Source organism: Pelophylax lessonae, assembly GCF_965119305.1.
Source record: "Pelophylax lessonae genome assembly, chromosome: 3".
In the NCBI taxonomy this organism is placed as follows: Eukaryota; Metazoa; Chordata; class Amphibia; order Anura; family Ranidae; genus Pelophylax; species Pelophylax lessonae.
This window is the reverse complement of record NC_138770.1, coordinates 656,055,444-656,632,159: the sequence shown is the minus strand read 5'-3', so window position 1 is coordinate 656,632,159 and position 576,716 is coordinate 656,055,444. Positions and strand designations below refer to the sequence as shown.

At 44.9% G+C, this 576,716-nt stretch overlaps 2 protein-coding genes across 7 annotated transcripts in view; one reads left to right on the top strand and one right to left on the bottom strand.

The window, feature by feature from the left end:
* Positions 1–79,575, top strand: part of RTN4 (reticulon 4) — a 133,957-nt gene extending 54,382 nt beyond the window's left edge. The window contains exons 4-9 of the mRNA XM_082249290.1: positions 43,295–43,502; positions 55,810–55,948; positions 69,266–69,335; positions 72,966–73,012; positions 75,965–76,023; positions 78,502–79,575. Coding sequence (XP_082105416.1) covers positions 43,295–43,502; positions 55,810–55,948; positions 69,266–69,335; positions 72,966–73,012; positions 75,965–76,023; positions 78,502–78,544 — 566 coding nt within the window. The 3' untranslated portion in view covers positions 78,545–79,575. The remainder of the gene's footprint in view (positions 1–43,294; positions 43,503–55,809; positions 55,949–69,265; positions 69,336–72,965; positions 73,013–75,964; positions 76,024–78,501) is intronic.
* A 42,511-nt stretch (positions 79,576–122,086) lies between these two features.
* Positions 122,087–443,107, bottom strand: EML6 (EMAP like 6). 6 transcript variants are annotated; one of them, XM_082249282.1, is made up of 44 exons: positions 442,521–443,107; positions 375,481–375,640; positions 354,659–354,757; positions 346,887–346,955; positions 334,408–334,593; positions 329,495–329,630; positions 321,866–322,067; positions 312,299–312,436; positions 308,488–308,744; positions 304,383–304,595; positions 287,089–287,256; positions 273,242–273,348; positions 255,238–255,356; positions 245,718–245,904; positions 237,686–237,791; positions 222,676–222,769; positions 221,056–221,156; positions 217,283–217,485; positions 213,007–213,118; positions 211,300–211,427; positions 194,632–194,773; positions 192,907–193,059; positions 191,218–191,349; positions 190,577–190,665; positions 187,750–187,926; positions 185,953–186,154; positions 184,167–184,293; positions 181,010–181,117; positions 174,276–174,290; positions 158,311–158,389; positions 155,923–156,052; positions 153,357–153,455; positions 143,579–143,599; positions 138,796–138,969; positions 138,420–138,628; positions 136,973–137,130; positions 135,899–136,013; positions 135,625–135,813; positions 135,351–135,523; positions 132,102–132,264; positions 130,022–130,125; positions 128,787–128,940; positions 126,085–126,185; positions 122,087–122,842 (listed from the first exon to the last, which is right to left on the bottom strand). In XM_082249282.1, exons 1-44 carry the CDS (start codon positions 442,715–442,717, stop codon positions 122,818–122,820), a joined length of 6,021 nt encoding a protein of 2,006 aa, XP_082105408.1. In that variant the 5' UTR covers positions 442,718–443,107; the 3' UTR covers positions 122,087–122,817. The 6 variants fall into 6 exon arrangements, with proteins under 6 accessions (XP_082105408.1, XP_082105409.1, XP_082105410.1 ...); XM_082249283.1 differs by lacking the exon at positions 143,579–143,599; XM_082249284.1 differs by lacking the exon at positions 181,010–181,117.
* Positions 443,108–576,716: the final 133,609 nt, after the last annotated feature.

Here is a 576,716-nt window from a genome sequence, read left to right as displayed (position 1 = left end):
ACATTCAGGGCTATGTGAGATGATTACAGCCACACACACCTACACAGGTTGAACTGGATGGACTATTGTCTTTATTCAACCTCCCCTACTATGTAACTATGTAACTATGTTCTACTTACTTGCTCTGTGCAGTGGTATTTCACCAAGCAGCCCCTAACTGCCATTTCTGGGGTCCCATGCTGGTGCTCTCGGCTCCTCTTCTGCCTGTGCCACCATAGGAAGCTACTTTCTAAGGAGGAAGACATGTGGGTGGGCTCTGGAGCCCTGTTGTGCATCCATAGATGCACATGGGGTAGCCCAGCCCTGCATGTGGCTCTCTGCTTGCATGGTTTGACAGCAGCAGGTGCCAAGGGTTCCCACAGCGGCCTCTGTGCCCTGTGAGTACAGTGCTGGATAGAGTTTGGGCTCAGGCAAGAAATAGAAGTGGGGGGGGGGGGGGGCTGATACTACTACTGGGACATTTTTTGCCTTTAATATAGGTAATGCATTAAGGTGAAAGTCTTTCCTTTAGAACCAATTTACCGGACATGGCTGTCTTCTTATACATCAAAATTTACATTGGTGGTTCATGGGGAGAATTGCCCCTTACAAATTACTGTTACTGGTATCTTACCTTCTCAATCTGAGAGGCAAAATTGTTTCCAGTGTCCAGTGGAACCCTGGTTGAGAGAGGCTGCACTACATGTACTGCCAGTCTTATTCTTGCCATGCTTTGAAGTTATGGAACCCTTGAAGGAGCAGATATCTCTCCTCTTGTCCTATTTTGTATACGGTTGTGTGGACTCCCCAACACTTGTTTCATGTGGGCCCTTTTTTACAAGGATGACAAAATAGCTAGAAAGTAGTTGCAATTTCTTCATGAGCATCCTAAATAATTGGCAGATGTGTTCTACTGGATTTATAAAGCGCAGAACTCTCCTCTTTTGACTACCAAAGATGTCACTCAAGTTTTTTTTCAGAAGCCCACCTTGCCACCTTTCCCCTGGATCCAGTTCCCTCACCACTGCTACAGTCACCCTCTTCTATCCTATTCTCCTTCACTGACATCTTCAATCTCTCCCTCTCTACTGGCACCTTCCCCTTCCCTGTAAAACATGCGCTGATCACCCCCATACTTAAAAAGCCCTCTGCGCTTGTTTTTTACCTTTTTGGATAGTAAAACATTTTTTTTTCTGCCAGTAAATACCTTATACAGCCCCCTTCCTCTTTCTTGTCTGGTAAAAAGCCTTGGCTAATGACCTCATGCACAGCTCTATCTAACTCTTGTGAGAGTTAGCCAGCAAGGGAGAAGGGATGAGAGCTGAAAAGCTGGAGGGGGCTGGATGAGGACATTTAACAGGAGACTGCAGAGATCCATGAGTATTTATCAAGAGCCGAAATGTGCAGGGAAGCTGTGTGTGGAGATAGACAAACTGTTAAAAAGTGTTCCTTTAATTTTTTTTTAATCACGAGCATAGCATCAAGTCAAACTCCTGGGATATTGATCTGGTCAGTTAAGTAGCAGAGGGGGTTGTTAATCAGTTTCAGCTGCATTGAAGTTAAATTAACAGGGGCATTAAATGGGCAACAATGAGACTACCTCCAAAAGTCTCAAGAGCATGGAAGAGATTCCAGAAGACAGGCAGTTACTCTAGCAGAGCTGGACAGGGCCATAGAAGGTCCTTAACCCATCAGCAGGACCGGTATCTGCTCCTTTGTGCATGGAGGAACAGGATGAGCACTGCCAGAGCCCTACAAAATGACCTTCAGCAGGCCACTGGTGTGAATGTCTGACCAAACAATCAGAAACAGACTTCAGAAGGGTGGCCTGAGGGCCTGATTATCTTCTAGTGGGCCCTGTGCTCAATGCCCGGCACCATGGTGTTCGATTGGCATTTGCCATTGAACACCAGAATTGGCAGGTCCGCCACTGGCGCCCTGTGCTTTTCACAAATGAGAGCAGGTTCACCCTGAGCATATGTGACAGACGTGAAAGGGTCTGTAGAAGCCATGGAGAACCTCACTCCTTCAGTCTCTTCTCTCATTACTAACCGACCTATCAGCATGGATATCACACTACTTCCTTAAACGCAATCTTTCGAAAACGTATTTTTCCCCCGCCTGTGCCCCCTCCCCTGAATTCTCCAAGATCAATAATACAGCCATTGGTCCCTCCCCTCATGCCAGGGTACTAGGTGTAATCCTAGACTCTGTCCTGTCCTTTCAGCCCCAAATCCAATCGCTGTCCAAAATCTTGCAGACTTCACCTCCATAACATCTTCAAAATTCACCCCTTTTTTAACCTTTGAAACCACCAAACAACTCTTCCACTCCCTTGTTATCTCTCACCTTGACTATTGTAACTCCTCCTTGGCTTACCTCTCCGCAAACTATCCCCTCTTCAGTCTTATCATAAATGCTGCTGCAGACTCTTCCATCTCACCAACCATTCAGTGTCCACCCCCCTCTCCACCAATCCCTACACTGGCTTCCCATTGTCTAGCTTCTAACAATAAAAACACTAACAAACAATACAAAGCCATTTACAACTCTGCCCCGAGCTATAGCCTCAATGTTGTCTCCAAATATCACCCAAACTGTCCTCTCCGCTCCTCCCAAGACCTCTGCTTTTATATAGATCCCTTGTCTCCTCCTCCCATGCTAGTCTCCAGAACTTCTCCAAGGCCTCCCGCATCCTCTGGAACTTACTACCCCACTCTTGTCTGGCTTTCTCCTGCTCTGTCCACTTCTAGGTGATCCCTGAAGACTAATCTCTTCAGGGAAGCCTATCCTGCCTTCAGCTAATTACTAAAACTTCTATTTGTCCCATCAGTTCATTACTCAGCTATTACCTTTTTTCCACCGGCACCTCCATATTTGTAAGCTCACAGGAGCAGGACCCTCCTAACCCTATTGTATTGTTGCTGTATTGTCTCCCAAAGTGCTGCACAAACTTTTTTGGCCTTTGGCAGTTAAGTTACAAAACAATTCAATATAATAAGGTTAGGAGGGCGCTGCTCATGAGAAGAGTCGAATGGCTCAGTGCGCACGGAGGCGGTACGGAATGGTTGCAGCAACCTGAATTTTTCTTTGTGGGCTGTAGCTACCAATTTTAAAGTGATATTAAATTCTGTTTTTAACACTTTCATTAGGTGATTTTAACACTTTTCCCTCGTTAACTTTGACTGCGGATTTAAAATTGTGCGACTTGGAAGCCATCTGTTGTGGCTTCATGCACAGATGCCTATGCAAGTCGCACTCGAAATCGCCAGAAGTACTGCAGGAACTAGTTTTCTCTTTCGTCCACCGACGGACGTAGCTGCTGATGTAAATCATAGATGGATGGGTAATAAGCCCCTCCCACTAGAAGTGACCAGGTAGAGCTAAAGGCTTTGACACACCTGGGGGGGGGGGGGGGGCAGGGTCCCTGGGTTATTACCCCTGGCCTCACCGTTGCATCTTCAGTTTAGTTGCAAGCAGTGAATAATAACCAAAACCCAACTCTTCAGAGCAAAGAGGGGTGGGAGCTACGTCCGTCACAGCTCAGTCTACGCAGGCGTTGAGTGCCTCTTGGGCTTTCCGCCATCCGGTGTCAGTGATGCAGGTTTGCAAGGCGGTCACTTGGTCGTCTGTACATAAATCAACCAAGTTTACAGAGTGGATGTGTTGGCATCTTCAGATGCGTCCTTTGGCAGCAAGGTAGGCCGCCATTTAAGGAGCAGTCTCCTTTTCCTTCTTTTTTGCTTTTGCTACAATTGAGCCCCAGTTATTGCTTGTTGGGCTCCATGATATATAGTTGGCTTTGTTAGCCGTGGGAATTGCATTCTTTAAGTTTGTCCTTTCCCCACCCCTCAGTGGTTACGCTTTTGGACTTCCCATCCATCTATGATTTAAAGCGGCAGCTACGTCCGTCGGTGGACGAAAGAGAAAATGGGATTTTTTACTTAGCGTAAAATCCATTTCTCTGAGTCCACCGATGGACTTAGCTCCCACCCCTCCTTTTCTCTGATTTTTTTTTTTTTTTTTTTCATCGCAGTGCGCTCCGAATCACATGGGATGTCTGCCATCGCATATATGTGAACCGAGCCTTACACATAAAAACTATCTGCGTTTAAGGCTACGTTCACATGTCAGCGATTCTGCCCGCGATCCGGAAATCATTGCAAATCGCGGGACGCCTGTGTGTTGCCCTTGATTTGCAATAGCACCTGATTTCCTTCCGCCTGCCGAATTGCGGTAACATCGCACAAAAAAAAATTGCGGGACGCATGTTGCCCAAAAAAGGTACAAGAGCTTCTTTCGGGCGTCCCGCAATTTTTTTTTTTTTTTTTTGCACGATGTTACCACGATTCAGCAGGTGGAAATCGCGGCAACATCACACAGCGTTTGGGGTGCTATTGCAAATCACGGGCAACGCACAGGCATCCCGCGATTTGCAATGATTTCCAGATCATGGGCAGAATCGCGGGGATTCTGCCCACGATCGCTACGCCGATATGTGAACGTAGCCTCCTAGTTGCATAAAAATCAGCAGTTGGCATCACATTTGTTGATTCCCAAATAAACCATACATGATTAACATGCAGCGGTTGATATAAGTAGGGATGTATAACAATCCATAAAAACAAGCAGAAAAAGAGGTAATACCCCATAGGGGGCAATAAAATATGGGCTTTTAAATGGTGACTCTGAAATAATCACACATTAATACATATATAAAAAAGTCCTATCAATATTTATTACAAAAAGCCGTTCAAAAAATACATATAGTTGCTAACCTGTTTCACGGTATATTAGAACCGCTTATTCAAAGCAATTAGTTTGTCCTTATCAAGCTTCACAGATGTCCATTAGCTGCTATAACTGTAGATGGAATATATTCCAGCTAAGGGGAGACAACCGGTGAGTGCATCAACGATGCAAGGCCGTGTATCTTGTCAGGGGTCCGGAGTGAAATTAGATACTTTAAAGAAGTTTTTTGTTAATCAATCCAAATGGGATTCACAGCAAATCCTCTTACAGCATCAACACCGCATGCTCATACATTGACAGTGAAATACAGAGGTCCTGCCACCAGATGCAGGCAGGGGGTGTGTGCTTGCTCGATGGTGACTGCAGATATACAAGGTTGTCCTTGTACTGGATCCCTGCTGGAGTTTTCCATGTGAAGTGGTTACAGTTCCTTTTGGATTGATTCCATCTAAAGCCTACCAAGCCAATTTGACCTCAATAATTTGAGGGTCCACTCCTTCCAGTAAGGGGAATTGCTTGATCAGTGGGTGTTGTGTGGTTCCATCTGTCACACTGAGGGTGGTGCTGGGATATTCCTCCTTTTGGCTGGTTTTCCATAAGGACTTTTTTTTTTTTAGATCTTGTTATACATTAGAGCTGCACGATTAAGAATCAAATCACAATCTCCATTCAACCCCCTCATGATCCTGCATTTCCACAAGTGCAGAGCCTTTCTCTGCTCAGAGCTGTCAAAAAAGCTGGCTCAGCGCTGAGTGATCTAAAAGAACCAACTGATGCAATGTTTCTTTTTATCAAAGGTATGAACTTCAGTGCCGGTTCACACTTATGCGTTTCGGGAAGGCTGCGAATTCGCAGCCTGTTCCCGCATCGCAAACGCACCCCTGGCAGTTCACACTGCCATATGCGATACGCTGGGGGTGTCAATGAAATGTTAACGACACCCCCAGTTTGATCGCATATCGCAGTGTGATCTTTACAGTTCGCACAGGATCGGATCGCACAAGTGTGAACCACTGTGCGATCCGATCCTGATGCGGCTAAAAAAAAAGGGTCCTGTGCGACTTTGCTGCGGGTGCAGTGCGAATTTAGCCATACAAATTGTATGGCTGAATTCGCACCGCACAGCCGATCGCATGTAATGAAGGAGTAGTGCGCTCCGACATTACATGCGATCGCCGCAGCCGCACATATGTGAACCGGCACACTTTAAATTGACAAATAATGTCAATTTAAACACCAAGCCTAAGTCCCGGTTCACACTTACGCGATGCGGGAACCCTGTGAATCTACTGCGGGTTCCTGCATCGCATTCCCAGCACAGACAGTTCACACTGCCATATGCGAATCGCTGGGGGTGTCAATTCAAAGTTAACAACCCCTCCCGATCAGTTCACATATCGCAGTGTGATCCAACATTCGGACATGAATCGGATCGCATAGGTGTTAACCACCATGCAATCAGATTCTGCTGCGGACCCAAAAAAGGGTCCTGTGCGTGTTTGTGCCGAATCAGATGCAAATTCAGCCATACAATCTGTATGGCTGAATTCGCATCGCACAAACATCATATGTGATTTTCAGAGCAGTGCGATCCAAATCAAATTCGATCTCTGCCATCGCAAATGTGTGAACCGAGCCTTATTCTGACACTTGTTGCTTACAGGGTAACATCTGTATTTTTTGCTAGAAAAGGATTTAGAACCCCCAAAAATATATTTCTCTGTCGCTCATTGACAGACGAATCTTCATTTCATCTGAATGAAGATATTGTGCTACCTTCCTTGTGTCCTCAGCCCAATCATCCTCGGGAACATGCGTTGCATTCCTTAGATGTGGTTCGGGCAATCAGGGTATACCTGAAGACTACGGAATCGTTCCGTAAGACGGATTCACTTTTTGTGATCACGGATGGCCCCAAAAAGGGATTGCCTGCATCTGCCGCGACCATTGCCAAATGGATTAGACAGACGGTGGTACAGGCTTATTCTATTAAGGGTCAGAGTCCTCCGTTCCCTGTTAGGGCGCACTCCACTCGAGCGCTCAGTACTTCCTGGGCCTACCGCCATCAGGCGTCAGTGGTCCAGGTGTGCAAGGCGGCTACCTGGTCGTCGGTACATACCTTTACAAAATTAATAATAAAGTTGATGTGATGGCATCGTCAGATGCCTCATTTGGCCGCAAGGTTTTGCAGGCCGCAATTTGGGGAGATCGGTGGTCTACCTCGAGGGTTTTTTTCCGTTGGAATTTCAGTTGAGTCTCATCGTGTGATTGATGAGCGTTTAAAACTTGTAGTTGGCACCGGGTGGGCCTTCTAGATTGGATTTTGATTTCCATTTTCCCACCCCTCATTTGTGGCACTGCTTTGGGATGTCCCGAGTTGATATTAATCAAGGAGGACTACGTCTGTCAATGAGCGACAGAGAAAAATGGATTTTTGTAAAATCTTACCGTAAAATCCTTTTCTCTTAAGCTCATTGACAGACGTAGTACCCGCCCCTCTGTTTTTGAGTTGGGTTGGGTTAAATTCTCTAAACACTGCTTTGTGACATAACTGATTTGCTGTAGCAGGAAGTGAGAGGATATACCCTCTGGGACTGCCCCTAGGGTGTGGCCACAACGTTTTCTTTCCTGTCTAGTCCTACTCCTGTAGAGGGCAGTATAACCCGAGTTGATATTAATCAAGGAGGACTACGTCTGTCAATGAGCTTAAGAGAAAAGGATTTTGTGGTAAGATTTTACAAAAATCCATTTTTTATATTATATATATTTTTTTTTTTAATTTATTTTTTTATCCTAGACCTTGGAGAATAAAATGGTAGTTGTTGCAATATTTTATGTCACCGTGCAGCAGCCTTTCAAAATCAATTTTTTGGGTAAAAGTACACTTCAATTAAAAAAAAAAAAAAAACCTGAACTGTAAAGTTAGCCTAATTTTTTTTTTTTTCCTTTTTTGTATAATGTGAAAGATGTTTCGCCCAGAATCTTGATCTTTATTCTAAGCCAAAAAATTGTGATTCTCATTTTATCCAGAATAGTGCAGCTCTATTATACATCCCTACTAATATCAAGCGCTGCATGTTCTAAATTAAAAAAAAAAAAAAAAATTACAAAACCCACCATTTTATTCTCTAGAGCTACTGCTTTAAAAACTATTTTGTTTAGCAGACTGGATAGCAGAGGACGTTTGTCCGTTAAGAAAGCTGTTGCTTCCCTGTAGCATCTGCAGCTTAGAGAGGGTTTTCCATCACCCAGGGTTGCAGCAGACTTGAGTAATAAGATTTGATCAGCAGCCTCCTGTTTACATCACCCTTCTTGCACGCCCATGTGGCAGTCAGGTGACCCTTGAGCAGTGGAGCAGAGGGTGAACAGTCTGCTAGCCAGTCCACAGTTCACAGCCGAGGCTTGCAGGCATCATCAGCACTGCTAAGGGGTATGCTACAATTCTGATCCTGCCAGAAAGGAGGTCACATCATCGGTCAGAGATGGCATGTCAGCTGGGGAATTGGAAGCAAACAGGTATTTTCCTTTTATCTTCCACTCTTTTATATGAGCACAGCAACTTCACAGCACAGCAACCGCCCCTAATGAAGGGTTTAACCTAATGTGTTAATCAGCTTCTGTGCTGAGCATTGTGGATGCTTTTAGTTCCTTGGTAACCAATATAATGCCTGTTGTATTTGCAGGGAGCTCCGTGTTGTGTAGCCCTGCATGAATATTGAAGGTTTAGGATTGTATACTTTTAAATTGGTTGTTTAGTGATCAGGATTGTTACAGGGGGTTAAATCTTTATTTAGCAGAGCGAACCATGAGAATGCAAGATTTTTGATAGGCAGAGGGTGAGGGTGGTTCATTGGCACGTATGAGGGGAGCAGGAAATGATCCAGGGTAGCGTGTTTCTTACTGGCATCACTCCCCCTGATTACTTGGCAGGGACAGGGACTGTCATGTGGTCATTTTTGTTCTGAGATTTGAAGAGATATTTTCTTGGTTGAAATGAGCCACCCTCTAGAACTGTATTCTATTGTGCTAATGTCCTACAGCGATCCATCCTTTCGTATCTCCTTGTTTTGGGGTTTTAAGTTTTCTTCTTTGCAAATCTTTTTAATCATATTTGTGAAGGCCTCCATAGAGAGTAAAGGGCTGTGAGACCTGCGGGTTATATCCAACCGCCTTTAGGAATCTCTGCTGGCAGCCAGGTCCCATGGATGGTCATGTTGTGCAATCGTTCTTGATGAGGGAGGAGCACTGCCACCAGTGCCAGCTTCTTTCCACATTCAGGTCTCTGCTGATAATTGTCACTCTTAAGCCCTGTACACACGTACTGATTTTCGGCCGTAAATATTCGGCCGACGACCGTTCGGCCGATTGATTGTAGGCTTGTTAGTATGATGCTTCCGACAGCCGACAGCGCATTTTCGGCCGAACAGAATCTGTTGTGCAGGCATTAAAATTTTTGTATGACAACAGCAGAACGGCCGATTGTTCGCCAGTCAGTACAGAATTCGGCCGACAAACAGCAGATTAGCAAGACTGGGCATGCTCGGAAAAGAAAAAAGACAAAGAAAGTTAACAATCACATGACATCACTTCTGCAGTCGGCTGTTGTTGGCCGACAAAATTTGTGTGCAGTCTTTAGCACTTTTCAACAAACAAGACAGCCCTGGACAAAAGACGGCCGATCGTTCGGCCAACGATCGGTACCTGTGTACGAGGCATTACCCCCAACACAGGTGGTCAGACACTATAGCTGGCTACGGTGTTCTTCACCTATAGCCACCGCCTTTCCCATAAGGCAACCAGGCCTACCGGTACTTGTTTGCCCTCAGGACTTATACACTATACCAGTGATGGCGAACCTTGGCACCCCCAGACGTTTTGGAACTACATTTCCCATGATGCTCCTGCACTCTGCATTGTAGTTGAGCATTATGGGACATATAGTTCCAAAACATCTGGGGGTACCAAGGTTAGCTGCCCTATACTATAGTGCCTGGTCACCATGCCAGTGCAGGCGCGAACTGAGCAAAGCAAACATGTACTTGAGTTCGGCAGACTGGTTCAGTGATAGTCCAAGTAAGGACCCTTTCACACTGATATACAATTTTTTTTTTTCTGCGTTTTTACTCTGCAAGAAAAATGTTTCCCTTCAAATCCTATAAAAACTTTTTAACACCACTGCGCTGTGGGTGCAATGCTTTTTGAAAAGTCTTGCATGCTGCATCTTTGTTGCAGTGTTGAAAACTGCACTAAAAACACAGCTTTCTATTGAAATGAATAGAAATCGTAGTAAAAGGGCACCACCATTTGCATTTTTGGTGCGTTTTGAGTTGCATGTTTTCCTTCACAGGTGCAGGCAACCCAAAAATGCACAGGAAATGCATATGAAACATCGTTTTTACCGCAAATTTGCTACAGAGCAGTTTGAAAGGACCCTAAAAGGCAGGCAGGGTTCAGAGAATAGTTGCTATCTGATCCAAGGTCATACGCAGGGGAATCCAATCTAGCAGAACAGGGAAGACAAATGGGCAGCTTTATCGGGTATTACACACTCCATTACACTTTATTACAAGCATGAGACTGCTAGCTTTAGCCCCTGTTCACATCGGGCTGATTTGAAGTGTCAAATGGCAGCCTATTGCCGGCAACGGCACTGTCCAAATTGGTGCAACGCCGTACCGATTCTCAAAAGTAGTTCCTGCACCAATATTGGCGACTTTGGAGGCGATTTTTCAATAGACATATTTACATGAATCTGCACAGATGTCTCTCAAATTGCCCCCGAAGTCGGACTGAAGTGCCGGTTTGAAATTGTGCAAGTTCAGCTGAACACGCATGATTTAAACCCCGCGTTCAGTGTAAACTTAGGCTAAATCAGGTTTGATCTCCACCAAGAGTCTGGCCACAGTCACCCTGCAGGTGGACAGACAGACAAAACCAGGATGCTGGAACTAGTCGCTAAACAAAAAAAACTCAACTCAAGATTTTTGTATCCACACTTTATTATCCCCAAACTGGCTGAATTTCGAGGTTTTATACTCTTGTTGGTTGACCGTTCTTAAGTAAGGCCCCTTCCACATTTGGTGAACAGAAATCGTGGGCAGAATCGCAGTGATTCTGCCCGTGATTCCAACTCGTGTGGCAATCTCTGCAAAATGCTCAACACTTGTTTGGGTGCATTTCACTTAAACTGCCAACCCAAACGTAATTTTCTTTTTTTTTTTTTTCCTTTCCATGTGCGAAAGGTTTTGCAGCAAAACACACCTTTTAAAAATCACATTAAGCTTGCCACTCCAAAAAAGAGCAAGAGCTTCTTTTTGGCGACAAACGCTCATAGGGCTGCCCTATGAGTGACATGCAGAATTGCATGAAAATCGCAAGTGGCAATGCAAGTTCCCGCTACACGAAGTGTGCATGGGGCCTAAAATGTTCTGTAAAGGCGTGTATGCATCTACATGCGTAAAATTCTTCAGCCTCTTATGATTGCGAGTATTGCAATATACAGTGGGTACGGAAAGTATTCAGACCCCCTTAAATTTTTCACTCTTTTTTATATTGCAGCCATTTGCTAAAATCATTTAGGTTCATTCTTCTTCCTCATGAATGTACACATAGCACCCCATACTGACAGAAATACACAGAATTGTTGACATTGTTGCAGATTTATTAAGAAAGAAAAACTGAAATATCACATGGTCCTAAGTATTCAGACCCTTTGCTCAGTATTTAGTAGAAGCCCCCTTTTGATCTAATACAGCCAGGAGTCTTTTTGGGAAAGATGCAACAAGTCTTTCACACCTGGATTTGGGGATCCTCTGCCATTCCTCCTTGCAGATCCTCTCCAGTTCTGTCAGGTTGGATGGTAAACGTTGGTGGACAGCCATTTTTAGGTCTCTCCAGAGATGCTCAATTGGGTTTAAGTCAGGGCTCTGGCTGGGCCATTCAAGAATTGTCACGGAGTTGTTGTGAAGCCACTCCTTTGTTATTTTAGCTGTGTGCTTAGGGTCATTGTCTTGTTGGAAGGTAAACCTTCGGCCCAGTCTGAGGTCCAGAGCACTCTGGAGAAGGTTTTTGTCCAGGATATCCCTGTACTTGGCCGCATTCATCTTTCCCTCGATTGCAACCAGTCGTCCTGTCCCTGCAGCTGAAAAACACCCCCACAGCATGATGCTGCCACCACCATGCTTCACTGTTGGGACTGTATTGGACAGGTGATGAGCAGTGCCTGGTTTTCTCCACACATACCGCTTAGAATTAAGGCCAAAAAGTTCTATTTTGGTCTCATCAGACCAGAGAATCTTATTTCTCACCATCTTGGAGTCCTTCAGGTGTTTTTTAGCAAACTCCATGCGGGCTTTCATGTGTCTTACACTGAGGAGAGGCTTCTGTCGGGCCACTCTGCCATAAAGCCCTGACTGGTGGAGGGCTGCAGTGATGGTTGACCTACAACTTTCTCCCATCTCCTGACTGCATCTCTGGAGCTCAGCCACAGTGATCTTTGGGTTCTTCTTTACCTCTCTCATCAAGGCTCTTCTCCCCCGATAGCTCAGTTTGGTCGGACGGCCAGCTCTAGGAAGGGTTCTGGTCGTCCCAAACGTCTTCCATTTGAGGATTATGGAGGCCACCGTGCTCTTAGGAACCTTAAGTGCAGCAGAAATCTTTTTGTAACCTTGGCCAGATCTGTGCCTTGCCACAATTCTGTCTCTGAGCTCTTCAGGCAGTTCCTTTGATCTCATGATTCTCATTTGCTCTGACATGTATTGTGATCTGGAAGGTCTTGTATAGACAGGTGTGTGGCTTTCCTAATCAAGTCCAATCAGTATAATCAAACACAGCTGGACTCAAATGAAGGTGTAGAACCATCTCAAGGATGATCAGAAGAAATGGAAAGCACCTGAGTTAAATATATGAGTGTCACAGCAAAGGGTCTGAATACTTAGGGCCATGTGATATTTCAGTTTTTCTTTTTTAATAAATCTGCAACAATGTCAACAATTCTGTGTTTTTCTGTCAGTATGGGGTGCTATGTGTACATTCATGAGGAAGAAGAATGAACTTAAATGATTTTAGCAAATGGCTGCAATATAACAAAGAGTGAAAATTTTAAGGGGGTCTGAATACTTTCCGTACCCACTGTATATGCATATACAAGTGCATGCGCCTTAATTGCTTCATTTTTTTTTTTTTTTTGGGGCGACCGGTGACCCTAATGCAGTGATCAGTGCTAAAAATATGCACTGTCACTATACTAATGACATGACATGACAGGGAAGGGGTTAACATCAGGGGCGATCAAAGGGTTAAATGTGTTCCTATGAGGTGCTTGCTAACACTGTGGGGGAGGTGCTCTGACTGGGGTAAGACAGAGATCAGTGTTCCTGCTTAGCAGGAACACATGATCTCTATCTTCTCCCCTGTCAGAAAAGCAATCTGCCTTGTTTACATAGACAGATCGCAGTTCTGCCTCTCCTGGGAATGTTCGCAGCAGACCCGCTGATTGGCATCACCTGTGTCCAATCAGAATCGGCATGCGATCACATCTCCGGTGCTGCGTGCGCCCCCCAGTGGCTACTGCATGAAATGACATACAGGTACATGATTTTGCACAATAGAGCTGACCTGCCGCGGTACATATGTGGTAGGCGGTCAGCAAGTGGGTAAATGATCACATTCCTTCTAATTTTCAGCTGCATAAGGACTCGTGCAAAAAAAAAAAAAAAAAAAGCTGCTTTTACAGGCATTTGAGCTTTTATTTCAGCTTGAAGAAGCTTGTGCTCTTGTGCACATTTTTATTAGGCTCCTTTGAGCGCCTTTGAGCTCTTAACTTTTTTTTTTTTTTCCAGAAAGCCTCCTAGATAGTATTTTCTTAACCACTGTATATACAAAAAGCTGGACCAAAGTTTTTTTTTTTTTTTCTTCTTTTTTCTTTTTCCGGCCTGTAGAAGCATATGCCTGAAAGCCATAGTGTGCATGGAGGGCAGTTTCCAGGCAGAAAAAGAGAGCCTGTAGGAGCCACTTCTTTGAGCTGCAGTGTGCATGAGCCCTAAGAGCTGGGAAGGAGAAGCAGCAGCACACTGAGCTTGTCAGTCGATAGCTGTGCAACATGGGCATGTCAGGACAAGTCTGATCATTGGAGGAGAGTACACAGAGTTCCCAGCATAGCTAGAGAACCGACCATGGTGTGCTCTCCTGCTTGGTGTGGTCAGTTTTTAATAGGAAAGCAGAGGGACTGGAAGGAACACCAGAGATTCCACACAAAGGGAGCAATACAAAGAGAACAGGAGACTTTATCATACAAGTAAATGGTACAGCAGGAACATATCAGGAATATGAAATGCTGGGGTAACGAATGCTTTAAGGTCCTAAGGCACAGTTTCGCAGCCAGGATTCCTCCAGAGGTTGCTGGGGGTTCCTTGAGCAATTTTCTGCTTCTCAGGATGAGTTCCCTCTGATCCCATTGATTTTGTTAGCTATCTATAAAGGGGTCATTTTTTCCCAATGACCGCAAGTGTAAGGAGCGTTCTTCCCACTGACCATCACCGTAATGTATCATAAGTTGTAGATTTAGTCATTTTTAGCAGGGGTTCCAGGAGAAAAGTTATTTCAAAGGTTCCTCTTTGTTAAAAGGTTTAGAAAGGTTGCCCTCAGGTGTTGGTATGTGGCTGAAACTTTCTAAGCAAGCATTATGAGCAGATCTGTATGATTGCATCACCTCTGGGCCCGCCACAACATAACCTTTGTTATTGACTCGGCCAATATTTAGATATAGGCACATAAAACAGGCATGGTTCTTTTTTTTTTTTTTTTTGGGAGGGAGGCAATAAATCGGACCTGTAATAAAAGCTGCGTGCAGTAGCACCCCCATAGGCAGCAGAATTTAAGGGCTATGGGATCCTTGGGGTCTTTGGGCCCCGTGTATGGAGCAAGTTGTAATTAGATTTGGGGTTCCCTCTGATTAGCTGTGAACGGGAAGCTCCATTGACAACAATGGGAGGCTGCCAGCTCCCATTTTGCATATAATCCTTTTATGATGGACATCTGTGTTTATTCACAAGTAATTGCTGCATGAATATTTTACATGCAAGTGGATGCAAATAGCTTCTTGAGTGGTCAGCCTACTATTGTTTTCAATGGGGCTGCCTGCCCAGAGCTGATTGCAAAGATGCATGTTCCAGCAGACCCACCCTTCCCTTCCCTTAGCCACCCTTCCCTTCCCTTAGCCACCCTTCCCTTCCCTTAGCCACCCTTCTCTTCCCTTAGCCACCCTTTCCTGTAACAGCACGTGTGGGGTCCTCCCCCACAGCTGCTGTCTCATTTTGAAATCGGTGTGGCTGTATGGTGCTCCACCCGCAGAGGGATCTGTGGCGGGCAGAGGGATCTGTGGCGGGCAGAGGGATCTGTGGCGGGCAGAGGGATCTGTGGCAGGCAGCCTTATGATCAGCACACTCGTAGTTCTTTCACACTTCTACAGCTCTGAAACTGACAGCCCATACAAAGGTACAAGCACAGAGCTGTGGGCAGTGTCTGCAGGAGCCTGATATTGCACACTTTGCACTGATCTGATGCAGTGCTTTGCATGCTGCTGTGCAACAAAATAATAAATGCAAATTTCTCTTTAGAAATATCAGAAGCTGTGTCCGTCAAATTAACAAATCATTGGGTTATACTGCCCCCTACAGAAGTAGGACACTAGGCAGGAAACGCCTGGCTATGCTAGAGGTGTATGATTCTGGATAAAATGAGAATCACAATTATTTTGCTTAGAATAAAGATCACTATTCTCTGTGTAACATTATCTTTCACATTCTACAAAAAAAATATTGGGCTAACTTAAAGCAGAATTCCACCCTAAAAATACCCCCGGGACAGTCGGGGCTAGTGCATTTAAGCAACAATAGCCTCTGATCTGTCCCGTTTCACTTACCTGTAAGAAGAAATACTTACCTTGAAAATGTCTTGTCCAGCGCTGCCATCTCAGGTGTGGGCAGCTGAAGCCAGAGCGTCCCTCTTCGGTGACGTCGGAGTCCCAGAATGCCCTGCTCATCACTTCCGGGGCAGGTGCGCCATCCCTCAGTATATCATTATTAGCCCCGAGTCGAGTCCATGCCTGCGCGCTGCGGCCACACTGGTTGCTAGTATGCCGCTTGGCGTCTAGCAACCAGTGACAGTGGGAGAGCGAGGGCAATGGTCAAATTCCTCCTCTGCTCCTAAATTTTTTTTTTTTTTACAAACAAGGTTGCTCTTTATTGAAAACAAAAACAAGGTAAAAACAGTATACAATAAATGTGTAGACAATGGCCACCATGAGAGCAGACGGGAAGTAGCAATCCCACAACATCAGTACATCGAGAGTAGGCAACAACAAGGCACAGTGGGAGCACAATACAGTGATACGACAGTGAGATACAAGAAGGTCAAGTAAGATCCCTAAAAGAACCAGTAGATCAGTATGCAATACACAACCAGTGAAAAGGAAATCAAGGCACATTATCTACCCATGGTTGCCAAATCTTATCATATTTGCGGGGGCAATTTCTAGCAATGTAGGTAAGTTTATACATGGGGAGGGCCCCGTTAACCAGGACCTTCCACGCCGACAGCGTGGGAGGGGAGGGGGAACCCCACCGCAAAATTATCTCTTTCCTGGCATAATACAGTACCAAAGATAGCATTAACCTCGAGTATCTAGAACGCCTGACCTGGTCCGGGATGTCCAGAAGCGCCAGCTCCGGGGTGCACACAACCCTAAGGTCTAGGCGGGTGTTCAAAACTGCAAACACCTCACCCCAGAACTCCGCCACCCGCGGGCAGTCCCAGAACATGTGCATGTAGGAGCCCTCAGACAGCAGACACTTAGGGCAGTCAGCCGAACGTGCAGGATACATTCTGTGCAGTCTCGAAGGAGTGAAGTAAACCCTATGCAGAAATTTAGTGTAGATGAGCTTGTCCCTGGCAGCTATAACTGAGCTCGAGCCCCGTCCCAAGCAGTCGTCCCAATCCTCCCTATCCAAGCCAGGTATATCCGCAGACCAACGCCGCCACAGGCGCTCCAGGGCCGGGGAGGCCTCAACAAGGAGGGTAGAATAAAGGACGGATAACGGTTTGGGGAGCTCAGCCTGCGCGAGGACATCCTCCAGGCGGTCAGTCTGGAGGACCGGAGGGGTCGGGAACTGGGCACGGATCGCATGGCGCAACTGAAGATAGCGGAACCCAATCCAACGGGGGAGGTCAAAGGAGCCACGCAAGTCCTGAAGCGTGCGCAACTCACCAACTGGCATAATATCCCTTAGCCTGCGAATTCCACGGTCAGCCCAGACCTGCGGATCTGGAAGCGTCCGCAGATGAGGGAGAGAGGGATTGCCCCACAGAGGCTGATAGGGGGACCAAGTATTAGGTTGGAGAAATCGTGCCCGAGCCACCGTCCAAACCCTGAGGGTAGATCTAGTAGGCAGTGGTAAAGACGGATAGGCCCGCACTCCCCGATACGGCAGATTGCCGAGGCCCGCCAGGGAGCCCAAGCAAGCAGCCTCCAGGCACGTCGCTGCATTAGATCGGGAGCCCGCGAACCACCAATGGACAGTGACCAGGACTGCCGCCCAAAAGTAAAGCTTAAAATGAGGAAGAGCCAAACCCCCCGACGACACTGGCAGTTGTAATGTAGACCGCGCCAACCGGGGATGCGAACCAGCCCATAAAAAGGAGCCGACGCAAGCGTCGAGGTCACGGAAAAAGCCGGCCGGGATCCACACCGGGGACTGGCGAAATACATACAGGAATTTAGGCAAAAAAATCATCTTAACAATATTAATACGGCCCAGTAGGTTCAATGGTAGAGATCCCCAACCTGCGCAGCGGTCGCGAAGACGGGCCAATATAGGGGTAACGTTGCGGGAGAGATAGTCGCCACTGTTTTTGGTAATCCGGATCCCCAGATATTTAAATTCGTCCACCCACATCAAAGGAGAAGGGGCCGCCAAGGCCCGCGCATCCGGATCGAGGGGGAACAGCACCGATTTGGACCAGTTAATACATAGCCCCGAAAACCTGCCAAATGATTCGAAAATGGCCAAAGCGGCCTGCAGGGACGAGGACGCATCCGCCAGATACAGCAAGGTGTCATCGGCGTAGAGGGACACCTTCTCCTCCAGGGAGCCCAGCCTCCAACCGCGAACATCCTCCGAGGAGCGAACCAGGGCCGCCAGCGGCTCCAAAGCCAGGGCAAACAGCCCGGGGGAAAGCGGGCAGCCCTGCCTCGTCCCCCTGCCCAGAGGGAAGGCCGCAGAGGCAACGCCATTCGTGCGAACCCGAGCCGACGGCCGTCGATAGAGCAGGCGCAACCAACCCAGAAAGCGAGGACCAAACCCAAAGCGACGGAGCACCGACCAGAGATACGGCCACTCGACCGAATCAAAAGCCTTCTCCGCATCCAGAGAGGCCACCACCCGCTGCCCAGGATTGAGATGGGGAGCAGAAAGGTTGAGGTGAAGACGACGGAGATTAATGTCCGTCCCCTTCCCCGGCATAAAACCAGTCTGATCCACATGCACAAGTTCCTCAATGACCGAGGACAAACGAATGGCCAAGACCTTGGCCAGAAGCTTGGCATCAGCGTTCAGTAAGGATATAGGGCGATACGAGGAGCAGTCCTCCGGGTCCTTACCAGGCTTAAGGATGAGCACTATGAGGGCCTCGGAGAAAGAATCCGGCAAGGCACCCAGGTCCGCAAACTTAGTCAATAGATCCACCAGGCGAGGCGCCAGGGGTTCCTGGAACGTAGAATAAAATTCTACTGGGATACCATCTGGGCCCGGAGCCTTGCCAGGCTGCATCCTCGACAACGCCATCTGAACCTCCTCCAAGGTGATAGGCTTATCCAAGCGTGCCCTGGTCTCCGCATCCAACTCTGGGAGGGAGACACCATCCAGATAACTCTCCAAATCATCATCAGCATAGTTCACCCTAGAAGTGTATAGCGTCCGATAATAATCTAGAAAACAGGAATTTACATCAGAAACATCAGATACCATGTCGCCCGAAGGGGACCGGATCCGACCTATATGCGTGACCGGAGTCTGTTCCCTCGACAACCAGGCCAACAGACGGCCATTTTTGTCCCCATGTTCAAAAATTCGTTGAGCTGTCGAGAGAAGGGACTTCTCCGTGGCAGCAGCCCTGTAAACCGAGAGCTCCCGCAACGCACGTTGGAAGGATGAATAACGGGCCGGATCAGGGGCCGCCACATACAATTCCTCCGCTGAGCGAAGGGATGCCTCCAGCTGCTCCAGAGACCGCACAGAATTCCTGCGAGCTGCCGCAATGCGGGTAATATACACTCCTCTCAACCAGGCCTTGAAGGCATCCCAAAGGACCAGAGGGTCAGGGTGCTCGAGATTGCGCGACCAAAAAGTGGACAATTCAGCCGGCATAGCTTCCACAATAGAGGGCTCCGATATCCAATATCTAGACAGCCGCCACCCTCCACTCGGCCTCCCATCAGACAACCGAAGAGAAAGCAATAAGGGAGCATGGTCAGAGATGCCTCGGGGCAAAATAGAGGCAGCCGCGACCATTTTAACAACCTCCATAGAGGCCAGCGCCAAATCTATGCGGGAGAAAGTCCGATGAGAGGCCGAGTGGCACGTAAACGCCCGATCCGACGGGTGTAAGCTCCGCCAGACATCCACCAGAGAAAAGGTGGACATCCAACGGGCCAAGGCGTCAGACCAGACCGAGGGAGGGTGAAGGCGATCCAGATCCGGGGTGGGAGACATATTAAAGTCCCCCAGCAAAAGCACATTAACCACATCATACGAGACAATCAATTGCATGAGAGTGTAGAGGAAGGCATGATCAACCGGGGGAGGTAAGTAAAGACCCACCAACAAAAAGGGCACAGAATGTATGATAGCATGTAGCAGCACATACCTCCCGGCAGGGTCAGTCCTAACCTCCAGCAGCCGAAAAGGCAGGGATCGATGCACGAGGACGCTAACCCCCCTGGCGTAGCATGAATACGTGGAGTGATAGTGGGCGCCCACCCAGGCCCGCCTGAGACCCCGAATACGAGATCCCAACAGGTGGGTTTCCTGCAACACACAAATGTGCGGGGCATACCTGCGCAGAAAGGTAAAGACCAAGGAGCGTTTAACCGCAGAGTTCATACCCCGCACATTCCAGGAAATCACATCAACCTTCGCCATTAGCACCCAAGGGAACCAGCAATGAAGGATAGGCTCGCACCACCACTCCACCGAAAGCCGGGGGGCCAGGCCACCCGCACACCATCCAGACCCCCTCAAGGGTCCCACAGAGGGCCGGAGCCACATCAGGCATAAAATAAAGAGCAACCAGAAAAACAAAACCTTGTACATACAAACCCCTGAGCTCGCAGGTCATCCAAAAATGAACAACAAAAAAAAATTCAGTATGCGAGTCAGAACAGAACAACCCACGGTCCCCCCCCCCCACCCCGCCAGACCCAAAAACAAGGGCAGGCATGGATCCCCTAACACCCCACAACAAACAAGTCAAACAGGTGACGTGATACCAAGGGCCAACGGGCTCTCAGGGAAGGCAGGCACAACCGGTATCAGTCAAGTGCAGCTGCATGGTGCAGCCGAGAGCATCACAAACCGGATCCAAAGCTGTAGGTCCAATGAGTTCAAGTCAGCCAGCCATACATTCGACCGCAGGTGCAGACAGTAATCGTTGGGCGTCCAGGCGCAGGGCCGCAAGCAATCCAACAAGGATGGTGCAAGTCACCGCCAACATGGCAGCCAGGGCTTATGGAAAAAACCAGGAAGGGTAGAGCAAACAAGCCAGCGGTGACATATAGGTGATGCAAATAACACTGGGCAACAGATACCCGCTCAGCCACGGGGGGGAAGGCGCTCCAGCCAGTCCGATGCATCTCTAGGATCCGTGAAAAAACGTGTAGATTCACCATCAACCACTCGGAGTTTAGCCGGGAACAGCATATTATACTTGATGCCCCGAGACCGGAGCGCAGCCTTGACAGCATCAAAGGAACGGCGCTGCTTCTGTGTCTCCACGGTGTAATCTGGGAAAATCATGAGCTTGGCATTCTGGTAAGACAGAGACCCCGCCGCCCGAGCCGCCCGCAGGGTCTCATCCCGGTCCCTGAAATTCAGCAGTCTAAGGATCAGAGTGCGAGGGGGGGAGCCCTCCGGGCCCGGGCGAGGAGGGACCCGGTGAGCCCGCTCTACGGTGTAATGCTGGGAGTAGCGGGCCGCAGGCAGCAAGGACCGGAGCAGCTCCTCCACGAACAGCGTCGGGTCCCTACCTTCCGCCCCCTCCGGGAGTCCCACGATCCGGAGGTTGTTGCGCCGGTTACGATTCTCGGCGTCCTCGGCGCGGAACTCCAGGGCCCTCACCTTGGTATGCAGGACCCGCAGGGAGGCCGTATGCTCAGCCACCACATCCTCCACAGGGCCAACACGCTGCTCCACCTCCGTGAGACGGGACCGGATCTTGTCAAAGTCCTGCCGCATCAGACAGACATCCAGTTGCACCGCCTCGATCTTCGTGGTGAGTGCCGTCTGGCAGGCCACTATGGCCGCCATGACCTCCGGGATGCCAGGCAGCGGGACCTCGGCAGCAGGGTGATGCTCCATCTGAGAGGCCATGTTGCAGGAAGGGCAAGGCGGCTGCGGCCTAGTCTGCGCGGGAGCGGGGGCCTCGGGAGACTGCACCGGCTGCGGAAAACGGAGCTTCTTCGCCCGCTGCGGTCGGGCGGATGATCGGCTGGGCATGCAGAGGACCGAAACGGCTAAGGCAAGTAGGAACAGGAGTCACGGAGGATAGTCAGGATAAATCGCTCTCGGAGCTCTCAGCAGGCACGTCTGCTCAAGTCGCCATCTTGGACACGCCCCCTCTGCTCCTAAATTTACTCCACCAACCATCGGCCACCTCCCTCTTCTCCAGGCGGCAGCGCGGGCTCTGCGTAGAGCCGAGGGAGGTCCTGAAGCGACAAGTCAGTTAGTCAGACTCGTCTGTAAATATTTTGCGTTCTGTGCTTCCTCTGACTCAAGAGTATTTGCAATTACTAAGTTGAGACAGGGAAGCGCAGAAAGCAAAAAAAATATAGGCTAGCCTGCACCTTCTTTTTTTATCTTTTATTCACAGTTTACAGAGGCTCCCAATACCCTCACTGAAGTGCTGCAGGCCTGCAGCCATATATACAGTGGAATTTTTTAACCACATAACGACTGCCCACTGCAGATATACTGCGGCAGGCAGCCACTGCTGGGCAAAGTGACGTAGGGGTACGTCACTCGCTCAGCCGCCTGTGGGGGGCGCGCTCCCGCACCCGCTCGTTCCCTGGGGAGCCAGCGCCTGTGACTGGCGGCTCCGATGGCCACCAGTCACTCACGATCTCCCGCTGCAGAGGGAGAAAGACAGACGGCTGATGTAAACACAGCCGTCTGTCATTCTCACTAAAGTAATCAGAGGCTATGCGATCCTGCTATGTAGGATCGTATGTCTCTGTGATTACATCACAAGCCACGCCCCTCCTCAGTTAGAATCACGCCCCTAGGGACACACTTGATCACCAATAAAGTTAACCCCTTCCCTGCCAGTGTCATTTTGACAGTAACCGTGCATATTTTTAGCACTGATTACTGTAGTAATGTCACTGGTACTCCCAAAAGTGTCAAATGTCAGTCAAGGGTCCGATCTGTCCGCCGCAATGTTGCAGTCCCGCAAAAAAACGCAGATCGCCGCCATTACTAGTAAAAAAAAAAAAAAAAATTACATAAATCTTTCCCATAGTTAGTAAACGCAATAACATTTGTGCAAACCAATCAAAATACGCTTATTGCATTTTTTTTTTTTACCAAAAATATGCAGCAGAAAACAAATTGGCCTAAAATGTTAAATTTTGATTTTTACATTTTTTTTCTTGAGAATTTCATATAAAAGTGAAAAATATTATTTTTTTCAAAATTGTCGCTATTTTGGTTGTTTTATAGCGCAAAAAATAAAAATCGAACAGGTGATCAAATACCAACAAAATAAAGCTCTGTTTGTGGGGAAAAAAAGGATGTCAATTTCATTTGGGTACAGCGTCGCACGACAGCCCAATTGTCCGTTAAAGTCACGCAGTGCCGAATCGCAAAATAGGCCCTGGTCAGGAAGGGGGTAAAATCTTCCGGGGCTTCAGTGGTCAAAGTTACGCAGTGCTGAATGGCAAAATAGGGCCTGATCTTTGGGGCTGAAGTGGTTAATAACATTTCCCCAGACATTGACATTTTGGCACATATGGGCTACACATCCACTTTCTGTTTGCGCTAAGGTTATTTCTCCTTTCCATTGTCGTGCCCTGTAAATTGCACTAGTGTGAACAGGGGAAGTCAACTTTAATATTTCAGCTACTTTAACCACTTCAGCCCTGGAAGGTTTTACCCCCTTAATGACCAGGCCATTTTTTGCAATTCTTCATTGCGTTACTTAAAGGTTCCCGGCCCCTGATATATAGTGTATGGCTCTCACGGAATTACATTTGAAAATATGTGGTTTTTGTGGCTCTCTCAGCCAAAAAGGTTCCTGACCCCTGGTATAACTTATAAGGATCCTTCAGTCTGAATGTGTTTTACAGCTCAATAAATATAGGGCATAATAGTTGGAAAAACATTCAAAGTCCACATACATGACTATAGTTGTGAAACCCAGATTCAAATAATATAAACTTTTAGGATTTGCCAAGATTGAGTCATTTTATTATGGAAGCTTTCTTTTCTTTACTACCAGGCAAAGGTCAACAACTGTTGATTATCGGGTGTTCTGGTTGCTGTGGCTCCGCTGATAATCTTATCAAGTCTTCTAGAACTGAATAGCATTGTGTGACTGTCATTATGGCAATTCCCTAGGCTGGTCATACAAAAGCAATTTTTTTATTTATTTTTCACCCACCCAGTGTTTTTCACCCACCCAGTTTTAGGCTATCTGCTATTCAGTGCTACTGTAACTGGCAATTTGCGTGGTCATGCAACACTACCCAAATCAAATTTTATATCATTTTTTTTTTCATACAAATAGCTTTTTTTTTTGGTAGTATTTGACCACCACTAGGTTTTTTTTTTTTTTTTTTAATATATAAATGAAGCCTGAAAATTTTGAGAAAAAAAAACAATTTTTTTTTTTTTTTTTTTTTATTTAGGCCAAAATGTATTCCGCTGCATGTCTGTTTATAAAAAAAATCCTACTAGTCTAAAGCTGGATACACACTATAAGACCCCGTTCACACTGGGGCGACACTACTTGCCGGGGCGACCTCACAGGTCGCGGCGCGCTGCTCGCACCGCGACCTCGGAGCGGCCGGCACGGACTTCATATAATTGAAGTCAATCCAGGTCGCCCCAAAGAAGCTCCGGACCCTTTTTCTAAGTCAGAGTGACTTGTGTCGCTCCTATTAGAACGGGTCCGCAGCTTCTCTATGGCAGGCGACCAGGTCGCCTGACAGGTCGCCCCAGTGTGAACGGGGTCTAAAACGTTCGTTGTCAGATTTCATTTAGATTTACCTTTTCTATGTAGTGCAAGGGCCTGCCTGATTGCATACAAATTGAAAGTGTTTAGGTTTGACCTCATATTATATGGTTTTGGTAAGTCTGAAGGAAAAAATCTAAAGAAAATTGTATAGTGTGTATGGCACATTACTGGTTTGTAGGAAGCTTATAGCGTCTACAAAATATGGTGTGTGTGTGTGTGTGTGTGTGTGTGTGTGTGTGTGTGTGTGTGTGTGTGTGTGTGTGTGTGTGGATGTAGCACCCTACAAGGTAGGTGCTAGGTAAAGTATAGTGGGCCTTGGCTGCTTATCAGCAGGGCCATGATTTTCGGCTAGGTTGTCATGGTTCCCAGGTGTGGCTGTTGAGACTGGGGAGTCTCCTCCACTGTGCTCAATGAGGGCTCTCATTGGGCAGTGGAGGAAATCCAGCCAATGGCACACCCAGGCTTGTATCTACCCCAGAAAGGCAGATTGTGCCGCACAGCATTCTGGGAGTGGTTAAAAGTTTGAGGGAAGCGCATGGCGCAGCGTCTTTGGCGGGAAGCAGAGTCCCAGGAGGGAGAGTGCGGCTGTCTCTCCTCCTGTCAAGAGGAATCGGATGTCCCAGGAGGCTTGCCTGAGGGGACAGAGGGTTCAGCTGAGCTGCAGAGAGGATCCGGTGTGCTGAGGACCAGCGGAACTGAGGGGACGAGTTTCAGGAAAGATTCCCAGTCGTGAGTACTGCAAACTACCCCTGGGGGTCTGCCTAGTGAGAGGAGACCACTCCGGAGAGGGTCAGAGGGATCCGGGAGCTAGCTAGCTAGCTGGTGCAGGAAGAAGTAAAGGGGGTGCCAGTGGTTGGGCCCTGAAGTATTTAGTGTACAGTGGAAGTGTACAGCGTGCAGTGTACAGTGTTGAGAGTTGCAGCAGTGTTACTAGAGGCTACCTCAGTCAGGAAGGACTGGAGGAGCAGTGTCAAAGACTTTTGAGCTAACCAGAGTGTCAGAAGTTGGTCTTCAGTGCAGTCAAGCTCTTTTGAGCTAATAAGAGTGTCAGAAGTCAATTTCCTTTACAGTACAGCAAGTCTTGGGATTGTGATATGGTGGCAGGCAATCTGGCGCTAACCAATATTATCTGGGAGGGTCACTAACTGACACTGGTAGGTGCGCAAATAGTGATCAGTAATATCAGTGATCAGTAAAAACACACTTGTACTAATGACACTGGTTCGGAAGGGGTTAACCTCTATGGGCAATCAAGGGGTTAACTCTAACAAGTGTAATGTGGGCTGCTTTTACTTTTTGATCAGAGAGAAGAAACAGCTAGTTCTCTGTTTTATACACAAAGTTTAGTGTGTTTGTAAACACAAATCTGCTTGTGATTGGACACAGCCGATCAGCAGGTTTCAGCCAAAATCATTGGCTGAAATCTGGTGCCAAACTTGTCCTGCGTCCAATCACAGCAAGGGTTGGCAAACCTGGAAGGTGGCCATCATCACATACATGACTGTGCCTGTCCCTTCTGTCCGCTAGCAGTATATTTTACTGTGAGCGGTTGGTAGGTGGTTAAAAAGGCATAATACACCATAAACTTGCACGTCTCAATACTTTTTTTTTTTTTTGAACAATTTTATAGCCCTTATTTTGTATTCTTTTATTGTGGCTGGCATGTAAGCGGGTTCCTAGATTTGACAGGTACCCGCTCCCACTTCCTCTTGGGCCACCTAGGCGGCTCGAGCGCAAGTTCTCCCCTCCCCCCCTCCCTCCTTTCTTCTGAGACACGTCACAGGACCCAGATGATTGCCGGGCCATTCAGGACGAGCAATGTGACTTGCTCATGTGCAGTGCGCACCCGGCTGCCCACACTAGATGCCGAGAGGAAGAGGAGCGAGGCTTTGGGCGGCCGCACCGCTGGATCTTGGGTCAGATGAGTGTGTTTATTAAAAGTCAGCAGCTACACTTTTTGTAGCTGCTGTCTTTTAATAAAACACACAGATGAGTGTAACTCTGCGTTAAGCCTCAATTGGAATACTACTGTAGGAGTTGCATTCCTACTGATCCCCGATGTAGGGGGACATTTTTTCCTTTGACCCCAATTAACTGGTTTCAATAAGGGCTCCAAGAGAACTGAATTGTTAGGGGTTCCTCTTGGGGTAAAAAAGGTTGTGAAAAGGCCGCGTTACACCCAACGCCGGGGATAACAAAAAAAAAAAAAAAAACTGCAGTACTAAACGGGTGGGTTGTAACCTCTGATCATCTAGAGTGCCTTTTTGATTTTTATATCCTTGCACCTGTGTTTAGATCAATCAGCTTGGGCTTTTGGAAGATTATTAGCCCCCTAGGCCATACAGGATGGTCTACTGACCTGCCTAGATCTGGTGGAGAGATAATGACTGAGAGACACTCACACACAGGTTAGAGATTATATTCTTGCCTCACTGAGATTTTTCTCCTGAGATAACCTTGCCTGCTCCATAGGATAAACACAATAGGTTGCCTGAGGCAGCTATTGTTTTCTTGGATTGTGATTTTGCATCAGACTGCTTTCTACTGGCCCTCTACCGGAGCATACATTATAACTTCCGCTTTAAGGCCTTCTGAACCCCTGACATGGCACATTTGGCATGTCATTTTTTTTTTTTTTATTGGAGGGGGGGGGGGGGACCTAGTTTTTAAAGGTACCCGCTCGGGCCGTCTAGGCGGCTTGAGCGGAAGTTCTCCTCTCCCGCTCCCTCCCTGCAATCTTCTGGGGCACGTCACAGATCCCAGGAGAAGATTGCCCATCCACTCAGGATGCGTATCGTGACACGCACAGTCCGCACCCGACTGTGAAGCCGCAAATTGTCACAGCCAGGTGCCCACAGTAGTGATGCTGCGGGGAGAAGAGGGAGAGAACCGAGGCTCCAACCGGCCGCATCGCTGGACTGTGGGACAGGGGAGTGTGTTCATTAAAAGTCAGCAGGTACACTTTTTTTTGTAGCTGCTGACTAATAAACACAAAAACCAGTGGAACTCCGCTTTAAGAAGAGCTGAAATCTGTGCAGTTATTTAACCAATGAAAAGGACAGTTCTGATTTTAATGACTTTTTTTTTTTTTTTTTTTTCTGTATTGTACACTGCAACTTGGGCTAGTGAAGTGTAGCACTTGTGGTTCCAGCCTTCACTTAGGGACTGATCCTGTTTTTGGCTTCAGTTTGCATAATCTACCGACATGTCCTCCTTGTCACTGTTTGTGTCTGTGTGGGATTGATAACTGATGTGCAGTGAAATTACCACTCTCATAATAAGCCCCGCTTACATACCTCAATAACTCATGCTACAATTGAATCCAGGGATAATGTGTTCAGGCAAACTTTGTATCTTTTGTGTACGTCCGTCCCTATTGGGCCCTATAGTCACTGCTTAGTAGATTATATATTGTGTTGCTCTGGGCTGTAGAAGATGACCCTTTTCCGTAACTCTGCTTGAACATGTGGTGGATCTGGAAGGGTGTCCATTGATATTGGAGGATTGGTGGATGTGTGGGATATTCTGGTCCTCCAGAGGAAAAGGCAAACGTTCCTGATCTTGTGAATGGAGGAGGGGGAGGTGGGAGGAGATGATGGATGCTGGCAGATGCTACCACTTATTTTAGGGGCGAACAGTAACCACGTAGGCAAATTTTTTTTTATTTTTTTTTCCCCCAGCCAATCTTCTCACTAGACAGTGGCCAACCAGCGTAGAGGCTTCACCTTCAAATATAATGTGGTCTCTTGATTTGGACAAAAAACACCCACTTGGTGACTTACTAATTTTAAAGTGGAGTTCCGGCCACTAATTTTTTTTTTTTTTTTTCAATAAAAATACCCCCCGGGACAGTCAACATTCCACAATGGATAGCCTCTGTACTGTCCCGGGTCGCACTTACCTTTTTAGAAGAAATACTTACCTTGAAAATTTCTTCTCCAGCGCTGCCATCTCGGATGTGGGCAGCTGAAGCCGGAGCGTCCTCTTCTGCGTCCTCTTCGGTCCCACAATGCCCTGCACCGGCCCCGCTTGTCACTTCTGGTCCAGGCACGTCATCCCTGCGCAGCTTCTGGGCATGCCTAGAAGCTGTTTAGCAGGGAATGAGCGCCCACACCGGAAGTGACGAGCGGGGCCGGTGCAGGTGCATTGATTCCTGGGAGCGATGACATTTAGCTCCCAGGAATCAATGCAAAGAGGAAGTGACGGCGCGGGCCGCGGCCGCAGAGGGAGGAAGTGGAAGAACGGTAAGTATATTTTCTTCAATAAGGAAAGTAAACAAAAAAAAAAAATCGTAACTATCCATTTCTTTTGCAGGTGACCAAAAGCAAGCGGATGGCCCAAAATCGATTGTCGATTTTGTGGCCGAAACTCCGCTTTAAATGGCATATTATTGTATGGACGTGGCCAACCAGCGTAGGGACTTCCCTTCAAATATAAGGTGGTCTCTTGATATGGACAAAAAAAACACACTTGGTGACTTACTAATTTAAATAGCATATTATTGTATGGCCATCTCTTTGTATGGTGAGAGCAATTCTATAAGTTACGAGACCTCAATCCAGGCACCCAGATTTGTAAAAGGCAGTTTCTTGCATTCTTATTTATGGTGATATTCTATACTGGGCATTTAATCAGAAAAGTGCGACCATTCCTAAATGAATAGGCCCCCCTTTGTGTGGGTATCTGAACGGTGTTCAGCTTGACTGTATTGCCCAATTTTTAGGTTACAGGATTCTTTCGTTTTCCCAAAAAAGATAATGATGCATTGGGCAAGGAAAGGAATTGCTTCTGGCACAACTTCTTTGTACTGTTCACCCCTCCCCTCCCCCCTCCATGTGCCCTGCTTGTGCAATGATTGCAGCTCTCCCATTGACTGAATGCTGTGGCTCAGCAGCTTGGTAGTCTGGGGTCCGAGGGGTGTGTTCAGTCCATGGCTGAGTCACACAGCAGGCAGTTACGTGTTCTTTCTGACCTCCTGAACGCTCCAGCAGGAAGTGAAAGGAGCTCCAGTTAGTCAGCTGTAGAAGGTCTCACTGCATGCGGCAAGCCTCAAGATGGACTCCAAAGCCGGTCAGTGCATCCTCTGAGCTACCCCTATGGGCTCCACAAAGTACCTTCACTCAGTGCTCTGCTGCATGCTTAAATGCTGGTTACCATTGCTGCTCCTAGAAAACTTTGTCTATTACTTTAGTAGATCTTCCTTTAGCATGAATGCATGTGAAAACTTCTTTATTTAGTTTTTGTTTTCTGGAAAAAAGTATCTGGTTTTGTGATGACTAGTATTCTGATTCTGGTACAATGTGGGCTTGGTGTTCCGCTGTGTGAGCTTTACATGGAAGGCATAGATGAAGGCGGCTATTTTTAGTGCTAGCAGATGCCACTTTTTTCATCCTTGCTTACCAAGTGACGGCAGCTGCAGCCGTTTAAGAACTACTTTTTTTTTTCATCATAATTAAACACGGCAGTTTTCTTGTCTCTTCATTGATGTGCCATTTATCTGGTTTATTTCAGTATAATTGTAAAGAAAAAAATGATGTAGAGGGTAATTGCCATGTTTTCTGTGTCTGGTCTATTGGATGGAAGTGCAGATATGATTTTTTATTTTTTTACAAAAACCCCCAAAAACTTTTATGTAGGGTCTATGCATGCTCTGCTTCATCAGAAAGCACATGGAGGCTTATTTTACGGTGAAGTGCACAGCTAACTGTGCCAGATGTCCAAATACTGTGCTTGGCTTTAAAAATGTGACCCTGGAAATGTAATTGGTTTCTAATAACTGACTTGTTTGTGAAAGTTTAATGCCTGTTTCACTATGTAGTAAGTCACTGACATAATATGCCAGGTGGAAGCTGACTTCACTGGCTGCATGCCTGTTCCAAGTCGGTAACTTGCCAACCTATGATGCAAAAATCATCTTTAGGGTACATTCACACCAGGTGTGGTAAGACTGCATGGGGCAGCTAGTTCACCACAGTCCTCCCACTGCAAGATGAGGCAAAATGACTGCTCTCCTACTGGGCTGGTGTGCTGGAAAGCAAGTACAGCACTTTTTTTGGAACTGCAATGTGCCAAAAGAACTTGCACAATACTGTTAATTAACTCGTGGAAGTTGCACCTTCAAAAATAAATCATCAGCAGCATTTCCCATGTTGTTGCCTGGTCTGATCATGCCATAAATGCCTACTTAATTTTTTAACAAAAAATGTATATGGAGATGTTTATTGGTATTGGGTGTGGTATTGGCTGTAGAGCGCGGTATTGGCTGTAGAGCGCGGTATTGGCTGTAGAGCGCGGTATTGGCTGTAGAGCGTGGTATTGGCTGTAGAGCGCGGCTTGATATGTTCAGAATTATTCCAATGTAGTAAATTGCATAATTTGGAATGTAGAATCCAATGGTAGGACTTGGCATGGGCAGGTTCTACAGTAACTCGTCTCCATTGCCATGTATAGGAAGTTCTGATTGTGTAAACCAGGATTCTTCTAGATCTGGGGTTCTCAACTCCGGTCCTCAGGACCCAAACAGGCCAGGTTTTCAAGATAACTGAAATACATCTCAGGTGATATAATTTGCTGCTCAGTGATTGCAGTATTCTAGTCTGCATCTCCCCAAGGGAATACTTAAAATCTGGCCTGTTAGTGGGTCCTGAGAACCGGAGTTGAGACCCACTGGTCTAAAGGTTGCTAGGGGTTCCTTGAGCAATGAGCATTTTCTGCTTCTCAGATAAGTTCCCACTAACACCTTTTGATCTTTTTAGCAGTCTGTAAGGTGTGGGGGGGGGGGGGGTCCCCGTTCCCCTTCCCCTTCCCCTTCCCCTTCCCAATGACCACAAGTTTAAGGCCTCTTTCACACGGAGCGGACCATATTGCGATCCGCTCTGGCACTTTTTTTTTTTTTTACGGACGCGGATGACGCTTATGTCATCCGGTCCATATGTCCGCATATCATCCCATCCGTTTGCGGATGATATACAGACATAATGTAAGTCTATGGGGATTGCGGATGACACCGCTGACATCCGATTTTGCGTCCTTTCCGTTTTTTAAACGGAAGAAAAAATAGGGTTCTGTTCCGTTCCAAAAAACGGAACAGAACTGAAAGGACGCAAATCGGATTTCAGCGGATGGTCATCCGCAATCCCATTGACATGCATTATGTCCGTATATCACCCACAAACGGATGGGATGATATACAGACATACGGAACGCCCGTGTGAAAGAGGCCTAAGGAACAATCTTTCCACTGACCATCACTCTAATGTATTATGAGTTGTAGATAGTCTGTCATTTTTAGCAAGGGTTCCCTGAGACCGGAAAGGTTGAGAGACTGATGTAGAGTGCAGCAGTCACAGGGTGCTTCAAGTGGCACTTCACTTTAATGAGTGGAACTTTTGGGCCTTGCTGCTTCTATCACTGATGGATGTAGATATCTATGAAAACCTTGGTCCATGGGTTTGGTTTCACTAAAGTAATGGGTTACTGAATAAGTACAGCTTTTTTTTGTTTAGGTGATAAGTTAGATTGAGAAAGGAAGGAAATGATTGATCTACTGCTTTCGTTCTATAGATTATGGAGGAGATGGGGGATTTACAATGTTCTCCACTTTATTAGATCCACCCAAAACATCAGTTCACAAAGTCCACTATTGGCTAAATACATCCCATCCAATGGTTGCACTACAATGGATTCCCCAATTAAACACAACACGAAAGCTGAATATTTTATAGTATGGTGGGGTTGCATACCTTTTTTTTTTTTCTTTTTTTTTTTTTTTTTTTTTTTTTTGAGTAAACTCTTTTTTCCTTTTTTAAAAAAATAAAAATGTATTTTGTACTGATATGTATGTTGATGCTTTGTAAGTGGCTGAGTCCCCCATTGGAAGGAGGATCTCACTACTGGAGTCCAGAAGAGACGCAAGAACCATAGTTCCCAGACTTATCCATAACCTTACTGGAATCTAGCTTTTTCTAATAAAATGGAAGCATTTTCATTCCTCCTGATGCATTCTTTAGAATGATGAATTTTTATAGTGGTGCAACCCAAGTGGGATTGCTTGTAATGGAGCAATGAAGGGCTTAGCAACATTTCAAGAGTTGGCTGCAGAAATGTTCCAGCAAGCTGAAAAGTCTCTGTACTAGCAGGCCTTTCACAGACTGTATGCTGAGCTCACCTTTGCCAAAGCAAGAAAGGGCAGGCCTTATCTTAAAATGGTGGAGGATGGTGAAGAGGAGGAGCAACTTGTTTACTAAAGAATGGATTAAAGCTTGTATGCGGTAATGTACTTGTGCAGCAGTTTAAACACTATGTGTGCTTTGATGCTGGTGCAGACCAGTGTTTGTACACATCAGCGCTTGCATAGCTGCTTACCTTTACCAACCTGCATTGTTGGTCGATGTACACTTCAAATGACCCTTGGGCTCTGTGCTAGATGAGATGTGGTGCAGACCTCCTATGTGCTTGCATTTCAAAGTTTCTGGTGTTCATACCGGAGGATGAAATGTTTGCTTTGGCGCTGGTGCTGAACAGGGTTTGTACATATCAGCACTTGCATAGCTGCTCACCTTCACCTTTTGTGATAAATGCACATGAAGCACGGGTCAATGTACACTAGGATTTACCTCTGGGCTCATTGTGCTTGCTGACTTGAGCTGTGGTGCCAATCCTCTACGTCAGGGGTGTCAAACTCAGTTTATTCGAGGGCCGCACCAGCAATATGATTGCCCTCAAAATGGCCGGTTTTATCTGTAAGACTAGATGTCCAGAGCATCCCCTACCCTTACATAAGAAGTCAGGAGACTCCCCACCATCAGAAGTGGAGTCCCCCACCCTCCCTTACATTACAGTGCACCACCCTTAACTTGGGCTGCTGCTGGGAAGAAGCTAGAGGCAGTGTTGGGAAGCAGAAAGTACAGGGTCTGGAGGAGGGCTACAGTTCCTTTGCAGCTGCAGGAGAGGTGCGAGGGCCACATGAAATGGCCCGGAGGGCTGGATTCGGCCGGCGGGCCTTGTGTTTGACTCATGCGCTCTACGTGCTTATTGCATTCAGAGTTTTCTTTAGAGTCAGGCTGGGTTCACATGTGCAAATTAGATCCATGACATGCGAGTTGTGACCAGCGCTCAATGAAATCAATTCACACAGGTCCAGGGCGGTCCTGGTCCACATTCCAAAAGGGTCCTGTCTGTGTTTGGGTCCGCTTCCGGTATGAATTCAGTCAAAAATTCGGGCCTGAACTGTTGAACAGGAACGCACCGGATCCCATGCCGGGCACATATGTGAACTGTTGTGCCCAGGTTAATCCTCTTCTGATCACTGGTCATGTTCAAACTTCAACTCGAAGACCCCCTTCTTACCCTTGTTAGTCCACAATGGAATTTTCACCTTGTGTAGCCTTAAAGAGGTTGTAAACTCATATACGATTTTTTTTTTTTTACAACCTGAAAGAGAACCACATAATGAGCTAGTATGCATCGCACACTAGCTCATTATGAAATACTTACCTTAGAACGAGCCCCCGCCGTGCCGCCCGCTTACCTGTATGACGGGCGACATGTTCAGTCATCTGATTGGACGGAGCCGCGGGGACGTCACTCCCGCGCACACCGCGGGAGCCGACGGTCACAGCACGGGGCTCTGAAGGAACGGCACCAGCGGCCGTTCCTTCAGAGCGCATGCGCCAGTGACGTCACTGGCTGCATGTAAGGTAAATATCTTCTAAACGGTGCATGTTTAGGAGATATTTACAGTACCTATAGGTAAGCCTTAATATTTGCTTACCTATAGGTAAAAGTGTCAGAGGAGGGTTTACTTCCTCTTTATGTTGGAAACCTTTATTTTTTTATTTATTTTATCTTGGTACATTACAGTTTATTTGCTTACTACTTAGCTGGGGTTTAAACTGCCTTACTGCCGCAAGCTCTCGTTACAAGATTGCACTGGACATATAGCACCTGAACATCAGCTAGATACTATCCCTGTCTTCTATATTAAGAGAGCTGCAGACCTTTCCTGCCCTTCGTATTCCATGGATTAAAGATTGGAAGAGTCAGCATGGTGTCATTTTCAGGCTGCCATGTGTTCCCTTCATGGCTTTTATACCCTGCTGTCCTGTAGACCCAATTCTAGTGCTCATTAACATACTCCTCCAGCGTCACTGGAGGGCTCCTGTATTAACTCGGTGCTTTATGGTAACCAATCCGGTAATCACTCATTAGTCTCTATACTAGGCTATGGCAAGCTGCTATGTATTTGCTGTAATTGCTCCTCAGGCTTTAAAAAAATAATAATAAAAAAAGCCTCTTAAGAGGTAATTGACTTGCTTTAACCATTAACAGCTTGATGGATCTGGGTATCTGCATAGTGTGCATAACAGCATTTTTTATTATGCTCTTATGCTTGGTAATAAATTATGGATCTCTTTAGAGTGCCTGAAAGATGACCTGTTTGCGGCACACTTAGCAACTAGTTAGACTCTTTCCTTTCTTCCTCTAGCTTGAAGTAGGAAATGAAAGTAGTTCTGACACCTCAGAAAGGAATTGGATACCAGGACATTAAACCCACCCAAAATATCCAATGGCTAGTCCTGATCCAAAGGAAAACTCCTAAGATGTTTTTATGGAATATTTGCCTTGAAGATTAGGCCATTTTTAAAATATTCAGAATACACTTTTGTGGTTATTTGGGTGTGAAATATGTATTTCTCTTACGTCCTCCGACAGTCGCCACCACCTGTAAGTCATCACTATTGCGGAGTGCAGCCATTTCTTCTACATACATAGTGTTGGGCTAGATATGTAGGGGCCATCAATTAAAATGAGACCCACCATGGGCTTGAAATTATAAACGCTAAGAAAAAACTGAATTTTTGTAAAGTCTTACCTGTAAAATTCCTTTCTCTGAGTCCTCCGACAGTCGCCGCCACCTCCAAGTCATCACTATTGCGGAGCGGAAGTCAATACCCAATAGTGATGACTTAGAGGTGGCGGCGACTGTCGGAGGACTCAGAGAAAGGAATTTTACAGGTAAGACTTTACAAAAATTCAGTTTTCTCTTACGTCCTCCGACAGTCGCTGCCACCTCTAAGTCATGACTATTGGGTATTGACTTCCACTCCGCAATAGTGATGACTTGGAGGTGGCGGCGACTGTTGGAGGACTCAGAGAAAGGAATTTTACAGGTAAGACTTTACAAAAATTCAGTTTTTTCTTAGCGTTTATAATTTCGAGCCCATGGTGGGTCTCCTTAATTTTATTGATGGGCCCCTACATATCTAGCCCAACACTATGTATGTAGAAGAAATGGCTGCACTCCGTATAATCAAGATTCAGGTTTATTGACCGAACATCCCAATTTGGCAAACAGGTAGACGCGTTTCACACACTAGTATGTCTACCTGTTTGCCACATTGGGATGTTCGGTCAATAAACCTGAATCTTGATTATACTTGGAGTGCAGCCATTTCTTCTACATTAATTGTCTGTGGAGGCGAGCCGAGGCGTGCACCTGTATATCACCAGGCTTCCTGATTCACCTGGAGCAGTGAGTTCTCCTTGTCTTTGTATCCAACACTATGTATAGGGCAGAATTTATTATGGGATTCTGTAGCCTAAATGTATTTTAAATGGAACAAAAATCCATATCGAGGACATTACAAAGTCAGTAGGCTATGTCCCTTGTGCTGATGTCTCCTTTGTCAGCTGAAATCTTTCTCCAACAATTTCCCCCCCCCCCCACTCCTTGCTGCAGTAATCAAGGGTGCTAGATTAATGCCCACTATTTTCACCCAGTTCCTCCATTCATAGAAGCTGTACTATAAATGGGGGGGGGGGCAGGCCTTTCAAACATTTGCCCTTCTCCATTCGTAAATGGTTTTTCATTCATAGAAGCTTTAGTGTGGCTTCTATGAATTACGTTTCTGAGCGGAATGGGTGGGCATAACCTGGCCCTTCCTGATCCGACTTGCGGTGCGACTTCCATTCAAATCAATAGGCTCCAATAGGGAACCATTGATTTTGAATGGAGGCAGAAAAAATGCTGCTAAAAGCAACGTGGCCAAACTTGCAATAACGCCAATGGAAAAAGCTACTGAAAGCACGTTTGACAGCTGCTTTGCAGCACGTTTTTTCTAACGTCCCATGTACATGGAGCCTTAGGGGATTGTGGGCAGTTTTTCATGCAGATGACAACCACCAGTTTTGTGTTTGTTTTTTTGTTTTTTTTTATTATTCAACCACTCCCAGTTTTCTTTGTAAAACAAAGTAGTTGAATTTTTTTAAATGTATCCAGCCCAGTTGACGTTTTTGCCTGAAATGTTCACAAAAAGAAACCTTTTATTTTTTAAATGCCATAAAATGAGAAAGTGTGATAGAAATCACAGAAACCTCAAAGGTGATCTTGGAAGATGGAACTCACAGGTTGTAAACCTAAGAATACTGCTGACGTGTTTTGAGTGGCATGGCCTCTTCAGCGCTAAGTGATCTGTCATCTTACTCTCTTCTTAAATGGAGAACCTTTCTCTAGCCCCCTCCCACCTAGGGGGGAGGGGTGGACCTGTCATCTTGGGCCCCCATGGGACCACCTCCAGGGCTCCCAGCATATGATACAGAACACATAGTTGGTCCAAGGGGCTTGGTTAACAGGTCCTCCCCTCCACCTGGGCAGCAAGGGCTAGTGGAAGGTTCTCTATTTAAGAGTAAGATGGTAGAGACCACTTGGTTCTGAAGAAGAGGACATGCCCCTCGAAATGTCAGCTGTAATCTGTTTTACACCCCTGTGAGTTCCATTTTCAGAGGTTTCTGTGCTTTTGTATCATGCTTTCTCATTTTGTCGTGGCTGTGGTACGTTGTTTTTAGAGCTGGCAGTCGTCTCTCTTGTAAAAGCAGGCCTAGCTTTTACAAGCAGTGGGAAGGGTTGTATAAACCACCCAGCCACCTTCCATGGCTTTCTGGTGCTCTCCCATCCCATCGGGAGATCCGAGCGACCAGCTGGGGCATCTGCCGGCTGGTCAGATAACCAAACAAAGCCGGGATCAGCTTTGAACTGCTCTTAGCTTTGGTAACCAGGAAGCTATGACCGGACATCACTTCCAGTTTACCCAAAGGTAAACAGCGCCATTTAAAAAAAAAAAAAATCAAGATCAATGTTTTTGAATGCTTTTACGGGCAGAGGAGGGATTTGGGATCTTATAGACCCCAGATCTCTCAATAAAGGGATGGGTAACATTCCTTGTGCCAGCAATAAGTGATCAAAAAAAAAACTTTAGGCTACGTTCACATCTTGGCGTTTTTACGGGCGTTTTTATGGGCGTTTTTACAGGCGTTTTTTTGTGCAGGCGTTTTTAGATTGAATAGAGACCAATAGAAAACGCCTGTAATCTGCCCAAAAAGAAGCTCATGTACTTTTTTGAGCGTTGGGCGTTTTGCTCACAGCGTCAAAACGCTCAGATGTGAACAGGGGCCATTGAAATGAATAGGATTTGTCTTGTTGGGCATTTTGAGAGCTGATCCTAGAGCAGAAAAACTCCCCAAAAACGCCCCAAAACGCCTACATGTGAACGGAACCTTAAAGTTTTTTTTTTTTTTCCTTTCCACTGTTGCTTAAAGTACTTCCTCTCCCCCGTGTTTGCACGCAAAGGCAAACGCGCACGCTGGTCCAGCATGCACATGAACATCGATCGTCCCACACATGTAAGGTATCATCGCAAACGTCTGATCATAGGCAATAATGCTAGCACCAGACCTCCTGTGTAAATCTAAAGTGGTAACCCTAAAGGTTTCTAAAGCATCGCATATGGATATTAAATGTAGTTCGTTTTGTTGCTGTGCACAATTTTTTAAAGCGTGACATGTCTGGTATCGCTTTACGCGGTGTAACATAATCTTATATTTTATTTTACCAAAAATTGGGTTATGTATGGTTGGTTTTTTTCTTTGCATTAAAATTCAAGTCGATTCCTCCCTCACCCACAAACAAAATAAAAAAAATTGCGTTTTGAAAAACTATTGTGCAAATGCAGTGTGACCTAAAAAAAAAAAAAATTCCAAAAACCCACCAATTTTATTTTCTAGGGCATCGGCTTTAAAAAATATATAATGTAGGGGTGCCGTTGTGTGTAGTGCTGTTGTAGAAGTAACCAGTTCTTGTTGGGTTATGGCAGTTTGTTCATGTTTGGCACATTCTCAGGGTGTTATTAGGTAATGAGCCTTTTCCATGTTTATCTTACTGTGAACTGAACCATATTTAGAAGCAAATGAAACACATTGTCAGATAGTCACTCACTGTTCTCTTCACAATTATTTCTACACTTGTATTTGCTGTACTCTTCTGTGTCCTCAGCGTGTTACATTGGCCATTGCATCAGCACACACTTCTATTGTATAAAGCACAAAGAAAATATACAGATTTTCTAAAAAGAACTTCAAGAAGAATTCCAGGTATTGATGTTTTTACATAGTTAACGTTGGTCCAGCTTGGATAAATGTAACTATGTATATACCATACCTGTCTGATGCCTCTGGAAGCTGGAAAAAATCATCCAATACTCCAGCGATCTCCACTAACTTCTGGATCTTGTGCTGAGCGACTGCCCTACAGCATTCGGAAGACAGGAGGTTGGCCATTTGGCATTGGTGCCATTCAGAGAATAGTAAATATGAATAAGTATAAAGGATGGAGGACTCTGCGCTTATGGAGTAATGGATATATTGGCAATGTAGACTGCAGCCTCCCTATGCTATAGTCGAAATACTATATAGTATAGTGAAAAGGGGGGTAGGGGGTGGCGCTGTCTGTTTGCGAATTGAGTAAAGTGCCAAGTGTATAAATTGCCAAGTGTATAAATACAATCGATATATGGTAAAGGATAATAAATATGATATATAAAAATGGTATAAAAAATGTGGTATATAGAAAAATATACAGTAAATCAAAGTGACATGTGCATATACGTCCCTCTAAAGTGACGTGTGCTATAGTGATCATAAAATAGTAATATTGGTATGAGGTAGCTATATATTGAATTGAAGTGACCTGACGAATACAGGTGTAACGATGTTTATGCACTCAACAAATAATATAGAAGGTGATATTGGTACCAATGAATGAACACAAATGGATATAGGTGCAACAGTGCATAAAGTGACACGGGTGACGGCCCCAATTTAAAGTGACATATGCTGGATAGTGTATAAAACTGGATGATAACAAATCTACCTCACAACATATACATGACAAAAAGCAAAAAATGATAATATATGTGACTAATAAGTGAAGAGAAAATAAAGGCAATATAGTGACTATAAAGTGACAAGTGCTTAAAACACCAAAGTGATATGTCCAAATTCCAGCGACGGGACAAATTAGTGGTAATACAATAATAAATCAATAATAGTCTGTTTCAAGTAAAACTGTGATAGGTGATAATAGGTGGTAGACGCACTTATCACTGCAGTGGGTGAGACTTTAAAAATGGAGGATGTGGCTGTCGTTTGGTATGCAGAAGTCACCTAACACTCTAAAGGTGTTTCCTTATGTGCCTTATTTTGACAGGTTTTCCTGCAGGGAATGGGAACAACCAAAATTGCCCTTTGTGTTCCCCAAACGTTTTGCTGTATGTTATGCTTTTGAGGAGTCCCTTAAAAAAAAAAAAAGTGGACTAGTCCATCCCAGTAGAGGAATCCCCGTCCTTTAACCACCTGCAAGTACATATACTGTGGCGGTCAGCCCCTCACAGGCAGAGTGACGCATCGGTATGTCACTAGCCTGTGAGGCTCTGGGGAGCAAGCGCGCCGCCACGGACTCCCCCCCCCCCCCCCACCCCCCCCCCCCCCGCGTGTGACCGGCGGACCCGATGTCGGGGGAGAGGGAGAAAGTCAGGCGGCTAGTGTAAACAAGCCGCCTGTCATTCTCCCCTGTGTAGAAACAATGATCATACGGTTCTACTATGTAGGACCGTTGATCATTGTTCCTACAGCTAAAGCCACAGCCAATCACAGTTAGAATCACGCCCCTAGGGACACACACAGCCCCTCCCTCTCAAATAAAGTTAACCCCTTCACTGTAATTTTACAGTAACAGTGCATATGTAAAGCACTGATTACTGTAGAAATGTCACTGGTAACCCCAAAAATGTCAGTCAAGGGTCCGATCTGTCCGCCCCAATGTTGCAGTACCGCAAAAAAAATCGCAGATCGCTGCCATTACGCGTTAAAAAAAAAAAAACAAAAAAAATGACAAAAATCTTTCCCTTTGTTAGTAAACGCGATAACTTTTGCACAAACCAATCAAAATACGCTTTTTTTTTTTTTTACCAAACATATGTAGCATAAAACAAATTGGCCGAAAATGTTACATTTTGATTTTTACATTTTTTTTGGGGAATTTCATATAAAAAAAATGTGAAAAATATTGTTGTTTTTGCAAAATTTACACTCTTTTTGTTTATCGCATGATCAAAAAATCGCATAGGTGATCAAATCCCACCAAAAGAAAGCTCTGTTTGTGGGGAAAAAAAGGACATCAAATTCGTTTAGGTACATCGTCGCACAACCGCGCAATTGTCCGTTAAATTCACGCAGTGCCGAATCGCAAAATACCCCCTGGTCTTTCAGCAGCCAAATCCTCCGGGGCTTAAGTGGTTAAGGACCCGGCTGACAGGAAAGTGGAGGCTGTGGCACGCAGCATGTTTACTATGGCTGGTTCGACATTGCGGCCAGTTTTTGCCGCAGCCCTGGTGTCTCAGACCCTAACTGAACGGGCTAAGCTTTTGCGCCAGGGTCTGGGGGGTGAGCAGGTCCCCGCTGCTTCTTGATTTAGCAGACCAGTTGGTCCACGGGCTGCAGTTTTATTTGTGATGCAGCTTTGGATACAGCGCCTGTGCTGTCCAAACTTTCTGTTTCAGCGGTGGTGATTAGGTGCATAGAATGCATGAAGGTAAAAAAACCTTGAGCCTTTAGAACTAGTCTACCATTGTGACCATGTTTCCATATTTAGGGAGTAACCTGAAACATGGTCACATCCTTCTAATCCCCCCCCCCCCTCTAATCCCCCTTTCAATTGCAGAATGCTCTTCCCTGCAGCATTGTATTTGTTTCAGTCATTTTCATTGGAACAGAGTATTATGTAATCATCTGTTGCATTCAGATAACCTTATGAAAAAGCCACACAAGACTATCTTTCAGTAGAACAAGGCAAGTTTTTCATCGGTTATAGGGTTCAAGAGTGTGCACTATAAATAAGCAGCATTGTTGGGCATGGCTGTGCGTAGCTCTGCCCCGCCCAGCTGCGACATTCATTCTGTGAATGGAAAGACAAGACGTCCCATCTGCCACTGCGGCAGATCTCAGTTTAGCACAAGTGAGGTGACATCACAGCAGGAGCAGTCCATGGTTTACTTCCTCCAGCCCCATAAGGGTAAGTCCATACCTCGGTAAAGACCTGGGGCTGGAGGAAGGGTCTGCAGGAGTCTGTGCATTATACCCACAACGCGCTGATTGCAGTTGCAATGTTTTGCAGGCATTATTCAAAAAAAAAAAATAAATTGCATTTTTTTTTTTTTCTAGGTTTGTGCATTATACAGACACTGCAGTATTTCGCTTGGTTTGAGACACACGACTGGCTATAGATTAGGTAGCAGTAAATAGCCGACCGGTTCTAATCCTTTCTGAATCTGCCCAAAACTTGGTGTTTTGGCTGGAGTAGCACTTTAAATTAAACTCTGGAATACTGCAGACATACACACTGACATATTCCGTATCCCCTGATCATGCCAATACACTTGTTCTGTTCTCACTACACGTATGCCCCAGGCGTGTGCAGCTCAACATACAGCTAAACCTTCAATTCTATAGTAACCAGTCCTTTTGTAACTTGAGGCTTTATTCCAGTGAAATAATGGTGGTCACATGAAACCGTATACAAGTCAGAATGGATATGTAAATAGGATTGGTTTCAGGTGAAACTGTAAATAAACAGATAAAGCATACAATCAGTGTACAAACATAAACAATATATGCACCAGGGGCGTAACTACAGGGGTTGCAGGGGTTGCAATCGCTACCGGGCCCCATGCTCCAGGGGGCCCGGTAGCAAACCAGTGGGTAAACTTCCAGGATTGCAAAGGTCACACTTGCGACCGGACCCTGGCATTGCACCACTGTGGGGAGGCCCCAAGATTGCAGAAAGGGGGCCCACTGCAGAACTTGTGAAAGAATCCTGCTGCGGGACCGTAATAAAAGGCCATGCAACGAGTGTAAAGAGCCCCAGGATTAGTGGGAAGAGCCCTGGGCTTGAAGGTAAGGGCCCCGGCCAGGGGTCTGGGGGGCCCTTCATGGTTTCTTGCATCAGGGCCCTGAAGGTTCTAGTTACGCCTCTGATATGCACTGAGTATATAACTAACGGTTCATGAGCATACCAGCGATGCTTCCAAGAAGGGTTCAGGAATCTTCCCACAGCAACCTCAGATGTTGACTGCTTGTCCATGAGGTAGGTCTAAAATGGAGATTTTCTCAGAGAAGGGTGGAACTAATATCCAGTAATAGAGAGCAAGAGATACCATAAAGTACTGTCCAACAATATTCTTTTGTCACAGTGGCATCTTGAGGACAACATTGGTATTACAAGTTCGAATAGCATTAATTATTTTCTTATGCTGGAGGCATGACAACACTGATTGGCCTAATCGCAAAACAGTGACTGGCAGCCAATCAGCCAATATGTCCTTCCTCCCTGAGGCCGTTTCTATAATAGCAAATACCTTGGTGAACTTTACCTGTTAACAATGGTAGTGTTTTTTTATTGCCAATTTTTTTCTCTCCTCATTAGATGTGTTTTCTAGCATGCTGTTTTCTCTTACGTCCTCTGACAGTTGCCGCCCATTCATACTGTCTTCACGATTGGGTATTGGCCTTCTCCGCAGGAGCAAGCCAATACCCAATCGTGAAGACTGTATGAATGGGCGGCGACTGTCAGAGGACTCAGAGAAAATAATTTTACGGTAAGATTTTACAAAAATTCTATTTTTTATTTTTTTTCCTGTTGCTAATTGCATCTTCCTCTTCCTTCTAGTCGTTGACCTCCTGTACTGGCGGGATATAAAGAAATCCGGACTGGTGTTCGGTGCCAGCCTCTTCCTGTTGCTCTCTCTGACGGTGTTCAGCATAGTGAGCGTTTCCGCATACATTGCCTTGGCCCTGCTGTCTGTCTCCATCAGCTTTAGAATATACAAGGGGGTGCTGCAAGCAATTCAGAAATCCGATGACGGCCATCCATTTAAGTAAGTAGGATTTTGAACTATATCTCATGAAATGTAAACACCATGTCTTACTTATTGCTGTTTGTAACTATATTGTGTTAGTCTAGCGGTCTCCAAACTGTGGCCCGGGGGCCTGATGACTGACCCAAATGATGGGGCATTATTCCATCTGCTGACACCAGCAGTGGGGCACTATTTTGCCCACTGACACCAATGATGAGCTATTCTTTGCTCCCACACTAGGACATTTTCTACTCCCACTGGTAACAGTCCTGCCCCCCTAAAGTCTGAAGGTCAGTAAACTGGCCCTTTGTGTAGAAAATTTGGAGACCCCTGTGTTTAGTCAGTCAATAAAGAATGTGGTCATCCATCACCCGTGCAGCAGAATAATTGGTAGTCAGTGTTACACTTATTCAAAAGGTTCATCATAAAGATGCAGCCAGTTTTGCTGTATGGGGAATGGGTAAAATTAAACACTTTTACAGCAAACCAGTCCTGAGACATACGGGAGCGGTCTCCGCCAACAGCCAGATAACCAGCATCTTCAGAAGCAGGATTGGCAAACTACACTCAATACCATTGTATGCAGATTTGTGAAATTAGGTAGGTTTGTATGCTTGTTCCACGTAAAGGGCACTAAGTTTAGAAGGAAGAGGGTGACCATGATAGCCAGGGAACTAGCATTTGCAGCATAAAAGCAATGTCAGTCTGCATGCCTCTCTCAAAAAAGGTTTCCTGTAAGGCCCCATGCATGCAGCTTGTGTTTTTAGCTGCGAGCGTAGGTTACGGGTGCACTGTCCAGCCCCACTGCCAGCAGCCTGTCAACCTTTGAGTGGCTGACAGCTCCCAGGGGGCTGGACATTGCATGCAGTATGCGCCCAGGGGCGAATGCCTGGAACGTGGACTAGCATTTCATGCATTCATCCCTGGGTGCATACTGCCCTAAATGCTAGTACTGGTTTCTGCCCAAAACCCTGTCCAGCCACCAGCCTCCTATATAGTATGACAAGCTGCTGGCAGTGAGGGAGGACAGTCACCTGTGCCACCTGCTTGCAGCTAAACATCTGTCTCATGCATAAGGGTTGGACTCCCAATGTCTATGGGGCCTAAGTCAGGCTGGTTGCTGGAAGCCATCCCTGCTGGGATAAGGCAGTAATCATTAGCTGCTTTTGCAGCCGCTAGCCATAATCTCAAGTGAATCTGGCAGGCTCGTTGTACCTAAGTTGATAGATGGATCAACTTGTTACAATCAGCCTGTCCACACAAATCTCAGCTGGTTCTTCCTGAACCGGCTGCTTTTCGAACCGTCTATGGCCAGCTAAAGGCTTCAAACGGCTGTGTCAAGCTCTCTAAAACACGCATTTCTACACTCCATTAACATATAGGGGTTTCAGATCGCGGGCAGAATTGCCGCGATTCTGCCCGCTATCTGGAACCATTGCAAGTCGTGGGACGCCCGTGCAATTTCCGTGACTTGCAATGGCACCCCAAACGTGGCGCAATTTTGCCGCAAATGCTTGATTACCGCGGTTCGTCGGGCGACCATCGTGGCAAAATGGCGCTGTGTTTGGGGTGCCATTGCAAGTCACGGGAATCGCACAGGCATGCAACCTGCAATAGTTCGGGATTGCGAGCAGAATTGCAGCCGTTCTGCCCGTGATCTGAAACGCCTATATGTGAATGGAACCTTAGTGCATTGCAGTATCTTTTCATTTAGTACAGCAGAGGAAATATAAGGGGGGGGGGGGGGGCACACACATATTTTTGCCCTGTTCTTGGTGGTTTTTTTTTTTTTTCTTATTAAATGGGCTATCCTAATGCAATGAAAGAAATTATGCACATTAACATGCGTAACAGATCACAGTGATCTGAAGGAGTCCAGGGCTGCAGTAATGACAGTGGTTACTTTAAGGTAAATGTATTCCTTTTCTGGAGCAGAACTGCTTCCCACAGCTCAGCCTGCCTTGCAGTGGCTTTGGCTTTCACACAGGCAACCGCTCTGTGCTGGGGGAGGTGCAGGTTTTTGCTGCTCTGCAACCATTTTGCTTAGGCTAGCCATACATTATACAGTTGTCTTGTACAATTTTTCCTTTAAATTTGCCAAAATCATAAAATATAAGATCAAGCCTAAACACTTTCAATTTGTATGCAATCAGGCAGGCCCTTGCACTACATTCACTATATTGTCAAAAGTATTGGGACACCTGCCTTTACACGCACATGCATTTTAAAGTGTTACTAAACCCACAACAGAAAAATCAGTCTATATATGCAGTAAAGCATGCTTGTTATACTCACGGTGGAACCTAAGGGGTTAATCCTCTGCTTTTTGTAAAAAGGCTGCTTGATCCCGTATGCGCAGATCCTCCTCCTCCTTGCATTGTCTCCATAACCTGTCCGGATAAGACAATTGGGGCTCTTTCACACGGTCCGCCTCCATCAGGGGGCTTCGTGCTGCTCAGCAGGGGATCGATCCACCGATCCCCGCAGAGCAGGCAGGTGACAGCTCCCTCTCCGCTCTGTGTGCCAAGAGGGAGTCTGTCAGAGTCCCGCTGCTCTCTATGGGGAAATTGGATGACAATGGACCGCCTGTCCACTCTAATCCCATCTAATTCCCTGGACGGATGGAAAATAGTGTTTCCATCCGTCTGTATTTCACGGACAGGATTGGATGCGGATGGCAGCGGTTACAGCGGACATGTCACCGCTGACATCCACTGCCCCTTAGGGATGCATGGAGGATCCGATCAGGTCTGCCTAAAAAACTGACAGGCGGATCTAATCGGATCGTTCGTTTAAAAGTGGAGTCAGGCGGCACATGCTCAGTTTGGTGTCTATTGCTAAAGAGGTTTTTTTTTTTTTTTTTTATTCTTGGGAGAGTGCATATGATAAGCACAGGGGCCAATCAGCACTGTGCAGACAGATCGTCAGGGGTCCTGCATCCGGATAGGACAGTGAGAGCAGACTGAAAGGGTATTTAGCAGTTTATATTTACTAAAATAAAGAGTTGAAGCTGGTAAAGCTGCAAAGGGTGGGCAAACTCAATATTGAACCCTACAGATGAAGACTGGGATGCCATTAAAGTTTATGAGCGTGTAAAGGCAGGCGTCCCAATACTTTTGACAATATAGAGTAGTTGAAGGTAAATTTAAAGGAAACTGTATTGGAAAATTGTATAATGTATGGCCAGCTTTACTTATTACATGTCGGGGGACAATTATGTGGTTTTTGTCCCTCTCTCCATACTGAAACATTTCTTCATATGCTTTTTTTTTTTTTGTTTCCCATGACATGCCTCTTGATGTGGTGTTTTGGTTTTAATTTTATAATTATGTAATGATCTAAGTTCAGTCTCGCATTAGGTCTGTTATGTGATGCCTGGAATACAGAGCAGCTGTCATATGCTTTTACATACAGCATGAATAAGTGTGGCAGAGGAATTTTTATCCCATGATGAGGCATGTAGGGGGAAGACTTTCTTCCATAAGTGTTTATGGGTCAGTAATGAGGTAGAACTACACCCAACCTTAGTTATTTTGGACCCTTTGCTTTTTACATAATCATTTTTGAATGGAACATGTATAATATAGATAACTGCAAAAAGAAAATAACTTACCCCAAAGTAGTAGTGTATGCAACAATGAGTAGACGGTAATGTGGCAGATTTGCAGCATGCATTACCAGGTAACACACGGGTGCCAGCTTATACTAAATATTTGATTGCTTAATCCTTTCAGTAATATCAGAGTATTATTTATATTGCGGTCAACTATAGAATATAGCCACAAACTGATTAAGAAAAAAAGATTTAAAAACTGTGCAGCTCATCTTTGTATTTATGAGGTATTTCAGCCGGGTGCTGGTCAGATCCACTTTTCAGGTGAATTTGAAAGCTCAATGTGAACGCCTAGTAGAGCTGCACAATTAATCATTAAAAACAAAATTGTTATCTCGATTCCCCCAAGCCCCCCGCTCACGATCTTAAAACGGCATGTCCTCGATTCTTAGTGCCCTTCTCTGCTCACTCACAGCTATCAAAAAAAATAAAATAAAAAAGAGCCCCAGCAAATGTTTATCAACATTGTTAAGGCTGCTAGATAACTATAAACATAATGCTTTACAATGTATCATTCCATTCTTTTATATCAAAGGAACAAACTTCTGTCTGGAAGTGCCGGTTCACACTTGTGCGATGCGGGAAGGCTGCGAATTCGCAGCCTGTTCCCGCATCGCACCCGCACATCTGGCAGTTCACACTGCCATATGCGATACGCAGGGGGTGCCAATTAAATGTTAACGACACCCCCAGTTTGATCGCATATCGCACTGCGATCTGACAGTTTGCACAGGATCGGATCGCACAAGTGTGAACCACTGTGCGATCCGATCCTGATGCGGCTGGAAAAAAGGGTCCTGTGCGTCTTTTGTGCAGGTGCGGTGCGAATTTAGCCATACAAAGTGTATGGCTGAATTTGCATCCGCACATCCGATCGCATGTAATGAAGGAGCAGTGCGCTCCGACATTACATGCGATCGCCGCACTCGCAATAGTGTGAACCGGCCCTCACAGCTATCAAAAAAATAAAATTAAAGAGCCCCAGCAAATGTTTATCAACATTGTTAAGGCTGCTAGATAACTATAAACATAATGCTTTACAATGTATCATTTCGTTCTTTTAGATCAAAGGAACAAACTTCTGTCTGTAAGTGTCGGTTCACACTATGGCGATCCGACTTCGGGGGCGACCTTTGAAGTCGCGTGCACCGCGACTTTGGCGCGACTTGCACGGACTTCACATAATGGAAGTCAATGCAAGTCGCTCCGATGTCGCCCCGAAGTAGTACAGGAAATATTTTCTAAGTTGAGCCGCTCCTATTAGAATGGTTCCCGTAGCACAGAATGGACCGCGACTTGTCAGGCTGACCAGTCGCCTGACAAGTCGTGGTAGTGTGAACCGGGACTAAATAAGGGCATTTTAACCTCAAAGAGGTTGTAAACAAAGGGGGAAAAAAACCTGTAATGAGCTAGTATGCATGATATACTAGCACATTATGAAACGCCTTACAACGAAGCCCCCGCAGTGCCGCCCACTCAGCAGTGACACGGCCGTCATTTTTGGCCGTGCTGCTTCCTGGTTTGTGTCCTCTGGCCATCTGATTGGCCAGAGGTGCGATGACATCACTCCCACACATGCGCGTGGGAGCCGCCATTCACGGCACAGGGCTCTGAAGGAACGGCACGGGTGTTTTTAGCAGAGACCCTAGGGAATAAAACGGTGATTGTTGCAATCTTCTTCTTTTTTTTTTTTTTTTTTTTTTTGTCACCCTGTATTTGTGCAGAAGTCTTTTTTCAAAAGCAGTTTTGGGGGAAAAAATACACTTTAATGAATTTAAAAAACGAAACCGTAAAGTTAGCTCAACTTTTTTTGTATAATTTAAAGGCTGATGTTACGCCGAGAATCGTAATCTTTGTATTGTAAACAAAAAAATCATGATTCTCATTTTATCCAGAACCGTGCAGCTCGAACGCCTAGCTTCATGTTTATTGTCCCTTCTAAATTTTGGTCTGGCGGATATGCGTCCATTTACATCCAACTACATAGAAGCCCAGATAAATGCCTAATGCAAGTCTATGAACACCCGCCTGCCTATAAACAAGAATTTGTCTAGCTCAGGAAGTAAAAAAAAAAAATTGGGCACAGATGTCCTAAAGTGACCTCCATTCTGTTCTGCTCTGATTTCAGATCTGCTTGCGGATCCCCTGCTGAGCAGAATGGACGCCGCGTGTATGAAAGGACTCTCTAACCTTTAATATTACTGTACTACACCATTCAGACATTCTGCAGCCCTTGAAACAAAGTTCTATTTAAAGTAAACTGTATTTTCAGAAAGTTGCAGAGTGGTTGTTCAGAGGCGCCTGGCCTAGGTGAACTTTTGTCTCGGCCCTTACTGTACAGAAACCGGCAGTGCCGCTGTTCCGTCAATGCCTTTTTTTAGTTGCACTGTGAAGCGATCTGCTGCGAATTCCCCTTATGCAGACATACTCCACATACTGATCAGTTTAGGGAAAGCCTTGTCAAGGTCATCTCAGCAGGAATGCCATAACTGCTTGACCCATCTTCTGAACTCGTACCTAAAATATCCATAGACTAGATCTGTATTTCATGACAGTTCTGCACTGGTCATCACACTGATGTAAAACATACATAGCTTAATGCCCCCACCCCCAACTGACCTGCTTCACGGCATTCTAGACCGCTGTTACTGTTACTAAGCAGCTCCCATCAAGCTATCGTAAGTGAAGCTGTCCTTTTTAGGGAAGCTTTTTTTTTTTTTTTTTTTTTTTCTTCCACCCAGCAAAGCGGTTTGACATCCTAAGACTATTTGAACTGAGCTCATTATATTACAATCTGAAAGAGGTGTCAAAACAGGAAAACCTGTTCATTTTCTCTGCACTGTTGTGGAGAAACCTTTCAGAGCAATCATTCTGAACCCCTAGGAGAGCGCTCCCTTTACAGAGCCCAGATTATTTTTGGCAGCAAACGTCATAGCTTAATGGTGTGGGGGAAGCATGGGAGACAGTACTGCAAATGTACATTTTTACATTGTGTTTAAGATCTGTATGCTGTGCAGTTAGTTAAAATGATCTGGTGATTAAATGTAGTTGTCTGAAGTGAACCTGTCCGCAGGCCATGGACATTCAAGTTGTACATATTCCCAACTACCAGTAAATGAGCTATATATATATATATATATTACACACAAACCCTGACCTCTGTAACTACAGGCACTGTGGAGCAAGTAATCAAAGTTCCCAGCAGAGGTGCTGAAGTTGTCCGCTCAAGCTTTACATTAACATACATAAAACACTGTAAATACCCTTTTTCTCTTTCATTCATTGATGGACACAGCTCCTCCTCTTCTTGACTACCTGGGTTATGCTGACCCCCTACAGGAGTAGGACACTAGGCAGGAAAGAACTTGACTATGCCTATGGGGCAGTCCCAGGGAATATACTCCCACTCTCTGCTATAGATACTGTTTTTTTATTTATTTATTTTTTTCCCTGCCTAGTAAGGACATAGTTCCTTGCTGGGATCTCTGGTCCTGGTGATTTTTTTTTTTTTTTTTTTCCTTTATTTTGTTCCTGTTGAAAATCTACAATCAATTGCCGGAGTGGGTGACTGACTGGATAATCTAGATCCAGAGCGTCCCCAGTCTGGCCAGTGAGCGTGTCCAGACTGCAGGTCGGTCCCGACGTAGCCCTACTGGATGAGGGCTGGCCTGCGAGTTAATGTCTTGCGGGGGGCAGCATATACGACCTGGCTTCAGCCTGAGTCGCAGCATTCCTCCTGGCCGACAGCACCCAGTGGTAGTCTGACCAGAGCGGTGCCCATCCTGTTCCTCGTGTGGTAAGTAGCTGTCCCTGGAGGCTTTTGGGGTGGACATGGGTCCCCCCTGGGATGGTCGGATCCCCAGGCTCCCCTCCCCAGACAGTGCCCCTCCACCCTTTCTTGGTGGTCTTCTGCAGACCTTTGTCACCCCCATCTTGTCTGGCAAGCCACAAGCGGGTTCTGCCAGACCTGCAGTGAAGGCTTCCTCTGTATGAAGGGGCGCCCTCACACGTGTCTGGTGGACGTCTTTGGTCGTTGGTTTCTGGATCTGTGGACCTCCCGGTTACAGGACAAGTGTCATTCGCTCCGGCTACAAGATCAACTTTCGATCACATCCTCCGGAAAGATTCCAACCTGCGCTTGTCCCCAGATCGCTTAAGGGATCTCTTTTGGGCAGTGCCAGACTTGTTACTTCAAGAGGTGATTGTTCTGGCATCCGAATGTTTTCAAGGTTTTTACTCAAACTTGTTTACAGTTCCCAGGAAGAAAGGCAAGGTGCGTCCAATCCTGAACCTCAAGGCGCTGAACTGCTTTGTGTGGTTGCAGAAGTTGAGGATGGAGTCCATTTGCACAGTGGTGGCATCCCTGCATCAGGGGGATTTTTTTGCCTCTATCGATGTCAAGGACACTTACCTTCACGTCCTGATAAGTGCCGGCACCAGCGCTTTCTCCGCTTTGCCGTAGGCGAGGAGCTTTATCAGTGCATAGCGTTACCCTTTAGTCTCACCTCTGCTACTTGGGTCTTCACAAAAGTGTTGGCCCCAGTGCTAGCATTTCTGCGTCAACGGGGGATCACGATACTGGGGTACCTGGACGATCTGCTGTTGCAAGCAAAGTCTACTACTGCTCTGTTGGACAACTTGGAGATTACTCTGCAAACTCTGAGGGAGTTCAGTTGGATTCTGAAATTTCAGAAGTCTCCTCTGTTTCTGTCAACTTGGACTAGCTGGGTCTGCCTCTGAACTCCCAGGGTGTTTCTTTAGAAAAACCCCAGAAATTGCAGGAGGCTATTCGGCTTCTGTCCAGCAGATGGTCATCTCTTCGCAATTGCATGCGGTTGCTGGGCCTGATGGTGTCTACCTTCGAGGCGGTTCCATTTGCACAGTTCCACATGAGATCTCTGCAAAAAGATCCTGGTGAAATGGAACAAGAATCCTCAGTCGCTAGACAATCTGATCCTGTTGAGTCGGAGTATGAGAGGATCCCTGGTTTGGTTGCTTTGTTCTGCTGCACTTTGTCAGGGAGAACCTTTTCTTCCCCTGTACTTCCTCTGCACAGATTGTGCTCAGGGGGGTCTGCACTCAGGAAGAGTCCAGGCTACCAATAAATGTATTGGAACTTCGAGCAATCAGATATTGTCTGGATCATTGTACTATTCATCTTCAGGGGTGTCCGGTATGCATTCAATCGTACAATGCCACGGCCGTAGCTTATGCCCATCACCAAGGGGGCACAAGAAGTGCCCTGCTGGCTCGGGAAGTAGTCGGCATTCTGAGGTGGGCAGAACATTTTTGTTTCAGCTGTCTCTGCTGTGCACATTCCAGAAGTGGAAAATTTGCAAGCAGATTACCTCAGTCGACAAGCGTTGGACCTGGGGGGAATGGTCACTTCATCTGGAGGGGTTTCATAAGTTGTGGCTCCGGTGGGGGTACTCCTGGGGTGGATCTGCTGGCCTCTTGTCTCAACAGGAAAGTACAGAGGTTTGTGGCACAGTCTCGGGATCCTCCTAGCCAACGCCACGGACGCCTTAGTGGCTCCTTGGAGTCAGTATCGTCTGATTTACGCCTTTCCTCCTCTCAAATTTTCTGCAGAGACTCCTGCGCAGGATCGAGGCAGCAGGGATTCCCGTCATTCTAGGGGCTCCAGACTGGCCTTGCTTGTCTTGGTACACGGAACGCCAATGCTCCTTGGAGATTTCCTCTCAGGGAAGATCTGCTGTCCCAAGGGCAAATCTTCCATCCTGCTTTAGTCACTCGCTTTTTCAACTTGGTTGTTGAAAGCCAGGTGACGAAGGATAGAAGGTTGTCTGAATCGGTGATTCCTACGCTCTTAAAGGCTAGAACATCTACCTCTAGGAAGATCTACCTCGCACTTGGAAGACTTGCATTGCGTGGTGTGAGTCTTGGGGTTCACCCTTGCTCCTTTTCGGTGGCTCGGTTCTTGGCGTTCCTCCAGCAGGGGGTTGAGCAGCGCCTGGCCTTAAGTACCATCAAGAGCCAGGTTTCGGCTTTGGCTGGTTTTTTTCAATGTCCATCGGGCACACATTCCTTGGTGTGTACCTTTTTTTTTATGCAGGAAGTTCGACACTTGGCTCCTCCAGTGTGGTTTCCATTGCCGCCGTGGGATCCCGATTCGGTTTTTGTCAGTTCTCCAGAAGCCTCCTTTTGAAAATATTCGGGAGGTTCCCTTGTCTCCGAAGGGTGGCCTTTTGGTGGCTTCCCTGTTTCCCCCGAAAATGAGCCCTACCCCGAAAATAAGACCTAGCTTGATTTTTTTTTTTTTTTTTTGGGGGGGATATCTGCAATATAAGCCGTACCCTGAAAATAAGCCCTAGTTAAAATCCTTGTAAAAACATGTAATCCGTTTTTTGTAAAAAGATTCTAATGTGCAGTGTGTCTCCTTTTCTAACTTTATTGTGGAAAATACCTTTACAGCGCCGCTTACAAATGGAGACTCACTGGATATTGTATAAACTTTTTACAAAACCGATTTACATTATTTTACAATGATTTTAACCAAGGTTTATTTTTGGGATTACAGAATGTCATAATGCTGACTCCTGAGCTGACAGGGGTATAGGAGAAAAGATGGGACACAACCTTTTTAAAAAATTTATTTGTAGTCCAGGTTTTTTTTTTTTTAAACCTAGAGAGGGGTAAATGACACAGCACAAGGGCTGTGCATCCTTCTTTAAAGGAGATAATATATTATATATACAGTAAAACCTTGGATTGCGAGCATAATTCGTTCCGGAAGCATGCTTGTAATCCAAAGCACTCTTATATCAAAGCAAATTTCCCCATAAGAAATAATGGAAACTCAGATGATTCGTTCCACAACCATTCATTCATAAGTCCTTCAATTTATAGTCCATATAAAAAGATTATAGCATTGCGATAGGTTGTGTAACCATAAAATGTCCATCCACAAATATCCGCTTCCACAACGGGATTAGAAGCAAAATCCAGCAGGAGCTACAGAGTATCAAAGAGAAGAGTGGCACCTCTAAGTGTAGCAATATGGTTCCATTTAATGAAGGTGCAACATTTAGCAACTCACAAGGTTGATGAATAAAACAGGCACATCTAAGTATGCAGGCATCCGGGGTAAAGCTGTCCACATAGACTATCTTCTGCACCGCCGGCTGCCAGTCTGTAATCCTGACCGGGAAGACCACCCTGCAGTAAAGCGATCTGAAAGCGAGGGGCAACATGGAAGGGATGACGTAGATGGCGATGCGGAGGATGGTCCTATGTGGACAGCTTTACCCCTGATGCCTGCATCCTTAGATGTGCCTGTTCCAATCATCAACTATGTGAGTTGCTAAATGTTGTACCTTCATTAAATGTAACCATATTGCTACACTTAGAGGCGCCTCTCTTCTCTTTTATACTCAGCTGTGACTTGAGGCTACTTGTATATCAAGACATCGCTTGTAAACCAAGTCAAAATTTATTTGAAAATTTTGCTTGTCTTGCAAAGCGCTCTCAAACAAAGTTACTCTCAAACCAAGGTTTTACTGTATTGGGATTTTTGATCTACCGTAAAATCCATTTCTCTGATGTTCATTGAGGGACACAGCACCCACCCCTCTATGGAGTTAATGGTTTTTCTTCTGACACTGCTTGTAACAAAACTGAGTACCTATAGTAGATAATGGAAGTATACTCCCCTCGGACTGCCCCATAGGCGTAGTAAAGTTATTTCCTGCTTAGTGTCCTCCTGTGGGGGCAGCATAACCCACATAGTCAAGAAGATGAGGAGCTGTGTCTGTCAATGAACATCAGAGAGATGGATTTTTTTTTTTTATAACAGCTCTGTTCTCAGCTGCATAAGAGCCCAAAGGAGGAGAAACGGCAGCACACTGATCTTCCCAGTGAATGGCTGTGCAGGATTGGGGGGAGGGGGGTTTCAGGACAAGCCTGATCATTGGAGGAGAGCACACGGAGTTCCCAGCATAGCTAGAGAACTGACCAGTGTCTTCTCCTGCTTAGTGTCATCAGTTTTTAATAGGAAAGTTGGGGGGGGACTGGCAGGAACACCAGAGATTTCACATAAATGAAACCATACAAAAAGAACAGGATACGTTTTCATACAAGTACATGGTACAGCAGACCTATCAGGATATGAAATGTTTTTGGGTTTACATATTCTTTAATGTGGGGAAAGCATGGAAGGCTGTACTGCAATTGTACATTTTTTAAATTGTGTAAAATCTGTGCGGTTAGTTAAAATGATCTTGTGATAAACTTAGTTGTCTAATAAAGTGAACACTTGTTGGCAGGCTATGGACATTAAAGTTTTTTTTTTTTTTTTTTTTCTTACACATTCCTAACCAGCAGTAAATGAGATTTAAAAATAAGCCAACACTGACCCCTTTAACTGCAGGAACTGTGAAGTAAGTCATTCTCAAAGTTCCCAGCAGAGGTGCTGAAGTTGTTTTCTCAGCTGCTCCGCTCCCCCTCTCAGAACTCCTGCCCTGTTTTACATTAGAGATAGAGGGAAAGCTGTGTTGGTATGCACTGAAAAAATATATAACAGGTTGCATCTTGTGATGCGCTGCAGCTCACGGTGAAACGCCGAAAAAAAAAAAAATGGCATGCAACACAATTTAAAGACTCATACTAGAACCTATGTTATGTGTGAATGAGACCCTAAACAGAACTTTGGAAAGGTTCCATATTCTGATCTGCCTCTGTTTTTATATTTTTCAGATCTTATCTGGATTCCAATGTGGCAGTGTCCGAAGAACTTGTTAATAAATATAGCAATGTTGCCCTGGGACATGTTAACTGCACTCTTAAGGAGCTGAGGCGTCTCTTCCTGGTGGAGGATCTGGTGGATTCTCTGAAGGTAGGTACATATATTGGATGAAAAGCATGGTGAACTCTATAGGGCTGCACTGCAATCTTGGTACAGGAAAAGGGGCCAGAAAACCCCAAAACTACCTACACACTGAGCAATCGCTTCTGAAGTTGAAGGAGTTGTTAAGCCAGGAAGCTTTTTTTCTCTTAATGCAGTCTATGCATTAAGATAAAAAGCCTTCTGTGTGTAGCAGTCCCCCAGCACCCACTAATACTTAACTGTGTCCCCTCTCTGTCCAGCGAAGTCCATGAGTTCCTCGGCCATCTCCCTCCTGATTGGCTGAGATACAGCCACGGCGCCATTGGCTCCCACGGCTGTCAGTGAGCCAATCAGGAGAGGGGGCGGGGTTGAACGGCAGCTCCGTGTCTGAATGGATACACAAGGGTGCTCCAGTTGTGAGCTCCAGTTGCTCCTGGTTGAGTTCCAGTTGTGAGCTCCAGTTGCTCCTGGTTGAGTTCCATGTTACCTGGTTGAGTAGGTTTGCCTTTTGGGACTTTTTTTTTTTTCTGCTGTTTTTTTCCCACCCCTCATGTTTGACACTGCTTTGGGACGTCCCAATGGTCAAGAAGAATCTGGAGCTGTGTCAGTCAATGAAGGAAAGAGCGAATTGGATTTTTGTCTTGCTGTAAAAATCCTTTTCTCTGATGTTTGACAGACTCAGCACCATCCCCTCTATTGAGTTGGGTTACTTTTGTTCTGACACTGCTTGCAACAAAACTAAATGCCTGTAGCAGGAAGTGGGAGTATACCTCCTAGGACTGCCCCATAGGCGTGGTAAAGTATTTTTCCTGTCTAGTGTCCTACTCTGTAGGGGGCAGCATAACCCAGTGGTCAAGAAGATTCTGGAGCTTTGTCTGTCAATGAACATCGGTGAAAAGGATTTTACGGCAAGTCAAAAATCCCATTTTTGCTAGAAAATTACTTGGAGCCCCCAAACATATTTTTTAGCAGAGAACCTAGAGAATAAAATGGCAGTTGTTGCAATATTTTATGTCGCACTGTATTTACACAGCGGTCTTTCAAACTTTTGAGAAAAAATACACTTTAATGAATAAAAAAAACCAAAACACTAAAGTTAGCCCAATTCTTTTGTATAATGTAAAAGATGTTATGCCGAGTAAATGGATACCTAACATGTCACGCTTTCTAATTGCGCACACTCGTGGAATGACGCCAAAATTCGCTACTAAATTCTCTATAGGCGACGCTTTAAATTTTTTTACAGGTTAACAGTTTAGAGTTGGAGGAGGTCTTGGGCTAGGATTTTTACTCACTCTAGCATTCGCAGCGATACCTCACATGTATGGATTGAACGCCGTTTACATATGTGGCCCCGACGAAAGCTTGCATTCGCTTCCGCGTGCAAGCATGCGGGGACAGGGGCACTTTACATTTTTTTTTTTTTTTTTACATTTATTTTATTTTAATTTTTACTTTTACAAGGAATGTAAACATCACTTGTAATAGGCATAGTGAATGACAGGTACTCTTTATGGCGAGATCTGGGGTCATTAAGACCTCAGATCTCTCCTACGGGCTAGAAAGCCTGAAAAAAAAAAAAACAGCTGAAATCAGTGCAGTATTGAAAACTGCCAGGCCAGGCGGGACGTCATCACGTCGCGCCCGGGCCTCCTAGAGTCATAGACTGCCGGGGACCATCTGGTCCACGCAATCTCTATGGTGACACTTCCGCCGGCGGCCGGTTCCTTCTCTGGCTCGCCGATCGCACCGGAGAGCAGCGGAAGGTGGTGTCCCCTCCCACCGCCTGTAAGAACGATTAAGTGGCTGAGCAGCCGCTATGATTGTTCTTATGGTGAAGGGACTCGCTGGCTGAAAAAAAATATCTGATTCTTGCAGCGGCACCAGTTATTCAGATATCCCCACTCAAAGCCCAGGACGTCATAGGATGTCCACCTAAGGGGAAGTGGTTAATATTGGGACACTCGCCTGTCCTGGAATCCAGCAATGTCGGCACCGTAGCCAATGTTTCCGTCGGATGCTGCCGCGGCCGGATCCCTACTGTTAATGCGGGAAGCGCGCGGTGCTCGGTTACTGGCCTGGAAGGAGAGGGAGGAGGAGGGGGGCCAGACTTCTGACTTACCACTTTTGAATGGAACTCCGCTTTAACTACTTCCCGCCAGGAGGACGTCCTAGGGTTTTAGTGGTTATAGTGGGATGTTGCCTGTACCTACAGGCATTATCTCTGTATCTATATTTTCAGCCTGCAATCTCCTGTAATGCAGGAGTGATCCAAGTGGCTAATTAGCCACTCGATCACTTCTCTGGGTGGCGGAAGGGGGTCCTTTCCTGGGCGCCACCATCCCATCACTGAGCCCTGGGCGATGCGGCTGGCAGTGATGGCTGCCCTGAACAGGGAGCGAGGAACTGACGTTGCTCCTCTATTCCTGTAACCTTGGAAATCGAAAGTGATGAGTAGTTTGTCACTTCCGGTTCCACCTCTGTTTTCCTGGCGGCCAGGAAAGCAGCCGATCAGACTGATCTTTGTCTGATCGGCTGCATGGAAAGATAGAGGAGATATTTGGGGTCTAATAGACCCCAAATCTCTCCATAAAGAGAACCTGTCACAGCCCATGCTGTTAACAATGGATGATCAATAAATCAGTAGCAGTTAATCCAAAAATAATTGTAGAAAATAATAATTTATAAAAATGTAAGCGCCCCCCCTGTCCCACCATGCTTACATGCAAATGCATTGGTTACTCCCTTGTGCTTATGTAAATGGTGATCGCACCACACGTGAGGTATTGTTGCAAACTTTAGAGACCTCCTGGGCTGCTCTAAACTGGTAACCTGTAAAGCCTTTCAAAGCATCGCCTATGGAGAATTTTAAGCACTGTAAATTGCCGCCATTCCACAGGCAGACGCAATTTTAAAGCATGACATATTGGGTATCTTTTACATGGCGTAACATCATCCTTCACATTTTATACCTCAATATCGTGTGGCATAAGAAATTCCAACAACCTCCATTTTTCTCTCTTGGGCCTCTTTTAGTGTGTATGTAATAAATTCATTCTCACACACACTCAGACACTATCTCACAAAAGTGAGTACACCCCTCACAATTGTGTAAATATTTTTATATCTTTTCATGTGACCATGCTGAAGAAATTACACTTTGCTACAAAGTAAAGTAGTGAGTGTACAGCTTGTATAACAGTGTAAATTTGGTGTCCCCTCAAAATAACTCAATACACAGCCATTAATGTCTAAACCGCTGGCAACAAAAGTGAGTACACCCTTAAGTGAAAATGTCGAATTGGGGCCCAACTAGCCATTTTCCCTCCCCGGTGTCATGTGACTCATTGGTTTTACAAGCTCTCAGGTGTGAATGGGGAGTAGGTGTGTTTAAATTTGGTATTATCGCTCTCACTCTTACTGGTCACTGGAAGTTCAACATGGCACCTCATGGCTAAGAACTCTGAGGATTTAAAAAAAAAAAAATTGTTGCTCTACATAAAGATAGCTTAGGCTATAAGAAGATTGCCAAGAGCCTAAAACTGAGCTGCAGCATGATGGCCAAGACCATACAGCAGTTTACCAGGACAGGTTCCACTCAGAACTGGCCTCACCATGGTCGACCAAAGAAGTTGAGTGCACGTGCTCAGCGTCATATCCAGAGGTTGACTTTGGGAAATAGACGTATGAGTGCTGCCAGCATTGCTGCAGAAGTTGAAGGGGTGGGGGGCAGCCTGTCAGTGCCCAGATCATACGCCGCTCGCTGCATCAAATTGGTCTGCATGCCTGTCATTCCAGAAAAAAGCCTCTTCTAAAGATGATGCACAAGAAAGCCTGCAAACAGTTTGCTAAAGACAAGCAGACTAAGGACATGGATTATTGGAACCATGTCCTGTGGTCTGATGAGACCAAGATAAACCTTATTTGGTTCAGATGGTGTCAAGCGTGTGTGGCAGCAACCAGGTGAGGAGTACAAAGACAAATGTGTCTTGCCTACAGTCAAGCATGGTGGTGGGAGTGTCATAGTCTGAGACTGCATGAGTGCTGCCGGCACTGGGGAGCTACAGTTCATTGAGGGAACCATGAATGCCAACATGTACTGTGACATACTGAAGCAGAGCATGATCCCCTCCCTTCAGAGACTCGGCCACAGGGCAGTATTCCAAAATAATGACACCTAACACACCTCCAAGATGACCACTGCCTTCCTAAAGAAGCTTGAGGGTAAATGTGATGGACTGGCCAAGCATGTCTCCAGACCTAAACCCTATTGAGCATCTGTGGGGCATCCTCAAACTGAGGTTTCTATCGGAAGGTCTATAACATCCACCAGCTCCGTGATGTCGCCATGGAGGAATGGAAGAGGACTCCAGTGGCAACCTGTGAAGCTCTGGTGAACTCCATGCCCATGAGGGTTAAGGCAGTGCTGGAAAATAATGGTGGCCACACAAAATATTGACACTTTGGGCCCAATTTGGACATTTTCACTTAGGGGTGTACTCACTTATGTTGCCAACGGTTTAGATATTAATGGCTGTGTTGTTATTTTGAGGGCACAGCAAATTTGCACTGTTATACAAGCTGTACACCCACTACTTTACATTGTAGCAAAGTGTCATTTCTTCAGTGTTGTCACATGAAAAGATAGAATAAAATATTTACACAAATAATGTGAGGGGCGTACTCACTTTTGTAAGATAATGTGTGTGTGTGTGTGTGTGTGTATATATGTGTGTATATTTATTTATTTTTTTTAATTTTATTTTTTAAATTTTATTTTATTTTTTCTGGAGATTCTATTGGGCTGTTCTGTCCTTCAGAAAATGATAGTTGGATAACGTTTGTCCATTCACCACTAGTGAGTCATGGAACTGAGTATTTAGGAAAGAGGGAGAAAAAGCGGAAGTCCTTGTCTGCATACTTTTTAGAAAACTGACTTGTACTATTAAAGCCAGAGGGTTGGCATGACAGCCAGGCAACCAGCATTTGCAGGATGATAAGCTTTAGATGCTGAGAAAGTGTTCAGAAAATGGCGACATATTTTGATTCTGGAATTGAAAGAAAACAGGTGTTTCCAAAACAACGGACTCTATATTGGCCCCATGAGACCCGTATGTGTGCATAGGATACACCAAAAGTGGGACTTTCAAGGTGAGGTTCACTTGGCATAAGTAGATAAATAATAATACGGAACAATAGATAAAATACAATGATTTTATTAATACATAATTGACATAAAGATTAATCGACAAATGATGCTAAGCATCAGTGCAAGTATACAAAATAGTGCAATAAAACATGGATTTAAGAACCATATCCTATGGTAACAGGGTCACACAGGTCCGACATGTTTCGCCGCCATTTTATGGGCTTCCTCAGGGACCATAGAGACTGGTGACCTCCAAATGGGTTCAATTATACAATCCGGGGCATGGTAAATAAATCAGTACACAGTGGCATGATCTGCACATCCATCCGGGGAGTACTCGCGCTCCTGGACAAAATTCAGCTGGGTATGTCCTCCTAATGTGGCAGAGACTGGACCGAATAGTGCCAGACAACGGGAGTTTTAATAATACGGCCAGCAATAAAAGGAATTAAAATCGCTGCCTCAAGACGTCCAAACACAAATGATCACGGTCCAGCAGATAACGCCACCATAGTCCATATTTTGATTCTGGATTTGTGTCCTTTCACATAGCCGGTCGCATGACCAAGGCTCTCGCTCTGAAGCTGGGCCAACATAGTAGTAGCCTGCTCAGAGTGGGCAGCAATAAGGAGGTGTGTAAAACTTTTGGCTGTGAACTCCATGCACGGGGCAGTGTGTCAGATATGGCAGAAATGGATACACTGGAAGTGAGGCTGCGTAATGACTGAATACCCCGGCAGCAACTTTTATTTAATTTTTTTATTGTTGCTTGTGGCTAATGCCACACTGCTATGGACATGTCTCCTTGGCCTGTAACATGAAGACAGGCTGGTATCTGTGCAGTATCCAGACTGCTGTCTATTCCTAGCGGTACATGTGTAACCTAATGCAAGGGAGGGAGGGCTGCGCTGTCTTATGGACGTAACTCGGCAGACTGCCAAGTTGTCATCCAAATCATGTTCTCAGGTTTAATTCAAAGGTCATTATACTTTCTGGCTTATCAGCAACAGGAAGGTTTGTGACTAGACACTGGAGTTTTGTGGCCTTTACCACACATATTCTTTATCAGCGCATGAAGATTTTGTGCTTGGCCATTATAAGAGGTGTGTAACCCATGATGTCATTCTCTTGTGCACTGCAACTTTGAAGAAATTCATGTAGAATTTTGCCTAGTCAAGGGGCGGGCATGCAGTTCTCCTCTAAAGGTTAGGCTCCATGTTTGCTTGGGTGCATTGAATTACTATTTTTCTTAGTTTTGTATAATGGTAAAAGGCTGAAAATATTTAGGGCCCATTCACAGTTGTGCATGATGGCAACGTGTATACATGGTGCACATTGCCTCAATGCATTCACTGTGTGTGGTTCGTTTCAGTGCCATTCATTAAGTGTGTAAAGGTTTTGCACAGAGTGGTCCTGATCCTCTTCTGGGGTCCCCCACTAGCACTCCTGGCTCTACCTCTTCAGGACGTGCCCTCATAAGAAGCCGCTTTCTATGGGGCCACTCATGTAGGCTTGATCCCGAGCTACGCTGCCTGCGTCTATAGACACAGTGCAGCTCGGCCGTATCCCCACACTCCCTCATTACAGGGTTTGGTTGACAGCAGTAGGAGCCAATGGCTCCCAATGTTGCCACTCTGTCCTGTGAGGAGGTAGAAAGGTAGCTAGCATTCTAAGGTGGGCAGAACGGTTAGTTCTATCCCTCTCCGCCGTACACATTCTCGGGGTGGAAAACTGGCAGGCGGTTTACCTCAGCCGGCAGGCGTTGGACCGAGGGGAGTGGTCCCTTCATCCAGAGGTGTTTCGTCAGTTGGGTCTCCGGTGGGGCATCCCCGAGGTGGATTTATTGGCGTCCCGGCTCAACAGAAAGGTACAGAGGTATGTGGCTCGGTCGTGGGATCCTCTGGCGGACGCTACAGATGCGCTGGTGGCCCCGTGGGGTCAGGATCGTCAAATTTATGGCTTCCCTCCTCTCCAGCTTCTGCCAAGACTTCTACGCAGGCTCAAGGCAGAAGGGATTTTGGTCATCTTAGCGGCCTCGCTGACTTGGTACGCTGATCTGGTGCGGCTGGTCGTGGAGGTTGCTTGGCACTAGGGAGGATCTGCTGTCCCTAGTGCCAATCTTCCATCCTGCTTTACAGTCGATGGCTTGGCTGTTGAATGTGAGGTGCTGATAGAGGTTTATCTGAGTCTGTGATTCCAACGCTGTTAAAAGCTAGGAAATCTACTTCTAGGAAGATCTACCATCGCTACTTCTAGGAAGATCTACCATCGTACATGGAAGGCATACATTGCATGATGCAAGTCTGGTTCATCCTCGCTCTTATTTTTCGGTGGCTCAGATCTTGACCTTCCTTCAACAGGGGGCTGAGCAGAAACTCGTCTTGAGTACTATCAAGGGTCAGGTGTCGGCCTTAGTGGTCTTCTTTCAATGGCCCTTGGTCACATACTCCTTGGTGCGTACTTTTCTTCGGGGAGTTAGGCACTTGACCCCTCCAGTGCGGTCTCTGTTGCCGCTTTGGGACCTCAATTTGGCGCTCCCAGTCCTCCAGAAGCCTCGTTTTGAGTATCTTTGAGAGATTCTACTGCTTATGCTGTCCTTTTTTGGGTATTCACCCCTGAGTGCTGGGTGTCTGAATTGGTGGCGTTACCATGTTGTTCACCTTGGTGGTTCACAGTGATTAAGGTGGTTGCCCTATCAGTCCTGCCTTCCTCAGGTTGTCTCTGATTTTCATTTGAATGAACACATTGTGTTGCCTTCCCTGTGTCCCAGGCCAAAACATCTGAAGGAAATTGCTTTGCATGTTTGGATGTGGTCTGGGCGATTAGGATGTACCTTGCAGCTATGGAGTCTTTTAGGAAATCAGACTCACGATTTGTGCTTACGGATGTGCCTCGGAAAGGGTTGTCCGCTTCCTCTGTGACCATTTCCAGATGGATCAGGCGACCGTGATTCAGGCCTTTTCCATCAAGGGGTCATGTTCCTCCTTTCCCTGTCAAGGCGCACTCTAATCAGGCGCTTAGTGCCTTCTGTCATCAGGCATCAGTGACGCAGGTTTGCAAGGCAGCCACCTGGTCGTCGGTGGATGTGTTGGCATCTGCAGATGCTTCCTTTGGCTGCAAGGTTTTGCAGGCTGCTGTAGAGGACTTGGTCCTCTTTTAGGGTGTTTTTTACTTTTTTCAAGTGAGCTAGTTTTTTTATGGTTGACCTCCATGTTACCTGGTTGGCTATGTTTAGCCTTGGGAAGTATTTTTCCCCACCCCTCCTGTTTTGACACTGCTTTGGAACGTCCCATGTAGTCAAGATGAGGAGCAATGTCAATGAATGAAAGAGAAAATGGTATTTTTGACTTACCGTAAAATCGATTTCTCTGACTGTTCATTGACTGACACCGCACCCACCCCTCTGTGGAGTTGCAATTCTTCTGACATGGCTTGTAACAAAACGGAGTACCTATAGCCGAGAGAGGTAGTATACCCCCTGGGACTGCCCACTGAAGGCCCAGGACGTCATATGATGTCCAGCGGTATGGAAGTGGTTAACATTTTAGGGAGTAATATAGCTGTCATAACAGTGCTAAGATTGACTGACTGGAGACATCTATAGTACATTTTCTTCCTATAGGACTTTACTTGTTAAAGGAAAAGTTCACCTTTTTTGAAATAAATAATAAATGCACATCACTTTTGCAGGTAAAAAAAAAAATATGCCCATTATTAATTATTTATTTATTTTTTTTTTTGTTAGCCTGGAAAGCATTGCACCCACGATTAGCAGATCATGGACGCTACGCAGGGCTCTTGCAGACTGTAAGGGTCCATTCACACTAGCGCGACTTGTCAGGCAACTTGGTCGCCTGACAAGTCGCGGTCGGTCGCTCGCCATTGAATAGTACAGGAGCCGTTCTAATAGGAGCGACACAAGTCGCTCCGACTTAGAAAAAGGGTCCTGTACTACTTTGGGCGACCTGGAGGCGACTTGCATTGACTTCAATTATATGAAGTCCGTGCAAGTCGCGCCGAGGTCGCGGTGCACGCTATGCACCGCGACTTCACAGGTCGCCCCACAAAATCCTGTCGCGCCAGTCTGAATGGGCTGTAAGCTGTTTGGCTGTACATTGTACAGACAAGCTGTGGCACTCTAGCAGGAAGCATCAATGAACTATCGGAGTGCTCAACATTGGGAAGTTGGGGAGGTTTGGGACCAGTGCATCTGTAACAAGTTACATGTTACACCCTGAATATGGGTCCAGCGCTCTCCTCCTCCTCCTCCTCCTCCTTCCAGCGCTGTGGGTAGTCCCTCAGCAACAAAGGAGGAGGCTTTGCAGGAAATCGCACCCCTAGAAGGACCTTGCTGGAGCAAGGATTATAGTAATGCTCCTTATTCCTGCACCCCTAGACTTATTGACCAAGGGTAGATTTTGTCTAATTCCTGGAGTTGGTCTTTAAAGATTTGAGACCTTATTTTTTATGCTGAAGGTTACATGGATTGTGAAATAATTGTGTAACCCTGTATGAGTCAACTATGTCCCATGATCCAGTAATTGCTGGTTGTACAGCTGACACCGTGAATATTGCACATTGCAGCCTCATTATCAGATACAGTATATGGAGATCAGGACACTCTCCTCTCCTCCACCATGTACATAAGTGTCGCAGCCTTTGCCATGACACTAAAAATTTAGCTCATGTGCATCTTGTTTCAACTGATCATTCTTGAGATGTTTCTACAACTTGATTGTTAAGTTTACTGTTTAGGCCCATTTCACACACTCCGTCCGTCGGACGGAGTCCGTTTTTTTCTCACCGGGGGATCGATCTGCCGACCCCCCGCTGAGCAGGAGGATGACAGCTGTGTCTCTGCGCGGTGTGCGGAGACACAGCTGTCAGTTCCCCATGCATCTTTATGGGGAAACCGGATGGGAATGGACCGTCGGTTTGTTCTCATCCGATCCAATCCGCTGGACGGATGGAAAATAGGGTTTCCATCCGTCCAGATTTATCGGATCGGATGCCAGCAGACATGTCTCCGCTGACATCCGATTCCCCATAGGGATGCATGGGGGGACCGTTCAGATCCTCAAAAAAAAAAAACGGACAGGCGGATCTGAACAGTCCGCCTGTGTGAAAGAGCCCTTAGTCTTTATTTAAAGAAGTGTATTTTTTTCCCCCAAACAAATTGCATACGAAAGACCCCGCTGCACAAATAGTGTGACTTAAAATAAAAATACAGATTTTAACTTTTAAGCAACAAGTTTCAGGCTTTGTCTCTATGTGGTTAAAATGACCTCATTTGCAGACCGAAGTTCATCCCTTTGATCTCTAAACGAACCAAATGATATATTTTTCTCTCAGCGCTGAGCAATGTTGTGATAAACTTTGCTGGCTGCCTTTTTTTTTTTTTTTTGACAGCTGGGAGTAGATAAGTGCTTTGCACTTGTTACACAAACTGTGGAAATGCTGGATTAGGATCGTGAGGAGGGGGGCGGTTGAATCAATCGCAATTTTTTTTTTTTTACAATCGTGCAGCTCTGATGTGCAGGCGCCACACATGTGTTGGGTAGCCATAAAGGGCTTAAGGAAGACCCCCCCCCCCTCCTAATGTCGTCGTCTCTGCAGTTTCGCCATGGACTGTGCTTGATCAGCTTCAACAGTTAGCCTCTTCCCTGGCCAGAGGGGCTGGAGATCGATGGCTCTGATCTTGGAAGTGCTCAGTTGAACACTTCCAGGTTCATACTTCCCAGGGGAGAATGGCAAACCATTATAAAAAAAAAAAATCACGATCCCAAAATGAAAGTAAAGTATTCTTCAATTGTTAAAGCGCCAACCCGTACCATTGAAGCTGAAGTGTATGTTGTATGAAAACTTTCATTCTTACTTTACGTTGTTCTTTGATCTCTTTTGATTAGCATGGCAGCCAACAGTTTATGTAAAACCTGTTGATGATCTCAATATTTAGCATGGTGACCTGTGAATGTTACGGTCACATAATCAGATCTAGAGGGAAGACAGCACAGCGCCTTCTAAGTGCAGCAAGACATTTATTGAAGTATGTGCAGCAGTATTACACTCACATTTAGTCGGTGAATAAGATGCAGTTAGTCAAGTAATGTTGATCATCAGGAGCATCACTGGAGCAGGTGCTGGTGGTGGAGGCAGTGGATCCCAGTGAGAGCGGCAGGGGGGGGGGGGGGTTTCCTCCGTGTGTACAGGGACGGCCTTGGTGGTGTCTGTGGGCTCCCTGTCAGCTGGTGGAATGCTGGCACTCGTGGGTCCTGGGATCCTGACGTCACTCCTGGCGGTGATGCGGGATGCTACGACCAGGAGTGATGTCAGGATCCCAGGACCCACGAGTGCCAGCGTTCCACCAGCTGACAGGGAGCCCGCGGACACCACCGAGGCCGTCCCTGTACACACGGAGGAACCCCCACTGCCGCTCTCACCGGGATCCACTGCCTCCACCACCAGGACCCGCTCCAGTGATGCTCCTGATGATCAACATTACTTGACTAACTGCATCTTATTCACCGACTAAATGTGAGTGTAATACTGCTGCACATACTTCAATAAATGTCTTGCTGCACTTAGAAGGCGCTGCGCTGTCTTCCCTCTTGTCTCCCCCCAGAGATCTCTTCTGTCTCTTCCGCCGGCAGCCGCTACAGTGGACAGCTACCCCCTGAACTGTTTGGGGGTCCCCCTACCCCTGGTGTTTCCCTTCCCCCCCCCTCCCCCGGGTCCCCAGGACTAGACTTTTTTGAGACCTCTTCTTGCGCCAATTCAACTCTAAAACATAATCAGATCTAAGGCTCGGTTGACGAAAAAACACCTGTGTAAAGGTTTTTTTTTTTTTTTTTATTGTCCAATAAGATTAATTCATTCCAGTCACATGGCTGGAAAAAAATCCCTATTCCCCAGGACTCTTAAAGTGACACTAGATTATATCCTTATTCTGCAAACCTCATCCATACACATCTACTAATGGACCTGTAATGTATTTTGAGGAAATTGTTCCTTCCTGTAATTTTCTGTGTTATGTCCTCAGTCATCTCCCGAACCTCTCCTCCTCCCTCACTTCCATTTGTTAGGATCAAGCAGTGCACAATAATTGTGGACATGTACACTGCAAATCTGCAAATCCCAGTCTATAGTCCATCTCTGGACCATGGAGATTGAACAGGGCCACCCTCTAACAGGAAGTTGGATCACAGCAGCAAAAACAATAATCGAGGATGAGAGCAATAGATCTAATCTAATAAGAGTGTACATGTTAAACAAGACATTCCCGGAGTTCCAGTTAGCTCACTGTGAAAGCCTGAGAGGAGCATCCTGGGAGAATGGGGTCATCAGTCTGCTGCAGGCAGGAGGAAGCATTTCCTCAGTCTCCAAGTGATCACTCACTTGGAGTCTTGTAACATTGTAACCTGGTAGTACAAGGGAGGAGCAGTGAGGTGGCTGAGCTGAATGAAACATGTTTACCCAGTTTAGGACATAAATGTCCCCGTCCAGACACTGGGATGTTCTGGAGATTGTAAACCAATATCACAGCAGAGTGCAGAGGAGAAAGGAAGATAAGCGTCAGGGAAAGTACTGTAATCTGGGGAAATAATACCTGTACGCAATATCCTTACAAATAACTGACATTTATGCCTTTCACACACACATAGGGGGCCAGAAAACATTCACTGTGCAGATGTGACACTGAATGAAAATTCCCTGTATTCTCTCTAACCTGATTAGTTCCTATATCATCAGCACCATCTAGAGGCCATAATGCTCATGGCACCTTCCAGGGGAAAAAAATGCATTCTGGCCACTAGATGGTGATATAGGAACTAATCCTATTGGAAATAATACAGGAATTTTTTGTTAAGGTGGATGTTTTACATTGGTTTTATTCATGGACCCCAGAGATTGGCTTTAAAAGCATTTTACTTTTTTGTCATTTGATTTGTGTTTTTGTGTTTTGAATTTGAATTAGAAACCTTAAGAGTGACAGTTGTGTGTCCAGCATTAATGACGACTTGTTTCAAGCGGTGTGATGGGGTGCAAATGGTGAAATACCATCCACTCCACACATCATTTATTATATAAGAAGGTTGAATCTGGGATGTCTTCTCTATGTAAATGTCATGTAAACTTATGTCAGAATTGTACAATCCACTGACCTGTTCTGTGTTCAGTTTGCAGTGTTGATGTGGGTGTTCACCTATATCGGTGCCTTGTTCAATGGCCTGACCTTACTGATCCTGGGTAAGTAGAGCTCTGCTTATGGATGTGTTGTCTCTGTATTGTGGCCGCTTACCATGGTGCTGTCTTAGGGCCAAGGGCCATAGTCCTTCTCTTGGGAGCCCCTTACAGCAGACAGTTTGTGGCAGTAAATGCAATAAAGGCCCCTGAATTCTGTAATAGTATTAATAATATGGTACACAAGATAGAATTTCTGCTAATTATCCCACTTTGGATAGATAAAACTGATATCATGATACAGAATAGGCTGCCGCAGCATATTTAGCTGGGCTTTGCTTTTTAGCGTGACAATTGGGATTTATTATTTAGAAAAAACAAAAAACATGGTGTCCTTTAGACCCCGTTCACACTGGGGCGACCTGTCAGGCGACCTGGTCGCCTGACAGGTCGCCGTAGGTCGCCTGCCATAGAGAAGCTGCGGACCCGTTCTAATAGGAGCGACACAAGTCGCTCCGACTTAGAAAAAGGGTCCGGAGCTTCTTTGGGGCGACCTGCATTGACTTCAATGTTATGAAGTCCGTGCCGGCCGCTCCGATGTCGCGGTGCGAGCTGCACACCGTGACCTGTGAGGTCGCCCCAGCAAGTCGGGTTGCCCCAGTGAGAACGGAGTCTTATGGTCTCTATACAACAGGATTTGTAAAGTGTTTACCTAAATCCCTACTAAAGCTGGCCATTGATGGATCAAATCTTGACTGGTTTAGCTGAGATTCGATCCATCTATGGGCTGGCTGATTGTATCCAAGTCATACAACCATCCTGTTGGATTTTGTACATGATTACTAATGCCCCGTACACACGTGCAGATTGTCGGCCGAAAAGATTCGGCCGACGACCGATCGGCCGGTTGTAGGCTTGTTAGTATGATGCTTCTGACAGCCGACAGCGCACTTTCGGCCGAACATAATCTGTCGTGCAAGCATTAAAATTTTTGTATGCCGACACCAGAACGGCCGATTGTTCGCCAGTCAGTACAGATTTCGGCCGACAGACAGCAGATTTGCAAGACTGTGCATGCTCAGAAAAGAAAAAACACAGGGAAAGATAACCATCACATGACATCACTTCTGCAGTCGGCTGTTGTTGGCCGACAAAATTCGTGTGCAGTCTTTTGCACTTTTCAACAGACACGACGGCCCTCGGACAAAAGACGGCCGATCGTTCGGCCGACGATCGGTATGTGTGTACGAGGCATAACGGTGGCTGTAACGGCTAGCAATAATCAATGTATACTGCTGGCTGGGACAGCTCCTCGCTGCAGAACTCAATAACACTGCAGGAGGGAATCAAGCGAGGTATGGGTGCAGGTGGGAAGCCCCATTAACAGCAATTGGAGCCTGATCGCTCTTGCAGCTATTTACAGCCGTCCGCCTGTAATCGTTCATGCAGCGATTACCTGCGGAAGATTAGCCAGCATCCAGGGCCTACTACCATCTGCAGGCTGTAAATAGCTGCGAGCGCTGTCAGGCTCCCATTGCTTTTAATGGAGATGTTCACCTTCACCTAATCGCACAGATCCTCACTAAATCTCCCATGGATGATCGCAAATGGAGCAAAGAATCTCCTATATCTGGGTTTTGGTAACTTACACATGCGAAGGGGACTCACCCATGGGAGGCTCAGTGGGGATCTGTGCGATTAGGTGAAGGTGAAAATCTCCATTAAAAGCAATAGGAGCCTGACAGCACTCGCAGCTATTTTTTTCAGCCACTCATGTAATCACCAATGCAGTGAATACCTGGAGATTGTATGTTTTGGATGCAGACGGTCTGTGTCCAGGGCTCATCTCCCGCAGGTAATCGCTGCATGAACCATTACAGGAGGATGCCTGTAAATAGCTGCAAGAGCGGTCAGGCTCCAATTGCTTTTGATAGACTAGTTCAGTGTTTCTCAACCTTTTTTCGGTCAAGGCACCCTTTAAGAACTTTGGACAATCTCGAGGCACCCTTTAAAAATTATGGACAGTCTAGAGGTGCCCCCATTCTAAAATGTAAAAGCCTTTCTAATAGTTTTAGATAATGCAGCAACATCCACAAGTCCAAGTAGAACACTCAACATTAGAGGTGATTACTTTCTTCCAAAGCAAATATACATTTGCAAACTGGTACTGACTAGTATTCCAATGTTTCTGTTCTCCCTCAGTTTTTCTTCATCACTCAGCTAATGAGACACCAACGCTCATGGAGAGGGGCAGGGGAGGGTCAAACAAGGATGCTGTGCAGGCGACTGACATCCTCCTTATCAACTGATGATGCAAACCTGTGACTCAGTGTAACTAAAAGGGCAGACTTCATCCACACGCTGGTTCATATACAATTTTTGGGCAATTTTTAGGCATTTTGCCAAGGCACCCCTGAAGGAACCCCAAGGCACACTAGGGTGCCTGGGCACCCTGGTTGAAAAAGGCTGGAGTAGTTCACCTTTTCGCACAGATCCCCACTGAGTCTCCCATGGGTGATCGCAAACCACCCCATTCATGTATGAAAGTTATGAAAACCCGGATATAGGAGACTTTTTGCACCCTATCGGTGGTAATTAACACAGATTGGAGCACAGGGAAAACTGCACCAATTTTTTATCTGCACATTTGTTTATTGCTTTACACACCAAATAAATGTTTTACACAGCCACCGCCTTCCTGCAGTGCTGCCCCTCACTGTCTGCCCCCCTTCACTACACTTCTGTCTGCCCCCCTTCACTACACTTCTGTCTGCCCCCCTTCACTACACTTCTGTCTGCCCCCCTTCACTACACTTCTGTCTGCCCCCCTTCACTACACTTCTGTCTGCCCCCCTTCACTACACTTCTGTCTGCCCCCCTTCACTACACTTCTGTCTGCCCCCCTTCACTACACTTCTGTCTGCCCCCCTTCACTACACTTCTGTCTGCCCCCCTTCACTACACTTCTGTCTGCCCCCCTTCACTACACTTCTGTCTGCCCCCCTTCACTACACTTCTGTCTGCCCCCCTTCACTACACTTCTGTCTGCCCCCCTTCACTACACTTCTGTCTGCCCCCCTTCACTACACTTCTGTCTGCCCCCCTTCACTACACTTCTGTCTGCCCCCCTTCACTACACTTCTGTCTGCCCCCCTTCACTACACTTCATTAAAAAAAAAAGGAAATTTTATACCAATTGTCAACTTGGAACATTTGCGCAAGTCCTCTTAATATTTTAGCTCACACGATCAGATATTAAAGTATAACTAAAGGCAAAAGATTTGGGTAGAGTGGAGAAGGATTAGATCCCATGTCAGGTTTATTGTTGTCTGTGTCCCCATTGGGGATATTCACCCTCTCTACTTGTCTTGTTTACTGTCATTACCTCTACTCTAAAAGAAACCATTGCAAATCATTTTTAACATGAATTGGTGCAACAAACTGTGTATTGCCATTGTTGATTGGCGCATGGAAAATGCTGATGTTTACACTAAAAAAAATGATGCATTTCCCCAATATTTGTATATAAAATTCCTCCTGGTTCAGGCTGCTTTGCTTCTTGTGCATGGTAATTTATTTGTATTGTATATACGGGCATGGTGTACGGCTCCTAATAACTAAACCATAAATATGTCTAAGCCCGCAACTTGTCACCACTTTTCTGACTTTTTTTTTTTTTTTTTTTTTCATTTTTAGCACTGATTTCCTTGTTCAGTATTCCTGTAATTTATGAAAGACATCAGGTAAGTGCGCCTGTTTATCAGAAGTGCAATTGAAAACAATAGAGGGGATTTAAAGGAGTTGTAAAGGCAGGAAGGTTTTTTTATCCTTATGCATTACAATAAAAAGCCTTCTGTGTGCAGCAGCCCCCGTAAATGCTTACCTGAGGACCCTCTCTAGCTCCAGTGATGTTGTAGGAATGTCTCGCTGTCCAGGACTCCCCTCCTCATTGGCTGAGACAGCAGCGTTGCACCTTTTGACTTCTGCTGCTGTCAAAGAAAGGTGGGGGGGGGGGGGGCGCAAGCAGCAGCTGCGTGTCTGAATGGACAGCTTTGACTCGGCTTGGGTGCTCCCATTGCAAGCTGCTTGCTGTGTGGGCACCCTGTGGGAGGGAGGGGGCAGGAAAGCCGAAGAGGGACCCGAGAAGAGGAGGATCCTGGCCACTCTGTGCGAAACCAACTACACAGAGCAGGAAAGTATAGCATGTTATTATTTTTAATTTAAAAAAGCAAGACTTTAAGAGCCCATTCACATTAGCGCGACTTGTCAGCCTGACAAGTCGCGGTCTATTGATTAGCACAGGACCCGTTCTAATAGGAGCGACACAAGTCGCTCCAACTTGGAAAAAGGGTCCTGTACTACTTTGGGGCGACCTGGAGGCGACTTGCATAGACTTCCATTATGTGAAGTCTCTGCAAGTCGCGCCGAAGTCGCGGTGCACGCGACTTCACAGGTCGCCCCCCAAAGTCGTGTCGCGCTAGTCTGAATGAGCTCTTACAATCTAAATACATTGGCGATTAGACTTTAGGCTGGTCTTAGACTTAAAAAAAAAAAAAAAACCCTGATTCCTCCATCCACACAAACAAGGTGGATGGAAAAAAAAAACCCCGCCCACCAGGGGCAATGTATTCCAATGGTGGGACCCATCTTTGTCAATGCACTGATCAGTGCTGCAGCTGCCCAATGAGAAATGTGTCCAGCTTGTCCCTTCCACAGACGATTGACTCTTGTTGAGAAGGGACAGCCACACATTCATTGAAATTCGCTTGGTCCCTGCTGAACCGGACTAATTTCGATCACTGTGGCTTGCCTTAGATTTGGTGGCTGCACTACTTTTTTAATTTTTCAGTCTCCAAGTACATTTTTAGCAAGTACAGAATATACAGGTTGGTCCTCCCAGAAATTTCGTGTCCTTGTCACTTCTGTGACCTGAAAGCACAAATATCCTTTTTCTTCCATGTGTAGACTACTAATCCCATCAATCCACCATGTAATGGACCTCAAGATCAACAGATATGTTTGATGTCCAGCCTGTGTGACAACCATGGCCGCCCCCATAGATACAGTGGAGAAATTGGTATAGCCACGAAGGGACAGGAAGTGTTAATTACATAATTACCAGGTTAAAATGAAATAAAAATAGCCAGCTAATGCAGACCCCGCATGGAGTGACTGGTAAGCTGCTTGTAAGGGGCTCCGCGGAAACACCTGTGTATCCCGTGAGGGTGAAGACATTGCTTTGTAAAGGTGTATTGGATCGGTGTGAATGAGACCTTATGGTGGCTCCACACTGCCCTGGTGCTTCCCCCCTGCGCTTTGGGCAAAGCAGAGCAAGCAATTAGGTCTTGTGTTGCTTAGCTGCGCTTTCCCATAGAAGTTGAGGCCTCGCTGTTTTGGCACGGTGCAAGAAGGCACACCAACGATTAGGCATGCAGGGCTTAGCTGCACTTCAGCAAATGCGCAGCGGGGCAATATGAAGCTGTCCTAAGGGCCCTTTCACACTGAGCAGTTTTTCAAGAAGTGCTTTTGCGTAAAAAAAAAAAAAAAAGTTTAAAAGTGCTTCCTTTTTTAAAATCAGTGGGGCACCCTGATGTCTCATTAAAGAGAACCTGTCTTAAACATAATATATCACATAGGGGACTTTTTGGAAAACAAATAGTTTTAGTAAAGTAGAAAAAAAAAAAAAAAAAAAGCTACTTAAACAACCCCCCCCCCTCCCAAAAGGAAAAAAAAATTTTTTTAAAGGCCAGCAAAATGCTTTCCTCTAAAATCAATGAATGCTTTCATACTGGGGCGGTGCTCTTCTGTTTTGAGTAAAAAAAAAATCCCAGTTGCAGGATCTTTGAAGCATGTTTAGGGAGCTAAAAACAAAAACCACACCTTCCCATTGAAAGCAATGGAAACACAGCGAAAATGCACTGCAGTGTGTGTTTTGGTGCGGTTTTTGAGTCGCTTGCCTTTTTAAAAACCGCACTGCAAATAAAGTAAAATCTTGGCAAAAACGCATACTGGCCAGTTCACACCACATCCGGTCGAGTGCGTTTTTTTTTTTTTTTTTTTTTCTACATCAAAAAAGGAAGGGAATTAGGTTAAATGGTTTCCAATGGCCTAGTTCACACCAGTGCTTGCAGTTCCAGGAAAAAAAAAGAACATGCTGCATTTTTCCTGCACTGGACTGTACTGGAACGCTATAAAACACATAAAAAAACACGCTGGAACACGCATGTCCTTAAGGTTAAGAGGGGGGAAAACGCACTGGACTGCATCAAAAACGTGCATTCAAAAAGCATCTGAAACGTATCCGGATTACGTTTCTATGGTGTGAACTGCCCTAAGCCTTGACCCTTAGAGTAGCTGTTAATATTTGTTATACTCTTTCATCCTTCACCCTGGTGTCCTTCCCTTTTACCAGTCCCCTTCCTCTGTCCACTTTCCTTTTACTTCTTCCCTCACCCCCCCAAATGTGTGTTTTTGGTTTTTTTTTTTGTTCCCCCACTGTCGATTTTCCCTCCCCAATTCCAAACCAACAGCCCCCCCCCCCTCCTTTTTTTCCCCCTCCTTCTAGGATGGTGTGATGCTGTATAGGATAGAGAAGCTGAATTCTTGGCAAATTGGTGAATGTCCAGAATAGTTCATGCGTCTGTCTTCCCACCATCTTTGTTTTCTAAAACCATGATTGTTTTCTTTTTTTGCAGACTCAAGTGGATCACTATATAGCACTCATAAGCAAGAATTTTAACAATGTAAAAGACTTGTAAGTATTCTTTGTGCTGTAGTTGTATAATGTGAGCTTTTGTCATTTTCAGGCTGGCCCGGTCCTGATAAGTCTGGAACATTTTCAGGATTAATAAGATAACAGGATGGTGACCCGCATATATAAAGTGATGTCCTTTATACCCAGCCGGGAGCCGCTGTACTAACCATGGGAGGTTAGTTCAGCGATCTCCCCCCACCGCTAAGCTATTGTGTTCTGACAGACGGCCCCCCCACCAGAACACTCCGATCATTTCTCTCCGCTATTGGCTGAAAGCGCCGATCGGTAGTCGGTCAGCTGCGATGTTTTCCAGCATGCACTTCTGACAGAAGCCGGCTTCTGTCGGACAGACCGACTTACACATGGGCAGAACGTTGGGCGGTATTATTTGTACCAGCAAATGTCTCCCACATTCTGCCCATGTACGGGGCTTTAGGGCCCATGCACATCTATGTGTTGTGGTAAGTGCGGCGTGTTAGTGCTATTCGTTATTAGTGACACCCTAAACAACCTTTTAGGTCTGTGTGCGGTGACTGGTGTTTTTCTGCCCTTCATCCGCATTGGTCAATGTAGGGGCTCATAGTAAATAATTTTCTATGATGTGCCCTGTTCATGCTGCCTTCAGGTGGGTTGCAGTGCGTGTCAGAATAATGCAGACACGGGTTAATTTATGGAAACTGGCTACCATGCACAGCTGCACCAGATTTTGCTCTCTCCATTCTGCTTCCAGGTTTTTTTTAGTCCGAGCCTAAAGCGGAATTTTACTCTCTAAAGCGGAATTTTACTCTCTCAATCAACATTGATTAATTGTAATCCTAATGCTGCTAAAATTAGTAAATAGAAAACTGTTTACTTGTGTTAAACTTTTTTTTAATTTTTTTATTCAGTAACTTTCCAGGCCTAGGCAAATTATGTTCTACATCCCAGGGGTTTTCTCAGCTAAGCGCACTCTCCTGCCAGCATGCCTGAGCTAAGGGCAGATGGGTTCCAGGAAGTAAATGCTACAGGAATTATCTGCCCTTACTCAAGATGGCTGTGGCCAGAAATATTAGGGGGGGATGTTTTTTAAAATGATTTAAAAATAAACCAGTTTTGTCTGCAACACACAAAGAGCTTACCTAATGTCACCATCTGTTTTTGCTCCAAGAAATGTCATCACTTTGAGATCTCAATAAAAAAAAGTGTGGGGTGGGGGTAGTTTTATAGTGCCTTGCATTGCAGTAACGCAATGCACAGCCTGCAAAAAAAAATGATGCATGCTAAAACGCACCTCATTCAAAGTCCCAACCTTTTTTTTTTTCTTGTGTTAGTATTCAGAAAGTTGGAAGCGGTCCTTTTAACAGCAGACAATGTCACTATACTGCAGGACAGCACAACCCATATGGCATCCTTTTGTAGGGTTGCATGAAACCCTGGTTGAGAAACTCTGGTCTAGACCAGGGTTTCTCAACTAAGTTTCATCCAAAGGTTGCTAGAGTTTCCTTGGGCAATGAGCAATATCTGCCCCTCTGCTAATCAATGGTGTCACTTCTCGGAGAGGCAGAAATTGCTCATTGCCCAAGAAACCCCTGGTTGAGAGACCTTGGTCTAAACCAGGGTTTCTCAGCCAGGCTTCCTCCAGAGGTTGCTAGGGGTGACTTGAGCAATGAGCAATTTCTGCCTCTCGGATAAGTTCCCATTGACACCTTTGATCTTTTTAGCAATCTGTAAGGGGGTAATTCTTCCCAATGACTACACGTGTAAGGAGCATTCTTCCCACTGACTGTCCCACTAATGTATGATGAGTTGTAGATTTAGTCATTTTTAGCAGGGATTCTCTGAGAGCAGAAAGTTTATTTCAGGGTTCCTCCGATGTTGAGAAGGGCTGTTCTATGGTTGTACAGTCTTTGCAGTGAAGGGTGCTATTAATGTTACAGCATGCAAAGACTACAAACACCCATACTTAATTTGGAGGGTTTTCCCTTGTGTCTGGGGTTGGGTTTTCCACAACCCTTGTGTCTGGGGTTGGGTTTTCCACAACCCTTGTGTCTGGGGTTGGGTTTTCCACAACCCTTGTGTCTGGGGTTGGGTTTTCCACAACCCTTGTGTCTGGGGTTGGGTTTTCCACAACCCTTGTGTCTGGGGTTGGGTTTTCCACAACCCTGGTGTCTGGGGTTGGGTTTTCCACAACCCTGGTGTCTGGGGTTGGGTTTTCCACAACCCTGGTGTCTGGGGTTGGGTTTTCCACAACCCTGGTGTCTGGGGTTGGGTTTTCCACAACCCTGGTGTCTGGGGTTGGGTTTTCCACAACCCTGGTGTCTGGGGTTGGGTTTTCCACAACCCTGGTGTCTGGGGTGGTTTGCTAACTTTGGACAGGCAATACAGGTGCTCTTTAGTATGTTTTTATTCCCTCTAGTAGATGGAGAACACAAGTCATTTTCTGATAATCTGTGTCCTATCTACCATGTAATAACGTGTGGTTTTCTTTCCCTTGCACAGAATCGTGGCTAAAGTCCCCGGACTGAAACGCAAAGCTGATTAACTGCTACTAAAAAAAAAAAAAAGTCAAGTTTGCCGCAGATACCAATAGGAGCCTCGGAATTTGGGCGCTGTGTATTTGGATGACTTGGGGAGGGTCAGGGGAAGACCAGCCTTGACATTGCAGTGCATTTTCCCAGATCTCTACTTTTATTTTAATATTTTTTTTTTTTTCTGCAACGCAGTGTTTAAGGATCGAAACAACCGTTTTACTGCCATGTGTTTCATTCTGAGTATTGTAAGCTGCTATGTATGAGTTTGAAACTATTTTCTGTTTCTTCTCCTGTGTGAAGCACCGTTTAATACAGATCTTTATTTGTTTTATAGCATGCTGTATATTGTGCTTCCGAAGTAGTCTTACTGCGCTTTCATGGGCATAATGTTAATCAATTCTTGCACTGTGTATGAAGAGTAAGTTTGAGATATCTATTCGGTCGCCCTTCAGCGTAGAAGGGAGCCTTGGTGCACGGTGCCGTACATCAATGGCTCCTCTGCCCTGAACGAGCTGCCGAACAAAAACCCCCCTCGTGATCATACCTAGAGACAAAACGGCTTCTGTTCGGTATGATGGTAGCTCTATCTCGTGATTTTATCGTTTTATCAGTTGCCAATATCTATAGTGTTTTCAGAGAGCCTAGCTCCCACAGTGCTTTTTTTTATTTTTAGGATTGAAATGACATTCTAACTGCTAGCTCCATAGCACATACACCTAAAGGCAAAAAAACTATTTCTAGGAACACTATTGTCTGTATAATGAACAGTTATGTATACCAATATAGGAACTTACACGTCGTCGCTCAGTAGTTGGGTTTGCACAACCACATTTACAGTCACTTGAACCTTCTGTGGACCGAGTACTAAAAGCTGCAAATTTGTTTTTAAAGAGAAAAAAAAAAAAGTCAAATCTCGTTTGCGAGAACATAAAGCGTTACCCAGCTGCAGGAATGTGCTGAAGCAAGTCTTTGGAATGCATTGTGATATGTAAAAACCAACAAAAAAAATAAAACAAGTATCAATAAAGCTTGTAGACCTTAACTTGTTTTAAATGTTATTGCGGGCTCTTCTTATGTGTTTTCTGTGCATATGGCTATTTTTTCCCCCACTAAAGACATTATTGTGCTGGTTTAGGCAGCAGAGGGAGCGCAAATAAAAAGGGGGGGAACAGTCAGCACTGTGTGTATGTGTGTGTGTATATATATATATATATATATATATATATATATATATATATATATATATATATATATATATATATATATATATATATATATATATATATATGTGTATATATATATATGTGTGTGTGTGTGTGTGTGTATATATATATATATATATATATATATATATATGTGTGTATATATAATCTCTCAAAGCCAACTTTCAAATATAATAAGGTTGCAGCGCTAAAGTATACTCCACTTAAAGTGCGCAAAAACAGTGTAATAAGACGAGAAAGTCTAAAGGTAGAAGTCCATAAATTGTGTATAAAATAATCCAAATGGTTCTTGGTGTTCTATAGTTAAGACGTGTCACCACGGTGATAACCTCCACCCAATGGAAAGATTGCAAACTCATCAGAACTTTATGCTGTCCTATAATCTAGACAGCATAAACACCATAATGTGGAATAACTCCTTGATGGAAAATATTGATCTCTGCATTCCTGTGTTAATAAAGGAGTCTCCTCACCCACGATATCCACCAGTCAGGAAAGATCACCAAACCTCTTGTGATTGTTTAAAAGTCTTGCTCTCCTGGCCGGGCTTTCATTACAGCCCAGAAGACTTCTTGTCAGTCAGTCCATTCCCCCTTTACCACCCTCAGGCTGGGTTCACACAGGTCTGGCCGCAGTTTGCAGTCCAGTGTCCTGTGCGTTTTGTGTTCACCGGTTCAGGTGTGAATGTTTCCCTGAATTCAAACCTGAACCAGACCCAAAAACACACAGCACCCTTTTTCTAATTCACACCGTAGCCACCCTGGACATGTGTGGACCGGCTCTATTAAAAGCCAGTCACACTCGCGAATTGGATGCGGTGTAAAATGCATCCAACTCTCATATATGTGAACCTAGCAAGGCTGAAAAATGCTTTCAGTCACACAGTGAGGTTGATTTACTAAGACTGGAGAGTGCAAAAAATCTGGTGATGCTGTGCATGGTAGCCAATAAACTTCCAGGTTTTGTCCTTTTATACAAATACAAAAATATGAGAGGATGCAAAATGGTACCACGTCTTAGTCGAAGCAGGAAAGTTTAAAAAAAAAAAAAAAAAAAAAGCTGCAAATTGGGGAAGGGGAATCGGATGAGGACTTTACTGATACCAGATTGAGACGCCGTGTATTTTTATATTACCACTTCAAATGACAGCGGAGCGGCTCTCGTTCTGGGACTGGGACGCGGTCATATGACTGCGCACCAGAACGGCCACTCTCGCACGCCCGTGGGGGCACGCAGTGCGGCAATCGTGGCCGGCCGTATTGCTAGGACACGGCGCGACCCCGGTCTTGGTAAAGAGCCAATGACATGGCTCTTGACCCACGTAATCGACTGTGCCCAATCACAGCCGGTCACATGTAAATGAGGAAGTGCCGTGTATTGGCTCTCCTCGCCTCTGACCTCTCTCAACGGCTCCTCCTCAAAGGGGAGTCTAGGACAGGTAATCAGGGCACTGATCATCAGTGCCCTGATTACTGTGAAGTAAAAAAAGTGCCCAAAGGTCCCCCAACCAATGCCCATAGTGCTGCCAGTCAGTGCCTATCAGTGTTGCATATTAGTGTCTCATCAGTGCCGCCTCATCAGCGCACATCAGTGAAGGAAAAAAATTACTTTTCTCTTATGTCCTGTGGCAGTCGCCGCCCGTTCAGTCAGCCTTCACTAGTGGGTAATGGCGCCCTCTGCAGGAGAAAGCTAGGCAGTTTGAAATGTTAATAAAAAAACTTTCTATACTTAGACACACTTCTAGGGGGGCGTCCCTCTGCCATTATCCTGATCCAGTTATCACTGTTCCTCAGTTTTATGCTGCCTAGCATTAGGAGAAGGCTAGTTCTTCCCTGCTGGGACCTAGCGTCTCAGTTCCTTTGTTTTTTTTCTTAAAAAATGTTTTTTCTTTTGAAAATAGCCTTTTATTTCTCTCACTATCGCTAGTTAGTCAAGGAATTTCCTGGAGGACTACAAGCGACAGCAGAGCTGGGCCTCGCACTGGTTAATATAGATCCTTATGGAGTCCCAGCCTGCCAATGAGCGTCGCAACTCACTGGTGCGCCCTGGCCTCGCAACGACAGTGCCACACGGGATGGGGGCGAGCCTGCGGAGGTCCATCTTCGCCGGGGGTGTCTCAACTCTGGAATGACCACGTGTTGCTAGCATCCCTCCTTGGCTGACGGCACCCCCACTCAGGGTGGGAGGTCTCCCGTATCAGAGCGGTACCCGCATTCTCTGGACTGGTGAGTGCTACTACCCCCTTGTCCCTAGCACTAGGACCTGTAGGGGTGGTTCTGTGGGCCCACCCTTATGGGATGGCAGTGCTGGTGGTCTCTGTGATATCCCCCCTTCTGGCCAGCGTGGTAAGTTTCCCTCCCTCCCTGGCCCTGCTGAGAGCACTGTGCGGTGCACTTGCTGTACATGTGGGGCTCTGTAGCATCCAGGGGTTCTCTCTGGGGTTCCCTGTGGTGGCCAGATAATGCTTGTGTACTTTATTTGGCACCGTTTAGCGCGGCTGCCATCTTGGGTGAGGGCAGGCTGGCTGGGCTCATTGTAAGGGCAGCAGCCATTTTAGCTCCCTGTTCTGATGCCAATCAGGCACCATCTTGTGTGGGCAAATGCCTAGTAAGGGCGGCAGCCATTTTGCCTGTGATTCCTTCCATTGACTTTCATTAGGCACCATTTTTTTGTGGCTCAGGGAAGGCATAGGCCTCTAGGGGATGAGGTCACTTCCTCCCCTCCTTTTCACTGAGCACCGTGCGTAAAACACTGACACTGTGGGGGATTTTTACTGTTTTTTCTCTGGCATTATCATGTTAAAATGTTTTTCTCTTGTGGCTATCACCTTCTCTGAAGGGGCTCCACAGGTAGTGCAAGTTGCGGTGGGGGTCCGTGGGAACCGCCGTATTAAAGGGCCAGCGTCCCATTAATTTTCAAATGACAACAATGGACTCCCAGGATAACAATTTCCCCACAGACCTGGTTGTGGCTTCAGGTACTCCTGAATTCTCTTCCATGGCTTCATTATATGCTGCTCTTGCGACTTTGCCATCCAAAGTGGATCTTCTGATGTCTTAACACACTTATCACAAACGGCCTATGCCCTCGCAGTCTTCTGACTCAGAGCCCGATTTGGTTGCCACAGACAACGTCCCCCTTGAGGGGACCCAGTCTTCCCATTCGGATTGTGAGGGGAAGGAGTCTTCCTCCATGACGGTGCAGGAACGTGCCGCGGTTGATGCGCTCATCGAAGTTAAGGAGACTTTACATCTTGATGATGAGCCCTCCCTGTCGGGTAAGCGGGTTTCCCTTGGGGTCCCGCACAGCCCAGAAGTCGGGTCAGGTTTTCCCCTGTACAGAGGAGTCGCAATAAGCACATGCTGACGGTACCTAAGCGGTTTTCATACCGTAATCCTTTTGCGGATCCTGTTGATAACCGTTAGTGTGGTCCATCTTGGTGACACCGTCCGTTTGTAAACTATGTAAATCCACTTTAATGCCGTGGAGGACTCTGTGGTGTTTCAGGATCCGGCAGATAGGCGTGGGAGACGCCTTCCCGCCATATCTACTTGGTGACGGGCTCCCTGCTCACACCTGTGTTCGCTTCAGGGATGGTTTCCCAAGCTATCATGCAATGGACCAGGGCACTAAGACGCATGTTAGTGGCGGAGTCCATATCCAGACTCATGTTAGTGGCGGAGTCCATATCTCCGCCTGCCCTGGACATGGTGGCTCCAGTGACCCAGGCCATGATGTCCCGGTGTGCCGCGGCCCTGAATGAGGCCCCTTTGGTCACATGGCTGTCTGCGGTCGGGGTTGCAATCTGCCACATTGTGTGGCTAAGAAGCTGGTTGGCTAACCACGCTCCCACAAAAATGTTTTAGGATGTCCCTTATGTGGGTAATCGTCTTTTTGGGGACACTATAGATGAATTGATCAAGGGTCAAGAGTATTCTTTTTCCTCAGGCCTCTATGGGTAAATCCCCCCACTCTAGGCGGGGCCCTTCCCTTAAGGCTCATCGTGGGTCCTTTTGTGTCTTCGGGGCACAGGATAAAGGGAAGTCCTTCAAGTCCTCAGGTGGTAACAAGAAGCCATGGTCAGGTAAGACCAAGGGCAGTCAGGCCGGTTCGGCGGCCCAGTCCACCTCTGCCTGAAGGGACTCCCTCACCCGTTTCAGGGGTGGGTGGATGTCTGCGTTGTTTTCAGTAACCTTGGTTTTCCCGAATCCGGGAATGGGTGGGTTCATGAAACGATCTTTTACCCTGAAAAAATCAGGTTTCGATCTCGCCCCGTAGTAAACCGTTTTTTTTTTTCGTCAAATCTCCTTCTGACTCCCGTTTGTAAGGGTACAAAAGTTCAGGATGGAATCCATCCGGGTGGTGGTGGCATTGTTGAGTCAGGGGGACTTTCTGACCTTTATCGGCTTTCAGGATGCGTATCTGCACATCCCTATCTGCGAGGGTCAACAGCGGTACCTTTGCTTCGCGGTGGCAGAGGAGCAGTTGTGGCGTTGCCCTTTTGCCTTGCTTTGGCTCCCAGGGTATTCACCAAGGTTTTGTCTCCAGTGCTGGCTTCACTGCGTTTTAAGGGGATTGCGGTCCTCGATTATCTGGATGACCTCCTGGTAAGGTCGAGCTCGTGTGCCACTCTGGCGAGTGATCTGTCGCTCACGGTTCAGACACTCCAGGAATTCGGGTAGACCTTCCACTTACAGAAGTAGTCTCTGCCTCCTTCAGTTCGCCTCCCATATCTGTGGATGATACTGGACTCTGCTCCAGCGAAAGTCTTTCTCCCGGAGGACAAGCTCCGGACCTTGCAGGCAAGATCAGGTCCCTTGGGGACAACAATCTCTCTTCTTTGCGGGCCTGCATGCGGTCCCTGGATCTGATGGTTTCGGCTTTCGAGGCTATCCCTTTTTGCTCAGTTTCACACAAGAACTCTGCAAGCAGAGATTCTTGCCAGGTGGGACAGAACGCCTTAGCCGTTGGACAGGAGGATTTCTCTGAGCCAACTCGCAGGATCGGATCTTTTGTGGTGGCCCGTCACCAACTCACTGAAGGCAAGTCCTTTTGGCCTCTGCTGTGGACAGTGATCCCCACGGATGCCAGCCTGACAGGCTGGGGTGGAGTTCTGGGCACGCTTTCTGCCCATGGGACGTGGTTGGCAGAGAAGGCTTCCTTGCCGATAAACGTTTTGGCGCTCTGTGCAATCAAGCTGTGCTGGGTCAACTTGGCTTCAGGGCTGCCGAGTTTGGGTACAGACGGACAACGCCACGGCTGTGGCGTAGATCAATCACCAAGGGGGCACTATGAGTGCCCGAGCGGCCAGGGAAGGGGCCGAGATCCTATCTTGGGCCGAGACGCACGTTCCAGCGATTTCGGCAGTCCACATTCCAGGTGTGGACAACTGGCAGGCGGACTATTTGAGTGCCAGACCCTGGACCAGGGGAAATGGTCCCTGCATCTAGAGGTGTTTCGTCTCCTGTGTGCCCGGTGGGGGTCTCCGGACGTAGATCTGTTCGCGTCCCGTCTCAACAAAAAGGTGGGAAGGTTCGTGGCCAGAACCCGCAATCCTCTGGTGGACGCGTTAGGGGTGCCTTGGCACCAGTATCGGCTGATTTATGCTTTCCCTCTGATTAGCTGTTATCCCAGGTTCCTCCGCAGGTTGGCGTCGGAACGGATTCAAGTCGTTCTGGTAGCCCCAGACTGGCCGCGCTGGTCTTGGTGCGCGGACGTCGTGCAGATGGTCGTCGAGCCTCCCTGGCGGCTTCCGCTGAGAGACGATCTCCTGTCTCAAGGGCCGATCTTCCATCCTGCTTTGCAGTCTCTGGCTTTGGCAACATGGCTATTGAAAGCCAAGTCTTGAGGGACAAAGGTCTCCCGAATGCTGTCATGCCTACCTTATTGAAGGCTCGGAAAGCTACCTCTAAAAAATGTTATCGCACGTGGAAGGCGTATATTGCCTGGTGCGAGTCGCATGGTTTCCATCCCCGCTCCTTTTCGGTGGCAAGGGTTTTGGCCTTCCCGCAGGAAGGTTTGGATCAGTGCCTGGCGCTAACCACGATCAAGGGTCAGTTGTCGGCTTTGGCCGTTTTTTCTTTTCCAACGTCCTTTTGGTAACTTGATTTCCTTGATTTGCTCCTTTTTTATTCAAGGGGTTCGGCATCTGGCTCACCCGTGGATGGCTCCCTTGCCTCCCTGGGACCTGAGTTTTGTTTTTTTCCGTTTTTTTTTTTTTTTTGCAACAGCTTCGCTTTGAGCACATCAGAGACATTCCTTTACCTGTGTTGTCCCAGAAGGTTACCTTTTCTGGTAGTTATCACCTCTGCTCGCAGAGTGTCCGAGTTGGCGGCTCTGTCTTGCCGTTCACCTTATCTGGTTGTTCAGAGGGATTAAGTGGTCTTGCGACCCAGTCCATCTTTTCTTCCCAAGGTGGTATCTGCTTTACACCTCAATGAGGATATTGTTCTGCCTTCGCTTTGGGCGAAGCCCAAGCATCCCAAGGAATTTGCCTTGCATTCCTTTGGATGTAGTTCATTCGATCAGGATTTACGTGCCCACCACGGAGTCTTTTAGGACGTCTGATTCCCTGTTTGTCCTTCCTGAGGTACCTTGGAAGTTTTTGGCTGTCCGCGGCAACAGTTTCTAAGTGGATCAGACAGACGATTGTTCAAGCCTATTCAATCAAGGGTCAGGTTCCTCCTTTCCCTGTAAAGGCACATTCTACTAGGGCTGTCAGTGCCTCTTGGTCGTTTTCGCCATCAGGCTTCTGTGGCTCAGGAGTGCAAAGCGGCGACCTGGTCGTCTGTGCACACTTTTCACAAAATTTACAGACTTGAGGTAAGGGCATCCTCGGAGGCTTCCTTTGGCCATAAGGTTTTGAGTGCAGCGGTTGTTTGAAGAGACGTGTTTTTTTTTTTTTTTTCTGTCTCTTCTTGGGGTGTTTTTTTTTTTTTTTGTTCTGGGTTAGCTCCTGTTTTTGAGCTTTGTTGCCCTGTGGGCTCAGTTGTTGTTTTCTGGCCTGGTTGATTCATTACCTTTTTTTTGGTAGGTTGCGTTTTCCCACCCCCAACACCTGCACTGCTTTGGGACATCCCACTAGTGAAGGCTGACTGAACAGGCGGCGAATGTCAGAGGACGTAAGAGAAAATATAATTTTTGTAAGAACTTGCCAAAAAATAATTTTCTCTGAGTCCTCAAACAGTCGCTGCCCCCGCCCCTCTGGTTCTTGGATGTGGGGGTTTTGCCTTCCGGTACTGCTTGCTACAAAACTGGACAGTGATAACTGGATCAGGATAATGGCTAAGGGACGAACCCCTAGAGGTGTGTCTAAGTATAGAAAGTTTTTTTTTTAGTAACATTTGAAACTGCCTAACCTGCTCCTGCAGAGGGTGCCGTTACCCACTAGTGAAGGCTGACTGAACAGGTGCCGACTGTCAGAGGACTCAGAGAAAATAATTTTACGGTAAGTTCTTACAAAAATTATTTTTTCAAAATTTACTCAGAAAATAAACTTTTTTTCTTCAAAATTGTATTTTTTTTTGTAAGAAATAAAAAAACCCAGTGGTGATTAAATACCACCCAAAAAAGCGATTTGTGTGAAAAAAAAAAAATAAGAATTTCATATGGGTACAGTATAGCATGACCGTGCAATTGTCATTCAAAGTGTGACAGCGCTGAAAATTGGTCTGGGCGTAGGAAGGAGGTAAAAGGGCACTGTATTGAAGTGGTTAAAATGGCAAAAAAATATTACAAAAACATAATAGAATGACCTTGTTAAAAACAATACATTGTTGTACTTAGTGTATATACAAAAAATATAGGCAATAGCCTCTCTATTGTACATCAAAGAGGCTGACGTGTTTCGCAAAGTCTGCTTCCTCAGGAACTTTTTTTCTTAGTAGTGATATATTATGACAACTCAAGAGCTTCAATCAAATGGCCAATAGGTACAACATATAAAGTGCATAAGTAGGATGTACTTGTATGCCAGGCAGGGAAAAACAAACACTGGCATCAGGAAAAAAGGACATTTTCTATAGGTAAAATGAAGCAGCAAAAGGAAGGCACCAGCAGATGTCATAGGCCATCCTTATAGTTAAGGTATGTAAATATCCAGAAGGGGAGACTCAAGCTACAGATCTCATAGATAGACACTAAATATCGATAACCGTGCCAAACCGCAGAGCCCCAAAATCAATCTAATGGCACTCCTACATCCAAAAGTATATCTGTCCGATGTGCACCCTAACTTTGGGCATAAGCATTGTTAAAAAAAAACAAAGCAGGCATTTAAACACTGGTTGGGCGCTCCTTTTTTTTTTTTTTTTTTAAGCTTAACTGAACAAGCTGAAGTTAGAAGCTGATTGGATATCATGCAAAGCTGCTCTAAATGGTACCGGGGTGATGTCTGCAGTTGCAACCACTTGAAGTCAAATGTACAGGTATGTGATTTGGTGGCAAGTGGTTAAAGCTGTATTAAACCCAAAACAAAACCTTTTATTATTGCAGCTTACCAATCATTAGATGTGGTGGCTTCATTAGTTTTCTTTTTAGGCTTTTGTCCTCACCTGGTGATCTGGCCAGTACACCTGTATTAAAGTGCCCCCACTGCGCCAAAAGGAGCATGGGGGCGGGGGAGACCTGTGAACAGTAGCATTGTTATTCCGTGGGGGGGGGTTAAGTGTCTTAGCAGATTTAGATACACTAAACAAATTAAAGCCAAACCCCAGCTCACACCTTTTAATCAGTTACAGCAGTTTTTTTTTTTTTTTTTACATTTTGGGATAAAGATTTTATATGAACTAATAAAATCTCAGAATTAAGCACCCCTGTTTAAATTGTTTTGTCTCATCCATGTAAACTGATATATTCTGCTGGAGAGCTTTGAGCGTTTGTCAAAAACTGACTTGCTGGTTGGATCACCAGATGAAAATAAAAGGGTTTAAAAAAAGAATCAATACAGCCAACACATCCAAGAATTAGCTTAAGTATAATAAATTTCTCTTACGTCCTCCGACAGTCGCCACCTCTTCATATTCGTCACATATGGGGTATTAGACTTTGCTCCGAAGGAGTAGCTAGGCAACAGAATATGTTAACAATAAAGCTTTTAACATATCCCACCCTCAAGGGGTGGTCCCCTCAGTCAATACCCTCCTACTTCCTGCAACCATATCTCAGTTTTAATGTCTAGCTTGTCAGGAGTGGCTGGCTCTCTCTGTGCTGGGACTTTCTGTCCCAGACTCTTTCTTCTTTTTAAAATTTTGTTTGAGTTTTCTCTCTACCTTTACTTAGCTGTTATTTTGTCAGCGTTAGTTAGTTCTTCGGATGAAGAGGATCATGCGGACTGGGTCTCGGGCTGATCCCCCTGGTCGCAGGTCGTGGGTCAGTGGCTTCCCAGTCTGCCATCGAGCGTTCAGCCAGGTAACGCTCCTGGCACAGTGAACGACCCATCCCTGTTCGGTGCAGGGATGATTGGTGAGGTGGCTACCTCACTGGACGCTGTGCGGTTTCTTAACCCCCATTGTGTGCGTCTTGAATGCGACTCTCCCTGCCTCATGTGCAGCGGTTTGTTCGCCTGTGCGGGTCCCCCACGCCATGTGAGGTAAGTGTATTTATGTGGGGACCTGTCTGTCTGGGGGGGGATGTCAGTCTGGGACTGTGTAACCTGCCTCTATTCACACTGCTTGTCTCCCTATCTCTCGGCTGCATGCTGTGGGCTGCAAGGGGGGGGGGGGGAGCTGTATGACACTGTGTGTGTCAGACTGGTCAGTGTGAGAAGCTGTGTGCTGTGGGGCATGTTTTTTTGGCATGTTTGGGCATATACAGCGATCGCTGCGGCGATCTGACATGTATTCTGATTTTGGAATGTAATGTGTGTTTTAATGCACTGTGGAGCGGCGGTTTCGGCGCCAAACGACGCCATTTTGCCTACACTCGCTCCGGCCGCATGTTTTACATGCATGGCGGCCATTTTCTTGTAGCCTCCATAGGCTTACATAGAGCGCCCTGGCAGCATCACTTCCTCTTTCCAGGAACACCGATCGAGGCAGCAGCGGCGGCGAGGGTCTCCTCAGGTTTTATCCTTCTGTTTCTTGCTATCCATTGCCTGTGTTCAGTTTGCATATTCCCTGTGGGGGTCTTATTGTGCTTGAGTGTGGTGCGGTGGGCTGCGCTTGCCGTGCTTGCTTAAAAGGGGCAGTTAACCCTTTGTTGTCTGGCATTACAGGGGCAATGGATTCTCAGGAGGGCAAATTTCCTACAGCTTTGGTGGAAAGCCAGGGGACCGCTGTTTCCCCCCCAGGGGGGGATTTAGCCACTATTGTGGCTGGCCTTGCTGCTCAGGTGCAGATGCTGGTGGCTGCTCAATCTACTAAAAGGCCCAGAGTTGCTCTTTCCTCTGATTCTGAGGGTGAAGGTGATGGGGCTGTTATGGCGGGGGCCTCCTTATCGGGGTCCCGCTCCTCTCTTGATCTAGTGGGGTCTGAGGTGGAGGCTGAAGTTGAGGGGGTTGATAATTCTCCCCCTGGCTCGCCTGAAGAGCTTGCAATCATGGATGAGTTGATTGCTTCCATTAAGCATTAAGGTTTTTCCCTGCAATGATGATTTTCAGCGCGCTGTTAAGGATCAATGGCGCAATCTGCGCAAACCTTTTGCGGTACCAAGTAGATTCAAGCTGCGTTATCCTTTTTCGCCTTCCACTGATGAAAGGTGGTGTGTGCCTCCCCCAGTGGATCACGCAATTGCGGTTTTGAACAAAGCCACTGCGATTCCTGCAGAGGATTCCCCTGTGTTCCGTGATGCCACGGATAGGAGACTGGAGTCTCTTGCCCGTCATACTTATTCTGTTACGGGTTCTATGCTTAAGGCTCTGTTTGCTTCTCTCATGGCGGCCCAGGCGATCGCAAGTTGGACGCAGATGCTTAGGCGCGTCCTAGTGGCCGACTCGGCCTCGCCGGCGACCCTGGATATGGTGGATCAAATCCACCAGGGTGTCGTATCTGTGTGATGCGGACCTGGACCTGGTTCCGTTGGCTGCACGTGTGCACAGCGTGGCGGTGTTGTCTCGCCGCCTGGTTTGGTTAAAATGTTGGTCGGTGGACCAATCTTCACGTAAGACCTTAGCCAATCTACCTTATGATGGGTCTCGCCTTTTTGGGGAGTCCCTGGATGTGTTGATTAAGGGGATCACCGGGGGTAAGAGCACTCTCTTGCCCCATTTCCCCAAGGCTAAGGGGGCTTCTGGGAAGAAGCATGCTAATTTTCGGCCCCCTCAGGGGTCCTTTCGTGCCTTTCGGCCGCACTACAAGGGCAAACCGTTCAAAGGTCAAGGCTCTCAGAAGAAGCCCTGGTCTGGTAAACAGAAGTCCGGCCAATCCGGATCTGCAGCCCATAACAGTTCGGCCTGAAGGGGCGCCCTCACCCAGTTTTGGGGTGGGGGGACGCTTGCTCGGTTTTCTTCAGCCCTGGTTGGCCCGTGTGCGGGACAGATGGGTTCAGGAAATCGTTCGATCTGGTTACAAGATCGAGTTTCTCTCTCGGCCGGAGAGCAGATTTTTTCCCTCAAATCTTCAGCTGTCTCCAGAGCGCTTGCGGGACCTGCACCTGGCGGTGCGGGACCTGAGGGCTCAGGGAGTGGTGGTTCCGGTGCCTCATCGGGACAGGTTTCGGGGGTTTTATTCCAATCTGTTCACCGTGCCCAGAAAGGGAGGGCAAGGTTCGTCCAATTCTGGACTTGAAGGCTCTGAACCGCTCTGTGCGGGTTCGCAAGTTCCGCATGGAATCCCTGCGGTCGGTGGTGGCTGCCCTGGTTCCGGGGGAATTCATGGCCTCCATCGATTTGAAGGATGCGTATCTTCACATCCCCATTTTCGAGGGTCACCAGAGATACCTTCGATTTGCCATTGCGGAGGATCACTACCAGTTCGTGGCGTTGCCCTTTGGTCTCGCCTCGGCTCCGCGGGTCTTCACCAAGGTGCTTGCACCGGTTCTGGCATTATTGAGGGCCCAGGGCGTTTCTGTCCTGGGCTATCTGGACGACATTCTGGTTCGGTCTGCGACCAGCCAGGGTCTGTAGAAGGACCTGTCTGTCACGATGCAAACTCTGCAGGAGTTTGGTTGGACGATAAATTTTCCAAAGTCGACACTGAGTCCGTCTGTTCGTCTTCCCTATCTGGGAATGATTCTGGACTCGGTGCAGGCGAAGGTCTTCCTGCCGGAAGACAAACTCAGGACTCTCCAGGAGGAAGTCAGGTCCCTCAGGGACGTTCCGCACTCGTCTCTGCGGACGTGTATGAGATGTCTGGGATTGATGGTCTCGGCCTTCGAGGCGATTCCATTCGCCCAGTTTCACACGCGGGGTCTCCAAGCGGAGATCCTGTCCAGGTGGGACGGGCGACCTCAATCTCTGGATCTTCAAATCTCGTTGAGTTATCGCACCAGAGGAAACCTTCTGTGGTGGCTCCAGTCCCCGTTGGTGTCCGGGGGCAAGTCGTTTCGTCCGATCTCGTGGACGGTAATCACCACGGATGCCAGCCTGTCGGGCTGGGGTGGAGTTCTGGGCGTTCTGTCCGCCCAGGGGACTTGGTCGGAGGGGGAGTCTTCCCTTCCGATCAACATTCTGGAATTGCGTGCGATAAGTCTCTGTCTTCATCGCTGGACGGACCGGCTGCAGGGCTGCCCGGTCCGGGTGCAGACGGACAATGCCACGGCGGTGGCCTACATCAACCACCAAGGGGGCACCAGGAGTGCCCGAGCGGCTCGAGAAGTGGCCGACATTCTGTCTTGGGCCGAGACTCATGTCCCGGCGATAACGGCGGTTCACATTCCGGGGGTGGAGAACTGGCAGGCGGACTATCTGAGTCGCCAGACCCTGGATCAGGGGGAATGGTCTCTCCACCTGGCTGTCTTCCAGATGTTGTGCGCGAAGTGGGGTCTTCCAGATGTGGACCTGTTCGCGTCTCGTCTCAACAACAAGGTGAAGAGGTTCGTGGCAAGGACGTGCGACCCTCGGGCAGACGCGTCGGACGCGTTAGTGGCCCCGTGGCATCAGTACAGGCTGATGTACGCGTTTCCACCGATTCAGTTGCTGTCCAGGTTCCTTCGCAGGTTACACTCGGAACGCAGCACGGTGATTCTTGTGGCACCGGACTGGCCTCGCCGGTCCTGGTACGCAGACCTCGTGAATCTGGCGGTCGACGCCCCGTGGCGTCTGCCTCTTCGAGACGATCTACTGTCTCAAGGACCGATATACCATCCTGCTTTACAGTCGCTGGCTTTGACGGCCTGGCTGTTGAGACCGAGGTCCTGAAGGAGAGGGGTCTCTCTCCAGAGGTCGTTCATACTTTAATCAATGCGAGGAAGTCTTCCTCAGGGAAGGTTTATTACCGTACTTGGAAGGCCTATTTTGCCTGGTGTGAGTCCAGGGGGTTTTCACCCCGCACGTACTCGGTTTCCCGTGTGCTGTCTTTCCTTCAAACGGGTGTTGATCAGCGTTTGGCGCTGGCTACGATAAAGGGTCAGGTGTCTGCACTGGCCGTTCTGTTTCAACGTCCCGTGGCTTCCAACTCCTTGGTTGGCACCTTTGTTCAGGGTGTGCGGCATCTGGTCCCCCCTAGGCGGGATCCTCTGCCCCCTTGGGACTTGAATCTCGTTCTATCTGTGTTACAACGTGCTCCTTTTGAACAGATCAGGGAGATCTCGTTGTCTATGTTGTCCAAAAAGGTCGCCTTTTTGGTGGCGATCACTTCGGCTCGCAGAGTGTCGGAGCTGGCGGCTTTGTCCTGCAAGTCTCCGTACCTGGTTATTCATTTGGATAAGGTGGTCTTGCGACCTAATCCTTTGTTTCTTCCGAAACGAGTTTCGGCATTCCATCTTAATGAGGATATTGTCTTGCCTTCGTTGTGCGCGAAGCCTAAACATCCAAGGGAGGTGAGATTGCATTCTCTGGATGTTGTTCGGGCGATAAGGGTTTACCTTAAATCGACTGAGTCTTTTCGAAAGACGGACTCCTTGTTTGTTCTTCCAGAGGGTCCTCGGAAGGGCATGGAGGCTTCGGCCTCTACCATCGCCAAATGGATCAGGCAGACCATTGAACAGGCCTATGCTTTGCAGGGGAAGGTTCCCCCTGTGCCTGTGAAGGCGCACTCTACTAGATCTCTGAGTACGTCTTGGGCCTGTCGTCATGGGGCTTCTGTAGCCCAGGTGTGTAAGGCGGCGACTTGGTCGACCGTGCACACTTTCACAAAATTCTACAAAGTAGATGTTCAGGCATCGGCGGATGCTTCCTTTGGCCGCAAGGTTCTTAGTGCGGCTGTTCCCTAGGGTCCCTTGTTGGGGACTCCTGGCTGTTGGGATAAGTTTTGTATCCCCTGGTTTTTTGTCTTTTCCTGGGTTGTTGCTCCTGTTGAGCACTTGTTTTTTGCTGTTGCCCAGCTGGTTTCCTTCCTTTGGTAAGGTTCCTTTCTTTGATGCGGAGACTGCGTTGCCTTTCGGCGCGGATGCGTTTCCCACCCCTCATGTTTGCACTGCTTTGGGACGTCCCCATATGTGACGAATATGAAGAGGCGGCGACTGTCGGAGGACGTAAGAGAAAACTGAATTTTTGTAAAATCTTACCTGTAAAATTCCTTTCTCTGAGTCCTCCGACAGTCGCCGCCCCCGCCCCTCTTTTGGGGTTTGGTTGTATACTCTACTGCTATTCCACTAAAACTGAGATATGGTTGCAGGAAGTAGGAGGGTATTGACTGAGGGGACCACCCCTTGAGGGTGGGATATGTTAAAAGCTTTATTGTTAACATATTCTGTTGCCTAGCTACTCCTTCGGAGCAAAGTCTAATACCCCATATGTGACGAATATGAAGAGGCGGCGACTGTCGGAGGACTCAGAGAAAGGAATTTTACAGGTAAGATTTTACAAAAATTCCGTTTTTTGCTTTTGGGTTTATTACTGCTTTAAGCCATGGTTCACATTGGAGTGACTTGTCGAGTGATTTGGCAGGTCCAATCACATGCCAAGTCTCACCCTATTGTGAGCAATCGTACTGTTTAAATCTGTTTAAAATTTGTATTTTTTTTTTCTATGATTTTTTATTTTTCTATGATTTTTTATTTTTCTATGATTTTTTATTTTTCTATGATTTTTTATTTTTCTATGATTTTTTTATTTTTCTATGATTTTTTATTTTTCTATGATTTTTTTCTATTTTATTTTTTTTCTATGATTGATTTTTTTTTCTATGATTTTTATTTTTTAAGTGCCCACTAGATGGTGCACAACCTTCACACTGGATTTTCCTTGCTTGTGCTGAGTTCCTGACATAGTTCAGGCGCCCTCTAGTGGGCATCCTAATACTAAAATATTTATATTAGGCTAAAGACATAAATGTGTTTAAAGATAAAACCTGGTAACTGTGATCAGATGTTCTAGTATTGCACAGTTAATGTTCATCACTTGAAACATTTGCACATTGTCATAATTCTCTCCAACATGCAGATGTCCACACTTCTCGCCATGTGTTCTGGCTGGAGACTGGTAGAATGATGAAGGATTGTGATGACTGCAGGAAGGAAGCATTGATCAGAGAAGGCCCTGAATATTTTGCAGAAGACAAGCTGGAAGCTGTATCTGGGTGTACAGCATACGTTCTGCATATTTCCCCTCCAGGCAGGCCATGGGTGCTGCATCCATCTCCATGTAGAAGTCAATAGTTGTAAAAATGCTTGGGTTTGGATGCAGAGGTTTGTCTTCTCAAGGGGCCCAGTCAGCCCTCCCAGTTCTTATCTTGAACTACAAAGCAATATGTTGCAGTTGGGAGGGGGAGGGAGAGAGAGAATTAGGTAGGGCTGACACTCTTCAGTCCATGATATTATGTGTTGTCAGCCCACAACAGAATTTAAAGAGAAGTAAAGCCTGTGAACAGTAGCATTGTCATTCGGTGTGTGTGTGTGGGGGGTTAAATGTCTTAGCAGATTTAGATACACTAAACAAATTAAAGCCAAACCCCAGCTCACACCTTTAAATCAGTTACAGCAGTTTTTTTTTTTTCATTTTGGGATAAAGATTTTATATGAATTAATAAAATCTCATAATTAATCACCCCTGTTTAAATTGTTTTGTCTTATCCATGTAAAGACAAAAACCCCTGTAAAGACAAAGGCATAATGCGCTAGTATGCATTGCATACTACCTCATTATGAAATACTTACCTTAAAATGAAGCCCCCGCAGTGCTGCCCACTCAGCGACAGGACGGCCGATGTCGGCAGTCCTGGTTTCCTTCCACCGGCCATCTGATTGGTCAGAGGCGTGATTAAATCACTCCCGCATATGCACGCAGGAGCCGACATTCACGGCACAGGGCTCTGAAGGAACGGCACGTGTGGCCCTTCCTTCAGAGTGCATGCGCCGATGACGTTATCGGCTGCATTAAAAGTAAATATCTCCTAAACGGTGCAAGTTTAGGAGATATTTACAGCACTTATAAGTAAGCTATTATTAACATAGGCTTACCTATAGGCAAATGTCAACAAAGTGGGTTTACAACTACTTTAATAGCGGAGTGCAATAAGGTATTTTCCTTTACTTGCAGGATCTTTGAGAAGATGAGAAAATTAGCATGTAATGCCGAGATTCACCAATCAGCCAGAACATTGACTACCCACTATTAGGTAGGTTCCCCTTTTCGTGTCAAGGTATAGACCCCACCAGACAAAGCATCATATTGCTTCTGCCGGCTTGCCTTCTTCCCAAAGTGCATCCTGGTGCCATCTCTTCCCCAGATAAATGACTCGCACATCCGGCCATCCACATGATGTAAAAAAACAAACGTGATTCATCAGACCAGGCCACCTTCTTCCATTGCTCTGTGCTCCAGTTCTGATGCCCACCTGCTCAGTAGGCACTTTTGGCTGTGGACATGGGTCAGTATGGGCTCCCTGACCAGTCTGCAGCTACACAGCCCCATATACAACCTGCGAAGCTCTGTGTGTTCTGACACCTTTCTATCAGAACCATCATTAAACTGGTTGTAAAATCTCTCCCATAAGTTTTGCTCATATCAATCAGCACAAAAAAACAGTTTGAATCCCTGTATGTAAATGCCATCTTACTTGCTCTGTTTTCGGGTAATCTGTCCCGTTGCATTTACTGACCTCATCGGCGCATGCGTATCTTTCACCTGAATCAAGGCATGCTCTTTTGTGCTGCCAGTCTAAAAAGACGCATGCTGCATCCGTCCTATCTGCTCTGTACGGCACAGCACCATGATCTTACGATAATAGTCTCCTGATACACCCGATGTGACCTTACACTTCGCAGGGGGTGTAAACTTCACAGCACACTGCAGTGGGGGATGAGCGGCAGGACGGGGTTACCATAGTGATCCTGAAGTGAAGTAAAGTGCTAGACTGAGAAGACAATAGTTAAAATGACACTGACTTATCCCTGGGAGTAGGATTTTTAAAACTGCTGCAAAACCGTAGGAAACAAACGGTTGGGGGTTATTTTTAATGTAGAATACATTGCTATGCTGGCTTATTTATAAAACTGCTTCATAGGGGGAGAGTTTAATTCTTCGTTCACTTTTTCAGCAATTTGAGCTACAGTGGCTCTTCTAATGGATCAGACTAAAGCCCCGTACACACGATCAGATTATCGAACGATCTGTCGTCCATTTTTTTGTGGCGTGCTAGTCTGATGTGGAAAGTGAAGAGGTTATTTTCATAAAAATGTTCCCGTACGACAGAATTCTACTTCAGAAGTGATGTCATGTGTTGGATTGCTTTGTATGTGTTCTTTCATCTCTGAGCATGCCTAGTCTTGCTCTTAAGATTTTTTTCCGGCGAAATCTGTACTAATGAGACGAAAATCGGATGTTGTTTTGATGGACAACAAAAATTTTATAGCCTGCACATCAGGATTTTGTCAGCCGAAAAGTCTGAGTCGGCTGTCGAAAGCACCATACTAACAATCCGAAAATCGACAGATCGGTCGTTGGATGAATTTTCCCTACAGATTTTCTTATCGTGTGTACGGGCCTTTAACGGGCCAGCCTTCACTTCCCATGACCCTGTCACCGGTAGGCCTGCTTTCCTTCCTTGGATCACTTTTGGTTGGTCTTGACTACTGAGGCCTGGGTACATCCCACAAGAGCTGCAGGTTTGGAGTTGCTCTGACCCAATACCCTAGCCATTACAAATGAACCCTTTTCAAAGTTCCTCAAATCCTCACACTTGCCCATTTTATTCTGCTTTCAACACAACTTCAGGAACAACATTGCTGCCTAATATATCCCACCCACTTTCAGATGCCATTGTCACAAGATAATCAATGTTATTCACTGTACCTGTCAGTGGTCATAATGTTATGGTTGGTTGGTGTATAATAATGTTTTTTATTTTACCTTGACACCCACTTAAGTGATTTTTAATATCTCAAATCTACATGTGCGCAGGGAATAGACAATAATTATAGATATAAGGCTCCATTCACACCTGGGCGTTTTTGAGTGTTTTTCAGCTCTAAAAACGCTAAAAAAAAAACGTTCCAAAACGCCCAACAAGTAAAACCCCATTCATTTAAATGGCCCCTGTTCACATCTGAGCGTTTTGCAAAACGCCTGTAGCTGAAAAAAGTACATGAGCTTCTTTTTGGGCTGATTACCTGCGTTTTTGATAGATGTCAATGCCTGCCTCCAAAATTGCGGTAAAAAACGCGGTAAAAACGCTACGCTCAAGTGTGAATGCAGGCTAAAGGATAATTGTGAGTCCATAAACTTGCATGTTGTGTTGGTGCCTGCTTGTCAGTAGCAGTATCTCCCCCCCCCCCCCCAAATAAAACCTGCTCCTTAATTTATCCACTTCCTAGTTGCTTACTTCAAACTTCTTTCTGCACATGCATGTAGCCAAGGCAGATGGGTGGGAAAGCCAGTGACCAGGATGCTGGTTATAATGTCTTCAGGAGAGTTCCCCAAGTCTTTTTGAGAGGCACATAGATATACAGGGACAAATAATGCAAAGCAAGTGTCCGTTTATAACGTTTTGTGAGTCCACAGCAAAGTCGGTGACACCCCATTCACACTTGTGCGACTTGACAAGTCGTACCCCATGTTTTCAAATGATAACCATTCATATGCAGTATGTGCCACTCAAAGTAGTTCATGCACTACTTTGGTCTGACTTTCATGCAACTTGAGGGCCATAAACTTGAATGTAACCCCTCAGAAGTTGCATGTAAAACATTCAGGTACGACTTTCATACAACAGTGGGTCTGACTTTGCAGAGGGACAAGTCACATCCAAGTTGCACCCAACCAAAGTTGCTCAAGTGTGAATGGAGCCTGAAGTAAAGCTCCCTCTGTAAGAGTTCATACTTCTTGTGTCACCTGTGCTGCTGAACACCGCTTCATAATGAAGTCTGCTGGGAAACCAACACTTCCAGGAGTGTCAATCTTTGGGGTCCTCAGCAGTTCTTACTGGTTCCTCCTGCGGACCTCCATGTCACTACAGGAGATAGTGGTGATATAGAGGTCAACAGGAGAAAACAGAAGAGTCACAGGGACCCCAGAGATTGACATGCCTGGTTGTGTTGCTTTTCTAGTGGACCTTGAGGGGACCATTTCATGGGGTTCAGCAACACGGAAGTAAGGAAAGGTATTCTCTACTTTTTCTAAAAAAAATAAAGTAATCTCTTCTGAGGTTCGGTATAGAGTGTTAAAGACACAATCTCTTCTGAGGTTCGGTATAGAGTGTTAAAGACACAACATAATCTCTGCATTCATTGCAAATGCCATTCATGACTGAAAAATGAAATGGTGTTCTAGCAGAACAAACCTAAGACTCCTAAAAAAAAAAAAATTGGATTTTTGTAAGAACTTACCATAAAATCCTTTTCTCTGAGTCCTCTGACAGACGCAGCTCTTAATGTTTCTTCAGGAATGGGTAATGTGCGCCCTCTTCAGGAGTAGCTAGGCAGTGAAAGCTTTCACTTGAAACACCCATAGGGGCTGTCCCTCACGACATTACCTCAGACACCCTGTGGTTACTAATCAGTTTCGTAGCAAAGCAGTGAAGGAAAAAAAACAACCAACCCCAAAATAGAGGGGCGGGAGCTGCATCTGTCAGAGGACTCGGAGAAAAGGATTTTACGATAAGTTCTTACAAAAATCCAATTTTCTCTGACAGACACAGCTCTTAATGTTTCTTCATGAATGGGATGTCCCAAAGCAGTGTAGTCATGAGGGGTGGGAAGGACGTAACCAAAAAAATAAAACAGTCAACGTATTGCCAAGGCTATAAACGTAGCCAACAGGCTACCCAGAAGCTCAAGCAGGAGCTTACCCCAAAACAAAAAATTCACCCCTGAAAGAGAACACTCGGTTTCTTCAGCAAACAGCAGCCTGCAAAACCTTGTGGCCAAAGGAAGCATCTGAGGATGCCAGCAAATCAATCTTGTAGGATTTTGTAAAAGCGTGTACAGATGACCAGTTCGCCACTTTACACACCTGAGCAAAAGAGGCCTGATGGCAAAAAACCCAAGAGGCACTCAGCGCTCAAGTAGAAAGCACCCCCACAGGAAAGGAGGGAACTGACCCTTCAGTGAATAGGTCTGAACAATGGTCAGTCTGATCCATTTGGTGGCATCTGCTGCAACCATATCCAAACTCGTATGAGATCTCTTGGAAGGACAAACAGGGTTTACCTGTCGTCCACGGAATCTTTTCGGACGTCTAATTCTCTAATCGCCCAAACCACAACCAGCGAATGCAAGGCAAATTCTGTGTGATGCCTGGGCTTCGCACAGAGTGAAGGCAACACAATATCTTTATAGAGGTGGAAAACCGATAACACCTTAGGAGAAAAGAATGATTAGGTCGCAGAACAACCGCATCTCTATGAACGACCAGATAAGGCAAACGGCAGGACAGAGCCGCTAATTCAGACACCCTGCAAGCAAGCAGAGGTGATAGCCACCAGAAAGGCAACTTTCTCAGCCAATAAAGGCGGAGAGATTTCTCTGATACTTTCAAAGGGAGGTCGTTGTAGAACAGACAAAACCGAATCCAGATCCCACGGAGGTAAAGGGGATCTCCATGGCGGAGCCAGATGACACCCCCCCTTTAGAAATAAATGGCTAACTCCTTGATTTGCACCCTTATAAACATCCCTTGGCGACTAAGGCCGACACCTGACCTTTGAGCGTGTCCAAAGCCATACGTGGCTTCACTCCTTTCGTTAAGAAAGCCAAGACGCTCGCTACTGAAAAGGAACGAGGATGCGACCCACACCAGGAAATATACATCTTCCAAGTGCAATGATAAATCTTTTGAAAGTAGCCTTCCTAGATAGATCCCAACAAGGTAGGAATCACAGCATCAGAGAGACCTCTGTCCCTCAACACCTGGCCTTCAACAGCCAAGCCGTTAAAGCCAGCGACCGTAAGTCAGGATGGAAGATTGGTCCTTGAGACAGCAGATCTTCTCTCAGAGGCAACCGCGACAGAGACTGGACGGCCATCCTCACCAAGTCTGCGTACCAAGACAGGTGAAACCAGGCTAGCCCTTCCAGGATCACCTGCACCGTCTCCACCGTCTCCACCGTCAACCGGTGGAGGAACCGAGACAACAGCTGGAACGGAGGAAAAGCATATATCAGCCGATGCGTCAGCCAGAGGATCTCGAGCCCTGGTCACAAAACCGCTTTACATTTCTGTTTAGACGAGATGCGAACAGATCCCCCTCTGGAGTTCCCCATTGGGCACACAGGAGGTGAAAAAAAAACACTGGATGCAGGGACCATTCCCCTTGATCCAGAGATTGACGACTCAGATAATCCACCTGCCAGTTCACCACAACTGGGACATAAACTGCGGAGAGAGCCGGAATGGGCGCCTCAGCCCAGGTCAGAATCTCGGCCACTTCCTTGGCCGCCTGAGCACTCTTGGTGTCTCCTAGGTGATCGATGTAAGCCAAAGCCATGGCATTGTCAGTTTGAAAATCGAACCAGGAGAACGTGCAACCGAGGTGCCGTGGTGATCACCTTCCACAACAGCGGTAGAAAGGGCTTGCCCTGGCTCCAAACAGAAACCACCACGATAGCTCTGAATTCATGAGATGTCTGTCACCTAAGACAAATCATTGCAGAGTTCTCGTGTGAAATCGGACAAACGGGACTGCCTTGAAGGCCGACACCATCAGCCCCAGGACCCCCAAACAGTTCCGCAGGGAGGAGAGATCGTTGTCCAGCAGGATCCTGATCTCACCCTGCAAATTCTGGAGATTTTCCCTTGGCAGAAAGACCCACACCTGAGCGGAGTCCAAAACCATGCCCAAAAGTAGTGCATCTAAAAGTAGATGGTCCACCCGTGTCCGAACTGTGAATGTCAGGTCGCTCGCCAGGGTGACACAGGAGCCCGCTCTCAACAGGAGATCATTTAGATAACCGAGGACCGCAATCCCTTTCTTGCAGAGTAAAGCCAAAACCTTGGTGGAGACTCTGGGAGCGGAGGCTAGACCAAAGAGTTATGCCACAAATTAATAGTGCTCCTCTGCCACCGCGAAACGGAGATACCGTTGGTGGCCCTCGTAAATAGGGATGTGCAGATATGCGTCCTTCAAGTCGATGGAGGCCAGAAAGTCTCCTTGTTGCGCAGATATGCTTCCTTCAAGTCGATGGAGGCCAGAAAGTCTCCTTGTTGCAAAGAGGCTACCACTGACAGGTTGGATTCCATCCGAAACATTTGTACCGCACAAGGTAGTTCAGTGATTTTATGTCCAGAATTAGACGCACCTTGCCCAGTTTCCTGGGCACCGTGAACAGGTTCGATTAAAAACCCCGAAATCTTTCCGGTCAAGGAACCGGGACAATAACGCCCTGTGCAAGGAGATCCGGCACTGCCTCCCTGAGATCGGCCAACCGATCTGGAGATAGACAGGTTCTTTCCATCAAATCTCCTTCTGCTGGGCGAGACCGAAATTCGTTCTTGTACTCTGTACAGATCAATACGTAAACCCATATGTCTGCGTCACTTTAGGGAACCTTGCACGTCTCTGATATCAGACTTCCCCCCACCCCTGAACGTCCCCTCATGCATAGGAGGACTTGTCTGTCGAACCGGACTGACCGGTCTTGGACTTACCCGACCAAGACTTCGTTCAGAGCCTCCGGAGGAACAAAGGTTTGCCTTTTTCCTGCGCCCCTGAGGCACGAAAAAAGCCCCCGGTGAGCCTTGATGGAAGGCCCCGCTTACTGCGAGGTGCCTTACTTTTTGAGGATTGTGGGAGAAGAGTACTCTTGTCCTCTGTTAGGTCCATGATTAACTCATCCAATGAGTTGCTAAATAGACATTCACCCAAGAAGGGAAGGGCAGCCACAGCCTTCTTAGAAGCTTGGTCCGCCGACCAGCTCTTCAGCCACACTATGAGGCGCAATGCAAGCCCTACTGCAGACACTCTGGCAACCAGAGGGGCCTCGTCCAGGGCTGCATCATACAGGTACACCAAGGCCTGGTCCATCTGATCCGTGAGTGCCATTAGAGTCGGAGGAACCGACTTAGCCTGCAGGTTGCTTTTAACCACTTGCCTACCGGGCACTTTCATCCCCTTCCTGCCCAGGCCAATTTTCAGCTTTCAGCGCTCTCCCGCTTTGAATGACAATTGCGCGGTCATGCTACACTGTACCCATATGAAATTTTTATCATTTTTTTCACACAAATAGAGCTTTCTTTTGGTGGTATTTAATCACCTCTGGGGTTTTTTATTTCTTAAAAGAAAAAAGACAAACTTTTTTTTTTCTTCAAAAATTTCTTTCTTATTTTCTGCGAGTAAATTTTGAAAATAAATACATTTTTCTCCTTCACTGATGTGCGCTGATGAGGCGGCACTGATGGGCACTGATAGGCTGCACTGATGGGCACTGATGAGGTGGCACTTATGGGCACTGATGAGGAGGTACTAATATGCCGCACTGATGAGCACTGATAGGTGGCACTGCTGGGCACTGAGAGGCGGCACTGACGGGCGGCACTGATGGGCACTGAGAGGCGGCACTGATGAGCACTGACTGGCAGCACTATGGGCACTGATGGCTGGCACTGTGGGCACTGATGGTGGGCACTTATTGTATTTTATTTACCTTTTGTGTAATCAGGACACTGGTGATCAGTGCCCTGATTACATTCCTCTGTGTCCCCTAACCTCTGATAGGCTCTGCTCTTCCTCACAAGCAGTCTCTGTGGGAGGAAGGAGAGCTGGCGATGAGAGATGATCTCATATGTTTACATATGAGATCATCTCTCATTGCACGGTCCGATCACGTGGTAAATGGCCGCTGTGATTGGCCATTCACCACGATCTGTGATTGGCTGTTTCCAAGGGACACGGCCGACACAGATTTTCCCCGATGCACGCTCGCGGGAGCGCGCGGGGAGCCTGTCACTGGGAGGCCATTTAAAGACGGCCTCCTGGAAATTAGAGCCCGCGCTGTAGCCTTCTTTCGGCTATAGCGCGGGCCAGAAGAAGTTAAGCACCTTGATCCATTCCATAACCACCTGAGACACTAAAACAGATGCGAACAAAGTTTTAAGCAGCGAACCTGCCACTAAGTGTAAGTGGCGTGAAAGTACCTCCATACGCCTGTCCACTGGGTCCTTAAACACCGGGGAATCTTCCATGGGGACTACAGTTGATTCATTCAACCAAGAAACAGTGTGATCCGCCTTAAGGGACACCGTCCAGTGATTGGAAACCGAGTCCGCAAAAGGATATTTTGCGGCCATTGTTCATTCACGATTTCGTGAAATCCGTCGGGACAAGGAAAAACCTGACCCGACTTCTGGGCTTTGCAGGAGCCAAAGACAACCCGCTTCTCTGACTATGTGGGCTCATCATCCAATTTCAATGTTTCCCTCACTGAACGAATCAGTGGTTCCACCAGAGCGTGTTACCGCACTGCAGCTGAGAAGGACTCGTCCTCCTCATCTGACTGTGAGGACAGGGACCCCTCAGGGGGAGCGTTGTCCGTGGCAATCATATCAGAGCCCATAGTTCCCCCGCAGGTATCTGTCCCAGGGACACGAGGGGTTGTATCACTCACCATACCATGGGCTCCGCTCCGATACAGCTCGCCTCCCACCCTGAGTGGGGGTTCTGCCAGCCAAGAGGGGTACGCTGCAACTCAGGGCGTTCCAGGTTGAGGCGTCCCGGCGAAAAACATCTGTTCGCAGGCTTGTCCCCATCCGTCGGGGCTCTGTCATGGCGAAGCCTGGGCGGACCACAACCTGCTCATGCTCGTTGGCCAGGCTGGGGTACCATAAGGATCTAGATTATCCAGTGCGAAGCCCGGGATCCCCCTGACACTAGCTAGCGATAGTGAGTAAAGAAAAAATAAACAAACATTTCCCAGCATGAAACCTAGGTCCTACTCCTGAGCTAGGCAGCAAGGAACTGATTAGTAAACACAGGGCGTCTGAGGTAATGTTGTGAGGGACAGCCCCTATGGGCATGTCATGTGAAAGCTTTCACTGCCTAGCTACTCCTGAAGAGGGCGCACATTTACCCATTCGTGAAGAAACATAAGAGCTGCGTCTGTCAGAGGACATAAGAGAAAAAACATTCTGGGTTTTCTAGGCCTTTAGCAGAGTAATGCCCAATTTTGCTTTTAGTGAGGATGGGGTGAGAAAAAACTTTACACTAAAGGATGAAGGTGAGAGAAAGGGGGAGGAGATGTGGGCTCTAATCTCACAATAAAGGCAGGGCTGCTCCTAGCGGACAAAGGGGTCCCTGAAGCGATACTAGGTGGGTGCTGTAATCCTCCATAAATATAAATACACACAAAAAAAACAGAAAGCTTCCTCCATTTCTCTTAATAGTAGACGTGAGTTCCTTCAGAGTTTGATTCGTCTGTATCCTGGAGAACCATTGTGCTAAGGTTGGGGAATCTGGCCGATGCCAGAAAACGGATACATTCCCAGGCTGCACTTGAATAATTGAATGAGCACAGACCTTGTGAATGTTTTCCATGGGAATGTGTGGTGTAGGAGAATGAAATCTGTGACCTGAATAATAGATGAAGATTGCTGGGTGATGGGGGACATGGAAGTACTTCTTGGAATCTTTGCTATAGTGACAATTCTGCTTTAAAAAAGTTCATCTTTATACCCATGGTTCATATTACTCCCATATTTAGGGTATAGCATGAAACAAGGTCAGAGTCTGTAGCCCCCATCCCCCTACAGAATCCAAGGGTTCCTCTCTCTGCTGAAACCTATTATCTGGATTTGGTGCGGCTGTTCGTGGTTTTGCCTGCACAGCCATGTCATTTATATACAAGAATCTGTAAATGAAAAAACTACAAATTTCATCTTCCAGCACAGTAGAGGGACTTATGGAGATAGAGGGCGTATCAATGGACTACAAGTGTTGCGGTTACTGCACTACTTCTCTATTGAGATCTACATCTTAAAGGGTAACTCCACTTTCGTGGGAAAATAAATAACAAAGAAAAAATAATATAGCGTATACAATGGTAACACAAGTCATATTGTAATTGAATGTTATTAAAAATTACCTTTCCAATGTAATTTTCTGAAAATGCAATATGGCTTCCTGGAGGTGTTCTATAAACCACTCCCATTAGATTCACTTTGCACATAAACACAGCCAAACACAAGGATTTATTCAGAATAACAAAAGGTAGGAATCTGCAACAAAGTTTGTTAAAATCCCTGCAATGTACAGAGATCACTCAGAGGGGAATATTTTTTCTCAACAAAAGTGAAGTTACTCCTAAGTTCTGCATCTCCGTACAGACCTGTGGCTTGAGGAAGTCTTCATTGCACCCGTTATCCACTGATTGCAGTTGCAATGTTTTGCAGGCTCCAATGCAAAAAAATAAACACATGCACATTTTTTATTTTCTTCCCACCCACCCACGGTAGTTGCACTGCAGGCGGGTGGGCGATGTACCAGTGCCTGTCTTCTGAGTGCATGCGCACTCCCCCTGCCGACCCATGCTGTGATTGGACACTGCACAAGTTTGAAAGCTAATTTCAGCCAATGAATTTAGCTGAAGTCAGCTGATCGACTGTGGCCAATCACATACAGAGTGTAAACACAGAACAATAATGTGTAACGTGAACAGATAGTAAAGTAAAAGCAGCACACAATACATTTGTTAGGCACACAATTAACCACTTGATTGCCCCTAGATGTTAACCCCTTCCCAGCCAGTGTCATTAGTACAGTGACAATGTATAGTATCACTAATCACTGTATTTGTGGGCGTGTCCAAGATGGTGGAGTGACCAGACATCTATCCCGGAGCTCTGCTGGAGAAAATTGCTTCACTTCTTACCTGGATTGGTTGCGAACATACACCGGTGATTTGACTGTGGATGCCTCCTAAACTTTCTGAACGTGGTAAAGGGGGTAAGAAACTCAGATTCCCCCCAGATATACCTACTAGGGCCAGCCCGGAGCCTTGGTGGGGCAGAAGCTAGGTGCCACGTGCTAACATGGAGTCCCAGAAAGACCCGCCGAAGGAGCTTGCCGCCCCTTCCCCAGGGATCTCAGAGGTAATGGCAGTCATTGCCACCTGCCAGACGGCCCTTACCAACAAAATTTATGCAGTCCAGCTGGATATTGGGCTTATCTGACAGGACTTGGACAAAGTTCGTTCCCGACTGTCTACTGCTGATGCACGTGTAGGCCTACTGGAGGATGCTGTGGCTGATCATACAGGGGCGATCCATTCTCTGCAATCCAAGGTCAAGGTGCTGGAATACCCAACCGAGGACATGGAGAACAGATGCTGAAGAAACAACATCCGCATTATTGGCCTAGCAGAGGGACCAGAGGGTAAGATCTCAACGGTTTTTGTGGGGGAGCTTTTACGGTCCCTGCTGCCTGCCGCCTAGCTATCCCCATACTTTACGGTCGAGAGGGTCCACTGCATGCCACCACAAACAGCCAGGGCCACAAGGGGCTCTGCCCTACACGTTTATCCTGCGACTCCTTAACTTCAGGGATCAGGATGAACTCTTATGGGCTGGTAGGGAGCTGGTCTATCAGAATAACCATCTGATGCTGTTCCTGGATTATTCTGTAGAGACCCAGAAGCTCCGCTGATCCTTTGATTCCATTAAGATGGCATTACGCACTAAGGGCATCAAGTACAGTGTCCTTATTCTGGCAAAGCTATGAGTGGTGAACGGAGAAACAGTCTGTTTCTTTACCTCCTCGAAAGAATGCAGCAGACTGGCTTGGAACTCTACCCTCCATGGGCTCAAGATTGTTACCATTCACTTTTATTTTTCATTTTTTGTTGAGCTCCGGGGGGGGGGGGTGTTTCTTTGCACTGTTTTACACATTCGCCCCTGCTTTTGAGATCTTGTTTGGCGCAGGACTGCCAGGGTCGGCTGACCACAGGGTGCCTTGTTCCCGGATTATTGCACCTTACCTTGGCAGAGGCTACCTGCAGTTTCATGTTACTACCCAGCCAACGTCTGGCGCTATTGGATTATAAAGTTAGTGTCTTATAAAGTTTAGTGTCCCTGGCTTAGTCCAGGTGATTAGCCCAGGTTCATGATGGTATTCCAGTATCTCCAATTGGGACTTTTCTGTTTATGTCCCTGAATCCAAAAGTAAAAAAAACAGGCTATGATGGGTCATTGACTTTCCATGTCTCCCAGTTGCTTGTTGCTTTTGGCCAGGTTATTGGGAACTCACTTTAGGTGGGTCCCACGGGGTGGGGGGAATGGGTTAAATTTTTCCTTACTGTTTTTTTTACGGTTTCGTTTTTTCTTGTGGTTTGGACTATATGTTCCTATACGGCATGGACAACTCTTTATCACGCATGATGACAGTATCCTGTGGGTCTGGCAGGGCGGGAGGGCCTGGCCTACTGGTGGGTCTCTTTGGTGGTTTCCCTTGGAGAGCTGGAGTACGTACCTGTGTGAATTTTTGTTTTAATTGCTTAACCCTTTTACCATGGCCAAGTGTTTCTTAATATCTTGGAATGTGCGGGGACCACCCATAAGAGATCCCTAGTGTATAATTACCTTCAGAAATTTTCTCCCCACATTTGTGTCCTGCAAGAGACCCATCTCCAGGGTTCCCGGACCTTAAGTCTTAAGCAGGCTTGGGTAAGTTTGCATTATCATACTACGTACTCCAGCTACTCTAGAGGTATCAGCATCCTGGTGCACAAATCGCTCTCATTTCAGCTGTTGGACATCAGGACCCTGGGGGAGTTATATTGTCATGCATGTTCTCATAGCCAACATACATGGTAACATTTTAAGGCTTGGACCCAAGGGGAATACATATCCCATATTGCTACGAGAAGGAGGGTATCTACACGGTCTCTGGAGAGATTGGAGGAGGAGGGCCGACAGAGGGAAGTTGCCTACGTGCGGAACCTAGACCAGACTATTGGTCTTGGCAGCACGCTTTGAGGGAGGTCTGTTTACTCCAGGTTGAAATGATCCAGAAATCTCTATTACATACAGCTCAGAGAGTATTTGAGTATGGGAACAAAAATGGGCGATTGCTAGCATGGTTAGCTAAGGGGCAGTGTGCAGTTACCCATATTAGTGGTATAAGAGACTATGTTAGGGAGGTGTTGAGATCATCTAGCTGTATCAATAGTAGATTCCTTCAATATTATCGCCATCTGTACTCCTCCCAAATGGATACTTACCTTGATAGGGTTGCATTTCCTACACTTGGTGAGGATGCAAACTCTGGGCTTGAGTCTGACATCACTCTGGAGGAGGTACAGTTGGCTTTGTCTCCATTGCAGTCTAGTAAGACCCCGGGAGTGGACAGCCTCCCAACTGAATTCTACTCACAATACCAGGACTTAACTTGTGCCTAGACTCACATCTCTAGTCGAACACTTCTTTTCACTGGGATCCCTTCCTGACTCTATATCTGAAGCGGTGGTGGTGTTGGTGCTCAAACCAGGCAAGGACCCTGAGGAATGCTCCTCATACAGGCCAATATCCCTTATTAACATAAATGCCACGGTTTTGGCAAAAAATTTGGCCAATCGGTTATCTAAGGTACTTGAAAAAATAATTTGCGTTGATCAAATAGGGTTTATGACTGGGAAGGGCACTGACATCAACCTCCGGCGCCTCTTTCTGAACCTGTCCGTCATCCATGCAAACAGTGGGCATAGGGTCATGGCCTCCCTTGAAGCCAAAAAGGCGTTTGACTCAGTAGAGTGGGAATTCCTATGGGAGGTGATGCATGACTCAGTAGAGTGGGAATTCCTATGGGAGGTGATGCGTAGATTCGGTTTTGGGCCTAATTTCCTTCAGTGGCTGCATATGTTGTACCGTACTCCCAGGGCCCACTTTCAGACTAACGACAGGATATCTGAGTCCTTTTAGTTACAGAGAGGAACTTGACAGGGGTGTCCCCTATCCCCTGCTTTTTTTGCTTTGGCTCTCGAGCCATTGGCTTTTTAAATTAGAGATTCCAACTTAGTTGAGGGACTACCAGTGGGTTCTCTGGAAGAGAAAATCTCCCTGTATGCCGATGACGCACTTTTGTATCTCCAGGATGCTGATGGGTCCCTGTGCTGCCCTTGCTCTCATTAATGGGTTCGGTCGGTTCTCAGGGATCCGCATTAACTAGTCCAAATCGCTACTTTTCTTTTTAGACCCCCCAGGCACAGGTGGCTGCTGCCGATATCCCATTGCTTTGGGTCGATTAATTCAGGTATTTGGGTATCCAGGTCCGGCGGGACCTGACAAGTTTCTCTGATCTTAATCTGCTTCCATTACCCACTTACCTTTGGTCAAAGTGTACCTCTTGGGCTTCCTTACCGTTGAACCTTATGGGGCACATTAACCTCCTAAAAATTATCTTTCTCCCTAAATATTTGTATGTTTTCCGTAACTGACCTACCTGGATACCCAATTCATTTTTCAGGGAGGTGGACCAGTGTATTGGGACATTTGTACTTGGGGGGCTCACTCTAGGTTGACTATATCAACTTTGCTCCTTCCTGTGCGGTGTGGAAAACTGGCGTTGCCAGACTACCTGCCCTATTACTTGGCAGCTATTTTAGTCACTGCCCATTGGCGATTTATTCTTTCTCAGGCCAATGCTGCTGTGTGCCTTGAGACAGCCCTTCTTAGCTTCAGGAGCTAAGTAACCTAGTCTATAGAGGTCATCGGGTGTATTCTGATCTTCCACATCCCACTAGAATGACACTTGGGACGTAAAAATCTGTGACTAGCCACCTTCCAGGCCCTAACAGTTGGTCCCCCTTTAGTCCACTTTGGGATAATCCCAATCTTTACCATTTTTGCTCCATACCCGGACCCTCAAGTTTGGGCCAGGTGTGGAGTGAAAACAGGAGCCCTGCTTCCCTTCTCAGCACTCAGAGTTGCATTCAAATTTCCAGGTTGGATGTACTTACAACTGCAGCATGCAGCCCAAGCCCAGTTTCCTGTCTCTCCGAGTCTTGCTATGAATTCCACTTCTATCTCAGGAATCATTATCTAAACCGCTGTCTGCTCTTAACCTGGCCTTGTTGAGTGTAGACTCCCCTAAGATGGAAAGACTTTGGGATCTATGGAAAACTGACCTTGCCGACCTGGATAGGAAGGACTGTTTGGAAGACAGTACCAAATTGTTAATTTCCTCACGAGACAAGTTGGTTCAGGTAAAGTTCTTACACAGGGTTTACTATACCCCCCAGAGACTGCGCAGAATCTACCCGCAGAGGTCGCAGGAATGCCCTCGATGTGGTAAAAGTGTTGGCACGTATTTACATATGTTTTTGGTGTTGTCCAAGGATAGCTCAGTTTTAGGGAAAAGTGGTTGAACTTATTCACCATCGACTCCAGCTGACTCTCCCAATATCTCCAGAACTTGCATTGTTGGGAATTCAAGATGATGAGCAGAGACCTCGATGCACTAAACTGTTGCTAGCTTATTTGTTATATTATTGCCGTAGAAAGTTTGACTAGGTGTAGCAGCCAAGGACGGCTTAGGCGGAGGGGTTTCTCTCCCTTAATCCTGGATCCCACTGCTGGTTGGCTGCAATACCTTTCTTGTCCGCTCTAGTTGGTGCAATGACCTGGGTACAGTTTTCCTTATGAGTTGGTGCCTTTAGTCCTCTATATCAACCTTTTTCAACCAGGGTGCCTTGAGCTTTCTTCAGGGGTGCCTTAACAAAATGCCTAAAAATTTATCAAACATTATATACAAGCCAGCAGGTGGATCAAGCCTGCCTTTTAGTTACACAAAGTCAAGAGTTTTAATTTTGCAGCATTACGATTTTCTAGACACTGGCATCCAATGACATCATCAGTTAATATTGAGGATATCTGTCGCCTCCACAGCATCCTTGTTTGACCCTCCTGTGCCCCTATCCCTCAGCACTGGGGGGACATTAGCTGACTGGTGGAGAGAAATTGAGGGAGAAGAGAAACATTGGAATACTAGTCAGCACCAGTGTGCGAAAGTGTATTTGCTTTGGATAAATAAATTACCTCTAACATTGGGTGTCCTCGTTGTGGATGTTGCTGCATTATGCAAAGTTATTAGAATGTTTTTTTTACGTTTTAGAATGGGGTGCCTTGAGACTGTCCATAATTTTAAAGGGTGCCTTGACTGAAAAAAAGGTTGAGAAACACTGATCTATATGACGGTTTCAAAAAGGTGGACTTTGATTTCTTAATAATGTCTGTGTGTGCTGTGTTTTTTGATTATGTACACACTACTGGATTTGTACAATGCCTTTGTTTCAATAAAAAGGAACATTCTGTTTGTTAAAAAAAAAAAAAATCACTGTATTAGTGTCACTGGCGATGTCAGTGTCAGTTAGTGACCCTCCTAATGTCTTTTAGCTCCAGATTGCCTGCCACCCTATCACAGTCACAATATAAGTCAGTGATCACCGCCATTACAATACTACGTCTATAGCTGCGTAAATTCCAGTATATAGCACATAGTTTGTAGACGCTATAACTTTTGCACAAACCAATTAATATACACTTTTTGGGTTTTTTTTCTTTTCTTTGCCAAAGGCATGTAGCAGAATACATTTTGGCCTAGATTTATAAAGAAATTAAATTATTTTTTTCTTTTTTAGCAGTGGTGAGAAAAGTAAGCTCTATTTGTGTGATATTAATATAATTTGAGTACAGTGTTGCAGGACTGCGCAATTGCCAGATAAAGTAGCGTAGTGCTGAAACGCAAAAAATGCTCTGGTCATGAAGGGGTTAAAACCTTCCTGAGGTCAAGTGGTTAAATACTCGATACTGCATTTATTTTTTCCCCCAAAATGTGGAATATACCCTTAAATTAAAAGTGCCATAAGAGTAATATGTGGGCTGCAAGTACTGAATGTATAATAAACAAGCAAAAAATTGGGGGAGCAAACCCTGAACATGTATATCTAAAGCCGGTGCAGCTATGAACCAAGCGACATGTATATTAAAAAAAAGAATAGCGCACACATGCAAAAGAAATGACTATCAAATATGAAGACAATCCATAAATAAAAATGGGGATTTGGTCCCACCATATGGCCATATCGTGCTCAAGCCCACCACTACATCAAAGTACCCCATTGTTAGTGGGTCCTACACTATCCATAAAAAAGGGGTGAATCCAGCCTCTCTAACCCTTGGAGACAACACTCCTTGCTGGGAGAGATGTGCTAATGCACTACAAGGGACTCCTCCTATATCTACTTGATAGTGGACACTGATAGAGCACAGGTGTGTGTGGGGGATGGGATGCTCAACCTCAGAAGTCTGGTCAGACCGAATACATAATAAACAAGCAAAAAATTGGGGGAGCAAACCCTGAACTTTGACGTAGTGGTGGGCTTGAGCATGATATGGTCATATGGTGGGACAAAATCCCCATTTTTATTTATGGATTGTCTCCATATTTGATAGTCATTTCTTTTGCATGTGTGCGCTATTCCTTTTTAAAGTACTGAATGTACTAGATATGTTTTTCTAGGTGAAGAATTACAGAAGAAATGAAGACAAGATACATCCCACAAAGAAAAAAAAAAAATCAACACCAGATTTATTCACCACTAAAATCGTTCTTGAAATCTGCACATAGAATGATTTAAAAATAATTTATACACAGATATAGCAATATACAGTATGTTACATAACAGCGAGTCGCCCCCTCTGAGTGCAGGCCATTCCACTGAACTGCATCAAAAGATATGGATTCCAGAAGCTGCTGTGTCTGCATTGACCGAGTCCTCACCCTGGTTTGTATGGAGTTACAATCAGTATGATTTACATTAAGACACAGGCAAAGGTCCTCGCCATTTTATAGACTCCATGCCAAGCACCACAAATGACCGAGGGCTTCTCTGCCCAGCTTGGATTGCTTTCAAGTAATTTGTCACTTGAAACATGTGCAAGTTGTGTGATAACAATCATCCCTTGTGTTGTTCTGACCTCTATTTGGAGGGAGGCAGAATGGTGAAGCGATATTCTGATAATTGCATTAAGGAGGCTTTCGTCAGAGACGACTCGCACCTTTTATTAAATGACAATTTATCTGGAAGCACAAGCACTGATTAGTGAAGAGATCCATGGCACTCATACATTGGAGGCATGCACAAGGTGCTCTTGGCTATTTTCTATGAATATTACATTAGCTTACTTACACTATGACTGCCTCCTCTACCTGTGCACTGTAAGGCCCCTTTCACACCTATATATTCCATTGCAGGCATTACCAAGCTCACCTTAAAGGAGAAGTATGGCCAAAGCTTTTTTGGCTATCCTTCTATGGATCACGGGTGCAGTTCGTTCTACACTCTTGTGACCCGTTTTCAGCCAACAGCATACTAATGCCTGCTGTCAGCTGAAGTCACACAGCCAGTCCAGGTTCTGAAAAGATCCACCCAGCAGCCTGGACCACCAGCCAGCTCAGCCTCTCAGCAATCTGCCTAGAGCTTGAGGCACCCCCTCCAGAACCCCAGTGAGTGCTGGGAGGGGGGCAGAGCAGAGAGACAAAGACTGACAGTCCTGGCTCTCTGCTCAGAGAGGAGAGGAGAACTGAGCAATCAGCAGTGCTTGATCGCTCAGTTCTCACTACAAAGTTGGCGGGGGACAGATGCTGCATCAGATCAATGCTGCATCCCCCCCAGATGAGTATGATGTTTGTTATTTTGCAAAACCCATACTTCTCTCTTAATGTGCGTTGTGTAAAAGCTGAACTCCGGACACAAAAACTTCCATTTAAATATATTTCTTAATAGCTATAAAGGATGTAAATCCACTTTGGGCTCTACAGAGCAGAGCTATGAGAGGGGCCCAGCAGGCTCCACCCACTTCAGACTGCCTGCAGAAATCTACAGGAGGGGGGCGGAGACAGGACCAATCACCCTGCACAACAAGAGAGAGCAGCAGTGAGCAGTCTTTATTACAGGAAGCCAAAGATTTACATTGGATTATTGCACACATCTGAAAGAAATACACAAAGCACACCAAGATTCAAGAATACACATGATGAATGGATTTAGACAATATTTGCTTATCCTGGAGTTCAGCTTTAAGGCAGCCCATTCATTTAGAGTAGGCTGCCAAAACACAGCAATGGAAGCACATTAGTGTTCATTTAACAGACAGTTTTTGCTTGTCTCACTTTCATCACAGATCCAAAAAAAACCAAGGGGGCTTATTCCACAATATAGGATAGTGGGCGGAGCCATATAAAGCATTCCTACACATGTAGTGGGTGGAGCCATGGAAATTATGCCATAATGCCCCTGTGGCCATATATACATCCAAAACCACTGGCCTATAGTACAGATATAGTCTAATAGTATAGTGGTTGTCAACTTATGAGCTAGGGGGGGCCTCAAATATGGCCCCTGACATCATCAAAGGGCCGCATATAATGTTCAATATATGTAATGCTTGAGAGGACTGTCAGAGACTGCAGACTGAATAGAGGAATAAGGGTCAGAGAGTGTAGACATGCTACATTGTACGCTGGGGAAATGCTACAGAAGACAATACACAACTGGGAACGTTATATGCGGCTAGTAGAGATCAATACTATTACCCTAATCAATGTTCCCACTACAGACTGCTGAGGTCTGAGGGCCGCACATCATATACCAAAGAGCCGCAGGTTGGGTACCAGTGTCATACAGCCATGTATTCCATATTATGAAAATAATGACAAAGTGTGCAGCGCTCAATATATAAAACCAAACAAAAAGGTTAGTCAAGCTGTACGCAGTGACTGTTAGATAATATACACATAGGATCCCATAATTAAATGCACACCACCTAAAATATATTATAAAAAGTCCATAAAAAATGAGTGAACCCCTCAGAAAGAAAGTCCCATTTACAGTGTGCTGGTTGAATATAAGAGAAGCCTCCACCGATCACCCAATAGTGTGGCAGCTTACCAGAATGTGTAGATCCCCATGACAGAGATCCACACCAGCTCCAATGATAGTTAACCCCAAGGCACAACGATCAACTGCATAGATGTTGTCTTCTTATCCTCAGATCAGCTCACACTCCAGGGATACTTTCCAAAGTAAGTCAATTTAAACCCTCATAGGTAGTCTCACCAGGGCAGATAGCGTTTGGGTTTAACAAGGATGAAGAAAGAGAAACTCCTCATGGTGAAGTACGCAAAGACAATCAATTTAATGAATTAAAAAATATTTACACTCACATGTAATAGTAGCATAATCAGCATAACCAGCCCCCTGAAGACGTCACCTTCTGACGAAATCGGTAGGGGAACCGTCACCTCGTGCATCTCCCCGGTGTATTCGCTTGGGTCGGAAGTATCAGCTATCCACAGCTTGCTTATCACTTAAAGGGAACACCTCTGCAGGACATCGGTTATGCTGATTATGCTACTATTACATGCGAGTGTAAATATTTTTTAATTCATTAAACTGATTGTCTCTGCGTACTTCACCATGAGGAGTTTCTCTTTCTTCATCCTTGTTAAACCCAAACGCTATCTGCCCTGGTGAGACTACCTATGAGGATTTAAACTGACTTACTTTGAAAAGTATCCCTGGAGTGTGAGCTGGTCTGAGGATAAAGAGACAACATCTATGCAGTTGATCGTTGTGCCTTGGGGTTAACTATCATTGGAGCTGGTGTGGATCTCTGTCATGGGGATCTACACATTGTGGTAAGCTGCCACACTATTGGGTGATCAGTGGAGGCTTCTCTGATATTCAACTAGCACACTGTAAATGGGACTTTCTTTCTGAGGGGTTCACTCATTTTTTATGGACCTTTTATGGACTTTTTATAATATATCTTAGGTGGTGTTCATTTCATTATGGGATCCTATGTGTATATTATCTAACAGTCACTGCGTACAGCTTGACTAACCTTTTATTTAGTTTTATATATTGAGTGCTTCACACTTTGTCAGTATTTTCAGTGTTTGGTTGGGATTCAACAACTTTACGTGCTGGCTGCTAATATGTGTTAAAACCATATATATTTTTAGATATTAAGCGCAGTGATTTATTGTTTTATGTATTCCATATTGCATACAGTAGTTTCAGACCTATAAACCAATGTGTGCAATTTTAGAATAAATGGCTACATGGCTGTACATACCAGGGGTACTGGAAGTATATATGGCCACAGGCGCCACCCACTATCCTATGTTTTATTTAAATCTGTAATGGAAGTGGACCTTCTGTTTTGAGAAGGCTCACCTATGCTTCTCATTAATTGGGTGGGAGGTTGGCTTTTTGGTTCCTTTTATTCCACCTCACCATAAGGTGTCCAGTTCTACAATGGAAGGGAAATGGGACCTGTTACAAAGCGCACTTCTGCACACAGCCTGAGCATTGTGATGCATTGCAGCCCAGTCTGTCAGCACCTGCTGTGCTTATGATTTACTCCATGGCACTCCGGATGTTGCCATCCCAACACATAAGTGTGAAGCAAGCGTTAAGGTCTAGACCAGGGGTATCCAAACTTCTAAACAAAGGGTCAGTTTACTGTTCTTCAGAGTTTAGGGGGGCCGGACTGGGGCCAGTCAGAGTAGAAAATGCCGCAGCATCAGTGGAAGTAATAGTGCCCCATTGTTGGTATCAGTGGAAGGAATAATGCCCTAGTGTTGATATCAGTGGGCAGAATAGTACCCCATCATTGGTATCTGTGGGAGGAATAGTGCTTCACCACTGGTGTCAATAGGAGGAAAAGTGCCTCGTCATTAGTTTCAGTTGTGGATTGGAGATTTCTCCAAGGGCCAGATAGAGGCAGGCAAAAGGGCACATCTAGCCCCAGGGCCGCAGTTTGGAAACCACTGGTCTAGACCATCTAAAATGTATATTCCAGTTATAGAAGGAGAAGGTTGACTGAATCACCCAGTGCCTTCTTATAGCATTCAGGGGACCCCAGTAGTGAAATCTAACCTCTTGATTTGTTTTTCCATGAAAAATGCAACATAGGGTGTAAGACCCCCATAAAAACGTTAGAAGCACCTTGGAACTCAGGCACTGATATCTTACCCCTAATTAGAGCCCCCACCTGATACAAGCCAGTGGGCAATTTCATAGGCAAGCAAGAGCCCAAACATCAGTGCACTGACCTGCACATTGCTCATTGAGAGTAAAGTAACAAGTTCACGTTATAGCACCCACACCCAACTGCCACAGCTCATACATACATTTTCCCTGCCCACCTAGCATCCTATTTACCTGTCAAAGCCACGTGAAAGAGCCATGTGTATGTCCCAAGTGAGTCTGATCGCAACTTGCACCGAGCTGAAGACCCACCTACCCAATGACAGTGCTCGGGCATCGTAATTGGGTATCATTAATACATGCAGCAATGGGGGGGGGGGGGGGGGCAATTTTAGGGCTAGCAAGTGAACCTATTATTTCATCCTAAATATGCAATGTAATAGGCCCCCTTTAAGGAGCATAACTACAAACCAAGTTCATACTTTACAAGCAAGTAATGTAAGGCATTAATCAACAGCCAGCATGATACAGATCCTATTTGCAAATCACATAATTAATGATCTTTAGGGGCACTTCAAATAACATTAAATTATACATTTCCACACATTGTAAATGTCATCATATCACACAATATCACACTGGAAAAAAATATTTCATTCAATCTCTATACAGAAAATGATTTGCATTAATATTCATCATTTATGGGATTACAATATATATATATATACTTTATATAAACAACCCAAACCATTGTAATAAAAATAACATATAAAAAAACGATTAATTGTTTTGATTTTATATAAGTCAAAGCTTTCAATGTAATGATGCTACCAAATTGTTTTTGGTCTACAAGGATGTTCAATAGAACCCATTTAATTCTGGAAGTACGTACTCATCTGATAGATGGGCAATACGATGATGGCACAGAAGACGGCACCTGTCAATGCTGTTCACTTAACTCACTTCAATGGTTTTATCCATCCATATACTTTTTATCGTACATTAGTGACTGGCCCTTAACTGGTATTGATCCTTAAATTAAGCACAAATATGTAACTATTACAGGACGGATATGTCTAAATTCAGATTCCACATTAAGATGTCACATTACATTATATTGGTCTATTATCAGCCACAATCTGCAGACAGAGTTCTCTAATAATTCCCAAAAATTACACAATTTTATATCTAATATTTTATGGGAAGGTCTTGGTTTATAAAAGTATTTTTTTAAAACAATAACTAGAATACCAGTCCAAAAAAATTGACCTATTAAATTTCTGAATATTGTGGGTAAAAGAAGCTATAATTATTTATTTTTTAATATGACACAAGTTACAAATGCTACTTCAGACTTGAATATACATATATATGTCAATAATTAGATTTATTTTTTAATGTTCTTTAAATTAAATAATTAAATTAATTAGTTTAATACATTATTATTCTGATTATTAAAAAAAAAAAAAAAAATCATCCATATAAAATGATTACCCTGTGGCCTTTCTTGGTAGGTCAACATAGATTATCACAATCCATGTGACAGAAGTCTGCAATAATCGAGTAGAATGAAGAAGTAATGAAAGTCGCTAGTATCAGTTGTTGAGCTGCCATGGATTTTAGGTAAATGATCTCTTACAGATTAGCACACAGACATGCATATCATGAGATCTTGTCTCCCTATCAGCTCAGAAGTCTCTCAAAACCATTTAACCCAAACCCTGCAAGATCCTTTGGCATCATCCCCTAGGGGCATAGCTAAGCTTCCCTGGACTCTGGTGCAAACAAATTGGGGGTCTCACAATATCTGATCATTAGTAAAGCCTATCTCACATAAATATCCTTTTGAGGAAAGCCTCTGCTAAGGAACATATCAAGTTGGCTCTTCTATTGGCAATGAGGGAGATGTAGACAGGTACTCTTGTACAGATTCTCCCCAGACTGTTTAAGCCACAACTTGCACAGACCTGGGAATGTGCACATTCTTTTGGTCCTCCCTTCCTATTATACTCCACTCTCCTTGTTCTTGGCACAATATATATGGTCCTAGTTCGGTGTAGTAAATAGCCGGCAACGTTTTCTGTGCATGGAGGTGGATTTACATGGGGAAAAAGTCAGACCCATGCAAAACCCAGTTGGTTTTTAAGTGTTAACAGAACATAACCAGGAAGATGAGAAATATCTGTACTAAGGTAAGATCTGGCCCTATTTCCCAGAGTTATGGGCTAACAGCTATTAGCCCAGACATGAGCTGTCACTTCCCAGTCATTGGTTCAGACAGCAGTTATCAACTCCCAGAGCCATGGGCCCAGTAACAGTTATCACTTCCCAGAGCCATTGGTCCAATCACAGTTATCACCTCCCAGAGCCACGGGCCCAGTAACAATTATCATCTCCCAGAGCCACGGGCCCAGTAACAGTTATCTCCCAGAGTCATGGGCCCAGTAACAGTTATCACCTCCCAGAGCCATGGGCCCAGTAACAGTTATCACCTCCCAGAGCCATGGGCCCAGTAACAGTTATCACCTCCCAGAGCCATGGGCCCAGTAACAGTTATCACCTCCCAGAGCCATGGGCCCAGTAACAGTTATCACCTCCCAGAGCCATGGGCCCAGTAACAGTTTCACCTCCCAGAGCTGGGCCTTGACAACAGCTGTTACCTTAAACAGTCATTGGCCCAGACAACAGTTACTGCAGAGCCATAGAACCAGTAACAGTTGTCATTATTCAGAGCCATGGGTACAGTAACAATTGTTACCTCCCAGAACCAGGTGCCTAGACAATAATTGTCACCTCCCAGAGGCATGGGTCCAGAAAACAGTTGCAATGTTCCTGGGCCATGGACCAAGACAATAGATGTTACCTTCCAGATCCATGGACCTAGACAACAGCTGTTACCTCATAAAGCCATTGGCTCCCAGAGCCATAGGTCCAGTAACAGCTGTAACCTTTCAGAGCCATGAGACCTGTAATAGTCCCAGAGCCAAAGGCCTAGGCAACCACTATTACCTTTCAGAACTGTGGGACCACTAACATTTGTCACCTTCCAGAGCCATGGGTCCAGTAACTGTTGTTATCTCCTAGAGCCATGGGCCTAGACAACCATTGTCACCTTCCAGAGACATGGGTCCAGACAACCATTCCTACCTTTCTGAGCCATGGACCCAGACAACAGATGTTACCCTCCAGAAACATAATCCTAGACAACAGCTATTACCTCCAAAAGTCATGGGCTTAGACAAAAGTTACTACCTCCCAGAGTAATATGAAGAGTAACAGTTGTCCCCTTCTAAAGTCATGGGCCTAGACAACTGCTGTTACTTCTGAAACTCATGGGCCCATTAACAAACAGTTGTTACCTCCTAGAGCCATGGCCCTAGACAACATATGTTACCTCTCAGAGCCATGGGCCTAGACAACATATGTTACCTCCAAACGCCATTGGTCCAGACAATAGTATTTTTCCAGAGTCACAGGCCCAGTAACAGTTGTCACCTTCCACAGCCATGGGCCCAGTATTAGTCCCGGAGCCATGGGCCTAGACAACTGCTGTTACCACCCAGAACTATGGACATAGTAACAGTTGTCACCTCCCATACACTGCTGCCGAGCCGCTGTTTTGGCCAACTGTATGTTGATGGACACTTTCTAAGGTAAGTAGTACATTGACTGTATTAATTATTAATTGCAATAGTAAACTGACTGTATTAATTATTAATTGCAGTAGTAAACTGATTTGAGGCTCAGTTACATATGAGCAATTTAATGGCTCAGTACAATGAGATTAATTCTTCTTATTATTATTATTAATTCCTTTTTGACAAAAAATGTCCAATTTAAGAAAAAAAAAACACATTGCCTAAAATGTTTTGCAAAAAAATTTCAGAAAGAGTTTAACTTTACACTAAGCGATTAAATATCCCACAGCTGGGGCTAAAGCCCTTCCTGGACAATATATATCCCCGTGTTCCTGTGTGCCTGCGCTGTATAGTAATGACCAGGCGATTATTCACACATCGAGTCACAAAAAAAAAAAAATGAAGAAATCTCACTCTGTGTAAAGCCGCCATCACTGAGAACGTTAATAGCACCATTGCTGTGCGCCGTGGCATGAGGCTGGCCGATAACAAATAGATCAAGGCACTTTATGAGTCGAAATAAAACAACTGCAAAGAAAAAGTACAAGTGCTTCGAACATGGCTTATGTAAAATAGAAAATGCAAAAATAGCATGACAGTTCTCATTATACAAAAAGTGCAATTTTCACTAAGGATGCAGCGCCGGTTCTCTCCGGAAAAAAAATCCATACTTGAAATATCAATGGCCAAAACTGTAAACTTCTTAGAATATCTCTATAAAATCTAAAATATATAACAAAAGGCTAAAGAGAACATGTTTGGCCGGTGACGCGTACGATCCAATGGACGGCTTTTCTGTGTATTCTCTGTAAAAAAAACGGCTTTGTACTTCAGATTCCCCTAAAACACGCAGTCTTTGTATCGTTATCTTACAGTAATATAACACCAGAACTCATGCAGCATTTTACAAGGACGTGTGCAGCAAGATGACAAGGGGGAGCAGCTAAATCGTTTTCGGCCTCCATAGTTCACATTATAAACATCGCCAGACAAATACACTGAAAGGAAGAGAAGGGAAATAATTAAATTAACACAATTCTATTTTTCTTAAGAAATATACAGTTTGCATTATGTGATACACTACTGTGCAAATGTTTTAGACAGGTGTGAAAAAATGCTAAAAATTAAGAAATTTATATTTGGTGTGACCACCCTTTCCCTTCAAAACAGCATCAATGGTACACTTAAACACAGTTTTTGAAGGAACTCAAACATCTTGGAGAACTAATCACAGATCTTCTGAGAATGTAGGCTGCCTCAAATCCTTCTGTCTCTTCATGTCACCTCAGACAGACTCCATGAAGGTGAGATCAGGGCTCTGTGGGGGCCAAACTATCACTTCCAGGACTTTACGCTGAAGATAGTTCTTAATGACATTAGCTGCATGTTTGGGGGTCGTTGCCCTGCTGCAGAATAAATTTGGGGCCAATCGCACTCCTGGCTGATGGTATGCCATGATGGACAAGTATCTGCCTGTATTTCTTGGCATTGAGGATACCATTGATCCTGACCAAATCTCCAACTCCCATTTTCAGAATTGCAGCCCCAAACTTGCAAGGGACCTCCACCATGCTTCACTGTATCATGCAGACACTCATTATTGTACCGCTCTCCAGCCCTTCACCCCTTTCACATTTTGACTCATAAGTCCAGGGCACCTGCTGCCATTTTTCTGAACCCCAATTCCTCTTTTCATGCATAGTTGAGTTGCTTAGTCTTGTATCCATGTCTGAGGTATGGCTTTTTGGGCACAATTCTTCCATTAAGACCACTTCTGGCCAGACTTCTATGGACAGTAGATGGGTGTACCTGAGCCCACTGGTTTCCACCAGTTATGTCCTGATGGCACTGTTGGACATCTTCTGATGTAGAAGGGAAGTAAGCATTATGTCTCTCATCTGGTGCACTAAGTTTCCTTGGCCAATCACTGTGTCTGCAGTCCTCAACATTGCCCGTTTATGTGTGCTTCTTCAAAAGACCTTGAACAGCACATCTTGAAATCCCAGTCTGCTTTGAAATCTTTGCCCGAGGACAGTATAACTAACTTGTGTCTTGTTGCTGTGTTCAGTCTATACTTACTATCAGCAAAGATAGCAATTTATAAATATCTCAATGGGGATCTCAGCTTAGAAAAAAAGCTGTTCAGTCAAAGGGATTGCATGAGGACTCGAGGGCATACAATGTGATTAGAGGAGAAGCGTTTTAACCTCAGGCAACGTGGGGGGTTCTTTACTGTTAGGGCTACAAGATTGTGGAATTCTCTACCACAAGAGGTGGTTTCTGCGGGAAGTATGGTGGCTTTCAAAAGACTCTTAGACGTACATCTCAAGGATCAGAACATTCAGGGCTATGTGAGATGATTACGGCCACACACACCGACACAGGTTGAACTGGATGGACTATTGTCTTTATTCAACCTCACCTACTATGTAACTATGTAACTATGTAAATAACAAACGGGATCCCTTAGGATGGGATGTCCTTCTGTCTTCAGCCTTGCCATTGTGTGGCAATCTTACATAATCCCTGACTTTGTGCAAGTGTAAGAATTGATGCTGATTTGAATCCAAAGACACACCAAATATTGATATAAGATTTTTCTTCCGTTCGCTCACTTTGCATTTTGTAAATTGATAAAAATAAACAATTGAAATATATATTTTTGAAAGCATTCTTTCTTTACAGCATTTATTCACACCTGCCTAAAACTTTTTCATAGTACTGAAGTGTGTAGTCTGACACAAAGTAGATATGCACATCTCAAACCTGAGGGTTCACTGGGGAATCTGCCAATTACTGCAGTAATCAACACTTCTATGGTGATCGCTGCAATCGACCAGGTTGAGTGCAAGCAGCCTCCCCTCTGTACACTGACCACAGGGCCAGTGAATTCAAGGCATTCTCTGACAAGGTGGGGAGTGTGAAGTCATTACCCCTCCTCTCCATCGTGTCCATTCATAAAATGCTTTTTGTAATTGTTTCAATGAATATAAGCCATTCTCTGATAGGACATGGTGGAGAAGAGGGCTTGTGACATCACAATCTCCACATAATCCAATGAGAGAACGCCTTGAATTTGTTGAAAAAAATACAAGGCATTCAATGAATGGTGGCAGTACGCAGAGGGACAGTCCACTGCCAGATTGTGGGGGAGCCCCACCTGCAAGGGGAGGAGATGATCAGGTAAGTAAAACGGTTTCTCCTCTCCCCTGGACAAAACAAACTTTTAACCTTTGCAGTGCAGGCACAGTCCCACTGCATGGGGTCATTTTTTACCTGCCTGGAGCTGGGTTTTAAACTTAAAATCCGTTCACACTAGTGCGACTTGTCATGTGACTTTGGACACAAAAGTTGCATGACAAGTCGCAGCTGATTGATTTCAGTAGCATTGTTCCAATCTATGTGACTTAAAGTCGCAGCTACTTTGAAAAGGTTCCAGTGCTACTTTGATGCAACTTGCTTGCGACTTGAGTGCCAGAGAGTGTAAAGTCGCACTTGAAATCTATGGAGTTGCACTAGTGTGAGCAGAGCCCTAAATCCATTGATTTAATGGTTTCCGCAAAACAGTTAGTTACATGCCTTGAATGTGTCACAGTTGCTTGTGTTCTCATACCAACTGCCAAGCCATCAAATGTCACAACTAATCACATGTGCAGCACAACTGCAAACCAAATGGAGGCTAAGATGGCAGCTTCCTTGGCTGTAAGACAGGCGGGTTTAGTTCCGCTTCAACTCCAGCCAAAACATTTCCCTCAGTCAGGTCTTTATTGCTGCCTGTGATCCCCACTAAAGTGATTTATAATCGCTTCCAGTGAAGTCATCAGGAAGTTCCTAGCCACTCTGCCTAACAAAAGCCTAATGCTTACAGACCTCAATGGCTCAAGCTAAAATCTACTCCACCAGCTGCAACTCCTTGCCCTTCCCTCCCTGCTTTATTCCTATGCTAGATTAGGTTCAGTTAGAGAGAGTCTGAAGGTACACAACTTGATGAAACCTAAAATGCTCCATCGCATTAGACTCATGAGTGCACCCTGAATTAAATGTGTATATGTCAAATAAATATTGTGTAAAAAGAAGTAAAGGAAAATGTATGAAATACTGCTTTTGAAACAAATAAAATAAATTGGACCTAAACCAGTTTCCCTTTAAGCAAGTTACATTTCTTAAGTCTTTTCTGGTTTCCATAATAGTAAGTAGTAATTAAATCTCTAAAGTACTGATAAAGGAAAGTGGTTGTTACCTGCAGTCATCCCCTCCAGTGCTTATAAGATATTTGTCATCATGCGAGAAGCGTACATTAGTCACATGTGCCGAGTGACCAAAATACCGCTTATGTTTGGCCTGGAAAGAAAGCACAATCATATAAATCACCATCTCATCCTTGGACAATCTTTATAGGCACAGAAAGCATATTTCATTACTGTGCATTATTTGTATTGTGTAGGATCAAAAATAAGAATACACATCAATTTACAATGTTTATCACTCTTTAAAATGCCTCTAGCTTCAGTCTGGCATTTCTGCAGTATGGCCACTAGACGAAGAATACGTAATTATTTCCTATGATCATCAGCTCCATCTGGTGGCCATATTGTGTTATTTTTCAGATTCACCCTATTCCTTATGAATGAATAACAGTCGACCTGGATAGAATATAGCCTGCTAATGCTAACATATAATTTTGCCCTCATTCGCACAGAACTAATGCACATGCATTTTCACAGGACAAATAGCTCTGCAGATTTTCTTTGTGAGATGAAATAGCAAATCCAAATAAGCAAGACTTTTAGTGGGTGATTTAGCGGTTTCATGTGACAAAAGTAAATTTCAGATTAGATTAGAGTGCACTAAGTAAATAGAAACCCAACATGTCAAGCTTTAAATTTGCACATGTCCGCAAAACAACAATGAACTTCGATACCCTATATTTTCTATAATTGGGGCTTTAAAAACTCCTACAGGTCATCAGTTTAGAATTACAGTAATTGTGAATATTGACCCTAAAATTTTTGCTCTCTCTACAGCGCATGTGAGGACAACATGGGTATCGTAAGTGGCGTTTTTGTATGTAGGCACCCTGGGTTTGTGATCATGTGTGTGTGCACGTGGGGGCAAGGTGGGGGAGTGATTTAAGTGCTTGGGTGTAACTTGTTTTAGTGAAAGTAGAAAAACGAAAATCTTTTGGTATTACATAGAGAACAAAGAGTCCCCTATGTGGTATAATATGTTTAAGACAGGTTCTCTTTAATGAGACATCATGGATCTTTTAGACCCTGATGTCTTTTTTGCCTTCCATTGAAGCTAATGAAGTGCAGATCACTGTACAGCCACCAAATCACTTTCATTAGAAAACCACCGGGAGTGTGTAAAGCCCCCTGCTGCCACCGCTATAATGCATACGGCGGTGGCATTAAAAGGGTTAAATAAATTAAATTGGAAAAACACAGATTTGGCCATGTTAAAATTAGCTGATACTGGAGTTCTTTAAATCAAACAAATCTGAATCATGGGAGGATTCAAGGACTGCATTTGACAATACTTGGAAACACAGGGGTTTATTTACTGAAACTGGAGAGTGCAAAATCTGGCGCAGCTCTGCATGGTAGCCAATCAGCTTCTAACTACAGCTTGTTCAATTAAACTTTGACAAAAAAGAAAAACCTGGAAGCTGATTGGCTTCTATACAGAGCTGCACCAGATTTTGCACTCTCCAGTTTTAATAAATCAACCCCATTTTGTAAAGTTTAGAAGACCCGGCTCTTTGATGCCAAGTCTCCAGTATTTTGTTTGTCTTGTATCCACAGCAGTCAGGGGCGTAACTACAGGGGTTGCAATTGCTACCGGGCCCCATACTCCAGGGGGCCCGGTAGCAAAACAGTGGGTGAACTTCCAGGATCTCAAAGGTCACACTTGCGACCGGGCCCTGGCATTGCACCACTGTGGGGAGGCCCCAAGATTGCAGGAAGGGGGCCCACTGCAGAACTTGTGAAAGGATCCTGCTGCGGGACCATAATAAAAGGCCATGCAACGAGAGTAAAGAGCCCCAGGATTAGTGGGAAGAGTCCCGGGCTTGAAGGGAAGGGCCCCGGCCAGGGGTCTGGGGGGCCCTTCATGGTTTCTTGCATCGGGGCCCTGAAGGTTCTAGTTACGCCTCTGACAGCAGTGCTGTATTTTGGCTTAGGCCAACAAGGCCCAGGCCTAGGGCGGCACTTTGCAGGGGGGCAGCAAAAAAAGCCGCCCCCCCCCCTCCACCTGAGACTCTATTGGCCACTGGTTGCTAGAGCCGCCTCTCTCACCCCCTCTCTATCACCCCCCTCTCTCTCTCCCTCTCATCCCCCCTCTCACTCTTTGATTCCCCCTCTCTCTCTCACCCCCCCTCTCTTTCATCCCCCCCTCTCCCTCCCTCACCCACCCCACTCTCTCTCTCCTTCACACTTCTCTCTCTCCCACCCCCTCTCACCCCCCCTTATGAGATCTCAGGAGTTAATGCTGGGACTTGTAGTCCTTCAATTTTGGAGGGAGCAACATCTGTTAAAAAAGGAGTGGGGCATATTTACATAGGAGGGAGCGCCCAATTTTAGTCTTGCTTAGGGCAGCACAAAACCAAAATACACCACTGATCCACAGAACAGATGGAGGTTGGGAAACAGGTCATTCAGGTTTCCGCTCACATCTAGGTGTTTTTTATGGTGATTTTCTGCTCTACTGCTGTGCAATAACAGACCTCCGTCAGCCTGACAGCTGGCCACAAATGAATATTGTACTTGAATATGTCTCAGCACAGACCTGCATAGGGTTCATAACTGTACAGAGGTCACCAGTCTCTTTGCCAGCTTTTCTAGCATACACAGCCCAGTACACCCAGTATACCCAGTGATTACTCCAAACATATCAATGGAGGGCATTCAGAATGCAGAAATTCTACAATCATACTTTACTTACAAACTTTTCAGTGCAAGGAAAGTCAAAAAGTTTAACAAGGCCGAAGTCATCTCCTGTGGCGATGTTTAGACCAGCATGGGACACGCTGGCACAGTTTACATCGGCTTTATCTGCATTTCGTGGCCAGATTCCAATCACTTCATCCCCCAGGATACTGCAAATAACAAGACATCTATGAGAACAATGCACACTCCCTATTGTTATCTCTAGACAATAATCCATCATACATCATTAGTTCAAAAATAACAGTGAAGCCAGGAGGTCATTTCCAGAAAAGTCAGAGAACCTTCCCAGAAAAGTCAGAGAACCTTTCCAGAAAAGTCAGAGAACCTTCCCAGAAAAGTCAGAGAACCTTCCCAGAAAAGTCAGAGAACCTTTCCAGAAAAGTCAGAGAACCTTTCCAGAAAAGTCAGAGATCCTTTCCAGAAAAGTCAGAGATCCTTTCCAGAAAAGTCAGAGATCCTTTCCAGAAAAGTCAGAGATCCTTTCCAGAAAAAGGGGGAAAGAGGTTGAAATGAACTGTCAGTCCACTGTAAACTGATGACTCAACTATAGGCCATTCACATTAGTCCCCATCCCCCCAATATAATACTCTCACGGCCTTCACACACTCAAGGGACCAGTGTTAATTTTGGCAGCAAATTTCAATTTAGTTTTAGTCTTAGTCTTAGGACTAAAATGGCATTTTAGTTTTAGTCCCATTTTAGTCTTCTGCAAGTGTTTTAGTTTTAGTCGTATTTAGTCGACTAAAACTCCAGTATATTTTAGTCAACTAAAACGCCCTACATTTTAGTCGACTAAAACTCATTTTAGTCATCTATAATCAAATGGGTGTAGTTCAATTGTAATTTGTAATGCATTATTTAAGCATTTCTCTACAATTTTCAAACTCATTATATACTACTGCTGGTCCTGGAGTGAAAAATCTAATATGTTATTATTTATGCTTTGAGCATGCACCAGTGTTAATTTTTGGCAGCAAATTTCGATTTAGTTTTAGTTATAGTCTTTTGACTAAAATGCCATTTTAGTTTTAGTCATATTTTAGTCTTAAGACTAAAATGCCATTTTAGTTTTAGTCGTATTCTAGTCATCTGAATTGTGTTAGTCGACGAAAACGTTTTAGTCGGTTTTAGTCGACGAAATTAACACTGCAAGGGACAAGTCGGGAGGACGCCAGTTACCATATTCATATGTACATATTCCGAAAAAATTAGGCTTGTGTCTTATATTACCTTGTCCATGTGGCCCACGTAATCCTTTCTATAACTGCTGGGTCGGTTATCTGCTTTCCTGATGGCACTTCATGGACTTGACGTTTGTAAGCACCAGTTGCTACCTGAAAATAAAAACATGTCTATTCCAGATAGAAGCAGCACAGCACAGAAGTCTTCTTTGTCAAAGTGCTAGTGATGACACAATTGATACGCTAAGATAAATATATTATAGAAGTGATCTTGAACATGGTGTGTCATGGTAGGTGTATAATCTTTTCCTGGGGGATAAATATTACAAAAACTGAACCTGCATAACAGTAATTACTAAGGCTAGCTGGATACTGTATTTAAAGCGGAACTTTACCCATAAAGACTTGATATAAAATAATGTTCTTTAGCAAGGAACATACATTCCACATTAATAACTATGCTACCAGAATTGAATTAGTTAGCTGTAAATTGCCTCCTGGATTGCTCCAGGTTCTTCTTGCTGGAGGCTGCCATTTTGCTGAAGCCCAGAGTCCCTGAATAGCAGTAAATCGTAAAGCGGAGCTAAACCCATCGATTAAACGGGTTAAAAAAAAAGTTACATTCCTGAAATGCCGGGATTACTAACTGTCAATTTGCTTGTGTTCTCATCCAAACTGTTAAACCATCAAATAGCTGGTGTCATAACTGATCACATGTGCAGTACCATGGCAGTTGAAGATCAAACAGAAGCAGCATTCTTGGCTGTAAAGGATAGGAGGGTTGAATTCTGCTTTAAAGTGGTTGTTGAGGCTGAAGGTTTCTTATCTTCATGCATTTTATGCATGAAGGTAAAAAAACCTTTAGTTTGCAGCTCCCCCCTCCACCCCCCCCCTAATACTTACCTATGTCCAATCTCAATCCAGCAATTTGCGTAAGACCTGAGGCTCTGCCGGGTCTCTCCCTCCTGATTGGCTGAAATGCAACAGCAGGAGCCATTGTCTCCCGCTGCTGTCAATCACAGCCAGTGAGGAGGGGGCAGGCTGAGCCATGCTCTCTGTGTCTAACGGACAGGGCCGGCCTTTGGGGTGTGCGAGCTGTGCGGCCGCACAGGGCGCCATGGGCACCAGGGGCGCCGCGCGGCCATCACAGCTCGCAGATGATCAGGCCGCACAGCGGGAGGTAAGCGGCGACCAAGGCCTGGAGGTTCAGTGTGGGGGTCTCTGATGTAAGGGGAGGTCTGTGTGGGGGTCTCTGCTGTAAGGGGGGGCTCTGTGTGGGGGGGGTCTCTGATGTAAGAAGGGCTCTGTGGGGGGAGTCTCTGGTGTAAGGGGGGGCTCTGTGGGGGTCTCTAATGTAAGGGGGTCTTTGATGTAAGAGGGGCTCTGTGAGGGGTCTCTAATGTAAGGGGGGCTAAGTTATTAGTGATCATAAAAAAGAAAAGTCAAATAGAGGAAAAAAAAGTGCAAGAAAATGTGCAGGTGGGGGGGGGAGGGGGCTCACGCGCGCGGAGGGGGGCGCCACAGGATTAGCTCGCACAGGGCGCCTGAACACCTAAGGTCGGCCCTGCTAATGGACACAGAGAGCCAGGTCAGGAGCGAGCACGCACCAGTGCCCTCAAAGCAAGTGGCTTCCTATGGGTGCACTGGTGCGTGCACGCTACCAAGCCGGCTCTCTGTGTCCATAAGACACAGAGGGCGTGGCTCAGCCTTGAAATGTGTTGACTGTATACTTCCTTGGCTACATCCCTTGAAATGTGTTGGCTGTATACTACATTCTTAACTAATCAAGACTATAAAGACATGCAAATGTCTTGGCTGTATACTTCCTAGGCTACATCCCTTGAAATATGTTGGCTGTATACACATTCTTAACTAATCAAGACTATAAAGGTACATGCACATGGTCATATGAAAACATAGCAACTAGCATGCAGAATCTTGCAGCCAATAGCTGGCAGCAAGATCCTGCATAAAAAGTGCTCTGTACATTGTATGCATGTAACTTATGAGCAATGTTTAGATGTATACAGCTTTACAGCATAAATGGCTTAACTAAATCACTTTGACTGTACCAGGCGCTCCTTGCCACTTGACCAAACACGACAAACAGTCTTTTATATATTTCATACCTGAATATATTTACTGTCAGCAGAAAAGTCCATCTGTATGACAAAGCTGGCGATGTCTTTGCAGTAACCAATTCTATTTAATGATGTGCCTTGTGTGATATCATAGAAATCAACCGTGTTTTCTGCAGAGCCAACTGCCAGATATCTGTTATCAGGACTGAATCTGGAAAGTGAGGAACAAAGTTAGTATAAAGGTATCGTGGTGCTATTGCTTTCAGAGAAAACAATATACAATATAGTACATTTTTTAATTTTTTGTTTCTAGATTGTAAGCTCTAACGAGCGGGGCCCTCTGATTCCCCCTGTATTGAATTGTATTGTAACTGTACTGTCTGCCCTCATGTTGTAAGGTCAAGTAAAACTTTGGACAGAGGGGTGGCTGTGGATGTAGTATACTTGGATTTTGCAAAAGCATTTGACACAGTTCCCCACACACGGCTAATTTGTAAGGTAAAGTCTACTGGCTTGGAAAGATCGGTTTGTAATTGGATAGAAAATTGGCTAAAAGATAGAATTCAGAGAGTAGTGGTTAATGATTCCTACTCTGAATGGTCTAAGGTTATCAGTGGTGTACCCCAAGGTTCAGTGTTGGGACCCTTACCTTTTAATATCTTTATAAATTATATAGGGTCTGGGATTAAAAGTACAATTTCAGTCTTTGCAGATGACACCAAGCTTTGCAGTGGAATAACTTCTTTACATGATGTCTCCAACTTACAAGTTGAACTCAATGCACTGTTTCATTGGGCAACTATGTGGCAAATGAGGTTTAATGTTGATAAATGTAAAGTTATGCACTTGGGGGCCAAGAATAGGCATGCATCATACATACTAGGTGAAGTAAAACTGGGGGAATCCATAGCGGAGAAGGATCTGGGTGTTCTGGTAGATCATAAGCTTAATAATAGCATGCAATGCCAAGCCGCTGTTTCCAAGTCCATTAACAGAGGCATGGACTCCAGAGAGAGAGAGATATAATTTTGCCCCTGTACAAATCATTAGTAAGACCTCATCTGGAATATGCAGTTCAGTTTTGGGAGCCAGTTCTTAAAAAGGATATCGAGGAACTTGAGAAAGTGCAGAGAAGGGCAACCAAACTGATAAGAGGCATGGAGGACCTCAGCTATGAGAAAAGATTAGAGGAACTGAATTTATTCTCTCTTGAGAAGAGGAGATTAAGAGGGGATATGATCAACATGTATAAATACATAAGGGGTCCATATAGTGAACTTGGTGTTGAGTTGTTCACTTTAAGGTCAACACAGAGGACAAGGGGGCACTCTTTATGTCTGGAGGAAAACAGATTTCGTCTCCAAATATGGAAAGGTTTCTTCACCGTAAGAGCTGTGAATATGTGGAATAGACTCCCTCCAGAGGCGGTTCTGGCCAGCTCACTAGATTGCTTTAAAGAAGGCCTGGATTCTTTCCTAGGTGTACATAATATAAATGGGTACTAACATTTTTTAGGTAAAGTTGATCCAGGGAATATCCGATTGCCTCTCCGGGGATCAGGAAGACATTTTTTTTTCTCCTGCTGTAGCAAATTGGATCATGCTTTCCCGGGGTTTTTTCGCCTTCCTCTAGATCAACTGCGGGTATAGTATTGTGTATATGGGATTGTATGGTTGGGTTTTCAATACTGTTTTTTTTTTTTGGTTGAACCATCTGGACTTGTGTCTTTTTTCAACCTGACTAACTATGTTACTATGTTGTAAAGTGCTGTACAAACTGTTGGCACTATGTAAATCCTGTATAAAATAATAATAATAATTGTAGTATTGTTCTCATACTAAGGAGGGAAAGGGACTATTTCAGTTTTCTAGCTGTAATACAGCTGTCCTGTAATACGAGAGTTATTTCTTGATTAGAGTTTGGTTTGGCAATTGATTCCATGAGAATAGTTACTTTGTAAGGTCATAGCCAAGTATTGAGACTGAGGGGTTGATTTACTAAAGGCAAACACACTGCGCACTTTGCAATGTGCAGTTTCTCTAGAGCAGTTGTCTCCAAACTGTGGCCCGTGGACCGAATGTGGCCCTTTGCTTGCCATTATCCGACCCTCAGGGCACCTTCCACTGACACCAACAAGGGGACACCATTCCTTCCACTGACAGCAGGAGTGGGGAACCCATTCCTCTCACTGACACCAACAATGGGGCATTTTTCCTTACACGGACACCAACAAGGGGGCACCATTCCTTCCATTGACAGCAGGAGTGGGGAACCCATTCCTCTCACTGACATCAACAATGGTGCATTTTTCCTTACACTGACACCAACAAGGGGGCACCATTCCTTCCATTGACAGCAGGAGTGGGGAACCCATTCCTCTCACTGACACCAACAATGGGGCATTTTTCCTTACACTGACACAGATGATGAGGCACCAGCAATGGGACACTATTTCTCCCACTTATACCAATAATGGGGCACTATTGCTCAGGCACTATGTAATTTTTTTTACACCCACTGACGCTAGGGTATTTTCTACTTCCACTGGCCACTACTGCCCCCTTAAAGTCTGAAGGACAGTAAACCGGCCCTTTGTTTAGAAAGTTTGGAGTCCCCTGCTCTAGATCTTTGCAAAGAACAGCTAATCACATGCAAGGAGAATAAAAAAACAGCATATTTGCTTGCACATGATTGGATGATGAAAGTCAGCAGAGTTCTCCCTCATTTACTAAGTTTTGGAGCAATTGCATTCGCAGAGTGCAACTGCACTTTGCAAAGTGCACAGTGTACTTGCCTTTAGTAAATCAACCTCTTAATCTCAGAAGTGCAACACTGCCTGCATGGGATGTACCATGAATGCCCCTATTGGTTCTCTCTAGAAGTGCTAAATCATACCAGCAGAAGGGTCCAAAATCTTTCCATTACAGCTGAATCACGGGCCATTCAGATTGGAAAAGCTTTTACACTCCAGCGTCAAAACCTACTGATCAGTCCCAACCTCGACACATAACTAATGGCCCACTGCTAATATGGGCTGCATAACTGGCCAATAAGAATATGCAGAAAGAGGCAGGCAAGCATCTGCACTACCAGGTAGTGCCACTGCCTTGCCCAATATAATGGTTCGAAAATTTGGCTGCAGTGGCAGAGTCTTGGAGGCTACCACAGGTATGTATGTGTAAGCAGCTCAAGGTGCCTACACATAATTCTCAACAGCAGTTTTTTTAACAGAGAAGTACCAGAAAAAAACATTACTGATCTTTGGGAGGAGCCCTGATAAAACACATGATTCCATACCTGATATCTTGTATGGCACCCTTGCGGTCTCTCTTTTTGCCCCACATCTTTAGAGAATTTACAAGCAGAATAACAAACTCTCCATTCCTCATGCCGATGGTGACCATTTCTCCATTGAGACTGTAAGCAGCACAGCAGGCAGCGTAGCCCAAACTAACTTTGTTCATCAGCTTCTGTAGGAGACAAAATTAGGACACAACAATCAATCGCCATTCCACATGTAGGAGGAAAGTCTTCTATGTAGATTCCTAAATGCATGTTATACAGTACTCACTTTATCAGACAGGTCCCATATCCTTGCTGTCCCGTCATTACTGGCAGTGAGGAAGATATCTTTGGAGGGATGTGTTGCCAAACCCCAAATCTCTCCCTCCACATGGCCATTAATGAGGATGTTAGAAGCAGCATTCTTTTCTCCCACTTCAATGATTTCACCATCTTTGGTTCCCACCAACACTTTGCCCTGAGAACGAATGTAATGGGTGTTAGCACAGACACAACATGTTGGGGAATAATATGACTGAGCGATAGATAAAGAGATGCAGTACCTTCCCTCTGCATACTGATCGCACACAGTCCAGCGACTGTCCTGTCTCCAGCTGAAATGCCCGACAGCGTTTCATCTCCTGATCCCATAGTTTGACAGCACCGCCTTCCTTTGTACTAAATATAAAAGAGAAGAAAGTGTAAACATATCAAAAACTTACAATTAGATGGGAGGTAAAAGTTTAATGCATGTACATGTGTGAATTTGTATATTTAAAGCTGAATCCCAGGTATGGCAATTTTTACATAGTTTAATTGGTCCGGCTTGGACCAACGGTATGTATGTGCCACAGGGATTTTCAGCTTTCCATAGATGCTGGAAATCACTGTAGTAGGCACCGCTACTCTAGTGATTTCCACTAGCTTCCGGGTCCTGTGCTTAGCTGTTGCCTTACTGCATTGTGAATACAGGCGGTCGACCACACGGCACAAACAGCATTAGGAGAACACTTTGTATTTACTTAATTATTGTAAATTCTCTGAGTGAAGGAGGTGGCGATTGTGATGCCACCACCCTGTCCAATCAGGGAATGCTTTAAATTCATTGAGAAAATGCAAATTGTACACTGAACGGTGCCTGTGCAACGAGGCCAACCTCCTGTATCCACAGTGCAGCAGGCCAGCCTCTTGGCATGGGACCCAGAAACTTGGGGAAGATCACTGTGGTAGCTGTGCCTACTAGAGTGGTTTACCGCTTCCACGGGGATCCCACAGGTACGGCACATACAGACCTACATTGGTCCTTTTTCCTCTTTTGCCAGCCCTTCCTAGATCATTACTTTGGCCCCAAATTGTCCTGATAGAATAACAATATTATTCTGGTATTCTGGGCAGATCATGATGTTTGCATTATACCAATCACAATGCCATCACTAGAAGCGTATAAGACATGAGCTATGATGTCATGGCTCATGCGTGTGATCAATGAGTGGACTTTGCAGTGAAAATAGAACTAGGCCCCAGCTGACTTTCATGGATCGGTACGGTTGTTCCATTTATGTCCCTTAGAGTTCCAATTCCAATCCTAAAAACAAATTCATTATTTATACCACCAAGGCTACAGTAGCCATACTTACGGCCTCTCTTTCCCACCAGTTACAATCAGTCCATCACGTAGTGTTGTGTACATTGTGAAGACTGGTCCACTGTGGGCTTTGGCCACCAGTCGTATAAGAAAGTGGTCTTTCCAGACGTATACATCTCCATTGATGGCACCGGTGAAAGTTAGGCTATTCTGCAGAGACACAAGTTCATATATTTTCTGGTTAGTATGCCTCCAGACCCAGTTAAGTACAGTGCTTCATGGCCACGTAATTTTCACACATTGAAATCACCAATGATCTTACATGGCATCGAATTATGTGTACTTGCTATTTTTATTTCACTGTGAGCTGCAGTAGTCCACCTAGTTCAGGTGATCAGTTCACAACTTTGCAACTAAGGTTCCTTTCACGTTGGTGGACCGATCGGGTCTGCCTGTTGTTTTTTTAGGCAGACCTATGCACCTGTTGATACCCACTGACATCTGATCCGATCCTATTTTCCAAAAACAGACAGATGGAGGAATTAATTCCCCATATGTCTGGCGGATAGCATCAGATGACAGTCAGATGGAAACAGACATGGCGTCCATTTTCATCCGACGCTCCCATAGTAGAACGTAGGCTGTGTCCGTGTCCACCCTGTATTAGCAGAGCAGACATGAACCTGTCATCCGCCTGCTCAGCGGGGATCACAGAGAGATCCCCCACTGAGCAGGCTGATCCGCTGGCAGACTCTGCCAGTGTGAAAGGGGCCTAACTTGCAAACCTAACTTCCCCTCTGTTACTTTTCTTGGGACAACTCAAAATATGGGGGTTTCTTTCACTTTCAATGATAACAGTAAACAGGGCAAATACAGAGCATTAATCTCCTTGACGGGGACACAGACAGCAAGAACAACTGATGGGAGTTATAATCCCTCTGCACTCTATCCAAAACTAAAAAAAAGTTTAACCTTTATTTATACTTTTAGTATATATTATATTTTCTCTGGTCTCCTCAAGGTTTCACAGGCTGGGAGTTTGATTGCTCTACCCTGACTCTGGGAGAAGTTTCCGGAGCTTAGGGCAGGAAATTCAAATAACTGGCATGCATATTTACTATGTCCTGGTCAATCCCTGAGGAAAGCACCCAGAAGGTGGTAAATAGCTGGGAGAACTGAAGAGACTTATTTTTTACCCCAGCAGGGAAGGTTCTGAAATCTTGAGGGGGCTGCTTGCCTCTAAAGCACCTATGGACTGAGTTGCTGTTCACCTGGGTCTCAGCTTTGGCAGGGCTGGAGACCTAGGACTAACCTAGAGCTGGATACTGTACTGTTACAAGTTCTGCAAGCAACAAATCACAAAAAGACAACCCCCAAACTGTTTATTGGAGCCAGAATGACTGAGCTGTTGCTGGTGTGACTGGTGACCTCTGTTTGGGAAAGAACCGGTTATATTCAGCAGTCCTCACAGGGTGGTGTTACATTGGTATCATACTTACAGCACCAAAGGCAACAGAAAGCATGGTTTGCATTTTGGCATTGTCCACAGATCCAACAATCCCCTTCTTATATAGTAATGTGCTCCCCGCCAGCGTCCAGAACTTGATGTGTTTTACTCCGACAGATACAAATTGTGTGTCCGAGTCTGGACGGAATTCGGCCACAAATATTCTCTCCATGTGGCCTCCTTTACTAGCAACTTTTGCACCTAGGAAACATGAAGGCCAACTTTAAATACACAAAATTGATTTTTATGATTTTTTTTCACTGGAAAAGGAAACACCATGTGACACTGTCATAAGAGAACCCTTTTAATTAAGGAGAGTTCATTCACAATGCACATGTGTGTGTGGCTAGCATAAGACTGACACTTACCTTCTTGCCATCTCCATACAGTTATGGTGTGTTCTGGATCGACTCCCACTGACAAGAGCAGCTTTCCAGTGGCACTGAAATTAATGTATCCTACCCCCTTGGCATGGAAACACCTCAGAATGGACAGAGTCTGCTTGTTCATGGCATCCCAGATATGAATGGAAGGTGTAGCCCCTGCATTAAAGAAATCCACAGAAGTCAACAAATCCGTGTGGCCTTTAGTTCATAAACATTCGGTAATAAGGCAGAGCCCCTGGCATTTTACAATGTAGCGTTTGACCATATGCGTGAATTTTTAGAAACCATGGTGAAAGCTTTTGTAATCTGGGAACTGTATGGGCTTATTACATATAGAAATAGTATAGGAATTCCTCCCTTTTCTCCCCTTTATATCTTTCCAGATTTTCATGCAGATCAAGCCGTGCAACTTGAGAGGGCTAAGACCAATTATAGCCAGCCAGGACACTTACAAATGTCCATTTCCTTTACTTGGTGTACCTCCAGACCAGGGGTATGCAAACTGTGGCCCTCCAGATGTTGCAGAACTATAAGTCCCATGATGCATAGCAAGACTCTGACAGCCACAAGGATGACACCCAGAAGCAGAGGCATGATGGGACTCATAGTTTTTCAACAGCTGGAGGGCCACAGTTTGTTTATCTCTGCTCTAGACAAAACTTCGTTTTCTGGTTTAGGACGGAGTGGGGAACATTTAGACCCTCTGTTAATTTTGTTTTTTGCTCTCTGTGTCCCTACTGGTGTGAGTTACCCATCTCTATCCTGTTGATCACAGTCACTGAGAAAAAGTGAGGGGGAATCCAAAATTTTAGAGATGTCCCCTGAACAAGAGATATGGGGAAATCTTCTATTGGCAATACATATTGAAGGAACCTAGGTCTAAAAAGCTGGTTTGCCTCAATTTTGGAGATTTACTCTAACCTTGTCTTGTATCTCTGGGTTAGGAAGAGAATGGAAACTTCCCCCATGTTAAAAGGACATGTACTGTGAAGAAATTAACCAACTAACCAACACGCCATTGTAAAAATAAAACGGCAGATTGGCAGACTCAATTTTCAATAAGGCAGCTTGAAGCTGAAATAACCTTCTGGTACAAACACTTGATATTATATCTATAAATACTTTCAAACCCTTTTGATTCCAGGCATTAGTTTAAGCCCTGATAAAGTGGGAGTTTGTGGATCCCCATAATGCACTGGCTTCCTTTTGCTATTTGCGATAGGAAAAAGGAATTTTTGGACTCTTTTTGGTTCACTTATTTGAGAATGGTATCTTTAAACAAGTTTGTTTTTTGTCAAATGCTTTGCGTATATGCTTCCAGAATATCATGTTCTTTGGATTAGTGTTCAAACCAAACATGAAACAATGGCCTTGTTGATTGTTAATTGAGCTCATTTCATATAAGTGCAAAGTTGTACTTACTATAATGGGGGCTGGTGTCTATTAGCACAGAAAGGCAAGAGGGAGCATCACAAAAGCATATTTTTTGTAATTTTTAAATTTGTGGCCAGCTCAGTGCAATTGTGCAGAAGACAGGATAGGGAAGAGGTTTACAGTTGACAACACTGCCTGCTACTTCCGTGACGTTTCCTTAGTCTGTACAGCAGCCATTCTCAACCAGGGATCTGTGGACCGTAGGGTTCTTTGAAACGTTGCCAGGGGTTCCTTGAGCTGTGGCTGATAGTGCTCTGATAGCGCCTGTATAGTTGTCAACCACTGTAAGGGGAACATTCTTCCCACTGACCATCAAAGTAAGTGGCATTTTCTCGATGGCCCCATATAAATGTATTTTAGTAGGGGTTCCCTGAGACCTGAAAATACGAGGGCTGTACCAAAAGTAATGCAAAAGTGGGGATAACATTTTTATTAACTTACACAGGTCATTCAAATTTCACATGCTGGCAGACTAACTTTTCCTCTATAGTAACTCTTACTCTTCTTCACTACATGTAAATAATGGATTCCAAGCAGAAGCAACATGCCTTCGTTGAAGTTCTTGACAAAGAAGGGGTGCAGGCTGTCCAACATCCCCAGAAGGGTACAGAATGTTTACGAAGATGACACCATTGACAAGAGTAATGTGCACAGATGGATGAAGAAGTTTAGAGAAGGGGAAACCAGAATTGAAGACAAACCATGCAGTGGGAGACTCATCAGTGAGTGGATAAACTGATTTGCATGGACAGACAAGTCACAAGCCGTGAGCCTGTTGCACAACTAGACTGTGGTCCCAATGTCATTCAGAAGATGGTGGAAGTCTTAGGGCAGGGGTGTCAAATTCAATTTCATCAAAGGGCCGCATAAGCAGTATGATTGCCCTCAAAGGGCCAGTTAGATCTGGGGTGCGCTACATACAGAGTGCAGAGTTCAGGAGTGCATTATGTACAGAGTGCAGGGTTTAGGGGTGCGGTATGCACAGCATGCAACCCATTTCCCTAAAGCTTTTTCGCATTTCTCTCTACCTGGCCTGGCTCTAGTACCTACATATGTAGGCGGCTCTGCCTCGCCTTGCAAAGAGGTTTCTCTTTCACTCCGATTCCCGAGATCCGTCCCTGCCATGAGTGTGTGCGGCATCTGTTACTTATGGGAGTCGCTGTGCTTGAAAGTGACAGCAGAGAGCGGAGGGCCAGAGCTTGTTGTGGTGGAGTTCCTCCATGTTCCAACTGCAAAATAGGGTGCGGGGGCCACTTGACAAGGCCTGGAGGGTCATATTCGGCCCGCGGGCCTTGTGTTTGACATGTGTGTCTTAGGGTATCGGAAAGTGTGTACAAAGTGGGTACCACAACAGTTGACACCGGATTTGAAGGAGAGAAGTTTGGAAGTCTGCTCTGATCTTCTGGAAGCATTTGAACCCAATGAAGACACTTTTTTTGCTGAACTGATGACAGGGGATGACACATGGGTGTATCCTTATGACCTGTAAATAAATAATCAGTCTATGGAAGTGACACTTAGGAAGCTTAGAGAACCCATTAGGAGGAAGGGAAAAAACAACAATCTGAAATGATCCACATTCACCACGACAATGTGCAACTACACACATTTTTGTCAATAATTCAAGCAAATGGCACATTTTCGGCAGGCCAGTGGTCCCCCATCCACCGTACAGCCCAGATTTAGTGACCTCCGACTTCCACTTGTTCAATTCAATGAAGGACAGTCTTCAGGGAAAAACTATTTGATGACACAGATGAGTTAAAAGTGGCTGTGAAGAAGTGGGTTCAACTGTGCACACCTGAATTTTTCCAAAGAGGATTCAAGAATTGGGTTCAACTATGGAGCAAATGCATTGCTTGTGGAGACTATGCTGAGTAGTAACTTTGTATACAGGAAGAGATACTCTACTCAACATGTGAAAATTGAACAATCTCAGTAAGTTAAAGTGGAAGTAAACCCTCCTATCATTTTCAGCCAAGGAAGCTGCCTACTTGGCCTCCGTTTAATCTCCAACTGCCATGATGCTGCACATGTGCTCAGTTATGAACCAGCCATTGGGAGGGTTTGACAGTTTGGTTGAGAGTACAACCAATGTGACAGTTACATTTCTGGCACGTGCCAGAAATGTAACTGTTTTTGATACTATTAAATGGATGGGTTTACTTCCGCTTTAATGAAAAAAGCTATGCCTACTTTTGCATTACCTTTAGTACAGTCCTCATAGTTTATGGGTTCATCTGGGGTAAAAAGGTTGGGAAAGGCTGCTTTACCGGCTAATGATTTGTGAACTAGACATTCCCACGGTAGTTCTATAAATTAAGCAGCCAGCATTCTGCTTCAGATATTGCAGGGATATCCAAACAACGGCCCTCCAGCTGTTGCGGAACTACACGTCCCATGAGGCATTGTAAATTTCTGACAATCACAGACATAACTAGGCATGATGGGAATTGTAGTTCCTGAACAGCTGGAGGGCCATAGTTTGGACACCCCTGAGATATTGTATCTAAACATTCATGATGTAACATACAATGGGGTGAAGTCTGTAAAAAGTGTGCCATCATTCATGTTACCCTAGGCCAGTGGTTCTCAAATCCGGTCCTCGGGACCCACCAACAGGCCAGGTTTGCAAGATAACTAAATTACATCACAGGTGATCTCATTTGCTTCTCAGTGATTGCAGTATTCTAGTCTGCATCCCCCAAGGTAATACTTAAAATCTGGCCTGTTAGTGGGTCCCGAGGACCGGAGTTGAGAACCACTGCCCTAGGCAGCATGATACCAAAAACAACCTTCTCTAAATGCATGTAAAACTTATGAGTAATAATAATACAAATATACATTTATACACATTCACACACTACATATGCCTTTATTTACAAGAATCTGAGCATGGGTCCTTACAACTAGAATGTAAATATACCCATGCAGATCTTTTGATACCACAAAGAAACACAGATTGAAACAATACAGGTCAGATAATTACTATACAAGTCTAAACTGACATACTACAAGCTTTTGATAACAGGACTTATGTGGTTTATGAAGAATGACTCAAGTCTAGAATAGCCATGGACATCCTGTTGCGTTCCATCTTGGAAACTTAAGGCCCCTTTTCAGATCATTAGGAGCTATAGTTTCTCAACAGTTGCCCAAAGTCAATCTAGTGAAAATGTACGAGACATGGGGGACATTGTGCATGGATACTGCCATGCAAAAGACGTGAACATGGCGGATGTGTACCTGAACGCGGTACAGATACAGACAAAACAGATGGACTAAGGAGGACCTGTAACTAGTACTACACGATAGTTATGGTAAGCCTTACCTGAGTACTCAGCAATTTCACCTGCATTGTGAGAGCAATGGCAAATGGGGAAGCGTCAGGGATAACCAACAACTGAAATAAGTAGTATTTCTAATGCCGAGGCAAGCTAGATCAGCATTAGAGGCATGCAAACACAAAATGTTTAACGTATGAGAATGACAGGAAAAGAAATAGATATAGAACTATTGTTTAGTAAATATAGGTATAAAACACAGGGCTTAACAAAGACATTAACATAATTTATTACATAAGCTTCTTTATCTTTTAACCCTTGCCTAAGTTCCTGTGTAAACTGCTGCCATGATCACTGCCCTAGGTTTCCGGTTTCGGGGTTCGCTACTTTCTCTTGCGGTATCCTATGGAGCCACCCTTGCATGCAGGGACTAGAGTTGTGTTCCCCTGCACTGTGTGCATCAAAAGAAACACACAGCCCCATAGATTAGGATGGCAAGACACTTCCTTCCTCACTCCTCCTTCCCCCTAACTTCTCCAACCTAACGAGACTGCTCTGTTCATTGTTAACTATTTACTGTGAAGACTTGACGTTCAGGACAGCAGCACTGATAGAGGAAGAACCAGCAGAACTTAAAGTGGTAAACTGCAAGTTCTGGGGAAATAATTTTAACAAACTGGGGAATGTTTACTTTATTGTGCTCATTGTTTTAAAGTGGAGCATCACCCAAAAAAGGAAGCTCTGCTCGTCTGTTCCCCCCCCCCCCCTCTGCTGCCACATTTGGCACTTTTTGGGGGAAAACCAGGTACCCTCTCCCACTTCTCCGCCGCAGCAAAGTGAGCCAGAAGTGGGAGCAGGTACCTGTCAAAACCAAGTACCCTTTGCCCCCTTTCCCCCAAAAAGTGAGCCAGAAGTTCAGCCTCCCCTTCTTCCCCCCCCCCCCCATAGCCAGCTCATTCCCAAAGTGCAGCCTGATTTGTGCATGTGCAGTAGGAAACGGGCTGTGGAGCCACAAGGCTTCAGCACCAGCACCCGAGACCCGACTGAAGAATTGCCTTGGGTGAGGACACCGCTGGATGCCTGGACAGGTAAAGTGCTCTAATAGTAAAAGTCAGCAGCTACTGTATTTGTAGCTAACTTTTGATTAATTTTTTATTTGGGGGTCCTTTTATTCTAAAAAAAACACAGAGGGTCTAAAACGACTTTAATTATAAAGACTATTTTTGGTTGCACATATTTTATTATGAACTTTCTGTTTATGTCATTATGTTTTCTTTAACTTTGTCTTCCCCAGAGACATCGTAAAACCATTATGAAAAATGTATTGTTTAACGCCAAACATGTACAAAAAAGAAGTTTTTCTGTCATGTAAGCCCAGTGCACTTTTTATATGCTAAGCAAAAATTAAACATTTAAGACAAAAAAAAAAAAAACACTAATTATATCTTCTAATGCAGCTATAAAAGGTGGGGTGGGGGTAGGGAGGGATGCATTTCTAGCAGCTCTGTGCGTGTAGCTGGATGTAGTTACATGAATGACACCATATTCTAACTTTGCTTATCTTGCATCAGTAAGGGATGTCAGGTGGGGAGGTGGGCGATGGCAGATGATGCAAGAGTTTGTAACAAAGTTAATAATGGATTAGCTATGAACAATGTCACTAGCTACTGCAATTCAACTACCTTCCTTTTAAGGATGCAACAAACTTTTCCCAGTTGCAAGATGCATATAACAGTTTCTCATTTTGTTTCTAGGCTAAGTAAGAGTTACATAAAACATTGAGTTTTTTCCTTGTTAAAGCGGAGTTCCAGCCATTTACTCACCTGTCCAACGGTCCAGCGATGCGGCCGCCGGAAGCCTCGATCCTCTCCCTCGGCGCCGGCATCACTGCTGTGGGCACCCGGCTGTTACAGTTTGCGGCTTCACAGCCGGGTACCCACTGCGCATGCGCGAGTCGCGCTGCGCGCCGTGATTGGCCGGCAATCTTCTGGGACCTCTGACGTGTCCCAGAAGATTGCAGGGAGGGAGGGGGAGAGGAGAACTTCCACTCAGGGCACCGCGGCACTCCGAGCGGAAGTGGGAGCGGGTACCTGTCAAAACTAGGTACCCGCTCCCCCCCCCCAAAAAATGACATGCCAAATGTGGCATGTCGGGGGGTCAGGACTCCCTAAAGCGGAAGTTCCACTTTTGGGTGGAACTCCGCTTTAAGTGCACCTGAACTAAAAATCTTTCCTATTTAATGAGATTTGGAGTGAGATTTGATGATGTCACTACTGTGCTGCTCACTGTTCTCCTTGCTGGAGAGGGAGCAGTATCGGAGGACCTGCAGTGCAAGAATCTCCCTGCTTCTGCTCCATTCATTCCATGGATCTGTGCATTCTTCTACTCTCCTGCTGCTTCTTAAAGCGGCTGTAAACCTTATAAAAAAAAAAAATAAAAAAAACCTGCAAGACAAAGGCATAATGAGCTAGTATGCATCGCATACTAGCCCATTATGTGTAACTTACCTTAAAACGAAGCCCCGACACGGACCCCCGGACATCGATGCGGGCGCTGCCATGATCCCTCGTCGTCTCTTCCGGGTTCGGCGGCTCCGGCGCGCTGATTGGCCGGAAGAGACGGCTCCGGCGTGCTGACGTCACTCCCGCGCATGCGCGCGGGAGTGATTTTTCCGGCAAGCTCCCGGCAACTTAATTGAAGGTCCCCCCGGACCTTCAGAGCGCGAGCGGCTGCATGCACTGTAAATATCTCCTAAACCGTGCCGGTTTAGGAGATATTATTTGTACCTACAGGTAAGCCTTATTATAGGCTTACCTGTAGGTAAAAGTGTCAAAAAGCGGGATACTACCGCTTTAAATATTCATACACCAGTCATCAGTAGAGGGCAGCTCTGACATGAGGAAGCAAGGATGGATAGACCTAGATGGCTGCCTCCACACAGAGATATTATGCAGAACAGGGCATGGTAAGTCAGTAAAGCTAGGGTCACATTTACAGTGGATATAAAAAGTCTACACACCCCTGTTAAAATGTCAGGTTTCTGTGATGTAAAAAAATGAGACAAATATAAATCATTTAAGAACTTTTTCCACCTTTAATGTGACCTATAAACTGTACAACTCAATTGAAAAACAAACTGAAATGTTTTAGGTGGAGGGAAGTAAAAATGAAAAAAATAAAATAATATGGTTGCATAAGTGTGCACACCCTTAACCACTTAAGGACCGTGCCTATTTTTGACACACTTTGTTTACAAGTTAAAATCAGTATTTTTTGCTAGAAAACTACTTAGAACCCCCAAACATTATATATATTCTTTTAGTAAAGACATTGGAGAATAAAATGGCGGTCATTGCAATATTTTTTGTCACGCGGCATTTGTGCAGCTGTCTTTCAAACGCCATTTTTTTGGAAAAATTACATTTCACTGCATTAAAAAAAAAACTAAACAGTAAAATTGCCTGTTTTTTGTATATTGTGAAAGATGATGTTACGCCGAGTAAATAGATACCCAACATGTTACAGTTTAAAATTGCGCACACCTGCGGAATGGCGACAAACTATGGTCAATAAATCTCCATATGCAATGCTTTAAAAATTTTTAACGGTTACCAGTTTAGAGTTAGAGTGTGGCTCTTTTTTTTTAAATTATTGCTCTCGCTCTGGCGATCGTGGCAATACCTCACGTGTGGTTTGAACAGCGATTTCATTTGCGGCGTGACTTCGGTATACGTTTTCTTTTGTGTGCAAGCTCACGGTGACGGGGGCGGCTAAAATCTTTTTTCCACCACACTTCCAGAGCGGTGGAAGGCGGCATGAGGGGGCGTTACCGTCGGAAAGCTGACCGCCGGCTCTAAAAAACGGTACTGGGATGATGCCTCTAGCTAGAGGCATCATCCCGGTACAACCACTTAAAGTCAGCTGACGTAGGTCTACGTCAGTTTGCGTTAAGTGGTTAAACAAATACTTTGTTGCAGCACCTTTGAATTTTATTACAGCACTCAGTCTTTTTGGGTATGAGTATAGCAGCATGGTACATTTTGACTTGGCAATATTTGCCCACAGTTCTTTGCAAAAACACTCAGAATCTGTCAGATTGTGAGGGCATCTCCTGTGCACAGCCCTCACCAGATCTCCCCACAGATTTTCAATCGGATTCAGGTCTGGGCTTTGGCTGAGCCATTCCAAAACTTTAATCTTCTTCTAGTGAAGCCAGAAAAGTTATGAAATTATTTATCTTTATCTCATTTTTTCACAGAAAGCTGACATTTTAACAGGGGTGTGTAGACTTGTTATACTGTATCTATTGTATATGTTCATTTCAATGTGCTGCTGTAGCTGCAGAAAATATAGGAAAAAGGTCCCTGCACCATGTGGTTTCTTGCACACAAAAAAGTGCTACATTTTAAGTTGTGTGGGGGTTCCATTACAAGTAGAATTATAGGCAAAACTTTTTTTTTTTAATTTTTAATAGAGCAAGGGAGGGTTATAACCCCTGTCAGATTTTTGTTTGCCATCTGTGTACCATTGTGGAGATTTCCCTTCACTTCCTGTACCATAGGCAATTAAAGGGAATTCCTTGGGGACCCCCAGGTCACTAGAACTAATGTACCCATTGGAAGATTTCACCTCAATTACTTTTCTGGGGACAACCCAAAATTTGGGATTTGCTTTTACTTTCACTTTTAATGATAATGGTAAACAGGGTAAATAAAGAAGGCAAATCTTCTTAGCAGGGGCACAGACAACAATAAAAACCTAATACAGTGCCTTGCGAAAGTATTCAGCCCCCTTGAACTACTTTGCGACCTTTTGCCACATTTCAGGCATCAAACATAAAGATATAAAACTGTAATTTTTTGTGAAGAATCAGCAACAAGTGGGACACAATCATGAAGTGGAACAAAATTTATTGGATATTTCAAACTTTGTTAACAAATAAAAAACTGAAAAATTGGGCGTGCAAAATTATTCAGCCCCTTTACTTTCAGTGCAGCAAACTCTCTCCAGAAGTTAAGTGAGGATCTCTGAATGATCCAATGTTGACCTAAATGACTAATGATGATAAATAGAACCCACCTGTGTGTAATCAAGTCTCCGTATAAATGCACCTGCACTGTGATAGTTTCAGAGGTCCGTTTAAAGCGCAGAGAGCATCATGAAGAACAAGGAACACACCAGGCAGGTCAGAGATATTGTTGTGGAGAAGTGTAGTGTAAAGCCGGATTTGGATACAAAAAGATTTCCCAAGCTTTAAACATCCCAAGGAGCACTGTGCAAGCGATAATATTGAAATGGAAGGAGTATCAGACCACTGCAAATCTACGAAGACCTGGCCGTCTCTCTAAACTTTCAGCTCATACAAGGAGAAGACTGATCAGAGATGCAGCCAAGAGGCCCATGATCACTCTGGATGAACTGCAGAGATCTACAGCTGAGGTGGGAGACTCTGTCCATAGGACAACAATCAGTCGTATACTGCACAAATCTGGCCTTTATGGAAGAGTGGCAAGAAGAAAGCCATTTCTTAAAGATATCCATAAAAAGTGTTGTTTAAAGTTTGCCACAAGCCACCTGGGAGACACACCAAACATGTGGAAGAAGGTGCTCTGGTCAGATGAAACCAAAATCGAACTTTTTGGCAACAATGCAAAATGTTATGTTTGGGGTAAAAGCAACACAGCTCATCACCCTGAACACACCATCCCCACTGTCAAACATGGTGGTGGCAGCATCATGGTTGGGCCTGCTTTTCTTCAGCAGGGACAGGGAAGATGGTTAAAATTGATGGGAAGATGGATGGAGCCAAATACAGGACCATTCTGGAAGAAAACCTGATGGAGTCTGCAAAAGACCTGAGACTGGGACGGAGATTTGTCTTCCAACAAGACAACGATCCAAAACATAAAGCAAAATCTACAATGGAATGGTTCACAAATAAACATATCCAGGTGTTAGAATGGCCAAGTCAAAGTCCAGACCTGAATCCAATCGAGAATCTGTGGAAAGAACTGAAAACTGCTGTTCACAAACGCTCTCCATCCAACCTCACTGAGCTCGAGCTGTTTTGCAAGGAGGAATGGGCAAAAATTTCAGTCTCTCGATGTGCAAAACTGATAGAGACATACCCCAAGCGACTTATAGCTGTAATCGCAGCAAAAGGTGGCGCTACAAAGTATTAACTTAAGGGGGTTGAATAATTTTGCACGCCCAATTTTTCAGTTTTTTATTTGTTAAAAAAGTTTGAAATATCCAATAAATTTCGTTCCACTTCATGATTGTGTCCCACTTGTTGTTGATTCTTCACAAAAAAATTACAGTTTTATATCTTTATGTTTGAAGCCTGAAATGTGGCAAAAGGTCGAAAAGTTTAAGGGGGCCGAATACTTTCGCAAGACACTGTAGGTGTTCTAAATCCCTCTCCACTCTATCCAAAACATAAAAAACGATTTGCCTATAATTATACTTTAGGGCACCCCCGTGTGTATGCTAAACAGCAGCATGCTCTGCCTGTGGGTGCGAAAGCACATGCAATTTGCATAAGAAACCCGCACAAGTGTGAACCTAGCCTAATGGGGGAATGATTAGATCCCAGGGGCCTACGGGCAATAATGGTGACTAACCATTTGAGATCTTCATGTGTTTTTTTATGGGTACAGTCACTGCATAGATACTATTTAAAATATTTTTCTATGAAAGTTCACTTTTATAAATTGCTGAATCAAGCTGTGATGCTGCATTAAAGCTTAAGCGGATGTTAACAGTTCTTCTTTACAGGGACTCTCACAGGAGAGATGGGTAACAACACCACAGCCATAAAAAATGGGCAATCCCTTATACGCTACGATTGCTCTGAAGGTGGCGCTCAAATACCATGTTATTGTTTATAGAGGAAGAACATGGAAAAGCTGTCAGAAACCCCTGCACTTGTCTTTTTTCCTCAGGATAAGCAACCAATCAGGTGATAATATACAATCTACTGTGGTGTTGGGGTAATTATACTCATGTGGCAGATGCTTTTACTACTGCGTTGCGCCAGTGTAAACTGTATTTTAGGGCATGGCATCCCACTTTTATTGAACAAACCAAATAGTTCACATGATCATCAGTTGCCCACACAGGGGTTCTTCCACTTCAACCTGAACAGACAACTTAAAATGCCTAGCCACCTGGCTTACATGTCAGCAGTACTGCTGCTCCTCCTGCCAGTCCCTCTGACTGTATTGTCCAGCTCTCCTGCTTCACTTGACTCTCTTAGCTTTTAGTTGCAGCTCCCTGCTTCACAGCCCACTCCTGGCCCCTGGATAGGAGTTCTCCTGACACCCCGATAGGAGCACACCTGACTCTGGAACAAGACCTCCTGTCTCTTGGCTGGGGCACCTCTGACCCCTGGTGGACACCTTCTGTCCCCCAACTCCTGGCTTGGGCTCCTCTGACCCCTAGTGGAGACCTTCTGTCCCCCAACTCCTGGCTTGGGCTCCTCTGACCCCTGGTGGAGACCTTCTGTCCCCCAACTCCTGGCTTGGGCTCCTCTGACCCCTGGTGTAGACCTTCTGTTCCCCAACTCTTGGCTTGGGCTCCTCTGACCCCTGGGTGAGACCTCGTGTCTCCATTATGGCAGATGTCTCCAAACTGGGAGCCCTGAGCTATCTTCAGGCTTGAGTATATAACGACCCTGCGCATCTGTGTACTCACACAGGCAGCAGGCATGCAGTAAATGCTGGACACATGAGTGAAGGTTCAATCTCATCCAAGACACTTTCAAACCTTCAAACTCCAGGCACGATCTAGGTTTACAGAATCCAGAGAAAAAGTGATTATAAAGGTTTAATTTTTTTTTTCATTAAAATAACAAACATTATACTTACCCGCTCTGTGTAATAGTTTTGCATAGAGTGGCCCAGATTATCCTCCTCTCAGGTCACACGCCAGCGCTCCTGGCTCCTCCCTCCTGTTGGTTGCCCCCACAGCAAGCAGATTGCTATGGGGGCACCCGAGCTGAACCGCTGCTCTGTGTGTCCATTCACACACGGAGCCGAGGCTTGGCCCCTTCCCCTCCATCCCCTGATTACCCCACTGGCTGTGATTAACAGCAGAGGAAGCCAGTGGCTCACGCTGCTGCCAATAGTCAATCAGAAGTGCAAGTCTCAAGAGAGGCAAGGCTCTCGTGGACATCGCTGGATTGAGAGGGGGCCCATGTAAGTATTAGGGGTGGCTGGAGGGCTGCTGCACACAGAAGGTTTTTTACCTTCATGAATAGAATGCATGAAGGTAAAAAAATCTTGTAATCTCTAGTTACATTTGGCTGCGGTGGCTCCCCACTTATTATTTAAGACCCTCTTGGATTACCATTGGGTCCCTTGACGGGTCTGTGCCCAGGCAATATAGGACACAGCAGTCTCCATTTTGGGTGCCTCTCCTATCTAAAAAAATCTTGTGCCTTTACAACCACTTTAATGTGAATGTGTCATTTTGTCTCACATTTTCACAGTGGCAGGGCCTCACACTGTCGCACTATCCAATCAGCTAAAGAATCAGCCAGTGTCATCCACTGATTGCCATAGACCAGCCATTTTTAATCAGGGTTCTGTGGAACCCAAGGGTTCCTCCAAAATTTACCAAGGGTTCCTTGGTTTGTAGCTGACTGACCTCAAATTGTATGGTGCCTATATAGTTCCAGGGCCAATGCCAACAGTGTGACACCAATGACACTTAGCTATCTGTAAAGATGACTTCCTGACCACCACTGTAAGGGTTTCAATCTTCCTACTGACCACCAATGTAAGAAGCATTTGTCCCATTGGACCGCAATAAATTGGTTTTCGCAGGGGTTGCCCGAGACCTCAAACTTTTTTTTAGGGATTCCCCCGCAGTAAAAAGGTTGAGATAGGCTGCCATGGACAAATGATCATGGTGACCCAATCCTGCCAATAATAATCTTTTAAGGGTACAGTAATAAATAACATAGCAACCTACAAAGTCAAATGAGTAAACAAATTGATTAAAAATTCTTTGGCTAAAGCAATTTATAACTTTAGGATTAGGATTAGCTGCACTCTGCAGGTTTGTATTTTTTAGTCGTGATACCCAAGACATCTTTAACTTCCTTTCCTTCCACCACGGGAACATAGATCGACTTGTGTATAACCAGGGTGCCCATACATGGATCAAAATTTGGCTGGTTCCTGTGGAACCGGACAAATTTCCATCCATGTATGGCTAACTTAAACACTGCACAAGCAAATATCCCCCTATCTAGTACCACTGCAGAGTTAACAAATAGTATTAATGAAATTATGTATCAATGGACGTGGTCAATAAATCACAGGGAAATCACGCTGAAAAAAATAAAAAAAGGATCTATAAAAAATGATTCACAAAAGATTTTCTTATGCCCTAAAATACACTACCTTAATCAGTACTGCAAATGAAGACCTGTACATGGCAGGATTGCTTAGTACCAGCTGATATAGCTCACAGACTGGGAAAAGCTATGTTGCTTCTATACAACACAGGAAACATCTAATACTATAGCACAGTAATGGCAAACCTTGGCACCCCAGATGTTTTGGAACTACATTTCCCATGATGCTCATGCACTCTGCGGTGTAGCTGAGCATCATGGGAATTGTAGTTCCAAAACATCTGGGGTGCCAAGGTTCACCATCACTGCAAGCACTACAGACTGCAATGTCATGGCAGAATGGACGCCATTGCAGATGTTCGTTTATTACACTGAATGTAATATATATAATCCATTAGCACACACAGAGGTAAATATTGTCCGACGATGACTGCAGAATACACATCACTCTCACTTCTTACCAATTTGTCCTGTGGCAACAACATTCTTGTACTTTGGATGCTGATTGACAGTCAGACAGAGAATATCATCAGTGTGTTCCAAATAGAAGCTCTGACTTCCTAATTTCAAACAAAACATAAGGTTAGAATCTTTGTCCTTCCCAGAAAGAGTGATAGGAGGACACAAGAAAATACATTTAAGTAATAATTATACATACATGGATGACAAAGCTTAAGAAAGGCAAATGTTCACCAAGACTGCTAGTTATAGAGAAACTTCATTACCCTCTTTTTTTCCCCCTTACCTTGACAGTTAGTGCCGGTTCACACTTGTGCGATGCGGGAAGGCACGAATATGCAGCGTGTTCCCGCATCGAAACCGCACAAGAGGCAGTTCACACTGCCATATGCGATACGTTGGGGGTGTCAATTAAATGTTAACGACACCCCCAGTTTGATCGCATATCGCAGTGCGATCTTACAGTTCGCACAGGATCGGATCGCACAAGTGTGAACCACTGAGCGATCCGATCCTGATGCGGCTGAAAAAAGGGTCCTGTGCGTCTTTTGTGCGGGTGCAGTGCGAATTTCAGCCATACAAAGTGTATGGCTGAATTTGCATCCGCACAGGAGATCGCATGTAATGAAGGAGCAGTGCGCTCCGATATTACATGCGATCAGCGCACCCGCAGTAGTGTGAACCGGCACGTAGTTTGTCCTCAAAAGCATTCTCACCCGTCTTGTGAATCCAGCGTTATCTGGTGTAAGCTACTGCTCCATCTCAGCACAGCTATCTTCTCTTCTGAGGTCATTGGGAGACCAGCAGGTCTTCCAGCTTCCTGGTTCTTGCCGCTGGCCCCCTGATGACGGGATGCAGCATATGTGCAATGCGATGGAGTTTGCCCGGGGTATGCGCACTGCAGTGCAGTGCCCTGAACCTTCCTGGGATGCATGACGTCAGTATCCCAAGATGTTTTAGATGGGGGAAGTTGGGGGTAAGGTACGTTGTTCCCCACTAGGTGAGAAAGCCACAAGTTTAGCTGGAAAGGTACTTTACTTCAACCCCCCCCCCCAAGAAAAAAAATATATCTGTATGTGAAAGGGGGAGGGGGGTGTAGGTGAGGGGAAAAATCATAAAAAGTTATAGATGAGGGTGGAGGTCCACTTTTACCCCTAAGGGCAAAATAAATCTAAATGCCTAAACACAATTTGAAAACTTTGACATGCGTTAGTAAAACTGTACATATCATCACAACTACTTTGTGCATCCAGGTGGATTATACAGCGTTTTTCCAGGACAAATTGGGCTTTCTTTTGGTGGTTAGTAGTAATGGATATCTCCTGATTTTTTTTTTTTTTTTTTTATATCAAAAGGAAAAATAAATGTAGCTGTATATTTCTTACTAAAACTATAACTTACTACGAAAAAAACACCCCACACTAAATTCTCCTGCTCCTGTCGATTCGCAGCGATACCACATATGTGTATGTTAGTTTTTTTGTACCCATAGTACAGCCCAAAAACCATAGTCCTGATTTTGCTTTTTTTTATCCTGCCTAAAACACACCGACAATAAAAAGAAACAAAAAAACTGACCGTGACCTTTGACCCAAACACTAACCCTGGCACTGACCTAGATCAAACCTTGCTCTAGGTATTTTTTTTTATTTTATTTTTTATTATTATGTTTTTTTAAACTCACTTTTTTTTTTCTCTGCAAGGAGAGAGAGATACTAATGCATCCACTGCATGGAACCGAACGGTTCGGCTCGCTTTTGCGCTTTTCCGCTGCATGGAACCGCATGGTACGGTGTTGGAAAGGTTCAGTACGGTAAAGTACGGTGGCGCTTTTCCACTGCATGGAACCGAACGGTTCGGCTCGCTTTTGCGCTTTTCCGCTGCATGGAACCGCATGGTACGGTGTTGGAACGGTTCAGTACGGTAAAGTACGGTGGCGCTTTTCCACTACATGGAACCGAACGGTATGGGTCGCTTAAACAGTATCACCTCGGTTGTGGTTCCAAGAGGGCCGTACTGATACCATATCCCACAATCCTTTACATGCAGCCTTGACTGTTTGTCACTACTAGCCACTGATTGGTCAGAGAATCGTTGTTTTCCCACCCACTTATTACTTTAGTGGAAAAGCAAACCGTACCAAACCGTACCGAACCGTTCCAACACCGTACCATGCGGTACCATGCAGTGGAAAACCAAACCGAGCCAAGCAGGGCCGAGTGGAGCCGGTACTTGCAGTGGACAAGTGCCATAAGTAACAAAGGGAGATACGCAAATACGCGGCCCCACAGAAAAAGCCCAGTCCAGTGGGGCCACATATTTGTGTACCATAAGGAGAAGGGGTTAAACATTGACGGACATTGCCTAAAAAGAATCTGGACCCTCCGCTGTCAGAATATTCTGATCAGCAGCTGCAGACTCTGCTCTTTTTCCAGTATGTACCTTCAATAGAAGTCGATCAAACAATAGTTAGGCATAAACCAGGTGAAATCATTATGAACTATGTATATTTGGTAATACCATGCAGAATAGATTATAATATTTTTGGCTGTTATTATTTAACCATACCTGCAGAAATGTTCTGTACAATGCCAGCAGCAGCTGCGTGATAGATAATATCAGCACCCTCACCAAGGTAATGGAGGTTATTACGACAATCAAAGCCTCTGTAGCCGAACACATGCTCCAGAGAGAGATCCTGCAATACAGTACAAGGCAGTAGTTTACAGAGGGTGTGATGATAAAATATACAAATACTCTTTGTAAAGGTTGATAGTATAACTAATCCTATGTGTCAAGTCAATATTTTTTCCATTCATTCGTTTCTCAGCCATTCAATCGCATAAGAAAGGCGAGGAACCAGGCTGAGCAGTGTCGCCTAGAATTACCCCTAGAATTACGCCTAGAATAAACAGCTTTTCCTTAGTGCTGTTCCCAGGCCAGCTAAACGATTGAGGCCTGCCAGTCTGTTCCTTGTCCCTGGGTCCTGGTTTCTGGGCCTCCACCCATTTGGCTGGTTTTGGAAAGTGGAAAGGTAGCGCTGGAACCCAAAGGTTATCTTACTGGTATTGTTATCTTGTGGCTGTCACTGTCTTGCTATGCCTCATGGGATGTGTAGTTCTGCAACATCTGGAGGGTCACAGTTTGCATATCCCTGTCTTAAGGTATGGATGTTGGTGTAAATGATCTGGTTCCTGAGCAGGCATCTTCTACACTCCAGCGGATCTCCACAGTCTCCTTGGCTTGTTGTGGAATGTAATGAGAATTGAACTTGAAGCGTCACACCGCTGCTAAGAGGTCCAGATACAGCTATATTCCATTAAAAGTCAGGGGTACAATACAAAAGAGTTGCCAACGTGTTTCAGGGGTCCAAGCGCCCCCTTCTTCAGAGCTTGACTGGCACAATGTGAATAAGCCAGAAGTGAACTGGACCTACAATGGCATTTTTTTCAATGTGAAATAAAAGCACAGGCCTTATCAGCAGCTTGTTTGGTAGCTTGGACCCCCCAAAAAGTTTTTCCTACTTTTTAGATTGTACCCCTACTTTTAATGGAATAAAGTTGTGTCTGGACCTCTTACCAGTGGTGTGTCTCTTCAGTTTCAATCCTTGGCCCATTTGGATGCAGCTGGTTCAGCCCTTGAAAGGACTTCCCAGTAGGCATCCATATAAGATGCCCAAACCACCTCAACTTCTTGACTGGATCTTTTCAAATCAAAGGAGTATTTAATGAGTGGATATGAAAACAGTGTTTCCACAGCTATTCCTGTCTGTCACCCACTGTGCTTCAGACCGCTCTCATGACCAATGGGCCATACATATTTATATATAAATATACAGTTCATAGAAACATAGAAAAGAGAGGGGAGAAAAAGACTGAATAGTCCATTGAGTCCATTACTTTTTACAATAAAATGTGTTAGAAGATTTTACACTATTGGCGCCTTTTTCTTTGTTGGGCTGGTCTGCTGGCATACCCTGGTTACTGAGAACCTACAGCGGCATAGCCATCGGTGTCATTGGGTCCCTGAGGCTACCTATCTACACGTTGGGGGAGTGCATCAAGTGACTACATCGCGCATTATATCTGTGGTCTGGTAAGAGGCTCAAGGCGTCTTTGGGTGTCTTGCTGGCATATGGTGTATTTGGACCCATCTGTACTCTGCTGATTTTTTATTTCAATCTGGTAAGAGGCTCTACGTTTGGTGGTGATTTCTCTTCCTTTCCTATCACTGGGATAGAAACACACGTTTTACGCTTATCTTTTGGTAAGCAGCCTCACAATTGGTGAAGGATACTTACACTTTATGTGGTGGAACATAAAATTGGATCAATATAATTTACTTTCTTGTACGGTATCACGCTATGGAATGTTTTTTCTTTTTTATGTGATATATGGCAATATACATCGAGTATCCAACGCATGAACTCCATGTGATCACCTCGGCATGTGAACTTACCTCAGCATATGAATCTTGCAATTTATAATTGCCCTTCCGGTAAGCACAATTCCTAAGGGACTTTGGAGGCTGTTTAGGACTCTCAACACTATTTTTGACATTATTCACAATCTACGTTCACTTTGGGACATTCATTTGTTGGACATTTATTTGTTGTTCTTTTTTACTTAGCGCGACTTATTGTATTATATAGTCCATTGAGTCTGCCCAGTTTTTTTTGTTTTGTTTTCATGATTTTTTTTTTTCTTCGTTTTTTTTCCCCATAACTTTATTGTCTGAGTATAGATCTATGTTTGTCCCAAGCATGTTAGTTTGACGTCATGTCCCTGTGGTCTTGATTTTGGTTTCATGTTGACATTAAATGGCTAAAAATTTGGGGATACCTGACTCTCATACCTATATGAGCTGGTTGGACATCCCATTCCAAATCCTTGTTCATGAACCCCTTCCTGCGATCATGTGACCACTGTGACAGATACCTATATACATAGTACATACCTCAACCACTTTCTTTTTCTTATTAATGTTGTTCTTCTGTAGTTTTTCTGGCTGAGGAGCCGCTCTGCTAACCGATGGTCTAAAAACATATAAATGGACAACTGATCAAAGAAACTGTGGCAATTACATCTCTTTTTTAACAGTTTTATACACATTATTCATTTTCTTTGCAGCTGTGTAAAGTGAGGCTTTGGAGCAAGGCCTAAACATTGTCTAAACTTGCAGGGGTCTTCAAACTATGGCCCTCCAGTTGTTCAGGAACTACAATTCCCATCATGCATAGTCATGTCTGTGAATATCAGAGTTTTACAATGCCTCATGGGATATGTAGTTCCGCAACAGCTGGAGGGCCGTAGTTTGAGGATCCCTGGTCTTAGAGTCGGTTCACACTGGGGCGGCACGACTCTGTACTACTTCGGGGGCGACTTGTGCATTCCCATGCACCACGACTTCGGAGCGACTTGCATGGACTTCACATAATGGAATCTATGCAAGTCGCTCCGAGGTCGCCCCAAAGTAGTACAGGAACCTTTTTCTAAGTCGGAGCGACTTGTGTCGCTCCTATTAGAACGGGTCCTGTAGCGGTCAATGGACAGCGAGGGAGCGCGACTTGTCAGGCTGACAAGTCGCCTGACAAGTCGTGCTAGTGTGAATCGAGTCTAAAGCTTCACTGAGAAATACAATGTAACAACATCATTGTTACGTTGAGTCTGATTTACTAAACAACTTGAGATTCCTCAGGGGCCACATACTGGCCAGGATTTCAGTATAAACACAGTCATTTTATGACTTGGGGAACCATATCTTACATTATCTACTATTGTCTGTTAGGGAAATACTAAAAATGTGTGCGGCCCTGAGCCCATGAGGACTGGAGTTGGGCACTCCCGCTTAACACAAAAAATTGTGTGAATATTCACTTCAATTATCCGATCATGTAAAAAGAAAATTCTACTTGTTTCACCGGCACAACTGGATAATTGAAGTGAATATTCACACCGTTTATTGTGTGAAGATTCTCAACTACTTTAGAAAATCATCCCAATTGCATTTACTGTGTTTTGTGTTTCTTTATGTGCAGATCATTGGAGTGGTCTTTGATCTACACATGATGTCAGTTAAAGCAACCTTACAAGTAAAAAAAAAAAAAGAATTAGCCCATAAAAAATCATGCCTTTCCTTTTCCATTTTAACTTGGCCATCGATGGATCGAAATTTAGTCCGTTCAGCAGGGACCGGACAAATTTCAATCTGTCTATGGGCAGGCTGGTTGTACTGAAGTCGATTTATTTACAACCAACCTGTCTGGCTTTTTTGTACGATTACTGCCGCCAGCTATAGGCAGCAGCAGCAATCTTTGTATTCTGATGGCGGGGAAACCTCCCGGTGTCAGAAAACAATACTGCAGCAGAAGGGATTCCCCCATCAACACTGTCTGTGTGGATGGAGGAATTGAGCGATTTTCTTTCCTTTATGTAATTTTATTACTACTTGTTGAAGGAAAGAAAATTGCTCAATTCCCCCATCTATACAGACAGTGTTGATGGGGGGATTTAGCAATTTTCTTTCCTTTGGATGAAGAAAAACAAAATTACATAATCTATATATAACAAGCCTATTTTTTAGAATTTTTTTTTAACCAATAATATTTAAACTTTTTTGCTTTTATTTGTTTTGTTAATTCATTTTTGTTGGTGCACCATTAAAAAAAATTAGCAAAAAAAAAAATGGCTTTAGTTTATTTGCTAATAGCTCTGTAATGCTTTGTGCCAGAAACATAATTTAGGTGTTGTAATAGATGGGACAAATGAATAGAATAAATTTATATTGTGACACTAGTCACTAGTTGTTTTAAAACTGTTGAAAATAACATCTATTTCTATGGTTTGCATAAAAATAATAATAATATTAATAATAATTTAAAGATAAATTAATTTTTGCAAGATAATATTACCAACAAAAAGCCCTGTTTGACCTTAAAACGATTATAGATGTGTTATTTGATTAATCACAGTTATTGCTGAATAAACAAGACAATAGCAGAAATTGCTCTGGTCCGCAAGGAATATACAAGTGCAAGGGCTGAAGTGGCTAATATTCTATAGAATACGGAATTTGAGTTGCTTAATGCTCCATTCACACTTGTGCGACTTGTCATGCAAAGTCGCATGACAAGTTTTTTTCCTATGTTTTCCAATGATAACCATTGCTATATGTGCAACCTAAAGTTGCAGCGACTTCAGAGTAGTTCATGCACTACTTTGGTCCAACTTTCATGCAACTTGAGGGCCAAAGACTTCAATTCGAACCCTCAAACGTTGCACGAAAGTCATACTTGAATGTTATACAATGCAACAATTGTTCAACATTTGTCCATTATCACTGGTTAAAGCCAAAGTCATATCCAAGTTGCACCCATCCAAATTTGCATCAAAGTTGCACTCCAAAGTCAGCGCAACTTTGAAGTGGTACAGATGTGAATGGAGCCTAAATACTGACATTGGTATCAAGCTGCTATACATAGGGCTATACAAGTGAAGTGAAGGAACCTTTTGATTGCCCACACATTTGAGTAGGAACTGTACATCTATCCAAAATAATTTAAAATGGTAACTCATTTCAAACAGTGAATAGTTTTACTGCAATACGAATGATGGCAATTATCACAATATATAACATTACCTTGATCCCCTTGTAAGCAGCAAATAAAACCAAGTGAAAAACTTAGTGAATGTTTGCTGAGGACACCTGAGCATGCGTTTCATGCACAAGCGAGGGTCAAATGAGCTTTGATTTGCTGTACAAATCAAATGAACGCATGCCAGCAACTTTCAGACACATTGGTGCATTGGTCTGAGAGGAAGGGAGAACCCACACTAGTCAATATGAATCATGATAATCATCGCAAATCATGTGCTAAAAGCCCAAAAAGTGCTGGAAAACAACAAACAATGGGGCCTATTTACTAGGCTTGAGTCATTAATGGTGAATACCAGTTACAATTGGAACTACTTGATATAATTTCTATTCTCTTGTTACTGTTTCCACTAATAGTACATGTGAATTCCACATTGACTACTGTATAGCTATCATGAAACTGCATGAAAAAAAAAATACAAAACCTACTGAGCAAAATAAACTGTGACTTAAATGGTCTGTCCACACAAATCTGATATTTCAATATCAGTAGATGCCAGTGGATTCAATTACATAGTGATTTGTCATATCTGTAGGGGATGTTTTTTTATTTTTTTAGATATCCCCAGTTGAGCTCTCCACTCTGCTCAGTTGCTAGAAACAATAACAATTTTTAATCCTTATGCTGTTAGCATTAGTAAATAGATAGGAATTATTATTATATTAACTTTTTTTTATTTACATTTCTTCAGTTACTTCCTGGTTTCTGGCCCAGGCCAAAACGATGTCATACATCCCAGGAGTCTTTATGGGCATTTTTTTTCCTTTCATCTGGAGGGGGGAGCTTTCTTAGCCAAGCACACCCTCTTGCCTGCGTGCCTGAGCTAAGGGCAGATGGGTTCCAGGAAGTAAATGCTACATGAATCATCTGCCCTTACTCAAGATGGCTACAGCTAGAAAGGCTAGGGGTTGCTTTTCCAAGTCATTTCTCAACAAAATAAAGCATAGAGACATGGATGGATGGGGCATTTGCTTTGATAAATAAAAATGAAATCAATAGATTTCAGTTTGCGGTGCTCAGATACGGTTAAACTCCACTTTAACCTCCTAGGCGGTAATCCCGAGCGTGACTCGGGGTTGGTTTTTCATATCAGGAGCGGTAACCCCGTCACGCTCGGGGTGGATTGCAGAGAGCGCAGCGGTGTTCTCTTACCTTATCCTGGCGATCCAGCGATGATCTCTCATTGCTGAGATCGCCAGCCGAGAGTCCCGCCGCTCCTCCGTCGGTCTGATCACTTCCTAGTTCCGTTCCCTGCAGCAGCAATGCTGCATGGGAGCGGAACTAGGGAGGGAAATTCAAAAAAAAAAAAAAAAAAGTTGCACAAAACACATTTTGTATTATATATATATATATATATATATATATATACGCATATATATATATATATATATATATATATATATACACACCGGTATATATATATATATATATGCATATATATATATATATATATATATATATATATATATATGCACACACACACATATATATATATATATATATATATATATATATATATAAAATTATATTATTGATTCAATTATAATTCATGCGTTATATATATATATATATATATATATATATACACACACACACATATATCTATAATATATAATGCATGAATTATAATCTAATCAATAATATAATTTTATTATATATATTATATATTAAATAATAAAATAATATTATTGATTCGATTATAATTCACGTGTTTGTGTTTCAAATTTATCACATCTGGGATGTCTACTAGACTCTTGTTTTGGTCAGGTTTAAGTCAGTAATTACTAAGAATTGTAGGCCTATAATACATAACGCCAAATTTCCATGAAAACAATTGTACCGCTTTTGGTATGTAATTCCTGACATAATCATACCGCCAGGGAGGTTAACCACTTCATCTCCTTAGGAAATTTCCTTACATCCTCAGGTTGAAATGGTTATACCGGGAGGATGCCTGCACTTGCAGGCATCACCCCAGTGTCAAAGGTTTCAACTGGTAATGGGCTTTCTTGTAGAAGTGATCCAAGTGGCTATACAACCGCTCTATCACTTCCACAGGGAGTTGAAAGGGGCCATCCCTCCCACCACCTTGGTGTCCATTTACCATGTACCCACTTTCCGTCTGTGATGTAAGAAACCAGAAGAAACAAGGATTTCAAAATTTCCAGTTTGAGGTTTACAACCTGTTACCAGCTTGTAAAGCATCTGCTTAAACCAATCTCCCTTTTTTAGATGGTTTTGAAGGCAGAGGAGAGATCTGGGGTCTAATAGACCCCAGATCTCTACATAAAGAGTACCTGTCATGCTTATTGCTAGTACAAGGGATGTTTTGCAATAAAATTGATAAAAAAATAAAGGGACAGTGTAAAAATAGTTTTAAATAAAATATATAGTAAATAATAAAATTATAAAAAAAGAAAGTTGCTGAAGTGAAATTCTATGAGACATATTGAGCAATATTATTCAATCAGTCAGAGTGCTTTCTGTGAAGCACACTGTACTTTGCTTCAGCAGAACTGTTGTACAGGTTTTATTATTTTCCAATACACATGTACATGTCAAATTTAATATATACAGTATCTCACAAAAGTGAGTACACCCCTCACTTTTTTGTAAATATTTTAGAATATCTTTTCATGTGACAAAACTGAAGAAATTACACTTTGCTACAATGTAGTGAGTGTGCAGCTTGTATAACAGTATAAGTTTGCTGTCCCCTCAAAATAACTCAACACAGCCATTAATGTCTAAACCACTGGCAACAAAAGTGAGTACACCCCAAAGTGAACATGTCCAAATTGGGCCCAATTAGCCATTTTCCACCCCGGTGTCATGTGACTCACTAGTGTTAGAGGGTCTAAAGTGTGAATGGGGAGCAGGTGTGTTAAATTTGGTGTCATCGCTCTCACTCTCTCATACTGGTGGGGGGTCAGCCTGTCAGTTGTCAGACCATACGCCGCACACTGCATCAAATTGGTCTGCATGGCTGTCATCCCAGAAGGAAACCTCTTCTAAAGATGATGCACAAGAAAGCCAGCAGTTTGCGGAAGACAAGCAGACTAAGGACATGGATTACTGTAACCATGTCCTGTGGTCTGGTAAGACCAAGATAAACTTATTTGGTTCAGATGGTGTCAAGCGTGTGTGACGACAACCAGGTAAGGAGTACAAAGAGAAGTGTGTCTTGCCTACAGTCAAGCATGGTGGTGGGAGTGCCATGGTCTGGGGCTGCATGAGTGCTGTCGTCACTGGGGAGCTACAGTTCATTGAGGAAACCATGAATGCCAACATGTACTGTGACATACTGAAGGAGAGCATTATCCCCTCCCTATGGAGACTGGGCCGCAGGGCAGTATTCCAACATGATAACGACCCCAAACACACCTCCAAGACGACCACTGCCATGCTAAAGAAACTGAGGGTAAAGGTGATGGACTGGCCAAGCATGTCTCCAGACCTAAACCCAATTGAGCATTTGTGGGGCATCCTCAAACGGAAGGTGGTGGAGCACAAGGTCTCTAACATCCACCAGCACCGTGATGTCATCATGGAGGTGTGGAAGAGGGCTACAATGGCAACCTGCGAAGCTCTGGAGAACTCCATGCCCAAGGGGGTTAAGGCAGTGCTGGAAAATAATGGTGGCCACACAAAATATTTACACTTTGGGCCCAATTTGGACATTTTCATGTAGGGATGTACTCATTTTTGTTGCCAGCGGTTTAGACATTAATGGCTGTATGTTGCGTTATTTTGAGGGGGCAGCAAATTTACACTGTTATACAAGCTGTACACTCACTACTTCACATTGTAGGAAAGTATAATTTCTTCAGTTTTGTCACATGAAAAGATATAATAAAATATTTACAAAAATGTGAGGGGTGTACTCATTTTTGTGAGATACAGTATATATGTCCATCTATAAAAAACTTAGTAGAAATATTTACAACAGTCAATAGATTATTATTTAAGTTATCACACTGAGCTTGATGGTTAAGGTTACAGCTTAGTATATAGGCCCCAATAAGCAAGCAGATTTTTAGAGTATGAACCAGGGACATAGGAAAGCAATACAAATGTTTTGGGAACAAAGAAGGGGCTCTAGGTGCAAATACAACTTCAACTACGTTATTAGCAGAGCACTATTCTGTCTGTTATCAGATTTAACAAGTGTTCTATATTACGTCCTTGGAAAATATTACTTACAAAATATACTGTATGCTTTCATGCAAGCTTCTGAACACTTGCCCTTATACAATTACGTATTATTTAAGCATTAAGTGAAAAGTATTATTTTCCAAACTAAAATGACAGCTCACTCCACAACAGATTTCCCTGTTTTGGGTCAAATCAGGTAGTATTTTGGCACTTTTCCACTGCAAGTACCGGCTCGGCTCTACTCGGTGCTGCTTGGCCCAGTTTGCTTTTCCACTGCTGGTACCGCATGGTACGGTGTTGGAACGGTTCGGTACGGTTTGGTATGGTTTGCTTTTCCACTAAAGTAGTACTAAAGTTAAGTGGGTGGGATAACAACGATTCTCTGACCAATCAGTGGCTAGTAGTGACTGCATGCAAAGGATTGTGGGATATGGTACCGGTATGGTACCTCTTGGAACCACAATCGAGGTGGTACTGTTTTTGAGAGCCGTACCGTTCGTTCCATGCAGTGGAAAAGCGCCGCTGTACCGTACCATACCGAACCGCTCCTACACCATACCATGTGGTACCAGCAGTGGAAAAGCACAAAAGCGAGCCGAACCGTTCGGTTCCATGCAGTGGAAAAGCGCCATTTGATCCCACACGTGGTCTTCAATGCTGTCTGTGAATTCTGTGAAAAGATCCTCAATGCAACCCACATATGAACATGATGGGCTAGCTTGGGCTTTTAGACCTGCCATAGACCTGTGTTTACCATATATCCCTATAGCAAGTCTACTAGAGAGGACAGGATAAATGTAGCTCTCTCTAGTTGATTCTGCATAGATATAATGGGGACTTGCTCCATACTAGCTTAGACAAACAACAAGCTCAGCCTGTGACAGCCACATTGGGGCAAGATCTCTTGCGTAGTGTCCCAGACACTAGTACAGACCATGTATGGGATGAACCCTGTCTAATCCTGCAGTCATTCTTTAATGTTCATTAACAAAAAGCTTGTGTACTGACCAGTGTTTATTATACTGTATATCCCTATATAAAGACTACTAAAAGAGAGCATGATAAAGCAGTGCTCTCCCTAGTTGATTCCGCTTAACAACATTGGAGCTTTTATAAGCCATTGACAACACAACAGCCAAATGCCAAGCTCAGCTTGTGACAACCATACTGGGTGTTCCAAACACCAGTAGAGGCCATGTAGGGAATGTCTCCCTCTGTAGTTATTTTTTATTGTTCATGTACACAAAGCCAAAAAAAATCCTGCTTATAAATGTATTACAAAGTAGTGACACCAATGAAAATGTTCTATTCAAACGGTTCTTATGGTTCAGAATAACTTCAGGGTTTAAGCTAGCCATCTATATCAGAGTAAGTTCAGACATAGGCAAGATCGGACAATCTGTGCACCTTTAGGGAAACCCAACTTTGGATAAGGTAGAGAAGGATAAAAGCCTCTTTCAAAGTCTATTGCTGGGGAAAGTGGAAAAATAGCACTGAACCCGTAAGGTTATCTTGGTGGTATTGCTATCTTAAAGTACTGATGTTGATGTAAATCATCTGGTTTTCCCGGCAGGTGACTTCTACACCCAAGAGGATGTCCACTGTCTCATAGACTTGAGCTGTAAAGTAGCCAAAAAAAAACTTTATTGCAAAAAAAGTCAGGTCAGCTACTGTTTGGATTGTCCGCCTGATTTTATTGGAATAAAGCTGTATCTAGACTTCTTAAGCTGGCCATAGATTGATTGAATCTTGACCAGTTCAGCAGAGACAGGCCAAGATTCGATCCATCTTTGGCAGGCTGGTTGTACTGAAATTGATCCATCGATTGACTTTAGTACAACTAGCCTGTCAGATTTTTTTACATGTGATTATTACTGGCGGCTAAGGAAGTATTCATTGTGTGCAGCCGGCAGGAAAGGATGCCAGCCAGCAGACCACAGTTGCACTGTGGGAGGCATTCCCCTATCAACACAACCTGTGGTTGAGGTAAAAAATTTGTATCATCTATGGTTAGCCTTTGCAGTGCTGTGGTGCTTTAATTCCATTTAGGTTTTTATTGCTGTCTGGGTCCCCATTGGGGAGATTTTCACCTCTATTTGTACCAGTGATCATGGTCAATGAGAAAGGAAGAGTAAATCAAAAATCTGTCCCCCATTAAATGAGGTAGAGGGAAACCTTCCATTAGAGGCCGACTTGATTTAGCTTTGGCAACAGAAGGGATGTCATCCGTACCGCTGCAAGGAACACAAGGTCACTTACTGTATATAGCTAATGCTACAGCTGTTAGTAACAAGGCGGCTAAAATGGTCGGATAGTTATGTAAAGCAAATGGTTTGTTTGGGCCAGCTTGGCCCAAACAAACTATTTAAAGTCATAGTAAAGCTAGAATTATACTTTAAGGTGATTGTAGCTGTATTCGTGCACACGCAACAACGCAGTTGAGTGCTGACCATGATCCTTTCTTTATTTGCAGTTGCATTTTTTGGACAAACTTTAAGCAGGCACGTGCGGTTCAGGACAGTGGCTGGTGAGGCACTGGCTAATATAAGAGCCAGATACACAAAAGTTACATATTAACAAGTTATATATTCGATTCTCATTAAGTAGGCGATTGTAGTTCTACTAGTTATACTCATTTAACAAAAATATTTACAAACGCTGTCCTTTTAGGCTCCGTTCACATCTAGGCGTTTTTGGGGCGTTTTTCTGCTCTAGGATCAGCTCTCAAAACGCCCAACAAGACAAATCCTATTCATTTCAATGGCCCCTGTTCACATCTGAGCGTTTTGACGCTGTATACAAAACGCCCAACGCTCAAAAAAGTACATGAGCTTCTTTTTGGGCAGATTACAGGCGTTTTCCATTGATCTCTATTCAATCTAAAAACGCCTGCACAAAAATCGCGGTAAAAATTGCGGTAAAATCGCGGTAAAAAACGCCGCAAAAATCGCGGTAAAAAACGCGCGAAAAACGCTACGCTCAGGTGTGAATGTAGCCTTAAGATGTTTTTCAGTCACCCTTTTTGTTGATGCTGGAAACATATAACCTGTAAAATTTTTTAAAGCGTCACCTATGGAGATTTTTTAAGTACTAAGGTTTGGCGCCATTCCACAAGTGTGTGCAATTTTAAAGTGTGAGATGTTAGGTATTTACTTGACGCAACATCATCTTTCACACTATACAAAAAAAAGTGGGCTAACTTTAGTGTTTTTTTTATTTATGAAAGTTTTTTTTTTTTTTTAAACGTGTTTAGAAAATTGCTGCACAAATACTGTGTGACATAAAAAGTTGCAATGACCACCATTTTATTCCCTATGGCGTCTGCTAAATATATATATATAAAAATTTTTGGGGGTTCTGAGTAATTTTCCAGAACAAAATTATGATTTTTACATGTAGGAGAGAAGTGTCAGGATTGGCCTGGGTGGCAAGTGGTTCATTACCATAAGTAAGTCATATACAAATACACAAGCAAACCTCAACTTGTCCTGTAAAAGTAGATTTAGGCCCCACACCATTCCTTTGCCCAAGCATCCCTACTGGTCATGTCAGCAAGTCTGTCCATCGAAGGACCAACAGGGAAGCTGGAAGGGTGGGGGCAGGTTCAACTTTTGCACAAAACACCAAGATTTATATATAACTTCAGATCTACTAATCCATTTCATGTACAGTTTTTGCTGAAGGTAACTATCACAATATTGCATGATGGCATGTTGTCACAGGTGTATCCCAAAGGTTAGATTCAGTCAGGGCTTTTTTCCTCAGAAAATAGGTGAAGGAACTCAACCACAACCACACTGTAGGTGGCTCAGACTCTCTCATTTGCAGGGAGATTATCCAGTGGGGGTATCAGCATCCGCACAGCACCTGCATCCCCCTTGTCCCCATCCTGCACTCAGTAAGAGCTGCTCAGGAGATCGTATCTGTGGGAGCCATTGGGAGACAAGCTGTCACTTGTAAACCCAGAAGCTGGACTTCTGGGTTTACAAGTGATAGTGGTGAGCAGGGAGCAGAGGGTCTGAGCCAAAGATGGTGGAACTCAGTTCCACAAAGTTCCAGCTGAAAAAAAGCCCTGGATTCAGTTATAACATATCTCAGTATTCACAGCAAAGATGTCACACAAACAAGGTTTCTTGTATGACACAATACCTATAACCAAGCATGTTATACTTGGCAGTTAGTGATTCTAAGATAATAAAATGCAATCTCTATTTATCAGGTTCACATGAGACAAAAATATTGGTTGCTAAACACCTAATGACTGCAAGAACCTACAAGCACAACTCTACACTATTTAAAGAAGTACATTTCGGTAGGACATATAACTGCATATTGTTGTAAAATCACATAATGGCATACAATTACTTATTTTTAAGTTTAAATTTGCAGACAACCAACAATCCATTTTAGTAAAAGCATGGATAGAAAAATGTCAACTATATTTTCTTTTCTATAGAATTACTTTACAATTTCTACTATGAAGTCCTTCCCCCCTGAAGATACAAAAAGGGTACCCCCAATGGTTTGGGACTTTATATGCCACTAAGACACTGAAAAAAGGCAAAGGAGTATATAAAATACAATTTTATTACATAAAGAACCAAAAATAACTACATAGGAGCATTGGTTCTCTCCACCAATGGTGCCTAGGAGTCTTCTGTACGGATACTGGTCTGTCCTTGCATGCGAGTTTTAATTCTATGCATATCTAGTTGTCTGCTGGATATATACAATTATGTGTATGTAGTTATTTTTGGTTCTTTATGTAATAAAATTGTATTTTATATACTCCTTTGCCTTTTTTTCAGTGTCTTAGTGGCATATAAAGTCCCAAACCATTGGGGGTACCCTTTTTGTATCTATCTACCGGGATGATGGCCACTAACACTGGGTACCAAGTGATAGGATCTAACAAATTTCCCCTCTGAAGAAGACAATAAAGGCAATTGAGTATGATTTCCATTCTAAGCTAATTCTCACTTTCCTGTAAGTGTGGGTGCTTCCTAAGGAGTACCAAAATAGTTTGTTCCAGGCAGAGCCTAGTGGGCTGATTCAGCCCCTGGGTTCCTATACATGTGTCTTATATCAGCCTTTCTCATCCTTTTTACCCTGTTCCCCAGATGAACCCTTAAATAATTGAGGTTTCAGGGAACATCTGCTAAAACTGATTAATTGCGTTCCACTGGGAAAAATGCCCTTACATTGGTGGTCAGTAAAAAGACTGCCACCCTTACAGAGGTGGTCAGAAATGCCACCCTTACAGATAGCCAAAAGAGATCATTGGTGTCATACTGCTGGCTTGGCCAAGTGACGCTGGCCTTGGGACTATGCATGCACCATCAAATGGGAGAAATTTCAGCCACACCCAAGGAACTCCTGTAACCACTGCAGGAACCCTAGTGTTCCCCAGAACCATCATTAAGAATTGCTGTCTTAGATATTTTAACAGTAATTTTTCCCTGTTGTAATTCCTGACTCTATTCTTGTCAATCTGCGATATTTGCATCTTCTATCAAATTCTGTTGCATTCTTCATAATATAAGATTTCAAAAAGAAATACCAACAGGTACTCCCTCACATGCAGAGCACAAAGATTTTACTACTAGAGAGCCAAAATATATGACTTTATCGGCAGTTTACCTTTCCAATCTGTGTTCTACTACAAGAGAATTATTTTCTTCTTAGATACATTTATGTTGAACTAAAAAAACTTCCTAGACTGAAATTTGTTTTTAGAGGGCTAACATATACGTTACTAACATGGTGGTTAGCTATAGAAACACACTGGGGTTGATTTACTAAAACTAAAGATTGCAAAATATGGTGAAGCTGTGCATGGTAGCCAATCAGCTTCTAAGTCCAGCTTGTTCAATTAAGCTTTGACAGAAAATCATGGAAGGTGACTGGATTCTATGCAGAGCTGCACCAGATTTTGCACTCTCCAGTTTTAGTAAATTAACCCCACTGTGCATATTTCAACTCAATACATTCTTTCTAAACTAACCGTCCCTGCTGGGAGAACACAGTGATTATTGTTAGCGGCTATAGGCAATAGTCGTATCCTAAAGATCCGACATGCAGGTTGTACCCAAGTTGAATAATGGATCAACATGGGTATAATTATCTTGCCCACACATGATTCCAATCTCAGTCGGTCCCCTCTGATCTGGCAGAGATTCGAACCAGCTATGCTTGGCTTTAGAGGCATTGCTTCCTCTGACTTTCAGTTTTAGGAGATTTGGAGTGAGAAATGGTAATGTACCTATCGTGCTCTTCACTATTCTCCTTGCTTGAACCTCTGACATGAGGAAGCAAAGTCTTGCCTTTACCAAGGTGGCCGCCTCCACTCAGAAACACAGTGCAGAACGAAGCATGGCAAGTTATTATTAGCTATGTTACAGGGAAAACTTAAAAATGCTACTCGTGCATACACAGTACCTTAAAAACTGTACCTTTTCTCTTGAACTCCTGGAAAATAACAGTGCACATCCTAGTATGTGAGGGTGCCTAGGCACTCCTGTGCCTACAGCTAAAAGTGGAGTTCCAGCCGTTTTTGTGTTTATTACAAGTTAGCAGCTACAAAAAGCGTAGCTGCTGACTTTTAATAAACACACTCACCTGTCCTCAAATATGCGGCTGCACAAAGCCTCGCTCCTCTCCCTCTCTTCTTGGCGGGGCCGGCATCACTAGTGTGGGCACCCGGCTACGGCAGCTTGCGGCATCACAGCCAGCGTGCGCACTGCATATGCGTGAGTCGTGTTGCGCGTCGTCAATGGCCGGGAGCGATTTTCTGGGACGTGTCCAAGAAGATTGCAGGGAGGGAGGAGGAGAGGAGGAGAGGAGAACTTCTGCTTGAGCCACCTAGGTGGCCCGAGCTGAAGTTGGAGCGGGCACCTGTCAAAACTGGGTACACGCTCCCCCCCCCCAAAAAAAATGACATGTCAAATGTGGCATGTCAGGGGGTCAGGAGCCCTTAAAGCTGAAGTTCCACTTTTGCATGGAACTCCACTTTAATAGCTATATATCTGTTGTGTGGCAGCCACAGCTGTGATTTGGTGATGTCACTACTGTGCTGCTCACTGTTTACCTTGCAGGGAGCTCTGACACAAGGAAGCACACCCCAACCTCTACGAAGATGGCAGCCTTAACACAGAGACACAGTTGTAAAGAGCAGGCCCTCCTAATCCTCTTGTATTGAATTGTAATTTAAAGTAACTGTACTGTCTCCCTTTATATTGTAAACTGATGCACAAACTGTTGGCACAGTTGGCAAGTAGTCCTTTGCCTGCCTTTATTTGGGCCCAGCTTCCAGAATCTGTTCATCCTCAAATTCTGTGTGCACACATCATAACATATCCTAATCGTGTAAAAGATAAGTCAGAGAGACATGTCTACAGTACACTGAAGGTGGTGGGTGGGCAAGAGACAGAATGGCCACAGCACCAGGAAGAGAGTGACAGGCAAAGAGGCATCTCTCAGGTGGGGATTGGGCAGAATATTCAGAGCAGCCACGGCCTTATACTGACATTCAGGCTGATCGAATGCAGGAAGACATTAACACTTGCATATATAGAGATTGTTTGAGAGTGGTGAGTAAGGAGATGCTAGAGTGGCTAAAAACTGGTAGACACTTGGTAGGTATGAGCAACAGTTATTGTGGCATGCATTAAGGACGGTGTTAAGCAGCCTTAACAGAATACACAACCCTGGAGTTCCCTAAACCTCTCTCCTTGGCTATCATTAGGAGTTTTTAATCCAACATATCTATCATACATACACATATCTATCTATCATACATACACATACTACTGTATATACCAACCACTCTCAGCCAGGGTTCTGTGGAGCCCTAGGGTTCCCCCAGAGGATGCTAGGGGCTCCTTGAGTATAAAGCAATTTCTGCTTCTCAGATAAGTAACCACTGATACCAGTGATCTATCTGCAAGAAGGGGGGGGGCAGGGTTCATACCAATGATCACAAAGGTAAAGAATATTACTACTAGTGAAAATCACACTAATTTAACATAAGCTTTAGATTTTAGATACAGCAATTAATAGCAGGGGTTCCCTGAGACCAAAAAGTTATTTTAAGGCTTCTAACATGTTAAAAAGGTTAAGAAAGTCTGCTGTATACAGCATCTGTAATGAGGTTATAGCTGATTTGTGGCCGGTCTTTGTACTTGAGTTTAACATGCCTGGACTAGATTACGAACAAGCAGTTTAAGGAGAGAAGTTACTGAAGAAGAAACTATTAAAATGGACTACTAAATGGGTGTTCGAAGAAACAGGGTATCAACAATCACTATATTACCCAATCTGGGAATTTTTTCTTTTTATATTAAAATACTGGTAGTAATCATGTGATTAAAGTAGGCAGAAACTTGCTTCTTCTGAAGCTGTTCTTCAGCTTTAAAGGCAGAAAAGACTAGGTTTGTGCCATCACGTTTGTGAGGATCTGAATGGAGTGAAATCCTCTTCTTGACATCACACCCAACATAAAGATGTTTGGCATTTTATCAGTAAAAGCAAAGCAGAAAACCATTTGAAAAATAGTTAAACACGAACGGCTAAACCTAAAAGGATATTTAGATCAATATAGCAAATGTTAGGGTACACTGTGCTTCCTTGTTACCATAGATTAGAGGCAGTAAACTCAATTCAGAAGTTGAGATTAAGTCAACCATAGTATGAAAGCTGTATAATACTACCAAGTTCTCCACCTCCCAGGTGCCAACCCTATGTGCCTAGACGCCCAGTGGGATGAGTTTCAGAATCCTAGATTAGTGGATGTATGAAATGAGATCTGTTTTACTGGGAACTGCATATTTCGGGATCCAAAACAATGTGACACTAACACTTGGGTCCCATAAATGTAATTATGACACCTGGAACCACAGGATGAAACAAGGCACCTCTGCTTTCAATAATACAAATGCACATATGTATAGTTCTGTCCTTCAATTGAACAGTATTACAATAAAAGTAATGAACAACTGATGGTCGGCATATGACAATATAATCAACGGCTCTGTAATGTTGATGTATGACTGATCAGCACATATCTAATGTAAATGTGTAGATATAATAATGCGTTTTGCGTGTTCATACTTACTTGACAATGCCCTGCCTCCAAAGGAAAGCAGATTAAAACACAATACAAATATTAACAGTTTCTTTCTCATCGTTAGATTTCACAGCATTGCCGCACACTAATCTAAGCATACAGAAGAAAGCCAAACAGGAGAGAAGCTCATTTTCATAATTTATACCAATTATGCAGTTATCCATACAACCAAGCAAATGTCAGCTTTCATAATGGTTTCTTATTGGACATTTATGGATAGGAGTACACTTCTGTCTGCCTTATTAAATACAGCTATTTGAGCTTATTTAACAAGGTAGTGCAAAAAATAGAGAAGACTTTCAGTAACCCACATTAGCCAATTTGCTTGCACCATACATCAGTTTAGAGCTTTTAGAACAATGACAAAGTTTGATTGGCTGCTGTGGGCTACTACATGTTGCTCCTGTCCTTATCAAGTAAAGGTTATAAATTGAATATCATAGCTAATAAAGTACAAAGTTGTTTGCATTGTACTTACATAATCATCATTTTTATTTATCATCTCCTGTGTAGCTTTTATTGTTTTGCATTCAACTATGTCATGACCTGAAGCAATCATCATTTCCTTGAATCGACATAACATGTGTTCACTGCTTGTTAGACCAAACATTTCTTAGATATTAATATAAAGCTCAATGTTTTTTTTTTTACTTAACATGCATGAAGCTGGTGAAGAGGAGTGTGACACCATACCGGTAAACTGGGGGTTTAGTGTTCACTCATCTCCAATCCATGGGCAAAGATGTTGGGCCAGGAACAGTGCAATGGCCTTGCAGAGCTTTCAGACTCGGGCAGGGGGGTGTATAACCATGTCATAATTTTGCATACCTAGAGGCGCAAGCATTGGTTTTGTTGTGGCCTGCTTACACTCAAAGTTTCAACGAGACCAAAAGAAATGTGCGTATTAGTAATTATCTATATACAATAAGAGCATTTTGCAAATCCCATTTTAAAACTTTGGGTTAGGATTTATTTCATAATGAGTTTACTATTAGGGGATCCCTATCCAAAAAGTCTATTACTGCACTATTACAGAAGATGTTGTGTACATTGGGTCTCCATCTTATTACAATCTGTACACTGTTCCATCTAAAAGCTTTGGTACAATCTCTTCTACATGAGCCTGGTGTACTGTGCTAATTTCATTTACCATGTACATGACCTCCGAAAAGTGTATTTTTTTTATTACTAGAAAACTAGTACAAGTACACAGATGAGCAACTTTCTGTCTAATGCAAACTAATATAAAAAGAGCAAATTTTTGCAATTCCCGTGTCATGCATTGCCACCACTATGGCATTCTGGTCATCAAAAACTATTTATTATGGCACACAGCAAAAAGCAGTATTCTACAGTAACCAATCCAAAATTATTTCTTACCAATGTGATTTTAGAATGATTAAATTAGATTTCTTTCTCTGGGCTCCTGTATGTTATATATCACTTTTTCTTTTTTTGAATATAACTAAAAGCATACCATTTATTTTTTTAGTTTTGGACAGAGTTTGTATTGCTGTCTGTGCCCCAGTTAAGGAGATTCACCCTCTCTATTTGTCCCATTTACCATTATCATTGAAAGTAAAAGAAAATTCCAAACTTTGGGTTGTCCCCAGAAAAGGAATAGAGGGGAAATCTTCCAATGGAGACACTAGTTCTGGTGAGAGGGGGGTCTCCAAGAAATTGCATTAATTTACAAGGGTTTCCTCTTACTTCCTGTTTGGCTATGGGACAGGAAGTGAAGCGAAATCTCCACAATGGGACATAGATGGCGGAAAAAAATCTGACAGGGGTTATAACCCTTTCTCTGCTCTATCCAAAATAAAAAAAGTTCTGCCCATAGTTCTACTTTAACTGCTTCACAGAAACTGCCCAGATATGTATAAATTAGTCATCTGGCAATGGAAGAACATAAATACATCATGGCATCCTTTAAGGCTGCCATACAATACTGCTTGTTACTGCAGGACTGGGATGTCACACAGCAAGACCAGCATCTGCTCCACTCTGTGTGGAATGATGGACCAAGATTCAACAGAACTGATATTTCACAGGATTTTTTTTTTTTCAATGCTAAAGTAAAGAGCTTGTAAAAGCCATTTTTAGCCTAAGGCTCGGTCCACCCTTGTGCGATGTGGGAACCAGTGTGATTCCAGTGCGGGTTCCTGCATCGCATTTCACTTTCAGGCAGTTCACACGGCTCTCTACGACCGGCTGTGGGTGTTAATGTACAGTTAGTGCAGTGCGAACTGTGAAATCAGATCACATGGGTGTTCACACCCATGCAATCCAATTCCATTGTGGACCAAAGAAAGGGTCCTGCACCATTTTGGTCCAAATGCAATGCAAATATAGCCATACAAAATATAAGGCTAAATTTGCATTGCACAGACATTGCATGTGATGTGCACAGCAATGCGGTGCAAATCACGTGACATGCAAAGTCGGTCATCGCAATAGTGTAAATCCAGCCTAAAGGATATGTAACATATGCCCAATTCTGCAGCTGCTGCCTGATCCCCCCCCCCCCCGTAGCAGTAGTATGGGGAGAAGTTCCCAATACTAGCTGTCACTTTTTTAAAAAGGCGTGGCCCTGCGGGGCGCCACAGCTCTGTGTGTAAATGAACTACAAGCCCGACAACATTCGCGGTTGTGGGCTTGTAGTTCTCAATGAACTACCATGGCGCTGTGGAGCACCATGGTAGTTCATTGATTCTTCCTGTCAGATTTTATCTGCTTGCCCAGGTAGGATGTACGAGCACACAGACACACATGAAACATCTGAAGGAGAGCTGCATGGCACCAACGATCTGCTGATCACCGGTGCAATGTTTTACAGGCTCAAAAAAATAAAATAAATGCACATTTTCTTACCTGCAAAAAAATGTGCATTTATTATTTTTTTCTGAAAGGTGAACTTATCCTTTGGAAGATGTAATTAATAAATACGGTATCCATCTAACCACACAAAAGGTACCATAACTGGTTCCAGAGTATCACTGACAGACCAGGCATATCAAATATCTAAAGTTCATTTTTTTTTACCTTTCCAAACAGATGCCATTTAAATACTTAGTTCTTCATATTCTACCATCATTATTATTTAGTGTAAGGTCTAAGCAAGGGCCCCCAAACTTTCTAAACAAATGGCCAGTTTACACTCCTTTACACTTTACACTTTAGGGAGGGCAGACTGTGGTCAGAGGCAATAGACAATGTCTAAGGCTTGGTGGTCAGCGGGGGTAAAAAAAAATGACATGCCTGTGGTCAGTAGAAGGGGGAATAGTGCCCCATCATTGGAGTCCATGGAAAAAATAGTGCCCTGCTGTGGGTGTACCAGTAGGAGGAATAGTGCCCAGCTATTGGTGTCAGTAGGAGGAATTATGCCCCACTGTTGGTGTCTGTGGATGGAATGGTGCCTTGTCAATGTTGTCAGTGGGAGAAATAGTGCTTCATTTCAGTGGGAGGAACAATGTCCCAAGGGCTGAATAAAGTCATGCAAAGGGCCGCATTCGGCTCATGAGCCACAGTTTGGATCCGCAGGTCTAGGTGATCTATGCTCAGTTAACACAAGGGATTTGTTCTGAAACCTTTTACATAATGTAGATTTAGTACTCAACATCTCATATGCAGATAGCTCTATAGTGAGAAAACTGGCCTGGTGGTACATGTTTAGCTTCTAAGAAGCTGGAGCTAAATTATTATTTTTTTTTAAAAGGTCAGTATCGACATTATCAAGCTGTCTGTAGCTCAGCATGATCAGCATCTGGAATAGGGATTAAACAAGTATAATTGGGACAAAAAGATGATGCATTTGTTGGTGCTTACATTTCGAGGGAATAAAAAATGTCCAGACTTTTTAAAAAGCATCACAATCAATATTTCATAAAAAGTAACAGATAAAACAACAATTCTGACCCTTTATACTTTTTATCCAAATTAGTATTTTTTTTGAAAATCCATATTATTATTTATTTATTTCTGCTATTGCAAATAGCAGTTCTAATAAACATATATATAATACTAGCACAAATTTCTGCAATTAGAATGATAGCAGTGCTTTTGTTCGTATAAAAGATCGTCAATGAATGGTGTTCTTCAAGCCCAGCTCTATCATTCTGAAAATTCTATTTAGCTTTTAGGATACTTTATTTCTTTAAACAAAATTGATGTGGTATTAAAGGTTTGATACTTAAATGTGGGGAACTGAAACAATCAACTTTGCATATTATTGTTAAATCTTTTGTACTTTTACTGTTTTTTTTAGGTCCATTGTTACAAAATGTTGCCATTTCCCACAGATTACACTAGGCACAGTATACATTCTAAAAGGCACATAGCAAGACATGGTAAGCCAGCAATGGGAAAAGACTGACTGTCGGGTGCCTATAGGCTGGTGATATAGGAATTGCTTACATTCCAATTTGTCCTGCAGACCTAAAGGTGCATAAGGCTTCCTCTAGTGTTGTCTATGTGACTAGATGCTGGACTTCAGATAACATAATATCTACGGTAGGAGAGGATTGAAGTTTAGGCAGAGCTGCTGCTTGGCTGACGCTGCCATAAGTTAACATTTAGTATTTATGGACAGTTTGCCTCATGCTCCTGGTAACATGGCCAGCACTGTTGCCAAATGCAACGTTTTCTGTAGGAAAGGCACCATTTTGATTAATAAAGACATTCAGGAGGCAAGATAATCATGAGTAGAGGAGGGGAATTGTTTCAGTATACATGTTATTGTCAAAAGTAATGGGATGCCTGCCTTTACATGCAGTCTTAGTCCGTAGGGTTCAATACTGAGTTGGCCCATCCTTTGCAGCTTTAACAGCTTCAACTCTTCTGGGAAGGCTGTCCACAAGGTTTAGGAGTGTGTCTATGGGAATGTTTGGACATTCTTTCAGAAGCATATTAGTGTGGTCAGGCACTGATGTGGACGAGAAGGTCTGGCTCAAATTCATCCCAAAGGTGTTCTATCAGGTTGAGGTGCAGGCCAGTCCTCCACCCCACACTCGCTCATCCATGTCTTTATGGACCTTGCTTTGTGCCCTGGTCCAAATCATTTGGTGAAGGGGGATTATGGTGTGGGGTTGTTTTTTTAGGGGTATGGCTTGGCCCCATGTGAAGGGAACCAGTGAAGGGAACTCTTAAGTCGTCAGCATACCAAGACATGTATCATGCTCCCAACTTTGTGGGAACAGTTTGGAGATGGCCCCATCCTGTTCCAACATGACTGCACACCAGTGCACAAAGCAAGGTCCATAAAGACATGGATGAGTGAGTCTGGAGTGGAGGACCTTGACTGGCCTGCACAGAGTCCTGACCTCAACCCAATAGAATAAATTTGGGATGACTGCGAGCCAGGCCTTCTCGTCCAACAACTCACAAATGCGCTTCTGGAAGAATGGTCAAACATTCCCATAGACACACTCCTAAACCTTGTGGATAGCCATCCCAGAAGAGTTGAAGCTGTTATAGCTGCAATGGGGGGGCCAACTTAATACTGAACCCTAGGGACTAAGACAGGGATGCCATTAAAGTTCATGTGTGTGTAAAGGCAGGCGTCCAAATACTTTGGACAATATAGTGTAGGTCTACTTGAAAAAAAAATGCACATAGCAATTTGTAGCAGTCTTTAAAAGAAACCTATCCTGAAAGAATATAGAGGCTGGCTTTGGTGATCTCTCATTTTAACAATACTAGTTGTTTGGCTGTCCATGTGATTGATGTGCAGCTCTTATTCATCTATGCCTAAAACCTGCACTATTAGGATTGTGTTTAGGGAAAGGAGCCTCAGCAGATGTTAAGTCAACTTTAAAGAGGAACACTTTTTGCCTGGTAAAAGAGGAGCTCTCTGGCGTTAGTAGCAGCAATATTTAGTGTGCAGCTCCTATTCAAGGGGAGACCGGCTTTTTTGCGATGGCACACTAGACGCCCATGGAGATTATTTGAGGTGCAGTGCCGCATGCTTTGGGTGCAGGTTTTTAGCTGCACATACACTTACCAGGAAAATGGTTTGGGTTTTTGGAACACTAGACAAGCCCTTAAGAACATATCATACCCCTGAAGAGCCAATCCAACAGTTCAGATCAGAAGTGACATTTGATTCACACCTCCTATACAGAGCTAGATCCTGTGTAAGTCAAAGTGATGTCTTTGTCATGTACTGTGCAGGCTCGCCTACCCTGTTCCCCTTTCCCCACAAACCAAATCAACATACAGTTGAAATTATGTCCCAGAGATTCACCTGGGTAAAACCTTTAACAAATTCTGCACATATCTGTGCTGCCATAAAGCTGCACTTGCGTATGTTCGATTTTTTAGTAAAAAGTTAATTTAACATAATCTGAGCCATAGTAACCTTTGCTGGAATATGTTCAATAGCATACAAAAACAACACGAAAGTCATTTTTGTGTTCGCATTTAATGAATTAATGGCTATCCAAAGACCTAGCCCTGTACAAACATAACAGTTCAGATATCTGGGGAAGTACAGCGACTTAATGCACGATTCCCTGCTTGGTGCATAGGAAAGCCACAAGATAACAACATGGAGAGAGGAAGAGTTGGTGGTTAGCTTAGGGGGGGTGGTGAATATGCATGTACTGGTGAAATGCAACATCTCGCAGTCATATTGCATTCTAGAGTTCAAAGCTTTTGCATCTTTTTGGATGCCACGTGCAAGGAAGCACATGATTCACAGTTGTGAATCCATGCAAAATACTTACCTTCTCAGAAATTGCATGATCATAGAGATTAGAGATGAGCAGGGGTCAAAATACTCGCAAACACCAAAATTATCACCTGATTTTGGCAGGTTACATTGGTATCTGAACCTAATGCCCATAGAAAGGACAGAAAAAGAAAGGGGAGGAAGACAGAAAAAGAGAAAAGAAGACAAGATATAGAGGGAGACAGAAGAAAGGAGTACACAACTTTTCTTCTGTGATTGATCTTTCACTGACATAACAAGAGTGACACTTGCACTGATTAAAATGCTTTTTCGCTAATAGGGGGATTTCTTAAGAAGGATGAAGGCACTATGGGAAGGCATTAACAGTCCAATGCTAGCCATAGATGGAATAATCCTTTAGCCAATTCAAAGGAAGATAACATTTGCATGTGCTCCAATTATAATGCACCATATAGAAACTTTCATTACTTACAATATTTGAATTCTGCTGGGTATTTCTGATGGATTGAAAAAGATTATCTGCTATTTTTATTTTAGACTATACATTTTAGGGGTCCTTTCAGTAACCTTAACATGCATTACTGCCACTGATGTCTTCGGTCACCATCTTTTTTCAGTTGCAGAAAAATGAGCAATATAAAACGTAATGAGAACTTTTATCCATCGCCATTTGAGTCTAGTTGCCTGTACATATAAAAAGATGGTAGATGTGCCGCCATGATTCAACCTCCAGCAGGCAGAGTATAAAAGGATCAGCCGCACAGATTTCCATGCTCAGCCTGGCAAGCATGCAGTCGAAATCTATGGAGAGGGGATGGGGCAGCAGCAGGCAGCTACAGAGTTATAGCTCTAGCATTGGATTATCTGTGCAAGAACAAAGTTGATCATGAAAGCTTTTTTTTTTTTTCCACCTGCCTTTAAATATTCCCCACAGGTTAGTTGGACAGGGATGTCTGAACGTTTCATAAATATGAGCCAGTGAGAAACCATTTTGTGTCTAGGGTACCTTAAAGGTCATGTGGTCTTTTATTCTCTGCCACCTACAGTGCCTATACATGGGCCAATCAACAACCAATAAATGTTGTGTTATACCTACTCTGTTGATAACCTGACTATTTAAAAGCCACCTTTGAGAGAATGCCTGCTGAAAAAATGAGAGGTTGGAATGTGATATACGGTCGTACAAGGAATGCTTTGATTTTGGTTTGAAATCTGGACAGTTTCTGCAGCAACCAGCCAAATTACAACCCATCTATGGCTGTGCCTGCTTGACAGAAGTCGATAGGACGATTGACTTCTGTTGAGCGGGACTGTTGGAAAGCTTTTATTCTATCAGCGTCTGCAGCGCTGGTCAATGTATTCTGTCAGCGGAGGAGTCCACACTGTTAAATACAATAGCACAGCAGCGAGGATTCCTCCATCCACCTCACTTGTATGGATGGGGGAGTCCGATCAGAGGGCTGTTCGAAAAAAAAATGAATCATCTATGGGCAAGCCTTAGTCTAACCACTTCTACCATTCTCCACACATTCTGGATGCTTGAAATAAGTTAGATGGCCAACCCAGGTCAAAATAAATGTTTGTTGACCTGGTCCACTTCCATGTAGACAATTTTATTCTATCTGAACCCTTATAAAACTAATGGAGTTAAAGATGATGTGAGAGGCTTCAGAGTTGAAAACCAAAACGAAAAAAAACCCTCCACTTTGTTGCTGTCAAACACCTTCAAAAAGAATACATAGATTATGCTGACTTGCTGGTTTGCTTTTCATGAACAATATAAACAGTCAAAGACTCTTGAAAAGGTTATTCTTTGAAGAGATTTCACTTATTCATTCATGTGTAATTTTAAATACTTGAATTTTAATCATACTGGCCAAAAAACTGATCCATCTATGGCCGGCATAGTTTTGAATGGACTGCTTCCTACATGATAAAAGCTAGCATGAAATGGTCAATGGGTGGTTTCCTGAATGATCATGAATTGTACTCCCTCCATTCAGCTGGGAGACATTATCAAGATCTCAACTACATCTAATCTGACATAAGCAATAAAACTCAACTCAGCTTGATCCTGAGTGTCATTTTTAGATGTACGGTTATTGATGATGTTTATGGTTATGTTAATAAAATGTGCCAGTCTGTTATCGCAGGAATCTTTGTCTTCCACAATGCGGTTACCTTTTGTATGTAACACTTTTTAGCTATAAGCACATATCCTCAACAACCTTTATGATTTAAAATAGAATAAACTCAGACACCTTTCTCTAAAAATGCATAACAATGTATTATTTTCTGCATACATGGTGACAATTCACTTGTGTTTAATGTCTGAGAAGTGCTAGGTAACTGATTTCATTCAAATATAATCAATTTAAAACCTCATCCTCCTTAAAAGATAATTCCACCAAGTATTAAAAGTTTAGAGTTGGGTATAACTAAGTGTCTTAAAACTGAACTCCAGTTTAAAAAAGGTTTTCCCCCCATGCAGTGGGGCTGTGCATGCATGTGTTGACTGTTCGTTTCGTCTAGGGGTGAACACAGAGCCTATACTTACCCAATGGTTTGAAAAATGGCTCTACCCCATGTTCAGGGGTAGACTGTAGCCGGTCTTTGGGCATAATGACGTCAGGAACATTCCACTAAACAAGACACCTGGATAGTGGGGGGGGGGGGGGGCAGGAGCCGAAGGGACCAGTCTTTTGCTGGGAGGATCAAAGGATTAGGTAAGTAAATCTCAGCTTTCCGAACCCCTAGACAAAAAAAGGGCATTTAACCCATGCAGTGGGGGCACAGCCCACTACATGGGGAAATATAAACTTGCCAGAGTTCAGCTTCGAAAGACACAATCAGGTCTAACCCTGGTGTAAGATTTCTGTGATGAGATCAAACAGCTGGAAGGCTAACACCGTCCTCTTTATTGTTGGCATGCTAAATATGGCAGAAGACCTCCACTGTGTTGGCTTGACCTCAGGGTTTTACATTAATTAGAGAACGGCAAAATGGCAATGGTTGTAAAGATGTCATATGACCTAATTATGGCTGATCTCACTACTGAAAAACTGTAGTTTTTATTAAAATCACCAAATTCTACCCAACAGTAAAATGTAATATTAAACAGAATTATCTTTTAAGAGTATTTGCATGTGATGCAGAGATCACCCACACCTTGTATCAGCACTGGAATGTACCTTTCCTCCACTGAAGCTTCTTTTATTTGATGGTGGGGCTTTGTTCCTTCCATTTCTCGGATACTAACAGCATAAATTTTAGTGGTATAATCAATAGCTTTCTCTTTCGCCACATCACTGTCATAACCTAGGTAGAAAAGTGAGAAAAAAAAGTTCTCATTATAAATCCAATATACACATAGATTATCAAGTAAGGTATAAAAGTAAAAAAAGTAAAACAATTTAAGGAACAATATATTGATTAAGGATAATATCTTCAAACCAATCGCATGCAATTGAAGACTGTAAATTACACAGGTTACAAATGTGGGTCGTGGGTTCCCAGGGCTTGGGGTAAGGCAAGTATTGCGCCCCCTAACCTGTGGACTGTTGAGCCCCTTCCACCAGAATATACAAGATGTAGCTAGTCCCTATTGACTGGGAAGTATATACAGTAAATCAGTGGTTTCCAAACTGTGGCCCAGGGGCAGGATGCAGCCTTTCGCTTGCCTTTATCTGGTCTTTGAGGCATTATTCCTGCCACTGACACAAACAATAGGGCACCATTTCACTCACTGACACCAACCATGGGACAGAGTTCCTTCCACTGTCGCCAACAATCTGGCACTATTTCTCCCTCTGACATCAATGATGGGGTACTAATTCTGCCCTTAATACCAAAGATGGGACATTGTTTACTCCCACTGGTCACAATCCGGCCCCTCCAAAGTCTGAACGCCAGTAAACTAGCTCTTTCTTTAGAAAGTATGGAGACCCCTGCAGTAAATGAAAAAGATATAGATTTGGTACAGTGACAGCGAGGAATTCCTCCCCTAAGTTCCTGTCTTGTGTCAGCCACACACAGTGCAGTACAGGCAGGCAGACGGAGGGTGCATGAGTGGATCAGAAAGGTGACAACACTGGCTCCTCCCTCTACTTCCCTCCCTCTACTTCCTTATCCTCAGGACACGGCTCTGACAATCTCCTCTATCATCGCCATGTGCCTGAATATCGCTGCCTGTCCAGAGACGATACGATTACCCAAGCCACTGCCTAAACCAGTAAAGCCAAGTAAGAGAGGGAAGGTCCCCATCCCCCCGCTCCCACCCTCTGCAATGGAATTTCTGATCCAATCTGGTCCATTGCTATCATGTCATTGTTGCAATGCTGCTGTCTATACACTGGCCACACCTGGCCCAGGAGGAGCCCTCTGATGACTTCTAGCTGGGCAGACTTTTTGATGCAAAAATACTTTATTACTACATTTTTTTTTTTTAATTAAATTTTGTGCCCAGGGCAACCGCCGCTGTGGCCCCACTCATGCTACGCTACTGCCTAAACTGCACGTAACCATGCACAGCTAGTACCTAGAAGAGCTAATGCACATTAAGTCAGATCCCTTGAAGAGCTCAGTAGAATTCAAAAAGATCAAGCAGTTCTAGTATATAAAAGTGATTAATCTTGCCTCATCTTAAGGTTTATTTGCTGTTTGCATAAAAGGCTTCCTGGGTTTTAGAACTGCCAAAGATCTTATCAGAGTGTCTGGCCATGTGTGCAGGCATCTCTGAAGTGTAAATTATGGATTCCAAACTAGCCCCCATACTGAAATATCAGGGCAGCGGTTACGTATATTAAGTTTTTTTTTTTTTAATGTACTCTACAGTATATACTCTGGTAAAGTAGAGTATAATATGTATTTTGGTGCTAACAACTATAATATACAGGCTGGCATATCCCCTGGGAGTTTCAATAAACCCTGTCAAAAAAGGAAATTGCTCATTTGATTATCAGTATTGCTCATTCCTACCTCCATCCTCTTCAGCATCAGTGTCTGACTCTTCACTATCCACAGGTTTGTTCTCTAGATTTCCAAAAGCCTCTCTCGTCCAGATCATCAGTGCTGTATCTGCTCCCCCCACAGTCAGCAAGGTGGAATCATCATACAACCATCTGACATTGGTCACATGTGCGCTATGGCCAATATACTTTTTGAACCTTGCATCACGACCCTGAAAAATCAGAAACACAAATGGAATGAAGTCATACAAGGGGAGACATCCTGCTGCTAACTTGCCGTTCTCTTGGGCAATGATAAATCTACCAAGATGTAAAATTCTTTGACCATACTGTTGCTTAAGATTAAAAAAAAAGATGCTACACATTTACAATTGCTTTAGAAATGTGCTTGGTGCTCTACTAGCTTCTAGACTCGGAACTGCCCTTTTGAATGGGGGGGGGGGGGGGAGTCAACTTCAAATGACAAATGTCCTTCCAATCATGAAGATCTCCCTCCTGTGTTAGGCAGAGAGAACTCACTTTACCAACATTTATGCAACCTAGTGGTATAGAACAGAAAGAGTGTAGGCAGGTGCAGTCCATTTTCTCCACTGCAGGTATCATCTGTGGCGGCAATGCAGGTGGAGGAGGAAGTTGAGAGGAGCCTCGGTCACAGAGAGGCAGCATCCCACTGGATGCAGGCATTCCATGTGAGCTTGGTGACCATTTTGGGTCAGGCATAGTCTATTTATGCAACAGAAAAAGAACATGTATCCAGTGTACTTCAAATCAATGGTAAACTGTACAAACACCTCAGCTGCTTCTTGGAAACTCCTGGGATCAGAGTGGAGTCAGTATAGCAACAGAGGAAAGAGGGAGTGCTTCACGTTAAGGCTATCTAGCAAAGTATATATGTATATGTATGTGTATATCCTGAATATGTGACACTCCACACAAAGAGTTAAAAAAAACTGTTTTATTGTTCAGTTAAAGGCAAAAGGCAGTGCCGTTTTAACTCTTGATTGGTTGTTGATTTTAACTGAACAATAAAATTGTGTTTTTTTTTTTACTCTCTTCGTGTGGAGTGTCACACATTCAGGATATATATATATATATATATATATATATATATATATATATATATATATATATATACTTTGCTGGATAGCCTTAACCTGAAGCGCTCCCATATTTCCTCTGTTGCTATATAGTCTATTTAGGACCCTGGCTTCTGCGTTTGGTGCACATTTCAGGTGTGGGTAGAGTAGGGACAGGTCACCTGTCTAACAGGGACAGTGCTTAGCATCAGGGGAAAGTTCTAGAGTAGGGAAAGTGAGGGAAAGTTCCAGAGTAGGGAAGGTTTCCCTGAGTAGGGAAAGTGCAGGGACAGGCCATCCTTCCTAGAATCCTTCCCATTTGGGTACAGACAGGCCAGGCAGCATTCCACTACTCGAGACAGATTCTGTCAGCATACCTGCTGCCACTACTCATCGATGTATGTTCTGTGAGTGCGCCCAGTCGGGTTGCCTTCCCACCGGGCTTGTTATGCATTGCTGAATTTCAATTTCAATAAAGTTCTGTTTTCTACAACTGGACTTGATAGTTTACTGCCACTGCACCTCCCCACGAGCCGGTAGCAATGTCCTCTCTTCGTTATAAACCAGCCCCATAGCGAACTGATCTGACAGCTCTAAATTGCTGAAAGTTGAAATGGTTTACTGGCTTTATATATCATCACAGTTCACTGCACTGTTTGAAAGAAAAGAACACAACAACAAAAAAACACTGATATGAAGAGTAGTCATTTGAAAAATGAAGGTATATCTACCTTTACTGGGTAGGAAAACAATTTCACAAATCCAAAATCATCCCCAGTTGCTAAAGATTTCCTGTCTTTGGTAAGAGATGCAGAGTTCACATCTGTCACATCACTGTGCGCCGGCCAGATCCCTTCACACGTAGGACCGAGGACACAAGTCCATGTGTGCCACTCTATTCGTTCAATCTGTACAGCGTAGTATATGGTTAGATAGGGGAGATGAAAGCAACATATAAATCAGTGAATCAAGGCAAAAAGAAAGAACAGTTACAGTTTGTTAACTTCATACCTTTATGACAAGGAATATTTTATATTTATAGCTTTGCACTTTAAAAATAAAATTTATCTGGCTTCAGAACTAGTCACAAACAGCTGAAACAGACTATAACATTGGCCATAATATGATGCATTACATATAGGGGAGTCCAATGCTTTTTTCTAATAGCCAAGTGAGTGTCGTAATGATTCCAGGTGAGTTTATGATTTTTTCAGCGTAGGACTAATTTATCAAAAAATATTAGAGAGATTCCAAAGATTAGAACTTTTTTTTTCTTTTTTCATATTATATTTATTGGATGTTTTGTCAAAATACAAAAGAGAAACAATAACAGGCACAATCATATCAAAGGATACATTAAGGGCAGTCAAACAGCTGGACCACCTGGGACCAGCCTAAAGGCCCATACACACGATAAGAAAATCTGTAAGGAAAATTCGTCCGACGACCGATCTGTCGATTTTCGGATTGTTAGTATGGTGCTTTCGACAGCCGACTTTGACTTTTCGGCTGACAAAATCCTGATGTGCAGGCTATATAATTTTTGTCGTCCGTCAAAACAACGTCCAATTTTCGTCTCATTAGTACAGATTTCGACGGAAAAAAATCTTAAGAGCAAGACTAGACATGCTCAGAGACGAAAGAACACATACAAAGCAATCCAGCACATGACATCACTTCTGAAGTAGAATTCTGTCGTACGGGAAAATTCGTATGAAAATAACCTCTTCACTTTCCACATCAGACTAGCATGCCACAAAAAAAGGACAACATAATCGTTCGGTAATCTGATCGTGTGTACGGGGCTTAAGACACATAGGTTCAAGAAGAGGACCATGTCAGAACAACAGAAGAAGGGAAACTCCCCCAAAAAGTCCCAGATCACCCCCCCCCCTTTAACCCACCTAGTCCCTCAGGGGTGACCAAATAAAAGGGAGAGAGGAGAAAAATATGAGAGGAAAAAGAAAAAAATAGGAAGTGAAAAGAAAGAAAAAAATTTAGGTCTCGTGCCAGGTGGTAGAGAGCAATAACTGTGCTATCTCCATCCCCCACCCTGCTACCCACAAGAGGGGCGTGGGGTACAACATTTACCAAGGGAGAGAGAGATCTCTAAACAAGGGGTATGCTGTGCACCCAGTTCAGCCTCATGCCACGGTCTAACCCTGGCAGGGGAGATGAATTTAGGATTTTTAGCCTTCAAGGAATATTTACCATGTAATTCATGTGTTAATATGGCAACATGCGTTGATGTGATTTAAATACATTGCACTGCATTGTGTTTTAGAAACAATTGTTTTTACTTGGTTTGCCAAATACAGGTCATTACACCAAAAACACAGCTATAGCCACCCACTACTCAAATTTTATTTGGTTCCTCAGAAAACGGACAAAGTTTGCTCAGTGTATGGCCAGCTTTATTTATGGGAAAGAAAGATATTAAAGTTGGCAATGCATGTGCAGAGTGCAGATCAGATTTACTACCATTTCTGACACGAGGCTAAAGGGCAGCCTCAAGAAGCTGCTGTAGGCATTACTCAAACCAGTGGTATATTTTGGTTTTGTGCTGCCCTAGGCAAGACTAAAATTGGGCACCCCCCCCCCCATTATGTAAATTTGCCCCACTCGTTTTTTAACGGATGTGTCTCCCTCCAAAATTGAAGGACTACAAGCATGAACCCCAGAGATCTCACGAGACGGGGGGTGAGAGGGGGTGGGAGAGAGAGAGGGGGGTGAGAGATAGAGAGAGAGGGGGGGGGTGGGCAAGGAAGGGAGGAAGGGAGAGAGAGGGGGGGTGGGTGAGGGAGAAAGAGAGGGGGGTGAGGGAGGAAGAGAGAGAGGGGGGATGAGAGAGAGAGAGGGGGGGTGGGCAAGGGAGGGAGGGAGGAAGGGAGAGAGAGAGGGGGTGGGTGAGGGAGGGAGAGAGGGGGGGTCAAAAGAGAGGGGGTGAGAGAGAGAGAGGGGGGATGAGAGAGAGAGAGAGAAAGAGGGGGAGATGAGAGAGGGGGGATGAGAGAGAGAAGGGGATGAGAGAGTGTGGGGATAAGAGAGAGGGGGGATGAGAGAGAGAGGGGGGATGAGAGAGAGAGGGGGGATGAGAGAGAGAGGGGGGATGAGAGAGAGGGGGGATGAGAGAGAGGGGGGGATGAGAGAGAGGGGGGGATGAGAGAGAGGGGGATGATAGAGAAAGAGAGAGGGGTGAGAGAGAGAGAGAGAGAGAGAGAGAGGGGGGGGGGTGAGAGAGAGGCTGGTGAGAGAGGCGGTTCTAGCAACCAGTGGCCAATAGAGTCTCAGGTGGAGGGGGGGTGGCTTTTTTGCTGCCCCCCTGCAAAGTGCCGCCCTAGGCTTGGGCCTTGTTGGCCTAGGCCAAAATACAGCACTGACTCAAACACTGAAAAATGTGTGTTCTCTGTGTGCAGAATTGTAAGAAAAAAAGAAGCTCCCAACCAATGTATTAAATAGTAGAGTTCTCAGATCTTTTCCATTAATTGTCTACCTATCTGCCTGGGTATGGCCAGCTTTAGCAACAATTCTAATGAGACAGCGAAGGAAAATAAATACCTCTGCAGATTTAATGACGTATCTTTTTCCTCTGGGAGCTTCAAAAAATAACTGTTCTTTGGCACCAGTATTAACTTGCAGCAATTTACCTTTATTTTTTTTGGGGAAAAAAAGATACATTATTAGCTGTCAGAGCATATAAAAGTAAAAAGTGTTTCAAGAGTAATTTCCAAAACATTTTTAGGAGGTTAATTTTGCACATGTCCTCTCTCAGCTCCTAAGAACATCACTGTAAATTACAAAACACTCTTCCACAACCAATTCTCCTTACAGTAGCTAGAAAATGGGCAAAAACAGCGCAGACACCAGAGCTGGCAGAACCTTTCTGTGGTTTGAATTATTTTGGAGGTGGGGCTTAGTTTTTGCTGGACAAATTCTGGATCTCACAAATGCATTATTCCTTAAATCTATAGTACATTTTAATCTATCTGGATAGGCATAGCAACCACTTGACCATGTTAAGCCTCCTTCCCGTCCAGACCATTTTTCAGATTTCAGAACTGTCATACTTTGAATGACAAATACTCAGTCATGCAATACTGTCTCCAAACAAATTTTATATAACATCTCTTAACTTGAATTACAGACACCTCAAGGTGCATAACCCGTGAACAATGCCTCTAAATAAATCCATATTTTACCTCTGGAATCCCAGTCAATGTGTGTGATATAGCTGGAGGCACCTTTGCAGATTCCAACTCTTTTACTTGTTAGTACATTATAGATATCCACAAAATTATCATGTGATGCCACAGCCAGATACTTTCCAGCATCTACAAAAAAATGAAACATTAAAAGCAAAAAAGTTAAAAACAAAAAGAAAGCTCATTACAGGTTGAAAGTTATATCTCCACTGAACCTGCATATTACCTTGTATAGGTCCACACTAATATACTGTTCTGTCGTTCTGTCCTTTAACATGTGGGTGACACAGTGGCTTAGTGGTTAGCACATCTGTCTTGAAACACTACATTTCTAGATTTTTCAGCTCATATCCCAACCAGGACACTATTTGCATGGAGTTTGCATATCTTCCTTGAGCTTTCTTGGGTTTCCTCCTGGTTCTCAAGTTTTCTCCCACACTTCAAAGACATGCTGGTAGGCTATGTTGCTCAACTGGGTGTTCCCAAAATAGCTGCCTCACCTTCTAAACATTTTAAGCCAATGGCTGCTTCATTCATGGAGATATAAGAGTTGGCATGCTCTGCACATTTCTGCCTGCAGCCTTAGGCTGTGGGCTGAAACGCGTAAACCTCTGTATTTCTGTACTCTACCTGAATTAATAAAGACATTCGCATCGAGAGGATGAGTTGCTGGCTACTTTATCTCATGCTGCAGTTGAGTGTAAGGAAGGCAGCATTAGCCAGTCCACCGATTACTCACCTCCCCAGGGAATTCAGCCAGGCGTGGTTTCTTCTTTGTATGCTTTCTGATCCATACATTGGACCCACACAGATGTACTCTGAGACGCACGTGGAGGTTCATGCAGGTCCATAGAGCCAACTGCCTGTCACTGATTTCAACAGGCTTCCTACATGGAATACCTGTGCCACTTGGGCGCAAGGGCATATGGATCAGTTTGTCCGTGTGATTGAGCCCTTAGAGAGGCTATATATAAACTTTTCCTGAGTAGCAACAGGCCAAAGAGATATCCTGCCCAGAAAGTTATTTTTTTCCTTGCTCCCTCAAAAACACTTAAAAAAACTGGAGGCATCACAAGATTGGATGTACACGACTGCAAATTATTTGGCAGGTATAAGAGCAAACATTTATGTTTTTGAAATATGTATCTAGCTATTTGCCTGGAATTCTGCTTTAAAGAAAAGTTCAGGTCTTTTTTCTTCTTTTTTTTTTTTTATAGGAATCATACTTACCTAGGTGGATGCAGCATCAGTCCATTGCTGCATCGGCTCCAAGATTGAGAACCGAGCGATCAAAGACGGCTGATCGCTCGGTTCTTACAGCTCCGTGAGCAGAGAGTTGGTGACTGTCAGACATCGCTCTGCCCCCCAACCTCCCACACTCACTGGAGCGCTGGGCTATGGAGGGGGCAGGAGTGGCTGGCTCAGGCTCTCAGCGGCTCGCTGAGAGCCTGAGCCACATGCCGGTCCAGGGTTGTGGGCAGATCCCGACCATATTGTTGTGACCTTTCCACAGTCTGGACCGGCTCTGGGGTGTCAGCCGACAGCGAACTGCACTCCTGTGATCTACAGGAGAAGTACAGCCAAAAGATTGTATTTCTCCTTTAAATAATCAAATTGCCTAAAGTCATAATTTTTATAATAGCTGTGATCCAAATACATTTAGGGTTTGCTAACAAATAATAATACCTGGTGAAAACTTTATATCAGCTATCATTTCCTTCCGGTGATGAAAGGACACCATGTCTTCAAGAGTGTCAGCATTGACCACCATAAAGCTGCCGTCATTCAAGCCTACAGCTAAGGCTTTCCCATCTGGAGAAAAGGCACAGCATCGTCCACCTGAGACAAAACATATGTTAGCAGCTGAAGCAACTAAACCACAAAGCTAAAAAAACTATTTTATTATCCATATTTCCACTAAACCGACGCCACCTAAGTAAGATTTGGGCATTCTTGTTGGGAGCATTGCATTACACCAATGTTTAAACTTACATTCGATGGAGCTTTTCTTTACAGTCCACCTGTGTCAAACTATAGATAATACATTTTTTACATAATCCTCACAAGCAGTAAAAGAGCTTTAAAACAAGCTATTCCTAATCTCTTCAGCTGCATGTACTTTGAAGTTAATCTTCTTCAAGGATCACAATAACTAAAGTTGGGTGTCAGTTAGTTTCCAACCATTTAGAAACACCTGCTGTGTGTTTACTTTAGAAGGCTGACAGGTTGCCGAGATTCTGATGCAACAGAAAGGTATACTGCAAGTAAAAAACTAATATTTCATTGCCTCTGTTGTGATACATTTCTCCACAACGCCTTTAGCTACACAGTGGAATAAGGGACTGTTTTAAAGTGCTTTTACTGCTTGTTCAGAACATGCAAACCCATCTGAACACATTTTTCCAATGTTTTATTTCTTTAAAGATGCTGCAAGTGCAGAAAAATGCCTCCTAGACTACAGAACACCTCCCACTTATGCTGAGGAGAGGCTAGGAATTGTCATTTAATTATAGGAAGTTAGCAGATTTCTGGATTTCGGGCTGATCATCAGGAAATGTTTGGTTCTTTTAAAGAGGAAAAATGTGCAAGTATCGCAGAGATGTATTCATTGGTGGGCGCAGCCTATTGCATTAGGGTGTGCACCCCAGAGCACAAACACAAATACTGTACGTGTATATCAGCAAAGCAATGGACAGTGTCAGTAGAGCAGAGTTTGGTGTCCATAGGCTAGTGGACAGTGTCAAAAGAGCAGAGTTGGTGTCAGTAGGACAGTGGACCGTGTCAGTAGTTTTTAATTTTTATTATTTTTTACAATATTATTTTTATTAATATTTATTTTTCATATTTTTTTAGGAGCCTGTTTGGGGACATTGATGAAATATCAGGGATCTAAACAGACCTCCAATGTCTCACTTTTGAGACAGAGAAAGGGATTGAGGACTGATTCCCTAGTCTCTTTCTCTGCAGCCTCAGCTGCACTGGATAGTGGACAAATGGGAAGTGCTCTGTGCTGAGAGGCTTCCTGTTCATTCACAAGCTTCAGTTAAAAATGAAAACAGAAGCGATCGATACAGATCACACACTGTGTACATTCAGAAAAGGAAGGGGCCAGGAAATTAAATACTTACTGGCCCCTTCCCCCATTCTCCATCCTGAAACATCCCCCGTGTCAGCCAGCGGGAGAAGAGAGGAGGGAAGCTGGCAGCACTGCAGGGGGAAACAAGGGCTCCAGTAAGCAGGGGGGGGGGGGGGGGGGAGGAAATCGCCCAGGGACACCCTGTGCGCACGACTATGGATGTATTCGAAATCTTTGTATTTTTAAATTTTGCCCAGTCATACACTTTAATAACTATTTAAAGCAGGCATTGAAAAGGACAGTGTGCTCCCAATGTTATAGGATATGACTCTCACCCTTTTTCAGTTTCCGCACAGCCAGCATGCGGTGTTGGGAGGAGAGTTCCCAGATCCGGAGAGTTTTGTCATCACTCACTGTGGCACTTATAGGCAGCTGTGGGTGGGTTGCCAGACCCCAAACCTCTCCTTCCATATGTCCCTGTCAAAAGAAAAAAAAAAAAAAATGTTTTTTAACAAAACAGCCAGCACTATGCTTCAGTCACAAGAAGGATCTACATTTACTGATCATCATGATGGGCATTTTAAATATATAACAACCCATTCAGTTTCAATTCGCAGACAAATACAAAGAAATAATGGGCGCCCGTCTATCCAAGGTGGTAGGTGGGGGGCATATCTCACCTTAATTTTTTTCTTTTCTTGTTAAGTTTTTTCCCCCTTTCCTTTATTGTTGTTTCTATTCTTCTTTCTACACTCTACTTACTACTCAATTTTCTTCCTAGCGGAGTTCTGCCCCCCCCTCCTGCCCCACCCCTCCAAAAATGAAATCAGCAGCTACACATACTGTAGCTGCTGACTTTTAATATTAGGACACTTACCTGTCCTGGAATCCAGCGATGTCGGCACCCCAGCCGATATTTCCATCGGCTGTTGGGTGCTGCCGCCACCTTTCTCAGTAAGGGAACCCAGCAGTGAAGCCTTGCGGCTTCACAGCCGGTTGCCTACTGCACATGCGCGAAACACGCTGTGCTCTCTTACTGGCCTGGCAGCGGAGGAGGGAGGAGGAGGAGGGGGGCGGAACTGGTGACGTACCTCGCCACGGCACGGTCCGACGGGATTGGGAACAGGATACCTGTCAAAAACAGGTACCCACTCCCCCCAAAAGGTAGCACCGGAGGGGGGGGATAAGTGTAGGTTCCACTTTAATAAAAAACAACCCCTAGGGGCCCTTTGGGTCACATCTCCCATTCCCACCTCTCTCTTCCTAAATGCCACCTCCTTCCCTACACTCACTTTGCCCTCAAGCTCCTTTCCTGCTCTCAGCTCATCCCTCACAGACCACTAACATTAATTTTACATGCCTTATACACACAATGCTGGTTGTACCGACAAATAAATGATTTCAAGCTAAGAGGGTTGCACAGAGGATCATATATTGATTTATTGTCATAAGTTTGTTCAGTATACTGTCTTGCTGTGAACAGGAACATTTTGTACGGCATACACCAATTGTTCTTTTCACTGTATTGCTGACAGTTGTAATGTTTTTTTTTTTATTCTTTAATAATGGCTTTGCATATTATAAACAATATGTGGAACTCACGGCACAATAACAAAGTTGTAACTAGCCATTAAATACAAAAATATTTTAAAAATTAAAAAAAAAAAAAAAAAAACAAAGAACAAAGCTGAGCAAAACAAGTAAAAAAGAAAGCGAAAATCATTACACTCAACTTGAGCCATATATCCAGAAATAATGCTCAGTTAGGCAAGCCTGGCTTAACCTAGATCAAGAGCAGAACATAACTTGGCTAAGACTCGAACCCATAACTGGTCTTGTGGTAGTTATGCACTGCACAAGAACAAGTATCAGTAAAAGTAAAATAAACCAAACAAAGAAGAAAACATCTTTGATCCAATTGTACCAACTGCATGTAGGATCTAAGTATGGTCAGTCTGAAGTCACAGATGAGGTATGTAGGCTAACAGATAGTAGGGGGGTGGGGGGGAAGAGAAGCAAGTAAGGGGTAGAGAGGAAAGGAGAAAATAAAACCAGAGGGTCAGTGTCCATGGGCCACACACCCCTCAAGGCCCGCAAACTAAGGTGTGGCATTCAGGTGGAATGTACGATGGCTGACTTGGATTGGGATAGAGCCTGTAAGTAGTCATCAGTGCAAGTAAAATTATGCCAAGTGTCTCCACCTCTCCCAAAAAGTTTCCTCTGTGTTGTTTAGGGTGGTAGTCAATTCCTCCATGCAAAGGATGCCATTGATTTTGGAATACCACAGGACGCTAGTTGGCGGTTGTGTCTGCCTCTGTATTGGGGTTTTGGTATCTGCTGTTTAGGGACCCAGGGGATGGGAGGGGAGGGTTAGGGACTTTTTTATTGTTTTTTCTGTTGTATAACTAGGATTTAATTTGTTTTTCATAAGCTTTATTTTCTCAATAAAAAGATGTGATCTGAAAAAAACAAATAATGCGGGATGACATTTACAGGGGAAAAGGATTTTAGATTTACATTTTTTGACTATAGATGGACTTTAAAGACCCAGTTTTTTCCTTGTCAAATTTGTTTATTGTTTTGAATAAAATAAAAGAGAACAACCTGAATTTTACATGGATTGTGGTACATATTCAAAGGGTAACAAACAAATTACTTCAATTGGAAAGAGAAAAATAAAAATTGAAATGCAATATCGCACTATATAAGCATCAAATAGACCGTAAGCCCCCGTTCACACTGGGGCGACCTGTCAGGCGACCTGGTCGCCTGACAGGTCGCTGTAGGTCGCCTTCCAAAGAGAAGCTGCCGACCCGTTCTAATAGGAGCGACACAAGTCGCTCCGACTTAGAAAAAGGGTCCGGAGCTTCTTTGGGGCGACCCGGAGCGACCTGCATAGACTTCAATGTTATGAAGTTCGTGCCGGCCGCTCCGAGGTCGCCCGGCAAAGTAGCGTCGCCCCAGTGTGAACGGGGCATCAAAGTCAAATGTCAAATAATTGAAAAGAAAGAGAAAGGTAGATTGTTGACTGTCGATCTAGTTTAAAAACAAAGTGATTAATAAATCAGTAAAGCAAAAGTAAATTTTAATGGATCTGGAGAACAACCCTTTGAGTACCACATAACTGATAAAAGGGAAAGGGTCATGAAAAAGAAGTAAGAGAATAGAAGAAGTAAATAAAAGGGGAAAAATACATTGGGAGTAAAGGGTAAATTTGATAGAGGTAGTGTGGCTTCAACTGAATGAAGGGTGATGAAAGGGTAAATTTAATATTATTACCATGGCAATAGTAAAGTATCATCAAAGTCTGGAATGTTTAACCCAAGGTAACCAAAGTTTTTCAAATTTGCAGATCCGATCACTCCAATTTTAGAAAGGACAAGGGCTCTATTGGTTCTGTGAATATTTTTGGCTACAATCACATTTTGAGTTTTCCATGCCTTAGCTATGGTTTGTTTTGTGGCTGTTAAGAGCTGTAAAAGGAGGCAAAATTGATTCAGCGTAATCCCATCTGGTTTTAGATTCTAAAGAGTTATAGCAGGATTAGGTTTTATGTATGTTTTGAACATTTTAGAAGCTAAATCAAAAACTGCCTTCCAAAATGTTGGGTTAAAATTGGACAAGCCCACTGTATATGGAGTTGGATGCCAGGATATGAACAGTTGAAAAAACAAGCTGCAGGGTAATCAGGAGCGTATTTCACTATCCTAGCAGGAACTAAATAACAATGAGAAAACAAAAACATCTTATAATTTGTTTCTACAGCAACAACATTAGAGGAAGCCGATTTAGTGGCTAAGCATATACTGGACTATTCAGTATCATTGAATGAGCGGTTTAGATCTTATTCCCATTTAGAAACATAGGGAGGGGGGCATATATCAAAACTAGCTAGAATTTGTTTATAAGGAATTAAAACAAGTCCTCTGATATGTGGGACATAATTACTATATGCTTAAAATGTGACAGCTGAGAAAACAGAGTGCCTGATTGTAGGAATGGTTGGAAAAAATGTTTAATCTGTAAATAGCAGAATAATAACGATTGGGGAAGTCCATAAGTTTCACATAGAATAGGAAAAGAGCGTAAAGAAGATGCGGATACAAATTTATATAATATAAATAGATTAGCTCCACTCCACCCATTAAAGGAATTAGAGGAAATCCAGGCAGGGTTATAAAAAAAAAAACCTAAGAATCCGTGGAGGAACATAGATTCCCATCAACCACTTTCCCTGCCATTTGGACCGGTTTTACCGGCACCTCGCTACACTACCCATAGCGGAACCTCCTTTACTGCATGGCATTTAGGTAAATGTGCAAGGTGAGTTGCATGATAATAGGCAGTAATATTGGGGAGACCTAAGCCTCCACATTGATGTGGAGGACAAAGAGTGGATTTAGAGGTACATGGTTTAGCTGTGCCCCAGATAAAGGAGATCATTTTAAGCTGAATAAATCGTGAGAAATTGGATGGTACTGAAATGGGCAAAACTCTAAAAAGGTATAAGAATTTGGGTAAAAAAAGCCATCTTGATTACATTTATTTTGCCTATTAAGAATAAGGAGATAGAGGACCATTGTGTTAACAATTCGGTAACCTGTTTCAGTAACGGAGGGAAGTTAGCTGAATATAAATCGGTTATTTTAGCAGTAAGTTGTATTCCTAAGTTTTTTTAATGTTACTGAGCCTAAAACTGTTTGCATCAATTAGACCCTTTGGATCTGCACAGAGGGTGATAAAAAAACTGGACTCAACCTTTGGAGGTCGTCTTTTTCTTACATGGAAATTTGCAAGCTGGTGGGCCAGATATTTCACTCTTTAGTGTTGATGAACCCTGGCATGTGATTTTTGGAAAAAAACATCTACTTGAGGATGCCCTACCTACAATAACAGGGGTGTGAAATCTGCCCCTCCTTGGAAGCATTTAAGAGTTGACAAGAACAAGTGTAAACTTCCTTCTAGGTGATGAGAGGGGAACAACAAATCAATTTCCTTTTAGTCCTCAAGAACGTTTATGATTGTTAAATGTGTCCTTGTAGCTCAAGTCTTTTTTTAAGTACCAAGATTTTCAGTTGGAAAGCATGGAATTATGTGACAATAGGCAACAAACCTAATCAGAAGCACAAAAGCATGTTGAATCTAGCAGCAATTGGAAAATTGAGGTGACTGGCTTTAATAGAATTAAGTTTCCTGGAAAAAATCTGCAATGCAGCAGTAAAATGATGCCAGTTTTATAGTTGCTTCAAATTAACTTAAAGTTATACTAAGCACACACTGCTTAATTTACATTGTCCATTTTATTTCTGTATGTGCATGATGGCACTGTAATTATTTTAATAAAAACATTTTTTTTCCCCAATCGATACCTTTTTCCTAATCGATATCCAGCTGTCACATGACCCAGCTCTTTCCCAGCCTGTCTGCAGGGAAACATAAGCAGGAGGAGCTTCTAGTCCTCTGCTGCTAGTCATATGTTCAAAATAAAAAACAAAAAAAAAAATAGCTTTTGTAATACAGAGTAAAAATAAATTAATATCAATAAACAGTTTAAAATAAATTGTCATACAAATATACATTTGAAATTAAATCTTTATTATTTTTTGGCAATAACATGGTGTGGGTGGATTTCTGCCAGTCACAGGCTTTGTCACACCCCACAGCCTGTGTCCTAGAATAAGAGGGAGGTGAAGCCTCCATTAATCTACATGTAATATTCCACCCCCCACTGTGTTTAGCTGGTTAGTGAGCATGGAGGAGGAGGGAGGGAGCGGGCTGTCATTTACCACTGTGTATACACCCACATATGTGACTCTATAGTCACATGAGCTGCTCAGATGTGATAGGGAGGAAATACTCAGCATAGAAACACACTGAAAACGGAGCATGTACAGAGTTGCTACCATAGCTGCAAAATCACTAGCTGAATTTGGGACATGGACAGAAGGTGGAGATAGAGAACAGCAGGATCAACCAGGTTTTTTCAGAATACAGAAAACAAATCCCATAGTGACTAAGTATGAACAGCACATAATACACCTTTTAGTTATTATTTTTTATTATGTGGGTTTAGTGACACTTTAAAGTGGTTCTAAAGCAGCGGTTCTCAACTCCAGTCCTCGGGACCCACCAACAGGCCAGGTTTGCAAGATAACTAAATTACATCACAGATGATCTCATTTGCTGCTCAGTAATTGCAATATTCTAGTCTGCATCTTCCCAAGGTAATACTTAAAATCTGGCCTGTTAGTGGGTCCCGAGGACCGGAGTTGAGAACCACTGCTCTAAAGTCAGAAAGGTTTTTTATCTGAATGCATTCTTCTGTGTGCAGAAGCCCCCCTCAGCCCCTCTTACATACCTGAGGTCCATCTAGATCCAGCAATGTTGCAGGAGTGTCTCGGCTGCCTGGGACTCCCCTTCTCATTGGCTAAGAGAGCAGCGTGATGCTATTGACTCCTGCTGCTGTCAATCAAGGTCAGTCAGCCAATGAGGAGGGATAGGGGGCGGGCCAGGCTGCGACTCCATGTCACCATGGACACATAGAGCTGTGGCTCAGCTCGGGTTCCACCATAGCAAGCTGCTTGCTGTGGGGGCACTCAACAGGAGGAAGGGTACAGGATCACTGTAGAGGGACCCGAGGATAGGAGGATCCGGGCTGCTCTGTGCAAAACCACTTCACAGGGCAGGTAAGTATAACATGTTTGTTATTTTTAACTAAAAAAAAAAAAGACTTTAGTATCATTATAACTTCTTCTAAATAAACAATGCAGCGCAGCAGTATCATGGTCACATTGCCAATCCTTTCTGCTTGTTGAAATGTTATGCAGTGTTAGAATGATGAACAAAGGCTGTGCTGAAAGTAATGTAAAAGTGAGCACAAATTTTTTTTTTTTTTTTTATTTGAACTTACATAGGTAATTCAAAATTTCACATGCTGGCCTGCTTCTTTTCATTGCAGGTGAATTATCGTACCATCTCTGAGTTCCTGAAGAAGTAGGGATGCAGACTATTTGACATCCACAGAAGGCTACAGAATGTTTACCGAGATGACACCATCGACAAGAGCAATGTCTTGTAATTGGTGACCCTTGTCACCATCTCCGTAAACATTCTGTAGCCTTCTGTGGATGTAGGACAGTCTGCACCCCTCTTTCATCAAGAACTCAATGACGACACCAGTGGTAGCTGGTGCTCAAAAAAAATTTTTGGGGGGGGGGGGGGGGGGGCGCAACCAGAAAAATGTAATAGGCATTGCTTTGCGGCAAAAAACGCTGTAAAAAATTGCGTGACTGAGGTCGCAAAAGTGTGAAAGGGGCCTTCAGTAATCAAGGTATAGTGTGCCCCCTTTCAATGCAGAGTGACCAGCGTGCCCCTTTTCAATACAGAGTGACCAGCATGCCCCCATCAATGCAGAGTGACCAGCATGCCCCCATCAATGCAGAGTGGCCAGCGTGCCCCCATCAATGCAGAGTGAATAGCATGCCCCCATCAATGCAGAGTGACCAGCATGCCCCCATCAATGCAGAGTGACCAGCATGCCCCCATCAATGCAGAGTGACCAGCGTGCCCCCATCAATGCAGAGTGACCAGCGTGCCCCCTTCAATGCAGAGAGACCAGTGCACTTAAAAAGGTGTAATGTATATCAGCGCAACTAAATAAATAAAGTATTTAAGTATCAAAAAATATTGTGGCTGCAATATCAAAGTGGTGAATCACTACACATAAAATCAATAAATATATAAAGTGATATCGTGCTATAATAAAGTGCTAATAACAAAAAATTGCTGTTCTATTCGAACAGCAAAAAATACTGTGCAGTGCAAATAACAAAAGTTGCTGTGCAAAGGTGCAATAATTAAAAGAGTTGAAGAAATTAACAAATCAATCAACATAAAACATATGTGTCCATATGACTCCTTAGCATGAACACTAAAATAACATGTCAAAATCAGCTTAATCGCATCAATTGAAAAGATAAATCAAAAGTGCAAGGTGCTAGTCCATTAAAGTGATTTCAAGTGAATAAACAGTCTCTAAAGTGCCAAAATAAGTGCAGCTGCCGCAATGGATCATTCAGGTGCTCACGATCCCACCACCAGTGATGGATGGCTTCTCACCTTATAATTTGACCAGTGTTTCACCACTAGGTCAAAAACAGCTTTATAGTATCCCCAGACAACTTTTGTTATTTGCACTGCACAGTATTTTTTTTGCTGTTCGAATAGAACAGCAATTTTTTGTTATTAGCACTTTATTGTAGCGCGATATCACTTTATATATTTATAGACCAGTGCACTTACCTGCAGCGACGGCTTCTCCTCAGTCCCCCGCGTCTCCTCGAGTCCTCCTGCCTCCTCCTCGGCCAATGGCATGGGTTCGCCTTTCAGGCCAATCAGGAAGCGGGTCTCGGACCCGCTTCCTGATTGGCCAGGAGGAGGAATTTGTGACAATAGCGAAATCTCATTCGCTATTGTCACACAAATGGGTAGGCTAGGGCGCAGTGCTCTGCGCCCCAGGTCCACCCTTTTCTGAAGCCTATTAGAGCCTCTGGCTCTAATCAGGTGATTCAGAAAAAAAAAAACCCCATAGAACTCCATGCGTCCGGCGCCTCGCATGTAGATTAGGGGGCCGGATGCATGGATGGGGGGGGGGGGGGGGGGGGCGGCGCCCCTGCGCCCCCAACGCACCAGCCGCCACTGTCACGACACATTGCTTCTATTTGCAATCCATTATTTGACTGCAATGAAAAAGAAGGCCAACATGTGATATCTATGTAAGTAAATAAAGGATTTATGCCCACTTTTGCATTACTTTCCATACAGACCACATAGTTCATTAATTACTTAAAAAGCTGCTAAGTAGTTTGGCATTTCGGTTCTGTCTGGCAAAAAGAGGTTAATTCTGTGACCACACTGTGGATTTTATTCAGCAATAATAAATCTTCACCAAGCTTACCAGAACACCATAATTACTGTTCCTCTCAGAGCGTCTGCTTTTCATGTATTATTCAATACATGCTTACACTGATCTAATCAATGTACAAAATGATGCTATTTTCTTCCATATAATTGTGTCATCCTGGCTACACCCCAGATGTTTGCTCTATAATGACCTAGCTTTGCAAATACATTTGTTCTCTTTAGAATACCACCCTGCATTGTAAATGGCTTGGAAGATATACCCGGTATTATAAAACAAGCCAAATAATGTATTTAGAATTGGTTTTTGATTAATTTTTCCACCTTTTATTTTTTTTATTTTATTTTTTTTTGTGCATTGGCCAGGAATCGAACCTGGGGCGCCCCCAGAGGTAGCCGAGTACGCTACCACAGCACCAGCATACCAATGCGATTTTTCCACCTTTTAGAGCTGGTTCACACATATGTGATGACAGACATCACATGTGAATCACAGTACACTGCTCTGCAAATCACATGCGATGTCTGTGCGATGCGAATTCAGCCATACAGATTGTATGGCTGAATTCGCATCGCATTCGGACACAACTCACACAGGACCCTTTTTTGGGTCCGCACCAGAATTCGGATCACATGGGTGTTCACACCTATGCAATCCGATTTATGTCCGAACTGACAGTTCACACTGCGATATGCAAACTGATCTTAGGGGGTGGTTAACTTTATATTGACACCCCCAGCAATTCAGGATATATAAAAAATTGGTAAAATCCACGCTTAAAATTTCATATACATAAGTAAATAAAGCTGCAAGCTTAAAATATTATTGTTATTAAATTATTATATATATGACTGATTAACTCTGATGGATGAATTTGGTTGTCTCATCTTGTCATACATACACCCATTAGTCAGATTGGCTCCATGTGAGGAAATCCACCCCGTCAGGAGTCTACGGTTTCCTTGCCCAACATCTTGGTCTTCTGGTAAGCAGTATGTAGACTCACTGTGGTGCCGAGTGTTTCCTGTACGAATCTTTGGTGTCAGCCTCTTTTTTACCCTTTATTGTCCACTGACTCTGGACATGTGATTTTTCATTGTACATCATTACTACACTATGAGTTTTATTTCCTTTTTTGCTGGATCTCGATTACCGTCTGTATCTCATCCTTGAGTGAATTGGGGATGCACCACGGAGTTGATCATGGTCTAAAGAGGATTTTGTTGTCTGGATTTATGACTTCTATCTTCTGGTAAGGAGTTAGAACTACTCACCCTGGCTATTGGTGTTCCATTGCACTGAAGAAAATGTTGAACTTTAACCCCTGGTGTTTTTAGCGCAGCTTTATGAATTTTACTCCCAGCAATTCGCATATGGCAGTGTGAACTGCCTGCGAGTTGAATGCGATGTGGGAACCCGCAGTGGATTCGCAGGGTTCCCGCATCGCATATGCGTGAACGGGGACCTACAGACAAAGGAGCAGTCAAATAGAATAGATCTAAAGGCAAAGTGTACCAGCTATACCAGGACTCATCAATGTAATGTGGTAGCTGCTGATGATTAAAGTAGAAACTTAACTGTATTTGAGCACCACAAATTGAAAACGCTATTTAACCAGTTCTGGACCGGAAGGTTTTGCCACCTTAAAGCGGTTGTAAACCCGAAAATGAAAAAAAAACAAACAAAAAAAAACCTGCAAGACAAAGCCATAATGAGCTAGTATGCATCGCATACTAGCTCATTATGCATTACTTACCTTAGAACGAAGCCCCGACGCGGACCCCCGGACATCGCTGTGGGCGCCTCCATGATCCGGAAGCGTCTCTTCCGGGTTCGGCGGCTCCGGCTCTGTGATTGGCCGGAGCCGCGAAGACGTCACTCCCGCGCATGCGCGCGGGAGTGATTTTCCGGCAAGCTGCCGGCTAGGAAAACTGAAGGTCCCCCCGGACCTTCAGAGCGCATGCGCCGCTCGCGTGAGCGGCTGCATGCACTGCAAATATCTCCTAAACCGTGCCGGTTTAGGAGATATTAATTATACCTACAGGTAAGCCTTATTATAGGCTTACCTGTAGGTAAAAGTGTCAAAAAGCGGGATACTACCGCTTTAATGACCAGGCCATATTTTGTGATTCTGCACTGTGTTACTTTAACGGACAATTTCACGGTCGTACGACGCTGTACCTAAATAAAATTGAAGTCCTTTTTTTCCCACAAATAGAGCTTTCTCTTGGTGGTATTTTATCACCTCTGCGATTTTTATTTTTTGCGCTATAAACAAAAAAAGAGCAACAATTCTGAAAAAAAAAAAAAACAATATTTTTCACTTTCTGCTATATAACATCCCCCCCCCCCCCCCAAAAATTAAAAAATCAAAATTTTTTAAAATTTTGGGCCAATTTCTGCTACATAATTTTGGTAAAAAAAATTGCAATAAGCGTATTTTGATTGGTTTGCGCAAAAGTTATCGCATCTACAAACTACGGGGAAAGATTTTTTACTATTAATGTCAGCGATCTTCCATTTTTAGTGGGACTGCGACATTGCAGCGGACAGATTGGACCCCCTAATCGACATTTTTGACACTTTTGGGGGGACCAGTGACATTACTACAGTAATTAGTGCTAAAAATATGCGCGGTTACTGTAATAATGACACTGGCAGGGAAGGGGTTAACACTGTGGGTGACCAAAGGGTTAAATGCGAGCCTAGGGGAGCGATTCTAGTTGTAAGGGGGCGGGGCTTGTGAAATGATCGCAGAGACCTGCGATCCTACATAGAAGGATCACAGGCACTCTGTGATCATTCCAGAGAGAAGAACGGTCAGCTGTGTTTACAACAGCTGCCCGTCCTTCTCTCTCAGCGGGGAACAATCGCAGGTGTCAGGCGGCAATCGGACCCGCCTGCCCTATGCATCAGAGTCCCCGTTGCTGAATGGGGGTGGGAGCATGTCGCTGGCGGCGCGCGACCAATGTATACCTAGCAGGAGGGGCTGCCTGCTGCTGAGTGAGGGTGGGAGCGCATTGCTGGCGGTGCGCGCTCGCCCTCTAGCTGCAGGCGTGCGACCAATGTATACCTAGCAGGAGGGGCTGCCTGCTGCTGAGTGGGGGTGGGAGCGCGTCGCTGGGGGCGCGCGCTCGCCCCCTAGCTGCAGGCACGCGACCAACGTATACCTAGCAGGAGGAGTATAACTGCGGCGGGCGGTCCTTAACCGGTTAATTTATTCTCAATATTGAGAGCAACCTTGCTCATTCATCCATCTCTCCATGTTTTATTTGGTTGAGAAATCGTCCTGAAAAATTCCCTACCTAGCATTTCCAGCTGCTGCCATTTTTAGTAAGGACAGAATATTTATGTAGCATTTACTTTCTGGAATCCATCTGCCCTTAGCTCAGGCATGCAAGCAGGAGGGAGAAAGACCCTCCTCCTCCTCTCCATCAGATGAAAGAAAAAAATGCCCAGGAAGACTCTTGGGATGAATGACATAATTTTGGCCTAGGCCAAAAACCAGGAAGCAACTGAAAAAATGTAAAAAAAAAAAAAGTTGAAGACAAGTAAATATAATATTACTATTATAAAATAGTTAATGTTGGTTGAGAAAGTCTAGTTCTACTTGACTTTTTTCCTCAACGCCACTGATCTCCAATAATCGTTGCTATAAGCACTGCTACTTTTTTGCTACTCTGTGATAAAATGTTATAGGTACAGCAGAGATGGTGTCCAAATAAATGATGTCATTATAACATATGACATTTATAAGTTAACCTTGCAAATATAAGCAATTAAATATCTACTGCTTATCTATGAATTATGTACAGGTATTTATGATTGTGCCCCAGTGTACAGATTTCAGCAAAATAGTGCTTTGGATGAAACACATTTAAAGCATAACTAAAGGCAAAACATTTTTTTTTTTTAATTTTGTATATTGCTGTCTTTGCCTCCTTTAACCACTTTAGCTCCGGAAGATTTACCGCCCCCCCCCCCCCCACTTCCTGACCAGGCCATTTTATGCGATACGGCACTGTGTTACTTTAACACTGTACACAAATAAAATGTATGCCCTTTTTTCCCCACAAATAAAAGCTTTTTTTTGGTGGTATTTGATCACCTCTGGATTTTTTTTCCCACTATAAACAAAAAATAAAAAAAATAAAATAAAAAAAACGACAATTTTGAAAAAAAAAAAATGTTTCCACTTTCTGCTATAAAACCTATCTAAAAAAATGTAAAAAATCAAATTTCTTCATTAATTTAGGCCAATATGTATTCTGCTACATATTGTTGGTAAAAAAAATCCCCAATAAGCGTATATTGATTGGTTTGTGCAAAAGTTATAGAGTCTACAAACTTTGGGATATATTTATGAAATATTTTTATTTGTTTTTTGTTACTAGTATTGGCGGCGATCAGCAAAGTATAGCGTAACTGCGATATTGCAGTGGACAGTCGGACACTAGCTGACACTTTTTACCCAATTTTGAAAACCAGTGACACTAATACAGTGAAAAAAATATGCACTGTCACTGTACTGACACTGGCTGGGAAGGGGTCAACATCAGGGGTTAACTGTGTGCCTATCTAGTGTTTTTGTACAGTGTGGTTGGTGCTTGTACTAGGGGAAGACATGAATCGATGTCCCTGCTTTGCAGAGACACAGGATCCATCCCTTCCTTGCTGACAGAACGTCAATCTGCCATTCTGCCTATGTAGCAAATGATCAGCAGGTACAAGGTACCTGCTGATGGGCTTCCACTGTGTATAATCACAGCGGGAGCGAGCCGCCGCCAGCACACATTTGCGCCCTCTACCCAGAAGTGCAGGATCGCGTATTCAGTGGGGATCGAAAGTTTGGGCACCCCAGGTAAAAATTAGTATTAATGTGCATAAAGAAGCCAAGGAAAGATGGAAAAATCTCCAAAAGGCATCAAATTACAGATTAGACATTCTTATAATATGTCAACAAAAGTTAGATTTTATTTCCATCATTTACACTTTCAAAATAACAGAAAACAAAAAAATGGCGTCTGCAAAAGTTTGTTGTTAATATCTTGTACTGCCCCCTTTGGCAAGTATCACTGCTTGTAAACGCTTTTTGTAGCCAGCCAAGAGTCTTTCAATTCTTGTTTGAGGTATCTTTGCCCATTCTTCCTTACAAAAGTCTTCCAGTTCTTTGAGATTTCTGGGCTGTCTGTCACGCACTGCTCTTTTAAGGTCTATCCATAGATTTTCAATTATTTTCAGGTCAGGAGATTGTGAAGGCCATGGCAAAACCTTCAGTTTACACCTCTTGATGTAATCCCCCTTGGATTTCGAGGTGTGTTTAGGATCACTATCCATTTGTAGAAGCCATCTTCTCTTTAACTTCAGCTTTTTCACAGATGGCATCAAGTTACCATCCAAAATTTGCTGAAATTTTATTGAATCCATTTTTCCTTCTACTCGAGATGTTCCTGTGCCACTGGCTGCAATACAACCCCAAAGCATGATTGATCCACCCCATGCTTAACAGTTGGACAGAGGTTCTTTTCATTAAATTCTGTGCCCCTTCTTCTCCAAACCTTCCTTTGCTCATTCCGGCCAAAAAGTTCAATTTTAACCTAATCGGTCCACAGAACTTGTTTCCAAAATGCATCAGGCTTGTCTATATGTTCATTTGCAAAGTTCAAACACTGATTTTTGTGGTGAGGAGGTAGAAGAGGTTTTCTTCTGATGACTCTTCCATGAAGACCATATTTGTACAAGTATCTCTTTATAGTGGAATAGTGTACCACAACTCCAGTGTCTGCCAGATCTTTCTGGAGGGATCGTGCAGTCAAACCTGGGTATTGAATTGTTTTTCTCACAATCCTGCTAGCTGTTCTTTCTGATATTTTTCTTGGTCTTCCAGATTTTCTTGGTCTGCCATTTCTTAATTACATATCGAACAGAGGATATTGACATCTGAAAACGCTTTGCTATCTTCTTATAGCCTTCTCCAGCTTTGTGAGCGTCAACTATTTTCAGTTTTCTAGACAACTGCTTAGAAGATCCCATGGTGCTGATTGTTGGGGCAAGGTCAGATGAGTCTGGGAATTTAAAACCTTTGAGATTGACATCACCTGGTCTTCCCAGACGATGATTGAGAACAATCCATGACACTGGCAGGTCTCAGCCTTGCAAAGGGAGCAGTGTATGCTATAAATTCTGCAGGGTTCCCAAACTTTTGCAGATGCCATTTTTTTGTTTTCTGTAATTTTTAAAGTGTCAATGATGGAAATAAAATCTAACTTTTGTTAAAATATAAGATAACAATGTCTAATCTGTAATCTGATGCCTTTTGGAGATTTTTCCATCTTTCCTTGGCTTCTTTATGCACATTAATACAATTTTTTACCTGGGGTGCCCAAACTTTCGATCCCCACTGTATATACACAATCCTGCGCACAGCAGCCACCCTGTACTAGTATATCTGCTATAGGGCGGTCGGCAAGTGGTTAAGGAGATTCATCCTCTCGATTTGTCCTGTTTATCTTTAAAAAGAAAATACCAAATTTTAGGTTGTCCCCAGAAAAATAATAATAGAGGGGAAATCTTCTAATGGGGGTCACCAAGGAATATATAACAAAAACTATCAGCGCAAAAAAATATATCAATAGTGAATGGTGCAATAAAAAAATAATATAAAGTCACCAAGGAATGCCCCCCCCATTCTATTTTAAAGGGAAGCTGGGAGAGCAGCTTTTGTATATCTTGTTGCATTTGGTAATAGATCTAGAAGTATATATGGCCAGCCTCAGTCAGTCTGTGCCAATGTCTGTCTGGCAGTGCATGTCCGCTGCTGACAAGGAATATTCCCAAGAAATATTAGTATATCATTTTTATTGTGGTTCACCTTGAAGTCCCTCTGTCCCTCTTTCCTTCTCATGTTGGTCTGATCTATAAAGTTTTATATAAAGCCCTGAATTTTTATACCCCAGGGTCTATGGTTCTAAAAACTGTAATTTTTGCTTAAAATAAAGTGCACAGACACAGTGATGTCATACATGTCTTCTTCCATTAGGCCATTCCCCAGTGCTTTGAAATAAATATTGTACCACAAAAGGCTTACATGGGAATTCTAGAAGGAGATAAAGTGATTATGAAAAAAGATAAACAATGAAAGTACAATTGATGGACATGTTTAACAGCATTCAGAGTACTCTACACTTTAGAGATCTAATGGTTTACCCTGTAAAAAAAAACATTCTACATGGCTAGAATTTCCAAAGTATTTGTAAAAAAAAAGACTTGCTGTTCACATCTTTGTTGTACGAAAGATATAAGAATTTAGTTCCCTATGGCCATCATCATAGATGTCATATGGCACTTTTCCACTGCAAGTACCGTCTCGGCTCTACTCGGCCCTGCTTGGCCCGCTTTGCTTTTTTCACTGCTGGCACCGCATGGTACGGTGTTGGAACGGTTCAGTACGGTACGGTATGGTTTGCTTTTCCACTAAAGTAGTACTAGAGTTAAGTGGGTGGGATAACAATGATTCTCTGACCAATCAGTGGCTAGTAGTGACTGCATGCAAAGGATTGTGGGATATGGTACCTCTTGGAACCACAATCGAGGTGGTACTGTTTTTGAGAGCCGTACCGTTCGGTTCCATGCAGTGGAAAAGCGCCGCCGTACCGTACCGAACCGTTCCTACACCATACCATGCGGTACCAGCAGTGGAAAAGCACAAAAGCGAGCCGAACCGTTTGGTTCCATGCAGCGCCAATAGATCTTTTGCTGTGGGCTTCATGGAACTTTGCAGAGAGTAGACCAATTATTGGGTGCTGGTTCTAAAAACTGGCCATGGAGGGTTGGGAATGAAAGGGATTGTTGTGACTAAACACATGGAGGTGGGACAAGGTGCGAGCTTGTGGCCAAGTTCATGGTCAAGGCAGGGCAAGGATACTGAAGCTGCGGCACAAAGTAACATTTTATTGTACTGGTAGTGCTCAGACCCTGAGGATTAAGAAGGTAATACACAACTATACAAATCTTGGAAAACAATGTCATATACAAAACCATCACCAACATCAGAACTTCTGTTTACCAAAAAAATAACACCTACCTGAACCAGCAGTGTTATTGGGCCACTTTTATCAAGTTCTAAAACTTCTCCATTCTTGGTCCCAACCAGTATGTGTCCATGTCCCAATGTGATGGCACGTATTGAAGGATTGTCTTCTAGGAGTAAGCCTATAAAAGATTTACATTAAAGCTGTATGTTCCATCTTGTAAAAGTAGTAACTGAGCACCAAATGGTACAGCTGTTGGCTAGTACCCTGACAATAAGAGCAGCCAAAGATGGACAGATCTCCTAAAGTAGAAGTTCAGGCTAAACCTACCTAACGTTTTTTCTAATAAAGCTGATTTTATCATCCGTTATTTGCACTATGGATTTACAGTATGTTTCTCCCCATATATGAGAGAGCTGCTGGAGCTATATATCTAACACTGGAAGCTTGGATTGAAAAAGGAATAAAGGAGACCATCCACCACCACCCTGTGAGGGTATACCAGCTCCTATAGACCAAGCTTAACCACTTAAGCCCCGGAGGATTTGGCTGCTCAAAGACCAGGGTCTATTTTGCGATTCGGCACTGTGTGACTTTAATGGACAATTGCGCGGTCGTGCGATGCTGTACCCAAATGAAATTTACGTCCTTTCTTTCCCACAAACAGAGCTTTCTTTTGGTGGTATTTGAACACCTGTGCGATTTTTACTTTTTGCTCTATAAACAAAATAGTGCGACAATTTTGAAAAAAATAATATTTTTCACATATTTTTATATGAAATTCTCCAAAAAAAAAAAAGTAAAAATCAAAATGTTTTAACATTTTAGGCCAATTTGTTTTCTGCTACATATTTTTGGTAAAAAAAAAAACGCAATGAGCATATTTTGATCGGTCTGCGCAAAAGTTATTGCATTTAATAACTACGGGAAAGATTTAGGTCATTTTTATTTTTTTAACGAGTAATGGCGGGGATCTGCGATTTTTTTTGCGGGACTGCGACATTGCGGCAGACAGATCGGACCCCTGACTGACATTTTTGACACTTTTAGGAGTACCAGTGACATTACTACAGTAATCAGTGCTATAAATATGCACTATTACTGTAAAAATGACACTGGCAGGGAAGGGGTTAACTTTATTAGTGATCAAGGGGTTAAGTGTGTCCCTAGGGGCATGATTCTAACTGTCAAGGGGCGCGGCTTGCGATGTAACCACAGAGACATACGATCCTACATAGCAGGATCATATAGTCTCTGCAGTTACACCAGGGAGAATGACAGGCGGCTTTGTTTACATCAGCGGGAGATCACGATTGACCGGCGGACATCGGAGCCGCTGGTCACTCGCGCGGGGATGTCAGGGAACGAGGGGGGGGGGGGGCGGGAGCGCGCCTCCGGGGTCGTGCGCTCACCCCCTAGAGCAGGAATCCTCAAACTACCATGTCTGTTTTTATATAACACATGAATGAATTTGTATAGCACTGGACATTTTAATTAGTATAGCACTTACTGCGCAGCACTTAAATGATTACCAAGAACTAAAATATGTTTGAGATAATTAAATACCTCATCCCCAATTTTAGAGGGGAAAATCCAAATAAAGAAAGGCTGCAAAGGTGATCACAGATAAAAAAAAAAAAAAAGCAGTGTAACAACAACACTGACACAAACACTATGCAGAAAATGTCTTTAGGTGACAGCGGAGATAAATGTCAAACAAAATCCAGCACACTTCAATTATTTTACAGTAACAGAATTACCTTTAGAATTGGAGGAAACAGCTGATCTTTTAATGGCATATGTCTTTAGGCACCTTTCAAACATGTCATCCCAGAGCGCCACTACTCCGTCCTTCCCACCGGAGACAAAGCCCTGACACACACACAAAAAAAAGAATGAGTGCTAGTATATAATGTTATGATATTTTGTGTACCTTAAAGTGGAACGTTACTCAGAAAATTAAGTCCTGCTAGATCACTTCTGGCTGGCCTATTTTGCAGGTAAGCTATGTAAAATATTAAAAATAAGCTTCCCTACTGTAAAATCCAGTAATACACCATCTCACCCTGCTCTGCACATGCTCAGCTGCTCTTTATTTTTAAGCACTCCTGAGTTTGTAGAGGCCGATCTGCTTACAGCCTTAAAGCAAACCCTCCTATCCTTTAAAGCCAAGGAACCTGCTTCTGTTTGATCTGCAACTGCCATGGTGCTGCACATGTGATCAGTTATGACTAGAGATGGGCTCATGGGTGTTTGGGATCCTAGTCCCAACCCATCTGCCTGATCCTCCCAGGAACTTGACACTGCACCCCGCTAATCACAGGCAGTGAGACATTTTCTGGTCTGTGCAGCTGCAGACCGTGGAAATGTCTCACTGCCTGTAATAAGCGGTGTGTAGTGTCGGCTTCCTGGCGGAATCGGGCAGGTGGGTTGGGACCAGGATCCCGAACAGGCCTGAGCCCATCTCTAGTTATTACACCAGCTATTTGATGGTTTGACAGTTTGGTTGAGGAAACAAACAAATGTGACAGTTAGCAATCCTGGCATTCCAGGAATGTAATATTTTGAAACTGTTAAATCGTTGGGTTTAGTTCTGCTTTATTGTTTACTGCTGCTCAGGGGCTCTGGACTTAGCAAAATGTCAGCCTCAAGCAAGAAGAAACAGGTGCAATGCTGGAGGCAATTTACAGCACACTAATTTTGGTGGCATAAATATTCGTGTAGAATGTAGGTTCCTTGTTAAAGAACATTATGTTTTAGCATACTACTTTCTGTCTTCCCTGATCCCTTACCTGCTCTTCTCCTGTTTATCTACCCGGCGTTAACTTTTCTGTTCCTGCTCTGTCCTGAATTTATACTATTTTTGTCAACAGGGTCTTTTGCTCCAGGATTTCCCAGTACCCCTACATACAGCCAGTATTCTCCTGCTATGTGACAGTTCACTAGGGAACCAAGCTGCTTTGTGCACATTAGTCAGGTGTGATCCCTGAAGCAGCACAGGCAGGTTGTTTTCCTAGCAAAGGACAAATAAATGATATGAGAAACTATCATGTTCTTCTAATTCTTGAATTAAAAAGCACACACAAGTAGCTTTTTACTTTTCCTGCATCTTTGCAGTTCTTCTATTAATTGTCTGCAAGGGCAATGGATGCTGGAGGCCATGGTTATGTCTACTGGCCACCAGTAATGTGACAGCACATAAGGAATAAGTGCAGACCTGAGTATGAAAGCAAACAAATGGTCTAAAGGACTTTTTAGTCAGCCACAAATTTTAAACACATTATTGTGCTAAATACAGAAATCAAAATCTTGTGATATATAAATGTTTTTTTTTCTTGATACATTCTATATACGGTGCTGTAAAAAAGTATGTGCCTCCTTCTTGATTTTTTTTTATTGTTTTACATATTTGTCACATTAATTATTCAGATCATCCAACTAATTTTAATATTACACAAAGATAACCCAAGTAAATACAAAATGCAGTTTTTAAATGAGGATTTAATTTATTAGGTTAAAAAAGCTGTCCAAATCTGCCTGGCCCTATGTGAAAAAGTAATCCCCCCCCTTGCTGAATCATGAATGAACTGTGATTAACCACATTTTTTGGAAAGCAGAGTTCAGTTGCCAGGCCTGATTACTGCCAGACCTGTTAAATCAAGAAACCACTTAAATAGAAGCTGTCTGACAAAGTGAAGCATGCTAAAAGATCTCAAGAAGCAACAATTAATACCATGATCTAAAGAAATTCAAGAACCGATAAGAACAGTCTGGAAAGGGTTAAAAAGTCATGTTTAAGGCTTTAGGACTCCAGTGAACCATGGTGAGAGCCATTATTCACAAATGGAGAAAACCTAGAACAGTGGGGAACCTTCCCAGAAGTGGCTGTCCTACGTCCAACCAAAATTATTCCAAGAGCACAACGACGACTCATCCAGGAGGTCATAAAAGAACCCGGAACAACATCTAAAAAAACTGCAGGCCTCACTTGCCTCAGTAAAGGTCAGTGTTCATGATTCAACAATAAAAAAAGAGACTGGACAAAAAAATCGCATTCCATAGGAGAGTTCCAAGGCCAAAGCCACTGCTGGCCAAAAATGCACACACAGGTTCATCTCACATTTGCCAAAAAACACCTCGGTTGTCCCCAGAACTTTTGTGCAAATATTCTGTGGACTGATGAGACAAAAGTTGAAATTTTTGGAAGGTGTGCTTTCCGTTACAACTGGCATTAAACTAACACAGCATTTCATAAAAATAGCATCATTCCAACAGTCAAACATGGCGGTGGTAGTGTGATGGTCTGGGGCTGCTTTGCAGCTTCAGGCCCTGGATGACTTGCCATATTTGAATTCTGAACCATGAAATATGAATTCTGCGCTCTACCAGGAAATCCTGAAGGAGAATGTTTGGCCATCAGTTTGTGACCTTAAGCGCACTTGAGTTATGCAGCAGGACAATGATCCAGAAGACACCAGCAAAGTCCACCTCTGAATGTCTCAAAAAGTCAATCCGATTGAGATGCTGTGGCATGACCTTAACCGCTTGCCGACTGCTCACAGTATATTTACTGCGGCAGTCAGCCCCTCACAGGCAGAGTGACGTAGGTCTACGTCGCTCGCCTGTGAGGCTCTGGGGAGCGAGCGCGCGCCCGCGGAGGCGCGGTCACGGACCACCCCGCGCGTGTGACCAGCGGACCCGATGTCCGCCGGTCACTCGGCGATCGGCGGGGGAGAGGGAGAATGTCAGGCAGCTTGTGTAAACAAGCCACCTGTCATTCTCCTCGCTGTAAAGACACTGATCACACGGATCTAGTATGTAGATCCGTTGATCAGTGTCCTTACAGCTCAAGCCACAGCCAATCACAGTAGAAAGCACGCCCCTAGGGATACACACAGCCCCTCCCTCCCAAATAAAGTTAACCCCTTCACTACCAGTGTATTTTTACAGTAACAGTGCATATGTATAGCACTGATTACTGTAGAAATGTCACTGGTAACCCCAAAAGTGTCAAAAATGTCAGTCAAGGGTCCGATCTGTCCGCCGCAATGTCGCAGTACCGCAAAAAAAATCGCAGATCGCCGCCATTACACGTTAAAAAAAAAAAACAACAAAAATGACAAAAATCTTTCCCTTTGTTAGTAAACGCGATAACTTTTGCGCAAACCAATCAAAATACGCTTTTTGCGATTTTTTTTACCAAACATAGGTAGCATAAAACAAATTGGCCGAAAATGTTAAAAAATTTAGATTTTTACATTTTTTTTTTGGGGAATTTCATATAAAAAAATGTGAAAAATATTGTTATTTTTGCAAAATGTACGCTCTTTTTTTGTTTATAGCGCAAAAAGTAAAAATCGCACAGGTGATCAAATACCACCAAAAGAAAGCTCTGTTTGTGGGAAAAAAAGGACGTCAAATTTGTTTAGGTACAGCGTCGCACGACCGCGCAATTGTCCGTTAAAGTCACGCAGTGCCGAATCGCAAAATACCCCATGGTCGTTTAGCAGGAAAATCCTCCGGGGCTTAAGTGGTTAAACAGGGTGTTCATGCTTGCAACCCTCCAATGTGGCTGAAATAACAATTCTGCAAAGAAGAGGTGGGCCAAAATTCCTCCACATCGATGTGAAAGACTTATTGCCAGTTATCATAAATGCTTGACTGCATTTGTTGCCGCCAATGGTGGCACAGCCAGTTATTAGGTTTAGGGGGCAGTTACTTTTTCACATAGGGCCAGGGAGGTTTGGAAAGCAGTTTTCCCTTAAACAAAACATAATTTAAAAACTGCATTTTGTATTTACTCGGGTTATCTTTGTATAATATTAAAATTTGTTTGATGATCTAAATAATTTAAGTGTGACAAATATGCAAAAAAAAAATAAAAATCAGGAAGGTGGGTAAAAAAAAAAATTTGATAGCACTGTACATATTTTTTGTAGAACAAAGTAACCTATGTAAGTACATCCATTGGTAGCCAGTTAACCATATACACACAGACTCAATAACAGGACAGCATACGTATAAAGATGTTATCACCTTATCCAATGCGTACATGGCAAAGACTGGTCCGTCGTGGGCTTTGATGGTTTTAAGCAGCACAATGTCTTTCCAGATATAAATATCTCCAGTGGCTGCCCCAGAAAACACCAGTTCTTCTGCCCGTCCATAAGCAACACACATCATTGTTTCTAGTTTTGCAACATTTCCAAACGTTCCTCGTTTTGCAGTAAAGCCACCCCCTGCCAAGAAGATGAAGTAGATAAAAGTCATTTAATGAAAACCTGACACTTCTGGTCCTTAAATCTGGCCACAGTAATACATTTCAGGCACCTTTCTAGTGGAGTCTGCATAATTTATACAGCATTGCTCTGTAGATGAAGCAATCAGCTCTTAGACAACTACTACAACATTTTTATTTAGCAAAGCTATAGGATGTAAATGGCACAGTCCAAGGGGTCTTTGCCCAGTTTGCGAATCACTATGATGTGGCAATAAAGCATGGTCAAGGGAAATGGTATTGCCTGAGAGGAAGCTAAAAAAAATAATATCTACATGAGGTACAAGGATAGTGAGTAAGAATTTAAAGTGGTCGTTATAGAAGGCCATCAAGGCCTGTTTAATTTGATTTTAGGTAGCCTTCAAGAGGATTATTAGGAATTTATGCATTTGGAATGGGTGTCAATATTAGGAGAATAGGGAACATGTACTAGTTTATATAGGTGGGAGTAGTAGACTTTGTAGGTATCTGCTACTTTATTTTAGGGACATACTGTAGGTTAATGAGCCAGGACAGTTGCATAGTGCTGAAAGAGAGAGTAAAGACCCGTACACACGCAACGATTATCGGCCAACCAATCGTCCATCTTTTGTCCAGAGTTGTGTTTTGTTGGTTGCAATGTGCCTAGACTGCACACGAATTTTCTCGTCCAACAAAATTCTACTTCAGAAGTGATGTCATGTGTTGGGTTGCTTTCTTTGTGTTCTTTCTTCACTGAGCATGCCCAGACTTGCTCATCAGATTTTTCCCTGTCCAAATCTGTACTGACTGCACGAAAATCGGCCGTTGTGTTGACGGCCAACAAAAATTTTATAGTCTGCACACCAGATTTTTTTCGGCCGAAAATTCGGAGTTGGTTGTGGGAAGCATCATACTAACAAGCCGAAAATCGGCAGAGCGGACGTTGGCCGAAAATTCCCTACCAATTTTCGACGCATGTGTTCGGGGCTTAACACTTCAAGTGCCTTCAACACTTGCACTTCGAGTGCAAATGTTGGGGCAACACCCCCTCCCCCCCAGAAGGTAACCTAGGTTGACATAATGCACGGGGGTTTAAACACTCGCTGGTTTTCACTAGGGATGAGCTTGAGTCCAGTCCAAACCCATGGTCAAAAACAGCTACCTCTTTTAGACAGTTAGGAAAACAAAAATGTCTTTACATACAAATACTGTTACTTATGTGCAGGGTTGAAGGCCATCTAGCCACCTCCTGAACTTTCTTAAAGGCCAGTAAGGCTAAGTATTATAGTGACAGGCCAACAGGAAGGTGGGGAAGGCTGCATGGGGTGCGGCAGCCTTTCATACTACAGGGAGGTGTTAACATTTGGAATAGAAAGTTACTCCAGATTGCAGGTTCCTTGTAAGCTGAAAGAGATATCTGAAGACATAAATTAAATTTCTATGTCCCTTTGTCAGGGCCCAGATCTGAACTTGCAACCTCTGCTGTTTCTGGCGATGTCTCTTCTTGCCGAGCCACCTAGAATGCTGGACAGCCCCCTGGACAATACCGTGAATGATTCTGCCATGAACCTTGTTTGTCTTAATGCTTGAACCCTTTTGTTCCTCCCATTAACTTCCTATTAAAGCCATGCCTTAGCACTTCCAGTTCGCCAAATTGTTGTGCTCCCTCCAGCCAAAATCTCACTCTTGTCACTCCTGCTGCTGTCCGCATCTTCCCTACCACTCATTATTTAACTTTGACTTGTATGTTGACTGTTTCTGCTTGATCTCAACCTGTAACTACTTTTTACTCACCTGTGGCTTGTTTATTGACTACGCTTCTGCTTGATCCCTACCTGCTATATTCCATTCTGGACCCCGGCTTGCTAACCTCCTGATGGGGTAATCCTCAGGAGCACGACCTGGTACTAAAATGTAGTAAAACCTAAATCTAAACCCTCAGGAGCTCTGGCAAACATCGGTTAGTACTAGACCCCGCACCTCAGGGGGCCAACGTCCTCCTACAGGTTGACCTGCTTGTATACCTATCATGCTGTCAGTGGGAGTCTCTCTATTGCTATAGCTTCCGGTCTACAATCCTGACCACGACACCCTGCTGGGGAGATTTCCCCCCACTGCCTGTTCTGTCCAACACCCATCACCATCAGACAGAAATTGAGGGAAAATCTCTCCAATGGGAACACAGGCTGTAATAACAACCTGATGGAGGTTTTACATCTTCCTCTTTTCACTTATCAAACAAAAAAACTTTCCTCTTATCTGTCCAAAATGGAGCCTTCACATGCATAAAGCTTTAACCACTTGCCGACCATTATAACTGCGGCCGGTTCCCGCGAATTGCCGTACCTGTACGGCGGTTTGCGGGAGCGATTCTGTGGGCGTGCCCGCACCCACTTGACAGCGAGGAAGCCGAGACGTGGAGCCGGCGGCCGCGATTGCCCCCGTGCACCCGCGATCACTTTCCGTGAAGAGAGAGCGGGGGTCTGCTGTTGTAAACACAGCAGACCATTGTTCTCTCTGGTATTAACAGAGCCCCTGTGTTCCTGTTATTTAGGAACACAGGTCTCTGTGTTGATATTACAAGCTCATCACCCCCACAGTTAGAAAACACCCTCTAGGCTCACACTTAACTCTTTGATTGCCCCTGGGTTAACCCCTTCCCTGCCAATGTCATTATTACAGTAACAGTGCATATTTTTAGCACTGATTACTGTAGTAATGTCACTGGTCCTCCCAAAAGTGTCAAAAATGTCAGTTAGGGGTCCAATCTGTCCGCCTCAATGTCGCAGTCCCGCTAAAGATCGCTGATCGCCAGCATTACTAGTAGAAAAAAAATAAAATGACATAAATCTTTCCCCTAGTTTGTAGACGTGATAAACTTTTGCGCAAACCAATAAAAATAGGCTTATTGGGATTTTTTTTTTACCAAAAATATGTAGCAGAATACAAATTGGCCTAAAATTATGAAAAAATTAGATTTTCAATTTTCTTGGGGGGAATGTTATATAGCAGAAAGTGAAAAATATTGTTTTTTTTTTTTCAGAATTGTGGCTTTTTTTTGGTTATAGCGCAAAAAATAAAATCACACAGGTGACCAAATACCACCAAAGGAAAGCTCTATTTGTGGGGAAAAAAGACATCAATTTTATTTGGGTACAGAGTTGCACGACCACACAATTGTCAATTAAAGCAACGCAGTGCCGAATAACAAAAAATGGCCTGGCCATTAAGGGGGGAAATCTTCCGGTCCAGAAGTGATTAATTAAAAAACTGTATTGAGCAATTCACTGTGATTATCATTGATGTTTCAGTTCCCCTGAGCAAAATATCATAACTGGGATGGAAATTAATTGTAAAAGCTTATTGATTGGCTTGGCAGTGGTTTTGATTTCCACTACAATTTCAATTATTTGGTCACTTGCAACCATGAAACCGTAGATAGCTGACTGCAGGGCCTGTTCAATTAAATGCAATCATGTTTTCTCATTAAAATTGCCACAAAAAAAAAGGGTATGATCAGTACACCAGTGCCCAGCATCTGAAGCACCAGAGATCCCGAGACAAGCTTTACCTGTTTGTTGCCAGAACTTAATGTGCTTTATGCCAACGGTAACCAGCTTATCAGTGTGATGTGGATTACATTTCACAACAAAGATTTTATCCTTGTGCCCCCTGTAGAAAAAAAAATACACAATGTAAAGTTATACATTAGACAGTACCACCCTCACTACCCTATATTAGGTCCTACTATCTCAAAGGAATTGAGAACAAAGGCCATATTTAATAAAATGAACAAATGGCAAAGATATATTCTGGAGCTCCAGTGTAGAAAGTGATGGGAGATCCAACATTTTAGAGTCCAAAGCAAAAGTATGTCGCCAGCACACCATGGAGCAGGTCCAAAAGCTTTATTCAGCGATCACATCCCAATAACAGAAGCAATGTTTTGGAGCCTCGCAGGACCCCTTTATCAGGTATGTGATGCCAAATGCCAGTTAAAGGGGTCCCGTGGGGCTTCTGTTATATCGCTGAATAAAGCTTTGGACTTGTTCTGGAGATCCGTGGTTTGCTAATGACATACTTTCACTTTTAATATTTTTGGTTTCTAGCCGAAATGGGTCGCTGCAGCACCCATTTATATATTCAAAGCCATCACAGAAACACGTGCATTGGGAAAAGTGTGTTTGAACATTTTAGAGATGTCAAAGAAATACGAAGTAATTGAATATCTTTCAATCGGGATATCTGTTCCAGTGATAACTTTTATAAGGGAATTTCCCTGGGCTTTGGAGAGAATTTCCCTTTATTTCCTCTTTTGTCTCTGGAAATCTACCTGATGAGAGATGGAGAGAAATCTGCTGTATCATGTCTACAGTCTCTGACCATCTCTTGTGCTATGCCCACAGTCTCTGACCATTTGTTGTATTATGTGTTCAGTCTCTGACCATCTCTTGGATTATGTTCACAGTCTCTCACCATCCTCTTTATCATGTCGGCAGTCTCTGATCATCTCCGGTATTATGTCTACAGTCGCTCACCATCTCCTGTATCATGTCTACAGTCTCTGACCATCTCCTGTATCATGTCTACAGTCTCTCACCATCTCCTGTATCATGTCTACAGTCTCTCACCATCTCCTGTATCATGTCTGCAGTCTCTGACTATCTCTTGTATTATGTCTACAGTCTCTGACCATCTCTTGTGCTATGCCCACAGTCTCTGACCATTTGTTGTATTATGTGTTCAGTCTCTGACCATCTCTTGGATTATGTTCACAGTCTCTCACCATCTTCTTTATCATGTCGGCAGTCTCTGATCATCTCCGGTATTATGTCTAGAGTCGCTCACCATCTCCTGTATCATGTCTGCAGTCTCTGACTATCTCTTGTATTATGTCTACAGTCTCTGACCATCTCTTGTATCATGTCTGCAGTCTCTGACCATCTCTTGTATCATGCCCATAGTCATTGACTACATGCTATTGTGTGTCTGCTGTAATATGCTGCTTATAATGAATATTCACTGAATTTTATATGTGCCATTTGGTTGATGGCGGGAGCTGCACTTGAGCCCCCCCTTATTAAGAAAGTTGAGCTCCACTGGTATAAATAGTGACAGTACAAACGATTGAACACACATAAAACTATCATTTTTAATATATCTACTGTACTAAACAAAACACACATCATACCGGGTTGTAGCAATTTTCTCTCCCTTCTTCCAGTCCCAGTATACAATGGAATGATTATCATCCAGGCCAATGGACACCAGACATTTGCCATCAGCTGAAATACATTCACAGATCATCAGACTGAATTCAAAGAATCAGACAGGTGGCACAAAAAAAAGCCACAAATACATGCAATCTACAGTGTACAGCACGGGTGCCCAACCTTTTTCCTGGGCCTCATTGGAAGAAGAGGAATTACCTTGGGCCGAATAAAATACACTAACAATAAGAATAGCTAATGAGCAGAAAAAGTCAGGCAGATCACAAGTTAAAGCAGAGTTCCAGTCCCTCAAACCCTTTTTTTTTTTAAACACTCTGCCGTACTTGTGTATACATATTTAGTTACATTTAGATAATGTTATATGTGTGTGTTCCTTGTAGTTTCTGTGAAAATAGTGGAATACTAACCAGATTTCGGAAGCAGGCAGGTTCCATGTCAGGTGTGGGCATCTGAAGCCCTCTGCGCTTAATTTCAGGGATTTGAGGCAGCTGCCTACCCAGCATGTACCTCCCGATCTTGCGGGTGCCCGCATGAGACTTTCAATGTCATGATGCCTGATTTAGATGGACAGTGCCCACATTCAGGAAAGAGTGCTCGCATCAAAATTTTGAAAAATGGCACCTAACTCCTCCCCTTCGCATCATTTCCGGTCTGGAACTAACACAAGATTTTGTCACTAAGCAATTCACATTTTTTTAAGTATTTACTTAAAAAAAAAATATATATATATATATATATATATATATATATATATATATATATATATATATATTTCCTGTAAAGAGACACTGTCAAATTTTTCTTTGGCCACGTGTGTTCACTGAGCGTAAACGCATATTTACAAAAAACTCCCCCACAAAATCTAAAATTTGAAGTTTACGATTTCGTGTTGGGCCACATTCATAGCCGCCTTGGGCCGCAGGTTGGGCCCCCTGGTATAAAGATATATTATATTGATTATACACATTATAAGTTCTCCATTGAGATCTGTCACTGAAGGAAAACACGTCTACATACAAAGATCAGCTCCACTGAAATGACAGTATAAAGCTGACATCAGAGAAAAAGTGAAATTCATCATTGAACTGATAATACTTGTACAAGAGATAGCTAGACGGTCCACTAAATTTTTCTTTAGGACATCCATTCTCAACCAGGCTTTCATGGAACCCTACGGTTTCTCCAAAGATTTCTAGGGGTTCCTTGAGCTGTGGTTGACTGACATCTCATTTGATGGTCCTGCATAGTAAAAGGGTTCAACACTACTTGACAGAGTCAGCGGCATAACTTCATGGATCTGACCACTGCCAACCAAGGTAATAGATATTTTTACCACTGACCCCCAATGAATTGGTTTTAGCAGGAGTTCCGCAAGACCTGAAAATTCCCAAAGCCTAAAAAGTTGAGAATTACTGGTTTAAGGCATATGGAAACGGTTATTAAAATATATATAGTAGGCAAAGTTCATCTTTTCCAGAAAAAAAAACTATGCAGTCAAGGGCCCCAGTGAATACTGAAAAACTGTGTAGATTTTTAAAATGTTTGTTAACTTTATTGTCCTACCTGTAGGCCATGTGAGCTCCCCTGGAAGCCCGGTCTGAAAACCTCCCCCCGCTATGTTGCTAGGACAGGAAAATCACTGGACACTCGCTACCCGCATCACAGGAGTGAAAAGAACAACGATTTTTGCGTCCTAGCGTCAAGCCAGGGAGTTTTTCGGTCAGGCTTCTAGAGAGGGCCCACATGATCTACAAGTATTACAATAATATTATTGAATATTTTACAAAGCTGCACTGTATTTCAATACCTACTTGGCCCATTGACGGCATAAGCTATTTTCAGGAAAAGAGCAGAACTTTACACATAATAACTTGATAAAAAAAATGTTCTTTAGCAATGAACATACATTCCACATTAATAATTAGGTTACTAAAATTAGCGTGTGCTGTAAATTGCCTCCAGCACTGCTCCTGTTTCCTATTGCTGGAGGCTGCCATTTCGCTGAAGCCCAGAACCCCTGAACAGCAGTAAATCATAAACTAGAACTAAACCCATCAATTTAGGAGTTTCAAAAAGAGATACATTCCTGGAAATCCGGGATTGCTAACTGTCCCATTTGCTTGTGTCCTCAATCAAACTGTCAAACCATCAAATGGCTGGTGTCATAATTGATCACGTGCAGCACCATGGCAGTTGCAGATCAAACAGAAGCAGCTTCCTTGGCTGTAAAGGATAGGAGGGTTTAATGCCACTTTAAGGCTGTCAGCAGATCGGCCTCTACAAACTGAGCAGTGCCTACTGAGCATGTGCAGAGCAGGGTGAGAGAGTGTTTTACTGGATTTTAAACAGTATAGGCACTTTTCTTTCAATGTCTCACATAGCTATACCTGCAAAAGTGACGAGCCTGAAGTGATCTAGAAAGGCTTCATTTTCTGACTAAAGTTCCACTTTAAATGAAATAAAAGCGACAGTTAAAAAAAATATTGTTTCTGCATTGCCTTTTTAAATCCTAAATACAGGCTAATAACTCAATAATAATTTGCAGCTGCAAGCCATCATATAGTTGCAAAGTGCCAGGCGGCATAATTCACCTAATTATAGTACTTTGTGCTTCTCAGGTTTGATTTTCGTGGTTACAACTTTAGTTCATGGGTTTAAAGGAGTATAATTCATAGCTATAGGAATCTATAAACATTAACATTTATTTTGTTCAGATTTAAGGCTCATTTTAAAGCACTACACAGCAAGTGCCACCTAAACGTGACTATAAAAAGACTAATCAGCAATTGACTGATTTTTCAGACAAAAGCTGGCCTTAGATGGATTGTTTTTACGATCAGCCAGTAGGCCTCCATCTATACCAGCCTTTCTCAACCTTTTTAACACAGGGGAACCCTTGAAATAACTTTTTGTCTTCAGGGAACCCCTGCTAAAAATGACTATATTTACAGTACATTGGTGTGATGGTCATTGAGAAGAATGCCCCTTACATTGGTGGTCAGTGGGAAGAATGCTCCTTACATTGGTGATCAGTGGAAAGAAAGTCCCTTACATTGGTGGTCAGTGGGAAGAATTCTCCTTACATTGGTGATTAGTGGGAAGAATGTCCCTTACATTGGTGATTAGTGGGAAGAATGCCCCTTGCATTGGTGATTAGTGGGAAGAATGTCCCTTACATTGGTGATTAGTGGGAAGAATGCCAATTACATTGGGGATCAGTGGGAAAAATGCTACTTACATTGGTGGTCAGTAGGAAGAATGCTCCTTACATTGATGGTCAGTGGGAAGAATGCTCCTTACATTGATGGTCAGTGGGAAGAATGCTCCCTACATTGATGGTCAGTGGGAAGAATGCCCCTTACATTGGTGGTCAGTGGGAGGAATGCCCCTTACATTGAATGCCATTGGGAAGAATGCTCCTTACATTGTGGGTCAACGGGAAGAATGCTGCTTACATTTGTGGTCATTGTGAAAAAATCCTCCCTTACAGATAGCTAAAAAGATCATTGGTGTTCATTGTTTACTCATCTGAGAATCAGAAATTGCTCATTGCTCAAAGAACCCCTAGCAACCTCTGGAGGAACCCTGGTTGAGAAACCCTGCTCTACCCATTCGAGGTGGATGGGGGAAACCTTGCCATTGTGCCACTGTATTCTGACAGCAGACACTCTTCTTCTGTCAGAATACACTGATCAGCACTGCAGCTGATTGGCTGCACTGCTGATCGAATGAAAATTTTCCAGCATTCCCATTTTAGAGAAGCTGATCTTTGATCTTTGGATTGACTTCTCTCAATCGTGAACCCCCGATTTGGCCAGTTCCTGCTAAACCAGCCGCATTTTGATTAATCTTTGAGCAGGGTGAAGACAAATCGAGCAAACTGGTCCTCTAGCTTGGATGTCAATACAGCAAGTGCTAAAAGATATATATAACCTTTTGCAAAAAACAATACCAAAAAAAAAAACAATAAATGCACCACACAGATTTAAAAAAATGTGAAGTTATTTATTATTTATTTATTTATTGTTTTTGCACTGAAGCCTGCAAAGTATATCAAACTCGGTAGTAATGCAGGCTTTCCTGGAGACTTTTCCCCCAGCCACAGATCCATACCAGGGTATGGACCTTCATATGAGGGTTGGAGGAAGTATTAATGGACGACTACAAGTACAGTGACAACATTACTGAGAACAAGTCTCTCTGCTGCAGTGGCAGATGAAACTTGTAGTCTTTCATTTACAGATACTGTGAGTGAATGGCGCAGCTGTGTGGGCGCAAGCACTGCTGCACCAAGGTAAAAATTACGCAGGGTGCTCCAGGGAGAAGAACCCCTGGATTAAAGGGGAGCTCCACCCAAATGGGGAAACTCCGCTTGTCTGTCTCCTCCCCCCCTCTGGTGCCACATTCGGCACCATGTGTGTGTGTGGGGGGGGGGGGGGGGGGCGATACCTGATTTTCACAGGTACCCGCTCCCATTTCTTGCTGAGTTCGCTGCGGCGCACTCAGGAGGAAGTTCAGCCCTCTTCATAGCCTTCCCATTGAGAAAGCTCAGCGCGCAGCGCGATTTGCGCAAGCGCAGTAGGAAACCGGCTACCCAAGAATCGGCTTTGGTGAGGACACCATGGGATCCCTGGACAGGTAAGTGCCCTGTATTTGTAACTGCAGACTTTTAATTTTGGTGGGGAGGTTGGAGCTCCGCTTTAGGTAAATAGAGAGTGGTTTGGGGTTGGGGGGGGGGGGTTGCAGACTGTGACCATATTTAATGGTACACTCTAAATATGGGTATAGCGCTAAATGTGGTCAGAAAGTTGGACTTAGGCAAGCCATATATTAACCAATCTGCTTTCATTCAACCACAGGTTGAAAAAAAGAAAATTGCTTGATTCCCCCATAATCACATTCAGTGTTGATGGGGGAATCCCTCCCGATGCACTACTGTATTCTGATGGCGGGAGGTTTCCCCGCCATGAGAATACAATGATTACTGCTGCTGGCTATAGCTATAGTGAATGAAAGAATCCCACACAGACTGGTTGCACTGAAGTCAATCGACAGATCAGCTTCAGTACAACCAGCCTGCCCATACATGAATTGAAATTCCGCTAATTCCATGTCTCTTTATATTGTGTACTTTTCTCGATTAAGAGCATTAAGTGTCATTTCTGTCTGCTGCTTCTTTCCTCTGCTATCAGCATGAATCCCTTCTGACAAGTTTTCCTGACACTAAGAAAAAACAGGTGACAGGGCAGGGAGCTCAAGCACACAGCCTGTGATTGACAGCCTCAGATCTGTCCCTGTGTGCTGTATGAAGGGGGTGTGTCCCTTTTCATCTAATCAGCGGTTAGAGCTCTTCTCACTGAGTGCTGCAGAGTGTAATTTCAGCTCTCTGCCCCCTTTTTTGTGAACGCTCAGACAAGCTTTATGAATTCTGAAATTTAAACGGATGTGGAGAAGAGACTGCAAATAAACATGTACTGTACAACTTATATAGTAGAATTTGTTTCATCTCTGTGTCTCACCAGCCACTTCACTGGGTAAATGTAAGGGTATACAACCACTTTAAAGCGGAACCTTGCAGTAAAAAGCAAGATCCACATATAATATCCAGGTCCCCTCCTCCTTTGGAAATCACCTAATGTTGTTAATTCCAAATGTACCTGTAAAGAAAAAAAGTTTTATTTTATAATGAATCTGCCCCTGTTTCCAGCATCAATGGCATGACCCCACCGCCCTTCTGGGACGATACCCGGGGAATGCAGAGCTGGTGAGATCTCGGCAGAAGGCATTTCAGTCTTGCCATTGCAGGAGCGTCTTCTCGGGAAATCTTGGCTGCTCTTTATTCCCCAGGATCTAGCCGGAAGGATTTTGACGCCATCCTCACCTAAGCACCATGGGTGTAAGACGTGGGTAAGGCAAGTATAAATCTATCCTTTTTCCTTACAAGTACATTTTGGAAGAGGGAGAGGGCCAGACAATATGGGCAGACTTTTATTTTAATACAAGATCTGCTTAATAGAAACTATCCATATAAAATTGTTTATACTAACCTGATTAACATTATTTCTGTAATTTATTAAAGTAGAACTATAGGCAAACATATTTTTTTTTTTTGGATAGAGCAAGGGAGGGTTATAACAAGGGATGCACCGGTGTCGGTATCGGTGCTGATCCTGAGTATTTTTACTAGTACTCGTACTTGTGAAAATGCTCTGATACCCGAAACTGATGCTTTGTAGTGAGATTTGCGTCCATACAAAATTAAGAGGCTCAAATCGAATCAAAATTGCATGCTGTTTCCAGCACTGCTCCTGTGCGAACCCAGGCTAAAATCACTATGACAAGGCTGGGTTCACACAGGAGTGGTGGGAAAACTGCATGCGAGGCAGACAGGAACCACACCGCATGCCTGTTCAAATTGCATGGGATTATTTGCAGTGCGATTTGAGCCCATTTTTTTGTACAGATGCAAATCGCACTGCAAAGTATCGGTACTAGGTATCGGTGACTACATTGCCAAAGGTATCGGTACTCATACTTGTCGATAGAAAAAGGGTATCCATGCAACCCTAGTTAGAACTTGTCAGATTTTTGTTTTTGCCATCTGTGTCCCATTCGCAGCGATTTATCTTCACTTGCTATCACGTAGCCAAACAGGAAGTGTGAGGAAATCCCTGCAAATTAAGGGAATCCTTTGGGAAACCCCAGGTCACCAGAACTAGTGTCCCTTTGGAAGATTTCTCCTTTATTACTTTTCTGGGGACAACCAAAATTTGGGATTTTCTTTTACTTTCATTTTTAATGATAATGGTAAACAGGACAAATAGATGGGGGGGGGGGGGGGGGATCTCCATAATCGGGAGACAGACAGCAATAAAAACAAATGGGTTCCAAATCCATCTCCACTCTATCCAAAAATAAAAAAAGGTTTGCCTTTAGTTATACTTTAAAGAGGAGCCCCCCTCCAAACAAAATAAAAGTCAGCAGCTACAAATACTGTAGCTACTGACTTTTACTATCAGAGCACTTACTTGTTCAGGGATCCCACGGTGTCCTCACCTGACCCGATTTTGGAATTGGCTCTCGGGTGCTGGCGCCGCCATCTTGGCTAAGGGAAAGCCTTCTGAATGGGTACTGAACTGAGCCAGGAGTGGGAGCGGGTACCTGTCAAAACCAGGTACATGCCCCCCCAAATAGTGCCAAATGTGGCAGCGGAGGAGGGAGGAGGGGAAAAGCCAGACAAGCAGAGCTTCCCCTTTTGGGTGGCGCTCTGCTTTAGGTATTCACAGAGATGTATAGTAACTAAGTAGAACTACTTCACTACTGTACTTAAGTACCGAAAGGCGGTATCTGTACTTTCCTAGAGTAGAATTTTTTTCTCCTACTTCCACTTTTACGTCACTACATTTTTTTCAATGATTTCAATACTTCTACTCCAATATTTTTTTTTTGTGCTGCATAGTTACTCGTTACAATTATAAAAATGACCACTGCCAGAACAGTAGATGGCAGGTTTCATGAAGCTCAAAACATGTGTATTATCAGCGCATACGAAAATAAAAGCTACTGTATGTATAAATAAAAGCTGCATTTGAAATAATAAAAGACAATATGATGTTCAAACTTTTGACTTCTTTCTTTAATAACTACATAACACAGTACTTGTACTTTTACTTTCAGTACTTGAATAGCAAAATTTTAAAAAAATCTACTTGCAATACTTAAGTACAAAAAATGTTGAATACTTTAGTACTTCTACTCAAGTCACTTTTTGATCAAGCACTTCCACTTCTACTCAAGTCACTTTTTGATCGAGCACTTGTACTTTTACTCAAGTATGGGTTTCGAGTACTTTATACAACTCTGGGTATTCATTATAACAACTAAAGCCCCGTACACACGTAGTGATTGTCGGCCGAACGATCGGCCGTCTTTTTCCCGGTGCTGTCCTGTCGGTTGAAAAGTGCTAAAGACTGCACACAAATTTTGTCGGCCAACAACAGCCGACTGCAGAAGTGATGTCATGTGATGGTTAACTTTCCGTGTGTTTTTTCTTCTCTGAGCATGCCCAGTCTTGCTCATCTGCTGTTTGTCGGCCGAATTCTGTACTGACTGAGGAACAATCGGCCGTTCTGGTGTTGGCCAACAAAAATTCTAAAGCATGCACACCAGATTCTGTTCGGCCGAAAAGTCGCAGTCGGTTGTCGGAAGCATCATACTAACAAGCCGACAATCGGCCGATCGGACGTTGGCAGAATATTTACGGCCGACAATCGCTACGTGTGTACGGGCCTTAAATAAAATATTTTTTAAAATGATATACAAGTTTCATCAAATGCTATATGTAATGTAGACAGACGAGGCTATAGGTGATATAAAGTATGGCATACATGCTAAAAGGTGAAGACATTTTGGAACAGATTTAATTTCCTTGTTAACGCTGTTACACAAATTAATCTGCATAAATCTCCAGCTGAAGCTCTTCTGAGCAAGCCAATCTCACATATCCCCAAATCCTCCCAAAAGGTAATCTCCTTTATGTTCTTGGCTGCTAAAAAAGCCACCACATGCTTATGGAAATTACTAAAAGTTACATTTGAAAATGTAAAATTCACAACAAACTCAATTGTGAATAAGAAACTAGCAAGTATTCCTCAAAACGTTTTTGATAAAATTTGGCCCCATGCTCTGGCTATATCTTCTTCAGGGGTTCAGAAGTATTGAATGTCCCTCTTCTACCATCTTAATATTTTTGCTATTTTTCTTATTTTTTAATTTTATTTTGCTTTTAACCATAACTTTCTTATCATTAAAGCAAAACGTCAGATAAAAATAAGTTAAAAACGAATAGCCTTCTTAAAGATACAATTTACAACTATCTTTTACTGCAATATTCTCTTTTAATCAAGGTGACAACGTGCAATGGTTAAAAGTGCATATATATCCTGTACTAATTACTGTTGAAATGAATAAACATCCATAAAATGTATATATAAAAAGTGCATATATTAACTAACAATACATAAACAGGTTTTTTAAAAGGTTTTCTGTGTTTAAAGAAAAAACAGCCAAAGTGCAAGAAAGTTCAGGAATCTCTTCTTATGTCTCCACCTCCACCCATAGATGAAACAAGGAGGGGGCTTACCAGACATATCAGACCTAATAGAGCTTATACTCTTTAGGTCACATGGGCATATAGATTTATATGGCAGTCATGATATCCGCAATATCAGAATTAATTTGATGTTTTCAGCGTCCACCAGACATCTCATATCCCAACGTGTATGTCAATGAATACCGTCTTATAGTAACCACACAAATCGGATGTATCCTCCTCGTGTCAACAGCAAAGTCACAGCAACACTTGTAGCAGACCCGACGCGGCATTTCATCTCATAAGACGTCCTCTAGGGTGTCGAAACGCCCAATAAAAACTGGTGAACTCAATAAAAACGAAGACTCGATATAGTGTGTACTCATGTAAAGGCAGTCTTGTATAAAGTACTCGAAATTTCTACTTGAGTAAAAGTACAAGTGCTCGATCAAAAAGTGACTTGAGTAGAAGTGGAAGTGCTCGCAGAAAAAGTTACTTAAGTAGAAGTACTAAAGTATTCAACATTTTTTTTACTTAAGTATTGCACGTAGTTTTTTCAAAAAATTTGCTACTTAAGTACTAAAAGTAAAAAATTTCTACTCAAGTACTGAAAGTAGAAGTACAAGTACTGTGTTATGTAGTTATTAAAGAAAGAAGTCAAAAGTTTGAACATCATATAGTTTTTTATTATTTCAAATGATTTATTCAAATGATTAACCTGTGTTTGTTAGTAGTTTCTTGATGCACTTTAAGCGCTGTAGCACCATTTATTTGTTTGTTTCATATTTTCTTTTTATTGGAAAGATTTGGTATAGCAGCTTTTATTATACACAGCCTTTATTTTCGTATGCGCTGATTTACAAATTACATTATACACATTTTTTTGAGCTTCATGAAACCTGCCATCTACTGTTCTGGCAGTGGTCATTTTTTTAAAAGTAACGAGTAACTATGCAGCACAAAAAAAAAATATTGGAGTAGAAGTATTGAAATCATCGAAAAAAAGTAGTGAAGTAAAAGTAGAAGAAAAAAATTCTACTCTAGGAAAGTACAGATACCGCATTTCGGTACTTAAGTACAGTACTTAAGTAGTTCTACTTCGTTACTATACATCTCTGTGTAAAGGGAATTTAATCTAAAATAGGAGCACTTACATGTATCCAGAAAAAAGTGCTTGTTTAATGCATAAAACGTCCAGAACAAAGTCACAGCAACACTTGTAGCAGACCCGACGCGGCGTTTCAACACCCCAGAGACCATCTTATGAGACGAAACGCTGAGTCGGGTCTGCTACAAGTGTTGTTGTGACTTTGTTCTGGACATTTTTTGCATTAAACAAGCCCTTTTTTTTTCTGGATACATGTAAGTGCTCCTATTTTAGATTAAATTCCCTTTACACGGGTACACATTATGTTGATTCTTCCTTTTTATTGAGTTCACAAGGAGGATACATCTGGTTTGTGTGGTTACTATAAGACGGTATTCATTGACATACACGTTGGGATATGAGATCTCCGGTGGATGCAGAAAACATTGAATCAATCCCGATATTGCGAATATCGTGACTGCCATATAAACCTATATGCTCATGTGACCTAAAGAGTATAAGCTCTATTAGGTCCTATATGTCTGGTAAGCCCCCCTCCTTGTTTCATCTATGGGTGGAGGTGCACACATTGATTCATGTGAAAGAATAATCTTTCACATGAAACGATAATAAAATATTTACAAGGGGTGTACTCACTTTTCTGAGATTCTGTATATTTAAAAATTGATCAGTCCTGATGTACTGACAGCTCATTTCTTGAGGCCCTAAAATGCCAGGAGAGTATAATTACCCCCTAAATTAAACCTTTTTTTGAAAGTAGGCAGCCCAAGGTATTTAGTAAGAGGCATGGCAAATTTTTTGAAGTTATCATTTTTTTGTCAAAATTTTTTGGAAAATGAAAAAATTTAAACCATTATTGGGCAGGCTGAATATACTAAGTTGACTGATCGATCAACTTGAGTACAACCAGCCTGCCAGATTTGCTTCGGATTATTGCAAGCAGCTGCTATAGCCGCTAACGATATTCACGGTCTTCTCCCTGCAGGGACAGATTACCCTGCCTGCCCCAGCCCCCCTGTCAGAAGACAATGACTTGGCAGGAGGGATTCTCGCATCAACACGGTCTGTGTTGATGAGGGAATCTAGCTAATTTTTTATAGGAATGAAATCTGCTTTGTGTATGGCTGATCTAAGGGTGGGGGTGGTTAAGTCGTTTAGGAAAATACAATAGGCAGGGCTGACACCACACTGTCCAAAAAAAATATTGTGCATTGTCAGCACACAGAAGGGTTAGGGCCGGTGTTCTGTCAAAAACTCCAACCCATGAAAATCTCCAACGATGTCACTTCCGGTGCAGCCGAGTCATGATTAGCAAACACTGCGCATTTGCAGATCGTCGGAGGTAAAGCAAAATTATAGAACACCACCATGTTGGTACACCTCCTTAACCAATTCTGATTCTCCCGTCCTATTGGTAAACTCAGGACCAGCTGATCTTCCTCTATAGTTCTATGAAAGAGGCTTTGCCGACAGGCTGCCATGTTATAATAAAATTCCAGTGAGTGTTTACCCCAGTTTACCGAAAGGACGGGGAATCAGAAATATTTTAGGTGTACCAACATGGCAGTGTTCTATAATTTTACTTGACCTCCCAGGATTCAGTGAGCAACCGCTGTTTACCCGAGTTTACCAATAGGACGGGGAATCAGAAATGTTTTAGGTGTACCAACATGGCAGTGTTCTAAAATGTTGCTTGACCTTTGACAATATGTGCATGCGCAGTGTTTGCTGATCGTGGCTGCACCGGAAGTGACATGGTTGGAGATATTATTGGGTTGGAGTTTGACAGAACACTGGCCATACACAGTTCGAATCTCAGGTGGTTCAGCAGTAACTGATCCAAGATTCAAACCATTAATTGGCAGGCTGAATGTACCAAGTTCAACCGGCCTGCCGGATATGCTTACGATTATCGCAATTGTTTGCTATAGCCACCAGCGATAATTACTGTCTTCTCTGCCCTCCCACTAGGAGAAGACAATGGCTTGGCAGGAGAGATTCCCCTATCAGCGCTGTCTGTGCTGATGGGGAATCGTGGCCGCAGGAAAGCAATTTGCACTGTCTATGGCCTGCCTAAGACCTAAATGTATTTCTGGCAGATGTATTTTTCTGTACTTACAGGTACTTTAAATGGATAAAAACTAGAAAATGTGCAATTACTGCAAATGTACTACATATATCTTTTTGTATTTTACCTTGACATCTAGTTTAGGTTGATCTCAAGTAAAAAAATTGTGTTGTGCTGTCTATTATATACCAATATTAAATCAACTCAATATTAGTCATATTTGTAAAGTACATCAGTGCTGAATATTACAATTCATAACATTCCATAATATATTTCTTTATTGGTACATAAAATATAGAATGCAATCATGCAAAAATAAAGAGCAAAGTAAATTGTATATGAGAAACTCGTAAAAAAAAATGATCCAGAAAAAAGTCCATATATTGATAGTCCAAAATGTGCCAAAGTAATGACTCCTTAAAGTGGATGTCCAGCTTAACACTAAAATCCCTACATTCATAGACATTCAGGATCTAACACTAACCTATCTAGCCCTGTAAAGAAGAAATTGTTATACATACCTTTTCTGAAACCGCTCCGGTCTGGTCCCAAGCTGAGCTGTCCGCGGTGGCTTCGCTATGGAAGCGGGTGCAGAGGACGCAGCCGACAACGGAAGCCCCATAGTAGCTCTATGGGTGACGTCACTTCCCATTCATTTCATAGCCGTGATCTGCTGTGTCCTCTGCAGAGCTTCTGTCTCTGAAGAACGGACCAGAGTGGCTTCAAAAAAGGAATGTAAACGGATTTCTTCTTTACAGGGCTAGATAAGTTAGTGTTAGATCATGGATGTCTGTAGATGTAGCAATTTTAGTGTTAGGCTGGACTTCCACTTTAAATTCTCCAGTGGTAATCACCCAGTGCTCCCCTTTCACATCAATAAATATAGCCTCTTATCGTAATGTTAGACCTAATTTAGGTCCATAATTGCCTTAAGCCTCGTACACACGCACCGATTGTTGGCCTTGAATTTTCAGCCAACGTCCGATCGGCCGATTGTCGGCTTGTTAGTATGATGCTTCCGACAACCGACTGCGACTTTTCGGCCGAATAAAATCTGGTGGGCATGCTATAAAATTTTTGTTGGCCGTCAACAGAACGGCCGATTGTTCGTCAGTCAGTACAGATTTCGGCAGACAAAAATCTGATGAGCAAGACTGGGCATGCTCAGAGTAGAAAAAACACACGGAAAGTAAACCAGCACATGACATCACTTCTGAAGTTTCAGTGTGTTAGTGGCATATAAAGTCCCATAATCTCTTGGGGGTATTTCTCTTTGTAATCACTTCTGAAGTTGGTTGTTGTTGGCCGAAAAAATTTGTGTGCAGTCTAGAGCACATTTCAACCAACACAACACTGGACAAAAGACGGCCGATCGGTCGGCCAACAATTGGTGCGTGTGTACGAGGCTTAAGTGAGCTTCACCTCTCACTTTAGGTTTGTGCTACCCCGGCGTTTATAACCGCCCTTAGATATTATTATTAGGAAGCACCACATAGACTTCTCCTCAGCAGTATTCAGACCAGATAAATGGCATTGTAACAAGAAGAGGAAAGACTCATTGCGCAACATCCAATACAATTAGCAAATGTTTAATAAAATTCTATTTACACAAGTGAGGATAGAACAAGCATTGGAAAAATGCAATCTGTCCTACGCCCTCCGCGGGCGTGCGGACATCACCGCTATTTCCTATGTCTTGCCAGTCGTACGTTGTGTCGCAACAGACTTCTTCTATGACGCAGTGAAGTCTAGTTTAGGTGGCAAGTGAATGCCAAGAAGTTAGAAACTTTTGATTAAGCGCAGATTTCAGAGCTCTGGAAATCTGCGTCTTTTCACAATGCGATTTCGACCACTGAATATGGACAGCTTTAAAATATTATTTCCTTGATTGTACCTGGTGATATGAGTTTGATAGCACCATATACCTGATTAGAGAATGTAGTCTTCCTATATTACTGTCCATCAGAGTTGTATAAAGCACTCGAAACCCATACTTGAGTAAAAGTACAAGTGCTTGATCAAAATGTGACTTGAGTAGAAGTGGAAGTGCTCAATCAAAAAGTGACTTGAGTAGAAGTGGAAGTGCTCAATCAAAAAGTGACTTGAGTAGAAGTACTAAAGTATTCAACATTTTTTGTACTTAAGTATTGCAAGTAGTTTTTTTAAACATTTTGCTACTCAAGTACTGAAAGTAAAAGTACCAGTAGTTTTGAAAAAAAATTGCTACTCAAGTACTGAAAGTAAAAGTACAAGTACTGTGTTATGTAGTTATTAAAGAAAGAAGTCAAAAGTTTGAACATCATATTGTTTTTTATTATTTCAAATGCAGCTTTTATTTATACATACAGTAGCTTTTATTTTCGTATGCGCTGATAATACACATGTTTTTAGCTTCATGAAACCTGCCATCTACTGTTCTGGCAGTGGTAATTTTTATAATTGTAACGAGTAACTATGCAGCACAATAAAAAAATATCGCAGTAGAAGTATTGAAATCATCGAAAAAATGTAGTGAAGTAAAAGTGGAAGTAGGAGAAAAAAATTCTACTCTAGGAAAGTACAGATACCGCCTTTCCGTACTTAAATACAGTAGTGAAGTAGTTCTACTTAGTTACTATACATCTCTGCTGTCCATACGTTCCTATATGATGACCAAAGAGTGAACATAATATAAACACAGACAATAGGATAAAAATGCATTACCTGAAAAGTCCAGAGCGCAGACCCCTCTCTGATGTTGGCCTTTGAGGAGTGAAAGGCATTTCAGTGTCTGAGTATCCCACACATGTATTGCTGCATCTCTTCCAATCTGAGTAACACATTATAGCCATCTGTCAGTACCTACCACTCCTCACATCTTATATTGCAACCATTTGTTAGCTTCTAGAAATATTCCAAATGTATTGATTAAAAAAAGCCTTACAGTCATAAAACAGATGCATACAAGAATTCAGCCAGTTAAAGTGGTTGTAAACCTGCCTATTTTAAAATTTACTGACAGGCAGGGCTTTTTTGAGAGATGTAAAGAAAAACAGCAGAGGGCGCCAACTAAGTGCAGTATATAGGAAAACATTTTATTAACCACTTCTGGACCAAAAGGTTTTCCTCCTTAATGACCAGGCCATTTTTTGCGATTCGGCACTGCGTTACTTTAACAATTGCGCGGTCGTGCTACGCCATATCCAAATAAAATTTATGTCCTTTTCCCCCCCACAAATAGCACTTTCTTTTGGTGGTATTTGGTCACCTGTGTAATTCTTATTTTTTGCGCTATAAACAAAAAAGTAGCGACAATTCTGATAAAAAAAAACAATATTTTTCACATTCTGCTATATAACATTTCCAATAAAAAAAAAATGTAAAAATCAAAATTTTTTTATCATTTTAGGCCAATTTGTATTCTTCTACATATTTTTGGTAAAAAAAATAAATAAAATCGCAATAAGCGTATTTCGATTGGCTTGCATAAAAGCAGTCTACAAACTAGGGGAAAGTTTTATGTAATTTTTTATTTAATTTTTACTAGTAATGGCGATGATCTGCGATTTTTAGTGGGACTGCAACATTGCGGCGGACAGATCGGACCCCTAACTGACATTTTTTACACTTTTAGGGGGACCAGTGACATTACTACAGTAATCAGTGCTAAAAATATGCACTGTTACAGTAATAATGACACTGGCAGGGAAGGGGTTAACCCAGGGGTGATCAAAGGGTAAAGTGTGAGCCTAGGGGAGTGTTTTCTAACTGCATGGGGGATGGACTTCTGGAATCAACACAGAGACCTGTGATCTTAAATAGGAGGATCACAGGCTGTCTGTGTTCATTCCAGTGAGAACAACGGTCTGCTGTGTTTACAACAGCAGACAATCCTTCTCTCTCAGCGGGGAGCGATCGCGGGTGCCCGGCAGCAATCGGCCATACCCCTTTCTAATGGGGGTGTGAGGACCCCCAGGAGCGCTCCCGGGAACCGACATACCCATACGTCCGTTCACTCAGCCGTGCCAGCCTGCCGCAGTATATCTGCGGTAGGCGGTCGGCAAGTGGTTAAATATCACAAGTGGCAATTTACAAGATGCGTAAGGATAAGAGGACTTCAATAAAATGGCTGCTACAGGTCTGTACCATACATTTGAACTATGTATGAAATAAAATGGCCACCCGGTTCTGTCATAGGATCACATTATGCTCTCCAGGGTGGCTCCAGGACTTCCGAATTTGCTGCTGGTGTCTTTCACAGCTCCTGACTTCTGCTTCCTGGCTCCAGAAGATGCACTGATGCTCAACAGCAAACCACAATGGGTGGGTTACATGCTGTTAGCCTTTTGCATCTTGTAAGTTGCCATTTGTGATTTTTAAAGCGGTAGTAAACTTTAAAAAAATAAACTTTCTCCTAGCAGGGTAAAGGCATAATGTGCTAGTATGCATTGCATACTAGCACATTATGAAAGAGTTACCTTAAAACAAATCCCTCCAGTGGAGCCCTATCACTGTTGCAGTGGCTTCTATCTTCCCCCAGTCTTCCTTCCGGGTTCACGGACTGCGGCTGCTTACATGGCTGAGCCACGATGACCTCACTCCCGCACATGCACGCGGGAATCGTGGCGATGGCACAGAGCTCCGAAGGAGTGGCAAGGGTATGTCGTTCCTTTAGCGCGTATGTGCCGGTGATGTCACCAGCTGCCAACCAAGTGAATATCTCCTAAAGGGTACACGTTTAGGAGATTTTCATTTAACCAATAGGTAAGCTTACCTGTAGGTAAAAATCAAGCTCAGGAGTTTACTACCGCTTTACGTCTTCTCCTACACACTGCACTTAGTTGGCGCCTCTGCTGTTTCCTTTATATATTGCAGAGATTACTTCAGTCTCATTGAGGAGCTGCCACAGATAACTTTGGACCTGCAGACTTTTTAGTTCAATCCTACACCCTCACAGCACTATCACAAGTATGATTATGTTGTAGATTACCGTATATACTCGAATATAAGCCGAGTTTTTCAGCACATTTTTTTGTGCTGAAAACGTCCCCCTCGGCTTACACTCGAGTCAACAAAAAAAAAAAAAAAAAAGTTCCTGGCCGCTCTGACGTGTTTAAGATTTAAAAATGGCGCCGCCCGGCATATACATGTCACCGCGCATGCACCGCCACCGCTCGGGACAGGCTGGAAATAGCCGAACGTATACCAGCTGTCCCGAGCGGCGGCGGCGGGTGCGCAATGACGTGTCAGGGCCGGGCGGCGCGATTTTTAAAATAAAGGCGCCTCTGGAACAGGTAAGTGAGACAGCCGCACTAGTATGCCCGCAACCTCTTGTACCATGCTTGCCACCCTGAATTCTCCTGTACATGCCAGCCACACTGCATTCTCCTGTACCATGCTTGCCACCCTGAATTCTCCTGTACATGCCAGCCACACTGCATTCTCCTGTACATGCCAGCCACACTGCATTCTCCTGTACCATGCTTGCCACCCTGAATTCTCCTGTACATGCTTGCCACCCTGAATTCTCCTGTACCATGCCAGCCACACTGCATTCTCCTGTACCATGCCAGTCACACTGAATTCTCCTGTACCATGCTTGCCACAGTAAATTCTCCTGTACCATGCCAGCCACACTGCATTCTCCTGTACCATGCCCGCCACCCTGCATTCTCACCCTAGGTTTATACTCGAGTCAATCATTTTTCCCATCTTTTTGTGGTAAAAGTAGGGGCCTTGGCTTATACTCGGGTCGGCTTATACTCGAGTATATACGGTAGTTGTTTTTCTACCTGCACCATTCTTGATAATTCTCTCTTTTATGAGAGATGTGTCCATGCAGCTGCTGCATCCCAATAGAGCCCTAAAGCAGATCTATAGTTAAATTTTTTTTAGAAATTGCTAGCATGTCGGTTTTTACAGCAGACGAGGCTCTGTATATATTTTCTGCCAGAAAACCTCTTTCCCTGCCTACTAAATGTATACTCCCTGCAATGCATAAGCAGCTCAATGTACAGATGCCAGGAGTAAGCGGCAGATTTGCAGAAGTTACATCTTCCATGGTCAGTCAATCAGGAAACCAAAAGACTCTGGATTGCTGGAAGAAGATGGCAGTGGTGGTGACAGAAGAATAAGAGGGGAAGAAGAGGGTATCCCTGGAAGAACACTAAAAGCTAATTAGGCATAATCTGCAAGTATACTGTGCATAATTGCACATACAGTGGGGAAAATAATTATTTGATCCTCTTCAGATTTTGTAAGGTTGCCCACTTACCAAGAAATTAAGGGTCTATACAGGTGCTGCCGCTAGAAATCCTGGGGCCCCATACAGCCTACCTGACAGCCCCCCTCCCCCTTCCACCAAAAATATCAAAATTATATTATCACCCCCTCCCCCAATCCCTCTTCTTAGCAGAAATCCCTCCCAATCACCCCTCACAGCGCAACCCAGGGGCGTACCTAGAGCATTTGGCACCCGGGACGGATCCTATATCTGGCACCCCCCCCCCCACTCCCCAGGCGACGAACATTGACATGTCATGTGTAAAATGTATGGAGACCCCCTTTTACATTACACAGAACCCTTACCCCTGGACCCCTTTACATTACACAGCCCCTGTACCCCTGGACCCCTTTACATTACACAGCCCCCTTACCCCTGGACCCCTTTACATTACACAGCCCCTGTACCCCTGGACCCCTTTACATTACACTGCCCCCTTACCCCTGGACCTCTTTACATTACACTGCCCCCCCATTGGAACCCTTTACATTACACAGCCCCATCCCCCATACAACCCTTTACATTACACAGCCCCCCAATATAACCCCTTTACAATACAAAGCCCCCACCAATAGAACCCCTCTACAATAAATCCCCCCATAGAACCCCTTTACAATACAAAGCCCCCCCCATAGAACCCCTATACAATAAAAAGCCCCCCCCCCCATACAACCCCTATACAATACAAAGCCACCCCCCCAAAAAAAGAACCCCTTTACAATACAAAGTCACCCCCCCTCAAAATAACCCCTTTACAATACAAAGCCCCCCCCCCCTCAAAATAACCCCTTTACAATACAAAGCCCCCCCCCGCCCCCCCTCAAAGAAACCCCTTTACAATACAAAGCCCCCCCCCTACCTTTTTAGGAGGAGAGCGGAGGAGGAGGAACTGTTTAAAGCAGAGAGGATGTGAGAGACTCACTGTCACTCCCGAGCCCTGAATACACAGCGATCGGCGCCTCGGCGGGAACTGCAGAAGTTACTATGCTGGTTAATGAGCAGGTGATTGGTTGATAGGCGGTCCTAGCAACCAATCGCCTTCTCATTAACCAGCATAGTAAACTGCGGCAGCGCCGATCGCTGTGTATTCAGGGCTCGGGAGTGACAGTGAGTCTCTCACATCCTCTCTGCTTTAAACAGTTCCTCCTCCGCGGTGGAAGCAGTCTGGCGGCCGGCCCCGGGTGTCACCCTGATCTTCCCTGACACACTGACACCCCCCTAATGTGTGGCACCCGGGGCGGACCGCCCCCCCGCCCCCCCTATTGGTACGCCACTGGCGCAACCCCCCAAATCCCTCCACAAATTCACAACCCCATCCCCGTACAGAGTGCAGGGGTCAAGAATGCATTACGTACAGAGTGCAGGGGTCAGGAATACGTTCAGGAGAATGCTAGATACAGAATGCAGGGTTCTAGAGTGCATTATGCACAGGGTTCAGGAGAGTGCTAGATAGTGAGTAGTGCCTTACTAAGCTGACCAACATTTCCCATAGATGCAAATGTTAGACAGGGAGCAGTGCCATACCAAGGTGACCAAGATTCTCCATTGAGGATAATGTTAAAAATCGGGAGTAGTGCTATACCAAGGTGACCAATATTTCCCATTGAGGCCAATGTTAAAAATCGGGAGTAGAGCAATACCAAGCTGTCCATAGTAGCGAATGTACGTAAATGCCTCTGTACTGTACCTCTTCCCAGCTGCTACAACCTCTGCAACACACACACCTCTCCTCTGCCCTTATCTTCCCCAAAGGTCCCCCATCTTCCACATGATTACCTTTCTAAAATACCTTTCTGTTGCTGGCTGCCATATCTTCCTTCTCCTTCTTCCCTATGTACGTGTTGCTTGACACAGGGGGCAGGTCTGAGTAGCAGTCCCGCCCATTACCGACATCACAGCATGAATTTGACAAGTGCAGTCTCTGCATAGTGCACACCAGTTGGTTTGTTAGCCAATCCCTGGCTGTTCTAAATGCTCCCAGTCCCACTGCTGCAGGTCCTTCTGAGCTAGGAGGTAACATTTATCACCAGAATTATGCCGGACAAAGCCTCTGTGCAGCGGGACAGTCCTGCCCAGGTTGGGAGGTATGCCGTCATCCTACCGATCTTCCTGCTGTCTGGGCCCCCCTATGTGCCAGGGCCCCATACATGAGTACTGGCTGTACCCCCTTGATGGAGGCCCTGGGTCTATAATTTAATATATAACCAAAAATCCCCAAAAAAACACACGATAGAAATGTCAAAAATTGTTCAGAGTAAAATAAGCATTTGATCCCCTACCAACCAACAATAATTCTGGCTTCCACAGACTGGCTACAGTATGTGCTCATGCGGTACACAGATTAGTCCTGTCATTTTAAGAAGGTTCTCCTCGTTATGTGTATAAAAGACACCTGTCCACAGAATCTCTTTCTTCAATTCAAACCTCACCATTATAGGCAAGACCAAAGAGCTGTCAAAGGACGTTAGGGACAATAGTGTAGACCTGCACAAGGCTGGAATGGGCTACAAGACCATCAGCAAGAAGCTTGGTGAGAAGGTGATAACTGTTGGAGCAATTATTCGCAAATGAAATAAATACAAAATAACCATCAATCGCCCTCGGTCTGGAGCTCCATGCAAGATTTTGCCTCATGGGGTAAAGATGATCATGAGAAAAGTGAGGGATCAGCCCAGAGTTACACGGGAGAAAACGCGTGAATGATCGCAAGACAGTTAGGACCACAATCTCCAAACAAGCCATTGGTAACACAATACGCCGCCATGGATTAAAATCCTGCAGCGCCTTGCAAGGTCCCCCTCCTCAAGAAGGCACATGTACAGGCCGGTCTGAAGTTTGCCAATGAACATCTAAATCAGGCATGTCCAACCTGCGGCCCAGAACCACAGGCAATGCGGCCCACTGCCCACGGACAATTCTTTTTTTTTTTGCTGGGGAGGAAGGAAGTCAAGTCGGGGGCACGGCCACATCGGCTTCCAACTAACTGTAGGCAGAGGCTGCCTCAGAGCCTCTGTCAATGGTAGACAGCACATTGGTGACGTCTATCATAGGAGCCGGTCCAGGAGGCAGGACTTTGTATGACAGCGGTCACCGGGTAAGCGGGAGATCCCTGCTCTGTGTAATCCAGCGGCTCTCCTCTCTTCATTGCAGACTGCATTGGATGGGCACACACTGGTGAGGCTGCATTGGATGGGCATGCACCTTGTGAGGCTGCATTGGATGGGCACTGATCAGGCTGCATTGGATGGGCATGCACTTGTGAGGCTGCATTGGATGGGCACTGATCAGGCTGCATTGGCTGGGCACGCACTGGTGAAGCTGCATTGGATGGGCATGCGGGAAGAGCGCGGCGGCGTTTTATTACTTATATACCTTAACTGTAGTATATATTTTATATGTGGCCCGAGAAAATTTCTCTACACTCAATGTGGCCCAGAGAAGCCAAAAGGTTGGACACCCATGATCTAAATGATTCAGGGAAGGATTGGGAGAAAGTGCTGTGGTCAGATGAGACCAAAATTGAGCTCTTTGGCATTACCTCGACTCACCATGTTTGGAGGAAGAAAAAGGCTTACTATGACCCTAAGAACACCATTCCTACAATAAATCACGGAGGTGGAAACATCAAGCTTTGGGGCTGTTTCTCTGCTAAAGGTGCAGACTGACTTTGCCGCATTGAGGGGCCAATGGACAGGGCCATGTATTGTAAAATCTTGGATGAGAACCACCTTCACTCAGCCAGAACACTGAAGATGGGTCAAGGCTAGGTCTTCCAGCATGACAACAACTCAAAGCATACCACCAATGCAACAAAGGAGTGGCTCAAGAAGAGGCACATTAAGGTCATGGAGTGGCCTAGTCGGTCTCCAGGCCTTAATCCTATAGAAAATGTATGGAGGGAGCTGAAACTTTGAGTTGCCAAGCGACAGCCAAGAAACCTTAAGGATTTAGAGAAGATCTGTAAAGAGTGGACCAAAATCACTCCTGAAATGTGTGCAAACCTGGTCACCAACTACAAGAAACATCTTCCCTCTGTGCTTGTCAACAAGGGTTTCTCCACCAAGTACCAAGTCATTTTGCTTGGGGATTTTTGGTTGATAATTTATCTCTAGCATTTAAAATATACCTATGATAAAAAACAATAGACCCTTCATTTCTTTGTAAGTGGGCAAACTTACAAAATCTGTGCAGGGGATCAAATAATTATTTTCCCCACTGTATTTGCAAATTTTGGTAACAGCTATGGGGCCGAAATCAAGTAAAGTTCCTATTTAAATCAAGAGAATTTTATTAAGCTTAAAGCAGTTCAAATATGCCTTGTGGTAAAAAAGCTATAGCTATAGCTTTAAGGTGAAGTTATACTCAGCATATTTGCATGTTATTCCACACTAACATGTCAAAGGGATACGTCATAGTAAAATTTCTAGTTAAAATCAAAACCCCACCATATAACAAAGCAAAAAATCACCTTACCTGACCAGTTGCTACATAATCTTTTACTGGGTGAATGGCCAGACTGAGAATGTCATCATCGTGTCCCAGGTAGAGTCTCTGAGAGTGCTGCAGCCTGTCATAAACCACAGCCACGGCTGCTACATGATAGACCACCTCTCCCGTCTGGGTGTAGAACAGGTTGTTCCTACAGTCATAGCCTCTGTACCTGCAAGAGATGCCAAGACAGATAGAAAAACAACATTGGTTGGACAAATATAAATTGATTAAACATTGTATAATTTGGTTTCCTAACCATTTGCTGCCTGATGTCTACTGATATTTTAAAAGTGATTATCTCTCTTTAGTAAAACAATACATAAAGGTCAATTTCAGATAAACATTGAAAAACACATAAGAAAAATAATTACACACACACACACACACACACACACACACACACACACACACACACACACACACACACACACACACACACACACACACACACACACACACACACACACACACACACACACACACACACACACACACACACACACACACACACACACACACACACACACACACACACACACACACACACACACACACACACACACACACACACACACACACACACACACACACACACACACACACACACACACACACACACACACACACACACACACACACACACACACACACACACACACACACACACACACACACACACACACACACACACACACACACACACACACACACACACACACACACACACACACACACACACACACACACACACACACACACACACACACACACACACACACACACACACACACACACACACACACACACACACACACACACACACACACACACACACACACACACACACACACACACACACACACACACACACACACACACACACACACACACACACACACACACACACACACACACACACACACACACATGTTGCAAGGCTGTGTAAAATCGACATAAAAACAGAATGCAATGATTTGCAATCTCATAAAACCCATATTTTATTCACAATAGAAAACATATCAAATGTTTAACCTCTTCCATATATGCGGCCTCTCGGTGGGTGAACTTCGAGACGTCGAGAGGCCACATATATTTGGCCTAAATTAAGGGTGTTTTCACACTAGCACTTTTGGTGCGCCCCCGGGTTCGATTGACGTCAGAATTTGGTTCTTTTTGATGATGTGAACACTGTCTTTGAACTCGGGGGCGCACCCGCGAACCGTACCAGAGTTCGCCTAAAAAGGGTGGTCTGGGGTACGGTTCATGTGAACTCCAGTACGGTTCGCTTCTCATGAGAACGCAATCGTACCAAAGCAAGCAATTCTGTCCATTTTGGCACCTTCTGGTTTACACAAGTGTACCGCGGTTCGGATACAAAATTCAAATGTGAACACAGTCCATCGGGGGCAGGGGGAGGGGGGAGCAATTGAACTCGGGTTCGGACCAGGCAATCGCACCAAGTGTGAAAACACCCTTAAACATTTCTGTGCTAAGAGCACACACCCTGCACACTCCCAGCACACTTGCCAGCGGGGATAAGAAAGCTCCCCATGCATACTTGTGATCGGGGTCCAAGCTGTGGGTCCAACTTATATTCAAACCTTAAAATTGTCCTAAAATAAGGAATTTATTAAAAATCACTAAATATAAACAACTATTACTTTATTCTTTTATTCTATACAAATGAAGAGGAGTTTCATATAAAGTTTTGAATGATGAACGATGTTATGTCTTGACCCACCCCTTCATGTATATCTTAGCTTACAAGAAGTAAAATATGAGAAGATTCTATTAAATCGTTGGAGTAATCATTGGAGAAATTTTTTTTTTCTGTAATTCAAATCTTTGTTTAATTCCACCTACCTACTGTACAGAAGCAAATAAACAACTACTTTGATACATTCTTCCTTTCCATATTTTTGTTACTGTATTGTTTATAGAAATTTGTAGATTAACCACTTCAATACCGGACACTTTCACCCTCTTTCAATCCCCAGTTTTCAGATTTCAGCGCTGTCAGATTTTGAATGCATCACTGCACTGACAACAAAGCAACACTTTACTCAAATTAAACTTTTATAATTTTTTGGGACAGACAGTTTTCTTTTGGTGGTATTAAATCACCACTGGGATGTTTTGCTATATAAACAAAAATTACCAAACATTTTGTAAAAATAAAAAAAGTTTTCTTAGTTTATGTTATCAAATTAATGAAACCTTGCTTATTATGGTGATTGGTAACAGCTATCATATGGTACAGGGCCGTTGTGATTGGTCCTGGTACCATGTGATCGCTGTGACCAATCACAGAGATCACACATAGTAAGCAAGGCATCATGAATGACAGCCTTGCTTACTACTATGACTATGACAGCTGTGACTGGTCACATGGTACCAGGGCCACTCACAGTGGCTCGGTGCCGTGATCAGTTATGGGCTGTATCCAGTGTACACAGTGGTAACAAATTGTGATGTTGCACGCCCCAGGGGGCGGGGCAACTTCTGAGAGGACAGTCAAGTACAACCCCCTGGAAGAACAGAGAGCCTGACCAGGCGTGGCGATTAGAGCAGAAGTTCAGCCTTCCTTAACCCACAGCCTTTAGGGATACACCACAGGTCCCAGGAGACTGCGATACCATTCACAGGGGGCAGCGCGGCTCACACATGTGCAGTGGTCAGCTGGCTATGAAGCCACAAGGAGTCACAGTTGGCTGCCCACAGTTAAGAGGCTGGCATCTGGACCTAAAGACTGGAAAAGAGCCGGGTCGGGTGATGACATGGCTGGATCCTGGAACGGGTGTGTGCTTTTTATAAGTCAGCAGCTACAGTCTTTGTAGCTGCTGAGTTATAAATTTTTGTTTACAGGGTGAAAGTCCTCCTTAATGATACTACGTGTCCCCAAGCAAGCACTCCAAATTTGGAAAAGTCACACCAGAATGCAGTGCCGGAAACCCGTCTTTTGTGGGCGTTTCCTGCACTGCATTCAAAATGCACTGCAATTGCAATCTGCAGCGGGTGTCTATGTTAAAGTAACGACAACCCAAATGCAGGATGTAAATACAGCACGCTTGCCTGCACCAGATCACATAGTACAGTAGTATCATTAGATATGGTTGCAGTGTGTTTTAAAAAGTAGTGCATGCATTACTGTTGGTGCGGTGCAGTGCGATTTAGCCCATTCAAAATGAATAAGCTTAAACTGCACCACACACTGCATCGCATTTGAATCCTGGTGTGAACTGGCCCAAAAAGCCATCTACTTCATTAAGTCCAGTTCATTTTTTATATTCACAAACACAAATATTAAGTGCCGGTTCACACGTATGCGATGTCAGACATCGCATGTGATTCGAACCACACTTCTGTGCAATTCACATGTGATGTCTGTGCGATGCAAATTCAGCCATGCAGATTGCATGGCTGAATTCGCATCACCTTTGGACCAAAGTCACACAGGACCCTTTTTTTTGTCCACACCAGAATCGGATGGAATGGGTGTTCACACCTATGCGATTCGATTCTTGTCCGAACTGACAGATCGCACTGCGATATGCAAACAAATCTGGGGGTGTCTTTAACTTTGTATTGACACCCCCAACAGTTCGCCTATGGCACTGTGAACTGCCTGCGAGTCGGGTGCGATGCAGGAACCCGCAGTGGATTGGCAGGGTTCCCGAATCGCACCAATGTGAACCGGCACTTAATTGTAGAATACTCACATACCATGGAAAAACCTAAAAGATCATATCATAATGGAACTGATTATCTAACAAGCATTTGTCCCCAGGTTTTACACAGGCACCAAAGAACGTATGTCATCTGAAGTCAACATTTGACTTTGACAACTGTATTTTATCCTTTATTTTACAATGCTATTTTTGTCCCTTCTGTCTTGGATGATATGATAATTAGGATGATGTGATAGTGGATTAGGGGGATCTTATTCACAATGGGCTGGTTAAATATGTTCCAAGGATCATTTGATAGAAAAGCCCTTAGCTGCAGTGTAAATGGATGACAGTAACGTGAATTAAAACTGAAGCGTGTGGAAAAAATTCCAGGAAAGCAAAGCAATTACTGAAATGGCAGAATAAAAAGGACTTGTCACTATCAGAGTGAGGGCTAAGGCTTACAGAAGACCCATCAAAAATACACAACGGTACTTCTAATAATTACTACAACTAGAATAAAAGATGCATTTTTCAAAGCATATGTTTTGTGGATCAGTGTAAAGAGAGAAGGGGGGTTACCAACCCTGTCCAGAAAAGGGCAGAGGTGGAACCAAAGGGGATTTAAATGTGCCACAAATGCAATACATTCTTTCCAAATTCAGCCCATATTTAAAAATTGATAACAAAAGTTTTTATTGAATATACATTAAAAACAAACATACATATTCATTACAATTTAGTATACATGCATTGTACATCAAGCAAAATACTTCATTTTGAAAGAGTCCATATAGGGACTGTATGAAAATATAAGGAGTTGCTGGAACTACGCGTTTCACTATAAGTGCTTCCTCAGGCTCCAGCTGTTTCAATGAATTTTGGATGTATTTCAATCAATGTTTATGTTATGTGGTAACATGTATATTGTTCGCTCTATAGATTTTCTAAATGTACTAAGAATACTCTGAAACAGCTGGAGCCTGAGGAAGCACTTATAGTGAAACGCGTAGTTCCAGCAACTCCTTATATTTTCATACAGTCCCTATATGGACTCTTTCAAAATGAAGTATTTGAGTATTTGATGTACAATGCATGTATACTAAATTGTAATGAATATGTATGTTTGTTTGTTTTTAATGTATATTCAATAAAAACTTTTTTATCAATTTTTAAATATGGACTGAATTTGGAAAGAATTTATTGCATTTGTGGCACATTAAAATCCCCTTTGGTTCCACCTCTGCCCTTTTCTGGACAGGGTTGGTAACCCCCCTTCGCTCTTTACATAATTTTCATAATGGGGAAGGTGCCAACTAACTTTGAATGATTAGTAAAGCCAATCTCTCCCACTCCACAACCATGTTTTGTGGATCAGATCTCAAAAAGTGAAGGTTTAATATATAAAAGAAAAATTGGAAATGATGAACTGTATTAAAGTGGAACATCACCCAAAATTTGCACCCCCCCCCCCTCCACTGCCACATTTGGCACTTTTTCCGGGGGGAACGGATACCTGCTCCCACTTCCACTCAAATCGGCCCCCTCCTCCCCCCCTGCAGCCTTCTGGGGTACATCACAGGTCCCAGAAGACAGCGGGGTCATTCACAAAGCGCAGCGTGGCTCACGCATGCGCAGTAGTAAATTAGCTGTAAAGACGAAAGGCTTCACTGCTGTTTTCCGTTACCTAAGATGCTGATGCTTGCATCCAAAGCCAATTGAAGAATTGGCTTGGTTGAGGACATCGCCGGACCCCTGGACAGGTAAGTGTCCTTATATTAAAAGTCAACAGTAACAGTATTTGTAGCTGCTGACTTTTAATTTTTTTTTGGGGGGGGGGGGAGACTGGAGCTCCTCTTTAAAGAGGAACTACAGCTGTTTTTTATACTTACAAATACTGTAGCTGCTGAATTTGAAGAAACAGACGCTCACTAGTCTAAGAGTTCAGCCCTGTCTTCACTGGAGCTGATCCTTCGCCGGTCTTTGAAACTCCTTAGTGACTTCCTGCTGTCTCACAGCCACCCCCCTACTGTGCAAGATCGCACTGAAATGTCAGACTTGTTCAGCAAGCTCCTGGCACACCTGAGATATCCCAGGAGGTTTCAGGTCAAACTTCCGTAATTCTCATTGAGGAGAGAACTACAGAAGTTGGAGCTCTAAGAAAAAGGTACTCACTTTCTCCTCTCTCCTCCTCCAAAAAAAATCTTTCTAAAATGTTAGAGGAGGAGAGAAGTGATTAACCCCCAAATACCCAATCTTTTCTGACACTTGTTGTTTACATTTAAAATCAATATTTACTTAGAACCCCTAAGTCCCCGTTCACACTAAGGCGACCTGTGAGGCGACCTGGTCGCCTCACAGGTCGCCGTAGGTCGCCTTCCATAGGGAAGCTGCGGACCCGTTCTAATAGGAGCGACACAAGTCGCTCCGACTTAGAAAAAGGGTCCGGAGCTTCTTTGGGGTGACCCGGCGCGACCGTCATAAACTTCAATGTTATGGGGCCTAACAATTATATTTGTTTAGCAGAGGCTCTAGAGAATAAATTGGTGGGTTTTGCAAATTTTTATGTCAAACGGTATTTGTGCAGTGGTTTTACAAACTAAATTTTTGATCACTGTGATAAAATGCATTCAATATTTAAAAATGGCGCTGTTTACTTCCGGGAAAACCGGACATTTTGATAGTACTCGTTTCCTGTACCATAGAGTTCATCAGAGACCTTCTGGCTCTCCATGGGCTCTGTGGTAAGCTGGCAGAACTCCCTGCTTCAGGTCCGAGATCTCCAGTGGGACAGAGATGCTGGAAAGGCACCGGCGGGCAGCGCCCCTTCCTGCCACCTATAAAAGCAATCCAACAGCTATTTAGCCGATCTGATGGCTTTTACAAAAAAGCGAATTGCCTCCTGAAAAAAACAATACGGGGATGATGCCTGTAGCTGCAGTGGATAAACAATACCTTGAAAAATATACCTTTAATCTCTAAGAATTAGGAAATGCACTTCTTGTGCCTACACCATCCTTTCTCATCCAGGGTTCCTGTAGATGCTGATAGAGGTTCTTTGAGCAATAAGCAACTTCTGATTCTCAGATAGGTAAAATGATCATTGGCGTCAGTGGTTCCCTATCTGTTAAAAGTGCATTCTTTCCATTGACTACTAATGTAAAAAGCATTCTTCCCAGTGACCCCCACTCTAATTTACCATGAGTTGTAGATATAGTAATTAATGTCAGGGGTTCCCTGAGATCTGAAAGTTATTTTCAAGGGTTCCTACAAGTAAAAAGGTTAGCTCCTGTGCATTGAGTCTAATAGCTGTATATCTGTAATGTAAGATCATCTATGTCACTGTGCCTCTGATTGCTTGTGTCACAAAACTCAGTGTGAGATTTTTTGTTGCCACTACTGGGTTTTTAACTGTTCTCCTTACTGGAGAGGAAGTGGTACCTGAGGACCTTATATGGAGGGATCTCCCTTGATAATTGTGATGTGTGTTGTGTGTGATGTGTGTTGTTAAAAAGGAAAAAGGAGAAGAGGAGGACAGAAAACAAGATAGATAGATAGCATCATCGGATCAATGAACATGAAGTTAAAGAGGAAGTAAAGTCAAAAAAAAAAACCGAGAAAAAAAAAGCCCTGTAAAGAGAAAGGCATAATGAGCTAGTATGCATCGCATACTAGCTCATTATGTAGTACTTACCTTAAAACGAAGCCCCCGCCGTGCCGCCACCTCAGCGACAGGACGGCGACATGTCCTGCCGTCCCGCTTCCGGGTTCGCGTCCTCCGGCCATCTGATTGGCCGGAGGCGCGATTGCACGGCACTGAGCTCTGAAGGAACGTCACGGGTGGCCGTTCCCTCAGAGCGCCTGCGCCGATGACGTCATCGGCAGTTTGCGCTGTAAATATCTCCTAAACGGTGCAAGTTTGGGAGATATTTATAGCACCTATAGGTAAGCCTTAATATAGGCTTACCTATAGGTAAAAGTTATACAAGAGGGTTTACAACCTCTTTAAGCAAGCTCCAGGAGGCAGTGGAGGGCAGAAAAGCCTGGCATGCTATGGTTCATGAGGTCAAGTAGAGTCGGACATGACTAAATGACTGAACAACAACAATACACCCACATATGTGACTTTATAGTCATGTGGGCTGCACAGATAAATAAAAGGAGGAAATTAAGAGCTTGGAAGGGAACTGAAATGGGAGCATGCTCAGTAGAGGACACCAGCTGGTCTACACGTTGCAATGGGGACACAGAGCGGATAAAAGGGACAGCTGAAGGCAGGATCAGCCAGGAATATTGTACTCAAAACGAATACTTTAGTGGCTTTGTGAGTATGCACACTCTTTTATATAGCATGTAATGGCAATTTTTCATAGTCTGGGTTTAACCACTTTACCGCTGAGTACTGGAATAGTACTGCGGCAAAGTGGCTCGTTCCCGTCTGACGACGTAGACCTACGTCGCCAGACTCCTCCCCTGTAGGCGGCGCTCGCGCGCCGCCGGAGGCGCACTCCCGCTGTTTTCATTCACAGCGGGAGTCGGGCCAGGGGAGGAGCAGCGGCGATCGCCGCTGCTCTGCCCCGATCGTCGGGGATCTAGTGCGGAGATCCGCCCGCCTGTGTAAACACAAGCGGGCGGATCTCCTCAGTGACAGGGAGTGACAAATCGGAGTGTTCAGCATAGCTGGACATCCGATCTGTCCCTGTCTCACACAGTCACCTCCCCCCCACACGTCAGTAAGCACCAGGCATACATTAACCCCTCCCTCTCCAATAAAATTAACCCCTTCCCTGCCAGTGTAATTTTTACAGTAACAGTGCATATTTATAGCACTGATTACTGTAGTAATGTCACTGGTACCCCCAAAAGTGTCAAAAATGTCAGTCAAGGGTCCGATCTGTCCGCCGCAATGTCGCAGTCCCGCAAAAAAAAAAATCGCAGATCGCCGCCATTACTCGTTAAAAAAAAAAAACACCAAAAATGACATAAATCTTTCCCTTTGTTAGTAAACGCAAAAACTTTTGCGCAAACCAATCAAAATACGCTTATTGCAATTTTTTTTACCAAACATATGTAGCAGAAAACAAATTGGCCAAAAATTTAAAAAAAAATTGGTTTTTACATCTTTTTTGGGGGGAATTTCATATAAAAAAATGTTAAAAATATTGTTATTTTTTTCAAAATAAACGCTATTTTTTTTGTTTATAGCGCAAAAAATAAAAATCGCACAGGTGATCAAATACCACCAAAAGAAAGCTCTGTTTGTGTGAAAAAAAGGACGTCAATTTTGTTTGGGTACGGCGTCGCACGACCGCGCAATTGTCAGTTAAAGTCGCACAGCGCCGAATCGCAAAAAGTGGCCCAGACGTAAGACAGCAAAATGCTCTAGTGGTAAAGTGGTTAATGACACTTTGCAGTGGAGATTGAGGGTTAGCACTAGGAACCAATAAAGCTCTGTTGCATTCACATGTGCTGATAAGGAATATGCTGACAGAGTGAGAAAGTAGAGTAAGCACAGTGATGACTTCCGCAGTGTTCTACAGATTTATCATCGTCTGATAGGCAGGCTGAGGGGTGTTCTTGACCAAGCTGTGCTGTTGCTGCAGTGGAGGATTAAATATTTGGCTTTGGAGACCGGCTAGACAGAATTACAGATTCGTTGTCAATTTACAACACCTCCTATATACAGTATGTATTTAACTGCATGCCTGGAGTTCAGATCTATTGGATTTAAGTTTTGAACTGCTTGAACCGGTGTTTAGATCACTCTAAAGCTGGACAACAACTGTTACATCAAGACATTCTCACTGAAATCTGGGGGTTCAGTAAAAACTTACCCATGTACAAACTTTAATTTCAAGCTTTCTTCTGGGGCTTTTTCCCGCTTAAGGGAAGGCAAATGATTTTGTTTCTCTTTATTTTGCTGCTTGAGCTGAGGTAGATCTTCTTTGTAAACCTTAAAATGAGAATTTCGGAAACTGATGGTAAATTTTTTTTATATTATTACAGCTAAATCGTCACATAGGCACTAGCCATGTTTTTTTTTTTATTATTAAACACGTTTTTACATACAGTTTTTTTTAAACATTTTGGCCTTACAATCCGCAGTCGCAATACAAAAACAAAAAGCAAAAACATGAAAAAACCCGCAAAAGCTTAACAGAGATTGTTCCCAGATAATGCCACAGTCAAAATACAATAGTAACGCATGTGGGGGTCACAACAGACATGCACAATCAGAAGTATAAGCATCGAGTTTAGCAACTCATTAAAATGTATAGCACAATATTTAAAAGAGATGTATTGGTTACCTAGATGGATGCAGCACTAAGACTGAGAACAAACAGAACACCACTGATCGTTCGGTTCTCACAACTCTCTGAGCAGAGAGCTGATGATTGTCAGTCACCAGCTCTCTGCTCTGTCCCCCCTCGCTCACTAGAGCGCTGGGGGTGTGGGGGGGGGCAGGAATTGCCAGCCCCGGCTCTCAGCAGCTTGCTGAGAGGCTGAGCCGTGTGCCGGTCCAGGCATGTGGGCGGATCCTGAGTCGTAATCTTTTCCCGAGCCTGCACCGGCTCTGTGACTGCTCGCTGTCTGCTGAAAACAGGTCACAGGAGTGCAGAACGAACTGCACTCCTATGATCGATGAGCTTTGGTTGTACTTCTCCTTTAAGTGAGAGGGTGGTTAAAGGATCCCCAGTAACAGAGTGCCAAACTGATTGTTATATATTAATGTCATTTTATACATGTTTATTTGTTCGTTTTTATGGTTTTGCATAATGTCATTGTAATTTACCATGAAAACCATATGGCCTTCCTCGTTGACCTACCCTGCATTTTTATCCACATGATGGTGTCTTTTTGATTGTGACTATTGCTTTACTTTTGTAGCTTTTAGGCCTTGATTGGCTACTGTATCTCGTCATCATTTGACAGTCATAAGTACCCTGGTCAGTTTCACAATGAGGCTTGGTAATGTGAGACCTTTTTGCATGGCAATTCAAAATAAGGCTTAGTTATATTGAGCATATAAGGCGATGATACAGCATGGCGCCCGTAGCCCGCAAGAAGTAATTTGTGACGAAACGCATAGGGAAAAGTGGCGTGCTGTAAACCAGAAGTGACCGTAAAAATGCCATATATGTGCAAACTGCTTTTTAATATTGTGAATGCAATTTTAACATTAATAAACTGTTTTTAAGGGTTTTTATGCTATGCGCTATTATTTGTTTTTCCTATGTCCCCCGCGAGTGTTGGAATGTGAGATGAGGAGGATTTATGACATTGATTGTGGATATTTCCAAACACTGCCAGTGGAAGTGACAGGTCACAGATGGTGGTTTTCTTATGAACCTTCACTGATTTCTCTTTAGGTAAGAGGTCATCATGTTTTAGTAAGCTTACATGTGTATCTTCAAGGTGGTGGTTTTCTCCAGGAAGTGGTGGTGGTGAATCTTTGATTACTTACATATACAGAAGATTTTTTTGGGGGGGTATTCTTACTTTGTGGACTATTCTTCATGTGGATAATTCACTAATGGACATTTTTACATGATTTTACATATACTGCATATTGATTCTATTTTCTTTTGTATACATGATATAAGTTGTTTTTTTCATAGCGCAACACTTTATTAACACAATAATGTAAGACTGCATACTCCTTTAGGGCTCCATAAGAATTTACCATCTATACCTCCTCTGAACTACTGCAATGATATGCATGTCAATCTGACGATACAATAAAGATCATGGTTTGAAACCCTTGAACAGCATGTGTTGTCAATTATATTATAAGGTATAGGGATGGGAAAAGATCAATGTCTCAATACATTAGCCTGTACAGGTCAGCCTAAGAGCCTGCCTCTAATTAACTGCAGGGGAGCCAGTCCCAATATTTCCAGCCAGTTATTCCATAGTTTCGTAAATTTGCCAGGGCATCACCTATGCTGGTACGTTAAAGTGGTAGTAAACTGAAGAACTGCAAAATCCGCTGACAGGCAGGTTTTCTATACCAGAAGAGCCCCTTGTGGTCTCTTCTGTCATAAGTGTCCCCCATGCCTGTCAGCTACTAATGTGATCTGAGGTGCACATGCGCAGCTCAGACCACATTTATGGCCTGCTCTGTGTGCCATGGCGATGTGTCTCCCGTGTGCATGTGCAGGAGTGTAGTCACCTCGGTCCGGCCATTTAAGTGCCCGAAGATACGAAACCCAAAGGAAGACTAAGCGAAGATGGAAGCACCGGGGGTGCAGTGACAGCGCTGCTTGTAGGTAAGTCTGTCATAATGTGCATACTAGTACATTATGACTTAAACCTGCAGGGGGGCCTATTTTTTACATTTTTGCAAAGACTTTACTACTGCTGTAAGTGTTCTCAGATTAAGATATCATTGACCATTTGTACCCACAAAGCAGGAGTGTGGGGAGTGGTCTCTAGAGACCCACTTCTGGGCTATCGCGCTACAAAACAGCAAACAAAAAATCGCTGTGTATATGGGCGGAGTAAAGCGCTTCTCATGCAGGCAACCAAATGTGCAGATCTTGGGTTCCTCTGGCAAAGTAGCCTTAAATACTCTGTTTATGGTGTCTAGGACAAGAGTACAGCACCTGGTTAGTTTAGGGAATCTCCACATCATGTGTATCAATGTACTAGTATAAATGTCACAACATGGGCATAGGAGGGTGTCTCTCCTGTGCCAATTGAAACGTTTCTGAAGGGTACGATAGGACTGATGTATAATGAAAAGTTGGGTAAGGTTTTGAGTGGCAGAGAGAGATTCCTGTATCACATTATTAAGTATATCCACCCACTTTTGATAATTAATTCGACTAATATCAGATTGCCAGTATTTTCTACAGTTCAGGGAGAGAGATTTTGATGATTGCTGTATCATAGAGCTTAAGAATTCCGGGATTTGTCCCCGCTTAGAAGCAGAGGTCAGGGTATGGTTAAGTACAGCAGGCATGGTATAAAGCAGTGGGGATGATGTAACTTGTGCCTGCTTGGGGTGGCTGTAAACACTGAAAAAAAACATGTGTTAGGCAAACCAAGTTCTACCTTTAATGTTTGGGAGTCTTACAACAGCTGACCATAATATAATTGTGGGATGTAAATAAGGCCTTGCGATGACCAGCTATCAAGTTCTAGCTATGGTTTCTACAAAGGGTAAGTTCAACTGTGCAGCTTTGACCATAGTTAGATAATGTTACCGCTATACAGTCAGGTCCATAAATATTGGGACATCTACACAATTCTAATTTTTTTGGCTCTATACACGACCACAATGGATTCAAAATGAAACAAACAAGATGTGCTTTAACTGTAGGCTTTCAGCTTTAATTTGAGGGTATTTACATCCAAATCAGGTGAATGGTGTAGGAATTACAACAGTTTGTGTATGTGCCTCCCACTTTTTAAAGGGACCAAAAGTAATGGGACAGATTAACAATCATAAATCAAACTTTCACTTTTTAATACTTGGTTACAAATCCTTTGCAGTCAATTACAGCCTGAAGTCTGGAACGCATAGACATCACCAGATGCTGGATTTCATCCCTGGTGATGCTCTGTCAGGCCTCTACTGCAACTGTCTTCAGTTCCTGCTTGTTCTTGGGGCATTTTCCCTTCGGTTTGTCTTCAGCAAGTGAAATGCATGCTCAATCAGATTCAGGTCAGGTGATTGACTTGGCCATTGCATAACATTCCACTTCTTTCCCTTAAAAAACTCTTTGGTTGCTTTCGCAGTATGCTTCGGGTCATTGTCCATCTGCACTGTGAAGCGCCGTCCAATGAGTTCTGAAGCATTTGGCTGAATATAAGCAGATAATATTGCCCGAAACACTTCAGAATTCATCCTGCTGCTTTTTTCAGCAGTCACATCATCAATAAATACAAGAGAACCAGTACCATTGGCAGCCATACATGCCCACGCCATGACACTACCACCACTATGCTTCACTGATGAGGTGGTATGCTTTGTATCATGAGCAGTTCCTTTCCTTCTCCATACTCTTCTCTTCCCATCACTCTGATACAAGTTGATCTTGGTCTCATCTGTCCATAGGATGTTGTTCCAGAACTGTGAAGGCGTTTTTAGATGTTGTTTGGCAAACTCTAATCTGGCCTTCCTGTTTTTGGGGCTCACCAATGGTTTACATCTTGTGGTGAACCCTCTGTATTCACTCTGGTGAAGTCTTCTTTTGATTGTTGACTTTGACACACATACACCTACCTCCTGGAGAGTGTTCTTGATCTGGCCAACTGTTGTGAAGGGTGTTTTCTTCACCAGGGAAAGAATTCTTCGGTCATCCACCACAGTTGTTTTCCATGGTCTTCCAGGTCTTTTGGTGTTGCTGAGCTCACCGGTGCATCTTTCTTTTTAAGGATGTTCCAAACAGTTGATTTGGCCGCACCTAATGTTTTTGCTATTTCTCTGATGGGTTTGTTTTTTCAGCCTAATGATGGCCTGCTTCACTGATAGTGACAGCTCTTTGGATCTCATATTGAGAGTTGACAGCAACAGATTCCAATGCAAATAGCACACTTGAAATTAACTCTGGACCTTTTATCTGCTCCTTGTAAATGGGATAATGAGGGAATAACACACACATGGCCATGGAACAGCCAATTGTCCCATTACTTTTGGTCCCTTAAAAAGTGTGAGGCACATATACAAACTGTTGTAATTCCTACATCTTTCACCTGATTTGGATGTAAATACCCTCAAATTAAAGCTGAAAGTCTGCAGTTAAAGTGCATCTTGTTTGTTTAATTTCAAATCCATTGTGGTGGTGTATAGAGCCAAAAAGAGTAGAATTGTGTCAATGTCCCAATATTTATGGACCTGACTGTAGGTGTGGGCCATTTATGTACCTCCCAAAGACTGGCCAAAAAACTTCCAGAGATGGCATAATCTCATCTGGCCTTTTTACTAGGACATTGCTAAAACACTCCCAGCCACCCCCACCATTACAGGAGTGAGCTCTTAAACCCCCACACATATGTGGTCCACTATCTCCTCCGTCGCAGCATCGCTGAGCTCAGAACTGGGGGCTCAGGGGGTTTGAATCGGCTGAGAGTGTCTCAGCAATGTCCTAGCAACAAGACAGGACAGGTAAATACTTTCTCCTGGGTTTTTTTCAGCCAGGCTTCACCAGGTTCGTAAATACCCTACAGCTGTAAGGAGGGCATTCTTTAACTTTGGACAAAACTGCAGTTTGTTTTTGTCTACAGGTGCCTGTTACCTGCATAGGAGTGTTTTGTTAACACGAACCCTAACCCTTTAAGGGGGAAGATGTGTGAACATCCAGGTTGTGTGACTTGCACCTACTCTCAACAATATGTATGAAGTATCCTATATCTGGTATTCTGCACTTATGTGCAGTTGTTAGTTTCATCATATTAGTTACTGAAACCACAAGGGAAACATATGAAGTCAAGTTATTTGCTTGTCAAACATGCTGTACTTAGTATATACTGTACTAACTGATTGGTATCAAATGAATCAAGAATCCCTTTTAGATTTAAGTGAGGCCAAGAGCTCACTATAAGCCAGAAAGATCTACATGCATTTCAGTAGGCTGTCAGCCTATCAAGTTTCAGGCAACAAGGGAAGGAACAGAAGGTATTTCGGCAGCTAACAGTAGGCCTGAAATGTATTTCCACTTTTGCAGACAAATTGGGATAACACCTACTTTATATGCGTTACATGTTCCCATTCATATAGTATACATTAAAAAAAAAAAAAAAAAAAACTTTTGCTTACATTTTTACTTACTCTTTTCTAAAAACTCCAAAACCAGTTTTCACCTGCAATATAATGTTTAAGTGGGTGATGTGGAGTTATGTTTACTAAAATTACCCTGTTTGTACTGTTCTGGCATATCTCATTATCAGCTGTAAAGTAGATCATGACATACAGTAAGTGGTAGGCAAGTGTGTTAAAGCTAAACTACAGGTATGAATGATACTTAAGCAGAATTCCAGGCAAAACGTAAATTACTCTTAAAAATGTTCCCTCCCCCCCTCTTAACACCTTTTTTCACTAACCCGTGTAAGAAAGTTCTGTATACTTACCTATTTTCAAGCCACCCCTGTCCGGTCATGTGATTTCCCCTGTGTCAGCAGCGACAGCTGCCGGGGACAGGAGAGATCACTCGACAACCGTAAGTTGGTTAATGCCTGGGAGTAGTGACGTCACCCATAGGCTCCTATAGCCCATTCCTTGCTGGCTTGTCTCTCCCTCTCCCCTGCAGCCACTGCTGGCTGACACAGGGGAGATGGATAACATGACTGCACCAGAGCGGCCTGAAAACAATCAAATATGCATATTTTTCTTACACAGGTTAGTCAGAACAGGTGATGGGAGGGGGGGGGGGGATGAGAATAATAAGGTGTTGCCTGGAATTCTATCTTAATTGCATACTTACTCATGCATATCTCATACTTGAGGGGCCACTGGGGAAGTTTACAATCACTGTAATAGTCAGCACTACTACAGTGATCTTGTTAGTGTTACAAGGTCTCAGGTGTGAATGGGGAGCAGGTGTGTTAAATTTGGTGTTATCACTCTCACATACTGGTCACTGGAAGTTCAACATTGCACCTCATGGCAAAGAACTCTCTGAGGATCTGAAAAAAAGAATTGTTGCTCTACATAAACATGGCCTAGGCTATAAGAAGACTGCCAAGACCCTGAAACTGAGCTGCAGCACAGTGGCCAAGACCCTGCAGTGGTTTAACAGAACAGGTTCCACTCAGAACAGGCCTCGCCAAGGTTGACCAAAGAAGTTGAGTGCATGTGCTCAGTGTCATATCCAAAGGTTGTCTTTGGGAAATAGATGTACGAGTGCTGCTAGCATTGCTGCAGAGGTTGAAGGGGTGGGGGGGTCAGCCTGTCAGTGCTCAGACCATATGCCGCACACTGCATCAAATTGGTCTGCCTGGTTGTCATCCCAGAAGAAAGCCTCTTCTAAAGATGATGCACAAGGAAGCCCGCAAACAGTTTTCTGAAGACAAGCAGACTAAGGACATGGAATACTGGAACCATGTCCTGTGGTCTGATGAGACCAAGATAAACCTTTTTGGTTCAGATGGTGTCAAGCGTGTGTGGCGGCAACCAGGTGAGGAGTACAAAGACAAATGTGTCTTGCCTACAGTCAAGCATGGTGGTGGGAGTGTCATGGTCTGGGGCTGAATGAGTGCTGCCAGCACTGGGGAGCTACAGTTCATTGAGGGAACCATGAATGCCAACATGAACTGTGACATACTGAAGCAGAGCATGATCCCCTCCCTTTGGAGACTGGGCTGCAAGGCAGTATTCAAACATGATAACGACCCCAAACACACCTCCAAGATGACAACTGCCTTGCTAAAGAAACTGAGGGTAAAGGTGATGGACTGCCCAAGCATGTCTCCAGACCTAAACCATAATAAGCATCTGTGGGGCATGCTCAAATGGAAGATGGAGGAGCGCAATGTCTCTAGCATCCACCAGCTCTGTGATGTTGTCATAGAGGAGTGTAAGAGGGCTCCAGTGGCAACCTGTGAAGCTTTGGTGAACTCCATGCCCAAGAGGGTTAAGGCAGTGCTGGAAAATAATGATGGCCACACAATACAATGACACTTTGGGACCAGATTGGACATTTTAAATTAGGGGTGTACTCGCTTTTGTTGCCAGTGGTTTAGACATTAATGGCTGTGTGTTGAGTTTTGAGGGGACAGCAAATTGACACTGTTATACAAGCTGTACACTCACTACTTTACATTGTAGCAAAGTGTAATTTCTTCAGTGTTGTCACATGAAAAGATATAATAAAATATTTACAAAAATGTGAGGGGTGTACACTTTTGTGAGATTATATATATATATATATATATACACATATACACACACATACACACACACATGCAGTTAGGTCCATATATTTTTTGGACACAGGCACAATTTTTGTTTTTTTTTTCAGGTATTTACCAAAACATATTCAAGCTACAGTTATATAATGGATATATGCTGAAAGTGCACACTCTCAAGGTTAATTTGAGGGTATGTACATCCAAATCGGAGGAAGGGTTTAGGAATTACAGCTCTTAAGAATAGCCATCCCCCTTTTTCAAGGGACCAAAAGTAATTGGACAATTGAATCAAAAGCTGTTTCATGGCCAGGTGTGGGCTACTCCTTCCTTATTTCTTCATCAACCAAGCTGGTAAAAGGTCTGGAGTTGATTCTTAAGGGCCACACACACTATAAGATTTTCTGAAGACTTTTTCCTTCAGATTTACCTTTTCTATGTAGTGCAAGGGCCTGCCAGATTGCATACAAATTGAAAGTGTTTAGGTTTGACCTCATATTATATGGTTTTGGTAAGTCTGAAGGAAACAGTCTTCACAAAATCTTATAGTGTGTATGGCCCATAAGAGTGGTATTTGCATTTGGAATCTATTGCTGTGAACCTACATCATGCATTCAAAGGAGCTGTCCATGCAAGTCAAACAGGCCATTGTAAGACATTGAAAACTCAACAAATTTATCAGAGAGATAGCAGCAACATTAGGAGTGGCCAAATCAACAGTTTGGTACATTCTGAGGAAAGAAGAACGCACTGGTGAGCTCAACAACATACAAAGATCTGGACGTCCACGGAAGACAACAGTGGTGGATGATCACAGGATGCTCTCTATGGTAAAGAAAACCCATTCACAACATCAAAAAAGTGAAGGACACTCTCCAGGAGGTGGGTGTATCATTGTCAAAGTCTACAATCAAGAGAAGACTTCACAAGAGCAAATACAGGGGTTCACCACAAGGTGCAAACCATTCATAAGCCTGAAGAATAAAAAAAGCCAGATCAGACTTTGCCAAAAAAACATCTAAATAAGCCAGACCAGTTCTGCAAAAACATTCTTTGGATGGATGAAACAAAGATTAATCTGTACCAGAATGACAGAAAGAAAAATAGTGTGGAGAAGGCTTAGGACAGCTCATGATCCAAAGCACACAACGTCATCTGTAAAACATGGTGGAGGCAGTGTGATGGCATGAAAACGTATGGCTTCCAGGGGCCCTGGGTCATTGGTGTTTATTAATGATGTGACCAGTGGTGTATTTAGGTTTTGTGCTGCCCTAGGCCTGACTAAACTTTTGCACCCCCTAATTTAAATATGACCCACCCCTTCCTGTAAAGGCCACACCCCTTCCTGTTTCTGACCCGTTCTGTCATCTGTAAACCACAGATCACATCCACAGTGTATCAGTGCCCATCAGCGTAGCCTCATCAGTTCCCATAAATTCAGCCTCATCAGTGCCCATCAGTGCAGCCTTATCAGTGCAGCCTCATTACTGCCCATCAGTGCAGCCTCATCAGTGCAGCATATCAGTGCAGCCTCATCAGTGCAGCCTCATTACTGCCCATCAGTGCAGCCTCGTCAGTGCAGCATATCAGTGCAGCCTCATCAGTGCAGCATATCAGTGTAGCCTCATCAGTGGCCATCAGTGCAGCCCCATCAGTGGCCACCAGTGCAGCCTATCAGTGCCCATTAGTGCAGCCTAAGATATTTGGACTTGTGTTAGCTGCCACTGATTGTAATTACAGGAATATTTTGCTTATTTGTATAATGACTAGGAAGTCCAGACTCATTACACAAATAAGTGAAATAATCAGGGCAGCAAACACAAGTCCAAATATCTTTATAAGATTGGAGTAATCTTACTAATCCAGTGACATATTGCGATAGTACATATAAGGTGAGCAGGTCCAAAATATTATTGCCATCATATACAATTAAAAGCCTTAATTGTATATGATGCAATTCAGCATGCTCGCTCAAGGACAAGGATGTTTAAAGAAATTAAATTATATTATTGACATGATGTCTGCCATACCTGGGGGCGGAGGAGGGTAGGTGGAGCATTGGGCTGCAGTGCTACACTTATTAGCATTGGGGGCCGTCTGGTCAGCTGTATGAAGTGTGGTGGGCGGCCTGCGGTCTGACCGAATGTCCTCACCCACCGGTATTATCATACTGGCAGGTAGCAGTGTGAGTGCTTTATGTGGGTGCCAGACTTATTTGCCTCCTGGACCCTGCCCTCTTGCCCAATTCGTCCCATAAGACTGACACTATACTAAAAGTGTAGCAGCAGGGAGGAGGAGGCTGTTTTTTTTTTTTTTTTTTGTGCGGGGTGCAGCTCTTTTGCTGCCCCCCCCTGCAAAGTGCCGCCCTAGGCCTGGGCCTTGTTGGCCTAGGCCAAGATACAGCACTGTGTCACGCATTAAAATTGCTCACACTTGTGGAATGGCGACAAACTGGGGTACTTACAAATCTCCATAGGCAATGCTGTAAAAGTCTTTACAGGTTACCAGTTTAGAGTTCTGGTGCCAGAATTATTGCTCTCTCTCTGATGTTTGCAGTGATATCTAACATGTGTGATGCGATCACCGTTTACGTATGCCTGTAGGCAGTGGTGTATTTTGGTTTTGTGCTGCCCTAGGCAAGACTAAAATTGGGCGCCCCCACCCTCCTCCTCCTATGTAAATTTGCCGCACCTGTTAGAGGGGGTGGAAGAGAGGGGGGGTGGGTAAGGGAGGATGAGGGGGAGATGAGAGAGAGAAAGAGGGTGGGAGAAAGAGAGAGGGAAGGTGGTGGGAGAGAGAGAGAAGGTGGTGGAAGAGAGGGGGGGGTGATGGGAGAGAGAGAGAGGGTGGTGAGAGAGTAGGGGGGGGTGATAGGAGAGAGAGAGGTTGGTGGGAGAGAGAGAGAGGGAAGGTGGTGGGGGGAAGAGAGAGAGAGAGAGAGAGAGTGGTGGGAGAGAGAGAGGTGAGGGAGGGAGGTGGGAGAGAGCGAGAGAGAGAGAGAGAAAGGGAGGTGGGAGAGAGAGAGAGAGAGGGTGGTGGGAGAGAGAGATCGTGGATGAGAGAGAGAGAGGGTGGATGAGAGAGTGAAAGGGGGGGTGAGAGAGAGGGAGGGGAGTGAGAGAGAGGGGGGTGGGTGAGAGAGAGGGGGGAATGGAGAGAGAGAGAGGGGGTGAGAGAAAGAGAGGGAAAGTAGGAGAGAGAGAGAGGGGATGGGTGGGAGAGAGAGAGAGAGAGAGGGGGTGGGAGAGACAGAGAGAGAGAGGGGTGTGGGAGAGAGAGGAAGAAGGGAGTGGGAGAGACAGGGAGAGGGGGGTTGGGGGAGCTCTAGGTGCGGAGGAGGAGGAAGTTAAATCCTCCTCCCCTTTGAATTATGGGCAGGTCCATGGAGTCACGACCGTAACGCCACTGGTTGCTAGACGCCAGGCAGCTCTAGCAACCAATGGCCAATAGAGTCTCAGATGGAGGCGGAAGCCATTATTTTGCTGCCCCCCTGCAAGGTGCCGCCCTAGGCCTGGGCCTTGTTGGCCTAGGCCAAAATACAGCACTGGATGTGACAGAAGACAGAAGCAGCCGGATGAATTTCATCAGTGTTAAGAGATATACTGTCAGCCTAGATTCAGCCAAATTCAGCAAAGTTGATTGGAAAGCGCTTCACAGTACAGATGGACAATGATTTAAAACACACTGCAAAAGAAACCCAGGAGCTTCTGAAGGAAAAGAAGTGGAATATTCTGCAATGGCCGAGTCAGTCACCTGATCTTAAACCAATTGAGCATGCATTTCACTTGCTGAAGGCAAAACTAAAGGCAGAAAGACCCACAAAAAAACAACTGAAGACAGCTGCAGTTAAGAGTCTGGCAAAGCATCAGAAAGGAGGAAACCCAGTCTTTGGTAATGTCCATGGGTTCCAGACTTCAGGCAGTCATTGACAGTAAAGGAATCTAAACAAAATAATAAAAAGTGGACATTTCATTTATGATTATATTCATTTGTCCAATTACACTGAGCCCCTGAAAATGGGGGGACTGTGTATAAAAATGGTTTCAGTTCCTAAAATTTGTACTTGACATTCATGTTCAACCCCTAGAATTAAAGCTAAAAGCCTGCACTTCAAATTTATTTGGATTGATTCATTTAAATTTTATTCTGGTGGCATACAGAGACAAAAGTATGAAAATTGTGCCCGTGCCCAAATATATATGGACCCAACTGTGTGTGTATATATATATATGTATATATATATTTTTTTTAATATAATGTATAATCCTATAATAGCCTGTATGTACAGCATTTTGTTTAGTAAAGTCCATTAATGCACCACAGAGGATTTCTTGCTTCCTTGCTTTTACAGCAAAGAGCCTTAAAAGACACAAAGCAAAAGAGGGAGCCTCTTGCTCGGCACTGACGCCATTCACACAACGCCTTGAATTTTCTTCAATGAATACAAGGCATTCTCTGATTGGACGCGGTGGAGATTGTGACATCAATTACTGCCCACTCTCTTCACCTCATCCAATCAAGCAATGAATGCCTCATATACATTAAAAAACATAGGGTGTTCTGTGAGTTGCAGCAGTGCTGAATTAGCAACCCTTGTGGTATGCAGTGAGGCAGCCACCCAACACAAGACCCAGAAGATTACAGCGATCGCTGTAGTAGTGCCAACTACTACAGTGATTGTCAGCTTCCACAGTGGTTCATTAGGTATGAGATACAGTGGGAAAACAATTATTTAATCACCTGCAGAAGTTTGCCCACTTACAAAGCAAAGAAGGGTCTATAGTTTTTATCATAAGTGTATTTTAAATGATAGAGACAGAATATCAACCAAAAATCCAGAAAAAACACATAATACAAATGTTATAAATTGCATTGCAGTTCAGTGAGTAAAATAATTATTTGATCCCCCACCAAGCAAAAATTATTCTGGTTTCACACAGACTGGCTACAGTGTGTTCTCATGTCATACACAGATTAGTCCTGTCAAATTAAGAAGGTGCTCCGAACGACAACTCGTTATGTGTATAAAAGACACCTGTCCACAGAATCTCTTTCTTCCATTCAAACCTCACCATCATGGGCAAGACCAAAGAGCTGTCAAAGGACGTCAGGGACAAGACTGTAGACATCCAGAAGGCTGGAAAGGGCTATAAGACCACCAGTAGGAAGCTTGGTGAGAGGTAGACAACTGTTGGAGTGAAGGGCCACTCCATGATCTTATTGTGCTTCTTCTTGAGCTACTTGACATGTCGGTATGTTTTGGGTCATTGTCATGCTGGAAGACCCATCCACGACCCATCTTCAGTGTTCTGGCTGAGGGAAGAAGGTTCTCATCCAAGATTTTACAATACATTGCCCCGTCCATTGGCCTCTCAATGCAGCAAAGACGGCCTGTACCTTTAGCAGAGAAACAGCCCCAAAGCATGTTTCCACCTCTGTGCTTGACTGTAGGGATGGTGTTCTTTGGGTCATAGTCAGCATTTTTCTTCCTCCAAACACAGTGAGTCGAGTTAATGCCAAAGAGCTCAACTTTGGTCTCAACCACAGCACTTTCTCCCAATTCTTCTCTAAATCATTTAGATGTTAATTGGCAAACTTAAGATGGGCCTGTACATGTGCCTTCTTGAGAAGGGGGACCTTGCATGCACTGCAGGATTTCAATCCATGGCGACACATTGTGTTACCTATGGTTTGCTTCGTGACTGTGGCCCCAACTGCTTTGAGATCATTCACAAGCTCCTCCCATGTAGTTCTGGGCTGATCCCTCACTTTTCTCATGATCATCCATACCCCATGAGGCAAAATCTTGCATGGAGCTCCAGACCGAGGGCGATAAGTGGTTATTTTGTATTTCTTTCATTTTCAAATAATCGCTCCAACAGTTGTCTCCCTCTCACCAAGCTTCTTGCTGATGGTCTTGTAGCCCATTCCAGCCTTGTGCAGGTCTACAGTCTTGTCCCTGAAGTCCTTTGACAAGTCTTTGGTCTTGCCCATGATAGTGGATTTGAATGGAAGAAAGAGATTCTGTGGACAGGTGTTTTTTTTTTTTATACACATAACGAGTTGTCGTTAGGAGCATCTTCTTAAATTGACAGGACTAATCTGTGTACCACATGAGCAAATACTGTAGCCAGTCTGTGGGAGCCAGAATTATTGTTGGTTGATGGGGGATCAGATAATTATTTTACTCACCTAACTGCAACCCAATCTATAACATTTGTATTATGTGTTTTCTGGATTTTTGGTTGATATTCTGTTTCTGTCATTTAAAATATACTTATGATAAAAATTATAAACCCTTCATTTCTTTGTAAGTGGGCAAACTTACAAAATCAGCAGGGGATCAAATTCTTTTCTCCACTGTATATACATACATTGTGCCAAACTGGACCAACATAACTATGCAATATAGATCATACCTGGAATAAAGCCCCGTACACACATACTGATCGTCGGCCGAACGATCGACCGTCTTTTGTCCAGGGCTGTCGTGTCTGTTGAAAACTGTAAAAGACTGCACACTAATTTTGTCGGCCAACAACAGCCGACTGCAGAAGTGATGTCATGTGATGGTTAACTTTCCTTGTCTTTTTTCTTTTCTGAGCATGCACAGTCTTGCTAATCTGCTGTCTGTCGGCCGAAATCTGTACTGACTGGCGAACAATCGGCCGTTCTGGTGTTGGCCAACAAAAATTTTAATGCTTGCATGACAGATTATCTTCGGCCGAAAATGCGCTGTCGGCTGTCGGAAGCATCATACGAACAAGCCTACAATCGGCCGTCGGCCGAATATTTACGGCCAACAATCGGTACGTGTGTACGGGGCTTTAGGCTTTACCATACTTGCCTACCACTTTTCACTGTACCCCTGAACTTACACCTGAATTTCATTGTAACACTTGCCAGGGGTCTTAGCTGTAAGCCGGGAACCCTGTTTATTAGTAGATTGTAGTGATGTGAAATGATGCAGCCACGAGTGAAAGGCATCAGTTCTAGTTAAGATAAATTGGTTCCTGGGTGCACTCAGTGGAAGCCATTAGTACGCTCTGTACAATCTTCCTGTCAATTGAGAGAAGCATACAATAAATGAGCTGCCACTGCAGTTATGAATGGCTGTTCTGCGAAGAGAAAATGAATAACTAAGCTTTTACTCTAATTAAAATGCTGAATGTTTCCATCAGATAACGCCAAAAATACAGATATGGGCTTAGAATATACAAAGAAAGCTGAGCAGGCAAGGGGAAGAAAATATTATTGCCACTCATTGTTATTCTGGGAGCATTAAGCCTTTTGTCCTTCAGACGACTGTGTTTGCATTAAACATTTATGAAGTGTCTATAAATGCTTATTAGGAAATTAATTGTGGGTGTTCTAATAGTAGTTATTTGAAGCAATGTAGCAGTTCAATGAATTACATGATTTTCTTTACCCACAAGTGTATTTATCATAATGCAAATAACATACACACAGTTGGGTTTACACAGCTCTGGAGGGGGAAGTTACTAATACTGGAATAGCCAGAATCTGGAGCAGCTGTGCACGACAACCAATCAGCTTCTACAATTCTTAGATTGTAAGCTCCAACAAGCAGGGCCCTCGGATTCCTACTGTATTAAAGTGTATTATATTTGTACTGTCTACCCTCAAGTTGTAAAGCGCTGCGTAAACTGACGGGGCTATATAAATCCTATATAATAATAATAATACAATTCATTTTCAAATCATAAATAACAAGCTGAAGGTATAGGCTGATTGGTTGCTATGCACAGCTGCTCCAGATTAGTCTGTTCCAGTTTAAGTAAATCCCCCCCCCCCCAAAAAATGTGCAAACCCAACTACTTTAACCTGTAAAGGACTAAACTATAGGTGTGTGTCCAGGGTGTGCCGGATGTGGCTGGGCATACCCTAATCACCCTGTGCGCAGAGCTTTTTTTTCAGCACAATGTTGTTTTCAGCACAGTCAAGCACAATGTTGTAGGGTGGGATTTGTGTAGAGGGGAAAACTGGGAAGGTGGAATGCAGTGCAAAGTGAGAGCTGTGAGGGAGGGGGGTGGGGGATGGTGCAGAGGTAGGAGATCTGGGGGTGCAGAGGTGAAAGATGTGGGGTTGCAGAGGTGAAGGCTATAATTGAGGGTGCAGACGTGACATGTTGAAGGGGACGGAAATACGTTGTGGATAATGGGGTGAAAAGATAAGCTGTGATTAGGCATGCAGAGGTAATTTGTGGACTGGGAGGTTGAGCTGTGAATGGTGGGAGCACAGAGGTGGGATGTAGACAAGGGGTACAAAGATGAGCTGTTGATGGGGGAAGAAAAGGTGAGCTGTGGATGGGGTGAGAAGAGGTGAGCTGTGGATGGGGGGAGAAGAGGTGAGCTGTGGATGGGGGGAGAAGAGGTGAGCTGTAGATGGTGGGGTGTAAAGGTGAGGTGTCGACAGTGGGAGAAGAGGCGAGCTGTGAACCTGGAAAGGGGACTGTGGATGATGGGGTTCATAATTGAGCTGTGGATGGGGGAAGAAGAGGTGAGCTGTGGATGGTGCGTTTCATAAGTGACCTGTGGACGGGGGGAAAAATAGGTGAGCTGTGGATGGTCGGGTTCATTTGTGAGCTATGAACAGGGGAAGAAGAGGTGAGCTGTGGATGGTGGGGTTCATAGGATTGCTGTGGACAGGGGAAAAAGAGGTGAGCCATGGATAGTGGGATTCATAGGTGAGCTGTGGACTGGGGAAGAGGTGACCAGTGGAAAATGGGGTTCATAGGTAAGCAGTGAACGGGGAAAAAAAGAGGTGAGCTGTGGATGGTGGGGTTCAAAGGTGAGCTGTAGACGGGGGAAGAAGAGGTGAGCGGTGGATGGTGGGGATCATAGGTGAGCTGTGGACAGGGGAAGAAGAGGTGAGCTGTGGATGGTGGGGATCATAGGTGAGCTGTGGACAGGGGAAGAAGAGGTAAGCGGTGGATGGTGGGGTTCATAGGTGAACTGTGGACAGGGGAAGAAGAGGTGAGCTGTGGACAGGGGAAGAAGAGGTGGGCCGTGGAAAATGAGATTCATAGGTGAGGGGTGACCAGTGAGGGGACAAGGTCACCAAGATCCCAGGGCTAACATGCCCAACTGCACCCCCCCCCCCCCCCCACAAGATGTATGAGCGTTATGTGTCAGCTATCCCCTACCCAAAAAAAATAAATAAATTCCCCCTCCTCCCAGTACAAATCTGCTTTCCCTGCTGAAGTCCGCCCAGCACAAACGCCCCCCCCCCCCTTCAAATTTCCTCTCTGAGTACACCACCTCTCTCCCCCCACTCCAAATCCTCACTCACTGAAAAAAATCCCCTGTCCCCCGCCCCTCCTGGCACAAATCCTACCCCTCCCCATTCTCCCTCCTAGCACAAATACCCCCCCCCCATTCATCGCTACTAGCACAAATCGCCCCTAAATTTTTTCAGCACAATACTCCACCTGTTCTAGCACATCCCCCCCCCCCCCAAAAAATGTCTCCTCCAAATACACTTCTTATGCCCTGCTGCGCCCCAAAGTTCCCCCTCCCAACACAAATCCCCACTCCCCATCTACTCACGGTGCTCCTCCCCCATCTCAAATGATACCACAGTGCCCAGAGCAGCCGTCCCCCCTGCCCACCCAGAATATTATGGGAAATCTAATATCTCACAGTTGTCACCAGAAGAAGAGAGGAGTTTAAATCATCCAAAGGAGATACCTGTACCAGTTACAACTTTCTAAGAGGGGAAATACCCTCTCACTGTACAGATTTCCTCTCACTTCCTGTTGTGTCTCTTGTACAGGATAACAAGGTAAAATGCCCCCCAATGGGACACATATAGCAAAAAAAAAAAAAACTAACAAGGATTTTAACCCTTTCCTAAAAAAATGACACACACACTTTAAAAAATGTCTGATACTTAGGAAGGAGAAGAGAATAATATTTTTATATAGAAAAGGTATCGGAAATTCATCAGTCTGAGTTTACTACTTACCTGGCGCTCATAACTGATTTGAGTCTCCTGTTCAATGTCTGAGTCTAGTTCGGGCACATCAGATAGATCTGAATCCGATTCTTCACTGCAGGAATCAATAATCCCCTCTGAGAATAACAAATGGACAATGTAATTTATATTCAATACTATTATAGTCTGAAGGCACATGCAAACATTGGCAGTGTTCATCATAGATTGTGGACATTATAGAATACACTGAAAAATTCCAGCAACCATCCCATGATTTTCATTTCTTCAAAAAGCATCTCAAAGTATCCCTCAGAATTTAAAGCCTATGTTCAGCCATTTATTTATTTTTTTCTAGTTTTAGAGGATTTGTTTTAAGGCAGTATTAAACCCAAAAGCAAACACTTCTTATATCGCAGCTTACCAATTTTTATACGTGATGGCTGCATTCGTTTTCTTTCTTAGGCTTTTTATTTCTTCTAATTTCATCTGCAAAAATTGTGAATGGAGACAGTTTCCCCAAAGCAGTTTCCAGGGGGAAAAGGGAGGGGGAGGAAAAAGGATTTGGACTTTCTCTGTACTTTAAGCTCAATACACAGGAGATAAAGATAAAAATATATATAATTTTTATTTATACAAAGGGATATAAAATCATTTATTCAGCAGTTTGTTCACAAAACAAGTAATGTGTAGAATTATGAAACTAGCCGGCCAATCCGAACATGTCGGCCGTGTCCCTGCTGAGCGGGCGGCGCTGCGGGGGCTTCATTCTAAGGTAGTTCATAATGAACCAGTATACGATGCATACAAAAAAAAAAAAAAAACTAAAATAACTCAAATGGCAATTTTTTCTTTTCTTTACACATTACATTATTTTTCATTACATTTCTTTCAATTTGATTGAAGCAAAGAGTATTATGTCCTATTTTATTGCCATCTTGTTTGATAACCTAACGTTCAGGAATTCTATATCTTTAACCACTTTACCCCCGCTCACATTGCTGCTACTGCGGCAATGTGGCTCGTTATCGTCCAGCGACGTAGACCTACGTCGCTGGACTCCTCCCTTTGTGGGTGGCGCGTGTGCGCCGCCGGAGGCTCGCTACCACTGTATTCAGTCACAGCGGGAGTCGGGCCAGGGGAGGAGCGGCAGTGATCACCGGCGCTCTTCCCCGATTGTCGGGGAATCGAGTGTGGAGATCCGCCCGCTTGTGTAAACAGAGCGGGCGGATCTCCTAAGTGACAGACAGGGTCAGATTGCAGGGTTCAGCATAGCTGAACATGCGATCTGTCCCTGTGTCACTCAGTCACCTCCCCCCACACATGTCAGTAAGCACCGGGCATACATTAACCCCTCCCTCTCCAATAAAATTAACCCCTTCCCTGCCAGTGTCATTTTTACAGTAACAGCGCATATTTATAGCACTGATTACTGTAGTAATGTCACTGGTACCCCCAAAAGTGTCAAAAATGTCAGTCAAGGGTCTGATCTGTCCGCCACAATGTCGCAGTCCCGCAAAAAAAAAAAAAAAACGCAGATCGCCGCCATTACTCGTTAAAAAAAAAAACACCAAAAATGACAGAAATCTTTCCCTTAGTTAGTAAACGCAATAACTTTTGCACAAACCAATCAAAATACGCTTATTGCGATTTTTTTTTACCAAAAATATGTAGCAGAAAACAAATTGGCCAAAAATGATAAAAAAATTTTATTTTTACATTTTTTTGGGGGGAATTTCATATTAAAAAAATGTGAAAAATATTGTTATTTTTTCTAAATTTTCGCTCTTTTTTTGTTTATAGCGCAAAAAGTTAAAATCGCACAGGGGATCAAATACCACCAAAAGAAAGCTCTGTTTGTAAGAAAAAAAGGACATATATTTCATTTGGGTACGGCGTTGCATGACCGCGCAATTGTCAGTTAAAGTCGCACAGTGCCGAATCGCAAAAAGTGGCCTGGACGTAAGACAGCAAAATCCTCCGGTGGTAAAGTGGTTAAAATAAAAAAAGTTATTCAGAATCGTGATCTTTATTCTAAGCAAAAAAAATTGTGATTCTCATTTTATCCAGAATCGTGCGGTTCTACCTCTGACATGAAAAATGAACAAAGCATATCCTTATATTGTATGTACTTGCCTCAATCCAAAGCACCTAGTGTGATTTCTGTCTCCTTTCTCATTGCTGTGTTCTCTGCATGAGTCACTTCTGACTGTCTATGCCGACACTGAGCAATCCCGGGAGATGGCCTCAACATATGTAGGAGGATATTTTTAATCTCTGTGTATCACCAGAGTCCAGTCACTTCAATGGGTATATGTAAGGCCCCTTTCACATATACGGTCCGTTTTTCATCCATCCGTTGACGGATGAAAAACAGACATCAATGCATCCCTATGTAAAAACAGATGACAACGGATGATCATCCGATTACATCCGTTTTCATCCGCTTCCGTCAATTTCCGTTTCTTTGAACGGATGAAAGCCCTATTTTTATTCCGTTAAAAAAACGGATCGGACGAAAAATGGATGTAAACTGACAAAACGGTCCGTTTTCTATCCGTTTTTGCATTGGTAGTGGATGTAAAAAAAAAAGAAAGAAAGAAAACAGATGAAAAACTGATGAATTCTTCATCCACTTTGACGTGACTGAACTGATGAAATGAACGGTCCGTATGTGTGAAAGGGGCCTAAGGGTTTACAAACCCTTTAAGCTGGCCATACATGGATCTAATTTTGAGTGTTTCCTGCTGAATCAGCCAAATTCAATCTATGGGTGAGCATACCGGTGCCACCTGACCCAACAAAATTGATATAGATTGAAGGCGCCAGACAAAAAAAAAACTGTCGGCTGAACAGCAGCTGCATCCAATCAGTTGCTGTCAGTGTTTGTGCTTTCTAACAGAATAGACAGAATATAATAACTGCATCATCCATCTACGCTAGCCTAGCGAAAGAAATCAATGCGTGTGTGGACAGAGCGGGTAATCAGTGCGGCAGGTGGGAGGAATAACTGGAATGGATCATTTGTGGCTCGCCCTGCAGCAGCTGAAAGCAGAGTGAGCTACAAAAGATTGGTTAAAGTTATTTCCCCCACCCGCCATACTGATCATTATCATATTTCCCTCGCTGACTGCCCCCCACGCTACTCATCACTCACTGTGTTCATTCATAACTAAAGCATAGTAAACTGTGTTTACTACGCTTCAGTTTATGAATGAAAAGGAGCCTCTGTCTCCTGTTCATTCATGCAGAAAGGAACTGGAGAAAGTGTTTCCTCAGTCCCTTTTTTTGCCTCAAAAGTGAGACTTCAGGGGTCTGCTTATACCCAAGCTATCTCACCAAAAGAGAGTTGTGAAAAAAAATGTAAAAAATTATTAATTTAAAATGTAATAAAAAGTTAAAAAAGAAAAGAAAAATGTAAAAAAAAAAGTTATAAAATTGTAAAAAAAAAAAAAAAATCAGACTAACATTTCTAATCAGTCACGCCTGATATGTAGCATAATTTAGCCACACCCACTGTTTGCTCCATCTCCCTGATAGGAGCCCCAGTTCATTACTTTGCCCAGAGGCCCATGATGCTTTTAAGGTGTCACCGGTGTTGTACCTGCCTTATGGTCACACCTTATAAGAATTCTAAGTCACATTTCGAAACAAGAATACAAGAATGCAATGCAGCACAGAAGTAAAAGAATTACACTAACGACCTCCTGGATATATGCCAACTGTAAATGTTTCCAGGTTGCTGAGCTAGACAATATGCAGATACTGGCAGCTATATGCTTACTAAAGGAAGATAACTCGATCTGTCAAATGTATGTTGTTCAAGTTATAAAAATAGAAGCACTAGCTGAGATATACTTCATCTTAGACAGAATGGGCACATACTACTAACAGGCACATGCAGGAACTGGCACCAGTGACATCGGGAGGGGGGGCTGACCAGGGCTATAGCCCCAAGTGGGCCCCCAAAAAGCCCTGGGTCTTGTATTGCTTATTTAAAATGATTAGCCCCAAGTCCCAAGGCCTGGGGTTGTCCGGGAACCAAGGGCTACATACCGTAGCAGTGTAACATCTACCCAGCACATCCAGTGATTGGTGGTCAAGCTGGGGAAAGCCGCAGTGATAGTGATTGGAGCTGTCAAAATGAAGCACTGATGTCGGGCGTGGGCGGGCCGATATGCGGGGCTCCCCCCCTTTGTCCAGTGCACAGACAAACAGCCGCTGGCCGGGGAGGAAGGTGGCAGGGGTGGGACAAATTGTAACTACTGTATGTGCACACAACCCGGCATCCCTGCCCCTGACATCAGGGCTACAATTTGACAGCTCCAATCACTCTCATTGTGGCTGTCCCCCACTTGCCCACCAGTCCCTTGCTGTGCTGGATAGATGTTACACTACTGCATGTCCTGCTACAGGCTGCACTCATTTATGTTCCATCTGATGCCGCCATTGTTCCCTTGGCTCCTGTATGCTGCTAATTAAGATTTTAAGATAAGTGTGCTATATTTAACTAATTGGTGTCTTTGGTGCAGTTTAACTCATTTCTAAACCTTGCACTCTGTACAATGCATTCCTCAACCTTACACTCTGTACAAAATGCACAAATCCTTCCACATTTAGGGTAATGCACTCTTCCACAGTTTGTGCAAAACCATTTGTAATGGAAGCTTTTTATTCTTTTTTTAATGATTGTACTGGGGTTTGTGTCCTTGAGACCCCAGCTTGTGGCACAGCAATCAAAGATTTTTTTATAAGTACAAGGAAGCGTGTTCTCTAAGCATTTGGCCACTTTCTCTCTCAAGTGTCCCACATTCTGAAGTTCAAAAGTTGGGAGGTATGGGGCTACCGTATATTATGCAGTTTGCACACCAACGCTGAATAGAGAGCAGGAGCTGCCGGAGGTAACTTTCCAAGTTACCCAGCAGGTGATTGGATGCTAGGATCAGCTAGCAACTAATCACCTGCTGGGTAACTTGGAAATTTAACTCCGGCAACTCCCGCGGTCTATTCAGTGCTGGTGTTTCTCTCCCCAGTTCTGCCTCTGTCCTGCTTCCTGCTCCACTTTCCTGTGTCTCCCCCTCTGCATGCCTGGTAGGAAGGGGCAGAGCTTTGGGGGGGGGGGGGCTGTGTAATGCAAAAGAAGTCCAGAGGGGTGAGGGGCTGTGTAATGCAAAAGAGATCCAGAGGGGTGTGTGGGGGGCTGTGTGATTCAAAAGGAGTCCAGAGGTGTGTGTGTGTGTGGGGGGGGGGGGGGCTGTGTAATTCAAAAGCGTTCCAGAGGTGTGGGGGGGGGGCTGTGTAATGCAAAAGAGGTCCAGAGATGTGGGGGAGATGGTTGTGTAATGTAAAGGGGTCCAGGGGTTTGGGAGGGGGGCTGTGTAATGTAAAGGGTTCCAGATGTGTGAGGGCTGTAAATTGGTCCAGAGGTGTGGGGGGGGGGGCTGTGTAATGTGAAAGGGGTCCAGAGGTGTGGGGGGGGGCTGTGTAATGTGAAAGGGGTCCAGAGGTGTTGCCCCATCAAAATTCTCTAATTGGGGATACACCAACCTTTAATCCCGCATCGGGCAAAGTTCCCTGATGCTGATCTTCACACCCCCTTCTGATGTCAGAAGGGGGCGTCGTGGGATTGGATTTACCTTCGGGCTCAAGCCCCTGGTCTTTTTCCTACCTAGCAACTCCCCTGACTGCCACTCTTCATAGTGATCAGCAGCAACGCTTGTTCCTTCTCCGTCGTACAGATACACCAAGGTGGGGCTGTTTCCTGCACCTGCCAGGCCATGATTAGGAAAAGAAGTAGGTGGGGCTTTGTAGCTTCTTGGCATAAGTGGATTTCACCAGTGTTGGGATGCATTTCATGATTTGATCTCATTCTCTGTTGGCAATCCTGAACAAGTGTTGAAGACTCTGGACATAAAGGGGTGTATTTATTAAAAAAAAAAAAAAAAAAGCATAGCTATTCATCCAGTGAAACTGCCAGGACATTCGTTCTGTGAGAATGGGGCAAAAAAAATGAATGCTACTCAAAACTAAAACAGTGATTGGGGAAAATGCCACAATGTCACCACTTGATGGAGCTAGGAGTTATAGGAAATACGTTTTTACAATAACTTAGTGGCCAAAATTCTAATTTTTTTTTTTTTTTCGACCTGTAGAGGAAATAGACTGAGAACATACAATTTTGCCCCATTCACACATAAAGAATAAACATGCAGTTTTGCTAGACAAATAGCTATAGAACTTTTTTTTTTCTTTTATAAATACACCTTAAAGTGTCCTGACAAATAAAATGTATTTCTGTGTATCATGAAGGTAAAAGTTCAGGTCGTAAGAACACTTCCACACAGAAGGATGAAAGCAATACTTATGCAAACAATCCACGACCATGAGTACAACCTTAATTCGAATAAAGTTGGGACGCTTAGTAAAATCCACATAAAAACAAAATGCAATTATTTGCAAATCTCATAATTTGTATTTTTTTCACAACAGAAAACATCAATGTTTAAACTGAGAAAATGTACCATTTTAGGAAAAAGATTAGGTCATTTTGAAATTGATAGCAGCAACACTTTTCAAAAACGTTGGGACAAGGCCATGAGTACCACAGTGTAGCATGCCTTCTTCTTTTAACAACACTGTAAATGTCTTGGAAATGAGGAGTTGCTGGAGTTTTGGGAAAGGAATGTTTTGCCCATTCTTGCCTGATATTTGATTCCAACTGCTCAACGGTCCTGCGTCTTCTTTGTCATATTTTTTGTTTCAAGATGCGTCAAATACTTTCAATTGGTGAAAGGTCTGGACTGCAGGAAAACTAGTTAAGCACCCATACTGTTCTACTAGAAAGCCATGCTCTTGCCAAAGGTTTAGGTTTAGCATTGTCCTGCTGAAATATGCAAGGCCTTACCTGACAAAGATGTCATCTGGACATCTGGATGGGAGCATATGCTGCTCTAAAACCTGGATATATACTTCAGCATTGATGGTGCCTTTCCAGATGTACAAACTGCCCATTCCATACATATTAACGTAACCCTATATGATCAGAGATGCAGGCTTTTGACCTGAATGCTAAAAACAAGCTAGAAGGTCCGTCTCCTCTTTAGTCCGGAAGACTTGGCACCCATGGATACCAAAATGAATGTCAAATTTCAATTCTTCAGACCACAGAACAGTTTTCCACTTTGCAACAGACCATTTTGAATGAGCTTTGGCCCAGAGAAGACAGTGGTGTTTCTGGATCATGTTAAGATAAGCCCTCGTCTTTGCATGATAGAGCTTTATCTTGAATCTTAGGATGGCATGGCAAATTGTGTTCACAGACAGTGATTTATGGACGTGATCCTGAGCCCATGCATTGATGTCCGTTATAGAACACGCATGTTTAATGCATTGCCGTCTGGAGGCCCGACAATCACGGGCATCCTATTATTATGTTTTGGCCTTCTCTCTTGCGCACAGATTTCTCGAGATTCTCTGAATCTTGATATTTTGTACTGTAGATGATAATATATTTAAAGTCTTTGCAATTTTACATTTAGGAACATTTTTTTGAAATTGTTCAGCAATTTTTAGACACGGCTTTTTACAGACTGGTGAACCTCTGCCCATCTTTACTTCTGAGACACTCTGACTCTTTAAGATGCTCTTTATATACCCAATTATGTTACTGATCTGTTGCCAAATAATTAGTTGCAAAATGTTCTTGCAGCTCTTCCTTGTTAGTACCACTTACACTGCCAGCTTTTTGTTACCCTGTCCCAACTTTTTCTGAGATGTGTTGCTGCCATCAGTTTCAAAATAACCTCATTTTTTTTCTTTAAAATGGTCAATTTTCTCAGTTTAAACAGTTTATGTTTTTTCTATTTTCCATTATGAATAAAATGTGGGTTTATGAGATTTGCAAATCAATTAATTCCATTTTTATGTAGGTTTTGCACAGCGTCCCAACTTTTTGGGAATTTGGGTTGTACATAGTTGTAGCCTGCTGACTGACAGGAAGCATAAATCCAACATCATTTAAAGTCTTTTCAAGTATTATTATACAGGCAAAACAGAACAACATAGGTAATATTTACAAATTTTTATTGCCCCAATTTTATGCAATACTAGATTTGTCAGATAAGAATCAAATAATAAAACTATACTTTATTAATATTTTTAGAAGCAAACAACATAAAAATGTAACTGTAATGCTTATAAGAGGAATCACATATAAACATTATTACTTATTCATTTAATTGGATGCAACTCAATGAAGAACAGCAGCTGACCCTCGAAGGACAACAGCAAGGCCCTTTTAGTCATATTCTAAATATATCATTTATGAGTTGCCGTCCATATGTCATGCCTTTCATTAACTCTGTTTCATTTACTGGCTCCTTCGCTATCTTTAGACCTTGTCAACACAGTAAATATATTAATTTAATTTATTTATTGTAACCCAACACTCTGCATTTCATTTTGATTATAGGTGTTGTGAAAACACTGTAATACAAGAATTCAAGGTGGAATTATTATTAATGGGGCTTAAAGGGAAACTTTAACGGTTAAGGGTCAAGTTTATTTTGTTTGTTTTTTTTCAAAGTTTATAGATTTTTAAAAATATGTTTTATACATGTTTTTGCTCTCTGTTCCTTTCATATATCTGCACAATCTTTGTTTTTTAATACAAGAGAAAAAATATCAAGAGCCTTCTGGAATTTAGGCCTCATTCCTATGGGCAAACTTAAGCGCACACCCATGCAGAGGGCGTGTTTGGCTACACAGATGATCTGTGTGTAGGCATTCCTATTGATGTCAATTGGGACACAGTGGCTGCACAGACACAGATGCTGCTCCCAAAATAGACATGCATGTGGGTGTGGGTGCATGCGAGGGTGCCTGTCCCTAAACATAGACAGTGTGAGATTGGGGACATGCCCCCTCATCTACACGGATGTCAGATTGGCAGTAGTGGCTCTGTCCGTGCAGTTGCTGTGTCCCAATTGACATGAAAGGCAGATGCACGGAACATCTGTGCATCCCATGCGGCCAAGCACGGCCCTTCGCACGGGTGTATGCTCATGTGAATGAGGTCTAAATCTTTTTCGAAAGCACAGTAGTAGCAGTCTGCTTCCTGGCTGACTTTGTCTGACTGAAACCTCAGACTTCAAATTTCAACATGAACTTCTAAATTCTGTAAAAAGGTTTTCATGTGGTAGGGACTGAGAAAAATTAGTCTGGAACTTAGCATGCTGACTGAAGAAAGACTACATAGTGTTCATGTGTTATGGCCTGACACTACCAACTGGGGCAGAGTTAAGAAGAGATCATTATCTGTACAGTTTCCTTACACCCATGTCTTCAAAAACCCAGCAATCAAAAAATGTGTGCCAGTGTGAACTTTGTACCAAGGGTGTCTGAACTGGGATCTGAACCCATGACCTCCGTTGTATCCGGCAGTTGATCTTCTTGCTGAACCACCTGAGAACTTCCTATTTAAGCCATGTCTCTGCACTTTCTGTTGGCCAAATTATTGTGCTCTTCTCCAGCCAATGTCTTCCTCTTGTCTCTCCTGCTGGCGTCCGTCTCTTCACTACCACTTGTTACTGACCTTTGGTTTGTTTCTTGACTATGCTTCCGCTTGATCCCAATCCCAACCGAGGTGCTTAGACCCCGCACCTCGGGTGAGCTCAAGTCATCTGCCAGGTAGACCTACTTATGTACTTATCCAGTTGGTTGGTGGGAGTTTCACTACTGCTATAGCTACTGGTCTCTGAGCTTGACCCCTAACCATGATAAAGGAGTAGTTGGCAATAAAAAATTAAAACCAAACTACAAATGAGCATACTGGTTGCACAAATATCAATTTAAATAAATGAATATAAATAAAATGATAAGTACTGAGAATTTTCATCAGGAATGGCATAGTATGTAATTTCTTTTAGATCGGTCCATCCATGTGAAAAGGGCCTAAATGACTATTTGTTTTTTCAGGTTTATCAAATTTGATTTTGGTGTGATAAGTGTACAGCGAGGAAAAAAGTATTTGATCCCCTGCTGATTTTGTATGTTTGCCCACTGACAAAGCAATGATCAGTCTATAATTTTAATGGAAGGTTTATTTTAACAGTGAGAGACAGAATAACAACAAAAATATTCAGAAAAACGCATTTAAAAAAATATAATCGATTTGCATTTTAATGAGTGAAATAAGTATTTGATCCCCTATCAATCAGCAAAATTTCTGGCTCTCTATATAGGTAACAAGCTGAGATTAGGAACGCTCTCTTAAATCTCAGCCTAATACCTGTATAAAAGACACCTGTCCACAGAAGCAATCAATTAATCAGATTCCAAGCTCTCCACCATGGCCAAGACCAAAGAGTTGTCCAAGGATGTCAGGGACAAGATTGTAGACCACACAAGGCTGGAATGGGCTACAAGACCTTGGTAAGAGGGTCACAACAGTTGGTGTGATCATTCGCAAATGGAAGAAACACAAATAACTGTCAATCTCCCTCGGTCTGGAGCTCCATGCAAGGTCTTGTGGAGTTTCAATGATCACGAGAACGGTGAGGAATCAACCCAGAACTAAACGGGCAAATCTTGTTAATGATCTCAAGGCAGTTGTGACCATAGTCACCAAGAAAACAATTTGTAACACACTACACTGTGAAGGACTGAAATCCTGCAGAACCTGCAAGGTCCCCCTGCTCAAGAAAGCACATGTACAGGCCCCTCTGAAGTTTGCTAATGAACATCTGAATGATTCAGAGAAGAACTGGGTGAAAGTGTTGTGGGCAGATGAGACCAAAATCAAGCTCTTTGGCATCAACTCAATTTGCCATGTTTAGAGGAGGATTGCGGCCTACAACCCCAAGAACACCATCCCCACCGTCAAATACGGAAATGGAAACATTATGCTTTGGGGGAGTTTTTCTGCTAAGGGGACAGGACAACTTCACCGTATCAAAGGGACGATGAATGGGGCCATGTACCATCAAATCTTGGGTGAGAACCTCCTTTCCTCAGCCAGGGCACTGAAAATGGGTCGTGGATGGTTATTCAACAATGACAATGACTCAAAACACACAGCCAAGGCAACAAAAGAGTGGAAATAAAGAAGAAGCACATTAAGGTCCTGGAGTGGCCTAGCCAGTCTCCAGACCTTAATCCTATAGAAATATGTGGAGGGAACTGAAGGTTCGAGTTACCAAGCGTCAGCCTTGAAACTTTAATTACTTGGAGAGGATCTGCAAAGAGGAGTGGGACAAAATCCCTCCTGAGATGTGTGCAAACCTGGTGGCCAACTACAAGAAACGTCTAACCTCTGTGATTGCCAACAAGGGTTTTGCCACCAAGTACTAAGTCATGTTTTGCGAAGGGTACAAATACTAACTTCACTCATTAAAATGCAAATCATTTTTTAAAACGTTTTTGAAATGCGTTTTTCTGGATATTTTTGTTGTTATTCTCTCGTTAAATAAACCTACCATTAAATCTATAGACTGATCATTTCTTTGTCAACGTACAAAATCAGCAGGGGATCAAATACTTTTTTCCCCTCACTCTATATATAAAAAGTTATATGTGCTGAAATTTTGTGTCCTGAAATTTCTAGGGCCATAGCTACTGTTTCAAAAACAAAAATACATAAAAGGACCTGTTCCTTGGGATGACCATATAGGAAAAAGAAAAAAAAAAAGACCCCCCTCTGGGTAATCTGTGTACATTGCAAGGATTTTTATCAAACTTTGTTGCAGATTCCTACTCCTTTTTTTACTATATACCAAAACTGAAGTTATCTGCTCTTTTTTGAATCCTTATTAGTAACACGGTTTTGATAGCATCAACACTGTATCTCAGTAGAACAAGATCCAGATTTTTTTCCATATCCGGCACTTGGAGATTGGCACTTTCAATCTCACCACCCCAGATAAAAGCTTTTAGAGAAAGAATCTGTCATTTTTGATTGCATGTCTTCCACCCACACAATGTATCACTGTTACAGCAATATCCCGAATACCAAAACACACACATACACATACAAGAAGAAGAAAAGAGATAAAAGTGGAGGTGCTGCTCACAGCAACAATCCATGATTTCAGCTGTCATTACTTTGTAGGTATGAAAAGGACAGACAGCACCCAGATACTTCTGTGGGCCACATCTCTAAAGCTCATTCCCACCAATAGAAAACAGCTCCAAAATCAGGAAAAATGTGAAATATGTTTTATATATATTTTATATATATATATATAACCTTTTTTCAACATGGACACTTCAATAATTTAAAGCGGTATTAAACCCGAAACCAAAAATTTAATATATTGCAGCTTACTAATCATTAGATGTGGTAGCTGCATTCATTTTCTTTTCTTTTTTTCGAAAATATTTTTTTTATTGAGTTTTTCAAAGAAAATAAACAACATACATAAACATATGAAAACCATAATTGCAATGCAATTGATGTACAGTGAAGTACAAAGAGAAATGCATATAGTCAACGTTAGTATCAAAGTTATTGTAAGGACCCACAATGTAAGATAAACTTTCACATCCTGATCAACAGCACATTTAAACCGTGTGGACCTGTGTGTCCAGGGAAGGAGGAGAGGGGACATACATCTGTCATTTGCAACCTCCAGAGTGGTCAACGCCACTGGGAGAGGACGCCCCACAAGGGAACATACTGCGTCCTCCCTTCAAACGCCACTCCCTCTCCATCTCCCCGGGACCCCAGCAAGCACAACAATATTGTCAAACATTTATTGGAAGTCATTGGGGACCATGATTCCCTACATATGTAGTCCAAATGGACCACCTGGAGTGAAATTGTCGTGTTGTGAAAGCCTGCAAGGCCAGAGTCTTCTCATACACACACGACTCCCCCACTATTTGGACGACCTTCATTTTCTTTTCTAATGCCTCGTACACACGCAACGATTGTTGGCCGTGAAGTTTCGGCCAACGTCCGATCGGCCGATTGTTGGCTTGTTAGTATGATGCTTCCGACAACCGACTCTTCGGCCAAACAAAATCTGGTGTGCAGGCTATAAAATTTTTGTTGGCCGTCAACAGAACGGCCGATTTTCCGTCAGTCAGTACAGATTTCAGCAGACAAAAATCTGATGAGCAAAACTGGGCATGCTCAGAGAAGAAAAAACACACGGAAAGTAAACCATCACATGACATCACTTCTGAAGTTGGTTTTTGTTGGCCGAGAAAATTTGTGTGCAGTCTAGAGCACATTTCAACCAACACAACAACACTGGACAAAAGTCGGCCGATCGGTCGGCCGATAATCGTTGCGTGTGTACGAGGCTTTAGGCTTTTTCCCTTTGTTTTCCCCTTGTGATCTAGCCAGTAACATACCACTTGTATTGGAGTGCCCCCACTCTGGATAAAGGAACGCAGGGGGCACCTTTGGACAGCAACATTGTCACTCTGGGGGAGAGGGGAGTATGAGATGAACTAGCAGGAGTACACACACTAACAAATTGAAGCCAAACTCCATCTGACCCTTTATAAGACTTACAGCAACAGTTTTTTTCCTTTTTTTTTCCCTTTTGGCATAAAGATTTTACATAATTAAATAAAAGCTGATCATTGTAAACACCCCTGCAAGTGTTAAATGGTTTGTCTCATCCCTGTAACTAATACATTCTGCTGGATAGCTTGGGTTTTTTTGAAAAACAACTGATTTACTGTCTGGATCACCAGATGAAAATAGAAGAAAGAAAGCATAAAAAAGAAAACGAATACTGCCATCACATTTAAGAACTGGTAAGCTGCAATATAATAAATGTTTGCTTTTGGGTTTAATATTGCTTTATATGTAAACAGTCCTCCAGTGTCTCTTTGCTCCTTAAGAACAAACAGCCCAATATCGACCTTACCTTGCGGTGCGGTTTCAATTATGCCATTGGCTATCCCTTCAGGAATAAATCTCCATTGGAAAACAGAATGGTCAGCTCCGCCCGTGCTGAGAACCCATTGGAAGTCATGTGACCAGCGAACATTGGTGACGTGGGCAGAATGTCCGACATATTTGCGGAATTTAGCTCCTGAAAGAATAGGTAGATGATAATGAAAAATTAAAGTTGCTTTTCTAAAATTAGGGTGGGTTAAACAGTAAGAAACTCAAAAAGTGGATGCTTCCAGACAAGGATAATGACAAGCAATTTTGTGTAATCTTGGGTACATTTGTAATTCGGTCGTTTGAAAGTCCATGTGGACAAAATAGAAGTACTGAATGTGTGAGCAGCCTAATCAGCAACTTCAATCAATAAGTACAAGCAATTGCTGAATTGCTTTTGCTGTTTAGGAAGTTTTGTAAATACTCAAGTACAAATTTACTGGACCTTTCACTGTGCAAAGGCCGCAGCCTCTGGTCACATACATATAATTCAAGGCCCGCTTTGTCACTTAAGCCTTCCACTTCTACAATTTAGGAGGTCAGCCACCCCCCCAATCTCTGTCTTCGATCATCTCACTATACAATGAAAACATCACTGAGGCACCATCACTCGACATTGGGGTATCTGGTGGGTGAGGCTTAGTTTCAGATAGGAGGGGGTAGCTTCCACGTTGGAGAGGCTGAGGCCCTTTGTTTCAGAAGGTACAAAAGGGGGTTTTGGGACTTTAAATGAAACACTTGATACAACCAGATCATGCGTCACCATCCCTATATATGGATAAAAAAGGAAGAGGTTGGGACTTTGAATGAGGCAAGTGGCATACAGCTGATAAAACAATGTTGTACAATGGCCTATTTATTATTGATACATGGATGACAAAGTACGACATAGCACATCAAAGAAGTGAAACATGTTCATTATTAATATGAGCTGATATACATGTCATGGCATCAGATATATTAAAATACATAATTACAAACAAATGCAAAATGTATTATTGGATCATGATGTAAATGCATGATGATGTGGCTGCATCCAGTAAAAGCTCAACACGTTTCGTGCGCAAAACGTACTTCCTCAGGAGCAGATGCAGGACATAAATCGGCAAAACAATATACATTATCTCACAAAAGTGAGTACACCCCTCATATTTTTGTAAATATTTTATTATATCTTTTTATGCGACAACACTGAAGAAATTACACTTTGGTACAATGTAAAGTAGTGAGTGTACAGCTTGTAAAATATTGTAAATTTTCTGTCCCCTCAAAATAACTCAACACACAGCCAATAATGTCTAAACCGCTGGCAACAAAAGTGAATACACCCCTAAGTGAAAAAGTCCAAATTGGGACCAAAGTGTCAATCTTTTGTGTGGTCACCATTATTTTCCAGCACTGCCTTAACCCTCTTGGGCATGGAGTTCACCAGAGCTTCACATATTGTCACTGGAGTTCTCTTCCATGCCTCCATGATGACATCACGGAGCTGGTGGATGTTAGAGACCTTGCGCTCCTCCATTTTCCATTTGAGGATGCCCCACAGATGCTTAATAGGGTTTAGGTCTGGAGACATGTTTGGCAAGTTCATCATCTTTACCCTCAGCTTCTTTAGCAAGGCAGTGGTTGTCTTGGAGGTGTGTTGGGGTCATTACCATGTTGGAATACTGCCCTGCGGCCCAGTCTCCGAAGGGAGGGAATCATGCTCTGCTTCAGTATGTCCCAGTACATGTTGACATTCATGGTTCCCTCAATGAACTGTACCTCCCCAGTGCTTGCAGCACTCATGCAGCCCCAGACCATGACACTCCCACCACCATGCTTGACTGTAGGCAAGACACACTTGTCTTTGTACTCCTCACCTGGTTGCCGCCACACACGTTGGACACCATCTGAACCAAATAAGTTTATCTTGGTCTCATCAGACCACAGGGCATGGTTCCAGGAATCCATGTCCTTAGTCTGCTTGTCTTCAGCAAACTGTTGGCGGGCTTTCTTGTACAACATCTTTAGAAGAGGCTTCCTTCTGGGACGACAGCCATGCAGACCAGTTAGATGCAGTGTGCGGGGTATGGTCTGAGCACTGACAGGCTGACCTCCCACCCCTTCAACCTCTGCAGCAATGCTGGCAGGACTCATACGTTTACTTCCCAAAGACAACCTCAGAATATGATGTTGAGCACGTGCACTCAGCTTCTTTGGTCGACCATGGTGAGGCCTGTTCCGAGTGGAACCTGTCCTGTTAAACCACTGTATGGTCTTGGCCACCAAGCTGCAGCTCAGTTTCAGGGCCTTGGCAATCTTCTTATAGCCTAAGCCATCTTTATGTAGAGAAACAATTTTTTTTCAGCTCTTTAGAGAGTTCTTTGCCATGAGGTGCCATGTTGAACTTCCAGTGACCAGTATGAGAGAGTGAGTCACATTCCCTACTGAGTCACATGACACCAGGGAGGGAAAATGACTAATTGGGCCCAATTCTGACATTTTTACTTAGGGGTGTACTCACTTTTGTTGCCAGCGGTTTAGACATTAATGGCTGTTTGTTGAGTCATTTTGAAGGGATAGCAAATTTACACTGTTATACAAGCTGTGCACTCACTACTTCACATTGTAGCAAACAGTCATTTCTTCAGTGTTGTCACATGAAAAGATATAATAAAATATTTACAAAAATATGAGGGGTGTACTCACTATTGTGAGATACTGTATGTATGAATGTCTTAAAGATCTCATAATTTGCCCAGAAATAGGAAGGGGAGGGGGGGACATATATCCACCCCTGATGACTTACAAGTCAGCTCATGGTTCAAGATGGTGCTGAAAGTAGAGGATAGCTGAGGAGGAGCTGTGGAAGCATAGCTAGTGGAAAGCTAGTGGAAAGCTAAGGCACACTACACATCCCAGATGGGGATAGGTCCCAAAAAGTTGTAAATAATGCATAAAGCAGCTTCGAACATTGTCTGTAAAGGAAAGAAGTAGTTTGCAGAATTTAATGTTGCTGCTTGCATACAAGTATGACACCTGGGAAGCCTAATCAGACCAAAAAAGAGGAACGACGAAAATTGTGATACCTGGAATTTATCTTTAAAGGTAGTAGTTGGCTCCGCATGACACCTGCTCTAAAAAGTCCCCATTCACACCTATGCAATGTGTCACCCCCTGGCAGTCTTGTGACAACGCATAACAAGAGGAATTATTGTTAATGGGGCCCATGCGATACACTTCTGTGGGATTTGAAAAAAAGCGCAGGCACTTACAAACTTCAATGGGAGCATATGAAAAACTCATTAACATGCATGAAAACGCATGACAAAAGCATGAAGAAGGGATACAAAAAACACACCAAATAATGCATGAAATCGCAGAGACACAACCGTAAACCTAGAATTTGTTTTAAAGCTTACAAAAGTTGACAGGTTCACTTCATGATATGTTGTAGCAAGGAGCACTAGTCTATTACTTACAGACCCAAAACACCACGGCTCTTATTTTATTCATAGCTCATCCTTTCAAAAAAATCAATCCGCTCTATCCTGGAAAAAGGCACGTTTTTCTTTTTCGTTCAAATTATAAATATTTAAAACACATGTTCTAAGAGAGGATATAGAAAACTTTTACCCATGTGATTAGGATTATCACGTCTGAAGATTTGCTGGAAAATCTTACTTATGCCTATAGAGCGTGAGAGCTCAGTGTAGGTATACACCAAGTTCACTGAATAATAAATAAAATAGTACGCTCTGCGTGAACACCATCTATTATACATAAGTAATTTACTGGAGGATGCAATGTACAGCCCAATCTAGCAAAATCAGTTTAATGAACATCGCTCAGGCTGTCCCTTGACCTAAAATAATTGGATTTTTCCTACATTTTACCTGTAAAATCCATTTCTTGGAGTACATCACGGGACACAGAGCAGCCTTAATAATTTTTATCTGGGTTATACGCCACCTATAGGTGAATAGACACTGGCAACTAAAAAGACAGGAAGTCCTCCTCTTTATAACCCCTCCCATACAGGAAGTACCTCACTTTTGTAGCATTCAATAAACTTCCCAGATAAGAGGGGAGGGACCTCTGTGTCCCATGATGTACCTCAAGAAACTGATTTTACAGGTAAGATGTAAGAAAAATCCAATTTTCTTTATTGTACATCACGGGACACAGAACAGCCATAATAATTACTATCTGGGACATCCAAAAGCAATGCACTTGAGGGGAGGGGGGACACTGATTATTACTACCACCATCGGACTGAAAGGATTTACATAGCTGCCTGCAGCACACTGCGGCCAAACACAGAATCCTCTGTGACTAAAATCCACCTGATAAAATCTAGTGAATGTATGTACTGAAGACCAAGCAGTGGCCCTGCAAATCTGAGCCATAGAAGCTTGATGGTGAACCACCCATGAAGCACATACTCTTCTGGTAGAGTGTGCCTTTACCCGAAAGGGTGGGGCCTTCCCTTTTAAACCATTCGCCTGGATAATGACCTGGTGAATCCATTCGGAGATCGTTGACCTAGATGCTGCCTGCCCTTTTCTGGGCCCTTCTGGTAGCACAAACAAAGACTCAATCTTCCGAATCTGAGCTGACATTTTCAAATAGACTCTGAATGCATGTACTACATCAAGAGAATGTAACAACTTTTCCTCTGATGTTTGAGGATTTAGAAAGAAGGAAGGCAGTGTGGTGTCCTTATTCAAACGAAAACCGGACACCACCTTGGGCAAAATCCCCTGGGTGTGGACACAGAATCACCCTATCTTGGTGTAAGATCAAAAATGGCTCTTTACAAGAAAGATCCGTTGATTCTGACACCCTTCTAGCTGATGTTACTGCAACCGAAAATACTAACTTTCTTGTCAGAAGAACCAGAGGAATATCCCGAATGGGCTAAAAGGGTTGTTTCTGTAGGATCGCCAGAACTAAATTGAAATCCCAAGGACACAAGGGTGGCCTAACTGGCGGAAGTATATGAAGCACCCCTTGTATAAAGGCTCGAACCAAAGAATGCCAAACAATCAGTCTTTGAAAGAAGACCGATAAGGCTGAAATTTGACTCTTAATTGTGCCTAAGGCCAGCTTCATTTCTAACCCAACTTGCAAAAAAGCTAGAATTCTCCCGATGATATATTTACGGGGATGCCACTTACTGGCTTCACACCAGGAAATATAAGACTTCTAGACCTGTAATAAATGTTCCTAGAGACTGGTTTCCTAGCGTTTATCATGGTAGAGTCTGCAGGACCAGATATACCCTGCTCCCTCAAAATCTTGGCTTCAATAGCCAAACCATCAAATTTAGAGACTGTAAAGCAGGGTGGAATATCGGACCCTGAGAAAGCAGGTCCGGACTTAGTGGGAGGACCCATGGCCAACCTTACAATTTGCGCTTACCAAGTCCTCCTGGGCCAAGCTGGAGCCATCAGGATTACTGGCCTCCCTTCTTCCTGAATCCTATGCAGAAGTCGTGGCAACAGTTGGACCTGGGGAAAGGCATAAATCAGGGAGAACAGATCCCAGGGAGTCATCCACTCCAACTGCAAGCTGATCCCTGGTCCTGGACACAAATCTGTCCAACTTGTTGTTGAACCTGGATGCCAACAGATCTATGCCTGGAACCCCCCAGCGTTGACAAATCAATGCAAAGATCTCAGGATGTAGAGACCATTCCCCTGGAAACATATCTGCTGGTGACTCAGAAAGTCCACCTGCCAGTTCTCTATTCCCAGAATAAATACTCCCGACAGGCATGGTAAAAATCTCTCCGACCAGGATAGGATGTGACCCACCTCCTTCTGGGCTAACTGACTCTTGGTACCCCCCTGATGGTTGATGTAGGCCACAGCCATGGCATTGTTGGAATGAACCCTGATGAGGCAACCCCCCATAGTCTGGTAGTCCAGAACCTTAGACTAAAACAAACTGCTTGAATTTCCAGGATATTGATGGGCAAGCTCTTTTCTAACCAGGACCATTTCCCTAGGACAGTGGCTTCCTCCAGAACTGCTCCCCAGCCGGAGAGACTTTGTGGTCACCAAAATTGTAATCACCACCTTCCAGACCACTGGTAGAAGAGAATTCTGGATATCTCTCAGTTACTCTGTTGTGGAATAACGAGATATCCAGAACTTCAGAGGTTTGAGGGTTCTGAATTTTGGAAGGCAAGGGGAGTACTTTATGTTCAGGAGTTATTCCACTGCGATGAATTTAAATCTTTTTTATAACTGAGTGGGGAATATGGGATCCCGAGTCAGAGATTCTTTCAATATTTGCAACTTAGACATGTCGTACAGAAAGAGGCTCGAACACAAGTCTTGATATTTAATAGCTCTCAAATAATTTTGCTTTTGTCCAGAAGGGGAGGTAAAAAAGGACTTATATCACAATTATATACATATGTTACTACAGAACAAACTCCAAGAAACAGTGGATATACCAGCAAAAGCAAAGTGGGTAGAGGATATTGGGCCTATATCAGAGACGAATGGGTGGAGGCTCTTTAAATATTGCCCTTGGTTTCACTATCTCCTACACACAGTCAAACCAATTATTTATATTGCATAGATCTTATCACACCCCGGAAAAGTTATTCAAGTGGCGATGGCGGGACACTTCATTGGCATGGAGTTATCTCCAATATTATTTTGGTGTGTGGGGTGGCCGTTAGTGGGACCTGGATTATGTTTTCTATCTATATTGGATAGAAATAGGATTGCGGAAAATACTTTGATCCCGATAGTTCGGTCTCTTTTTCTTGCCAGTAAACCTATTGCACAAAAATGGCTGGCACCAACAACCCTCAACAGTTGAGGGGTGGATAACACAATTTAAGAAGAATATACTTAAAGAGCAACTGACCTTTCTGCATAGAGGTTGTCCAAAAAGTTTGTTAAAATATGGAAAAAATAGGTGGATAAATTGGAAATCTCTACGAATTGAGGAGGGGGAGGAGTGGGGACAGAGAGGGTTTGTGGGGTTGTGTTTTTTTTTTCTCTTCTTCTTTATGATATTATTTGGGGATGGAGGAGGGGGGTTAACCTCCTTATTATGTACATGAGATTGTGTTTATGTGTTGTTCTATAAAATTAAATGTGTTTGTATGAATTTAAAAAATGTTAATAAAAATAACGTGATAAAACAAAAAAGAAGAAGAGAATTCCCTATCTCCAAATTCCTGGTTACCAACTACCAACAGAGACTCTGACGCACCCTTGGTGACAGAGACATACGACAATCTAGGGCCTGGATTTTTTGCTCCAGGCTGACAGAACGTTGTTTTGTAATGGTCTGGCATGGAATTGGGCATAGGGAACTGCTTCGAAAGAAGAAACCATCTTCCCTAGCAACTTCATGCAAAGATGTACAGAAGTATACTTTTTCCCTCTTACGATCCGAACAAGATCCGTTACAGCTTCGGCATTTATTGGTGGCAAAAACCCTTCTATATATATTCTAGACTCTGAACTGGCTGCACCCCTGATTTTGCCAAACGACCCAGTGGTTTTCAGAAAGTTCAGGGTTAAGTTAGCCAAGTGTGCAACAAGGGCCCTTTCACACGGGCTGTCCTATCAGGTCCGCCTGCCAGTTTTTCAGGTAGACCTGATCGGACAACCCGTGTGAAAGGGCCCTTACTGCACACTTGGGTAACTTAACCCTGAACTTTCTGAAAACCACTGGAGGTTTCACAAGTTTTCAAAAAAAAAAAGTAAAGAAAAAAAAAAAAGCCCATTAAAAGGAAAACTCAATTTTTATTAACCACTTGACCTCCGGAAGATTTTAACTGACAACTGCGTAGTCATGCAACACCGTACCCAAATCAAATATATGTCCTTTTTTCCCACGAATAGAGCTTTCTTTTTTTGGTATTTGATCACCTCTGCGATTTTTTATTTTTTGCGATATAAACAAAAAAGACTGACAACTTTGGGAAAAAAAAAAAAAACAAAAAAAAACATGTTTTACATTATGTTATAAAACATATCCAATAAAAAAAAATTTTAAAAAACCTTTTCCTGACAGACTCCTTGGCAGCCTACATGTGGGTTAACCCCGCCTCCTCAACTAGGCTATAGGACCCTACTCCAATAAATTACAGCTCCTGGACAGCAAATGTGTTCCATTTTTTTTCTCCTCTTGGGATCCTGTTTGACATCCTACCTGAGGAAGATTAGCGTCCTGCTGGTGTTCAGCCCTTGCAAGCGGGTTCACTCCAGGCTTTCATCTCGGTGTCTGTGCTACCCGGGACCCAGCCATGGGCGGGTGAGTGGCAATGGCATCCCTTCGGCTCTGCGTGGTGTGTTTCCGCAGTATAGATGCTGCAGTCTGCAAAGCCCTGGCAGGGTCTGAAGATTTCTGGCCTCATTCCATGGCAGTGTTCTTTGTTGTCGCATTGCCTACAGGACATTGCCTACATTTTCTCACTGGCTCTAGTGGTATTTCGGCCTCTCTTGGCGGCTGGAGTGCATCTGCATTCCAAGCAGCCATTTCTTCCTGGTTCAGCCAACAGGGCTGCTATGGCCCATGCGCAGGGCCGCTAGCAAGACGAGGCTTGGATCTGCACATGCGCATTGCCACGTCCGCAGGCTTGGCTCAGTTCGCTCATGCATGGTTGCTCGGCTCAGGCGATCGCGGCTGCTACAGCGCCTGCACGGCCTGTGACGCCACGCTGGTGGGGATTTTAAAGCAGTTGTCAGCCCCAGCCCCCTTGGGGAGTCCTGTAGGCACTGTGACAGCTTCCCCAAGCATTGTGCCTCTTTCCTCAAGTACATCTGAAGGGGAGGCATGGGTAAGGGGGCCTTCCTCCAGTTTTCAGGTGACATTGCTGTTCAGCGATGGACATGGCGTCACCACCCTCTTGTGGCCAGCCCTCTCGAAATAGGTGGGTGCTGGTCTCCTTTTCCACCTTGGCTGGTCTGGAGTGCCCCTTGGTCTGTATTCTGTTAATCTTTTTTCTCGCTTTTCTGTTCTCCCCCAAAGTTCTTCTAGGTCTGATCACAGGTCTGCTCTACGCATCAGGAAAGAGACCCTGCCAGGCCGCATTGTCACTCGTCATCGAGATCTAGATGCCACAAGTCTCCAACTGGAAGCAGGCATCCGAGGAGATGCTCTAATTCCTCCTCCAGACACCACACTCACCACCACGATAGCCGCCTGGCTCAGAGAGCTTGTTGGAAATGCGGGACCCATGTCCCGGAGGACAAAGCCCTCTGTGAGCCATGCTTTGCTTGCGCAGCCGGAGAGAGAGAGGCTGACAACTATAAGATGGAGTCTCTGGCAAGACGAATGGTACATCAGTCCCTAAAAGCATGGGGCACTACCATAACAGGGAGCCAATATACTACCGACTCTACCGTTGGAGATGCACATAAGGTTCCAGGCCCCTCTTAGCCGAGCTACACATCTTGGAGATCCTCGAAGAGTGACACTGAAGGGGATGAAGCCTCGGGGGAGCTTCGACTTTGCGTTAGTTTCACCTCTGATCAAAGCTATCAAGAAGGCTCTGAAGTGGTAAGAACCAGTGACACCCCAAGTGAAGTAAAGAAAATTCTTTAAGCACCTGGGGAAGGAACGCCCCAACTTCCCGTTCCTCAAGAAAATGAAAGACATCATCATTGATGAATGGAGCAAAGGGGACAAGACCTCCCTTTCCTCTAAGCTGGCAAAGATTTATCCTTTCAAAGAGGAGGATGCGAGGCATCTGGAGTCTGCCTCTTTATTAGACGCTGCAGTAACGAGGCTGGCAAAGCACGTCACCCTTCCCCTGGACAACAGTCTCCTTCAAGGACTGTCTCGACAGGAAAATAGACTTAGATCTCAAGAGGGTCTATGTTATGGTAGGTGCAGCCTGCAAACCTGCCCTGGCCCTGGCATTCTCCCCTCCAAGAACTAAAGTTGGTGTCAGTTTTCTTGGGCGAAGCCTCTATCGACGTCCTGGCCCAGGCTATGCTTTCTTCTGTGATGGTTAAGCAAGCTCTGTAGCTTCACTCTTGGCTTGCCGATCAGGCTTATAAACAAGCCTGGTGTAGGATTCCCTTTGAGGGGTCCTCTCTGTATGGAAATAAACTGGACAGCGCCATAGCGCGGGCCACTGGCGGGAAGTTGGACTTCCTATCCCAAGATAAACGTCTGTTCGGCCGGAAGAGACCTCAACCAAGAAGGCAAAATTCAGACCAGGCAAGAGAGGCTCGCTTCTACAGGCTAGGACAGGACTTCAGGAGGAACTGGAGAAGAGGCCAGTCATCCTCTCTGAGGTCTACTAAGAACTTGACTCCCAGTGGGCGGGAGGCCACTAAATCTTTTTGAGATTGGGCCCACTCAGACATGTCAGGTGGGGACGTGCCTGCTCCACTTTCGGCATTTGCGGGCGGCCTCAATCTCATATTTTTGGACTATCAAGATGGTCTCCTCAGGTCACACATGGTCCTTCGCCAAAGACCCTCTTCTCAGATTCGTTCCTACCCTCTTGCCAGAAGGAAAAAGGCTGATTCTGCTCTCCTATGTAGACACTCTGGTAGCTCAGGGTGCAGTGGTACCAGTTCCGCAACAGGAGGAGTTTCATGTAATGTACTTGCTCCTCTTCCTAGTTCTAAAGAAGAACGGTTCTTGGAGACCTGTTATAGATCTCACATACTTAAACAAGTTTATCAAGAATGGGAGATTCAAGATGTAAACCTTAATTACCATTCAAAAGGCTGTGCTATCAGATGACTGGTTGGTCTCAATAGACCTAAAGGATGCCTATTTCCATGTGCCCATTGCAGAAGAATTTCACAGATATCCCTGGTTCTTAATCGGACATCGGCATCTTCAGTTCACCTGCCTCCCTTTCTATCTCGATCTCTCAACATCCCCAAGGGTCTTCTCAAAGGTCCTTTTGGCAGTGGTAGCTCTCATCAGGACAAAGGGTATATGCTTACATCACTATCTCGACTACCTCATTCTTTCTCTGTCTCAGGACAGGGATCAGCTGCTAGTCCAGAGGGGCCAGGTTGTCTCAACACTCTTGGAGTTTGGATGGTTACTAAATCTGGAAAGGAGCCATCTAGAGCCTGCACAGCATCTGATCTACTTGAGGGCTCAGTTCGACACGGTCAGGGGTATGATCTCCTTACCCTTGGGGAAAATCCCGGTAATCCGGGAAAGAATCCTTCCAGCCCCTTCCTCCTCACACCTAAATGCCTCTCAGTGCCTCAGAATTGTCAGCACAATGGTCTCCATGGCCCCCATGGTCAAATGAGCCCTCTGGAGGATGCTTCCTTTTCAAAGAGGTTTTCTCCAACAATGGGATTCAGAGAAACACAATCAACTCATTTTCATTTCCTCGAGCATGAGGGTCAGTCGTCTCTGGTGACTCCAGCGCAAGAACCTGCTCAGGTGTCATTCCATCATCCCCATCTCTTGGACCATCATCACAATGGATGCCAGCAATTCAGTGTGGGGAGCTCACTGGATGTCAGAGGTAGCCCAAGGCAGGTGGGCCTCACAACCTCACACGCCAGTCTCGTACATCCTGGAGCTTCGAGCCGCCTTCCTTGCTCTCAAAGCCTTCCGCCATCTGATGGAAGGGAAGTCTGTGTTGCTCAGGATGGACAACACTACAGCGGTGTCCTATGTGAAGAGGCAAGGCGGGACTCAGAGTCTTTCCCTCTTGCGGGAACTGGATCCTATCATGGCATGGGCCCAAACTCATCTAGGCGATATATCGGCAGTCTATATTCCCGGGATTCAGACTGCTCAGGCGGATTTCCTCTCCAGAGTACAGCTGAACCACAACAAGTGGTCCCTCTACACGGAGACGTTGAGGTGAATCTTGTCTCTGGAGGTCTGCCCCAAGGTCGACCAGTTCGCCTCCCCCTGCAATTACAAGTTGAGGAAATACAACACATCGGAGCCGGTGTCACCAAGCCTTCGGGATAGATGTCCTGATGGATTGGTGGAAGTATGACAGAGTGTAAGCCTTTCCCCCGATCCAATCATCCTCAGATTCCTGCAGTGACTCCAAGCAGAGGCCGTCAAGGTAGTTGTGGTGGCTTCCATACTGACCAAACAGGCCATGGTTTCCATTTCTACTGCAGCTCAGTAATCGGAATCTGGTTCCGCTTCCCCCCTGGCCAGACCTTTTTTCGCAGGGGGCATTGCTGCACCCATGCCTGGCGCAGCTGTATTTGGCAGAGTCTGTTTTTTATAAGTTGGGGTTGAAAGCCCTTGGCTGTCCCCCTGGGGTCATTCCCCACCCTTATGAGTTCCAGAAGACCAAGCACAAACACAGTCTATAAAAGAGTTTGGGCCCGGTTCACAGAGTTCACGTCCTCCATCTGGAAGTCATTCATGAACCCTGGAGTTCAGGAAATCTTGGCATACCTTCAATTGGGTCTAGACCTGGCTCTGTCAGTAGGCATGCTTAGCGTTTAAGTCTCAGCCTAGTCAGCTTTAACCAGTGTCTCCCGGGCTAGTCATCCACTTGTTCAGCAATTTTTCAAGGGCGCAGTTAGACTCGGACCTCAGAGGAGACAGAGATTTCCTAAATGGGATCTTCCGCTCGTTTTCGATGCTCTCTCTGAATCCAGTCCTGTAACAGTCAACTCCATGTCTGTCAGGAACCTTTCCATCAAGGCTGCCTTCCTGGTGTCGATCACCTCCGCTAAGAGAGTCTCAGAGATCGAAGCCCTGGGATACAAGGAGCCATTTCTTACCTTCTTCCCAGATTGGGTAGTTCTTATACCCACGCTCAACTCAAATCCTAAAGTCACTTTGATCTTCCATGAAAACCAGGAGATCATTCTTCCTTCTTTCCGGGCCCAGAAGTGGCGGAGCCTCAAACCTTGGATGTGGGCAAAGACTACCTTCGGGCTACAGCACCCTTTAGACAATCAGATCAGCTCTTCATCCTTTTCTCTGGCGAAAATAGAGGAAAGAGTGCCTCGTCTAGAACCAAAGCGGCCCGGATAATTCTGGCTATTCAACAGGCCTATAAGGCGAAGGACTTGGCTCCTCCGTAGGCGGTGACAGCTGACTCAACGAGGAGCATCTCGATGTCCTGGGCAGCCTTGCGTCACGTGGCACCAGAAGTCATCTGTAAGGCGGCCTCTTGGTCATCCATTAACACCTTTATGGCCCACTACTGTGTAGAGCCGGCGTCCTTTTCCTCTGTCAGTTTTGGTCTGAGAATTTTGTCTGTTGACAGTGTGAATTAAAATTTTCTTTGTTCAGAATTCCCACCCATGTGGCATTGGCTAGTTATTTCCCACATGTAGGCTGCTATGGAATCTGTCAGGAAAACAAAACATTTCCTATCATATATGTGACGGTATTCACCGTCACTGGAGGTGAGGAGCAGATACTTAATGGTTTGAATTGCTTCAGATGGGACAGCAATATTTGACAGCAATATCTTCATATAGAAATATGAAGATTTATTCCCATTGCCAAGAAATCTGTAATTCCTAAATAATGTGTGTATTACATATCCCTCAATGTCAGACAGGTTTTTCCTATGGTTTGTGTATTGAGAATGTGTATTCCAGTTTCAATGTGAGAGAGACACACAGACTGTCATTAGCATTCTTGTCCTATTGTTGTGTATTAGGAGGGAATGTGGATTGTGCTGTCCCATTGTCTAATGCTAAAGACTTCACATTGTTCTGCCCAGATGGCCAGATAATTAGTTTAGGTTTAATTCTGTTCCTGTACACACTTTCATCTGCATAAGATAATGTATTCAGCCAGAGGGGAGGGATTGTGTACACTGTATAGGAATGACTGAGTGCAAAACCCTGTTCCTTTTGGATTGTGAATGTCATGTCCTGTCCCCAACAAGGTCCACCTGGGCGGTAACCTTGTGGGGAAAACTGTATAAAAGTATATTTCTTGTTCAATAAAGAGATATACTTCACCCTCAATCTAGAGTCCTGTCTCTCATTGGGGGAATATTCTACAAGGGATTGCTATGTCCTTCATACTCCCTTGGATATAATCACTAAGCTCTTGCAAGAACTTGTGTAAGAGCTTGTTCTTGTTCCTACTTCACTCTCTGGGGAAAAAGAGGGTCACCCAGCAGGAGTTCCCACCCTCTGGTCTAAGATACGGCTAGATATGGAACACATTCGCTGTCCAGGAGCTCTAATTTATGAGAGTAGGGTCCTATAGCCTAGAAGAGGAGGCGGGGTTAACCCACACATAGGCAACCATGGAGTCCATTAGGAAAGGAAAATTACAGTAAGTATATGATAATATTCCGTTGTTTCTTCATAAATTTAAGCCAATTTGTATTCTGCTACATATTTTGGTAAAAAAATTCCAATAAGTGTGTATTGATTGGTTTGCGCAAAGGTTATAGCATCTACAAACTATGGGATATTTTTATTTATTTGTTTTTTACTAGTAATGGCAGTGATCAGCGACTAATAGCGGGACTGCGATATTGCGGCAGACAGTCAGACACTAACACTTTTTTGGGGACCAGTGACACTAATACAGTGATCATTACTATAAATATGCACTGTCACTGTACTAATGACACTGGCTGGGAAGGAGTTAAACATCAGGGGCGATCAAAGGGTTAACTGTGTGCCTTACCAGTGTCTGTGTACTGTGGGAGGTGAAGAGACAAGAACTCACTGCTCAAGGTGGTGTAATTGCCTGATGACTCACACCGGTGCATGCCCCGGCTCGCCTCCGTGGAAACTTGATAAAGGAAAAGGAATTGGCAGCACTCCAGGTTGAGTCAAAATCCAGATTTATTGACTGGACATCCAAATATGACAATCGTGACAAGGTAGACGCGTTTCACACACTGACTGTGTGCTTAATCATTACCAAATGATTAAGCACACAGTCAGTGTGTGAAACGCGTCTACCTTGTCACGATTGTCATATTTGGATGTCCAGTCAATAAATCTGGATTTTGACTCAACCTGGAGTGCTGCCAATTCCTTTTCCTTTACTGTGGGAGGTGCTTTTACTAGGGAAAACATGGATCCATGTCCCTGCTTTGCATGAACACAGAATCCATGCCTTCCCTACTGAAAAAACGGTGATCTGCCTTGTTCACATAGGCAGATCACCATTCTTCCTCTGTGCTGGATAATAAGCGGGTGCCGGCGGACATTGAGTCTGCATCTCGAGCAGACACTTGGCAGATCCATCTGCATGACACTGATGATCTTTTCAGCTGTCTGTAAAGTGGGATTCTGACCACCACTAGAGGGAGTAACCCCCAACGATTTGGTTTTAGCAGAGATTCCTCAAGACCTGAAAATTAGTTCAAGGGTTTCTCCTTAGTAAAAATTTTGAGAAAGGCTGTTTTAAAGGGATGCAGACAATGCAACTTTCCTAATGAGAACACTAAGATTTGCTCGGGTGGTTGTAATGAAGTATGACCCTCCCATTCAGGAATCTGAAAAAAAATATGGTAAAACAAACAACTACACCAAAAAGGTACTGTATGAATCTGCAACAACACTAAAAACCTTGTATTGTATACCATATACCACCTATACAGGATTGTTATTTTTTTAACAAAGCTGGAGTTACACTTTAAGTGTGCTATATAGTTTTATAGTAACCTGCACAGCATGACTCTCTCATCGTTTTTTAATTCATATGTGACAGTAAGGTATTTTTTTTTATATAAAAGAAGTACTTGCCAATGCCTGGGGTCTAGCACTGGGTTTTTCTTATCGCTGCGGATCCCCATCACCACCATCTTAAATACAGGAGCCAGCTGTGGCTTACTGAAGAACCACCATATGCGGAGTTACATCTCCCTGTTTGTTCTGATACCATGCATCCTGCATCCTGTTATTCTTCACAGCACAACAAAATCATTTTAAAATAGAAGGTGAATAGGATCCCCTCAGAGAGGCCAAGTCAGGTATATTGCTAAAGGGGCTTGAGAGACACCAGCCAATATTTGCCAAAGAACAGAAACAATCATATACTGTATTTGGGGAAATCTTATCCAATGGCTTCCCTCACCACTCTTCATAGGTGATAAACAAATATGACTGCTCCTGTTTGTAGAGCAGATTTGCTGCCAGTGTATGCTCTGATCATGTCTGCCATTGGCCACCCTCTGATGCCGATGGCATCCTTATGAGGTGGGATGAAGTGTGCCATTTTCACCAAAATCTCCCTGTGCACAGTAATAATGTACAGTAGCCCCAGCCATCAGGGCCGTCTTTAATATTGGTCGGACCCCGGCCAAACATTTTCTTGGCCTGCCCCCCCTATGTAATTTCGCTCTCCACCTGCTTTGAGACATACAATAAATAGCAGCTAGACTCAAAATCAGTTTACTGCAGCAGATCAGGCAGTCATTTCTATTAGTTGCTAGAAGTTACGGCACATCATTACTGCTCACTAATTGATTGCTAGAGGTTATTGCACATCATTATCGCTCACATATTGGTTGCTAGAGGTTACTGCACAATATTACTGTTCACTGATTGGTTGCTAGAAGTACCTACACATTATTACCACTCACTATTTGGTTGATAGAGGTTACTGCACAATATTACCGCTTACTAATTGGTTGATAGAGCTCATTGCACATCATTACCACTCACTAATTGGTTGCTGGGGCTGGAGGGGGAGGGTGTGCTCAGTGGCAGTACTGGGGAGGGGGTGGAGGGGATAGGATGAGTGGCAGTGCTGGGGAGGGATGGGACCAGTGGCAGAGCTTGGGGGGTTGATCAAAGGCAGTGCTGGGGGGATTAGGTTCAATGGCAGTTGTGAGTGGAGATGGGATCAGTCATCAGTGGCACTCATTTGTCGACTCGGTTCCCCCTCCTTATCTCTCCGGCTCCCTCCACGTCTGTAGTGACACCTATCTCGAGATCACGAGATGGAGTCTCCTCACATACTGGAGACCTCCTCCAGCTCCTCCCCCTTCACTGGTCAGCTGACCTCTAGTTTCCACCCCCCGACAGCCATGCCCAATCTTCCTGCACCTGTGAACTCACTTGGTGGGCAGTCACGAATAGGCTGGATGAGCGGCAATGTGCGGCAGTGACTTGAGTATACTATGTTCAGACAGCGGGCCCTGCCACAGTGGAGGACCACCAGGGCTCGGCTTATGACCCCGGTAGTTCCCCCACAACAATGGCTGGGGCAGCTGACCCTTTTGCCATGCATTAAAGACGGCCCTACCCGGCACCCCCACACATTACCTAGTCTTACACGGCACTAGAATCTGCATTATCCAAATTATTCTTAGTGCTAGTTTTATCACTTCATTCATCAGGTATCAGAAAGGTCACAAACCTTTTTTTAAACTTGGGAATCTGAATAATTTCACCAGTCCAAAGTCATCTCCTGTCACCAAAGCTGAGTTGTTGAAATTGGCATCCACTGAGTTGATGTCTGTAAGGTCTGTGTACTTTGGCCATATTCCACTGACTTCTGGTCCAACTACACAAGTCCATGAGAACCAGTGAATCCCTTTGATCTCATCCTTGTTTGTCAGATGCTTACCAGCTGCAACACAGAAATACATGTTTTAATAATGTATATAATTATTTCTGTAATCCCAGAGAATATTTAATATGCAATTGTAATTAAATCCAAACTCCACTTTTAATTGCTGTAATTGTGGTCACTAAGACAGTAATCTAGAAGAACAGAGACACAGACTGCAATTATTTAAATATACCCATAAACTTCCAAGTTATAATTGGACCGCATCCCTACTGACTGTACATCGTTCAGCCATAACAATATGACCACTGACAGGTAAAGTGAATAACATTGATTATCTTGTTACAATAGCACCTGGAAGTGGGTGGGCAGCAAATTAACATGTTGTCACTGAAGTTGATGTGTTGAAAGGTCAAAAAATTGGCAAGTGTAATGATTTGAGTGATTTTGACAAGGGCCAAATTGTAATGGCTTGACGAATGGATCAGACCAACTCCAAAACTGCAGCTTTTCTGGGATGTTCCCAGCCTGTAGTGGTCAGGACCTACCAAAAGAGGTTGAAGGAAAGAGAACCGGCAACAGGGTCACAGGTGGCCAAGGCTCATTGATGCATGTGGGAAGCCAAGGCTGGCTTGTGTAGTCCTATCCAATAGAAGAGTTACTGTAGCTCAAACTGCTGAAAAAGTTAATAGTGGTTCTTATAGAAAGGTATCAACACAGAGTGCATCACAGTTTGTTGCCTGTGAGGCTGCATAGCTGAAGACCAGTCAATGCAAACAATGGACATGTTAGCAAAGAACTGGACCACAAAGTAATGGAAGAAGGAGGCCTGGTCTGATGAATCAGGATTTTTTTTTTACCTTACGTGGGTGCGGGTCACTTACCTAGAGAAGAGATGGCACCAGAATGCATTAAGGGAAGAAGGCAACTTCATTGAGTCCAGTTTGGCTTAATGCTCTGGATCAAGGGTTGCATGCGCATTTGTGCTCATGCACGCGTGAACATTCTTCACTGGATTTGGCGTCAAGCAGTCTACTCAAACCTTAGCATTGCCTGGAAAAGTTCCTTAGTGATCATCAGCTATCCCTGTGACATTGTGTCTTCGGACACCTCTTGAACCTATACTTCCTGTTGCTGACCCTGGACTGTGTTCCTGACAATATCTATGCCTGCTGTCCTAGTACCTTTCCTGGCAGTCTGATCTCACTTTGACCTGAAATTAGCTCTGCTCTCTGAATTGATAACTTTACTATTACTAACCCCTGCTCATCTACTATTCCATCCCCTGTTCTTGTTTGTTCTTGTGGTCAATCTGCAAATCAACTCTCTACACCAGTGTTTCTCAACTGGGGTTCCATGAGAAGTTCCCAGGAATTCCACCATTATGTATATCCACCCAATATTGTTTCCAGTGTTCCCAATGCATGCTGACAGTAAGTACTGTCAGCGCTCATTGATACCGATCACCTCTCTGTAGCTCCGGCTCGGAAAATTCAGAGGTCGGAGCCGGGAGGAATGTAGAGAGCGGGAGCTCTAAATTTAGACCATGAAGGAGGGGAGCACAGAGTGGGAGCTGTGAATGAAGACTATAGAGCCGGGTAGCACAGAGTGGGAGCAGCGAATGAAGACTATGGAGGCGGGGAGTACAGAGTGGTAGCAAGTGGCTGGATTAGGAGGGGATATCCTGTCTGAATGGTAGTAGTGATGCACACTGTGGAGGGGGAGCAGAGAAAAGGAGCACATGGCTGGATTGGAAGGTGAGATCCTGAGTACAGGAGGGGTGAATGCAGACTGTGGAGGGAGGGAGAGGAGCAGAGAACAAGAGGCGACATCCTGTGTATAGCAGACTCCAGAGAATAGGTGTACACAGCTGGATCAGGCTAAATGTAGCAGGGGGTGAGATCATAATAGCTTTATGGTATGCCATAATTGTACATAATGCTATTATGGTCTCATCTCCGGCTACTGTACATTCAGCCTGATCCAGCTGTATGCTCCTACTCTCTGTTACCCCGTCTGCAATCTGCATTCAGCAGCTACCATGCACAGTATCTCGCCTCCTCCATCATTCTGCCACATGCTCCCACTCTCAGCACTCCTCCTGGCACCACCCTCTGAGTTCACAGGAGCTGGAACTATAGAGGAGGCACCAGGTATCAATGCGCATTGACAGTACTCACTGTCAGTTCACATTAAAAACAACATTGGTATCATGTACGTGCATTTTTTTCTGCACAGAAATATATAACATGTATGCATTGCTCTGCAGATAAAGATACTCAAATGACACCAATGATGTGGTGTGAACAGGGCACATAGAAATCAATTGTTTTCTTTATGTCCTTGCAGAGACCTACATTAGGAAAATGCATGTCTCTACACATGGTGTGAACAAGACCAAAGTATCCTATGCAGGTCAAATCTGCACCATCTTCCATCAATTCCTATGCATATATGTTGTGAACAAGGCTTAACTGTCCCCGTAGTCTGCTGCCTTATTTATGAATCACAATATTTGGAAGTTTTGTTCACGCTCAGCAAGGCCCCATTCTAATATTTATTCTATTATTTAATGCTATTTCTACAATAATTGTGGTTATATCTTTAGCTCCCTGATCAGATCCAATGTTATGCGAAAAAATTTTTTAGGGGTTCCCCAAGATCTAAAACTTTTTGCCAAGGGTTCCCCCAGGGTAAAGCGGTTGAGAAACACTGCTCTACACAAATCTGATCTGCTCCATGCCTTTACTGAAGCAATGTTTAGATCATCTCCAGACCATAAGCTGCTTCTGGATCTACTACAGGCATCAGTGCCACTCCTTGTCCTCTCAGGAGGTGTAAATGAAGCCCTCTCATCCCTTCCACCATCAGATTTGTGAAAGCAAAGCTTAGGTTTCAGGTTTAATGAAGAATTAATAAATTATTCTATTTATTTATTTATTTATTATATCCCATACCTTCCAGAGGCGCGAGGATATATACCACATAGTATATATCTCATCCTTTTCAGGTTTAATGCCTGCTCTACACATGCCTGTCTCCATGCTGTTTGACTGCTTTCATAGCAAGGAAAGATTGTGGGAGTCAGGTGTGAAAGAGGCTCTTTCACAGGAGCGGACCGCATTGCGATCCGCTCCGGCACTTTTTTTTTTTTTTTTTCACGGAGCGGATGACGCTTGTGTCATCCGCTCCGTATGTCCGCATATCATCCCATCCGTTTGCGGATGATATACGGACATAATGTATGTCTATGGGCATTGCGGATGTCAGCGGATGACACCGCTGACATCCGATTTTGCATCCGTTCCGTTTTTTAAATGGAACAAAAATAGGGTTCTGTTCCGTTCCAAACAACGGAACAGAACTGAAAGGACGAAAATCGGATGTCAGCGGATGGTCATCCGCTGACATCCGCAATGCCATTGACATGCATTATGTCCGTATATCATCCGCAAAGAAATAGGATGATATACGGACATGCGGAACGCCCGTGTGAAAGGGCCCTTATTCTAGTATAAGTGAGACCAAGTTCTTCTAAAGCCTACACTTCACTGCAGCCATATTCAAAATAGACTGTGTTTTTATGGTGTGCCTGTGCCTCAGCCATAGGAGATAGATTGGTTGAACTCTTATGCAATACCTCCTTACCTTCTTGCCTACTATATGCAATGTTCATCATGAATAATGCTCCTAAACCAAATTAAACTCCAGTTCTGAGCAAATGTAATGTGAACTGTACCTGTCTTCTGCATAAAGATGGGTCAGCAGTTTTGAATTGTGTAAATTTGGCATTTCAATTTGCAATAAAGAGTCTACATTTGAAAATTGTGTTGAAACATTTTTTTTTTAAAGGACAACTAACAAAGTTCAAACATGGATTCCAGAAAAAAAAAAAATCTAAATTTGCAGTAATTTATAAACAGGACTTAAAAAATACAGTTTTAATACTTACATGGCATTTTGTAGAACAATCTTTCTCCGGCTCCATCATTGGTTTGTAGATATTTGCTGTCCACAGACCAGTCGAGATGAGTTATGAAACTGGAAGACTTGTTACATTCTCCGATTTTCTTGTATCGTTGCGCCACAGCATACACGTCCACAAGACCATCATTGGAACCCACAGCGAGATAGGAACCATCAGGAGAAAACTTCATTTCATGAATGACTTCTTTCCTGTCCTTAATGTGAACCACTTCTGTCATGTCTCTGAGACAAAAACATAATAAAATTACAGCTCCAATTCCCAAAAACGTTGGGACGCTGTGTAAAATCGACATAAAAACAGAATGCAATGATTTGCAAATCTCATAAACCCATATTTTGTTCACAATAGAAAACATATCATAGCTTGTATATTCACAAGACAGTTCTACTGTGTGAAGGGGGTGTTTCCTTTCCTCCAATCAGCAATCACACACTAACTGCAACCTCTCCGCCCCCTCCTCTGTGATACTAACAGATGGAGAAGGATTTTAACACGATTCTGCCCTTTTGAAGGGGTGTAGGGAAGAGGAGGGCTGCAGATAAACAAGTAAAACCTATGAAGGAGGATTTGTTTAATCTCTGTGTATCATCTGAGACTGTTCACTTCACTGGGTATATGTGAGGGTTTACAACCACTTTATTGGATTGGTTGCATTAACGAAAAAAAAAAACATTTTCTGTTTCCCATTGCCCCCCCCCAATCATTTCATATGTAAAGAGGAGAAGGGGGGAGAAGAGATCAGTGCTGTGCACGGCTGCATCTTTTCTCCCCTCTCTTCCCCTTTATGCAGCATTCGAGCAGCAGAAGGAGCCACTGTGAAGGAGCCAAGTGTGATCCCAGGAGGAACATTATTCTGATATTGATCAACAAGTTTTAGCCGCAGCTTTCTATAGATTGGTGAGCCTTCGCCCATCATTACTTCTGACTCTAACATTCTCTTTTAACACCCAATCATGTTACTGACCTGTTACCAATTAACCTTAGTTTCAAAATGTTCTTCCAGTTATTCCTTGTTAGTACTACTTATATTGCCAGCTTTTTGTTGCCATGTCCCAACTTTTTTCAGACATATTGCTGCCATCAATTTCAAAATTAACTTTTTTTTTTTTTTTTAATGGTCCATTTTCTTAGTTTAAACATTTAATATGTTTTCTATTTTCATTATTTTTTGCCATAACCTTTATTTTACAAACATTTTTACACAGTCTCTCCAAAACGGTTTACGCAGCATGCTGGGCTTTAATTTAAAAAAAAAAGCCTGGCACCGCCAGTTCTTGTCTGCCTCTGCAGACTGGCTAATCCAAATGATATGGTCTCTGCTTGCAGAAACAGAAGAGGGAAAATGATAAATTAATCAGCAGAAAAACTGTATTTCCATCCTAGAGCTTAACAGCTGCTGTCTACAAGTGTTAAATATGAATCATTTTTGTGCAATATTTTATTGACCCTACATAAAGAAATAACATTTAAAAAAAAAAGAAAATCTAGCCGCTTTCCGACTGCCCTATAGTACATTTACTGCTACAGGATGGCCACGCTGCGCATGATGGCATATACAGTATACAAGTGATCCTACATTTCCGGGGTATCAGGTGCGAGTGTGCGCCGCCAATGGCTCGCTCCCATTGTGACCCAATGTCTGCTTGCACCCACTAATGTTTCTGTACACAGGCAGAACAGTGATCTGCCTATGTAAACAAGGCAGATTGCACTTTTGTCAGTACAGAAGGCATGGATCCTGTGTTCCTGTAAAGCAGGAACAATGATCCATGCCTTCCACTAGTAAAACCACCTTCCCCACTACACTGAACTACACTGAAAAAAAAATCTAGCCGCTTTCTGACTGCCCTATAGCACATTTACTGCTACAGGATGGCCACGCTGCTCATGATGGCATATATACAGTATATACGTGATCCTGCACTTCCGGGGTCTCGGGGAGCGAGTGCGTGCCGCCAGTGGCTCGCTCCCGCTGTGACTCAATGTCCGCTGGCACCCGCTGATCTTTCTGTACAAAGGCAGAACAGTGATCAGCCTATGTAAACAAGGCAGATTGCAGTTTTGTCAGTACAGAAGGCATGGATCCTGTGTCCCTGTAAAGTAGGAACAACGATCCATGCCTTCCACTAGTAAAAGCACCTCCCCCACTACAATAAAACACCAGATATGCACACATTTTACACTTTGATCGCCCCTGATGCCCCTTTCCAGCCAGTGTCATTAGTACAGTGCATATTTTTAGCACTGATCACTGTATTAGTGTCACTGGTTCCCAAAAAAGTGTCAAAAGTGTCAGTTAGGTGTCCGCTTTGTCTTCCATAATATCGCAGTCCCACATAAGTCGCTGATCGCCGCCATTACTAGTAAAAATAAAAACTCCATAAATCCATCACATAGTTTGTAGACGTTATAAATTTTGCGCAAACCAATCAATATACGCTTAGTGGGATTTTTTTTTTTGCCAAAATTATGTAGCAGAATACATATTGGCCTAAATTGATGAAGAAATTAGATTTTTTACATTTTTTATTGGATATGTTTAATAGCAAAAAGTTAAAAATATTGTTTTTTTTCAAAATTTACGTTCTTTTTGTTTATAGTGCACAAAATAAAAATCGCAGAGGTGATCTAATACCACCTAAAGAAAGCTCTATTTGTGGGGAATTATTTTGGTATAGCATCACACAGCCACACAATTATGCTGTAATTGTAAAAAATGGCATGATCAGGAAGGGGGGTAAACCTTCCGGAGGTCAAGTTTCTAGAATATAAATAAGGAAATAACATTAAAAAAAAAAAAAAAACATTATACATTAGATTGCAGTGCTTTCATACCCAGCATCTGAGTGTATAAGGCTCCTTTCACAGGGGCCGATCCATTTTCACAGACTCTGCTAGCTCAGCGGGGGATCACTCCATTGATCCCCGCTGAGCAGGCAGATGACAGGTCCATCGCCGCTCACTGTGCAGAGACAAACCTGTCAGAGTCCAACTCTCCTCTATGGGGAGATCAGATGAAAACCGACTGCATGTCTGTTTTCATTTGATCCTATCTGATCGGACCCGCTGGACGGATGGCGAACGTATCGCCATCCGTCTGTTGTCAGCGGATCTTGTCGGATCGCATGCCAGACAGGTGTTATGCACTGACATCCGCCTCCCCATAGAGTAGAATGGGTGGCCCGATCAAGTCCGCCTGGAAAACAGACAGGCGGACCCGATTGGTCCATTCGTGTGAAAGGGGCCTAAGGCTCGATTCACACCAATGTATGTTGATTTTGAGAATTTCTGTAGTGCTTTTTGCTGTGCTTGCCACGGCTTTTTTTAACCACGATTTTGCTGCGATTTGCTTTTTTTTTTTTTTTTTTTTGAAAATGTGTTGTTGGGCAGAGTTAAAAATGCAAAATCAAAATTGCGGTAAAAACACACTACTGTACATGCTTTTCTGCAGCTTCTCTATTGAAGTCTATTGAACCAAAAAAGCAAGGCACAAAAATGCATTGATGCCAACGTGTTCCATAGGAACCCATGTTAAAAAAAATGTCCTGCATTTCTGCAAAAAGCATGAAAAAACTCATTGGTGTAAATGGAGCCTAAAGCCTGTGTGCATGTCAAAAGCAGGGCAATATACAAATATGAATACTTCATATACAGCACAATATTTTTAACAACTGATGCATCCAGTAAAATGTGCATCCATCTATCAATGAAATAAAAACATATAACAGTTTTTTGCGTATTTCTTTTATATAACCCAGTAATTGGTTTGTCCTACCTGACCCTGAGAACAGTGAATGAGCCATCTTTCATCCCTAGCGCTAACTGAGATCCATCTGGACTGAAGGCTACACTTCGTACTGCTTCCTCCATGTTACAGCGGGCGATCAGTGCATGGTCCGCAAGACTCCACAGTCTAAGGCAAGAACAAGAGGTCATGTGATAATTTTGCTTGGCAGAAAAAAAAAAAAAACTGCGTAACGCCCATTTAAGGACATTAGATATAGGAGACTCCTTTTACTTTAATTATAATGTTTGTTAAAATTTAACATATTAAGTTATATTCCAAGGGAAAATACAATGGTTTTTGTTGTCTTTTGCAAACTTTGTAAGCTGAAGCTTTACATTGGTTAACTATTTTTTTTAAACATTTAATACCTGGTGGATCCATGACGTTCAGTTTGCAAAGCATGCTTGGCTTTCCAACCAGGAGCACCCGGTATAACTGACTAAGCAAGAGTATATTTACTAGGAGACAGTGAGGGGTTGTGTACCTTCATTTAATCACACTGCAAGCTGTATAATCTAAAAATCCTTACTTTTCAGGTCGATTCACAATACAGCTTTAGATGGAGCTTTTCTGAAGCTGGCCAACTGCTGGCTGAAAGTGGTAAACATGAAATATTCATATGTAATATTTCATATTTAAATGATTAAATGTTTGCTAAATCATATTTATTATTTTTTTTAGTACTAAACATAATGGATAAATTAAGAAAATATATAAAAACATTATATGTTTCCTTCAACACACCTTTCTTCTTTCTACATTTTAAGCCTTGCCTTTCAAGCTTAGCCTTGCAGTTAAAATATCCAGGTCAGCTTACAGGACACTTGCTAGCTATTACTTGCTTTAACTTTTCATAAACAGGTTACATTTTTTTATTCAATCTTGATATACTTGAAATTTTGATTTTTTTTTTTTTTTTATAATTATAACAGAAAAAAAACATCACTAGAAACTGAATTAACAGAAACAACATAATAAAGTAGAAGACGGGCTAAAATGAAATGTTCAAAAATGGCAAAAATTGTGTATGGATCATCATGGTATTGGGTAAATTTCATGTATTTTTTTATTCTATTTATTATTTTAAACTGCTCTTTTTGTATTTTTCACTTACTGTATGCAATCTTTGTGTTACCAAGGAAAAATAAGAGATGTAATATATGACAAAGAGTTCACAGAGCACTATGACTTAGCCCAGGGATTTCCACAGTTTCTAAAAAAAGTTTATTGTCCCTCAGACTTTAACCGCTTGCCGACCGCCGCACGAACATATACTGCGGCGGTCAGCCTCTCACAGGCAGAGTGACGTATCGGTACGTCACTAGCCTGGGAGGGTCTGGGGAGCGAGCGCGCGCCGCCGGCACGCTCCCGCGCGGTCACGCACCCCCCGCGCGTGTGATCGGGGGAGAGGGAGAAAGGCAGGCAGCTTGTGTAAACAAGCTGCCTGTCAGTTCTCCCTGTGTAGAGACACTGATCATACGGTTCTACTATGTAGAACCGTTGATCAGTGTAACTACACCTCAAGCCACAGCCAATCACAGTTCGAATCACGCCCCTAGGGACACACACAGCCCCTCCCTCTCAAATAAAGTTAACCCCTTCACTGCCAGTGTATTTTTACAGTAACAGTGCATATATATAGCACTGATTACTGTAGAAATGTCACTGGTAACCCCAAAAGTGTCAAAAATGTCAGTCAAGGGTCCGATCTGTCCGCCGCAATGTCGCAGTACCGCAAAAATAATCGCAGATCGCCGCCATTACTCGTTAAAAAAAAAAACAACAAAAATGACAAAAATCTTTCCCTTTGTTAGTAAACGCGATAACTTTTGCGCAAACCAATCAAAATACGCTTTTTGCGATTTTTTTTACCAAACATATGTAGCATAAAGCAAATTGGCCGAAAATGTTAAAAAAAACGGAATTTTGTAAAATCTTACCTGTAAAATTCCTTTCTCTGAGTCCTCCGACAGTCGCCGCCTCTTCATATTCGTCACATATGGGTATTAGACTTTGCTCCGAAGGAGTAGCTAGGCAACAGAATATGTTAATAAAGCTTTTAACATATCCAACATATCCCACCCTCAAGGGGTGGTCCCCTCAGTCAATACCCTCCTACTTCCTGCAACCATATCTCAGTTTTAGTGGAATAGCAGTAGAGTATACAACCAAACCCCAAAAGAGGGGCGGGGGCGGCGACTGTCGGAGGACTCAGAGAAAGGAATTTTACAGGTAAGATTTTACAAAAATTCCGTTTTCTCTTACGTCCTCCGACAGTCGCCGCCTCTTCATATTCGTCACATATGGGGACGTCCCAAAGCAGTGCAAACATGAGGGGTGGGAAACACATCCGCGCCGAAAGGCAACGCAGTTTCCACATCAAGAAAGGAACCTTACCAAAGGAAGGAAACCAACTGGGCAACAGCAAAAAACAAGTGCTCAACAGGAGCAACAACCCAGGAAAAGGCAAAAACCAGGGGATACAAAACTTATCCCAACAGCCAGGAGTCCCCAACAAGGGACCCTAGGGAACAGCCGCACTAAGAACCTTGCGGCCAAAGGAAGCATGCGCCGATGCCCGAACATCTACTTTGTAGAATTTTGTGAAAGTGTGCACGGTCGACCAAGTCGCCGCCTTACACACCTGGGCTACAGAAGCCCCATGACGACAGGCCCAAGACGTACTCAGAGATCTAGTAGAGTGCGCCTTCACAGGCACAGGGGGAACCTTCCCCTGCAAGGCATAGGCCTGTTCAATGGTCTGTCTGATCCATTTAGCGATGGTAGAGGCCGAAGCCGCCATGCCCTTCCGAGGACCCTCTGGGAGAACAAACAAGGAGTCCGTTTTACGAAAAGACTCAGTCGATCGAAGGTAAACCCTGATCGCCCGAACAACATCCAAAGAGTGCAATCTCACCTCCTGTGGATGTTTAGGCTTCGTGCACAACGAAGGCAAGACAATGTCCTCATTAAGATGGAATTCCGAAACACGTTTCGGAAGAAAGGAAGGATTAGGTCGCAAGACCACCTTATCCAAATGAAAAACCAAGTACGGAGACTTGCAGGACAAAGCCGCCAGTTCCGACACTCTGCAAGCCGAAGTGATCGCCACCAAAAAGGCGACCTTTTTGGATAACATAGACAACGAGATCTCCCTGATCTGTTCAAAAGGAGCACGTTGTAACACAGATAGCACGAGATTCAAGTCCCAAGGGGGCAGAGGATCCCTCATAGGAGGAACCAGATGCCGCACACCCTGAATAAAGGTGCCAACCAAAAGGTTGGATGCCACGGGACGTTGAAACAGAACGGCCAGAGCAGACACCTGACCCTTTATCGTAGCCAGCGCCAAGCGCTGATCAACACCCGCTTGAAGGAAAGACAGCACACGGGACACCGAGTACGTGCGGGGTGAAAACCCCCTGGACTCACACCAGGCAAAATAGGCCTTCCAAGTACGGTAGTAAACGTTCCCAGAGGAAGACTTCCTCGCGTTGATCAAAGTATGAACGACCTCCGGAGAGAGACCCCTCTCCTTCAGGACCTCGGTTTCAACAGCCAGGCCGTCAAAGCCAGCGACTGTAAAGCAGGATGGTATATCGGTCCTTGAGACAGTAGATCGTCTCGAAGAGGCAGACGCCACGGGGCGTCGACCGCCAGATTCACGAGGTCTGCGTACCAGGACCGGCGAGGCCAGTCCGGTGCCACAAGAATCACCGTGTTGCGTTCCGATTGAAACCTGCGAAGGAACCTGGACAGCAACTGGATCGGTGGAAACGCATACATCAGTCTGTACTGATGCCACGGGGCCACTAACGCGTCCGACGCGTCTGCCCGAGGGTCGCGCGTCCGTGCCACGAACCTCCTCACCTTGTTGTTGAGACGTGACGCGAACAGGTCCACATCTGGAAGACCCCACTTCGCGCACAACATCTGGAAGACAGCCGGGTGGAGAGACCATTCCCCCTGATCCAGGGTCTGGCGACTCCGATAGTCCGCCTGCCAGTTCTCCACCCCCGGAATGTGAACCGCCGTTATCGCCGGGACATGAGTCTCGGCCCAAGACAGAATGTCGGCCACTTCCCGAGCCGCTCGGGCACTCCTGGTGCCCCCTTGGTGGTTGATGTAGGCCACCGCCGTGGCATTGTCCGTCTGCACCCGAACCGGGCAGCCCTGCAGCCGGTCCGTCCAGCGACGAAGACAGAGACTTATCGCACGCAATTCCAGAATGTTGATCGGAAGGGAGGACTCCCCCTCCGACCAAGTTCCCTGGGCAGACAGAACGCCCAGAACACCACCCCAGCCCGACAGGCTGGCATCCGTGGTGATTACCGTCCACGAGATAGGACGAAACGACTTGCCCCCGGACACCATCGGGGACTGGAGCCACCACAGAAGGTCTTTTCTGGTGCGATGACTCAACGAGATCTGAAGATCCAGAGATTGAGGTCGCCCGTCCCACTTGGACAGAATCTCCGCTTGGAGACCCCGCGTGTGAAACTGGGCGAAGGGAATCGCCTCGAAGGCCGAGACCATCAATCCCAGACATCTCATGCACGTCCGTAGAGACGATTGCGGAACATCCCGGAGGGACCTGACTTCCTCCTGAAGAGTTCTGAGTTTGTCGTCCGGCAGGAAGACCTTCGCCTGCACCGAGTCCAAAATCATTCCCAGGTAGGAAAGACGAACAGACGGACTCAGTGCCGACTTTGGAAAATTTATCGTCCAACCAAACTCCTGCAGAGTTTGCATCGTGACAGACAGGTCCTGCTCCAGACCCTGGCTGGTCGCAGACCGAACCAGAATGTCGTCCAGATACCCCAGGACAGAAATGCCCTGGGCCCTCAATAATGCCAGAACCGGTGCAAGCACCTTGGTGAAGACCCGCGGAGCCGAGGCGAGGCCAAAAGGCAACGCCACGAACTGGTAGTGATCCTCCGCAATGGCAAATCGAAGGTACCTCTGGTGACCCTCGAAGATGGGGATGTGAAGATACGCATCCTTCAAATCGATGGAGGCCATGAACTCCCCCGGAACCAGGGCAGCCACCACCGACCGCAGGGATTCCATGCGGAACTTGCGAACCCGCACAGAGCAGTTCAGAGCCTTCAAGTCCAGAATCGGACGAACCTTGCCCTCCTTCCTGGGCACGGTGAACAGGTTTGAATAAAACCCCCGAAATCTGTCCCGATGAGGCACCGGAACCACCACTCCCTGAGCCCTCAGGTCCTGCACCGCCAGGTGTAGGTCCCGCAGGCGCTCCGGAGACAGTTGAAGATTTGAAGGAAAAAATCTGCTCTCCGGCTGAGAGAGAAACTCGATCTTGTAACCAGACCGAACGATTTCCTGAACCCATCTGTCCCGCACACGGGCCAACCAGGGCTGAAGAAAACCGAGCAAGCGTCCCCCCACCCCAAAACTGGGTGAGGGCGCCCCTTCAGGCCGAACTGTTATGGGCTGCAGGTCCGGATTGGCCGGACTTCTGCTTACCAGACCAGGGCTTCTTCTGAGAGCCTTGACCTTTGAACGGCTTGCCCTTGTAGTGCGGCCGAAAGGCACGAAAGGACCCCTGAGGGGGCCGAAAATTAGCATGCTTCTTCCCAGAAGCCCCCTTAGCCTTGGGGAAATGGGGCAAGAGAGTGCTCTTACCCCCGGTGATTCCCTTAATCAACACATCCAGGGACTCCCCAAAAAGGCGAGACCCATCATAAGGCAGATTGGCTAAGGTCTTACGCGAAGATTGGTCCACCGACCAACATTTTAACCAAACCAGGCGGCGAGACAACACCGCCACACTGTGCACCCGTGCAGCCAACGGAATCAGGTCCAGGTCCGCATCACACAGATACAAGACACCCTGGTGGATCTGATCCACCATATCCAGGGTCGCCGGCGAGGCCGAGTCGGCCACCAAGACGCGCCTAAGCATCTGCGTCCAACTTGCGATCGCCTGGGCCGCCATGATAGAAGCAAACAGAGCTTTAAGCATAGAACCCGTAACAGAATACGTATGACGGGCCAGAGACTCCAGTCTCCTATCTGTGGCATCACGGAAAATGGGTGAACCCTCTGCAGGAATCGCAGTGGCCTTGTTCAAAACCGCAATCGCATGATCCACTGGTGGAGGCACGCACCACCTTTCATCAGTGGCAGGTGAAAAAGGATAACGCAGCTTGAACCTACTTGGTACCGCAAAAGGTTTGCGCAGATCGCGCCATTGATCCTTAACAGCGCGCTGAAAATCAGCATTGCAGGGGAAAACCTGTGGCGTCCTGCGTTTCCTCTGCGTCCCATAAGCCGCCAAGGCAGCGGGGGGACACACTTCGTCCTGCAAACGTAGCGTTTGCTTAATAGAAGCAATCAACTCATCCATGATTGCAAGCTCTTCAGGCGAGCCAGGGGGAGAATTATCAACCCCCTCAACTTCAGCCTCCACCTCAGACCCCACTAGATCAAGAGAGGAGCGGGACCCCGATAGGGAAGCCCCAGCTAGAACAGCCCCATCACCTTCACCCTCAGAATCAGAGGAGAGCACAACTCTGGGCCTTTTGGTAGATTGAGCAGCCACCAGCATTTGCACCTGAGCAGCAAGGCCAGCCACAATAGTGGCTAAATCCCCCCCTGGGGGGGAAGCAGCGGTCCCCTGGCTTTCCACCAATACTGTAGGAAATTTGCCCTCCTGAGAATCCATTGCCCCTGTAATGCCAGACAACCAAAGGTTAACTGCCCCTTTCAGCAAGCGCGGCAAGCGCAGCCCACCGCGTCACACTAAGCACAATGAGACCCCCACAGGGATATGTAAACTGAACACAGGCAATGGATAGCAAGAAACAGAAGGATAAAACCTGAGGAGACCCTCGCCGCTGCTGCTGCCTCGATCGGTGTTCCTGGGAAGAGGAAGTGATGCTGCTAGGGCGCTCTATGTAAACCTATGGAGGCTACAAGAAAATGGCCGCCATGCATGTAAAACATGCGGCCGGAGCGAGGGCAGGCAAAATGGCGTCTTTTGGCGCCGAAACCGTCGCTCCACAGTGCAGTAATGCACACATGTCTGTATGTAAAAAAACAGAACCGATCGCCGCAGCGATCGCTGTAAGTGCCCAAACATGCCATAAAACATGCCCCACAGCACACAGCTTTCCACACTGATCATGCTGACACTCATAGTGCCACACAACTCCCCCCCCCCCTTGCAGCCCACAGCATGCAGCCGAGAGATAGGGAGACAAACAGTGTGCATAGAGACAGGTTACACAGTCCCAGACTGACACCCCTCCAGACAGACAGGTCCCCACATAAATACACTTACCTCACCACGGTGTGGGGGACCCGCACAGGCGAACAAGCCGCTACACATGAGGCAGGGAGAGTCGCATACAAGACGCTCCGAACGTGGGTTAAGAAACCGCACAGCGTCCAGTGAGGTAGCCACCTCACCAAGCATCCCTGCACCGAACAGGGATGGGTCGTTCACTATGCCAGGAGCGTTACCTGGCTGAACGCTCGATGGCAGACTGGGAAGCCACTGACCCCCGACCTGCGACCAGGGGGATCAGCCCGAGACCCAGTCCGCATGATCCTCTTCGTCCGAAGAACTAACTAACGCTGATAAAACAACAGCTAAGTAAAGGTAGAGAGAAAAACTCAAAACAAAATATTAAAAAGAAGAAAGAGTCTGGGACATAAAGTCCCAGCACAGAGAGAGCCAGCCACTCCTGACAAGCTAGACATTAAAACTGAGATATGGTTGCAGGAAGTAGGAGGGTATTGACTGAGGGGACCACCCCTTGAGGGTGGGATATGTTGGATATGTTAAAAGCTTTATTAACATATTCTGTTGCCTAGCTACTCCTTCGGAGCAAAGTCTAATACCCATATGTGACGAATATGAAGAGGCGGCGACTGTCGGAGGACGTAAGAGAAATTTTGATTTTTACTTTTTTTTTTTTGGGAATTTCATATAAAAAAATTTGAAAAATATTGTTATTTTTGCAAAATTGACGCTCTTTTTTTGTTTATAGCGCGTGATCAAAAAATCGCACAGGTGATCAAATACCACCAAAAGAAAGCTCTGTTTGTGGGAAAAAAAGGACGTCAAATTCGTTTAGGTACAGCGTTGCACGACCGCGCAATTGTCCATTAAAGTCACGCAGTGCCGAATCGCAAAATACCCCCTGGTCTTTTAGCAGCCAAATCCTCCGGGGCTTAAGTGGTTAAGGGGGCTGGGCTGTGGTTCCCCTGGGAGTATAAAATGCCCCAGTGTCAATGGGAGCAATCAATGTCTCTGACTTGGAGGTCAGTGGGATTAAAAAAAAAAAAAGACACAGCACCTCTTGACAGTAGGACTGGGAATAGTGCCCTGTCATTAGTATTGGAGGATTAGTGCCCTATCTTTGGTGTCTTAGGGAGGAATAGCGCCCTATCTTTGGTGTCATTGGGAGGAATAGCACCCCATCACTGATGTCATTGGGAGGAATAGCGCCCTATCTTTGGTGTCATTTGGAGGAATAGCGCCCCATCATTGGTGTCATTGGGAGGAGTAATTCCCTACTGCTGGTGTCAGTGGGAGGAATGGTGAGAGCTGGATAAAGGCAAGCAAAGAGCCGCATTTGGTCCACGGCCGCATTTGGAGACCACTGGCTTAGCCTCACAGACAGCACCACAGCGTAGTTTGCTTTGCAGCTACCTCTGTCTGTTAGAAACAACAGGCTTTTTCCATCACAGCTAAAATGTAATTATACTAATGATGTGAAGAGGACACTAGCTTTGTTTGTTGGCTGGGTAGAAAAATATATTAAATCCAAAGGGGACCTTGCATCTGAAGAGCTAGGTGTATCCTTTAAAGCAGTGGTTGTCAACTTATGAGCTCAAGGGGGGCTCAAATTTGGCCCTTGGCAACACCAAGGGGCTTCACATAATCTTCAATATATGTAATGCTTGAGAGGACTGTTAGAAACTGCAGATCTGATAGAGGAAATGAAGGCCAGGGAGTGTGGACATGCTAGGAATATGCTGCAGAAGACAATATGAAACTGTGAACATGTTACATGAGGCTATTAGAGGTTAATGCTATTACCTCAATCAATGTTACCATTACAGACTGCTGAGGTCCGAGGGCCGCACATCACAAACCACAAGCCCACAGATTGGGCACTAGCGCTTTAAAGCAAGCATCTCTTAAGCTCATAAATGGTAATCATCTGTATTAGCTCTGCATCTGTACAGCAGAATCCCTTGGGAGCCGCTTGTCATCTTAATGTGTCTGCCTGCTTCTCCGGTACTTCAGTCCCTTTTCCATCCTGCAATGTTGTACTCTGTACTTGAGCAACCTACAGCCAGGCCCATGCACTGCCACTATTGCACCGCCAAGTACAAATATCCACTTTCATAAAACGAATTTCTGCATAGGATCCTCGGGGGGCTGCAGTGATGTACAGAGGAAGCAAGCAGGCACTCTGAAAGTTAAAACAAAATGCCACCGGAAGGATTGCTATGCAGGGTTGCTTTTCACCAACATGTGTCCTTTGACTCAATATTTAAAGGTTTTTCACGTACCTTACAGAGCGATCATCGCTACCAGTAACGGCTAAGGGTTTCTTAGGGTGTACGGCAAGGGCCCAGAGCTCCCCTTCACAGTGACCCTGCATGATCAGCATGGGCTTGTCCCGTTCTCTCACCATCACTTCAAAAATTTCACTATCCTGAGTCCCAGCAAGAATTCTATCCCCTTTCCAGCACACACTCCTGATGGACAAGCCTGGGGAAGAGCAAAAAATAGGACAGGAAGACCAGTTAACAAATGACCTACTGCTAAGTACCAATTCTTCACTGACAAGGACAAGTATACATAGCCTAGTCATGCAGGCAGCTGCAAAACAGCCATGAAGAAGGGTAATCTGTGCTTAAGTTAATGATGTAATCAATAATACAAAAAAATATATATATGTATATCTTTTTATGGTCACAGACGTTTCATGACTTACTTTATTCTTTTCAAGAACTATTTAGAACAACAATGGCACACATACAGTATATCAGATGTCCCCACCGCCTCTCTGCAGGAACATCCATTTACCCTCATCTATGTCACAAAGGAACTGCATCATGATCCTTCCACAACGTACTGGAAAAGGGTCAGGGCTCTATGGGAAGGATGAAGTCTATCTCAGACCTCGCCAAAACCAAGATAGGTAGATATGGGTTGCAGGATAGCTTCCAGGGCATTGAAAAATTTAACTTTACCTTGCTTAAAATGTTTTGAAAGCAAACAATACAAGTTGTGGGCACCTTGTAAGTGCCTGCAAGTACCTCTATGTAAGGACCTGGTTTACCTGCTGGTGGCACTGTGGTTCCTAGAACCACAGCAGATGTCTCCCAGCAGCCAGCAGATTCCAGTAATCAGTCACCTGATGCTGGGAGGGTATTTAGTCCCTTCTCTACTATTACCCTTTTACTTCAGAGTTTTGCTCTGCTAGCCAGATACTGCTTGCCGTTTAATCCTGAATCTGATCCCTGCCTCTGCCTTGCACCCTGCTGCCTCATACTTACTCTCCTTGATCCTGATCTCAGTCCTGTGTCCCCCCCCCACCCCTTTGTTGCATCTCCAGTATTACCCTGTTTTTCTGTGTTCCCCATGTTGTATATATTATACATCGCTCCTTAAAAGAAGCTCCTGTACCTTTTTGGGCATCATGAGTTCTGTAGCCTGTGCTGTTGCTTTACTTTTTTTCTACTTACCATGTGCTGCAGCATTACCTTTATTTTCTACTTAGCCTGAGATGTAACTTTACTTTTCTTTTCCACTTAGCATGAGGCGTATCTACTGTATACTTTTCTATTCTATTTAGCCTGTGCTATAGCTTTACTTTTATACTTATCCTAAGCTGTAGCTTACAGTGGGGATCGAAAGTTTGGGCACCACAGGTAAAAATTTGTATTAATGTGCATAAAGAAGCCAAGGAAAGATGGAAAAATCTCCAAAAGGCATCAAATTACAGATTAGACATTCTTATAATATGTCAACAAAAATTAGATTTTATTTCCATCATTGACACTTTCAAAATTACAGAAAACAAAAAAATGGTGTCTGCAAAAATTTGGGCACCCTGCAGAATTTATAGCATGCACTGCCCCCTTTGCAAGGCTTAGACCTACCAGTGTCATGGATTGTTCTCAATCATCGTCTGGGAAGACCAGGTGATGTCAATCTCAAAGGTTTTAAATGCCCAGACTCATCTGACCTTGCCCCAACAATCAGCACCATGGGCTATTCTAAGCGGTTGTCTAGAAAACTGAAACTGAAAATAGTTGACGCTCACAAAGCTGGAGAAGGCTATAAGAAGATAGTAAAGTGTTTTTAGATGTCAATATCCTCTGTTCGGAATGTAATTAAGAAATGGCAGTCATCAGGAACAGTGGAAGTTAAAGCAAGATCTGGAAGACCAAGAAAAATATCAGACAGAACTGCTCGCAGGATTGTGAGAAAAACAATTCAAAACCCACGTTTGACTGCACGATCCCTCCAGAAAGATCTAGCAGACACTGGAGTTGTGGTACACTATTCCAATATAAAGAGATACTTGTACAAATATGGTCTTCATGGAAGTCATCAGAAGAAAACCTCTTCTACATCCTCACCACAAAAATCAGCGTTTGAACTTTGCAAATGAACATATAGACAAGCCTGATGCATTTTGGAAACAAGTTCTGTGACCGATGAGGTTGAAATTGAACTTTTTGTCCAGAATGAGCAAAGGTACGTTTGGAGAAGAAGGGGCACAGAATTTAATGAAAAGAACCTCTGTCCAACTGTTAAGCATGGGGGTGGATCAATCATGCTTTGGGGTTGTTTTGCAGCCAGTTGCACAGGGAACATCTCACGAGTAGAAGGAAAAATAGATTCAACAAAATTTCAGCACATTTTGGATGGTAACTTGATGCCATCTGTGAAAAAGCTGAAGTTAAAGAGAGGATGGTTTCTACAAATGGATAATGATCCTAAACACACCTTGAAAATCCATGGGGGATTACATCAAGAGGTGTAAACTGAAGGTTTTGCCAAGGCCTTCACAATCTCCTGACCTCATCATAATTGAAAATCTATGGATAGACGTTAAAAGAGCAGTGCGTGACAGACAGCCCAGAAATCTCAAAGAACTGGAAGACTTTTGTAAGGAACAATGGGCAAAGATACCTCAAACAAGAATTGAAAGACTCTTGGCTGGCTACAAAAAGCATTTACAAGCTGTGATATTTGCCAAAGGGGGCAGTACAAGATATTAACTCTGCAGGGTGCCCAAACTTTTGCAGACGCCATTTTTTTTGTTTTCTGTTATTTTGAAAGTGTAAATGATGGAAATAAAATCTAACTTTGTTGACATATAATAAAGAATGTCTAATCTGCAATTTGATGCCTTTGGAGATTTTTCCATCTTTCCTTGGCTTCTTTATGCACATTAATACAAGTTTTTACCTGGGGTGCCAAAACTTTCGATCCCCACTGTAAGCTTTACTTTTCTTTTCTATTTGGCCTGTGCTTTGGCTTTACTTTTCTTTTCAATTTATCCTGATCTGTAGTTTTTTTTTTTCTTTTTAGGTTCCATTCACACCTGAACGTATCGTTTTCAGGTGTTTTCTTTGGGAATTTTTTCAGGCGTTTTTTTCAGGCATTTTTCACGCGTTTTTTGCAGGTGTTTAGAGGCAGGCATTGACATCTGACCAAAAACATCTGTAATCTGCCAAAAAAGAAGCTCATGTAGTTTTTTGAGCTTCAGGCGACAAAACGATCATATGTGAACAGGGGCCACTGAAATTAATGGGATTTTGCCTCTTGGGTGTTTAGGAACTTCAGAGATGAGCGTTTTACAAGCTGAAAAAAAGCTAAGGTGTGAACAGGGCCTCATACTTTGCATGATATGTAGCTGTATTTACTTTTCTACTAAAGCCCCGTACACACGTACCGATTGTCGGCCGTAAATATTCGGCCGACGACCGTTCAGCCGATTGTTGGCTTGTTAGTATGATGCTTCCGACAGCGCATTTTCGGCCGAACAGAATCGGTCGTGCAGGCATTAACATTTTTGTTGGCCAACACCAGAACGGCCGATTGTTCGCCAGTCAGTACAGATTTCGGCCGACAGACAGCAGATTAGCAAGACTGGGCATGCTTAGAAAAGAAAAAAGACAAGGAAAGTTAACCATCACATGACATCACTTCTGCAGTCGGCTGTTGTTGGCCGACAAAATTCGTGTGCAGTCTTTTGCAGTTTTCAGCAGACACGACAGCCCTGGACAAAAGACGGCCGATCGTTCGGCCGACGATCAGTACGTGTGTACGGGGCTTTAGTCTGAGAAGTAGCTTTACATGTTTTTCTACTTAGTCTGAGCTGTAACTTTACTTTTCTTTTCCACTTAGGTTGAGTTGTAGCTTTACTTTTCTTTTCTACTTTGCCTCAACCACAGGCAATTATTTCCTCTAAAATACATTGACCATTGTGTGGGTTCAGAATATATCATAGTATAACATTTCTTTACAATTGTGCTTCAAATTTAAAATGGATTTTTAAACTGGAATCCCGAGCTACTGTAACCTTTCTGTTTTACTTAGCCTGAGCTTTACTTTACTTTTTTTTTTTTTTTTACTCTTTCTCAACCACAGGCAATTCTTCCTTTTAAAGTATATTGAACATTTTGTAAGCGTGTTCAGAATATATCACAGTATAAAAATTCTGTACAATTGTGCTTCGACCCCAAACTGGATTTTTTTTTTACTGGAATCCAATTTATTTCTATTCTAGCTGCACAGCTAAGGGGGGTTCATGTGCCTCTTGCTCCGGAAATTTCATTTCAACAAAAGAATATTGAATTTTCCTCGCTGGCTCATTGCTTTACAGGTGCAGCAGCGAATATACGTTATGAATAATAGAAAGTGTGTTTTTTGCAGCATTTTTTTAAGTGAAAGATATTCTATCAAAGATGACATGTGTAAGAAAAACATGAAAAATAGAACATATAACAAAGCTGTGTTTCTTTGCCTCAAGCATGACCACACAAGTACGCTTTAATGTTTTAACGATAGAAGGCGTTTAAATAGATGCTAAACCGGCAGATAGACAATTTGGTGGGTTATTTTTTACCAGCCACCTGCTCTACCACTTAACAGATGGTAACATGCAAGATAATTGCAAGACTGGGCTTGCAAATTACAAACAGTAGGAGAGATTTGTTCATTATTATAAGGAATGAGTTTTTGGCTTTAACCCTTTCAAAGACACAGCTCTGGCTTGAGGTCACAGTGCACACCACACAGTGCTACTGCACAGTATTTACACTCACAGAGCAATTAATTAGCAACACCTGTGCACTTGTCTATTTGGGCAATTATCTATTCAGCCAATCATCTGGCAGAAACCCAATGCATACAATCGTGCAGAGTCAGGTCAGGAGCTTCAGTTAATGGTTACATCAATAGGTAAAAAAATGTGACCTCGATGATTTTACCATGGCATGATTGTTGGTGCCAGCAGGGCCACTGATAAGCCAGTACAACCAGTCCTGTTATACCGGGCCCAGCAACCTCAAAGAAAGTTAGTGCATAATAAACAAAACAAACTGCCTTTTCTGAATTACATCCCCTGCTCCCCTTCTCCTAAAAGCTTAGGGGGTGTATTTTTCCATTTTCTGGGCCCCTCTCTGATGATGTGCTGGTGGGAGTGGAGAGACTATATCTACAGTTTCGGGCGCACGTCTATTCTGCGCCTGTTCTGGTGGCTAGGCTCAAGTCCTGGCCAGCCGCCTGCCTACCTATTTCCTTGCCTTCCCTGGCTGAGTGATCCACCATCACTCAGCACTGCTCCCCACTCTGTAGTGGGGCCCGAGCGGAGAGCGAGACTCGAGAGGCTGTGAGGTGAGCAGCAGCAGCGGCAGGCAGAGGCAGCTCAGCTGACAGCATCCAGGCAATTCTCTCTTTTATGGTTGAATAAAAATTTGCAATGAAAATACAATAAAAGTAACACTAAGAAAAGAAAACTCTTCATAGTGTTCTAGATCAGTGTTTTTCAACTGGGGTGCTGCAAAAAGTCCCCAGGAGTGCCGCAGAAAAATTACTTAAAACCCTGCACAGTCTGATCTGAAAGCATTCCTCTGTTAACTCCTGTGTACATGGAGGAGGTAGAGAGCACAGCCTGCACATACTCCCAGCTCCTCCTCTCTGCTCTTGTCACTACTTCGGTCGGCAATCCATAATGCCGTGTTGGCCAGCCTCCTGCGTCCTGCCAACCAATGACATCATTGGTTGCTAAGGAGAGGTCACGTGACCACACAGCTTTCTGGGTTGCTGACAGAAGTAGTGACAAGAGCAGAGAGAGGGGAAAGAGCCAGGAAGATGTGCGGGCTGTACTCTCCCTCTCCTCTCTGTACACACGCGTTAACACAAAATGCTCTCAGATCAGACTGTACAGGGCTTACTTACCTCTATCTCCTCTCCAGACTGCTCATGTCACGGCAGCAGAAATTGTGGGTGGGGGCGGTAATCAAACAGTGTATATAATCTGAGAGTTCTGTGTCATCACCTGTAAACAGACAGAAGGGAGAGGATGCGTGTGTGTGTGTGTGTGTGTGTATGACGAGGGGGATTGCACAGCCCACACCTCCTATCCCTCTCCTCCTCTCTGCTGCTGTCACTACTCCGGTATACAGACAGTAGAGCAGGCATGTCCAACCTGCGGCCCGGGGGCCACATGTGGCCCAGAACCCCAGGCAATGCGGCCCACTGCCCACAGACAATTTTTTTTTTGCTGGGGAGGAAGGAAGTTGGGTCGGGGGCATGGCCATAGTGGCTTCCAACTAACGGTAGGCAAAGGCTGCCTCAGAGGGGAGGGGGGGGATTGACAAGCATGTGCAGTGTTTCTGACTACCACCATGACCACTTCAAATCACTGAAGTGGTCATGGTGGTTAGAGTGTTCCTTTAATATCTCTCAGAAGAAGTAAACCTCTGTATACTGATTCCATTTAATTTGATCATCCTCTAGTTGTGTTAAATTAGTGGTGCGCCGGTGCGGGAAGGGTGCGGTGGCATTTTATTACTTATATACCTTAACTATAGCATATATTTTATATGAGGCCCAAGAAAATTTCTCTACACTCAATGTGGCCCAGAGAAGCCAAAAGGTTGGACAACCATGCAGTAGAGAGAGGAGCTGTGTGTGTGTGTGTGTGTGTGTGTGTGTGACGAGGGGGATTGCACAGCCCACACCTCCTGGCCCTCTCCTCCTCTCTGCTGCTGTCACTACTCCTGTAAACAGACAGAAGGGAGAGAGCTGTGTGTGTGTGGGTATGGGCGAGGGGGGAGATTTGTGCTAGGAGAGGGGATTTAGGAGGGGGGGTGGGGGGGTTGTGCAAGTAGTGGGAGATTTGTGCAGGGGAGGGAGATTTGTGTTAGATGGGGGATGAGGGGGGAGATTTATGCTAGTAGGGAGGATTTGGGGGGATTTACAACCTACAGACCATTTACAGTAACTCTGGCTTATAAACTACATTTTAGGGCTTGTTCACACCAGGTGCAGTGCAGCATGTGTGAAATTGTGCATTTTTCCACATTGCACGAAAATGTTGCCTTTTGCAGATGCACTCAGGTGCCAATAATTCTTAATAGCAGTCCCACACATCTAGCCAATGCGTGTACGTTTACGCCCACTAAAACACATGGTGCCGCAGTACCATGCATTTTGGTGGGGCACAATTCATAAAAAAAAAAAATCATGGCAGCACCTTTTTTTGCATGTTTCAGGAGCATAGAGCAGCCAATTAAAAAACGCAACACACGGGAATGCACAAAAAAGTATTGACACTCAGATTGCACCTCCTGGTTAAAATGAACCCTCGGATCGATGTGCCCAGTGATTGTGCGCAATTCCAAAGGGTGCCTGGTCTAAAAAAAGGTTTGGAAAAACACTGTTCTTGATGACAGGATATGAGTACAAGTCACAAACACAGACCTGACTTCCTTCATTGCTGTTTCAAGGAAAATGCAATAGAAACTGAATAAACGCAGCAGCTTTTTAACCTACAGTAAAGTCAACACCACACTGAAAACATGCGTACGTGAAATGAATGTATTTGAAACATTAAAGCTGCATTTTGTCGTTGTGAATTGGCCTCTTACATAACAGAGAAAAAAATCTACCTTTATAACCCTGCTCACTCTCTCGGAGATCAATTTTTGTAATTGGCTTGAAGTCATTATCCCACAGGCGGATACATCCATCTCTTCCTCCAGTAGAAAACCCTTCTTCACAGGCGTACATACTAAATATACCAGCCTTAGAGAAAAGAGACAGATCCAAATGTAGTGAATAGCAATTAATGCAATTACATGAAAGGAGAAATAAACACAGTGCACAGCATATACTTGTCAGCAGTGACACACACTATGATTTTTAAATGATAGGATCTCAACCCATGATGAGAAATTTCCATTGTGTCTCCTTAGGAGCATAAAACATACTACAGAGTCTCAGTGAATATTGTAAAATTTAAGCTTAAAGCGTAACTCCACTTTTGTTGAGAAAAAAAACATTCCCCTCTGGGTGATCTCTGTACATTGAAGGGATTTTAACTACTTGCCTTCTGTGCACTTAAACCCCCTTCCCATCCAGACCAATTTTTAGCTTTCAGCGCTCTCACACTTTGACTGACAATTGCGCGGTCATGCTACATTGTACCCATATGAATTTTTTATCATTTTTTTCACACAAATAGAGCTTTCTTTTGGTGGTATGTAATCACCTCTGGCTTTTTTATTTTTTACAAAAAAAAAGAAAAAAGACATAACATTTTGAAAAAAAAAAAGTTTTTCTTATTTTCTGCGAGTACATTTTGAAAATAAATTTTTCTCCTTCACTGATGTGCGCTGATGAGGCGTCACTGATGGGCACTGATAGGCTGCACTGATGGGCACTGATGAGGTGGCACTTATGGGCACTGATTAGGAGGTACTAATATGCCGCACTGATGAGCACTGATAGGCGGCACTGATGAGCACTGATAGGCGGCACTGATGAGCACTGATAGGCGGCACTGCTGGGCACTGATAGGCGGCACTGCTGGGCACTGAGAGGTGGCACTGCTGGGCACTGATAGGCGGCACTGATGGGCACTGGCGGATGGCACTGATGGACACTGACGGGTGGCACTGATGGACACTGACGGGTGGCACTGATGAGCACTGATGGGCGGCACTGATGGGCAGCACCATCAGTGCCCACACTCAGTGCCCATAGTGCTGCCAGTCAGTGCTCATCAGTGCCTAGATGAGCAGGCACTGACTGACAGCACTATGGACACTGATTGTGGGCATTGATGGCGGGCACTGATGGCGGGCACTGTGTGTATGTTTTTTTTTTACCTCTAGTAATCAGGGCACTGGTGATCGGTGCCCTGATTACATTTGTTCTGTGTCCCCGGCGCTGTGCAGCTCTCCCTCCTTCCTCACACTGCAGGCTCCGTGTGAGGAAGGAGCACTGGCGATGAGAGATGATCTCATATGTTTACATATGAGATCATCTCTCATTGGACGGTCCGATCACGTGGTGAATGGCCGCTGTGATTGGCCATTCACCACGATCTGTGATCGGCTGTGTCCAAGGGACACGGCCGACACAGATTTTCCCCGATGCGCGCTCGCGGAGACTGTTTCTGGGAGGCCGTATAAAGACGGCCTCCCGAAAATGTGAGTCCGCGCTGCAGCCGTATATAGGCTGTAGCGCGGATGGGAAGAAGTTAACAAACTTTGTAGCAGATTCCTACCTTTTGTTATTCTGAAGAAATCATTGTTTGTTCCTCTGTGAGTGGGTCTAATGGGAGTGGTATCATAATTATCTATCAGCTGTGGCAGCTGCAGGGCACTAATGAGGAAATCTGCTGGGCCTGCATCCCTTTAGACATGTTCCTATTGGGAGTATCTCACCAAAAAGGACATTTTTGTTGCAGGGGATGCCAAAAATTTGACTTGTATCTTAGGGCAGACTTCAGGGAAAATCAGTGAGCCAATCACACAAGCAGGAAATTATGTTTCTGGGGTGTGGTCAGTATACATTCTGTGTACAGAACACCTCCAGGTAGCCATATTGCATTGCATTTTCAGAAAGTTACAGCGGCTGCAGATTGAAAAGGAAAGGTCATTTTTAATAACATTCAATTACAATATGATTTGTGTCCCAATTGTATATGCCATTTGTTTTTTCTTTATTTGCTATTTTTTTTTTCCCACGCAAAAATGGAGTTACCCTTTAAAATCTTAGTTAGTAAACTCATTGAACACAATGCTTCATGTCTGTATTTGGTAGAAAGGGGGCATTACATTATTAAACATGAATGGTTTATAGTTATTATAGGACTCCCTGACCGATAGAGCTTCCTTTTACATCACTATTCATAAGATCTGAATCACTGAAGAGTTTTATTCACCACCTATATTTAGTGATCTTTGAACAAAATTTCTGCAGAAGGATTACTTACAGTTTATTACACCAACACTTGCCCCTGTTTTGGGTGGGATCAGGCACGTGGGAACTTGAACACACCCCAGCCCAGCTCTACTGTCGGGATCGGGCACGTGGGAACTCGAACACACCCCAGCCCAGCTCTACTGGCGGGATCGGGCACATGGGAACTCAAACACACCCCAGCCCAGCTCTGCTGGCGGGATCGGGCACATGGGAACTCAAACACACCCCAGCCCAGCTCTACTAGCGGGATCGGGCATATGGGAACTCGAACACACCCCAGCCAAGCTCTACTGGCGGGATCGGGCACATGGGAACTCGAGCACACCCCAGCCCAGCTATACTGGCTGGATCGGGCACATGGGAAATCGAACACACCCCAGCCCAGCTCTACTGGCGGGATCGGGCACATGGGAACTCGAACACACCCCAGCCCAGCTCTACTGGCGGGATCGGGCACATAGGAAATCGAACGCACCCCAGCCTAGCTCTACTGGCGGGATCGAGCACATGTGAACTCGAACACACCCCAGCCCAGCTCTACTGGCGGGATCGGCACGTGGGAACTCAAACACACCCCAGCCCAGCTCTACTGGCAGGATCGGGCACATGGGAACTCGAACACACCCCAGCCCAGCTCTACTGGCGGGATCGGGCACATGGGAAATCGAACACACCCCAGCCCAGCTCTACTGGCGGAATCGGGCACATGGGAAATCGAACACACCCCAGCCCAGCTCTACTGGCGGGATCGGGCACATGGGAACTCGAACATACCCCAGCCTAGCTCTACTGGCGGGATCAGACACATGGGAACTCGAACACACCCCAGCCCAGCTCTACTGGCGGGATCGGGCACATGGGAAATCGAACACACCCCAACCCAGCTCTACTGGCGGGATCGGGCACATGGGAAATCGAACGCACCCCAGCCCAGCTCTACTGGCGGGATCGGGCACATGGGAAATCGAACACACCCCAGCCCAGCTCTACTGGCGGGATCGGGCACATGGGAACTCGAACACACCCCAGCCCAGCTCTACTGGCGGGATCGGACACATGGGAACTCAAACACACCCCAGCCCAGCTCTACTGGCGGGATCGGGCACATGGGAAATCGAACACACCCCAGCCCAGCTCTACTGGCGGGATCGGGCACATGGGAAATCGAACACACCCCAGCCCAGCTCTACTGGCGGGATCGGGCACATGGGAACTCGAACACACCCCAGCCCAGCTCTACTGGCGGGATCGGACACATGGGAACTCGAACACACCCCAGCCCAGCTCTACTGGTGGGATCGGGCACATGGGAAATCGAACACACCCCCAGCCCAGCTCTACTGGCGGGATCGGGCACATGGGAAATCGAACACACCCCAGCCCAGCTCTACTGGCGGGATCGGGCACATAGGAACTCAAACACACCCCAGCCCAGCTCTACTGGCGGGATCGGGCCCATAGGAACTCAAACACACCCCAGCCCAGCTCTACTGGCAGGATCAGGCACATGGGAACTCGAACACACCCCAGCCCAGCTCTACTGGCGGGATCGAGCACATGGGAAATCGAACACACCCCAGCCCAGCTGTACTGGCGGGATCGGGCACATGAGAACTCGAACACACCCCAGCCCAGTTGTACTGGCGGGATCGGGCACATGGGAAATCAAACACACCCAAGCCCAGCTCTACTGGCGGGATTGGGCACATGGGAAATCAAACACACCACAGCCCAGCTCTACTGGCGGGATCGGGCACATGGGAAATCGAACACACCTCAGCCCAGCTCTAAATGCGGGATCGGGCACATAGGAACTCAAACACACCCCAGCCCAGCTCTACTGGTGGGATCGGGCACATGGGAAATCGAACACACCCCAGCCCAGCTCTACTGGCGGGATCGGGCACATGGGAACTCGAACACACCCCAGCCCAGCTCTACTGGCGGGATCGGGCACATAGGAAATCGAACACGCCTGAGCCCATCTCTACTAAGGAATAATCCTCTTATTTTCGGGATATGTGATGAAATGAGATGTGTATATTCTCTGCTTTAGGAAAGTTTTACTGTACTACATACAGATTCAGTTGGAGGGCTTTTTGATTGCTTTAGTCCCTTCTCCCCATAATCTATATCCTTATATGGTCTCATTCATGCAGACTTGTAAAGTCACTGAAAGGTCCACTTTAGGGCTTATTCAGATGGGTGATTAAGCCAGTCCTCCATGCAGAGCTGCTGGCAGATGCGTGTACATTCACCTCGGAGCTGCATGCACAGAGCACAGGCTTCATATCCTCCTCCCCCTAAGGCTAGGTTTATATCTATGCATGTACAGTTGATGCACTTTTGAGGCCCATTTTCCGTTGCCTTTTGCGTTTTTTTCATGAGCAATTTTAATGCATTTTGCATTTTTGGGATGTGTTAATGTTGCTAGGAGGAGGTGTCTGTGATAATTCAACAGGAACTGTCAATGGTGTCACTGTAACAGATTTTAACACATCGTGTTGCGTTTTCTATTATATGAAATAATTGAAAATATTGCAAAGCAAAAAAAAAAACAATTCTTAGCATACTTATATTGGATACTTACACTGTGAGCTCCTTGAATGGTGCGGACTAAGGTGAGGCCCTTCCACACATAGATATCTCCATTTAAAGCACCTGAGTAAGTGATGTCTTCTCTTGCACATGCTAAGCACAAGATGGTCTGCAAGTCCCCAGTTTTTCCAAATATTCCCCTTTTGGCTGTTAGTGCATTTCCACATAACGTCCAGAACTGCAAGAGAGATAGCAAAGGTCTTTCTTTATAATACATCTTTATTTGTGGGACAAGTTATTTCTAGATTAATACAAGATTTGATGACCTACAGAGATAGAATAGCCCTGCTGGTAATAGATATACAGTGTGCATTTATATATACAGTGAGGGAAAAACGTATTTGAAAGAAAGAAGAAATGATCAGTCTACAATTTTAATGGTAGGTTTATTTGAACAGTGAGAGACAGAATAACAACAAAAATATCCAGAAAAACGCATTTAAAAAAAAGTTATAAATTGATTTGCATTATAATGAGTGAAATAAGTATTTGATCCCTTATCAATCAGCAAGATTTCAGGCTCCCGGGTGTCTTCCATACAGTTAACAAGCAAAGATTAGGAGCACTCTCCTAATCTCAGCTTGTTACCTGTATAACCGGTTGCCGACCGCCGCCAGCACATATACTGCGGCGGTCAGCCCCCGCCAGGCAGTGACGTATGGGTACGTCACTAGCCTGTAAGCCAATAAGGGACGAGCGCGCCCCCGGAGGCGCGCTCCCACCCCGGCTCGTTCACGGACACCTCCCCGGTCACTCGCGATCGTCCGATGTGAAGGGAGAAAGGCAGGCGGCTAATATAAACAAAGCCGCCTGTCATTCTTCCCTGTGTAACAACACAGATCATAAGGTCCTGCTATGTAGGACCATTGATCTGTGCTGTTACATGTAAAGCCACATCCAATCACAGTTAGAAACATGCCCCTAGGGACACACTTAACCCCTCCTTCCCCAATAAAGTTAAACCCTTCCCTGCCAGTGTAATTTTTATAGTAACAGTGCATATGTATAGCACTGATTACTGTAGTAATGTCACTGGTAACCCCAAAAGTGTCAAAAATGTTAGTCAAGGGTCCGATCTGTCCGCCGCAATGTCGCAGTCCCGCAAAAAAAAAAAAAAAAAAAATCGCAGATCGCCGCCATTACTCGTTAAAAAAAAAAAAAAACAACAAAAATGACAAAAATCTTTCCCTTAGTTAGTAAAAGCAATAACTTTTGCGCAAACCAATCAAAATACGCTTATTGTGATTTTTTTTTACCAAACATAGGTAGCAGAAAACAAATGGGGCAAAAATTTTTAAAAATTTTGATTTTTACACTTTTTTGGGGGAATTTCATATAAAAAAATGTGAAAAATATTGTTATTTTTGCAAAATTGTCGCTCTTTTTTTGATTATAGCGCATGATCAAAAAATCGCACAGGTGATCAAATACCACCAAAAGGAAGCTCTGTGGAAAAAAAAGGACATCAAATTCGTTTAGGTACAGCGTCGCATGACCGCGCAATTGTCCGTTAAAGTCACGCAGTGCCAAATCGCAAAATAGGCCCCGGTCAGGAAGGGGGTAAAATCTTCCGGGGCTTAAGTGGATAAAAGACACATGTCCGCAGATGCAATCAATGAATCTGATTCCAAGCTCTCCACCATGGCCAAGACCAAAGAGCTGTCCAAGAATGTCAAGGACAAGATTGTAGACCTACACAAGGCTGGGATGGGCTACAAGACCATCACCATGCAGCTTGGTGAGAGGGTGACAACAGTTGATGCGATTATTCGCAAACGGAAGAAACACAAAATAACTGTCAATCTCCCTTGCTCTGGGGCTCTATGCAGGATCTCACCTTGTAGAGTTTCCATAACCATGAGAAGAGTGAGGAATCAGCCACATAACTACACAGGAGAATCTGGTCAATACTCTAAGGGCAGCTGGGACCATAGTCACCAAGAAAACAATTGGTAACACACTACGCTGCGAAGGACTGGAATCATGCAGCGACCGCAAGGTCCCCCTGCTCGAGAAAGCACATGTACAGGCCCATCTGAAGTTTGCTAATGAACATCTAAAAGATTCAGAAGAGAACTGGGTGAAAGTGATGTGGTCAGATGCGACCAAAATCAAGCTCTTTGGCATCAACTAAACTCGCCGTGTTTGGAGGAGGATTTCTGCCTATGACACCAAGAACACCACCCCCACCATCAAACATGGAGGTGGAAACATTATGCTTTGAGGATTTTTTTCTGCTAGGGGGACAGGACAACTTCACCGCACCAAAGGGACGATGGACAGGGCCATGTACTGTCAAATCTTAGGTGAGAACCTCCTTTCCTCAGCCAGGGCATTGAAAATGGGTTGTGGATGGTTATTCAAGCATGACAATGACCCAAAACACACAGCCAAGGCAACAAAGGAGAAGCTCAAGAAGAAGCACATTAAGGTCCTAGAGCGGCCTAGCTAGTCTCTAGACCTTAATCCCCTAGAAAATATGTGAAGGGACCTGAAGGTTCAAGTTACCAAATGTCAGCCTCGAAACCTTAATGACTTGGAGAGGATCTGCAAAGAGTGGGACAAAATTCCTCCTGAGATGTGTGCAAACCTGGTGGCCAACTACAAGAAACGTCTAACCTCTGTGATTGCCAACAAGGGTTTTGCCACCAACTACGGAGTCATGTTTTGCGAAGTCATTATTTTACTCATTAAAAAGCAAATTAATTTATAAAACTTTTTGAAATGCATTTTTCTGGATTTTTTTTGTTGTTATTCTGCCACTTACTGTTAAAATAAACCTACCATTAAAATTATAGACTGATCCGCGTCTCAGCGGGCTGCCCTGGAGGCCCCCCTGTCTGCAGACGAGATTGCGGATGCCATTGCCTCTATGGCCTTGGCAAAAGCGTCAGGTTCGGATGGCCTCCCCTTGGATTTCTATGCCTCCTATGCTGAAGTATTAGCGCCCGTCTTGTTGGCGACGTACACGCATGCCTTTGATGTGGAGACCCTACCTGTTTCCATGAGTGAGGCTACGATTATCGTTCTCCCTAAACCTGGGAAGGATCCCCGCCTTCCAGAATCCTACCGTTCGATATCCCTTCTACAAGCTGACATCAAAGTCTTGGCTAAGGTGCTTGCCCGCCGTCTTGCGCACACTATTCTTTCACTCATACACTCCGACCAGACGGGGTTTATGCCTGGAAAGAATACGGCCATGAATACCAGACGGCTTTTTCTTAATATATAAGCACAGCACGAGCACATGGGGGCCAGGGCGGTGGTCGCCTGAGTCCCCAAAAGTATGTAATATTCCAAGGACACAATATCAGAAACAGTTCATTCCATCCTAAATCTTCTTCATAGTGTCATTCTGTGCTCAGTAATTTATAAGTAAAGTGCTAAAGTGCTCCAAAAATATCATGCCATGAGAATGTGGCAGACACCCCTCTCGTACTCCTACTCACAAGAGAGGACAGAACCTCAGCTTTGCGGCATGAGGGTCAAGCACGCTAACATCTGGTAAGGGAGGTATTCCAAGGATCTCCTCTCTCCTCCTGTATCGCCCGACCGGTACCAGAAATAAACAGCTGCCTCTGTGGATATCGCACGTTTCTCACCAGGGTCAATCAAGGGAAAGAAACTCTCATAGTGTTACTCACCTATACTCTGCAAAGCGATTATTATCTTCCCTGTTGTAAGTGTCATTTTAATTTTTCTTATAAATAAATCAAATTACTACACTTTGAGTTTCTCTCTCTTGATTGATCCTGGTGAGAAACGAGCGATACCCACAGCGGCAGCTGTTTATTTCTGGTAATGGTTGGGAGATACAGGAGGAGAGAGGAGATCCTTGGAGTAACCCCTCACCAGATATAAGCGTGTTTGACCCTAATGCCGCAAAGCTGAGGTTCCATTCTCTCTGGTGAGTAGGGGCACGAGAGGGGTGTGTGCCACATTCTCATTGCATGATATTTTTTGGAGCACTTTACTTATAAATTACTGAGCACAGAATGACACTTTAGCACTTTATGTGTGGAATAGTGAGCACAAAGCACTTTTATGAAGAAAGTTATGTAATAAAGCTTTGTTTTTTTTGCAAAGTTTTGGGTTTTTTGGGGGTTTTTTTGGAGCACGCCAGCACTTTACTTATGAATTATTGAGCACAGAATGACACTATGAAGAAGATTTAAAGTATAAGGCAAAACTTTTTTTTTAGTTTTGGATAGAGTAGAGATGGATTGGTCAGTTGTCAGTTTTTATTGGTGTCTGTGCCTCAGCAAGGCCCCTTTTTGTCAGTTTATCAGGTGGACCTGATCGGATGCTCCATGCACCCCCTATGGGGCAGCGGATGTCAGCGGTGACATGTCCACTGAAACCCACTGCTATCCGATCCGAGATGGTAATCCTATTTTCCGTATGGAGGATCGGATCGGATGAAAACAGACAGGTGGTCCATTTTCATCCGATCTCCCCATAGAGGAGAGCGGGGATCTGACAGGTCTGTCTCAGCACAGTGAGCAGAGACAGACCTGTCATCTGCCTGGTTAGCAGGGATCAGCAGATCGATCTGCTGAGCGGAGTTTGCCGGGTGTAAAGCCCCTGTGAAAGGCCCCTTAGGGAGATTCACCCTGTTTACCATCATCTTTGAAAGTGAAAGTAAAAGAAAATACCAACATTTTGGGTTGTCCCCAGAAAAGTAATAGAGTGGAAATGTTACATAGTTACCTAGTTAGTGAACCTGAATAAAAAGACACCAGTCCATCCAGTTAAACCTATGATGAGTGCATGTGTGTGTGTTTGCTGTCCATAGTACATCCTTTACCCCTGTATGTTGTGGTCTTTAAGGTGCCCATCTAATAGCTTTTTGAAACATCAATGCTCCCTGCTGAAACCACTGCTTGTGGAAGAGAATTCCACATTCTTACCGCTCTGATGGTAAAGAACCCTTTACGCAGTTTAAGGTTAAACCGCTTCTCTTCTAATTTTATTGAATGACCACGAGTCCTTTTATATTCCCTTTCGCTGAAAAGTTTGTTCCCTATGCTAGGGTCACCAGTACGGTATTTGTACATTGATATCATATCCCCTCTCCAGAGAGAATAAGTTCAATGCTTATAGTCTTTCCTCATAGCTGAAATCCTCCAGTCCCTTTATTAGCTTTGTTGCCTTTCTCTGGACTATCTCTAGCTGTAACACATCCTTACTGAGGACTGGTACCCAGAACTGGATGGCATACTCCAGATGCGGCCAGACCAGAGTCTTATAGAGTGGGAAAATTATCATCTTATCTCTGGAGTGAATCCCCTACATCCCAGTATTCTGTTGGCTTTGCTTGCAGCAGTTGGCATTGCATGCCACTGCTGAGCTTGTCGTCTACTAGGACCCCCAGGTCCTTTTCCATCTTAGATTCCCCCAAAGGTTCTCCCCCTAGTGAGTAACTTGCGTTCATATTTATGGCACCCAAGTGCATTACCTTACATTTTCCAACATTAACCTCATTTGCCATGTAGATGCCCACCCCATTATTTTGTGTAGTGTAGAAGTTATTGCCCTGCTGAATTTGGCATTATCCGCAAATATGGAGGTTGAGCTGTTTATCCCATTCTCTAGATCAGTGGTTCTCAACCAGGGTTCCGTGGAACCCTAGGGTTCCTCCAGGAGGTTGCTAGGGGTTCCTTGAGCAATGAGCAATTTCTGCCTCCCAGATAAGTTCCCCTGAAACCATTAATCTTTTTAGCTATCTGGAAGAAGGTAATTCTTCCCAATGTCTACAAATTTAAGGAGCACTCACCCCACTGACCATCACACGAATGTATCATGAGTTGTAAATATAGTCATTTTTAGCAGGGGTTCCCTGAGACCTGAAAATTATTTTAAGGGTTCCTCTACACTGAAAAGGTTGAGAAAGGCTGCTCTAGATCATTTATGAATAAATTAAACAGGATTGGTCCCAGGACAGATCCTTGGGGGGCCCAACTTTCCACACCATGTTCCAATGGGGACACTAGTTCTGGTGACCTGAGGGTCCCCAACAAATTCCCTTAATTCGCAGGGATTTCTTCTCACTTCCTGTTTGCCTAGATACAGGAAGTGAAGGGAAATCTCCACAATGGGGCAAAGATGGCGAAAAAAAAATCTGACAGGGGTCACTACTCTCCATTGCTCTATCCAAAATGAAAAAAAAAAATATTTACCTATAGTTTTACTTTAAGATGGAATGAACTATTTCTGGTATTTTGTTCCTTGGAATATTATATACTTTTGGGGACTAATTGGTTCTCACCCACATGTTTTGTATTTCACACATATCAGTTATACTCTGCATGCGCTGTGATAGAAGATTTAATTACGTTTCTGTAGGTGTTTCACACCTTCTGAACAGCAGCTGCAGAGGAGAGTTATAGGTGTTATCACATAGTGCGCGTTTATTTTCTGCATATTTAGGCAGCCCATACATTCATCATTTGATTTTTGTTCAACCAGCGGGTTGAGCAAAAAAATAAAATAGTCTAATTTCCACCTTGAATATGTGGATGGGGGAATCACTCCCGCTGAGCTATTGATTTCTGACAAAGGGGAGCCTTCCCAAACATCAGAATACAATGATCAGTGCTGCTGGCTATAATCGGCAGGCTGGTTGTACAGAAGACGATCGGTAGCTCACCTTCTGTGCAACCAGGGTGCCCACACAAGGATTGAAACTTGGCTGGTCCCTGCTGAACCGGCAAAACTTCGACCCATGTATGGCCTGCTGTAGGCATCTTTCATACGGCTGTTTAGCTGTGGCTGCTGGATTCCTGTGGCAGGAATTAACAGATTCTTGTTGCTGGAATGACTTGGTTATGCAATAAGAAGCAGCCAGCTGCGCCCAGCCTCAGACATCTGTAGCTAACCGCAACTATCCTCTCTGTGTGCGACTACATGCCAACAGCAGTGCCCGCTGTCAGCCCGCCATTTGTTTAAATGGGCTGAGTGGTCTTTCCGATTGCATAACCCGGTGATTCCAGCAGCAAGAATCCGCTAATTCTTGTTTCAGGAGTCCGGCGGACCCAGCTACCCAGCCACATGAAAAAAGCCTAAAGATAATTATACACATCTACATTTCTCTCAAACTAAACAAGGCAAAAATCAATCGATTCTCCCATCCACACTAAACAGAATAGGATGGAGGGATCCCCCCGGCCAGCTATTGTATTCAGACTGCCCCAACACCCGCGGCTCCCTAAATACCAGAACAGTGTCTGCATCTGATTGGACGCAGTCACTGTTCAGCTGATAAGTTTTCACTGAGCTCAGCTTTGTCAAGCCGGGTGGTGCTTGTAGGCAGTGCCAGGACAAGGTCATCTAGAGGAATCCCCCCCCCCCCCCAAAAAAAACATAGCACTAATCTGCATGCTTATCTCCTAAGCATAAATGAAATTACCCCTCTTCCCCAGTACAAATCCACTCACCTGCTGAAATCCCCCCAATTCTTGACCCCCCCCTTCAAGCTTAAATGCCCACCCTTCAGAAACAATTATCCTTCCAAGCACAAATCTTCTACCCCTAAAATTTCTCCTTGTCGTACACAGTTCAAATGCCCCCTACCCAGCACAAATTCCCCTTCTAGCACAAATCTGCTTCCCCTTCAACACAAATCACCACTCTTAGCCCCCCCCCCCAATTCCCCCTCCTAGAACAATACCTTCCCCCTGCCGCCCCCCTAAATTACCCCTTCTAATCTCCTTTTAGCACTCCCCCCACCTCACATGATACCACAGTGCCCAGGGAAGCCCCCCCACTTGGCCCCCCCTTGTCCCAGCCCTGCTTGCAGGACAGACCACGACTTGATGTTTGTCAGGTTCACCAGGCTAAAATTCAAGCAATGTATGGCCAAGATTTAGGCCTATCACATGGTGGCCAGGTGGGTAGTAAAAACTGTCAGTTGAGCCGTGGTTTTACCACCACCCGTCAACTGTCCACCTAAAACATAACATGCAGTTGGAAGGGACTATACACACGCTGCAGCAAATTTACTATGCTGAGTATTACAGTCAGCACTGGGCCATTGTTCCTATACATTTGTGCTGAAAAAGAAAAATAACCTTCAAAATTTTTTATTGTACAATGTTGTGTTCTTTTAAGTCATATGCACACCTTACATGTCTACCAAATGTAGTTTTTTTCTTTGTTAAACCCTCAAAATACTTTAAAAAACTGAATATTAAAGTAGAACTATAGGCAAAACGTATTTTTCATTTTAGATAGAGTAAAGGAGGGTTATAACCCCTGTCAATTTTTTGCCATCCGTGTCCCATTGGGGAGATTTCCCTTCACTTCCTGTCCCATAGCCAAACAGGAAGTGAGAGAAAATCCCTGCAAAATAAGGGAATTCCTTGGGGACCCCCCCGGGTCTCCAGAACTAGTGTCTCCATTGGAAGATTTCCCCTCTATTACTTTTCTGGGGACAACCCAAAATTTGGGGTTTCTTTTATTTAATGGTAAACAGGACAAATAGAGAGGGTGAATCTCCCTAAGGCTTGGTTCACACCTATGCAGTTTGCTTTTGATCCATTTCTGCAGTGCTTTTTGCTGTGCGTTTTTAAGTTTTTGCACACGTGATTTTACTGCAATTTTGCATCTTGCATTTTTTATGCTTTTTTTTTGCCAACTTGTTGTTGGGCAGATTAAAAAATGCAAATCGCGGCAAAATCGCAACAAAATCTTAGCAAAAACGCACTACATGCTTTTCTGCAGCTAGTCTATTTAACCAAAAAAGCAAGAAAAAGCACTGTTTTTCATTTTAAAAAGTCCCTGACCCTTTCCAAAAACGCAGAGTCTGAAAAAGCACAGATGTGAACTTGTCCCATAGGAAACCATGTTAAATGAACTGTAGGGTGTTTCTGCAAAAAGCACCAAAAAATGCATAGGAGTGACCCAGGCCTAACGGGGGCGCAGACAGCAATAAAAACTGAGTGTTCTAATCCCTCTCCACTCCATCCAAAACTTAAAAAAAAAAAAAGAATGTTTTGTCTTGAGTTATACTTAACCACTTGCCGACCGCCGCAAGTACATATACTGCGGCGGTCAGCCCCTCACAGGCAAAGTGACGTATGGGTACGTCACTAGCCTGTGAGGCTCTGGGGAGTTCCCGCGCGCCGCTGGAGGCGCGCTCCCGCGTGGTCACAGACCCCCCCGCGAGTGTGACCGGTGGACCCGATGTCCGCCGGTCACTCAGCGATCGTCGGTGAAGAGGGAGAAAGGCAGGCGGCTAATGTAAACAAGCCGCCTGTCATTCTCCTCTGTGTAGAAACAATGATCATACGGTTTTACTATGTAGGACCATTGATCATTGTTCCTACAGCTCAAGCCACAGCCAATCACAGTTAGAATCACACCCCTAGGGACACACACAGCCCCTCCCTCTCAAATAAAGTTAACCCCTTCACTGCCAGTGTAATTTTACAGTAAGGGCTCTTTCACACGGGCTTTCCGTATGTCCGCAAATCATCCTATTTTTTTGCGGATGATTTGCGGACATAATGTAAGTCTATGGCATTGCGGATGTTAGCGGAATACCATCCGCTGACATCCGATTTCCTTCCTTTCAGTTCTGTTTCGTTTTTTCGAACGGAACAGAACCCTATTTTTCCTCCGTTCAAAAAACGGAAAGGAAGGAAAATCGGATGTCAGCGGTGTCATCCGCTGACATCCGCAATCCCCATAGACTTACATTAGGTCCGCATATTATCCGCAAACGGATGGGATGATATGCGGACCTACGGAGCAGATGACAGAAATGTCATCCGCTCCGTGAAAAAATAAAAAGGACCGCAGCGGAGCTCTCACACGGAAAGCCCGTGTGAAAGAGTCCTAACAGTGCATATGTATAGCACTGATTACTGTAGTAATGTCACTGGTAACCCCAAAAGTGTTAAAAATGTCAGTCAAGGGTCCGATCTGTCCGCCGCAATGTTGCAGTACCTCAAAAAAAAATTGCAGATCGCCGCCATTACGCAAAAAAAAAAACAACAAAAATGACAAAAATCTTTCCCTTTGTTAGTAAATGCGATAACTTTTGCGCAAACCAATCAAAATACGCTCTTGCGATTTTTTTTACCAAACATATGTAGCATAAAAAATTGTCCGAAAATGTTACAAAATTTTGATTTTTACATTTTTTTGGGGGGGAATTTCATATAAAAAAAATGTGAAAAATATTGTTATTTTTGCAAAATTGACGCTCTTTTTTTGTTTATATCGTGTGATCAAAATATTGCACAGGTGATCAAATACCACCAAAAGAAAGCTCTGTTTGTGGGAAAAAAAGGACGTCAAATTCGTTTAGGTACAGCGTCGCACGACCGCGCAATTGTCCGTTAAAGTCACGCAGTGCCGAATCGCAAAATACCCCCTGGTCAGGAAGGGGGTAAAATCTGCCGGGGCTTAAGTGGTTAAACAAAATTCCCCCAGGGTGTGGAATTATGTGGGTGACTAAAACATCTAAATGAGTATACAAATTGAGATAAAAAATATAATTTTATTGTACAAGCATTAAAATTGCATGCAAACAATTGCATACAGTAAATGGACCAATATTTAAAAGAACTTGATAAGCCATTTCCATCAGAACCCTGAAGAAGGGTACGCTTGAAACGTGTTGGGTCTCTCTGGAACGTATGTGCTTGTGTAGTCTCTTTTGTACATGACTGACTTTTGCTAGCCGTGACTTATCAAGTTCTTTTAAATATTGGTCCATTTACTCTATGCAATTTTAATGCTTGTACAATAAAATTATATTTTTATCTAAATTTGTATACTCATTTAGAGGTTTAGGTTGCCCACATAATCTCACACCCTAGGGGAATTTTGTGTGTTACTATTTTTGGGATGATGGCCACCTACATCTAGGTATTCATGATATGGCAATCTGCTATACTTAGTTATACTTTAAAGCAGAGTTCCACCCAAAAGTGGAACTTCCGCTCATCTGCTTCTTCCCCCCCCCCCCCGATGCCACCTTTGGCACCTTACAGGAGGGAGGGGAGAACAGGGACCTGTATTTGACAGGTACCCTTCCCCACTTCTGGAAGACAGCGTCATTGCGCTGTCCTTCGGAAGTTCCGTCCTCCTCCTCCTTCCCCGCTGCCGAGCCAATTAGAATGCGCAGCGCGTTTTGCGCATGCACAGCAGGGAACTGGCTGTGAAGCCAAAAGGCTTCATTGCCGGTTTCCCATAGAATGCATGGCAACGGTAGCACCTGACCATCGATCCGAAAATCGTCTGCGGTGCTGACATTGCGGGCTCCCTGGACAGGTAAATGTTTATATATTAAAAGTCAGCAGCTACAGGATTTGTAGCTGCTGACTTTTAATTTTTTTTTTTAACCACTTGACGTCTGCTCACATTGCTGCTACTGCAGCAATGTGGCTCGTTATCATCCAGCAACGTAGACCTACGTCGCTGGACTCCTCCCCCTGTAGGCGGCGCTCCCGCTGTTTTCAGTCACAGCGGGAGTCGGGCCAGGGGAGGAGCGGCGGTGATCACCGCTGCTCTTCCCCGATCGTCGGGGAATCGAGTGTGGAGATCCGCCCGCTTGTGTGAACAGAGCGGGCGGATCTCCTAAGTGACAGGCAGGGACAGATAGCATGGTTCAGCATAGCTGAACCTGCGATCTGTCCCTGTGTCACTCAGTCACCTCCCCCCACACACGTCAGTAAGCACCAGGCATACGTTAACCCCTCCCTCTCCAATAAAATTAACCCCTTCCCTGCCAGTGTCATTTTTACAGTAACAGTGCATATATATAGCACTGATTACTGCAGTAATGTCACTGGTACCCCCAAAAGTGTCAAAAATGTCAGTCAAGGGTCCGATCTGTCCGCCGCAATGTCGCAGTCCCGCAAAAAAAAAAAATCGCAGATCACCGCCATTACTCGTTAAAAAAAAACACCAAAAATGACAGAAATCTTTCCCTTAGTTAGTAAACGCAATAACTTTTGCGCAAACCAATCAAAATACGCTTATTGTGATTTTTTTTACCAAACATGGGTAGCAGAAAACAAATTGGCCAAAAATTTAAAAATAATTTAATTTTTACATTTTTTGGGGGGGAATTTCATATAAAAAAATGTTAAAAATATTGTTATTTTTTCAAAATAAACGCTCTTTTTTTGTTTATAGCGCAAAAAGTAAAAATCGCACAGGTGATCAAATACCACCAAAAGAAAGCTCTGTTTGTGGGAAAAAAAGGACATTAATTTTGTTTGGGTACGGCGTCGCACGACCGCGCAATTGTCAGTTAAAGTCGCACAGCGCCGAATCGCAAAAAGTGGCCTGGACGCAAGACAGCAAAATCCTCCGATGGTAAAGTGGTTAAAAGTCAGCAGCTACAGGATTTGTAGCTGCTGACTTTTAATTTTTTTTTTTTTTTTTTTAACAGCTGGAACAGCGCTTTAATTGCAAATAATCTCAGGCAACACTAGAAAAGAACCTTCCAAAACGTACCTTTATGTGTTTTACCCCACAGCTGACCAGTCTGTTGGGCTGATATGGATCCCAGGAAATATCAAATATCTGTCAATAAATAAAATAAAACAAAGAACTGTGAGATACACTTATATTGTAATATATAGTGGTGTGTGTATATTGCACACAGACATTTTTTGGCTGCCCTGGGCAAGTCTGAAGAAGGTATGTGATATCCCACAGCAGCAGGACACTCAGGTGTGAAAAAGCACCAATCGCATATAAAGGGAATCTTTATGGTAAATGTTTTTGCAGTTCAGCCTAGGTTCTCACTAACGTGCCGCAGGAAACGCCGCAATCCGTGCATGTTTCCTGCACCGTATTCCAATTGCACTGCCCTTGTGATCTGCTGCGGATGTCAAATACAAAGTTAACAACACCTCAAACACAAGTCGCAGCGCAATGCGTTTGCCTCCCCTGGATCACATAGTACAACACAACCATGCGATCCAGTTGCGGTGTGACTCCAAAAAAGGTGCATGCATGTATTTTGTGTAATGCAGTGCAATCTGAGCCCATTCGATTTCTGAAACCAGTGCCCACCAAGGGTCACGCCCACTAGGTTGAGCCACCAACACCTTTTGTTGTTGGTGTTGGTGGCTCGACCTAGTGGGCGTGACTCTTGGTGGGCACTGGTTTCAGGTGAGGTCACTCCTTCCCCTATTCCTACATATACATGAGGATATATTACTGTTACTAATTATACTTTATTATCATCATTAGAACATGCGTGATATGTAAATCCTCCTGAAGAAGCGGGCTATACCGTGAAACATGTTGAGGGATATAAGCTTGAATGCCTGTATTTCCAATATGGGATAATCAATTCTGATATGTATTGTCACTTCTGCACTAATTGTATTTTTGTATGTCTTTTGTGATTTTAATATGTTTTGAATAAATTAGAAACTATTTTGGTTTATCTATTTTAGCCTCGGTTCACACTTATGCGATGCGGGAAGGCTGCGAATCCGCAGCCTGTTCCCGCATCGCAAACGCACCCCCGGCAGTTCACACTGCCATATGCGATACGCTGGGGGTGTCAATGTAATCTTAACGACACCCCCAGTTTGATCGCATATCGCAGTGCGATCTTGCAGTTCGCACAGGATCGGATCGCACAAGTGTGAACCGCTGTGCGATCCGATCCTGATGCGGCTGCCAAAAAGGGTCCTGTGCGTGTTTGCTGCGGATGCGGTGCGAATTTAGCCATACAAAGCGTATGGCTAAACTCGCACCGCACAGCTGATCGCATGTAATGAAGAAGCAGTGCGCTCCGACATTACATGCGAACGCCGCAGCCGCAGTAATGTGAACCGAGGCTTATAGTACCTGAAAAATTCAGCTCTTCCATTTTTCCCCAACCCCTATTCCCTGTGCCCCCTGGACCTGTATGGGGAGTTTAGGTCCTGGTTTTCCTTTACCTAGTTTAGCTATACAATTTTGAATGTTGGTACCTCTCTATGAATTCATTCTATCTCAGGCTTCTATATTTATTACAAAAAGTATTGAATAAAATCAACAATTACAATCACAGATAAGTTACATGATCAATACAATTGATCAATTCCGATAAAGACCGAATAGCGTATAAACCCAAGCTAGATGGAACAAACTGCATATGGGTTATAATCTGCGGCTCGGCCTTGCTTGCTTGACATGTTTTGCGGTCTTAAACCGCTTCTTCAGGAGTCTAAATATAAAGGAAGACCAAAAATTCTGCAAAAACATAAGATAATCAAAAATAAAATATACATCAACAAACTACTTGTCATTAAAACAAATGGGCTCAAATCACACCGCACTGAATCGCATGTGAATTGCCCAGGAATGTGGTACGGTTCCCTCTGCAATTCACTTGTGGTTCATAGTGGGAGCTGAGGTTTAGGAAACCTGCAACAAATTGCTCAGATGTGAATAGGGGCCTATTTACTGACTAGCTAGCTGACATTCTCCTACATGAATGCATGCACCTAGAGTGATATTTACAAATACATCACACAGGATTACTCAAATGTACAGTATGGGGCTGATTTACTAAAACTGGAGAGCACAAAAACTGGTGCAGGTCTGCATAGAAACCAATCAGCTTCCAAGTTTTTTTTTTTTTTTAACCACTTGCCGACCAGTCACGTTGACAAAGTGGTTCGTTATCATCTGGCGACGTAGACCTACATCACCAGACATTCCCCGCACGCACCGCCGGATGCTCGCTCGATCACCGCTGCTCTTCCCCGACCGCCGGGGATCGAGTTTGGAGATCCGCTCACTTGTGTAAACAAAGCGGGCGGATCTCCGAAGTGACAGGCAGGGTCAGATTGCAGGGTTCAGCATAGCTGAACCTGCGATCTGTCCCTGTGTCACTCAGTCACCTCCCCCCACACACGTCAGTAAGCACCAGGCATACATTAACCCCTCCCTCTCCAATAAAAATTAACCCCTTCCCTGCCAGTGTCATTTTTACAGTAACAGTGCATATGTATAGCACTGATTACTGTAGTAATGTCACTGGTACCCCCAAAAGTGTCAAAAATGTCAGTCAAGGGTCCGATCTGTCCACCGCAATGTCGCAGTCCCGCAAAAAAAAAAAAAAATCACAGATCGCCGCCATTACTCGTTAAAAAAAAAAAAAACACCAAAAATATGTAGCAGAAAACAAATTGGCCTAAAATGATAAAAAAGTTTGATTTTTACATTTTTTGGGGGGAATTTCATATAAAAAAATGTGAAAAATATTGTTATTTTTTCAAAATTGTTGCTTTTTTTTTTGTTTATAGCGCAAAAAGTAAAAATCGCACAGGTGATCAAATACTACCAAAAGAATGCTCTAATTGTGGGGAAATAAGGACATAAATTTATTTTAGGTACAACGTTGCACGACCGCGCAATTGTCCGTTAAAATAACGCAGTGCCAAATCGCAAAATATGGCCTGGTCAGGAATGGGGTAAAACCTTCCGGTCATAAAGCGGTTAAAAATATGCTCATTGAGAATTTTTTTGTCAAAGACATGTAGCTAAATACATTTTGGCCTAAATATATGACAAAAATTGAATATATTGGATATTTTTTAACTGTCAAAGTAGAAAAATATTGTTATTGTTTCAAAATTGTAGCATTTTTTAATTAATATCGCAAAAAATGAAATTTTGCACAGGTGATCAAATACCACCAAAAGAAAGCTCTGTTTGTGGGGAAAAAAAGGACGTAAATTTTGTTTGGGTACGGCGTTGTATGACCGCGCAATTGTCAGTTAAAGTCGCACAGTGCCGAATTGCAAAAAGTGGCCTGAACGTAAGACAGCAAAATCCTCCGGTGGTAAAGTGGTTAAAGCGTTACCACTTAATGACCGCTTCATGTAGGAGTACAGTGGCAGAGAAGCTCCCCTGTCCCAGATCATATATCTAGTATGTGATCTGGCACTTCCAGGTAGGGCGTGTGTGCAGGCCACTTGTGTCTCGGCTGTGCTGGGATTAGCCACAGCACAAGCCGATCAGCGGGTGTCGGCCAATAATTGACCGCCGGCACCCGCTGATCCGCGAGGAGGAAGAGAGGACAGAGCTCTGTCTATGTACACAATGCAGAGCTCTGTCCAGTCAGTGGGGATGTGCCTTTTTTCATTTCCCTGCAAAGAGGGGATAAAAACCATTACATCCCTTAGTAAAAAACATCTCACAGTACAGACAACAAGGCGCTATAACGTTCACTTAAAACAATCAGTATTCGCCCACTGGGATTTTTTTTTTTAATATGTAGCAGAATAGATATTGGCCTAAATGTATGAAGAAATTCCCCCACAGACTTCTGGGACACTTCACAGGTCCTCGAAGACTGCAGCCTATTCACTAAGTGTGGGGCGCTTGGTGCATGCAACCAGTAGGCAACCAGCTGTGAAAATACACTTACTGCCAGTTTTCCTTAATCAAGATGGCGGCGCCATCACCTGATAGCCGATTGAAGAATCCGTTTGGGTGAGGACACCGCTGGATCCCTGGACAGGTAAGTATTCTAATATTAAAAGTACGCAGCTAAAGTATTTGTATCTGCTAATTTTTTTTTTTTTTTGGGGAGCCTAAAGCTCCTCTTTAATATCACTGTGATTTGTCACAGGGGGAGAAACGGGTACCAATGAATGAATGACTCCTTAATTACCTCCTGAATCATTGTGCAGATCTCTTTAATTCCTTCACCCCCCTCGTCTCCTACACGACTGACCTCCATTGAGTTTCTGTATGTGACCAGCTTGTCAACCCCTTCACCTATTACCCCTTTCGTCTCCATCCTCTCAATGTTTGTGACCTGTACGTTAACCCCTTCACCTCCTAGTCCCCCTGTGTATGACCTGCATATGCTATATCTAGTGTACTATTACCAACCTCTATGTTGTTGTAACCCCCCACCCCCGTCAGCCAAACTATCATAGCATCCCTGGACGAAGTCATAATGACAAAATGCATCGGCACGTGACTGTACGGCAACCGGAAGTGACGCAGAAACCAGAAGTGACGTTCCGGCAGGGCTACATTGGTCGAGTGAGATACTAGTAACTTCACACTGTGTCCACCAGGATCAGGTTGTGCCAGTTTATGATTTACTATATGCTTTTTTTATATTGGTAAATGTGTGAGTTTAAAGGATAAATCCACCCTAAACACTAAAATCCTTGCATCTATAGACCTCCTCAATCTAACACTAACCTATCTAGCCCTGTAAAGAAGAAATCAGTATACTTACCTTTTTTGAAGCGGATCCGACCCGATCCCACGCTGAGCTGTCAGACGCAGCTTCGCTGTGGAGGCGGGTGCAAAGGACACAGCCGACAACAGAAGCACCATAGTAACTCTATGGACGACGTCACTTCCCATTCACAGCCGTTGTCAGCCGTGTCATCTGCAGAGCTGGCGATCGGGGCGGATCGGCTTCAAAAAAGGTATGTATACTGATTTCTTCTTTACAGGGTGTAGCGGAAATGAGTACATCCTGTATATTATTGTATTATATTTTGTATGTTTTGCACACTGCACTCATTGTGCACACGGCACTAAAAATGTTTTCATTACATGTTTGTATTCTTTCAAGTCCTGATTAGAATGAGCCTACTTATGTTACGCCCCTTGTTACCATTAAAGTACAATTGTAATAATAATGTGATACCTACGTAATCATGTGTATAAAAGCCTTCAATTGCGTCAAATAAAACAGAACAGTTATTTTGGAAAGATGCGGAGTGTATCTTTTTGTGTCTGTTCCCTACTGCAGTAGTTTTTATTAATTTGGAACCACTAATAAATATGAGGATAGGAGTTGCCTATCTTTAAAATGTCCAGAACAGATGGCGAGCCAGCCAGGAGGGAATTTCCAGGTGACCCTAAGAATCCGAAATGAGAAGCTTGAGACGATCCAGCAATTTCTGATAATCAGCCGGCTGAGGTAAGCCTTTTGCTTAGATTTGGGTTATCAGACTTCCTCGATCGGTAAGCATTTTCGGGACAAAGGGTACCCATTTTACTCCCCTTAATCAAACTGTATTGATTGGTGGTTATAGGATATGTTGTCACTGTCTACTGTCCATCGGAGTGTTATAGATAAGAAAGGGAAGAATAGTGCTGGTAACAGGTTATATGAAGCACACATCTGCTGTAATAGTAGTTTAGAGGCAAGAAGGTATGGACAGATGTAGAGAAGAGAAAAGACTGGCCAGTTATTATGGGCATTAAATTAAGTAAGGGAAGAAGGGTAAGACCCTCAAAAATGCCCAGCGCAAGAGGAGCTCTAGGAAAATATATGAACCGAAGGTGTGGTTCTGCCTATACTGAGCCCTAGATAAAAGGTTCAAGTGGACAGGAATCCACAATGGGTAACAGGGTTACCCAAAGATCCATGGGGACTAAGAAGCATGCAGATTAAACAGCTGGAGGAACAGTTATTTTGGAAAAATGTGGAGTGTATCTTTATGTGTCTGTTCCCTACTACAGTAGTTATTAATTTGGAACAACTAATCAATATGAGGATAGTAGTTGCCTATCTATAAAATGTCCAGAACAAGGGCTAAATAGGTAACCTGTCTTAGATCGAGGAGGTCTATAGATGCAGGGATTTTAATTTTAGGGTGGACTTATCCTTTAATGTTTGAAGGTTCTATTTTAATAAATGAATTGGTTTTATTAATACATATTGCACTATCGGAGCTCTTCTTTTTCTCCTACACATCAGTGGCTGATTATCGAGGTTTCTTGCTACAACCCTGCTGGGTACAATGCTCAATTTTCCAGACATGAGAATGTGTGGCAAACAGATCTGGTGAGTCTGACCCCAACCGGGAAGTGGTGGCACGTTTATCACATGGTGTGGTGTGGAGGTATTTAAGAACTTTATTTATCCATCACGAACCAATCGTTGGAAAATATTTTGCTCATGTATGAGTCATATGGACTTTATTGCACATTTTTTCACGTGGTGATTATTTTTTTTGCCGCAATTTTTTAAAAAAATGTTTACACTGTTCATGCACAGGTTATGATGAGATTTACAAAAATGTCTTTGATAACGCCCATTGTAGGCTGGCAAAATGCATCGACGTACTTCCTGGGGGACGGCAAACCACACGACGTCACTTCCTGTATCCCGTGGAACGCACGCCGGCAAGCGCTCCCGGAAGTGGACGCACTGTATGTTTTATGTGGTTTCTACAACGCTGTCTTAACATTTACCTTTGTGAGTAGTTTTTTAAAGTTATTAATTTAAATAAATATTTGCGGGCTTCACTATGTCTGGCTCCTTCCCTTCCTTTCTGAGTGCCTAACCGAGAGGGGGTTACTATTTAAGGTTGGAGGCTTGTCTGGAGGTGCGCTGACCTATTCATCCCCACGGGCTATTTTGGAGAACCACTGCTCTTTGAGGCTTGATTATCCCTAGTATCTGGTGAGTGGATCCCCAAAAGGGTCGTTTGGAGCACTTCTAACTGCGTGGAGCACTTTAAGCATATTTTTTGTCTAGCACTTTATTTGATATTTCAGTGGACTACTGTAATAATCTTGTTTGGACTGCACTTTATCTAGCACTGTTTCAATTAAGCACCTCAATTATTTTGGATATATTGCACTTTATATGTATTAAATGACATATATATATATATATATATTTATTTATTTTCTATCACTAGTGCACTTTATACATCTTTGATATTTATGAATTGGATTTTTTGTATTATTTATTTAAGGATTGTATCATTTATTTATTCACATTCCTGGTAGCGCTGTCTTTTATAATATTCCATTATGATGAGATTTGATTTCTCTCCTTTCTAGCACCACTATTTACCATACAGTATTAGGTGAATTTGTTTTTTTATCACAGCATTGAAACTGAAAATTGGCCTGGTAATTAAGGTATTACAGGCTGGTATTCAAGCAATGAGTATAGTGATTGCTGAGCCAGGACCAGCCGTACATAATACAGTAGACATTCAATAGGCTGACGGGACCAGCTGTGCTGGAAGTGGCACTCATTATTATGTTTGGCATTAAGTACCTTTTCAAATTGAAGTCTCTGTACAAAAGCTAAAGGAAGTATTTGAATTTCTATATTCATGGTGAAAATGTGGGGTAATTATCTGTCCTCTGGCAGTTTTTATCTCTCTGCCTCTTAACAGAACACACATCCTCAGTACACGTTATCACAGCAATACACAGACATAATATCAAACACCGACTAAAGACACGGATTAGAACACGGGGTGTATTCGGTTCCATACCCTGTCTGAATGGCCAGTTGCTGTAGCCAGAATTTTGCCTTTCTGCCAATCCCAAATGCAGACGGTGTTTTTGGCATCCAGTCCAACAGAGGCGAGGCGCTATACCAAACAAAAGAAAGAGAAAGTCTAGTTAGCTATTCAATCAATTTATGCTGGTTATATATGTACTGTATCAATAAATTGATTACATACATAGTTATCAATGACTGTAAAAAATAAAAAAACATTGATTTAGGGCTTGTTCGCATTAACAGCAGGGAAACCCACGCTTGGGTCGCTCTTTACAGGTGTTTAACAGGCGGACAGAAGTCGATATAATGCTACCTTACCACCTGATTTAACCTTGTAATTGTTATACTACCGCGCTGCAATCGTGAGCTACACTCGGTTGCAGTGCAGCTCCATAGAACTTCTTATCTCAAACACTTAAAGCGGAGTTCCACCCTGGGAACGTTTTTTTTAATAAAAATACCCCCGGGACAGTCAGGGCTAGTACATTCCATAATGGATAGCCTCTGATCTGTCCCGGGTTGCACTTACCTTTTAGAAGAAATACTTACCTTGAAAATGTATTGTCCAGCACTGCCATCCCAGGTGTGGGCAGCTTGAAGCCAGCGCGATCCTCTTCTGTGTCCTCTTCGGTCCCACGATGCACTGCACCGGCCCGCCGTCACTTCCGGGGCTGCAGCGTCATCCCTGCACAGCTTCTGGGCATGCCCAGAAGCTGTTTAGCAAGGTATGACGGCGCCTGCACCGGAACTGACGTTGGGGCCGGTGCAGGCGCATAGATTCCTGGGAGCGATGACGTTCAGCTCCCAGGAATCATTGCAAGCCAGGAAGTGACGAATCGCCGTGGTAGCCGAGGGGAGGAAGAGGAAGTAAGGTGAGTATATTATCTTCTAAACCAGGTAAGTAAAAAAAGAAAAATTGTCATTATCCATTTGTTTTTCAGGTGACCCCGGGCATGAAGATGGAGGTAAGTGTAATTTTAGGGTGGAAGGTCCTAGCCATCACTTTTCCTTTAGTGGTGGCTTTATATGCGAGTTCATTTTTACCGTTATTTGTTTTTAACATCATATGTACACTGCAATTTGTACCAGTGATACACTATATATATTTTTTTTTATTAAATTGATTTTATTTCATACTGCACTATGAGCCTCTCCCATTTTTTTGCAAATTTAACCCTTGCATGATGTGCTGAGTCTATCATTGCATTGGAGGTTACCCATGAGGCCGGAATTTGCTGACTATACTGATGCCCTGGAAATCCTGAGACTGGTCGCATAACACTCGTTTGCTGGTCGCATAACACTCGTTTGCTGTCCTATAACCTAGACAGCATTTGGCTCTGGTGAGTTAGCATTTCATTCGTTTTTGGTGTTGGAGATTATGTTTTTCCTTCTCATCGTTTGAATTTACTGGTACACTGGATCACACCCACTGAATATTGTCACATCATTTATATGAACTTTTGTCACGAGAAACGTCATGTCATCTATACCATTTATTTGAGAACATTTTTTTTATTATATTTTCAGCACTGCAATATTCTTTTTGTTTATATTCTTGTGTATGTATATTTTACACTTTCTTTGCTAGCTGCTGTTTTTTATCATAAGTGCTGATTCACCTTCCATATAAGCCCCATAGAACTGCATTAGTCACGTTCGGTGGCGACACCGCCCCAGCCGAAAGAGACATGCTGTTTAGGTTTTGCAGCAGCAGCAACAAAGCACAGCATTGTGGCCGTGGCCAGGACCACTGATAGGGGGGGGGGGGGGCACCAGTCCTCCTGTAGGGTGCCCAGGCACACAGGTGGGCCCCAACAGCACTGGGAATCGGTGCAGTCAGGCGGAGGGGCAATTACAGAAGGAAGCCCTGTGCGGCTCCCTGCAGCAGCTGAAAGACAGTTTCTCCCCCATCTGCCAGATTTCAGCTGCTGCGGGGAGAGACAGAGACACAGGGCATCATTCTTGTAATTGCTCCTCTGACACCGACCCCCCTCCCTTTTCTGCCTGCTTCTGACCCCCCCCTTCTTGTGTGACCCTTTTACCTGTGCCCCCCCCCCCAATCCCCCACAGAGCTGCAGGCTTCCCTGTCCTGTAAAAAAAACAGAATTTTTGTAAAATCTTACCGTAAAATTCCTTTCTCTGAGTCCTCTGACAGTGCTCCTGTGGATAAAAGGTCAATACCCATAAGTGAAGACTGTACGAGTGGGTGGCGACTGTCAGAGGACGTAAGAGAAATAACAATGTATATAAATAAATAATAATTAAACATTGTAATCATTAATTTAAAAACATGTCAAATAAAATAATTGTAAACATTTTTAACATTTGAAAAAAAAATGATATATGTATATATATATTTTTTAAAATGTAAAAAACAATTAAAGGGCCGCTAATATTGATTTCAGTGTATTTTAAGTTAAAATATTGTCTTTATTATTATTATTATACAGGATTTATATAGCGCCAACAGTTTGCGCAGCGCTTTACAATGTGAAGGAAGACAATACAGTTACAATACAGTTCAAAACAGGAGGAACTAGAGGGCCCTGCTCGTTAGAGCTTACAATCTAGAAGGGAGGGTCAAGTGAAACAAAAGGCAATAACCGTGGGGGATGGGTTGATGGAGAAAAAGGAGGTACATTTGTTAGGGGTTGGTAGGATAGGCTTCTCTGAAAAGGAGGGTTTTCAGAGATCGCCTAAAAGCTAATAGAGTGGGGGATAATCGGACAGATAAGGGTAAGGAGTTCCATAGGATTGGAGAGGCTCTGGAAAAGTCCTGGAGGCGAGCATGGGAGGAGGTGATGAGTGAGCTAGAGAGCAGGAGGTTTTGAGAGGAACGAAGAGAGCGATTAGGTTGGTATTTTGAGATGAGGCTGGTGATGTAGCTGGGGGCTAGGCTGTGGATTGCTTTGTAAGATGTTGTAATTATTTTGAATTTAATTCGTTGGGTGAGCGGAAGCCAGTGGAGGGCTTGACAGAGAGGAGCAGCGGACACTGAGCGATTGGTGAGGTGGATGAGTCTGGCGGCAGCATTCATGATGGATTGAAGGGGGGATAGCCTGTGTAAAGGTAAGCCAATGAGAAGGGAATTGCAGTAGTCGAGGCGCGAGATGACCAGGGAGTGAACTAGGAGTTTTGTTGTGTCTTTGGTTAGAAAGGGGCGTATTTTGGAGATGTTGCGGAGGCTGAGGCGGCAAGATTTGGACAGCGATTGGATGTGGGGTTTGAAGGAGAGTTCAGAGTCCAGGACAACACCTAAGACCTTGGCATGTGGGGATGGGCTGATGGTAATGCCATTGATATTGACGGAGAAATCAGGGGAAGGGGCACGAGGTGGAGGAAAAATTATAAGCTCGGTTTTGGATGGATTGAGTTTGAGGAAGTGGTGAGACATCCAGACCGATATATCTGATAGTAAATTAGTGATACGTGAGGAGACTGAGGGAGAGAGCTGAGGAGTGGATAGGTAGATTTGGGTATCGTCAGCGTCAGAGGCGTAACTAGAACCTTCAGGGCCCTGATGCAAGTAACCATGAAGGGCCCCCCAGACCCCTGGCCGGGGCCCTTACCTTTTAAGCCCAGGGCTCTTCCCACTAATCCTGGGGCTCTTTACACTCGTTGCATGGCCTTTTATTACGGTCCCGCAGCAGGATTCTTTCACAAGTTCTACAGTGAGCCCCCTTCCTGCAATCTTGTGGGCCCACTTCCTGCAATCTTGGGGCCTCCCCACAGTGGTGCAATGCCAGGGTCCGGTCGCAAGTGTGACCTTTGCGATCCTGGAAGTTCACCCACTGGTTTGCTACCGGGCCCCCTGGAGCATGGGGCCCGGTAGCGATTGCAACCCCTGCAACCCCTGTAGTTACGCCCCTGGTCAGCGTAGAGGTGGTATTGGAAGCCGTGGGAGGCTATCAACTGACCTAGAGAGGAGGTGTAGATTGAAAATAGGAGGGGTCCAAGAACAGAGCCTTGGGGAACTCCAACAGAGAAGGGAAGAGGAGAGGAGGAAGTAGAATTGTAGGTAACGCTAAAGGTGCGGTTAGATAAGTAGGAAGATAACCAGTTAAGAGTACAGTCATGGAGACCAAAGGCATGGAGTTTTTTGAGGAGGAGGGGATGGTCAACCGTATCAAAGGCAGCAGAAAGGTCCAGAAGTAGGAGTACAGAATACTGTCCATTGGTTTTGGCCATTAGCAGATCGTTTGTCAGCTTTAGGAGTGCAGTTTCAGTGGAGTGTTGAGGCCGAAATCCAGACTGAAGGGGATCAAGGAGGCTATTCTCAGCAAGGTGGTCGCACAGTCGGTTGTAGACTAGACGTTCGAGGAGTTTGGATGAAAAGGGGAGCAAGGAAATAGGGCGTAGGTTGTTCAGATCGGTTGGGTCCAGTGAGGGCTTTTTAAGTATGGGGCTGACTAGTGCATGTTTTAGAGAGTTGGGGAAGATACCAGAAGAGAGAGAGAGATTGAAGATGTGGGTTAGAGAGTGTAGAATAGGGCCAGAAGGTGAACGTAGCATTTGAGAGGGAACAGGATCCAGAGGGCAGGTTGTTATGTGGACGTTAGCAAGTAGTTTAGCAACCTCGTCTGTAGTGGCGGGGTTGAATGAGGGAAGTAATGATCGCACTTGTGGGCGTGAAGCATAAGGCATGGAGGAAGGTATCTGAACAGCAACGATCTCCTTACGAATTGTGTCAATCTTCTGTTTGAAGTGGTTGGCAATCTCCTGGGCAGTGAGTGAGTCGGTGGGAGGGGGTAGTGGAGGACGGAGTAGAGAGTTAAAGGTAGCGAAGAGTTGCCGGGGGCGTGATGACAGGCTGTTAATGAGAGTGATAAAATAGGTCTGTTTGGCAGTGTGGAGACTGGAATTGTATTTTTGGAGGGCGGATTTATATTGGTTGAAATCATTCTGAGACCGAGTCTTACGCCATAGGCGCTCAAGAGCACGGCTATGCTTTTTCAGACTTCTAGTGTTATCGGTTTGCCAAGGTTGAAGGGGTCTGGGCCTGATTCGGTGTGTGGTGAGGGGGGCCAATGTGTCCAGGGAGGCTAAGAGTGAAGTGTTGTAGACAGAAGTGGCTAGGTTGGTGCAGGACAGGGGTGCGATTTTGTCATAGAGGTGGTCGGTAGCAGAGTAGAGAAGAGAAGGGTTGAGATGGCGTAGGTTTCTGCGGGTAACTGTACGGTAGCTGGAGGGAGAGGAGGTGGAGTAGAGGGAAAGAGTGAAACTAATAAGGTAGTGATCAGAGAGAGGGAAAGGATTGTTGGAAAAGTTGTGCGGGGTGCATAGGTGGGAGAAAACAAGGTCAAGGATATTGCCTTCAGAGTGAGTAGAAGCATGTATCCATTGCTTCAGGTCAAAGGAGGAGGTTAGATTGAGAAGTTTGGAAGTGGTGGGAGTGTTAGTATTAATAGGGATGTTGAAGTCGCCAAGAATGATTGTGGGGATTTCAGAAGAGAGAAAGTAGGGTAGCCAGGCGGAGAAGTCATCAAGAAAGGTTGATACTGGTCCAGGGGGGCGGTAGATCACAGCTATCCTTAGAGAGACAGGGGAGAAAAGACGAATGCAGTGTACCTCAAATGAGGAGAGTGACAGAGAGGGAGGCGGCTGAAGTACCTGAAAGGAGCTATGTGGGGCTAGAAGGATCCCGACACCCCCTCCCTTGCGTCCGTTGGGTCTAGGAGAGTGAGTCCATAGAAGACCACCTTGGGATAGGGCAGCAGAAGACGCAGTGTCGGATTCGTGAAGCCAGGTTTCGGTGATGGCGAGTAGATTAAATGAATTAGCGATGAAAAGGTCATGGAGAGAGGTGAGTTTGTTACAGACAGAGCGGGCGTTCCAAAGGGCGCAAGAGAAAGGGAGTCCAGTCTTGGGAAGAAGAGAGATAGGAACTAGATTGTGCTGCCTGCGACTGCAGCCAGAGGGTGTAGGGTAGGTGGTGTATTGAGCATGGGTAGATGTAGGCCCAGGGTTTGGGGATATGTCTCCAGAGGCCAGGAGAAGCAGAAAGGTGAGGGTGGTAATATGAGAGTGTGAGTTATATGAAGGGACATGCCTCAGTGTCCTTGAAGATTTGTGTGCATGTGGATTTAGAAATAGCAGGAGATGGTGAGTGCAGTAATAAGGTGAGGACAGAAGTGAGGATATATATAAGCTGTGGGGTGAAGAAGAGGGGTGAAGTAGAGAGAATTTAAGGATGGAGGATAGGGCAGTCAGAAGAAGTGGCAGAGAGTGCATTTTACCAGGATAGAGCTGAAGAGGTGAGAAAAAAAAAAAAAAACTGATGGAGATCACCTGCAGTATATGTGGTGTATATCTCAGCCTTTCCTGTGTTCATTCACTTTGTGCATTCTCTGAAGTGCAGAATCAGAAGTGCAATGCCACTTGTAGAAATCGTCCCCCCCACTTAGAGAAGAGAGCCCCCCAAAAGCAAATGTGCCCCCCTGCAAATGTGCTGTCCCCAAGTGATGCTGCACTTATATACTTTTAGACCTGGGGTGGGGGCTTATCCAATTAAGCAATCAGGAATTGATAAATTAGGGCTGGTTAGCTGGCACTGGGTTTCACTTCAGAAAGATCTACAGATAACCGGGGGATACCTCTAAAGGTTAAAGGCTGTAATGGTTATAAATTTAAGGTAAGAAAGCATTTAGCAGCTCCAGTTTACAGCTGGATAAACAAATAAACATACCACATTAAAACAAAGCCTAGAAAACGCAGGTACACGCTTTCAATGTTGGATGGTTGCAAGCAAAGTTGGACACATACCACATGATATATTTTGGGGGGGGGGGGGCTAGGTAGGCTGTATGGGGCCCTGTGGCTTCTAACAGCAGCCCTGGCCGTGGCATGTGTACAGCCATGGGAGTCTTTATCCAAGGCTCGGTTCACACCTATGCAGTTTGCTTTTGATCGTTTCTTCAGTGCTTTTTGTTGTATGTTTTGCATTTTTGCACACACGATTTTACCCCGATTTTGCCTTGATTTGGGTTTTGCATTTTATATGCTTTTTTTTGGGGCCAAATTGTTTTTTTTTTTGGGCAGATTCAGAAACGCAAATCGCAGCAAAAGCATGGCAAAAATGCACTACATGCTTTTCTGCAGCTTCTCCATTGAAGTCTATCGAACCAAAAAAAAATCAAATAAAAAGTCCCTGACCCTTTCCAACCACGCAGTGGCTGAAAAAAGCACAGATGTGAACGTGTCCCATAGGAAACCATGTTAAATGAACTGTAGTGTGTTTCTGCAAAAAGCCCCAAAAAATGTATAGGTGTGAACCGAGCCTTTGTGATTAGGCAGGTAGTTAGAGGGGCAGTAAAACTGCGACTCAACCTCCTAGTTTTACTTCCCCACAGCCACACATGTGAACGAAGCCTAAAGGCCCGTACACACGTACCGATCGTCGGCATACAAACGTCGGTGGACGAAGGATCTGCCGATTGTACGCGTGTTAGTATGGTGCCTCCGACAGATGTCTGCGCACAATCCGCGGACAAAAGTCTTTCGTGCAAACATGAAAATATTTGTATGCCGACACCAGAACGGACGATTGTTCGCCTGTCAGTACACAATTCGGCCGACAGACCGCAGATTTGCAAGACTGGGCATGCTCAGAAAATAGAAAACACAGGGAAAGTTAACCATTACATGACATCACTTCTGCAGTCGGCGGACAAAATTCTTGTGCTGTCCTTGTGCTGTCTTTGCACTTTTCAGCAGACACCGACATCCCGGGGAGAAAAGAGGAACATTTGTAAGCCGACCATCGGTACGTGTGTACGGGGCTTAACACAACAAAGAAAGCATTGCATTAAAACATTTTTCTGTGTAAAAAATCAAGCGAATCTAAACATGAGAAAGATGCTAATGCATTTCGACTAGCATGGGTAATTAAGACCTAAGGGTTGAATGGCATCTTTGTGAGATTTGGATTCACATGCGTTTTACACCAATAAACTTTTGATACGGATCCTTGGCTGTGTGCCGGCACCTTTTATCTTGGATGATTTCCCAAATGCAAAGCAAGGTCCATAAAGACATGGATGAGTTTGGGGTGGAGGAACTTGACTGGCCTGCACAGTGTGCTGACCTCAACCTGATAGAACACCTTTGGGATGAATTAGAACAAAGACTGCGAGCCAGGTCTTCTCGTCCAACATCAGTGCCTGACCTCACAAATGCGCTTCAGGAAGAATAGTGAAACATTCCCATAGACACACTCTTAAACCTTGTGGACAGCTTTCCCAGAAGAGTTGAAGCTGTTCTTTAAGTATATAAACAGTAAGAAAGCGAGGTCAGAACACATTGGCCCCATAAAAGATGACAAAGGAAATATGGCCACTGAGGACAGGGAAAAGGCGGAAGTGTTAAATAATTTCTTCTCTTCAGTCTTCACAAAAGAATCGGGGGGCTACACGAACCCAGCTTGTAAGGCCGAACTAAATAATACACCTCAGGAAGTGCCGCCATGGCTAACAGAAGACAGACTTAGAACTAAACTTGAGAAACTTAACATAAATAAATCACCGGGACCGGATGGCTTGCACCCGAGGGTTCTTAAAGAGCTCAGCCAGGTGATTGCCGGACCATTATTCTTGATCTTTAAGGATAGTCTACAGACGGGTATGGTGCCAGCAGATTGGAAAAAGGCCAACATAGTACCAATATTTAAAAAGGGGCCGAGGTGTATCCCGGGTAACTATAGACCTGTCAGCCTAACATCTGTAGTCTGCAAGATTTTGGAGGGGATGTTAAGGGACCACATACAAGACTTTAGTAATGAAAACGGTATTATTAGTAGCAATCAGCATGGATTTATGAAAAATCGTTCTTGCCAAACCAATCTATTAACCTTCTACGATGAAGTGAGCTGCCATCTAGATAAAGGTAAGCCTGTGGATGTGGTGTATCTGGACTTTGCAAAGGCCTTTGACACCGTTCCCCACAAACGATTACTGTACAAACTAAGGAAGGTAGGTATGGACCATAAGGTGAGTACCTGGATAGAGAACTGGCTCCAGGGGAGAGTCCAGAGGGTGGTGATTAATGGGGAGTACTCGGATTGGGCGGGGGTGGAAAGTGGGGTCCCCCAGGGTTCTGTCCTGGGGCCAATCCTGTTTAATTTATTCATAAATGATCTAGAGGAGGGGATATCGAGTACAATCTCAGTATTTGCGGACGATACTAAACTAAGCATGCCAATATCTTCTATACAGGATGTGGAAACCTTGCAAGCAGACCTAAACAAAATAACGGGGTGAGCAACTACATGGCAGATGAGGTTTAATGTTGATAAATGTAAAGTAATGTACTTGGGGGCCAAAAACCAGAAAGCAAGCTACTCACTAGGGGGGGAACCTCTGGGTGAGTCTAGGATGGAAAAGGACCTGGGGGTACTGGTAGACAACAGGCTTGGCAGTGGCATGCAATGCCAAGCAGCTGCAAGCAAAGCCAACAGAATACTGGCATGTATAAAAAAGGGGATTCACTCCAGAAATAAAGAGATTATTCTCCCACTCTACAAAACTCTGGTCCGGCCACATCTGGAGTATGCTGTCCAGTTCTGGGCACCGGTCCTCAGGAAGGATGTGCTGGAATTGGAAAGAGTCCAGAGAAGGGCAACAAAAATAATTAGGGGACTGGAGGACATCAGCTATGAGGAAAGACTACAAGCACTGAACCTATTCTCTCTAGAGAAGAGACGTTTGAGGGGGGATATGATATCAATGTACAAATACTGTACTGGCGACCCTAGCATAAGGAACAAACTATTCAGAGTAAGGAAATACAACAAGACACGTGGCCACTCACTAAAACTAGAGGAAAGGCGGTTTAACCTTAAAGTACGTAAGGGGTTCTTCACTGTAAGAGCGGTAAGGATGTGGAATTCTCTTCCACAAGCAGTCGTATCAGCAGGGAGCATTGATAGTTTCAAAAAACTATTAGATGGGCACCTTAAAGACCACAACATACAGGGGTATACAATGTACGGTTAAAAGCAAACACACACACATCATAGGTTGAACTGGATGGACTGATGTCTTTTTTCAACCTCACTATGTAACTATGTTATAGCTGCAACGGATGGGCCAACTCAATATTGAACCCTACGTACTAAGACTGGGATGCTTTTAAAGTTCATGTGCGTGTAAAGACAGGCGTCCCAATACTTTTGACAACATAGTGTATATTTGTATGACAATTTAAAGTGGTCCTAAAGGCTGAAGGTCTTTTACATGAAGGTAAAAAACGTTCGATCCAGTGATGTGCACGAGAGCCTTAGCTCTCGGGGGACTCTCCCTCCACATTGGCTGAGATAGCCAATGGCTCCCACTGTTGTCAATCACCTCCACTGAGCCAATGAAAAGAGAGGGGGTGGGGCGAGCCATGGATCTGTGTCTAAATGAACAAGCAGAGCAGTGGCTCAGGAGTGTGCCTGCTTGGTTACCCCCATGCAAGCTGCTTGGAGGGAGGGGCCTGGAGCGCCAGTGGAGGATCTGAGGAGAAGAGAATCGGGGCTGCTCTTTGCAAAACCACTGCAGAGCAGGCAAGTATGACATGTTTGTTTTTTTTAAATGTTTGCCTTTAGGCCCCTTTCACACAATCGGACACTCAGGTCCGCCTGGAAAACGGGCTGGCAGACCTGATTGGGCCACCCATTCTACTCTATGGGGAGGCAGATGTCAGCAAACACCCATCTGGCATCCGATCCGACAAGATCCACTGAAAACAGATGGATAGCGATACGTTTGCCATCCATCCAGCGGGTCGGATCAGATGGGATCCACATAGAGGAGAGCGGGACACTGACAGGTCCATCTCTGCACAGTGAGTGGAGACGAACCGATCATCCGCCTGCTCCGCGGGGATCAACGGAGCAATGCCCCACTGAGCTAGCGGAGCCTGTGAAAACAGATCGGCCTGTATGAAGGGGCCTTAATCAGGGCCATCCTACCGAATGGGCACGCTGGGCAGTTGCCGGGGGGCCCCACTTGCCCAGGGACCCAGCCCCAGCCAAGCATTAGTGCCGATTCCCGTGTGCATCCCGCCACCAAACTTAGCAGGTGGCAAGTGCCTGTCGGCCCGTTGCTGCTGTCAGGCCACTTGGGCCGTAGAAGGGGAGCCCACAACTGCAGGAATGCCTGTCCGCCGCCACGGGAACAGGCACCCACAAGACAGTAGAGTCTGACTCCCATCCATGTGTGTAATAGCCTGGCACTGCTGTACCAATAAATATCGCCTTATCCATAATTTGCATTTTTATTCTCATGGGTGATTGTGTAGGCGGGGCCCCAGTGCACTGCATTGCTCAGGGCCCTTTAATGCTCTTAAGATGGCACTGGCCTTAATATCACTATAAACCAGTTTAGTGCCGGTTCACACTGATGCGGCTGCGGCGATCGCATGTAATGTCGGAGAGCACTGCTCCTTCATTACATGCGATTGGCTGTGCGGTGCGAGTTTAGCCATACACTTTGTATGGCTAAATTCGCACTGCACCCGCAGCAAAGACGCACAGGACCCTTTTTTGCAGCCGCATCAGGATCGGATCGCACAGCGGTTCACACTTGTGCGATCCGATCCTGTGCGAACTGCAAGATTGCACTGCGATATGCGATCAAACTGGGGGTGTCGTTAAGATTACATTGACACCCCCAGCGTATCGCATATGGCAGTGTGAACTGCCAGGGGTGCGTTTGCGATGCGGGAACAGGCTGCGAATTCGCAGCCTTCCCGCATCGCATAAGTGTGAACCGGCACTTAATGATTGCATTTATTATTACTCTGTATCCCAAGGGTTGTTTTTTGTGACCAGCAGCAGAGGACTAGAAGCTCCTCCTGCTTATGTTTCCCTGCAGACAGGCTGGGAGAGATCTGGGTCATGTGACAGCTGGATATCGATTAGGAAAAAGGTACTTAGATGCTTTTTTAAATTAAAATAATTACAGTTCCGTCATCCATATACAGAAATAGAAGCGATAATGTAGATTAAACAGTCTGCGTTTAATATCACTTTACCAGTCCATTTAATTGATTGCCTAACTTTACTGAGCAATCAATCGTACCAGCAACAGGAATGCTGCACACCGAGATGGCAAGATAATATTCTTCATTCATTAAAATAGCGGGCACTTTACTGGGCATTAGGAATGAACACGTAAATGTCATTTCCAGGTATGTGGCAGTTGTCCTTTGTGCCCATTCTTTTGATAAATAATATTGGTTGAGATAAACTGCGTACCAAATACAATGACTTGGGATCCGATTGGAGGACTCTTACACACGGGCTTCAAAAGGAAGTCTTATGTACAAAAAACATTCACTTAAAGTTATTGTAAAGTCTTGTTTTTTTGGTTTACTTACCTGCTCTGTCCAGTTGGTTTTGCAGAGTGGCCCGGATCCTCCTCTTCTCGGGTCCCTCTTCTGTGCTCCTGGCCCCTCCCTCCTGTTGAGTGCCCCCACAGTAAGCAGCTTGCTATCGGGGCACAGAAGCGGAGTCACAGCTCCCTGGGTCCATTCAGACACGGAGTTGGGGCCTGGCCCCACCCCCTCTCTCTCCTGATTGGATGATTGACTTTGAATGACAGCAGTGGAAGCCAATCACGCCGCGTTGCTGTCTCAGCCAATGAGGAGGGGAGTCCTGGCCAGCTGAGACACTCCTGCAACATCAAAAAGGTGTGAGCAATTATTATTACTCACGTGATCGCGCCGAGGTATTTAAATAGGTGTAAAAAATGAAAATAATGAAATAAATGAAAAAGATTGAGCAGCTAGTCAAAAACAACAATGTGTTTGTGAAAAGAAGGGGACAGCACTCAATATTGTCTATCTGTGAATCTAATTCTCTGCAAAAAAAAAAAATATATATATATATATATATATATATATACAAATTCTCTGCAATATTTATATAGATATTTCTTTGCATAGTCACTTTTTGGTATAACACTTGGGGAAACCCACTTAAAGTGGAGTTCCACCCTAATTTAATACTTACCTCCATCTTCTCGCTCCGGGTCACCTGAAAAAGAAATGGATAATCGCATTTTTTTTTTTTTTTTACTTCGTAGCGAATAAAATATACTTACCTTACTTCCTTCTTCCTCCTTCCTCGGCCACGGCCCGTAGTCACTTCCTGGCTCTGCAATGATTCCTGGGAGCTGAACGTCATCGCTCCCAGGAATCATTGCGCCTGCACCGGCCCTGACGTCAGTTCTGGGGCGCACGCGTCATGCCCAGAAGCAGTGGAGGGATGACGTGCGCGACCCGGAAGTGACGGCCGGGGCCGGCGCAGGGCATCGTGGGAAGAGGATGCCGAAGAGGATCTCGTTGGCTTCAAGCTGCCCACATCTGAGATGGCAGCGCTGGACAAGACGTTTTCAAGGTAAGTATTTGTCCTAACAGGTAAGTGCAACCCGGGACAGGTCAGAGGCTAGCCATTGTGGAATGCACTAGCCCTGACTTTCCCGGGGGTATTTTTAAAAAAAAAAAAAAATTCCAGGGTGGAACTCCGCTTTAATAATTTTAATTTTATCAATTGTGATTTGTGTTTTATGTATATATATTTATTTATTTTGTACATCAAGATTGATTGTTGAGTATTAGATTCACAGATAGACAATATTGAGCGCTGTCCCCTTCTTTTCACAACTCCTGCAACATCGCTGGATAGAGATGGGCTCAGGTAAGTATTGGGGGGCTGCTGAACGTAGAACTTTTTTTAAAATCTTAATGCATGGAATGCATTAAGATAAAAAAAACCTTCTGCCTTTACAATCCATTTAAAAATGTTACAAAACCCACAACAGTAAAATCAGTGTGTATAAAAAGCATGCTTGTTATACTAACTGTGGAACCTAAGGAGGATGAAAAATAGGGCATTCATCCGTTCCAAAAAAACGGACATTGACGGAAGCGGATGAAAACTGATGTTAACGGATGATCATCCATGATCATCCGTTTTTACATAGAGATACATTGATGTCCATTTTTCATCTGTCAACGGATGGATGAAAAACGGACAAACGGACCGTATGTGTGAAAGGGGCCTTAAAGCAGAGTTCCACCCAAAAGTGGAACTTCCGCTTTAAATAGTCCTAACCCCCTGGCATGTCATTTTTGGGGGGGGGGGGGGGGAGCGGGTACCTAGTTTTGACAGGTACCCGCTCCCACTTCCGCAGCGCCCTGAGCGGAAGTTCCCCTCTCTCTCTCCCTCCCTGAAATCTTCTGGGACATGTCAGAGGTCCCAGAAGATTGCCGGCCAATCACGACGCATAGCGCAACTCGCGCATGCGCAGTGCGTACCCGGCTGTGAAGCTGCAAACTGTCACAGCCAGGTGCCCACATCAGTGATGCCGGCGCCGCGGAGCAGAGAGGGAGAAGACGGCGCATCGCTGGACCGTGGGACGGGTGAGTGTGCGGTTAGGCTGGAACTCCGCTTTAAGTGCCGGTTCACATTTATGCGATGCGGGAACGCTGCGACTATACAGCGTGTTCCCGCATCGCATCCGCACGCCTGCCAGTACATACTGCCATATGCGATACGCTGGGGGTGTCAATTCAAAGTTAACGACACCCCCAGATCAAATCGCATATCGTAGTGCGATCTGAAAGTTCGCACAGAATCGGATCGCACTAGTGTGAACCACCATGCAATCCGATTCTGCTGCGGACCAAAAAAGGGTCCTGTACGTGTTTCAATGGGATTGCGGTGCGAATTCAGCCATACAAATTAAATGGCTGAATTTGTACCGCAGAGACATTGCATGTAATTTTAGGAGCAGTGCGCATCTCTGTGATCGCACAAATGTGAACCTGCACTAAATAAAAAAGAAGATTAGATGAGAAAAATATACAGGCTGGGCAGTTGGAGCTCAGTGATCAGAGAGACAGAGAGGGAGAAACAAAGTTACAATTTACAAATAAACTCCTGAGCAGAGATAAGTGCTGGGAGGAGGGGGGGGGGGGGCACACAAGGGAGGGGATTAGTGAGGGACGACTGTCTCTTTCTCAACAGATAAAAGCTGATAGCAGGGAGAGGGACAGATCAGATTCAGGTGCTGGAGGAAGATTTCTGTATTTGTTGTCCATCACTAATCCCCCTCTCTGTGTGGGCCCCCCTGTGTGCTCGGGCCCCCTACAAGAGGGCTGGTGGGTCCCCCCCCATCAGCGGCCCTGCACAGCCCATCTGTACCATGTGATTAGCTTTGGCCAAGCACAGCTAATCACAACAAAAGACACTGAATGAATCAGTTTCATTCAGTAAAAATGGCTGCTTATACCAATGAAATTCATTGGTATAAGCAATCATAATGTGTAAAAAAAAAAAAAATCCCGATCACTTTCTTTAGAGAAGCAGACTGTTACTATGGTAACATTATATTGCTCTGGCCACAGCGTGTTTAAAGAAAAATCGTATAAAAAAGAAAGAAAATGTCATATAAAATTTTAGAAATGTTTTGACTTTTTTAAAAAAAAATGATATACAGTCAGCATCCCTGATCACTGCCACATGAGATATATAATAACACTGTACTGCACTGGTGACATTATGTTAAAAAAAAAATTACACACACACACATTATATATATATATATATTTTTTTTTTTTAAATTGTAACACAAAAATTACAACTTCAAAAAACTCACCCTGCCTTTTACTAAATACCTTGGACTGTCTACTGTCAGTACATCAGGATTGATCGATTTTCACATATATAAACCATAGTTTATAACTATACCTACAGACTAAAGAATAAACACTGATTTTGGTTATTTTCACCAAGGAAATGTAGCAGAATACATTTTGACCTAAATTTATGAAGAAAAGTTTATTTGAAAAATGTATAACTGAAACGAAGAAAAACACGTTTGTTTTTCACATTTTTTGGTCTTTTTTTTATTTATTTAGCAAAAAAAAACCCCAGTGGTGATTAAATACCACCAAAAGAAAGCTCTATTTTTGTATAAAAAAAAATGATAAAAATTTCATCTGAGTAGTGTTCTATGACCGTGGAATTGTCATTCAGAATGTGACAGCGTGAAAGCTGAAAATGGGCCTGGGCAGGAAGGGTTTAAAAGTGCCAGGTATTGAAGTGGTTAACCACTTTACCACCGGAGGATTTTGCTGTCTTCCGTCCAGGCCACTTTTTGCGATTCGGCACTGTGCGATTTTAACTGACAATTGCGCGGTCATGCGACGCCGTACCCAAACGAAATTTACGTCCTTTTTTTCCCACAAACAGAGCTTTCTTTTGGTGGTATTTGATCACCTGTGCGATTTTTACTTTTTGCGCTATAAACAAAAAAAGAGCGTTTATTTTGAAAAAATAACAATATTTTTCACATTTTTTTATATGAAATTCCCCCCAAAAAAAATGTAAAAATCAATTTTTTTTTTAATTTTTGGCCAATTTGTTTTCTGCTACCTATGTTTAGTAAAAAAAAATCCCAATAAGCGTATTTTGATTGGTTTGCGCAAAAGTTATTGCGTTTACTAACTAAGGGAAAGATTTCTGTCATCTTTGGTGTTTTTTTTTTAACGCGTAATGGCGGTGATCTGCGATTTTTTTTGCGGGACTGCGACATTGCGGCGGACAGATCGGACCCTTGACTGACATTTTTGACACTTTTGGGGGTACCAGTGACATTACTACAGTAATCAGTGCTATATATATGCACTGTTACTGTAAAAATGACACTGGCAGGGAAGGGGTTAATTTTATTGGAGAGGGAGGGGTTAATGTATGCCTGGTGCTTACTGACGTGTGGGGGGGGGAGGTGACTGTGTGACAGAAGGACAGATCGGATGTCCAGCTATGCTGAACACTCCGATCTGTCAGTCCCTGTCACTATGGAGATCCGCCCGCTGTGTTTACACACAGCGGGCGGATCTCCAGACTCGATCCCCGACGATCGGGGCAGAGCAGCGGCAATCGCCGCTGCTCCTCCGCTGGCCCGACTCCCGCTGGCCCGACTCCCGCTGGGAATGAACACAGCGGGAGCGAGCCTCCGGCGGCGCGCGAGCGCCGCCCACAAGGGGCGGAGTCCAGCGACGTAGGTCTACGTCGCTGGACGGGATCGCGGCACTTTGCCGCAGTAGCCTCCATGTAAGCGGAGGTAAAGTGGTTAAACAGCGTGTTTGCTATCACTTTAAGGCTCGGTTCACACATGTCGGGTGCAAATTTCCGCTCCGTTTTCACTGCAAATTTCCTATGAAGTTGTTCAGTGGTTCAGCTGTGATTTAGATGTGAATATCTGGAGCCGGGGGGCCACTCACGTCTTTAACATTAGCTGGTGCATGCTGGGTTGGTGATGTCACAGGGGGCGGTGCTACAAGGTGACCCCACCCCTTAACGGTTTAAGAACTGTCACATGGCGGAGCAGGCAGACTGTGGGAGCCTTTGGCGCAGGCGGAGCTTTTTTTTTTTTTTTTTTTTTCGGGCCTGGCAGTGGCAGCGGGCATCGTGATAGAGGGGTGCTGGAATCTTCCAGATTCCAATAAGTCCCCCATGCCTGCAGATCCCCACAATCACCGTCCAGGGGTTGAAGGCATGTGGCCTGGTATGGTTCAGTGGGGGGGGCGCTTGCTCGTCCCCCTCTTTCCTGGTTTGCCAGGAGGGGGGGGGGGGCCATGCCATTTTTTTTTTTACATTTTGGCGTGGGGTTTTCCCTTAAAATTTGTACCAGACTTGAAAGGGCCTGGCATGGATTGGGGGGGGGACCCCAACACTGTTTTTATTTTTTCGAATCAAGATCGTGTTCAAAACGGATGACATGTGCGATTCGGATGCATTCCCATGGAAGGCCATAGCCGGGAATTTGCATCTGAATCACACCGCAGTGCTCAGAAAATGCACAGAAATCTTTTTTTAATTGACAGCAAAATACCACTGCCGCTGCGCCACATATATGGGAATCAGCTCCATAGAGAAGGCTGCCGGTTCAGGTGTCATGTGAATCGGGTGCGGTTCAAAACACATCCAAGTTGATGACAGAATCTCTTTAACCGCTTCAATACTGGGCACTTTCACCCCCTTCCTGCCCAGGCCAATTTTTAGCTTTCAGGGCTGCCGAATTTTGAATGACAATTGCGCAGTCATACAACACTGTACCCATATGACTTTATATCATTTTTTTTCACACAACTAGAGCTTTCTTTTGGTGGTATTTAGTCACCGGTTTTTAATTTTTGCTAAAAGAAAAAAACTTTGAAATTTGAAAAAAAAATGTTTTATTAGTTTCTGTCAGAAAATGTTGTAAAGAAGTAATTTTTCTCCTTCACTGATAAGCACAGATGAGGCAGCACTGATGAGTTGCCACGAATATTCAGCACTGATGGGCACTGATGAGCATTGATAGGTGGCACTGATGGGCACTGATAGGCAGCACAGATAGGCAAGTCCTGGTGGGCACTGAAAGGCAGCACTGACTGGCATCACTGACGGGCACGGATTGGCATCACCGCTGGGCAGTGGTGTATTTAGGTTTTGTGCTGCCCTAGGCCTGACTAAACTTGTGCACCCCTAATTTAAATATGGCCCACCCCTTCCTGTAAAGACCACACCCCTTCCTGTTTATGACCAACCCTGTCATCTGTAAACCACAGACCATAAACACAGTCTATCAGTGCCCATCAGCATAGCTTCATCAGTTCCCATACGTTCAGCCTCATCAGTGCCGCCTCTTTACTGCCCGTCAGTTCAGCATATCAGTGTGGCCTCATCAGTGGCCACCAGTGCAGCCCCATCAGTGCCCATTAGTACAGCCTTATGTCATGGGTTTAGTAAGATTACTCTTTTAAGATATTTGGACTTGTGCTTGCTGCCACTAATTGTAATTATAGGATTATTTCACTTATTTGTATAATAAATAGGAAATCCATAGTCATTATACAAATAATGAAATATTTTTTTGCTGCCCCCTGCAAAGTGCCGCCCTAGGCCTGGGCCTTGTTGGCCTAGGCCAGGATACAGCACTGCCGCTGGGCACTGTTGGGGCTGCACTGATGATCAGTGCCCTGATTACACTCTCTGTCAGTGTGAGGTGAAGAGAGCAGTTAACTGGCATTTCCTTGTTTACATGTGATCAGCTGTGATTGGAGTAAAGAGCACGTCATCATCCCTTTTCCAAGATTGGGCTCACCACAGGCACGCAATCGCTGCGAGACTGGGGCGACGTCAAACGACGTCGTCCTACAACGAGAGAGGATCCCGCCCGCCATCATTTGTCTATATGGCGGGCGGGAGGTAGTTACAGCAGAACTACACTGCATCTGAGTACTACAAACCAAAAACACTTTTTAATCATTTTTTTATTATTTAAACCATCTCCCCCATTCATCCATGTCTGTACTTTTTTTGTTGAGAAACACCCTCCTTGCATTTCTAGCCACAGGCATCTTGAATAAGGGCAAATGATTCATGTAGTTTTTACTTCCTGGAAACCCTCTGCCCTTAGCTCGGGTATACAGGCAGGAGGGTGTGCTTAGCCAAGAAAACCCCTCCTCCCTTTCTGAAGACTCCTGGGATGTAGGGCATAATTTTGGCCTAAAAAATCAAATTAAATCCTGCGCTTTAAACAATAGCTGGTGCTACCTGCAGCTGCTGCTCACTTAGGTAAAAACCAAGAAAATAGAATGTCAGAAAAAATAGCGCTACCAGGAATGTGCATAATCATAAATAAATAGTAAAATTATCAAATAATTACATATAATAAAGTGCACTTGTAGTAAAAAATGTAAACAGTTCATACATATAAAGGTGCAATAATATCAAAAATTAGTTATAGTGCTAATAGTGCAAAAGTGTTGAATAAAGTGCAGTCCAAAAATAGTCCACTCAACATATAAATTTCAATAAGGTGCTGAATAAAAAGTGCTTGAAAATGAAAATAAATAAAAAGGAAATACATAAAAAATAATAAAAATAAATGAAAAAAAAATTATATATAAATATAAATAAAAATAAATGAAAATAAAAGTCAAAAATAATATAAAAATAAAATTAAAATACAAATTAAAAGAATAAATATAAAATAAAAATAAAAAATAAAATAAAATGAATAAAAAAATAAATAAAATAAAATAAATATAAAAATAAAAAAATAAAGAATAAAATAAAATAAAAATAATATAAAAAAATTAAAATAAATGAAAAAAATGTAAATAGTAAAAAAATGAAATGACAAGTATAAAATTACCAGTTGGATATTTGAGGCTTGTTTACCATAGAAGTCTGGTGAGTGGATCCCCAAAAGGTTCTTTTGGAACACCTTCCCACCGTGTGGAGCACTTCAAGCACTTTTTATTCAGCACCTTATTGAAATTTATATGTCGAGTGGACTATTTTGGACTGCACTTTATTCAACACTTTTGCACTATTACTAATTTTTGATCTTATTGCACCTTTATATGTATAAACTGTTTACATTTTAGTGCACTTTGTTATATGTAATTATTTGATAATTTTACCATTTATTTATGATTATGCACATTCCTGGTAGCGCTGTTTTTTCTGACATTCTATAATTTTGGCCTAGGCCAGAAACCAGGAAGTAATTAAAGAAATGTAAGAAATAAAGTATAAAACAAGTAAATATAATAAACCTTCCTATTTACTAATGCTAGCAGCACGAGGATTTAAAATAGTCAGTGTTGATTACGAGAGTGAAGTTCCACTTTAAATGTGAATTATATAGAGCAAAGGAAGCAGAGTAGGAGAGACAAAGGCTCAGGTATGCCATTAGTACCAATGTATGGTAATGCTGGGATGTCTTCATCCAGAGCCTGTGGGTGCAAATACAGAAAAAGACGAACCTGTCCATCCGAATCAAATGCCAGGCCGGCCACTCCATGCGTGTGCACATCTTTCAGGATGGAGATGGTCTGCACTGTGTAGGAATCCCAGATACAGATGTACGGATCCTTCCCAACCTGGCCTGTTGCGACAAGAGTTCTGTCTGGATGTAACGCAAGGCTGCAGAGACAAAAAAAAAATAATAATAAATCTCAAATATTACAAATCTATAAATGGGCATTTATATGTAATCACAGAAGGGCGGGTATCAATACAGATATACCAAGGATGAAAGGGAGCATTAATGAAATGAGGGAACCAACATGTGTATGTTAAAAATGAGAGGGTATGACCGTTTAGGTGCTGCCATTGTCGGGACAAGGTCATCTAGAGGCCAGGGCGAGCATACCAAATTGCGCCCCCCCCAAGGTGTGTTAGCATCATGTGTCAAAAATCCCCCCCCCCAAATAAAATCAAGCACTAATCTGAATACACACATCTTTACCCCCCAGCTGAAATCCTCTCTCCCCAAATGCCCCCGGCGCAAATTCCCCCGCCCCCAAAATGCAATCTTATACCCCTAAAATTTCTCAGTCCCCCCCCCCCCCCCCCCAACACAAATTCCCCATCATAGCAAAAATCCCTCCTCCCCCAAAGTTCCCCTCCTAGCAAAAATACCGCCCAATCATCCCAAATAGCATAACCCCCCCCCCCCCCTCCACAAATCCCTTCCCCTACCTTTTCTAGCACAAACCTCCCAGATCTTGTGTCCCCCCCCCAACACAAATACCCCCAAATCACCTCCCCAAATTTCCCCTCCTGGAACCATTCTTACCATGTGCCGCCCCCAATTTCCTCCTCCCAACAGAAATCCCCTCCCCCCAATCTCCTTGAAGTTCCCCCTTAACTCACATGACACCACAGTGCCCAGGGCAGCCGTCCCTCCTGCCCACCACTTGTCCCGGCCCTGGGTTCTGCACCTTATGAAATGAATAGAACATATATGTAGCTGTATCTAACATAAATAAAAAAAAAAAAAATTGATATTCATTAAGCATGTATAAACTATCACTTGGTGAATAGTAGAAATGTTATGTATTGCAAATCCTTCGATTTTTCAGCTCTGAAAAGTTAAAACCCATTTTCTATTTGTGTCCATTAACTGGACGAAAAACGCACGAACGGACCTAATGACAGACTTTCAAACGATTTTTCGGCTAGTGTATGGCCAGCATAGGGACCCTGATGTATAAGGGGGCTCTGACGTGGTGGGGGAGGGGGGACTCTGATATAAGAAGAGACTCCAATCTAAGGGGGGCTTTGATGTGAACTGTGATAAAAAGGAGCTCTAAAGGGGACTTTGATGGGCTTGGGTTTATTTGGAATTTCTTTGCTCTGTATACTGGAGTTTTTTCTCTGTTGTTCTGAATCATGCCATGTCGATGGCAAAAAAAAATTCCCAGTATAATATATTCATTTATTCAAATTTGATTCTTATATGTATTAAACTGTTTTTTTTTTCATCCTGTGAATACCTGTAGAATATGTAAAGTGACCTTCGTACTGACGATGTCCTGTAGGACGTAACACGTATGGGGGAGGGGCTACCTGTTTGACGTCACCTGCTGCCATCTCCCAGCAAACCGTCAGAACACCGGACTTTTCAAATTGCAAACCGTCTGCACACCGGACTTTTCAAATTGCAAACCGTCTGCACACCGGACTTTTCAAATTGCAAACCGTCTGAACACCGGACTTTTCAAATTGCAAACCGTCTGAACACCGGACTTTTCAAATTGCAAACCGTCTGAACACCGGACTTTTCAAATTGCAAACCGTCTGCACACCGGACTTTTCAAATTGCAAACTGTCTGCACACCGGACTTTTCAAATTGCAAACCGTCTGCACACCGGACTTTTCAAATTGCAAACCGTCTGCACACCAGACTTTTCAAATTGCAAACCGTCTGCACACCAGACTTTTCAAATTGCAAACCGTCTGCACACCGGACTTTTCAAATTGCAAACTGTCTGCACACCGGACTTTTCAAATTGCAAACCGTCTGCACACCGGACTTTTCAAATTGCAAACCGTCTGCACACCAGACTTTTCAAATTGCAAATCGTCTGCACACCAGACTTTTCAAATTGCAAACCGTCTGAACACCGGACTTTTCAAATTGCAAACCGTCTGAACACCGGACTTTTCAAATTGCTGTATTGAATCATCCTGATTGTAAGTTCAATATCAAATAAATCAAGTGTTTTATTCCAACGGATCGCTCTTCGATTTTTGCTTTCACTTGTCCCCTATGTGTATCTCCTTTTTGGGGAGTCTCTGTGGTGGACTGAGATCGCTCCTGGTTTCTTGGCTTTACACGCTGGAAGCGGATCAATGGCTGGGGAGTTGCAGTATCATTCCTATTGATTGAATTCAAAGACAAGCTTATTAGACCTACTGGTAACACAGAGGTCTAGTTTTGAGGTGAGGGCAGTAGCTTGATAAGAGGTGAAGGCTTATCACCTGAAGAAGATCCTGGATTCATCATCTCACTTGTCATTTGATCTCCTTCTCTATATGGGACTATTGGGTTTATCTGCTCTACCTTTATTTGATATATTTTCATACATATTGCATTTAAGCTGATGTTCCAACTAGGGATGCACCGATCCGACTTTTTTGGTCCCGATCCCGATCTTTTGCTTTGTGAAATTGCCGATCCCGATCCGGAAGTACTGTTTTGTGAGCTTATAACAAAATAATACTTCCGCATCGGTGTCGGGATCGGCAGATACCTAGGAAATGTCCACATCACACAGCCAGTGATGTGGATACCGAAAGAAAGACGACCCCCCCTATAAACAGAAGAAGAATGCCTGCAACTGTAGAATTAGATGAGTAAAAGCTTTTTTTTCTCCTATTGAAGTGATTGAGGGAGGGTCAGAAGCCTAGAGAGTAGCAACACCCCGGATTGGCCCGTGGGTCTGCTAAATTTTACCGATCCCCGATCCAGCTATTTTGCCAGTATCGGGGCCGATATCCGATCCGAATATCGGATCGGTGCATCCCTAGTTCCAACCTTTATTGCGCTGCACATTTTTATGTTGTTATCCTCGTATTGAATAGTATGAGGACTCCGGCTTTAAACCTTCCTCCACTGAACCTTCTCCTCTACCGGCTCCCCGCTGATCTCACAGCGCCTTCCATTCCCAGACATCATCTATGACTATGAATGTCATTTCAGTAAAACTGAAAATATCCAGCCGGCATCGGCTGCGGCACCAACGCCATGATTATTATTCATAGATGGAAAGTGACTGATTGAGGTCTATGTGTGCAGTCACATCAAGGTGAGAGGGGGAGCCGTGTGCTGGGGGATTCTGGCAGCTGAATGTGAGAATTCGGAGGAGGGCGGTGTCATCGGCTCAGGGAAGAGCCATTATTCTGGGATACTTCACAGACTCCAACAACATCACACATCTCATATGAACAGAGCTGTGAAGATAGTCGAAGAAACGCATCCCTATCGTGTTTTCCATGAAATGTAGAAATGAAAGGTGTTAGGTTAATGGGTACATATTAGGCTTAAAGCGGTATTAAACCCCCCCAAAAAAAAAAATCACTAGATTCATTTTTTTTTTTTTTTTTTTTTTTAGACTTTGTTCCTTTTTTTACCCGGGGATCTGGCCAGTACCACCACCTCCTGTATTAGAGTGTCCCCACTCTGGATGAAGGAGCACAGAGGGCACACTTGGACAGCAGCATTGTCAGTCTGGGGGGGAGGGGAGTGTTATGCCCCGTACACACGCACCGATTGTTGGCCGTAAATATTGGGCCAACGTCCGATCGGCGTATTGTCGGCTTGTTAGTATGATGATTCTGACAACCGACTGCGACTTTTCTGCCGAACAAAATCTGGTGTGCATGCTATAAAATTTTTGTTGGCCGTCACCAGAACGGCCGATTGTTCCTCAGTCAGTACAGATTTCGGCCGACAAAAGTCAGATGAGCAAGACTGGGCATGCTCAGAGAAGAAAAAACACACGAAAAGTAGACCAGAACATGACATCACTTCTGCAGTTGGTTGTTGTTGGCCGACAAAATTCGTGTGCAGTCTAGAGCACATTTCAACCAACACAACAACACTGGACAAAAGACGGCCGATCGTTCGGCCGACAATCGGTGCGTGTGTACGGGGCATTAACCCAAAGAAGACAGACAAAAAATTGTCTGAAGAACAGCAGCTGCATCCAATCAGATGCAGCCACTGTTCAGGTATTCTAACAGCCGCAGGTGTTAGCTGTCAGAATACAATGGCCGGTGGAAATTCCTTCATCCATGATGATTAGGCTTGGATGGGAGAAATGATAAATTCTTACGTTGTATGGCCAGTTTAAAGGATAAATTCACCTTTGGGAACATTTTACATATTCCACCCATTTTTAGGATGAAACATCTAACGTGTTCCCCACTGCTGCAACGTCTCCCTGATCTCACTTTTGCAATTTAACAACTTCAGTGCTGGGTACTTTCACTCCATTTCGGGCCCAGGCCAATTTTCAGCTTTCTGCGCTGTCGCACTTTGAATGACAATTGCGTGGTCGTGCAACGCTGTACCCAAAAAAATTTTTATCATTTCTTTTTGACATATATAACTTTCTTATGGTGTTATTTAATCACCACTGAGTTTTTTAATTTTTGCTAAAGGCTGCACTGACGGCACTGATAGGCTGCACTGATGAGCACTGATGGACATTGAGGAGGAGGCACTAATTTGCGGCACTGATAGATAATGATGGACATTGATGAGGAGGCACTTATATGCAGCACTGATAGATAATGATGGACATTGATGAGGAGGCACTAATATGCAGCACTGATAGGCATCAATGATGGAAATTGATGAGGAGGCACTTATATGCCGCACTGATAGGTGGCACTGATGGGCAGCCTTAATGGGCACTGATGGGTGGCACTTATGGGCACTGACAGGCATCACTGATGGGAATACTTCATGGGCACTGATGGGTGGCACTTATGGGCACTGACAGGCATCACTGGTGGGCAGCACTGATGAGCACTGGAAGGCATTGCTGATAAGACTGAACTAATAATCAATGCACTGATTATCAGTGCAGATCCCCCTGTCAGGAAAGCCACTTATCAGCTCCCCTCTACTCACACGCTGTCAATGGGAGTAGAGGAATGCCAATAACCGGCACTTGCTATTTACACTGTGATCAGCTGTGATTGGACACAGGTAATCATATGGTAAAGAACTTATGTCATAGGCTCTACCATGATTGGAGATGTGGTGTGTCTGATCGATACATCACACCACTGATCGCTGCACTGAGTGCCTTGTTCTCAAGGATGTCATTAACAGAACAATCAAACCACTGCCCAGCTGTCATTTTGCAATAGGCCGGACGGGAAGGTGTTAAAAAAAAAAAAAAAAAACACGGCTGCGCGGGGTTCTGTGAATGGGAGAACTACAAGTACTGACAGCCTTTGCGGCTCTCAATGAACTACCAGGGCGCTATTGAGCACTCTAGGTAGTTCATTGTTTCTTCTTCTCATTGTATTGCTGCCTGCCTGTATGAGGTACGAACAGACATCTTCGACAGTCTGCAGAAGTCCTGCATTGCACCCTTGTAGGCTCCTAGTAGAAAAAATAATAAATGGATATTCTTTCACATGCAAAAAGATGTGCATTTTTTATTAGGTGTACATCCTTTAACCACTTAAGCCCTGGAAGATTTTACCCCCATTCCGACCAGGGGGTATTTTGCGATTCGGCACTGCGTGACTTTAACGGACAATGGCGCGGACGTGCGACGCTGTATCTAAATGAATTTGGCGTCCTTTTTTTCCCACAAACAGAGCTTTCTTTTGGTGGTATTTGATCACCTGTGCGATTTTTTGATCATGCGCTATAAACAAAAAAAAGAGCGTAAATTTTGCAAAAATAGCAATATTTTTCACATTTTTTTTATATGAAATTCCCCCCCCAAAAAAAATGTAAAAATCAAAATTTTTTAACATTTTCGGCCAATTTGTTTTATGCTACATATGTTTGGTAAAAAAAAAAAAAAAAAAAAAAAAAAAAAAAAATCGCAAAAAGCGTATTTTGATTGGTTTGCGCAAAAGTTATCGCGTTTACTAACAAAGGGAAAGATTTTTGTCATTTTTGTTGGTTTTTTTTTTAACGCGCAATGGCGGCGATCTGCGTTTTTTTTTGCGGTACTGCGACATTGCGGCGGACAGATCGGACCCTTGACTGACATTTTTAACACTTTTGGGGTTACCAGTGACATTTCTACAGTAATCAGTGCTATACATATGCACTGTTACTGTAAAAATACACTGGCAGTGAAGGGGTTAACTTTTTTTTGAAAGGGAGGGGCTATGTGTGTCCCTAGGGGTGTGCTTTCTACTGTGATTGGCTGTGGCTTCAGATGTATGAACGGTGATCAACGGTTCTACATAGTTGAACCGTATGATCATCATTCATACACAGGGGAGAATGACAGGCAGCTTGTTTACACAAGCCGCCTGACTTTCTCCCTCTCCCCCGCCGATCGCCGAGTGACCGGCGGACATCGGGTCCACCGTCACACGCGCAGGGGGGGTCCGTGACCACGCGGGAGCGCGCCTCCGGGGGCGCGCGCTCGCTCCCTAGACCCTCACAAGCAAGCGACGTAGACCTACGTTAGTTTGCCTGTGAGGGGCTGACCGCCGACGTAGATAGTCATGCGGCGGTGAACAGCAAGTGGTTAAAGCAGGAGTCTTCAAACTATGACTCTCCAGTGGTTCAGGAACTACACTTCCCATCATGCCTAGTCATGTCTGTGAATGTCAGAGTTTTACAATGCCTCATGAGACGTGTAGTCCGGCAACAGCTGTAGGGCCGTAGTTTGGAGATCCCTGTTTTAATGGGTTAGTTCACCTTTACGAAAAACTGCACAAACTGTGCAGCTTTAACTAAAGTTGGATGATGCCATTGCTACATGTGTAGACCATTAATGTACCTCCCACAGCCTGGACGAAAACTCCCAGAGGCGGCAGCCCTCCATCCTACCTTGTTGCTAGGACATTGCTAAGACACTCCCAGCTTTTACTGCGCACCTCCACCATCGCAGGAGGTAACTCTGTAATCCCTGCATATGTGTGGTCCATTTATCTTCTCTGCTGCAGCATTGTTGAGCTCAGAGCTACTGTGAGAGGGGAGACAGAGTATATGTGAGAGGGGAGACAGAGTATATGTGAGGGGGAGACAAAGTATATGTGAGGGGGTATGAATCAGATGGGAGTGTCTTAGCAACTTCCTAACAACAAGGTAGGGTGGAATGATGTAATCTCTGGAAGTTTTTTAGCCAGCTTTTGGGAGGTATTATGCCTACAAATATTGCAGAGGTATTATTTAATTTGATCTAAGCTGGCCAGTGTGTTCTAATCCACAGGTGCCCCTTACCTGCACAGGCAGTTTTTTTTAGTAAAAGATGGACTAACCCTCTAACCCAGCCTTTTTCAACCAATGTGCCCAGGCACCCTGGTGTGCCTTGAGGTTTCTTCAGGGGTGCCTTGGAAAATTGCCTAAAACTTGCCCCAAAATTGTATACAGGCCGATGAGTGGAAGAAACATGCCTGTTAGTTACTCAAAGCCAGAGGTTTTCATTGTGCACCATTACAACCTTCTAGCTGCCGACCTCCTAAACGACCAATGACATCATCAGTTAACTGCTTGCCGACCAAATTTGATCCTTCTCGGAGCCTGGACTGCCCCAAGTGTCTGTTGTCCGTGGGCACCTTTGAGCATCTTATCTGGCACTGCCCCCGGATTAATTTTTTTTTGGGAGCAGGTGGTGCAGTTCCTGCACGATCAAATGGGCTCCCCGGTTTACCTGGACCCCAGGCAATATCTGTTGGGACTATTTCCGGACTCGGATCTGGACAAATGCACGCTGAAATTTCGACATGAGACTTTATTTAGTGCTCGGAAAGTGGTGGCTAGGTGTTGGATACAGTCCTTGACCCCAACTCTTGATGCCTGGATTACTGAAGTGAATGCTATCTTGCCTTACAAGAGAATTATCTACATTAACAGGGGGTGTCCTACTAAATATAATAAGATCTGGGATAGATGGCTACAATCCTCTCAGACGTGTGGTTCTTTTTTTTTTTTTTTTAATCAGAAACAAAGTTTATTAAAGAAAACAAAAACTTACAGGCTTCACAAAACATATTCCTCTGCAAAAAGAGAATAGACAGTCAAAAAGCAAGAGTAAAGCACTCCCAAAAAAACACATATTGAGCAAAATACATTCAGCAACGTTTTTAGAGTCCCAGGGCATACCAAGTAATCCCCCTCCCCCCCCCCTGACTGCAATTATAGCAAGGCGTTACTGTAGCAGATGGTCAAGAATCAAGTCTACGGGGGCCAAACCCGGCTGTGCCAGCCAACCAACCCAAATTCTTTCATATCTGAGCGGTACACCTCTATGTTGATAAATCATGCGTTTACATCGCAAAGTAGCACCCATGGCGTGCACCCACAGCTCCAGCGTAGGGGGGGACGGGGATGTCCAGTGCTGCAGAATAGCCTTTCGGGCTTGAAACAGTGCCCTATACACTGCCATTCGAACGCTGACGTCTGGCGAATATTCCTCCACCATACCAAGAAGGCACGGCTTTGGATCTAGCGGTACAGACAGGGTAAATGCAGCATTAACAGTCCGGACCACCGCCGACCAGTACCTGTGGAGCCTGGGGCAGCGCCACAGGAGGAGAATAAGGTCCCCGCAATCCCTGCTACACCTGGTATACAGTAAGTCCGTCCTTAGGCCCATCCTATCAAGTCGGGGGGGGAGGAGTATGTACAGTTGCGAGAGCCATTGCGCAACGCTTAGAGAGCAATGTCGCAACGACTCTAGCGCTTTGTCCCACTGATCGTAGGTAAGGACCCCAACGTCTGTCTCCCAATGCGTTTTAGCCGGGCTAGGAAATGTATCCAAATAGTCACTTAATAGCATGGAATAGCACTCAGAAATGAACCCCTTAGTAGAATCATAGTGTCTCATCATGGAAAAAAACGGAGACGGGGACAGTTCCGGGCACAGCAAAGAGGGCAGGGCCCGCACTGCATGCCTCAACTGCAGGTAAGAAAATAGCATGCCCGGGGGTAGGTTATACCTGGCCCGCAGCTGTTCAAAGTCCAGCAGCCGGCCACGTTCAAACACATGTCTAAGATGAGTAACCCCCCTCGCCTTCCACTGAGCCGCACACTGCAACTTAGCCAATTCCGGATACGTTAGGTTATTCCAGAGCAGACTGTATTCTGTAAAGCCAGGAACCCTCTGGAGCTGTTTTACCTTAGCCCAGATTTTATGTATTGATCTATAAGTGGGAAACAGTTTGTTGGACTTCAGAAACAATTGTGATTCCAGGGCCCCAGGAACGGTGTCTACGGCAACCTCATGAAGCAGGACCCCTAGGGTAGAATCCCCTGTTCCTCGGTCTCGCATCCTGGGGGTCCCCAGTAGGTGCTGCATCTGTGCCGCCAGATAGTAAATCCAGGGGTTAGGGAAAGCAAGCCCTCCCCTATTCTTGGGCCTATACAGTTGCTCTAACCGAATTCTAGAAATGCCCGACCGCCACAGCAAGGAACAGAATATTGAGTTACCTGCCGAAATAGTTTCAGCGGAATGACCACCGGTGTATTATTAATCGTCAGAGGTTGACAGCCGTGGATTTGTTGGGCATGAACCCTGCTTGATCGTCGTGAACAATGGTAGCGACCACCATGTTCAGTTGACGAGCAAGAACCTTGACCAGGATTTTAATGTCTGATTGCAATAGGGAAATCGGTCTGTAGGAGTTAGGGTCCAGGGGGGGTTTGTCCGGTTTCAGAAGCAGAAAAATACTGGCCCCAGACATAGACGGAGGCAAGCGACCACAGCGAAGAGCCTCATTAAAGACCTGCAGCAGTAGTGGCAATAAAGTATACACCTCCATAGGTAACCCGTCATCACCCGGGGCTTTAAAGGTAGGAAAAGGACTGGCTGCCTCCTGTAGCTCCTCCAGTGTGATGGAGCATCCAATTTAGCCCTATGTGCAGCTGACAAAGCAGGGAGATCCTCCCCTCGCAAGTATTCAGCCAGTTCTGGAGCACCATAGGTGACCCTGGAGGAGTATAACTCTGCATAGAAGCGAACCAACTCCACCAAAATCAGCTCCGAAGAGTTGACCAGGCTGACCGAAGGTAGTTGTAGGGCTCCTCCTCCCGGTCCCTCACATGAGTAGTCAGGTGTTCCTCCCACTCCCGAGTAGAGGTCTTAACCCTATTAATGGTATCAATAATAACACTTAAATGCAACCCATTGGGTCAAAATATCCGGGTGCATGTCATTGTCTAAAAAGAAATGGGCTATGGCCCTAGGTATATTACTATCAGAGGGGAAAAGCTTCAACCAGTATGCATTGAGACGCCAAGGGACCTTGGGCAAAAATGACTTAGGTCTCAGTTTCATCCAACAGACCAGAGGGGAGTGATCGGAGACACCCCGAGGGGCATACTGAATCTTGGAGACCGTCTCCAGAGACTGGGGGGTACTGACACACAGGTCTATGCGAGACAAAGACCCATGTGTCTTGGAGTAGCAAGAGAATTGGTTCGCAACAGGGTGTCGGATCCTCCACACATCCACCCAAGACAGCTCTCCCAGAAAACGGGCCAATGGGGTGCCATGGGTACCTGGCCCTACACTAGGAGGCGGGTGCCTATCCTTGGAGGGGTCCAGCACCCCATTGAAATCCCCCAGAACATACAACAATGCATGAGGTTTGTCCAGCGTAAACTTCACCAGCTCCCTCAACACGAACAGTGAGAAGGGAGGTGGGATATATACCATGGCCAGCACACATATACGGGAATACAGGGTACAATGCAAGAATATAAATCTGCCCTCCGGGTCACACAGTTTCGACAGTTCTTGAATCAATACACACACCCCCCTAGAAAAGGAGTTATGCGTGGAGTGGTGGATCTGTCTTGCCCAAGTATACTGAACACATCCGACCGTGTCTGCAGTGAGATGAGTCTCCTGGAGACCAATAATGGCAGGGTGGTACTTGTGCAGGACAGAGTTCGCCATAGCCCTTTTCAAGGGATCCCCCAACCCCCGGACATTCCATGAAACCAAGGGCACGTTAGACATAGTCCACACAGTTCTTAATCATATACAGGGTAAGGAAAGCAAAAAAGCAACCCCAAGGGGTGCAAGGGGACAGGGTGCCCCGGTCTACAACTACATCAGGAATCTGTCCTCCTCTGGGAAGTGTGATCAGCAAAAATTGAAGCAAAGCCTGTGTAAAAAAAAGGGATAGAAACAAAAAGTCCCGGACTCTGGGCATCCGGGGCAAAGTAGAGGTACGTCAGAGCACAAACAAAACAGTGCCAACGGGGCAAAAAAGTCATCCACAGTTCAGTCATCTTGTGGGTGAACTCCTTCAAGCAACACGCTAGGTGCTGCAAAGCACATTTAGATACCACCATTACATTCTAGGTGGAGCCATCCAGCCTTAATAGGCAAACGGTAAGAGTCTCCGGAAAAGTAAAAAGGACACCCCCGTTATGAGGGTATGCAGGTAAAAAGCCAAACTGACATCAAGCTCACAGGTGGCGACATCTAGGATCTTCAGGGGTCCGCCACCTCACGCTGCCACATCCTCAGGGACGACTCGTTGACATCCAGCCAGTCCACAGCCTCTCCAGCTGTATTAAAGAAGTGGGTTTGACCCTATGCAGTAACCCGCAGGCGGGCAGGGTAAAGCATGGCGTAGGGCAATTGCACCCTCTGCAGGCATTGTTTGACCTCCTGGAACTCTGCACCTCCGCTAAGAAGTCCAGATATATAGACACCCAAACTCCATTGTACTTAAGCACAGCCTTTTCCCTAGCTAGCCGCAGGGCCGTTTCACGGTCACGGTAGTGCAGCAAACGTGTCAGTATAGGGTGGGGTGCATTGCCAGGAATAGCCCGCGTAGGGGTACGGTGGGCCCGCTCCACAGCAAATAGAGGGGAAAAGGCCTCCCAGCCAAAGGTCTCCAGGAGCCAGTTTTCAACAAACTCCGTGGGGTCCCAGCCCTCCACCTTCTCAGGAAGCCCCACAATTCTGATATTGTTGCGCCAAAGGTGGTTTTCAATGTCATCGGTTTTATCCTGATTGGCCCTGGCCAGGGATGTTGTAGCACGGGCCTCAGTGATAATAGAGGGCATTCTATCCTCCACCTCACTAATGCGCCCCTCGACAGCTGTAGTGCGTTCCCGCATTTTTTGAGGATCATGTCGCAGCATGGAGACCTCCTTTGTAAGCCCCCCCAGCCTCTCCTTCACTGTGTTGACCGAGGCTGTGCATTGCTGCACCGCTGCCAGTATTTGGCTCAGGGTAGGCTGAGGGTCTCCCTCCAGTATGTCCCCCTCAACACCCATATCCATGCCTTCAGGGGGCGCACTAAGAGCTGAGTCAGCATCCATGCCTGCTTCCATAGACAGCGTGGCATTGTGTCCCTCCTCCCCGCCATTATGAGCATTGGTCACCTGGGCATACGTGAGCTTCTGAGCATAGTATAGCGTGTCTTTAGTGCCCTCCTTGCAAGTTTTGCCAGTCTTACCTACCGCCCTGTTCTTTCCCCTTGTCTGAGGTGCGTGGTGTCCCCTTCAGCGCGTTCCCCGGAAGATGAGGAAGGAGTCTACTGCAGGCAGCGGCGGATCGGTGACCGGAGGAAGGATCGGTGAGAGGGTAATGTGTGGGAGCTCCGAGATGCTCGTCCGCTCACATGCCCTGCCTGGCCATGCCCCCCCAGACATGTGATTCTTGATTGTTCCTTTAACCTGCATGTGTCCATGACTGGGGCCTACACTTCCTACATTGAGTTCATGGGTTATATTCCTGCCTGCCTATACTTGGGGGTCGCTGCCCCGAGGCCCTTGTGGTTGGGTGGTGCAGGGGACCCTGGGGATGTCTGACTTTACCCGTTCTGTTTGGGCAAAATACCTTTTCTCTGTGTGGATATGTTTATAGTATATGGGTAGATGTCTTTTAATACTTGTCCTAAGAATGTAGTGAAGAACCACAAGTGTTATTTGGGGGTTTTTTGTTCTTATTTTCTTTGTTTTATTGGCATGTATCTCCTGTTGTGTATGCATTAGTGAGCTGCTTTGTAATCCTTTTGCGAATACTTTGTTTACTACACAATTCAATAAACTTTGTTTATGATTTAAAAATAAAATGACTTTCCGACCGCCCCCGCAGATTTACTGCGGCAGGGCGGCTCGCTGCGCATAATTAAGTAGCTCTACATGATTATGTGCATGCGGTTTTCGGGAGCGAGCCACGCTCCCGCTGTGATTGCACACAGCGGGAGCCAGACCGCGGGAAGAGCGGGCTCGATCGCCCCCGGCCTCCCGCCATCTTCGGCAAGAATGTAAGAAGAGCCACCTGCTTATGTAAACAAAGCAGGCGGCTCTCCTGTCAGAGAGGCAGGAAAAGATTGTGTGATTCAGCTAAGCTGAGTCACCGATCTCTCTCTGCCTCTGTCCAACCCATCCCCCCACACAGTTAGTAAGCAGAAAAGGGAACACATTTAACCCCTTGATCACCCCCAGTGTTAGCCCCTTCCCTGCCAGTGTCATTTATACAGTAACAATGCATATTATTTAGCACTGATTACTGTAATAATGTCACTGGTCCCCCCAAAAAAGTGTCAAAAATGTCAGTTAGGGGTCCGATCTGTCCGCCGCAATGTCGCAGTCCCGCTAAAAATCGCTAATCGCCGCCATTACTAATAAAAAAAAAAAGTCGCAGAGATGATCAAATACCACCAAAATAAAGCTTTATTTGTGGGAAAAAAGGACATCAATTGTATTTGGGTACAACGTCGCACAACCGCGCAATTGTCAGTTAAAGCAACGCAGTGCTGAATCGCAAAAAATGGCCTGGTCATTAAGGGGGTAAAACCTTCCGTCTTCTGTCTTTATTGTCATGTGTATGTTTCAGGGATAAATGGATGTAACACCACTCAGCGCTATATTGTACAATCAAAGATTGTATACATGTATTATTTTATTTATGTATTTTTTGAGATTTATACATTTATTGTCAGATTAATTACACGGGGCCTGAGGCACCTCGCTGTGCCTGAAACACACATAGGTCATAGGGGGGAGACGAGGCTGGTCTACGTACAGCACATGGAAAGTCCCTCTCAGGGGTGGACTGACAACTCATGGGGCCCCCGGGCAATCAGAGATCATGGGGCCCCCTGTGTCCACACTCAAGCCACACAAAGCCCCACCTACAAATTGCAGCTAAGCCACATAGAGTGGGCATTTGAATATCTACGACAGCATAGCCTGCATGGAAGTTCCTGGCTTCTTTCTGTAGTGTGTAGCCTCTCATGGGGCCCCCTACTGACCCTGGGCCCTCGGGCAGTGCCCTAATTCCCGAATGGTCAGTCCGCCCCTGGTCCCTCTACTTCTCCCGCCATTCCTTCGGTGTCACTTTCCCAACCGGAGACCAATTCCAGCAAATCCCCATCGAGGTGATCACGTAGCCCCAGATGCCGATGCAGAAGACAGTCCCAGATGCCAGGATGGCGTTCCCATAGTTGTCATGGAAGTCGGGTTCCGCTTTGTGATGCAATCGTCTGCTGATTGTTCTCTGCACACTTCGCCCGGGGGCGGCCAGCCTGACTGTTATCGTGTGCATTTGTATTAAAGTGTATGCTCTTCATTTCCATAAAAAGCATACACTATATTGTCAAAAGTATTGGGACACCTGCCTTTAATCACACATTAACTTTAATGGCATCCCAGTCTTAGTCCATAGGGTTCAATATTGAGTTGGCCCACCCTTTGCAGCTATAACAGCTTCAAATCTTCTGGGAAGACTGTCCATAAGGTTTATGAGTGTGTCTATGGGGATGTTTGACCATTCTTCCAGAAGCGCATTTGTGAGGTCAGGCACTAGTCTTGGATGAGAAGGCCTGGCTTAGAGGTCTCTGCTCTAAGTCATCCCAAAGGTGTTCTATCGGGTTGAGGTCAGGACTCTGTGCAGGCCAATCAAGTTCCTCCACCCCAAACTCGCTCATCCATGTCTTTATTGACCTTGCTTTGTGCACTGGTCCAAATCATTTGGTTATGGGGGGATTATGGTTTGGGGTGGTTTTTCAGGGGTTGGGCCCGTAGTTCCAGTGAAGGTAAATCTTAAGGCGTCAGCATACCAAGACATTTTGGACAATTTCATGTTCCCAACTTTGTGGGAACAGTTTGGGGATGGCCCCTTCCTGTTCCAACAGGACTGTGCACCAGTGCACAAAGCAAGCTCCATAAATGAGCCAGTTTGGGGTGGAGGAACTTGACTGGCCTGCACAGAGTCCTGACCTCAACCCAATAGAACACCTTTGGGATGAATTAGAGTGCAGACTTCGAGCCAGGCCTTCTCTCCAACATCAGTGCCTGACCTCACAAATACTCTTTTGGAAGAATGAGAATAGTCAAACATTCCCATAGACACACTCCTAAACCTTGTGGACAGCCTTCCCAGAAGAGTTGAAGGTGTTAGCTGTGGGCCAACTCAATATTGAACCCTACGGACTAAGACTGAGATGCCATTAAAGTTCATGTGCGTGTAAAGGCAGGCATCCCATACATACACATATATACACACACACACACACACACAGAATATAGACTTTAGAAACACATTAATATGTTAAAATATATTAGAGTGGTACTGCATTCCCTGCATTAGGGTTACATTTTTTTTTTTAGAAATCTCTGTGCATCCCTCCCCCCCCCCCTAACATTTATCCGAGTCCTTTATCAATTCAGTGCTGTGCCTAGTAGCAGTTCTTCTCCCCTTTCCCTTCAGACACAGGCTGTACTAATAGCAGCAGGAGCCATTCCCCTACTGGTCTTAGTCAAATCCTGTGAGGAGGGGGCGGGGCCAAGCCGCACTCTGTGTGTCTAAAGATGCACACTGCCCTGCTCAGGAGCGAGCCCGCATGTGTGCCCCCATAGGAAGCAGCTTGCCATGGGGGGCACACACATAAGAGGCAGTGCGGAGCCTGAGGGGGACCCCAGAAAAGGAGGTAAGGGGCTGCTCTGTGCAATAACATAACACTGGTAAATAACTGGATTTTTGTAAGAGCTTACAGTAAAATCCTTTACCTTTGGGTTATGCACCATCTACAGGAGTAGATTAGGCAGTGAAAAAAAATTCACTGACACCCCTATAGGGACTGTCCTTTTCGGCATAGCCCCCCACATACTGTGCTCTCAAATCAGTTTGGTAGCAAGCAGTGAAAAGAAGACACAAACCATCCCCATAATAGAGGGGCGGGTGCTGCGTCTGTCAATGGACTTCAGAGAAAAGGATTTTACGGTAAGTTCTTACAAAAATCCAGTTTTCTCTATCGCCCATTGACAGACGCCGCAGTAATGCTTCTTTACCCTTGGGACTTAGCAAAGCAGTATAGGCATGCAGGGTGGGAAGAACGCAACCAAAAAAGCCAACTGGGTAAGAAAAAAAGCTCAACCAGTAACAACAGGAGCTTACCCACGAACAAAGTTTGACCCCTTAAAGAGAAAAAAACAAATCTCTTTACACAGCAGCCTGCAAAACCTTGCGGCCAAAAGAGGCATTCGAAGATGCCAATAAATCAATCTTGTAAAAGTATGCATGGACAACCAAGTCGCCGACTTACACACTTTAGCAACAGATGCCTGATGACGAAAGGCCCAAGAGGCACTCGGCGCTCTAGTAGAATGCGCCTTCAAAGCGAAAGGAGGAATCTGACTCTTCAATGAATAAGCCTGAACAAACGTCTGCCTAATCCATCTCCTACTCCTTCACTAGGCAGCAAGAAACTGATTTGAGAGCACAGTGTGTGGGGGGTTATGCCAAGAAGGACAGTCCTTATAGGCGCGTCAGTGAATTTTTTTCACTGCCTAGTCTACTCCTGTAGATGGCGCATAACCCAAGGGTAAAGAAGCATTGCTGCTGCATCTGTCAATGGACGATAGAGAAATAACATGTTTCCTATTTTAGTATAAAACATTGCCTTTACAACCGTTTTAAGGCTTATATAAGATTTTATTCATTGGTTTTATATCTATTTTTGTACAGCTTTTAGGCATAATTTGTGACATAAAAGGTATGATAGTACATTTTAAAAGGCATGTGTTTTGAGTTTCCGGACAATTTTAATGCAACAAATATTATTATGCCATTTTTTCTATTTCTCTTCTCCTTTTATGCCTTCAAAGAAGAGCTGTATCCAGACTCTATTTCCAGCCATGTCCCGAGGTGCAGACCGGACTAGACATCAAGCTAGGATTAGGCTGGTCATTTGCACTGCAAGATACAAGAGGGGCATTTCTCCAGCAGCCCTCCCGGCATCATTCACCAGTCAAGCAGAAAGACTATTTCTGGGAATAGCTGATGTGAGGAGCCAAACAGCGTTTGGTATTCTCCCCTAGCGAAACCAGTAATTAATTGCTGAGGAATTCCCCGAACTTGTCTTTATGACTTCTCATAATTAAAATAGCAGAATGCAGTTAGTTTTATGGTTCTGTAATTAATCAGAGATATCATACGTCTAGTCCTTAATTTAGGATGTCAGGATCATGCTTGTTGTAAAGGCAAACATGAAATCTAGGGCAGCTCTGTGAAAATATTTCAAGATCGGATTTAACGAAGGAAATGAATTAAACATACAATAAGCGCTTGACGCCCATAATTGACTTCAGCTAAAATACGACTTATGTGTGCGCTCCGAATTGATGTCCTGAACGCCAGAAGGCAGAGTACCTGTGTAACTGGGAAATGATGCTAAGTGCTACACATCTCAAGCTGTCCATTTCTGAGCCCGCTGGTGCCCATTTTCAATACCGATTATGGTGATGTATGACTGTGTGGAATTTTCAGAGTGCTGGAAAGCTTCTCAGATCCTCAATCGATCCCTTTTCAGCTCTGGTGCCCTGAGTGACAGCTGAATGACAGCTGTACGGGTGAGTACTGATGAAAGAAACTCACCCCGGGTTCTAAATAGGCCGTTGTTTGGACAAGTTACCAACCTACAAATGAGAACAACTAAGAAAGCTGTAGATGGGAAATACTCTTCGAAATGGCTTCAAGGCACAAAAATGTTTCTGCTAAAAAATTATTGTTTGGTTACTTTTAATAATTCAAATGATTGTGGACTCCAACATCCCTTAGAAAACATTCTGTAGGACGAAACGCGTAAGAGCAGTGCTACACAGTGACATCATCACGCTCGGACGGGTGGCATTTGTTAGTTTTAAACTACTTAACTTTAGGTGGATGTCATAAGATGTCCTTAGGTTGAAGCAGAGATATCTGAATGATGCCTGCAGCTGCAGACATAACTCAGATATTTTTTCAGCCGGTGATTCCCTGCAATGTAAAAGCAATCATAGGGGGCTACTCAGTCGCTTGATTGCTTTCATAGACGGTGGGAGGGCATGCGATGGGCAAGCCTTAGAATGAATCAGCCGGCGGCAGCCGTTTACCATAGAGCTGACCGTGGACCAGATGGTGAACCTATGACCCTCGGAAGCCACAAGCGACGTCACTTCTGGTGTTGGCAGATTTAAACACTGCCGTTTTTTCTCTGGGAAGCCTAAAATCTTTTTTTTTTTTTTTTTTTTTTTTTATCTCAGGCTTTCCAATCTAGAGGAGAGATGTAGGGAATTATAGACCCCAGATCTCTCCATAAAGAAGACCTGTCATGCCCTATTCCTTTTACAAGGGATGTTTACATTCCTTGTAATAGGAACAAAAGTGATAAAAAAAAATGGAAAGGAAAAGTTTAAATATAAAAATAAAATAAAGAATACAAAATTTAAAGCGCAGAAAGGGGCTGCCTTTCTTCCAATCAGCTGTCACACAGTGTATGCCAGGATGAAGGTTTATTTAATCTCGGAGTATCATCTAAGGCTATTCGCTTCACTGGGTATAGGAGAGGGTTTACATCCACTAGGTTGAACAAAATAAATACTTGTTTGTTTTTTTTTTCTGTAGTGCACTCCTCCAATTAGGATGCTAGGATTACATTTAGTTTTTGGCTCCAATGTAGTCACTGGAACAGTGATTGATTGTGTTGGTCTGTTCAGGGTTTCCTGAGTTGAGAGTTTGATTACTCACACCTTCCTCTAAAAGAAGTTTCCAGAGCATAGGGCAGGGGAGATTCAAAAGATCAGTTGAATATTAATCATGCTGCAGCTAATCCCTGGAAGGAGGTGTCAAGAAGGTGGCTCAGAGAAGGTGCGAAGGAGGCCTGAGCAGAGTGTTCTCTTCCCTCCAGGGAGCGTTTCGGGTTCTTTTGGGGCTCCTGCCCCTGGGGGCAGCTCCAGTAAGAGAAAAATCTGCAGTCTGGGCCTCAGCAGCTGTTGGGATAAAGGCCTGGGTAAATTTGCTGGAGAGTTAATCTAGGTACACACTAGACGTTCTTTTTCATTCAACACAGTCAATGTTAGCACTGTATGATCTCCCCAGCTGTTCCTTTGTGTTCTGAAGGGGGGGGGGGGGCAGGGCGGACTGCCCCCTGGGCAGAAAACAGTGATAAACCATTGGCTGCCAGCACTGATTTTTGCTTCTGGTTTTCCCAGCATACCCATTTGACAAACCCTATCTAATCTCAGTGTCACCTCCGGGGGTGAGTACTACTTTTCTCTTTTTCCAAAAGTCAGTTTTACAGCTCAATCTTGTTCGGTTTAAGTGGAACTAAACCTTCCTATCTTGTACAGCCAAGGAAGCTGCCATAGTAGCCTCTGTTTGATCTGCAGTTGCCATGGTGCTGCACATGTTATGACGCCAGCCATTTGGTGGATTGACAGTTTAGTTGGGAGCACCATCAAAAATGTGATAGTTATAATTTGCGACATGCTTTAAATGTATAACATCTTTTTTATAAAAAAAAAACCTTTCGTGAAAAAAATAATAGTAATAGTAATATAGCATTTACAATTGAGACTCAAGTCACATTGTAATTGAATGTTATTAAAAATTACCTTTCCTTTTTTACCTGTAATTTTATGTAAAGTGAAATATGGCAAACTGGATGCATTCTGTACATAGATGGTATACAGAACCCCCCCCTCCCTAAAATGTTATTTCCATGTGCTCAGAGTCTTTTGACTAGTCTGGAGGGAGGGGGGCGGCTGCCTCCTCCTCTGTAGAGGTGCCATGGGGCCTCAGGTAGTTGACCTGAGGGACTAAAGAGCTAGAGAGGAGCTGAACCCAGAGGTCCTGTAGAGCTGAATGAGAGGGGAGAAATTGAAGGATCTGATTCTGCAGTACAGTGAGTACAGATCTGTGTCAAGGGGTCTGACCTGAGGGGGGCCATCCCTGCAGCTAGAAGAGTCAGTGGATGGGTGTCAGTAAAGGGGATGCTAGTGAGTATCCTGAAGAGAATGTAGATCTCCAAGTCTATTGCTGGAGAGAGAGAGCAAGGAGACTTAACCCTTTCAATACATATGGCAGCATGGTTTAAGCAGTGGGACTGCTTCCATAAGAAACCTGGTAAGAGTTGTCCTTTTCCAATGTGAATAGTTCCAGTTGGAGTCACCCACTATTCCCTTCTCCCATCCAAGTTCCACAATAAATACTAAAAACCAACACCCCTGGACTTTTTATTGAGCAATGAGCAACTTGGAGAAAGGATGAATGTGTGAACTGTACCCTAAGTGACTGTTTGCTGGTAATCGGAGGAGGCCCAACAAGTCATCATACAGCAAGCCCTATGGGGGCAGTGCTACATAAACCATTCCATTGTAGCTCTGGCTGTATGTTTGGGGTCGATGTCCTGTTGGAAGGCGAACCTCCACCCCAGTCTCAAGCCTTTTGCCGACTCGAACAGGTTTTCTTCTAAGATTGCCCTGTATTTGGCTCCATCCATCTTCCCATTAACTCTGACCAGCTTCCCTGTCCCTGCTGAAGAAAAAGCGTTCCCACAACAGGCCACCACCATGTTTCACGGTGGGGATGGTGTGTTCAGGGTGATGTGCAGTGTTCGTTTTACGCCACACACAGCGTTTTGCTTTTAGGCAAAAAAGTTAAATTTTGGTCTCATCTGACCAGAGCACCTTCTTCCAAATATTTGCTGTGTCCCCATCATGGCTTCTTGCAAACTGCAATCAGAACTTCCTATGACTTTTTTTTCAAAAATGGCTTTCTTCTTTTTCTTCTTGCCACTGTCCGATAAAGGGCAGATTTGTGGAGTGCATGACTAATAGTTGTCCTGTGGACAGATTCTCCCACCTGAGCTGTGGATCTCTGCAGCTCCTCCAGAGTTACCATGGGCCTCTTGGCTGCTTCTCTGATGAATGTTCTCCTTGCCCGGCCTGTCAGTTTAGGTGGACGGCCATGTCTTGGTAGGTTACAGTTTTGCCATACTCTACATTTTTGGATGATGCGCTCTGTGAGATGTTCAAAGCTTGGGAATTTTTTTTTTTTTTTTTTTATAACCTAACCCTGCTTTAAACTTCTCCACAATTTTATCCCTGACCTGTCTGGTGGCCTTCATGATGCCGTTTGTTCATTAAGGTTCTCTAAAAAAAAAAAAACTCTGAGGGCTTCACAGAACAGCTGTATTTATACTGAGAATAAATTACACATAGTTGGACCTGTTTAATAGTTAGGTGAATTCTGAAGGCAATTTTGTTTCCACTAGATATCAGTTAGGGGTATCAGAGTAAAGGGGGGTGAATACAAATGCACACCACACTTTTTACAGATTTATTTGTAAAAAAAATTTGAAAATCATTTATCATTTTCCTTCCACTTCACAATTAAAGCGGTAGTATCCCGCTTTTTGACACTTTTACCAACAGGTAAGCCTATAATAAGGCTTACCTGTAGGTACAAATAATATCTCCTAAACAGGCAAGGTTTAGGAGATATTTACAGTGCATGCAGCCGCTCGCGCGAGCGGTGCATGCGCTCTGAAGGTCCGGGGGGACCTTCAATTAAGTTGCCGGGAGCTTGCCGGAAAAATCACTCCCGCGCGCATGCGCGGGAGTGACGTCATCGCGGCTCCGGCCAATCAGCGCGCTGGAGCCATCTCTTCCGGCCAATCAGCGCGCCGGAGCCGCCGAACCCGGAAGAGACGACGAGGGATCATGGCAGCGCCCGCATCGATGTCCGGGGGTCCGGGTCAGGGCTTGGTTTTAAGGTAAGTTACACATAATGGGCTAGTATGCGATGCATACTAGCTCATTATGCCTTTGTCTTGCAGGTTTTTTTTTTTTATTTTTTTTTTTCATAGGGTTTACAACCGCTTTAAGTGCCACTTTGTGTTGGTCTATCACATAAAATCCCAATGAAATACATTTAAGTTTTTGTTTGTAGCAAAATGTGGAAAATTTGAAGGGGTATAAATACTTTTTCAAGGCACTGTACATGCATCTTTTTTTTTTCTTTTTTTTTTTTTTACAGGGGGTAGTCAGCATAGGTGATAGGAGGGGGGGGGGCATTTTTAAGACTATTTAGGTTTTAGCTGGAATTCCACTTTAACCATTGCAGTGCGGGGGCAGTCTTACTGCAAGAGGGATTTTTACTTTCCCTGGAGTTCAGATTTAATATCCTTTCCTTCCTTACTCTAATTGAATGTTGCCATTTGTATCCGGTCGCAGTGAAGGTGAAGCCGATGCGTTTTATACTGCCATGACAACAGCTACAGAGAACTAATAGACTCCCATAATGATTGTCACCGTCAGGGATACAATGAAGAAACACCGGCACAAAGGGAAAGCAAATAATAGCAGACAGGACCGTTATCTGCTTTGATGTGAAAGAGTCAAGCAGCGAGAACTTTGCCACGCTAAATTTATGAACAGCGCGTCAGATTAAATCACTGGCTTCTATTTTTATCCACGGATCCCTTCTGTACATCAGTAGGGCTGCTCCCATAAAAAACAGATTGCCTACTTTTCTCAATTATTCATCGTACCCATCGCTCCGGATGGAAAAAAAAAAAACATTGAATGTCACATAAATCAAATATGCAGAAGCTGGAGTAATTAGTTTCAATTATGTTCCTTGCTAACAGATCTGCCTGACAGTTCGACAAAATGCTAAGCATACATCAGTCTAATGATCCCGCAATTCTACTGACATAGACATGGATAAAATACAAGATGAATACATGATTATTTATAGAATATGTTACCCCAACATTTCATATTCCTGATGTGGCTGCTGTACCATGTACTTGTATGAGAAAGTCTCCCCATCTCTTTATATTGCTTCCTTTATGAGAAATCCCTGCTGTTCCTGCCAGTCCCTCTGCTTTTCTATTTCAACCTATTTGAAACTTACCACCAGGGCCGAAAATAAGGGTGGGCAGGAGGGGGCAGCTGCCCTGGGTGCAATGGTTTATTGCAGGGATGGGGGCACCTTGACCCTAACCCCAGTGGTGTATTTAGGTTTTGTGCTGCCCTAGGCCTTACTAAACCTGTGCACCCCTCGAATTTAAATATGACCCACCCCTTCCTGTAAAGGCCACACCCCTTCCGGTTTATGACCCGCCCTGTCATTTGTAAACCACAGACCACAACCGCAGTCTATCAGTGCACATCAGCGTAGCCTCACCTGTTCCCATAAGTTCCACCTCATCAGTGTCCATCCGTGCAGCCTTATCAGTGCCCATCAGTGCAGCATTATCAGTGCCCATCAGTGCAGCCTCATCTGTGCAGCATATCAGTGTGGCCTCCTCAGTAGCCATCAGTATAGCCCCATCAGTGGCCACCAGTGCAGCCTATCAGTGCCCATTAGTGCAGCCTATCAGTGCATCACATCAGTGGCCATCAGTGCTGCCTTATCAGGGCAGCCACATCAGTGCAGCTTATGAGTGCTGCCTCATCAGTAACCATAAGTGCAGCCTCATCAGTGACCATCAGTGCAGCCTCATCAGTGGCCATCAGTGCAACATAACAGTGTCCATCAGGACAGCATATCAGTGCAGCCCCATCAGTGAAGCTTATCAGTGCTGCCTCATGCCCATCAGTGCAGCCTCATCAGTGCCCATCAGTGCAGAATATCAGTGCTGCCTTATATTTTTCATGCGGGAGCCAGGAGGAGGCTGTTTTTTTTTTCATGCGGGAGCAGCTTTTTGCTGCCCCCCTTGCAAAGTGCCGCCCTAGGCCTGGGCCTTGTCAGCCTAGGCCAAGATACAGCACTGCCTAACCCTAAGGGAAGAGGGGGGCAGTTTGGCATCTTTGCCCTGGGCGATGGATGACCTTGTCCCAGCAATGCTTACCACACTAAGCATGAGAGCACATCCATCCCGGTGTGGACAGTTTTTTGGCTGTGCTAGGGGAACAGCCTACTTGTGCTGACCCGCCCCCCACCCTGAAAAGCCATTCACTGGGAAGACCAGTTACGAGCAATGACTACAAACAGTAAACCTATGCTCCCTGGAGAAGAGACACATAAGAGGGGATATGTTAGCGATATACAAATATCTCAACATAGGTAGGAAACTATTCAGTTTCAGGTCTTTTAACCGAACATACGGCCACTCAATGAAGTTGGAGGAGAAGTGCTTTAGCCTTAACCTGTGTAAAGGGTTCTTTACTGTCAGAGCGGTAAGGATGTGGAACTCCCTTCCACAGTGGGTGTTGTCTGTGGAGAGTATCGAAAATAAAAAATACATTCTTGGATGGGCATAGAAGTGAACACAATACACATGGGTTATGGGAAATGGTATTAACATAAACAGACACACACACCCACACACCCACACAGGTTATACTGGATGGATTGGTGTCTCTTTTCAACTTTACCAATTATGTAACTATGTACAGTGAGTACAGAAAAGAATTGCCCCCCTTTAAAATAATCACATTTTGTTGCTTTGCAGCTTGAAATGAAGACAGGCACCATTTTTGTTTCATTCAGCTGTATTTACTCAGTGCAACTTAGAACATCCAAGTGAAAGATAGAACATCAGAAAAAAAAAAAATAAAAATTCAAAAACTGAATCACTGAGTTGGAAAAAGGATCACCCCCTTGCTGTCAGTATCTTTTTGAACCACATTTTGCTTTAATTCCAGCCTTTAGTCTGTTGGGATTTGTCTCTACTAACTTTGCACATCTGGACTTTGCAATATTTGCCCACTCTTCTGTGCAGAACTGCTCAAGTTCAGTTAAATTTGATGGTGGTCATTTGTGGACTGCAGTCTTCAATTCATTCCACAGATTTTCAATCGGGTTTAAGTCTGGGCTCTGACTAGGGCTGCCATTCACCCTTTTCTCCTTTAACCACTGTGTGGTCATTTTTGCTGTGTGCTTTGGGTCATTGATGATGTCATGGTGGAAGGTAAACCTTCTTTCCACTGACAACTTTCTGGCAGAGGGTAGCAGAATTTGATGATATTTTGCCCCATCCATTTTTCCTTCTATCCTGATAAGTGCTCCAGTCCCTGCTGCAGAGAAACACCCCCATAACAGGATATTACCACCCCCATAACAGGATATTACCACCCCCCATAACAGGATATTACCACCCCCCATAACAAGATATTACCACCCCCCATAACAGGATATTACCACCCCCCCATAACAGGATATTACCACCCCCATAACAGGATATTACCACCCCCATAACAAGATATTACCACCCCCATAACAAGATATTACCACCCCCCATAACAAGATATTACCACCCCCCCATAACAGGATATTACCACCCCCCCCATAACAGGATATTACCACCCCCCATAACAGGATATTACCACCCCCCCATAACAGGATATTACCACCCCCATAACAGGATATTACCACCCCCATAACAAGATATTACCACCCCCATAACAAGATATTACCACCCCCCATAACAAGATATTACCACCCCCCATAACAGGATATTACCACCCCCCATAACAGGATATTACCACCCCCCCATAACAGGATATTACCACCCCCCATAACAGGATATTACCACCCCCCATAACAGGATATTACCACCCCCCATAACAGGATATTACAACCCCCCATAACAGGATATTACCACCCCCCCATAACAGGATATTACCACCCCCCATAACAGGATATTACCACCCCCCATAACAGGATATTACCACCCCCATAACAGGATATTACCACCCCCATAACAGGATATTACCACCTTTGTGCTTTACAGTAGGAATGGTGTTATTTGGATGGTGAGCTGTATTAGTTTTTGCCAGACATTATCATTTGGTGTTGAGGCCAAATAATTCAATTTTTAGCCAGAAAGTTGTCAGTGGGAAGAAGGTTTACCTTCCAAACTGACAATGACCCAAAGCACACAGCAAAAATGGCCACACAGTGGTTGAAGGAGAAAAAGGTGAATGTCCTTGCATGGCCTAGTCAGAGCCCAGACCTAACCACTTGCCACTAAATCACCTATCTGTATGTCATTTGACTTCAAGTGGTTGACCCGGGGTGATGCCTGCAGCTGCAAGCATCACACCAGTTCCGTTGTTTGGAGCCGACGGTCTGCTCTCTTGTAAAAACAGCTGATGCAGCTAAGCAGCCACCTGATTGTTATTACAAGCAGTGGGAGGGGAAACCTCTCCCTATCCCCTGCTGCTCGTCGGGCTCTGCCGTCTCACCCAGTGCCGGGACAAGGTCATCCAGTGCCCAAGGCAAAGATGCCAAACTGCGCCCCCCCCTTCCCTTAGGGTTAGGGTGAGGGCACCCCCATCCCTGCAATAAACCATTGCACCCAGTGCGGCCGCCCCTCCTGCCCACCCCTTGTCCCGGCCTTGGACTCTCACTGGGAGACCCAAGCGACCAGCCGCCACGTCTGCCGGCTGGTCAGAGACCCACAGAAAGCCAGAATCGGCTTTGATCAGGTCTCTGATGCAGTAACCCGGAAGCAATGTCATGATATCAGTTCCGGATTACTGGAGTTCTAAAGGCGCCAGTTTTAAAAAAGTTGCAAGTATTTAAAATTGCCGATCTTGGCATTTTGAATGCTTTTTAAGTGCAAAGGAGGAATTTGGGGTCTTATTGACCCCAGATCCCGCCATTAAAATACCTGTCATGTGCCTATTTCTGTCACAGGGATGTTTACATTTCTTGTGACAGCAATAAAAGTGATAAAAAAAGAAATAAAAATTAAAAAAAATTAAAGCAACAGTGTAAAGCTAAAAAAAATAAATAATATAAATGAATAATAAAAAAACATTTTTTAAAGTGCCCCCATCCTCCTGTGCTAGCACGCAAAGGGGAATGCGTGTGTCGGTCCTGAACGCACACAAAACCGCGATCATCCCACAGAAGTGAGGTATCACCGTGAACATTAGATCATGGGCAGTATTTCTAGTACTAGACCTCCTCTTTACATCTAAAGCAGTGTTTCTCAACCTTTTTTTTGTCAAGGCAACCTTTAAAATTATGGAAAGTCTCAAGGCACCCCAGTCTATAATGTAAAAACCAGGGCTGGGACAAGGGGTGGGCAGAAGGAATGCCTGCCCTGGGCACTGTGGTTTCATGGGAGGTGGGGGGGGGGGCGCCACAAGGAGATTGTGGGGGGGGGGTATTGTTGGAAGGGGCAATTTGGGAGGCGCTGTAGGGGGTAAGTATTGTTCTAGAATTTTGGGGGGGGGGAGTGGTGCTAAGAGTGGTGATGTAGGGGGATCTGTGTTGGAAGGGGGATGGAGGGAGGAAGATCTGTGCTAGGTGGGGGGATTTGAGGGAGTTTGTTCTAGGGGGAGGATTTGAAGTGGGGGGGGGGGTTGTGTACTAATAGGGGCACTTTTAGGGGTAGAGGATTTGTGCCAGGAAGGGTGACTTTTTTTGGGGGGGGGGCATTTGAGCTGGGGGGATGGGGTGGAGGGCAAAGATATGTTCTAAGATGGGGGATTTCAGCAAGAGGTGGATTTGTACTGGGAGAAGAAGACATTTATACTAGGAGGGGTAAGCATGCTTATTAGCGCTGAATGCTTTTATAGAGGGGGGGGGGATTTTTGCTGACACATAATGATCATACATCTTGAAGGGGGGGGTTGCGCAGTTTGGCATGTTTGCCATAGGGCGCTAAGTGACCTGACACTGGTAAAAATGATTCCAATATCATTGCATAATGCAGCAACATCCACATGTAGGAGGTAATTTATACTTCCAAGGCAAATACACTTTTGCACACTGGTACTGATGACTAGTATTCCAATGTTTCTCCTGTCCCTCAATTTCTCTCCATCAGTCAGCTAATGTCACCGCAGTGCTGATGGAGAGGGGCAGAGGAGGGTCAACAGACCGTGGAGGAGACAGACATCCTCCTTATCAACTGTCACTGTCATAATGGTGCATAATGAAAACCTGGGGCTTTGTGTAACTATAAGGCCGGCTTCATCCACCTGCTGGCTTATATACAATTTTTGTTCAATTTTGGTCAATTTTTAGACATTTTGCCAAGGCACCCCTGAAGATGCCTCAAGGCACCCCTGAAGATGCCTCAAGGCACCCCTGAAGAAGCCTCAAGGCACCCCCAAGGCACCCCTGAAGAAGCCTCAAGGCACCCCTGAAGAAGCCTCAAGGCACCCTAGTTGAAAAAGGCTGATCTAAAGAAGTAACCTGTAAGGCTTTGAAAGTGTCGTCTATGAATAGTAAAATTTACGTTGTTTGTTGCCGTTGTGCGAGCAATGCGAGCATGCACAATTTTAAAGCGTGACATGTTTGGTATCTATTTACTTGGTGTGATCATCTCTTATATTTTACAAAAAAAAAAATGAGTTATGTATTGTGTTTTTTTGCATTAAATTTAAAAAGAAGTGTATTTTTTTTAAATTTTTTTTCCCAAAAACAAAGTTTGAAAAATCGCTGTGCAAATGAAGTGTGACATAAAAAATTGCAAAACCCACCAATTTATTCTCTAGGGCCTCTGCTTTGAAAAAATATATATAATGGTTGGGGGTTCTAAGTAATTTTCTAGCAAAAAAGAAAAACTGATTTTCACGTGTAAACAAAAAGTTCCAGAAAATGCCTGGTCTTCAACTGGTTAAACCAGTGAAAATCTGTGGAATGGCTTGAAGATTGCAGTCCACAAACGGTCACCATCAAATTTATCTGAACTTGAGCCGTTCTGCAAAGAAGAGTGGACAAATATTGCCAAGTCTAGATGTGCAAAGACAAATCCCAGCAGACTAAGCAAAATGTGGCCCAACAAAATACTGACATGGGGGGGGGGGGGGGTGATATCCTTTTTCCAATTCAGAGATTCTGTTTTTAAATTTTTTTTTTTTTTCTGACATATTGGTGTTATATCTTTCACCTGGGTGTTATAAAACAAAAATAGTATCTGTCTTCATTTCAAGCTGCAAAGCAACTTTTTCTGACATATTGGTGTTATATCTTTCACCTGGGTGTTATAAAACAAAAATAGTATCTGTCTTCATTTCAAGCTGCAAAGCAACAAAATGTGAATTTTTTTTAAAGGGGGTGGGGGATTCTTTCTATACCCGCTGTACCTAGTTACATAATTGGTAAGGTTGAAAAAAGACACCAATCTATCCAGTACAAAATGTGATTATTTAAAGCTTCGTTCACAAATTGGCATCTCGGATCGTGCGAAGAATGGCCGCAATTCTGCCCGCGATCCCAAATCATTGCAAATCGTGAGACGCTAATGCGATTCCCTTAACTTGCAATGGCACCCCAAAACGCAGCGCGATTTTGCCGCTATTGTCGCCCGATGCCTGTAGCCCAAGAAAAGTACAAGAACTTCTTTTGGGCGAAAGGCGTCCCACGATTCTGTTTGTAGGATTTTTACCGTGATTCGTTGGGCGACAATCGCAACAAAATCGCATGCCATTTGGGGTGCCATTGAATCGAACGGGTGTCCTGGGATTTGCAATGATTTAGGGTCGTAGGCAGAATCGCAGCAATTCTGCCTACGATCTGGAATGCCAATATGTGAACCGAGCCTTAAAGGGGGGGGGGGGGGGAGGTGAATTATTTTCTATACCCACTTTCAGGGCCGCTGATAAGGCAGTACAACCAGTCTTGTCAGCTAATTCAAGGGGCCCAGGGCAGCTTTATTGTTCATTTCTGCCTAAATTAATAAATGGATTTTACTAGACCACACCCTCACCACTACTTCCTTACCAGGGCTTACATTACATTTCCAAGGCCCCATCAGGTTAACAGAGGGGCCCAGGAGGTGGAAACAGGGGAGGGACTTTTTTCATTTTCAGGGTGTAGGTGGATAAAGTCAGTTCTGCTTTTCCGCTGCACTGAGGTTGGGTGTAGGCGTGGTTGCGGGGGCCCCGTCAGGAGGGCTGTATGGGGCCCTATGATTTCTAGCAGTGGCCCTGCCCACTGTATCCATAAACAAAGTATCTCAGTGCTGTGGAATGATGAAAAATGATCGATAATATTCCGCCCTGGCTGACTGACTCAGATTGATCAAATCCAACTGAAGTTAAGTCTAAATTGATCAGAAAGGAATTTATATTCTCTGCACCCATCCCTGAACACTCCCCAGACTCCATGTCACCGCTCCAGCGCTGTCTCTAGCTCCAGTGTCCAGTGCTTGGCAGGAGAAACTAAGAGCAGCAGAGCAATAGGCATCTGCCACTGTCAGTCAAACTCCTGCGAGAAGGGAGCGGGGGTGTGGCTTACCGCTACTGTGTGTGTCTATGGACACACACAGCCCAGCACAGGACCAACATAAGCATGCATGCACAGTTGCCTCCTTCGTATCCACAATGGTAACAGGCGCTTTAGTCACATATTAGACCAGAGTCCATGGGAATGAAAAAGTCATTAATGGCACAGGGAAAGAAAAAGTCCACCATATAGGGCAGCCATCCAGAAACCAAAGCCAGGGGTTCCACAGGGCTAAAACAAAGAAAGACAGAGGCGCCTCTAAGTGTAGACTTTATATGACAAGTTTATTGAATAAGATTATACACTCACATCTGCAAGCATATATTCATGCCCATAGACAAGGTTCCAATGTGGGGAAGTGATCATCATCAAGTCCTAGACATCCATTCTGCTGGAGCCGAGATCCCCTCCCCGTGGCCGGCTAGTACGGCGGGGTTGAAACCAGGAAGCAGGCTCAGTGGAGTAACTGACAGCAAGGCTTGGTGGATAGTCAGAAGTGGGTTGACGTCATCCTCATCCGACTATCCAACAAGCCTCGCTGTCAGTTGCTACACCAAGCCTGCTTCCTGGTTTCAACCCCGCCGTACTAGCCGGCCATGGCGAGGGGATCTCGGCTCCAGCAGAATGGATGTCTAGGACTTGATGATGATCACTTCCCCACATTGGAACCTTGTCTATGGGCATGAATATACAGTGGGTCCGGAAAGTATTCAGACCCCCTTAAATTTTTCACTCTTTGTTATATTGCAGCCATTTGCTAAAATCATTTAAGTTCATTCTTCTTCCTCATGAATGTACACATAGCACCCCATACTGACGGAAAAACACAGAATTGTTGACATTGTTGCAGATTTATTAAAAAAGAAAAACTGAAATATCACATGGTCCTAAGTATTCAGACCCTTTGCTCTGACACTCATATATTTAACTCAGGTGCTTTCCATTTCTTCTGATCATCCTTGAGATGGCTCTACACCTTCATTTGAGTCCAGCTGTGTTTGATTATACTGATTGGACTTGATTAGGAAAGCCACACACCTGTCTATATAAGACCTTCCAGATCACAATGCATGTCAGAGCAAATGAGAATCAAGAGGTCAAAGGAACTGCCTGAAGAGCTCAGAGACAGAATTGTGGCAAGGCACAGATCTGGCCAAGGTTACAAAAAGATTTCTGCTGCACTTAAGGTTCCTAAGAGCACAGTGGCCTCCATAATCCTCAAATGGAAGACGTTTGGGACGACCAGAACCCTTCCTAGAGCTGGCCGTCCGGCCAAACTGAGCTATCGGGGGAGAAGAGCCTTGGTGAGAGAGGTAAAGAAGAACCCAAAGATCACTGTGGCTGAGCTCCAGAGATGCAGTCAGGAGATGGGAGAAAGTTGTAGAAAGTCAACCATCACTGCAGCCCTCCACCAGTCGGGGCTTTATGGCAGAGTGGCCCGATGGAAGCCTCTCCTCAGTGTAAGACACATGAAAGCCCGCATGGAGTTTGCTAAAAAACACCTGAAGGACTCCAAGATGGTGAGAAATAAGATTCTCTGGTCTGATGAGACCAAAATAGAACTTTTTGGCCTTAATTCTAAGCGGTATGTGTGGAGAAAACCAGGCACTGCTCATCACCTGTCCCAACAGTGAAGCATGGTGGTGGCAGCATCATGCTGTGGGGGTGTTTTTCAGCTGCAGGGACAGGACGACTGGTTGCAATCGAGGGGAAAGATGAATGCGGCCAAGTACAGGGATATCCTGGACAAAAACCTTCTCCAGAGTGCTCTGGACCTCAGACTGGGCCGAAGGTTTACCTTCCAACAAGACAATGACCCTAAGCACACAGCTAAAATAACGAAGGAGTGGCCTCACAACAACTCCGTGACTGTTCTTGAATGGCCCAGCCAGAGCCCTGACTTAAACCCAATTGAGCATCTCTGGAGAGACCTAAAAATGGCTGTCCACCAACGTTTACCATCCAACCTGACAGAACTGGAGAGGATCTGCAAGGAGGAATGGCAGAGGATCCCCAAATCCAGGTGTGAAAGACTTGTTGCATCTTTCCCAAAAAGACTCCTGGCTGTATTAGATCAAAAGGGGGCTTCTACTAAATACTGAGCAAAGGGTCTGAATACTTAGGACCATGTGATATTTCAGTTTTTCTTTTTTAATAAATCTGCAACAATGTCAACAATTCTGTGTTTTTCTGTCAGTATGGGGAGCTATGTGTACATTCATGAGGAAGAAGAATGAACTGAAATGATTTTAGCAAATGGCTGCAATATAACAAAGAGTGAAAAATTTAAGGGGGTCTGAATACTTTCCGTACCCACTGTATGCTTCCAGATGTGAGTGTATAATCTTATTCATTAAACTTGTCATATAAAGTCTACACTTAGAGGCGCCTCTGTCTCTCCTTCGTATCCAGCTTGCCATAGGAGACAACCGAAGGAAGAAGGAACCTACAATACTGGCGGGGACAGTTGTAGGAGAAGAAAAGCTATTTCTGTCCAATATTGTCGCACAGTGAAGGTAATTGTTGCCTCTTTTTTTATTTAAAAAAAAAAAAAGAAGTTTTTAATGTCACTTTAAGCATTCCAGGTGTTTAATACGACACGATGGGATTTATGTTTTCCAGTCGGCAATTATGGCATCGTGACTGAAAAGGTAATTACTGACTATAAACAGAGATTACCTAAGGCCCCTTTCACACATGCTGTCCGTTTGTCCGTTTTTCATCCATCCGTTGACGGATAAAAAACGGACATCAATGCATCTCTATGTAAAAACGGATGACAACTGATGATCATCAGTTAACATCCGTTTTCATCCACTTCCGTCAATGTCCGTTTTTTTGAACGGATGAATGCCCTATTTTTCATCCGTCAAAAAAACGGATCGGACGAAAAACGGATGACAACGGATGAAAAACGGATGTCAACTGATGACAACGGATGAAAAACTGATGTCAACTGATGACAACGGATGAAAAACGGATGAAAAACGGATAACAACTGATGAAAAACGGATGAAAAATGGATAACAACTGATGAAAAACGGATGAAAAACGGATAACAACTGACGAAAAACGGATGAAAAACTGATGACAACTGACGAAAAACGGATGAAAAACGGATGAAAAACGGATGAAAAACTGATACATTTGACGTGACTGAACTGATGAACTGAACGGACTGTATGTGTGAAAGGGGCCTAAAGCTCAGAACACAAAAGCAGCCTATCAAGTAATGTGTAAAAAGCATTTTACCAGATTCCGCACACCATGTAAAAGTCTTGCTATATGTATAATTAAGCACAGCCTGAGTCACCATTGCAGCGCTAGAAAGCAGCAGTTCAGAGCCGGGTACATTGTACACGTATCACTGTAGACACAATTCTTCATCACATCACTGGAAAGGTTCATATAGATTTTTTCCTTAGGAGAGATTTTAAACTGACACCTTCCAAGTACAAAAATACTTCCCTTCTTAGAAACACCACCATTATATAACTAGAACTTTCTCTGAATGACACAGAAAGATCCCACTATTTCACTTTACTAGTTTCAAAGTGGAGTTCCACCCAAAAGTGGAACTTCAGCTTTAACCACTTTACCACCGAAGGATTTTGCTGTCTTACGTCCAGGCCACTTTTTGCGATTCGGCACTGTGCGGCTTTAAACGACAATTGCACGGTCGTGCGACGCCGTACCCAAACAAAATTTACGCCTTTTTTTCCCACAAACAGAGCTTTCTTTTGGTGGTATTTGATCATCTGTGCGATTTTTACTTTTTGCGCTAAAAACAAAAAAAGAGCGTAAATTTTTAAAAAAATAACAATATTTTTCACATTTTTTTATATGAAATCCCCCCACAAAAAATGTAAAAATCTAAATTTTTTTAAATTTTAGGCCAATTTGTTTTCTGCTACCTATGTTTGGTAAAAAAAAATCACAATAAGCGTATTTTGATTGGTTTGCGCAAAAGTTATTGCGTTTACTAACTAAGGGAAAGATTTCTGTCATTTTTAGTGTTCTTTTTTTTAACGAGTAATGGCGGCGATCTGCGATTTTTTTTGCGGGACTGCGACATTGCGGCGGACAGATCGGACCCTTGACTGACATTTTTGACACTTTTGGGGTTACCAGTGACATTACTACTGTAATCAGTGCTATACATATGCACTGTTACTGTAAAAATGACACTGGCAGGGAAGGGGTTAATTTTATTAGAGAGGGAGGGGTTAATGTATGCCTGGTGCTTACTGACGTGTGGGAGGAGGTGACTGAGTGACACAGGGACAGATCGCAGGTTCAGCTATGCTGAATCCTGCAATCTGTCACTGTTTGTCACTTAGGAGATCCGCCCGCTTTGATTACACAAGCGGGCGGATCTCAAGACTCGATTCCCCGACGATCGGGGAAGAGCGGCGGTGATCACGGCCGCTCCGCCCCTGGCCCGACTCCCGCTGTGACTAAAAAGAGCAGGAGCGAGCCTCCGGCGGCGCGCGAGCGCCGCCCACAAGGGGAGGAGTCCAGCCACGTAGGTCTACGTCGCTGGACGGGAATGAGCCACTTTGCCGCAGTATAGTCCCAGTGACTGGTCGGCAAGTGGTTAAGGACTCTTGACCACCTTACATGCCACATTTGGCATGTCCTTTTTCATGGGGGGTGGGGGGTGGAGCGGGTACCTAGTTTTGACAGATATGCACTCGCACTTCCCCCCCGGGCCGCCTAGGTGACTCGAGCGGAAGTTCTCCTCTCCCCTCCCTCCCTGCAATCTTACGGGACACGTCAAAAGTCCCAGAACATTGCCCGGCCATTCGGGACACGCAGCGCAACTTGTGCATGCGCAGTGCACACCCGGCTAGGAAGCGGCAAGCTGTCACAGCCGGGTGCCCACACTAGTGATGCCGACGCCAAGGAGAGGAGAGGGAGGAAAGCGAGGCTCCCCCGGACACATCGCTGGATCGTGGGACAGGTGAGTGTGTGTTTGTTAGAAGTCAGCAGGTACACTTATTGTAGCGGCTTACTTTATAAAAAAAGCGACAATTCTGAAAAAAAAACAACAATATTTTTCACATTCTGTTATATAACATTCCCAAAAAAAAAATTTTTAAGGCTCGGTTCACACTGATGCGATGCGGGAAGGCTGCGAACTCGCAGCCTGTTCCCGCATCGCACACGCACCCCCGGCAGTTCACACTGCCATATGCGATCCGCTGGGGGTGTCAATGTAATCTTAACGACACCCCCAGTTTGATCGCATATCGCAGTGCGATCGTGCAGTTCGCACAGGATCGGATCGCACAAGTGTGAACCGCTGTGCGATCCGATCCTGATGCGGCAGCAAAAATGCCTCCTGTGCGTGTTTGCTGCGGGTGCGATGCGAATTTAGCCATACAAAAACTGTATGGCTAAACTCGCACCGCACAGCTGATCGCATGTAATGTCGGAGCAGTGCGCTCCGACATGACATGCGAACCCGGCACACGCAGTAGTGTGAACCGGGGCTAAATCTAATTTTTTCATCCTTTTAGGCCAATTTGTATTCTGCTACATATTTTTGGTTAAAAATAAATCGCAATAAGCGTATTTTGATTGGTTTGCGCAAAAGTTATCGCGTCTACAAACTAGGCAAAAGATTTATGTCATTTTTATTTATTTATTTTTACTAGTAATGGCGGCGATCTGTGATTTTTTGCGGAGCTGCGACATTGCTGTGGACAGATCGGACCCCTTAGCCCCAGTTCACACTTATGCAATGCGGGAAGGCTGCGAATTCGCAGCCTGTTCCCGCATCGCAAACGCATCCCTGCCAGTTCACACTGCCATATGCGATACGCTGGGGGTGTCAATGTAATCTTAACGACACCCCCAGTTTGATCGCATATCGCAGTGCGATCTTACAGTTCGCACAGGATCGGATCGCACAAGTGTGAACCGCTGTGCGATCCGATCCTGATGCGGCTGCAAAAAAGGGTCCTGTGCGTCTTTACTGCGGGTGCGGTGCGAATTTAGCCATACAAAGTGTATGGCTAAACTCGCACCGCACAGCCGATCGCATGTAATGAAGGAGCAGTGCGCTCCGACATTACATGCGATCGCCGCAGCCGCACTAGTGTGAACCGGCACTAACTGACATTTTTGACACTTTTGGGGGGACCAGTGACATTACTACAGTAATCAGTGCTAAAAATATGCACAGTTACTGTAAGAATGATGTTGGCAGAAAAGGGGGTTAACCCATGGGCGATCAAAGGGTTACGTGTGAGCCTAGGGGAGTGTTTTCTAACTGCATGGGGGAGGGACTTGTTAAAATGAACACAGTGACCTGTGATCCTATATATATATATATATATATATATATATATATATATATATATATATATATATATATATATATATATAGAAGGATCACAGGCGCTCTGTGATCATTTCAGAGAGAACGGTCAGCTGTGTTAAAAACAGCAGACCGGTGTTCTCTCTCAGCACGGAGCGATCGCGGGTGCCTGTCGGCAGTCGGTGCCGCCGATCCCGTGGATCAGCATCCCCGCGGCCTAGTGGGGGTGGGCGCGCACCGCTGGCGGCGCACGCTCGCCCCCTGGAGCGCTCCTGCGAACGGACGTTCCCATACGTCGATTTGTCCAGCCGAGCCAGTATATATGCGGCGGGCGGTCGGCAAGCAGTTAAAAAGCTTATGGTACATGTGGAGTAGTCTGATGTAAGGCGTCCTGGTCTCTGGCTTTAGATACACTTTAACTGCAATTTTCCTTTAATGGTAATCAGGATTCAGTCCACGATCATTTCAACTCAAGCTGAGCATGTCGGAAATGAGCTGCTTGGCTCAGCAAGGTTTTTCTACACTGAGCCTTTCTGTACATATTTTCAAGGTTATTCCCTTATACAAATATACATACACTATACGGGAATTATTTAATTCCTATTTAAGGGTCAAGGAGGATTTATTTTTCAGTTGAATCTAACTGACAATTTATTTTAAAGATTACCTATCTTCCTCTGAACCAGCCGGGGTTTAAAGGAAATGCAGATTACCTGCAGAGAAGGGCCATTGCTAAGGAAAACTAAAATGGTTTGGGGTCAATTCTGCTCGGTTTGTTGTTTTTTTTTTTTGTTTTTGTATGTGTTGAAATGTATTATTACTTTTTTGTAACTATTTATATAAATTCTTTGTTTTACAAATAAACAATAAAAAATGACCTGTGCCAATTTTTTTTTAGACATTCTAATGGTAAATATGTATAGAGGCTGTTGTAAACTCTTTATTGCTTTTTTTCTTATTTCGCAGCTCTGTAACAATCCCAAGATAGCAGCTGTGAAAACTAAGTGTAGCACTGCCCCTATAAGGACTGCCAGATTTCACACTTTTAGGGACCCCCTAAGTTACCAGCAGCAACCTTGACATGAACAGTTTTCCACTTCTCCTCCTTGGCTCGCTTCAATAGCCAGTCCAAGGGTATTTGGTTGTTTTGTGTTTCATTATAAATTAGGGAGGGGAGAAGGGAATAGTGGGATACTCCAAATTTACTATGCACAATATTAGAGGACTTCTATCTTCATGCACAGCCAGGCTGTTGATTCACCCTGCCACTATTTGGGAATTAAAGCCTCGTACACACGCAACTATTGTTGGCCGTGAATTTTCGGCCAACGTCCGTTCGGCCGATTGTCGGCTTGTTAGTATGATGCTTCAGACAACCGACTGCGACTTTTCGGCCGAACAAAATCTGGTGTGCATGCTATAAAATTTTTGTTGGCCGTCAACAGAACGGCCGATTGTTCTTCAGTCAGTACAGATTTCGGCAGACAAAAATGTGATGAGCAAGACTGGGCATGCTCAGAGAAGAAAAAACACACGAAAAGTAAACCAGAACATGACATCACTTCTGAAGTTGGTTTTTGTTGGCCGATAAAATTTGTGTGCAGTCTAGAGCACATTTCAACCAACACAACAACACTGGATAAAAGACGGGCGATCGGTCGGCCAACAATCGTTGCGTGTGTACGAGGCTTAAGTCTCTTTCCTAAGAGGACTTGCTGAGCTTGTAATTATCTTCAGGATACTCTCTCTAGCATCCTCTTTCTATCCACCGCCCACACCTATCCACTGACTATCCTACACGTGGGATGGCCCCACTCAGGTCAGGCCTCTCGACATGAGTCCCTGTACTCATTATACTGTGGTCCCAGGGTCTCCACTGTTCCCCCCGCAGTCAGCTCTCCTGAACCTCTGGGTTCAACTCCTCTCATCCATTCCTCCGGTTCTCAGGACAACCTCCTGCAACCGCATGCCACTGCTACAGAGGAGGAGGCATGCGCCACACCCCCCCCCCCCCCCCCCGCGACTCCGCTCTCCAGCCAAAGACCCCGCAGAACATGTGCTCCTGGCTTCAGTGGTGTATTTTGGTTTTGTGCTGCCCTAGGCAAGACTAAAATTGGGCGCCCCCCCTTCTTATGTAAATTTGCCCCACTCCTTTTTTAACGGATGTAACTCCCTCCAAAATTGAAGGACTACAAGTCCCAGAATGAACCCCTGAGATCTCTCAAGAGCGGGGGTGGGAGGGAGTAGGAGAGAGAGAGGGGGGATAAAAGAGGGGGTGAGAGAGAAGGGGGGATCAAAGAGTGAGAGAGGGGATGAAAGAGAGGGGGGATGAGAGAGAGGGGGGTGAGAGAGAGAGGGGATGAGAGAGAGAGGGTGGGTGAGTGTGAGAGAGAGATGGGGGTGAGAGAGGCGGCTCTAGCAACCAATGGCCAATAGAGTCTCAGGTGGAGGGGGGGCGGCTTTGTTGCTGCCCCCCTGCAAAGTGCCACCCTAGGCCTGGGCCTTGTTGGCCTAGGCCAAAATACAGCATTGCCTGGCTTTTATACTGTATCCCAGAATGCACTGAGGTGTCCTCCCTCTGTCAATCACCAGGACTGTATCAAAGCCTATGCACCCATTCGTCAGGTTTCTTCCCACTGTCCAACATGCCTCCCTATTGGACCAGTGTGAAACACTCTCTAGACACAATGAATCGCATATTAAGCGCAATGAGCAGACCTCACTAGCAGATCCTGTTCTCTGGTAGGCGGAGAACAATAATGATTTACCTGCAGCCCCTCTGGCAAGCAGACAGAGCTCAAAACTATACTTTCTCACTAGCACCTACCTAGGAGGGGGCTACATAAGTACAATTTACTTTATCTCTAGAAATTGGATCCCCATGCTGTGTCTTTTGCTCAGTCTACCTGAATACAATTATGTATTTATTTTATTACAGGTGTTTTTATAGCAGTGTCAATTTATGCAGCGCTTAATTATTAGGTACACCTTGCTAGCACCGGGTTGGAACCCCCTTTTGCCTTCATTCTGCATGGCATAGATTCAACAAAGTTTTGGAAACATTCCTCAGAGATTTTGGTGCTCTATTGCAGTGCTTCTCAAACTTTTTTCAGTCAAGGCACACTTATAAGTTGTGCACAATCTTGAGGCACCCCATTCTAAAAAGGTAAAAAAAACGAAACTAATAGTTTTACATATCACAGCAGCATCTACACACCTCAACCACCCAATATTAGAGGGGATTTGTTCCTCCATCTTTGCACACTGGTATTGGATGGTATTCTAGCACTTATCTTCTCCCTGACTTTCTCTCCTTCTTTTTGAAAACATGACCCCATTGCTGACAGAGCGGCACAGGAGAGGGGCAAACAAGGATGCTGTACAGGTTCCTGATGTCCATCCTTCTCATATGATGTTGTTGTTAACCACTTACGCCCCGGAAGATTTTACCCCCTTCCTGACCAGGGCCTATTTTGCGATTCGGCACTGCGTGACTTTAACGGACAATTGCACGGTCGTGAAACGCTGTACCTAAACAAATTTGACGTCCTTTTTTCCCCACAAACAGCTTTCTTTTGGTGGTATTTGATCACCTGTGCGATTTTTTGATCATGCGTTATAAACAAAAAAAAGAGCGTCAATTTTGCAAAAATAACAATATTTTTCACATTTTTTTATATGAAATTCCCCAAAAAAAATGTAAAAATCTACATTTTTTTAACAATTTAGGCCAATTTGTTTTATGCTACCTATGTTTGGTAAAAAAAAAAAAAAAAAAAAAAAAAAAAAAAAAAAAAAAAAAAAAAAAAAAAAAAAAAATCGCAAAAAGCGTATTTTGGTTGTTTGCGCAAAAGTTATTGCGTTTACTAACTAAGGGAAAGATTTTTGTCATTTTTGTTGTTTTTTTTTTAACGAGTAATGGCTGCGATCTGCGATTTTTGTTGCGGGACTGCGACATTGCGGCGGACAGATCGGACCCTTGACTGACATTTTTTACACTTTTGGGGTTACCAGTGACATTACTACAGTAATCAGTGCTATAAATATGCACTGTTACTGTAAAAATTACACTGGCAGTGAAGGGGTTAATTTTTTTTTGAGAGGGAGGGGTTAAGTGTGTCCCTAGGGGCATGTTTCTAACTGTGATTGGCTGTGGCTTGAGCTGTAAGAACAGTGATCAACGGTCCTACATAGTAGAACCGTATGATCACCATTCTTACACGGGAGAATGACAGGCGGCTTTGTTTACATTAGCCGCCTGCCTTTCTCCCGGTGTAACGCACGATCGCGAGTGCCAGGCAGACATCGGTTCCGCCGGGCACACGCGCGGGGGGGGGGTCCGTGACCGAGCGGGAGCACGCATACGTCGCTTTGCCTGTGAGGGGCTGACTGCCGCAGTAAATATACTGACGGCAGTCGGCAAGTGGTTAAGTTGCCAGTGGCTGGCTCGCATGGTGCCCAAAATTATAATGCTGCACAATAAAACCTCTGGATTTGAGTAACAAAAAGGCTATCTTGCTGGCAATTTTTGAGCAATATTCTTTAAGAATTTTGCCAAGGCACCCCTGAAGAACCCAAAAGTCACAACAAGGTGCCACGGCACCCGATTGAAAAAGGCTGCTCTATTGGATTGAGTTCTGGTGACTGAGGAGACCATTGGGGTACAGTGACCTCATTGCCATGGTGAAGAAACCAATGGTGAAATTATTTGAAATTTGTGACATGGTGCATTATCCTGCTGGAAGGAGCCATCAGAAGATGGGTACACTGTAGTCATAAAGGGATGGACATGGTCAGTAACAACAGTTCATGGCATTTAAACGATGCTCAATTGGTACTAAGGGGCCCAAAGTGTGCCAAGAAAATATCCCCCACACCATTACACCACCACCAGCCTGAACTGTTGCAGTGGAGGGGGGAGGGGGGGCGGAGGCAGACAAGCGAGCTTTCTCTTTTTGGGTGGAGCTCTGCTTTAACCACTTTAGAACCGCTCACAGTAATACTACTGTGGCAGAGTGGTTCGTTATCGTCCAGCGACGTAGTATTAACGTCGTTAGACACTCCCCCTTCTGGGCGGCGCTTGCGCGCCGCCGGAGGCTCGCTTCCGCTGTTTTCATTCACAGCGGGAGTCGGGCCAGGGGAGGAGCAGCGGCGATCGCCGCTGCTCTTACCCGATCGTCGGGGATCGAGTCTGGAGATCCGCCCGCTGTGTGTAAACACAGCGGGCGGATCTCCATAGTGACAGGGAGTGACAGATCGGACTGTTCAGCATAGCTGGACATCCGATCTGTCCATGACTCACACAGTCACCTCCCCCCCTACACGTCAGTAAGCACCAGGCATACATTAACCCCTCCCTCTCCAATAAAATTAACCCCTTCCCTGCCAGTGTCATTTTTACAGTAACAGTGCATATATATAGAACTGATTACTGCAGTAATGTCACTGGTACCCCCAAAAGTGTCAAAAATGTCAGTCAAGGGTCCGATCTGTCCGCCGCAATGTCGCAGTCCCGCAAAAAAAAAAAATCGCAGATCGCCGCCATTACGCGTTAAAAAAAAACACCAAAAATGACAGAAATCTTTCCCTTTGTTAGTAAACGCAATAACTTTTGCGCAAACCAATCAAAATACGCTTATTGCGATTTTTTTTACCAAACATATGTAGCATAAAACAAATTGGCCAAAATTTTTTTAAAAAATTGGTTTTTACATCTTTTTTGGGGGGAATTTCATATAAAAAAATGTTAAAAATATTGTTATTTTTTCAAAATAAACGCTCTTTTTTTGTTTATAGCGCAAAAAGTAAAAATTGCACAGGTGATCAAATACCACCAAAAGAAAGCTCTGTTTGTGGGGAAAAAAATGACATAAATTTCGTTTGGGTACGGCGTCGCACGACCGCGCAATTGTCAGTTGAAGTCGCACAGCGCCGAATCGCAAAAAGTGGCCTGGACGGAAGACAGCAAAATCCTCCAGTGGTAAAGTGGTTAATGTTGACACCCACTGCAGTGCAATTTGAACACAGTGCAGGCGAGGAGCATGGACTGCAGGTTTCCTGCACCATGTTCTGGTGTAAACTGGCCCTCTTGTGTATAAAAAAACAAAAGATACTTTGTAATTAATTGCTCCAACAGATAGCAGCAACTAGATACAATGTATGATTATTTGTTTACATTGTAACAATTGACAAGACATAGATGTCTTCTCTAAACAGAAGTGCTTAGAGCTACTAATAGCAGCATGGATACACAGACCAGGACCTCAGCTGTCAAAATGACTGCAGGTTCCCACAATTACATACACGAGTGTGGGCTCAGGTAAACCTCGTACACACGATCAGATTATTGGACGAATTTACGTAGTTTTTTGTTGCATGCTGGTCTCACATCAAAAGCGAAGAGGTTACTTTCATACAAAAATACTTGTATGAAAGAATTCAACTTTAGAAGTGATGTAATGTGTTGAATTGTTTTGTATGTATTCTTTCATTTCCGACCGTGCGTGGTCTTGCTCTTACGTTTTTTTTTTTTTGGATGAAAACTGTACCAATCAACCACTTAACCACTTGCCGTCTGCTCACGTTGAGCCTACTGCGGCAAAGTGGTTCGTTATCGTCTGGCGACGTAGACCTACGTCGCCAAACACTCCCCTTTCTCGGCGGCTCCCCTTTCTGTGTATTCAGTCACAGCGGGAGTCGGGCCAGGGGAGGAGCGGCAGCGATCGCCGCTGCTCTTCCCCGATCGTTGGGGAATCGAGTGTGGAGATCTGCCTGCTTGTGTAAACACAAGCGGGCGGATCTCCTAAGTGACAGGCAGGGTCAGATTGCAGGGTTCAGCATAGTTGAACCCTCGATCTGTCCCTGTGTCACTCAGTCACCTTCCCCCACACACGTTAGTAAGCACCAGGCATACATTAACCCCTCCCTCTCCAATAAAATTAACCCCTTCCCTGCCAGTGTCATTTTTACAGTAACAGTGCATATTTATAGCACTGATTACTGCAGTAATGTCACTGGTACCCCCAAAAGTGTCAAAAATGTCAGTCAAGGATCCGATTTGTCCGCCGCAATGTTGCAGTTCCGCAAAAAAAAAACGCAGATCGCCGCCATTACGCGTTAAAAAAAACCCACCAAAAATGACAGAAATCTTTCCCTTAGTTAGTAAACGCAATAACTTTTGCGCAAACCAATCAAAATACGCTTATTGTGATTTTTTTTTACCAAACATAGGTAGCATAAAACAAATTGGACAAAAATTTAAAAAAAAAATTGATTTTTACATTTTTTTTGGGGGGGGGGGGGGGATTTCATATAAAAAAATGTTAAAAATATTGTTATTTTTTCAAAATAAACGCTCTTTTTTTTGTTTATAGCGCAAAAAGTAAAAATCGCTCAGGGGATCAAATACCACCAAAAGAAAGCTCTGTTTGTGGGAAAAAAAGGACGTAAATTTCGTTTGGGTACGGCGTCGCACGACCGCGTAATTGTCAAAGTCGCACAGCGCCGAATCGCAAAAAGTGGCCCAGACGTAAGACAGCAAAATACTCTAGTAGTAAAGTGGTTAATGACCAACCGCCGCAGTTAGACTTGAGCTGCTGCAGTAAGTCCTGCGAAACAACGTACCTTTACGTCGCTTCGTGGGACCGCTAGCGGGGGGGTGCGGGCATGCCAATTAGCCACAGGGGAAGCCGATCAGCTAGTAAAAAAGTATTACTAGTAAAAAAAGAAATAAATAAAAATGACATAAATCTTTCCCCTAGTTTGTAGACGCGAAACCAATTAATATACACTAATTAGGATTCTTTTACCAAAAATATGTAGGCGGAGCAGGTGGATGACAGCTCTGTCTCCGTTTACTTTGCAGAGACGGAGCTGTCAGATCCCCGCTCTCCTCTATGGGAGATCAGATGAGAACGGACCGCCTGTCCATTTTCATCCGACCGATCATCCAGACGGAAGGAAAATAGGGTTTCCATTAGTCCAGATTTCATGGACAGGATCGGATCGGATAGCGGCGGATCGGCAGATGTCAGAAGACATATCACCTCTGACATCCGCTGCTCCATAGGGCCCCTTTCACGAGGGCGATCCGATCCGCCTGTCAGTTTTTCAGGTGGACCCGATTTGATGCTCCATGCATCCCTACGGGGCAGCGGGTGTCAGCAGAGACATCTCCGCTGACACCCGCTGCTATCCGATCCTGTCCATGAAATCCGGATGCATGGAAACCCTATTTTCCATCCGTCTGGAGGATCGGATAGGATCGGATGAGAACGGACAGGCAGTCTGTTCTCATCCGATCTCCCCATAGAAGACAGGGGGGGTCTGATAGCCCTGTCTCTGCACACAGAGCAGAGAAGGAGCTGTCATCCACCTGCTCAGCAGGGATCGGCGAATCGATCCCCTGCTGCCCAGAATGGACTCTGTTGGGAGGTGCACCCCTGTGAAAGGGTACTTAAGCCCCGTACACACGCAACGATTGCTGGCCGTGAATTTTCGGCCAACGTCCGTTCGGCCGATTTTCGGCTTGTTAGTATGATGCTTCCGACAACCAACTCCGACTTTTCGGCCATATGCGATATGCTGGGGGTGTCAATGTAATCTTAACGACACCCCCAGTTTGATCGCATATCGCAGTGCGATCTTGCATTTCGCACAGGATCGGATCGCACAAGTGTGAACCGCTGTGCGATCCGATCCTGATGCGGCTGCAAAAAAGGGTCCTGTGCGTCTTTGCTGCGGGTGCGGTGCAAATTCAGCCATACAAAGTGTATGGCTAAACTCGCACCGCACAGCTGATCGCATGTAATGAAGGAGCAGTGCGCTCCGACATTACATGCGATCGCCGCAGCCGCATCAGTGTGAACCGACACTAAGGCTGCATGGAGCACTCGATCAGGTCCGCCTGAAAAACTGACAGGCGGACCGGATCGGAAAGCCCGTGTGAAAGGGGCTTCCTAATTGAGCAAGCTGAAGTTAGAAGCTGATTGGTTATAATAAACAGCTGCACCAGATTCTGTCTGTGCCAGCTTTAGTAATCTCCTCCAAACTAATTTGCAACATAATTGGGCACAATGAGCCTCAAATTTCTGGTCATTATTGAATCAGCTGTGTCAATAAATGCAAGCTGCCTTGAAATTCAACCACTGAATGGAGTGGTTCATGGAAATATTTCCATTGTAAATAAACAGGTATCAACGAGGCAGCATTTAAAAAAAGCTCTCCAGGCCCACTGCAAATTATTCCTAATCAGTGCTTGTATTGTATATTATATGATGTTCAATGTATTTCTAGTTATAAGAGGTGCAGGCATGCCTGGGTAAGTGCTCCATTGTGACAAAAGAAAGAAAGAAAGTCTCTGGGATAAAAGGTCAGGCAGCTCACATTGAAGTGACTTAGTGCGGCAGGACACCGCGGATTATATGCTGGACTCACACTGCGCTGCCAGACTAGACAGCACACCACTGCCACCATTAAGCTTCATTACACCACCAATTACCGGAGTACCCCAGAGAGCCTAAATAAATGTTACATTATAGAAAAGGGCAAGTGTGAGCTCCCAATAACATTGACTCTTTGCTGGCCAGACACGATTAGGCTCAGCTAGTAATATTGGGCATCTACAGTATATAGGCATGATAGAAATAATGATCCTGTAAAAGCAAATCAATGAAATGTAATTGGAAATTCTATTCACCTCCTGTATGGGATATACAATCATATCTTATATGCAGGTGCAATGGACTGTACAAGGACTGTGCTATAAAGGGGGATACTACACATACACTTTTGGACTATAAAAGACAGGCTAAAGCTGATTTAAAGTGGAACTTTATTCAGAAAATTAAGTCTTGCTAGATGACTTCAGGCTGGCCCCAGCTGCAGGTAAAGCTATAGAAAACATTAAAAATAAGTGTCTATACTGTGTAAAATCCAGTAATACACAGTCTCCCTCTGCTCTGCACATGCTCAGTTGCTCTCCATTTTTTAGGCACTATTTGTTTGTAGATGCCGATAAGCTGGCAGAATTAAACCCTCCTATCCTTTAAAGCCAAGGAAGCTGCTTCTGTTTGATCTGCAACTGACAGGGTGCTGCACATTTTTTACATATAGTTACATAGTTAGTGAGGTTGAAAAAAGACATCAGTCCATCCAGTTCAACCTATGATATGTGTGTGTGTTTGCTGTTAACCGTACATTGTATACCCCTGTATGTTTTGGACTTTAAGGTGCCCATCTAATCGTTTTTTGAAACTATCGATGCTCCCTGCTGATACGACTGCTTGTGGAAGAGAATTCCACATCCTTACTGCTCTCACAGTGAAGAACCCCTTACGTATTTTAAGGTTAAACCATTTTTCCTCTAGTTTTAGTGAGTGGCCACGTGTCTTATTGTATCTCCTTTCACTGAATAGTTTGTTCCTTATGCTAAGGTCACCAGTACAGTATTTGTACATTGATATCATATCCCCCCCTCAATCGTCTCTTCTCCAGAGAGAATAAGTTCAGTGCTTGTAGTCTTTCCTCATAGTTGATGTCCTCCATTCCCCTAATTATTTTTGTTGCCCTTCAACAAAGATAATTAGGGGAATGGAGGACATGTGATCAGTTATGACACCAGCCATTTGATGGTTTGACGGTTTGGATGAGAACACAAGCAAATGTGACAGTTACATTCCTGGAATGCTGGGATTGCTAACAGTTTTTTTTAAACCATTAATGCGATGGGTTTAGTTCTACTTTATGATTTACTGCTGTTCAGGGGCTCTGAGCTTCAACAAAATGGCGCCCTCCAGCAAGAAGAAACAGGAACAATGCTGGAGACAATTTACAGCACACACTAATTTTCGTAGTATAATCAATCAATCATTAAAGCCTTTGTAAAGGTAGAAGGATATTTATCTTAATGCATTAAGATAAAAAGCCTTCTGTGTACAGCAGCCCCCCCCCCCCCGAATACTTACCTGAGCCCCATCTTGATCCAGCAATGTTGCATGAGAGACTCAGCTGTCTGGGACTCTCCCTCCTTATTGGCTGAGACACAGCAGCAGGCTCTATTGGCACCAGCTGCTGTCAAAGTCAGTGCGCCAATGAGGAGAGGGGGGGGCGGGGCCGTACTGCGGGTTCGTGTCTGAATGGACACACAGAGCAGCAGCTTGCCTCCGGTGCCCCCATAGCTCGCTGCTTGCTGTGGGGGCACTCGGCAGGAGGGAGGGGCCAGGAGTGCCAATCTGAGGAGAATCGGGGCTGCTCTATGCAAAACCACTGCACAAAGCAGGAAAGTAGAACAAGTTTGTTATTTAAAAAAAATGAGAGAGAAGACTTTAGTATCACTTGCTGACCAGCTGCCGCAGATATACGCCCCCTCCCAATCACAGCCTGCCTCTGGCAAACGCCCTCTACCAATCACAGCCTGCCTCCAGCACACACCCCCCTCCCAAACAGAGCCCCCCTTTGGCACACACCCCTTCTCAACCACAGCCTGCCTCTAGCACACGCCCCCTCCCAATCACAGCCTGCCTCTGGCAAAAAGCCTCTCCCAATCACAGCCTGCCTCTGGCAAAAAGCCTCTCCCAATCACAGCCTGCCTCTGGCACACACCCGTTCTCAACCACAGCCTGCCTCTGTCACATGCCCCCTCCCAATCACAGCCTGCCTCTGGCACACGCCCCTCCCAATCACAGCCTGCTTCTGGCACACGCCCCTCCCAATCACAGCCTGCCTCTGGCACACACCCGTTCTCAACCACAGCCTGCCTCTGTCACACGCCCCTCCCAATCACAGCCTGCCTCTGGCACACACCCGTTCTCAACCACAGCCTGCCTCTGTCACACGCCCCTCCCAATCACAGCCTCCCTCTGGCACACGCCCCTCCCAATCACAGCCTGCTTCTGGCACACGCCCCTCCCAATCACAGCCTGCCTCTGGCACACGCCCCCTCCCAATCACGCCTGCCTCTGGCACACGCCCCCTCCCAATCACAGCCTGCCTCTGACACACGCCCCTCCCAATCACAGCCTGCCTCTGGCACACGCCCTCTTCCAATCACAGCCTGCCTCTGGCACACGCCCTCTTCCAATCACAGCCTGCCTCTGGCACACGCCCTCTTCCAATCACAGCCTGCCTCTGGCACACGCCCTCTTCCAATCACAGCCTGCCTCTGGCACACGCCCTCTTCCAATCACAGCCTGCCTCTGGCACACGCCCTCTTCCAATCACAGCCTGCCTTTAGCACACACCCTCTCCCAATCATGGCCTACCTTCTGAACACGCCCCCCCTCCCAATCACAGCCTGCCTCTGGCAGACACCTCCTCCCAATCACAGCCTTCCTCCTGAACAAGCTCCCTTGGTCAAGTACAACCAGCCTGCTTGCTTTAGACTGAACAGACTATAGAATACAGATGCACTTTGTGTCTGCACAGAGTCCTTTACCCCACCCCCACTATCATGAAGAAGAGATGCATGGTCACACATTGTAAATAAATTAAGAAAGAATATTTATGAAACTAAGCAAAAGCAATTATGGTGGCGGTGTCTTGTCGGATAGTGCCTTCCGTCGGATAGTGCATCCGATGGACTGCGCATGTGCGGTAAATGACGTCACTCCAGCTGACTGCTCCGCTCAGCTGGGGTTGACGTCATTATTGTGCATGCGCAGTCCGTCGGATGCACTATCCGATGGAAGGCTGCGGGGAGAGCTCGCGATTAGGTCCCGGTCTCTTTGGGGAGCTGTCACCGGGCAACCATAGGTGCTGGAGACCCCAAACTTGGCACAGGACATCGTGAGACTATGCCCAACCACCTCTTGCTGTCGGTGTATTTTTAGAACCGTTAGTCGTGGAACGATGGGGGGCATGTACTGGCGGTGTCCCCAAAAATTGAATTTCCGGGTCTGGAACTTAGCTTCTTCTGTAGCCAATCGGTGGGGCTACCTAACGAGCACTGGCTGAGCTGTCTACCGATCCAGAGATATACCAAAATTAGTCGCGGTTCCACGATTTTGGTAACCTTCTGGAATTTCAATCCGGCCCAGGCTCGATGCGGAGCTAGCCCCAACCCTTGGCTGTGGAACCTGTGAGTTTGGTGGCCCTTGGACGCATGGGTGCAGAGCACCAGCTCCGTGGGTACCCCTAGCGCGCATTCTGGAGCATGGGGTGCCCGAGACTCCAAATTTTTATCAGGGGTGTCTTGGCCGAGTCCCAGCTCGGGGCCAAAATTTGGGGACGATACACCTTCCGCGGGGGAGTTATTGTCCAAGAACCACGGAGGGAGCTATCCAGAGGCGCAGTCCTGCAGCACTGGTGGTGATCAACTTTGGTGAACCGTTACCGGGAAACCATCCATTTAAAAGACCCCAAACGCCAATGTTAAATCTGGGGTGTCTCCGGGTAGAGTTTCTGGTTTTCCTGGTCACTTTGTGGAGCTGTTGTGGGTGAACCAAAGGTGCTGGAGACCCCAAAATTTTATTGTAGATGGCCGAGACCCTTCCCTACAGCTGATAAACATTTGGAGTCTCTGGGACCCATGGGCGCGGAGCAGTGACCCTGAGAACCGGGCCTCACCCCACCATAGACATGAAAAAAAATATGGTAGGTAGCCAAGACCCTCAGATACATCTTGAAAAAATTTGGGGTCTCGGGGACCTTTGGGCTCGGAGCAGGGACATGCCAAAGTGGACCAACTTTCCCCATAGACACCAATGTTAAATCCGGGGTGTCTCCAGGTAGAGTTTCTGGTTTTCCTGGTCCCTTTGGGGAGCTGTCACGGGCGAACCAAAGGTGCTGGAGACCCCAAAATTTTATCGTAGGTGGCCCTTCCCTATGGCTGATAAAAATTTGGGGTCGCTGCGTAAACCGGCTCTCTCCCCTCCTCCGCTCTCTATCTACCGTCGGATAGTGCATCCGGCAAACTGCGCATGTCAGTGTCGTCACCGCCAGCACAGCTGATCTGAGCAGTCAGCTGCAGTGACGTCAGTCCATCAGATGCACTATCCGAAGGGAGGCATTATCCGACACGACACCGGTATAGTTATAACTGTATTAGAAAGTGTCTATAACATTGTATGTTCACAACTACTCTGTTTCCTATGGTGTCAGTTCACACCAGTGCGTTGCTGCGGTGCGCGCTGAACAAAACAGTACTGCATACGGGTGTCAATCAGATTACTGTTACACAAATTTAGATTTTTTTTTTTTCACCCACATTATTTTAGTGTATAACTTTAGTCTTTGCTCAATATTGGCATTAAAATATAAATTGAATGCTAAGCCACATAACCTGGAGGGTTACATTTCGGGCCCTTTGGTTCTCCAGTCTCCATGAGTGTTATGTCATTCAGAAGGAAAAATGAAATACTGGAGTGAAGGAACCGCTTTCAAATCATCCTTGTATAATCTCCAACTACTTCCACATTTATCTTATTCATCCCCTAAATGTCACGGCTGCATGCATAAATCATGAAACCAAGAAGAAGGAGTGTTAGAGAGCGGACGCTCTCGCTGATCATTCCCTCTGCAGTGATTACTATTATTATCAGGGCTTTTTTCAGCGGGAACGTGGGGGGAGATGCAGTTTTGGCACCTCCAGCACTGACTGCATGTAATGGCAAGGGGTGCTGGGGTGTGCTGCAGGGTCTATTGATGCTCGCTTCTGGGGGATCTATTCTAGCTGGAAGGGATCTATTTTTGCAGGGGGGGTCTATTGTTGCTGGTAGGGAACCTACTGTTGCTAGGGGTGGGTCTTATATTTGCTGGGGGGTCAGTTGTTGCAGGGAGAGATCTACTGTTGAGGGAAGGGTCTATTGTTGCTGGCTGAAGGAGAATCAATTGATGCTGGCTGTGGGGAGATCTGTTCTTGGTTCCAGTAGTCTATTGTTGCTAGGGGGGAAATTTTGTTGTGGGTGGTCCTATGTTGTTAGGGGGAGGGGCTCTATAGTTACTGGCTGCAGGGGATCTATTTTACTTCCTTTCTTGTTATCATTACCAAATTCCATACAAAGTGCTTAGCACCACAACAGAGATGCACAAATCTAAAAAAAAATGAGAATAATGATTTTGTATTGCTTAGAATAAAGACCACGATTCTCAGTGTAACATCTTTTATATTATACAAAAAAACTGGGCTAACTTTACTATTTAGTTTTTTTTTTTTAAAATCATTAAAGTGCATTTTTTCCCAAAAAAAACTGTGTTTGAAAGAATTCTGTGCACAGTGTGAAATAAAAGATTGCAAAAATCACCATTTTATTCTCTAGGGTCTCTGCTAAATATATATATATATATATATATATATATATATATATATATATATATATATATATATATATATATATATAAATATAAATATAAAATGTTTGGGGGTTCAAAGTAATTTTCTAGCAAAGAATACTGATTTTAACTTCTGAGCAACAAGTGTCAGAAAAAGGCTTAGGGTCTTTTCACAGGGGCTTTCCACCCGGTGGACTCCGTTTTGCTCAGAGGGGATCGATCCACCTCCGTCTCCGCTCTGTGTGCAGAGACAGAGCGGTCAGATCCCCCCTCTCCTCAATGGGAGATCGGATGAGAATGAACCGCCTGTCTGTTTTCATCTGATCCGCCAGACGGATGGAAAATAGGGTTTCGATCCGTCTGGATTTCACGGACAGAATCGGATCGGATAGCAGAAGGTGTCAGCTGACATGTCACCACTGACATGCGCTGTTCCATAGGGCTGCATGGAGCATCCGATCAGGATGGAGCCGGTTCACACTCCTCCAGGGTGGCCACGGTCCGCACTGTAAAAGGGTCCTGCGCGTCTTTGATTCCGTTTAAGGGCAGAATTCAGACAAAAGTTTGGACCTGATTTGCACCTGAAACGGAGAACAGGGATGCAGCGGACCCCCGCTGCAGCTAATGTGAATCCAGCCTTAGGGGGGCTCTTCTCCCAGCGGCTCGCTGAGAGGCTGAGCCGGGTATCATCCCAGGGATCTGACGGATCCCTACTCCGTCCGTGGTTGTGATGACGCGGTGCCTGGACCGACATCTGTGACGTCAGCAGAGAGTGGACTTCAGCCTGCTGTCTGCTGAAAACAGGGCACAGGGGTGTAGAACAAACTGCACTCCTGTGATCCATAGGAGATGTACAGCCAAACCAGCTTCGGATGTACATCTCCTTTAAGGGTTCTCTTTTCTCACAGGTGTTGAGGGGCATTAAAGTGGTTGTAAACCCACCTTGAGAACTTTTACCTATAGGTAAGCCTATACCAAGACTTACCTATAGGTACTGTAAATATCTCCTAAACTTGCACCGTTTAGGAGATATTTACCTTACATGCAGCCGATGACATCATCGGCGCATGCGCTCTGAAGAAACGGCCATCCGTGCCGCTCCTTCAGAGCCCTGTGCCGTGACCAGCAGCTCCCGTGTAGGAGTGACGCAACGTGGCTCTAGCCAGTAATACAGCAGTCCGCAGAGCAAGAAGGAAGATGGATGGATGCGGCCGCCAGCGGGGACAAAATGGGCTTCGTTTCCAGGTAAGTGTCACATAATGTGCTAGTATGCTGTGCATACTAGCACATTATGCATTTACTTTGCAGGGGAAAAAAACGAATAAAAAAACAACAGAAAGAGTTTACTTTCTCTTTAATAAAAAAAGGGGCAGCTGTGCCACAGTTTTACTGCCCCATGGCTGCCCACCTGAATTGTAACAACACTGCCAGACAAGGCAGGATCTCAGGCAAAATACTTTGCTCATTGGCCACTGCATTTTCAACTCTGGCTGCAGTGTGTGACATGGTGGCACCACCTGTCAAACTTGTCCATTGAAGTAAATGGGGCCACACTGCAACTGTGAACCAAAAGCTCAGCTTACATTTGCGGTATGATCCTGCCATGAAAATTACCGTTCAGCTATTTAAAAATACAAAAAAAAAGTAAAAAGACAGTAGCGGCTCCTGAATGTGTGTTAGCGGCTGTTAAACCACGTTCTGAAATGCAGTCCACCATGGATCACTTTTCAGAGGGCGATAAGTAGTACTGCAAGTCTGAAAGAAGCCTAAAAGTACGCGCAGCCCCATACTTGTAGGTCAGTCTGCACCCTACTTGTAGATCAGTCCGCCCCATACCTGTAGATCAGTCTGCACCCTACTTGTAGATCAGTCTGCACCATACTTGTAGATCAGTCTGCACCATACTTGTAGATCAGTCCGCCCCATACTTGTAGATCAGTCTGCACCCTACTTGTAGATCAGTCTGCACCCTACTTGTAGATCAGTCTGCACCATACTTGTAGATCAGTCTGCACCCTACTTGTAGATCAGTCTGCACCCTACTTGTAGATCAGTCTGCACCCTACTTGTAGATCAGTCCGCACCCTACTTGTAGATCAGTCTGCACCATACTTGTAGATCAGTCTGCACCCTACTTGTAGATCAGTCTGCACCCTACTTGTAGATCAGTCTGCACCCTACTTGTAGATCAGTCCGCACCCTACTTGTAGATCAGTCCGCACCCTACTTGTAGATCAGTCTGCACCATACTGGTAGATCAGTCTGCCCCATACTTGTAGATCAGTCTGCCCCATACTTGTAGATCAGTCCGCACCCTACTTGTAGATCAGTCTGCACCATACTTGTAGATCAGTCCGCACCCTACTTGTAGATCAGTCTGCACCATACTTGTAGATCAGTCCGCACCCTACTTGTAGATCAGTCTGCCCCATACTTGTAGATCAGTCCGCACCCTACTTGTAGATCAGTCCGCACCCTACTTGTAGATCAGTCTGCACCATACTTGTAGATCAGTCTGCACCATACTTGTAGATCAGTCTGCACCCTACTTGTAGATCAGTCCGCACCCTACTTGTAGATCAGTCCGCACCCTACTTGTAGATCAGTCTGCACCATACTTGTAGATCAGTCTGCACCATACTTGTAGATCAGTCTGCACCATACTTGTAGATCAGTCCGCACCCTACTTGTAGATCAGTCCGCACCCTACTTGTAGATCAGTCTGCACCATACTTGTAGATCAGTCTGCACCCTACTTGTAGATCAGTCCGCCCCATACTTGTAGATCAGTCTGCACCATACTTGTAGATCAGTCCGCACCATACTTGTAGATCAGTCCGCCCCATACTTGTAGATCAGCCCGCCCCATACTTGTAGATCAGTCCGCCCCATACTTGTAGATCAGTCCGCCCCATACTTGTAGATCAGTCCGCCCCATACTTGTAGATCAGTCCGCCCCATACTTGTAGATTAGTCCGCCCCATACTTGTAGATCAGTCTGCACCCTACTTGTAGATCAGTCTGCACCCTACTTGTAGATCAGTCCGCACCCTACTTGTAGATCAGTCCGCACCCTACTTGTAGATCAGTCTGCACCATACTTGTAGATCAGTCCGCCCCATACTTGTAGATCAGTCTGCACCATACTTGTAGATCAGTCCGCACCCTACTTGTAGATCAGTCCGCCCCGTAGTTGTAGATCAGTCTGCACCCTACTTGTAGATCAGTCTGCACCATACTTGTAGATCAGTCCGCACCCTACTTGTAGATCAGTCTGCCCCCATACTTGTAGATCAGTCTGCCCCCATACTTGTAGATCAGTCTGCACCCTACTTGTAGATCAGTCCGCCCCATACTTGTAGATCAGTCTGCCCCCATACTTGTAGATCAGTCTGCCCCCATACTTGTAGATCAGTCTGCACCATACTTGTAGATCAGTCCGCACCATACTTGTAGATCAGTCCGCACCATACTTGTAGATCAGTCCGCCCCATACTTGTAGATCAGTCTGCACCATACTTGTAGATCAGTCTGCCCCCATACTTGTAGATCAGTCTGCAATGCCTCTCCTTAATAACATGGAAACCATCTGTAACAACAAGGAGAAGCAAACAAAGCACTCCCTGAATTTCACAACCACCTACCAATCAGAGCTGAGCAGTTACTGTTGCGTTCCATGCGACGCTGAAGACTGATCTCCAAGCACTACGTATTGCCATTATAGCTCCTTTATATTTCTAACACGTTTCCATTCACATTGCATAACTCAGCCCTGGTTCACACTGGTGCGGCAGTTCGCAATTTCCAATTTGCACTTCCAATTTAATTCCAGCTTGCGACTTTGTGAAAGTCTATGCAAGTCGCAATGAAATCAGAAAAAAGTAGAGCAGGAACCTTTTTTAGTCTCGGCAATTTGAACGGTTCCATTGCCCACACTGGGGTGCGACTTGTTTGTCACGCAATTTGGAACTGTCAAATAACATGACAAATCGCACTGGTGTGAAAGAGGGCTAAAAGTGGTTTTAGCCCCCCCAATTCACACCGGTGCGACTTGACAGTTCAAAATGGCATGACAAGTCACACCGTGTTTGTGCCTATGGAACCCTTCACATTGGTGCGACTCCGACTTGCACCGATTTCAAAAAGATTCCTGCACTATTTTTGGAGATTTCATGTGCGACTTGCATTGGTGTCTGTGCATGAAATCGCACAGATGTCGGCAAGCCGCACATAAGATCACATCGGCTGACGGCTTTGTAATCGTGCTGAAGTAGCGCAATTTCAATGCCACATTTGATGTGAACCGGGGCTTCAAGGCACAAGGTTTTTTACCTTCAGTGCCGGTTCACATATATGCGATGCGGGAACCCTGTGAATCCACTGCGGGTTTCCGCATTGCATTCAACTTGCAGGCAGTTCACACTGCCATATGCGAATCGCTGGGGGTGTCAATAAAGAGTTAATGACACCCCCAGATCAGTTTGCAAATCGCAGTGCGAACTCTCAGTTCAGACATGAATCGGATTGCATAGGTGTGAATACCCATGCGATCTGATTCTGGTGCGGACCCAAAAAAGGGTCCTGTGTGAGTTGTGTCTGAATGCTATACGAATTCAGCCATACAATCTGCATGGCTGAATTCACATCGCACAGACATCGCATGGGATTTCCAGAGCAGTGCGCTCCGAATCACATGCGATGTCTGATATCACATATATGTGAACCCGGGACTCTATGAATGAAGTTAAAAAAACTTCTGTGTGCAGCGCCCCCCCCCCCCCAATACTTATCTGAGCCCCATCTCGATCCAGCAATGTTCATGACAGCCTCGCCTCCCCCAAGTCTCTCATTCCTCATTGGCTGAGACAGCAGTAGAAGCCTCCTGCTACTGTCAATCACTGCCAGTGAGCCAATAAATAGACAGCGTAAGGCGGGGCCCAGCCATGACTCTATGTGTCTTATGAAAGCAATAGAGCAGGGCTCGGGAGAGAGCACACATCAGTGTCCCCAAAGCAAGCGGCTTGCTATTGGAGCTACTGGCTAAAGAGAAGGAGCCAGGAGCGCTGGCGGGCGACCTGAGAAAAGGAGGATCCGGGCTGCTCTGTGCAAAACCAACTGCACAGAGGAGGGAAGTATAACATGATTGCACTAGAGTCGCCATTAGAGGTAGAGCCTAGAGTCGCCATCAGAGATAGAGCCTAGAACATCATCAGAGACAGAGCTTAGAACATCATCAGAGATAGAGGCTACACCCTCATCAGAGATAGCCTAGAACATAATCAGAGATAGAGGCTACACCCTCATCAGAGATAGCCTAGAACATAATCAGAGATAGAGGCTACACCCTCATCAGAGATAGCCTAGAACATAATCAGAGATAGAGGCTACACCCTCATCAGAGATAGCCTAGAACATAATCAGAGATAGAGCCTAGAACATAATCAGAGATAGAGGCTACACCCTCATCAGAGATAGCCTAGAACATAATCAGAGATAGCCTAGAACATAATCAGAGATAGAGCTTAGAACATAATCAGAGATAGAGCTTAGAACATAATCAGAGATAGAGCTTAGAACATAATCAGAGATAGAGCTTAGAACATAATCAGAGATAGAGCTTAGAACATAATCAGAGATAGAGCTTAGAACATAATCAGAGATAGAGCTTAGAACATAATCAGAGATAGCCTAGAACACCATCAGAGATAGCCAAGAACACCATCAGAGATAGCCAAGAACACCATCAGAGATAGCCAAGAACACCATCAGAGATAGCCAAGAACACCATCAGAGATAGCCAAGAACACCATCAGAGATAGCCAAGAACACCATCAGAGATAGCCTAGAACACCATCAGAGATAGCCTAGAACACCATCAGAGATAGCCTAGAACACCATCAGAGATAGCCTAGAACACCATCAGAGATAGCCTAGAACACCATCAGAGATAGCCTAGAACACCATCAGAGATAGCCTGGAACACCGTCAGAGATAGCCTGGAACACCGTCAGAGATAGCCTGGAACACCGTCAGAGATAGCCTAGAACACCGTCAGAGATAGCCTTGAACACCGTCAGAGATAGCCTTGAACACCGTCAGAGATAGCCTTGAACACCGTCAGAGATAGCCTTGAACACCGTCAGAGATAGCCTTGAACACCGTCAGAGATAGCCTTGAACACCGTCAGAGATAGCCTTGAACACCGTCAGAGATAGCCTTGAACACCGTCAGAGATAGCCTTGAACACCGTCAGAGATAGCCTTGAACACCGTCAGAGATAGCCTTGAACACCGTCAGAGATAACCTTGAACACCGTCAGAGATAGCCTTGAACACCGTCAGAGATAGCCTTGAACACCGTCAGAGATAGCCTTGAACACCGTCAGAGATAGCCTTGAACACCGTCAGAGATAGCCTTGAACACCGTCAGAGATAGCCTTGAACACCGTCAGAGATAGCCTTGAACACCGTCAGAGATAGCCTTGAACACCGTCAGAGATAGCCTTGAACACCGTCAGAGATAGCCTTGAACACCGTCAGAGATAGCCTTGAACACCGTCAGAGATAGCCTTGAACACCGTCAGAGATAGCCTTGAACACCGTCAGAGATAGCCTTGAACACCGTCAGAGATAGCCTAGAACAGCTTTTCTCAACCTTTTCAACACAGAGGAACCCTTGAAATAATTTTAAGGTCTCAGGGAACCCCTGATAAAAATGACTATATTCACAACTCATGATACATTAGTGTGATGGTCAGTGGGATGAATGCTCCTTACACTTGTGGACATTGGGAAGAATTACCTTCTTACAGATAGCTAAAAAGATCAAAGGTGTCATTGGGAACTTATCTGAGAGGCAGAAATTGCCCATTACTCAAGGAACCCCTAGAAACCTCAGGAGGAACCCTGGTTGAGAAACACTGGCCTAGAACATCATCAGAGATAGCCTAGATAATAAGAGATAGCCTAGGACAAGGTTTCTCAACCAGGGTTCCTCCTGAGGTTGCTAGGGGTTCCTTGAGCAATGGGCAATTTCTGCCTCTCAGATAAGTTCCCAATGACACCATTGTTCCTTTTAGCTCTCTGTAAGGGGGTAATTCTTCCCAATGATGAGAAGAGTAAGGAGCATTCTTCTCACTGACTGTCACACCAATGTATCATGAGTTGTAGATTTTTAATTTTTAGCAGGGCTTCCCTGAGACCAGAAATTTTATTTCAAGGGTTCCTCTGTGTTGAAAAGGTTGAGAAAGGCTGGCCTAGAACATCATCAGAGATAGCCTAGAGCATCAGAGACAGAGCCATACAGCCTCATCAGAGACAGAGCCTACAGCCTCATCAGAGACAGAGCCCACAGCCTCATCAGAGACGAAGCCCACAGCCTCATCAGAGCCCACAGCCTCATCAGAGACAGAGCCCACAGCCTCATCAGGTAGGTAGGTACTTATATCTTATATAGCGCTGTCAATTTACGCAGCGCTTTACATATACATTGTACATTCACCTCAGTCCCTGCCCTCAAGGAGCTTACAATCTAAGGTCAGAGACAGAGCCCACAGCCTCATCAGAGCCCACAGCCTCATCAGAGATAGAGCCATACAGCCTCATCAGAGATAGAGCCTACAGCCTCATCAGAGATAGAGCCTACAGCCTCATCAGAGATAGAGCCTACAGTCTCATCAGAGATAGAGCCTACAGCCTCATCAGAGATAGAGCCTACAGACCCATCAGAGATAGAGCCTACAGCCCCATCAGAGATAGAGCCTACAGCCTCATCAGAGATAGAGCCTACAGCCCCATCAGAGATAGAGCCTACAGCCCCATCAGAGATAGAGCCTACAGCCCCATCAGAGATAGAGCCTACAGCCTCATCAGAGATAGAGCCATACGGCCTCATCAGAGATAGAGCCATACGGCCTCATCAGAGATAGAGCCATACGGCCTCATCAGAGATAGAGCCATACGGCCCCATCAGAGATAGAGCCATACAGCCTCATCAGAGATAGAGCCATACAGCCTCATCAGAGATAGAGCCTACAGACCCATCAGAGATAGAGCCTACAGACCCATCAGAGATAGAGCCTACAGACCCATCAGAGATAGAGCCTACAGACCCATCAGAGATAGAGCCTACAGCCTATTCAGAGATAGAGCCATACGGCCTCATCAGAGATAGAGCCTACAGCCTCATCAGAGATAGAGCCTACAGACCCATCAGAGATAGAGCCTACAGACCCATCAGAGATAGAGCCTACAGACCCATCAGAGATAGAGCCTACAGACCACAGCCTAGAGCCACATCAGAAATAGCCTAAAGCCACACCAGAGACAGCCTAGAGCCACAGCCTAGAGCCACATCAGAGATAGCCTAGAGTCACATCAGAGATAGCCTAGAGTCACATCAGAGATAGCCTAGAGTCACATCAGAGATAGCCTAGAGTCACATCAGAGATAGCCTAGAGTCACATCAGAGATAGCCTAGAGTCACATCAGAGATAGCCTAGAGTCACATCAGAGATAGCCTAGAGTCACATCAGAGATAGCCTAGAGTCACATCAGAGATAGCCTAGAGTCACATCAGAGATAGCCTAGAACCACATCAGAGACAGCCTAGAACCACATCAGAGACAGCCTAGAACCACATCAGAGACAGCCTAGAACCACATCAGAGATAGCCCCTAGAGCCACATCAGAGATAGCCCCTAGAGCCACATCAGAGATAGCCCCTAGAGCCACATCAGAGATAGCCCCTAGAGCCACATCAGAGATAGCCCCTAGAGCCACATCAGAGATAGCCTAGAGCCACATCAGAGATAGCCTAGAGCCACATCAGTGATAGCCTAGAGCCACATCAGTGATAGCCTAGAGCAGGGCCGGCGCTACCACTAGGCGAGTTAGGCAATCGCCTAGAGCGCACTGCCTGTGGGGCGCCTTGCCGCTGATTTCCCCCTCTTAGTATGTCCCTCTCCTCTCCATTCGGCTCTGCAGACTGATCAGGGTCTCCCCTCCGAGTCCCTGACAGTCTGCGATGTGCGAGAAGAACAGAGGTGGCCGGTGCCGCGCTTCTATGATCATCAGTGAGTGAGAGAGAGAGGTGACAGTCTGTCACTCTCTGTGTATCTCTCACTGGCTGCAGCGTGCCCTGGGCTTCACACATCTCTTCTCCCCCCTCCCCCTCCTGTGTGCTGAGCTCCGTCTGTGAAGGAAGGTGGGCGGGAAGATTAAAAAGCCGAGCTGACACTTTACACTGAGAAACTGCTGAAAGAGCCCGAGGATCACTCCACATGAGGTAACACTTCACTGACCAGACCCTCCAGACCTTCCCCCCCCCTTCTCCACCCCCCCTTCTCCCCCCCCCCTCTCTCTTCTCCACCCTCCCCCTCTCTACCTGTCACCCTTCTCCCCCCCCTTCTCCACCCCCCCTTCTCTCCCCCCCTCTCTCTTCTCCACCCTCCCCCTCTCTACCTGTCACCCTTTTCCCCCCCCTTCTCTCCCCCCCTCTCTACCTGTCACCCTTTTCCCCCCCCCTTCTCTCCCCCCCTCTCTACCTGTCACCCTTCTCCACCCCCCCTTCTCCCCCCCCCCTCTCTCTTCTCCACCCTCCCCCTCTCTACCTGTCACCCCTCTCCCCCCCCTTCTCTCCCCCCCCCCTCTCTCTTCTCCACCCTCCCCCTCTCTACCTGTCACCCCTCTCCCCCCCCTTCTCTCCCCCCCCCTCTCTCTTCTCCACCCTCCCCCTCTCTACCTGTCACCCCTCTCCCCCCCCCTTCTCTCCCCCCCCCTCTCTCTTCTCCACCCTCCCCCTCTCTACCTGTCACCCCTCTCCCCCCCCCTTCTCTCCCCCCCCTCTCTCTTCTCCACCCTCCCCCTCTCTACCTGTCACCCCTCTCCCCCCCCCTTCTCTCCCCCCCCCCTCTCTTCTCCACCCTCCCCCTCTCTACCTGTCACCCCTCTCCCCCCCCCTTCTCTCCCCCCCCTCTCTCTTCTCCACCCTCCCCCTCTCTACCTGTCACCCCTCTCCCCCCCCCTTCTCTCCCCCCCCTCTCTCTTCTCCACCCTCCCCCTCTCTACCTGTCACCCCTCTCCCCCCCCCTTCTCTCCCCCCCCCTCTCTCTTCTCCACCCTCCCCCTCTCTACCTGTCACCCCTCTCCCCCCCCCTTCTCTCCCCCCCCTCTCTCTTCTCCACCCTCCCCCTCTCTACCTGTCACCCCTCTCCCCCCCCCTTCTCTCCCCCCCCCTCTCTCTTCTCCACCCTCCCCCTCTCTACCTGTCACCCCTCTCCCCCCCCCTTCTCTCCCCCCCCCTCTCTCTTCTCCACCCTCCCCCTCTCTACCTGTCACCCCTCTCCCCCCCCCTTCTCTCCCCCCCCCTCTCTCTTCTCCACCCTCCCCCTCTCTACCTGTCACCCCTCTCCCCCCCCCTTCTCTCCCCCCCCCTCTCTCTTCTCCACCCTCCCCCTCTCTACCTGTCACCCCTCTCCCCCCCCCTTCTCTCCCCCCCCCTCTCTCTTCTCCACCCTCCCCCTCTCTACCTGTCACCCCTCTCCCCCCCCCTTCTCTCCCCCCCCTCTCTCTTCTCCACCCTCCCCCTCTCTACCTGTCACCCCTCTCCCCCCCCCTTCTCTCCCCCCCCCTCTCTCTTCTCCACCCTCCCCCTCTCTACCTGTCACCCCTCTCCCCCCCCCTTCTCTCCCCCCCCCTCTCTCTTCTCCACCCTCCCTCTCTCTACCTGTCACCCCTCTCCCCCCCCCTTCTCTCCCCCCCCCTCTCTCTTCTCCACCCTCCCCCTCTCTACCTGTCACCCCTCTCCCCCCCCCTTCTCTCCCCCCCCCTCTCTCTTCTCCACCCTCCCCCTCTCTACCTGTCACCCCTCTCCCCCCCCCTTCTCTCCCCCCCCCCTCTCTCTTCTCCACCCTCCCCCTCTCTACCTGTCACCCCTCTCCCCCCCCCTTCTCTCCCCCCCCTCTCTCTTCTCCACCCTCCCCCTCTCTACCTGTCACCCCTCTCCCCCCCCCTTCTCTCCCCCCCCCTCTCTCTTCTCCACCCTCCCCCTCTCTACCTGTCACCCCTCTCCCCCCCCCTTCTCTCCCCCCCCCTCTCTCTTCTCCACCCTCCCCCTCTCTACCTGTCACCCCTCTCCCCCCCCCTTCTCTCCCCCCCCCTCTCTCTTCTCCACCCTCCCCCTCTCTACCTGTCACCCCTCTCCCCCCCCCTTCTCTCCCCCCCCCCTCTCTCTTCTCCACCCTCCCCCTCTCTACCTGTCACCCCTCTCCCCCCCCCTTCTCTCCCCCCCCCTCTCTCTTCTCCACCCTCCCCCTCTCTACCTGTCACCCCTCTCCCCCCCCCTTCTCTCCCCCCCCCTCTCTCTTCTCCACCCTCCCCCTCTCTACCTGTCACCCCTCTCCCCCCCCCTTCTCTCCCCCCCCCTCTCTCTTCTCCACCCTCCCCCTCTCTACCTGTCACCCCTCTCCCCCCCCCTTCTCTCCCCCCCCTCTCTCTTCTCCACCCTCCCCCTCTCTACCTGTCACCCCTCTCCCCCCCCCTTCTCTCCCCCCCCCTCTCTCTTCTCCACCCTCCCCCTCTCTACCTGTCACCCCTCTCCCCCCCCCTTCTCTCCCCCCCCCTCTCTCTTCTCCACCCTCCCCCTCTCTACCTGTCACCCCTCTCCCCCCCCCTTCTCTCCCCCCCCTCTCTCTTCTCCACCCTCCCCCTCTCTACCTGTCACCCCTCTCCCCCCCCCTTCTCTCCCCCCCCTCTCTCTTCTCCACCCTCCCCCTCTCTACCTGTCACCCCTCTCCCCCCCCCTTCTCTCCCCCCCCCTCTCTCTTCTCCACCCTCCCCCTCTCTACCTGTCACCCCTCTCCCCCCCCTTCTCTCCCCCCCCTCTCTCTTCTCCACCCTCCCCCTCTCTACCTGTCACCCCTCTCCCCCCCCCTTCTCTCCCCCCCCCTCTCTCTTCTCCACCCTCCCCCTCTCTACCTGTCACCCCTCTCCCCCCCCCTTCTCTCCCCCCCCCTCTCTCTTCTCCACCCTCCCCCTCTCTACCTGTCACCCCTCTCCCCCCCCCTTCTCTCCCCCCCCCTCTCTCTTCTCCACCCTCCCCCTCTCTACCTGTCACCCCTCTCCCCCCCCCTTCTCTCCCCCCCCCTCTCTCTTCTCCACCCTCCCCCTCTCTACCTGTCACCCCTCTCCCCCCCCCTTCTCTCCCCCCCCCTCTCTCTTCTCCACCCTCCCCCTCTCTACCTGTCACCCCTCTCCCCCCCCCCCTTCTCTCTCTGTCTTTGCCAGTACTGGAAATCCCTTTACCCCTTTCTGTTAATGTTAATAAACTCCTTCCCATCATCTCCCTATGTATAAGCCCTGGTTCACATTTGTGCGGATGCGCTGATCGCATGTAATTCGGAGCGCACTGCTCCTTCATTACATGCGATCTGATGTGCGGATGCGAATTCAGCCATGCACTTTGTATACACTTTGTATGGCTGAATTTGCAGCGGATCCGCAGCAAACTCGCACAGGAGGCATTTTTTGAGATGCCTCAGGATCGGATCGCACAGTGGTTCGCAGTTGTGCGATCTGATCCTGTGTGAACTGTCAGATCGCACTGCAATATGCGATCAAACTGGGGGTGTCGTTAACATTTAATTGACACCCCCTGCGTATCGCATATGGCAGTGTGAACTGCTAGAGGTGCAGATGCGATGCGGGAACAGACTGCATATTCACAGCGTTCCCGCATCGCACAAATGTGAACCAGACCTTAGTCCCGATTCACACTGGTACAATGCAGGAAACCCTGCGATTCAGTGCCGGTTCCCACATCGCACCAGAATTGCACACTGGTTCACACTGAGATCTGTGAATCGCTGGGGATGTCAATGTAAGGTTAATGACACCCCCCAGATTGGTTCAAAGATCGCAGTGCAAACTGTGAAATGGTGCAGGAATCAGATCGCATAGGTGTGAACATCCATGCGATCCAATTCCAGTGTGGACCAAAAATTGAGACTTGCACCATTTTGGTGCAAATGTGATGCGATTTCAGCCTTACAGTTTATATGGCTGAAATCACATCACACAGACATCGCATGTGACCTGGGCAGCAATGTGGTGTGAATCGCATGCGATGTCTGACATCACACAAGTGTGAACCAGCACTTAAAGTGATATTAACCACTTCTGGACCAGAAGGATTTGCCCCCTTAATGACCAGGCCATATTTTGCGATTTGGCACTGCATTATTTTAACTGACAATTGCGCAGTCATGCGACACTGTACCCAAATAAAATGAATGTCCTTTGTTTCCCACAAACAGAGCTTTCTTTTGGTGGTATTTGATCACCTGTGCGATTTTTTTTTTTTGTGCTATAAACAAAGAGCGACAATTCTGAAAAAAAAAACAATATTTTTCACATTCTGCTATATAACATTCCCAAAAAAAATGTAAAAATCTAAATTTTTGATCCTTTTAGGCCAATTTGTTTTCTGCTACATATTGTTGGTAAAAGAAAATCGCAATAAGCGAATTCTGATTGGTTTACGCAAAAGTTATCGCGTCTACAAACTAGGGGAAAGATTTATGTCATTTTTATTTATATATTTTTTACTAGCAATGGCGGCGATCTGCGATTTTTAGCGGGACTGCGACATTGCGGCGGACAGATCGGACCCCTAACTGACATTTTTGACACTTTTGGGGGTACCAGTGACATTACTGCAGTAATCAGTGCTAAAAATATGCACTGTTACTGTAATAATTAGACTGGCAGGGAAGAGGTTAACCCAGGGTGATCAAAGGGTTAAATGTAAGCCTAGGGAAGTGATTCTAACTGTATGGGGGGTGGCTTCTGAAATTACCATAGAGACCTGTGATCCTATATAGAAGGATCACAGGGGCTCTGTGATCATTCCAGAGAGAAGAACGGTCAGATGTGTTTACAACAGCCAACCGTTCTTCTCTCTCAGTGGGGAACAATTGTGGGTGCCCATCTGCATTCACGACCGCCTGTCCCGTGGATTGGCATCCATGCTGCCTAGTAGGGGAGTGCACCAACGGCAGCATGTGCTTGCCCCCAGCACCACACGCACGATTGACATAGAGCTATGTTGTTTTGCGCAGCCTAGCCAGCCTGTCGCAGTAAAACTGCGGCGGGTGGTCGGCAAGTGGTAAAGTAAAGCAAAATATTTATTGTACTGCAGCTTACTAGTTCTTAGATGGGTGCCTGCATTAGTTTTCTTTCTTGCTTTTAGGTTTTCTCGCTTTTGTTTTCACATACCGATCCTACTAGTAAGTCAATCGTTTTTTAAAAGAACAAGCTGTCTTGCAGATGTAGCAGTTAGAGGGTTAAATAAAACCATTTAACACTGACAAAGGGGTGGAGTCAGGGGCGGAGCCAATGGGGGCGGCAAAATTAAGTTTCGCCTAGGGTGTCAAAAATCCTTGCACCGGCCCTGGCCTAGAGCCACATCAGAGATAGCCTAGAGCCACATCAGAGATAGCCTAGAGCCACATCAGAGATAGCCTAGAGCCACATCAGAGATAGCCTAGAGCCACATCAGTGATAGCCTAGAGCCACATCAGAGATAACCTAGAGTCACATCAGAGATAACCTAGAGCCACATCAGAGATAGCCTAGAGTCACATCAGAGATAGCCTAGAGCCACATCAGAGATAGCCTAGAGCCACATCAGAGATAGCCTAGAGTCACATCAGAGATAGCCTAGAACAACATGAATGGTAGTCTAGAGGCACATGCAGCCCCCACCCCCCCCCCCCCTCCTTGCACCCACCTGATAATGTCATCGTTGTGCCCCAGGAAGAATTTCTGTCCATGTTCCCGGGTGTTGTACACCACCCCGACCCCGGCCACGAAGTAGACGAGCTCCTTTCCGGCGGTGTAGTAGAGGTTGTTGCGGCATTGGTGTCCCCGGTATCCGTAGACCCAGTCCAGGCGGAGCTGACACCCCGGAGCCGTCCTGTCCGCCATGATCGGTGCAGAGATGTCCGGCTCCTCCTCCTCAGTCTACTGCCACCATAATCCCCTGTCCTGGCACTGCTCCATGGAGGAGGATGTCCTCACCGCCCCGGGACCGGCATAGGGGGGTCCCTGCAATCACCGAGCGAGGATAACGGGGGGAGGGAAGGATGGAGGGGGAGGGGGGGTGCCCAATGCCCGTCCCTAGAGTGCCGCCAGCATCCTCACTGCAGCATCCTCATCAATCACAGCCCGGGAGGACCGACACCACAAACAGCACACAAAACACACAACGGCCCCGTTATAGGGAGACGCCGCGGCTCCGCTAATCTTCGCCCGAACCACCGGAGGTGAAATAATTACACTCCGCTTCAATCACAGGCGGCGGCTGCGTCAGCGTAGCGCCCCCTCCGCAACACGGTGCTTACGCCGATGCTCTGCCGTAGTCGAGCTTGAAGAATAGGGCTGGGCGTAGTTGCTAGGGGAAAGGAGCACATCGCATAGAAACGGCGACGCCAAGCGGGCAAGGCACCAGCTGCTCCCTTACAAAGGATTATGGGAGTTGTAGTTTTTAGGAGCGGGGCCAGTATATAGATACTGCTGGCGGGTTCAGGGAAGAAAACTACAACTCCCAGAGTTCCGTGCGGCGTTAGTCGGGATTTATCTCCTAGCCCTAGCTTGATCGTTTTTTTGCCGTTGAGAGGGATAGTTAGAGAACTGGTTTGAGGAGATTTGTTGGCGGGCAGGTGGAAGGCTTTACCTGACAAGGTGTGCGATGGGGTTTAGTCAGAGGACAGTCAGTTACACGGCTTATAGGCGCTGCAAGTAATTAGTGTACAATAAAACAAATTAAGGTATAAAATAAATCATTAAAAAATTAAGGTTTAACAAAAAAAAAAAAATCTCTAAAATTAAGATATAAAATAAATCAATACAACAAATTGAGGTGTAAAAAAAAAATAAATCAATAAAACAAATTAAGGTACAGTGCCTTGCGAAAGTATTCGGCCCCCTTTGAACTTTGCGACCTTTTGACACATTTCAGGCTTCAAACATAAAGATATAAAACTGTAATTTTTTTGTGAAGAATCAACAACAAGTGGGACACAATCATGAAGCGGAACGAAAGTTTTTGGATATTTCAAACTTTGCTATCAAATAAAAAACTGAAAAATTGGGCGTGCAAAATTATTCAGCCCCTTTTCTTTCAGTGCAGAAAACTCTCTCCAGAAGTTCAGTGAGGATCTCTGAATGATCCAAGTCTGACACCCTGCATCTCCGATCTCGGTAAAGAGCCTCTGACGGAGGCTCTTTACCATGTGATCAGCCGTGTCCAATCACAGCTGGTCACATAGTAAATAGGAACAGCCGTTCATCGGCTTTCCTTAGTTCGTGCCTGACAGGCACGAGTAAAGGAGCGCCGATCGGCGGCTCCCCTGACAGGGGGGGGGGTCGGCACTGGTAATCAGATCATTGATTACCAGTGCAGACCCTCGGGGGGGGGGGGATGCCACTAGATCCACCAGGGATGCCCACTATGACCCCAGGGATGCCCACTATGACCCCAGGGATGCCCACTATGGCCACCAGGGATGGCAATCAGGGCTCAGGGAGCCCCCCATTGCCCTCCCCATCAGTGCTGCCCACCAGTGCCCTCCCTATCAGTGCTGCCCACAAGTGCCCATCATTGCCATCCTTTAGTGTCGCCCACCAGTGCCCATTATTGCCCACCGGTGCCGCCTATCAGTGCCCATCAGTGCCGCCTGTCAGTGCCCATCAGTGCCCATCAGTGCCCACCAGTGCCACCTATCAGTGCCCATTAGTGCCTGTCACTGCCACCTGTCAGTGTCCATCAGTGCCACCTATCAGTGCCCTTCAGTGCCACCTATCAGTGTCCATCAATGCCGCCTATCAGTGCCGCCTATCAGTGCCCACCAATGCTGCATATCAGTGCTACCTATCAGTGCCACATATCAGTGCCTATCAGTGCCGCATATCAGTGCCGCCTATCAGTGCCACCCCATCAGTGCCTCCTCATCAGTGCCTGTCAGTGCAGTCTCATCAGTGCTCATCAGTGCAGGAAAAAAATTATTTATTTACAAAATTGTATAACATAAACAAAAAAACTTTTTTTTTTTTTTTCAAACTTTTCGGTCTTTTTTTATTTGTTTAGCAAAAAGGAAAAAACCCAGAGGTGATCAAATACCACCAAAAGAAAGCTCTGTTTGTGGGGGGAAAATGACATAAATTTTGTGTAGGTACAGTGTTGCATGACCGCGCAATTGTCATTCAAAATGCAACAGCGCTAAAAGGGAAAAATTGGCCTGGGCGGGAAGGGAGGGAAGTGCCCGGTATTAAAGTGGTTAAAGCTGGATTTGGATACAAAAAGATTTCCCAAGCTTTAAACATCCCAAGGAGCACTGTGAAAGCGATAATATTGAAATGGAAGGAGTATCAGACCACTGCAAATCTACGAAGACCTGGCCGTCCCTCTAAACTTTCAGCTCATACAAGGAGAAGACTGATCAGAGATGCAGCCAAGAGGCCCATGATCACTCTGGATGAACTGCAGAGATCTACAGCTGAGGTGGGAGACTCTGTCCATAGGACAACAATCAGTCGTATACTGCACAAATCTGGCCTTTATGGAAGAGTGGCAAGAAGAAAGCCATTTCTTAAAGATATCCATAAAAAGTGTCGTTTAAAGTTTGCCACAAGCCACCTGGGAGACACCAAACATGTGGAAGAAGGGGCTCTGATCAAATGAAACCAAAATCAAACTTTTTGGTAACAATGCAAAACGTTATGTTTGGCGTAAAAGCAACACAGCTCATCACCCTGAACACACCATCCCCACTGTCAAACATGGTGGTGGCAGCATCATGGTTTGGGCCTGCTTTTCTTCAGCAGGGACAGGGAAGATGGTTAAAATTGATGGGAAGATGGATGGCGCCAAATACAGGACCATTCTGGAAGAAAACCTGATGGAGTCTGCAAAAGACCTGAGACTGGGACGGAGATTTGTCTTCCAACAAGACAATGATCCAAAACATAAAGCAAAATCTACAATGGAATGGTTCACAAATAAACATATCCAGGTGTTAGAATGGCCAAGTCAAAGTCCAGACCTGAATCCAATCGAGAATCTGTGGAAAGAACTGAAAACTGCTGTTCACAAACGCTCTCCATCCAACCTCACTGAGCTCGAGCTGTTTTGCAAGGAGGAATGGGAAAAAAATTTCAGTTTCTCGATGTGCAAAACTGATAGAGACATACCCCAAGCGACTTACAGCTGTAATTGCAGCAAAAGGTGGCGCTACAAAGTATTAACTTAAGGGGGCTGAATAATTTTGCACGCCCAATTTTTCAGTTTTTTATTTGTTAAAAAAGTTTGAAATATCCAATAAATTTCGTTCCACTTCATGATTGTGTCCCACTTGTTGTTGATTCTTCACAAAAAATTACAGTTTTATATCTTTATGTCTGAAATGTGGCAAAAGGTCGCAAAGTTCAAGGGGGCCGAATACTTTCGCAAGGCACTGTATAAAATAAATCATTAAAAACATGAAGGTGTAAAAGAAAATAAATCACCAAAATGAAGGTATAAAATAAATCAATAAAAAAATGAAGGTGTAAAATAACATAAATCACTAAAATGAAGGTATCAAATAAATCAATGCAACAAATAAAGGTCTAAAATAAAGCAATAAAAAAATGATAGTATAAAATAAATCAATACAACAAACGAAGGTATAAAATCAATCAATAAAAAAATGAAGGTATAAAATAAATCAATTCAACAAATTAAGGTATAAAATGAATCAATAAAAAATGAAGGTATATATAAATCAATACAACAAATTACGGTATACATTAAATAAATAAAAAATGAAGGTTCTAAAATAAAATAAATCACTAAAATGAAGGTATAAAAAAATCAATAAAACAAATTGAGATGTAAAATACAATAAAAGATATTAAGGTATAAACTAAATCAATAAAAAAATGAAGGTATAAAAATGAATTAATAAAATGAAGGTATAAAGAATAATCAATAATAAAATGAAGGTATAAAATAAATCAATACAACAAATTAAGGTATATAATAAATCATTAAAAAATTAAGGTGTAAAATAAAATAAATCACTAAAATGAAGGTATAAAATAAATCAATACAACAAACTGAGGTGTAAAATAAAATAAATTAATAAAAACATATTAAGGTATAAAATAGATCATTTAAAAATTAAGGTGTAAAATAAAATAAATCCCTAAAATGAAGGTATAAAATAAATCAATACAAAAAAAGGAGGTATAAAATAAATAAACCAAACATATTAGGGTATAAAATAAATCATTAGAAAAAATAAGGTGTAAAAAAAACATAAATCACTAAAATGAAGGTATAAAATAAATCAATAAAAAAATGAAGGTATAAAATAAATCAATACAACAAATGAAGGTATACAATAAATCAATAAAAATTAAGGTATAAAATAAATCAATAAAACAAATGAAGGTATAAAATAAATCAATAGAAAATGAAGGTATAAAATAAATCAATACAACAAATTAAGGTATAAAATAAATCATTCAAAAATGAAAGTGTAAAATAAAGCAAATCACTAAAATGAAGGTATAAAAAAAAAATCAATAAAACAAATTGAGATGTAAAATAAAATAAAACAATAAAACATATTAAGATATAAAATAAATTAATAAAAAAATAAGGTTCAAAATAAATCAATAAAATGAAGGTATATAAAAAAAACAAATCAATAAAAAAGGAAGGTATAAAAAAATCAAGACAACAAATTAAGGTAGAAAATAAATAATTTAAAAAGTAAGGTGTAAAATAAAACAAGTCACTAAAATGAAAGTATAAAATAAATCAATACAAAAAATTGAGGTGTAAAATAAAATAAATCAATAAAACACACTAGGTAAAAAATAAATCATTAAAAAAATGAAGGTGTAAAATAAAATCAATCACTAAAATTAAGGTATAAAATAAATCAATAAATCAATTTGATATTCAAAATGAATATGAATGAATTTCAATAAATTGAGGTGATAAATAAAACAAATCATATTAAGGTATAAAATTAATCACTAAAAAAATAAGGTGTAAAACAAAATAAATCAATAAAATTAAGGTATAAAATCTATCAATAAAAAAAATTGAGGTGTAAAACTAAACAAAAATTGATAAATTAATTAACGTATAAAAAAAAAAACAAAAAACAAATAAACCACTTGAAGACCAGGCCTTTTTTGACATTTGTTGTTTACACATTAACATCAGTATTTTTTGCTAGAAAATTACTTGGAACCCCCAAACATTATATTATTTATTTTTTTTAGCAGAGAATCTAGAGAAAAAAATGGCGGTCGTTGCAATATTTTATGTCACACTGTATTTGTGCAGCAGTCTTTCAACAGCCATTTTTTGGGGAAAAATACACTTTTAATTAAATTTTGAAAAAAAAAACCAAAACAATAAAGTTAGCTTAATTATTTTGCCCCTGATGACATCTGCTTATGACGAAATGCGTCGGCAGGAGCCAGGTCATGTGACGTCACCACGTTGGATAGTCGGCCATACTGTTGGTTGGAAACATCAGCTACATCATGAGGAGCTACATGCATTTTTATTGCTTCTGTTTGTAAGTAATTTGGCTCTTATAAATAAACTGTTTGTGAGTAATACAGCGCAGTGATGTCCTTTCTGGTTTATCCTGCATACATTCCCTGTGGGAGTCTATGTATGGTGGATCCTGCCCGTATATTAACCACTTCTGGGCCAGAAGGATTTCCCCCCTTAATGACCAGGCCATTTTTTGCGATTTGGCACTGCGTTACTTTGACAGACATTTGCACGGCCATGCGACGCTGTACCTAAATAAAATTGATGTCCCTTTTTTCCCCACACATAAAGCTTTCTTTTGGTGGTATTTGATCACCCGTGTGATTTTTATTTTTTGCGCTATAAACAAAAAAAGAGCAACAATTCTGAAAAAAAAAAACAATATTTTTTACTTTCTGCTATCTAACATTCCCAATAAAAAAAAAGTAAAAATAAAATTTTTTCATCATTTTAGTCCAATTTGTTTTCTGCTACATATTTTTGGTAAATAAAATTGCAATAAGCGTATTTTGATTTGTTTGCGCAAAAGTTATCGCGTCTACAAACTACGGGAAAGATGTATGTCAGTTTTATTTACTTTTTTTTTCACTAGTAATGGCGGAGATCGGCGACATTGCGGCGGACAGATCGGACCCCTAACTGACATTTTTGACACTTTTGGGGGGACCAGTGACATTACTACAGTAATCGGTGCTAAAAATATGCACTGTTACTCTAATAATGACACTGGCAGGGAAGGGGTTAATATCAGCAGTGATCAAAGGGTTGAATGTGTCCATAGGGGGTGTTTTCTAACTGTGTGGGGGATGGGCTTGCTGCATGAAAACAGAGATCATTTCCTGCTTGTGTGATTGGCTCACCGATTTTCCCAGAAGTCTGCACTAAGATACAAGTCAGATTTCTGGCATCCCCTGCAACAATAATGTCATTTTTGGTGAGAACACATCTAAAGGGATGCAGGCCCAGCAGCTTTCCTCACTAAAGCCCTGCAGCTGCCACAGCTGATAGATGATTATGAAACCATTCCCAGTAGACCCACTCATCACAGAGGAACAAACAATGATTTTTTTCAGAATTACAAAAGGTAGGAATCTGCAACAAAGTTTGTTATAATCCTTGCAATGTACAGAGATCACCCAGAGGGGAATGCTTTTTTCTCAACAAAAGTGGAGTTACGCTTTAAGCTTTGGCAATAAAACCTGGAAGCTGATTGGTTTCTATGCAAAGTTGAACCAGATTTTGCACTTTCCAGCTTTAGTAAATCAACTCCCAATATTTCATTGAAAGAGTTTATGGTTATATCAATGAAGACAGAATAAGATTTATATACTAATAGTGCTGCACTACCCAAAAAAAAAAAAAAAAAATGTTAACAAAAAAAACTATGAACGTAAACATCCAATAAAGTTAAGGACAGGGCCGCGCATGCGACAGCATCGCTATCTGAAGTTGTCTTCTGATGGGGTTTAACAACACTGTCTTTTAGGGGTTTGTTGTTCAATTTTAATCTGAATTACTCTATGTGGAGCACGGGTCTCCTTTTCGCTTCCCTTTGAGCATCCATTATCCTGAAGTTTGGCATCCAAGGACATTTGGTTCACCAGTCTTGGGGGCTCCTCCTGCACCCAGTGAGAAGTTCATCCAGCATCTGTGGTGCCTCCTTGTTTTGTGGCTAATGAAGGTTAAGAATTCACATCTACTAAGAAGTTCCACATTATGCCTTCTTTGACCTTTCTATTAATTTAGAGGGTCACAGGTTTTTGGTAAGCCCCCATCTTTCCGCTCCTGGTGACGGGTCACTTTGACGTTGGTGGATATAAACAATAGATCTGAGCTTCATTCTAAGTTGATGAGGGTTGAATTATCTTCCTCCCTTTTTCTTAATATATATCATTTATGTATATTTGATATATATTTATATATCCTTTACAGACATTCACTATACATCTGCCCCTGATGAAGTGGAATGCAGTCCACAGAAACGCGTGGGGCCTACTTTGATGTAATCTCAGTATTCTGCTTTGTCTGTTCCTCTATACAAACTGTTTGAACCTGTCGTGTCATTATGCGATTTAGTCATATACATTCAGTCTATACACATCAACTCTGTTATTTATTTTTATTTTTGACATATGCATTGTTATATTCTCTTTGTTATCTCTGTTGCATATGCATTGTCATTTTTATTGTTATTTTTGCTCAATAAACAAGTTTTTATTTCATTGGTGGTGCAACACGCCTCATTCAAAGTCTCGAACCTCTTCCTTTTTGTATTCAGTATAGGGATGGAGGTGCCCTTTGGCACCTCATTTAGAGTCCCAAAAAAATTTCCCTGTCAAGGGATGTGTTTTGGTGGATATACTTGCTATTTGTCACGGGGGAAGAAGCGAGTTCATCATAAAGACTTTGTTGACTTTTTTAGACTTTTACATTTATAGGTATTTTTTGTTAACATTTTTTGTTGGGTAGTGCAGCACTATTTGAATTCGATGCAGCACCCTCTGGTGCAGGGGTGGGCAAACCTTTTGACTCGAGGGCCGCAATGGGTTCATATATTGGACCCGGGGGCCGGACCAAGAGTAGATGGACGGTGTGTATGTGTGAATTAATATAAATGTAATTTAAATTTGTAACATGAAATGTTCAGATTTATTTAAGGTAGAAAAGCATAAAAAGAGTTATTTTACAAAACTTTTATGCAATGTATTTCTTTCATAAAATAGTACCTTCAATTTTAGTGGGAACAGTGAAGATATGCCAGCGTGCCCCCTTTCAATGCAGATATGCCACTGTGCCCCGTTTCAATGCAGATATGCCAGTGTGCCCCCTTTCAATGCAGATATGCCAGTGCGCCACCCTTTCAATGCAGATATGCCACTGTGTCCCCTTTCAATGCAGATATGCCTGTGTGCCCCCTTTCAATGCAGATATGCCAGTGTGCCCCCTTTCAATGCAGATATGCCACTGTGCCCCCTTTCAATGCAGATATGCCACTGTGCCCCCTTTCAATGCAGATATGCCAGTGTGCCACCCTTTCAATGCAGATATGCCACTGTGTCCCCTTTCAATGCAGATATGCCTGTGTGCCCCCTTTCAATGCAGATATGCCAGTGTGCCCCCTTTCAATGCAGATATGCCACTGTGCCCCCTTTCAATGCAGATATGCCAGTGTGCCCCCTTTCAATGCAGATATGCCACTGTGCCCCCTTTCAATGCAGATATGCCAGTGTGCCCCCTTTCAATGCAGATATGCCAGTGTGCCACCCTTTCAATGCAGATATGCCACTGTGTCCCCTTTCAATGCAGATATGCCACTGTGCCCCCTTTCAATGCAGATATGCCAGTGTGTCCCCTTTCATTGCAGATATGCCACTGTGCCCCCTTTCAATGCAGATATGCCAGTGTGCCCCCTTGCAATGCAGATATGCCACTGTGCCCCCTTTCAATGCAGATATGCCAGTGTGCCCCCTTTCAATGCAGATATGCCAGTGTGCCCCCTTTCAATGCAGATATGCCACTGTGCCCCCTTTCAATGCAGATATGCCAGTGTGCCCCCTTTCAATGCAGATATGCCACTGTGCCCCCTTTCCATGCAGATATGCCACTGTGCCCCCTTGCAATGCAGATATGCCACTGTGCCCCCTTTCAATGCAGATATGCCAGTGTGCCCCCTTTCAATGCAGATATGCCACTGTGCCCCCTTTCAATGCAGATATGCCGCTGTGCCCCCTTTTAATGCAGATATGCCAGTGTGCCCCCTTTCAATGCAGATATGCCACTGTGCCCCCTTTCAATGCAGATATGCCACTGTGCCCCCTTTCAATGCAGATATGCCAGGGCCCCCCCCCCCCCGCGAGACTAGTGCACTCACTTACCTTAGGCAGCGCTTCTCTTCAGTCCCCCGGCGTCTCCTCAGTCCTCCCGCCTCCTCCTCGGCCAATGGCATGGGGTTTGCCTTTCGGGGAATCAGGAAGCGGAAGGACCCGCTTTCTGATTGGCCAGGAGGAGGATCCGTGTGACAATAGCGAATTTTCATTCGCTATTGTCACACAATGGGCGGGCTCGGGGCGCACTGCTCCAGGACCAGGTCGCCTCACAGGTCGCCCTAGTGTGAACGGGGACTTAGTGTATTTTTAGTGAAAATATTTTCTTGATAAATTTGGGGTGGGGGGGCGGGCCCTGCCAGGTAGGCTGTACGGGGCCCCTTGATTTCTAACAGCAGCCCTGCCCCTCCCCATACTCCAGGAGGCCTATGCGGCCTCCCTATCACATTCTGTTTTTTTACACTTGGACAGGTGGGGCGGCAGGGGGGAGGGGCATATACCGGAACTGATCCTCTCCACTTTCCTCCTGCAACACCTGAAATCTGGCTTCTTCTCCTCTCCCACTGTGGAAGTACCTGGAAAGCTTCTAAAATGGCACAAAATGGTGGGAAGGAGGAGGGGGCCGAACTTCTGGGACACTGCGCCATGGTCCGTGTCCCGGAAAAGGGGAAGGGGTACCTGTCAAAAATGGGTACCCGTTCCCCCCGGGGGAGGAAGCAAAATAGCGGAAGTTCCATTTTTGGGTGGAACTCCGCTTTAAGCTATTAAAAAAAAAAATTCTAAATTCTGTACCATTTCATTTTGTTGCGGCCCACGACCAGTTACTAAATCACTTAAGTGACCCACGCTCTTCAAAAGGTTTAGCACCCCTGCCATAGACAGTAGAGGGCGAACAGATGTGGAGGGACAATCTGAAATATCTTCCAGCACCTCTGTCTTATGGGGCGCACATAAACATAAATACCAATCTTGTATTTATTCCTATGTAAGGGGGTAGGTGGAAGAGGAAAATATCTTAGGCAGATACTACCAGCGCCTGTTCGATCAACAGACTTACCAAGTGTTGGTGTTCAATAGGCATCTGCCTGACTCCATACACTTTGTATTCTCCTGTCTTCATGTGTCACAGAGTAAATTTTAAGTGTTTTCATGTTGTAGGGTCTATTGTGATAGTGGAAGAACTGAGACCCAGAGGTAAGTATGGATAACATGTATTGTCAGCACACCAACTAGAGATATACACTAAATTACCAAAAGTATTGGGACACCTCCCACATCAGTGTCTGACCTCACAAATGCTCTTCTGGAAAAATGGTCAAATATTTCCATAGACACACTCCTAAGCCTTGTGGACAGCTTTCCAGAAAAGTTGAAGCTGTTATAGCTGCAAACTCAATATTGAACCCTATGGACTAAGACTGAGATGCCATTAAAATTCATGTGCGTGTAAAGGCAGGCGTCCCAATACTTTTGGTAATATGGTGTATATTGTAATTGAAGTTCAGTAAAATACAACAAGCCCGATGGGAAGGCAGCCCAACTGGGCACACTCACAGAATGTAACAGTGATGAGTAGTAGCAAAAGGTCTCAGGTGTGCTGACTCCGTCTGTCTTGAGAGGCGGCATGCGGCCTGCATAGGTGTGCACAGCCTATTGCATTAGGGTGTGCACATCAAAGCTCAAACATGTACATGTACAGTATATATATACTGATGGTGTCAGTAGAGCAGTGGTGGGTGGCAATAGGGCAGAGATTGGTGCCAGGACAGTGGATGGTGTCAGTAGTTTTTATTTTTTTTGATATTTTACAATTTTATTATTTTTTATAACAATTGTAGGATCCGTTAGGGGGCTTCGCTGAAATATCAGGGGTTTAAACAGGGGGAATCTGCGCCACACAGGGTGATTAAGGTGTGCCCAGGCACACCTGGCACACCCTGTGCGCACACCTATGGCGGCCTGGCTGGTCAGTACTCAAGTGGGGAGGCTTAAAGGAAGGATGGCGTATCCTTGAACTTTCCCTATTCCTCAGGAAACTCTCCTTGGTGCTAAGCACTGTCCCTGACAGCTGGGTGGCCTGTCCCTACTCTAGCCACACGCAAAATGTGCACCAAGTCAGAGGGCCAGAGTCTTAAATAGACACTGCCTGCCCCAGATGGCTGACAGAGTTACATGGGGTACCAGCATCGAATCGGATAGCTGCCCCCTTGTGACCCAGGAAACCATAGAGGAACTGGGTTTCTCTTGACTTCCTCTCCCTCTGCAGTGCCACTGCAGTTGAGCGCCACCTGCAGTGGAGAAAACAGACTGCACCTGCCTACACAATCACCTAGAAAAAGGATGTCTTAGGAACCGGCATGGACCCGTCAGTGGGCATGTAATAAAGGGTTCCTTTGCAGCCCTGTAACCTTTGCACGTGATCATGCAATAGAGTAGAGCATTGCACTTCGAAACAAGCTTGTCAGTGTGCTGACTACCTATCTTATCCATGTTATACACAATGACCAGTCAGGAGTTGTTGCAGCCTGCTTGATTCTAGTATGGTACGAAAAAGGGATATACTCCAAGCCATTGGTAAGTATCATACATTACTACCTCCATTTTGAATCCTGGAGGACTATACTTTTAGCCTCAGGGTAAGAAAGATAAGAAATAAATTGTAGTCAGCCTCTCACTATGGTCCAAGATGGATCAATGTAACTATACAAAAACTGCCATACCTGGAATTCAGCTTTAAAGTAGTTGTACATGTAGCACTCTACAAGGTAGGTGCTAGGTAAATTATAGTGGGTCTTGGCTTCCTAACAGCAGGGCCATGATTTTCACCTGGGCTGTCATGTCTCCCAGGTGTTGCAATTGAGAGGGGAGTCTCCCCAGTGGCCCCATGAGAGGGTTCTCATTAGGCAGTGGCAGAAACCCAATCAGTGGCACATTCAGGCTTGTATCTACCCCAGGAAGGCAGATTCTGCCGCACAGGATTCTGGGAGTGGGTATAAGTTTGAAGGGAGCACATGGCGCAGGGTCTTTAGCGGGAAGCAGAGTCCCAGGAGGGAGAGTACGGATGTATCTCCTCCTTTCAGAAGGATCGGGTGTCCCAGGCGGCTTGCCTGAGGGGACAGTGGAAGCTGAGCTGAGCTGCAGAGAGGATCCGGTGTGCCGAGGACCAGCGGAGTAGAGGGGGTCCAGTTTCAGGAAAGCATTCCAATTTCATGAGTACTACAAACTGCCCCTGGGGGTCTGCCTAGCTGAGAGGGGACCGCTCCGGTCAAGGTTCAAGGGATCCAGGAGCTAGCTAGCGGTAAAGGGGGTGCCAGTGTGACCCTGAAGTGTCAGAGGGGGTGCCTAGTGAGAGGACCCTGAAGTGTCAGAGGGGGTGCCTAGTGAGAGGACCCTGAAGTGTAAAGGGTTCGCCAATGGTTGGGCCCTGAAGTGTTAAAGTGTACAGCGTGCAGTGTGCAGTGTTGAGAGTTGCAGCAGCACAAGCAGTTACAAAGAGCTACCTCAGTCAGTGAAGGGCTGGAGGGAGCTGTTCACAGGACTTTTGAGCTAAACAGTGTCAAGAGTCAAGTCTCACTACAGTCCAGGATCTTTTGAGTTAACCAGGGTGTTAAAAGTCAAGTTACAGTACAGTTCAGCAAAACAGCATTTTTCAAGCGCCAGTAAGCGTTGGTCGGCATCCAGCTGGCGTCAAGACAGCGCTAACAGGCATTTTTCTAAAGTGTCCCAGTTTTACCTAGTTGAGCCAGAGGAGTATCCCACTCATTCCCTTCTCCCATCCCCATTATCAAATAAACAAAACAAACCAAAGATCCCGGAGTGGTCATTGTGTCAAATCTCACACTTGGGTATTCAGCTTAAAGCCAGAGCACATTTTTAAAAAAAAAAATACCCCCGGGACAGTCAGGGCTAGTACATTCCACAATGGCTAGCCTCTGATCTGTCCCGGGTTGCACTTACCTTTTAGGAGAAATACTTACCTTGAAAAAGTATTCTCCAGTGCTGCCATCTCAGGTGTGGGCAGCTTGAAGCCAGCGCGATCCTCTTCGGCGTCCTCTTCCTTCTTCTTCGGTCCCACGATGCACTGCATCGGCCCCGACGTCACTTCCGGTGCGCGCGCATCATCCCTCCACAGCTTCTGGGCATGCCCAGAAGCTGTTTAGAAGGGAATGACGCGCGCGAGCCGGAACTGACGTCGGGGCCGGTGCAGGCGCAATGATTCCTGGGAGCGATGACGTTCAGCTCCCAGGAATCATTGCAAAAGCCAGGAAGTGACGAATCACCGCGGCCGCCGAGGGGAGGAAGAAGGAAGTAAGGTAAGTATATTTTCTCTACAAGGTAAGTAAAAAAAAAAAAAAAAAAATTTCGATTATCCATTTGTTTTTCAGGTGACCCGGAGCAAGAAGATGGAGGTAAGTATAAAATTAGGGTGGAACTCCACTTTAAATGGGCTGAAGGTGTCACCGGTAACAATGGCAGACCCATATCAGGCCCAATGCCTGGAAATCCTGCAAATATTAAGTGAGGTATGCTATGAGTAAGGCTGTAAACATGTCAGCATTGATCCTGTGTGTGTGATGTAGCCAAATAAAGGATAATACCAAAGCAATATTGAGTTGCCGGCTTAATTTCTGCTTTGGATATCGAGTGAAGTGACTGGCCTCAGGTGATACACGGAGATAAAACAAATCCTCCTACATACAGTGCTGTGAAAACGTTTTTGCCCCCTTCCTGATTTTTTATTTCTTGCATATTTGTCACACCTAAATGATTCAGATCAATAAACAAATTTTAATATTGCACAAAGATAACCCAAGTAAATACAAAATGCAGTTTTTTAATTATGATTTCATTCATTGAGGGAAAAAAAGCTGTCCAAACCTGCCTGGCCCTATGTGAATGATAATAATAATAATGAATGAGTTATGATTAGGCACATTTTTTGGTAAACTTAGTTAAATTTCCCTTGCCACACCCAGGCCTGATTACTGCCAGGCCTGTTGAATCAAAAAATTACCTAAATAGAAGCTGTCTGACAAAGTGAAGCACACTAAAAGATCTCAAAAAGCAACACATCATGCCGCAATCTCAAGAAATTCAAGAACAGACAAGAAACAAAGAAAATTGACATCAATGCATCAATGGATCAATGTAACTATACAAACACTGCCATACCTGGAATTCAGCTTTAATGTGGTTGTACATATATCAAGTGAAGTATGCTATAAGTAAGGCTGTAATGGCCGAAACATGTCAGCATTGATCCTGTGTGTATGATGTAGCCAAATAAAGGATAATACCAAAGAAATATCGAGTTTCCGGCTTCATTTCTGCTTTGGATATCGAGTGAAGTGACTGGCCTCAGGTGATACATGGAGATAAAATAAATCCTCCTACATACAGTGCTGTGAAAAAGTTTTTGCCCCCTTCGTGATTTTTTATTTTTTGCATATTTGTCACACCTAAATGATTCAGATCATTAAACAAATTTTAATATTGCACAAAGATAACCCAAGTAAATACATAATGCAGTTTTTAAATTATGATTTCATTCATTGAGGGAAAAAAAGCTGTCCAAACCTGCCTGGCCCTATGTGAATGATAATAATAATAATGAATGAGTTATGATTAGGCACATTTTTTGGTAAACTTAGTTCAATCTCACTTGCCACACCCAGGCCTGATTACTGCCAGGCCTGTTAAATCAAGAAATTACCTAAATAGAAGCTGTCTGACAAAGTGAAGCACACTTATGGGCCATACAGACTATACAATTCTCATTAGATTTTTTTCCTTTAGATTTACCCAAACCAAGTAATATGAGGTCAAACCTAAACACTTTCAATTGCTATGCAATCTGGCAGACCCTGCACTACATAGTTTAAGGTAAATTGAAAGAAAACCTAAGAACAAAAGTTGTATAGTGTGCATCCAGCTTAAGTGTCCATTCACACTAGTACGACTTGTCAGTCGACTTGGTCAGCCTGACAAGTCACGCACTGTTGCGGTCCATTGACTGGTACAGGAACCGTTCTAATAGGAGTGATACAAGTTGCTCCGACTTAGAAAAAGGGTCCTGTACTACTTCGGGGCGACCTGGAGCAACTTGCATAGACATTCATTTTATGAAGTCCGTGCAAGTCGTGCCGAAGTCGCGGTGCACGCGACTTTACAGGTCGCCCCCGAAGTCGTGCCGCTGCAGTGTGAACCGGCACTTAAAGATCTCAAAAAGCATCACATAATGCCGCAATCTCAAGAAATTCAAGAACAAATGAGAAACAAAGTAATTGACATGTATCCGTCTGGGAAGGGTTACAAAGCCATTTCTAAGGCTTTGGGACTCCTGCGAGCCATGGTGAAAGCCATTATCCACAAATGGAGAATATTTGGAACAGTGATGAACCTTCCCCCTTCCCAGGAGTGGCCAGTCTACAAAAATTATTCCAAGTGCACAACGATGACTCAACCAGGAGGTCATAAAAGAACCCAGAACAACATCTAAAGAACTGCAGGCCTCATTTGTCACAGGTAAGGTCAGTGTTCATGATTCAACAATAAGAAAGAGACTGGGCAAAAATGGCATCCATGGAAGAGTTCCAAGGCCAAAGCCACTGCTGACCAAAAAGAACGCTTGTCTCACATTTGCCAAAAAAAGACTTTTGGGCAAATATTCTGTGGACTGATGAGACAAAAGTTGAACTTTCTGGTCATAAAACTAACAGAGCATTTCATAAAAAGAACATCATACCAACAGTCACACATGGTGGAGGAAGTGTGATGGTCTGGGGATGCTTTCCGGCTTCAGGACCTGGATGACTCACCAAAATTGATGGAACCAGGAATTCTGCTCGCTACCAGAATATCCTGAAGGTGAATGTCCGGTCATCAATTCCTGACCCTGATGCTCAAGTGCACTCAAGTTATGCAGCAGGACAATGATCCAAAACACACCAGCAAATCCACCTCTAAATGGTTAAAAAACAAAACCAAATTAAGGTTTTAGAGTGTCCTGGTTAATGTGCAGACTTAAATCCAATTGAGATGCTGTGGCATGACCTTAAACAGGTCGTTCATGCTGGAAAACCATCCAATGTGGCTGAATTAAAACAACTCTGTAAAGAAGAGTGGGCAAAAATTCCTCCACAGTAATGTGAAAGACTCATTGGCAGTTATTGCAAACCCTTGATTGCAGTTGTTGCCGCCAAGGGTGGCACAACCAGGTATTAGGTTTAGGGGCAATTACTTTTTCACATAGGGCCAGGCAGGTTTGGGCAGCTCTTTTTCCTTAATAAATAAAATCATCATTTAAAAACTGCATTTTGTATTTACTCTGGTTATCGTTGTGTAATAGTAAAATCTGTTTGACAGTCTGAATTATTTAAGTGTGACAAATATGCAAAAAAAAAAAACAAATATGCAAAAAAAAAAAAAAACAAATCAGGAAGGGGGCAAATACCTTTTCACAGCACTGTAAGTTGTACCTGGCTATCTGCAGCCCCCTCTGAGAATTCATACAGCTTGTCTGAGTTTTCAGAATAAAAGAGGCGGGAACTTAAGTGACACTCTACAGAGCTCATTGAGGAGAGATCTGAGAGCTGATTGGAGGGAAGGGACACACCCCCCTTCACATAGCACACATGAATAGAGCCGAGGCTGTCAATCAGCTGGAGTTCCCTCCCCTGTCACCATTTTTCCCTTGGTGTCAGGAAAACTTGTAAGAAGTGACACACGCTGATAGCAGAGGAATGTAGCAGCAAACAGAAATGACACTTAGTGCTCTGGATTGAGACAAGTACACACTATAAAGCAGGGGTGTCCACCTGACTTTCATCACGGGCCACATCAGCATTACAGTTGCCCTCAAAGGGTCGGTTGTATTTAATACTGGATTTCCAGAACAGCCCACCCCTTCTTACATCAGATGTCAAGATTCCACCTCCCTCCATCATCAGAAGTCAAAAGTCCTCCCTTACATCATAGTGCACCCCCTTAATTTGTGCTGCTGCTAGGAAGAAACTGGAGGCAAAGCTGCAAAACCGAAAGTGCAGAGGCTGGAGGAGGACCAGAGGAGGGCTGGAATTAGTTGCCAGAGTCTGCTGAATGCTGAGACCTGGGGAGGAGGAGACAGGGGGTGCTGTGGCTGCATAGAGGGGCGCAGGATCTAGTGGAGGAGTTGAGTCCTCCTCTTTGCTTCCGACTGCTGAGACAGGCCTGTGCGAGGGGCACATGAAGTGGGCTGTGGGCCTTGTGTTGGACACATGTGCTATAGAGTGATATGCTTTGTATATATTTCATGTCTGAGGTTTTTCAACCACTTTAAAGAAAATTCCACTGTTGCGCTTCACACATTTCTGTGGGTCCCTAAAGAATCCCGTGGCTGTTTTAAGTCACATTGTATTAAAGACTGCACTTTTTTAAAATAAATATTGCCTTCTCTGCCTAGGCCTTTTCTTTTTATTATAAAAACACACTTTAGAATGAATGTAAGCTGAATATTTCTAGTTTAATAAATATTGATGTAAGAGTCTTTTCTTCTAGAACACACATAACTGGCAGTGTGATTCAACAATGATAATAACAATGGTAGAGATTTTTCTTGTCTTGTATTGTTTATAACGCAGCATATGACCATTTGCTAAAACCTAAATGATTTACTGTTAGCTGTCTTCTTTATGTGTTTTTTTTTTTTCAAATTCTTCTTTATTAAAGACAACAAAGGTAACAGCAAGAAGATGCACATGTATTAAAGTATAACAGTGTTGAAGCACATATCTGAAGTACAGTAAGCAAGTGAGAAAGGTAGTATCAAATCAACAATATATCTAAGCGAGAAGGTAAATTAGTAGTGGACAAGACTTCATCTCAAATCTGTATAAGAAAGTGGTACGACAATCCGGAACGTGGTGAAGCAGCAGTAGATCTGCAGGTGATATAAAACGTAATGTACCAAGGTGGTCATAAAACCAGTGGACGTGAGAACGGAGATAGCTGAAGAACTTTTCTCACCAGGGAACCAGAAAAGAGGGGCTTACAACACAATGTGGGGGGGGGGGGGGGGTTGGGGGACATGGAACAGAGAGAGGAAGATAAGGATCGGGAGGGGAAAGAGTGTCGGGGGGGGGGGGGAAAGGGAAACAAGGGGGAGGGATTGGGTCGGGAGGAATAGGAATACCTAGGGAAGGGATAGAAAGATGTAGGGGTGTGTAGTCAGCGTGGAGCAATAAGCAATGCCAGCTTCTCGTTTGCTGTTGATCCCTAGGGGAAATAGGGGGGAAGAGCAGAGCAGAAAGAAACCCGATGGATCCCGTGCGGCGCTTCGGTTGTGCAATCTAGGCGAATCAGGTGACACCCTGAAGTGCTCTGCCCTCGTCCGACAGGACAAACAGATTCCAGCAGCCCCACGTAGCAGTATAGAGTTCCCTCCTGCCCTGCGAGGTCAGCACCAGGTCCTCAAAATCATTAATTTGCTTAACTCCAGACAGCCAAAGCCGTATCGACGGAGGGGTGGCGGACTTCCAGCATATGCCTACACATGCCTTAGCTGCGTTGAATAGATGGCGTAAAACCAATTTTTTATAGCGATCCGGCTGAACAGAGGAACAGTGTAAAAGGAAGAGGGCTGGATCATCCTGGAGAACATTGTCGGTCATCTGTTGGGATATCCTCCTTACCTCCTTCCAGAAGTCGTTCAGTAAAGGGCAACTCCAGAACACATGAAGCATAGACCCACGGTCATTCTGACATCGCCAACATCTGTCCGATGCCTCTGGAAAGAAGCCGGCTATTCTCAGCGGAGTGTAGTACCAGTGCGTCAGCACCTTGTAATTAACCTCCTGGAGGCGAGTACAAATCGAGGACTTCAGGGAGAACCAAATAATGTTCGACGCTGGGTTGCTGTGAAAGTCCTCTGCAGTTCTTTTTCCCACTTCAAAATACCGGGAAGAACGAAGTCACCCCGGGGCTCCGAAGCTTTATGTGTTTTTTATGTGTGTGTAGATTTGTTATGCATTGCTTTGAACAGTTCATATACGTCAGGGGTGGGGAACCTTTTTTCTGCCAAGGGCCATTTGGGTATTTATAAAACCATTCGGGGGCCGTACAAAATTATCACCTTAAAAATTTGCCTGTTATATTTGGTCAAACATTTAATTAACTCATCCCTAATGTGATGGCTGCAACTGCTTCTCTTTGGTGAGGTGTGTGATGTTAGCTGGTATTGATGATGTTGCTACTCGCAACAGATTTTCCAGGTTTGCGTCGGTCAGTCTGAAGCGCAGTCGACTTTTTTGTGGTGGTAAGTTTTGAAAAGAACTGCTAGCAGGTACTGCTGGTGGGTATAGCTGGCTGGTACTGCTGTGGGTACTGCTGGATCAGGCTGGTACTGCTGGCTTGTACTGTGCTGTGAGTACTGCTGGATGGTACTGCTGGCTCAGGCTGATACTGCTGTGGGTACTGCTGGCTGGTACTGCTGTGGGTACTGCTGACTCAGGCTGGTACTGTGCTGTAGGTACTGCTGGCTGGTACTGCTGTAGGTACTGCTGGCTCAGGCTGGTACTGTGCTGTGGGTAATGCTGGCTCAGGCGGGTACTTCTGGCTCAGGCTGGTACTGCCGGCATGTACTGCTGGCTGGTATTGCTGTGGGTACTGCTGCCTGGTACTGTGCTGTAGGTACTGCTGGCTGGTACTGTTGTAGGTACTGCTGACTCTGGCTGGTACTGCTGGCTCTGGCTAGTACTGCTGGTTCTGCTGTGGGTACTGCTGGCTCTGGCTGGTACTGCTGGTTCTGGCTGGTACTGCTGGCTCTGGCTGGTACTGCTGTGTGTGCTGCTGGCGGGAAATGCTGGCTAGGAGAAGTGTAGCAGCGCCACACTGGAGGAAGAGGTGATGTTTCCTGTATTGGTCACAGGCGGAGTGCATTTGATATCACTCCGCCTGTGACTCACTCAGACTGTCATAACGGAGCAGGAACTATACAGGAAGCATCGGCTCCATTTTGACAGATCAGCTGAGAGACACAGACTCAGCTACATGGGGGGCCGGACCAGATGACTTCGGGGGCCGCATACGGCCCCTGAACTGTAGGTTCCCCACCCCTGATATACGTAAAGCTTGTCACCCTAGACCAGACGTGGGATAATATATTGGCCTGGGCAGCCCGGTAGGTAGAGAAGTGGGGGGCAGAGAGGGGGTAAGGGCGGAGAAGGGGGGGGGGTTGGCAAGAAACATCCCAATCCAGCAAAGATACATCCCCATATAAGAGATATAAAAGAAGAGAATCTAGCCCTGGAACGTTAAATGAGGTGAACAACACTGGTGGCCACTTAATGAAAAGTAAAAAAATAGTCAAAATTTATTAAAAAGTATTTGCAAGGTTGACCCATAGTGAAACTTTTTCCTTTGTGTGAGTGTGTGAATTGGTAGTAGTTTGATTTTTTTCATATATGAATATCGCACAGCAGCCAATGGCTATTAAGAATGCTGTCTAAATGGTGTTCTTCTTTTCAACATAATGCATTCGAATTTTCGTTTTTACCTGCAAGCTCTTTTTTTGTTTTTATTTTATAATGTTAACTGATTTTATTTACAAGATATTTGCTGAAATAAAAACTTATAAGTCCTTATATTGGAGCCCTTATATTGAATGTAGGAGGAGATTATAACCCGAATATTGTCTATATGTATATATCAAGAGAGGTTTTATCATTTAAACTTGGTAGATGTTAATATTACCTTTTGGCACTTTTCAGGGTGGGGGGGAATGGGTACCTGTTCTTGACCGATACCCTTCCCTACTTCTGGGAGACAGCGCCGAGGCGCCATCCACTGGAAGTTCTGTCCTCCTTCTCTTTCCCCCGCTGCCGAGCCTATGAGAATGCGCAGCGCACTTCACGCCAGGGCTCGCGCTACCTGTAAGGCGACTTAGGCAGCCGCCTCTGGGCGCAACTTAGCAGGGGCACCGGCAACCTGCTGCACCTGGAATCAGTATGGACCGCTGGCCGGTGCGGCGCCACACAGGCACTCCTCATGCTGTGCCGCCTGAGCGCTACACAGCAAGCCACGCTATGTTGTGAGGGCGGAGGGCTCCAGCGTCGCCAAAATCCCCATAGGAAAGCATTGAATAATAATAATTAAAAGTGAACAGCTACAGTATTTGTAAAAACCCTTGAACCTTTCATTTTCTCGGTTATCACCCTCTGAGCTCTCAGCCGGTCCAATGCCTGAAAGAGAGAGCTTTCTTTTAGGGGATCTGTTGGTATACTTGACCACACAAACTGAGGATGCGGGAACACCCGTCATTCCAGCTTGTATCCCTGTGAAATGGTGGAGACAACCCAGTTTTCTTGAATTAACTCCACCCATGCCTCTGAGAACTGCAGGAGCCTTCCCCCTATCCAGGCAAGTGAGCAAGAAGCCCCTTCACTGAGAAGGCTTAGAGGAAGCCTTGGCTGATCTCTGGGCCCAGGGCTTTTTCTGACCTTGCCTCGAAGGCTTGGGTCTGGATGCAGACGGTTGAGGCCGTCGCTACTGCCTCGAACTGGAAGCACTGGTATTTTGTGTGCTGGGGATCTTAAAGGAAGGACGCCTGCTCTTCCTCTTTATGGGTAGCAACTTACTCTCCCCCCCCCCCAAGATCTTTTGGATATACTTATCCAGATCATTACCAAAAAGGCATTCTTCCTGAAAGGGGAAGCTAGCCAGTAATTTTTTACATGGTAATTCCGCAGACCAGCTCTTTAACCAAAGGATTCTGCGCATATGCACTGTCATCAGAGCAAACCGTGACAGAGCAAATGCCTTATGGAGTCTGTCAGAGCATCTACTGTGAAACACAAAGTGCTAGGTAGAGCTGACAGATCTTCCACAGACTCTCCTTGAGAAGGAACTGTCTTGGACATTCTCTTTATGCGACCTTTCAAACACTGACACACTCCAATGACTGCTACCGCTGGTTGTACTGCAGAACCTGCAACCGAAAAGGAGGCTTTCAATAAAGATTCCAACTTTTTTCTTTGAAACATAACAAACATGTGGAGCACCGCTCCACAGTGACCTTCACCTTTTAAACACTGGCGAAAAACTGAGGTACTTCCTGTATGGGAGGGGTTATATTGGGGGTCATCAATTCTATCCTTCACCTATAGGTGGCTATAGAACCCATATGTTATGATTTATGGCTCTGTGTCCCGTGATGCACGAAAATAAAGAATATAGTAGAGTACTTCATAACATAATAATGAAAGTATAAGTCTAAGTAGGTCTAAATAGTGTATGACACAGTACAGCTAAGACATGAGTAAAGGGATAGAGGTGGGATGGTAGGAAGTGCAACCAAAGTTGTGCAAGATATGGAGGAAAGTGTGTAAAAAGAGTTCATCCCAAGAAAATAGTGACGAAAAAGGGAAACAATGTGTATGTGTTTATGTAAAATACAATTTTGGGTGGAAGACACCCGTTCCCTTCATGTTGATCTGTTTGCATCTATTTTTTGGCCTATGCACCGGTTTACTCTCCAGGCAGTATTCCCTCTCTTCTTTTTAGGCATTGTATTCGCTGCCCCTCTATGGGATGGATACACCGGTTGGACTTCCTGTTCCGGGGCTGCGATGTTGGATCTGCCACCCAACCCACTGCCCTTTCTACTGGGCGGTGGGCGGGGTTGTCACATCTAGCATCGGCGTCATGCGCTTTTACCTTATCCCGCAGCCACCACATGGACTGCTGGATTTGCTGTTATGTTTTCCACCTACGCCACCGGGAGGGGCCTTTGAAGTGACCGGTTTCCGGCCATTGCTGGATATTAGGTCCGCTCCTTCCTCCAGCGCTTGTATGACGCTGGCGGCGACCCGCCACGGTCCTCTGGGGTATAAAGCTGACGAGCTTTTCCACACTTTCCCTGAGTGTCCCTGTCTGTACACCTCATATTCTATGTGTATTGTTTTTTTTCTCTACAATATCACGGTAAGTCCTACTTTTGTAGTGGGTTTTCTGCTCTTTCTTTTCACTGAGGTTGTGCTTTTGCTATTGATATATCCCTCTGTTGGTACAGTGCTTCAATCTTATCTACCTTCAATTTCTTGTCCATTTGATCATGGTTCACTTATGCTTTTGTACCGAGTCTCCCATGACTTATTTATTCCTGAATATTATTATATTTGGTTCACATATTCACCTGCGGGTATATCAGCACACTTTTTTTTCCCCTCTTAATGGGTTTTTTTTACACGTGTTCTTTATTCACTGATTATGAATATCTATTCATATATAATTATTTTTTTATTTTATTATACTATAATATTCATATCATTTATATTATGTTAATTTATTTTATTTATTTATATATATTTATACTCATATTTTCTCTGAACAGAACACATGCTTAAATAAGGGTTTCTATCACTTACTCACTGATATTCTTCTCTTGGCCAGCTCGTCCTTTCTCCTCCCTTTGGACCATGTGGCGTATACCCGCCTCAGCCCTGGATCAGGCACACACCCACTGGGTGAATCCCCGCAACGAACAATTCTCCATGCATAATCTTGTACCCCAGAGTTTTCTAGCAATCCTCTGGCTGATACTCGTTAATAATAATCTCTTTTTTCTGCTATGTAAGTATCTGGCCTTTAGATTTGCCGTTATTAATTTTTAGGATAGTATCAGTGCATCTGCCAATTCTAGGTGAGATTTTTGACTAATTAGTCTTTATTCTTAGTTTATTTTATAAAGCTCCTGAAGAGTGGATGCGATTTCCACGAAACGCGTAGAGCTATGCAGTACTCATATGGACTAGGACACGGATCAGGAATTATGTATTACGTGTATGATATGTATAATTGTGTTATTGCAATATATGTTTTAATTGCTAATATATTTTTTATGAATTGTATCTATACATGAATTGTTATATATCCTGTCTTTCTGATCCAAGTCTGTATCTATTTGATATCCATTCTTTTATATATTTAATTATTTATACACATGCTACGTCATCATGTAGTATTAAAATAAATCCTTATTTCATATACCATCTCCGTTATTTTTATATGCAGCATTGACCTCACTCAAAGTCCCACTTTCCTTTCCCCCTCTTTTTTGTTTTGTGTATGTAAAAGAGAAAGAAAAAACAACCAAGGAGCATGGGTGAAATGTGAAAGAGTGTTTGAAAGTGAGTATTTACCCACTATAGGTTGTGTGAGGTTTAAAAAAAAAAAAGGTATATCCTCCGTGTAGATAAGGAAATGGGAATCCCTGTCTACTGTCCTCCCATTTGTACTCCAAAATGGGGAGTACCGGTCCAACCCCTAACGCCCTTTTTCGTCACTATTTTCTTGAGCTGAACTCTTTTTACTCACTGTGCGAGGTTTCGGAGCGATGCTGTCAGGAAACATTACTGTGCTGCTAATGCTCATTCTAATGCAGGTAATACTCATTTTTGCACAGCTTATGCTCATTCCCCTGCAGCTAATGCTCATGCACATGGACATGCACACAAGTGAGATAATGTGTATCCAGTGTGCACTGATACTATTTAAAGGATCCTGGTGTGTGCTAATCGCTGGATGTTCTTCTGCTTCCCCATGATCCTTGTTCCTGTGTTCCTGCTTTGCTGGCTGATCTTCTTTTGCTGACCCAGCTTGTTCCTGACCTTGCTCTGTGGATTCTGGATACAGACCTCAGCTTGCCTTTGACTATTCTCTGCCTGCTTCCCTGGTACTGACCTTGGCCTGCTACTGGACCCTGCTCTGCCTGCTTCCCAGGTACTGACCACAGTCTTCTTCCAGACCACGCTGCTGCCTCACTGTTTATGACCCTGACTCACCTTGAGTATGTCCCTGAATGCGTCTGTCACCTGCCCCCAAGGCACTGACACCCGTGCTTCTTTGAGCCTTGTACCTTTGTCACCACATTCAGGGGTGCTCAGACCAGAGCTGCATAGAAAGCCCTCTCGTCAACTCAGCCTCCAACCAAGGTATGTATCACATACCTGATGGAGATGGAGCTGTAGAGGGGGCTTCTCTTGCACCTCTTGTCCAACACCCCTGGTAGAGATGACAGGTAGCGTTAAACACGGAGTGGCACGAGCAGGTATCACCAGCTGGGGCTTGACAGGAAACCGATGGCCATGGATCACTAGACAGGGGCCACTATTAGAGGTTGGGAGGCACTATGGAAGCTGGTAGGTACTGTGGGTGGTTTTAAATAAGTTGGAGGCCAAGAGAGAAGAGAGGTTATGGCCCAGCAGTGGGCCACGGCCTAGTGATTGACAACCACTGCACTGGAGGATTGCCTACAGATATCCAACTGTAAATTATTAGATTGGGTAAGCCTTCTCTGATGTCTGGCACCTTAAGTCCCCGTTCACACTAAGGCGACCTGTGAGGCGACCTGGTTGCCTCACAGGTTGCCGTAGGTCCCCTTCCATAGGGAAGCTGCGGACCCGTTCTAATAGGAGCGACACAAGTCGCTCCAACTTAGAAAAAGGGTCCGGAGCTTCTTTGGGGCGACCTGGAGGCGACCGCCATAGACTTCAATGTTATGAAGTCTGTGGCGGCCGCTCAGAGGTCGCAGCACGCTGCTCGCACCGCGACCTCGGAGATCGCCCCCCGAAGTCGGATCGCCCCTGTGTGAACGGGGCCTCACAGTCCTGGTCCAGGTTCATGTATGACATTGCAGTTGACTAGCAAAGGACAAAGTACCATTCGTTTTTACAGACACCACCTATAATTATTTTAAACAGGATGGATCTGTTACTATTACCCTGCAACACTTTAATTTGCTGTTTCTCTGCAGAAAGCCATTTGATTAATTGTCCTGTGTAATTGATGTATTTTATATGTCTCCAAACCTTTGGAACATTAACCTGCATTTGGAGCCCTGCCAATAATAGCCATTTACTTATTACTAGACTTCTTATAGCACTAGGGACAGCTAAATGGGATGGAAGTGATCCATTTGTGAATCAATGCTAAAGGGTAACCGTACTTCAAATGACCAAGCAAAATTACCTGTTAGCGTGGATTTTTTATAAGCTTTAAAAGATGTGAAAAAAAAAAAAATATTTCATTATTTAGATCTAACATACAGTATCTGTGTCTGCACTGGAGCCATTGTATCAAGCAGGTATGTGGACCAATTAAACCCTATATGGCGCAACCCCTAATGAACTTAAAAGCAGCTGTAAACCATATATACAAAACAATACACCCCAAAAAGGACAGCGCTCCGAACCCACCGATTCATATGTACTAATTTAATATACACTTCTGTGAAAAAGTTTTGGGCAAGTGCGAACAAATGCTGTCAATTAAGAATGCTTTCAGAAATAGAAGTAATTTATTTTTTATCAATTAACAAAATAGAAAGTAAATGAACAGAAGAGAAATACAAATCATATCAATATTTTTTGCCTTTTTCAAACAGCATCAGTTCTTCTAGGTACACACAGTGCTTGTGCACATATTTTGTGAAGGAACTCGGTAGGTAGGTTGTTCCAAACAATTCTGGAGAACTAAACACGGATCTTCTGTGGATATTGGCTGCCTCAAATCCTTCTGTCTCTTCATGTAATCCCATACAGACTCCATGATGACCATCTATTCCAGGACTCCTTGTTCTTTTTTACGGTGAAGATAGTTCATGATAAGATAGTTTGTGACAATGGCTGTATGTTTGGGGTTGTTGTCCTGCTGCAGGATACATTAAGGGCAATCACACGCCTCCCTGATGGTATGGCATGATGGATAAGTTTCTGCCTGTATTTCTCAGTATTGAGGACACCATTGCCCTAACCAAATCTCCAACTCCATTTGTAGAAATGCAGCCCCAAACTTGCAAGGATCCTCCACCATGCTTTACTGTATCCTGCGGACACTCATTAACCACTTTCCGTCTGCTCACATTGCTGCTACTGCAGCAACGTGGCTCGTTATCGTCCAGCGACGTAGACCTACGTCGCTGGACTCCTCCCCTTGTGGGTGCCGCCGGAGGCTCGCACTCGCTGTGTTCAGTCACAGCGGGAGTCGGGCCAGGGGAGGAGCAACGGCGATCGCCGCTGCTGTTCCCCGATCGTCGGGGAATCGAGCGTGGAGATCCGCCTGCTTGTGTAAACAAAGTGACAGGCAGTGACAGATTGCAGGGTTCAGCATAGCTCACTCAGTGTCACTCAGTCACCTCCCCCCACACATGTCAGTAAGCACCAGGCATACATTAACCCCTCCCTCTCCAATAAAATTAACCCCTTCCCTGCCAGTGTCATTTTTTACAGTAACAGTGCATATTTATAGCACTGATTACCTTAGTAATGTCACTGGTACCCCCAAAAGTGTCAAAAATGTCAGTCAAGGGTCCGATCTGGCTGCCGCAATGTTGCAGTCCCGTAAAATAAATCGCCGCCATTACTCGTTAAAAAAAAAAAACACCAAAAATGACAGAAATCTTTCCCTTAGTTAGTAAACGCAATAACTTTTGCGCAAAGCAATCAAAATACACTTATTGCGATTTTTTTTACCAAAAATATGTAGCAGAAAACAAATTGGCCAAAAATGTAAAAAAATTTTTGATTTTTACATTTTTTTGGGGGGGGGGGGGAATTTCATATAAAAAAAACGTGAAAAATATTGTTATTTTTTCAAAATTTACGCTCTTTTTTTGTTTATAGCGCAAAAAGTAAAAATCGCACAGGTGATCAAATATCACCAAAAGAAAGCTCTGTTTGTGGGAAAAAAAGGACGTCAATTTCGTTTGGGTATGGCGTCGCACGACCGCGTAATTGTCAGTAAAAGTCGCACAGTGCCGAATAGCCAAAAGTGGCCTGGACGTAAGACAGCAAAATCCTCCGGTGGTAAAGTGGTTAAAGTACCGCTCTGAAGCCCTTCAGCAACAAACTGCCTCATGCTACAGCCAAATATTTCACATTGTCATCGGTTTGGATCTATTGTTTGTTGGACTTTTTGTTCTATTGATAGACTGGATTTGCACATACATTTTATCACATGTTATTATTCATTTAGCACTGTAACCTTTATTTATATATTTTTTACTGTTGCTTGTATGTTCACACTGTTTGCAAGCCGCTGTTTTCTTCTGTTGATTATTAGGCGCTGACATTTTCCTTTTTTGTTTAACATATAGACATGCTTATCTCATGTATGGGCATTGCAATATGGCCTCCGCAATAAAAAGCCTCCACTTTGTGGGAAACCACCGTCCCTCTCACCTTTCCAGCAGCTTGCAGAGCAACAGAAGAAACCTCAGCGTGCCATGTGCAGTGTGCGTGATGACGTCGCTTACGCTCTACGCGTTTTAACGTTCCGTCTTCATGTAACATGAATGCAAAAAAGCAGTTTAACCTACAATAAAGGGTCCAATCAACATAAAATAAAAAAAAAATAACAACACACTCCCCAAATAAAGTAAACTCCCTCCTTCAAACAAAATCCCATTTTTTTTTTGGGGGGGGGGATCCCTGCTACATTGGCCATAGTTCAAAGGCCATGCAATGCATTATGGTTTTAAATATATTCTTACAGGCATGGATCCATGTCTTCCCCTAGTAAAAGCACCTCCCACACTGTAATAAAACACAGGCTAGGTACACAGTTAACCCTTTGATCACCCCTGATGTTAACCCCTTCCCAGCCAGTGTCATTAGTACAGTGACAGCGCATATTTTTAGCACTGATCACTGTATTAGTTTCACTGGTCCCCACAAAGTATCAAAAGTGTCAGTGAGTGTCCGAATGTCCGCCGCAATATTGCAGTCCAGCTATAAGTCGCTGATCAAGGCCATTGTTAGAAAAAAAAAATATATATCCCATAGTTTGTAGACGCAATAACTTTTGCGCAAACCAATCAATATACGCTTATTGGGATTTTTTTTTAGCAAAAATATGTAGCAGAATACATAGTGGCCTAAATTTTTACAGAATTTTTTTTATTGGATGTGTTTTATAGCAGAAAGTAAAAAATATTGTTTTTTTTTTTTCAAAATTGTTGGTCTTTTTTTGTTTATAGTGCAAAAAAAAAACGCAGAGATGATCAAATACCATCAAAAGAAAGCTCAATTATTTTTGACCTCACGACCTCGCACTTGTCAGTTAAAGTAATGCAGTGTCGTATCGCAAAAAATATCCTGGTCATGAAGGGGGGTAAATCTTCGGAAAGTCAGGTGGTTAATAACAGAATCACCAGGTACTATTTTAATAACAGCTGCCATTTTAAAAAATATTGAAAATGACTTTTGAAATCACATCAATGTGTTAAAGCTTTTATGATATTTCAGTGACTGGGTACAAACTATATTCTAACTCTCCAAAACAAATCCATACTCATCCACTACTTAAAGCGGAGTTCCACCCTAAAAATAAACTTTGCAGCATCAGTTAGCTTAAAAAAAACCTGAAAAAAAATTGGATAATTAATATTTTTTTTTGTTTCACTTACCTTGTTTTTAATGAAAATAAACTTACCTTCCTTCCTCTTCCTCCTTGTGCGGCCGCAACCCCCGACGTCACTTCCTCCTTTGCATTGCGCCCTGGGAGATGAGCGTCATCAATCCCAGGATGCAATGGGAACAGCCGGCCGCTACTCTGATTGCCGATCGCAATCTACAGCGCATGCGCGAGATTGCGATCGGCATTCTGGGTAGCCCAGAACCAGGAAGAGGGACAAAGCAGGGGACACCACGGCTTCAGATGCCCACACCGGAGATGGCCGCGCTCTGCAATCAATTTTAAAGGTAAGAATTTATCTTTATTCTATAACTGTAATGTACTGTAATGTGGGGTTAGTGTTAGGGTAATTGGAGATAGCTTAGGATTAGTATGTGGCCGGAACTCCGCTTTAATGGCCCTGTAATCTATTTTTCATAAAATTTGTTTCTTACTGTGTCTTTCTGCCTCCTTGTAATGTCTTCTGTGAGCTCCTTAACCTCTCCTTTTCCCCCCTTACTTCCATTTCTGTGGAATGTGCAGTGCATGTTAGTTGTGGTCATGTACAGAGCTTCTATACACACTACACAGCTCATAGCCCATAGTCCATTGCTGGAGCAAGCAGGACAGGGTGGCTACATTCCTACATACAGTGGGACCATGGAGAAGGAAGGTAGCCACCCTCTGAAAGGAAGTCAGATCACAGCAGAAACAAAAAAAAGAATTTTGGAATTTAGAAGAGACAGAGCAATACAGGAGACTTTTTTTAGTTAAAATATTATTTTTTAAACCAGAGTTCAGTGTCAATTTAATTGATATAAAATGTATATGCTGCGGCATATATATACTGCGGCAGTTCGGCTCTGACCCGCGAAACAATGTAACTGTATGTCGCTTCACAAGACTGTGAGTGGGGGGGGCACTGCCAGAGGTGCGTGTGCGCTCTTTCGCCACAGGGAAAGCTAATCTGGGGGTCCGGCGGGCACCCGCGATCACCCCCCGTGGAGACAGAAAAACACGGCAGACCGCTGTTCTGTCAGCAATGAACACAGGGATCCTGTGTTCCTCCTATTTAGGGGGTGCTTTCTAACTGTGTGGGGGATGTACTTATAGGTGTTCATTCCATAAGTACATCCCCCACACAGTTAGAAAGCACCCCTAGGGACACATTTAACCCTTTGATCGCCCCTATGGTTAACCCCTTCCCTGCCAGTGTCATTAGTACAGTAACAGTGCATATTTTTAGCACTGATTACTGTAATAATGTCACTGCCCCCCCCCAATAGTGTCAAAAATGTCAGTTAGGGGTCCGATCTGTCCGCCGCAATGTTGCAGTCCTGCCAAAAATCACAGATCGCCGCCATTACTAGTAAAAAAAAAAAATAAAAAACAAAAATGACATATATCTTTCCCCTAGTTTGTAGATGCGATAACATTTGCGCAAACCAAATCAAAATATGCTTATTGGGATTTTTTTTTTACCAAAAATATGCAGAATTCATATTGGCCTAAGAGGATGAAAAAATTGGATTTTTAAATTTTTTTGGGAATGTTATATAGCAGAAAGTGATAAATATTGTTTTTGGATTTTTTTTCCAAATCGTCGCTCTTTTTTTGTTTATAGCGCAAAAAATTAAAAATCGCAGAGGTGATCAAATACCACCAAAAGAAAGCTCTGTTTGTGGTAAAAAAAAAGGACATCAATTTTATTTAGGTACACCACCGCACAATGGCCTGTTTATTAACCACTTTACCACCGGAGGATTTTGCTGTCTTACGTCTGGGCCACTTTTTGCGATTCGGCACTGTGCGACTTTAACTGACAATTGCGCGGTCATGCAACGCCGTACCCAAACGAAATTTACGTCCTTTTTTTCCCACAAACAGAGCTTTCTTTTGGTGGTAGTTGATCATCTCTGCGATTTTTACTTTTTGCGATATTAATAAAAAAAAAGCGACAATTTTGAAAAAATAACAATATTTTTCTACTTTGACAGTTAAAAAATATCCAATATATTCAAATTTTGTCATATATTTAGGCCAAAATGTATTTAGCTACATGTCTTTGACAAAAAAATTCTCAATGAGTGTATTTTTAACAGCTTTAAGACCGGAAGATTTTACCCCATTCCTGACCAGGCCATATTTTTCGATTCGGCACTGCGTTATTTTAACGGACAGTTGCGCGGTCGTGCGACACTGTATCCAAATTAAATTGACGTCCTTTTTTCCCCCACAAATAGAGCTTTCATTTGGTGGTATTTGATCACCTGTGCGATTTTTACTTTTTGCGCTATAAACAAAAAAAGAGCGACAATTTTGAAAAAATAACAATATTTTTCACATTTTTTTATATGAAATTCCCCCCCAAAAAAATTTAAAAATCAAAATTTTTTAACATTTTAGGCCAATTTGTTTTCTGCTACATATTTTTGGTAAAAAAAAATCGCAATAAGCGTATTTTGATTGGTTTGCGCAAAAGTTATCGCAGCTACTAACTACGGGAAATTTATGTCATTTTTATTGTTTTTTTTTAAACTAGTAATGGCGGCGATCTGCGTTTTTTTTTGCGGGACTGCGACATTACGGCGGACAGATCGGACCCTTGACTGACATTTTTGGGGGTACCAGTGACATTATTACAGTAATCAGTGCTATAAATATGCACTGTTACTGTAAAAATGACACTGGCAGGGAAGGGGTTAACTTTTATTGGTGATCAAGGGGTTAATGTATGCCTGGTGCTTACTAACGTGTGTGGGGGGAGGGGACTATGTGACACAGGAAGAGATCGCAGGTTCAGCTATGCTGAATCCTGTAATCTGTCCCTGCCTGTCCCTTAGGAGGTCCGCCCACTTTGTTTACACAAGCGGGTGGATCTCCACACTTGATCCCCGGCGATCGGGGAAGAGCAGCGGTGATCACCGCCGCTCCTCCCCTGGCCCGACTCCCGCTGTGACTGAATACAGCAGGAGCGAGCCTCCGGCGGCGCGCACGCGCCGCCGAGAGAGGGGAATGTCTGATAAAGTAGGTCTACGTCGCCAGACGATAACGAGCCACTGTGCCGCAATAGCAGCACAGTGAGCAGTGGGAAAGTGGTTAAGGAGGCAAATCGTTCCGGTGCAGAAGTGGTTAATATTTAAAGCAAACTCACCCATCCATCTACAAAGTATGTCACTATGCTTTATTTTGTTCAGAAATAATTTTGAGTAATGCAGATGATTCATGTAGCATTCACGTCCTGGAATCCAATTGCCCTTAGCGCAGGCATGCAAGCAGAAGAGGCTGTGCTTAGCTGAGAAAGCCCCTCCTCCCCTACTGAAAACGCCTGGGATGTATGACATCATTTGCCTAGGCATGGAAACCAGGAAGTAACTGAAGACATGCAAAAACATCTTGAGTATGCTGTCCAGTTCTGGGCACCGGTCCTCAGGAAGGATGTGCTGGAACTGGAGAGAGTCCAGAGAAGGGGTAACAAAGTTAATTAGAGGAATTGAGGACATCAGCTATGAGGAAAGACTGAGAGCATTATTATTATTATTATTAAGGATTTCTATAGCACCGGCAATTTACGCAGCACTTTACAATATTAGAGGGAGACAGTACATATACAATACAATAAAATACAAGAGGATTTAGAGGGCCCTGCTCAGTGACTTATTCTCTCTGGAGAGGAGACGCTTGAGAGGGGATATGATATCAATGTACAAATACCGTACTGGTGACCCTAGCATAGGGAACAAACTATTCAGAGAAAGAGAATTTAATAAGACACAAGGCCACTCACTAAAACTAGAAGAAAAGTGGTTTAACCTTGGACTGTGTAAAGGATTCTATACTATCAGAGCGGTAAGGATGTGGAATTCTCTTCCACAAGCAGTGGTATCAGCAGGGAGCATAGATAGTTTCAAAAAACTATTAGATGGGCACCTCTAAGACCACAACATACAGGGGTATACAATGTACGGTTAACAGCAAACACGCACACACTCATCATAGGTTGAACTGGATGGACAGATGTCTTTTTTCAGCCTCACTAACTATGTAAAAAAAAAAAGTATAAAACAAGCAAATATAATAAATTGTCCTATCTATTTACAAATGCTAGCAGCATACGGATTAAAAATAGTCAGTGTTGATTAAGAGAGTGAAGTTCTGCTTTAACCACTTCCCCTTAGGTGGACGTCATATGAGGTCTTGGGCTTTAAGTGGGGATATCTGAATGATGGGTGCAGCTGCAGGCATCATTCAGATATCATTTTTTTCTGCAGAACAGAACAGCCTCTTGATCGTTCTTACAGAACAGAACAGCCACTTGATCGTTCTTACAGGTGCTTCTACCGGCTCGCCCGTGCGATCGGCGAGCCGGAGAAAGAATCGGCTGCCGGCGGAAGTGTACCATAGAGACTGCGAGGACCAGATGGTCCCCAGCAGTCTCTATGACTCTCGGAGACCCGGGCGCGACGTGATGACGTCACGCCCGGCCTGGCAGTTTCAATACTGCACTGATCTCGGCATTCAGTTGAGATTGTTCTTTTTTTTTTAGCCTGTAGGAGAGATCTCCCTATAAAGAGGACCTGTCATTCACTATTCCTATTACAAGGGATGTTTACATTCCTTGTAATAGGAATAAAAGTGATCAAAAAAAAAAAAAAAAAAATTAAAGGGAAAGTGTAAAAATCAAAAAATAAAATAAACAATTAAAATGTTTTTTTTAAGTGCCCCCGTTCCCACGTTCTAGCGCGCAGAAGCGAACGCATGGGTATGTCGCGGCCACATATGTAAACGACATTTAATCCATACATGTGAGGTATTGCCACGAACGTTAGAGGGATCGCCCATGATCTCTACTTTAACTCTAAACTGGTAACCCGTAAAAATTTTTAAAGCGTCGCCTATAGAGGTTTTTAAGTACTAAAGTTTGTCCTCATTCCACGAGTGTGCGTAATTTTAAAGAGTGAAATGTTAGATATCTATTTACTCTGCGTAACATCATCTTTCACATTATACAAAAAAATTGGGCTAACTTTAGTTTTTCCAAAAAACACGTTTGAAAAATTTCTGCGCAAATACTGTGTGACATAAAAAGTTGCAATGACCGCCATTTTATTCTCTAGGGTCTCTGCTAAGAAAAAATATATATAATGTTTGGGGGTTCCGAGTAATTTTCTAGCAAAAAAAAATGATGATTTTTACATGTAGGAGCGGAGTGCCAGAAATCGCCCGGTATGGAAGTGGTTTTAAGAAACAATGCCTTCACATTTACCATTGGCAGCCCTACTTGTGCAAAGCCCAGCCAGTGTATTGTGTTATAGAAGGTACAGCACATTTTCGGTACATTCCAAATGTTCTGCACAAATATTTGCACCATTTTTCCATCAAACCCAACTTTATTATTATTATTATTATTTTTTTTGTCACTTCTCACTAAACAACCCTTCTTACATTCTAATGGTTCCAGTAATTTGTGTCCCCAGTATGGACAGTACATGGACATGTGCCTGCTGTGTAATCGGTTGATGTTTGCCCCTTTCTTCAGTCTTACCACTTGATTGACGAAGAGGTAATGTGACAGCTCAAGCAGCAAAGTGCCAAATTCTATTTACAGGGAAAATGGAGTTCTCGACATGACAGGGAATGACCTGCTTATCACAGCGGCAGGGGATGCCATTAGACGATGAATTGTGCACCCTACAGGGGCCGACTGCCTAGAAAACTTGTCATTTCATCAGAGACATTTCAGGACTAGTCAATGTCACACCTATGGAAGATTTTTATTATCGGGTCCCTTCATCGCTCCCGTACAGAAATCCAATTACAGTTCCTGAAGATGGCTGCACACATGCAGATTATCAGCAAGAAAAGTCATTTTGGAGCAAGTGGGGTTTTTAACCACTTTCAGACCAGAGGATTTTCCCCCTTAATGACCAGGCCACTTTTTTCAACTTGGCACTGCATGACTTTAACTGACAATTGCGCAGTCATGCAATGCTGTACCCAAACAAAATATATGTCCCTTTTTTTCCCATAAACAGAGCTTTCTTTTGGTGGTATTTGATCACCTCTGCGCTTTTTATTTTTTGCGATATTAATAAAAAAAGCGAAACTTTTGAGAAAAAATGACATTTTCTACTTTGTCTTTTAAAAAATATCCAATATACCAATTTTTGTCATATATTTTGGCCAAAATGTATTTAGTTACATGTCATTTCTTGAAGTGCTAAAATGGCAGTGCAGTACAAATCCCCCCAAATTACAACTTTTTGTAAAGTAGACATCCTAAGGAATGTCCTGAGAGGCATGTTGAGCCCATTGAATATTTAATTTTTTTGTCACAGGTGTTTGAAAAATGACTAAAAAAAAATATATTTTTTTTTACACAAAGTTGTCATTGAAATTATATATTGCTCACACATGCCATGGGTATATGTGTAATTACACCCCAAAATATATTCTGCTGTGTCTCCTGAGTACAGGCATACCACATGTGTGAGACTTTTTGGGAGCCTAGCTGTGTGCGGGACCCCGAAACCAATCACTACCTTCAGAATTTCAAAGGGCGTAAATTTTTCATTGCACGTTCTCACTACCTATCACGGTTTTGGAGGCCCTGAAATGATAGCACAAAACCCCTCCAAATGACCCCATTTTGGAAGGTAGACACCCCAAGCTATTTTCTGAGAGGTATGGTGAGTCCATGGAATATTTTATATTTTGCCACAAATTTTAGGAAAAGTAAATTTTTTTTTAACACAAAGTTGTCACTAAAAGATAAATAGCTCACACATGACAGGGGTATATGTGGAATGACACCCCAAAATATATTCTGCTGCTTCTCCTGAGTACAGGGATACCACATGTGTGAGACTTTTTGGGAGCCTAGCTGTGTACGGGACCCCGAAAACCAATCACTACCTTCAGAATTTCAAAGTGCGTAAATTTTTCATTGCACGTTCTCACTACCTATCACGGTTTTGGAGGCCCTGAAATTTCAAGGTAGCACAAAACCCCCCCAGATGACCCCATTTTGGAAAGTAGACACTCAGTTATTTGATGAGAGGCATGTTGAGTCCATGGAATATTTTATATTTTGCCACAAGTTTTGGGAAAATTACATTTTTATTTTTTATTTTTATAACACAAAGTTGTCACTAAATGATATTTTTCTCACACATGCCATGGGTATATGTGAAATGACACCCCAAAATACATTCTGCTGCTTCTCCTGAGTATGGGGATACCCCATGTGTAAGACTTTTTGGCAGTCTAGCCGCGTATAGGACCCCGAAAAACGAATCACCGCCTTTAGGCTTTCCAAGGGCGTAAATTGTTGATTTCACTCCTCACTATCTATCACAGTTTCAGAGGCCATGAAATGCCAAGGGGCACACCCCCCCCCCCCCCCAAATGACCCCTTTTCGAAAAGTAGACACCCTAAGCTATTTGAAAAGGAGGGGGGGATTTGTGCTTAGGATGTTCAAGGCTGCAGCCTACCTCCTAAATATAACCCAATGGAGGGTATATGTATGTATGGAGGAAAGGGGGAAGTTGTTGGCGCTGCCTGGATAAAGAAGTGGTCTAAACCAATATGCACAAAGTGTAATTGAATAAAAGTATGAATAAAAAGAGAAGCGTATGGTGTAATCGCTACCTAAGTAGCCTAAGGTTTGAAAGATTCTACACAATGTAAGATGGAATATCAAACATGCAAATAGGTAGCACAGTGATGGATACAAATTATCAATTATCACTACCGCGACCTCTAAGTCCCCTCATAAGGGGCGACTTGTTAGCGCAACTTTCAGCACGGCTTCAGCGCGACTTTGCGTGTATTCAGCGCGACTTGTATGATAGACGACTTTGTATTTGGCCAATCAGAATATGATGGTTCTGGGTCATGCTCAATCACACAAAGAAAGTTCTTAAAAATTGTCGTTTTTGATAGAGAGCCAATTATTGAAAAAACTATTGAAAAAAAAAAATGAGATTTCTTTGGATTTAGTGTCTGGGGGGTCTAAAAAGTGTATCTGTGAAGTTTCAGCTCTGTAGCATGTCCAGAACCAGAAAAAAAGATAATTTTTCTTTGAATTTTTAGTAGCACAGGGATAGGGCTCAGCTCCTTTCACACCTGGGCGTTTTTGTTTCAGGCGTTTATTGGGCGTCTTTGGAGGCAGGCATAACATCTGAACTTCTGTATAGGGGTATATATACACACACACACACACACATATATGTATATATACACATACACACATATAGGTGTGAAAGGAGGGTAACACCATCCCTGCAAATAATTTCAGTAGCGCAGGGATAGGGTTCTGCTTATTTTCACACCTACTGTATATATGTGCATGTGTATACTGTATATATGTGTGTGTGTGTATATATACCCCTACACAGAAGTTCAGATGTCATGCCTGCCTCCAAAGACATCCACAAAAAAGCCCAATAAACGCCTGAAACAAAAACGCCCAGGTGTAAAAGGAGCGGAGCCCCATCCCTGCTCTACTAATAATTCTAAGAAAAATGATCTTTTTCTTATGGCGGTCACCCTGACATGGATGAGAATCAGCGTCCACAAGTGCCACGTATCAGTGCCACGCAGCAGTGCCATGAATCAGTGTCCACCAGTGCCACGTATCAGTGCCACGAATCAGTGTCCACCAGTGCCACGAATCAGTGTCCACAAGTGCCACGTATCAGTGCCACGAATCAGTGTCCACCAGTGCTACGTATCAGTGCCACGAATCAGTGTCCACAAGTGCCACGTATCAGTGCCACGTAGCAGTGCCACGAACCAGTGTCCACCAGTGCCACGTATCAGTGCCACAAATCAGTGTGCACCAGTGCCACGTATCAGTGCCACGAACCAGTGTCCACCAGTGCCACGTATCAGTGCCACGAATCAGTGTCCACCAGTGCCACGTATCAGTGCCACGTATCAGTGTCCACTAGTGCCACGTATCAGTGCCACGAATCAGTGTCCACCAGTGCTACGTATAGGTGCCACGAATCAGTGTCCACAAGTTCCACGTATCAGTGCCACGTAGCAGTGCCACGAATCAGTGTCCACCAGTGCCATGTATCAGTGCCACGTAGCAGTGCCACGAATCAGTGTCCACCAGTGCCACGTATCAGTGCCACGTAGCAGTGCCACAAATCAGTGTCCACCAGTGCCACAAATCAGTGTCCACCAGTGCCACAAATCAGTGCCACAAATCAGTGTCCACCAGTGCCACGTATCAGTGCCACGAATCAGTGTCCACCAGTGCCATGTATCAGTGCCACATAGCAGTGCCACAAATCAGTGTCCACCAGTGCCACGTATCAGTGCCACGAATCAGTGTCACGTATCAGTGCCACGAATCAGTGTCCACCAGTGCCACATATCAGTGCCACATATCAGTGCCACAAATCAGTGTCCACCAGTGCCACGTATCATTGCCACAAATCAGTGTCCGCCAGTGCCACATATCAGTGTCACAAATCAGTGTCCACCAGTGCCACGTATCAGTGCCACAAATCAGTGTCCACCAGTGCCACTCACACAGACCAGGCAGAGATAATGGTATATAGGAACTGTAGGCATGGCTGCAATGTGGGGAATGCAAAGTCGGATCACAAGTCGCTTCAAATAAGATAAGGATCCGACTTGGAGGCGACTCCCATTGAAGTCTATTGGGACAAGTCGGATACAAGTCGCCTCAAAGTAGTATAGGACCCTTTTCTGAAGTCGGAGCGACTTCAGTAGTGCCAATTAAGACGGCTCTCATTGATTTACATGGGATTTGTTATGTCAAGTGACTTGGGGCGACTTGAGGGCACACAAGTTGCCTCACAAGTCGCGTCAGTGTGAATGGACTCTAAGACAATATGAGAATATCTTAATTAAATATTATGTGCAAATATGCATGCAAATATGTAACACAGTAATGGATACAGATTAGCCAATATAAATTAATGTAAGAATATCTTAATTATATATTAAATAAATGTGCAAAATGTGCAAATGGGTAATCACAAATAAAGTGGTATGTGCTCTCGTGCAATATGTGTAGTCTTGATATCATCAAACGGACGTGGTATAATGACTAAAGTGCAATGTGCTAAATAAATATTATTGCACAAGTGATATTGTGAGAAACTACACGAGATAAATAGGTGAATGGATTAATTACAGTGAATATATAAAGGTATACCAATATAAGTGATTAAATAAATATACAATGTATATTAAGTGACAAGATTGACTGTATATAGATTCCTAATCCAAAACTGGGTATATAATGACCGTGGTGTGGGTGAGTGACCCCCACACTATAATTAGAACCAAAACACTGGTGATAGAGTGTTACAAATTAATCAATAAGGTGACTTGGTGCATACAGTAAATAGCCAGGTGCATAAAATGATAATAGTCCATCGGATGGATGATCTTTAAATGACCCGAGTAGTGGAGATCCTAGGGTGAACTTTAGGGTGGTCGTGCTGGTGCAATCGCCGTGGTGCTCCCTTGCCAATAATATCCACACTCACCAGAATCAGTTCCCCCCCACAGGGGTAAGGAGCATGGTAACCTGGGGGTAATCACATCCAGGTACACCGATCCTCTCACGGGTTAACCAGTAGGATCCACCTTGGAGTGATGGGGCAATATCCTCCAGTACAGTTCTTCCCTCAGAGTGGCCTCAGTGGGTGTAGTATATGGGGGGGGGGGGGGCAGAGTATGTGTTGGGAGAACCGGACCATAGAAAAAATGTAATGCCTCACATAGTAAAGTATCGTAATGCCATCAAGTTTATTTATAATAAAAAAATGTACTCACAAACTAGTGAAAAAAAAGAGCGTTGTTATGAACAAAAGATCACTGGATTGTCCTCGGCGCTCTTCCGGAACGCGATACATTCCAGCCGCCGGAAATGCGTGTCAGCTGAAATCAGAAATGACTTGTGACGCTCTGTGCGTTTTGTCACTTTGACGTCATCAGGAGCAGCCAATTATTATACCACGTCCGTTTGATGATATCAAGACTACACATATTGCACGAGAACACATACCACTTTTTTTTGTGATTACCCATTTGCACATTTTGCAAATTTATTTAATATATAATTAAGATATTCTTACATTAATTTATATTGGCTAATCTATATCCATTACTGTGTTACATATTTGCATGCATATTTGCACATAATATTTAATTAAGATATTCTCATATTGTCTTATATTTGATAATTTGTATCCATCACTGTGTTTTATTCCATTACACTTTGTGCATATTGGTTTAGACCACTTCTTTATCCAGACAGCGCCAACACCTTCCCCCTTCCCTTCACCCTAAGCTATTTGCAGAGAGGCATGTTGAGTGTTTTGCAGATCTCACTTTTTGTCACAAAGTTTTGAAATTGGGATAAAGAGAAAAATAAATGCATTTTCCTTTATTTTCTTCATTTTCCAAAATAAATGAGAGCCGCAAAATACTCACCATGCATCTTAGCAAATACCCTGGGGTTTCTACTTTTCGAAAAGGGGTCATGGGGGGGTTGTGCTATCTTGGCATTTCATGGCCCTCAAAACTCATAGGTAATGAGGTGAGGAGGGAAATCAACAATTTACGCCCTTAGAAAGCCTCAAAGTGGTGATTGGTTTTCGGGGTCCTGTACGAGGCTGGACTGCCAAAAAGTCTCACACATGGGGTATCCCCGTACTCAGAAGAAGCAGCAGAATGTATTTTGGGGTGTTATTTCACATATACCCATGGCATGTGTGAGCAATATATCATTTAGTGACAACTTTGTATACAAAAACAAAAAAAAAACAAATTGTCATTTTCCTGAAACTTAGGGTAAAATATAAAATACTCCATGGACTCAATATGCCTCTCAGCAAATAGCTTTGGGTGTCTACTTTCCAAAAAGGGGTCATTTGGGGGTGTTTGAACTGTCCTGGCATTTTATGCTCAATCTTAGCCACACATCACCCACTCTTCTAACCACTTGAAGACCAAGCCTTTTCTGTGACTTTTTGTTTACATGGAAAAATATTTTTTTTTTACTAGAAAATTACTTTGAACCCCCAAACATTATATTTTTTTTTAAAGCAGAGGCCCTACAAAACAAAATGGTGGATGTTGCAATTTTTTTCGGCACACGGGATTTGCGCAGACATTTTCCAAACGCAATTTTTGCGGAAAAAAACACTTTCTTTCAATTTAACCACTTTACCAACGGAGGATTTTGTTGTCTTACGTCCAGGCCACTTTTTGCGCTTCGGCACTGTGCAACTTTAACTGACAATTGTATGGTCATTTTTTTTTTGCGATATTAATAAAAAAAGAGCGAAAATTTTGAGAAAAAATGAAATTTTTAACTTTGTCTTTTCATAAATATCCAATATACTCAATTTATGTCATATTTTTTGGCCAAAATGTATTTAGCTACATGTCTTTGACAAAAAAAACCTCAATGAGCGTATTTTTATTGGTTTGCGCAAAAGTTATAGCTTCTACAAACTATGGTATAAATACTGAAATTTACGCAGCTTTAATTTCTGACTGCCTATCTCATTTCATGAAGTGCTAAAATTGCAGGGCAGTACAACCCCCCCCCCCCCAATTACCACTTTTTGGAAAGTAGACATCCTAAGGAATGTCCTAAGAGGCATGTTGAGCTCACTGAATATTTCATTTTTTGTCACAGGTGTTTGAAATATGAAAAGAAAAATTTTTACACAAAGTTGTCATTGAAATTATATATTGCTCACACATGCCATGGGTATATGTGTAATTACACCCCAATATATATTCTGCTGCTTCTCCTGAGTACAGGGATACCACATATGTGAGACTTTTTGGGAGCCTAGCTGTGTACGGGACCTCGAAAACCAATCCCCACCATCAGAATTTCAAAGGGCGTACATTTTTCATTGCATTTTCTCACTACCTATAACGGTTTAGGAGGCCCTGAAATGTCAAGATACCACAAACCCCCCCCAAATGACCCCATTTTGGAAAGTAGACACCCCAAGCTGTTTGCTGAGAGGCATGGTGAGTCCATGGAATATTTTATATTTTGCCACAAGTTTTGGGAAAATTACAATTTTTTTTTAACACAAAGTTGTCACTAAAAGATACATTTCTCACACATGACATGGGTATATGTGGAATGAAATCCCAAAATACATTCTGCCGCTTCTCCTCAGTATGAGGATACCCCATGTGTGAGACTTTTTGGGAGCCTAGCTGTGTACGGGACCCCGAAAATCAATCACCATCTTTAGGTTTTCTAATGGCGTAAATATTTGATTTTACTCCTCACTATCGATCACAGTTTCGGAGGCCCTGAAATTTCAAGATAGCACAAAACCCCCCCAAATGACCCCATTTTGCAAAGTAGACACCCCAAGCTATTTGCTGAGAGGCACGGTTAGTCCATGGAATATTTTATATTTTGCCAGAAGTTCCGGGAAAATATATTATTATTATTTTTTTTTTTGTTTTTTTACACAAAGTTGTCACTAAATGATATATTTCTCACACATGCCATGGGTATATGTGAAATGACACCCCAAAATACATTCTGCTGGTTCTCCTGAGTACAGGGATACCCCATGTGTGAGACTTTTTTGCAGTCTAGCCGAGTACAGGACCCCGAAAATCAATCACCACTCTCAGGCTTTCCAAGGGCATAAATTGTTGATTTCACTCCTGACTACCTATCACAGTTTCGGAGGCCATGAATTGCCAAGACAGCACAACCCCCCCCCCCCCCCCCAAATGACCCCTTTTCGGAAAGTAGACACCCTAAGCTATTTGCAGAGAGGCATGTTGAGTGTTTTGCAGATCTCACTTTTTGTCACAAAGTTTTGGATATTGAAAAAAGAGGGAAAAAAAAGCATTTCCCTGATTTTTCTTCATTTTCCCAAAAAAATGAGAGATGCAAAATACTCACCATGCCTCTCAGCTAATAGCTTGGGGTGTCTACCTTGCAAAATGGGGTAATTTGGGGGGGGGGGTTTGTGCCATCTTGGCATTTCATGGCTTTCAAAAGTGTGATAGGTAGTAAGGAGTGAGATCAACAATTTACGCCCTTAGAAAGCCTGAAGGTGGGGAGCGGTTTTCCGGGTCCTGTACACGGCTAGACTGCCAAAAAGTCTCACACATGGGGTATCCCTGTACTCAGGAGAAGCAGCAGAATGTATTTTGGGGTGTCATTTCACATATACCCATGGCATGTGTCAGCATTATATCATTTACTGACAACTTTGTGTAAAAAAAAAAAAAATAATAATAATAATTTTCCCGAAACTTGTGGACTCATCATGCCTCTCAGCTAATAGCTTGGAGTGTCTACTTTGCAAAATGGGGTCATTTGGGGGGGTTTTGTGCTATCTTGAAATGTCAGGGCCTCTGAAACTGTGACAGGTAGTGCAGAGGTAAAATAAGCAATTTACGCCATTAGAAAACTTGAAGATGGGGATTGATTTTCGGGGTCCTGTACGCGTCTAGACTACCAAAAAAGTCTCACACATGGGGTATCCCTGTACTCAGGAGAAGCAGCAGAATGCATTTTGGGGTGTAATTTCACATATAACCATGGCATGCGTGAGCAATATATTATTTAGTGACAAATTTGTGTAAAAAAACCCCCAAAAAACCCCAGAAAAAAACAAAAAAAAAAACAAATTGTAATTTTCCTAAAACAGGGCAAAATGTAAAATACTCCATGGACTCAATATGCCTCTCAGCAAATAGCTTTGGGTGTCTACTTTCCAAAAAGGGGTCATTTGGGGGGTGTTTGAACAGTCCTGGCATTTTATCCTCAATCTTAGCAACACATCACCCACCAGTGTTGCCAACCGCCCGTAGATTTACGGGCAGCCCGTAAAAACAGGGCACTTTTCTCCTGCCCGTAAGTGCCCGTAGCAGGAGAAAAGTGCCCGTAAATCTATGACGGCGGCGGCAAGATCAGGACTGCGCATGCGCGGCACGCACTTCAGGAGATCCGAGGCGAGTGTTCTCTCCTCTCGCAGAGACGCAGACTCGCACTGGAGTGCCACGGCCCGCCTGCGCCCGCCCCTCGCCTCCGCCCCCCGCCGCAATTAAGTTTTCCCGCCGGGCCGGTGTCTTATTGGAGGAGTCGTACTCGCGGCGGCTGTGGAAGTGAAGTCGAAAGTTGTAACAATCGGCAGTACAGGCGCCAGTGAGTGACAGTGTTGAGGGGAGTCTGGACTGTCTGTCACTGTGTGTGGGCTCCAGCTTATGTTTGCGGTGCAGTTCCCAGATTGTACTTGGGCAAGTTTGACAGGCAGTGCCACCTGTAACCTCTGCACCCCGAGATGAAATTGCCAAAGCATCATGGTCACAGCATATATTGTTACAATTCAGGTGGGAAGCCAAAACCGCGGTTATCGCCCTCGACCCTGGTCGCCAATCTGAAAGAGCCCTAACTTTTCAAGAGAGCAAAGATCGGCAGCATGACAGGTGAATACAGCCCATATACATTTATGTAGTTAAGTCATGCATAAACATGCATTGCGTTAAGGCAACCTTTATTTTGAATTGGCTGTCAATGCACCCAAGTCTGCATACCTGAAACATTTTTGAAAGGGCAGTCACCTTGCTTAAGAACTGGAAGGCTGCAATAAAGTACATTTAAAATGTTTAGGTTTACTAAAATTTAATTGCAAGGTATCATGAATATAAAGCTGTTGCTTTGTCCTACCTGGGCAAATCACATGTTCACTTTACTGTGGAGTAAAGTCTCTGACCACCCCCCCTGTACCATGTCCGCAGTCTCTGACCACCCCCCCTGTACCATGTCCGCAGTCTCTGACCACCCCCCCTGTTCCATGTCCGCAGTCTCTGACCACCCCCCCCCCTGTTCCATGTCCGCAGTCTCTGACCACCCCCCCCCCCGTTCCATGTCCGCAGTCTCTGACCACCCCCCCTGTTCCATGTCCGCAGTCTCTGACCACCCCCCTGTACCATGTCTGCAGTCTCTGACCACAGCGTGCCCCCTTTCAATGCAGAGAGACCACAGCGTGCCCCCTTTCAATGCAGAGCGACCACAGCGTGCCCCCTTTCAATGCAGAGAGACCACAGCGTGCCCCCTTTCAATGCAGAGAGACCACAGCGTGCCCCCTTTCAATGCAGACTGACCACAGCGTGCCCCCTTTCAATGCAGACTGACCACAGCGTGCCCCCTTTCAATGCAGACTGACCACAGCGTGCCCCCTTTCAATGCAGACTGACCACAGCGTGCCCCCTTTCAATGCAGATGTGTGGGGCCCCGGCCTGCGGAGTGGAGACCAGAGCCATCTGACTGAGCCCTGCACAGTGCACCCGAAGGGGAGGTCAGTGACAGCGCCGCCAGACCAGACTGATGGGGGGGGGTCACTGATGTAAGGGGAAGAGAATACAATAATGTAAGTGGGCACTGACTTTTGTTTAACTTAAACACATTGCTAATAGCACTATCTACATGTTTATAGTTTAATTATTCATATTTGCACGGTTTAGCACTGAAAACGGCTATTTTATGTACATTTTTGCAGTGCCAGTAAAAAATTGGTGCCGTCCGTAAATTTTGGCGTTCTGCCAGTAAATTTCACTCCGGGGGGTTGGCAACACTGTCACCCACTCTTCTAACCACTTGAAAACCAAGCCTTTTCTGTGACTTTTTGTTTACAAGAAAATCACTTTGAACCCCCCATGAAATTTTTTTGTCACACGGTATTTGCGCACTCATTTTCCAAACGCAATTTTTGCGTTAAAAAAAAACACTTTTTTTATATTTAATGTAGAAATACACTATATAATTCCTAATTGTTTGGTAAAATTTAAAATATGATCTTATGCCGAATACATAGACACCAAACATGACATGCTTTAAAAATTGTGCACGCCCGTGCAGCGGCAACAAACTACGCCTTTAAAAGTCTTTACAGGTTACCACTTTGGACTTACAGAGGAGGTCTACTGCAAGAATTACTGCCCTTGACCTGGCGTTCGCGGCGATACCTCAACTGCATGGTGAAATTGCGGTTTACATATGACACTAGACCAACGCTTGTGTGCGCATTTGCGCACAAGCACGGGGGGACAGGGGGGCTTGATTTTTTTTATTTGCTTTTTTATGTTATTTTGACACCTTTTCTTTCATTTTTTTTTTAAATCATTTTTATTGTTATGACAGTGAATTTAAATTTCCCCTATGATAGCAATCTGTAGTGACAGGTACTCTTTTTTAAAAAAATTGGGGTCTTTTAGACTCTAGATCTTTCCTCTGACCTTAACGCATCTGACCACACCAAAATTGGTGTGATAAAATGTTTTCCCAATTTCCCAATGGCGCTGTTTATTTCTGGCGAAACAGAAGTCATGAATTGCTCGTAGCTTCTGATATCTTAGGACATAGAGATGATTGGAGCCATTCTCATCTCCAATCAGCTCTATGGTTAGATAACTGAACCATTGACTGCACTCTCGGGTTAACCGGTGAGACAGGAGAGCCCGAGAAAAAACGTGGAAGGCGGCGGAAGGCGGGGGGGAGTCCCCTCCCACTGCATGTAAAAGCAGTCTAGCGGCCAATTATCCGCTAGGATTGCTTTTACATGTAAGCCGACCGCTGGCTGTAAAAAACGATACCAAGATGATGCCTAAATCTGCAGGCATCATCCTGGTATAACCACTTAAAGTCCAGCAACGTACCAGTACATTGCTGGTCCTTGTTTGGCATATAGTGTAGGTTTTTTTTTTTTTTTTCATGCAGCCTGTGGGCTGAACGAAAAAAAAGAGAACCTATCAGAAATCAGCACATGAATAATGTGTAGTATTACCCACCATTAACCTCCCAAACATCCACCCACTTAATTTAATGATGGGTATACACGACACTATTCCACGTATACCAAAATAGGATTTTAACTGCAGTGCTGAAATCAGAAAATCACCACAGCTGCTGCCAGCAAAGGTATCCATATATGCTGAGCGCAAACGCTGTTTGTGTCAGAATATATAAAATCAATGTGGCAGCCAATGAGTACCTGCAAGAGAAACAGGTCACAAAAGAATGAAAAACAAACAAAGTACAGTAGGAAGTGTAGAAGAACAGTTGTCGTGACTGACACGACAACTGTTTTTGGCTTTTTTATGTATTTTTTTTTTCTTCAAAGTCGAGTTCCAGGTTCCAGGTTAGGGTCTCTAAAAATGACGATAGCAATCGAACATCTTTTGGGACCCTGTGTAAATGTGCCCTAAACTGTGCCGTGCTGTACCCTACGCTAATAATCCACTAGTGTGTGGTAGCGACGGAAACAGTCACCGTGGCAAAGACCAGGTCGGTCAGGACAGTCGGGACAATAATTCCGGGTGTCACGCCTAAATCCGCGCTTGCTGCAGACATGGCATCTTTTTGGGGGTATCGTTGGGTAGGGGTACTCGGGAGGAATTCCGGAAAATGCCTCTCATGCAGCCGGCTCACTGCATCTGGTTGGGGAATTGGGGCAGGAGGACCAGCTGGATACAGAAGGGCTCTGATTATCTCTTCTTGGAATTGAAAGAAGGATAATGTTCCGGCAGACGCTTTGTATAAGACAAAAGCGTTGTAAATAGCCAATTGAAATAGGTATACAGACACTTTTTTGTACCAGCGTCTGGCCTTACAGGCAATTAAGTACGGTCCCATCATCTGGTCATTGAAGTCCACCCCTCCCATTTTACGGTTATAGTCGTGGACACAGAGGGGCTTCCCAACAACAACACCGGTGACCGTAGTAATTTCGACTGCCGTGTCTGGGTGAATGGAGGATAGAACGAAAACGTTCCGTTTGTCCCTCCGCTTCACTGCAAGCAATTCATCGCACCTCAAGCAGGCTCCCTCCCCCGAGCTCAGTGGGGCATTTACTAGCCGTTGGGGGAAGCCCTGGCGATTAGATCGCACGGTGCCACAAGCGCCAATTTGCAATTGAAAGAGGTGTCTAAAAAGTGGCACGCTAGAATAGAAATTGTCCACGTACAAGCTGTACCCCTTTCCAAATAAGGGTGACACCAAGTCCCAAACTATCTTGCCGCTGCTCCCTATGTAGTCTGGGCAGTCGGGAGGCTCCACAGTGCTATCTTTTCCCTCGCAGACACGGAAATTAACTGTATAGCCTGTGGCCCTGTCACACAGGTTATACAACTTGACCCCGTATCTGGCACGCTTGCTGGGGAGATACTGTTTGATAGCAAGGCGGCCAGTAAACTTAATCAGGGACTCGTCAACGCAGACATCTTGTTCGGGGGTAAACAAGGCTGCGAACCGCTGATTGAAGTGGTCTACAAGGGGCCGAATTTTGTGGAGCCGATCATATTCAGGGTCTCCCCGAGGACGACAGAGTTCATTGTCGCTGAAATGCATGAACCAAAATATTTGTTTGTATCGAGCCCTGGACATAGCAGCAGAGAACACGTGCATTTGATGAATTTAGTCAGTGGACCAATATAACCGCAATTCATTCTTTTTTGTAATGCCCGTGTTGAAGGAAAGGCCCAGAAAGGTTTTAAACTCGGGAATCGTAATAGGATTCCAGGCGAATGGTCTGGCAAGGGGTGAATTTGGGTTGGCGGTGATGAATTGCTGAGCTTATAAATTTGATTGGTCCACAATAGATCCAAAAAGATCTTCAGTGAAAAACAGCTCAAAAAAGTTAATGGGATTAAAACCAGCTGTTTCCACTTGGATTCCGGGTTGGGCAGTGAATGGGGGAAGTACTGGCGCTGTGAAATCTGTGGGCTGCCAATTAGGAAATGCCAGCGCTTCAGGGAGGACACTATGGGCTCTACGGGCCTGTCTTCGGATACGCGGTGGCTGCGGGCCACTACTCGCGCTAGCCACCGCACCAGCTTCAACTGCACTTAAGAGACTCGCCACGTCACCAAGTGATACTGCAGTGCTGGTTGTAGGTCCAGGGTGTACTAGGCCGCTTGTGCTTGCCAGATCACGAGAAGTGTGAGCGGCACTAGTACTGGCACTCTGCTGCATCCGAGAAACTCCCAGTTCTTGCAAATCAGCAACTCCAGAATGGGGACGGGTACGCCTGACCTTAGCAGGGACCCCTCTGTCACCGGAGCTATCTGTCAGGGAGCCGCTGCTGTCATGGGGTTCGTATACTGACCCTGATTCTGCCAGTGAGGCTTCCCCATCGCTCCCATCTGACATGGCCAGTATACTGTAGACCTCTTCACCACTGTACCAAAGTTTGGTCATTTTAGTAACTAAATTTACCGGTACAGTAGTGTGACTACTAGGTAATAAAAGCACCTGGTTGTCGAGGACTATTTGGTCGCTACAAAAAAAACTGCTAGTGCTAGCAGAGATCAGGCCTGACTCTGCTAATGCAGCGGTTTTGTGTGATTTGTGTTTTTTGGAAGTGACAGTAATCTATTGATTACTACACTTGCCTGGGTAAGGTGGGCTGGGCAGGGGGGCTAAACGCAGGTGCTAGCAGGAATCAGTGCTGATTGTGCAAACACTGCATTTTGGGAACATTCAATTATGGGGACGCTAGTATAGTTCTGATCAGATCAGATATTGATCTGTTCAAACACTATACTAGTAATGGAGGTGTGTGTGTGTATGTGTGTTAGTGTACTTGACTGTAACTGACGCTAAATAACGGTGGTGTAGTGTTGTGTCACCCGTGACACTAATAGAGTGATCGGTAATCAAAGTAAGTGAACACTGTGACAGGGCAATGAAGGGGTTAACTGGGGGAGATCAAGGGGTTAAACCTTTATAGGGGATAGACGGCGGGTGGCCTAAACCTATTTGGGCTTAGCGCAAGCGCAAATTAGGGTCACAAGTGACACTAATACAGTGATCAGAAGTTATCTGATATACTGTATATATTAGTGCACTGTGTGATAGGGAGTGAAGGGGTTAACTGGGGGAGATCAAGGGGTTAAAAGTTTATTAGGGGATAGGTGGCGGGTGCCCTAACCCTATCTGGGCTTAGCGCAAGCGCAAATTAGGGTCCCAAGTGACACTAAATACACTAAATAAAGTGATCAGTATTTACCTATATACTGTATTTAGTGCACAGAGTGATAGGGAGTGAAGGGGTTAACTGGGGGTGATCAAGGGGTTAAAACTTTATTAGGGGATAGGTGGCGGGTGCCCTAACCCTATTTGGGCCTAGCGCAAGCACAAATTAGGCTCATAAGTGACACTTATACAGTGATCAGTAAAAGATCTGTATACCACTGTATATAGTGTTCACTGTGAGGGGTTTGGGGGGTGATCAGGGGGTGATCAGAGGTGATCAAGGGGTTAAATGTGAAGTGTGTCAGTGTGCTGCTTGGTGGAACTCACGTTTTTGATGTCTCTCAGTCTTCTCCTGGAACCGAAAGGGCTCCAGAAGGGAAAGTGACATCACTTCCCCTGCCTGTGTTTACATTACACAGGCAGGGGAGAGGTTACCATTGGCTGGAACCGATCGCCAGATACAGACCAAAAATCATTGGTCTGTATCTGGTGACTGATCGGTTCCCTACCGAATCCGACCAGAATCGGCTCCCGCGGCACGCAGGAGCACGCTCTGGGAGACGTGATCGCGCCCGATGTGGGTCTACGTCGCTGGACGGGATCGTGCCACTTTGCCGCAGTAGTGTCCATGTGAGTGGTCGGCAAGTGGTTAATGCACAAATACACTATATAATTCCTAATTGTTTGGTAAAATTTAAAAGATTATCTTATGCCGAGTACATAGATACCAAACATGCAATGCTTTAAAATTGCACACGCTTGTGCAGCGGCAAAAGAATATACGTACATTTTTAAAATCCTTTAAAAGTCTTTACGGGTTACCACTTTGGACTTACAGAGGAGGTCTACTGCATAAATTACTGCCCTCGACCTGGCGTTCGGGGCGATACCTCACATGCATGCTGCAATTGCTGTTTACATAAGACACTAGACCGACGCTTGCGTGCACCTTTGTGTGCAAGCACGGGGGGACAGGGGTGCTTGAATTTTTTTATTATTATTTATTTTGCTTTTTTTTATATTATTTTGACACCTTCCCTTTCATTTTTTTTAAAATCATTTTTATTGTTATCACTGTGAATTTAAATATCCCCTATGATAGCAATCTGTAGTGACAGGTACTCTTTTTTAAAAAAAAATTGGGGTCTTTCAGACTCCAGATCTCTCCTCTGACCTTAAAGCATCTGATCACACCAAGATTGGTGTGATCAGATGCTTTCCCAATTTCCCAATGGCGCTGTTTATTTCTGGCGTGAAATGCTTGTAGCTTCTGGTATCTTAGGCCATAGAGATGATTGGAGCCATTCTCGTCTCCAATCAGCTCTATGGTTAGATAATTGAACCACCGGCTGCACTCTCTGGTTACCCGGTGGGACAGGAGAGCCCGGGAAAAACTGCGGAAGATGGTAGGGAGTCCTCTCCCATTGCTTGTAAAAGCAGTCTAGCGGCTAATTATCCACTTTTACATGTAAGCCGACCGCTGACTGTAAAAAATGATACCAAGATGATTCCTAAATCTGCAGGCATCATCCTGGTATAACAACTCAAAGTACAGCAATGTACACATTGCTGGTCCTTGTTTGCCATATACAGTATTGTAGTTTTTTTTTCCATGCAGCCTATGGGCTGAACGAAAAAAAGAGAACCTAACAGATTCCTTCATCCACATTGATCGATGTGGATGAAGAAATATCTGCCAGAAAATGTGTAGTATATCCATCATTAGCCGCCCAAAACATCCAACCCACTTTCTAATGATGGGTATACACGACAAACGCCATGTATACCTATTGTTTTTTTTCTAACTGCGGTGGTGAAATCACCTCCTACAGCGCTGCCATCAGAGATTTCCATATATGCTGAGCGCAAACGCTGTTTGTGCCAGGATATATAAAATCAGTGTGGCAGCTTGTGTCGCGCGTCTCTGTGTCATGCCTCTCTGTTTCTGTGTTGCGCTTCTCTGTTTGTGTGTCTGTGTCTTGTGTCGCGCTTCTCTGTGTGTTGTGTTGCGTGTGACGTGTCTCTGTGTCTTGTGTTGCGCGTCTCTGTTTCTGTGTCGCGCATCTGTTTCTGTGAGTTTCTGTGTCTCTGTCGCGCATCTCTGTGTCTCACCTCTCTGTTTCTGTGTCGAGCCTCTCTGTTTTTGTGTCGCGCGTCTCTGTGTCTTGTGTGGCACGTCTCTGTTTCTTGTGTCGCACGTCTCTGTTTCGTGTCGCGCGTCTCTGTTTCTTGTGTTGGGCATCTCTATGTCTGTGTTGCTCATCTCTGTGTCTTCTGTCGCGTCTCTGTATCTTGTGTTGCGCGGCTCTGTTTCTAGTGTCGCACGTCTCTGTGCCTTGTGTCGCGCATCTCTGTGTCTTGTGTCGCGCGTCTCTGTGTCTTGTGTCGCGCGTCTTTGTGTCTATTGTCGCGCGTCTCTGTGTCTATTGTCGCGCGTCTTTGTGTCTATTGTCGCGCGTCTCTGTGTCACACGTCTCTTTTTCTGTGTCCCGCATCTCTTTTCTGTGTCGCACGTCTCTGTGTCTTGTGTCGTGCGTCTGCGTTTTGTTTCGCGCATCTCTGTTTCTGTGTAACGCATCTCTGTTTCTGTGTCGCGCATCTCTGTGTCTTTTGTCGCGAATCTCCGTGTCTTTATCTCGTGTCGTGTGTATCTGTGTCTTGTGACGTGCGTCTCTGTGTTTTGTGTCGCACGTCTCTGTGTCTTGTTTCGTGCATCTCTTTGTCTGTGTCGCGCATCTGTGTTTCTGTGTCTGTTTCTTTGTCACGCGTCTCTGTTTCTATGTCGTGCGTCTCTGTTTCTGTGTCTTGTGTCGCGCACCTCTGTCTTTTGTCGTGTCGCGCTTCTCTGTGTTTTGTGTTTTGCGCACCTCTGTGTCTTGTGTGGCGCCTCTCTGTTTCTCTGTGGTGCCTCTCTGTGTCTTGTGTCACGTGTCTCTGTTTCTTGTGTCACGCGTCTCTGTGTCTGTGTTGCGCGTCTCTGTGTCTTGTGTCGCGTGTCTCAGTGTCTTGTGTCACGCGTCTCTGTTTCTGTGTCGTGCGTCTCTTTTTCTGTGTTGTGCGTCTCTTTTTCTGTGTCATGCGTCTCTGTGTCTGTGTCTTGTATCTCTGTGTGTTGTGTCGCACTTCTCTGTGTCGCGCGTCTCTGTGTCTGTGTCGCACGTCTCTGTGTTGGGCGTCTCTGTGTCTTGTGTCGCGCGTCTGTGTCGTGTGTCTTGTGTCACGCGTCTCTGTGTCAAGAGTCTCTTTTTCGGTGTTGCGCATCTCTTTTTCTGTGTCGCGCGTCTCTGTTTCTGTGTCGCGCGTTTCTGTGTGTGTCTTGTGTCGCGAGTCTCGGTGTCTGTATCTTGTGTCATGTGTCTCTGTGTCTTGTGACGTGCGTCTCCGTGTCTGTGTGTTGTGTTACGCGTCCCTCTGTCTGGGACGCGCGTCTCTGTGTCTTGTGTCGCGCGTCTCTGTGTCTTGTGTCGCGCATCTGCATTTTGTTTCGTGCGTCTCTGTTTCTGTGTCACGCATCTCTGTGTCTTTTGTCGCGAATCTCCGTGTCTTCATCTCGTGTCGTGTGTATCTGTGTCTTGTGACGTGCATCTCTGTGTTTTGTGTCGCACGTCTCTGTGTCTTGTTTCGTGCATCTCTTTGTCTGTGTCGCGCATCTGTGTCTGTTTCTTTGTCACGCGTCTCTGTTTCTATGTCGTCTCTGTTTCTGTGTCTTGTGTCGCGCACCTCTGTCTTTTGTCATGTCGCACTTCTCTGTGTTTTGTGTTTTGCGCACCTCTGCGTCTTGTGTCGCGCCTCTCTGTTTCTGTGTCGCGCCTCTCTGTTTCTGTGTGGCGCCTCTCTGTGTCTTGTGTCGCGCGTCTCTGTTTCTTGTGTCGCGCGTCTGTGTCTGTGTTGCGCGTCTCTGTGTCTGTGTTGCGCGTCTCTGTGTCTTGTGTCACGCGTCTCTGTGTCTTGTGTCTCGCGTCTCAGTGTCTTGTGTCACGTGTCTCAGTGTCTTGTGTCGCGCGTCTCTTTTTCTGTGTCATGCGTCTCTGTGTCTTGTATCTCTGTGTGTTGTGTCGCATTTCTCTGTGTCGCACGTCTCTGTGTCTCGAGTCGGGCGTCTCTGTGTCTTGTGTCGCGCGTCTGTGTCATGTGTCTGTGTCTTGTGTCACGCGTCTCTGTGTCAAGAGTCTCTTTTTCTGTGTCGCGCGTCTCTGTTTCTGTGTCGCGCGTTTCTGTGTCTGTGTCTTGTGTCGCGAGTCTCTGTGTCTGTATCTTGTGTCGTGTGTCTCTGTGTCTTGTGACGTGCGTCTCCGTGTCTGTGTGTTGTGTTACGCGTCCCTCTGTCTGTGTCGCGCGTGTCTCTGTCTGGGACGCGCGTCTCTGTGTCTTGTGTCGCGCGTCTCTGTGTCTTGTGTCGCGCGTCTCTGTGTCTTGTGTCATGCATCTATGTTTCTTGTGTCGCGCGTCTCTGTTTCTTGTGTTGCGCGTCTCTGTGTCTTGTGTCGCACATCTGTTTCTTGTGTCGCGCGTCTCTGTGTCTTGTGTCGCGCATCTCTTTTTCTGTGTCGCGCGTCTCTGTTTCTGTGTCGCGCGTTTCTGTGTCTGTGTCTTGTGTCGCGAGTCTCTGTGTCTGTATCTTGTGTCGTGTGTCTCTGTGTCTAGTGACGTGCGTCTCCGTGTCTGTGTGTTGTGTTACGCGTCCCTCTGTCTGTGTCGCATGTGTCTCTGTCTGGGATGCGCGTCTCTGTGTCTTGTGTCGCGCGTCTCTGTGTCTTGTGTCATGCATCTCTGTTTCTGTGTCGCGCATCTCTGTGTCTTTTGTCGCGAATCTCTGTGTCTTTATCTCGTGTCGTGTGTATCTGTGTCTTGTGTTTTGTGTCGCACGTCTCTGTGTCTTGTTTCGTGCATCTCTTTGTCTGTGTCGCGCATCTGTGTTTCTGTGTCTGTTTCTTTGTCACGCGTCTCTGTTTCTGTGTCTTGTGTCGCGCACCTCTGTCTTTTGTCGTGTCGCGCTTCTCTGTGTTTTGTGTTTTGCGCACCTCTGTGTCTTGTGTCGCGCCTCTCTGTTTCTGTGTGGCGCCTCTCTGTGTCTTGTGTCGCGTGTCTCTGTTTCTTGTGTCGCGCGTCTGTGTCTGTGTTGTGCGTCTCTGTGTCTGTGTTGCGCGTCTCTGTGTCTTGTGTCACGCATCTCTGTGTCTGTGTTGCGCGTCTCTGTGTCTTGTGTCGCGTGTCTCAGTGTCTTGTGTCACGCGTCTCTGTTTCTGTGTCGTGCGTCTCTTTTTCTGTGTAGTGCGTCTCTTTTTCTGTGTCATGCGTCTCTGTGTCTGTGTCTTGTATCTCTGTGTGTTGTGTCGCACTTCTCTGTGTCGCGCGTCTCTGCGTCTGTTTCGCACGTCTCTGTGTCGGGCGTCTCTGTGTCTTGTGTCGCGCGTCTGTGTCGTGTGTCTTGTGTCACGCGTCTCTGTGTCAAGAGTCTCTTTTTCGGTGTCGCGTGTCTCTGTTTCTGTGTCGCGCGTTTCTGTGTCTGTGTCTTGTGTCGCGAGTCTCGGTGTCTGTATCTTGTGTCATGTGTCTCTGTGTCTTGTGACGTGCGTCTCCGTGTCTGTGTGTTGTGTTACGTGTCCCTCTGTCTGGGACGCGCGTCTCTGTGTCTTGTGTCGCGCGTCTCTGTGTCTTGTGTCGCACGTCTCTGTGTCTTGTGTCGCGCGTCTCTGTGTCTTGTGTCGCGCGTCTCTGTGTCTTGTGTCACGCGTCTATGTTTCTTGTGTCTCGCGTCTGTTTCTTGTGTCGCGCGTCTCTGTTTCTTGTGTCACGCGTCTCTGTGTCTTGTGTCGCACATCTGTGTCTTGTGTCGCGCGTCTCTGTGTCACACGTCTCTTTTTCTGTGTCCCGCATCTCTTTTTTGTGTGTCGCACGTCTCTGTGTCTTGTGTCGCGCATCTGCATTTTGTTTCGCGCGTCTCTGTTTCTGTGTCACGCATCTCTGTGTCTTTTGTCGCGAATCTCCGTGTCTTCATCTCGTGTTGTGTGTATCTGTGTCTTGTGACGTGCGTCTCTGTGTTTTGTGTCGCACGTCTCTGTGTCTTGTTTCGTGCATCTCTTTGTCTGTGTCGCGCATCTGTGTCTGTTTCTTTGTCACGCATCTGTTTCTATGTCGTCTCTGTTTCTGTGTCTTGTGTCGCGCACCTCTGTCTTTTGTCGTGTCGCACTTCTCTGTGTTTTGTGTTTTGCGCACCTCTGCGTCTTGTGTCGCGCCTCTCTGTTTCTGTGTGGCGCCTCTCTGTTTCTGTGTGGCGCCTCTCTGTGTCTTGTGTCGCGCGTCTCTGTTTCTTGTGTCGCGCGTCTGTGTCTGTGTTGTGCGTCTCTCTGTCTGTGTTGCGCGTCTCTGTGTCTTGTATCTCTGTGAGTTGTGTCGCACTTCTCTGTGTCGCACGTCTCTGTGTCTCGTGTCGGGCGTCTCTGTGTCTTGTGTCGCGCGTCTGTGTCATGTGTCTGTGTCTTGTGTCACGCGTCTCTGTGTCAAGAGTCTCTTTCTGTGTTGCGCATCTCTTTTTCTGTGTCGCGCGTCTCTGTTTCTGTGTCGCGCGTTTCTGTGTCTGTGTCTTGTGTCGCGAGTCTCTGTGTCTGTATCTTGTGTCTTGTGTCTCTGTGTCTTGTGACGTGCGTCTCCGTGTCTGTGTGTTGTGTTACGCGTCCCTCTGTCTGTGTCGCGCGTGTCTCTGTCTGGGACGCGCGTCTCTGTGTCTTGTGTCGCGCGTCTCTGTGTCTTGTGTCGCGTGTCTCTGTGTCTTGTGTCATGCATCTATGTTTCTTGTGTCGCGCGTCTCTGTTTCTTGTGACGCGCGTCTCTGTGTCTTATGTCGCACATCTGTGTTTTGTGTCGCGTGTCTCTGTTTATTGTGTCGCGCGTCTCTGTTTCTTGTGTCGCGCGTCTCTGTGTCTTGTGTCGCGCGTCTCTGTGTCTTGTGTCGCACGTCTCTGTTTCTGTGCAAATCCAACATCAATCACGACGTCCAGCGCTGCAAATCCAACGTCAATCACGTCATCCAGCGCTGCAAATCCAACTTCAATCACGTCGTCCATCGATGCAAATGCAACGACAATCACGTCGTCCAGCGCTGCAAATCCAACGACAATCACGTCGTCCAGCGCTGTAAATCCAACGTCAATCACGTCGTCCAGCGCTGCAAATCCAACGTCAATCACGTCGTCCTGCGCTGCAAATCCAACGTCAATCACGTCATCCAGCGCTGCAAATCCAACGACAATCACGTCGTCCAGCGCTGCAAATCCAACGTCAATCACGTCGTCCAGCGCTGCAAATCCAACGTCAATCACGTCGTCCTGCGCTGCAAATCCAACGTCAATCACGTCATCCAGCGCTGCAAATCCAACGACAATCACGTCGTCCAGCGCTGTAAATGCAACGTCAATCACGCCATCCAGCGCTGCAAATCCAACGACAATCACGTCGTACAGCGCTGCAAATCCAACGTCAATCGCGTCGTCCAGCGCTGCAAATCCAATGTCAATCACGTCGTCCAGCGCCATAAATCCAAAGTCAATCACGTCGTCCAGCGCCGTAAATCCAATGTCAATCACGTCGTCCATAGATGCAAATCCAACGTCAACCACTTCGTCCAGCGCTGCAAATCCAACATCAATTATGTCGTCCAGCGCCATAAATCCAACGTCAATCACGTCGTCCATCGATGCAAATCCAATGTCAAAGACCTCGTCCAGCAATGCAAATCCAACGTCAAAAACGTCATCCACCGCTGCAAATCCAACGTCAAACACGTCTTCCAGCGTCTCTGTGTCTTGTGTCGCGCGTCTCTGTGTCCTGTGTTGCGCGTCTCTGTGTCACGCCTCTCTATTTCTTAGTCGCGCGCCTCTGTGTCTTGTGTTGCGCGTATCTGTTTCTGTATAGTGCATCTATATTTCTCTGCATTTCTGTATATCTGTCGTGCGTCTCTGTGTCTTGTGTCACGTGCCTCTGTGCCCTGTGTCACGCGCCTCTGTGCCCTGTGTCGCGCGCCTCTGTGGCCTGTGTCGCATGCCTCTTTGTCCTGTGTCGCGCACCTCTTTGTCCTGTGTCGCGCACCTCTTTGTCCTGTGTCGCGCGACTGTTTCTCTGTCATGTGTCGCACGTCTCTGTGTCTTGGGTGGCGCGTCTCTCTTTCTATATCGCGCGTCTGTTTTTGTGCGTTTCTGTGTCTGTCGCACCTGTTTCAGTATCGTGCGTCTCTACGTGTTGTGTCGCGCGTCTCTATTTCTGTGTTTTGTGCCACGAATCTCTATTTCTGTTTCTGTGTCACGCGTCTCTGTGTCTTGTGACGCGCGTCTCTGTGTCTTGTGATGCGCGTCTTTGTGTCTTGTGACGCGCGTCTCTGTGTCACGCCTCTCTATTTCTTAGTCGCGCCTCTGTGTCTTGTGTTGCGCGTCTCTGTTTCTGTATAGTGCATCTATATTTCTCTGCATTTCTGTATATCTGTCGCGCGTCTCTGTGTCTTGTGTCACGTGCCTCTGTGCCCTGTGTCACGCGCCTCTGTGCCCTGTGTCGCGCGCCTCTGTGCCCTGTGTCGCGCGCCTCTGTGCCCTGTGTCGCGTGCCTCTTTGTCCTGTGTCGCGCACCTCTTTGTCCTGTGTCGCGCGACTGTTTCTCTGTCATGTGTCGCACGTCTCTGTGTCTTGGGTGGCGCGTCTCTCTTTCTATATCGCGCGTCTGTTTCTGTGCGTTTCTGTGTCTGTCGCACCTGTTTCAGTATCGTGCGTCTCTACGTGTTGTGTCGCGCGTCTCTATTTCTGTGTTTTGTGCCATGAATCTCTATTCCTGTTTCTGTGTCACGCGTCTCTGTGTCTTGTGACGCGCGTCTCTATTTCTGTGTCGCGTGTCTGTGTCGCATGTCTTGTGTCGCGCGTCTCTCTGTCTTGTATCGCGCATCTCTGTGTCTTGTATCGCGCGACTCCGTGTCTCGTGTCGCTTGAGCATGTGGTTCAGATGGGACCAATATTTTACAGCTTAAAGCCCAAGACATTGGACGCTTAGTCAATATGTTCAGCTGGCCAGTGCTGCACACCATAATAAAGATGTGCTGCTTAGAGTCCTTCTCAGAATGAGGGCACAGAACACTTTGCTGCCCTCCTTTTTCTTTTATAGAGCAATAATGCGCCATCAGGAGGGGTAATATTTCGGAGCTTAAAGCCCAAAATCACACACACACACAGCAAACCCACTCTCCCTCACCTCCCCCAAATCCACACACATTGACACAGCAAATCCACACTCCCACCTTTCCAAATCAAAAAGCATCTCAAGTAAGGATCTGAAAAGGTCCTACCTTTTGAAGAGGATCAACTTCTTCGTTTCTTCGTGGTCCATTGATGCAAATCCAACGTCAATCACGTCGTCCAACGCTGCAAATCCAACGTCAATCACGTCGTCCAGCACCGGAAATCCAACGTCAATCACGTCGTCCAGCGCCGTAAATCCAACGTCAATCACGTCGTCCAGCGTTACAAATCCAACGTCAATCACGTCGTCCAGTGCTGCAAATCCAACGTCAATCACGTCGTCCAGCGCGGCAAATCCAACGTCAATCACGTCGTCCAGCGCCGTAAATCCAACGTCAATCACGTCGTCCATCGATGCAAATCCAATGTCAAAGACCTCGTCCAGCAATGCAAATCCAACGTCAATCACGTCGTCCAGCGCTGCAAATCCAATGTCAATCATGTCGTCCAGCGCCGTAAATCCAACGTCAATCACGTCGTCCATCGATGCAAATCCAACGGCAATCAAATCGTCCATCGATGCAAATCCAACGTCAATCACGTCGTCCAGCGCTGCAAATCCAACATCAATCACGTCGTCGTCCTGCTTAGAATCCTTCTCAGAATGAGGGCACAGAACACTTCGCTGCCCTCCTTTTTCTTTTATAGAGCAAGAATGCTCCATCAGACAGGGTAATATTTCGGAGCTTAAAGCCCAAAATCACACACACACACACACACACATCAAACCCACTCTCCCTCACCTCCCCCAAATCCACACACATTGACACAGCAAATCCACACTCCCACCTTTCCAAATCAAAAAGCGTCTCAAGTACGGATCTGAAAAGGTCCTACCTTTTGAAGAGGATCAACTTCTTCGTTTCTTCGTTGTCCATCGATGCAAATCCAAAGTCAATCACGTCGTCCAGCGCCGCAAATCCAACGTCAATCACGTCGTCCAGTGCCGTAAATCCAACGTCAATCACGTTGTCCAGCGTTGCAAATCCAACGTCAATCACATTACCATCGATGCAAATCCAGCGTCAATCACGTCGTCCAGCTCTGCAAATCCAACATCAATCATGTCGTCCAGCGCGGCAAATCCAACGTCAATCACGTCGTCCAGCGCCGTAAATCCAACGTCAATCACGTCGTCCATCGATGCAAATCCAATGTCAAAGAGCTCGTCCAGCAATGCAAATCCAACGTCAATCACGTCGTCCAGTGCTGCAAATCCAATGTCAATCATGTCGTCCAGCGCCGTATATCCAACGTCAATCACGTCGTCCACCGATGCAAATCCAACGGCAATCAAATCGTCCATCGATGCAAATCCAACGTCAATCACGTCGTCCAGCGCTGCAAATCCAACATCAATCACGTCGTCGTCCTGCTTAGAATCCTTCTCAGAATGAGGGCACAGAACACTTCGCTGCCCTCCTTTTTCTTTTATAGAGCAAGAATGCTCCATCAGACAGGGTAATATTTCGGAGCTTAAAGCCCAAAATCACACACACACACACAGCAAACCCACTCTCCCTCACCTCCCCCAAATCCACACACATTGACACAGCAAATCCACACTCCCACCTTTCCAAATCAAAAAGCGTCTCAAGTACGGATCTGAAAAGGTCCTACCTTTTGAAGAGGATCAACTTCTTCGTTTCTTCGTTGTCCATCGATGCAAATCCAAAGTCAATCACGTCGTCCAGCGCCGCAAATCCAACGTCAATCACGTCGTCCAGTGCCGTAAATCCAACGTCAATCACGTTGTCCAGCGTTGCAAATCCAACGTCAATCACATTACCATCGATGCAAATCCAGCGTCAATCACGTCGTCCAGCTCTGCAAATCCAACATCAATCACGTCGTCCAGCGCCGTAAATCCAACGTCAATCAGGTCCTCCATCGATGCTAATCCAACGGCAATCAGATCGTCCATCGATGCAAATCCAACGTCAATCACGTCGTCCAGCGCTGCAAATCCAACATCAATCACGTTGTCGTCCTGCTTAGAGTCCTTCTCAGAATGAGGGCACAGAACACTTCGCTGCCCTCCTTTTTCTTTTATAGAGCAAGAATGCTCCATCAGTCAGGGTAATATTTCGGAGCTTAAAGCCCAAAATCACACACACACACAGCTAACCCACTCTCCCTCACCTCCCCCAAATCCACACACATTAATACAGCAAATCCACACTCCCACCTTTCCAAACCAAAAAGCATCTCAAGTACGGATCTGAAAAGGTCCTACCTTTTGAAGAGGATCAACTGCTTCTTTCTATGATGTCCATCGATGCAAATCCAACGTCAATCACGTCGTCCAGCGCCGTAAATCCAACGTCAATCACGTCGTCCAGCGCCGTATATCCAACGTCAATCACGTCGTCCAGCGTTGCAAATCCAACGTCAATCACGTCGTCCATCGATGCAAATCCAACGTCAATCACGTCATCCAGCGCTGCAAATCCAACGTCAATCACGTCGTCCAGCGCTGTAAATCCAACGTCAATCACGTCATCCATCGGTGCAAATCCAACGGCAATCAAATCGTCCATCGATGCTAATCCAACGTCAATCACGTCGTCCAGCGCTGCAAATCCAACATCAATCACGTTGTCGTCTTGCTTAAAATCCTTCTCAGAATGAGGGCACAGAACACTTCGCTGCCCTCCTTTTTCTTTTATAGAGCAAGAATGCTCCATCAGACAGGGTAATATTTCGGAGCTTAAAGCCCAAAATAACACACACACAGCAAACCCTCTCTCCCTCACCTTCCCCAAATCCACACACATTAACACAGCAAATCCACACTCCCACCTTTCCAAATCAAAAAGCATCTCAAGTACGGATCTGAAAAGGTCCTACCTTTTGAAGAGGATCAACTTCTTCGTTTCTTCGTTGTACATCGATGCAAATCCAACGTCAATCACGTCGTCCAGCGCCGTAAATCCAACGTCAATCACGTCGTCCAACGCTGCAAATCCAACGTCAATCACGTCGTCCAACGCCTCAAATCACACGTCAATCACCTCGTCCAGCGGCGTAAATCCAACGTCAATCACGTCGTCCAGCGCCGTAAATCCAACGTCAATCACGTCGTCCAGCGTTGCAAATCCAAGGTCAATCACGTCGTCCATCGATGCAAATCCAACGTCAATCACGTCGTCCAGCGATGCAAATCCAACGTCAATCACGTCGTCCAGCGCCGTAAATCCAACGTCAATTACGTCGTCCATCGATGCAAATCCAACGGCAATCAAATCATCCATCGATGCAAATCCAACGTCAATCACGTCGTCCAGCGCTGCAAATCCAACATCAATCACGTCGTCGTCCTGCTTAGAGTCCTTCTCAGAATGAGGGCACAGAACACTTCACTGCCCTCCTTTTTCTTTTATAGAGCAAGAATGCTCCATCAGACAGGGTAATATTTCGGAGCTTAAAGCCCAAAATCACACACACACACACACAGCAAACCCACTCTCCCTCACCTCCCCCAAATCCACACACATTAATACAGCAAATCCACACTCCCACCTTTCCAAATCAAAAAGCGTCTCAAGTACGGATCTGAAAAGGTCCTACCTTTTGAAGAGGATCAACTTCTTCGTTTCTTCGTTGTCCATCGATGCAAATCCAAAGTCAATCACGTCGTCCAGCGCCGCAAATCCAACGTCAATCACGTCGTCCAGTGCCGTAGATCCAATGTCAATCACGTTGTCCAGCGTTGCAAATCCAACGTCAATCACATTACCATCGATGCAAATCCAGCGTCAATCACGTCGTCCAGCTCTGCAAATCCAACATCAATCACGTCGTCCAGCGCCGTAAATCCAACGTCAATCAGGTCCTCCATCGATGCTAATCCAACGGCAATCAGATCGTCCATCGATGCAAATCCAACGTCAATCACGTCGTCCAGCGCTGCAAATCCAACATCAATCACGTTGTCGTCCTGCTTAGAGTCCTTCTCAGAATGAGGGCACAGAACACTTCGCTGCCTTCCTTTTTCTTTTATAGAGCAAGAATGCTCCATCAGTCAGGGTAATATTTCGGAGCTTAAAGCCCAAAATCACACACACACACAGCTAACCCACTCTCCCTCACCTCCCCCAAATCCACACACATTAATACAGCAAATCCACACTCCCACCTTTCCAAACCAAAAAGCATCTCAAGTACTTATCTGAAAAGTCCCTACCTTTTGAAGAGGATCAACTGCTTCTTTCTATGATGTCCATCGATGCAAATCCAACGTCAATCACGTCGTCCAGCGCCGTAAATCCAACGTCAATCACGTCGTCCAGCGCCGTATATCCAACGTCAATCACGTCGTCCAGCGTTGCAAATCCAACGTCAATCACGTCGTCCATCGATGCAAATCCAACGTCAATCACGTCATCCAGCGCTGCAAATCCAACGTCAATCACGTCGTCCAGCGCTGTAAATCCAACGTCAATCACGTCATCCATCGGTGCAAATCCAACGGCAATCAAATCATCCATCGATGCTAATCCAACGTCAATCACGTCGTCCAGCGCTGCAAATCCAACATCAATCACGTTGTTGTCTTGCTTAAAATCCTTCTCAGAATGAGGGCACAGAACACTTCGCTGCCCTCCTTTTTCTTTTATAGAGCAAGAATGCTCCATCAGACAGGGTAATATTTAGGAGCTTAAAGCCCAAAATAACACACACACAGCAAACCCTCTCTCCCTCACCTTCCCCAAATCCACACACATTAACACAGCAAATCCACACTCCCACCTTTCCAAATCAAAAAGCATCTCAAGTACGGATCTGAAAAGGTCCTACCTTTTGAAGAGGATCAACTTCTTCGTTTCTTCGTTGTACATCGATGCAAATCCAACGTCAATCACGTCGTCCAGCGCCGTAAATCCAACGTCAATCACGTCGTCCAACGCTGCAAATCCAACGTCAATCACGTCGTCCAACGCCTCAAATCACACGTCAATCACCTCGTCCAGCGGCGTAAATCCAACGTCAATCACGTCGTCCAGCGCCGTAAATCCAACGTCAATCACGTCGTCCAGCGTTGCAAATCCAAGGTCAATCACGTCGTCCATCGATGCAAATCCAACGTCAATCACGTCGTCCAGCGATGCAAATCCAGCGTCAATCACGTCGTCCAGCGCCGTAAATCCAACGTCAATCACGTCGTCCATCGATGCAAATCCAACGGCAATCAAATCATCCATCGATGCAAATCCAACGTCAATCACGTCGTCCAGCGCTGCAAATCCAACATCAATCACGTCGTCGTCCTGCTTAGAGTCCTTCTCAGAATGAGGGCACAGAACACTTCACTGCCCTCCTTTTTCTTTTATAGAGCAAGAATGCTCCATCAGACAGGGTAATATTTCGGAGCTTAAAGCCCAAAATCACACACACACACACAGCAAACCCACTCTCCCTCACCTCTCCCAAATCCACACACATTAATACAGCAAATCCACACTCCCACCTTTCCAAATCAAAAAGCGTCTCAAGTACGGATCTGAAAAGGTCCTACCTTTTGAAGAGGATCAACTTCTTCGTTTCTTCGTTGTCCATCGATGCAAATCCAAAGTCAATCACGTCGTCCAGCGCCGCAAATCCAACGTCAATCACGTCGTCCAGTGCCGTAAATCCAACGTCAATCACGTTGTCCAGCGTTGCAAATCCAACGTCAATCACATTACCATCGATGCAAATCCAGCGTCAATCACGTCGTCCAGCTCTGCAAATCCAACATCAATCACGTCGTCCAGCGCCGTAAATCCAACGTCAATCAGGTCCTCCATCGATGCTAATCCAACGGCAATCAGATCGTCCATCGATGCAAATCCAACGTCAATCACGTCGTCCAGCGCTGCAAATCCAACATCAATCACGTTGTCGTCCTGCTTAGAGTCCTTCTCAGAATGAGGGCACAGAACACTTCGCTGCCTTCCTTTTTCTTTTATAGAGCAAGAATGCTCCATCAGTCAGGGTAATATTTCGGAGCTTAAAGCCCAAAATCACACACACACACAGCTAACCCACTCTCCCTCACCTCCCCCAAATCCACACACATTAATACAGCAAATCCACACTCCCACCTTTCCAAACCAAAAAGCATCTCAAGTACGGATCTAAAAAGGTCCTACCTTTTGAAGAGGATCAACTGCTTCTTTCTATGATGTCCATCGATGCAAATCCAACGTCAATCACGTCGTCCAGCGCCGTAAATCCAACGTCAATCACGTCGTCCAGCGCCGTATATCCAACGTCAATCACGTCGTCCAGCGTTGCAAATCCAACGTCAATCACGTCGTCCATCGATGCAAATCCAACGTCAATCACGTCATCCAGCGCTGCAAATCCAACGTCAATCACGTCGTCCAGCGCTGTAAATCCAACATCAATCACGTCATCCATCGGTGCAAATCCAACGGCAATCAAATCGTCCATCGATGCGAATCCAACGTCAATCACGTCGTCCAGCGCTGCAAATCCAACATCAATCACGTTGTCGTCTTGCTTAAAATCCTTCTCAGAATGAGGGCACAGAACACTTCGCTGCCCTCCTTTTTCTTTTATAGAGCAAGAATGCTCCATCAGACAGGGTAATATTTCGGAGCTTAAAGCCCAAAATAACACACACACAGCAAACCCTCTCTCCCTCACCTTCCCCAAATCCACACAAATTAACACAGCAAATCCACACTCCCACCTTTCCAAATCAAAAAGCATCTCAAGTACGGATCTGAAAAGGTCCTACCTTTTGAAGAGGATCAACTTCTTCGTTTCTTCGTTGTACATCGATGCAAATCCAACGTCAATCACGTCGTCCAGCGCCGTAAATCCAACGTCAATCACGTCGTCCAACGCTGCAAATCCAACGTCAATCACGTCGTCCAACGCCTCAAATCACACGTCAAACACCTCGTCCAGTGGCGTAAATCCAACGTCAATCACGTCGTCCAGCGCCGTAAATCCAACGTCAATCACGTCGTCCAGCGTTGCAAATCCAAGGTCAATCACGTCGTCCATCGATGCAAATCCAACGTCAATCACGTCGTCCAGCGATGCAAATCCAACGTCAATCACGTCGTCCAGCGCCGTAAATCCAACGTCAATCACGTCGTCCATCGATGCAAATCCAACGGCAATCAAATCATCCATCGATGCAAATCCAACGTCAATCACGTCGTCCAGCGCTGCAAATCCAACATCAATCACGTCGTCGTCCTGCTTAGAGTCCTTCTCAGAATGAGGGCACAGAACACTTCACTGCCCTCCTTTTTCTTTTATAGAGCAAGAATGCTCCATCAGACAGGGTAATATTTCGGAGCTTAAAGCCCAAAATCACACACACACACACAGCAAACCCACTCTCCCTCACCTCCCCCAAATCCACACACATTAATACAGCAAATCCACACTCCCACCTTTCCAAACCAAAAAGCATCTCAAGTACGGATCTGAAAAGGTCCTACCTTTTGAAGAGGATCAACTGCTTCGTTTCTTCGTTGTCCATCGATGCAAATCCAACGTCAATCACGTCGTCCAGTGCCGTAAATCCAACGTCAATCACATCGTCCAGCGCTGCAAATCCAACGTCAATCACGTCGTCCAGCGCCGTAAATCCAATGTCAATCACGTCGTCCAGCGCCGTAAATCCAACGTCAATCACGTCGTCCAGCGTTGCAAATCCAACGTCAATCACGTTACCATCGATGCAAATCCAACGTCAATCACGTCGTCCAGCGCTGCAAATCCAACATCAATCATGTCGTCCGGCGCCGTAAATCAAACGTCAATCACGTCGTCCATCGATGCAAATCCAACAGCAATCAAATCGTCCATCGATGCAAATCCAATGTCAATCACGTCGTCCAGCGCTGCAAATCCAACATCAATCACGTCGTCGTCCTGCTTAGAGTCCTTCTCAGAATGAGGGCACAGAACACTTCGCTGCCCTCCTTTTTCTTTTATAGAGCAAGCATGCTCCATCAGTCAGGGTAATATTTCGGAGCTTAAAGCCCAAAATCACACACACACACAGCAAACCCACTCTCCCTCACCTCCCCCAAATCCACACACATTTACACAGCAAATCCACACTCCCACCTTTCCAAATCAAAAAGCGTCTCAAGTACGGATCTGAAAAGGTCCTACCTTTTGAAGAGGATCAACTTCTTGGTTGTCCATCGATGCAAAACCAACGTCAATCAAGTCGTCCAGCGCCGTAAATCCAACGTCAATCACATCGTCCAACGCTGCAAATCCAACGTCAATCACGTCGTCCAGCGCTGTAAATCCAACGTCAATCACGTCGTCCAGTGCCGTAAATCCAACGTCAATCACGTCGTCCAGCGTTGCAAATCCAACGTCAATCACGTTACCATCGATGCAAATCCAACGTCAATCACGTCGTCCAGCGCTGCAAATCCAACATCAATCACGTCGTCCAGCGCCGTAAATCAAACGTCAATCACGTCGTCCATCGATGCAAATCCAACAGCAATCAAATCGTCCATCGATGCAAATCCAACGTCAATCACGTCGTCCAGCGCTGCAAATCCAACATCAATCACGTCGTCGTCCTGCTTAGAGTCCTTCTCAGAATGAGGGCACAGAACACTTCGCTGCCCTCCTTTTTCTTTTATAGAGCAAGCATGCTCCATCAGTCAGGGTAATATTTCGGAGCTTAAAGCTTAAAATCACACACACACACAGCAAACCCACTCTCCCTCACCTCCCCCAAATCCACACACATTAATACAGCAAATCCACACTCCCACCTTTCCAAACCAAAAAGCATCTCAAGTACGGATCTGAAAAGGTCCTACCTTTTGAAGAGGATCAACTGCTTCGTTTCTTCGTTGTCCATCGATGCAAATCCAAAGTCAATCACGTCGTCCAGCGCCGTAAATACAACGTCAATCACATCGTCCAACGCTGCAAATCCAACGTCAATCACGTCGTCCAGCGCTGTAAATCCAACGTCAATCACGTCGTCCAACGCTGCAAATCCAACGTCAATCACGTCGTCCAGCGCCGTAAATCCAACGTCAATCACGTCGTCCAGCGCCGTAAATCCAACGTCAATCACGTCGTCCAGCGTTGCAAATCCAACGTCAATCACGTCGTCCATCGATGCAATTCCAACGTCAATCACGTCGTCCAGCGCTGCAAATCCAATGTCATTTACGTCGTCCAGTGCCGTAAATCCAACGTCAATCACGTCATCCATCGGTGCAAATCCAACATCAATCACGTTGTCGTCCTGCTTAGAGTCCTTCTCAGAATGAGGGCACAGAACACTTCGCTGCCCTCCTTTTTCTTTTATAGAGCAAGAATGCTCCATTAGACAGGGTAATATTTCGGAGCTTAAAGCCCAAAATCACACACACACACACAGCAAACCCTCTCTCCCTCACCTCCCCCAAATCCACACACATTAACACAGCAAATCCACACTCCCACCTTTCCAAACCAAAAAGCATCTCAAGTACGGATCTGAAAAGGTCCTACCTTTTGAAGAGGATCAACTGCTTCGTTTCTTCGTTGTCCATCGATGCAAATCCAAAGTCAATCACGTCGTCCAGCGCCGTAAATACAACGTCAATCACATCGTCCAACGCTGCAAATCCAACGTCAATCACGTCGTCCAGCGCTGTAAATCCAACGTCAATCACGTCGTCCAACGCTGCAAATCCAACGTCAATCACGTCGTCCAGCGCCGTAAATCCAACGTCAATCACGTCGTCCAGCGCCGTAAATCCAACGTCAATCACGTCGTCCAGCGTTGCAAATCCAACGTCAATCACGTCGTCCATCGATGCAATTCCAACGTCAATCACGTCGTCCAGCGCTGCAAATCCAATGTCATTTACGTCGTCCAGTGCCGTAAATCCAACGTCAATCACGTCATCCATCGGTGCAAATCCAACATCAATCACGTTGTCGTCCTGCTTAGAGTCCTTCTCAGAATGAGGGCACAGAACACTTCGCTGCCCTCCTTTTTCTTTTATAGAGCAAGAATGCTCCATTAGACAGGGTAATATTTCGGAGCTTAAAGCCCAAAATCACACACACACACACAGCAAACCCTCTCTCCCTCACCTCCCCCAAATCCACACACATTAACACAGCAAATCCACACTCCCACCTTTCCAAATCAAAAAGCATCTCAAGTACGGATCTGAAAAGGTCCTACCTTTTGAAGAGGATCAACTTCTTCGTTTCTTCGTTGTCCATCGATGCAAATCCAACGTCAATCATGTCGTCCAGCGCCGTAAATCCAACATCAATCACATCGTCCAACGCTGCAAATCCAACGTCAATCACGTCGTCCAACGCCTCAAATCACACGTCAATCATCTCGTCCAGCGGCGTAAATCCAACGTCAATTACGTCGTCCAGCGCCGTAAATCCAACGTCAATCACGTCGTCCAGCATTGCAAATCCAAGGTCAATCACGTCGTCCATCGATGCAAATCCAACGTCAATCACGTCGTCCAGCGCTGCAAATCCAACGTCAATCACATCGTCCAGCGCCGTAAATCCAACGTCAATCACGTCGTCCATCGATGCAAATCCAACGGCAATCAAATCGTCCATCGATGCAAATTCAACGTCAATCACGTCGTCCAGCGCCGTAAATCCAACGTCAATCACGTCGTCCATCGATGCAAATCCAATGTCAATCACGTCGTCCAGCGCTGCAAATCCAACGTCAATCACGTCGTCCAGCGCCGTAAATCCAACGTCAATCACGTCGTCCAGCGCTGCAAATCCAACATCAATCACGTCGTCGTCCTGCTTAGAGTCCTTCTCAGAATGAGGGCACAGAACACTTCGCTGCCCTCCTTTTTCTTTTATAGAGCAAGAATGCTCCATCAGACAGGGTAATATTTCGGAGCTTAAAGCCCAAAATCACACACACACACACACACACACACAGCAAACCCACTCTCCCTCACCTCCCCCAAATCCACACACATTAATACAGCAAATCCGCACTCCCACCTTTCCAAACCAAAAAGCATCTCAAGTACGGATCTGAAAAGGTCCTACCTTTTGAAGAGGATCAACTTCTTCGTTTCTTCGTTGTCCATCGATGCAAATCCAATGTCAATCACGTCGTCCAGCGCCGTAAATCCAACGTCAATCACGACGTCCAACGCTGCAAATCCAACGTCAATCACGTCGTCCAGCGCCGTAAATCCAACGTCAATCACGTCGTCCAGCGCCGTAAATCCATAATCAATCACGTCTTCCAGCGTTGCAAATCCAACGTCAATCACGTCGTCCATCGATGCAAATCCAACGTCAATCACGTCGTCCTGCGCTGCAAATCCAACATCAATCACGTCATCCAGCGCTGCAAATCCAACATCAATCACGTTGTCGTCCTGCTTAGAGTCCTTCTCAGAATGAGGGCACAGAACACTTCGCTGCCCTCCTTTTTCTTTTATAGAGCAAGAATGCTCCATCAGACAGGGTATTATTTCGGAGCTTAAAGCCCAAAATCACACACACACACAGCAAACCCACTCTCCCTCACCTCCCCCAAATCCACACACATTAATACAGCAAATCCGCACTCCCACCTTTCCAAACCAAAAAGCATCTCAAGTACGGATCTGAAAAGGTCCTACCTTTTGAAGAGGATCAACTGCTTCGTTTCTTCGTTGTCCATCGATGCAAATCCAACGTCAATCACGTCGTCCAGCGCCGTAAATCCAACGTCAATCACGTCGTCCAACGCTGCAGATCCAACGTCAATCACGTCGTCCAGCGCCGTAAATCCAACGTCAATCACGTCGTCCAGCGCCGTAAATCCAACGTCAATCACGTCGTCCAGCGTTGCAAATCCAACGTCAATCACGTCGTCCAGCGTTGCAAATCCAACGTCAATCACGTCGTCCATCGATGCAAAATCAACGTCAATTACGTCGTCCAGCGCTGCAAATCCAACGTCAATCATGTCGTCCAGCGCCGTAAATCCAACGTCAATCACATCATCCATCGATGCAAATCCAACGGCAATCAAATCGTCCATCGATGCAAATCCAACGTCAATCACGTCGTCCAGCGCTGCAAATCCAACATCAATCACGTCGTCGCCCTGCTTAGAGTCCTTCTCAGAATGAGGGCACAGAACACTTCGCTGCCCTCCTTTTTCTTTTATAGAGCAAGAATGCTCCATCAGACAGGGTAAAATTTCGGAGCTTAAAGCCCAAAATCACACACACACACACACACACAGCAAACCCTCTCTCCCTCACCTCCCCCAAATCCACACACATTAACACAGCAAATCCACACTCCCACCTTTCCAAATCAAAAAGCATCTCAAGTACAGATCTGAAAAGGTCCTACCTTTTGAAGAGGATCAACTTCTTTGTTTCTTCGTTGTCCATCGATGCAAATCCAACGTCAATCATGTCGTCCAGCGCCGTAAATCCAACATCAATCACATCGTCCAACGCTGCAAATCCAACGTCAATCACGTCGTCCAACGCCTCAAATCACACGTCAATCATCTCGTCCAGCGGCGTAAATCCAACGTCAATTACGTCGTCCAGCGCCGTAAATCCAACGTCAATCACGTCGTCCAGCATTGCAAATCCAAGGTCAATCACGTCGTCCATCGATGCAAATCCAACGTCAATCACGTCGTCCAGCGCTGCAAATCCAACGTCAATCACATCGTCCAGCGCCGTAAATCCAACGTCAATCACGTCGTCCATCGATGCAAATCCAACGGCAATCAAATCGTCCATCGATGCAAATTCAACGTCAATCACGTCGTCCAGCGCTGCAAATCCAACATCAATCACGTCGTCGTCCTGCTTAGAGTCCTCCTCAGAATGAGGGCACAGAACACTTCACCGCCCTCCTTTTTCTTTTATAGAGCAAGAATGCTCCATCAGACAGGGTATTATTTCGGAGCTTAAAGCCCAAAATCACACACACACACAGCAAACCCACTCTCCCTCACCTCCCCCAAATCCACACACATTAATACAGCAAATCCACACTCCCACCTTTCCAAACCAAAAAGCATCTCAAGTACGGATCTGAAAAGGTCCTACCTTTTGAAGAGGATCAACTGCTTTGTTTCTTCGTTGTCCATCGATGCAAATCCAACGTCAATCACGTCGTCCAGCGCCGTAAATCCAACGTCAATCACGTCGTCCAACGCTGCAGATCCAACGTCAATCACGTCGTCCAGCGCCGTAAATCCAACGTCAATCACGTCGTCCAGCGCCGTAAATCCAACGTCAATCACGTCGTCCAGCGTTGCAAATCCAACGTCAATCACGTCGTCCATCGATGCAAAATCAACGTCAATTACGTCGTCCAGCGCTGCAAATCCAACGTCAATCATGTCGTCCAGCGCCGTAAATCCAACGTCAATCACGTCATCCATCGATGCAAATCCAACGGCAATCAAATCGTCCATCGATGCAAATCCAACGTCAATCACGTCGTCCAGCGCTGCAAATCCAACATCAATCACGTCGTCGCCCTGCTTAGAGTCCTTCTCAGAATGAGGGCACAGAACACTTCGCTGCCCTCCTTTTTCTTTTATAGAGCAAGAATGCTCCATCAGACAGGGTAAAATTTCGGAGCTTAAAGCCCAAAATCACACACACACACACACAGCAAACCCACTCTCCCTCACCTCCCCCAAATCCACACACATTAACACAGCAAATCCACACTCCCACCTTTCCAAATCAAAAAGCATCTCAAGTACGGATCTGAAAAGGTCCTACCTTTTGAAGAGGATCAACTTCTTCGTTTCTTCGTTGTCCATCGATGAAAATCCAACGTCAATCACGTCGTCCAGCGCCGTAAATCCAACGTCAATCACATCGTCCAACGCTGCAAATCCAACGTCAATCACGTCGTCCAACGCCTCAAATCACACGTCAATCACCTCGTCCAGCGGCGTAAATCCAACGTCAATCACGTCGTCCAGCGCCGTAAATCCAACGTCAATCACGTCGTCCAGCATTGCAAATCCAAGGTCAATCACGTCGTCCATCGATGCAAATCCAACGTCAATCACGTCATCCAGCGCTGCAAATCCAACGTCAATCACATCGTCCAGCGCCGTAAATCCAACGTCAATCACGTCGTCCATCGATGCAAATCCAATGGAAATCAAATCGTCCATCGATGCAAATTCAACGTCAATCACGTCGTCCAGCGCTGCAAATCCAACATCAATCACGTCGTCGTCCTGCTTAGAGTCCTTCTCAGAATGAGGGCACAGAACACTTCGCTGCCCTCCTTTTTCTTTTATAGAGCAAGAATGCTCCATCAGACAGGGTAAAATTTCGGAGCTTAAAGCCCAAAATCACACACACACACACAGCAAACCCTCTCTCCCTCACCTCCCCCAAATCCACACACATTAACACAGCAAATCCACACTCCCACCTTTCCAAATCAAAAAGCATCTCAAGTACAGATCTGAAAAGGTCCTACCTTTTGAAGAGGATCAACTTCTTTGTTTCTTCGTTGTCCATCGATGCAAATCCAACGTCAATCATGTCGTCCAGCGCCGTAAATCCAACATCAATCACATCGTCCAACGCTGCAAATCCAACGTCAATCACGTCGTCCAACGCCTCAAATCACACGTCAATCATCTCGTCCAGCGGCGTAAATCCAACGTCAATTACGTCGTCCAGCGCCGTAAATCCAACGTCAATCACGTCGTCCAGCATTGCAAATCCAAGGTCAATCACGTCGTCCATCGATGCAAATCCAACGTCAATCACGTCGTCCAGCGCTGCAAATCCAACGTCAATCACATCGTCCAGCGCCGTAAATCCAACGTCAATCACGTCGTCCATCGATGCAAATCCAACGGCAATCAAATCGTCCATCGATGCAAATTCAACGTCAATCACGTCGTCCAGCGCTGCAAATCCAACATCAATCACGTCGTCGTCCTGCTTAGAGTCCTCCTCAGAATGAGGGCACAGAACACTTCACCGCCCTCCTTTTTCTTTTATAGAGCAAGAATGCTCCATCAGACAGGGTATTATTTCGGAGCTTAAAGCCCAAAATCACACACACACACAGCAAACCCACTCTCCCTCACCTCCCCCAAATCCACACACATTAATACAGCAAATCCACACTCCCACCTTTCCAAACCAAAAAGCATCTCAAGTACGGATCTGAAAAGGTCCTACCTTTTGAAGAGGATCAACTGCTTCGTTTCTTCGTTGTCCATCGATGCAAATCCAACGTCAATCACGTCGTCCAGCGCCGTAAATCCAACGTCAATCACGTCGTCCAACGCTGCAGATCCAACGTCAATCACGTCGTCCAGCGCCGTAAATCCAACGTCAATCACGTCGTCCAGCGCCGTAAATCCAACGTCAATCACGTCGTCCAGCGTTGCAAATCCAACGTCAATCACGTCGTCCATCGATGCAAAATCAACGTCAATTACGTCGTCCAGCGCTGCAAATCCAACGTCAATCATGTCGTCCAGCGCCGTAAATCCAACGTCAATCACGTCATCCATCGATGCAAATCCAACGGCAATCAAATCGTCCATCGATGCAAATCCAACGTCAATCACGTCGTCCAGCGCTGCAAATCCAACATCAATCACGTCGTCGCCCTGCTTAGAGTCCTTCTCAGAATGAGGGCACAGAACACTTCGCTGCCCTCCTTTTTCTTTTATAGAGCAAGAATGCTCCATCAGACAGGGTAAAATTTCGGAGCTTAAAGCCCAAAATCACACACACACACACACAGCAAACCCTCTCTCCCTCACCTCCCCCAAATCCACACACATTAACACAGCAAATCCACACTCCCACCTTTCCAAATCAAAAAGCATCTCAAGTACGGATCTGAAAAGGTCCTACCTTTTGAAGAGGATCAACTTCTTCGTTTCTTCGTTGTCCATCGATGAAAATCCAACGTCAATCACGTCGTCCAGCGCCGTAAATCCAACGTCAATCACATCGTCCAACGCTGCAAATCCAACGTCAATCACGTCGTCCAACGCCTCAAATCACACGTCAATCACCTCGTCCAGCGGCGTAAATCCAACGTCAATCACGTCGTCCAGCGCCGTAAATCCAACGTCAATCACGTCGTCCAGCATTGCAAATCCAAGGTCAATCACGTCGTCCATCGATGCAAATCCAACGTCAATCACGTCGTCCAGCGCTGCAAATCCAACGTCAATCACATCGTCCAGCGCCGTAAATCCAACGTCAATCACGTCGTCCATCGATGCAAATCCAATGGAAATCAAATCGTCCATCGATGCAAATTCAACGTCAATCACGTCGTCCAGCGCTGCAAATCCAACATCAATCACGTCGTCGTCCTGCTTAGAGTCCTTCTCAGAATGAGGGCACAGAACACTTCTCTGCCCTCCTTTTTCTTTTATAGAGCAAGAAGGCTCCATCAGACAGGGTAATATTTCGGAGCTTAAAGCCCAAAATCACACACACACACACACACACACACAGCAAACCCACTCTCCCTCACCTCCCCCAAATCCACACACATTAACACAGCAAATCCACACTCCCACCTTTCCAAACCAAAAAGCATCTCAAGTACGGATCTGAAAAGGTCCTACCTTTTGAAGAGGATCAACTGCTTCGTTTCTTCGTTGTCCATCGATGCAAATCCAGGGTCAATCACGTCGTCCAACGCTGCAAATCCAACGTCAATCACGTCGTCCAGCGCCGTAAATCCAACGTCAATCACGTCGTCCAGCGCCGTAAATCCAACGTCAATCACGTCGTCCAGCGTTGCAAATCCAACGTCAATAACGTCGTCCATCGATTTAAATCCAACGTCAATCACGTCGTCCAGCGCTGCAAATCCAACGTCAATCACGTCGTCCAGCGCCGTAAATCCAACGTCAATCACATCATCCATCGATGCAAATCCAACGGCAATCAAATCGTCCATTGATGCAAATCCAACGTCAATCACGTCGTCCAGCGCTGCAAATCCAACATCAATCACGTCGTCGTCCTGCTTAGAGTCCTTCTCAGAATGAGGGCACAGAACACTTCGCTGCCCTCCTTTTTCTTTTATAGAGCAAGCATGCTCCATCAGTCAGGGTAATATTTCGGAGCTTAAAGCCCAAAATTACACACACACACAGCAAACCCACTCTCCCTCACCTCCCCCAAATCCACACACATTAATACAGCAAATCCACACTCCCACCTTTCCAAACCAAAAAGCATCTCAAGTACGGATCTGAAAAGGTCCTACCTTTTGAAGAGGATCAACTTCTTTGTTTCTTCGTTGTCCATCGATGCAAAACCAACGTCAATCATGTCGTCCAGCGCCGTAAATCCAACGTCAATCACGTCATCCAACGCTGCAAATCCAACGTCAATCACGTCGTCCAGTGCCGTAAATCCAACGTCAATCACGTCGTCCAGCGCCGTAAATCCAACGTCAATCACGTCGTCCAGCATTGCAAATCCAACGTCAATCAAGTCGTCCAGCGTTGCAAATCCAACGTCAATCACGTCGTCCATCGATGCAAAATCAACGTCAATCACGTCGTCCAGCGATGCAAATCCAACGTCAATCATGTCGTCCAGCGCCGTAAATCCAACGTCAATCACGTCATCCATCGATGCAAATCCAACGGCAATCAAATCGTCCATCGATGCAAATCCAACGTCAATCACGTCGTCCAGCGCTGCAAATCCAACATCAATCACGTCGTCGTCCTGCTTAGAGTCCTTCTCAGAATGAGGGCACAGAACACTTCGCTGCCCTCCTTCTTCTTTTATAGAGCAAGAATGCTCCATCAGACCGGGTAATATTTCGGAGCTTAAAGCCCAAAATCACACACACACACACAGCAAACCCTCTCTCCCTCACCTCCCCCAAATCCACACACATTAACACAGCAAATCCACACTCCCACCTTTCCAAATCAAAAAGCATCTCAAGTACGGATCTGAAAAGGTCCTACCTTTTGAAGAGGATCAACTTCTTCGTTTCTTCGTTGTCCATCGATGAAAATCCAACGTCAATCACGTCGTCCAGCGCCGTAAATCCAACGTCAATCACATCGTCCAACGCTGCAAATCCAACGTCAATCACGTCGTCCAACGCCTCAAATCACACGTCAATCACCTCGTCCAGCGGCGTAAATCCAACGTCAATCACGTCGTCCAGCGCCGTAAATCCAACGTCAATCACGTCGTCCAGCATTGCAAATCCAAGGTCAATCACGTCGTCCATCGATGCAAATCCAACGTCAATCACGTCGTCCAGCGCTGCAAATCCAACGTCAATCACATCGTCCAGCGCCGTAAATCCAACGTCAATCACGTCGTCCATCGATGCAAATCCAATGGAAATCAAATCGTCCATCGATGCAAATTCAACGTCAATCACGTCGTCCAGCGCTGCAAATCCAACATCAATCACGTCGTCGTCCTGCTTAGAGTCCTTCTCAGAATGAGGGCACAGAACACTTCTCTGCCCTCCTTTTTCTTTTATAGAGCAAGAATGCTCCATCAGACAGGGTAATATTTCGGAGCTTAAAGCCCAAAATCACACACACACACACACACACACAGCAAACCCACTCTCCCTCACCTCCCCCAAATCCACACACATTAACACAGCAAATCCACACTCCCACCTTTCCAAACCAAAAAGCATCTCAAGTACGGATCTGAAAAGGTCCTACCTTTTGAAGAGGATCAACTGCTTCGTTTCTTCGTTGTCCATCGATGCAAATCCAGGGTCAATCACGTCGTCCAACGCTGCAAATCCAACGTCAATCACGTCGTCCAGCGCCGTAAATCCAACGTCAATCACGTCGTCCAGCGCCGTAAATCCAACGTCAATCACGTCGTCCAGCGTTGCAAATCCAACGTCAATAACGTCGTCCATCGATTTAAATCCAACGTCAATCACGTCGTCCAGCGCTGCAAATCCAACGTCAATCACGTCGTCCAGCGCCGTAAATCCAACGTCAATCACATCATCCATCGATGCAAATCCAACGGCAATCAAATCGTCCATTGATGCAAATCCAACGTCAATCACGTCGTCCAGCGCTGCAAATCCAACATCAATCACGTCGTCGTCCTGCTTAGAGTCCTTCTCAGAATGAGGGCACAGAACACTTCGCTGCCCTCCTTTTTCTTTTATAGAGCAAGCATGCTCCATCAGTCAGGGTAATATTTCGGAGCTTAAAGCCCAAAATTACACACACACACAGCAAACCCACTCTCCCTCACCTCCCCCAAATCCACACACATTAATACAGCAAATCCACACTCCCACCTTTCCAAACCAAAAAGCATCTCAAGTACGGATCTGAAAAGGTCCTACCTTTTGAAGAGGATCAACTTCTTTGTTTCTTCGTTGTCCATCGATGCAAAACCAACGTCAATCATGTCGTCCAGCGCCGTAAATCCAACGTCAATCACGTCATCCAACGCTGCAAATCCAACGTCAATCACGTCGTCCAGTGCCGTAAATCCAACGTCAATCACGTCGTCCAGCGCCGTAAATCCAACGTCAATCACGTCGTCCAGCATTGCAAATCCAACGTCAATCAAGTCGTCCAGCGTTGCAAATCCAACGTCAATCACGTCGTCCATCGATGCAAAATCAACGTCAATCACGTCGTCCAGCGATGCAAATCCAACGTCAATCATGTCGTCCAGCGCCGTAAATCCAACGTCAATCACGTCATCCATCGATGCAAATCCAACGGCAATCAAATCGTCCATCGATGCAAATCCAACGTCAATCACGTCGTCCAGCGCTGCAAATCCAACATCAATCACGTCGTCGTCCTGCTTAGAGTCCTTCTCAGAATGAGGGCACAGAACACTTCGCTGCCCTCCTTCTTCTTTTATAGAGCAAGAATGCTCCATCAGACCGGGTAATATTTCGGAGCTTAAAGCCCAAAATCACACACACACACACAGCAAACCCTCTCTCCCTCACCTCCCCCAAATCCACACACATTAACACAGCAAATCCACACTCCCACCTTTCCAAATCAAAAAGCATCTCAAGTACGGATCTGAAAAGGTCCTACCTTTTGAAGAGGATCAACTTCTTCGTTTCTTCGTTGTCCATCGATGAAAATCCAACGTCAATCACGTCGTCCAGCGCCGTAAATCCAACGTCAATCACATCGTCCAACGCTGCAAATCCAACGTCAATCACGTCGTCCAACGCCTCAAATCACACGTCAATCACCTCGTCCAGCGGCGTAAATCCAACGTCAATCACGTCGTCCAGCGCCGTAAATCCAACGTCAATCACGTCGTCCAGCATTGCAAATCCAAGGTCAATCACGTCGTCCATCGATGCAAATCCAACGTCAATCACGTCGTCCAGCGCTGCAAATCCAACGTCAATCACATCGTCCAGCGCCGTAAATCCAACGTCAATCACGTCGTCCATCGATGCAAATCCAATGGAAATCAAATCGTCCATCGATGCAAATTCAACGTCAATCACGTCGTCCAGCGCTGCAAATCCAACATCAATCACGTCGTCGTCCTGCTTAGAGTCCTTCTCAGAATGAGGGCACAGAACACTTCTCTGCCCTCCTTTTTCTTTTATAGAGCAAGAATGCTCCATCAGACAGGGTAATATTTCGGAGCTTAAAGCCCAAAATCACACACACACACACACACACACAGCAAACCCACTCTCCCTCACCTCCCCCAAATCCACACACATTAACACAGCAAATCCACACTCCCACCTTTCCAAACCAAAAAGCATCTCAAGTACGGATCTGAAAAGGTCCTACCTTTTGAAGAGGATCAACTGCTTCGTTTCTTCGTTGTCCATCGATGCAAATCCAGGGTCAATCACGTCGTCCAACGCTGCAAATCCAACGTCAATCACGTCGTCCAGCGCCGTAAATCCAACGTCAATCACGTCGTCCAGCGCCGTAAATCCAACGTCAATCACGTCGTCCAGCGTTGCAAATCCAACGTCAATAACGTCGTCCATCGATTTAAATCCAACGTCAATCACGTCGTCCAGCGCTGCAAATCCAACGTCAATCACGTCGTCCAGCGGCGTAAATCCAACGTCAATCACATCATCCATCGATGCAAATCCAACGGCAATCAAATCGTCCATTGATGCAAATCCAACGTCAATCACGTCGTCCAGCGCTGCAAATCCAACATCAATCACGTCGTCGTCCTGCTTAGAGTCCTTCTCAGAATGAGGGCACAGAACACTTCGCTGCCCTCCTTTTTCTTTTATAGAGCAAGCATGCTCCATCAGTCAGGGTAATATTTCGGAGCTTAAAGCCCAAAATTACACACACACACAGCAAACCCACTCTCCCTCACCTCCCCCAAATCCACACACATTAATACAGCAAATCCACACTCCCACCTTTCCAAACCAAAAAGCATCTCAAGTACGGATCTGAAAAGGTCCTACCTTTTGAAGAGGATCAACTTCTTTGTTTCTTCGTTGTCCATCGATGCAAAACCAACGTCAATCATGTCGTCCAGCGCCGTAAATCCAACGTCAATCACGTCATCCAACGCTGCAAATCCAACGTCAATCACGTCGTCCAGCGCCGTAAATCCAACGTCAATCACGTCGTCCAGCGCCGTAAATCCAACATCAATCACGTCGTCCAGCATTGCAAATCCAACGTCAATCAAGTCGTCCAGCGTTGCAAATCCAACGTCAATCACATCGTCCAGCGCCGTAAATCCAACGTCAATCACGTCGTCCATCGATGCAAATCCAATGGAAATCAAATCGTCCATCGATGCAAATTCAACGTCAATCACGTCGTCCAGCGCTGCAAATCCAACATCAATCACGTCGTCGTCCTGCTTAGAGTCCTTCTCAGAATGAGGGCACAGAACACTTCTCTGCCCTCCTTTTTCTTTTATAGAGCAAGAATGCTCCATCAGACAGGGTAATATTTCGGAGCTTAAAGCCCAAAATCACACACACACACACACAGCAAACCCACTCTCCCTCACCTCCCCCAAATCCACACACATTAACACAGCAAATCCACACTCCCACCTTTCCAAACCAAAAAGCATCTCAAGTACGGATCTGAAAAGGTCCTACCTTTTGAAGAGGATCAACTGCTTCGTTTCTTCGTTGTCCATCGATGCAAATCCAGGGTCAATCACGTCGTCCAACGCTGCAAATCCAACGTCAATCACGTCGTCCAGCGCCGTAAATCCAACGTCAATCACGTCGTCCAGCGCCGTAAATCCAACGTCAATCACGTCGTCCAGCGTTGCAAATCCAACGTCAATAACGTCGTCCATCGATTTAAATCCAACGTCAATCACGTCGTCCAGCGCTGCAAATCCAACGTCAATCACGTAGTCCAGCGCCGTAAATCCAACGTCAATCACATCATCCATCGATGCAAATCCAACGGCAATCAAATCGTCCATTGATGCAAATCCAACGTCAATCACGTCGTCCAGCGCTGCAAATCCAACATCAATCACGTCGTCGTCCTGCTTAGAGTCCTTCTCAGAATGAGGGCACAGAACACTTCGCTGCCCTCCTTTTTCTTTTATAGAGCAAGCATGCTCCATCAGTCAGGGTAATATTTCGGAGCTTAAAGCCCAAAATTACACACACACACAGCAAACCCACTCTCCCTCACCTCCCCCAAATCCACACACATTAATACAGCAAATCCACACTCCCACCTTTCCAAACCAAAAAGCATCTCAAGTACGGATCTGAAAAGGTCCTACCTTTTGAAGAGGATCAACTTCTTTGTTTCTTCGTTGTCCATCGATGCAAAACCAACGTCAATCATGTCGTCCAGCGCCGTAAATCCAACGTCAATCACGTCATCCAACGCTGCAAATCCAACGTCAATCACGTCGTCCAGCGCCGTAAATCCAACGTCAATCACGTCGTCCAGCGCCGTAAATCCAACGTCAATCACGTCTTCCAGCGTTGCAAATCCAACGTCAATCACGTCGTCCAGTGCTGCAAATCCAACGTCAGTCACGTCGTCCAGCCCTGTAAATTCAACGTCAATCACGTCGTCCATCGATGCAAATCCAACGGCAATCAAATCGTCCATCGATTCAAATCCAACGTCAATCACGTCGTCCATCGATGCAAATCCAACGGCAATCAAATCGTCCATCGATGCAAATCCAACATCAGTCACGTCGTCTAGCGCTGCAAATCCAAGATCAATCACGTCATCCAGCGCCCTAAATCCAACGTCAATCACGTCGTCCATCGATGCAAATCCAACGGCAATCAAATCGTCCATCGATGCAAATCCAACGTCAATCACGTCGTCCAGCGCTGCAAATCCAACATCAATCACGTCGTCGTCCTGCTTAAAGTTCTTCCCAGAATGAGGGCACAGAACACTTCGTTGCCCTCCTTTTTCTTTTATAGAGCAAGAATGCTCCATCAGACAGGGTAATATTTCGGAGCTTAAAGCCCAAAATCACACACACACACACAGCAAACCCACTCTCCCTCACCTCCCCCAAATCCACACACATTAATACAGCAAATCCACTCGCCCACCTTTCCAAACCAAAAAGCATCTCAAGTACGGATCTGAAAAGGTCCTACCTTTTGAAGAGGATCAACTGCTTTGTTTCTTCGTTGTCCATCGATGCAAATCCAACGTCAATCACGTCATCCAGCGCCGTAAATCCAACGTCAATCACGTCGTCCAACGCTGCAAATCCAACGTCAATCACGTCGTCCAGCGCCGTAAATCCAACGTCAATCACGTCGTCCAGCGCCGTAAATCCAACGTCAATCACGTCGTCCAGCGTTGCAAATCCAACGTCAATCACGTCGTCCATCGATGCAAATCCAACGTCAATCACGTCGTCCAGCGCTGCAAATCCAAAATCAATCACGTCGTCCAGCGCTGTAAATCCAACGTCAATCACGTCATCCATCGGTGCAAATCCAACGGCAATCAAATCGTCCATCGATGAAAATCCAACGTCAATCACGTCGTCCAGCGCTGCAAATCCAACATCAATCACGGTGTCGTCCTGCTTAGAGTCCTTCTCAGAATGAGGGCACAGAACACTTCGCTGCCCTCCTTTTTCTTTTATAGAGCAAGAATGCTCCATCAGACAGGGTAATATTTCGGAGCTGAAAGCCCAAAATCACACACACACACACAAAGCAAACCCTCTCTCCCTCACCTCCCCCAAATCCACACACATTAACACAGCAAATCCACACTCCCACCTTTCCAAATCAAAAAGCATCTGAAGTACGGATCTGAAAAGGTCCTACCTTTTGAAGAGGATCAACTTCTTCGTTTTTTCGTCGTCCAACGCTGCAAATCCAACGTCAATCATGTCGTCCAACGCCTCAAATCCAACGTCAATCACCTCGTCCAGCGCCGTAAATCCAACGTCAATTACGTCGTCCAGCGCCGTAAATTCAACTTCAATCACGTCGTCCAGCGTTGCAAATCCAACGTCAATCACGTCGTCCATCGATGCAAATCCAACGTCAATCACGTCGTCCAGTGCTGCAAATCCAACGTCAATCATGTCGTCCAGCGCCGTAAATCCAACGTCAATCACGTCGTCCATCGATGCAAATCCAGCGGCAATCAAATCGTCCATCGATGCAAATCCAACGTCAATCACGTCGTCCAGCGCTGCAAATCCAACATCAATCACGTCGTCTTCCTGCTTAGAGTCCTTCTCAGAATGAGGGCACAGAACACTTCGCTGCCCTCCTTTTTCTTTTATAGAGCAAGAATGCTCCATCAGACAGGGTAATATTTCGGAGCTTAAAGCCCAAAATCACACACACACACACACAGCAAACCCTCTCTCCCTCACCTCCCCCAAATCCAGACACATTAACACAGCAAATCCACACTCCCACCTTTCCAAATCAAAAAGCATCTCAAGTACGGATCTGAAAAGGTCCTACCTTTTGAAGAGGATCAACTTCTTCATTTCTTCGTTGTCCATCGATGCAAATCCAACGTCAATCACGTCATCCAGCGACGTAAATCCAACGTCAATCACGTCGTCCAACGCTGCAAATCCAACGTCAATCACGTCGTCCAGCGCCGTAAATTTAACGTCAATCACGTCGTCCAGCGCCGTAAATCCAAAGTCAATCACGTCGTCCAGCGCCGTAAATCCAAAGTCAATCACGTCTTCCAGCGTTGCAAATCCAACGTCAATCACGTCGTCCATCGATGCAAATCCAACGTCAATCATGTAGTCCAGCGCTGCAAATCCAACGTCAATCACGTTGTCCAGCGCCGTAAATCCAACGTCAATCACGTCGTCCATCGATGCAAATCCAACGGCAATCAAATCGTTCATCGATGCAAATCCAATGTCAATCAAATCGTCCATCGATGCAAATCCAACATCAATCACGTCTTCCAGCGCTGCAAAGCCAACATCAATCACGTCGTCCAGCGCCGTAAATCCAACGTCAATCATGTCGTCCATCGATGCAAATCCAACGGCAATCAAATCGTCCATCGATGCAAATCCAACTTCAATCACGTCGTCCAGCGCTGCAAATCCAACATCAATCACGTCGTCGTCCTGCTTAGAGTCCCTCTCAGAATGAGGGCACAGAACACTTCGCTGCCCTCCTTTTTCTTTTATAGAGCAAGAATGCTCCATCAGTGAGGGTAATATTTCGTAGCTTAAAGCCCAAAATCACACACACACACACAGCAAACCCACTCTCCCTCACCTCCCCCAAATCCACACACATTAATACAGCAAATCCACACTCCCACCTTTCCAAACCAAAAAGCATCTCAAGTACGGATCAGAAAAGGTCCTACCTTTTGAAGAGGATCAACTGCTTCGTTTCTTCGTTGTCCATTGATGCAAATCCAACGTCAATCACGACGTCCAGTGCCGTAAATCCAACGTCAATCACGTCGTCCAACGCTGCAAATCCAACGTCAATCACGTCGTCCAGCGCCGTAAATCCAACGTCAATCACGTCGTCCAGCGCCGTAAATCCAACGTCAATCACGTCGTCCAGCGTTGCAAATCCAACGTCAATCACGTCGTCCATCGATGCAAATCCAACGTCAATCACGTCGTCCAGCGCTGCAAATCCAACGTCAATCACGTCGTCCAGCGCCGTAAATCCAACGTCAATCACGTCATTCATCGGTGCAAATCCAACGGCAATCAAATCGTCCATCGATGCAAATCCAACGTCAATCACGTCGTCCAGCGCTGCAAATCCAACATCAATCACGTTGTCGTCCTGCTTAGAGTCCTTCTCAGAATGAGGGCACAGAACACTTCGCTGCCCTCCTTTTTCTTTTATAGAGCAAGAATGCTCCATCAGACAGGGTAATATTTCGAAGCTTAAAGCCCAAAATCACACACACACACAGCAAACCCTCTCTCCCTCACCTCCCCCAAATCCACACACATTAACACAGCAAATCCACACTCCCACCTTTCCAAATCAAAAAGCATCTCAAGTACGGATCTGAAAAGGTCCTACCTTTTGAAGAGGATCAACTTCTTCGTTTCTTCGTTGTCCATCGATGCAAATCCAACGTCAATCACGTCGTCCAGCGCCGTAAATCTGTAACGCTCCTGCGTTTTTGGTATAGGCTGGATTTGCAGCTGCAAAATCTCCACTCAGTAGTCATGTAGAGATGTGTTGAATACCAGATCCAACTCTCCAGGACTCATCACCGTGGGCCTGTCAGCTTCAGCATACAGATATATACACACTCAATGAGATGTTCCTGGAGTGGTAGGATGTATATGACAGTATGAAGGTGATGTGCTGAAGGGACAGGTGTGAACAGTGACAAGGATGGTAAGCACTTGATAGGTTTGTTCAGGAGAGTTCAAGATGGTATTAGGAATGCAGATAGGTTAGTATTGAGTATGGTAACAGGTGGTGAGGACAGCAGATGACAAATACAGGATAGACTAACCCAGTGCAAGGATAGATAGTAGTAGACAGGAGAGCTAGCAATCTATATAGCAGTGCAGATGATAGATGGTAGTAGGCTCAAGAGCTAGCAATCTATGTAACAGTGCAGATGATAGGATAGTATGGATAGGTAGTAACAGTCCTTAATGTGCATAGGCAGATAGTGTAAGTAAGGTTATGGAGGATTCCCCTGCGGGGTACTTATCACTTGGAATGTTAGTAGTAGAGGGGTCCAGTAGAGAAGGAATGATCCGGTAGCGAGATACAGGGATCAATAGCGAGGTTCCGGTCTGCTCCAGGTAAAGGGAATAGCTGGAGGTTTCCGATCGTAAGACAGGCTTGAAAGCATGTGGATAAACAAGGCAGGTTGAATGAACAATGTGAGTGAGACCGCCGGCGGTTGAAATAGCCGCTCTGCGGCGCTCAGCAGTGACATCATCGTTCTTAAAGGTGTATGCGTACCACCTGAAGAGAAAGGTGGGACGCATTGCAGAGAAAGTGGTGATTAAGGGTACCGGAGGTACCAGAATCTTACAGTACCCCCCCTTAAGGCCGGCTCCGGAAGGCCTATAGGACAGGTTTCTCTGGGTGTTTCGAGTGAAAGTTCCGTATAAGTCTAGGCGCATGAATATCAGAGGTATCTAGCCAGGTGTCGTCTTGGGGTCCATAGTTCTTCCATCTTATGAGATACTGGAGTCTTCCTCTATGGATGCGAGAATCCAAAATTTCCTTGATCTCATATTCTTCTCCGCCTTCAACTTGTATTGGAGGTGGAGGCAAGATGGTAGGCCTTATTCCTTGGTTAGGAACATGGGGCTTCAGTAGTGACACATGGAAGATGGGATGGATCTTGAGATCTGCTGGTAGGGTGAGCTGTACTGCAGCTTTTCCGATAAGTTTTTTAATTGGGAAAGGTCCCAAAAATAAAGGTCCAAGCTTCTTGCTAGGGATTTTTAATCTTAAGTTCTTTGTCGATAGCCAAACAAGGTCCCCAATAGCATACTGAGGTGAAGGTCTTCTACGAAGGTTGTAGTACCTTTTTTGTTGACTGTGAGCGTGTGATATAGTGGTATTGAGTAAACCCAAAGAGTCTTTTATTTGGGTAAGGTAATCCGAGGCTACTGGGTTACTCGATGGCAGGATGCGTGGTGGAAGAAGAGTGGGATGAAACCCATAGTTCAAGTAGAACGGACTTTGCTTCGTAGTACTGTGGGTTGCGTTATTGTAAGCAAATTCTGCTAGAGGAAGGAGATCCACCCAATCATCCTGCAGGTATGATGTGTAGCAACGTAGATATTGCTCAATGCACTGGTTGACTCTTTCAGTCTGTCCGTTGGTCTGAGGATGGTAGGGAGAAGTGAGCTTTCGCTCAATGCGTAAGATTTGACAAAGTGCTTGCCAAAATTTAGAGATGAACTGTGAACCACGGTCGGACAAAAGAGTCTTTGGAATTCCATGCAACTTGAACACATGTTTCATCAGTAGTTCCGCTGTTTGTTTAGATGAAGGTAGTCTTCGGATAGCAATGAAATGTGCCATCTTTGTCAAGTGGTCCACTGACACTAGGATGGTATTGAATCCTTTAGAAGGTGGAAGTTCTACTATGAAATCTAAGGACACAACTTCCCATGGAACCTGGGGTATTGGTAGACTACAAAGTAGTCCAGATGGTTTTGTAGTGTCAATTTGGGACCTTGCACAGATGTCACATGAAGAAACAAATTTTTGTACAGACGTCTTCATCTCAGGCCACCAAAACTGCCTGGTGAGCAAATTAAAGGTTTTCGTCATACCCATATATCCTGCCATGGGCACATCATGCGATAACTCCAAGATTTTGGTGCGCATAGTAGGGGGTATGTAGAGTTTGTCGTTGTAATAGAGGAAGCCTTCTGCATCAGTAGTTAGTTGTGGTGGAGGTGAATCCATTCCTATACTGTGCAAAATCTCTTCCTTCAAGGAAAGGACAACACCAATAATACGTTCATAGGGTATTATGGGAATGGAAGGGATTTCGGCACAGTTATCTTCAGTTAATCGTGATAGCGCATCCGCTTTTTTATTTTTGTCTGCAGGCGTGTAGGTCACTAGGAAGTTAAATCTTAAAAAGAATAATGACCATCGTACCTGTCGGTGGGAGAGAGTCTTGTTAGTCTGGAGGTATTGAAGGTTTTTATGATCTGTGTATATGAGTATTGGTAACTGGGTACCTTCGAGCAGATGTCGCCAATTCTCCAGTGCCAGTTTTATGGCAAGCAACTCCTTTTCACCCACTGGGTAATTAACCTCTGGGCTGCTTAGTGATTTTGAAAAGAAAGCAACTGGGTGGAGTGGTGAAGTATTTGTTGGTCGTTGGGAGAGAACTGCTCCTACTGCCATATTTGACGCATCTACCTCCAGAATATATTGGAGGGATGGGTCTGGATGGCGTAGTATGGGACCAGAAGTAAAGCTTGATTTTAACAAGCGGAAGGCTTGATTTGCTTCTTCTGACCATTTAAATGTTTTTTTTACACTTGTCAGTTGTGTGAGAGGTCTCACAATAGCGGAAAAGTTCTTGATGAACTTCCTATAGAAGTTCGAGAATCCAAGGAATCGCTGTAGGGCCTTACGAGTTGTTGGTATAGGCCAGTCTAGAATACAGGATATCTTACTCATATCCATCTTAATTTCAGTTTTGGATATGATGTATCCTAGAAATAATATTTCTTCTTTATGAAATAGGCATTTTTTTAATTTCACGTATAGACTGTGTGAGAGCAGCCTGGACAACACAAGTCTTACATGTTTTATGTGTTCAGGCATAGATCGAGAATAGATAAGTATATCGTCTAGGTATACTACAACACAGACATCAAGTAAGTCTCTAAAGATATCGTTTATGAATCTTTGGAAAGCTGCGGGAGCATTACATAGCCCGAATGGCATCACAAGGTATTCGAATAGTCCGTATCTGGTTCTGAATGCTGTTTTCCACTCATCCCCGTCACGGATTCAGATTAGGTTGTATGCCCCTTTCAGGTCTAATTTGGTGAAATACGTAGCCCCACGCACTTGTTCAATAAGTTCAGGGATGAGCGGCAAAGGATAGCGATCCTTTATCGTAATCGTGTTTAACTGCCTATAATCGATAATAGGCCTAAGACTGGAATCTTTATTGCGGACAAAGAAAAGTCCTGCAGCTGTGGAAGAAGTAGAGGGTCTAATGAACCCTTTTGTCAAATTCTCATCCAAGTATTCCTTGAGATGAGAAAGTTCATCCTGTGAAAGGGGATAAACATGACCGAAAGGCAATTTGCTGTTAGGGAGTAGATCGATAGTGCAATCGTAATCCCTATGGGGAGGCAACACTTGAGCATTTTTCTCAAGGAATACTTCGGACAGATCCTGATAGCATAGTGGTGCAATTTCATCTGACACCACAGACAGAATCTTCCCATAAGATGGGAGGTTACACGTATTCTCACAATAGTGAGAAGGGAAAACCAAAGTCCGTTTTTTCCAATCTATGATTGGTTGGTGTGTGTGTAACCAGGGAAGTCCCAAAATAATAGGAAAATGGGGTGAGGATAGTATATCAAAGGTGATGGTCTCCACATGTGACTCGTTGGTAGTGGCAAGGAGTGCCTGTGTCTGATTGGTGATTGGACCGGAAGACAGTGGAATACCGTTAATGAAACTAACAGAAACAGGCTTAGGTTTTGAAATAATAGGTATTTTATTTAAGGTAACAAAGCGTGTATCAATATAGTTTCCACAAGATCCAGTGTCGACCATAGCCTTGGTGGTGATCCTAGTTTGGTCCCACTGTAATGTTAAATGAACAAAAAGATAAGGGTTATAATAGGAAGTTGTTAATCCTCCCAGCAAGACATGTGAACTCTCACCCTCTTTTTTGCGGACAAGGGGACAGGCGTTTACCAAATGATCCGGGGATGCGCAGTACATGCAGAGATTTCTGGATGTTCTTCTAGCTCGTTCAGTAGTCGTTAAAGGTGGGCGTATGGTTCCTACCTCCATGGGAGTAGGGTCAACGGCCGAAATCCGGGAAGGACTAGACAATGGCATTCCCATCTTTTCAGCCCTTCTTTCTCGCAGTCGTCTGTCGATATTGATACTAAGTTGTATCAGGGCATCCAAGGTGCCAGGTAAATCCGCTCGGGCGAGCTCGTCTTTAACAGCTTCCGATAACCCGAGTCTGAATTGAGTTCGGAGAGATGTGTCATTCCACCCTGAATCAAGGGTCCATCTTCTGAACTCAGATACAAAGTCTTCTACAGGTCTCCTTCCTTGTTTTAAGGCCCTCAACTGAATATCAGCAGTAGTCTGCCTATTGGGGTCATCGTATAAACTAGCGAGTTCCGCTAGGAATAAGGAATAGGTGTTGAGAATCTGATAATTATTCTCAAAGAGAGAGTCTGCCCAGGCCCGTGGATCGCCCGTTAAGTATGAAATAACGGTACAGACTTTTATTTGATCAGTGGGGTATGTACGAGGTTTTAACAAAAAAAGCAATTGACATGCGTTTTTGAATTCGCGAAATTTTTTCCGATCACCTGTAAACACTAGAGGAGGGTTTATTTTAGGTTCAGGAGGCCGAACAGCAGTAAGCCGTGAGAGCTGGGTTACCTGCTGTGTCAGAGTCTGATTCTTTTCTTGTACTTCAGTCAGAGCAAGTATTAACGCTTTTACTTGTTGTGTTAATTGTGTCACTTGAGTGGGTAATTCTGCTGAATCCATTTTTAGTGTTCGTTCAATCTGTAACGCTCATGCGTTTTTGGTATAGGCTGGATTTGCAGCTGCAAAATCTCCACTCAGTAGTCATGTAGAGATGTGTTGAATAGCAGATCCAACTCTCCAGGACTCATCACCGTGGGCCTGTCAGCTTCAGCATACAGATATATACACACTCAATGAGATGTTCCTGGAGTGGTAGGATGTATATGACAGTATGAAGGTGATGTGCTGAAGGGACAGGTGTGAACAGTGACAAGGATGGTAAGCACTTGATAGGTTTGTTCAGGAGAGTTCAAGATGGTATTAGGAATGCAGATAGGTTAGTATCGAGTATGGTAACAGGTAAGAGGACAGCAGATGACAAATACAGGATAGACTAACCCAGTGCAAGGATAGATAGTAGTAGACAGGAGAGCTAGCAATCTATATAGCAGTGCAGATGATAGATGGTAGTAGGCTCAAGAGCGAGCAATCTATGTAACAGTGCAGATGATAGGATAGTATGGATAGGTAGTAACAGTCCTTAATGTGCATAGGCAGATAGTGTAAGTAAGGTTATGGAGGATTCCCCTGCGGGGTACTTATCACTTGGAATGTTAGTAGTAGAGGGGTCCAGTGGAGAAGGAATGATCCGGTAGCGAGATACAGGGATCAATAGCGAGGTTCCGGTCTGCTCCAGGTAAAGGGAATAGCTGGAGGTTCCGATCGTAAGACAGGCTTGAAAGCATGTGGATACACAAGGCAGGTTGAACGAACAATGTGAGTGAGACCGCCGGCGGTTGAAATAGCCGCTCTGCGGCGCTCAGCAGTGACATCATCGTTCTTAAAGGTGTATGCGTACCACCTGAAGAGAAAGGTGGGACGCATTGCAGAGAAAGTGGTGATTAAGGGTACCGGAGGTACCAGAATCTTACAAAATCCAACGTCAATCATGTCGTCCAACGCTGCAAATCCAACGTCAATCACGTCGTCCAACGCCTCAAATCCAACGTCAATCACCTTGTCCAGCGCCGTAAATCCAACGTCAATCACGTCGTCCAGCGCCGTAAATCCAACGTCAATCACGTCGTCCAGCGTTGCAAATCCAACGTCAATCACGTCGTCCATCGATGCAAATCCAACGTCAATCACGTCGTCCAGCGCTGAAAATCCAACGTCAATCACGTCGTCCAGCGCCGTAAATCCAACGTCAATCACGTCGTCCATCGATGCAAATCCAACGGCAATCGAATCGTCCATCGATGCAAATCCAACATCAATCACGTCGTCCAGCGCTGCAAATCCAACATCAATCACGTCGTCGTCCTGCTTAGAGTCCTTCTCAGAATGAGGGCACAGAACACTTCGCTGCCCTCCTTTTTCTTTTATAGAGCAAGAATGCTCCATCAGACAGGGTAATATTTCGGAGCTTAAAGCCCAAAATCACACACACACACACACAGCAAGCCCACTCTCCCTCACCTCCCCCAAATCCACACACATTGACACAGCAAATCCACACTCCCACCTTTCCAAATCAAAAAGCATCTCAAGTACGGATCTGAAAAGGTCCTACCTTTTGAAGAGGATCAACTTCTCCGTTGCTTCGTTGTACATCGATGCAAATCCAACATCAATCACGTCGTCCAGCGCCGTAAATCCAACGTTAATCACGTCGTCCAACGCTGCAAATCCAACGTCAATCACGTCGTCCAGCGCCGTAAATCCAACCTCAATCACGTCGTCCAGCGCCGTAAATCCAACGTCAATCACGTCGTCCAGCGTTGTAAATCCAACGTCAATCACGTCATCCATCGATGCAAATCCAACGGCAATCAAATCGTCCATCGATGCAAATCCAACGTCAATCACGTCGTCCAGCGCTGCAAATCCAACATCAATCACGTCGTCGTCCTGCTTAGAGTCCTTCTCAGAATGAGGGCACAGAACACTTCGCTGCCCTCCTTTTTCTTTTATAGAGCAAGAATGCTCCATCAGACAGGGTAATATTTCAGAGCTTAAAGCCCAAAATCACACACACACACACAGCAAACCCACTCTCCCTCACCTCCCCCAAATCCACACACATTGACACAGCAAATCCACACTCCCACCTTTCCAAATCAAAAAGCATCTCAAGTACGGATCTGAAAAGGTCGTATTTTTGAAGAGGATCAACTTCTTCGTTGCTTCGTTGTCCATCGATGCAAATCCAACGTCAATCACGTCGTCCAGCGCCGTAAATCCAACGTCAAACACGTCGTCCAACGCTGCAAATCCAACGTCAATCACGTCGTCCAGCGCCGTAAATCCAACGTCAATCACGTCGTCCAGCGCCGTAAATCCAACGTCAATCACGTCGTCCAGCGCCGTAAATCCAACGTCAATCACGTCGTCCATCGATGCAAATCCAACGGCAATCAAATCGTCCATCGATGCAAATCCAACATCAATCACGTCGTCCAGCGCTGCAAATCCAACATCAACCACGACGTCGTCCTGCTTAGAGTCCTTCTCAGAATGAGGGCACAGAACACTTCGCTGCCCTCCTTTTTCTTTTATAGAGCAAGAATGCTCCATCAGACAGGGTAATATTTCGGAGCTTAAGGCCCAAAATCACACACACACACACAGCAAACCCACTCTCCCTCACCTCCCCCAAATCCACACACATTGACACAGCAAATCCACACTCCCACCTTTCCAAATCAGAAAGCATCTCAAGTACGGATCTGAAAAGGTCCTACCTTTTGAAGAGGATCAACTTCTTCGTTGCTTCGTTGTACATCGATGCAAATTCAACGTCAATCACGTCGTCCAGCGCCGTAAATCCAACGTCAATCACGTCGTCCAGCGCCGTAAATCCAACGTTAATCACGTCGTCCAGCGTTGCAAATCCAACGTCAATCACGTCGTCCATCGATGCAAATCCAACGGCAATCAAATCGTCCATCGATGCAAATCCAACATCAATCACGTCGTCGTCCTGCTTAGAGTCCTTCTCAGAATGAGGGCACAGAACACTTCGCTGCCCTCCTTTTTCTTTTATAGAGCAAGAATGCTCCATCAGACCGGGTAATATTTCGAAGCTTAAAGCCCAAAATCACACACACACACAGCAAACCCACTCTCACTCACCTCCCCCAAATCCACACACATTGACACAGCAAATCCACACTCCCACCTTTCCAAATCAAAAAGCATCTCAAGTACGGATCTGAAAAGGTCCTACCTCTTGAAGAGGATCAACTTCTTAGTTTCTTCGTTGTCCATCGATGCAAATCCAACGTCAATCACGTCGTCCAGCGCCGTAAATCCAACGTCAATCACGTCGTCCAATGCTGCAAATCCAACGTCAATCACGTCGTCCAGCGTTGCAAATCCAAAGTTAATCACGTCGTCCAGCGCTGCAAATCCCACGTCAATCACGTCGTCCAGCGCTGCGAATCCAACGTCAATCACGTCGTCCAGCGCCGTAAATCCAACGTCAATCACGTCGTCCATCGATACAAATTAAACGGCAATCAAATCGTCCATCGATGCAAATCCAACGTCAATCACGTCGTCCAGCGCTGCAAATCCAACATCAATCACGTCGTCGTCCTGCTTAGAGTCCTTCTCAGAATGAGGGCACAGAACACTTCGCTGCCCTCCTTTTTCTTTTATAGAGCAAGAATGCTCCATCAGACAGGGTAATATTTCGGAGCTTAAAGCCCAAAATCACACACACACACAGCAAACCCACTCTCACTCACCTCCCCCAAATCCACACACATTGACACAGCAAATCCACACTCCCACCTTTCCAAATCAAAAAGCATCTCAAGTACGGATCTGAAAAGGTCCTACCTCTTGAAGAGGATCAACTTCTTAGTTTCTTCGTTGTCCATCGATGCAAATCCAACGTCAATCACGTCGTCCAGCGCCGTAAATCCAACGTCAATCACGTCGTCCAATGCTGCAAATCCAACGTCAATCACGTCGTCCAGCGTTGCAAATCCAACGTTAATCACGTCGTCCAGCGCTGCAAATCCCACGTCAATCACGTCGTCCAGCGCTGCAAATCCAACGTCAATCACGTCGTCCAGCGCCGTAAATCCAACGTCAATCACGTCGTCCATCGATACAAATTAAACGGCAATCAAATCGTCCATCGATGCAAATCCAACGTCAATCACGTCGTCCAGCGCTGCAAATCCAACATCAATCACGTCGTCGTCCTGCTTAGAGTCCTTCTCAGAATGAGGGCACAGAACACTTCGCTGCCCTCCTTTTTCTTTTATAGAGCAAGAATGCTCCATCAGACAGGGTAATATTTCGGAGCTTAAAGCCCAAAATCACACACACACACAGCAAACCCACTCTCCCTCACCTCCCCCAAATCCACACACATTGACACAGCAAATCCACACTCCCACCTTTCCAAATCAGAAAGCATCTCAAGTACGGATCTGAAAAGGTCCTACCTTTTGAAGAGGATCAACTTCTTCGTTGCTTCGTTGTACATCGATGCAAATTCAACGTCAATCACGTCGTCCAGCGCCGTAAATCCAACGTCAATCACGTCGTCCAGCGCCGTAAATCCAACGTTAATCACGTCGTCCAGCGTTGCAAATCCAACGTCAATCACGTCGTCCATCGATGCAAATCCAACGGCAATCAAATCGTCCATCGATGCAAATCCAACATCAATCACGTCGTCGTCCTGCTTAGAGTCCTTCTCAGAATGAGGGCACAGAACACTTCGCTGCCCTCCTTTTTCTTTTATAGAGCAAGAATGCTCCATCAGACCGGGTAATATTTCGAAGCTTAAAGCCCAAAATCACACACACACACAGCAAACCCACTCTCACTCACCTCCCCCAAATACACACACATTGACACAGCAAATCCACACTCCCACCTTTCCAAATCAAAAAGCATCTCAAGTACGGATCTGAAAAGGTCCTACCTCTTGAAGAGGATCAACTTCTTCGTTTCTTCGTTGTCCATCGATGCAAATCCAACGTCAATCACGTCGTCCAGCGCCGTAAATCCAACGTCAATCACGTCGTCCAGCGTTGCAAATCCAACGTTAATCACGTCGTCCAGCTCTGCAAATCCAACGTCAATCACGTCGTCCAGCGCTGCAAATCCAACGTCAATCACGTCGTCCAGCGCCGTAAATCCAACGTCAATCACGTCGTCCATCGATGCAAATTAAACGGCAATCAAATCGTCCATCGATGCAAATCCAACGTCAATCACGTCGTCCAGCGCTGCAAATCCAACATCAATCACGTCGTCGTCCTGCTTAGGGTCCTTCTCAGAATTAGGGCAAAGAACACTTCGCTGCCCTCCTTTTTCTTTTATAGAGCAAGAATGCTCCATCAGACAGAGTAATATTTCGGAGCTTAAAGCCCAAAATCACACACACACACAGCAAACCCACTCTCCCTCACCTCCCCCAAATCCACACACATTGACACAGCAAATCCACACTCCCACCTTTCCAAATCAAAAAGCATCTCAAGTACGGATTTGAAAAGGTCCTACCTTTTGAAGAGGATCAACTTCTTCGTTGCTTCGTTGTCCACCGATGCAAATCCAACGTCAATCACGTCGTCCAGCGCCGTAAATCCAACGTCAATCACGTTGTCCAATGCTGCAAATCCAACGTCAATCATGTCGTCCAGCGCTGTAAATCCAACGTCAATCACGTCGTCCAGCGCCGTAAATCCAACGTCAATCACGTCGTCCAGCGTTGCAAATCCAACTTCAATCACGTCGTCCAGCGCTGCAAATCCAACATCAATCACGTCGTCCAGCGCCGTAAATCCAACGTCAATCACGTTGTCCAAGCTGCAAATCCAACGTCAATCACGTCGTCCAGCGCCGTAAATCCAACGTCAATCACGTTGTCCAACGCTGCAAATCCAACGTCAATCACGTCGTCCAGCGCCGTAAATCCAACGTCAATCACGTCGTCCAGCGCCGTAAATCCAACGACAATCACGTCGTCCAGCGTTGCAAATCCAATGTCAATCACGTCGTCCATCGATGCAAATCCAACGGCAATCAAATTGTCCATCGATGCAAATCCAACATCAATCACTTCGTCCAGCGCTGCAAATCCAACATCAATCACGTCGTCGTCCTGCTTGGAGTCCTTCTCAGAATGAGGGCACAGAACACTTCGCTGCCCTCCTTTTTCTTTTATAGAGCAAGAATGCTCCATCAGACAGGGTAATATTTCGGAGCTTAAAGCCCAAAATCACACACACAGCAAACCCACTCTCCCTCACCTCCCCCAAATCCACACACATTGACACAGCAAATCCACACTCCCACCTTTCCAAATCAAAAAGCATCTCAAGTACGGATCTGAAAAGGTCCTACCTTTTGAAGAGGATCAACTTCTTCGTTTCTTCGTTGTCCATCGATGCAAATCCAACGTCAATCACGTCGTCCAGCGCCGTAAATCCAACGTCAATCACGTCGTCCAGCGCTGCAAATCCAACATCAATCACGTCGTCCAGCGTTGCAAATCCAACGTCAATCACGTCGTCCAGCGTTGCGAATCCAACGTCAATCACATCGTCCAGCGCTGCAAATCCAACGTCAATCACATCGTCCATCGATGCAAATCCAATGGAAATCAAATCGTCCATCGATGCAAATCCAACGTCAATCACGTCGTCCAGCATTGCGAATCCAACGTCAATCACGTCGTCCAGCGCCGTAAATCCAACGTCAATCACGTCGTCCATCGATGCAAATCCAACGGCAATCAAATCGTCCATCGATGCAAATCCAACATCAATCACGTCGTCCAGCGCTGCAAATCCAAGATCAATCACGTCGTCGTCCTGCTTAAAGTCCTTCTCAGAATAAGGGCACAGAACACTTCGCTGCCCTCCTTTTTCTTTTATAGAGCAAGAATGCTACATCAGACCGGGTAATATTATGAAGCTTAAAGCCCAAAATCACACACACACACACACACACACACACACAGCAAACCCACTCTCCCTCACCTCCCCCAAATCCACACACATTGACACAGCAAATCCACAGTCCCACCTTTCCAAATCAAAAAGCATCTCAAGTACGGATCTGAAAAGGTCCTACCTTTTGAAGAGGATCAACTTCTTTGTTTCTTCGTTGTCCATCGATGCAAATCCAACGTCAATCACGTCGTCCAGCGCCGTAAATCCAACGTCAATCACGTTGTCCAATGCTGCAAATCCAACGTCAATCACGTCGTCCAGCGTTGCAAATCCAACATTAATCACGTCGTCCAGCTCTGCAAATCCAACGTCAATCACGTCGTCCAGCGCTGCAAATCCAACGTCAATCACGTCGTCCAGCGCTGTAAATCCAACGTCAATCACGTCGTCCATCGATGCAAATTAAACGGCAATCAAATCGTCCATCGATGCAAATCCAACGTCAATCATGTCGTCCAGCGCTGCAAATCCAACATCAATCACGTCGTCGTCCTGCTTAGGGTCCTTCTCAGAATGAGGGCACAGAACACTTCGCTGCCCTGCTTTTTCTTTTATAGAGCAAGAATGCTCCATCAGACAGAGTAATATTTCGGAGCTTAAAGCCCAAAATCACACACACACACAGCAAACCCACTCTCCCTCACCTCCCCCAAATCCACACACATTGACACAGCAAATCCACACTCCCACCTTTCCAAATCAAAAAGCATCTCAAGTATGGATCTGAAAAGGTCCTACCTTTTGAAGAGGATCAACTTCTTCGTTGCTTCATTGTCCACCGATGCAAATCCAACGTCAATCACGTCGTCCAGCGCCGTAAATCCAACGTCAATCACGTTGTCCAACGCTGCAAATCCAACGTCAATCACGTCGTCCAGCGCCGTAAATCCAACGTCAATCACGTCGTCCAGCGCCGTAAATCCAACGTCAATCACGTCGCCCAGCGTTGCAAATTCAACGTCAATCACATCGTCCATCGATGCAAATCCAACGGCAATCAAATTGTCCATCGATGCAAATCCAACATCAATCACGTCGTCCGGCGCTGCAAATCCAACATCAATCACGTCGTCGTCCTGCTTAGAGTCCTTCTCAGAATTAGGGCAAAGAACACTTCGCTGCCCTCCTTTTTCTTTTATAGAGCAAGAATGCTCCATCAGACAGGGTAATATTTCGGACCTTAAAGCCCAAAATCACACACACACAGCAAACCCACTCTCCCTCACCTCCCCCAAATCCACACACATTGACACAGCAAATCCACACTCCCACCTTTCCAAATCAAAAAGCATCTCAAGTACGGATCTGAAAAGGTCCTACCTTTTGAAGAGGATCAACTTCTTCGTTGCTTCGTTGTACACCGATGCAAATCCAACGTCAATCACGTCGTCCAGCGCCGTAAATCCAACGTCAATCACGTTGTCCAACGCTGCAAATCCAACGTCAATCACATCGTCCAGCGCCGTAAATCCAACGTCAATCACGTCGTCCAGCGCCGTAAATCCAACGTCAATCACGTCGTCCAGCGCTGCAAATCCAACGTCAATCACGTCGTCCAGCGCCGTAAATCCAACGTCAATCACGTCGTCCATCGATGCAAATCCAACGGCAATCAAATCGTCCATCGATGCAAATCCAACGTCAATCACGTCGTCCAGCGCTGCAAATCCAACATCAATCACGTCGTCGTCCTGCTTAGAGTCCTTCTCAGAATGAGGGCACAGAACACTTCGCTGCCCTCCTTTTTCTTTTATAGAGCAAGAATGCTCCATCAGACAGGGTAATATTTCGGAGCTTAAAGCCCAAAATCACACACACACACACACACACAGCAAACCCACTCTCCCTCACCTCCCCCAAATCCACACACATTGACACAGCAAATCCACACTCCCACCTTTCCAAATCAAAAAGCATCTCAAGTACGGATTTGAAAAGGTCCTACCTTTTGAAGAGGATCAACTTCTTCGTTGCTTCGTTGTCCACCGATGCAAATCCAACGTCAATCACGTCGTCCAGCGCCGTAAATCCAACGTCAATCACGTCGTCCAATGCTGCAAATCCAACGTCAATCACGTCGTCCAGCGTTGCAAATCCAACGTTAATCACGTCGTCCAGCTCTGCAAATCCAACGTCAATCACGTCATCCAGCGCTGCAAATCCAACGTCAATCACGTCGTCCAGCGCCGTAAATCCAACGGCAATCACGTCGTCCATCGATGCAAATTAAACGGCAATCAAATCGTCCATCGATGCAAATCCAACGTCAATCACGTCGTCCAGCGCTGCAAATCCAACATCAATCACGTCGTCGTCCTGCTTAGAGTCCTTCTCAGAATGAGGGCACAGAACACTTCGCTGCCCTGCTTTTTCTTTTATAGAGCAAGAATGCTCCATCAGACAGGGTAATATTTCGGAGCTTAAAGCCCAAAATCACACACACACACACAGCAAACCCACTCTCCCTCACCTCCCCCAAATCCACACACATTGACACAGCAAATCCACACTCCCACCTTTCCAAATCAAAAAGCATCTCAAGTATGGATCTGAAAAGGTCCTACCTTTTGAAGAGGATCAACTTCTTCGTTGCTTCGTTGTCCACCGATGCAAATCCAACGTCAATCACGTCGTCCAGCGCCGTAAATCCAACGTCAATCACGTTGTCCAACGCTGCAAATCCAACGTCAATCACATCGTCCAGCGCCGTAAATCCAACGTCAATCACGTCGTCCAGCGCCGTAAATCCAACGTCAATCACGTCGTCCAGCGCTGCAAATCCAACGTCAATCACGTCGTCCAGCGCCGTAAATCCAACGTCAATCACGTCGTCCATCGATGCAAATCCAACGGCAATAAAATCGTCCATCGATGCAAATCCAACGTCAATCACGTCGTCCAGCGCTGCAAATCCAACATCAATCACGTCGTCGTCCTGCTTAGAGTCCTTCTCAGAATGAGGACACAGAACACTTCGCTGCCCTCCTTTTTCTTTTATAGAGCAAGAATGCTCCATCAGACAGGGTAATATTTCGGAGCTTAAAGCCCAAAATCACACACACACACACACACACACACACAGCAAACCCACTCTCCCTCACCTCCCCCAAATCCACACACATTGACACAGCAAATCCACACTCCCACCTTTCCAAATCAAAAAGCATCTCAAGTACGGATTTGAAAAGGTCCTACCTTTTGAAGAGGATCAACTTCTTCGTTGCTTCGTTGTCCACCGATGCAAATCCAACGTCAATCACGTCGTCCAGCGCCGTAAATCCAACGTCAATCCCGTTGTCCAATGCTGCAAATCCAACGTCAATCACGTCGTCCAGCGCTGTAAATCCAACGTCAATCACGTCGTCCAGCGCCGTAAATCCAACGTCAATCACGTCGTCCAGCGTTGCAAATCCAACTTCAATCACGTCGTCCAGCGCTGCAAATCCAACATCAATCACGTTGTCCAGCGCCGTAAATCCAACGTCAATCACGTTGTCCAAGCTGCAAATCCAACGTCAATCACGTCGTCCAGCGCCGTAAATCCAACGTCAATCACGTTGTCCAACGCTGCAAATCCAACGTCAATCACGTCGTCCAGCGCCGTAAATCCAACGTCAATCACGTCGTCCAGCGCCGTAAATCCAACGACAATCACGTCGTCCAGCGTTGCAAATCCAATGTCAATCACGTCGTCCATCGATGCAAATCCAACGGCAATCAAATTGTCCATCTATGCAAATCCAACATCAATCACTTCGTCCAGCGCTGCAAATCCAACATCAATCACGTCGTCGTCCTGCTTGGAGTCCTTCTCAGAATGAGGGCACAGAACACTTCGCTGCCCTCCTTTTTCTTTTATAGAGCAAGAATGCTCCATCAGACAGGGTAATATTTCGGAGCTTAAAGCCCAAAATCACACACACAGCAAACCCACTCTCCCTCACCTCCCCCAAATCCACACACATTGACACAGCAAATCCACACTCCCACCTTTCCAAATCAAAAAGCATCTCAAGTACGGATCTGAAAAGGTCCTACCTTTTGAAGAGGATCAACTTCTTCGTTTCTTCGTTGTCCATCGATGCAAATCCAACGTCAATCACGTCGTCCAGCGCCGTAAATCCAACGTCAATCACGTCGTCCAACGCTGCAAATCCAACATCAATCACGTCGTCCAGCGTTGCAAATCCAACGTCAATCACGTCGTCCAGCGTTGCGAATCCAACGTCAATCACGTCGTCCAGTGCTGCAAATCCAACGTCAATCACATCGTCCATCGATGCAAATCCAATGGAAATCAAATCGTCCATCGATGCAAATCCAACGTCAATCACGTCGTCCAGCATTGCGAATCCAACGTCAATCACGTCGTCCAGCGCCGTAAATCCAACGTCAATCACGTCGTCCATCGTTGCAAATCCAACGGCAATCAAATCGTCCATCGATGCAAATCCAACATCAATCACGTCGTCCAGCGCTGCAAATCCAAGATCAATCACGTCGTCGTCCTGCTTATAGTCCTTCTCAGAATGAGGGCACAGAACACTTCGCTGCCCTCCTTTTTCTTTTATAGAGCAAGAATGCTACATCAGACCGGGTAATATTATGAAGCTTAAAGCCCAAAATCACACACACACACACACACAGCAAACCCACTCTCCCTCACCTCCCCCAAATCCACACACATTGACACAGCAAATCCACACTCCCACCTTTCCAAATCAAAAAGCATCTCAAGTACGGATCTGAAAAGGTCCTACCTTTTGAAGAGGATCAACTTCTTTGTTTCTTCGTTGTCCATCGATGCAAATCCAACGTCAATCACGTCGTCCAGCGCTGTAAATCCAACGTCAATCACGTTGTCCAATGCTGCAAATCCAACGTCAATCACGTTGTCCAGCGTTGCAAATCCAACATTAATCACGTCGTCCAGCTCTGCAAATCCAACGTCAATCACGTCGTCCAGCGCTGCAAATCCAACGTTAATCACGTCGTCCAGCGCCGTAAATCCAACGTCAATTACGTCGTCCATCGATGCAAATTAAACGGCAATCAAATCGTCCATCGATGCAAATCCAACGTCAATCACGTCGTCCAGCGCTGCAAATCCAACATCAATAACTTCGTCGTCCTGCTTAGAGTCCTTCTCAGAATGAGGGCACAGAACACTTCGCTGCCCTGCTTTTTCTTTTATAGAGCAAGAATGCTCCATCAAACAGGGTAATATTTCGGAGCTTAAAGCCCAAAATCACACACACACACAGCAAACCCACTCTCCCTCACCTCCCCCAAATCCACACACATTGACACAGCAAATCCACACTCCCACCTTTCCAAATCAAAAAGCATCTCAAGTACGGATCTGAAAAGGTCCTACCTTTTGAAGAGGATCAACTTCTTCGTTGCTTCGTTGTCCACCGATGCAAATCCAACGTCAATCACGTCGTCCAGCGCCATAAATCCAACGTCAATCACGTTGTCCAACGCTGCAAATCCAACATCAATCACGTCGTCCAGCGCCGTAAATCCAACGTCAATCACGTCGTCCAGCGCCGTAAATCCAACGACAATCACGTCGTCCAGCGTTGCAAATCCAACGTCAATCACGTCGTCCATCGATGCAAATCCAACGGCAATCAAATTGTCCATCGATGCAAATCCAACATCAAACACTTCGTCCAGCGCTGCAAATCCAACATCAATCACGTCGTCGTCCTGCTTGGAGTCCTTCTCAGAATGAGGGCACAGAACACTTCGCTGCCCTCCTTTTTCTTTTATAGAGCAAGAATGCTCCATCAGACAGGGTAATATTTCGGAGCTTAAAGCCCAAAATCACACACACAGCAAACCCACTCTCCCTCACCTCCCCCAAATCCACACACATTGACACAGCAAATCCACACTCCCACCTTTCCAAATCAAAAAGCATCTCAAGTACGGATCTGAAAAGGTCCTACCTTTTGAAGAGGATCAACTTCGTCGTTTCTTCGTTGTCCATCGATGCAAATCACACGTCAATCACGTCGTCCAGCGCTGTAAATCCAACGTCAATCACGTCGTCCAACGCTGCAAATCCAACATCAATCACGTCGTCCAGCGTTGCAAATCCAACGTCAATCACGTCGTCCAGCGTTGCGAATCCAACGTCAATCACGTCGTCCAGCGCTGCAAATCCAACGTCAATCACATCGTCCATCGATGCAAATCCAATGGCAATCAAATCGTCCATCGATGCAAATCCAACGTCAATCACGTCGTCCAGCGTTGCGAATCCAACGTCAATCACGTCGTCCAGCGCCGTAAATCCAACGTCAATCACGTCGTCCATCGATGCAAATTCAACGGCAATCAAATCGTCCATCGATGCAAATCCAACGTCAATCACGTCGTCCAGCGCTGCAAATCCAACATCAATCACGTCGTCGTCCTGCTTAGAGTTCTTCCCAGAATGAGGGCACAGAACACTTCGTTGCCCTCCTTTTTCTTTTATAGAGCAAGAATGCTCCATCAGACAGGGTAATATTTCGGAGCTTAAAGCCCAAAATCACACACACACACACAGCAAACCCACTCTCCCTCACCTCCCCCAAATCCACACACATTGACACAGAAAATCCACACTCCCTCCTTTCCAAATCAAAAAGCATCTCAAGTACGGATCTGAAAAGGTCCTACCTTTTGAAGAGGATCAACTTCTTCGTTGCTTTGTTGTTCATCGATGCAAATACAACGTCAATCACGTCGTCCAGCGCCGTAAATCCAACGTCAATCGCGTCGTCCAACGCTGCAAATCCAACGTCAATCACGTCGTCCAGCGCCGTAAATCCAACGTCAATCACGTCGTCCAGCGCCGTAAATCCAACGTCAATCACGTCGTCCAGCGTTGCAAATCCAACGTCAATCACGTCGTCCATCGATGCAAATCTAACGGCAATCAAATCGTCCATCGATGCAAATCCAACATCAATCACGTCATCCAGCGCTGCAAATCCAACATCAATCACGTCGTCGTCCTGCTTAGAGTCCTTCTCAGAATGAGGGCACAGAACACTTCGCTGCCCTCCTTTTTCTTTTATAGAGCAAGAATGCTCCATCAGACAGGGTAATATTTCGGAGCTTAAAGCCCAAAATCACACACACACACACACACAGCAAACCCACTCTCCCTCACCTCCCCCAAATCCACACACATTGACACAGCAAATCCACACTCCCACCTTTCCAAATCAAAAAGCATCTCAAGTACGGATCTGAAAAGGTCCTACCTTTTGAAGAGGATCAACTTCTTCTTTGCTTCGTTGTACAGCGATGCAAATCCAACGTCAATCACGTCGTCCAGCGCTGCAAATCCAACGTCAATCACGTCGTCCAGCGCCGTAAATCCAACATCAATCACGTCGTCCAGCGTTGCAAATCCAACGTCAATCACGTCGTCCATCGATGCAAATCCAACGGCAATCAAATCGTCCATCGATGCAAATCCAACATCAATCACGTCGTCCAGCGCTGCAAATCCAACATCAATCACGTCGTCATCCTGCTTAGAGTCCTTCTCAGAATGAGGGCACAGAACACTTCGCTGCCCTCCTTTTTCTTTTATAGAGCAAGAATGCTCCATCAGACAGGGTCATATTTCGGAGCTTAAAGCCCAAAATCACATACACACAGCAAACCCACTCTCCCTCACCTCCCCCAAATCCACACACATTGACACAGCAAATCCACACTCCCACCTTTCCAAATCAAAAAGCATCTCAAGTACGGATCTGAAAAGGTCCTACCTTTTGAAGAGGATCAACTTCTTCGTTGCTTCGTTGTTCATCAAAGCAAATACAACGTCAATCACGTCTTCCAGCGCCGTAGATCCAACGTCAATCACGTCGTCCAACGCTGCAAATCCAACGTCAATCACGTCGTCCAGCGCCATAAATCCAACGTCAATCACGTCGTCCAGCGCCATAAATCCAACGTCAATCACGTCGTCCAGCGTTGCAAATCCAACGTCAATCACGTCGTCCATCGATGCAAATCCAACGGCAATCAAATCGTCCATCAATGCAAATCCAACATCAATCACGTCGTCCAGCGCTGCAAATCCAACATCAATCACGTCGTCGTCCTGCTTAGAGTCCTTCTCAGAATGAGGGCACAGAACACTTCGCCTCCCTCCTTTTTCTTTTATAGAGCAAGAATGCTCCATCAGACAGGGTAATATTTCGGAGCTTAAAGCCCAAAATCACACACACACACACAGCAAACCCACTCTCCCTCACCTCCCCCAAATCCACACACATTGACACAGCAAATCCCCACTCCCACCTTTCCAAATCAGAAAGCATCTCAAGTACGGATCTGAAAAGGTCCTACCTTTTGAAGAGGATCAACTTCTTCGTTGCTTCGTTGTACTTCGATGCAAATCCAACGTCAATCACGTTGTCCTGCGCCGTAAATCCAACGTCAATCACGTCGTCCAGCACCGTAAATCCAACGTTAATCACGTCGTCAGACGCTGCAAATCCAACATCAATCACGTCGTCCAGCGTTGCAAATTCAACGTCAATCACGTCGTCCAGCACTGCGAATCCAACGTCAATCACGTCGTCCAGCGCTGCAAATCCAACATCACTCACTTCGTCCAGCGCCGTAAATCCAACGTCAATCACGACGTCCATCAATGCAAATCCAACGGCAATCAAATCGTCCATCGATGCAAATCCAACATCAATCACGTCGTCCAGCGCTGCGAATCCAACATCAATCACGTCGTCGTCCTGTTTGGAGTCTTTCTCAGAATGAGGGCACAGAACACTTCGCTGCCCTCCTTTTTCTTTTATAGAGCAAGAATGCTCCATCAGACCGGGTAATATTTCGGAGCTTAAAGCCCAAAATCACACACACACACACAGCAAACCCACTCTCCCTCACCTCCCCCAAATCCACACACATTGACACAGCAAATCCACACTCCCACCTTTCAAAATAAAAAAGCATCTCAAGTACGGATCTGAAAAGGTCCTACCTTTTGAAGAGGATCAACTTCTTCGTTTCTTCGTTGTCCATCGATGCAAATCCAACGCCAATCACGTCGTCCAGCGCCGTAAATCCAACGTCAATCACGTCGTCCAATGCTGCAAATCCAACGTCAATCACGTCGTCCAGCGTTGCAAATCCAACGTCAATCACGTCATCCAGCGCTGCAAATCCAACGTCAATCACGTCGTCCATCGCCGTAAATCCAACGTCAATCACGTCGTCCATCGATGCAAATCCAACGGCAATCAAATCGTCCATCGATGCAAATCCAACGTCAATCACGTCGTCCAGCGCTGCAAATCCAACATCAATCACGTCGTCGTCCTGCTTAGAGTCCTTCTCAGAATGAGGGCACAGAACACTTCGCTGCCCTCCTTTTTCTTTTATAGAGCAAGAATGCTCCATCAGACAGGGTAATATTTCGGAGCTTAAAGCCCAAAATCACACACAGACACAGCAAACCCACTCTCCCTCACCTCCCCCAAATCCACACAAATTGACACAGCAAATCCACACTCCCACCTTTCCAAATCAAAAAGCATCATAAGTACGGATCTGAAAAGGTCCTACCTTTTGAAGAGGATCAACTTCTTCGTTGCTTCGTTGTCCACCGATGCAAATCCAACGTCAATCACGTCGTCCAGCGCCATTAATCCAACGTCAATCACGTTGTCCAACGCTGCATATCCAACGTCAATCACGTCGTCCAGCGCCGTAAATCCAATGTCAATCACGTCGTCCAGCGCCGTAAATCCAACGTCAATCACGTCGCCCAGCGTTGCAAATCCAACGTCAATCACATCGTCCATCGATGCAAATCCAACGGCAATCAAATTGTCCATCGATGCAAATCCAACGTCAATCACGTCGTCCAGCGCTGCAAATCCAACATCAATCACGTCGTCGTCCTGCTTAGAGTCCTTCTCAGAATGAGGGCACAGAACACTTCGCTGCCCTCCTTTTTCTTTTATAGAGCAAGAATGCTCCATCAGACAGGGTAATATTTCGGAGCTAAAAGCCCAAAATCACACACACAGCAAACCCACTCTCCCTCACCTCCCCCAAATCCACACACATTTACACAGCAAATCCACACTCCCACCTTTCCAAATCAAAAAGCATCTCAAGTACGGATCTGAAAAGGTCCTACCTTTTGAAGAGGATCAACTTCTTCGTTTCTTAGTTGTCCATCGATGCAAATCCAACGTCAATGACGTCGTCCAGCGCCGTAAATCCAACGTCAATCACGTCGTCAAATGCTGCAAATCCAACATCAATCACGTCGTCCTGCGTTGCAAATCCAACGTCAATCACGTCGTCCAGCGCTGCGAATCCAACGTCAATCACGTCGTCCAGTGCTGCAAATCCAACGTCAATCACATCGTCCAGCGCCGTAAATCCAACGTCAATCACGTCGTCCATCGATGCAAATCCAAAGGCAATCAAATCGTCCATCGATGCAAATCCAACGTCAATCACGTCGGCCAGCGCTGCAAATCCAACAGCAATCAAATTGTCCATCGATGCAAATCCAACGTCAATCACGTCGTCCAGCGCTGCAAATCCAACATCAATCACGTCGTCGTCCTGCTTAGAGTCCTTCTCAGAATGAGGGCACAGAACACTTCGCTGCCCTCCTTTTTCTTTTATAGAGCAAGAATGCTCCATCAGACAGGGTAATATTTCGGAGCTAAAAGCCCAAAATCACACACACAGCAAACCCACTCTCCCTCACCTCCCCCAAATCCACACACATTTACACAGCAAATCCACACTCCCACCTTTCCAAATCAAAAAGCATCTCAAGTACGGATCTGAAAAGGTCCTACCTTTTGAAGAGGATCAACTTCTTCGTTTCTTAGTTGTCCATCGATGCAAATCCAACGTCAATGACGTCGTCCAGCGCCGTAAATCCAACGTCAATCACGTCGTCAAATGCTGCAAATCCAACATCAATCACGTCGTCCTGCGTTGCAAATCCAACGTCAATCACGTCGTCCAGGGCTGCGAATCCAACGTCAATCACGTCGTCCAGTGCTGCAAATCCAACGTCAATCACATCGTCCAGCGCCGTAAATCCAACGTCAATCACGTCGTCCATCGATGCAAATCCAAAGGCAATCAAATCGTCCATCGATGCAAATCCAACGTCAATCACGTCGGCCAGCGCTGCAAATCCAACGGCAATCAAATTGTCCATCGATGCAAATCCAACGTCAATCACGTCGTCCAGCGCTGCAAATCCAACATCAATCACGTCGTCGTCCTGCTTAGAGTCCTTCTCAGAATGAGGGCACAGAACACTTCGCTGCCCTCCTTTTTCTTTTATAGAGCAAGAATGCTCCATCAGACAGGGTAATATTTCGGAGCTTAAAGCCCAAAATCACACACACACACAGCAAACCCACTCTCCCTCACCTCCCCCAAATCCACACACATTGACACAGCAAATCCACACTCCCACCTTTCCAAATCAAAAAGCATCTCAAGTACGGCTCTGAAAAGGTCCTACCTTTTGAAGAGGATCAACTTCTTCGTTTCTTCGTTGTCCATCGATGCAAATCCAACGTCAATCACGTCGTCCAGCGCCGTAAATCCAACGTCAATCACGTCGTCCAACGCTACAAATCCAACGGCAATCAAATCGTCCATCGATGCAAATCCAACATCAATCACGTCGTCCAGCGCTGCAAATCCAACATCAATCACGTCGTCGTCCTGCTTAGAGTCCTTCTCAGAATGAGGGCAAAGTACACTTCGCTGCCCTCCTTTTTCTTTTATAGAGCAAGAATGCTCCATCAGACAGGGTAATATTTCGGAGCTAAAAGCCCAAAATCACACACACAGCAAACCCACTCTCCCTCACCTCCCCCAAATCCACACACATTTACACAGCAAATCCACACTCCCACCTTTCCAAATCAAAAAGCATCTCAAGTACGGATCTGAAAAGGTCCTACCTTTTGAAGAGGATCAACTTCTTCGTTTCTTAGTTGTCCATCGATGCAAATCCAACGTCAATGACATCGTCCAGCGCCGTAAATCCAACGTCAATCACGTCGTCAAATGCTGCAAATCCAACATCAATCACGTCGTCCTGCGTTGCAAATCCAACGTCAATCACGTCGTCCAGCGCTGCGAATCCAACGTCAATCACGTCGTCCAGTGCTGCAAATCCAACGTCAATCACATGGTCCAGCGCCGTAAATCCAACGTCAATCACGTCGTCCATCAATGCAAATCCAAAGGCAATCAAATCGTCCATCGATGCAAATCCAACGTCAATCACGTCGGCCAGCGCTGCAAATCCAATATCAATCACGTCGTCGTCCTGCTTTGAGTCCTTCTCAGAATGAGGGCACAGAACACTTCGCTGCCCTCCGTTTTCTTTTATAGAGCAAGAATGCTCCATCAGACAGGGTAATATTTCGGAGCTTAAAGCCCAAAATCACACACACACACACACACAGCAAACCCACTCTCCCTCACCTCCCTCAAAATCCACACACATTGACACAGCAAATCCAAACTCCCACCTTTCCAAATCAGAAAGCATCTCAAGTACGGATCTGAAAAGGTCCTACCTTTTGAAAAGGATCAACTTCTTCGTTGCTTCGTTGTACATCGATGCAAATCCAACGTCAATCACGTCGTCCAGCGCCGTAAATCCAACATCAATCACGTCGTCCAGCGCCGTAAATCCAACATCAATCACGTCGTCCAGCGTTGCAAATCCAACGTCAATCACGTCGTCCATCGATGCAAATCCAACGACAATCAAATTGTATAATCGATGCAAATCCAACATCAATCACGTCGTCCAGCGCTGCAAATCCAACATCAATCACGTCATCGTCCTGCTTAGAGTCCTTCTCAGAATGAGGGCACAGAACACTTCCCTGCCCTCCTTTTTCTTTTATAGAGCAAGAATGCTCCATCAGACCGGGTAATATTTCGGAGCTTAAAGCCCAAAATCACACACACACAGCAAACCCACTCTCCCTCACCTCCCCCAAATCCACACACATTGACACAGCAAATCCACACTCCCACCTTTCCAAATCAAAAACCATCTCAAGTACGGATCTGAAAAGGTCCTACCTTTTGAAGAGGATCAACTTCTTCGTTTCTTCGTTGTCCATCGATGCAAATCCAACGTCAATCACGTCGTCCAGCGCCGTAAATCTAACGTCAATCACGTCGTCCAATGCTGCAAATCCAACGTCAATCACGTCGTCCAGCGTTGCAAATCCAACGTCAATCACGTCGTCCAGCGCTGCAAATCCAACGTCAATCACGTCGTCCAGCGCTGCAAATCCAACGTCAATCACGTCGTCCAGCGCCGTAAATCCAACGTCAATCACGTCGTCCATCGATGCAAATCCAACGGCAATCAAATCGTCAATCGATGCAAATCCAACGTCAATCACGTCGTCCAGCGCTGCAAATCCAACATCAATCACGTCGTCGTCCTGCTTAGAGTCCTTCTCAGAATGAGGGCACAGAACAATTCGCTGCCCTCCTTTTTCTTTTATAGAGCAAGAATGCTCCATCAGACAGGGTAATATTTCGGAGCTTAAAGCCCAAAATCACACACACACACAGCAAACCCACTCTCCCTCACCTCCCCCAAATCCACACACATTGACACAGCAAATCCACACTCCCACCTTTCCAAATTAAAAAGCATCTCAAGTACGGATCTGAAAAGGTCCTACCTTTTGAAGAGGATCAACTTCTTCGTTTCTTCGTTGTCCATCGATGCACATCCAGCGTCAATCACGTCGTCCAGCGCCGTAAATCCAACGTCAATCACGTCGTCCAACGCTGCAAATCCAACATCAATCACATCGTCCAGCGTTGCAAATCCAACGTCACTCACATCGTCCAGCGCTGCGAATCCAACGTCAATCACGTCGTCCAGCGCTGCAAATCCAACGTCAATCACATCGTCCAGCGCCGTAAAACCAACGTCAATCACGTCGTCCATCGATGCAAATCCAACGGCAATCAAATCGCCCATCGATGCAAATCCAACGTCAATCACGTCGTCCAGCGCTGCAAATCCAATATCAATCACGTCGTCGTCCTGCTTAGAGTACTTCTCAGAAGGAGGGCACAGAACACTTCGCTGCCCTCCTTTTTCTTTTATAGAGCAAGAATGCTCCATCAGACATGGGTAATATTTCGGAGCTTAAAGCCCAAAATCACACACACACACACACACACACACACACACACACACACACAGCAAACCCACTCTCCCTTACCTCCCCCAATTCCACACACATTGACACAGCAAATCCACACTCCCACCTTTCCAAATCAAAAAGCATCTCAGGTACGGATCTGAAAAGGTCCTACCTTTTGCAGAGGATCAACTTCTTCGTTGCTTCGTTGTCCATCGATGCAAATCCAACGTCAATCACGTCGTCCAGCGCCGTAAATCCAACGTCAATCACGTCGTCCAACGCTGCAAATCCAACGTCAATCACGTCGTCCAGCGCCGTAAATCCAACGTCAATAACGTCGTCCAGCGCCGTAAATCCAACGTCAATCACGTTGTCCAGCGTTGCAATTCCAACGTCAATCACGTCGTCCATCGATGCAAATCCAACGGCAATCAAATCGTCCATAGATGCAAATACAACATCAATCACGTCGTCCAGCGCTGCAAATCCAACATCAATCACGACGTCGTCCTGCTTAGAGTCCTTCTCAGAATGAGGGGACAGAACACTTCGCTGCCCTCCTTTTTCTTTTATAGAGCAAGAATGCTCCATCAGACAGGGTAATATTTCGGAGCTTAAAGCCCAAAATCACACACACACACAGCAAACCCACTCTCCCTCACCTCCCCCAAATCCACACACGTTGACACAGCAAATCCACACTCCCACCTTTCCAAATCAAAAAGCATCTCAAGTACGGATCTGAAAAGGTCCTACCTTTTGAAGAGGATCAACTTCTTTGTTTCTTCGTTGTCCATCGATGCAAATCCAATGTCAATCACGTCGTCCAGCACCGTAAATCCAACGTCAATCACGTCGTCCAACGCTGCAAATCCAACAACAATCACGTCGTCCAGCGTTGCAAATCCAACGTCAATCACGTCGTCCAGTGCTGCAAATCCAACGTCAATCACGTCGTCCAGCGCTGCAAATCCAACGTCAATCACATCGTCCAGCGCCGTAAATCCAACGTCAATCATGTCGTCCATCGATGCAAATCCAACGGCAATCAAATCATCCATCGATGCAAATCCAACGTCAAACACGTCGTCCAGCGCTGCAAATCCAACATCAATCACGTCGTCGTCCTGCTTAGAGTCCTTCTCAGAATGAGGGCACAGAACACTTCGCTGCCCTCCTTTTTCTTTTATAGAGCAAGAATGCTCCATCAGACAGGGTAATATTTCGGAGCTTAAAGCCCAAAATCACACAAACACACACACACCAAACCCACTCTCCCTCACCTCCCCCAAATCCACACACATTGACACAGCAAATCCACACTCCCACCTTTCCAAATCAAAAAGCATCTCAAGTACGGATCTGAAAAGGTCCTACCTTTTGAAGAGGATCAACTTCTTCGTTGCTTCGTTGTACATCGATGCAAATCCAACGTCAATCACGTCATCCAGCGCCGTAAATCCAACGTCAATCACGTCGTCCAGCGTTGCAAATCCAACGTCAATCACGTCGTCCATCGATGCAAATCCAACGGCAATAAAATCGTCCATCGATGCAAATCCAACATCAATCACGTCGTCCAGCCCTGCAAATCCAACATCAATCACGTCATCGTCCTGCTTAGAGTCCTTCTCAGAATGAGGGCACAGAACACTTCGCTGCCCTCCTTTTTCTTTTATAGAGCAAGAATGCTCCATCAGACAGGGTAATATTTCGGAGCTTAAAGCCCAAAATCACACACACACACAGCAAACCCACTCTCCCTCACCTCCCCCAAATCCACACACATTGACACAGCAAATCCACACTCCCACCTTTCCAAATCAAAAAGCATCTCAAGTACGGATCTGAAAAGGTCCTACCTTTTGAAGAGGATCAACGTCTTCGTTTCTTCGTTGTCCATCGATGCAAATCCAACGTCAATCACGTCGTCCAGCGCCGTAAATCCAACGTCAATCACGTCGTCCAACGCTGCAAATCCAACAACAATCACGTCGTCCAGCGCCGTAAATCCAACGTCAATCACGTCGTCCAGCGCCGTAAATCCAACGTCAATTACGTCGTCCAGCGTTGCAAATCCAACGTCAATCACGTCGTCCATCGATTCAAATCCAACGGCAATCAAATCATCCATCGATGCAAATCCAACATCAATCACGTCGTCCAGCGTTGCAAATCCAATGTCAATCACATCGTCGTCCTGCTTAGAGTCCTTGTCAGAATGAGGGCACAGAACACTTCGCTGCCCTCCTTTTTCTTTTATAGAGCAAGAATGCTCCATCAGACAGGGTAATATTTCGGAGCTTAAAGCCCAAAATCACACAAGCACACACAGCAAGCCCACTCTCCCTAACCTCCCCCAAATCCACACACATTGACACAGCAAGTCCACACTCCCACCTTTCCAAATCTAAAAGCATCTCAAGTACGGATCTGAAAAGGTCCTACCTTTTGAAGAGGATCAACTTCTTTGTTGCTTCATTGTACATCGATGCAAATCCAACGTCAATCACGTCGTCCAGCGCCGTAAATCCAACGTCAATCACGTCGTCCAACGCTGCAAATCCAACAACAATCACGTCGTCCAGCGCCGTAAATCCAACGTCAATCACGTCGTCCAGCGCCGTAAATCCAACGTCAATTACGTCGTCCAGCGTTGCAAATCCAACGTCAATCACGTCGTCCATCGATTCAAATCCAACGGCAATCAAATCGTCCATCGATGCAAATCCAACATCAATCACGTCGTCCAGCGTTGCAAATCCAATGTCAATCACATCGTCGTCCTGCTTAGAGTCCTTCTCAGAATGAGGGCACAGAGCACTTCGCTGCCCTCCTTTTTCTTTTATAGAGCAAGAATGCTCCATCAGACAGGGTAATATTTCGGAGCTTAAAGCCCAAAATCACACACACACACAGCAAGCCCACTCTCCCTAACCTCCCCCAAATCCACACACATTGACACAGCAAGTCCACACTCCCACCTTTCCAAATCTAAAAGCATCTCAAGTACGGATCTGAAAAGGTCCTACCTTTTGAAGAGGATCAACTTCTTTGTTGCTTCATTGTACATCGATGCAAATCCAACGTCAATCACGTCGTCCAACGCTGCAAATCCAACGTCAATCACGTCGTCCAGCGCCGTAAATCCAACGTCAATCACGTCGTCCAGCGTTGCAAATCCAACGTCAATCACGTCGTCCATCGATGCAAATCCAACGGCAATCAAATCGTCCATCGATGCAAATCCAACATCAATCACGTCGTCCAGCGCTGCAAATCCAACATCAATCACGTCGTCATCCTGCTTAGAGTCCTTCTCAGAATGAGGGCACAGAACACTTCGCTGCCCTCCTTTTTCTTTTATAGAGCAAGAATGCTCCATCAGACAGGGTCATATTTCGGAGCTTAAAGGCCAAAATCGCATACACACAGCAAACCCACTCTCCCTCACCTCCCCCAAATCCACACACATTGACACAGCAAATCCACACTCCCACCTTTCCAAATCAAAAAGCATCTCAAGTACGGATCTGAAAAGGTCCTACCTTTTGAAGAGGATCAACTTCTTCGTTGCTTCGTTGTTCATCAAAGCAATAACAACGTCAATCACGTCTTCCAGCGCCGTAAATCCAACGTCAATCACGTCGTCCAACGGTGCAAATCCAACGTCAATCACGTCGTCCAGCGCCATAAATCCAACGTCAATCACGTCGTCCAGCGCCATAAATCCAACGTCAATCACGTCGTCCAGCGTTGCAAATCCAACGTCAATCACGTCGTCCATCGATGCAAATCCAACGGCAATCAAATCGTCCATCAATGCAAATCCAACATCAATCACGTCGTCCAGCGCTGCAAATCCAACATCAATCACGTCGTCGTCCTGCTTAGAGTCCTTCTCAGAATGAGGGCACAGAACACTTCGCCTCCCTCCTTTTTCTTTTATAGAGCAAGAATGCTCCATCAGACAGGGTAATATTTCGGAGCTTAAAGCCCTAAATCACACACACACACACAGCAAACCCACTCTCCCTCACCTCCCCCAAATCCACACACATTGACACAGCAAATCCCCACTCCCACCTTTCCAAATCAGAAAGCATCTCAAGTACGGATCTGAAAAGGTCCTACCTTTTGAAGAGGATCAACTTCTTCGTTTCTTCGTTGTCCATCGATGCAAATCCAACGTCAATCACGTCGTCCAGCGCCGTAAATCTAACGTCAATCACGTCGTCCAATGCTGCAAATCCAACGTCAATCACGTCGTCCAGCGTTGCAAATCCAACGTCAATCACGTCGTCCAGCGCTGCAAATCCAACGTCAATCACGTCGTCCAGCGCTGCAAATCCAACGTCAATCACGTCGTCCAGCGCCGTAAATCCAACGTCAATCACGTCGTCCATCGATGCAAATCCAACGGCAATCAAATCGTCAATCGATGCAAATCCAACGTCAATCACGTCGTCCAGCGCTGCAAATCCAACATCAATCACGTCGTCGTCCTGCTTAGAGTCCTTCTCAGAATGAGGGCACAGAACAATTCGCTGCCCTCCTTTTTCTTTTATAGAGCAAGAATGCTCCATCAGACAGGGTAATATTTCGGAGCTTAAAGCCCAAAATCACACACACACACAGCAAACCCACTCTCCCTCACCTCCCCCAAATCCACACACATTGACACAGCAAATCCACACTCCCACCTTTCCAAATTAAAAAGCATCTCAAGTACGGATCTGAAAAGGTCCTACCTTTTGAAGAGGATCAACTTCTTCGTTTCTTCGTTGTCCATCGATGCACATCCAGCGTCAATCACGTCGTCCAGCGCCGTAAATCCAACGTCAATCACGTCGTCCAACGCTGCAAATCCAACATCAATCACATCGTCCAGCGTTGCAAATCCAACGTCACTCACATCGTCCAGCGCTGCGAATCCAACGTCAATCACGTCGTCCAGCGCTGCAAATCCAACGTCAATCACATCGTCCAGCGCCGTAAAACCAACGTCAATCACGTCGTCCATCGATGCAAATCCAACGGCAATCAAATCGCCCATCGATGCAAATCCAACGTCAATCACGTCGTCCAGCGCTGCAAATCCAATATCAATCACGTCGTCGTCCTGCTTAGAGTACTTCTCAGAAGGAGGGCACAGAACACTTCGCTGCCCTCCTTTTTCTTTTATAGAGCAAGAATGCTCCATCAGACATGGGTAATATTTCGGAGCTTAAAGCCCAAAATCACACACACACACACACACACACACACACACACAGCAAACCCACTCTCCCTTACCTCCCCCAATTCCACACACATTGACACAGCAAATCCACACTCCCACCTTTCCAAATCAAAAAGCATCTCAGGTACGGATCTGAAAAGGTCCTACCTTTTGCAGAGGATCAACTTCTTCGTTGCTTCGTTGTCCATCGATGCAAATCCAACGTCAATCACGTCGTCCAGCGCCGTAAATCCAACGTCAATCACGTCGTCCAACGCTGCAAATCCAACGTCAATCACGTCGTCCAGCGCCGTAAATCCAACGTCAATAACGTCGTCCAGCGCCGTAAATCCAACGTCAATCACGTTGTCCAGCGTTGCAATTCCAACGTCAATCACGTCGTCCATCGATGCAAATCCAACGGCAATCAAATCGTCCATAGATGCAAATACAACATCAATCACGTCGTCCAGCGCTGCAAATCCAACATCAATCACGACGTCGTCTGCTTAGAGTCCTTCTCAGAATGAGGGGACAGAACACTTCGCTGCCCTCCTTTTTCTTTTATAGAGCAAGAATGCTCCATCAGACAGGGTAATATTTCGGAGCTTAAAGCCCAAAATCACACACACACACAGCAAACCCACTCTCCCTCACCTCCCCCAAATCCACACACGTTGACACAGCAAATCCACACTCCCACCTTTCCAAATCAAAAAGCATCTCAAGTACGGATCTGAAAAGGTCCTACCTTTTGAAGAGGATCAACTTCTTTGTTTCTTCGTTGTCCATCGATGCAAATCCAATGTCAATCACGTCGTCCAGCACCGTAAATCCAACGTCAATCACGTCGTCCAACGCTGCAAATCCAACAACAATCACGTCGTCCAGCGTTGCAAATCCAACGTCAATCACGTCGTCCAGTGCTGCAAATCCAACGTCAATCACGTCGTCCAGCGCTGCAAATCCAACGTCAATCACATCGTCCAGCGCCGTAAATCCAACGTCAATCATGTCGTCCATCGATGCAAATCCAACGGCAATCAAATCATCCATCGATGCAAATCCAACGTCAAACACGTCGTCCAGCGCTGCAAATCCAACATCAATCACGTCGTCGTCCTGCTTAGAGTCCTTCTCAGAATGAGGGCACAGAACACTTCGCTGCCCTCCTTTTTCTTTTATAGAGCAAGAATGCTCCATCAGACAGGGTAATATTTCGGAGCTTAAAGCCCAAAATCACACAAACACACACACACCAAACCCACTCTCCCTCACCTCCCCCAAATCCACACACATTGACACAGCAAATCCACACTCCCACCTTTCCAAATCAAAAAGCATCTCAAGTACGGATCTGAAAAGGTCCTACCTTTTGAAGAGGATCAACTTCTTCGTTGCTTCGTTGTACATCGATGCAAATCCAACGTCAATCACGTCATCCAGCGCCGTAAATCCAACGTCAATCACGTCGTCCAGCGTTGCAAATCCAACGTCAATCACGTCGTCCATCGATGCAAATCCAACGGCAATAAAATCGTCCATCGATGCAAATCCAACATCAATCACGTCGTCCAGCCCTGCAAATCCAACATCAATCACGTCATCGTCCTGCTTAGAGTCCTTCTCAGAATGAGGGCACAGAACACTTCGCTGCCCTCCTTTTTCTTTTATAGAGCAAGAATGCTCCATCAGACAGGGTAATATTTCGGAGCTTAAAGCCCAAAATCACACACACACACAGCAAACCCACTCTCCCTCACCTCCCCCAAATCCACACACATTGACACAGCAAATCCACACTCCCACCTTTCCAAATCAAAAAGCATCTCAAGTACGGATCTGAAAAGGTCCTACCTTTTGAAGAGGATCAACGTCTTCGTTTCTTCGTTGTCCATCGATGCAAATCCAACGTCAATCACGTCGTCCAGCGCCGTAAATCCAACGTCAATCACGTCGTCCAACGCTGCAAATCCAACAACAATCACGTCGTCCAGCGCCGTAAATCCAACGTCAATCACGTCGTCCAGCGCCGTAAATCCAACGTCAATTACGTCGTCCAGCGTTGCAAATCCAACGTCAATCACGTCGTCCATCGATTCAAATCCAACGGCAATCAAATCATCCATCGATGCAAATCCAACATCAATCACGTCGTCCAGCGTTGCAAATCCAATGTCAATCACATCGTCGTCCTGCTTAGAGTCCTTGTCAGAATGAGGGCACAGAACACTTCGCTGCCCTCCTTTTTCTTTTATAGAGCAAGAATGCTCCATCAGACAGGGTAATATTTCGGAGCTTAAAGCCCAAAATCACACAAGCACACACAGCAAGCCCACTCTCCCTAACCTCCCCCAAATCCACACACATTGACACAGCAAGTCCACACTCCCACCTTTCCAAATCTAAAAGCATCTCAAGTACGGATCTGAAAAGGTCCTACCTTTTGAAGAGGATCAACTTCTTTGTTGCTTCATTGTACATCGATGCAAATCCAACGTCAATCACGTCGTCCAGCGCCGTAAATCCAACGTCAATCACGTCGTCCAACGCTGCAAATCCAACAACAATCACGTCGTCCAGCGCCGTAAATCCAACGTCAATCACGTCGTCCAGCGCCGTAAATCCAACGTCAATTACGTCGTCCAGCGTTGCAAATCCAACGTCAATCACGTCGTCCATCGATTCAAATCCAACGGCAATCAAATCGTCCATCGATGCAAATCCAACATCAATCACGTCGTCCAGCGTTGCAAATCCAATGTCAATCACATCGTCGTCCTGCTTAGAGTCCTTCTCAGAATGAGGGCACAGAGCACTTCGCTGCCCTCCTTTTTCTTTTATAGAGCAAGAATGCTCCATCAGACAGGGTAATATTTCGGAGCTTAAAGCCCAAAATCACACACACACACAGCAAGCCCACTCTCCCTAACCTCCCCCAAATCCACACACATTGACACAGCAAGTCCACACTCCCACCTTTCCAAATCTAAAAGCATCTCAAGTACGGATCTGAAAAGGTCCTACCTTTTGAAGAGGATCAACTTCTTTGTTGCTTCATTGTACATCGATGCAAATCCAACGTCAATCACGTCGTCCAACGCTGCAAATCCAACGTCAATCACGTCGTCCAGCGCCGTAAATCCAACGTCAATCACGTCGTCCAGCGTTGCAAATCCAACGTCAATCACGTCGTCCATCGATGCAAATCCAACGGCAATCAAATCGTCCATCGATGCAAATCCAACATCAATCACGTCGTCCAGCGCTGCAAATCCAACATCAATCACGTCGTCATCCTGCTTAGAGTCCTTCTCAGAATGAGGGCACAGAACACTTCGCTGCCCTCCTTTTTCTTTTATAGAGCAAGAATGCTCCATCAGACAGGGTCATATTTCGGAGCTTAAAGGCCAAAATCGCATACACACAGCAAACCCACTCTCCCTCACCTCCCCCAAATCCACACACATTGACACAGCAAATCCACACTCCCACCTTTCCAAATCAAAAAGCATCTCAAGTACGGATCTGAAAAGGTCCTACCTTTTGAAGAGGATCAACTTCTTCGTTGCTTCGTTGTTCATCAAAGCAATAACAACGTCAATCACGTCTTCCAGCGCCGTAAATCCAACGTCAATCACGTCGTCCAACGGTGCAAATCCAACGTCAATCACGTCGTCCAGCGCCATAAATCCAACGTCAATCACGTCGTCCAGCGCCATAAATCCAACGTCAATCACGTCGTCCAGCGTTGCAAATCCAACGTCAATCACGTCGTCCATCGATGCAAATCCAACGGCAATCAAATCGTCCATCAATGCAAATCCAACATCAATCACGTCGTCCAGCGCTGCAAATCCAACATCAATCACGTCGTCGTCCTGCTTAGAGTCCTTCTCAGAATGAGGGCACAGAACACTTCGCCTCCCTCCTTTTTCTTTTATAGAGCAAGAATGCTCCATCAGACAGGGTAATATTTCGGAGCTTAAAGCCCTAAATCACACACACACACACAGCAAACCCACTCTCCCTCACCTCCCCCAAATCCACACACATTGACACAGCAAATCCCCACTCCCACCTTTCCAAATCAGAAAGCATCTCAAGTACGGATCTGAAAAGGTCCTACCTTTTGAAGAGGATCAACTTCTTCGTTTCTTCGTTGTCCATCGATGCAAATCCAACGTCAATCACGTCGTCCAGCGCCGTAAATCCAACGTCAATCACGTCGTCCAATGCTGCAAATCCAACGTCAATCACGTCGTCCAGCGTTGCAAATCCAACGTCAATCACGTCGTCCAGCGCTGCAAATCCAACGTCAATCACGTCGTCCAGCGCTGCAAATCCAACGTCAATCACGTCGTCCATCGCCGTAAATCCAACGTCAATCACGTCGTCCATCGATGCAAATCCAACGGCAATCAAATCGTCCATCGATGCAAATCCAACGTCAATCACGTCGTCCAGCGCTGCAAATCCAACATCAATCACGTCGTCGTCCTGCTTAGAGTCCTTCTCAGAATGAGGGCACAGAACACTTCGCTGCCCTCCTTTTTCTTTTATAGAGCAAGAATGCTCCATCAGACAGGGTAATATTTCGGAGCTTAAAGCCCAAAATCACACACACACACAGCAAACCCACTCTCCCTCACCTCCCCCAAATCCACACAAATTGACACAGCAAATCCACACTCCCACCTTTCCAAATCAAAAAGCATCATAAGTACGGATCTGAAAAGGTCCTACCTTTTGAAGAGGATCAACTTCTTCGTTGCTTCGTTGTCCACCGATGCAAATCCAACGTCAATCACGTCGTCCAGCGCCATTAATCCAACGTCAATCACGTTGTCCAACGCTGCAAATCCAACGTCAATCACGTCGTCCAGCGCCGTAAATCCAATGTCAATCACGTCGTCCAGCGCCGTAAATCCAACGTCAATCACGTCGCCCAGCGTTGCAAATCCAACGTCAATCACATCGTCCATCGATGCAAATCCAACGGCAATCAAATTGTCCATCGATGCAAATCCAACGTCAATCACGTCGTCCAGCGCTGCAAATCCAACATCAATCACGTCGTCGTCCTGCTTAGAGTCCTTCTCAGAATGAGGGCACAGAACACTTCGCTGCCCTCCTTTTTCTTTTATAGAGCAAGAATTCTCCATCAGACAGGGTAATATTTCGGAGCTTAAAGCCCAAAATCACACACACACACAGCAAACCCACTCTCCCTCACCTCCCCCAAATCCACACACATTGACACAGCAAATCCACACTCCCACCTTTCCAAATCAAAAAGCATCTCAAGTACGGATCTGAAAAGGTCCTACCTTTTGAAGAGGATCAACTTCTTCGTTTCTTCGTTGTCCATCGATGCAAATCCAACGTCAATCACGTCGTCCAGCGCCGTAAATCCAACGTCAATCACGTCGTCAAACGCTGCAAATCCAACATCAATCACGTCGTCCTGCGTTGCAAATCCAACGTCAATCACGTTGTCCAGCGCTGCGAATCCAACGTCAATCACGTCGTCCAGTGCTGCAAATCCAACGTCAATCACATCGTCCAGCGCCGTAAATCCAACGTCAATCACGTCGTCCATCGATGCAAATCCAAAGGCAATCAAATCGTCCATCGATGCAAATCCAACGTCAATCACGTCGGCCAGCGCTGCAAATCCAATATCAATCATGTCGTCGTCCTGCTTTGAGTCCTTCTCAGAATGAGGGCACAGAACACTTCGCTGCCCTCCGTTTTCTTTTATAGAGCAAGAATGCTCCATCAGACAGGGTAATATTTCGGAGCTTAAAGCCCAAAATCACACACACACACACACACAGCAAACCCACTCTCCCTCACCTCCCTCAAAATCCACACACATTGACACAGCAAATCCACACTCCCACCTTTCCAAATCAGAAAGCATCTCAAGTACGGATCTGAAAAGGTCCTACCTTTTGAAAAGGATCAACTTCTTCGTTGCTTCGTTGTACATCGATGCAAATCCAACGTCAATCACGTCGTCCAGCGCCGTAAATCCAACGTCAATCACGTCGTCCAGCGCCGTAAATCCAACATCAATCACGTCGTCCAGCGTTGCAAATCCAACGTCAATCACGTCGTTCATCGATGCAAATCCAACGACAATCAAATTGTATAATCGATGCAAATCCAACATCAATCACGTCGTCCAGCGCTGCAAATCCAACATCAATCACGTCATCGTCCTGCTTAGAGTCCTTCTCAGAATGAGGGCACAGAACACTTCGCTGCCCTCCTTTTTCTTTTATAGAGCAAGAATGCTCCATCAGACCGGGTAATATTTCGGAGCTTAAAGCCCAAAATCACACACACACAGCAAACCCACTCTCCCTCACCTCCCCCAAATCCACACACATTGACACAGCAAATCCACACTCCCACCTTTCCAAATCAAAAACCATCTCAAGTACGGATCTGAAAAGGTCCTACCTTTTGAACAGGATCAACTTCTTCGTTTCTTCGTTGTCCATCGATGCAAATCCAACGTCAATCACGTCGTCCAGCGCCGTAAATCTAACGTCAATCACGTCGTCCAATGCTGCAAATCCAACGTCAATCACGTCGTCCAGCGTTGCAAATCCAACGTCAATCACGTCGTCCAGCGCTGCAAATCCAACGTCAATCACGTCGTCCAGCGCTGCAAATCCAACGTCAATCACGTCGTCCAGCGCCGTAAATCCAACGTCAATCACGTCGTCCATCGATGCAAATCCAACGGCAATCAAATCGTCAATCGATGCAAATCCAACGTCAATCACGTCGTCCAGCGCTGCAAATCCAACATCAATCACGTCGTCGTCCTGCTTAGAGTCCTTCTCAGAATGAGGGCACAGAACAATTCGCTGCCCTCCTTTTTCTTTTATAGAGCAAGAATGCTCCATCAGACAGGGTAATATTTCGGAGCTTAAAGCCCAAAATCACACACACACACAGCAAACCCACTCTCCCTCACCTCCCCCAAATCCACACACATTGACACAGCAAATCCACACTCCCACCTTTCCAAATTAAAAAGCATCTCAAGTACGGATCTGAAAAGGTCCTACCTTTTGAAGAGGATCAACTTCTTCGTTTCTTCGTTGTCCATCGATGCACATCCAGCGTCAATCACGTCGTCCAGCGCCGTAAATCCAACGTCAATCACGTCGTCCAACGCTGCAAATCCAACATCAATCACGTCGTCCAGCGTTGCAAATCCAACGTCACTCACATCGTCCAGCGCTGCTAATCCAACGTCAATCACGTCGTCCAGCGCTGCAAATCCAACGTCATTCACATCGTCCAGCGCCGTAAAACCAACGTCAATCACGTCGTCCATCGATGCAAATCCAACGGCAATCAAATCGCCCTTCGATGCAAATCCAACGTCAATCACGTCGTCCAGCGCTGCAAATCCAATATCAATCACGTCGTCGTCCTGCTTAGAGTACTTCTCAGAAGGAGGGCACAGAACACTTCGCTGCCCTCCTTTTTCTTTTATAGAGCAAGAATGCTCCATCAGACATGGGTAATATTTCGGAGCTTAAAGCCCAAAATCACACACACACACACACACACACAGCAAACCCACTCTCCCTTACCTCCCCCAATTCCACACACATTGACACAGCAAATCCACACTCCCACCTTTCCAAATCAAAAAGCATCTCAGGTACGGATCTGAAAAGGTCCTACCTTTTGCAGAGGATCAACTTCTTCGTTGCTTCGTTGTCCATCGATGCAAATCCAACGTCAATCACGTCGTCCAGCGCCGTAAATCCAACGTCAATCACGTCGTCCAACGCTGCAAATCCAACGTCAATCACGTCGTCCAGCGCCGTAAATCCAACGTCAATAATGTCGTCCAGCGCCGTAAATCCAACGTCAATCACGTTGTCCAGCGTTGCAATTCCAACGTCAATCACGTCGTCCATCGATGCAAATCCAACGGCAATCAAATCGTCCATAGATGCAAATCCAACATCAATCACGTCGTCCAGCGCTGCAAATCCAACATCAATCACGACGTCGTCCTGCTTAGAGTCCTTCTCAGAATGAGGGGACAGAACACTTCGCTGCCCTCCTTTTTCTTTTATAGAGCAAGAATGCTCCATCAGACAGGGTAATATTTCGGAGCTTAAAGCCCAAAATCACACACACACACACACACAGCAAACCCACTCTCCCTCACCTCCCCCAAATCCACACACATTGACACAGCAAATCCACACTCCCACCTTTCCAAATCAAAAAGCATCTCAAGTACGGATCTGAAAAGGTCCTACCTTTTGAAGAGGATCAACTTCTTTGTTTCTTCGTTGTCCATCGATGCAAATCCAACGTCAATCACGTCGTCCAGCGCTGTAAATCCAACGTCAATCACGTTGTCCAATGCTGCAAATCCAACGTCAATCACGTTGTCCAGCGTTGCAAATCCAACATTAATCACGTCGTCCAGCTCTGCAAATCCAACGTCAATCACGTCGTCCAGCGCTGCAAATCCAACGTCAATCACGTCGTCCAGCGCCGTAAATCCAACGTCAATCACGTCGTCCATCGATGCAAATTAAACGGCAATCAAATCGTCCATCGATGCAAATCCAACGTCAATCACGTCGTCCAGCGCTGCAAATCCAACATCAATAACTTCGTCGTCCTGCTTAGAGTCCTTCTCAGAATGAGGGCACAGAACACTTCGCTGCCCTGCTTTTTCTTTTATAGAGCAAGAATGCTCCATCAAACAGGGTAATATTTCGGAGCTTAAAGCCCAAAATCACACACACACACAGCAAACCCACTCTCCCTCACCTCCCCCAAATCCACACACATTGACACAGCAAATCCACACTCCCACCTTTCCAAATCAAAAAGCATCTCAAGTACGGATCTGAAAAGGTCCTACCTTTTGAAGAGGATCAACTTCTTCGTTGCTTCGTTGTCCACCGATGCAAATCCAACGTCAATCACGTCGTCCAGCGCCATAAATCCAACGTCAATCACGTTGTCCAACGCTGCAAATCCAACATCAATCACGTCGTCCAGCGCCGTAAATCCAACGTCAATCACGTCGTCCAGCGCCGTAAATCCAACGACAATCACGTCGTCCAGCGTTGCAAATCCAACGTCAATCACGTCGTCCATCGATGCAAATCCAACGGCAATCAAATTGTCCATCGATGCAAATCCAACATCAAACACTTCGTCCAGCGCTGCAAATCCAACATCAATCACGTCGTCGTCCTGCTTGGAGTCCTTCTCAGAATGAGGGCACAGAACACTTCGCTGCCCTCCTTTTTCTTTTATAGAGCAAGAATGCTCCATCAGACAGGGTAATATTTCGGAGCTTAAAGCCCAAAATCACACACACAGCAAACCCACTCTCCCTCACCTCCCCCAAATCCACACACATTGACACAGCAAATCCACACTCCCACCTTTCCAAATCAAAAAGCATCTCAAGTACGGATCTGAAAAGGTCCTACCTTTTGAAGAGGATCAACTTCGTCGTTTCTTCGTTGTCCATCGATGCAAATCACACGTCAATCACGTCGTCCAGCGCTGTAAATCCAACGTCAATCACGTCGTCCAACGCTGCAAATCCAACATCAATCACGTCGTCCAGCGTTGCAAATCCAACGTCAATCACGTCGTCCAGCGTTGCGAATCCAACGTCAATCACGTCGTCCAGCGCTGCAAATCCAACGTCAATCACATCGTCCATCGATGCAAATTCAACGGCAATCAAATCGTCCATCGATGCAAATCCAACGTCAATCACGTCGTCCAGCGCTGCAAATCCAACATCAATCACGTCGTCGTCCTGCTTAGAGTTCTTCCCAGAATGAGGGCACAGAACACTTCGTTGCCCTCCTTTTTCTTTTATAGAGCAAGAATGCTCCATCAGACAGGGTAATATTTCGGAGCTTAAAGCCCAAAATCACACACACACACACAGCAAACCCACTCTCCCTCACCTCCCCCAAATCCACACACATTGACACAGAAAATCCACACTCCCTCCTTTCCAAATCAAAAAGCATCTCAAGTACGGATCTGAAAAGGTCCTACCTTTTGAAGAGGATCAACTTCTTCGTTGCTTTGTTGTTCATCGATGCAAATACAACGTCAATCACGTCGTCCAGCGCCGTAAATCCAACGTCAATCGCGTCGTCCAACGCTGCAAATCCAACGTCAATCACGTCGTCCAGCGCCGTAAATCCAACGTCAATCACGTCGTCCAGCGCCGTAAATCCAACGTCAATCACGTCGTCCAGCGTTGCAAATCCAACGTCAATCACGTCGTCCATCGATGCAAATCTAACGGCAATCAAATCGTCCATCGATGCAAATCCAACATCAATCACGTCATCCAGCGCTGCAAATCCAACATCAATCACGTCGTCGTCCTGCTTAGAGTCCTTCTCAGAATGAGGGCACAGAACACTTCGCTGCCCTCCTTTTTCTTTTATAGAGCAAGAATGCTCCATCAGACAGGGTAATATTTCGGAGCTTAAAGCCCAAAATCACACACACACACACACACAGCAAACCCACTCTCCCTCACCTCCCCCAAATCCACACACATTGACACAGCAAATCCACACTCCCACCTTTCCAAATCAAAAAGCATCTCAAGTACGGATCTGAAAAGGTCCTACCTTTTGAAGAGGATCAACTTCTTCTTTGCTTCGTTGTACAGCGATGCAAATCCAACGTCAATCACGTCGTCCAGCGCTGCAAATCCAACGTCAATCACGTCGTCCAGCGCCGTAAATCCAACATCAATCACGTCGTCCAGCGTTGCAAATCCAACGTCAATCACGTCGTCCATCGATGCAAATCCAACGGCAATCAAATCGTCCATCGATGCAAATCCAACATCAATCACGTCGTCCAGCGCTGCAAATCCAACATCAATCACGTCGTCATCCTGCTTAGAGTCCTTCTCAGAATGAGGGCACAGAACACTTCGCTGCCCTCCTTTTTCTTTTATAGAGCAAGAATGCTCCATCAGACAGGGTCATATTTCGGAGCTTAAAGCCCAAAATCACATACACACAGCAAACCCACTCTCCCTCACCTCCCCCAAATCCACACACATTGACACAGCAAATCCACACTCCCACCTTTCCAAATCAAAAAGCATCTCAAGTACGGATCTGAAAAGGTCCTACCTTTTGAAGAGGATCAACTTCTTCGTTGCTTCGTTGTTCATCAAAGCAAATACAACGTCAATCACGTCTTCCAGCGCCGTAGATCCAACGTCAATCACGTCGTCCAACGCTGCAAATCCAACGTCAATCACGTCGTCCAGCGCCATAAATCCAACGTCAATCACGTCGTCCAGCGCCATAAATCCAACGTCAATCACGTCGTCCAGCGTTGCAAATCCAACGTCAATCACGTCGTCCATCGATGCAAATCCAACGGCAATCAAATCGTCCATCAATGCAAATCCAACATCAATCACGTCGTCCAGCGCTGCAAATCCAACATCAATCACGTCGTCGTCCTGCTTAGAGTCCTTCTCAGAATGAGGGCACAGAACACTTCGCCTCCCTCCTTTTTCTTTTATAGAGCAAGAATGCTCCATCAGACAGGGTAATATTTCGGAGCTTAAAGCCCAAAATCACACACACACACACAGCAAACCCACTCTCCCTCACCTCCCCCAAATCCACACACATTGACACAGCAAATCCCCACTCCCACCTTTCCAAATCAGAAAGCATCTCAAGTACGGATCTGAAAAGGTCCTACCTTTTGAAGAGGATCAACTTCTTCGTTGCTTCGTTGTACTTCGATGCAAATCCAACGTCAATCACGTTGTCCTGCGCCGTAAATCCAACGTCAATCACGTCGTCCAGCACCGTAAATCCAACGTTAATCACGTCGTCCAACGCTGCAAATCCAACATCAATCACGTCGTCCAGCGTTGCAAATTCAACGTCAATCACGTCGTCCAGCACTGCGAATCCAACGTCAATCACGTCGTCCAGCGCTGCAAATCCAACATCACTCACTTCGTCCAGCGCCGTAAATCCAACGTCAATCACGACGTCCATCAATGCAAATCCAACGGCAATCAAATCGTCCATCGATGCAAATCCAACATCAATCACGTCGTCCAGCGCTGCGAATCCAACATCAATCACGTCGTCGTCCTGTTTGGAGTCTTTCTCAGAATGAGGGCACAGAACACTTCGCTGCCCTCCTTTTTCTTTTATAGAGCAAGAATGCTCCATCAGACCGGGTAATATTTCGGAGCTTAAAGCCCAAAATCACACACACACACACAGCAAACCCACTCTCCCTCACCTCCCCCAAATCCACACACATTGACACAGCAAATCCACACTCCCACCTTTCAAAATAAAAAAGCATCTCAAGTACGGATCTGAAAAGGTCCTACCTTTTGAAGAGGATCAACTTCTTCGTTTCTTCGTTGTCCATCGATGCAAATCCAACGCCAATCACGTCGTCCAGCGCCGTAAATCCAACGTCAATCACGTCGTCCAATGCTGCAAATCCAACGTCAATCACGTCGTCCAGCGTTGCAAATCCAACGTCAATCACGTCATCCAGCGCTGCAAATCCAACGTCAATCACGTCGTCCATCGCCGTAAATCCAACGTCAAGCACGTCGTCCATCGATGCAAATCCAACGGCAATCAAATCGTCCATCGATGCAAATCCAACGTCAATCACGTCGTCCAGCGCTGCAAATCCAACATCAATCACGTCGTCGTCCTGCTTAGAGTCCTTCTCAGAAGCACAGAACACTTCGCTGCCCTCCTTTTTCTTTTATAGAGCAAGAATGCTCCATCAGACAGGGTAATATTTCGGAGCTTAAAGCCCAAAATCACACACACACACAGCAAACCCACTCTCCCTCACCTCCCCCAAATCCACACAAATTGACACAGCAAATCCACACTCCCACCTTTCCAAATCAAAAAGCATCATAAGTACGGATCTGAAAAGGTCCTACCTTTTGAAGAGGATCAACTTCTTCGTTGCTTCGTTGTCCACCGATGCAAATCCAACGTCAATCACGTCGTCCAGCGCCATTAATCCAACGTCAATCACGTTGTCCAACGCTGCATATCCAACGTCAATCACGTCGTCCAGCGCCGTAAATCCTATGTCAATCACGTCGTCCAGCGCCGTAAATCCAACGTCAATCACGTCGCCCAGCGTTGCAAATCCAACGTCAATCACATCGTCCATCGATGCAAATCCAACGGCAATCAAATTGTCCATCGATGCAAATCCAACGTCAATCACGTCGTCCAGCGCTGCAAATCCAACATCAATCACGTCGTCGTCCTGCTTAGAGTCCTTCTCAGAATGAGGGCACAGAACACTTCGCTGCCCTCCTTTTTCTTTTATAGAGCAAGAATGCTCCATCAGACAGGGTAATATTTCGGAGCTAAAAGCCCAAAATCACACACACAGCAAACCCACTCTCCCTCACCTCCCCCAAATCCACACACATTTACACAGCAAATCCACACTCCCACCTTTCCAAATCAAAAAGCATCTCAAGTACGGATCTGAAAAGGTCCTACCTTTTGAAGAGGATCAACTTCTTCGTTTCTTAGTTGTCCATCGATGCAAATCCAACGTCAATGACGTCGTCCAGCGCCGTAAATCCAACGTCAATCACGTCGTCAAATGCTGCAAATCCAACATCAATCACGTCGTCCTGCGTTGCAAATCCAACGTCAATCACGTCGTCCAGCGCTGCGAATCCAACGTCAATCACGTCGTCCAGTGCTGCAAATCCAACGTCAATCACATCGTCCAGCGCCATAAATCCAACGTCAATCACGTCGTCCATCGATGCAAATCCAAAGGCAATCAAATCGTCCATCGATGCAAATCCAACGTCAATCACGTCGGCCAGCGCTGCAAATCCAACAGCAATCAAATTGTCCATCGATGCAAATCCAACGTCAATCACGTCGTCCAGCGCTGCAAATCCAACATCAATCACGTCGTCGTCCTGCTTAGAGTCCTTCTCAGAATGAGGGCACAGAACACTTCGCTGCCCTCCTTTTTCTTTTATAGAGCAAGAATGCTCCATCAGACAGGGTAATATTTCGGAGCTAAAAGCCCAAAATCACACACACAGCAAACCCACTCTCCCTCACCTCCCCCAAATCCACACACATTTACACAGCAAATCCACACTCCCACCTTTCCAAATCAAAAAGCATCTCAAGTACGGATCTGAAAAGGTCCTACCTTTTGAAGAGGATCAACTTCTTCGTTTCTTAGTTGTCCATCGATGCAAATCCAACGTCAATGACGTCGTCCAGCGCCGTAAATCCAACGTCAATCACGTCGTCAAATGCTGCAAATCCAACATCAATCACGTCGCCCTGCGTTGCAAATCCAACGTCAATCACGTCGTCCAGGGCTGCGAATCCAACGTCAATCACGTCGTCCAGTGCTGCAAATCCAACGTCAATCACATCGTCCAGCGCCGTAAATCCAACGTCAATCACGTCGTCCATCGATGCAAATCCAAAGGCAATCAAATCGTCCATCGATGCAAATCCAACGTCAATCACGTCGGCCAGCGCTGCAAATCCAACGGCAATCAAATTGTCCATCGATGCAAATCCAACGTCAATCACGTCGTCCAGCGCTGCAAATCCAACATCAATCACGTCGTCGTCCTGCTTAGAGTCCTTCTCAGAATGAGGGCACAGAACACTTCGCTGCCCTCCTTTTTCTTTTATAGAGCAAGAATGCTCCATCAGACAGGGTAATATTTCGGAGCTTAAAGCCCAAAATCACACACACACACAGCAAACCCACTCTCCCTCACCTCCCCCAAATCCACACACATTGACACAGCAAATCCACACTCCCACCTTTCCAAATCAAAAAGCATCTCAAGTACGGCTCTGAAAAGGTCCTACCTTTTGAAGAGGATCAACTTCTTCGTTTCTTCGTTGTCCATCGATGCAAATCCAACGTCAATCACGTCGTCCAGCGCCGTAAATCCAACGTCAATCACGTCGTCCAACGCTACAAATCCAACGGCAATCAAATCGTCCATCGATGCAAATCCAACATCAATCACGTCGTCGTCCTGCTTAGAGTCCTTCTCAGAATGAGGGCAAAGTACACTTCGCTGCCCTCCTTTTTCTTTTATAGAGCAAGAATGCTCCATCAGACAGGGTAATATTTCGGAGCTAAAAGCCCAAAATCACACACACAGCAAACCCACTCTCCCTCACCTCCCCCAAATCCACACACATTTACACAGCAAATCCACACTCCCACCTTTCCAAATCAAAGAGCATCTCAAGTACGGATCTGAAAAGGTCCTACCTTTTGAAGAGGATCAACTTCTTAGTTTCTTAGTTGTCCATCGATGCAAATCCAACGTCAATGACATCGTCCAGCGCCGTAAATCCAACGTCAATCACGTCGTCAAATGCTGCAAATCCAACATCAATCACGTCGTCCTGCGTTGCAAATCCAACGTCAATCACGTCGTCCAGCGCTGCGAATCCAACGTCAATCACGTCGTCCAGTGCTGCAAATCCAACGTCAATCACATGGTCCAGCGCCGTAAATCCAACGTCAATCACGTCGTCCATCAATGCAAATCCAAAGGCAATCAAATCGTCCATCGATGCAAATCCAACGTCAATCACGTCAGCCAGCG

Coding starts and splice junctions, on each gene's coding strand:
- EML6 (XM_082249282.1), bottom strand. CDS start 442,717: ATGGCGGACAGGACGGCTCCGGGGTGTCAGCTCCGCCTGGACTGGGTC. Junction 312,437..321,865: donor AGCGATGATCGCTCTGTAAG/GTACGTGAAAAA, acceptor TTCTTGCCTTAG/ACTGTGGAGTCTTGCGGACC. Junction 181,118..184,166: donor GAAGCTTCAGTGGAGGAAAG/GTACATTCCAGT, acceptor TATGGGCATTAG/GTTCAGATACCAATGTAACC.